The sequence below is a fragment of the Amblyomma americanum genome, chromosome 7, assembly GCF_052857255.1.
Source record: "Amblyomma americanum isolate KBUSLIRL-KWMA chromosome 7, ASM5285725v1, whole genome shotgun sequence".
Taxonomy (NCBI): Eukaryota; Metazoa; Arthropoda; class Arachnida; order Ixodida; family Ixodidae; genus Amblyomma; species Amblyomma americanum.
The window spans coordinates 29,760,026-30,336,741 of NC_135503.1; the positions used below are offsets into that span (position 1 = coordinate 29,760,026).

A 576,716-nucleotide genomic window follows, 5' to 3' on the forward strand; every position below is an offset into this window, starting at 1 on the left:
CTGCCGAGTATGCCGTGCTCACGTATCCAGCCGTTGTGTGCTGCGTTTCTAAAGAACGCGTGGAATGTGGCGCGAGAAATCCCCTTTTGAATGTCGTGCGCGTGCAAGCACCTTGTTTCCCTTACCTGCCCTCCTTTTTTTTTTTGTAGCGATAGCTACATTACGGTAGCATTTCGAGCCTTCAGTGTGGCGGTGCCGCTGTGCGCATGCGCTGTGTCAAGTGGGACGAAGATGAAGAAGAAACGCCCAGAGAAACGGAGCGGCGAAAGACTGACATTGAAAGAAATTCAACTGAGCAAGTTCCACTCGGCCAGCTGTAGCTATCGCGTCACCCCAGGTTTAACCAGAGCTAAACCAGCGCCAATTTTTTTTATTTCTTTCTATCGTGCTTACTGAGAAAGCTGGGGAGTGCGTTATTAACAATATGGCATACAAACGCAGCTCTAACGCATGGGGGTTAAACGGGCCGCAAAAGTCATGACCTCATGAAGAGATAAGTTTCGGTAAAATATGAGCACCGCGCTGCAACTCACGTGCACCGCAACACGCATAGCGCCGTCACTTACGGTAGGGGTCACTTGTACTATTCTGACGAAGTTCCTTTCCCTCGAAGTCTTGGTAGTGGTGACGCTCGCCTTTCATTTTGTACTGTTTTCATTAAGTACAGCTTCGAAACCTGCGGGGAAAAAAAAGAGCATGAATGTCCGATATTTTAAACATTTGAGCTTCTGTGTCCTAATGCAGGCACATCCAAGAGAGGGGGGGGGGGGGGGGGGGGGGGGTCCATTTTTTCGGCAGTGCTCTTGTTGGGCATGCGCATGGCCCAAGATCCTGGGCCTGTTCAGAAAATAAGTCCTGGTGGCTGCATGCCTCTCTTAATGGCGTATTTATGATGTTTCATGAGCTGAACTACTGCCATCCGTTTAAACGAAACCACCACTGCGGGGCCCGTGATGGTTAGACTTGCTGCAGTTCGTAGTATGCGATCGCATAAAAAGGAGCGCTGGAAAATTATGTTGCAGCTGTGTCTCGCGGTCGATGGTGCGGCGAGCAGATGCTGTCGATATGCCCGCCGCAAAGTACAAATCGAACAAATAATTTTGTGTCCATCAGCGGCCACCAAGTTTCCTTGGAAAATAGACTCGGAACGCTCAGCTCTTCCCAAGGCCGCTACCCGCTAAAGACACGTAAACACAAGAAAACACCAACATAACTCTGCATACGAAAAAGCAGCGAGGTAACTTGAACTCAAGGACAAAAGAACGGGACAGACAAACGCGAAAACAGTACTTTTAAGCAACGCGGCTCTGGGAAAAAACGTCGACAGCAGTGTTGGCGAACACGGCGTGTACGCGGAGCAGGACGGAGAAGGTCGCGAGAACACAACTGTTCTGAAAAACGTATCAGCAACTTTCTACACCCTGAACCCGAATGGAGAAAGGCGAGCCAGCAGACACTCATCCCCCGCAGGCTCCAAATCGTTGATAGCGCATCACAAGTGCACCCACTACTCCAGCTTCCGGTGTGTAACCCCCGCTTCCTTCCTGCGCACGAACTACGAACGTTCCGGCGCCTCGGGGCGGATAAACCGCTCCAGCGCCAGCGTATATATCTCGGCAATGGTTCGGAGTAAACGTCGTTACGCGCATCAACCTCGACTCCGCGGTCTGGGATGTGTTTCTTTGCATCCAAACTTTTTTTTGTTCGAGTTTAGGCTTGTGGTTCTGTTGGTTCGCCCGGTGCACCCCACCCCTTCCTTGCTCCTTCTTTCCCCTTCCCTTTTCCTCTCCCACTCGCACTACGTGGCGACAGTAGAACCCCGGGAGTGTTATTCAATCTCGCTGCTCGGAGTGGCCGCAAATAAGCTGGCACAGCCGCGGTGAGGGCTGTGGTTTACGCACTGGGTCGCCTGACGGGAGATGCACATTGGGGCAGCAGGGAGGACGCAGCTTGCACCTAGTGCTGTTCCCGCTGGGGAAATTCAGTTACGACGTAAGTTGCGTCAAGTGCGATGGACTCTGTGACACGTTGCGTGCTCGACGTGATGGCATATCGGCGTTGCGGTAACTAAGACAACAGCATGTTAGCTCTATTATAATCCATAAAGGGACACTCCCCTTTTATGGTGGCTCAGTGGTTGTGACGTTCGACTCCCAAGCCCGAGTTGGGTGGTTCGATTCTGTGGCCGCGACGACCACATTGAGAGATTTGCAGGCCGCACACTTAGTTTCGCATTCTCGAGGAGAGGTACGCAGGAAGGCATTAAACCGTTACTCTAGAAAGAAAAGTTCGTTTAATGAGTGTTTGGCAAACAAAAGCCATGAAAGTAAGACGACCACGTCGACCCCTTCAGCAATAGAGAAGAATGAGTCCGCTTCGAAGGCAGGAAAGATTGGAGGGCAAAAGAGACAGAAAGGGGAAGAGCAAGGGGAAAGAGAGTCAAGGAGGGAGCCGGAGGGTGGTAGAGCGGGAGGGCTCAGCGTTGGCGGCAGCCGTGGCCGGTTTTCGATGCATAGCTAATGCGGCGGGACCCAAAGAGCCGAGCGTGAAACGACGCTGCGGGCGGCGGCCGTGCCGGGATCCCGAATTGGTGGCGGAAAGTTCGCGCGCCGGCGATCCCGCTGCCGACAAGCGCGGCGTGGCTTCAAATGAGATGCTAATGGCTTGGCAGCGCCGCCGGGGAAGAAAACGCGCGACAATGTGTCTCGAGCCAGCCGCGACGACCGCTAGAGTGCGCCGATGTGTCTGTTTCTGCCCCCTTTTCTACTTACTGTGTGCATTGCGGAATGAAGATGGGGAGGCGAAAATTGGGAAAAAAAAAGGAAAAGAAATGCGAGGCTTGGGAAAGGAACGCCTTCTGCTCAGACAGCGTTTCGTGGGTTCCAAGCTGGCCAGATCGCTTTAACAGCACGCTTAGCATGCAGGCGGGGATGGTGGTGGCGGTGGTACGTTGACGGGAAACAGTTTATTCGAGGCCGTAGCCTCCGGGGCATAGAGTTGAGCGCGAAGGAAATAGGGTGACTTGGGAGGAAAAAAGAAAAGGGCACCGCGTGTTCGGGAGCCTGTGTGAACGATGAGTGAACGATGACGGAATTTTTATTTTATTTTTTAACTTTTCCGTTTTTTCCCTGTTTGATGGCTTTGCCTTTGAACATTTATGGACGCAGTGAAGAAAACTTCGTGTTTGGTGGTTTATTTGCATAATTCTTTTTTTGGGGGGTGGGGGGCAGCGCTTGTTACACGATGATAATAATAATAATAATAATTGGTTTTGGGGAAAGGAAATGGCGCAGTATCTGTCTCATATATCGGCGGACACCTGAACCGCGCCGTAAGGGAAGGGACAAGGGAGGGAGTGAAAGAAGAAAGGAAGAAAGAGGTGCCGTAGTGGAGGGCTCCGGAATAATTTCGACTACATGGGGATATTTAACGTGCACTGACATCGCACAGCACACGGGCGCCTTAGCGTTTTGCCTCCATAAAAACACAGCCGCCGCGGTTGGTTTCGAACCCGGGAGCTCCGGATCAGTAGCCGAGCACCCTAACCGCTGATCCGCCGCGACGGGTTTGTTATACGATGCTGCTTTGTGGAAATGGAGTAGTTTATATGCTATCTCCACTTTGGAGACAGTGATTCTTTCTGTTTTTTTTAAGGCGCTAGTTTCATCTGTTCTTAGTGCTCTGCTGTACAAGCCTTGCTGCTTCACAAGCCATGCGGCCACACAAGCCAAAAGCTATAGTTGCAGACAAGACGAAACAATTTACACGAAATAATATCTGTCCCCTATAAAGGTCGCTCTGTCTTACCCTAAGATATTCTTCACTTTAATGTAACCACAAAATAAATACGATGGGCATCTGGTACGGTATGACACGATAAGGTAACACACTGCATGCCATAGACCCAAGGTATTGTATGGTATGGTTGGTTTATGGGGGTTTAACGTCCCAAAGTAACTCAGGTGTGGTATGGCATGGCATGGTATGGTATGGTATGGTATGGTATGGTATGGTATATTGTAGATTTATAGTGTGGCACTGCTGCCAAGCGTAACCTCCAAGAACAGAAGAAATGTATAGAGAAAGGCACTCCTGTTCCACAAAACACCATAGGCCACAAGGGAACACTCCTCGCAGCGGCATAATTTATTACTCATCACTACTGCATACGAGCAGAACTATTTAGGAACATGAGACCACCAATCGGGCTATGCGATTGGAAAATAAAACCAACAGTATTTTGTTTACCATCATTAAAAACCAGAAAGCGAAACAACCCCAAACAGAAAAAAACAGGGGAAAGGGTTTAAAGTAAAAAGTTTAAAAAATCTAAAGTAAGCGATGAGATCATGATCCCTGGAAACCAAGAAATAGAAAACAAGCATCACAAAGCCGAGGGAAATGGCACTATCCACGCCAGACAAATGAGCTCGCATAGATAGGTCTCGGAGGTGTATCTTCTTCGCGATTCCAGCACTCGCTGTTGCTTCAGCCCTACAGTGCCGCTTTTCCTTTCTTATCTATCTTTTACTTTATTTTTGTTCTAGCCCAGGGCAAATCTAGCGCACGGGATCCTTTGTCAAACTGGGGGAACTCATTTTCCTTTTCTTCGCGCAGTAGCGGATGATTAAAAGAAGGACTGCAGGGACGACGTCGCTCTATTCCGGCGCGCACAAAAGGCGCGCAATTATCTCTTCTGTGATGAGGAGGCCCTCGCCGGGAGCGGAGCGCAGATATCAAAGCATGATAAGAAGAGCAAGAAGCGAGTGGTGGGGGCTCAGTCGAACAGAGCGCGAGCCTTCAATGAAAACAGCACCCGCCTGCCGAAACGCCCTGCACGCACACAAAGGATAGAAAAAGTGCGTATTTGTATACATTGCGGGCGACGTAGGTGCAAGTGAGGAAGGAGATGTCCAGATGCTTGATTTCCTTTTTTTTAATCTCTGTATATTTGGCACTCTTTCGCCAGCACTGCTCTCGTTTTCATGGTCGTATAGGATAGCGCTGCAATCGGAGAAATTAGACGACGAGTGCTTTCCTTTCACATTCTTTTTCTTCTTTGAAGCCAATCTCGTTCGCGATTAGACCGCGGACAGTTTTCCGTCTATACTTCCCACTTCCGTAGTAGTTTTTTTTTTTTAGCCCTTTTCATCCTAATCATCTGGCTTGACCACAGGATATAAGAAAGTGGGGGAATGAAAACCGAAGACAGAACCTGACGCAGTGCAGCTATTTGTTGGCTAATATGAAAGGAGATATCGATAGTCATTGGCTAATTTCAAATAAACTTTGTTTCCTGTTGTCGTCGTCGTTGCTGTTGTTGTTGCTTTGTTATTTTTTCATACGTATCAAAGTTGGCTCCGCTGCTTAGCGTAATCCGACATCCCCTGTAAACATCACTTGGCGTGATGCGTATCATTTTTTTAATTGGGTTTTGGGGAAAGGAATGGCGCAGTGTCTCATATATCGTTGGACACCTGAACCGCGCCGCAAGGGAAGGGATAAATGAGGGAGTGAAAGAATAAAGGAAGAAAGAGGTGCCGTAGTGGAGGGCTCCGGAATAATTTGGACCACCTGGGGATCTTTAACGTGCACTGACATCGCACAGCACACGGGCGCCATAGCGTTTCGCCTCCATCGAAACGCAGCCGCCGCGGTCGGGTTCGAACCCGGGAACTCCGGATCAGTAGTCGAGCGTATCATATACAAGGAGAGTTCTCGAGGGATTCTTTAGTCAATTGTTTCCGCCAATAATTATTTTCTTTCTCTTTTTCCCTTTCTTTTCGTGCATGCATGAAAGCCAACCGGGTCCTTCTTCTGGTTAACCTTCACGACGTTTTTTTTTCGTTTCTATTACTCTCTCTCTGTCTCGCTATTTCTCTGCAAGAGGAGTCGCCGGCGCCACAGTCAGGCACTGATCCCTCCTTATATGTTCACGTTGCACGCGCCCAGCTTCATCGACCTTTTTAATATATAATTTAAAGGGACGTTGGCATTTATTGTCGCGGCATTCCTTCTCTCGCAGTGCGATGAATGCGCAATAAAAAAATTTTAAATAAAAGGAAACATCAACGCAACATCGAAATAATAAAGTCCAGCTACATTGAGTCTTGTCCCACAAACTAAGTCTCCGCACCAAATATGCATATACCAATGCATAGTAAACTAGTTCAATGTTCAGGAAAACCCCCCAAGGTAGAGTAGATTTGTAATTAGGGAGTAATTACTCATTTGCGTCCACCCGAGCGCAGCCATACGGCTACAAAGAAAAGCTACAAAACTTGCACAAAAACTTCGTAGTTCAAGAAAAATTCGTCCCAGTCCGGGGTTCGAACCCGGGACCACTGCCTGTCTGGGGCAGTCGCTGTACCAACTCAGCTAGCCTGGACCGCTAGCAGTTGGTAGGGCGAGTGCGAATTGATCAACAACACGAAGTATAAACGGTGTTGGTTCAAGGTTTGTGGGAATCCCCCTAAAGGTCGACGCCCAGTCTTTGTCTAAGAAGGGTACAACAAACAGCGGATCTATTCGGCTAGATCCCGCCACCTAAGGTAAAGTTTCGCTTGGTTTTTCGCCGTTGAGAGCATGTGTGGTGCACATGTGCGAAGGAAGGCATGCAGGCAAAGCCGTGAGACGAGCATTCAGTAGTGAAAACCAGTATGCTAAAAACCCTCTCATAAGGAAAAACCACAGATATCAATGTACAGTAAAACAAAAAAAATAGCGCTGGTTGAGCTCTCGTTGAACATAGAGTGACACGATAGCTACAGCTGGCCGAGTGGAACTTGTTCAGTTGAATTGCAAAATCAGTATTTTGCCGCTACGTTTCGCTGGGCGTTGCTACTTCATCTTCGTCCCACTTGACACGGCTCATGCGCACAGCTGTGGCAGCTCGGTTTCGCTGGCGCGCCGCGCTGCCGGCAGCAGCAGCTGCTCCGCACCACGTGACCGACCACGTGACAACGTGGCGGCGCAGCCACGCTGAAGGCTCGAAATGCTACCCTAATGTAGCTATCGCTACAAAACAATAATAATAATTGGTTTTTTTGGGGGAAAGGAAATGGCGCAGTATCTGTCTCATATATCGTTGGACACCTGAACCGCGCCGTAAGAAAAGGGGATAAAGGAGGGAGTGAAAGAAGATAGGAACGAATAGGTCCGTAGTGGAGGGCTCCGGAATAATTTCGACCACCTGGGGATCTTTAACGTGCACTGACATCGCACAGCACACGGGCGCCTTAGCGTTTTTCCTCCATAAAAACGCAGCCGCCGCGGTCGGGTTCGAACCCGGGAACTCCGGATCAGTAGTCGAGTGCCCTAACCACTGAGCCACCGCGGACAAAACAATGGATGAAAGAAAAGTGGAACGTGTGATCAGATAGTGTGGCAAGTAATGAATTATAGAACTGCAACAGCATGAAGGTGGGATCGTGAAAGGATGGTTTCCGATGCTTAAGGTCACAAGAAACCGCGAACGCTACAAATCGGCCAGTTCGAAGTGAACTTCGCCATTCTTTTCCTTTCCTGCCGCAGGGTTGCTCATTGCGACAGAAAAGAATCAAGAAAAGAAAGTTGAGGGATTAATCTGTCGCTAAATTAAACGGTACAGAGCGTTTCAATGGCTCATATACGAAGAGAGAGCGGTGCTTTGCGTGGAAGATTAAAGGATCGCGGCAATCTGCAGCAGTATAAGAAAAAGAATACAGCGACGAAGGTATCCTACAGGTATACGTAAAGCGAGCGAAAACAAAAAGAAGAGAATACAGGAAGGTGATAATCAAAGAGGAAGAAGCCGCGGGGCGGATCAGTTCCGTACATGCGTTCGACTGTTGCGCTTACTTCGCTTTTCACGAACCTCAATCACAGAGGAGCTGTCCATGTTGGAGTGATGAAGAGGGCCTTGTTCTTTATGCTTTTTTCTTACACATAATGGATTTGCAAACGAAGCCAGAGATGCCTAATTGCAGCTCAAATTTTTGCCACAAATTCTATAGTACAGGGTGTGCTTTGCTGAGGAGATTGAGATTGTGGAAGCAGTTAGTCGGAAGCCTCTTTAGGATAGTTTCCTCTTCCCTAGTTAGGAAGTTATTCGGTTTTGGGTATCTTAGTCTAATGTTTCTATAATAGACGACAATTTCAGTGAATTTGTGAGGGGAGTGACTGCACTGTACCTGATTAGCTTCCTGTTCTTGGTTGACTAAGCCTCGAGAAAATCCACGTGCAAAGCTGTTCCATGTGTAGATGAATGGCCGAGTGCCCGAAATATTTTTGTAGCGACAGCTACATTACGGTAGCATTTCCAGCCTTCAGCGTGGCGGCGCCTCCACGCTGTCACGTGGTGTGTCACGTGGTGCGGAGCAGCTGCCGGCAGCGCAGCGCGGCGCGGCAGCGAAACCGAGCAGCCACAGCTGTGCGCATGCGCCGTGTCAAGTGGGACGAAGATGAAGGAGGAACGCCCAGCGAAACGGAGCGGCGGAAGACTGACATTGCAATTCAACTGAACAAGTTCCACTCGGCCATCTGTAGCTATCGAGCCACTCCAGGTTTAACCAGAGGTAAACCACCACTAATTTTTTTGTTCTTTTTAGTGCTAAATCGCTACTCCAGACGTACCAACCCCGAGCAAGAATCTTGTAATCTTGTCTTGTGCTCAGTACTAACCTGGTAAGCTCGGGTCAGTTCGGAGGAGCCTCGCGCTAGCTGCAGCCAATGGGGGGCAGGTGGCAGTTAAATTAATGATAGGTCGCGAGATGCAGCTCGGTACGAGCAACATCGGTCGCCCAATCCCTACGGGTGGCTGTAATAGGGGGAGCCACCTGCCAGTGCTGTGCCGCATGCGCTTAACCGCTGCGCCACTATGCTGGTAGTGGTACGAGGACTCGTCGCGATCTATTAATGTTGAGTACAGAATGATCAATTCTGCATATATGGACATTAGCCCACTAAAGAATTAACCTTATAGAAGAATGAACACATACCTTCCCACGTCGACTCGGTTTAATTACATTAAACCCCTACCACTTTTATCCGATCTTTTGCCGCGAGTAGGATATTGAGTGTTATATCCGAGATTCTTCCCCTTGAGTGCAGTGAAGTCGTGCGGGGACCCATCAATTCCTCTCCACCAATAAAGTTTCTCTCTCTCTCTCCTAGTGAAGCTTCTGTCTGCAGTGATCGAAATCGATCCAGATCAATCCAGAGCGCTTCATTACACAGCGAATTTGTCTCTCCTCCTCCTTTCAATCCCTCCTTCTTACCTTCCCTCACGGTGCGGCTCAGGTGTCCACAGTGAGTTAACCCTACGCCTTTCCTTTCTCGCGGTTCAGTTTTCTGAAGCCCTTCCTTTTGCTCACTGCCTCTGAGAATGCGAACGTAACAAGTGACATTAGACTTCAAACTCTTCCGCAAAGTATTAAATGTTAAAGTCGCTCGCGATGTAGCGCATACAACAGAGAAAACTAGTCACGAAACAAAGTCGAAAAAGCCTCGTGAGAAGACAAAGAAAAAAAAATGGAAGGTAAATACAGATGCTAGGAGACTCCGGATGTCGACCTGCTCAGGTCTTCCTCACTTCCCGCCATCCTCGTGTCGTGCGTCCAAATTTGTCCTCCCGCTGCATGGGGGCACGGTGCGGGTGACAAGCGATTAGCACGACTCCTGCCGCGATGTCCGTACCGGGCAGACAGAGCCCACCGCCGTCAGCTGCTCGTGTCAGCGTCAAAGGCCGCGATGCTTCCGCGGCCCCTGGCGGCGGAAGCAAGCAAACCCCGCGGCGCACTCAGTCACGCACGCACTCCGGAACTGGCGCTTCCCAAAGCCCTTGCGGGAGCAATCTTGTTAGCACCGCGCCCGGTCACACGCTGTGTCAGCCGCCCTTCCCCTCGTCGTACCCACTGCCTTCCACATGCAAGGCCCGCTGTGCGTGAGGGAGGTGAGGAAATAGGGGTGTGCCACGTATACTCGACACGCTTGTCTCGGCTAAACGCCTTAGCTGATTCGTTCCACCCTCGGCTTTGGGATAGCTGCTCGTCTACGCGAAGCATTTAATTGTTTCTCGCTGTCTCGCTCTCACCTTTACTCTGACCCTGTAGACAAGGAGCGTTTCCCTCTTTCCTTACCCCTGAAGCGGCGTAGGAACAGAGGGAAATTGCAGTCATGTCCTTGCTAACGCCGGACTAGCTCACCGACGGGTAGACATTCAATGCACTCTTGAGGCAGGCACGCAGCCAGGTGTTTTTTAATGTTCTAGTGCTTACAGTGGGGCCGCCGCGTTGGCTCAGTGGTTATAGTGCTCGGCTGTTGGCCTGAAAGACGCGGGTTCGATCCCGGCCGCGGTAGTCGCATTTCGATGGAGGCGAAATGCTAGAAGCCCGTGTACTGTGCGATGTGAGTGCACGTTAAAGAACCCTATGTGGTCGGAATTTCCGAAACCCTTCACTACGGCGCCCCTCATAGCCTGAATCCAACTTATAGTGACCATTCCCCGCGTTTAGCTGGTGTGTGTTTCCTTGTCCGATGCCTGAGAGAGAGAGAGATAATAAACTTTATTTTGCTCTAGTTTTGTTCGTCTGCGGTGTCAGATGACTTGGGTCATCTTCTCTTGCACAGGGTCGTCTGCCCCTATTCCAGGGCTCCGCTGGATGCCGCCGCCAGCTTTGCCCGCCGGATTAGACCGATTTGGTCGCACCGGCGGTCGCTGGCCAGCAATCCCTCCCACTGCTCAGCACTCGGGTTTGGTATGGCTGGGACCACGGGTATTCTCGGGCATTCCCACGAAATGTGATATAGCGTTGGCGTTTCGTTACACCATGGACATGTATCTTTATATTGCATGAGGTGAATTTTGCTTAGTATATGCAGGTTACGGTAGGTACCCGTTTGCAGCTGTCTCCAAGCTACAGCCTCTTCCCTGCTAAGTGATTTGTGTGGTGGGGGGTAGCGTCTTCTGACCCCCTTAAAATAGTCTAAAATCGCCGTATATCCCTGAGGGATAGGTACGACAACCTCGGGGCCGCCTACGCGGGAAGCTCGGCTTTTCGTATGCTCTCGAGCTACCCCGTCGGCCTCTTGGTTGCCTACCACTCCTTCGTGACCTGGCGTCCATACTATCGTATGCAAAAGTGGTCTTCCTTGATTATCCTTTTGGGGTGCGCCGCATGAGCGGAGTATGCGGAGCGCGCTGCGGCTGATTCTGCCGTTCATATAGTTTCGGCAGGCTGCTTGCGAGTCTGATATGATCGTTAAAGACTGCTTGGACCGGTAGCCCTCCGCTGCCGCTAGAGCTACGGATGCCTCTTCGGCCTCGACTTCCGTGCAGTCGTTTAGAGATGCGCTAGTGATCTCGCGTAGGTCCGAGCCTATCACCGTCGCCACCATGTTGTAATTGCCTTGTCCTGGAATTTTGGCGTATCTGCCTGCGTCCACATACACCGTTGTGTCCCTCAGGGCTAGTGTTCTTTGTATATAAGTGGCTCTGGCCGCTATGCGTGCATTGTGCAGATTTATGTCCATATTTTTGGGCAGTGGAGCCGCCTTTAATGTTTGTGTTCGTCGGGTATTGTGTCTGTCCTTTGAATTTCTACTAGCGCTCCTTCGCTACCCAGTTTTCTTAATACTTCCGTGCCCGTTGGTGTAAGCATTAAACGTTGTAACTGGGTTACAAGCTGAGCTCTTTTGAGCTCGTCTAGCGTGTTTAGGAGTCCTAGGGCCATCAGCTTTTCGGACGGTGTGCTGTTTGGTAATTGTAGGGCAGCTTTGTAGGCGCGGCGTAGGATTGCTTCTGCTTGTTGTGTTTCTCCTTGGGTAAGGTTAAAGTAGGGGAGACTATAGGTCATCCTGCTCACCACGAGGCTCCTTACGAGTTTAGCATCCGAAGCCTGTCAGCCAAGTCACGTGACCTTGTGACGTCGTCACAACCTGCGCACTGTATTGTGAGCAAAGTGCCAACCGTGGCGGGTGGCAGGGCAATTAGTGGTTGCTCGCGATTAATGATCAGTCGTCCAAAATTCTAAGGTATTCTTCCGGCGAAGGTAGGGCCCTATGTCCAGGGCCCCAGTAGCCTTTGCCGTCTCTGCGGATCATCGTGATCCACAGTCTGTGGATCATCTTGAGCTGTTCTTTAGGCCTCGAGCAGAACAGCGCAGCCTCCCACTACTCTGGTGTTGGTGTGTTGTTTATTGGCGCTGCCTGATTTTTTTTAACAGGCCCATATAACGAGGTAAAGCACTGGGTGCTCCCCGCATAGCGGTCATTTCTGTCTGATAGACTTTGCTGGGTAGACTCATATTGGGGTATGTATTAGTATGCAGTTGTCAAATAGGCAACCGACTTCCCTATACTAAGGTATTTGTGGGAGGGGGCAGGTCCTCCTGAGGGCTCTTTGGTGTTCTGCGGTGGCTCCATAACGTCTAGTGACTGTGTCCAGTTCCCCGTCGCTGTGCTGCCCCCGGTTGCCGTATGCTGGGGCGTTGGCGGCGGCACGTTGGTTCCCTTTGATAGCCTCACGGCCTGGCGTCCACTTGAAGCATCTCGTAAAGGTGATTTTTCTCTGTCTCATATCGTTGGACACCTGAACCGCGCCGTAAGGGAAGGGATAAAGGAGGGAGTGAAAGAAGAAAGGATGAAGGAGGTGCCGTAGTGGAGGGCTCCGGAATAATTTCGACCACCTGGGGATCTTTAACGTGCACTGACATCACACAGCACACGGGCGCCTTGGCGTTTTGCCTCCATAAAAACGCAGCCGCCGCGATCGGTTTCGAAAGTACAGAGAGCATTTTCCCTCTTTTCTAGGCGTAACCAAAAACTCATTGATGTCACACCTGAGCAATGAGCGCAAATCACATCAGCTGTTTGTTCAACGTGAATGAGTCACCCGTAGAAACGCGACCAACGTGGGCCCTGTCCACGTGTGAGCTTCGCGGTCCGTCTCAGAAGTGGGGGGGGGGGGGGGGGGGGGGGCAGCGATTTCTGTGCGTAATCGCCGTCGCCGTGACTTTTTCACCGCTCAGGGTAGAAAAGAAGACTAAAACGCTAGCTATGTGGAAGCAGCTGTCTGTGATGATATTAAGGCGAAAGCCTCATCCTCGCGGCGTCCGACCGTCCGTCCGTCCGTGCCCTGGAACGGTGCCAGCTGTGGCCTCTCCCCCTCACATTCTCTCAGCAATCACGTGATCGCACAGCGGCGCACGCGGCAACGCTCCTCCGTCAGAAGTCTCGTTCCAGCAGTCGAGTTATGCCTGTTTCACACGGTGCGACGGGAACGAAAAATTAAGGCCCGGTCGTACTGTCGTTGCGACGGTAATCGCAGCCGCCGTTTCACATGCCAACAATTTCAGTCGGTGCCGTCGGCACCCTAGCGTCGGTGCGGCCTTTCAGTGGCCGAAAATTCTTCGGCTGCAATAAATGTCAAACATCGTGGCAGGCGTTGATTTCGTAATCGTGAGTAATAGTATTGAGCTGTGATGTATTATTAAGTTCAATAAGACGTTTTCGAGATTTTCCTGTCATGTCGCTGAACTCAATAGGCCGGCTGCTGTGGCCATCGCTGCGACCGCACCGACTCTGCGACAGTGCGACCAACTTGTTGAAAGTCTGTCGCAGTGGTCCTGCGACGGGAACGACGCGCATTTCTGTCGCACACCGGCAGAAATCGCACTACGCTGCGGCAACAATCGCATCATGTGAAACGGCCATTAGTCGGATGGCTCCCAAGAGGCCCGGTGATGATTCCACGGCAAGCGGTTCGGAGAAGCGCCCCAAGAATGTGGATTCCGAACGCCAGAAGAGGAATGAGCGAATGCCCATGCGGCGGGCTAGCGTGTCGCCGGGCACCAAGGCCAGGGAAGCGGAAAAGGTCATGGCATAGTCGGTCGAATGGGCACAGGCTTTCGCCGAACACACTTAGGAATTTACAAAGTGTCCTTCAATTTTTTTAATGGCTTCACGTGCTTCCAGACCGAACATGCTCTCTCAGGTCTTCTGAGTCGTCCCTGCTGCCGTCCGCTGCTGCCAGACCTTTTTCCAAACAGTACTTTCTTCTTTCTTCACCAAAGAAAGCCCCTAAAATCCGGAGCCATTTGCACTTTGATGCACCGTATTATCTACCCTCTCAGCTTTGTGCCTACCAACCCTTTATCGGACACTTTATTTTTTTTTATTAAACTCATATACACGACGCAGCACACAAAAGGGAAAGAGAGAAGATGATTCACACGTTTGCCGGGTGTCTAAGCAACTTTCTTCTATACGTGAATCTCTGCCGAGTCCTCAGCTGAGGTACCAGATAACCAAGTTAACGCGCTTTCTGCGCACATCCACTGTATAAAATAAGAATAAAAAAGGAATAGCAAGGGAAAGAAAGAGATAAAATAGAAATAAACTACATTAGCAAGTACATACGCAGAACAAGACGCGGAAGTGGAATCGTCTTTCGTCCGTTCGTGCTTGCAGCGAGGTACAAAATACAACAGACGGAAGAAGACAGCCGGGCCGCCCGTCTCCGCAGTCGAAGCAGCAGAAGAAGCGCGTAGCGGCGTCCGTCCCACGCTGCGCGGGCCCCAGGAATCCCCACCTGCGATGCGCACGTGGGCACACGCTCAATAGGGACGCCGGCTCGGGGACTCGTGCACCGTTTACAATGGAGCCGGCGCTGACATCCGACGCCTGAAGCGGAGGGCCAACGCGTGGTGGCCCTATCCGCCGAAACGGGTGCCCGAGGTCTCACCCGCGGTCCGGGGGTGCCTCCATGCAAGCGCATCCGTTTAGTGTGCTGGCAGTCAGTGTTCGGTCGGGAGACTCCATTTTGTGTTGCAATGACAGCGTTGCTCTCTTATGTTGTAGCGGTGCTTCTTAATTTTTGCCTTAAATAAAACTTCTGTCTGGACAGAAAGGGATAAACTGCGCGAACAAGACGGGACGAGAGGCACACAAATCGACAGACAAAGCGCAGACAACACAGACAACTGTGTGTCGGATGATCCCACGGACCAGACAGCCGAAAATGCGCCCTTTCGGCATATCTGGACTGAAGAGCAGGCTTGTTGGTTGCACATATTTACAGAACAGCGCGGCATAAACACGAACAAGGAAGGAGTACGAGGACACGAGCGGCATAACATAGCGGCGCCGTTAAATTGGGTTTTTGACTCAGAATGGCGTAGTTGTCAAAGCTGAACACCGAAGTCTCGCACCATGGTCGCTATGAAGACTCCTCCAACTGCCGGATCCGCCGTGCTTTGGAGTCGCATGCAGGTGCGAAAAGACTAGATAGATCGACGAGGGTGTAACTGCTGAAGAAATGCATTCCCACCAATTTCCTATACATGTCCATGTATATATTGTTTCCAGGCTAAATTCCTCCTCTGCTTCCTCCTGTCTTCCCCTTCATCGAAGCTCAATTGGATAATATGAATAACATATCCTGCTACCTGTGAGTTCATGTATAGCCTACAGACTCGGCGAGTGAAGTAGTCCTCGTCGACATTATTGATATCACATTTTTTTTAGTACTCTTCGCGCACGATTCTGTACATATGTGCCACAAGCTGGAAGCGACTTCAATTCGCTGTCCAGGACGTGTTGTCTCCTTGTGTCTTCCCTTCTTCGGTCTTTGTCTAGAACATGGACCTTTACAATCCGACGCGAGAGAATGGCGGCGTATTTGCGTCGCCATTCTCTTGCGTCATGCACCAACTCGCCCAGCAGTCTGTTATTCTTATTGGACGTCAACCGAAAAACCGTACCGAAGCAACCCTGAAATTTCTTCCTAGTTCTTTTGACCGTGATTGTCTCTTCGTTTACTCGACAGAGGCACTCTGAGGTATATACTTAGCGCCGTAAAGCCTGCGTGTTTTTTGAGCATCCACTGAAAATGTTTAAGTTTTCTGTATTCTCTGACTCAACGGAGGCACTTCAGACAAATTGAAGTCCGCATGTTTTGCGTGTTGGGAGTAAATCACTTGGCCCTTCACACTACATCGTGGGCAGTAAGCTTGCTGAAAGGCAAGCCTTTTCATTCATTATTTCTGTTTCTCAGTTTGTCTGTCTATCAGAAAACGCACACGGGTGACGGTTGCCACCGTCATATATGTCCACTTTTTGTCTCCATTATGAAGGGTTTGGCGATCGTCCCATTTCTCTGGTCGAGACCTCCGGCGCGTCTCAGCTCCGCGACTCGAAACTGAGCAATTAAATAAAGCGCTGTTTTTATCTCCTCAAAACAGGACTACGCGCCTTTAGTGATATTGAAAGCAACGAGAAAAGCGTGGAGCAAAGGTCCGCTGTTAAAGGGAACATGCGATCGTGTGGCCTCCGCGCTTCGCGAACCGCTGTCAGTGAGAATGGGCGGCACCAAGCGCGTGCAAGGAAAGAGCAGCTGACAGTGCTTACAGCCCATGCGCCTTGTGCCGCCGATTCTTGCTGGCTCTCGGCAGCAGCGCTTCGCGAAGCGCGGAGGCCACGCGATCGCATGTTCCCTTTAACAGTGGACCTTACTGTAACACTTGACGCCGTATGTGCTACAAAGCAAACGGCTATGCATAACCACGCGTCTCGTATAATCTCGAAAACGCCATCAAAGTGTTACTAGCCAGAAACAATTAGTCGGAAAAAAAAAAACACCACCTAAAATTCTCTTCGCATGTCTCCAATTTAAGGAGGGGGAGAGAGGGGGGGGGGGCGAAATGTGACGGCGGCTGCACACCCCAGCACCCCTCTCCCGCCTAAGAAAATGCCCCCTCACATGCACAGCTGTGACAGTACAATGAGACTGATTATAACACATCCGGTAAGGGAGATTTGTGATTGTATCGCGTTAAGGGTTTCGTGGCCTCAATTCTGCTCAGTCATTCGACTTTTCGTGGCAACGAAAACTGAGAAACCGCGAACTCGTGTGTGCCCTATATATACACTTGACCAAGGGCGAAATTTTTTTCCCGCGATTTTGGCAAGGTGCGACCCCAACACGAAAGCGGCACTTTTCAGTCCACTTTTTCAACTATACTCAGGGAAAGCTACTGCCTTGTAGCATACAGTCCCGTGCTATATCTCGCGCATACTTGAAGATACCATTAAGGTTCTTCATCGCTATCGCTGTGGCTGTCTCCGTTGCTAGGGCCCGTCTCCCAACCACTCTGGAAAATGAAGCCATCTTCGGTTTCATCCGTTGCATGCAAAATTCTTGTATTTAATACTGTCGACAACAATTTCCAGGGTACCACATGTTGCGAATTCAAAATTCATGCGCGGAGGATTTGAAGTGATGCCGTTCTTAGCCACCCTGTATGTTTCACTTCGTCGTCACTCGTCTCCTCACTACGAGTACAGGCGTCTGAATTCTGCTTTAAATGTATTACAGCTTTATAGCGCTGTATGCTAAAAGACGGTCATAATGAGATCAGCAGGTAGTTTTCGTCATTTGGAAGCTCCCTGCGAGGCGTGCCGTGCAAGAACATTTATACTTTCATACACTCGTGAAACGCAGTTGCTACTGGCAATTTTTTGTCTTGTTTTTAAGGTTTGGTTTGGTTTATGAGGGTTTAACTTCCCAAAGCGACTCGGGATATGAGGGACGCCATAGTGAAGGGCTCCGAAGATTTCTACCACCTGGGGTTCTTTGACGTGCACTAACATCGCACAGTACACGGGCCTCTAGAATTTCGCCTCCATCGAAATTCGACCGCCGCGGCCGGGATCGAACCCGCGTCTTTCGGACCAGCAGCCGAGCGCCGTAACCACTCAACCACCGCGGCGGCCACCTTGTTTTTATGCTCTCGGCTCCTAAGTTGGGCGCAGAAGCCCACAAACCAGCGCCGCTCTTAGTCGAGTGCATACGGTATTTCAATTGCTGCTCGTTCGGTTCAGGTAATCGCCATTCACAACAGCTGACGCGGCGACTACAGACAGCCTCCGGAAAGTTGACTGTGGTCCGGGCTTTCCGCGTTTAGAAACGACCGGCGCCAGAAACCGCACTGGAGAACGCGGCAAAAAAAAAAAAGGACCCCCGCAGCCTCTCCGCATGAGGCGGAGCCTAGGAGATGGACTCGATGCATGCTGCGTAATTTAATAAACCTCCGGAATGGGGCCAGCATATACGCAGTCCCCTTCTCCGCAGAGAGATCGAATGTCACGCCTTGAGAACGAGAAAGGATGCGTGCGCTCTGTCAAGAGCAGGCGCCGGCTCACCGCGGGCGGACCTTCTGCAGAGTAGGAGGTGAGAGTGAAGGGAGATGACTGGAGCGGACTCCCACCAATTCGGCACTTTTCACAGGCCGAGGAAAAGTCCTGCGGTTAGGAAGTTCTGACCCCTCCCCTACTTTTTAGCCAGAAATTTAACAAGGAAAGACCCATCCTGACCACCGACTCACCCGTTGCCTAAAAACCCGCCCCCGGACCACGCCCACGGACACTGCTTCAGACCGCGGTGATCAGTGCTCATGATGACTTTCTTGGACAATTTGTATTTGGCAGGAACGGTGGCCGAACTTGAAGAGAGGCGTCTGTCGCGCGCTTCTGGAGCTCTGGTCTCTTTAGACAGCCATGACAGTTATGCCCAGTGTCTCAAGCGTGAAGCGAACCGGAGAAAATGAGGAACTTTACCAAAGCCACGACTTAACCGTTGTTACATTGGCCGACAAGTAAAGCGCTCTGAAAACTTTCCAAAGACGTGTACTGGGATTTTTTTTTTTCGATGGAGGTGAAATATAAGACGCCCGTGTGCTGTGCGATGTGAGTGCACGTTAAAGAACCCCAGGTGGTCGAAGTTATTCCGAGCCCTCCACTACGGCATCTCTTTCTCTTTTCCTTCTTTCCCTCCTTCATTCATCCTTTCCGTCGGCTGAGGTGTCAACCCAGAAGTGAAAGAGTTAATGTGCCTTTCACTTCCTAAAAAAAGAAAATCAAAACTATACTTATCTGCACTGAGCGAACATTGGGGACAAATGGGGCTTGGCCTACATCAATTGCTTGCCGCATTCTAAAGAGAAATAGGGAACCGCTGATGAAATTGGAGCCTTCATAAGCTAGAACAGACCAAATAATGGAAGACGCGTATCTCTGTCATAGGCCGGCTTCACAAGCAAGCTGCGGTGCCATCAAGTGCAGTGTTATGCGGATCTCTGAGGCCAATCCTCACCGCTCGCTCACCTCTTCTAGGAAGCAATCTCGGAGTCCCCTATGCGTTCGACGTCACTACCAACGTCACGAGTTTGAATTAGGGCAGCGAGAAAAAAATATCTCAATTTCACTCCGAATTTCTCAGCAGTAAATGCGTCTCTTGTTGCCTCACAAGTGGTAGCAGTACAGTAAGAGACTTTTTTAAAGTAAAAATACAAAAAGGAAGGAGAAATGATTTCGGCCGACGAAACTGCTGCACCGGAGCTGCGACCGGCGGAAATGAAAGGGACAGGGATAGGATAGCGAGGTCAAGTACAGCGGGCAGCGATAGTGAGAAAGGATAGAGAAGAGCTATGTACACTATTTACGAAATACAAGAGCTAAACAAATTTGCGCCGCTCGGATGCGAGAATACAGGCACTGTCCGAAGTATAACCGCGAGCAAGCCACCACTGCCCATATTTAAACAATATGAAAATAATTCTACACAAAGCCGCGCGCACGTGCATAGCGTCTTGTAATTAATTATTCGAGCACAGCACACTGCACAAGCGGCCGGGGTGGGGCGTCCGGACGAACACACAAAGCCCAGATATTGAATTTTGCTAAAACAACGTTCGATGGAGTAGGAACCACCGCGGCTGTTGTATATAATTATTTGGGGAAAGGAAATGGCGGAGTATCTGTCCCGTATATCTTTGGACACCTGAACCGCGCCGTAAGGGAAGGGACAAGGGAGGGAGTGAAAGAAGAAATGAAGAAAGAGGTGCCGTAGTGGATGGCTCCGGAATAATTTCGACCACCTGGGGATCTTTAACGTGCACTGACATCGCACAGCACACGGGCGCCTTAGCGTTTTTCCTCCATAAAAAACGCAGCCGCCGCGGTCGGGTTCGAACCCGAGGAACTCCGGATCAGTAGTCGAGCGTCCTAACCACTGAGCCACCGCGGCGGGGCAATGTTGGGCCCAAATCGCGGTACTGAATGCCGGTCGCGGCAGTCGCATTTTTTTCGAGGTGAAATGCAAAGACGCCCGTGTGCTGCGCGATGTCAACACAAGTATCCCTCCACTACGGCATTCCTCATAGTCCATGTGCAGCTTATGGGCGTACGTAACCCCAGATGCACACCGATGCTCAGCCATCCACTCCAGTCTCGCCGCCGCGCTGATACAACCGGAGTGTCGTCCACCGCGCGGCAAACCACCTCTCCAGCGCTTCTCGGCGGATGCCTCCCGCGGCGTGCTCCCAGAAGGGCCGTCTGCGGCACAATGGGCCGCGCATGGAGCACTCACGATCGACGCCGGGCTCCACCTCGCTGAAGAGTGCCTTGTACCGCGTTCTCTCGCTCCTAAGCCTCGTTCGTTCCTCTCGTTCTTACGTGTTCCTTAGAAAAAAATATTTGCTTATCGGACAGTGTTCACGCCGTAGCATGTCTTAGCTGAGAACGTCGGCGTTCATTTCCAGCAGCAGCATAGGACTAATAAATTCATAAGGGACGCGTAAACATAATATACACCTTATTCGCTTCCTTTCATAGACATTATAGGTATTAATTCGACTCGGGCGTTTGATTGCACGGCCATTCGCAGTCTGGCTTTTGCAGCCCGGAGCTTTCCAATATCGCATGCCTGATACCGGCAGCGTTGCTATCTAGCACTAAAAAACACAGCCAGTGCATGAATATGAATGAATGAATGAAGACAAACTCTCAATAAATCAATCAATCAATCAACCTGATAAGTTGTGCCTCACAAAGGTTGAGGTTTGACAGATATGATCGACACGCGAGTTGAATGTTAGAAGCTATAAATAATCCGTATATCTACATTAATTTTTCTTCGCCATATTAAATTTTTTTCTGGCGCGTGTAGCAATTCTGCTGATGCGACATGCGTTACTGTATGGTAATTTTTTTACTGCTATGTATGTGTTTTTTTTTTTGCTATTCGTAACTAATGCAGCCGCTCTCAAAATAGGGTGCTGCAGTCCCGTCAAGTTGTCTACAAGCTGCTTTTTCTTGCATACTCCTCAATATGAGATGTTCCATGTGGCAAGAATAATCCTTGATTTGATGAAACTACCTGCATTTAAACTTTGATTTGATTTGATGAGACTACCTGCACCTCCCTGTCCATTTGTCCGTCCGTCTCTATCTCTCAATTGTTTCATGTACCGGACAGGCACCCTTGAATAAAAATTGGAGACACTAAAGCTACGCCTTCAGGGCGTGACGCGATAGCGTAGTGGGTTAATTCCCATATATGCAGAAGGGCATTCTCTACTTTACATTAATAGATCCCTGAGAGTCCTCATACCCCTCCTGGCGCAGTGGTGCAGCGGTTAAGCGATGCGCCACTACCCTGCTTTCGCAGGTGCTCCCAGCGGTGGGCCTTGTGCGACCTAGGTTGCTATTCCCGAGCGATCAATCATGTGCTCACTAACCGGTGGGCAGGTTTTGATGACGCTGCAAGGTCACGTGACCTAGGTGGCCCACCTGCCTACTACGTTGCTCTCCGGGCACCACCTACCTGAGTCATGCTCGTAATTCTTCGCTCAAAAAGCCGACAACGTCGACGCCGGATTTTCTGGGTAACGGGTCTTTTAATGCTATTAAAAATTCGGAGCGGCGTTCGCTATTGCCCTACCCTGTACGCGGCCTTGTGAGGTCTATGCCGGTGGTTTAGCTCTGAATTCCGAGTCCGAACAATATTCTCGAATTCGTCACACGGCATGGCCGCCGCGGCGGCTCAATTGTTATGGCGCTCGGCTGCTGACCCGAAAGACGCGGGTTCGATCCCGGCCGCGACAGTCAAATTTCGATGGAGGCGATATTCTAGAGGCCCGTGTGCTGTGCGATGTCAGTGCAGGTTGAAGAACCCCAGGTGGTCGAAATTTCCGCAGCCCTTCACTACGGCGTCCCCGCATAGCCTGAGTCACTTTGGGACGTTAAACTCCCCTAACCCATAAACCAAACCTAATGGCACACACTCTGTTCGCGGCCGAGGCAAGCGCTGGTTATATGCGGGATAAAGCGGTACAAATGCCACCTCCACCATGCGGCACGTGCTCGGAGCACGTGCAGAAGGCAGCGGAGCGCTCGCTCGGCCGACAAGCAGCGGCGGCCGCATGCAGCGCGGCGAGAAACCGCGGAATTATGACGCGTGCCGCTTACGGGCCCAGATTTTCCAATTATGTACGCGGCGCGGGCGGTCATGCGCTGCGAGGCTCGAGCTGAATGGAAAGCGGACTTCGTTAATTACGCTTTATCCCACTTTTAAGTGCGCACTTCCCCACTGCCCACCATTCATCCCTTCCGCCTTTCCCTTTCATTCTTCTGTTTCCCTAGCCTCTCATTTTGCTGCCCTCGCCGGTGTGTATAGACAGTATAGGACATCGCGCAGGCGACAACGCAACATCTTCTCTGCCGATCATTTCGTTCGCAACTCAGAGGCATCGTGACATGTATAGGAATGTGTAGAAATTACAGTCCGGAATCATATTCGTTGTTTACTTTCACAACATCGTATCAACATCGCATGTTGCTGCAGCACTTGTTTCTCTCCCCAATGCATACTTTGGTGAGGTATGGTATGGTGTGGTATGGTATGGTATGGTATGGTATGGTATGGTATGGTATGGTATGGTATGGTATGGTATGGTATGGTATGGTATGGTATAATGTTCCGAAGCGGCAAGTTGGAACGAGAGGCGTCGTGGCAGAGGGCTGCGGATTAATATCGAGTAGTTGGAATTCTACATGCCCTAACGTCACACAGCACACGAGCGTTTTCGTATAATGCGGACGCCCCGGCCGGGATTAGATCCCGCGACCTTGGGCGCACCCAGGTTCGAACCTGACCGCGGCGGCTGCGTTTTTATGGAGGAAAAACGTTAAGGCGCCCGTGTGCTGTGCGATGTCAGTGCACGTTAGAGATTCCCAGGTGGTCCAAATTATTCCGGAGCCCTCCACTACGGTACCCCTTTCTTCCTTTCGTCTTTCACTCCCTCCCTTCTCCCTTCCCTTACGGCGCGGTTCAGGTGTCCAACGATATATGAGACAGATACTGCGCCATTTCCTTTCCCTCAATACCAATTATTATTATTATTACCTTGGGTGCAGCAGAGCACCTTAGTCACTGATCCACAGCTGCGGGTTACACTGTAAATATTAGCGCTTCGAAAACATTTCTTCTTAGCACTTCTTTTCTTTATATTACCGAATTGCTGCTATTACACTTTATAGATGCAATAAATCAGGGTACACCTGTACAAATACTGTTCCCATGTGCGTTTCTGTCTCAAATACAGCTCAGAGAGAGAGCAGTCAGTGGCAACACTTCCTCAATGGAAGCGATGGTCAGATAGAGGATACCCTGCAACAAGCTGTAGACATAATACAAGACCTGGCGGGTAAAGCAGGGCTAACCTGCTCGCCCTCCAAGTCCGAATTATTTCTAATCAGATACAAACCAAGGGGCCCTCGAGCAAAAAATTACAAACCTCCGCCTCCACTGAAAATCTGGGTGGAAGGGCTCCCTGTAAAGGAAGTTCAAACTATAAGAATCCTAGGACTCTCCCTTCAGTCGAACCGGAAGAACAAGGAAACACTAGAAAAACTCCAGACAACCGTCAATATGACGGTAAGACTAATTAGACGAATTGCAAGCAAAAGGAAGGGAGTGAAGGAGACAGAACTTTGCAAAATAGTACAAGCATTTGTAATAAGCAGGCTTGTCTACGCACTCCCATACTTAAAATTAGACAGTAGTGAAAAAGCCAAAGTAGAGTCTATGATTAGAACAGCATACAAGGTAGCATTAGGGCTACCGAACTGTACCTCCACCGAAACGTTTCTGGGCTTGGGAGTACACACACCTTAGACGAGCTTACAGAGGCACACTTAACAATGCAGAGAGGCCGGCTTTCCCGCACCAAAGCAGGAAGAACCATACTTGATCGTTTAGGACTAGGCATACAGTTGCCACCCCAAGATACCAAAACACAGATACCTAAACGCATCGCTAAGGTAATAAGAGTTAAGCCACTAGCTAAGAATATGCATCCTGCTCACCACGAGGGGAGAAGAAGGGCTACGGCAAAAGCTCTACACACCATATACAACCAAGATGAACATGCAGTATATGTAGATGCCGCAGAATATCCCCAGAAACAAGCGTTCGCACTAACGGCGGTGGATACGCAAGGTAGACTGATAGTCTCCGGCACTACCATAACGAAATCCTCGGAAACGGCAGAAGAGGCGACAATCGCCCTTGCTATCATTAACACAGAAGCTACTACCATACTCAGCGACTCTAAATTTGCCATAGGCAATTATGCGAGGGGCAGAATTTCTCAGGCAGCAATGAGCATATTGGGTCAAACCAAAGACTTAGACAGAATTATTGAATTGATATGGGTCCCGGCTCACTCGGGGAACCCTGGTAACGAAGCGGCACACATAACAGCTCGAGGATTCGTCAGCCGAGCAGGAGACGCTGTCGTTGCTGAGAGTTTTTCGAAGGACGGTCTATCATCTTTTCACGATATTACTAATCATTTTAAACTTGAAAGGAGGATATTCCCTCCTCCAGACAAAGCCTTTAATAAGGAGCAGGAGACCACTTGGAGGCGACTCCAGACGCGATCCTTCATGACGCCTTACCTGTTGTCAAAATTCTACCCCGGTGAATACGACCCTGCATGTACATTATGTGGTGATTTAGCCACTTATGATCACCTATTGTGGAATTGTAAAGAGGAGCCACCCCCGAAATCTCTAATACAGGTTCCTACTCTCGAGCAGTGGGAGGCCGTGTTGGTCAGCTCAGACTTGGGAGTTCAAACCCGGGTCATTGAATGGGCTACCCAGGTCGCTGTCAGCCGTGGACTGATAGCCACCTAGCACGGATCGTCTGCATTCTGCCTTTTCTGACGAATTAAATGTTTTCCAATCCAATCCTACAATGAAAACACTAAATGTATTCAGAATCAAGACGCTGCCCATATGAACTGCGCAGCTGCTTGCGTCACATGCGCGTTTAAAACAGTGAGGGAAAGCCGGCACGTAGGCATGACGAAAGGATCGTGCAGTGTATGGCAGAGAGGAAATTAAGCTCATTGGATACATCGCTCATACTGAACGCGTCAACTATATAAGTAACATTGCGCTGGGAACTCGAATGCGCTGTCCCTCATCAGCCCCCCCCCCCCCCCCCCCCTTGCCAAACTCTTTTTCTTTTTTTGTTGACAAGCGTGATTGACAAGCGTTTAGCAACAGAACGAAGACAGAGGGAAAACGGCGTATCCTAATGCGACATGATTTGGCGATAAAGTACCGTGTCCAGGAGGGTTCGAGGACGCGCTTGAGGTAATTATATTGGACGACGTCACTGTCGTCCCGTCGCCGGCGTCTCATCGTTCCTATTTGCCACACCATGAAAGTTCGTTCTGCTTATACTAAGGAACATCGTATAAACCTTTTCATTTGTTCCAGACAGGCTGAGCAAATTAGATTAGAAGAACAGACTTTTTCTGAACAAATGACGATTAAGGTGAAACGTAAAAATTTGCAGGCAATCAACATTCATACACCATATATAAATCCAGACAAATTTTCTAACAACAGTACAAAACAACGAATAAAAGCGACTCCGTACTCGTGCGAAAAAAGATTTAAAAAAAAACTGGTGGTTACATCAGGTGCAGCGCCTTAAGGTAACTTCACTGCGTTGCTATGCAGTGAAGACAGAGGCAGACCGCCAACGCTGTGCCCATATTGTTTTTTGCTCTCAGAGAAGGTATATGCTCTTGCAAGAAATATTGTATTTATTTATCCCAATTCGCGGTAGCGGCAGTGTTCATTCTGACAACCAGCGCGAAGTTCGACAAGAGACAGAAAGAAAAGACAACACGTGAAATGTGATTGCAAAAAAATTCAGAGATGATGCGCAACTATTACACACGTGGAGACTTTATTGGCGCAGGAGTGTGCGTGGCTGACTAATATTTCTGTCAGAGTCATTGTCACACCGCATTTCTTTTGTGCTGCGTCCTGATTACATAACGAGAGAAGGAGTACCAGGTTCAGGACAGGAATGATAACATCGCCTCAGGAAACATTTAAAGAAAAAAACATTAAACCGTTCTTGTGATGCTGTAAGGATGTCATCGAAGGATCTGACTCCGTTTTTGATGTCTAAGCCTTTGCGGGAGTCGTACGGCGTGCCCAAGAGGAATTCAGAGCGTCGATATCACTTTTCAGACGCGTCCTAGAGACACAAGAACTGCCAGCACCGACGTCATCCAACGGGCGTCGGCAAACAGACCTTCGAATCGGGACGCAATGTTAGTGCTCAGCCTTTGTCACGTCGCATCAACGAGGACTACAAACAAGCGACAAGCATGAGCATGGGGGTGAAGATGGGGAAGGGAACAGACGACCATTCTCTCCGTTGTCTGTTGTTCCTGTCCCACTGCCTTCATTTCTCTATTCCTTCCCACTGCCTTCATTTCTCCATTTCTGTTAGCCCGTCCATGATGTTACTGAACACGTAAGAGGCCGAGATTAGGGGGAGGGGGGGGGGGGGGCAACCAGCGCCAGATGGAAAGCGATACCTTCTTTATTCGCTTAGCGATGCTCGAAGCCCGTTCGTCAAGCCCTCGACGGCGAAGCGAAAAGTACACAACGCGTTTCTTTTTTTTTTTTCTCTCTATCCATTCTCTCCCCACAAAGCAAGCGCGACGACTGAGGGGCGTATTGAAGCACGGAGCTAGTTGGGTGGGATGAGAGGCGGAGGGGGAAGAGAGGTATCCACTCAAAGAAGACAACTTTCCCCCCGTGTCCTTTTCCCCGGCTCTGTCCCGCTGGCTTGGCCTGGTACGCACCGCGTATGCGTCTGGTCCGCCGCCGCCGTTCGTCCCTGAGGCGATTCCATCCGCTTGTGTCAACCCGGCGCACGCACTCGCGATCTGTTTGCAGAAGAGTTCCCGGGGAGGAAAATATTCGGTGGCGGCGTTCTTCTGCCGCTCGACTCCCAAGTCCTTTCGCGTTTTTTTCTCTAATTTTATTTTTTGTTTTGTTCGCTCTCTTCGAGCGAACAGCGAGCGAGTGCCGGTGAAACGACTGGCGCGGGAATGCGAGCGCTGAAGCTCGCTTTCCATGGCCTGCTGAAAGCGCGCGCTTTTTCAGCCTGGAATGGTGTTGTCGCCAAATGCACGTGAGCGCTGCGGCGAAGCGCACAACACCACTGAAGAAGCGGACGAGCGCTATTAGAGAGCAAGGAAACGCGTTGGTCTTCTTAATTAAGGCGACTCGGGTATTTTTGAGAACTCTTGAGAAGCACTGAGAGGAAGTGAAAAAATATTAAGAACTTGAGGAACAGACTTAAGAATTTAAGAGGACGTGAAATGAAAATTCTAATGAGTAAATTGGGACGTAAGTGAAACAGAACGGAGTCGCTAGACTGTATAAAGTAATATTGCATTGCTAACCGGCTGTGGTTGTTGACCCATTGCAGTTTGACCGCTCGAAGCCCTCTGCATTTTTTTTTATTTCTGAAAGTGGAAATGACACCTGTTTCGGTCTGGACGTTTTCGCGACGGAAAACTGAGGCATACGAAAAGACTTTTTTTTTTTTCGCGGATCTAGCTTATTATTATACTGTTCGTAGTTTAATTTTTTAACGTGGCACAGCCAATCTCTACAAATTCATTACCAAGGAAGGATATCGTATTGATCACTCCTGGCTGTTGATAACAACGGCAGACGAGTGCAATCTGGCTCATATATATTGCTCGAGAATCGAAATGGCATGTTCAAACCGCTGAAATGTACGAATATCAGCGAATTTTTCTATAGTACTATTACTTAGCAGCAATCTGGTTGTACCACATAGGAGCCAGTTAGTCCTTATGCCGTGCATTCTAAGCAGACTACATGCTCAAGCGTGTGCATGCTGGCGAATTTTTCCATCCCACTGTTACTCAGAAGTGGCTAAATACGCAAGTGACGGAGATATGAAATGTGTGGCTTGTTGGTAGACTGCTGGGACTCCTAGAGTTGTGAAATAATTAACGTGACGGAAAATTCAGACAAAGAAAAACAGTAGTTTCAAGCGACTAGTACTTACTTTATGCGCTCTCGCGCTCAATGCGGCTTTCAGCAAACAAGATGTGGCCAGAGCTTCCTTCACAAAGCAACGGGTGCCTGATGGCCCCGGCCCTTGCCTCCACGTCCCTCGCTTGCTCGGAGCCTAGGAAGGTCCACGCCACAGTGCATGCATTTTAACCAGATTACGAACCTCCTGGCCGTAGTTCCTGCAGTATGCAAAACGCCATCTCCAAGAATCCCCGCGATTACACACGTGTGTACGCAAGTGCGCGATGGAGTGCGCATCACTTGCTATCATTCCAAGGGGCAAAGTGAAGGCCAATATGCGCACATAACCATATCAGCCAAAGTCTGAGCGAAAGGACTCGAAATTTGGACATCTCTGGTCAGCGATATGAGAGTGAGCAAGATAAAATTATAGCCGACACCATCGCGAATGAATTCGACTCATACATTTCGATGGAGACACTATAGTGCGGGCTACATGGCAGGCGTGGAAATGCGTTGCGTCAGAATAATCCGAATGGAGTCGAAGATACCCTCGTAAAGCTGACCACAAAACTAAGCGCCGCAGTGTCCAATGCATGCAACGTCTGAAAGTGGGCGACAGATAAGCATAAACATCAAATTTAGTTTGCATGCTTCATAGTCCACTAAGAAGACTGCGTAATAAGGTTACTCTTTGCTCAATATTGCTTTCTGCTTATTTACTTTTTTTTGCAATGTTCCTCAACGATCCCAAATACTATCACAGCAACCATTCTTTAGCATCGACCAAAACGCCGACGTACTTTGGCTGGCCCGGTGACTTGTCTCAATAACGGCCGTATTGGGCTCATTTAATTTTTCAGCGATGTTCCTGCACTACACTCAGATCGAGTCCTTCGAAATGTTCTCGCACTGCCAAGAGAACAAGTACCAACCAACCATAACGACTATCGAACGGTGCAAAGTGACTTTACAGGATGCTCTTTCGCTACGCATTCTAAGTAATTCAGCAGCAGACCGTAAATTAAACATAGCTGAAGCATTAATTCTCCCGCAGTTCGTGTACTGCAATCTCGACCATGCGCCACCCCGGTCATGACGCCTCTCTCGGACAGGGAAGAAAGATTGCAACTACACAAGCAATGCGCCGTAGGCACAAAACTAATTCTAACCGACTGCTCATACAGGCCCCTCTCTCCTATGGAGGTTATTTTCTTCGTCCATTACTACCTCCTCTTCACCTTGCTCTTGCTTTAAGTTCATCTAGATAACAGGGATGAACTGGCCTCCTGCCTATGGGGCCATGCACATAGACACATAGGTGGTCTTTATTGTTGGCCCAGTCAAGTTCTGCAGTGCGAACATCAAAGTGAAAGAAAATGTGGTGTACAAGCTGTAGGATGCTTTAGCGATTTAAAAAAAAAAAACACTACTAACGAACGCGATAATGCGCAAGAAAGAAGATGCTGGGAAGGAGGGAGGGAAACGGCTCAGCCACTACGCGAGCGTGGCTGCTGAAGAACGCAGTCCCATTGGAGAGAGAGAAAAGGAACGGGGGAGGAGATGGGGTGGCATCGCTCGCCCGAGGCGAGTCGGAGCTAGCTAGCGCGTGCGCGCGCCCGTGCGGCGAAAGTGTTTGCACGCGCTCTCGGCGCAAGCAGAGCGCACGGAGGATAAATACATAATGGGGCCCAGAAGGAGTCTCGATTATGTGCCTCCCAGGCGCATCCCTCTCCCTTCTTTCCTTCTCCTCTGGCTGCATCGTCCGCACTAGGGTGGGGAACAGCGCTCGCTCTGCAGCGCGGTGCGGACGTCTGTCTTCCATACGCCAAGAGGGTGGGAGGATGGCGCCGACGGTCGGCAATGTTTGCGCTCCTGTCTCCATCTGCGCAAGACGATGTGATCGCTGCTTTAAAGGTGGAGTGGGGATAAGATGGCGGCTGAGTATGGAAAACGCCTGAGGCACTTAGGCTGCGGTTGGCGCTCCTCAAAGGCCGCGGCGGAGGCTGCGGCGGAAAGGTCAACCCGAGGATGAGTACTGAAATATTTACGAAGAATCATTCGGCGACTATCACGTTTATAACTGTTATCATTGTTATTATCACTGCACGTAAACGCACACACACTCTACGAAGATGAAGACGACAGCTTAGGTATTGTTTTGTAAAAGGCGACACGAAGTGAATCCGAGCGTTTTTATTTTTGCTCATTCTTGTTAATTTCACAACTACTTATTCTAAATTTAGAATTATCTGCCCTATTCACGGCCGCACAGTGTTGTGCGTGCGTGTTATGCTGATCAGGGTGCCGGAGTGGACTTCCAAGAGAAGGCAAGCGTAGCAGGGGGCGGCAGAAAGTTAGGTGGGCAGATGAGATTAATAAGTTTGCGGAAATACCGTGGCCGCAGCTGGCAAAGGACAGGAGTAATTGGAGAGACATGGGAGATGCCTTTACCCTGCAGTGAGCGTAGTCATGCTGATTATGATGATGATGACGTGGAAGCATCGAATGCCGCCTGCGCTTTAACCCTGCGCACAGCCCCAATACCCTCGCTATTACATTTCTACTGGTTACAGCTTAGGTGTCCAAGAAACAAGCGCAACTTTCCGCACCCAGCATACATCTTACCTACATTCCTCTAGGTTATTTTTTAAAAATTGCTACGACCATCACCGACGCAAGCTTTTCGGTAACATTGTAACCCGTCTTCTCCTTTGAAGCGTGCTTTGCCACTACGTCGTCGACACTGCGGCTAAGCACACCAACATCGTCGCTCGGTCTGTAGTAGCTGGATCTGTTTCCGATAGCCTTTTAACCTCGCAGGTAACTTCCGCCGAATTTTCATACAGGCACACAAGCAGCCACCACGAGAATTTCCAGCTTGAGTTGAGAGCAACTGCAGTCAGTAAAAAACAAGGGACAGCAAGCCTCCAGTCCTGCCGACTGGCATGCCCTGTGCCAGTAATTAATAAAACCCCAACATCTAAAGGCCTCAATCGAAAAATCTGGATTCAAACTAGGTCCAAGAGTCATGATTAAAAAGAAAACGATCAATAGAACAAGGGACTTTCCTCCTCCTCTGCACCGTACTCTTCCCCTTTTGGCTGCGTTCAAGCGACTGAGGCGCAGATCCCCCTGGGTCCCTGGTTTCTGTATATTCCCCTTTCTATTAGACCCGATGTCCTTGGCGCTCCTTCTGAACACAGCCTATTGTGAAAATCTGGTACCCCTTGCGTAGATGCGTCAATGACGGCTTAGTGTGATGTCCAGCGCAAAATTCAACTTTTCGGCACTCTGCAAGCATCCGCTGCACAGAGGTAGCTGGATACGGTATCAAGTACCCCCAAAGCAGCTTGGGCAAAGAGTGATTGTCGTCAATCGCACATTATGCGCGCTGAAAACTTGAGCATTACGAAAAATTGACTGGGGACATACGTCTTGCATTATGTTATGAGGTAGAAGAGCATTACAGTGGGGGCCTGCAATGTAGAAGTACTGCACAGTGGAATGCTCAAGACAAATGTTATAGATGGTTTAGGTTTATGAGGGTTTAACGTGCCAAATCGACTCAGGCAATGAGGGACGCCGTAGTGGAGGGCTCCAGATAATTTCGACCGCTTGGGATTCTTTAACGTGTCCTGACATCGCACAGTACACGGGCCTCTAGCATTTTGCCTTCATCGAAATGCAACCGCAAATGGTATAGATGAGATGCTAGTTGCGTTATGCCCGTGCCACACGGTCAATAACGCCATTAGGTGCTCAGTGACTTCGGTTTTAAAGACATTCGCGTGATGACACATGCACGAATTGAATGTCATTCACCTTACTACTATTCGCAACATAGAGAGTTCGCCAAAACACATTCGCCCGAGAAATGCGTATTGTCGTCCCTTTTTTTCAAGCAGAACAGCACGCACCTTCGTTAGAAACAAGCTCCTTTCAAGTAGAAGATGGTTCATACGCAACTGCAGCTCAGACGAGGCATTTCCACTACATTTTCATTGCGGCCGCCGCGGTGGCTCAGTGGTTAGAGCGTTCGGCTATTGATCCGGAGTTCCCGGGTTCGATCCCGACCGCGGCGGCCGCGTTTCGATGAAGGCGAAACGCTAAGGCGCCCGTGTGCTGTGCGATGTCAGTGCACGCTAGAGATCCCCAGGTGGTCGAAATTAACCGGAGATCTGACGTCAACCGGCGTATTCAGCATCCTGTCTTTCTATCCCATCTTTCAACTCTCCTACTATCTGCACGTGATAGCGATTGTGGCTCGGCTTGAGCCAGTGGGCAGGCCTGTGCATTTTCCTTTTCTTTCTTCCTGGCAACAACAAACAACAAACAACCGGAGATCTGCACTACGGCACCCCTTTCTTCCTTCACTCCCTCCTTTAACCCTTCCCTTACGGAGCGGTTCGGGTGTCCAGAGAGATGAGAGACATTTATTGCGTCATTTCCTTTCCTAAAAAAATCAGTTTTGTTTCATCGCCCGCCGCGGTGGCTCAGTGGTTAGGGCGCTTGGCCACAGATCCGGAGTTCCCGGGCTCGAACCCGACCGCGGCGGCTGCGTTTTTATGGAAGCAAAACGCTAAGGCGCCCGTGTGCTGTGCGATGTCAGTGCCCGTTAAAGATCCCGAGGTGGTCGAAATTATTCCGGAGCCCTCCACTACGGAACTTCTCTCCCTTTCTTCTTTCACTCCCTCCTTTATCCCTTCCCTTACGGCGCGGTTCAGGTGTCCGCCGATATGTGAGACAGATACTGCGCCATCTCCTTTCCCCAAAAACCAATTATTATTTCATCAGAAAGATGCGGCATTTTTGCAAGGTGAATTTTGTGCTCACGAGCACACACTATTATCAGGCAAAAACTTTGGACCGGTTTCCAGGCTTTGTCATCGTGGCGCATAATGGCATTAAATATGGACTAAGAAGCACAAGCTCCGAAAATAATCGCAGTAAGAAATAAATCACTAAAGACCGAAGGGCATTTCTTCTGCGCGTATGGCAAAGCAAGAACAGCTTTGGGGGAGAGTGGACGCGGAGATGCTGGCGTGCGCGCACTACTAAAATACACGGAATAAAGCAAAAATAAGTTACACGCTGTTTTACAGCATTCATTCTAAATTCGACCAGTTGGGCGTTCTTTTTTTTTTTTTCGTCCCACTAAAGCTTCGAGATTACGTTTTTCAAAGCGATCAATACATTCAGTACCACTACTTAGCCCAACTGAAAAATTAAAGGTTCGTTCAACTATGAACGAAATTTTGTTTATCTTTGTCCGAAAGTCGTTTTATTTCGCGCTCCTGTTCCCGCACGATTCGTCAGCCGTTTGCTGCAGACTTCTGCAGCGATAAAACTAAGCACAAAGCAAGAAAACAAATAAAAATTACGGTAAAAGTCCGATGCTACGACATTGTACAAATATACGAAGAAACGACAGACAACAAAGATGAACACGCAAGAAAAGCAGTGTCGATAACCGAGGCCAACCAGACAGCCAAAAAAGATGCGGAGGCGCCATCTATCCGATGTTCGCAGTACCAATAAATGGCGCCGGCGCGCTGCGGCTGCGCCAAATATAAACGACGGGGCGATTCCACATGCCATATTTATGCATTCTAGATGGAATTGTTAACTTTTCAGGTTGCAATGAAGGCAACTTCTTGAGCTTGGCACCTGTCCCATAATTTTTTGTGCAGCCACAGCCCACATTATCACAGAAATAAAAACAGCATTGATAAAAGCGGCAATTTTTTATTCCCTCAAGTTATGCCATGGCTTTGTCAGCTTGTATCCTGGTTGCAGTCTTCTTCGTCAGTGGAGTCTTCTCCTCGTTTCTGCAACAGTAACGGTGTTTAATTTAGCAAATAATATGTATACCACAACTAACAGCGCCACAGTGAAAGCAATCCTGCAACCAAGCACAAAAGCCTGTGCCACTGTTCCCGGCTGCAGTAACCATGTTTTGACAGTTGGTAGTTCGTAATATCCAAAATGCCATGAATAAGGTGATTCGAATGCCTTTTGTCAAATGCCAACATGCCTTCATTTTTCATCACTTTTTTCATGACATACTGTGAATGATCTCATCCTTGAGGGGCCACAATTTTCTACATTTTCACTGATCACATGAAATCTATACAACATTCAGTACTTTTGTTTCTTACAGCTCAACGAAGTTAGTACCAAAAAATACTCAAAAATACCATTCAGCTTCGACAGCCAAACAGTGGCTATGACTTGCAAAAGGTCACGGTCCCGAGGTCACGTGAGACATGCAAAAAATTAAAATAGTCGTGTTGACTACTATTAGTCTGACTCCCGAGGCCAACCGGCAGCAGCGATTATACCCCAGTCCTTGTTTGCCTCACCAAACCTCAACCCTACGTGTGATGATGTAACCACCATCTGGCCACTGAGACCACATGGGAGAATAAATTCAATGAGAAATCATTTACTGGGTGTGGGCAAATCCCATACGGTGAACCATGTTTTCTAACATCTTGCACAACATTCCACAGAAACATACAAAAATAACATGCAGACAACATAGAAAAAGAACATACAGCACAAAACACCCTCCCTACTCCTTTAAAACAATGGCTGCACCTTTCGCCTTTCTCTTAAAAACACACATGCACATTTATACTTCAGTACTTCATTTATACACTGATATTCAAGTATCATTGTGACTAATACGCGCAGTAGGGCTACACTGGCAGTTCTTACCAAGCTCATAAGATCCAGAAGTTTCTGTGCATCTTCACCGGCACACAAGTCTACCACATCTCGAGGCAGGGCATAGTGGCGGTAAGCGCTCGGTTGCACACCGCGGTTTTCTTTCATGTACCGGAATATTGGGAACTGAAACCAAATTCCAAAGTAACAATTTTCAATTAAATATTACCTCTGATCGGTAAAGACTGCTACACTCTCCTGACTGGCCCCTCTTAAATGATAGCTGTAGCAGTTCAGCTGAGATATTGTCGTTGTTTTGCCGCCACACATAAAAGGGAAAGATGTAAATGCTTCGAGAACCCCTAGTTAAGAGTAGAGAGCCATTATATGGTAAAGAAAAGCTCGATTTACGGGGTTTATGACATCCCAAAGCAACTCAGGCTACTAGGGACGCCGTTGTGGAGGGCTCTGAATTTGATACTTCCACCTGAAGACCGTCATCACAGTAAAAACCTGCATCTAGAAAGACCAGCAAGAAATGTTACACACTCATTACAGATGCAGAGCATCTACCTAAAGTGAGATCTGCACACTTACAAGCATCATTCAAGTAATACTGGGACATTCACATTGAAAAAGCACATTAAGATGAAAGATTGCTCTCCACTTGCTCTCCCCCCCTTATACTGATGCAGCTACACACGGTGACAACTGATGAAGCTACACAAGGTGGCAACCGTTTGTAGCACTGCATTAAAAGCTATGAGAGCAATCCATCAGCATCCAGATTTGTGTGATGGCTCATCAGCACGTGAGAACAACACATTTGTGAAAACTTGCCTCACAACTTGTGGTTTCTGCTGTGCCATACAGAACATCATCCTCAAGGATAGCCAAAAACCTCACTGGCACCTGAATGCCAACAGTATGAGAGAAGCAAAATAATTAAACACGCTGCAATTACAACAAGACTACCTTGCTTCACTTTGTCACTGTAGCAACAATAACCTCCTCCTTACACTACAGGCGAAGACTGCCCAGCATGTCGTCAGGACATTGCAAATGAGATGCCATAAAAAATTGCAGTTCAGCGCTTCTCATGCATAAATTGTTCTGCGAGCAGTATATAAGCTTGCATTACATAGCCAGAGCACAGCACATTCAGTATTGAAATTGCGTTTCCTATGTTTCTGGAGTGTTACATGCATCTTTCAAGCCCTTACAGTTGTGAACATTGTTGATGGCAAGACTTCCACAGGATGTGCACACAAGTGAATACACTTCAGTGCCCAAAATAATGCCCTTGACCTTACCTGCCGAGGTGCTCAGAAGAATAAGAAACTGCAAGTCCACAAGTTTTCCATCGTCAAACAGCGCACAAAAAATACGAGGACACTTGGAAGGAATGACATAGACAAGAGCACTCCGTATTGTTCCTTCCAAATGTCCTGGTGTTTTTGTGCACCGTTTGACGATGGAAAAAATGAAGTGCCAGCTGGCCCAACTTTCTGCCTTGCTGAAGTCCACATGCCTACACTGGTTTGATAAGGAAACCATTACTAAACAGGGAGAACTACATTTAATCACTAGTTTAGTTTATGGAGTTTAACGTCCCAAAGCAACTGAGGCTATGAGGGACGCCGTAGTGAAGGTCTCCGGAAATTTCGACCACCTGGGGTTCTTTAATGTGCTTTGACATCGCACAGTACACGGACCTCTAGAATTTCGCCTCCATCGAAATTCGACTGCCGTGGCCGGGATCGAACCCACGACTTAATTAGTGACTAGTGATGATGAAGGTGATGTTACAAAGTGAAAACAACTCGCTTCCCTGGAAAACATTTCCTGAAGTCGTGGCAGGCTCAGGACCAATTTGTCAGACAAAGGTCTAAATCTATCCAGTTATTAAATATGTGTAAAGTTTCAACAACTGTAATTGATTATAGAGAATGCCCAAACTACCAACTGCAAAGTGTGTATCATCTGGAAATTTATGAAACTTTGGCCACCATTTCAGATGTGCCTCATCTGCACGTTTACAAAATGCTGTCACCATTTAAGGTGTGTCTCATCTCCAAGTTTACAAACCATTTGCCACCAATTTTTTAAAATATCAGGACTTCAACACCATTAGTATTCAGAAAACGGTATCACTGGTCTCCGAGACATCTAGGTTCATACCTTCATTTGATAGAAATTTTATAACACTGTTCTGGAATGACACATTCATCCTTGTTTACCAGGTGACTCACATTGTTCTGGGATACTGCTGTAACATGCAATAAGATAAACAGCAGTGTGTAGCGCAGTCTTTACACATTCTCATCAAAAAGGAAAAATAAGGCAGAGTGCCTAAACAGCCTTGTAGAACATAAAATCACCGCTGGCAATGTGAGCAGTAATTGGGAGCCGCAAGAACAGCTAACATGCACAGGTTAAACTTACCTCAGAAGTATCATCAACATTCAGATTTTCAAGCTCTTCCCAATCAAACAGCAGAGAGTCAGTGTGTGCCCCAAATGGATTGAAGTCAAGCAGCTTTACAACATCCTAGAGCAAAACAGTAAAACAAACATGCGAAAATATACTAATTGACAGTTCTATGGCAAAAGGTCTCCTTGAAAGCAATCTTAAGAAAATAAGCAGACCTAATTTGTGCTCAAGAGAGCAATATGCTACAAACTAGAATCAAGTGTGTATATAATAATAAACGACTCTTACCTTTCTCTTCCTATAGACATCAAACACATCTGCAAAGGACAAGGAAATAAATAATTCACTTATGCATGCATGGCAAAAAATAACCATCACGGGCACCTTGAAGGTTTCCATTTTACTCTGATCAACAAAAACATGAATCGATACAAAATTCTTGTTTTTGACAAGTGTTGCAATCAAGGACACAGAATCACTCTATGCTAAGAGCTTAAATTCACATTACTCCGTAAAACGAGATACCTTCAAGGCTACAAAAACTTTTGAGAACACAGCATGGTAATGCCTGCAGTACAAGGAGAAACAACCTACAAAGTAGCTGCATGAATAACTTATACTGTGTATATAGATATAACCACTGACTACAAAAATTAATATTGCAATTAAAATTTTTTCTTGAAATTCTCTTGAAGTGAAAGATACTCACATGAGGAAGAGGCAAATCTGGACTTTATTCTTTCATGAAAAAATGAGAGTATGTCTTGTACAATGCTGGCTTCCTGTTCTTGAATGTGACCATAGTAGTGTGTGTAGTCTCTCTGTGAAATGCCTGATAAAAAAGATAACATTTGAATGCTTAGCATGCCCTCTTTCAACAAATCTGATAAGCTGAATTCTCTGATAAGATGAATAATTTGAGGGCTGTTATGTCAAATGTACAGTGTTGGGCAAAAGTCTCCAGGCCATTTGGGTTCTTTTTTTCCAGTCCTGTAAAGGGACACCTATGGCCACTTTCAAGCTCTATACCTCTGTCAGGTGAGGTGAACCCTCGGTCCACACCATTGAAGACCTTGTGGCCTTCAAGGGTGGCGAACATAGTCCATTATATTCTCCTGAGACAAAGAATAAAATGTGTCAGGAGTTTTTTTTAGCACACTTAGCAGGCGATAATTTTGGTCCCAGAACATGACAAATATCTTTTTCTGCAGTTCAAACTTTGGCTATGTGCTGGGAAATGTACAGTGCGGACAAAAACAGGTAAACTAAGCCTCCTCTTCACTGACATGAGTGCTTATGTGTGTTTGTTACACTGAAGCAAGTCTAATATATACCTAAAAGTGCTTTACCTCCTCTAAAATTGCAGGCAAATTTGCTTGCATTCCTTGGCTGCCGCCATACAACGTACAATGCACACTATCTTCCACCTTTTTAAAAGCTCCTGACGAGTAGCGAAATGACACAGCTTTGACCATACTCGCTGCACAACAGCAAACGTTCTAAAAGTAGCTGAAAAAAAGCGTTCTACAGCATTAATTCTCATTCAACAACTCCCACACCCGCGATTCCAATGTCCAGTATATTGGATTAATCTTCCATTGCCGGGTCTCAGGAGGATATGGCCTGAAGATTTCTTACCAAGGCTGTACTACTGAAAGGAGACTAAAAGTAGTACTGTGCATGGTCAGATGAAAAGTGATAAGCATAAAGTTATGAAACATGAAGAGAGCAAGCATGTTTTAGACAATATAAACAAAAGCCAGCAATATTTAGATGAAATTAAGAGAAATAAGTGAGCTTCAAAGGGACAGACATTTTGCAGAACATATAATAATTGGTTTTTATATGTTCTGCACAATGCCTGTCCCTTTGAAGCCCGCTTATTTCTCCTAATTTCAGCTAAATATTGCTGGCTTTTGTTTATATTGTCTAAAACATTATGCAGAACAGATAACTGGTGATCTTTTGAAGTGAGAGGATACATTGATAAGTGAAGAAAGTTGGGTGGGTTGATCATCCACTGATCTCGCCCTGCAATGTCATTTGTGTGGTTGCACTGCAGTTTTTTCTGGTAGAGCCATTCTATTTAGGCAGAAGGACCAACTGGCTTGAGAAATAATGGAAGCGTATTACATGCATAATTCTGGAGACACTTGGGTCAGTCGGCCATCAGTTATGGCTTCACAAAATGAATTAGATTGCCTAAAGTGTGCCTATCTCATATAATAGCATGAATAAGGAGGAGTCTAGGGTTATCTTCCTCTGGCCAGAGTGTTTTTTGATGTTCAACATACGCTCAGATAGCTTGCACCTTGTATGCTGGTTTCGTTTTTTTTTTTTTTTTGCAAGGTTCGCAATGTATATATTCTTCCCTTGCCGTAATAAACTTCAGTTAAAGTTGGCGCTTATTTTGTCTAGTCTCCCTTTTGTCCGTGTTTGCTGTGCTGTTGTGCATCATGAGAGGATGCACACCAAGGAAAGGAAAATGTAGTACGTACAGCAAGAGACAAAGCAAAACGATGAAGTAAGAAATTTCACAGCAACAGAGCAACCACAGCTGGCGCAGCGCCAGGGGAACTAGAGATGATCAGCAAAGGTTTTTGTCATGCACTGAAATTTAACGCAGCTGCTGATGAGACGATGACGAAATGCTTCAGAGGTCTAGTGTGCACAACAGGTACCATGATAAAAAAATCCCTACAAGACAAACAAGATGTATTCAATAGAACTTGCCTACTAAAACACAGTCTTTCACAAAGCACCGAAACTCGGTGCTTGGGTCGATCTCCACCCATTTTCTGAGAATGAGCTCATACTGAAACAAGTTGTTTGTGTCCGTTTCCTTGTTCCAGTCGACACAGGCTTTGAATCTGCACAAGCAACATGATTTCAGATACTGTCCACACAAAGAACCTCAGCAACTAACTATTACAAATTTTTTAGTCTATTTTAGGTGTTCTTGCTTTTCTGAAACACTGTGTCGACAAGAAGTAGAAAGAAAAAAAACAGTCATGGCACCATGTAAAATTCATGTCACCACTTGGCCAAGACACCCTGGTGATAAGGGGTGAAAAATCAAATGAAAATTTAATCAAATGGCAGCCAAATGCAAATCACCATGCTGTTAGTAAACAAAGCAGAAAGGAGCAAAAATATGAATAGAATTGGTGCTATTATGATACAAATCCAAGCCTTTAGTCAGAAGCAACAACTGAGTTTGTCCCTCAGATGCATGGCATGATCAATAGGTTTTATCACGGAGGGTGGTCCCAGGAAACAGAGGGTCTCACAAAGTCGTGGTCAGCATTTTCACTTTCCTACGGGGGGTTGGCAATGGGGAGGCAGGCAAAGGTTTTAGGGGTGGCTGGACCCCTTCCCACTTGCCGTGCAAGCAGCTTGTCAAATTGGCCTTCAAGCAATCAAACAACATTGATGTCTAAAGCAGCCCGTTCTCTAGCTATGTTAAAAGGACACTGAAGACAAATAGAAGTTAAGACTGCACTGATAGGGTGCTGCATTCTAATTATAAAGCTATATCACTCACACCAAAAACAGAGATTTTATAAGATAGAAAAGACCAAGAAACGAAATACAGGTGGCACCATCACTGGTTGATTTTGCAAGTAAAATGCGTGCGTTGACACCGATTTCAGGGCGTGGACCCCAGAGGTTACCCTAAACTTCCATTCCCTTCAAAATGGTGGCAACCCATTCTTTTTGCTAAGGACATCACGAGCTTGAATCAACTGGCAGGAAGATTTTTAGATTGATTTTCTTGGCCAAATGCCTCTTTTGCTGCTGAAAAAATGCTAAGAAATCCAGAAAATCAATCTCTATTGAGAACAAGCATCGAATGGAGTTGCCCTCAGTGTTCCTTTAATGAAAACTATAGATGTGCATCAAGGAAGTGACACCACACTGTCTGACCACGAGAGAGAGAGATATTAAGTGGACCAGTTTAAGCCTAAAAATAAGAGGCTCCCAAATATGATTTGTACAGAATCATGAAAATACTCAACAGTCATCAATAACTTTCCATAAATTTTTAGTCTTAGAATTACAAAAAATCCGAGCTACACATCTGCTTTTACAGCCAGAAATTCCACTGTCAAGTTTACAAACCATGGTCCAATTCATATCTGCAGGCATGCATAACTGAGATGTCATGCAACAAGCAGCACTGACCTATAGAAATCTTCTTGGATTCTTAAAGAGACAAAGCCTGATGCATGTAAGCACCATGATAGATATTCGTTACCCACTTGGGAATTCAGGCAGTATCCACAGTGACAAGTGACGTTAAGTTTCTTACGGTTGTGTTAGATCGTGCGTGACGAAGTCTGAGCTCTTGAGGAGGAGGCAGATGTCTGCAAAGCATGTGCAGCAAGGGCTGTTGTTGGTTGCTATCCATGCGGCATCCTTAGGACTGCTCCAGTTCAGCTTGGGGAACACTCGCCCACCAAGACGTTTGATGGCGCTGGAAACTGCTTGCTCCAGCTCTGGGAAGGACGGAATCTGAAAAGAAGCTTGACACTGAGGTTCAGAAGTATGAGTCGGAAGTCATGCACCATACATGTCATCTGTGTTCTTCAAAGTCCTTGCCCCTTTGGCACAAATGCATACCTTCAGGTTGCATGGCCACCGAACACTTTGGGCCAACACTTTTTGGTATTTCTTTTCTTCTCCATTTCCCACAAAGTTTCGAGACTCTGAATAACTTTTTGTTCAGCACCTTACCTTTGACGATCACCTATACCATGTTATGTGCCAACTCTTCACTGCCTCAGGGTGATGCAAGCCTGTTGTTGGATACCTACACCATAGCAGTGAGCCTTTATTTCTCCTCAGTTTCTCATGAGCCACAAAACTCAACACCACACAGCGCAACCATTTCTTTTTAACTTTTATGTGACGAAACAGTTTACACTAAACTATTTCTACTTTACTGAACATTTTTTGGTCGAATGACATGATCAATGCTAGAGAAGGTGGTTACATCACTGTCTATGGATGTGGTGACAGATGCATCAAAGAATGGCACATTTATTTATCACATGAATGTTTGCATACCTTGCAACATGCAGACCAGTCATTTTTAGACTAAGATGACAACCACAGGCTTATCACAGTGTTCATGCTCACACATTGCACCCACGCTTGCCCAGAAGCATGTAAACTGTGCAAAGAATTTGCAAACCACATTCCTTTTTTTACAAATTTTCTTATTTTTATTTTCTTCTCTTTTCAGAAAATACTGAATAGTTTAATTCTGGTTATTACTGTAAGTCACCTGATTCCATAGATGACAGTCTGATACAATAAAGTTTCAATAAATATGAAACCCGCAGCAAAACCAAGTTTTTTACTTAGTGCCATACAGGCACATAACGGAAGTATTATGGTACTGCGCAACAACTGTGGTAAAACAAGACAATTTTAAGTGCTCATTAGTAGATCTCAAGGTTGCAAACTGCTAAGTATTCTTCTATGAATAATGAGCATCGAGCTATATTTGAAGAGAAAGTAAAAAAAATTGCCTCAAAAACTTGGTGCCAATTTTGAATACTGTACTTGCATATCTCCTACAAATTTTCTCCGGACTGTCATTGAATCTGCTTGCTAATACACACAGAAAGAAAAAGCACTGACCGCCACTTAGAAAAGCCCCCAAACGCATTTATGTCAACCATGCCAATGTCAAAGTGCCTTGGAATACATTTTAGCATCTTACAAGTGATGTAGTCCCCAAGAAGTTCTCCTATATACCAAAAAAAAGTAGCAGAGATATTAAAAGCACAAGATTTAGCTTTTGCAGTTTTCTTCGACTCAAATCATTTCCTGTTGTGGTTTCAGAAGCAATGGCCTATATTTGAAGACCATGTCCAATCTTTGTTGCCCATGGCAGCGCCGCTCTTGCCCACTACCTTGGCAGGTGGTGCCTAAGGCTGTGCAAACAGATGCAGGCGCTTACTTGTGTAGATAGCTGCTCTATGACGGCGAAATAATCAAAAAAGTTTCCGTGAAAAGAGTATGGAGAGATCACTCTGGTCATAATCCCGGGCGATTTGTTCCGCACAGGACCATCTAACTTGGCTGAGGCGTTCACAGCGGTGCACTCTATCAAAAGGGTGTGTTAACACTCCCTACCTGAAGGGTGTTTCAAGGACATTTAAAAGCAAACATGAATGAGCCAGTACAGCATACAAGAAGGCAGTTTACCTCAGTGGAATCTGTGTCAGCCTCAGACCAATCTACCTGAAAATTAGGAAAATTGGACAATTGCAATAAATTCGCAGAAGCACAACTCTGGAATGCAAGTACAATAAGCAAAAATTAACATCACATGGCAACATTTAAGCTTCACAGGATTATATAGTAAGTGGCTCCACAATTTTTACAACTCAGTGTTCTTTTTGCGTGTGCCAATACCCCAGTTAATGGGTACCTGCACATTTCAGCCTACAAAATGAAGCACATAGCAGAGACCAAATTTGTGGTTCTTGCTCAATGGCAGAATGCCAAGATTAACCTGCTAGTGCTGTGCAAAGCTTCATTGTTTGCCCAATATTTTCTCATAAGACAATGAAAACTGTTTTTGCTGCTCCATAGAGAACAGGAAGCTGTAATGACAAAGCGAGGATCCTAAAGTGAAGTTCCCATATTGCAAGTTTTTTTCATATGCACACCATGCCAACCTTCAGGAAAAATTGTAAAGTAGATCACAAGTGCCAGCAAGTCTTCAATATCTTACTTTGCACAAACTCACAGACTCTGCACAAACAGAATATTTGTTTGTCTGTCTCGTGAAAAAAAAAGAAAAGAAAACCCTCATTGGGATTTCACAATTTGCTCACTTCCACTAAGATAGACAAATATCTAAGTTACTACACATAATTGACATACGCCTCACCTCATCTTCTGTATCGGTGTCATACTTTTGAGATGAAGGAGCCCTGAAAAAGGTATTTGATCAAAATTTAAAAACACGGTTGTCACAGGGCCAAAACGGAGTAGTCCAAAACAAATGCACTCTCTTTGAACAGTTTCTAAAGAAGAGTAAAAAAAACAAGCAATAAGTAAGAAAGCATCTTTCAATTGTAAAGTCTGGTCACCATAGCACAAAGCCCGATGAGAAGTCAAGCTACAGGTTAATGGGTTATCAATTCATAAATGCATTCTAGGGCTCATGCCCCATACTTTCACAGGTTATCTAAGTTATCCAGGTGCGCGTGAAAGAACAGGAAGTAGCAGACAGAGAAAAAGAAGGTACCCTGAACAGAATACACAGGCTTCCATGGGGGCTCCCATAACAAGAAGTGCAGAGGAAAGGCATGGCAATCAATCACCAATAGACCCCTCCCTGATGTGATCAATGTGAACCAGCTTCTGAACCAGTTTTTCTTGGGGCGAGTGCTTCCCCACCACCTTTCTTCTCCCAATTAGAGATGCCTCGCTATCCGTTACAGCCATTCTTCTCCAGATTATAGCCCCCTGGGTATGAGGCATGCTTGGCCCATCAGACCAGAAGCCCGTGCTCTAGTAACGTAGGCTGGGAGAGGTCTATTGCAAGCGCAATCAGAGGGGACGCATTTATGCAACAGTTGCATATTATGTTTCAATGGCGTATTTCACAAGTATTTTCAGACCTGCCACACATGACAAACCAATGTGCTGTTACTGTATGCTGTACTCAAGTGTGTACTTCAGCTCAAAGTGCTGTTGTTAAGCCAGTTTACTAGAGGTGTGCAAATATTCGGAAATTTTGAATACTGAATTGAACATCGTCGTATTCGAAACGAACCGAATATGCCTTCAAGTTTTTGTATACTTTTCGAATAATTGGCATGAAGTTCGAATAAGGCCTGCCATATTTTTCTTCCATGGCTATTCCAAAAACAGGGACCATACAAGCCGCGTTACCATGTTACTGCAATCGGTATGGGCGGAATGGAGGGTTCAGCGCCATGGTGTGGTCCATTCACATGGCGGCGTTCGTAATCCTCATAAATGGTCTCAGACTGGATGACACGGCAGGGCCCAGACTGGTTCAGCAAACCCGGCCTTTATGCCTGGCCTCTGACGCCATGGCTCATACGTAAGCTCTCGCCTGTCTCATGTACTGAGATATGGCGCTAGTTTATATCTCCCATTATCAACAGCAAAGGGTACTGTTCCTATGAGCATAACATGACAATGATAAAGTTAATATATTGACCTCGTGTTCTTCATATGTCATCAGCCTGACTACGTCCACTGCAGGACAAAGGCCTCTCCCATACCTCTCTAATTAATCCTGTCCTCTGCCAGCTACGGCCACCTTATCCCCGCAAACTTCTTTATCTCATCCGCCTACCTGACTTTCGGCCGCCCCCCACTACGCTTGCCTTGTCTTGGCATCCAGCCCGTTACGGTAATCGATGATTGGTCATTTTGACTGTGTTGCGACCTCCCAAAATGAGATCAGTGTTGCATCTGTTAACGGATACAGCTTTAACAGCAAAAGCAGGATGCACTTTGCTGCTCCTCATGAATGCTCATCGAATATCCACAAATATTCGCGAAAATATTCTATTCGTGTTTGATTCGGTTCTCTCAATATCGAATTCGTATTCGATTCGGTTTGGAAAAAGTACCATTTGGGCGCCCCTATGGTTTACAACTCTTTTGTAATGAATTGTAAGTAATAAACTGTGCTGCTATCAGTAAAAGGTGAGGCTTAAATCAGCAGATGCCTGTGCTGATCCCTGCGACTGCTGTACATATACAACGCAGTGGACACTCCCCCTTGGATGATATAAGCACCTGCTCTCCAAAGAGAAAACAAAATTCCGCATACACCGGCAGCATAATATTAAATGCCCAACAATAACGAATTCAATGTGCACACGCACAGGTGCTGACAGTTACCTACCAAATGTTGACGCTCAGTAAACATCCAGAACAAAAGCAAAATATTTGTAACACCCTATCGAAAATCTTGGACTGCAGTTGTACACCACTACTGGCTACTTAAAAGCAACTGCTGCAGTCACAGATACAAAAGCACAAAGCGTTCAAACATTACTGCATTATCAGAAATTCATACTCACTCTCCAGGTAGCACCACGCCGTCAGAGAGGAGGTATTTTATGAACTCACTCGTCAGAGGAATGCAAATACTGCAATGCAAAACACGAACGCTCGTCACAACTTTCGACCTTTCTATAGGACTCGCCAAGCGAGTCGAAGGTCGCACGGTCTCCCCTAAAGTATGCCGTACATTAATCCAGCAGGGGACCAAGCATGCGATACACACTGAACGCACATTGAACGTATCCTCGAACGTTTATTTCCTGGAACATGAAACACAATGGCCAGGAAAACAATAAAAAACTCTGTGATGCGTAACTCACCTCGTAACAGTTGCGCTTTTGAAGGCACCATACCAAGATGAAAAGCTGCAGCTCAGTACGTCTTGCACCTTCATCTTTGCTGTCTGCAGGCGGGCTGCAAGAATTTCGTACAACGTTAACCCGACTCGCAAAGGGATGCATAAATGAATAACATTTAGTTTCAGCCAGGGATGGTGCGACCTCCTGATACAGCACTTGGAACGGCGGCCAGAAAGCCGATGAAATCACCTCGCGTAGAATGAAGAAATTCCGTTTGATAAAAAAAAATTATGAACAGTAAGCAAGGGCGCTGCGATACCGCAACCACATGCTCAGCGTAGACGATGTAGCTGACCAGCGGTGACGATGGTGACGACAGCACAACAGACCGAAAGCAGGCCGAAAGTGCCGAAAGCAGGCACCGACCAAAACAAAAACACGCCAACGCGATTGATGTTCCTCCTACTCGCGATTTCCGGATGTTGTGAGCTCGCCGAGCCAGCCGAGCGTTAGCTTTCTCGATCAGCTGATATGTGCGCGTAGTAAATACACCGACAATACAAAAGAAACGATTTTAGATTTTCAAAATAACCTGAAATTTGATCACAGACTGCTTACGTTGCTGCCGATAGGCAGGCTTTTCGAGGTGACAGGGATGTCGCGAAGATCGATGGGCACGAGCGGCATGGATGGCATGGGCATCACCAGCCGAGTGGCGTACTTCGCATTCGAAGTCTCGATTTCACAATCGTTTCCAAATTTAGAGAATAAGGTACACGAAATTTGACGCCAGTGAACAATGAACGAGATGGATTCCGATGACGACGGCGTCATTCTGCCGGTAAGAACATATTTTCGTTTCCGAACAAGCTACAAGCTGTATGTTCAAAAACCTCGATTGCAGTTGTCAAAGCTGCACGGTTTTCGAACCTTGGATTTTTGTGTTTCTTTGAACACTCATAATTTCAGCCACGTTTCTACCAGTGGAAGCAGCATTCTAGTGTCACTCGACCGATGAAAAAACGCTCGCTTTATTCCAGAATTCGCCGTTGTATGCCCACCTCACCGAAGCCGGGTTTGAGCTTCCGGACATGGATCTTGGTTCTGTGAAACCCGCTGATGAGCGGCCTACCTCGCTGAACAAAACGTGTCATCTGCGTCGCTCCAACATCGTCACCTTTCTGGTACTCTGAGCTTAATTTACTTCATCATTGTTATTGCTGCCGGTCTATGGCGTACCCGATATCTTTGTACGCGTATCGATCGAAGCCGTCGTCTGACGGCGCCTTTTGAAAAACGGTACATTCTTTTAAGAAAACCTATTTCGTTAAAACTTTCTGTTGGCGTTGTTAATGTGTGCTGCTATGTTGCTTGTGAGACACGAACGCAACGCGACTAACGCGAAAGATAACTCCGCAGCTAAGTGCAGGTAAAATCATGACTTGCTTTGAACTGCCACGCGTGATCGCCACTTCAATAGAACGTGTTGTCGGGCTAGTTGGTGCAATACTTCAGACATGGTAGTTGCGCGAAATACACCCACACAAGACAGGGTACGGGACGAGCGCAAACTGACAACTGTCCCGTACCCTGTCTTGTGTGTGTGTGTTTAGCGTAACTACCATGTCTGACATGATCTCCACTCCTTATTGTTAAACTTGAGCCGGCGCACCATTAAGCCTCATATGACATGTTTGCTGTAGTTTGTTCACTACAACACATCTCGGAAGGCATCATCTGCATCAGCTATATGTATCTTACGCCAACTGCATCCTAACATGTGCTGTCTTATTTTCAGCCAAATGTACTCACGCTCTTTATGGGTGGCCTTTCCAAAGCCAAGTCTGCAGCACTGCACTTATTTCATCACTTTGTAAGTAATGTCATGTTCTTAAGCTTATAGCACTACAAATGTGCAGTATAAATCATGCCGCATTTGGCAGCATGTTTACCATTTGCAGTACACTGTCTTCCATCAGACACATAGATCCCAGGCCTGTGTTTGGTTTGGTTTGGCTTATGGGGGTTTAACGTCCCAAAGCGACTCAGGCTATGAGAGACGCCGTAGTGAACGTCTGCGGAAATTTCGGCCACCTGGGGTTCTTTAACGTGCACTGACATTGCACAGTACACAGGCCTCTAGAATTTCGCCTCCATCAAAATTCGACCGCCGCGGCCGGGATCGAACCAGGCTTGTGTGTAGTGATTGTTTTTGTGACAGGGTCAGTGCTTCAGGGCAAAATTCTCCTCAGATTAATGTATTGGTGTGGAAGCCAGTGGTGACTGCCATTTCGTTGTGCACTTTGTGTTGAATAGATTACTAATTAGGCTGTTTTCACACAGCTTTGAATCTTCCAGGTGCCTTTTTGTTAATTTGGGCCAAAATTAGCTTCTACATAGCTGTCAGGGAGCTGTGCTCTCACTCTCTCACATAAGAGAACATTCACATAAGAGTACACATCTTCCTTAGACACCATGCAGGGGTTTTTGCGTGTTATTAAGTACTAAGTACCTTACGGTACAATCCACATGTTTATCTTTTTATTGCTGGCTGGCGTTATTGTTGTAACAATAAACGCCTGTTTGTGTCAGCCAGAGTGTCGTTCCTTTGTTTCCCTCAGAGCAAGGCCCACCGTGGTCGGCGTGCACTCGGTAACGTACGCGATCACGGGGTAGGGTCCGGGCGGTTTTGAACTGTGTCAGCTGCGATTAAGTGGGGAGAATGTATTTCCCCCGAATAACACCCCACAACCTGTGCCACAAATTTTGTCATAAATTCATAAAATGTGCATCTGTCATCTCTGAATGTGAATGTTCTCTTATGTGAATGTTCTTTTTGTGCAAAGTATGCTAAAAGAAACAAAATGTAAGCAAGGTGGATTAACACTTCTAAAAGAAGCCTTTGCACCTTTGAAATGAAATTACCTTGCACTAGTATTGAGTATCCCCTAGCTCACATCTTCTCATTTTGCTGTTTACTTGATCATCTTGTTGGCACTTCATTTGTTGAGGATAGTACATGCATCGGTCATAGTGTTTGCTGTTTGCACCTGCCTCAAAACTTTGTGGATTTAGGCATGTGTTGTAGATTAGCCAAACCATAAACAATTTATTTGGCTGCGTTTCAGGATGGAGTGCCTTTCCTGGAAAGGATTCTGGAAAGTCCTTGCCTTGATGAAGAAGACCAGCGATTCTTACGGAACCTGCTGGAAGCCCAAGACTTAACTATCAAAAAAGAAACGCAGAGAAACAGCTTCTTGTGAGCACATCTGTATATTCAGTGTCGTAACAAAAGTTGTCAAGAATCGCTCCGATTTTAGTGGAGACTTTTCACTTCAGAGAGGGTGTTCTTTGATTGCTGATGTGCATTGTATGCAGCACTGATGAACTGTTTGCAGCTTCATGCCTGTGCAAAAGCTCTTGTGGTAGTTTGCTGTACCTCCTCACTATTTATTATAATGTTCAATGTTCTTGGAGGCAACGCTTTTTTGCTGTTGAACGAATTTAATGTAACCAAACTGAACATTTGCCGCCGTGGTGGCTAATTGGTTATGGTGCTCGGCTGCTGACCCAAAAAACACAGGTTTGATACCGGCCACAGCGGTCTGATTTCGATGGAGACAAAATAGTAGCACCCCATGTTCTGTGTTATATCAGTGCACGTTAAAGACCCCCGATGGTTGAAATTTTCCGGAACCTTTCACTACGGTGTTCCTCATAGCCTGAGTCGCATTGGGACGTTAAACCCATAAAACCAAACCAAACTGAACTTTGCTGTTAAGCCACAGGGCAACTGTTACAGCAGCCCTCACAGTTGTGGCAGCATCAGCATCAGATGTGGTTAAGTGACCAGTACCACTGTACCAATTAGCATTGTACTACCTGAAGCACACATTTTATGCTTCCTTGTACAGCCCTCCAATTTTTTCTCATAATATTCGGGGAGCGTTGACTGCCCAGCACAGAAGCAGTGCCAGTGCGAATGATACCAGAAAAAGTGCAAGGATTGGAGCATGTGCCAGCACACTGCTGCAGGAGCAAGCATCATCTGCTAGGCTGTTATGCTCAGTGCGAACAATCCCTGCCACTCATCGCTATCACGCAGCCAAATGCCAAGCTGTTACGCCCGCTTGATTTCACCCGGCCACTCCATACGGTGCAGAGTCTTACCTTAAAACTAGTGTGCAACTGCGATAAATAGCAAGCAAAATCTGAAGAAAGAGTTGCAGTTATCATGAATAAAAAATAATCATTACACTCGGGCCCATGTTCTGTGTGATATCACTGTACATAAAGGCCCTTGGTTTGTCCAAATTAATCTGTAATCCTCCACTATGGCATGGCTCACAGCCTATTGTTGCTTTGGGAGGTTAACTCTCACAAATCTTACAATTTTGTAATTTACTACACTTGTGCTATCCTGCATAACTCTCAAAACTGAGTGAGTGCACTCGTACATGTTTTCTTTCTAAAACTTCCCTTTCACCCATTGCTTGATCTTTTCATTTATGGTATACGATCCAGGTGGTCACCCACGCTGAGACTGCTTCCGCGCCTTTTGTGTTAACTACCTGTAATCCCTATAAAGAAGCGCACAGAGCATCCAAGTGGCATTTCGAAGCATTTGGCAGTGTCCTACGACCGCGTGTCCCACTGATGGCAGGAGCGAGGCACGAGTTGTACGCATGGGGTGGTCACCCTGTCCTGTCATAGAGCTGCCTGTTGTTGTGGGGAGCTGTGCATGATTGGTGGCTGAATGTGTCTCATAAGCAGCTTATGCTTTATAATGAACTCTGGAGAACTTTTGGTGTTGGCACTTTAACAGCATAAAGACAAATGCTCTCGGGACAATTCCCGCAAACGCAGCTGAGGTGGAGCTCCGTACTCTGAACGCGGCACTTATATAGGTAGCTAGAGCCAGAAACGTGTGGTGGAAACAGAGCAAGAACGTTTAAACACTCTCCTCATAAATGTGCTGCAGGGGGGTTGGTGCGTCAAGGCGAACAGCCTACCAGGCGCCGCTTCCTCCTCCAGCAGGATTTGTGTGCATGCTCTAGCCCTCACTCTCTTTTTCTCGCCTTCGCCATCTGGTGCTGCAGTACCAGGCGGTTGGCACTCCCTAGATACTATTAAAAATTTGGAAGGCTGTACACTCACTCAAGGCACATACCAACTTCCTCTGCTGAAGCTGTCACTGAGTTCAACAATACAGTTGTCCGACAGATAATGAATAACTACCCTTTTGGCATTTCCTACCTAAGTTAAAGAGGTTGGTTTGATTTAGAGCATATTTAGCCAGATATTAACAAGGAGGGCATGTAGATTATTTTATTGGTTTAAGATAAATTTACTGGAGCCCAGCATTGAAGTCATCTCTAATTGTGCCTATCGTAATACACTTTGAGGAACCTTATGTGATTAAGAATAACCAGGCACCTTTCAGTAGTGCACATGTGTTCCTCCTGGAAATAAATCTCCCTTGAATTTTTTTATTGTTACACCTATTTTGTGTTCATCTTGAGAAGGGCACTGCATTTTGTGCATATTGGCAGTAAACAGTGCTTTTGTGATGCGATTCTAGAATACTGCTTTTACTTTTTTGTGTGTTTTTCACTATGTATGCACTGTGCCCTCGGTTATTATTAGTTGTTGTTCTTGGAAGTTGATTCTGTTGATGAGAGTGGCAAGACAGTCGCTGAGAATATTTTAGCATTCATTTATCTCTCTTCGTTTTCTTGTGATCGTTGGCAGTCTAGTGTCTGCTAGCTGAAGTGCCTCTTTCTTTCTTTGTGAGGTGAAAACAGTGGTGATGTACTTTAAGATACTCTCGGTTGTCCTTTAGTCTTGTCGTTTATTTGACATAGGAGAATTATACGTGGTGAACCATGTTTAGTAATGTCATAAAACATCATTCCAACTAAAGAAAAACAACATTTTGTTTGTCTTCCTCGTCTACACTGGCAGCGCAACATCTGTGGCTCATAATGCATGCGGTTGTCTTTTTTTTTTTTTGTCTCTGCAGCGCTTGCAGTGTTGTTGCTGCTGTTGGTGTGTGCCTTGTTGCAAGGTGCCTGTCCACAGAACAAGAAACAAGTGCTGAAAGTGTGGTCTTGGGGTTCCTTGCCTGTGCGTTGCTACTTGTTGCCGGAACAGCCATTGTGAAGTATTGCCTGCTGCGCCAATATCGAGCAAGCATCGATCGCCTCTTGGCTACCATGAAAGATGTGCAAGCTATGATCAGAAAGTGCCTGCAGATAATCCAAGAGGCTGAAGTGGTTGCACGTGGGTTTACACTGTAAGTGCCTTGAAATAAGATGTTTTTATTCTCTTTTGCACAGTTCCCAGTACAGGTCAAAGGATATGTTAACAAAAACTTCACCAGTCTTAATAATCTTTAAAGGGACACTGAGGACTCCATTCAGTTTTTCTTTCTTTGCAAAATTGTACTGTTGGCTTTTCGTGGTTATGGTGATGTATCATCAGCAGTGAATAACTGAATATGTATTTATTCACTGCTAATGAAGAAATTTGGGGTTGAAAATGGAAGTTTCCCCACAGTTTAATTCAAGATTTTGAAGGAGGTGATGATGAATGATGCAAAAAGACTTTGGAATCTATGCTTGCTGATTAGAAGTAGTAGATGGAAGTGGCGTCTAGCCTCAAAGATCTGCAAATGAAAAAGTACCTAATGTCATCTCAGTTTGCTTGTGAGAATGACCTGTGCTGGTGATATCTGCATTTCATTTGTTTTAGCCACTACTAACATAAAAATCTTTTTTCGTGAACATTTTTTTTTTGTCATCAGAATGTGGTAATCTGTTGCTATAAGCCAACTTCAATTTGTCCCGAGTGTCCCTTTACTGGACGCATGCATTCTGCGAGCATCTGCGAGCATTATTTCAACGTTGCTTAAAAACTCTAGCTAGTACTGGGTAGCTGCAGTTTCTTAAACATTTGTTGTGGTTCACAGATCGGTTTAAATATTTTGCTCCTTCACTTTTTCTGGTAATAACAACTTTTGCCACACCTCACTTGCTTGTGGCTACTTTGTGCTTATGGGTACAGAAAATGTCTCTTGCATTTTAAAAGCCACAGGCAGACTTCACAGTCTCAGTACATCCAGGTTGTGTAGCGGTTCCTTGAAAAATAACAGTATCCTTGTAGCCAGCAGATTGTGTGCAGTAGTGCCTGATTCTATTTCAGGGCGTCTCACAATGTCCCACTACACCGAATCGAGATGAACATGCTCATGCCAAACTTGGATCCTCAAAGGCAGTGCCCCGAGCTGCGGCGGTCAGTGTTTCTGTGGACCCGAGAGCTGTTCCTCACTGTGAAAACCGCCACCATGGAGGCTATTCAGTCATATCCTTTGGCGAAGCTCTTTACAAGCCGTTCTTTAAAGGAGTATAGAAACCTAACTTTGGGGGCACTTTTTCTTCTCTATAATGATGCGGAAGACACCACTATGCATGAATCACCACGTGGTATTCGCCTACGGCCGCTAAATAATTTATAATCGTATTTTTCTGCCATGCTGTTTCGGTTTCAACAGCTGGATGATGGCCGTGAGGCATGAAAAAACTGCAATACAATTGTTGCTTCTACATTTGTTGTCTTTCCAGCTCTTGAGATAGGCTGGCTTTAGCATTGTATTGAATTAGAACGATGAAGTAGCAATCATAGCGCAGGTTTTTCATGCCTCACATGACTTATAAGCACACATTAACATCACAGTCACCATTCAGCTGTTGAAACTGAAACCGAAACAGCGCGAGAAAGAAATTTGATTATGAATTATTTAGTGGTCGTGGGAGAATAATGTATAGTAATCCATGTATGAAAAGGCCTTATGCATCATTACAAAGAAGTAAACATGCACGCAAAAGTTAGATGTCTATACTCTTTTAAGTGGCTTGCATGGAAGGAACTCTGGTGTGAACTTTTTCTTCATGTTCCCTGGCAAGGGGGAAGAGCAGCTCAGTGATTTCTACGCAGTCGCATTAAGAGATTTTACTTCAGACTTTTTTTTACAGAAGTCTATTAATGTTGGCAAGCATAGAATGTGGAAGCACAAGAGCCATATGAGCACACTTAATTAAAAGGACACACTGCGTGATTCTTTGTGAATTTGCTGCCCTGTTAAAAAGCGGAATAGGTTTCAGAATGTCAAAGCAGTCTTGTCCATTGTTAAATCAACTGCGGTGTTTGCGCATTCTTTTCTTAGAATTCAAGTGGCATTCAAAATTGCCGACAGCTGCTTGTAAAAGTCCCAGAAACCTTAACCGTGATGTCAGTACACTGTTCCACTTGAAGGTGAGCTTGATGTGAGCACTATCTACCTGGCTTGCACAGCTCCTGAAGACATCAATGCAGAGCTTTTTACACCGCTCGGCAGATCTCTTGAAGAAGGAACGGACAATTTCTCTCTTTCAGCACTAAAGGTAATGCATTGGCAACAGAATGAAAATGAAATCTAATGGAGTGATAAGCACAAGAAATTTTCTGTATTAACGTGAAACAGGACTAAATAAAAATCACAGAGAGGCCTGCAGTGATCTCAGTTTCAATGATGGTGATATCAGTATGGAATTTATCTTGCATTTTCAGCAAAACAGTTGTCTTGGTGCACTGATGTTAGAGCATTTTATTTGATCGCTAAAGTGTACTGTCAGGAGTGAACATTGTGCATGCCATATGTGATGGAGTCTCACTGCTTTTGCAGCGCCCTTTGGCATTTTTGCGGAGCAGGAGGGCCATAGGTCGCAAAGCACATATGAAATGTATACTAGTAAGATAAAGATGTGGCATTTAGACTAAATGTATATTTAAAAGGGAATTTCATTATACTCTGCGACAAGTTTTCTTGGAAATGTATTCAAGGCTACAAAGCCGTAACATGCCTTTTCTTCCTACACAGCAAATATAGTCCCTTGTTGTAATTATATTTGTTTCATCCTACAACATAACACTCATTACTTAGGGCATATTTCTAACACAAATGGGTATTTTCAACATTAGAGAGCGGCTGTAATTTCTTTGATTACAACGAGTTCTTTAAGAGCACCTGGTTCCAACAAGCGTCCATAGATGGTGCTGCCAGCAGCTCTAGGGAAGGAGCAGAAAACCGCATAGCGTGGTGCGAGGCAGCTGTCTTTTGGCCGAACTACTGGTGGAATGACACAGTCACAGTCCGCTCCTGTACCTTTCCTTTCATTGCCAAGAAAAGTTATGGAGTATAATGGCTGGCATGGGTAAGGCCATGGGTAAGGCGCCCAGTATCCCGCTGTTCCTGAATATACTGCGAAATTAAAATGGGTTTTTGGGGAAAGAAAATGGCGCAGTATCTGTCTCACAGTATCCGAGGGCACCTGAACAGTGGAGCCATAAGGGAAGGGATAAAGGAGGGAGTGAGAGATGAAAGGAAGAAAGAGGTGCTGTAGTGGAGGGCTCCAGAATAATTTCAACCACCTGGGGTTAAAGGACCACCTGGGGATCTTTAATGTGTACTGACATGGCACAGGGCACAGCACACCACACGGGCAAAAAATCGCAACTTGAAGCATTTTTCACAGCTTTGTATGCTAGCAGCCACATTCTCTTTTTTTAATGTTATTGTTGTTGTTGACATAGAGGAAATAACAAAGATGGAAATGTGATTAATTAAAGCTAGATTTTGGTAGCAAAGTTCTGCTGATGCCTGGACATGCTTACTCCTTAATTCGCTCAGGCGAGCTAATGCGTCAAGTGTGGCTGCTCTGGAGATAGCGCATTCACACTATTCAATAGGAGCATTCACGATACCGGTTCCTTTCAGAAGGAGTATGAGTTGTTGTGGAAAAAAAAAAAAGTCTCTAGTTTCGAATAACACTCAGCTTCCATTCTTAGTGCTCTCTCTTGTCGCATTACCAAGCCACCCAGGAATGAAAATGAGTGGCAGGTGGGGGCCCAACTTTTATGAGGCTGCATTCCGTTTGCACGAAGTCATTATGTCAAGCAAGTACTAACACTGGTCTGCAACAGCCACATTCGATTTTAATGAAGGTGCCTCTGAAGTATTTTACGGAATTTTTGCAGATTTTTCGTAATGGTTTCGTGGAACTCTAAATTTGCCACTGCAGAAAATTAGGGGCATTAGACCATTTGGGTGCATGTGTCGTGTGAGTGTTGATCTAGGCACGTTGCATGGCAGGGGCATTTCAGTGAACTTCCTTTATCATTTGTTTTTATTGTCACCCGTAGGCTTTTTACAGCAGGCAAAAGAAACAAAATGCAGCATCTTTGTTACTCTCCCTATCCTTTCTCTCCCAATATTGATTTCATTTTGGAACAAGTTATTTTATTTTTGTATTTTAACAACTCTTGCATGTTAAGCGCCTTTCAGTGCGGCCAGTTACACCAGCAGCATCTTTGTGTGGGATAGTGAGCCATTCTTGCATGAATTCATGTTAGCAGTACACAGACAACGAAGACATCTTGCGGCCGAACTAAAGGTCAGCTTAGCTGCTTACTCGAGTGGTGGCTACTGCTTTATAGTGTTTTTAACATGAATGCATGGCTGTCAGTTGCTTTGATGTTCATATAGGTTGTTACTGCTGGACCAGATTTCAATTCTGGGTGCTAAAGTTGTGGGGAAAAACATGACAAGTCTTGTTTACATTGCAGGCAATGCTGTACCTTATGTACATCCAGCAGTCAGAATTTCTACGAAGGCTGTCACTCTGCTTGATGCCAGGAATAAAGAAAAGCTGTGAGTAACATGAGAGTGGCAAGTCACATCTCGGGCTTTCCACTTACTATTGCTTGCGTGGATGGAAACTGCGGGAAAAGGAAGCAGCGCATTAAAGGTTCCCAACGAGCAGGAGCTATTTGTGTCAAAGTAATATTTTTCTATTGGAGCTGTGGAAACATTATGAACAACTCATTAGTGTAACGGTTACCTGAAATATCTGCCTTTCACATTCAATAGTACATGTGTTTCTCAATCTGTGCGGAAGTCATAATAGGCACATATCTACTTAGCTCGCTTACTGTTCTCACTTTTAGTTGGATGACTTCAGTTCTACCATGGCTCATTTGTCGGATCACAGGGCAGGCTAAAGGTGTGCTTTCGCACAGTCGCTCTTTACTGTGCCAAGAAATATAGGGGGTCCAAAATGAGTTTCCTCAGTGCCGATTAATCTGGTTAAATGGATCTCTTATGCATTCTAGAGACCAATGCAAAAATAATTATTGAAATTGGAACATGCAGGCAAAAGTTATTCCACTTAGAAAATTCTAAATAAGATCAGATGAAAACATGTTTTCCTCGCCTATTTCACTTGCCCAGTGGTAAATTGGGTGCTACCAATCAGAACCACGCCTTGCGCACACACAGCGGAAGCATGTATGCAATAGTTGCCTTGCCGGGCCAGCCCACAGCGGCACATTTTGAAGGCAGCATCTTTTCGCATACGTGCTGTAGACAGGGAAAGGGTGACTGTCTCAACAAAAGGAATTTTCCTAATGTTTTTTTGTTCATAAGATTCTAAGGCTAGCACCAATCCCTCCCCAACCTTGCCTCCTGTCTGGCTTTTCTCCTCAAGTTTTTGGAAAAGGTGTGTCGACGTGTTTCCTTCTTTTATTTTGTGGTTTGAACATCACTCGCCTCCTTGAAAGTATGAAGCCAAATGGAAGATGTCGAAACCAGCATTATTGTTATTTGCTTTTATTCATTTTCACTGCTTATTTTCAGTTTTTGTGGCATGTGAAAAGCTTACTGCACTCACAGACATCTTACTTTGGCTCCATTTCCTGAGTATAAAAGAACTAGGTTCGAACTAGACGCCCACCAATCAGAAAAGCACTGCCCAATCTGGCTGCCACCTTTGTTCCGCTGCTGAAAATTGCCGCTGCATTTTGACACCATCGACTCGGAAACGAGCACTTTGGGAGACGATAAAATATTGGATATTGCAATTTCGGCGATCTCTTTGGGCGTTCAGGCATCACAAGGTCCCATACCTTGCATACAAAGAATAAAGACCTCATGCTTAATTAGCATCGCAAGGCCCCTTTAAAACTCCCAGCATCTTTGCTGATCATCTGGTTGTCCACCTTTTCTGTCTTCACAGGTCTGTTTGATGTATTCTCAATGAAAACGATTGTCAACGACCTCGGAGAAAGCATCCAAGCTCAGTTGCGGAACTTCAGCAATGCCTATCAATTCTACAAGAGCAGCCAGGTTATGGAAGAGCTTGAGCGGAGGCCATCCAGGGCACTACACAAAGCCCCCCATGAACTGCACACGGCAGCTCACAGCCTGGGTTTACATCTGCTGGCGGCACTGAAACGGTTTAGTGTTTATGCCATACTATACATAACAATCGGCAAATATGCACAGGTATCAGAGGAAGCTTTCATGTGAACATGTAAGCAGAGGTGTGGCCCTACCCCTCAACCATGGCCTCACAATGAAGTTGTGCACATTCATCAACTTTGGTATGAGCTAAAATGAATTTGTGCATAATACAGGATATCGTTTGTGCCCAGAACCGCATTTGCATGTAATTTTGATTAAAGATTTGGGTGAGAAAAAAGTAAGATGAAAGTGCATTCTAATGAAAAATTTGATATTTGAAATCTCTCTCATTTCTCAAATATTCCAGCATAGTTTGTCATTTTGTTATAAGCTTTGTAGAGCTCAACAAGCTTGCATTGCTGAAAGAATGCATGCTGTTGTGGAATTTTATCTTGCTGTTTTCTCGAAGTCCATCAGGTGCCATATTTACAGCTCCATTAGCACATAATCAGTTGAAAATTCAGCTTGCATCATATTGTTTAGTTTCTTTGCTGTATCCTTATCATTCTAGTGGCAAAATTTGACATTTTGGTAAATGCTATACTGCTTGAGTGTGCTCTTTAATCTCTTATTGGCATTACATTTGAAAAATTTGTTGATGTATTTACCTGCTAGACTTCCCTTTCTGTAATTTTTATAAATAGCAAATTTTCAGTTTTCAGTGCAATAAATTGAAATAATTTCCTTTCAATGTTTGTGTAAAGTTTCTTCAAAATATGAAGTGTAAAGCATAAATTTTTCTTGTGTAATTAATGCTGTGTGTGAGAGGCAGCTAAGGCATGAGTGTACTGCAAACTTGTGATATTGATACAATGAGCATTCGTTTTTAAATTTCAGATTTCCTGCATCAAATGCTCCTCAGTGGTTTCCTCATTACTAATTGACACGCCCCAGGTGCTCAGTGGCTTTGACATTTAGCTGCTGAGCTCTAGGTCGTAGGATCAAATCCTGGCAATGGTGGCCACAATTAGATGGAGGCGGAATGCAAAAATCCCTGTGTGCTGTGCAGTGTCAGTGCACATATCTAGAGCTCTCCAGCACAGCTCCTTTCATAGGCCCACTTGCAACTTCAATACGACAAACCCTACATGTTAAACCGCCAATACTGAATGGCACTTGACTTACAGGAATGCCAGCCATTCTCTGTGACATTTCTCTCTTTTATACCTTCTCCTTAGTCAGTAACCTAGTATCTAAAGTCTGGGCGTTGGGTGTGGAATTTCATGCATCATTGATTAATTTCAGGGCTCAAGCAGTTGAGAGCATGACTGAGTCCATTGGAGAAGACACTGACATCGAACCGCTGGAGGCAAACCTCAGTTGCCTGCTGGCTGAAGTGAAGGCCGAGCTTGCATCTAGCTCCTGCTGTCTGGAAGAGGCCTCTGTGCTGCTGGACAAGAAATTAGGTGTGTGTAGCACCACTTGTACGTGCTATCACTTGGTGCTATTGGTGTATTTACGGGGAATGAACGCATACAGTAGGACGTTGTGTGACTTTTTTTTTTCATAGGCTTTACTTTCTCACTTTTACTTCTTGTTTCTCTTTCTCTTCCCTACCACTCTTGGGGCTTGTAGTGTGCCTCATGAAGTCTCTTTCGAATTTGCTAAAAACCAAACGTTGGTCATCCCCAGTTTACTTATCGAGTTGCTATAGAGCTCAGGTATTGAGCATGAAATTTTGGATTCGATTCCAGCTTTGGTGGTTGCATTTTAGGGGAGGGAAAGTGCAAGTGGATCTGTGTACTACTGAGATTTCAGTGCCCGTTGAAGGTGCTCATCAGGTTGGAATTAATATACAACCGTCCATCATGAGAGGCCTCATACCTGACAGCATTGCATTGGCTCGTAATTATCTGCCAAGCAACCTTTGTTTAGTTCTTTGTGGGAGAGGAGCAGTTTTTACAAGCACATTCTCAGAAAGAGAGGTGGTAAAAATTAAATTTGGCAATGTATGATTTGCTGAATGTCGAGGTGGGGGGGGGATGTTACTGTACTTGCTGCATTAAGCCTCCATCTTTACTTTCAGTGCTGAGAGGAGAGATGAGCTCACAGCCCATAAAGCACAACTTTGATAAAGGTGGTGTTTGAGGATCCCTTCAAAATAAACTAATTGTACCATACATCTCAAATGCTTGATTTTGAACTCTGAGTAATGTTTTATTTTTGCATAATTTGCTCTTTTTGGGGGAGATAAAGACTGGGGAAGAGACGGTCAGTTAGATAGCTGATGTAATCACTGCCATTAACGGTCTGCTTTACTAGCCCTGCTGGTGCAAAGTTTTCGAAACTTTAGGGCATATGGCTCCCAGCCGTCGTATAGTTGAAAGTGCTTACCAGACCCCCCTTAAGGAGAGATGGAGATATTGAAACGATAAAAAAGAATGTGATAATTTCAATTTTTCAAACATGCCTTATTCAGGTTCAGTATACTCTGAAGTGCCTACCTACAGAGGTTCAATTCAGCCTCCAGCTACTAAAAATTCTATATATAATTTATAAATGGCGATTTTAGAGCAAATTATGGCAGAACTTCACGCCCATCGATTCCCGCAAACGTGACCCTGATGGCCACCATCTTGGTCTTGTTCGAAAGCTGCCGCTTTTTCCTGCATTCTGGTATTGCTCACTATTGTAAAATTCTCTCGGAACATATCCATTCTGCCCTTTTCTGAGGCCTCTACAACGACCTCCGAATGGCTGGTGCGTACACTTCAAATGCTCTTTTCTCAACTTTGTGTTTTTGCCATCATGGCTAGCCTTACGGAAGTTTTCATTATGTTTTTATGGTGCAATTTCAATTAATCTTATACCATTTAATTCAAAAAGAAATGAACTGTGCAGCTATGCTATTAACGGGAGCATGTTGAGGCTCCTGTTCTGCAGAAAATCTGGCGTCGGCGTTGTGAGCGAAAAACCCCTGGACACGCAGCCTAGGTGAGCCACCTAGGTCACATAACCTTGTGGCGTCATCACAACCTGCCCAACAGATTGTGAGCAAACTGACCACCATGGGAGGTGGTAGTTAAATTAATGATTGGTTGCGTGAGGTTGCTTGGCAAGAGCAACATGGGTTGCGCAAGTCCCACTGGTTGCAGCACCTGCCATCGCAGGCCTGTGGCACATCACTTGACTCACCATTGCACTAGGAATGGTATGAGGACTCCCAGGGATCTGTGAACGTTAAGTGGGGAATGTCTAATACCATATATATATGGGCATTAGCACATTAAAGCTGTCACATCATGCCCTTCAGGCGGAGCTTAAGTGTTCCCTCCAATTTTATTTTTTTTATGGCTGTGTCGAACATATCAGATTTTGTGAAAAATAATATCGCCTAGTTATATTTCATAATAATGGAGTTTTGACATTATTGAATATTTTAATATGATGATATATCTCAATAACAATATATAAAGCATAGCATCGCATGGCAGACCATTAGTTAAAGCTCCATTTCAATCAGAACCAAGAAATATTGAGAGAATATGTCTTAACAAACCGTAAGAAATTACATAATTTGGCTTCATATATTTTCCCAGAATATGGAATCTAATTTAGGTAGGTATACTGAAACTAATTATATTTTTGAGAAGAGGAGGAAGAAATACATACACCTAGTTTCGTTACAATATATCAAAAAATAATTTTAATTTTCACGCTCTCATCTTTCCTTAATGAACTTTTATCTTTGGTCTGCCCATAACTGTAGCCAGCATCATTGAAAAGAAGACAGTAGATTCCAATCTAGTTATATAGAAGTTTTGTGCCTGACAAAAAGTGATGCACTGTCTAGAATTTCACTGCAGCATATGCTGCACTGGCTGTGATGCACAGTAGCTGTCCACTGCTGTAAAATCTTGCATTGTCAGTTGCTAGCATTTCTATTCGGAAGGCTATACGTCATCCTTAAATTCCTCATCAGCGCCCAAACTGCCTGTGGAAAGCACACCCCTGGAGCTCCCTTCGCCTATCACCAACAGTGGGCCAGTTGTCGTCATAAAGGAAGATGACGTTCCTGTTGTTGAGGATGAGGTGAGACCCCTGCATGTCTTTTGCTTAGTCTTTCATATTTTTGTGATTCCATTTCACTCAGTTGTGTTGTGAAACTTTCTACTTCAGCAAAGTGAAGAAAAACCCACCGCAGTAAGTAGCGCTGAAATCTGAGTGCTTGCGAAAAGGTTCATCACTGACAAATGTGTGTTCACTGTGTTTGGGTTGCAATGCAGACTCACGAGGGACCCTCAACCGTATCCTTGCCAAACACGAGAACCGTCTTGGAGACTGTAGGCTCCTTAATGGGACACGTCGTCCCTGAAGGAAGCAGTAATCGAGAAATTAAAAGTGTTGTATTTAGTTTTTCCCTCTTCCCTGAGCCTGAATTCTACCCTTAATTTTTCTTCAACTTAGTACTCTGTGGGAGTGTTGCTCTGCTTACCAAGCCCATGGCTGGCACCATTGCCCATGGCAACCCAGCTTCGAAAGTGGCGCTTATAGTGGCACTTGCAGTGGCACTTGTTGTGGCCCCAGTTAGTGAGTCCACTGGTTCTTATGGAAACATTTATGTCAAAGTGACGCATTAGAGGAGCTGTAAGAAAGAAAGGACACCTTACATTTCTCTCTCCATTTGTTATGCTATATACTATGTGGGACCATATAACTTGGCATGCATTGACTAGAGTGACTCACAACGCTCAGGGATTGGTTCAGGGTCCGTTCAAGTAGATGCTGTTCAGAGCCTTGCCGTGAAACTGACCTCACTTAAATGGACACTGATGATACACCGGGGTTAGCTTCTATCGGTAGATCATTCCATTCTTATGACATAAAGGCTACTGTCTCTGAAAATGGAGCTTATAGAAGGAATTAAAGGGCAGAAAATAAAGATGTCACCGATACTGACCATTTAACTATGGTGTCATTAAGACAGTTTTTTTTTTTTGTGTGTGTGTGATATTAAGTTTTCCATGGGAGGATTCCAGACTCTAATGTACACTACCATTCACTTCCACACAGCAGTCACAGGCCCTTTTTTGCCTTGACATCATGAGTTTGAATCCAGGTTTGGGAAACAAAATGTTCCATCTTTAAATCCATTTTCTCGGCAATAAATACATCGCTTGCTGCTGCACAAATATCAGCATAACCAGAAAGAGGCATAGGATTGATTTTTACCAAGGATGAAAGTTAGATAAAGTTGTCCTCAGTGTCGTGAAGTTTTACCAGCACGATGGTCGTATACATGAACTATTTTGCATTCCTAGCATTGTGGAGAAACCCATTGCCCTGTGCAAATGCTTAGTGAAGCATTCATTTGTGCAGCATCTCTGCATTTATTGGTTCTCCTTCAATAATTGGACTGTGTGTAAGTTCCCAAAACATTCTCATATGAGGAAACCAGAGTGATTTCTCCCACAACTTTTTTTTTGCTTTTGAATGCTTCTTTTTTTGATGTGAAAGTTGCTATAGTAACCACATCACTATTTTTTTTTCTTTAAGTAATGCGTTCATGCTTCAGACAGGTTACATATTCAGGTTCTGTCTTCAGGTCATATATGGTCGGAGCTTTTATTGTTCCATTGATTTTTTGCGACTATGCTATTATCTTTTTCCGGTCCAGGTTTTTGAAGCTATGCTGCCAGACAGGGCTGAACCTGATGATGTCAAGAGCACAGATGACTATGATGTAAGAAACTTCATCTTAATGCCCTTAATTCAACATTGGAGGTTGGAGGTTTTGTGTAGCTAAGAGAGAGTTCTGCTTGCATGTTTGATAATCCTGTAATGAACAGCTAACAGGTGTGACAGTACGACTGCTGCATTGCTTTTCTTGACAGATTTGTTTTCAGCATTGAAGTTATGCTGTTTTTTCCTCAAGTCTTGATTGCACTAAGAAGGAAAAGTAAATTAGCACAAAGTGAACAGCTGTGAGCATAGCTACACATCCTGTTTCACAGTTTCAGCTATTTTAACAGAGGAGGAATGTGTTGCTGTGCAATAAGTACTGCAGGCAACAGTCTGACTGCAACATAGTCTAGCTTCAGGGTTTTTTGTGGTGGTGTTGCTCATTTTCAGTAGACGTCATATTTCTTCAATGCTCTCCTTTATGAATTGTTGAATAGCTGTTGAAAATATACAGTGTTTGAGCACTTTAGGGCACTGCTGGAGCAGTTTCTTTGCTATATGTTAAATATATTTGTGGTTTTTGCTATAGAAGGGAGAGGGCTGAAGTATATGGACAGGTCGACTGAATGGCATCAGTGTTGAGCCACTCATTGCTGTAAAACTAAGCAGAGTTTAAGGCGCTGATCAGTGACGCGACTAGTGGTTTGCATTTGAATTCTTTTAGTGGGGGTTCTCGGCTCTTTAAAAGTGTTCAAATCGAAATTAAGGGCAGCACAGCGGCCTACAGAAAGGATAATGACAGAGGTAACATTAAGGGATGGGAAAGGGTGAGCATGGGTTAGCGAACAAACACAACTTAATGATATCTTAGCTGATAACTGATGGTCTTTTTGAGCTAGTGGGGTGGATTCGGAGCGAAAAAAAAAACATAGCAGGGGACTTCTGGAAGAGAGTGAAGCAGACAGATGAGATGAGAAAATTTGGGGTGACTGTGTGGCCGGAGCTGACACTGGACAGGACTAATTGGAGATGAATGGGAGAGGCCTTCGTCCTTAGAGAACGCAACTGGACTACGATGACAATGAATTTTGGTGGGTTATACTGCCTATGTTCAAAGGTGTTAGGGGCCTTGATGTTGATACTATGAATGAGCCATGTACCATCCAGAATTAGGCTATGAAGCAGTGCAAGTTTTAGAGTGCATTTTTTCAGCCTTCACTTGGTTGCTAATTTTACTCCCCTCTTTTGGTAGGCACAGTTCGGCGTGGAGTTCTTTTTTGTTTTAAATACTGTACAATGTCATTAATACATAGTTAGCAGTAATGACAAAGATTCAGGCAGCAAACTGTTGTTTAGGTCTACTGACAGCAGTGGATTTTTTTCGTGCTTTTATGCCAGAAGAAAATACTGGACAATGTTTATTACTCAGAAAATGCTGCCAATCCAGTACAGAGAGAAAAAAACCGTAGCAGGGGATGGCAGAGAATGAAGTGAACAGATGAGAAAATTTGTGGTGACTGGGTGGCTGGAGCTGGCACTGCACAGGACTAATTGGAGATGAGGCCTTGAGCACTCGTGAACGTCTTATGCATCCTCTCTTCTGTCCCTCGTCCGTTTTTTGCGCTTACTTCTTCACAACAATACCCGGTTTTATCTTGTGCAAAGAACTAAGTGAAAGCGGTATGCATGAACAATAATATCATTAGCGGAAATTTGTTGTGGCAGTTTTTAAACTGTGTTTTCAGTGAGTACATATTAACAAGCTCCCACGGCATGGGCCTTATTACACTTTTAAATCACTGTCGTCTTTCAGCTTTCTTCTGAGAAGATGCACAGAGAAGCCTCGGCAGTTGTTTTCAAGGAATTGAAAAGCGTGCTTGTCATCAAGGCTAAGGAGCATCGTGAGCGAGAAAAGAATGCACTGGCACGTACTGGGATAGAAGGAGGCCACTTCGACAAGCTGGGCTTTGTCATGCCTGAAGCCGAGGGCCCTCCCGAAAGCAGCGCTTACGTCGGTGACTGCCCGCCCACATACGATGACGGGGCTGCAGCCAGAAGCACAACACCCTTGCACAAAACAGCTATGGGTGATGAACGATCTGAAGGTCTGGAGTTTCAACTTGGCAGTGGCGGAGAAGCCGCGAAGCAGGAAATGTCTGGAGTTCCTGCAGACACCGTTTCAGAGTATGCACCACTGCCAGCTGTAAGGATGTGTCTTCCCAACCCCCGAAACTTAGCCTTGATGGCTGCAATAAGGTCGAGGCAGCTTGCGCCGATGGAAGTTAGAACTTTCGAAAATGACGTGAGCAGTTGCTCTTCAGAAGAAGACGAACTGGAGTGAGACGCATCTGTGTGAACAAAAACGGACTTGCTTTTGTTATGAACAAGGGCACCCAATTTTTTTCAAATTTGTACCTGTGGGGCATTTCTAAACCCACTGGTGGTACGTGCCATGCCTTTCTGGAGTGTGAAAATGTGCCTAAGTTATTTATGAATAAATTATCTGAAATGTTCAGAAATATTTTGCATATACAGTCATGCGCAGATGGCATATGTTAAAAGAATCAGAGTGTGACATATTCTTTGCAGGTTCCATGCCACGATTGCATTGATATAGAGCATGATCATATTTAACCTGCTTTTTGTATGGGTCTCGTTACGTCACTGCAGATAGTGTTCCTTGTGGCAAACCTGTTTGTTTTTCTCTGATACATCTCCTTTATGACTTGCATAACTCTGGAAAGGTTTTTTTCGCTAATCAATGAAAGTCTGTTGGGAAGTTTAATGGCAACCAGTTTTATTGCTATGAAAGTCTCATTGTTGCTAAGTTAAAGAAATGAGTGAGGTCGCATATTAAGCACGTGTGCCCCAGAGCTAGATTTCAGCTCTTTGAAAAATGCCCTTAAAGTAACTTGATTTGAAGCCAAGGGATCTTGTTGCAGAGTTATTTACCTCATTAATTCATAGTGAAATGTGTTTTTGTTGCAAATACGTTGCTTCTAGTGTATTAAGCAGGCCCTGTAGATGTTTCATTTGGTGAAATTTTGAAAAAAAAAAAAACAGCACATCTTATCTGGATACATTAGGTAGAACTACTATATGTCATATATTTTTGGTATGGAGAAAATATACATTACCTTCGTGTCAGTTTTCTAGCTGAGAATTGCATCTACAAAGAGTACATGTGTTCTACAGAGCTCACTAAATCATGGCTTACAGACTTTTATGCCCAAACTAGCGAACCCCACATTAATTAGTGATTCAACCATCCCGGGGTCTCAGTGGTTATGGTGCTCGACTGCTGACCCCAAAGACGAGGGTTCGATGCCGGCCGTGATGGTAGCATTTGGATGTAGGCGAAATGTAGAGGCCTGTGTACCAGTGCACATTGAAGAACCTTGGGTAGTCGAAGTTACCCGGAGCTATCCACTACGTCGTCCCTCTTAGAGTGAGTCAGTTTGGAACATTAAACCTCATAGACCAAACTAAATATATAGTGATAACAGGCTTGTTCATAATTTGAAAAAGGTAGTTTGGAATGCCAATCCTTAACGCTTCTGGAGGCTACCTCCTTAATCATGACAGTGAGGCACATCTGGTTTGCTAAATTATTTCTCAAACGAACAGCACAACCTTATCATTGCCTCTTTTTGGAAAAAATAGATTCAATCTGTCTGCTGCTATGAACTTCCAATGGTACTGAGTGCTTTGGTGAAGACCGACCAGTGCTGCCTTTATGTACTATCCAGTGAAGCAGCAATGCGGAGAGGAAAAAAGCTTGTAGGATACCTAATTACCATTAGCTGCAACAATTCGATAGCATAAGAACATCGTCAGGTCGCAGCTAGCTCTTCCATGGGCCAGCCCGAAGAAGTGACAGGGTTCTTCTCATGGCAGCCACTGTCCTGTCTCTCCCTCCTCTCCCATGTAAGAGAAGAGAGGGATTTCCCTCTCCATTTTGCACCAACCAAATGTGGCAGGTGGCAAGTCTCGGCTGGCTCTTTCGTGTTCTTGGCAGGTGGCAAAGTGTGACACCGCTGGTGGATGCGGGGACTAATTATGATGCATAAAAACCTGATGGCCTTCTTTTCCCTCCGCAGAACGGCGGGCGCGCGTCCTTATGGGGGTAAAAACGAAATTTGCCCGTGTGCGGTGCAATGTCCGCGCACGCTGAAGATCCGCAGGTAGTTCAGAATTTACCCGGAGCCTCGTGGTGGCTCAGTGGTTATGGTGCTCAGCTGCTGACCCAAAATACTCGGGTTCGATCCCGGCCACGGCGGTCGAATTTCAATGGAGGCAAAATTCTAGAAGCCCGTGTACTCTGCGATGTCAGTGCACGTTAAAGAACCCCAGGTGGTCGAAATTTCAGGAGCCCTCCACTGCGGTGTTCCTCATAGCCTGAGTCGCTTTGGGAAGTTAAACCCGCATAAACTAACCATCCTTTCACTCTCACCTTTCGTCACAGCGCGGTTGAGGTATAGTGGTTAAGGTGTCAAACGAGAAGAGACATTTAATGCACCCTTCCCTACGTCAAAACCAATTTTAATTTTTCCATGCGTTCCACTGGTGTGTGCCAGATAGTTATCTCTCTAAAGAAAGATATGTTCCTAAGCTTACCGGCTAAGTGTATTCAGGGAAAGCTGATTGGCCTTTGCGGATACCTAGAGGGCCTAGGTACCTGCTGTGCCTGGATTCTCTTGCAAAATAATGTTTTAAAGTTACAGGATTGCACTTCAGTCTGCTTAAGTGAGCAATGCGAAAGTCTTTCCCTTTCCTCTCTCTCTCTCCATTTATTTTTTATTAATTTATTACCTTTTTCATTTTTATTTTATTTTGTTAAATTCTTAATAATAATGATTGTTTTTTGGGGGAAAGGAAATTGCGCAGTATCTGTCTCAAATATCGTTGGACACCTGAACCGCGCCGTAAGGAAGGGAAGGGTGATACAGGAGGGAGTGAAAGCAGAAAGAGGTGCCGTAGTGGAAGGCTGAAATAATTTCGACCACCTGGGGATTTTTAACGTGCACTGACATCGCACAGCACACGGGCGCCTGAGCGTTTTTCCTCCATAAAAACGCAGCCGCCGCGGTTGGGTTCGAACCTGGGAACTCCGGATCAGTAGCCGGAGTTTTTAAAAAGTTGGTTTTTGGGGAAAGGGAATGGCGCAGTATCTGTCTCACATATCGGCCGACACTGAACCGCGCCGTAAGTTAAGGGATAAAGAGGGAGTGAAAGAAGAAGAGCCATACTAAAGGGCTCCGGAATAATTTCGACCACCTGGGGATCTTTCACGTGCACCGACATCGGACAGCATAGGGGCGCCTTTGCGTTAATTAAATTTGGTTGATGGGGAAAGGAAATGGCGCAGTATCTGTCACATCTCGGCGGACACCTGAACCTCGCCGTAAGGGAACGAATAAAGGAGGTACTGAGAGAAGAAAGAGGTGCCGTAGTGGAGGGCTCCTTCGGAATAATTTGGACCACCTGGGGATCGTGAACGTGTACTGACATCGCACAGCACCCGGGCGCCTTAGCGTTTCGCCTCCATCGAAACGCGGCCGCCGCGGTCGGGTTCGAACCCGGGTACACCGGCTCAGTAGGCGAGTGCCCTGGCCACTGAGCCACCGCGGCGTGTATTTGCGTTTCACCGCCATAGGAACGCCGCCGGGGCGGCCGGGTTTCGAATCATATACAGATATAATACTAGTGCAAGGGCTAAAAATAAAATATAAGCAGAAGGCGGGGGAACGCCGTTGCATATTACTAGCAGCCACCTTGCGCCGCATCTCAGGCAATTAACTTGGTTTGAAACTAATTAACAAGTTATTTAAGATTGCTAACCAAAATTAATATATTGCGATTTGTGAAGTTGGAGAGCACCTTCAGAAACCCCTGTTCCTTTATTGGTTATAAGGAAAATCTCACGTGGCGCTCTTTCTCCAGCTCCAAGGAAAGCCCGGGAAATAAATACAAAAAAAAATTAGCTGCGGTTCAACTACTGCTAAACTTGGGTAGAGAGCGAAATCTGTGGTGTATCGGGCAACTAGACGCGGCTTGGCATCTGTAACGTTGAGTGCATTCCGCACACTCGATAGGAAGTGCGCCCACCCTGCCAGATGGCAGCTAATGGTTGATCGCGAGAGGTTGGTCACCCAATGAACACAACATTGTCAGCGCTAATGCATGCAGCCCACATCTCTCTCTCTCGCCACCTCCACGTACTTTAAAGCGCGACTGAGGCGCCCACTTATCCAGGGAGCCAGCTATGCTCCCTTCCTTTCCTCAATATCATCGGAGTCTATAGAACGTTGTCAACGCCATTAACCATTAACTGCCACCTGCCAGGGTGGTGAATGCCAACGCATGCAGTGCACATCTGTCACTACCGCCACGCAGATTAAAGCGCCCCGCCGCGGTGGCTCAGTGGTTAGAGCGCTCGGCTACTGATCCGGAGTTCCCGGATTCGAAACCGACCGCGGCGGCTACGTTTTTATGGAGGCGACACGCAAAGGCGCCCGTGTGCTGTGCGATGCCAGTGCACGTTAAAGAACCCCAGGGGCCGAATCCACGAAAGAGTTCGCTTTGCTGTGACGTTAGTTTGACGTAGGCATCGGGGGGAGAAGTATGGGACGGCCCCATCTGGGTAGCTTGTATATTTAAGGGGCCATATGCTAACTTCGGCGCGTTTTAAACCTCTCGTGCCGACACGCACGATTGAATGAGCGACGGCCAAAATCGTCCGGCTCACAGACGACTGCGGGAGCCGTATAGTTGCCTCGCTGCCGTCTGTCGCCTGGAAACCCCCGGTAGCGAAGAACCGCAGCGCGCAGAGTATTTTGCGCTCTTTTGCGAGCGCACTTTTCCACGTTGGTCCAAGGTGGGGCCTTTAGCTCTTCGCATAGCCGGCGTACAAGTAAGTCCCTTCGACAGCCTGAAATGCCTTCTGAAGGCATCGTCACGCATGTCGAAATGATTGTCATGCACGCGCGACCGCCGATAACATTCGCTGAACACCGCTAACAGCGGGGCGACGGTAGGCACCGGCATGTTTCTTCTCGAGCCGAAGCGAACGCCACTCTCAGAGCTCCACACACATCGACCGAACGCGTTCGCTTTCGCTTGATTGACATGTCTCGTGACGGAAACAAAATCCGTGGTCCCGCCTCCGTGAAGTGATATCACCGCCAGCTGTGACGGCACACGGCCAGTGGAGCGAGGTGGCGAGAGATAAAGCGAACTGTTTCGTGGATTCGGCCCCAGGTGGTCGAAATTATTCCGTAGCCCACCACTACGGGTCCTCTTTCTTCTTTCACTCCCTCCTTTATCCCTTCCCTTACGGCGCGGTTCAGGTGTCCAACGATATATGAGACAGATACTGCGCCATTTCCTTTCCCCCAAAACCAATTACTATTTTCCTACCCTTTCCTACGGCACGGTTCGGGTGTCCACTGATATGTGAGACTGTTACTGCGCCATTTCCTTTCCTCAAAAACCAATTTTTTCCAACCGTCCATAAGAAGCGGACCGAAGCCCCCACGTGACCCCATGACGTCATCGGCAGTGTTTACATCATCAGGAAGGAAATAAAAATAATAATTGGTTTTTAGGGAAAGGAAATGGCGCAGTATCTGTCTCATATCGTTGGACACCCGAACCGCGCCGTAAGGGAAGGGATAGAGGGAGTGAAAGAAGGAAGAGGAGGTGCCGTAGTGGAGGGCTCCGGAATAATTTCGACCATCTGGGGATCTTTAACGTGCACTGACATCGCACAGCACACGGGCGTCTTAGCTTTTTCCTCCATAAAAACGCAGCCGCCGCGGTCGGGTTCGAACCCGGGAGCTCCGGATCAGTAGTCGAGCGCCCTAACCGCTGAGTCACCGCGGCGGGTAATAAAAAAAAATCAAGTTTCCTCCTAAGTGGGTTTCGGATACAGGCCGCAACAATTCAGTGTGATGGCACAATGGTTCCCGGAACCGTGACGTCATCAGACTGGAAAGTGACGTTAGCTAAACCGGAAGTGACGTGGTGGCTCAGCTAAAGCAATGATTTATTGTGTGCAGCTGGCACAGTACAGAATTATTGGATAGATATAGGAGAGGCCTTTGTCCTGCAGTGGGCATAGTAGGCTATGGTGATGATGTCGTGTAGTGTTTCCTAAAGGCCTTCACCCGAAGGCCATTGACCTAAAGGCCTTTGCCGGAAAGGCCTCTCAGACAAACTACTAACTAGTACTAGCTAGTAAATAAACAGTTAACTATTAGTCCACGATGCCACACAAAAATGCTTTCGCATTCACAGCACGTAATTTTAAGTAATTTTTTGCCAAGTCGAATAGTCCAAACCTGTCAAGACAAGAGGCGAGGCTGCTTCGAATTCGTCATTGCGAAGCGAAAGAAAAGTGGAATGGATGCTTTTTTTTTTGGCGGTGGGTGTTGGCGATTTGAACGCTGGAGGCAGTGGTCAGGCAAAGCTTGTCATATGCTCTTGTGATGCAAATTGCGAGATGGAAGCTTTGGTGGAGTAGTTTCTAGCATAGCAGATATGCCGTTTACGAATCAAGAGAAAGCACACATGGCTCTGGCGCTCGGAGCATCTCATGGGAAAAGAATGCGTGCTGCATGCCTTGTGCAGCAATGCCACCCATGCAGGCGGCTAAATCCCATGACAACCCTCCGGAGGACTGGCAGTTCTAACGCGGGCACGACACAGGGCTGCTGCCCCTCCCTCCCCTTCCTCTTAATTTTTTCCTCGCAAAGGCAATGGTGCGATAGTGCCCCGGCCCTACAGGGTGCACCGCAACGCCGAACTTCGGGCTCCAAGTGTCACCATAAGTTGCTGCCATGTCTGGCCACTAGACTGCTTTCTGTGGGTTACATGAAGGGCTAGGTACAGAGCACACCAACAAGTAGTGAAAGATAAGGGAAGTTGCGTAACCGTACCTGAGGCGGCCATAGAGATGCAACGGCGCATGTGCAGACGAGATGCCAGAGCTGTAACGCTGCGGAAGGCGTCCTATTCGAGCACGAGTTGTAAACGGTAGCCACACGAAAAGCAGGGTTCAGGACGACTACGGCTTCTATAGCTGCGCAGCTAAGCCACGAAAGGCGGCTTTATTTTCCTAGTTTGTTTCCATCCTTCCAGTTCAGTAGTCTCTATCGGCACTGCAAAGCGCGGCGCGCTCGCTGCATCTGGCACCGTCATGCGCATATACTGGCTCTCGCAGGCGCAGAAACATCGCCAACATACCGGCCTACCGCTGCAGCTAATTTCGTTCGCCGAAACCATGGGCTGTTGAGAGTAGCACGATCATGGCACCGTTGCCGTCGTTGGCGCAACCGGCTGAGCGAACGATGACAGGGCAAACGCGGAGGATGAGAGCGCGGCGATAGCGGAGAGCGCGAGGAAAAATGGCTGTGGTTCGCGATAGCTACAGCTGGCCAAGTGGAACTCGCTCAGTCAAATTGCAAAGTCAGTCTTTCGCCGCTCCGTTACGCGTTCCTTCTTCACCTTCGTCCCTGGACGTGGATTCACTCTCTCCCCCTCTCCACTCCCCCCTACTCGGTTTCGCCGGCGCATTGCTGCCCCGATGAGCGCACCCCCCTCTGCGGCGGGGGGCATCGAGACACCCTACCGGCAGCTGCTCCGCACCACGTGACCAGCCACGGCACCGCTACGGAGCTCAAGGGCGGCCACGCTGCTCAAGGGGTGCCACGCTGAAGGCTCGAAGTGCTAGAGTAATGTAGCTATCGCTACAAAAGCTGAGGAGGATGCGGCGAGAGTAGGCGCAGCAGAGGAGGAGGTTACTGCAAGAGCGGTGCTCCGTTGGCGCCGGTGGCTGCCGCCAAGGGCACCGCCCGAGGAGGCGCTCAGCGGCGGCGGATCGCTCAGTAAGGTGCCGAAGCCGAGACCGAGAACCGCCTCCGCGGTCGCCTAAGGACCAGATATTGCAGCAGCTGCGCTGGTCACGTGGGGGGTCACGTGGTGCGGAGCAGGTGCCGGTAGGGTGCCTCGATGCGCGCGCCCCCCTCCGCTGCCGAGAGTGGTGCGCTCAAACTTTTCAAATCACATTTACTGCCTAAAGTCCATATTTAATAATTTATGTAAATAGTCTTATCTAAATAAACAAGCAAAAAAAACCTGAGGCATGCAAAGTGTCTGCCAACAATCATATCTTTGATGTCATATTAGGCGTAAATGTCACAAGAATTGTCCATAAACACACCCACAGAAATACAGCGTGACAACTGCTCATATCAGTCCCTTGCATACTTACCTTCCTGCTTCTATAGCCCCACAATGACTTGCACACGGGCTCGAACCACCAAGCCGACGAGTCACAAGCAAGAATCCACAGAAAGGTGTGATTTGATTTATTACTTTGTATAAAACCATATATCTACAGTTCAACGATGACAGACACACCTACTTTCTTTGTCCGGCTTATTCGCTGTTCTTGCAGAGACGCACAAAGTGCGGGCACAACATGCCGGACAGTTCGCGAGCCCGCATATGGAATTCTTCACTTTACACTATACAGAATAAACACATGCTTTGGCAATGGAGTGGTGCTCTCACACATAGGACCGTAACATAGTCACCCTCTCGCTTGCAGCGCAATGATTCTCCGTCATACAAGCCATGAACACTTGTTGGAATATTTCACTTCACTCCTCGGAACACGACTATCTTTGCATGAACTTGCTTTTGTATCAGGGAGGCAGGAAGATGGCTATTTGTTCGGCTACAAGCGTCGCCGAAGGAGCTCAGGTGCTTTCTGAAAAATACCACTGCAGCCGTGTTTGCGATGACAGGGGGTGTTGTCAACATGCTTATGTGTACTTAGGGCAATCACCTCTGGTTCAAGGCAAACAATATAAGAAACAAAAAAAGCACGAAATCGAATCACCAACATTGCAGGTATCGCTTTCTTGCTGTGTGAATGGCCTCTCGAAAAGCTGCTTTATCAGCATTTTAAAGGTCTCCTTTCCTGACTACCATTACACACTTCTTATGGGACCATTATAGACGTACCCACACCTTGAGTCAGGGGCAGATAAGTTTCATGAGCTTTTCAGACTTAGGGTTACCCTTTTTTGCTATCCCTCTACCTCTTCATCAAAAACCTCCATAAAAAGCAAAATCTGTAACGCATCAAGCATAAGAATTCTAAAGGGAGCTGCCTGTTGGGCTCATCGCAGAATTTCTTTCGGCCGCGCAAGCCAATCCCTTGAACCAGGCTTAAGTCTGCTTGCTGAGTCATCCAAATTTTTAAGAGTCAAGATACTCTGTGGCTCGACCAGTTACTAAACACAGTGCAGCGGCGTACTCGGCGTAGAGGAGGCTGGGATCGCACTCCGCAGATTGCTAAGAATGTGCAAATTAAGGCTCTTTTGTTCCTCATTACCTAACGGAGATGATCTTCGTGGTATGCATGGTCTAGTGTGCCTGCAGAAAAACAACCCTGACGCATCACCTTCTTTGCTGAAGGTGAGCCAAGGCTTATTTCACCAAATAATCGGCGCAATAACCAAGAAATGTCGACGCTTTGCTTACGGTGACATCAGAACCCATCCCACCAAGATCTTGGGAGCAGTTCAGTTGAGCCACCCATATCGAAAAAGGAGTAGCGCTGCTAAATTATTCAAAGGCAGTACAGTAAAAATGCCAACCGTTAAAAGGTTGTGCTGAAGTCACTGCAAGGTGTAGAGTGGGCAGAAAAACATTTACGTGAAAAAAAAAACAAGCTTGAAAAGCCTGCTTGTAGTATGAGAGAACGTACACGCTCCATTTGCTGGTACCAGATGATTGGGCCTTGAGGGGCGCTACAATAAATTTGCTACCGAGAACACACATCCCATAAATGTTTCCTGCCTATTGTACCACATCTCTGAGCTTCATTCGCGATCATTCATCTGACATTTCCGCAGAGCATCTGCCACACACCTTGCCCTCGCGTTCAAACTTTGTGGAACTATGTTTTACTTAAAAAGCTTGCAGGAAGTGATCTTGAAATATGTTGAGTGTTTTCGTTTGTTTGTTGCTAATTGTAAACAAGCAAGATTTGTTGTTCGTTCCAAAGAGTTGCGACTGTGCACTGCGGTAAATGAGAAGCGTAAATCCCGTAAGTAAAAGCTGCCGAGTTTGCAAAAGCGTGGAGAGAACGAAGTTTGCCCGGTAATGATGAGAAGCGACATTCTAAGGCAGTGCTGATGGTTTCATATACTGCACATAGCGATATTTAAATCGAACCTTCTTCAAGACTAAACTTCCCGAGTGCGGTCAAAACAGTCACACGAGCATGACTTCGAAGTAGCGCGAAAAGGGCGCTCCCTGAAGCAAACTGCACACTTGGGATCCTGCGGCAGTTTTCAGCATTTAAGTATCGCGCTGTTGGAACGTTTCCGGAAAGACTTGCTAAGGAAGCTCTAACTGGTTGCATGCGTAGCATTCGTTCGACTCCAGATGAAAGCCCACTGCATATGTCTGCGACCTCAGCTTAATCGATGCGGACTACCGGCCTATATACATTTTATGCCTAGTCCGATGGTGTTCCAGCATTTCACCATTACGGCTGCAGCTTGTTGTGAATGGTTTCTGTGCTGCGACTTCATCATTTGTGTTACAAATGCATAAAACCCTGGTGTCGACTGATGCTGCTCGGTGAAATGTAGCGCTGCGCCTTAGAAGTGAAAGCCAAGGCAGGTTAGAACCACGTCTACAAATGCTCCAACTGTTCTGTACAAGATCTGCATAATTCCATATTTGGTGCATTGTTTTGTTCGAAGGTGCCATAGTGTACAATGAACTAAACACAAACTTACGTACAACAGCCCAGTGCAAATCAATAAAGTGAGCATTACAAACCATTTAGATAATCTCGTCGTTGACCTGCAGAACACAGGGGACAATAACGATGACGAAACTTACATGTGACGTAGGCTGAATACCCGCACTTTGTTCTTGAATATAGTGGATTGTTCATGCCTGTAATACTGCGATGAAATGGGTAATGAAAAAAATGCTGGTGCAGGGCTGCCTCAAGGCCATCAAGGAGCCAGTGCCACTGAGGATAATATAACTTTGATGAACACACTGAAGGACTAGTCTTAATTTATGCCTCAACGAAATAAATTTGTGAAATCAGCTCTCTGAGAGACTAAAATCGTACCCATCCTTGCCTCCAGAGCACTTCAAGCTTTTCACAGAACGAATGAATAAGTGGAAGTTCGAACCTTTCATCGAACCACTAAAGTGGAAAAGACTGCATGCAACTCTTAGCTGTTACAGAAAACTCAACTTTCTCCATGAGTGTTTCTGTTTGCTGAGGAACGCTTAAATGCATCGATAAGAGGAATGCAACTACTCTCCTTGTAAATGCTCCAGAGAAAACACCGACAGAGCGTCCCTACAAGGGCACTAATGTCCTGGCTCTGGCTACGTGATGACCATGACATAGTCTTGCGCCGTCGAATGAACAAAAAAAAGAAAGATAAAAACACTCCCGCACCAACGAATCAGCACTCACTCGCACTCCCGGAGACACGACACGCGCCTCAGGAAATGATGCAGTTTTTGTCAGGGGTGTTCTTTTTGTCCGCAGAGCGAGTCCTGGTGCGCTGTTTGGCCACAGCGAGCGCGTCACTGCTGACGTACGATATTCGCACGCCGCCGTAGGCGCGCCGCTGGGGCAGTTCGTAGGGGAAGTCGTCCGAACTGGAACTGGAGCACGTGGAACACGCGTCGTCGTACTCGAGCGGCGGCTCGGCGGGCACTCTTCGACTGCACTCGGGTCGCACCCTCCGGGACGACGACACCGCTCCTTCAGACGCGCTGCGAGCCCTGGCCGCGCCGTCCTTGCCGCGCTTTGTTCGATGAGACTTGGGCTGCGAGTGGACGGCGATGCGAGACGACGTGGATGGCGCGTCCTGCTCGTCCTCGTAGCCCTCGCTGGAACTCGAGTCGTCCCGCCGGTGTCGCCGGGACCGTCGCGACGAGCGCGACCCTCCTCGACGACTGCATGCGGCGTCGTCGCTTTCCGCCTGTCCCAGGCTGGGGTCAAAGTGCACCGAGAGCATCTTCGGGGTCGTCGGGTGCGACGACGGCGCGCTGCCCGCCATGGCTCCCGGCGATTCCGGACTGCAGCACGCACCGTCCTCGTTGTCTTGTGCGCCGAAGGAGGAAGACTGCTGCTGTTCGCGGTGATGCTGGCTGCCGCCGTACGGCGAGTGGCCTACGGAGAGGTCAGGCATGGAGAAGTGCGATCCCGACAGACGGTGGTGGTGGCTGCTGGTTTTGCTGAAAGGTCCGTTTTGGATCTCCTCGACCACTTCCACAAAGACCTCGGAACTGGCCAGAAGAGCCCCAAGCCGAAGGTCTGACACGTTGAGCGGCTCGCGACGCCGACCGCAGGTAGGAGTGAGCATAGCGTCTCCTGGCGAGGACGACGTTGCGGCAGTGCCCTGTGGACGGCACGCCACTTGCCTCTCCGGTGTAGCCTGCTGCGGCAGGCAGCGCTGGTTGTCGCCCTGGCCTAGGATGCCTCGGACCATCTGCGTTGGCGAAGGCATCGGCGACATGGGCGTGATGCCGGGAGGGAACCGCCCCATCTGGTTCGGTGAGAGGCCTACATGGGGGCTGGAGATAGCCGAAGACGTGCCTTGGAATCTCTGACGCAACCTCGGACTGTCGGGAGAATGCATCATCGACTGGGTCAGCACGGTCTTCTGCCGAGCGCCGTAGATGGACGACGACGCCGAGACTGCCCCGTGCGGAGACGACGCCGAGAAGCTCCGGCCAACGTTGGGCGAAAGTAGCGGTTTGGGAGGAGTGGTCGGCACACCGAGACAGTACGGGGAACCCGGAGGGTGGCCACTTCCTTGAAGAGCGGTAGACGTCGCAGGAGATATCAACCTTCGCGGATTTGCGGGTGAGTTGGGCGAGAACCCAGACTGTCTCATCGTTGTCGGCGTCAGAGACGGCGACGCCGGGAAGTGCTTCATTCGTCCGAGTGGCGACTCGGACGCCAAGCTCGCGGATTTCTTCAAGATACCCGCAGACGGAGGAATGGTAGGTAGGCCACTCCCCCCTTTCAGGCTCCCCGCGGGGGAAGATGGTCGAAGCTTGGGAGGCGTGTAATGCTGCTGCTGCTGCTGCTGCTGCTGCTGCTGAGAACTGTGCCGAGATCCGTGGGATTCCGGGGTGTCGGAACGCGTGGCGGAATTGGGCGAGTCGGAGCGCACCGTGGCCGTAGTGTCCGAGTTCCCCTGTGACGAGGCCGAGTCGGAGTACCTTTGGAAGCGCGGATCGGCTGCATAGGAGACGTCCTCCTCGTCTTCACGAGGCGGGCCCGTGATCGGAAGGGGAGGCGGCGGTGGGCATTCCTCCACCGGATCGTCGAGCGGCGGCAGCTTGCGCGCCAGGAGCGGGCTTTGCCGGATCGTGCTGTGTCGGCTCGGAGAGTTCGAGGCGGTCGTCGTAGGCGCCGTGGTTTGTACAAGGCCTTTACTCGAAGACGGTGAGCCATTGTTCTTCTGAGAAGAGGACTTTGAGTCGCCTAAAAAGGAAAAAAAAAAGCCACCGTGCTTTAAGTTTCCATAGTTGTTTAAAACCGCTGTGCATCGCATCAGTCCCCTACTTCAGCCGTCAGCCCGTTAGGTCAACATTGCTGAAAAAGTAGCGCGAAACTAAGCCGGCTGCATTATGCCGCCCAGGAGCGTTTTAATTCTACCCATGGCACAAGTGGGGCAAACTTAGATAAAGCTCACTGAGTAACTACGGTTATGTCCAGAACCCCGAAAGTGTGTTAAGGTTGCGGGCTATGCTGCTCCTTGCTCGTAAACTGTTAATGTGCCTTCTGCGATTTTCCAACGACAGGAGCGTCCCAGTGGAGACCTAAATTCGCCACCTGCTACAAGAATGCCTAATGATGACACGCACCCTTGCTGCACTGGAGGGAGCAGTAGATGAGTCCCTTGCGGGGCAGGAACGGCCTTCCGAGCAGCGACTGGCGGCAGGTGGCGCAGCGGAAGCAGGCCTCGGTGGCGTGCCAGTGCTGGCCCTCGTGCGACATCTGGCCCTGGTCGACGCCCACGGGCTCGCCGCACGTGTCGCAGTACTCGGCGAACATGGCGTCGAAGCAGCGCAGGCAGTAGGGCCGCCCGTCGCGCATGATGTACCGCTGGCCGCCCAGCTGACGGTCGCACTCGAAGCAGCAGAAGTGGCGCATGTGCCACGCCTGGCCCTCCGCCTCCGTGCACTCGTCGGCGAAGATTATCTGCGAGCGAGGAAGCACAAGTAGTGGAACGTGTATGGTGCTGTGCCCTACAACCTGTGCGGCGATTTTAAGCACGTTTCCATACGCCACAACTGATTCGCGCTTCAATTTCTGTGCAGAAACCAGCATGTGGAAGTATGCTTTTTTTCTCTGATGAGGAAGCGTTAAACAGTGCGAGTGAGCAACAAACCTAAACTAAAGAATGAAAGGAAAACGCGCGGATCTTAACTGCAATGCACACGTGCAAAGAATGCGTTTCATACGTTGCACAGAGAAAGCTGCAACCATGGCGATGAACCATAAATATCCGAGCGTGAGCAAAATCCCCAGCATTTAATACGCTGCGCCTTCGCCTACCATCTATTGCTAGCGCCCATCGGCTTTTCCATGCATATTTTGAGCCACCGCGAACAGTATAGAAATCCATGCCGCAGGGTGGCGGGAGTATCGGGCAACCCCGAGTTTGAATCGACCAAGTGCCGGATATTTGGAAACGTCGGCCCCCTGAAGGGGGTCGGTAACGACGTTACTCCTTACAGGTTGCCTACGTTTCGAAATATCCGTCACTCTAATTGATCCAAAACTCTGGGTTTCCCGATTGTCACCGCCTCCCGGACCGCCCGCTGGGCGTATGCATCCGGACTGCTCCCTCCTCATGCGCAACGCATACTGAGGAATCTCTCCGATCCTAACACACTATACCCATGGTACACAACGTCTGGGCTTCAGGCCACGTGTTCCTAGCTACCAGGCAACGAGCGCGCGTGCGCTCTCGCCAGAGAACTTAAAGGCCGGGCACCAGGCGACGGACGGTGACACCTCAAGGACGCACTACCGGCAGAGCCATTCACATACTCGCAAATCCTCGAATGCTACGGACTTCATCCAACGAAGAACACTTCCACCGCCACAACGCTACGGCGTGGCGCTGGCTCCAGACGAACTCCATCCCGAACCTCCATCACACGCACATGTACCTTCTTTACTTCAATATATACCTCGCACTGCCCGTCATGCAATAGCGCCCAACCCACTCTGTACCACTATAGAGTTGGTTCTAGATGACAGGTTTCTAGTTCTGATCAAAATAATGTTGTCCTCCTCCCTCTCCACTGGTCTGTGCAATCGAAGACGGCAGATGCACAGTGGAAAGGTTAGTGTGACAGTCTGGCCGCGGCGTAGCGGGCTTAACCTGATTTAACACGACGACAATGATCAAAAGAGCTCCGTAGCTGTGGGCGCCGTGCCACCAGGGTTGGTCCCCGCAAGAAGGTTGCGAGCAATGAGCCAATATACCTCATCGCAGGCTGAGCACCGGGGCTTGAGGCTCTCGGCGTGGTGGCGGCCGCAGTAGAGCTTCCCCTCCCGGTGGAAGTAGATGAGGTCGACCAGCAGCTCGTTGCAGGTGCAGCACGTGAAGCAGCCCGGGTGCCAGCCGCAGTCGGGACCGGCACGCGAGGCCAGCACGCACATGTCACCCGCGGACAAGGGCTCCTCGCACTGCGACATTGGACGGGATATTAGGCGGGCTTATGATGTGTGGAGAGAGCTCCTCTACACTGTCACAACTTGTTGGAACTAAAAAAGAAAACTTGGATTGTTTTGTTTTGTTTGCATGGTATACTACGATTTTAGGCGCCGTTACATTGTATATCTGCTATAGGTCCCGGTGAAGATGCAGTGCGCACAATTAAATAATTAAACACTTTGCTCCAGCAAACTAAGGGCGCACGCACGGGCAGTTGCGCACCGTTATAACGCGGGAACTGCTCTGAAATTTGAATGTTCCACTGTGGTTATCAGCTGTAGTTTCAGTTTAGACAAATTGTGAAGCACATCATCAGTGAGCTTGTGTGCCTGTGGTTGAAGTGAGAAACGCTTAAATCCAGCGGTAAGCCTGTTTAGAGCAACGAATTTCACAGGTCCCTCACGAACTTCCCGATGAAACTCAGAAAACAGGTCGAGCTCAAAACCTGTTCGTCGGCTGCAGAGCCGACAAGGTAACGTTAACCCGTTCGCAAGTGGCGTATATATATATACTTTAAAACACCAACCCGGTGGATTACAAACACCCCCGAAGCGTTAGAACTATAGGTTCGCGACACGGTAGTAAGCGCTTTAGCTTTTGTAATGTGTGACGTCACCATGTCAGTCGGCCAATGGAGACACGTGAATCGGTGTGCGTTACATTTCAACGCTTACGTTTCGTCGGTAGTTCCGCACGTAGATTTAGACGGGCTGAGCCACAGAGGGCGCCAAATGCGACAGCTCTAACAGAAGCATAGCAATGCAGTCAGGTAAAACGCCGGCAAATTTCCTTGAACAGCGTTACATCTCGCTAGGCAAGGCGCTTTAAACAGACAGGCAACGCAAAAAAAGAAAAGAAGAAACGGGACAGAAGCGAGACGACACACGCTTTTCTTTTCTTGCTGCATGTCTGAACTTCAACAACCAACGAGTGTTGCAATCTACAGCAGTTAATTGCATGCCTACGTCTAATCTCTGCTACCAACCTTAACCTACCGAGATAGACGGGCAATTTTAATAAGTTTCTTTCAGAGCAAGTAGCACAGGCACGATCAGCCGAGATGAGGACGATGCGCCCACGTGGGATGGCTTCGGAGAAGACGATCGACACGACAGCTCATTAAAGACACTTCCTTACGCCCGCAACAGACCAGCTGCGCGGCGCGCCGACGTTTGCACGTCACTTATTAGGACGCGCACCTGACGGCCGGTGACGCCGCCGAGCAGACCCACGCGTGTGTGTCACGCAGCTCCCTCTACACTAGCAACTGACGTCCACCGTAACCTGCTGTTAAGCAGTCTAGACTGCAAACATACACTTAACAAGAGCAAAGGGACAGTGCTCCCACGCCTGCCGGAATCGAAGGCAGCCCTGAACGTCGAAGGTCGGAGAAAAGCGTCCACTTACAGACACGTATACTTGCTTTAAAAAATAATAACAATTAAACAAAAAAGAACAAGGACGTAAGAGACTGCAGAGAGGTGTTTGGACAGGCAACAGTCCAGATCTCGAGAGCGTAGACCACACCGCGCTAAGGAGGAGAGCGGAGCGAAAGCGAAGAGAGGCAGGCCCGAGACGAGAGGGAGAGGGTGGGAGAGTAAACTCGACTTCCTACCCGTGTTTGCAAAGCGCTTCATGCGTCCGCACCACAGGTGCCCACGCACTGCTGAACTGGGCGCCCACGTTGAAGGGCCGGCCACCGGCGCCAGCGAAGTCACGCACCGCACAGGACACACCCCGGCCAAAGAAGCTCGCACAACACACACACGGCTCGCTAAAGAGTCACCCCCCTTCCTCGTCGAAACGCGCTTCAAAAGGTGTCGGCAGCGGCCACACTCTTCCGGTCCGCGTACGCGCGTCACGTCAGGAGAGCGCGCACCGGCACGATGAAAGGAACTCGGAGGCGCGGCGTGGATATCGAGGTGCGTTGGGGGAAGAGGAGTCGCTCACAAAGAACCGCTCCTCGAGCGTCCGTCCGTGGCACCGAGCGACACGTCACGACGCCACGCTGCCCGCGTTGCTGTTGCTGCTGCCGGGCTAGGCCGTGTATGATGTGTTGTGGAGGGGTATCGACCGCCGCTCACGCTGGCCCGCTTGGGCTGTCCCCCCCACGCTGCCTGCAGCCCGCGTTGTAGCGGGATATCGCGCGGTTTGCATGACTCACGGCTCGAGCGCGGAGCGGCGTACGACGCCGCTGGTGAGAGCGCGGTTCGAACCCGCCGCGTGTGGTACGCGGTGGCTTTGCGCTACGCGACTCCTGGAACGGAAGTGTGCGTGAGGCCGCTCTTGTCACACCACTCGCCTTGCTGTTAACCCTAAGGTGACAGGCACGGAGAAGGATGAGAAGGGCGCCACTGACAGAGCCACGTTTTGTGAAGAACAGCTGCTGCTTGGGCACTTTTCTAATTCGAGGTATACACGACGGTTGATTCTGGAATGCGATATGTCCGTATAGGACCGCGTATTTCTTCCCGCATAATAATAATTGGTTTTTGGGGGAAAGGAAAATGGCGCAGTATGTCTCGTATATCGTTGGACACCTGAACCGCGCCGTAAGGGAAGGGATAAAGGAGGGAGTGAAAGAAGAAAGGAAGAAGAGGTGCCGTAGTGGAGGGCTCCGGAATAATTTCGACCACCTGGGGATCTTTAACGTGCACTGACATCGCACAGCACACGGGCGCCTTAGCGTTCTTCCTCCATAAAAACGCAGCCGCCGCGGTCGGGTTCGAACCCGGGAACTCCGGATCAGTAGTCGAGCGCCCTAACTACTGAGCCACCGCGGCAGGGTCGTTAATAACGAATTGCACAGAATGCGGAGCTTGTCATACGAATTGCAAGTTTCTCAGACGTAGCCAGGTCATGGTGTTCATGGTCAACATCGCTCTTCCAGGAGTCCCTAACTCTGGACATAGATATTAGTCCGAAGGTCAGGTAGGTACAAATGATTCTGCCCACGCAAGAGGGCAGAGTCAGAGGCTCGGCGCTCAGAGCAACCAGCTGGTGCTACACATTCGTTAAAGGGATAAAGGCACCAAAATTTCCGCACTGTATTTGTGCTTCTTCATATGACGCGTAAGATGTTAGTAAACATTAATCACTACGTGCAATTCACCTGCGCTACATACCTTACTCACAGTTGAGTGCAGTTTCGGTTGAGTTTTCAGCAGTCGAAAGACGGTTGCGTAGTCACAACTGAGCAAGATCGCGTGAGGCAAACAAAAACTGCAATATATTAGCTCTTCGTTCACTTGTTGCCATTTCGGCTCCTGGAGCAGTTAAGCGTAAGAGTTTGAATAAATTAAAACGGCAAGGCAGCTGTTATATTGCAATTTTAGTACGCCTCAACCTCATAATCTCTTCCAACCTCGCAGACTGGTCTCGAAAATGAAACTACAGAGGGAAAAAAATTCAATTAAAAATTATTTATTGATCGCTAACGAATTCCAGGTGGTGATCAATGTTTACTAACGTCGTGCCCGTACGCATGAATCCAGTGGGAAAACATGCTCTGAAAATTTTGCTGTCTCCACTCTTTTAACATTTTAGCGGATTCGCAGTTTATCAACAACCCAGATCGCTATCAACTACTGCAAGTGCTTCTCAATCTGCAAACTCACGCAGAACAGCAGGGCGTCAGCTACAGGGGGTGCGTCGATCGGCGCAGTATTATGGCTCGAACCCCGGGTTCGGGTTCTTTGTGCGTCGACAGCGCTCTCTCTCTCTCTCTCCTTTGGCACACTCCCCTAGCGTCATTCCTCCTCGCTTCCCCCTTTTACGCCGCCAGATGCCCCTCTCCTTCACCACAACCCCTCGCCCCGCTGCTCACGCAACGTGGGACGCCCTAATGCAATAAGGAATAGACAGATGAATTCGGGGTTTCCGTAATGTATTAACGGCAGGCAGGGGCCGTCAGCGTCGAGGGGTGGGAGCGCGATAACACGGGGTGGGGGGAACGACGTCGGGGTCGCTGCGGCGGCCAGGCATCGTGCGATACCCCGCAGTGCGATCGTAAAACGAGGGGAGGCCCGGCCCTCCTCCTCCTCCCCTTACCTCACTAGAAACACAGCCGTGCTTGCCCCCGGCACAGCTCGGCCGACCTGCCGCCCCGCCGATGGGCATCGAGATTACCTGCGTCTTTACCGGACGCACGCGGAATCTGCACCGGGCTGTGTGTTTGTATACGCGCACATTCTTGCCTCACCCTGCGACCGTTTGCTTTTGGCTGCGACCTCGCAAATAAACGAGTACGGAGGGCTGCGCTCAGGCGACCGGGAAACGGCGGAACCGATCAGATCGCGCGTACTGGGAAAAAGAGAGGGGTCGAGTGAAGCGCACAAAACAGAACAAAAATGTGGAGGAAAACAAAAGGGAGAAGGAGGAGTAATATATATATATATATGGTTGCCCAGCGGTTCGTGCGCAGACAGGACGGGAGGCGGCTTCCTGGCCTTACGGGGCTGGGATCTCGAGGCTTTCGCACATGTGGCGAGGGCTCCTTGTCACCGGGGGTATCTGTTGCTAAACCGTCGTCGTCGCTTCAGATGTCGCGGTTGTTAAACGCGCGGTTTTTCTTTCAATCTTTCCTGTTTCCTCCCTTTTAACACTCCTACTATCTGCATGTGGCAACGATTGTGGCTCAGCTTGAGCCAGTGGGTAGGCCCGTGCACTTTTCATTCTTCCTTCAGTCGCAACAACAACAACGCAGAAACGCGAGGCACACAATTTCTAATGCGGGGCTTCATTGCCAGACGACTGTTCTATATAAAATCGACCGGGCCTCGAAGAATATGGGGTCGAGTGAGTGACCGGACAGACTGTGTGTTCAACCCAGCAATTCCGGACAAAAAGCATTTTTGAACAGGAAACCATTTATGAACGCATTTTTTTTTTCATACAATGCAAGATTTCACTATAACAATCAATGTGTCTACAAATCACCCTGCGGCAGTCTTGAATTTTTATTTCTATTCACGTTTTTGCTATCGTCAAAAGCGTTCCCCATTGGTATTCTATGGTAGTCTTAACTGTTGTTCGATGCGACCGATGGAAACACTTAAAAAGAAAGATTTTGCTACATATCAGGGGAATGGACCATCATCTTCGATATTACCTGTGGGGACTCGCCCCGCGGTTCCCTTTTCCTTGGCTTTCCCGCGATGCACCCTGCAGCAACGGCTTCGCCTCGATGCGGGGCGCGCCACGTCACTCTCCCTGGTTAACGTAACTAACAAGACAGGGTGACACGAGCGCGACAGAGGGCGTTGTTGCTGGGCGCGCGGGAGAGCGCACTCTCTTCGGCTGGGATCGCCGGCGCGAGCGGACGTTTCGCACGCAGCTCCGCTCTTCGCCAGCGGGGCGAGGAAGTGGCGGGGAGAACGTACTCCCGCATCTCGTCCCGTCCGGCTTCGGAGTATCGCTTGCCCTAGCGCGGGCGAACATTCGCTCGTAAACTTGCTGCTGAGTCGGACGACCTCGATTCATTAGCGTATTTTGTTGCTAGCGGGCGTTACTGCTGTTGTAGCAGCAAATGCCTGTTTGTGTCAGCCAGTGTGTCGTTCCTTTGTTCCCTCAGAGCAAGGCCGATCACAGGGTGGGGTCTGGCGGTTTTGAACTGTGTCAGCAGCGATTAAGCGGGGAGAGTGTATTTATCTCGCCTATTAAAACCCCACATACCATAAAAGTATCTTGCAATTTTGCAATTTTCGAAATTTTTGTCCGAAATTGTTGGACTGGTTGTTTGTGAAGCAACTTGGCGGCATATCCCCTACGGGTGAGAGACTGTGCGTGGCGGCATATCCCCTACGGGTGAGAGACTGTGCGAGTGAGCAAGTGGAAGGAGAGAGGCACTCACGTTCTGGCACACCATGGGCTGCTGCGGTAGGGCGGCCGCGTCGACGGGTAGCTGCCGGACGGTTCCCCTGCCGAGGGCCTCGCGCTTGCGCTGTCCCGAGAAGAGGCGCAGTTCGCGGCGTTCCTCCTCGCAGAGGCCGTTGCAGTAGCGCACCTCGGAGTCGTGCGGCGGAAGCTGGTGCAGCAGCTGCCGGATGCGGTACTTCTCGCCCACGCTGTTCACGTACGGCACCTTGTCCTCCGGCAGCGAGGAGAAGTACAGGTGCACCTGCATGCACGGACCGCCACGAGGCGCAGTGTGAGACCTTCAAACGTCCTTCGACCGTTATTCGACGGCCGAAAGTTTGCATTCATTTCGCCCCCGTTTTTGGTTGCCATCCCAGACCTGCAGGAAGCATCACCGAGCTCGGCACTTATTCCTAACCCAATTAAGGAACTTTTAAACAAAGCATATCGGCCACATGTGTTATGAGCTGTACTTCACACCGCTGACCTTGAAAATACAAGAGAGCGGGGGGGGGGGGGGGGGGGGGGGGGTAAAGAGGAATAAGGAAGGAAGGGATGTCAACCAGAAGGGTGCTCCGGTTGGATACACTGCACTGGGGAAGAGGAATGATGGGATTGAAAAGAGAAAGGGAGAAGAGGCGAGCAGCATAATCAAAATTGGTCATTCAAGCCAGACTGAAAATACTAGAATCGGAACAATGGAAGGCACATGTTTTTATCGCTGTCTAAAATAGATGCATCGAAGTGAGCGAGAAAGCAGTGCGTGCGTTTAATTTAATCCTGGCTGCCGGTTCAGAAGACAGCGTACACCATCAACGCGAAAGCTGCTACAGAAGGGCACAATGCAACAGTCAAATGTTTTACTAGTAAAAGTGCGATTTGGTACCTACGGTGCTGTATCCCGCTGTATTCATCGCGTGCTGCACATCCAGATGCCTACAGCACGGTACTAAGGTGAGAAATGTGCGTGCCTACATTCACCTTAAGTTCGAAACGCCTACACCTGTATCGACGCTTTAACTCGTTTGTTCTGATTATGCCAGACATCTCGCAGTGCTGCCATCTTAGACTTGCAAGATCCAATTAGGCGTTCTTCAACGGATATGATACACGGTCTAAAATCGTATTTAGTTTATCTGGCTGTACTGATCGTTCGAGCGAGGTCGCGACTGCTTAACGCGTTCGTAATTCGCAGTACTTCCGAAGTTCGTGATGTAGTCTTTAAAGGTACTGACAAACGCGCAGAACCCCTGAAGCCTGAAAACAAGCAAAATATGGCACATACGTTGCACACCGAACGATCTAAAGAGGTTAATCGCTCCACAGGCGCAAAGCATTAAAAATAGATTTAAACGCTAGGAAAAAAGAGCCTTGGACTCGGAGCGCACAGCCGTTCTCAGAATGCTCGTAAAAAATCGCCGCTGTCGGGACACACCCAGCATGCCAAGTAGCCATTTCATGACACACCGACTCGGCAAACCAGCGCTTGACAACGGCCATTGTAAAAGCAGCTATTTGGCTCGTACACCGCTCGAAGGTGATCGTTAAAAATGCGATATAGAGTTCGAGCCAAACACGTTTCCGACGTGAACGGTCGCGGCTTAAAGGCATATGTAATAACGTCGCGATCAGAGAAGCATTTAAACGTGTTGAGGTCTCTCTTGTTTTCGACCATACAGATATAATCGCGTCAATTTTGTGCGATTTGTGCTGTTTCATATGTTTTGATCCGTGATAGCAGCATTCTCAGCTTAAAAAAACAAACAAAAAAGAGATGTGTCCGCCAGATTACCTGCTCTTATTGATATTCTTATTTGTTTTAACAAACAAACAAAGAGATGTGTCCGCCAGATTACCTGCTCTTATTGATATTCTTATTTGTTTTAACAAACAAACAAACAAAAAAGAGATGTGTCCGCCAGATTACCTGCTCTTATTGATATTCTTATTTGTTTTAACAAACAAACAAAAAAGAGATGTGTCCGCCAGATTACCTGCTCTTATTGATATTCTTATTTGTTTTAACAAACAAACAAACAAACAAAGAGATGTGTCCGACAGATTACCTGCTCTTATTGATATTCTTATTTGTTTTAACAAACAAACAAACAAAAACAGAGATGTGTCCGCCAGATTACCTGCTCTTATTGATATTCTTATTTGTTTTAACAAACAAACAAAGAGATGTGTCCGCCAGATTACCTGCTCTTATTGATATTCTTATTTGTTTTAACAAACAAACAAACAAAAAAGAGATGTGTCCGCCAGATTACCTGCCCTTATTGATATTATTATTTGTTTTAACAAACAAACAAACAAAAAAGAGATGTGTCCGCCAGATTACCTGCTCTTATTGATATTCTTATTTGTTTTAACAAACAAACAAACAAACAAAAAAGATGTGTCCGCCAGATTACCTGCTCTTATTGATATTCTTATTTGTTTTAACAAACAAACAAAAACAGAGATGTGTCCGCCAGATTACCTGCTCTTATTGATATTCTTATTTGTTTTAACAAACAAACAAACAAACAAAGAGATGTGTCCGCCAGATTACCTGCTCTTATTGATATTCTTATTTGTTTTAACAAACAAACAAACAAAAAAGATGTGTCCGCCAGATTACCTGCTCTTATTGATATTCTTATTTGTTTTAACAAACAAACAAACAAAAAAAGAGATGTGTCCGCCAGATTACCTGCTCTTATTGATATTCTTATTTGTTTTAACAAACAAAAAAGATGTGTCCGCCAGATTACCTGCTCTTATTGATATTATTTGTTTTAACAAACAAACAAAAAAGAGATGTGTCCGCCAGATTACCTGCTCTTATTGATATTCTTATTTGTTTTAACAAACAAACAAACAAAAAAGAGATGTGTCCGCCAGATTACCTGCTCTTATTGATATTCTTATTTGTTTTAACAAACAAACAAACAAAGAGATGTGTCCGCCAGATTACCTGCTCTTATTGATATTCTTATTTGTTTTAACAAACAAACAAACAAACAAAGAGATGTGTCCGACAGATTACCTGCTCTTATTGATATTCTTATTTGTTTTAACAAACAAACAAACAAAAAAGAGATGTGTCCGCCAGATTACCTGCTCTTATTGATATTCTTATTTGTTTTAACAAACAAACAAACAAAAAAGAGATGTGTCCGCCAGATTACCTGCTCTTATTACTATTCTTATTTGTTTTCACTGCCATCGCTGTATACGTTTCGTCTGCACAAATCTTCGCTTGGCAGGGCAAGAGCAACCGCCTCACACTCCGGTGAAGCAGAAATGGAAGCAAGACACAATTTCTACACTGTCTTGCCTATCGTGCCGCATTTCATATTTCGTAAGTTCTTGCGGAAATTTAAATTCAGCCGATAGTATACGTGCGTCCGGCTCCGATGAAGTCTCCGCGGAAGGACAGAATGTTGTGAGAAAAAAAAAGTTATTTTAAAGCTTTTTTTTCTTTCGGTAAGCGGGGCCTTGCAACGCGACCAAATAACAGCGATGAGCCAGGATAGAACATCACGAATAGTAAAAAAAAAGAGCACCTCTACTGTACCACACAAACGTTTGCAAGAAAGCGGCTCATTAATTACTCCTGAAGGATGATATGAGAAAGAACGCTAGATCTTAAATGAAGGGTTGATTTCACGACAGTGAAGACAGTTCTCACGAACTGCTTTCCATCACATAGATTTCTGCCTGCGCTACCAGACTTGATTTTTTTTTATTACGAGTCGAAGCTGACCAGCTTTCGGATGCGAAGAATAAACTTAGCAACACTGAGGTTGCACCCTTTGATAATGCCGATCATTCGACCGGATTGCTGACGATTGCGATCGCATATATCTTCCGCTCGATTACGCACGGGGCACGATGCAGCAGCAATATGTGGGCCTCATTAACGATACGCTCGACGACAAACTGCCCTGAACAAATGTCAAAAGGGACACATGGGACTGGTTTCTCATGAGACCATCCGGAGCCCACGAAGGGGTCTCCAATGCGAGAATTGAGCGAGGCCCGCACGCTGAGAAATATATCGGCCCGCATGCATCAAGGCACGGCACAGAGTGCACTGAACCGCAGCATAGGCGACAGGGCAGTGACAACTGCCTCTCTCGAACGAACGTGGGCGCGCGAAGCGTAGGAAGCGATTGCCGGCAAAATATCGCGCTCGGCAAGCACGAAAAACCGGCAACGGTGGTAGAGTGCGCCTAATTCAGGACGCGTCCAGCGTTATAGGCTGTGCTCAGAACCGCCATAAAAACGGTCTCGCTTCGACGACTCTGTGCCGATTAAGAGATAGGGGATAGCGATGTATAAGCGGGGTAAATATATCGGCTGCGGTCACCTAAATAACGCGCCAGTGCTTGGAGGCCAGACCGTATGGCCCGCATTTGCACCGCACGGAGGAGACTGTACAGCGCGCATATATACAGGGTGTTTCACCTAAGGCTGCCAGCAATCTTATAAATTGGTTTTCTGAATTAGAAGAGGGCTTTTTTCGCCATAGCATTGGTGGTGCACTGCACCAGAATACAGCTCTGACGTGCTATAACTAGCTGGCTGGTTGACTGGTACTGAACATTTAATTTCCTAACTATGTCTGTTAAGCTCCTTATTTATTGAAAGCTTGTAGCCCACCGTAATGAAGATCTATATTCGTTTTTAGATTGTAGAGCGAGAGCTCTACTCCTCGGCGTAAAACTTCCGATTTCGATATGGATGAGACAATGACCTTCAGTGCCTCACAAGGTCAAATCGAACTTAACTGCGTGGTGGCATGGCCCAAGCTATGGAAGTACGACCACGTGATCATATGACTATGACCACTGGGTACCTGACCTTGACTTCTGATTCAAGATAGTGACACATCTACAATGACCTTCAATGCATCACAAGGTCAAACTGAACTTAACTGAGTGGTGGCATGGCCCAAGCTATGGTAGTACGACCACGTGATCATATGACCATGACCACTGGGTACCTGACCTTGACTTCTGATTCAAGATAGTGACACATCTACAATGACCTTCAATGCATCACAAGGTCAAACTGAACTTAACTGAGTGGTGGCATGGCCCAAGCTATGGTAGTACGACCACGTGATGATATGACTGTGACCACTGGATACCTGACCTTGACCCTTGACATTTGATTTGAGACAGCGGACGCCATGCTTAACGGAACTTTCGCTCGTATAACTATAGTTCAAGCCACGTTGAACCCCAGCCATATTTTTTAAATGCCATTCTCGTCGCCACTGTAGCGCAAGGAATTCTGGGGCCGCACACGGCCGAAAACGAAACTGCGCGGACAGAAAGCGTGCTAGCCACGCCTACGAGCGCGCATCACACAGCGGTACGGATGCCGCGTGCGCTTCTTTCGCATTGGCCGACTGGGGGCGACAAAGAGAGGGCACGTGCCAGGCGCACCGATGCTTCAATCTTCACTCGCCCCATCATCTCTCTTGTCGAAAAGATAACAGCTTTAAAGTTCGACCTGGCACCTCCAGGACTAATCTTTTCAAAAATTATGTTTTGTTCGGGCCCTCGACGACTGGAATCGTTTGCCTGCGGATAGGGTGCGCCGCAACTCTGTGAAAAGATTTTACAAACCTCTTAGCCGCCCCCCCCCCCCTCTCAATAGTGCCTCCGGCGCCACGGGATCCTTTTAAATAAAGAATAACCAGCCTGCTGTAGTCATCCCGTCTTTTACTGTATTCTGATGCACTACACCACTGAAAGTACTATATCGAAAAAAAAAGCGCTCTTCTAATTCAAAAAGCCAATTTTGAAAACTGCTGACAGTATTAGGTGAAACACATTGTGTATTCCTTTGGAAAACGAGTGACAAATAGTATAAACTCTATGCACGAATGCGCCTATATGGGAGTAAAGAGCAAAGAGAGAGTAAGCTGTACTCTAGCGCACTCCATTTTATGTAAAAGGGTGCGCAACAGAGGACAACTTACTCCCTCTTTACTCCTTACTGCTTAGAGTGTAGCACCCGCGTATGCACTCTTACTGGGTGTGTAGGCTAAGCCCTTACACTAACTCAGGACAAAAGTTGGCAGCTAGAACTCACTGAAAGTGAAGTGGCCTCCCCCAGGAGGCTGTAACTGGCACTTCCTGCTTTAAGCTTAACGAACTAAAAGACACTGACATGACACACGCGTGCCTGGTCGCTGCACTTAGGCGTTGAAAAATGCGCCATACGTCTCTGTTGTTTTTTTCTTGAAAGTTTTATCCGTTTTATAACTTCCGCTTCTCTACATATCAGCATGCAGAAACGACTCGACAAGGACAGAGCGCTCTTGATCGCAATGATTCGTATAAAAGCTGAGATGCGATTAGGAATTACAACAACTTTCGACTGCACTGGGTTATACAGCGACCTGCACGAAATTTTTTTAGTGACGCAAACTATCTATAACAAGAATTTCAATATACATTGTCTAATAAAATTTTTGTAAGGGCTTTGTCCTTGTAGATTTTGTAAACGTGGACGGAATCGATTCCAATCGGACTCTCTATCCTGGTAGCAGTGAACATAAGTAACATAAGTTTTGCTGTTCCAGTTCAAAGCACGTCAGCTAAAGCACAGTTGGCTCCATTGACAAAAGCACTAAGAGAGAATAACGCCCATAAAATTCAGAAAATGCTTATATAAGTCTGGGCCGAAACTTTGCAAATGGTTAGTGAAGGTTTCCTCCGTTGCTTCCCAAAGGGTGCACTGAATTTAACGGCGGGTTATATTCTCGTAGTGCAGCTCAAATTCCTTTTTTACGCTATTTTTTGAAGCTAGGATTGTATATTTAAGCTAAACGAATCAGGAAAGACGGGCGATGCAACATGATGTTAATACAAAAAAAAAAGCTCCAAATAGGAATAGAAGACGTGGCACAAAACGCGGAAATGGCGATCTAGCAAGCGCATGTCTCAGTTATAAATCATTCGATACTTAAATGATCGTCAAGGTGTGCTACAATCGATAACTCTTAATTCAACGTAAGCAGCCAGCCGACAGAAGAAAACGATAACAAGAAGGACTCGAAAAACGTATACTGCCCTGAAGGATCGGTCGTCAGACCTAACAGAATGAATCGTTCTGTGCCCAAGTCTCGACCTCTGCATTATTGATCGAGAGTATTTTACCCATGCACAGTTCTTTCCACAGACCGCAATAGATGGATGTGCAAAATAAGAAGGGGGGCGCGGGCGTTCTCGCGCAATACGAGTAAGCTTCAGTGTCGTTACTATTATTTTTCAAACGTCTGACTAACCGGGGAAACGGTCCGAAGATTAATTGTAAGCGCTGGTGTACGAGCTTTGCTGCTGATAGAGACGCGCAGCAGTGGTCGCGTGTGTTCTTTTTCTATCCTTAACCAATTCTGACTATAAACGCGCATAATATTTCATCCCTCGCCATGGCGTTCTGCCACGACCGAGGTGCCCCGCACGAATATACAATTCGACATTCACTGAAAGACGTTCACAGCGTTCAACCGTGCGCCCAACAGAAAGACGTCTTCATCTCAAGAAAGCCTCGCTTACATGCCCAGTGTAGGCGCAACACTGACTCATTTCTACTTCCGGGAATGCGCATCACACTGTACGCAGAGCGCGTCTTAATCAAATCCTCGGGCAGCACAGAAACTGTGCGCTAACGTACAGAGCACAGAGCGTCGCATATATGCCTGTAGCCCGTTTAAAGTGTTCTTGCATAGGGGACGCGCGTCCTGTAACAATGTTACCGACACCTACAGAGGCCCGAGGCGCCCCGTCTAAACGAAGAAGTCGTACAGCGGTACTAAACTTGAGTGCCCCCAAGAAAGCAAATACATAGACCCTTTAACCCTTTCCCAGAGGCTTACGGTGTTAGTAAACTTAGGGCACCAAGACCACGATAAACAATGGAGGTCGCTATGAGGTAGGCGGTTCCCCGCAACTGTAGCGATACAAACGGGTTCTGCTGTGTGGGCAGTCTGAGTGCTTTCTAACTGCCAGACGCGACAGGAGCGTGCTGCTGGCGCAGTTACAAGGCGCATTATCGTGAGCAACATAGACCCCCGTCGCCGGGCACCCGCCTCCCGGAAAGAAAAAGACGCGTAAGGATCCGGGCGGGACCCAGTCTCTTGGGCGCTCTCGCCATTTCTCACGCACTTTGTGCTCGGACTTCCGCCAGATTTTTTTTCTTTCTTCTTTCTATAGCGCGGTCTTTTTTCCTTCCGTTTCTTCGTTGTACGACGATAAACCTCGGTGCACGTAACACGCAGCCCACGCAAGAGTGCGCGAGATAGAGACCGATGTAGTGCAGCAAAAGACTGAGTGCTTCAAGCTCCGCACAACTGCGTCTCCTTCGGCGGCGTATTCCACGGTGTCGGCTTTGGCTAAACTTCTGCGGCTAGAGAGATGTGTGGCTGAGAGATGGCTCTTCGCGAGGTAAGACAGCGGGGTGAATCCAGCGGAGAGTGAGTGAGTGAGTGAGTGAGTGAGTGAGTGAGTGAGTGAGTGAGTGAGTGAGTGAGTGAGTGAGTGAGTGAGTGAGTGAGTGAGTGAGTGAGTGAGTGAATGAATGAGCGAGCGAGTGAGTGAGTGTGTGAGTGAGTGAGTGAGAGTGAGTGTGAATGAGTGAGTGAGTGAGTGAGTGAGTAGGTGAGTGAGTGAGTGAGTGAATGAATGAATGAGTGAGCGAGTAAGTGAGTGAGTGAGAGTGAGTGAGTGAATGAGTGAGTGAGTGTGTGAGTGAGTGAATGAGTGAGTGTGAGTGAGTAGGGGAGTGAGTGAGTGAGTGTGAGTGAATGAGTGAGTAGGGGAGTGAGTGAGTGAGTGTGAGTGAATGAGTGTGAGTGAGTGAGTGTGAGTGAGTGAGTGAGTGAGTGAATGAGTGAGTGAGTGTGTGTGTGTGTGTGCAGGAGAGAGAGAGAGAGAAAAGAGAACGAATGCTCAGTGAACGATGCACAACACATGCACAGCGACACGCCACGCGTGACGTCTGACTGGCGCACTGCAGGTGTACACATGCGTCACGCGGGTATCGCCGTATCGCCGCTTCACTGCAGTGCCGCTTGACACCCCCCCCCCCCCCCTCCCCCTTCCCCTGGGGTCTCCTGCCCATACATTCCTCCTGTCTGTCCTCGTGCCACGATGCCCACCGCGGCGAGGTTGCGCTCGCCCACATGACGTCTTTACGACTGCGTTGCCCTCCCGATAAATCTCTCGCGGGGGGAGACCTGCGCGAGAAAAGCGGCGCGAACAGGGAAGAGAAGACGCCGGCGAAGCCAAATAAATATAAGTCGAGCTCGCGGATATGCGTACACGTGTGCGAGGCGCGTTGTATGGACGCTGCTGTTTTTGTTAATATCGCCCTGACTAGGAACGAGCGTTGCGACCGCCCCCTACTCCTCTCCCTTCCCCGAAGGGAGGTCTTCCTGTTCTGCCAGTTTTTTGGAGAGAGGAAAAAAAAGAAAGCTCTGCCTAAACTTCCTACCTCCTCAAACTTTCAAGTTTTAGGTCGTATATAAACACCGCCGGGCGACAGGTGGAATTCCTGGCGCTCACTTTTAACGTCAGATAGATAGGTCGATCGTGTGTCTTGTTTGCACGGGCGACTCAGGTTGTCTGTTGGTTGCCTGATAAGAACGTTCGCGGTGATTGTGCAGGGTTACGTTGGGCTGTCAAGCGAGCTCTCTCTGTCGCGCAAAACGTCACTTCCGGTGCAAAGATCGAAACAGCACGCACCTGCGGAACGGAAGACCTGTATAGTAAACTGATCAGCGCACTGAAGAAAGCTTTCAACTGGTACTCGGGCTGGACTGACGCGGCAGTATTTGTGATTCCTGTTTGGAAGATTGTATTTGTGGCCGAAGAAACTTGGTTACAGATCAAGTCTGTGTTGTTGAAGCTTAAACAGACAAACGCGAGCACTTAGCAAGCCCGCTGGTAGCAGAAGCACAGCTCAAGGATGGCCGAAAAACAAACAAATATCAAGAAAACATGGTGGTGAGAATGAGTTGCGCAAGGCACAGCCGAACGGGCGATCTTACGGTGTAGAAAAATTGCCCTTTATGGCGTTTTAACTTAACGCTGTAAGATAGTACCTGTGAATAGTCCGCACAGAGTAAAGTTCTACCACAGTCCGCGGGCTGTAGGCCGGTAAACACGGCATTCCTTTTTTTTTTTTTCCCTCAGTGCCATCTCCAGCGCCAGTGTGCCCGAAGTGTATATCCCATGACGACTCACACACATGAAGCTTTTTGACTTTTCAGTTTTTTCCTGCAGAAATGTAAATGATTCCGAAGTTTTGGATGAATATATACTGCTATCACAGGTAATGCGCCTCTTGGCAATGTTGCGGCGCATGGGTAAAGAGGCGTATTTAACAAAAGCACTTCAATTCAGTTTACCGCCAAGCCACTTTCTAATGTCATTTTTACTTTCACGACCACTTTCATAGGCTTAGTCGCATTCGACGTATATTGACCATTGACCGCGTTAGGCTGCACCTGGTATGACGCGGTGGATAGGCAAGTGCAAAGCAGGCAAAACACTACACAGGGAACATGCTATACTCTCATAAGGAAGATTGATCAAGCAAGAACCGGCACAAACACACAGATAGAACGACTTCCGCTTCCCCTATAGATCAGAAAGACAAAACCGCGGAAGCGTCCGCAAATGACAGTTATGGGTACCACACTCGGTACATGCGCCCCCCCCCCCAAAAAAAAAAAAAAAGACATGCGGGATAAATGTCGAACGGCAGCCAAACAATGCTCATCGCTACGGGAAAACACATAGACGACAGACACGAGGAATCCTTCCCCACGTTTGTTTTTGTTTTTCGAATGCGAAGGCGAGTTATACGAACGCCAGTGCAGCACAAAACGAACACAACACGGAGACACATATGCAGATGAAGGAAACAGCCGTACACCGGCTGCAACCCTGTCGCATTTCCCGCTCGGAAAAGACTGAAAAACGAACGCGGGTTGTTCGGTACAAGCGTTCGCTGTTGCAAAGCTCCTTCCTAAGCGGCGAAAGAGACAGTGTGTGAGAGGGGAGTGGGGAAGCGGACGGTTGGAAGAAGACACTCAAGCATCGCCCCTGCGACGTTGGTGAGTGGCCCCGCGTATAATACGCCTGCCTTTGTTCTCCTCGGCAGCACTTTAGAACCGCTGTCGGACTGGATTACGGCTCCGCCGTCGGCGTGATTGCCGACATTCGCGTCAAACAATCCCCCCCCCCCCCCCCCCCGAAAGGCGGTGCACGCGACGCTCATCCGCGCTGCACGCAAAACAGCACGGAGTAATGTAGCGTGCGAACACCGGCGTTGTTTTTTGCCTCTATGCCTCTATTCCTTTACTAGAAGGTCAGCGCTGACTACTGCCGAATAGGGCCGTGCAGTGTATCCTGGATAAAAACTAAGGGCTGACTCTCGGTGAACGGATGGAGAGCTCAAGACCCGGCGCGTTTATGACGATTAATCAGGATGCAGGTTAACACAACGGCACGGGCGCACGTTCACCCAAGCCTCATTTAAACATCCAATGCATAGGCGCTGTGTCAACGCCTATTCAACTGTTTCTCGCCTTGTTGGCCTAAATGGTGGCCGTATAGACATAAGGCTGCTCACACGAAAGAAAGGTCTGCAATTGGCTGCCGCTTTGGACGTGTTCCATTCCTTGTCTATCGCGATTCGTGATCGCCAAGGCTCCCGGCCAATCAAGAGCTGCTTCTTGACTCCGCGCCCCTGATTGGCCGACGCCAGTACTAGAGCTAAGGGCCTCCTACATTGAGCACGCAACACCATTCTTTCATCTTGCCGCCATCCTCCTCACCTCTACACTTAACCTCTATTTTCTCTCTGCTTCGTGTCTGTGATTGGCCCAGTGTGGTCACGTGATGCACTTCACGGCTAGCGGTAGTTTTATTTTCTTCGGAAAACGGTCGCGCGCGCAAGACCCGAACGCATCCGTAGCCAACTAACTGCACGAGCAACGACATGACTAACCAATGAGTGGATTTGGCTTGGCATCAAAAACTGATCATACATGATTAGTGGTCTCTTGGTTTGGCTGAAGGTCGTTCAAGGTCGTTGTGCTGCCTACCCGAAGACTGCTTTACTTAGCGTGGTGAAGCTTTTCGCTTCAAATAGGGGTGCACCGCTACTTTCCGGCGCCACAGCGCTTCCCCGTTCTATATACCCGACGCAGCGGTGCGTGTATCTCCGCAGCCTGTGTTTTTGTCTCGTGCGCGCGAGAGTTAGGGCGCTCATTTGGCAACGCGACGATGGCGCTCGACGACACGCCATGACACTTGCGCTGTCTCGGGGCGTGCTCCACCTAGGGGGCGGCCGTTGACTCCGGCAGCCACTGAAGCCTCGGGCAGCTCAGATTACGCGTCTCGCGAAGGCCGTGTCTCGACTTCTCGACGACCTTGCAACGAAGGCGCGCCTGACACGGTTGCGGTTAGTGGTGCTCTGGGACCGCAACTTGCAACGTCGAGGGCGGAAGTGGATGAACAGCCACTGTTTAAACGGACACTGAAAGCAACTCTATAGAACTTTCCTCCTTTGTGAAATTCTATGGCGTGGCTTTTTATGGCTCTGCTGACATTCGGTGCGTAGCAAAAGCAAAACAAAAACATATATTACAGAGAAATATGGAATTAAAGTTGAAATATTTTTTCTCGGCACCCGGTTCAAGCTCCCGACCTTGATGACGACGTTCTGTGCATCGGGAACTCCAGGATGCGCCGGTGGAAGCGGATGGCGGTGTGGCCTGGCCTCAGAGATTCGCAACACAAAACGTATTCGACGTTATCCCAGTTCGTTTGCGATAACGACGTTTCACAACAATACGTGCGCCTCTCATTTCTGTGCAGTTTTAGACTTGCATTAAGCTCCGTTTTCAGTTAAATTATCCTGTAAATCACTAAAAGCTGTGATCGATCGATATAGACCAACTTCATTAGCCCTCGGTGTCCATTAAAGAGATACCTGTTGTTGGGCTGGGTATTTCCTACACAACAGCGCAATCTTTTTAGACGCACTCGAAGAGAGAGCCTAAGAACCGTCCTTTCAACTTCTTGCCTGTTCATGTTCGCCTACAAAAGCTGCGCCACTATGCTTTTGCTGGGCCGGGCGAAGCCTGTACAGCTGTCGTGGGCCTTGCATCTAACTTCCTCAATCCAGAAGTACGTTTCAGGAACAGCATCCAGACAGCACAGAAGGCACGTTACTGCAACCTCTTCGGGCAAGATTATACTTCGACGCTACAGCCGAGCCTCGTTAATGCAGTTCGAGACCATTTTACTATAAATATATTTAAGCAACGCTTGCTCTAGGGCTAGTTGCTTATTTTCCATGTAGGCATGGAAAATAACCAACTAGCCCAACAGCAAGTGTTGTTCGTTAATACGACTCCCGTTAATATGGACGACTCGAATTATGTGCAGTTTTTCTGGGGACCAAACTTTTCAACGTATTTACGCCTCGCTAATATAGAAACTCTTTGTCCGGACAATAGACAAGGGAAAATACAACGAGCCCTTTGGGATCCAAGTATTTTTGCCACATTAGTACGCGGACCAGGACGGGAGCAAAGCCTCTACTGCACCAGCCAGATGTTTCCCCTTCTGCATTCTGAGTGCAGGACACCACAGGAATGCAGTAAAAAAGACGGAATGACTGAGTGACGGCCGGTTTCTTTTGTGGGCTCATGCTTTCCAGTGCAAGGTCTCCCAATCGAAGCGCCTTACCATCTTCCATATTGCACGAATGGTTGGAAAGAAAACTCTCTGCAGCCTGTGTCGCGTAGAAAGCCGCATTGAGCACCTGTCAGCACACTGAGTGCTTAAGTATACCGGTTCGTGGGATGAGAGCAATCGTAGTAGAGGCTACGTCATGTCATGGCGCCATGAGGAGCCACGAAGGCCGGTCCCCGGCCGAAACGTCAAGACAAAAAATACCTGTTTCTTCACCACGTCTGTTTTCAAGCGTATTGCCACATAGCCCTAGAAACCTTTCCTGCCCAAGAAACCTAGCCATATATATATATATATATATATATATATATATATATATATATATATATATATATATATATATATATATATATATATATATATATATATATATCAGGATTGCGGGCTTGCAGGTGGTTTCTAAATTATTTCTGATTTCAGCTTCACGATCACCACCATGCACACAAGCAGACCTTAATCCGTGTTTTATATATATATATATATATATATATATATATATATATATATATATATATATATATATATATATATATATATATATATATATATATATATATATATATATATATATATATATATATATATATATATATTCAGCAGAGTGCATTGACTGCATTCACACGTGCTGTCGTACGAGTAAACGTAGTAAAGCACTTTTAATGTGAAAAAAAAAAACAAGAAAACGGTCCCAAGGAATCAACAAGGGTAGAGGAGGGAATATCCTTCTGACACGTTTCTGTTCACGGCAATTATTCCTACTCTCCGCCTTTCTCTTCGTATTATGGTAACTGCGTTTTTTCGCGCATAATGCTGACAAAGTTATAAGCACAAGCACTGCACTCGTTTCGAAGTAACAGTTAGCCGAATTTCCTCAAGCTTCCGCTTTGGAAACTGTACCAAGTCATAACTGTACTCAGTCATTAAAAGAAAGCCACCGCGCGAAAAAAAAATTATGTAACGAAGACATTGACTATGTTCTGTACCGTCGTCGAAACGCCCTCCAGTGCAACGCAGGGGGCCTCAAAAGCAGCCGTCAGGTGGCAGTGACGGTGCGTTTACAAATAACTCTCTCGGGAGTGGCTGCGCTTGTAGCACGGCCTCATTGGTTGCTCAACTTCGCCATTTCAGTTAGGGCTCTATAAGTGGCCGTGCAAAGCGTATGCAGGGTGCATCGCAGCGTGCATTAGCTGTGTGCCACTGCCGAAGCAAGTTACTTCAGCGGTGTGCTCCAGAGACATTCCAACCGCAGTCGCTGTATAAGCCTGAACGAGCCACTCAGGACCGGAAAATGAGCTTCGCCACGTTCACACGCGCTCCGATAAAGGGGCGCGGGAAAGTCCAGCCCGAAGAAAGATAAACTTTAGGAGCCGCCGAAGTGGACTGCCACTTTCGCTTAGCACAGCGGGCGAAAGACGCGTCAGGTGTTGACACACACAGCCAAGCCAAGTCTCTCTCTCTCTTGAGATAAAGGCTCGGGGAGAAGCGAAAAGTATTCGATGCGGTCGATAGCCACGGAGAGCTGCCTCAGTCCCCGCGTTCTAGCAGCCCGTGGGCAAGCGTCTTGCTAGAAAATGAAAAAGAATACAAAAATACGTCATGAGACACTCTGCAAATAGTAAAAAAAAAGCAGAAGCTCATCGATGTTTTGCGCGCGCGCTATCACATTGGTCTTCCAATCCCCCACCGTGGGTACGTGCCATTCAGCCAGAGGCCATCATCATCATGGGTCTTTTTTAGAACCCGCCTTTCGCAACAAGCAGGTTTGAACACACAAAAAGAAAAAAAAGCTAAAAAGATGAAGGCCCGAAGTGCATGCGTCAAGCCAGCAAAGTAGGAAGTGGAAAAGAAGAGAAAAGGAAATAAAAAAAACTAACAGAATAATGCTAACAAGCTTACATGTGGCGCTCCTTTCATCTGATTCGCACCCTAGAACAAACATCAGAGTAAAAGCCACAAGAAAAGTACACGCAACCCAGAGGAATCAGAAAATGTGACGCAGAAAATGAACAAACCAGAAAGCGCGCGCGATCTGGCCTTTCAGCAATTTGCATGCCACGCCCCTTGCTCCTATCTGTGCACGGCTGCTGGGAACGGAACGGAGAAATACCCGTCTATTTCCAAGGCCGGAGGCAGGGTGCCACTCGAACCCCACCGCGGACTCGAGAGTGGGAAATACGAGACGAAAAGGACTTCGGATGCAAATTGCCCGGGTTACAGAAGGCGCAGAAGTTGCCGCCATCCAAAAAGCGTGACCTTGAACGCAACAAACGGAAGCAAGTAAAAAAAAAACTAAAGCACAGAACTCGTCGAACTCGATCGTCGGCAGTCTGAAGCAGGCTTCACGGACCAAGTATAGAACATGCAAAAGCAGAAATAATCGAGAGTTCTTCGAGCAGCGCTAGCTGAAGCCCATGCACAGTGACAGGCTACGTCTGTGTGGCGTGACTACTCCCCGCTTATTTGCGACACCCTCTCCACCTCCTCGCAGGCTTACCCACAGTTCATTTCAGTTTATTTCTTTCTTGCATTGTGAGCCAGGGTATTATTATTTCCCCTGACAGTTGGCGGCGGCATTTAGAGACCGGTTTGACGAATACGTCAGTGCTGCGCTGATCGCCCCGAGAGCTGCACGCCTTGCACAAAACATGCAGGCCATTCCGAGAAAAAAAAAAAAAAACATTCCCGGGCTCGGCTCAGTGTACTGTCGCTTGCCGCAGGCGAGCTGGTGCGATTAGCGACAATTAGGCGCCTTGCGCGCGGCGGGTCTCTGTACGCCCAAGCACTCCGTGCAATCGTTACCTCGGGGACGAGAGAGAACCAATAGATGCAACTTCGCCGCAAACGGTACGCCAGACGGTGCGAGCTGATCTGCATCAGGACAAGTCGAAGAACAAGAAGAGGATATGCGTATACACGTCTTGTAACTGCTGCGTACAAGCAGGAAATGAGTTACAGTTGGTTACAAGAATCAAGTAATGTTTTTGTTTTTTCTCTGTAGCACTGGTTGCGCAACCCGTTCTCGCGCTTAAGGTCCCCTGTGATAGTTAACTTAGACCATTAGATAGCGTTCTTGATTTGCAGATTACAAGTTCTGATGCTTGTTTAGATCGCTTCCCTTGCTCTGTTTTGGAGCCCAGCTATATAGGTGCCTTATAATAAGGGCTCCTCAGAGATGCTTACATCAGGAGGCTCCGTTACTTCGATAAGGTCAACCCCGACCATTATCGCCGCCGTGTAAACGCACCGCCGGCGCTATTCAGAATCGTGCACTCGCGAGCGGGATCTCTTAGCGGGCGTCAGAGAAATCCGACTACGCTCGCCGACAGCCCGAACTTTTCTGCTGAAGCTTTGTGTAAACACCATTAACGCGCGATAACATCTTTTCAATGTTTTCATACCAAACTGCTTTTGTTCACGGTTCTTTTTACGTTTTGGCCTTTGAAGCCCACGGGCAAGCCGTGCACTAAGCTTGCCGATATTTCTTCGTCTCTCTGACGACACTCTGAAGCAGTACAAAAGCAACAGAGCAGCAAAGGCGAAGGCGTTACACATGAGCACAAATGACATGCAAGCCAACAGAAAGCTACTGTATCACTTTCTCACGATGCCTTATCGCTGGGTCGCATTGAGGATTGATTCGTGTTAAATTTCTTAAGGAGTGTCGTCAATAGCAAATCAAAGTTCACTGGCTTCAGGAAAAGGTACTCCTGAAGATAGCCGTTACTCCTAAAAGTAACTGCAGTGAACCGTTTTAGTCGGTCAGTTGCTGTGAAATTATTATTAAGTTGTATTTTTTTTTTTTTAGTGCTGAAGTTGCAGTAGTCCGAGCCTCGTTAGACCGCTTCAAAATGGTGACCGTATCAAACCAAAATCGTTGCACCCTGATCCTCGTTCGCACCTCCTTTTCAGCAAAAAGTTCCTGCGACCGCCCTTCCTGCCACGGACACGTTGGCCTGGGAACCTATCGCAACAGGGGGCACATCCCGTCTGCTTTTTGACAGAACTTTAAAGCGAAGTTTGATCTGATGATCGCTAACGACCTTCTTCTCTCCACCAGCCCGCGGTAACAACACTAACACAACGAAATGGAAAGAGAAGAAGGGCACGGTAAAAGTCAAAACGCCGTAAAACCGCCGTAAAACAAGTCCGGATGTGATCCCCGTCGGCGGCTCCTGCAGACAGGCTCAGGGCCCAAGGTGGAAAGTGCAAATCGAGCGGCCTGCGCCAAGACGCTCTCGAGGCGCAGCCTCAAACAAGGCGAAAAACGGTGGCGACTTTCATTTTACCGGCCATTTGGCTTCAGCCGGCGCTCATGAGGGTCAAGAAACGCATATTATACATATATCAGCCGGCCGGCATCTACTACGGGGGCACAGGACGGCGGGGGCCAAGTTCCGGCTTGGAGGTGGTGGAGGCTTCAGACCAGCCCATCGGAAAAGCAAAATACGTAGACGAAAAAAAACAACATAAAAACAATGCAAGAGCAAGAAGGGTGGGTGTGCGTCAGTGTAGGCATGTTTATGCCCGGTATAAACGGTCTGCAGAGCAGATGCCTTCTCGCCTGGCCGAGACGAGAGGAGCACTTCCTTTTTTGTTTTTATTATTGTTGAGAACGAGGTGTAGGCAGGGAGGTTAACGGCGAAACCAGATGAAGGGGTTGAAGCAAAGCGCTTCCGGTTATATACTTCCCTGCGCTAATGTGCTATACATAAAAGGAATGCAGATAAACACGCACGTGACCCACACAAAGCGAGCAAAGGTGACGTAATAAACGGCGTACGCTGCTGCTAAGTGCACGAAAGTTCTTCCCCTTCAGGCTTCGAGCTAGCTGCATGCTATTGTTAAATGCGCCACTTATGAGAGAGCAAGGGGCTTCTCCGTGTACTTGGGCATTAAGCTTTTGAAGCTAAATTGCAAGCAGAGAGAAAGGGAGAGACGTGTGAAAGCCACATTGGCCTAGCGGGCTTCATTACTTCAAGGATGGTGGCTATAGCGACTATACTTCTAGTAACCCTGCAGTTCTTCAAGAAACAGGAATTAAAGCACGTGAAACTGTTAGTTACCAATCAAATTGTCTCCGCATCGTATGACAGCAAGTATGCCTCAAATAGCAATCTCGATGAAATCGGTGGAAAAGCGTTTCTTCCGCAGTTGCAGCTAGCACCTCGTGTGTGGATCTTTCTTTATTGTTCTTTATTTCTAGCAAATAACAAGAACGCCCCGACGCCAGAACAGCATGCAGGCTGGAACTTACGCTGCCCACGCAGAGAGGGGCTGCGCAAAAGTGGCCTTTCTTTTTCGGTGGCAGCATTCGCAGCTTCATCTGCCTCGACATGCAATCAGCTGAAGAATACGGCGTCGGGATCCGCGCGAGAGCCACCGCGAGGACCGGACTTCCAACTCGCGGACAAAGCGGTCGGCCACGCCACTGTAGACGTCGGGGGCGGTGTCGCGATCACCGAACGGTCGTTTAAGTCGGCCGCGCCCACTTTCGCAGAAGGCACCGAGCGAGCCAACCATTGTTTTCCGCAGGGGCACAACACCACCAGGTGAAAGCGTCTTCCGAGCCCCGTGTGACGGATGCCCGGTGGAACGCACATCGCTCTTAACAACAGGCCCCGCGGCGAGACACTCCAGACCAACACTCGGCTCTTTCTCTGAATCGAAAAACGAAAGGTACATCGTCTTGCTTTCTCCTTCCCACATGCGGAAAAAAGCGCAGAGAAAAAGCAGCAAAATGAGAGAACGAGCAAAGAAAAAAGAAAGAAAGAAACGTGTACGCAGCGAAGACTGAAAAAAAAAAAAAAGACAAGAGCCTGGGATGTCTGGCAGTGGGGCGAGGGACACCTGCTGTCACGCTAGAGTGAGCCCTGCGGGCCTGCGGAAAAAAAAAAAAAAAACACGCCTCCTCTTTAGCGTGGGATGTTTTCGCTCTGTTTTTTCTCGTTTTTGTTCTTATTCTGCAGCGACGAGTCGTCGCACTCGAAAATGCAACCGCTGCTGCGTGACGAAAAACAAGAGAAAAGACAGCTACGTTTGACCCCACACACACACCAGAAGGAAGATTTGTGGCCCTCAGGCGCACTCCACTGAGCGACGCCGGTGCCTCTTACATCACGGACGCTCACTTTTGTCCGGGTCAGAACAGCAGCAAATAGTCTTCACCATTATCATCATTATCGTCATAAGTAAGCTTCAGTCCTCTGCGGAACAAATGGTTTCCAATTACACACGCCTCTCGCGGAGCCTCGGTCAGAGAACTCCCCAACCACATCAATTCACCTGTGCCTCTGCAGCCTTCCATTTCTCCTCCATTCCATCGGCACAAATTAGAACTTCCTCTGCTACTTTAACAGGCTAGTGCTTACCTACCCTACGCTTCAGATGACCTGTCAAATTCCTTTTCTCCTTGTTAGTTTTTTCGAGCCGCTTTAACGTAGAAAAAGATGTTATCATGTACTTTTATATCATGTCTAAAATATTCTGTATCTATATACTGTATGTGCGTAAAAAGCATTGTGTGAACTATTAGCCGATCGTTTGATATTTGCAATGTGCTGTGCCTCATTTTCCTGCTGTATGCCACGCAAAGGGAGACCTACCCACATCGATGATGTAAATAAACTTCAAACCTGAAACTTATTTAGGCTTGCGCCAATGCGCGTTTGCTGTCTATTCAAGGCCGTTTGTTCTCTTTCGCCTTCTTTAAGACACAAAATCAACCAAAGAAGGAACGAGCATATATTCTTCTCTTTTACAAGGACGTTAGAAAGGAGAGGCCTGAGCTAAAACAGCGGGCTACGACAGGTTAGTTTATGCAGCAAGACTAATGTCACAGTCGCTTCTCTGGGACGAAAAGCTTTGGGCAAATCATCAACACAAAAGCTTCCGCTTTCCAGGTAGACTTGAGCCGTCAAGGACATGTGCGCTGGTGTATAGGGAGGTGGGGGGGTGAAGAAAATGTCTTCAGTGTTCATGTGACCCACGACGGCCACCAGGACGATTGCCAAAAGTGCCACGCACAAACGCGCACATTGAGTACCGACAGACGAAAGCAGCCTAGCAGAAGTTCAGGCTTCGTGTAAGTGTACTGGCAAAATGCCACCCAGATGCAAAGCAACCGAGAACTTCGGAGGGGCCCAATAAGAGGGCGCACGCCGAAGATTACAGTGACTCGGAAACCGAGTGTGTACCCACCATGTGCACGCATTAGAAACGGGTGCGATTGCTTCAACGCAAACACAGCGCTGCACGCTGTTAGTATATTGGGTACAGGGCGGCGCCGGGCAGGGGGACCTGCGCTGGACAGTGATCCCAATAATCGGCGATCCCCGAAGTAATCAGGCGAGAGAAAGGAGGGGTCAAGGTAAGACTGCGGAGCATTAAAAGGGACGAACAATTTTCCGAACGCGCAGAGCCCCTGTTAGGAAGCGCAGCGCCAAGAGCTCGACCGTCGCAGATGGCGAGGTCGAGGCGCTCTGTTTTTACGACCACCCCGTGATTATCCCCAGCGTGCCTGATATCCGTGGATGCCGCCACCCCCCCCCCCTCCTTTTTTTATGCCTAAAGAACAGCCGACGACCTCACAGAACGTCCGCCCAACATAAAAGGGCAGACAAAAAAGGCAGTCCTCTACTTAAGTGGACGCTGCTTTTATCAAGGCCGTGTATAGGACAGGACGACGAGAGAAGTCTGATGTATAAAAAGGAAGCCAAACGAGAAAAGACTGAGAGGCAGTTGAGCACGAATACTCTGGACACATACACACACATGCAAAAGCTGCGGAGTGTAGAAGAAGTCCACGCCGTGCGCTGGCCAACAAATTGTATGCATCACTGCCGAGGCTCTCGAACTTTCTCAGTAAGTAAAAATGAGGCTTCGTCTGCATGCGAAACAGGTTATATCGTTTACCTGCATGCAAGCACGTTGTCTGGGGCATATTCCGCGCGCATACAGGGTTTATATCTCAGTAAAACGGAAATTTGGGCGAAATGGTACTGGCCGTACATGTTCTGAGCACAAAAGGACAAGGGCCCCGGGATGATATACGCCTGTGTTGTCTTTGTTCGCGCGGTCCTTATCCTTTCGCGCTCAGAACATGTGCAGAGTAAAGCGGCTGTTTGCGTTTGGCTTATCACAGCCTAAATGGCCTACTGTACCAAGGAACCTGAACTTACAGCTATTACTACAACCGGCATGATCGGAAGCCCTGTTTGCTGCAACTGTTCAGTAGCGGTGAGAAACCGTGCGGTGAATGGTATGTATACTTCGAACACCTGACGCACATCGGATATTGATGTCTGCTTTTGCGGTAAGCAAGACGTGACTACACTCGGATACAACACAAGAACGAAGCGGCTTTTCCCCTTCAGAGGACCCAATTCCAGCCAATGGCGTCGGCAGATTCTCATGGCCCTGCTAGCGTGAAAATGCAGGGAGTGGCAAATGAAAAGGAATTGTCCTCTCCCTGCATTGTCGCGCCCCTCTTCGACGGGGAAAAGTCGCTTCGTTCTTGAGTTGTATCCGAAAAAGCCAGGAGCATATGCAAAGGCTACATCAGAACGGTGGAGCGTTAGGACCAGCACATACTCGTACGTGGGGCTTGTCGTGATTTACACGCTCGCGTGGCGCCGGGATGCAACGCTGCGCTGGAGGTCTACATATTACAAATTATGTTCGATGTTGCGTTATGTGTGCAATCTTGAGAATATCGTCGTTTCTGGGAACAGCGCAGACAAAGCACACACAAGAAACACACATACACACACCAGAAGCGCCGACTCACTGCATCAGATTCCAACTCGCTCAACTTGTAATCCTCAGTTACGGGTGACTTCCACTGTCCACCCATCGAATCACATAGAGAACTATAAAAGAGGAGAATCTCATTACTGGAAATTCCGCACGTCGATGCGACGGTAGACTGCGGACACCACGTCTTCATCGATAACGTTTCTCGACACGTCGGCTGACGGCCCTCCGCACCACCAGTACGGGCAAATCAGGGATTTGTAATAGACCGTTATACCACATTAAGCGCAATTTAAAGCCACGATAGCTCTATATCGACGTCGCCGAGTAGGCACATTTGATAGCCTGCCGTGATTCAATATGTCAACGCCATCCGCATGTGTAGCATATAGTGCTTCAACTACGTCAATGCTCTCGTCAGACTCCGCGCACATTTTAATGCACAGCATTTCTGTGGGTCGTGTTGAACAAGAAACGCCACTTGAGCAGCGTAGCAACCATTGTGTTGACGGGCCAGTGATTTGCTCCCGCCGTCAACCAACCCTAAATCCGCCTCGTGCGGTAAAAGCCCACTTATGGCCGTTCTTTTTTTTTTTTTACCGAAGCCGTGGCCTGGTGGTAGAGCACTCACCTCGCATTCGGGAGGTGCTGGGTTCGATTCCCAGTGCCGCTGGGGACCCACCGGTTTTTATAATGGGTACTAGATTTCCCTCGGCCTGGTGCTCGGCTTTTCTGGGGTGAAATGTTTGGGAAAGGGTCTTCGACCAAACCGCTGTGTTGACGGGCCAGTGATTTGTTCCGCCGCCAACCAACCCGAAGCGTTAAGCCCATTAGAAAACACCAGCGTATATAGACGATGGAAATGAAGAACTGTGCATCCATAGACGCTCTTTGACCAGTCCTCGAATGATGTTTGCTTAGCCTAGCTTTGTACACACGGCGTCCAGGCAAGTGCCAAGTTTATCATGATTTATTCTGAGCCCGAAATATTTACTTAGGCGCGCATGAACACGGGTCTAAATGCATACGCAGGAGAAGTTGTTGCTGCTTCCTGAACGCATAAAGAACCGATAGCAAACAGCACCGAGAACTGTAATAATAATAATAATTGGTTTTTCGGGGTTCCCGGGTTCGAACCCGACCGCGGCGGCTGCGTTTTTATGGAGGAAAAACGCTAAGGCGCCCGTGTGCTGTGCGATGTCAGTGCACGTTAAAGATCCCCAGGTGGTCGAAATTATTCCGGAGCCCTTCACTACGGAACCACTCTCCCTTTCTTCTTTCACTCCCTCCTTTATCCCTTCCCTTACGGCGCGGTTCAGGTGTCCAACGATATATGAGACAGATACTGCGCCATTTCATTTCCCCAAAAACCAATTATTATTATTATTTCGGGGAAAGGAAATGGCGCAGTATCTTTCTCATATATCGTTGGACACCTTAACCGCGCCGCAAGGGCAGGGATAAAGGAGGGAGTGAAAGAAGAAAGGAAGAGGTAGGTGCCGTAGTGGAGGGCTCCGGAATAATTTCGACCACCTGGGGATCTTTAACGTGCACTGACATCGCACAGCACACGAGCGCCTTAGCGTTTTGCCTCCATAAAAACGCAGCCGCCGCGGTCGAGAACTGTAATGCAGTAACTGTTTTAGACGTGCACGCTAAGGATCCCCAGGTGGTCGAAATTATTCCTGAGCCCTCCACTGCGGCGCCTCTTTCTTCCTTCACTCCCTCCTTTATCCCTTCCCTCACGGCGCATTTCACGTGTCCGCCGAGATAAGTAAGACAGTCACTGCATCATTTCCTTTCCTCAAAAACAAATTTTCCAATTTGCAATTTCATCTTGCCCACTCCCCGCGAGGGGCGCTCTGATACACATATACTCGCTTTGCTGTGTGAATATTCAGCATCTCTCAGACCAGCGACAAAAGCCGCTGCCGCCGGAGGAGCCTCACTCCATGTTGTGTGTATACACTCCAGAGGCCACCATAATAAAACGAAACGCGCGGCAGCTCGACACGTGGTCGCCATCCTCCGTGCATCATTATCGGCCATTCGAATCGCCAAGGAGGAAGCGGAGACGAATAGCGGGGCAGCAGAAAGATGGGGAGCGAAGGGAAAGGGCGGCAATAATCCGTCCGTGCTTGAGGCCTCTGCGTATCGGGCCAGGAGAGCGAGGGGTCGTTTCGAATAGCAGTAATTGGCGGCACCGACGCCATCACCGCCCGCAGGGGTTATTCGTGTTCGCTTTCTTGGGGCCCACTCGTCACTCTCTCCCCTGTTTTTACTGCGCCCACTCCATGGCTCCATCCTATAATCCGGCGCCTTTGACAGAGCACCACCGCTGCGCACTTGCCACCGTCCTGTCCCCCCACAGAGTGCAGCCCTGCCCCGGCTTCCCCCGCCCTCTCTCGAAGCACATTCCGTAGTCAATGGCCCCGAAAACCGGTCGAATTAACTTTCACCTTCCGTGACTGGCTTGCGCAACCTGACTCCGGGCGAACGAGTGCCTATTTTGAAATGTAAGCCCACGGAATATGCGGCGGGCACACCCGACGCACGAGCCGGCCTGATAGGTCCCGTTGTGACAGCTTTTTCTTTCTAACGGGAGAGAGTGAGAGAAAGCCGGAGGAAGCCACTTTCCAGTGCAGTGAAGCTGCGGTACAGATCTACAATTAGGGCGCTCGACTACTGATCCGGAGTTCCCGGGTTCGAACCCGACCGCGGCGGCTGCGTTTTTATGGAGGAAAAACGCTAAGGCGCCCGTGTGCTGTGCGATGTCAGTGCACGTTAAAGATCCCCAGGTGGTCGAAATCATACCGGAGCCCTCCACTACGGCACCTCTTCTTCCTTTCTTCTTTCACTGCATCCTTTATCCCTTCCCTTACTGCGCGGTTCAGGTGTCCAACGATATATGAGACAGATATTGCGCCATTTCCTTTCCCCCAAAAAACAATTATTATTATTATTATTATTATTATTATTATTATTATTATTATTATTATTATTATTATTATTATTATTATTATTAATGAAAGGCGAACGAAAGGACGTGGGCAGGCACACGCATCCCTCTTCTCACCTCTCTTGTCTGGCTTCTTTCTTTTCTCAGAAACCTTCGTCAAATAACTATATCATAATAATCCAAGTCAGGTCCAGTAAGCTCAGAAGCCTCTACCTACGATATCCAGTGATGTATTCCTCGTGATTCCAGGTGGGTTACCACGAAGCTGCATTTGCTCATAGAGTTACACCGGCTGCAACTCAACAGCCAAGCGGCGAATGCCCCTCAAAGGTGGCCCTCCAGCCAATGGAGTCGACCGGTCTTCATGACGTTGCGGTTAATCCGGTTAAGCCGTGGTTAATCCCCTTTCAATCTGCATGTCACGCCAGCGGATCTAAGCGGATTAATCAAGACGTCATGAGAGCCGGTCGATGCCATTGGCAAGAAGACCTTTGAGTGGCATATGCGAATTCGTTCTTGAGTTGTATCCGACTATATCACTGTGCACAGTGCTGCCCTCCGCCTTAGATCAAGCTTTTTCGTAGGCAGCTATAGGTTTCGACGTAACGGATGACTGGCAAGGTGAATTGCAAGAAGTATAACCGTAGGTGCGCTTACTACAAAAGTGTATACAGACAGAGTTCCTTTTGCTATAGCTTTTCATGCCGAATGTTCTAGCCACCACGGTTGAAAATAGTTTTAATGCGTTATAGAGGCCTGACCGAAAGAAAAAGAAGAAAGGTGTCGTCGGTCATAATATTCGTCCATTGACTGGAAGTATAAGTGATGCCACCAAACCGGAAATGGCGTCACTTTAACTGAAGGCATTAAACGTATCTTCCTATTGCTATTGCATTGCCAACTCATAATGTAATTAGGCATCCCTGTGAATTTTTGTTACAGTGCAAGTGCAGTCCTAGTGCAGTTCTGTGTCAACGCGACGCAAGCCTCCGTGCCCACATAGCATACCTGTTCGGGCTTGAGCCCGGGGGGCACCCAGGTGTACTCCTCCAGCGCGCAGCCGCTGTCGTCGTCGGAGTGCGACTGGCGCTGGACGGCCTCGGTGGTGCCGGAGCCCGGGTTGGGCCCCGTGGCCGCCGAGTGCACGGGAGGGTGCTGCGGGTGGTGCGGCTGCGGAGTCGGCGAAGTGGCGAATGCCGGCGACGAGGCCTTCTGCAGCAGCCGGTCCACCTCGGCTTGGTTGGCCGCCATGGGACCGTCCTGGTGCTCCTCCCGCGGACACTTGCAGTTGCGGCATACTTTCCTGCAAAGCACGTAGGATTGACGTGAGTGGTGGAAGACCCAATTCAAGACACCATCATCAACGTACTCGGCATCACCAGCCACGTTGCAGGTACCGAAGGACAAACACCTCCCGCAGAGATCAGAGTGACATCGGAAACTTGGAGGGAGGGGGCATTGGGGGGGGGGGGGGGGGGGGAGCTCACAGGACGGTTACCACTGTGCAACGCGAAATTCAGCGACAGCTGCTGACATGCTGTTATTTCGCGACATACAGAGGAAATGAATTTAAGAGCGACAAGCATAATGCACAGTTAGAGACCACTTTTATTATTTTTCAGACATATTCGCTCTTCAAGTAGCACTTTTCTGCCAGTCCTCGATAAGTCATGAACGAATTCCCTGCATTCAGGACTTAAAACGGCGCGAAAAACGGGGCAAGATGGAGAGAAGCAACACACACAGCACCGGTGCTGTGCGGTGCTGTGTGTGTTGCTTCTCTCCATCTTGTCCCGTTTTTCGCGCCGCTTTCAGTCTGGAATCATGAACCAACTGGACCAACAATCCTCCCTTTTGCAGTGAATTCCCTGCGTTCGAGTTGTGGATAAATGCCTGATTCTGAAAGATGAGCTAGGTGTATGCATGCGTTTCAAGAGGTCGTCACAACAGTAGGAGGAATTACGAGGCAGAGGAAGTACGTTGTCAAACATGACATCACCGGTTTTGGACCACTCAGCGTGGTGCGTTACCATGGCCGTTCCACAGACGTTGTGAGTGACGTCATTGCAATCTATCTCTTCCTCCTTCCACAAAGGTGGTTACCGTGGCTAGCACCTTTCCGTTACGCCGGCTGCTATACCACAACGCCAACGCTCATGTATAGGGAACGGCCCTTTAATAGCTATCGTTGTAAAAGAACTACCAGAACTTTCATCCACTTTTGGTGCCAACGAGTGAAAACGATAGTTTTATGTCAGGTTCTAAAGCAACGCAGTGTGCTGGAGGATCCAAGATCAACTTAGACCACAATGCCCCGGAAAAGGTGAGGTACGCCTCCAAGACCTTTACACCTGGAAAGTATGCACGGGTAACCTCAAGCGTAAAGACGGTCACCATGCGCAAGCGAGGGCTGCTTGAAAACAGTGCACGTCGGAAAGCACTAGATCTTTGACATTCGCTGGAACCAGCCCTATGAGTGTCATCACGGAAGCTAGGCATCAAGAAATCGAACTCGTTCCGGCAATTCTTGCGCGAAAGTTTTCTGAGAAATGGAAGGCAACTGGTGCTTGAAAGACGAAGTTTCTGCAAGTAGCACGATTACACGGGTCCCCTTGCACCAGAGTAAGCAGCAGTAGTTCGGAGTTATATAGTCAACGGCTGGATTACGGTTCTGAATTGCAGCGCTGGATTACAGAGACAGAATGGGTCAAACCACCGAAGGAGAGACCCCTTTCAAATGAATGCATACAAATTAAAAGCGCCACTAATCCAATTGGCAGGCGGCACGTCTCGAGTAATTTACATTTCAGTGGGCAGATCTGCGCTTCCAGTTGCAGTTCCAGTTGCATGGCACTGCCTTCTTCTCCTCCCCAAAGAAATCCCAGTTCTTAGGAAGCTCTTGGGGTGCAAGTGGCGACGTCACCCAATTACAATGTGAATTCTATGTTAGAGAAAGGATGCCGAGTTTGAAATATATAACTTCTCATCCATACTTTATTTGTTTGTTTTCTGAGTACGGCAACTAATTATCCATGCGTAGGAAGTCGCAGACGCAAGCACGAGGACACTCGGCTGAGTCAAACTTTCGAAGGGACGGGCCTACAACAGCATAGACACGCCGGTTGCCCAGAAGCAGACAAGCTGCCAATTCCCGTTCGCAAATCGAGAACCGACAGTTTAATGCTGTGAAAACTAAGCGCCATCCTACATCACCGCCCGCTAACCAACCAGACAAGTGCCAATAAAGTCGTCTGCAGAGCTTCAGAAATTTTACCTTATCTCTTTCCCTCTCTTCTCCAGCGCAGACAAGACATTGACACAAGGAAGAAGAAACAAATATAGCGCTGAACTAGTGAAGGAGTTTTATCCCGAGCAATGCTCGGGAACAAATATGATTGACAGGAAGTAATAATAATAATAATAATAATAATAATAATAATAATAATAATAATAAAAATAATAATAATAATAATAATAATAATAATAATAATTGGTTTGGGGGAAAAGGAAATGGCGCAGTATCTGTCTCATATATCGATGGACACCTGAACCGCGCCTTAAGGGAAGGGATAAAGGAGGGAGTGAAAGAAGAAAGAGGTGCCGTAATGGAGGGCTCCGGAATAATTTCGACCACCTGGGGATATTTATAACGTGCACTGACATCGCACAGCGCACGGGCGCCTTAGCGTTTTGCCTCCATAAAAACGCAGCCGCCGCGGTCGGGTTCGAACCCGGGAACTGCGCATCAGTAGCCGAGTGCCCTAACCACTGAGCCACCGCGGCAACAACAGGAAATCCCGAAGATCAAGACTTAGCCTCCCAAATCTGCACCACGCGGGCTATGAGAAAGGCCGTAGTGGAGGGCTCCGGATTAATATCGACCGCCACTGACACTGCAAGACACACGAGCTCATTTGCATTTCGCCCCCGCCGAGATTCGATCGCGCAGCCTTGAGCACAAATCTTATTGCCAGCGCAGTGGGTGGCAAATATCAAAACCAAAGCCCAACGTCCTGGAGGCGCACTAAAAGGAGGCAGGTCAGCTTTCATTCAGCCACCCCAAACCCTCCCAGAACCAGCGAAGAGCATTCTGAAACCATCGCCACGATCGCGGCAGTGAAGGTGCACCGGCGGACTTCGCACGGTCGCACGAGATCAGATCGCGACGCGACCATACGTGGCGGCGGTCATTTTGCAGAACCGAGCTGCCGGCTTCATTCGCTCCCGCGTCGTCGCACGTCTTCTCCCGGCCAACAAGAGCTCGCAGGTCGCGAAAATTGCCGGGCCCGGTCATACGAAGCACAGCGTCACGGCTGCGTGGCGCTCTTGTTGCCACCCGGGTATGAATAATTCATGGCGACGCGCGCTTGCTTGCCCAATGCATGCGCGAGAGACGCGGCTGCAGGGCACGCTTCTTCGTCCCGCACCATTCCCGAGATCGGCCCGTCGATGAGAAAGGCGGCGGCGCGGTGCACACCCGCCAATTCCTGCGCGGCGCGCATCCGACGCGCTTCCACGCGGCGTCTGCCGCCCGTTACCGAAGCCGTGTATTAGATTGGGCGAAGCCTTATTGGATGACTCGGGCTTGCTCTACGCAGAGGACGAGACTATATGGCTGCCGCGTGTAGAAGGAAGAAAGGAGTTTCATGAAATAAGGCCACCGCCTACGAGGCGTGGTGCTTAGTCGCCTAAGTACACGGGCGAACGGCAGATTTATGAGCTGCGAGATTGCGGGCCTGAGAAGCTCCGGCTCGCATACGTGGAGCATAATGAACGCCTGTGGCGAGGCTCGCGGCGTGCACGCATTGTCGAGGGAGCTTAGCACAATGCGTCCGACCGACATAACGCACGCTGCCGGCGGCGCCTGCGGTGGTGGCACGGCAGGTTGCAGCAACGCTTGACCAAGGAGCGCCTAGAGCTGCATAACCGCAAAGTCTGTCCCCGGGGAAACGCTCACTCGACGTGATGTGCAACATTCGCTGCTTGTTCCGTCCAAAGGAAGCTCAGACCTCTGAGCGTGGTTCCGTTTAAAATGCTTCGTTAATTTTTTTCTGCGTATTTGGCCCAACAAAGAGGCCACGGATTTGGGGCTTTTGCTCGATTGAATAAATGTACGTGGCAGAAAGTACCGACAAAGAGCCACGGTTTCAACTCTCGGAGCAAGGCGGGCAACTCCGAAATGCGAGCAACTCTCGGGACGCGGCTGTTGGCTCAGTACAATCCGACAAGTAGTGTAGAAAGTAGTGAAAGTAGTGTTGTCGCATTCACGGATTTCGGAACCGAATTTCGTATCGAAATCGGTTCGATGGATTTCGAACCAACCGGCCCAGCAATACGACCGTAAAGCTCTAAACATCTAAAGAAGAATGCATAAACTAGATTGATTAGTTTAGAGTGCCAAAAGTAGACTGCCAGCACCTCCGTTTAAGGTGGTGAGTCTAGTGACGACCGGTGTTCGGTCCGGAGACGCCATTTTGTTACGCGCGGGATGGGCATACCCCCAGTATCGACACAACCTTTCGAATTTCTACCCGTTATCAGCCTCCTATGGCTGGCCGGTATTGGACGAACTAACATCACACAGAGACACTAAATACGTCATTTTGTATTAAACCGCGGCGCGACCAAACCAGAGTCCGTGATCCAAAATGCATCAGCTTTCATGCACCCAAGACGGAGAATCCGGACATTGCGGCAACTAAATCTAAACAGTGGCCATCCAATGAGCGAATTAAGCGAAAATCGCAACTCGACCTCATTTCCATTGCCCCACTCCACTGGGCTCGTCCAGCCGAGTCCGCCTTCTTTCTTCGCGCACCCTCTCCCTTTCCGTTTTCTCACATTGGGACGTTATTAAGCTCTCAGCGGAGAGCTCCCAGGAACGAACAGAAGCGGAGGCGACGACGGTAAATCTCCGCCGGGACTCCGCATCTGTTGCTCCGCGGTAGCGCATACGCGTAGGAAGCACCCAAGTCACAGGTGGTGAGGGGACGGCCAGAGGTGAACAGCTTCTGCGGCCCGTGGCGGCGGACGAACCCACGCCGAGCGCCCCTGGCGAGCTCGTTTGCGGCGCGCCGCCTCAGCTCCATAACAAGCACTGCCCACGCGATCACACCTTGCGCGCGGGATTGGAATCGTACACGGGCGTAATGGCGTATACAGCCGAGGCCGGCGCAGGCCAGCTGCCAGGGCGCGTCCGTCAGCTGCTGCCTGCAAGGTGTACGGCGCGCGCTGCGGTGGAGAATCACGCACGCTGGTCGTTGCGCGATTTATCCGTTGGTGGACAGTGCGGAGGCAGCGCGTCAGGTGTTCCTATACAGTGCTTCCTGTGCTCGCTTGGGCGAGCTCTTTAATGGCAAGACGGGTGGCGCTCGCGCGCGCTATACTCTTACGCTGAATATGGAACCAACGGATTTTTGCGCTCCTGCGTCTGTTGTGTATAGAGTAGCGAGCAATATGAGAGGGAACAAACTTTTTGCACAAAACTGAGAACTGTATTAAAAGAATGTCTTCTAGGGCGAGTTGGTCACAATTCATCTTTGGTACTAGGCGCGAACACACACAGAACACGAGGAAGGGAACGGTACAAAGCGCTTTGTCCCGTTCCCTTCCTTGTGTTCTGTGTGTGTTCGCGTCTAGTACCAAAGATGAGAACTGTATGGTTATTTCTTCACTAAATTTGAGAATCAATTTTGGATATTATACCCCAAGAGAAAAACTATAGCTAGAAGCACTGGCGGGGACACTTAAGCTCTTCCTTAAAGGTATGACGCGATAGCGTTGACGGGTTAGTGCCCATAATGCGGAATTGGTCAATCTCTACTTTGAATTTATAGATCACTGGGAGCCCTAAAACCACTGCTGGCGCAATGGTGTAGCGCGGTTAAGCAATGCGCCACAGCCCAGCGATGGCAGGTGCTGCCACCGGTGAGGATTGTGAGACCCAGGCTGCTCATCCCGAGCAACCTATCGCGACCAGTCATTAACTTAACAGAAAAACTGTGCATGCCACGTAATTATGGAGTAGTCAAAAAATGAATGCTCAAACTTCGTTATCTTTCATATTGCGCACGACTGTTGCCTTTATAAGAACTGTTGCTTATTTTTTGTCCCCTGACGTCGCGCCCTAGGTTATCGATCCTACGTTGGCGTCTGACACACCCAACAATTTTGGACAAAAGCATTTTTGAGCAGGAAACAGTTTATGAACACAATTTTTTCATATAATGTATGGTTTCACTATAACAATCAATATACCAGCAGATCACCTGACGGCAGTCTTGCACTTTTTTCCAGTCTTGCACTTTTTTCCTATTTACGTTATAGATATCAGGCGTTTTTAGCATACCGGAGGCGTACTAGCAGAGACGTATATCGGTTTACCGGACCCCTCCCACGCATGCGCGGTGGCATTGTTGGGGTCAGGGGGGTGGGGGGGTGGGGGGAGTCACTGCGCGTGCGTAGGAGGGGTCCGGTAAACCGGTATACGTCTCCGGTATGCTAAAAACGTCTGTCGTCGAAAGCGTTCCCCAATGGTTTTCTATGACAGTCTTAACTGTCGATGCGATTGATGGAAACATGTTAAAAGAAAAAATTGTTTACACATCAGAAGAATCAATATTTCCTTAAGAGTATCTTAAAATTTTTCGATATTCAAAATTTCTGTCCGAGAATGTTGGACACGGGAATACACCAGAGTACGAAGATGTTTTCGAGGAAATGATCATCCCTTAAATGTGACTTCAGATCAATAAGGCAACACAAGTGGTGCTAAAAACGATGAAAGCAAAACACAGCATTAAAACATAACTCCAGAAATGTAAGTAGACGAAAAGCGAAACAAAGATACCAGGCGGCTGGCTATTTTAGTGGAACTCGGTGTAGCGAGATGGAGTTAAAGTTAGGCTCGAATGAATACCTCGACAGCTGACCCAAATAAACTCGAGCTGATGGCTAACAAATGCACTGTGCTTGTCAAAAGCAAAGGAAGGGATCCTGGAAGCAGCGATCATGAACCCCCATTTACAATTACACTGTCCTAAAGTGATGCGTAAACGCTTATACCACCACGCCTTATACCGTCCTTGCAGGATTCGTACAACTAGCATTGCGCGGAACTTAGTCTGGGGCAACCGACTAACAAACCGCGACAGTTGCGACAGTCGATTCGCGAAAACAGATTTAAGCAGCTATTATCCCAAACGAACAAATATATCGAGGTTTCGCGCACCTGAGATGTGGTATAAAACAAGCATCGAAAATGCGTTCAAACATCCAGGGGCGGATCTACGGGCCCCTCTTGGAGAAGGTGGCAGGTGGGAGGGACCCGTAAATCCGCCCCTGGATCCACCTCGACAGATTCACCCCTGTAAGCATCTGGCGCTCATTTCAGTACAAATTTTAGGCGACACACGAAACTGGAAGCCGGCTACTGGAGGCTATAATGAAGTAGTCGTTAATAACGCCCTCGTTAGACAAGGGTCCGAGAAAAACTGCCGAAACAGAAGGAAAACGCGCGCACGGAGGCACATCCTCGACGGTTTCAACGCGCCAAAGTTCTGGATTAATAGCCTTGGAGGCGCCTGGGAACACCCCGTCCATCAGCACGGGGATGTATGCAGTCACGCTTATTCGCACAGGTTCCACAATGCAGGCTCGTTGGCAGCGACCCGAGGCCGATCTGTGATTGAATGCGGCGCAGCTCCGCCGAAACGCAAACTCCCCGGCCATGACACACAAATGTGGAGCACGCGTGTGCGTGGTCCATCTGCACGATTGCCCCGAGGCAAACCATTGTTCGCGGGCCCACCGCGGCACGCGAAATGCGCGGGAGCTGAGAAAATTATGCGCGGCCGGGCCTAACGCGTAGCCCCATTTCAATCCCGTCCCTGTGCATGTGCAACTCCCCACATTTTTAGTGATATTACGGCAGCGTCGACCAGCCGATGGTTCGGCGTCTCATGCAGGGCGGCAGTGGAAAAACAGACGAGAGCACACCGGACCATGATGCTTAGAGCGCCCATGGTGGCTGAAGTGGTCTTGAGGAAGCTCCATGAAAAAGAAACTCTATGTTCGCGACGGTCCAGAGGCGAAAATTTAAGAGTATATCTGAGGCATACAGTTTGACTCAAAAGTTTCCAGGCCATATAATGTTGCTCTTGAGCCTTATGGTCAACTCTTACGGCACCCTCGAACCTCGAATAGTTTAAAGGAGTGAGAACGAATGTTACTTGCTCTCGAGAGATGTGTACCGTAACTTCGGGTGCGCCGTAACTGCTCAGCTACGCGGCTAAAATGCAAATCCTGTGGACTAGAGACTTCTGAGCAAGGCTGTACCTCGTTATACAAGGTGTGCTACAAGCTGAATAGAAGTTGCGAAGGATAGGGTCAAATAACAAGCAGTACTGTCGGTGCACACTTAAAGCAGATCTTTTTTTTTACAATCTAAGCTATAGGCAGTTAATACTAATTCATATATCTTGAAGCCTGTGCAGTACTACGTGAAATTTTCAGTCATAAAGAAGCGCAATCACACACAAACACACATGCGCGCATGAAGATGACGGTGTCCTTTTTGCAATGACAACCTCATTCTGAACTTGGGCGGTTTGAAGAAATCGCACAAATATGGGCGGCCTGAACCGCTGCTTTCAGAAAGCCTTGCGGATGGATTTGAAAATCCACGTTTGACATTCTTCGTCGAACACACGGTGTGGTAAGTGGAATAGCATTTTTAAACAGCTTATATACGGCTTACCGCACGCAGGCATGCGCAGCCAATCTATATTCTGCTCGTTCCATCCGCAATATTTCGTTCTTCTGCTAAAAACTTCGCCCCAAGAGGTCCGCAAAGAAGATTCGCTTACGTTCTCTAGCGCGGGGTCAACCCCCCTTGTGCCGCTAACGACCAACCAACCAAGCGTCGGGTTACGCGCGCAGCGCGCCGCTACCCGAGACGTCGCAGCCACAATTACGTCGGAGCAGGGACCCCGAGACGCCCTACACAAGCACCGGAGAAGATGGCACCCATTAGCCCGATGCCGCGCGGCGAAACTTGTCTTCGGCACGGCAGCCCCACCAGACGTCCTTAACGTCATTTATCATTCCCCTCTAATATCGGTCGTGCTCTCACTTTCTCTGCGTCTATCTCCTTCCCTTGCGCCGTTTAGGAACGAGTTTCGCTCCAGTGAAGTCGCCTTCTTTCTTAATTTCTTCCGACCCACTGCGCTCTCTCATTTCAGGCAAGGTGCAAGGCGCCGACAGCACACGGGAGGGATCGATAGCACTCGCTTTCTCTTCCTCTCAATACTAATAACAATAATAAAAGATCAGGAGAGTGTTTTCCTTGTATCTGCATCCTCACGGGACGTATACGATGGAAGTGGCACTGACAGCAAGCAGCATTGGCCTCTCGCCGTCTTACGTCACAGCTGGCAAGGAATGCGGTACTAGCTAGGCGGAACGCCCGCACACTGTATACAGGCGCCAAGCACGAAACAAGAGACCGTCGTGCACAACACCGTCACATTGTCCTCATCCAGCAGCCATGTTCGGGCTACCATGATGCGCAGCTGTCGGAAAACACCGATCACGTCAACAAGAGCGCGCAGACCGTGTTTTCTTCCTCGGCGTCAAACATGCTTATCAGGTGGGGCTGCCCGCGCACGCGCGTTCTCGCATAACAGTTGCGTACAGTGCGAGCTTCAAGCTTGCAGCCGCTCTCAGTCTGATGTGGAGGGAGAACAAGTTCGATATTTGGCTGCCATATATACGAACGCAAGATTGCACTTTTTATGGAGTGATATATATTAGGTATCATTCATGTATCGCCGAAAAAAAAACAAAAAAAAAGCTGCGGCGAGGACTATTCTGCCACCATGACTTGAGGTATATAGCCGGATACCGCTCAAAAGCGAAGCGGCGAATGCCTCTAGAGGAGCCCGCGCGCTCTAATCAATGGCGTCGACCCATAGTCATGACGTCATGGCCAATCGCCTAGCACCTGCTAGCCACCCTCGATGCAAATTACCCACCGGCAAACAACAGCATCGTCACTGCTTGAGAACGAAGGCCTCTCAACTCCATTCTTGCCATGTTCCTTGTTCTCTCCCTCTTATAGCGAACTCTCCGATTTAGCGAAACGACACGCGCACCTCCACGCCGACTTCGCAAGAAAACCGGGATTCGATTTGGTGTACGGAACTGCGGCCATGCAGTTTTCAATCGCTGTAAACGACGCGGCTAAGTGGGCGTAGCGCACCGAGCGCCGTCATCCTCGCGGCGATCGTGCGTTCACCCCGGACAAACAACGAGGGACGCTTTCGCCCGGCGCGGGAAGAAATGTCGAAAGAAAGAAGAAGAAGACGAAGAAGAAGAAGAAGAAGAAGAAGAAGAAGAAGAAGAAGAAGAAGAAGAAGAAGAAGAAGAAGAAGAGATTAAAGACACACGCACAACAAGGCTCCGCGAGGTGGTGTGGATAGGTATGCACGAGGCCAGCAACCAACACCGCCTCGGCTCAGCGCCGGCGAGATCGGCATGCGGCGGCGGCGGCGTCACGCTCGAACGGAGACGCCGAAGCGAGAAAGAGACGCGCCGTGGAAGACGAAATCGCCGGCAGCCGCTCGCTCTCTTGCTGGCTTTGCTTTGCTTCGGCAACGGGCGTATGCGATACGCGTGCCCCCGGGCTGTGGAGAACGAGCTGCACGCTTCGCCGCCCCGGCGTGGTTATATGAATCGGGCAGATCTTCGCGCCTGCATACTTTGCACAAGTCGGCGTCGAGGAATCGATGCGGCTGGACCGAAACGTGGCGAAGATGACGGTGTCGATATCGATTGTACGCCGAACTAGACGCGCCGCTGAAAGCTGAGGTTGGAGATGGGCAATCCGGGGTGAATGAGCTCGTTTTGGGAGTGCAGTTTATAGTGATCTTGTTCTCGCACCCTAGAATCCAGCTCAAAGGGTTCGCACCCTGAGCTTCCTTTCGCCGCATACCATAGAAGACCGTCAGTTGAGCTGATGTCAGATGACACAGGTTTGTCGCAAGCGATTCGAAAATACAGCTATCTTCAATTAGGAGATATTTGTTACGGAAGTCAGGTGACAAAAGACCACAACGATTTGAGATGCGGTAAAGAAGAAAATGGGTGTTTTGACGGTCGATTTTGTTGAGCATGGACTCAATAACGCTAGGGGTTATAGCACTGAGCTGTGTGCTCCCCCTCGGCTCGCGGTATATGAGGAAGATGTCACATTAATGACCTTACTACTCCTTGAGAGTGACGATGCTGCAATTTTGTAAATTTGACTAGCTTGCAGACACTATACTGGTACGCTTAAACACTTATCTGTACGTAGTAATAGTGTGGACCGTTACTCTTGAGGACTTCAAGAGCAGGAGAAAAAGACAAACTAAAAACACTTATAAACATATTTGTTTTCTTTTCATAATTAGCAGACTGTAACAACCCCACCGATGCACTGCCACCCACCCACTAACCCCCCTCCCTCGACCCCACACTCACAAGCCTAAACCCGCCAAAACACTACTACCCGCCAAAACGCCGTGAGCTAGTTAAACGCCTCGCCCTGCACTTCCGTGCCTGAGGCGACGCCGGCACACCTCTAAACAAGGAGGCCAGTGTACTAAACGCCAGTTAGCGGGCCACCCGCCGCGGCGAAACAAGAGGTTAACAAACTCCGCACTCTCTCAGCACCGCACAAGCTGAAGGGGGGCAACGCGCCCACGCGAACAGGAAGAGAAGTGTGCGAACTCCGGGGACAACCAACCAACCAGACGGATTCATACACTCTTCTCCCCTGCAGCACGAAGAGCGGTGGTGCACGCCTCACGGGCGCGTGCCCAAGCCCAGCCGCTGAATGTGCTAAGCAGGTCACGGTCCCCGCATAAGACGAGAGCGGCCCGCCGGCATCGCACGCTGCCAAGGCGTCCGGCACCATCACACGCACAGACACGTCGAGGAGGTGAGTTAGGGCGAGGGTGGCGGGCCGTGCGACCCCGTTCACGGCCCAAACCGAATCGAAGCAGCAGCAGCCAAGGCAAGCCAAACTGTGGCGTCGTGACCGGCGAATTTCGGGCGTGTTTCGTTGTGCGTGCAACATGGCTGTTTATTCCGCGCTGTTTCCTTGCTTTGTACACATATAGTATATACACGCGCGGGCGCCGCATTCACTCACGCGCTACGGAATTTATGCGGGCCGGAATGAAAGCGAAAGCACGAACCCCGTCGACCTGGAAGTTTTGGCAGTATATATACGTTCGGTGGGGGTCGGCCTGTCGCTTCCTGAAAGCTATTCCTCGCGTGCTGCTCGAGCCGTTTGCGGCGTTCTCGAAACGTCGACGTGCTGATGCGTGCGGAACATGCTGGATGCATTTTTGTACTCCAGGTTCCGTATCTAAGACGACGCTAAACATAACCCCAAGTGCACTGCAGTAACGACCAGCCCTTTTTTAGACCAGTGAAACAAAAGGGCAAACAGAAAAGACTGAACTAAACAAGAACAAAATTGTGGCATCCCTGCGTGTGGTCTCACTGTAAAATTTGCGGTCTCCCCATGAGCAGGACAGGCGCATTACCATGCATGCGTTAATATGCCTCTCATATGAATCCATGCATTCACTCACAGCGCGCCTAATCTCTCGACGAAACTTTAGTCACACAACGGAACATGCAGCAACATTTCTCATGTTAGTTCAGTGATGGCCCCGTCTAGCAGCTTTTCAATTCACGAGGATAATTTTCTGCTGAAAACGGAGATAGCCTTATTCGTACGAAGTCGTTAAAACGACTGTACAAGCATATTGTAGGGAATTTGCTACCTCCCTCCTTCATTATTCCCTTTCTTCAAGAGGTTCCATGTAAGTATCGGCGAAGACACAAATATAGTGTTAGGAAAGGCAGCCCGCTTTCAGCAGGGACATACAAAACCGGACAAGGGAAATGTCCTTCTTCGAAAGGGCGCAAGTACCGATCACCGCAGCCTCACGAGCATCTTCTTCCAACCCAGCAGGCGATGCCGCCCAATCTCATTATAGTCGGATACAACTCAAGAATGAAGCAGTAAATGCTCCTCAAAGGATGCCCTCCAGCCTATGGCGTCGACCAATTCTCATGACGTAGTGCTTAATCCCCTTGCACCTGCTAGCGTGACATTGAAGGCGGTGGCAGATGAAAGGAAATCAACAAGGGTTTAATATCGGATTAACCGTGGGTCCGCGGCGTCGTGAAAATCAGTCGACGCCATTGGCTGGAGGACCTCTTTTGAGTGGTGTCCCCCACTTCGTTGTTGAGTTGTATCCGACTCGTTCGAATATAGTAGCGCCGAGCTCCAAAGAACACGAGAAACGAATATAGCGCTCCTCCGGCACACTTGAATCTTGATAAAGAAAACGGCGTGCTTCCCGCTGTCACCGAAGCGCGGCAGTAGAAACTAGAAACACTAGTTCGGTGGGTTTAGAAGGAATCCCACGATGAAAAGTATAGTTCCAATCAAGGGAGCATTTATAATCATTATCCTCCAAATTAGTGCAGCAGTGTGGCTCATGTGGAGTATAATCAGTATTGACTCTGTATATCGATATTTCTCAGAAATACCGCTGTTAATAGAAGTGGTCCAGGCACGGGGATCGAACCCAGGACCACCACCTTCCTTTTGCATTCATTCTCCCAGCTAAGCTAACAAGGGCGGCCGTCAGATGGCAGGACGAGGCCGAATTTAAATAAAAATATTTCAAAAAGTAGAGAGCATTTCTAGGACTGCCTGCGCCCGCTTACACCGCCGCATTTCAAATAGGGGCGCTCCTGCCATTAGTCCATCCGAACAGCTCGAAGCAGGAGCGATGCGAGTCCAGTGTTCTGGGGAATCCCCAAGGTTCATTAAAATCAATGAGTTAATTACTCATTATCATCCACCTGACCTTAATCATACAGGTATAGGCACACTAAACGCATGCCACCGCAACATATTCGCTCCGTCTCTTCCCTCACGGCGCACTTAGATGTCCACGCAGACTAAAGCAGTTACCGCACCTTTCTTTCCTCATAGCCTCCTCCCCATCCTCCTCCATTGCGACACACAGTGGAAGTGGTGGCGGCATAGAATTCACAAGGCGCTGTAGTTTGCGTATGTGTGTACACAATGTAGCGCGTGTTTGTGAACAAGCGTACGCCCATGCGTACACACGCACGCAAATCACAAGACACATCGTCGTGCGCCCGTGGCTAGCTGTCGCGAGCGCTGCAAGGCTAGCCTACATTCGTTAAAGCCGGCAGACACATGTAGTACACATGCCTACACGACGGTCGATAAATTGCCTTCGCACGACGATACGCTTAGCCACGAATTGGGCCAGCCATTAAACAACGACGCAGGGAGGAAAGAGGGAGAAAATCGCGGGCAGTGCGCGCGCCACCCAGCGTTCGGGACGGCGGCAGTGCATGCAAGCCGGGCCCAGCACCCGTGTCGGTCGGTCGGCGGAAGCGGCGGCTCGAGCAGCCTGGAAATCGGGTTAGAGCCATTAGCCGAGCGCAACTCGACGGCCCGCGCTTCTTGCAAGCGCGTTGGAGAAGCAAGACTGCGGCTTAGATTTGCGCACATCAAGGCGGGAGCAGGGGCGCTAGAGATGCCGGCGGGCCGGCCGGCCCTGTTGTTGCATTTTGACAACTAACGGTGCGCTTCGCTCCGACAGGTGGCTCTGGCTGCCTGACCCGCGGCGCGTCACTCCCACACGCATGGGCCACGCAGGGCGCGGAAGTCGTGCATACACAACGCTGGCGCGCGAAGTGACAAGCGTGACAAACGTCGTTCTGTGACGGAACAGCCGAGGCGCAGCGCCACTGCGACACAAATATGTCGCGCGGCCACACTTTACAAACTATAGACTGGCGAGAGTTTGTTGGACAGGTGATTTGCTGCTTCGCTTTGAGGACGCTGCTCGGGCCACGTGTGCAAAGAGCCGTCAGCTTCGACGGCAAAGAAGTGAGGGAAAATATATAAACTTTTCTCAGGTCAGACGTAATTCACTGTGGTCGTAATGAGTGCGCACACACGCATACCTTGCGCTGGCCTTTTCTTAACCTTCGCTTTCTACCTTTCTGAAGTGCGCGTACTGCTTGTTACAGCGGCCAGTAAGATGAAATACGTTTTTTTTTAGTATTTATCGTAAGCTTTTTCGTGTTGTAGGCATCACAAAGAGAAATGAATATGCCGTACGAAAGGCTAATTTGTCGCAAACGCCCAGGACACATCTGATCGGTACCGGCCCTGTGCTTCCGGCCCGAATTAACGCATGCGAAGACTTAGAAAACAAGTACAGTTGAACCTCATTATAACGAAACGGTTTCTAAAGAAATAATGGATATAACGAAAGAAGTGACGATTCTGCTTGGGAGCTCGGTCAACACGGGCTATAACGAAGCTACGGCTATAACGAAGAAATCGTCCGGGCCCCTTCAACTTAGGTGTAACGAGGTTCAACTGTACATCCATGCACACGTGCAAAAACACACTCACGCAGCCAGCATTATTAACGCGGTTGTACCACCAACACTACCAACAATGCCGCAGTCACGGGTGTAGTCACACTAGTCATGATGGTCTAGAACCAGAGAAAGACTTTCACTGGACCCTCAGAGCATCAAAACGAGGTAAACAATAGCTGTACAACGACCTAAGGCAGTAGCGAATAACGTCCAGGCTCCTCCAAGTCGAACAAGCCAAACCAAGTGGAAGCTTGCCTCGCAATGGATGTGTTGCGCATCTTTCCTTCTATACCCTATAAACAACAAGATATATATGTCGACGACCCGTAATTTCCCGCCTCCCTTTTAGTGCACGCATTCGTTTGTTAGGAAGTTCACATGTGTCATCTTTTGATAGGCTAACAACAACAACAAAAACAACAACAACAACAACGACGACGAAACGCGTTACAAACCAGGTTTCTCGACTGCCAGAGTGAACTTCAACAAGGCAGATAAGCCCCCCGGTAACAGCCGCGCACGACGAAAAGCAAGTAGTGCGGAACGCAAGTGCCCCGAAGGTGTACAGCGACCGAGCCACCGCGGCCTCGTATACGTACTGCATGTTCCGCGCAAACTATTCGGGTTCAATAGAAATAGCGCCTCTTATCCACGCCTTCCTCAACACGAGAGAAAGACTTCACACGCGGCCCGCCGCAGTAAACAAACTTTTTTTTTATTCTTATTATTTTCCTGTTTCCTCACTGGGCTATCGACTTTATTCGTCGACGCTACCCCGCTGCTATGTAGAAAATCATTGCACTTCAGACGAGGCGGTTTCTATACGGCTACAAATTATAGCGTGCGCGAGAAATTAAGCAAAAAAAAAGGCGAATAGCAAGCTGAGTAAAAAAATAAATGAGTAAATAAACACGTTTTCACACAAGCACACACACAGAGACATACTGAAAAAGAGCGCATAAAGAAACCACCTCTGCGGTCGCAGGCCTCCATTTCTGCCCGCCACTGAAAGGTCGGATGAGCGCCGGCTTTAATTAAAGTTGATTAGCGTGCCCGAAGACGAAGTTTCCTTCCCCGCAGATGCTCCCTTATATATTACGCGTGAGCTCGTTTTAAAGCTGAGCGCAGACGTATGCAGCCGTTTCAAAAGTGTACCGGACCATGTTGTTTCTTCTTCCTTTTCTCGAGTAGTTCAGTTTTGTTGATTGCCTCGTACTTTTCTTTTTTATTGCTTCGGTATATATGCTTGCTCGGAGGCGAACGCGACCGGTCGCTCCATACACGCCCGAAGTGCAGCGCGCGGTTGAACGTATACGTATACAGGGCGAGAAGGGTCGGCGTCGCCTCGTCGAGAGCGCAGTGCGCGTCGCTTATCGCTGGAAATAAAAAATCAATAAACTAAAATCCTATCGAGGAGCGGGAGCCGATGTGCGTCACCGTTTACGCGTCGGGAAGCAATTTTCAGCCAGCGACCACCCGGCCTGCGAGAAAGACTCGACCCAGATTTTTCTTTTTCTGTCCAATTCGTTCGCTGACCTAAAGAGGACCTAAAGCGGCGGCGTCTTCCCACAATCGATCCACCCATCCATCAATCGCTCATCACTATAGGTCGCGTGAGTCAGCTCGATTATCGGCCGCACATCCAATCGCGAAACCGTCTATTTATTTTGTTTCTTCTTGAGTGTCCGGCTTCACCGTCGCGCTCCTTCCCACTCGGCTAATCAGGCTTAGTTCCGTTTTCGGGCGCAGGCAGAGATGGTGGGGAGTCGTTGAGATAGCGTCGATAAAAAAAAAATCTATTGGCCGGCTGTCTCTCACGCTCTCGTGTAAGACACCCAAATATTTGGGTGCCTCGTTATAACGAAGTTGAAGGTGCCCGGCGGTTTCTTCGTTATAGTCGCAACTTCGTTACAGCCCTTGTTGATCACGCTTTCAAGCGGAATCGTCACTCCTTCGTTATATCCATAGTTTCGTTATAAACCGTTTGGTTATAACGAGGTTCCATACTACACAGTATGCTCAAAAATAAGAAGCGCGGTTTGGACGGGGTCTCGGGGCTTGTTTCGGCAGTTGCATGCGACTAAAGCAATCACGAGCATTTCCAGAGGTTGCCCGTTCATTCGAGTGTATCAGCGCCTAAGTGCACTGACCAAATGTAGCTGCTGTAAAAGCCACCCGCGCCTGACCTTTGAGCGCGGCTTTGTTTGAATGAGAATTCCATTTTATCTCTTAGCTCACTGTGATGGATGCGGTCTTTACAAGCGTGTGACCTCAAATCCTTTGCGTGTCACAAACGTCGATTCCTTAGTGCTGCTGCCTGTAGCCCCATAGACGAAACGAGGAAATGAGTAGCCAGCGCCGCCTCAGGATGACAGCATTCCCATTTATATGTATTTGCCTCGTTCGCGACGACCCTAATGATGGCACATGTAGAGCATCCGAGCGTGCCGTACCTGTAACAGACTTCATCTGGACACGCCCCTCGTCTTTTACAAGTACAAGCATTGCGATCAACCGCTCAAGAACACGTCCTACTGCAGTCAGCTTGCACGTGGAGAAAAGAAAAAAAAGGTGTCATAAAGCAGCATGGGCCCTTTGGCTTCGCTTACGTGCTACCACAGTACACACCGTTCGCCCTACAGCTTTTTCGGCAGTTGGGGTCTTCTGAGCTTGTATACGGAGCATATCTTGCCAGAGTTCGTCCCTTTTTCACGGAGTGACGGCTGGATATTGGGACTTCGGTTGGCTGTGCTCCCACAACCCTGCTATTCCCGCCGTTTTCTTGCAGTGTATATCAGCTGACTATTTCAGCCACCACTGTCCAGCACCTAGTCTTGCCAGCTTGAGCAAAGCTCAAGCTCTTCTACCCTCAGTGGGGAGCCACATGGATCTAGAAACGCCGTACATGGAATACCGTCTGGCCAACACTGATTCAGGCATTAAGGGTGTAGAACCCGACCGCGGCGGCTGCGCTTTTATGGAGGCAATACGCTAAGGCGCCCGTGTGTTGTGCGATGTCAGTGCACGTTAAAGATCCCCAGGTGGTCGAAATTATTCCGGAGACCTCCACTAAGGCACCTCTTTCTTCTTTCACTCCCTCCTTTATCCCTTCCCTTACGGTGCGATTCAGGTGTCCAACGATATATAAGACAGATACTGCGCTAATTCCTTTCCCCCAAAAGAAATTAAAAATAAAGGGTGTACGTGATTTGTTATAAAAACATTTCGGGGCAACTAAGCTATACAAATGACTCTATTTGTACAAAATAAATACAGCAATTGCGTTAGCCTTAAGACGACGAAAAGGGCATTTAGTGCTGTGGGCTGGCTACATACATACCTTTCGGGGAATCGTAATTGTTACTTTTTAAAACTAACAGTTTAGCAGAACACCTGCTTTCATTAAAAAAAAAAGGTCCGTTTGTATCACAGTACGTTCAAATACGATGTACGCTTGAGAAAAAACAAGGAAAAGGAACAGACATGCTGTCTGACGTATTCCATACACGCGCGCGCGCGCTCAAACACATTTTTATTCGCCTGTCCATGTCCACGTTTCCCTCGCCGCTTCAGAGAACGCTTTAATTATGGGACGAGCACAATAAAAACGTGTATGCAAAGACGTCTCAGCTACAAGACGTTTAACACGAAAACACGGAAAAGGTAACGCAAGCCGAACCAGCCCTCAGGTAAATTATTAACTCGCTTGTTAGACAAGCCAGGACAGACTACTTTCACGCCATATTTTCGTGGATCATCTTTCACTTATTAACGACACAGAAAAGATTAAGGTACAACAACAACGCAGAAAAAAAAAGGGGGGGGGGTACGAGTTAATGTTTTCTCCTTGCCTTGTTCATGAAACCCCCCTGCGTTTTGCGCCTGTCGGTGAGAAGGGGGCGGGAATTCGAGCCACTCGATCAAACGGGAGCCCGTTTCATTGCCAGAGCTAATTTTTGCTCCCACGAATAACGTGCACGCGTCATAAGCAAAAATGTCGATCTATCGAAGTTTGATACGCCTCTCCGCGGATGCAGCGTATTCGAAGGCGTGCGCGTGCCGAGATCTCCGTGGGGGGTCCGGTTATATCGTGATAAAGACTCCGCGCCAGCGCGAGGCGCGTATGCTAGCTGAGGATGCTGGCCTCACTCGCAAGCCTCTGAACGTTCACAAAATAACCACAGATTGAGGGCTATACGAAAGCCGCATGTTCATCGATGGATCACTGAATGATGGCATCGCCAATCCATCAGCAGATGAGTGGGGGAAAAAAACTACCAGAACAAGCTTGAAAACAAAACAGGCAGCACTATTATGTCGGAAAAGTGTCAGTGTCAGGAATCATAGTCGTTCCACCCCGCTGGTGGTGGGTGATCTGAAGGTCATCGTCGTCATCATCATCGTAATCATAGCCGTCATTATTACGTTACGACCACCGTCGTTGTAATTACTGTCCCCGTCATAATGCCGATAGCAACCGTATCGTGTCCCCTGCGCGAGAAAGGCCTACTCTGCCAACTTCTCCCCTCTCCCCCACGTCATCCTATATCTTCCAGCCGCCGCGGTGGCTCAGTCAGTGGCTATGGCACTCGGCTGCTGACCCGAAAGACGCGGGTTCGATTCCGGTCGCCGCGGTCGCATTTCGATGGAGGCGAAATTCTAGAGGCCCGTGTCACTGTGCGATGTCAGTGCACGGTAAAGAACCCTGCAGGTGGCTGAAATTATCCGGAGTCCTCTACTGCGGCGTCCCTCATAGCCTGAGTCGCTTTGGGACGTTAATGCCCCATACACCATATACCTTCTTTGTCCTTATCACTTCTCATTAGATGTAATGTAAGACAAGAGTGGAGAATTTAGACGCCCAATAAAGTAATTTTGTCTCTCGCCCTCTCAAAACCGTCGCTATAAGCAAGCGCCTATTGCGCGTTTGTGTTAAATGTGCCGACGACTGCACGAAGCCCCTATGCCGTTAATCTCAATGGGAGCTCCCGTTTTTCCTTAAGGTTTACTGCCTCGAAAACGCTCAAACGTGACAGAGAAAACGTTCACTATACCTCTCGGGAGCTATAGTTGGTTAAAGGCCAACGCAACGCGAAGGGCGACGGCAGGAGAGTAAAAATAAAAACCAGATTCTCTTTACCGTTTGACCTTTAATTTGCTACGCCCTTCCAGCCTCGTTTTTATCCCCCCCCCCCCTCCCCCTCCCATCCCTCTCCTTTCAAAGGCCCATCGCAGGCGCCTCAGAAGAGCTTTTAAAGACAGTTCTCCAACAGGAACAACTACGCCCAAATCCGTCTAACGCGCCATCCGGACAGCACTGATGACGCTTGCATCTTCATTAGTGAGGCGCCTTGAATACCACTTCCGTCTCAACAGCGCTCTCATTCTTTCGCTAGCTCAATGCGTCGCGCAATTACGGCAAACGCACTTACACTCACCGAGGACACCGAACGGCACGAGTTCTTTGCGTGCGGAGCGCGCACAAAGGACTCCAGTGTCATCAAGAACCACCCGCGAAAGCCCGCACAAAGACCGGCAGGACGAGACCATAAAGACGGCCATCTTTCGGCCGTTCGCGCGGGGGGTATTTAGAACCCGCCAACCCGTCGAGATGCGTTCGCGCGACAGGAGTGCTCGGGGGCGATATAAGCTGACTACGCAAAGACAAACCCCATGTGAAGGCGCGTTCTTCCGGCAGTGCGACTTATATTCCCACATATCAGTGGGGCTGGCTGCGTACAACGATCACAGCGAAGATCGCTATGAAAATAGAGCATCGTCAAGTCCCTCGTCCTAAATGGAAGGGCGATCCCAGCTCGCGATGCAATTCGAGTCATTGGCCACGCTTATTCGGCACCGCGCCCAGATTCTGCCCGAACCCGGGAGGCCGTGCCGTCTGGGATGATCTAGAAAACTATTAGCCAGTGCGGCATGCAAGCAGCACGAGGAAGGCATTATGAGCACCAGACAGAAGGACACCATCGCCCCAACCACCCGCACCACACCCCGGGCAGAATGCCGTCCATCTGGTCCCCCGCCCAGATTCTTCTTTGCCCGCTTGCGTGGATCTCATCCCAAACACCAGCCGTCGTGCCATCCACGAGGAATCGCCCGGCACACGCCTCCCAGACACCCCATCAAGACGGGGCGACTCGGCTTCATCACTCGCTTGTCGCTTCAGTCCACATAAGACTGTCTAGACGGGCGAAAAGAAAGCCGAATCGTCAGCGGGCCGCATGCGGGAAGACGCGAAGCCGCTGTTAAATGCCCTAGACGTCTTCGGCGTCTCCTTTGACGGGTCCGCACTCTTCGGGGATAAAGAAGGAGCGGCGGCGGCTCGGCAGTCTGCCGATAGTCACGCTTGGCTTAGCGACGCTATAGAAGGCCCCGCGATGTGCATGCATGCATACCACGGGCCGCCGCTGAGACTGCGAGCGGCCGTGGGGTCGAGAAGGCGGCAGGCAGCGCGCGGGCACGCGGCATCGCTGCGCCGACCTCGTGGCGTGTTGCTAACAGCCGCCGACGATTAGTCCCGGCCGCCCACAACACTGGGATGCTAATGAATTCTCGCGGCGTCCCAGCTGCGAGCGGGAGAGATGCTCCCGTGGCGTGTGCTGGTGTGCCCGCGTAGTGTGCGTATATATGCACGCGGCGTTGTTGTCTTCGGCAGCGCTTTTGTGAGCGGCCGGTTCGGGAGTCTGACAACGCTGGCGGTCTTTGGCACGGCGGCCATTCCCGGTGGGGCTTCATTAGCGAGCGCGCGGACGCTTTTTGGCTGGAGGAGCTGCCAACGTAATGGCCCTTCACCGTGGCCTCGAGATGACGACTCAGACGGCGATGTGTGTGGTATGAGACAGGAGAGCCGTATGTTTCTTCCGAAAGAAAGCAAAAAAAAAAAAGTGATAAATGTCAGTCTTGACCCGGTACATCGCATGGTCTGGCAAGTGATTTACGAAACCGCAGCTAATCCAAGCATTACACTGGACAAATTGTTGAATCAGATCTGGAAAAGCGTTAAACAACCACCTCAAACAAAGTAAAAAGCTGACTCTTCCCTCCCCCCCCCACCCCCCCCCCCCCCCCCCCCCCCCATTTAACGGCAACGCTTTGCACTTGGTTTAGTACAACCACTTTAGATATCTGTGGCACACGACAACACGCAGTTACACACAGACACCGCAGCACATACACGCATTTGAATGAATGCGACAGTAATTTTATCAACTAAACTTGTTTCTTCCTACTCGTTGTGCTGCGAATGCGGGCGAACTTGCAGTGATTTTCACAAAGGCTGATACAGAACCACGAAACACAAATGTGGTATAAACGCGCTACACAAGTCCACAAAATTCACCCTGTTATATGTGCATCATGCTACGTCGTTCAACAGTCATTAAGCTCATTGCCGCGACGTAGTCGGGACAGTGATGAAAGTTAGAGTTATGTAAAAAGAAGAATAGCTAGTGAATGAATTGGTGAACCAACTAATAAAGTTGAAGGCCACACAGAGTTCGAGAGTACCGCAAACCACCTGCCCCTCACCCACATCGAAGTGAGCACTCCCTCTGCGCAACTGACAGCTGCACATTATAGGAGCTCACGAAAACATCTGCCCCGGCGAAACATGAAAACCAGGTCAAACAATTCTCAGATAGAGCTTCTGAGAAGTGCTTCATCGTCGTAAAAAACAATAACTAATAATGATATGCGCGAGTGTGTGGTCACTGACAGCGACAAATTAAAAATACGCACTTGAGCGCGTAAGAATCATCATGGCTGCAAATTGAAAATAAAAAAGTAAATTTGCGAAACTCTCAGCGTTCTCTCCTGGGGATGCGATGGGGATTAATTTTCTTTCCGTTCCACCGACGACCCATCGTCGCCATTCACGCGAACCGCCACAGATATCGCTGCTACGTCAAAACAGATCAAAGAAAATTTGCACGAACCTACGCTCCCAAATGAAAACCAAATGGTCGTAAACACATATCCGAAACCTGTAACTGGCGGCGGTTCCATTAAAATGCCAAGGGAGCAAAAGATTTCTATGAAACAAACCAACACCAACTAGCTTTCCTGGTTTGTATGTTCCCGAGACTCTAATGCATCGATAGCCGCAACACCGCGCTAGAATTCAAGAAAAAAAAAAAAAACGTCGGTCTCGTCAACACGTATACAAATTCCTGGGCCTCACTCCAACCGCCTCCCTGATTTCACAGCGGACAATGATGCAGTGCTGTAAGTCGCATCTTCGCGCGGAATGCGTTGCTAGTCCAGAAGAAATGCGTTCAGCTCTCATATTACTCACAGCGCTTGCTGTACGCGCACGGTGGTGGTCCTCTTCTTGCCGTACAACTGCCGGTACTGTTTGTACTGGTCCCCGTAAACCCAGCACACCTTCCACCACTGGCGACAGACGAGCACCTTGCTCGCCGGACCCGCCGCCGTCTGACGGCCCAGTGCCGTGGTCGACATGGCTGCGCAGGTGCGATGTCGGCAACACAAACACCCCGGATATGAGCACTTAGCTCCGGTAAAAAACAGGCGCACACACAGAAGGACCCGGTGTGCAAAGTGACGAAGGTACAACGCCCGGGTACACTTTCACTTGACGTATCCTCCTCGATGAGTCGACGGGGCACAAGAACGACGTCTTCTACACATCAGATGGACGACACGCAGAGTGGCACACAAACCAGGTTGCGCCTCGACATGCGGGGCACACGTGAAAATAAATGGCCGGCGGTCTTCACCGAGCTGAGAAGGCACGAAACACGACACTTGTTTACAGCCACCGCATCAGCAGTTGTCCCACCACGCTCCTCTCGAAAGGAGCCGTAACACGAGGAGCAGACGCGCTGACAGCGACGACGCGCGGAAACATCTTCGGGGATCGAAGCGCGGTAATCCCGAGCGCCAAATAAGAACCACTGAACACGGCACGAACACACCGGTAGCTGGGGGACGGCGCTTCCTCTGGTCTCTTCTTGGGCTCTTTCTCCCTCTCCCCTAATTCAAGGAAAGTGGAAGGCGCGTCGTTGCCGTCCGGAGCCCAGCGCTCTCTTCTTCCAAACAACCTGAGTCGTTGACAAACCGACCAGGAGAAGACACCAGCGGCGTCGCGATGACGATGAAGACGCCGGCCACATCTCGCTGCAGGCTTCTGTGGACGTCGTTGTCTCCGCCGTACCCCGGAGACGGCAGCACGCGAGCCACTTCACAGCAGAGGTGCGCTCCGTTTCCAGTGGCGCTCACGCACGCGCGAGCACACAATGCTCCCCCTCTGGAGCCTCCGTAGCCGAAACGCCGCCGCCGCCGAAGGAAGCACAAGAGGTGGGGGAACCGGGGGGAGATTGCCTCCGAAAGCCGGCGGCACCGCCGCAGCGGGCAGCCAAGGCGGGCAGGGCGAGGCGGGGTGGGAGAGGAAAAGGGAGGGCAGCCTTCTAATTACAGGGGCCACTTGTTCGGCCCAGCCGCCGTAGGAAACCTGCTCGCACCAGCAGCAGAGGCAGGAGCGCGGCGGCGGCACACCTGTCAAACGCGAGCGCCGGCTGCTGCCGCCGCAGCGAAGGCGAGGGAATGTCCAGGAGAAGAGAGAGAGAATGAAAGGGAGAGGAGAACGGAGGTGGGGGGGGTACACTTCTCCGCCCCTCCCTCCCTCCCTCCGCGGCCGCCGACACGGCGTCGTCGTCCTTCGGGCCGGCCGGCCGGATGATGGACTTCCATTATTACACGACGCGGCTACTTGCAAAAGCGCGCGCATCCCGCATCGCGCATGCCTTGTTCCGAAGAGGAGGGACGCTGCTGCAGCCGCGAGAAGAAAACATCGCGGTGGAGAAGGCGCGCCGTGGCGCTGACAGTAGACTGACTGGCAGCGCGGATCGAAGTATGCGGCTTCGACTCCGCTTCTTGTTTTTTTTTTTCTTCTACTCATTCTACCTCTCGTTCTATGGCTTATTCTACTTCTTAGTTTTGCCAGAACATCGCGCCCCGATCTGAAGATGAGAGGGAGAGCCCCGAGGGGTCGAGCAGTTGTCTATGTCTCTTGGCCCGTATCCGGACGAAGAAGACACGCTCGTGATGGGATAAGCGATAAATCAACCTCCTCTTCCTCCACGTGCACAGCCGGCCGCTTCCTGGAAGTACCGTTCGTCCCTGTCAGGATCCCCGTTTTGTTTTCCTCTTGTTCTCCTCCTTGGCAGCGGTGGACGCCCGTAACGAAACGTCCGCGTACGGGCCGCGTCTCCCGGGCTCACGAGCAGGTTGCGCCACAGACGATGGGAAATTGGCAATAAGCCAGTCGGTGCACCTAGCCCTCCCTCTCCGTTACCAGATGACTCGCCTAATTTCATTGAGGGCCACTCATCATTCCCATCAGCTATTGTTTTTGAGGCCCCCATACGACATCGTACGAAGAGTGCAGATATTTTATTCCTGCTGTTGACAAGGAACAGCCTGTCGTTGACGAAATGGCCACATAACGAGCGATAAAACGTCCCCAATAAAGGAGAAAAGACAGGGAGAGGGGGGGGGGGGGGGGGTAATCATGTGCTTCTTCAGGTTAAGATTCTGCAAGGAAGGTGTCCAGTTCTTTGGCACGCGTTTCTCCCAGAAGGTGGGTCCGCGGCTAATGCGACCAGGAACGCGTCCCGCACCAAGCGTATACATGCACGTATGCGAGCACGACCAACAACACACGCTGCTTTGCCAAGTATCGCGGAAGAACGGCGGCCGTCGTCTATAGACAAATAGCGCGGGAGGCGAAGAAGGCGCGTACGCCACCACCACCGCGGGCCAAACGCGGATGTTGGGACCAGTGCCGCGGGACGATCATTTTTCTCGGGCGCGGAGTTGCCGGGCTGGATATATACTGTACACGCGGCGGGGCACCCGCTCGCACCGTCTTGCCAGCGGCAAGGGTAGTGTGCAGTTCTCTCGCTTCATTCGGGCTATCTGGGTTACATCCTCTGGCTACTATCGGTACGCTTTGGTCCTTGCACAGATGTATTTCGCTGCATTTCTTTTGTTTGCATTATTAAGTATATGATTCGATACTTTGGTGCTAAAAGGAGAATGGGATATATTGAGTGCAAGCAATATTCATCATTCCTTTACTCGCAAGGAAACTTTAACAAAATGCTTCCTAAGAGTTAAATAACAGGTAGAAAAAGCACATTCCGGGCTTAGGTAAGCGCTCTGCACCAAGTTCAATGCTGAAACGTATTGCAAAGGTTAATGATTGTTTAAACAAAGTGATTAGAAATACCACACACACACACACACACACGCACACGCGCACACACACACACACACACACACACACACACACACACACACACACACACACACACACACACACACACGCACACGCACGCACGCACGCGCGCGCGCGCAAGAAGCTCCAGACAATCGAACTGTAAAGCACTTCACAAGAGTTGCAATTCTCTCATTCCTATCAGTATAGTTAGGCTGATGCCATATCGGATCCTTCCGCGAATGAATTACTATCGCCGCGAATGCGAACTGTGTCCCGTAGGATGCATCCAGCTATTGTTTCGCAAGGCTGGACCACTGCTAGCGCCTTCATTCCGTGCACGATGATCTATACGCGCTCCGGCAGGCGGTACGACCCGTCCGGTCGATTTCGAAACTGAGAAGACAGCAAGCGAGGAAAACCGTCCGGGCCATACGTCAAAGACCTCGAGTAACGGAGCCAGCAAGACCCCCGTCCGGCCCTTACGGCCAACCCAGTCTCGCAACGGAAAACTCCGCGAGCGTACACGGAGTTGTGAGAAACGATGCGGCAGGCTCCAGAGCACAGTCGACCGCCTTTGCATACCAAAGGCTGCGTTCCGAGTGGGCCATTTGAAACGCCGCCGATAACGAACAGCAGACGAACCAACTCTTGGACGTCTTCAATGCATTCTCCCATTGTTCTTTTTTTTTTCTTTCTCCCAGTTTCACCCCCGCTTCCTTCATCTTTTCCACTTCCACGCCTCAGCTAACTGCATGCGCGCTGAAAGCGCCCCCCCCCCCCCCCCCCCCCAGTAATAAATAAAATAAACAAGGGCCTCCGTAAAAAAAGTCAAAAAGCTAGGCAGTAATCGATTTGCGTCCTAACGGCGAGGATATGAGGAAACAAGAGGACGGGCTATTTCAGCCCCTATTTCTACTTGTCCTTGCCTGTACACACCCGCGTTCCTACACCCCCCCCCCCCCCCTTTCTTCCAGGAAGAAACTGGGGCGTACCCTACACACGCAGCCTCCAACCTACACAGGCGATACGCGTACACAGGAGGGAAGCAGGGAGAGAAGGTGTGTTCGCGAGCACAGACGCTTCGTGCATGCCCCGAAGGGAGGGGTCCGAAACTAACGGGATAACCTGTTTTCACTGCCAGGCCTGCAAAACGTAAATCACGCCATTCGTTTACAAGCGCACAGCACGGCAAGAAAAAACAACAACAAAAGAGTGAAGACAGCGCGCGCTCAGCAGGTAGCCGTCGAGCTAGACACACGAGAGCCAAGGTATTAAGAAAGAGGTTTAAACGAAAAGAAAACAACCAATACAAGCATTGCACACGCGAACGTGTGGGTCACTGGAAAGAACGCGCGTACACAAAGAGACTAAACACGTATACGCAACTCCCGTTAAACCTCGCCGCCAGCGGGACTCGAGAGTGGGCATACACCATAAAGAAAAGCAAGCGAATAAATAAAAGAAAAGCTAAGGCAAGCTGCACCAAAACGCACGCCTCGTGGAATGAGCAGCGACTGGGAGGGGTATAGGAAGTTAAGCTCATTGCCGAAGTGCGCGAGCGCGCTTTATTTATGTCGGGGCACACGCAAAGCAAAAAGGCGCGGAACCAGACATGGGGGTCCAGTTGTGTTCGCTTGTTGGAAGCCCGACCATGTACAGACAGCTGAAGGAGCGCAGGCGAGCAGCTGCTGCCGTGGACCATTAGCAGGGCATACACGCAAGTGCGCGCGAAAGATGTGCGTGGTGATGGTGAGGCCTCCACTCGGAGACGTATACACTACTTGCTGACAAATACGGCGAGTGGTCCCCGAACGGGATTGCGACAGTGTGCAACCCAGAGGGCTGTAGGAACTGTTGGAGGAAAAAGGGCAGCGTTACGAAATGAGGTGCGCATGAAGGGTGATCAATAAGTTTAGTGGATGTGGTCCCTGATGTGTCGTCAAGGGACCACCCTCAATCTTATTTCCCGACGTGCACAGACTACGGTGCCTAAAAAAGTGGGGCGTGGGGCCACTTGGGACAGCAGTTCAGAAATTCAAAGCAAAGGAGACCTCTCGTCGTCCCTTGTTTTCTCCTGAGCATTGAGAGAGACACGCAAAACCTTCTTTAGACAGTCTATAGACTGTCCATAGACTTCTGTCTATAAAGTCTATAGGCTGTCTATAGACGAGTCCTACAGAACAGTCTATAGGCAATACAAATCCTACATAAAGTTTATAGACAATCTATAAACTTATGGCCATACACTTTTAGTAGACTTTTGTCAATAGACAGTCTATAGACAATGAATAGACAAAAAGATCTATAGGAATGCAACAGAGTCTATAAGGAGTCTACAGACTGTCTATAGACCATTTTATAAGAAGAACGGAAAGACAGGGAGGTTAACCAGGCGATGCCGAGTAGGCTACCCTACACGTGGGGAGGGGAACATACGCAAAAAAAGAGAAAAAAGAGCGGCAACGGATTGAGCATTGAATTTGCGTAAGACTACAGTGCGCCGGTGACAGAAGTTCGATGCCACCAGTGGAAACCATGTAAAACAGGTATGTGCTGCCGGTAGTGGTGTGGCGAATATTCGAAAGTTTCGAATAGCGGATCGAATACCCCGCTATTCGATGCTCTGAACGAATCAAATAATTCACGTACAAAATTTTTCGAAATGAATGGAATACAATCTCAGGTCGAGTAGTTTTCGAATATTAGGCACGAAGCTCGAATCAGGCAAGCCGTTGGTTTTTTGACCGCAGTTTCAAAAACAGGGCCCACTCCGACGGCGCACAGCATATGATGAAGCGATTGGGCAGCGCCGCGACGCGGTCCAATCTTGTGGCGGCATTCATAAGGACCATACATATGACCTCTGAGACAGGGCGACGCGGGAGGATTCAGCCAGGTTGAACAAAATCTGCTTTCATGCTCAATATCGGAGGTCATGGCTCGTAATTCTCGTCGTTCTCACCAACGGATATGGTCGCTGCCGTCGACAGTAGCAAACTGTAATTTCCAGCTGCGAATGACGCAAAGTTAATTTATATTGACTTCGTGTTTCGTGCGCTATGAATCGTGGAGATCAGTGTTGCGTGTTTCGACAGCTACAGTTTTAATCCCATGAGTTGCAGAGCCGCAGCTAAAGCTTCGCTGTTTGGATACTCGTTTGGTACGAATATTCGGTTCACCTAGCGAATACTCATACGAATATTCGATAGTAATCGATTCGGTTTAAAACTGCACTATTCGATCGTTATTAGATTCCGTTTAAAAAAAATACGCTTCGCACACTCCTAGCTCACGGAAATAAGGATATTGCAAACTCTCAGCCCGCCGCGGTGGCTCAGTGGTTAGGGCGCTCGACTACTGATCCGGAGTTCCCGGGTTCGAACCCGACCGCGGCGGCTGCGTTTTTATGGAGGAAAAACGCTAAGGCGCCCGTGTGCTGTGCGATGTCAGTGCACGTTAAAGATCCCCAGGTGGTCGAAATTATTCCGGAGCCCTCCACTACGGCACCTCTTCTTCCTTTCTTCTTTCACTCCCTCCTTTATCCCTTCCCTTACGGCGCGGTTCAGGTGTTCAACGATGTATGAGACAGATACTGCGCCATTTCCTTTCCCCCAAAACCAATTATTATTATTATTAAACTCTCACATAACATATTGCAATTCCACCAATTAGCGGAAAGGTCAACATCCAGCAGGTAATTGAGAGTTATATTTATGCCTCTCCCGCCCCCCTCGTAAACTGCTTCTTTTCCGTAAACTTGACTTTTTTGCAGTTAAGTCTCACAGTCGGCTACAAAAATTGCGAAGAGCGTATTGACGACTGATTGATGTCGATCAGGTATAAGAAAGCTAGGTCACCAAAATGCGTATTCCGCTCGTAACGGTTTGTAACGATTCAGATTGAACGCGGTGAAGAACAGGGTTATGCCTCATACTTTTCCAACACCCATATTCGGGTCCTCCGGAGGCAATTTCTCGAGACAAAGGTAAAGCGTTGGTTACATATTTTGCCCAAGAAAACAAAACACCCTGTATATAAGACGCCTGTGCGCTCGATCAGGCACCACGCACTGCAAGCATAACGTGAAATTGGAAGGAATCATCAACATTCCGTAGTTTTTTTCTTCTTTGTGACATTATAAACATCTTGGTTCTAGAAGCAAAGAGTGGGAAAGTCAAACTGAAAACTTCATACGCTTAAATTCGCTGCCATTTGATGGGCATAAAAGATGAAAAGAGAAAACAAACATGCTATAGAAGATAGCCTCTGACGAATGAAACACTCTCCTAACAACACGTGTTCTGTGGTAGTGTGCTATAGTGTTTAGTATAACTTCTGACGTGCACTCAGTTTACAGCTATTAGAAAGAGCTGCATCATTATACGCACGTGTATCTATGGTAACTTGGCGTGCACGCGTGTAACTATAGCAACGATTGTTTGTAAATGAATGTTTGGTCCCTGTATACGCAGATAAGTACCGAGATATTTGCGCCGTCGTCAAGTTTCCGCTACCGCGCGCCTCTCTCCCAGACTCTGACGTACGCTAGTACAGCAGACGGACTAAAGACTTATCCGAACCCAGAGACGGCAAATTCCCACCGTCAAAGGACCAGGCGGTGAAACGAGCCACGACGTCCGCAGGCGGAGTGAGGAAATAAAAAAAGAAAAGGCAGTCGCCGCTGCGACTCGCGCGCGGTCAACCGTGAAGCGCGGCGTGAAGATATGCGTCGCCTTCTTCGGCGACGACAGGCCGCGACTTTCTCTCCGAACCGCCGCTGGACACGCGTCGTTACGCACTCGGCTAGTGCGAACTTCGACACCCCGCGGAGGCCGACGACAAGTCGCCCTGGCCAGAGACGACTCTTCCGCGTTGGTGTCTCGTAGACTACACGCACCGCCTCCGCACTTCTCGAAAGCGACGCCGCGGACACGTTACTCTTTGGCTGTGCGTTCCTCGAAGCACGTGCGAAGAAGTGCGCGTGCGACTCTTTCATACGGGTATACGTCTCCCTCAGCCGGTATCATTCGAAGATTTTTCATTTTACAGCGAGAGCTATATAATACGGAGCCCTACCCGTTGGATTCAGGATTCATAGCGTAGGCCGTCAACATCCGGTCAAGTGCCATCAGGTCACCAACCAGGCATGAATCCAAGGGGAGGGGGGGGGGGGGGGGGGACACCTTTCAAAATCAAGTTCAACTCCCTGCAACCCCCCCCCCCCCCCCCCGCCACCCGCCAAGCTCGTAAATTACCGTGGGATCCTCCCGAAAAATATTCCTGGCTACGTGCGTGACACCAACGCCACCCGCGCGTCAGTTGCGGTTACCAGGTTGGCACAAACTGTGGGACTTAGGCATCAGCAAAAGACAGACATCAGCACGGCAACAACTTTCGCTGAGCTTGGTGTGTTACGCAGCAATGCGTAAACATTTGGTAATTTCCTTCCCTGCCTACTCAGTCTTTACCATCGGCTAAGCAGACAGATCCCTATAATAATGGAGCGTACGGTGCCGCTTAAACCATTCACGAACGGCGAAAAGATGGTTTACGTGGGTTTAACGTGCCAAAGCGGCTCAGGCTATGAGGGGCGCCGTAGTGAAGGGCTCCGGAAATTTCGACCACCTGGGGCTCTTTAACGTGCACTGATATCGCACAGTACACGGGCCTCTAGCATTTCGCATCCATCGAAATTCGACCGCCACGGCCTGGATCGAACCCGCGTCTTTCGGGTCAGCAGCCGATCACCATAACCTCTGAGCCATCGCGGCGGTCCGAACTGTAAAAAGAATCAGGAAAGTAACAGAATTCTAAAGGAATCGCAACATAACATATCGACCGTCCTGTTTATAACCAAACATGGCGATATCCCTAGTCTGCTAAAAAATGTTCAGAAAGTGTGTTAAGAAACTGCTGGAGTGTGCTCTAGTAACGTGTGGTGAGATTTTGAGCATCCTGTCAGTTTCGATTAGTATAGAGAGAGGGTGGAGAATGGCGTCGAATGTACTCCTATATACGATATATAGCGAACGGCAAGACACCAAGGTATCGGCCAACATACGTTTCCGCGCCTCGATGAGTCAAATCGGGCATGTTTATTACAACAAACTTCACCCGTGCAGTGCATATAGGTGTGAACATCATAAAGGGTGTTTAATTCCATTTAATACAATAAATTGAATAAATTTCAGTTAATAGCTGATTAGATTCTACATAACTGCAGCGCGAAAAGAGACGAACACGATGGAAGGAACACTCACGACACGGACAATCGCTGCTCGTGAGTGTTCCTTCCATGTGTTCGTCTTTTGTTCACGCTGCAGTTATGTCGAAGATATAAGCAACAAACTTGCCCAAAAGCTCCTCTTACTAAAGCCAATTAGAACATGTCAGGTAATTAATATATTATTGATTTACAAATAAGTCTGAACAAGGCATCCGCCTGATCTGGTAACACAACGTCAAAAATGCTGCTCTGTAATTATTATCGCATGTTTAAAAACATATTCAATTAGATAGTGTGATACAGCCGGTATAACCACGCGCACACTTGCGGAAGTTGTCCGTCTTAGGTCGCAATGCGCTCGCGGCGAAGCCGTGACATTGTCCTCGTCATTGCGTTTGTATGCTTACGTCACCAGGAGTCTGTGTAATTTCCCGCATTCAATATCGCAGCAGACTGCGTTGGAACCTAAACGTCTTTCTTAGCCATGCCCAACACGTTTCCACACATAGGCCGCATTTAGTTCCGCATGGAAGAAAAATCCGCCATGAAGGAACGCGTTTCGGTAAGTTCGCGCCTCAACGGTCCGAAACGTCAACATTAGCCGAACTCAGTCTGTGTGCGTGTGTGCTTAACGATACCCTTGCACGTGGTGTTTTGGCGAGAAAGGATCGGAGCCCGAGTACAGCCGGACAAAGAAAGAATGGCGACTCGGAAACGAAAACAGCGTGGGCGTTGGTTCGCAAAGCGGCTAACGACAGACCCCTGCAGCTGCCCGGAGAGAAATCACACGGTTCCGCTGAAGGGGGGGGGGGGGGGGGGGGGGGGGGGCGTTCGCCATGTGTCGACGTGCTTTCAGAGTGCGTACAAGCATTGCTTCCTGGTTCCGGACTCTCCCACGCCGCTCACCACTGGAATGAACAGCCCCGAAAAGTGCAGCCGACGCTCGAAAGAAAAATCGACGCAAAAAAAAGTACAAACTCTGTCGTCAACGGCCAGTTCACCAGCAGAAAACGAACAAATTCTGCAAAACAAAGCCGTAGAAGTCTAAAAAAAATTACGAGGCTGAAACCTGACGTTCCCTTTCGCCACAAGCTCGCAGTTGCTTTCTTGCCTTTCGTTCGCTCCAACGACAGCAGCAACATTCACCGGGCGCCTGTCGTCTGCTGCGCAGCTTCGCAGGCAGACGAAACAACCACCCTGTCGGGAGCCGTAGCCAGAAGCGAAGCCGCAGCGCGCGGGGCAGGCAAGCCAAGCATGTGTGTGTGGGTGTGTGTCCACAATGCGTACATAAACCTGCCGCCGCCACGACCATTGTAATATTGAGACCTCGCTTTGGCTAAGTATTGCCCACGGCTGGATGTCTCTCGTATGCCTATTATGGTGGAGTCGGTAATACCTCACCTGCCACTCCCCCTCCCGGCTCACATCGTGACCTCAGAACCGAGAGGTCGTGCGTGTGTGTGCCTGTGTCCGTATCATATATGCTCCGGGAAACGATACGCCTCCCAACAATAGGCCCTTTTCAAAACCGGCAAGCGAGAGTGGGGTCACGACCGTCGCTTGTGAGAGTTTTGTGTGCATGCATGACCACCGATCGAAGAAGAGCCGTACCTTCAGATTGCAAGGACCTTGCCTTCTTCCTGCTGCAGCTGATTTCGCTTTCCCACAGCCGAAGTACGCAGCTGCTTCAGATTCTAGTTGTTCTGTGATGCAGGAATAGCTACAGATAACAGTGCTGCCTATTGTAAACCCTGATGCCTGTAAACACGTATATCGATGTTACTGTTGGAGCATGCTTTTATACGCAGTTTTTATGAACCCGCCGCGGTGGCTCAGTGGCATTGGCGTCCTGATGTTGATCTTTAGGTCGCGGAGGAGCTATGCGATGTCGCGCGCACCAGGCGGTCTTTAACTTAATCCGAAGACCTGAGGCCCTTCACTACGGCGTCCTTCACAGTCATAGCCAATGTGTCGCTTCGCGGCATTAAAGCTCACAATTTGCAATTTACAATTTCTATGCACTGCGTTGTCATGCAGCAAAGCATTTTGTAAGCTTTCTGAGCGTTTTATCATGTTTACCAAACGCATATAATAGCTCTACGCAGCCAACAAATGATTTTCGTCCAGCTGCTTGCCTAGCAGTCAATTGTTCTTGTCAAAAAAAAAAAAATTTGAATCCAAAAATGCGGAATAAGGTAAAAGCAGAATGAAAGTGAAGAATTACTCATGAGTGTTCTCCGTATGACGGACGAGAGCTCGATCTGATTCTATTTAGGACTCACCTCTTCGATTCTTCTCGAAAATGTGGCAGCACAAAATGCGACGATACTAGACACAAAAACCTCAGAATACAAGACGCTGACTCTAAACCTAGAATCGTGCAATCTTAGAATCTTATTCCCCCACATAAGGTTTTCCCGCATGACAGACCGAGTCGCTCTTTTAATGCAATAGCTCAAAAGTACACATCCCCCAAAAGTCGCGGCGTGTGCCTCGCAATTAGCTGATTGGTCGAGAGAGGTCACGTGACCTCGTGATGTCAAAACAACCTGTACACTGTGGCAAATGGCAACCAGCCCATCGGATCGAGAGGTCCTATGATCTTGCGACGTCATCACAACCTGCACACCGTGGCATGTGGGAATGAAATTAATGATTGGTAGAGAGAGGTCGCGTGACCCGGTGACGTCAGCACAACCTGCCCATGGAAGAAAGAAGACAAGCAAGTAGGAAAAGGACGAAAGGGAAGCAAAAAAAAATGCGGGAAAATCCGGTTTTTGCGACTAATAGATAAAACACCATACCTTAGCCACACTGCCCCATTGTTTAGAAAACACCAATAGCTTACACTATGGAATGTTATGAAAAAATAGCGTTCGCTACTTACCTACAAATGCATTGCGATCCTACCGCCTTTCGTCATAAGTATCTTACGAAAACACGCACCTACAACACACGGCACATATGTAATAATAAGGAAAAAATTCGTACGAACTACGGCACCCAGAAACTTAGCTACAGAATTTCCAGTTTTTTAAACGGTAATCATCCTGCTGTAAGCATTATTCAAGAAAGCAAGTCATTGAAAACTTTCAAAAATAGCATCACTATGTACCTGTTGTCACTCCAGGCATAACCAATCTTTTTGTTTATTCTCAGAGTACTTGTCCAACTGTACATAAATGTTCAATATGAAATACCGCAGTTTCAATGTTCACCAACCACTCTGTATTTCCATCTCGTTTTGCGTTTATTTTATGCGCTTAATGCCTTGTGCTCTCGAGTGGGAGCAGGAAGGGCGCAGAGACCCGCCGCGGTGGCTCAGTGGTTAGAGCGCTCGGCTACTGATTCGAAGTTCCCGGGTTCGAACCCGACCGCGGCGGCTGCGTTTCGATGGAGGCGAAACGCTAAGGCGCCCGTGTGCTGTGCGATGTCAGTGCACGTTAAAGATCCCCAGGTGGTCGAAATTATTCCGGAGCCCTCCACTACGGCACCTCTTTCTTCCTTTCTTCTTTCACTCCCTCCTTTATCCCTTCCCTTACGGCGCGGTTTAGGTGTCCAACGATATATGATACGACAGGTACTGCGCCATTTCCTTTCCCCCAAAAACCAATTATTATAATTATAAGGGCGCAGACACTTTGTCAGACATCCATTTGCATTTTGGCCTACGCCCTAGGCAGCTGTACCATGCGTTGTCTGAATAAATACTTTGGCTTTAGAACCAGTTCTTGGCCTGAAGAAGAACGGCAGATCGGGCAAGTTGATGGTTATTGACACGTGTACTTATCTTTATCGGGCGATCACGTTTCGCAGCCTAACAAGTGTTATCGCAAAGCGCGGGACGCGCCTGCATCTGATTTCATTGCCTGACGCGAATGGTGTAGAACTTTGTGGAAGGCACGCGGGTCCCAACGATTAGTCTGGTACATTCGACGACTGCTATATAACAGCCGACGCGCTTGACCCCCGGATCAGATTTTCGACGATCGCCGACCGTGTTCGCCGCTACCGTTGTGCTGTAAGTGTAGCCTTTTTTTGTGGGCACAGGTTCACCCAATAAAAGTTAGTTTTGTCTTTCACAGTATTGCTACTGTGTCCTTCAACGTCACCACCACGTGAAATTATTATTCTTAGTCCAGTTCCAGCAGCTTTGACTAGCGAGAAATTCCCATCTTCTTTCCCAGACTGTATATGTTGTGCATCGCCACTTAACCAACCCAATCTCATCTAGTGATTCAGCATGTGTGGTCGACGTGGACCGGTTGAGCACTGACGAATGTCTCAGCAGGAACCCTAAAACGCTTAAGAAATTACGCAGAGAGACCAAATTTAAAGCAGTACGCAATAGAGATCCTCACTATGATGCACCGAATCGGTCCGTGCACAGACGAGCTAGTTTAAATGCGATTCTGTGCAGCTACGTTCCATTACAGTTAGACCAAGAATGAAAACAGGGGTTCGGTGTTTCACGTCGGTCCGCCATAGATGCTGGACATGAAACAGCGCAACGGCACACGCGTCCTAAGAAAAGAAGAAACAGACTCAAAAAGTTCTTCTCTTCCCTCTGCTCTGTTCTTAGGCCGCGTGCCGTTGTGCCGTTTCACGTCTATGATGCAAAAACAACTAGAACAATACTTGGTGCTTTCAAGCCATAAGTAGGGAATATGTTTAAACAACCCTGCCCTGGTGCTACTCAAGTCGAGTTCCTACACCCTACTGAGAGTCGGCAGAACATTTGTTTCTGCGCATCCAGCGACAAAAAAAAAAGGAAAGGAAAAAAAAGCAACGCCTGATTGAAGACGTCTTCCCCCGACGTTCGCAAAATAGCCCGATGTCGAAAGTGCATTAGCCTTTTTAGACTGAAGTGCCAGCGGTGGCAGGTGGCGTGTGAAGAGCTGCGCTCACATTTCGCATTACCGACTATCGTAATCGTCTATTTTTTTTTTTCGCTACCGCAGCAATAAAGCCCACAGGTTCCGGGGAATAAGCTGCATACAGTTGACGTAAAAGATGTAGCCTAACGCGAAGACCACTATAGAACTCCTCCAATCGGCAGTCCTTGCCCTGAACACTAAAGCACGCACATTTCCGGACTTCAAGCATTGTTTACACAAATGATACGCTCTGCCTGTGTATGGGTAAACCAGCAATGTGTACAGTCTTTGTCAAAAGTATACAGCCCAAGGGTTCTGCTTCTGCGCCCTGGCTCCTCCCGCATACTCGGGGACCCTAATCCCACGAATGCGGGATGAACTTAAGGCCTCAACCCTCCCACGCTTAGGACTGTGAAACGTGCTTAAGAGCCCCGCTACACGCTCGGAAGCAAACCCCTCGGTCTGCATATTTTTGACAAAGACTGTACACGCAAAGATCCACCGCGCACGTATGGTCTCTTCAGCGAGATCGAAACCAGGGTTGCTTTGCGCAAAAGAATGAGAAATAAGCGATAACTGCGATCGCAGTCCCCGCCGCTCCTCCTCACTTATCGGCGAGCAATTATTTCCGAGGTCCAAGCGAGGTGGCGCTGCAGGCGCAGTCGCAGCGAGAAGAGCGCGACGCCGGTTCGCATATGCCAGCCTCGACGCTCGCTCCTTCTGCATATATGCATCCCGCCGCGGGCATGGGCGGCCGACACACACGCCGTAATGGGCACGTGCGGGGGAAAAGAAAACAATCAAAAGGCGCGAACGAACAAAGCAATGGAAAAAACAACAACAAAGCAATGGGGAAAAAAAAGCACAAGCCGCGAGCGAACGCGCGCACACGCCATCCGCAGCGAGCGTCGGCCCCCGAAGCCCAAGGCACTGATCGCAAAGAAGCTGCCGCCTCTGTACTCTCTGCGACGGGACTCGGGAAGAAACGCGAGCGACGTCTATAAGAACACTTGTTATTCAGCAGGGATTACCCGCTACTACACGCGCTTCGTCCTGAGGGAGCTGGGGAGGGCTGGACAGCGCGGCAGCAGAGTGAGAGGAGGCTGGGGAGAGCGGAGGAGAGAGTCTCTGTCCGGCCAGCAGAAAGAATTCCGGAGGGCGTGGCAAGGGATGTAAAGAAACGCGCAGGAAAACAGGGCAACAAAAAGAAACGCGTGTACTGCACACACGAACTGCATTGGGCTTGTTCGCGTGTAGCTCGCGGGCACGGCTTTGGCGGGTGAACGATCCTATCGGAGAAACACGACAGATGAGCAGAAAGGTAACATACGCGTGTGTGTGTTTTGGATAGATTTAAGCGGGAGGTTTCTCCGGTTGTATTTACAAAGTATTCCTCGGGTCCGGCGGAGGTGGAAACACTCAGTGCCCATTACTCAGAGTAGTCTGCAGATTGTAGAGGTTGCTTCTTGCATCGGTAAGTGCCTCGATCAGGTATTTTGTGTTCAGACGCGGCGGAGACCGCTTGGAGAGAGCCAAGTATATCTGACTGAGTGCTACGCACAGATCTCTCGCTCTGTATATTCAGCCACGCTGATTCCGACTGATGCTTAAATTAGTATAACAGCCAATAGCATTTCTCAAGCATCCGAAAAGACCAGTTAGAAAATAAGCCTGGAAGACAGGACCATACGACAAATCAGCACTGTATAGCAGGTCGCTTAAGTATGTTTTTGACAATGCGTAGTATTGTCGAAAAAAAAAAGTATGGTTTCAACGCAATCATAGGGGCCAGAAAGATGTTCCTTGTAGAGGACAAAATTGTACACAGTGAATTTAAAAAAAAAAAAACGAGCGCATAAGTGGAAAAGGTCACAAAATGTTCTTCGCCAATGGATGTCTCAAAAGCAATAGAACTCGAATGGAATTCCAAAGGAAACATAACTAGGCTCTTATACATGCGTACACAACTAGGTTCTTATACAATAATAATAGTAATTGGTTTTGGGGGAAAGGAAATTGCGCAGTATCGGTCACATATGTCGTTGTACACCTGAACAGCGCCGTAAGGGGAGGGATAAAGGAGAGAGTGAAAGAAGAAAGGAAAAAAAGAGGTGCCGTAGTGGAGGGCTCCGGAATAATTTCTACCACCTGGGGATCTTTAACGCGCACAGACATCGCACAGCACACGGGCGCCTTAGCGTTTCGCCTCCATAAAAACGCAGCCGCCACGGTCGCGTTGGAACCCGGGAACTCCGGATCAATAGCCGAGTTCCCTAACCACTGAGCCACCGCAGCGGGTCTCTTATACAAGCGCCGCTCCGAAGCTGCTACGCGCATGCGCAGTTGCGTCGAAGTCCCATCTCGGACGTTTCGGCTGCTTGCTTTCCAACCTCCACTTACTCCCGCACGGCTCGTGAAAGGAGAGTGTGTGTGGCGCCTCCAGCCGCAGGACAAGACAAGGCGAGACGAGCCAATCCAAGCAAGACGATGACCGCCGCTTCGGTTTCCGGCCTCTCAAAAAGGAGCAAACTGCCGCACGCGAGCCCAATTAGAAGGAAAGCCTCCAGTGGACACCGACCGCAGTTGGCTTTAGACTCCTCTTTTCCAGTTTTTTCTTTTACTTTAAAGCGGTAAAAGTGGAAAGGGAGAAGAAGGGGCCATTGTGGAGGGGACGCTTCGCAGTGGTCACGCCACGGCCTACGTCCACCGCTCTCTATATAAGCGCGGAAGGGTCGGTTCTGCCCGCGATCTCGATTCGAAGGTGACTTCCACAGCGCACGAAAACGAGCGAGAGCTGGAAGGAACCTCGCGTGTGCGTTGTGCCCTGCGACCGCGTATAATGGCCTTGGGCAGCTGCACGCTAGGCAAAGCGTCATTATGTACGACTTCGCTGAATAGGACAAAGCGCAACGCAGTTTTGATTCCCCCTCGCCCATCGTGGCACTCGCCAAACAACAGAGATGTACGCATGTCTAGCGATGCGTCAAAGAACGCACCGAAGGTGCATGGATGACAGAGCGTGTTCCATAGAAGCAAGGAACCGGTCGTTAAAGGGCGTTTTAATGCGTCATGTGGGGTGATACCACTATGCATTACGAAACTATAGCTCGTCGTGACGAGATGTAATTCAACCCCCTCTCACTTCCCTGCTTATAAAACAACGGTTGACTAGTAATTGAGAAAGTAGATAGGTAGCTCAGTATACGCGTTTCTATGAGTTCTGTACGAGTTGGTACGCAGTAAAATTATTAGTCGCTGCAGAGGCTGCCCGCTACAGTTCGACCTCTAACACGGTCAACGTTCTTGCATTAATTTTACTGCATTGCAGAGAATATGTCGTAAATTTCGGTACACAGCCCGCAGGCTACAATTTTCCAAAGATACAATTTTGGGCTTTGGTTACTATCTATAGGTGCGGACTGTACAGCATTCTCTTTTTTTTAAATATCGCTCAATTTAGCATGAAATGCCTGAAATGCCAGAAAGCATGCGTTATATGTACCGGATGCGGGCTATGTAAAGATTTTTTTTTCCGGCCAAAATAGAGTCCCGCGGATCATATATACACTGGGCGAGGGCTGTATACCGGAAATTACGGTATTTTTTTTTCTGTTCAATTTCAGGCGAAGAGGGAACTCCGAACAGCGCCCCGCCTGCAGATAGTGTGCGAACCACATGAACACTTACATGTTTGTGGCAGCGTTAAATTAAACAGCGAAATTTGAAAGTCTAATCATGCCCGTTTTAGGCGTGGTACCTTGAGGGATAATAAGTACCGCGCTCCTCGACTTCAACTCTCTCTTTTTCTTTTCTTGCCGTTATCTCTCTATCTCTCTCTCGGCGTTTAATTTTCCCTCTTTCTGGGAGCACAGGAAGTGCTTAGCGTGCCCTTCGCGAGGCCCTTGGCCGGACGACAGGGCCCGCACCATTGTTCGCCTATCTCAAATTGATCTTTCGCTGTGCTTGCCTAACGGTGCGCTCAAATTAAGACAATAGCCGAGTGAGTGAGCATTGCGCGATTACTAATCTCAGCGAAGAAAATCGCGCTGGTGTTACATACAGCCGCGATCACCGCCTACTGTATATAAATGAGTTGAGCGACCGAGGCCCGTATACCTCCTGCCACATGTCCCAGGCAAAACAAACAAACGGATGCTGAAACAACCCCAGATAACTATAACAGCAACTTAATTAAGCAAGCAACCAGCGCCGCAGATACTGTGCATGATATGTCACAGAGTATTGACGAGGTGAGCGGGATCCGCAAACCATTTCTTTAGGACCGCTGGTATATTGAATGATTGATTGATTGATTTCATTTGTTTCCACAAACAAGGACGAACAAGGTTGTAGTGGAACACAAGGGGGAAAAGCAGCGAAGTACGCAGTTCGACTGGCACCGAGTTCCGTTTACAATGGCAGCAGCGGGGCAGGCGGGAATATCGGGAGAGGTTACAGCGAACGGCTTACTGCATGGAGAACTTCGAGAATTTTTTTTTCTTTGGCGTTAAATCTACAGATATGAGCGGCCGCGGGGGCTCAGTGGTTATGGCGCTCGGCTGCTGACCCGAAAGACGCGGGTTCGATCCTGGCCGCAGCGGTCGAATTTCGATGGCGGCGAAATTCTACAGGCCCGTGTACCGTGCGATGTCAGTGCACGTTAAAGAACCCCCACCCAGGCGGTAGAAATTTCCGGAGCCCTTCTCTACGGCGTCCCTCATAGCCCGAGTCGCTTTGGGACGTTAAACCCCCATGAACAAAACCAAATCTACAGATATGTAAATACCACAGTAGTGGTTGTTGCACATTGACTGAGAAAAAGACAAGATGATGAGGAGGCGCGGATCACCACAAAGCTTTACTGAACGATGAAAACAACTTTTTTTTTAAAGCCGAATCACATAGGTTGCCTTAACACCTTGAAGCTACGCACGGCGGGACCAACTGCGCCGACTGCGAGCGGGAAGAAGATTGTAGGTGAAGCCAGTAGACCAGTGGCGATGCAGTACGAGCTTCAAAGGCTGTCCTACAGCAAAGCCACTCGCAGCCCAGAGCCACTCGGAGCTCGTTGCTCCGCGTCTAAATTACAACCCAGGAAAAAGAAACGAGTCACCGAGATTTTCATCAAATTGGAGAACAGGCGCGAAAGCTGTGGCGAAGGAAGTACCCGCCGTCTGAACGAATCCGCCCTTTATCGCAGCTCTCATCAACACGTACGCAGACTCTGAGCACGGCGCCTTTTCTGCAAGCGCGAAAAGTCAGCCTTGTCGGGCTTTCAGAGGCAACGTGGGTTGATTGTCTTCCTCGTATAGCTACTTCTCAACCGCAAACGGGTGAACCCGAAACCGCCCTGTGCGCACAGATACACTTGGAATGCCGCACGCATAGCAAAAGCCCCCCCCCCCCCCCCCCTTTTCTTTCTACATACACAAAACAAGAATACAAACTTCAGACCACCACACGAGCGAGTGTCTTTCACTGATTACCTGTGCAGATTAAGTTTATTTACCAGGAAGGCGCCAAAAAGAAAGCTCGCGCATAGAGCTTAGCCTCACTCCGGGATTCTCTTCATCGTTTCTCAAGCGCTCTCTCTCTATCAATTAGGCCGGCGCGCAGCGCAGGACTCCTGGGGAAAAAAAAAAGGCGAGTCGGCACTCGATCTACCTCGTGAAAGCCGCGGAAGACAGATGGCAGTGCGCCGAAAGCAGGGATATATAAGCTATTCGCCCCAGCGCGCACTCTTTCTCGCCAGCCGGTGAGATAAGAATCGATATGGGCCCGGCACAGCTGTCCTTAATAAGAGATGACGGGATGGGAGGCTCGCGAGTCAAGCGGATATCGCGAGGTCCCAGAGAACGCCCTCTGATGCCTTGCACCGGCCGAATCAACAAAACCAATGGGCCAAATTGTTTCTTAAAAAGAAAAATCAGAAGGGAGGGGGGTAGCCCGCACCAGTGGGAATTAAAAAAAAATAAAGAGAGTTCGCTTAGGAGTTGCCACTATAGCCAAAAATGTTCCCAAGACCAATGACGCGCTTTGGGGCCGAGTTTAATCATCATTACCAGGAATTTGGGACAGGCGCTTCCAGTTCTCTTGGCTGCCACGAAGTGGCGCACGGCTTTCAGCATTTAAAAATAGCACGCTGACGTCATCCATGACGTAGCAAAGAACTAAAATGACCAAATTACTACCACTAAAAGCGCTATTGGACGCTAAGCTTAGCGGCACTGGCTGGGCGCTGTTCCGAATGCCTAGTAAGGAAGCCGGCGACCAAGTTTGCGATCAGCGTTTGTATTACCTGCCGTAGTCAGATATATGTATATGGTCGTGTTCTGCATAAAATGATAAGGAACCCGGAGATAAAGGAAAAAACATTTCATAACAAACTTTTATCGTAACAGGCAGCAGCACTTTGTGCACGTCTACTTTCGCAGTGTCTGCAGCAATGTAAGAATTATTTTTGCTGTGATTGACATTAACAAGCGAAACTTAACCAGATTATGAGACTGTGCGCGTAACTGGTATTCATGCAGTGCATCTGTGGACAGTTGCTTGGTTCGTTTCTTCTAATTTCACGGGCATGGTTCCAAAGGTGTCGAAGTCCAAGAGGACTTACAGTCTGTAGAAAAGTTTTGGCGTTCTTAACTTCTTATATCGAAAGATAATTACCCCACTGTGCAGCGCTTAAGAAGCGGAACCGGACATAACGTAGCACACTGAAAGAAAACAGTGTGCAGAATTGTTATGACACAAAATACATTTACAACACACAAAAGCAGAAGCAAGAGTGTGACAACCCCCCACACATCAGCTACAAATTGAGCAAAATAGAAAAGAAAACAGACAAACTGTCAGCTCTCTTTTCGATAGCACTCGATCTGAAGATGCGACAGCGACAGCTATACCCCCCTCTTTCTATTCTCGAGCCCTCGGACCACACACAGATCACATGATCCACAGGTGGCTCGTTCTCGTTGGCCAGAAAGCAGGACAACATGGAAGTGCTCCATTGTCACTGGTTGAAAGGCGATCACGTGATACGGGAAGCGGTGACGCCACTAAGTTTTCTACTGAAACAAGCACTCTAACGTTACAGGGAATACCAGCCAGTGCTACTACTACAACGATGGCTTGACTAAAAAGGGGCCTTCCCTGATACAACTATCCATTTAAATAAAATATCGAAAACACGCGTACAAAAAGGCGCGACACTGCCGCACCAAGAGGCGAGCGTGCACATTGAGACCGCCACCGTACAAGTAGTCATCGCGGAGTAGACGCAGCAGTAGCTGAGTTGTCGCCGCCGAGCGGGGAAGCTCGGCCAGTAGCCTCGGGAGTGAAAAAGAGGAAGGGCTACGTGGAAAGGCAGCGGTCGCGTCCTTCCTCCTCTGCGCACTCTTCTCGTGAGAAAATTGGCTAGCCCTCGCTTGCCCAGTCCGCGAACGTGGTGGACACACACGAACCGGAGTTGCGCGGTTCTGCTGCCGAAGATGCGGGGCGAAGGCGGGAAGGAACGCGTCCCGTGCCTTCGCGGCGCGAAGAGCAAGGGACAGAGACCGTAAAAGAAGGGACTGGAAAAAAAGAGCAGGAAAGCAGGAATGAAAGGAAAAGGAAAAACAAAGGCGCCAGTGGCCGTAAAAACTGCGGCGTGTCCGCGTTGCCCGGACGGAGGGACTCGGCAAAGAAATGCTCCCCCCCCCCCCCCCCCTCCTCCTCCCCCTCCTCCTCCTCCCCCCAAACCCTACTCGTTTTCAGCTGGATGGGCTACCTATAAAATCTGGAATGAAGGCCCCTCCCGCTCTTTGTGGCACATGTTATTTTCCGCTTACTTTAACGTCTTTCCTTTTCCTTGTTTTTTTCTACCTCATCAGTACGCATCGCTTTACCCAAGCGCTGCCTGGAAAGACAGGAGAGCCGACTGCGAGAAAATTTTCGTGAGCAGTGGCGGTTTAACGGGTTATACTATAATGGCTGCTGGAGAAGATCCGTGTTAAGAGAAGATAACGTGCGCAGTTCCGACGTTAATCCGTGCAACCAGTGTGAATCGAGCAAACCTGCAGCAGGCCGAAACGCGAGCGGCGAAACGAGGTTTTAATGAGAAAACGTCCGACAGTTCGCGATTAGAATTATGATCGATAAAATATCGAACTCAGTCGATGTGAACGCTCTGTTTTGTTTTGTTTTTGTTCGCTTGGCAATAAAGATTCGGTCAGATAAAACACTTCCGCCCTCCAGGCCGCACGCGACTGCAAGCCACTTTCTTGATATTTTCGCTACTTGCCTTCTATAGCTTGCAGGATGTGTTCAGGGCGCTTAGAATTCCCACTTCAGTGATACGAGCTAGCTTGTCTACTTGGGCCAAAAAAAAATGATAATGATGAGCACTGCAATCGCAGTCTGAACCTGCATCATCGATACAACTAACTGTAGGACTACATGTGAAATAATATATACATATCGTGTCAAAAAGTTTAAATACGCGTTCATCGCATGCTTGTTAGTTGGATTACAAATGAATGATACAAAGTTCTCGGGTCTTTTGTTCGTTCTACTAAAGGAGACTGTGCGAGGAATGGTAGTCAGGCTTGTCTGGATTCGATGACTTCCTCCAGAGCGCAGGCATTGAGTTTGGCAGATCACGCGCTACGCCACAGTCGCCGATGGAAGACCGTGTTTTTCCACTTCGTTCTCTGCTTGCATCGTATTTGCTTTTATCCGGAGCCCCCCACTATGGTACCTCTTTCTTCTTTCACTCCCGCCATCCAGCCTTCCCTCACGGCGCGGTTGAGGTGTCCACCAAGAAGAGAGACAGTTACTACACCTAATTAATTTCCTGATAACCAATCTTTTGAAAGCCCCTGTCTGCGGTCTCAGCAGGAGGGGTGGGGGGGGGGGGCAGGAGGGGTGGGGGGGGGGGGGGGGCTTCCTGGCCTTACGTGGCTGGGATCAGGGGGCTCTCGCACATGTGGCGAGGGCTCCTTGTCACCGGGGGTGTCTGTTGCTAAACCGTCGTCGTCACTTCAGATGACGCGGTTGTTGCGACGCGCGTCCTTTCTTTCAATCTTTCCTCTCACATGCCTTTGAACTCTCCTACTGTCTGCACGTGGCAGCGACTGTGGCTCATGAAGCTTGAGCCAATGGGCAGGCCCGTGCACTTTCTTTTTTATTCTTCCTTCAGTCGCAACAACAACACAAAAGCAGCGCAGTCTTTCCATCTTACCAACTGAAAAACTGCCAGATGACCATAGAATAGCCTGCAAGTTCCGAATCTATCGCAAGTCACAAACGCAGCATCACTCAATGAGTGCGAAGACAAAGCCCGACGGAAATCCTGATTAGCAAACCTGGTGAGAGTAGACGCGGGCGCTCTGCAAGCCTCCACAAGTTATGTACCGAATTATGCTGGTCGCGAAGTGAGACCAGCACGCCCACATTTCAAAGTGCAACGGCCATTGTCGCGATGGTCGCCACTTGTCGCTATACTGAGGCATGGCCAGGATAGTCCAGCGGACGAGAGGGCTAAATGTATACCGTTGATCGGCTACACAGACAAACCGCAGGCGCGACGTGCCTGCGTGAAATCTCCGCGCGCTGAGCATAGGCAAAATCCAGTTTTTCACTCGTAAACGCCAGTGTAAGGGGCCCGTACACGTCGCTACAGACTTGTTCTGAAGAGAGCACTCTCAAAATGCGGCATTGCGCTCTCTTTTCAGAGGCCAAACGTTAATCTCGCCGGTGCAGCGGGGAACTTCCGCAAACGAACCACGGTGCTCGGGGGTGAGCAACCCGAGACAGAGCGGCATGCCTTCAGATGGCGCTGCAATAACGCCCAGCGCCGCCAGCCAACCCCGCGTCGTTTATCATCGAAGAGGCCCACCGCGTGGGCAGCTCCGCAGGTAAAGAACAAGAAGGAGAAGATGGAAAGAAAGTGGATGAAAAGCCTTGCACACAGAGGCGCGCGCTTTCGCGCATACCGTGCGTTGAACTGGCGTTGCCGACATCGTCTCCCCAAGATTGAGGACTTGCTCCGCGCGACGTGTCTATTGGAAGAGGCTGCTGCTCGTTGCTTGTTTACTTGACGCACTGTGTATACGCGCCTGCTTTGAAACGGTCCCGCGGTCCGTACGGAACGCATATCCGGGCTCTGTACGCAGGGTTCCGTCGAGCCCTTTGCCTCCATTAGGCGTGCGCGCCAGTCAATTAGAAAGACAGCCGGTGAACGCGTGGTGGAGTATGCGCGTACCCGTGATCCATTGCTGTTCCGGGTGCCGGTGGCCTGATGGGAATTTCTCGATGCGATACCAGGAAGGAAGTGCGCGTGGGTCTCCACAGCGGTCCCTTCAAATAGCGGCCACTGAGAGAGAATGATATAGGGCTCGCTTGTGATACTTGATGAAGGAAAGAGGAACGTGTTGCTTCACTTGTTCATCGCATCCTCCTCTCTATACGCACTTTCTCGCTCCGCCAACCCCCAGGACGCCTTGAATGGCAAAGCAGCGCTGTCAAAAAGTTGAGCTTAGATGTAGAGATGTGCGGTTTCTCAAGGACGAGAGATCTCATCAGCTCAACCGTGGCAGATGCAGTTCAGGGTTGAAGTAGCTGTAACAACGAGACTGGCGTGAGTGTGTTAGATTCTTGCGTTGTATCACAAAGGCGTGCGAATAATACAGTAAATTTTCGAATACCGTATCAAATACCTTGCAAATTATTTGTCGAATGAATAAAATTGTGTAAATTATTCTAAACGAATCGAATATGTTCGCAAGTTTTCGAATACATTTACAGTAATTGGCACGGAGTTCGAATAAGGCACACCGCAGTTTGTTCGAACACTGCTTCAAAAACATAGCCCATTGCAATACCGCACAGCATGCAACCGCAATCAATCTGCTACATTCGGGCCGCGCCATTCGGACGCGGCAAGGCAGGCTCAGCAAACCTTGCTTTGATGCCCTACCTCGGAGGGGAGATGCGTCGCAGTTCACCCTAAGTTATCAAACCAAACCAGATAGGCAATTCTGTCGAAATGTTTAGTTCTCACGCCATGGCTCATACGTACCTCTCTCCTCCCTCATCGATTAATATGTGGCGGTACATAGTTCGCTGCCGTCACCAGTAGCAAAAAGAAAACTTTCAATTTGTGTATCTTTTGCCAAAAGATGCCGAAACTGAAGGGCGGGCCGAGACGAATACACGAGACACACAAATAGGCGCTACGTGCGTGTCTCGAGTGCTTTTCTCTGTGCGCCCTTTACTTTTGCCACCTTTTCATAAATAGTATCGAACCAACTCGCCCAGCAGTACAGGCTAAGCCATTTTTATATCATGGCGGTCATAGAGTTAATATACATGACTTCGTGCTGCGTAAATCAGTGTTTCATCTTTTGACAGTTATAGCTATAACTACATAAGTGATAGCGAGGTACCGTAGCGCCGTCGCTAGCTTTGGACGAATATTCGTTTTGTACAAATATTTGCAGAAGTAACGAATATTCGCATAAACAGTCAATTTGTATTCGATTCGGTGGAAAAGCTACGCTATCCGTATTCGATTTGGGTTTGAAGAAAGCAGTACTAGGCACGCCATTACTGCATCATGACGCTTCTTCAAATGATCATGTTACCTTCCCCCTCTTTCCAGTACTGCCCGAATAAAGGCCACTGAACGTATAATAAATAAACAAATGATAAAGTTGACGATGACGAGAAAGCTACGTCGGCCACTAGTGTGAAGCTGGGAAGAACGCAGGTTTGCTTTTTGCACGCATGTTTGCGCTTGAGGAGCCGAAGTCTCGAAGGGGTGGAGAGGGAGGCAGTCCGCTCTCGCTCTCTCCGGAGCTTAGCTGCAGAGTTGTGACACGTTCGCCCGCGTTCATTACTCTCGGAACGCCACCGCGTTGGTTTCGACAGAGCTTCGCTTCCAGGACGGTCCGATGAGGAGGAGCAGCTGCATTGCATCATCATCATCGCCCCAAGGAGGCAGCAACAGCCGGAGGGTGGGGCGGAGGCAGTCGAGCCGACCAGGCCATTTACGCAGAGAGTGAGAGGGAGGCTCCCGGGGAGGGATGGAAAGGAGGGGGAGGGGGAAGCGAAGATTCAGTCGACACAAAATCGCCTACGCACACACAAAGAAAATAAGAGGAAAAATGAAAAAGGAATGCGTACGGCATGTGCACATACAACGCCTTTCTAGTTTCGTGCAGCATAACGCAAGCCGCAGTTATGCTTTGTCCGACGAAAAAGAGCGAAGACAATGTGCATTTCCCACCCCGACCGAAACCGCATTTTCTAGTCATTCGCGACTACATCGTCACAACGTGGTTCAACCAGGTAATCCATAAAAGAACAAAGTGACCCCGTGTGAGAAGTACTGCCATGTCTGAAAACGCTGTCGTCGCTTATCAGATCGCCTTCACTCAGAACTAAGCATTTGTGTCATGCATCTTCGAGCCGAACTTCGTTGCCGAAGCTTGCTGCGTGGAACTCCGAAGAGCCAGCAGTCGGGACGACCGGTTTTCTGGCATGTGGACGGCGACGAAGACGCGCCCATAAACCGCGCCAAATTACAACCGCGTCAGACAGCTTCTGGACGCGCGCGCGATCCGAGACGCGCACGCCACGACGTGAGCGGCGACACCGGGGGCTAATCGCGAGAAAGTCAGTCTGCCCTGCCCGCCGGCGGTGCTGGCTAAGCACTAACTGCCGTTTCGTGTTTATCCCAACTGGAATTTATGGTCTTGTTTCGATTCGATTCGATAATTTCGCTGTGGGTTTCTCCTAGCCATGCTTCTTACACGCCACATGTCCGCTGGAAATCTGACGAAGCACATTACACCTGCAACAGGCGCTGTCAATATGGTAAAGATGCCATGAGCTCCACTCCTACGGGCCAGAGGTGTAGGAGCTACGCTTCGAATTTGCTTTAGTAGGAACTGGAATTTTAGTAAAGTTCACAGACGTTTGAAAAACTCGCTGGTCGCGCAAAAAGTTCGCAACAGTCGCTGACATACAGCAAACAGGATGGAGTAGTGGCCTTGTTACGCACGGCTAATAGCATCGACTTTATCGACAATCTCACTCCAAATATTTATTTCATCGTTGCGAGGTTGTGAATAAATGATCGGTCAGGCACCACGCTCGTTTTGTTTAGGCGACTTGCAGCGCTGCCCCGCGTTACACCCACGGCATCCTTGGCGCCATCTGTCGTGAGTTCCAGGCAACCGGCCGTGTTACATGGGAACCAACAAACCGGAACCCCCCACCCCACCCCATCGTGTCTTGCGTCCCTTTAGCACTGTTTTTATTCCTAAAGAGGGATTCTATCAACCAGCCCTCCTTTCCATTCTGTTGTGACAAACAGCTGGCGGCAAACAAATGTCGCACTAAAGGCGCATTCATACATGCGAGTAGCAGACATCGGGCGACTGGTCTTGGCTGATTCGTTACGGTTGCTCTCCGCTTTCCTAGCGCTCAGGGACCGTAACTAATCGACCAAAATTGGTCACGCGATGTCTGCGACTTGTAGTTATAAATAAGTCTTTATCGCGACCTCGTGCCGACCGAATTTCGTGGGAGAGGCCCAAGCTCTGTAAGCTCCCACTCAGTCCAACCCTTTACAGGCTCGACCCCCGCTACAAGAACGGGACAGAGCCGTTCGTTAGCAGACACTCGAACAGAAATTAGAGATTCCGTGGCACTAAGAAAGGTCGACAAATTATGCTGTTTCCGGGATGTCTGTAGCTGTACCTGGGCGCTGTGCAATTAACCATGTTCTTATCAATTACTTTTGCCACTTTTTCAAGGTGAGCTCTTCCCCCGATGTCACTTCGTCATGCAGGAAAGTTCACAATGTATAAATAAGAAATTATCGTTTCAACGGGGTATTTCGCAAATTACTGTACCGAGAATGGTTTGTTCAACATAGCTTCTTTCAACTTTTAAACCAAGACTTGGTGTTCCTTTTGTTTAGAGACTATGATCCGCGACCTTACCAACACTAATGAACGAACGTACGACTAAACCGGCGGTTTTACATGTTCTAAACTCATGACACCGAGTTTACCATCAATATTCGCTTTTCTTTTGTGTGCGCATACGACTTAACCACAGACTTATTGGACCTAATCACATGACACTAAATGCAAACAACTTCATAGTTCATTTATTACACACACACACACACACACACACACACACACACACACACACACACACACACACACACACACACACACACACACACACACACACACACACACACACACACACACACACACACACACACACACACACACACACACTTGCGCCCTCTGGAGAAGCAACCATAAACGCAGCGTTCCTGAAGAGAGCAGGAAAGGGCAACGCTGAATGATGACTGCCAAGGTAGCGCCATTCGCGATCTCTGAGGCGTATTCGCAATCTCCGTTCACGGAGGCCGCTGGTCAAGCAAGTGAGCGCTCTTTCTCTCTTGCTCAAAACTTTCGCTCTCACCCCTTACCCTTTACGGGCAGGTTGCGCCATCTAGCGACGCGTTCTAAAAGCAAGCGCTCAAACCAGTTTCCTTTTGTTTCCTTGTACTTTCTATTTCTGCGAGCCTCACCGGTCGCGGGCGAGATGGCGCTGGGTCTCCTTTCAGAATGTCTAGACTCCGCTCGTTTGCGTCAGATGGCGCCATGCGCTAGCCGGCAGCCGCCATTCAGGTCCCTAGCGCAACTATCAAATGATCAAAGGCAATCTGCAATTTGTGGGAAGTTCAAATTGGTGCCTGCTGTATTAACAAGGTTGCGCGGTGTGATGTGACGAGTAAAAATTGGGCGACGCTTAAGCTTCGCCTTCTAAAAGAGTGGAACAGGACATGTTGCGCCGCTGCCAGGGAGTTTACGGAACGCTATCGCCCGTTTGGCGCGACGCCTTGCCCGATGGAGACACATTTTAACGCAATTTTCTTTTAAATTGCCTCAACTAATTAACTGACAAATTACACTCTAAATTTTCTTAATTACCATCATCAAGCACTGCCTTTTTCATTCTGAGCATTTTGACACCTTTGAACCCCCCTTTCAGCAGCAATATTTGCTCAGCGTCTTTCTAAGCACTTGCCCAGACAGTACTGACCACGGTACTTCTAGCCCTCCATGCTTCTAGCACCGTGGCACTGACATTGGTCAAGGTCGGCAGCTTACTGCGCTCACACCGATTTAATCTTCATCGGTCGCAAGACAGTTGAATGACAGTCTGGATGAGACTATTATCGCGAAAATAAAAAAAAATCAGACAAATATAGAGTTGCGCAATTTCTTACTTCTTACAAAGCTACGCGTACACTACGATTTCAAACATCCTGAACATCTCCCAAATGCACAAATCGGCCACCAGCTGCACGCGTAAGCGAAAGCTAAAGCGAGCTAGTATACTCTCAGGCGCAGATTTTTCAAGCCTTTCGATTTTCAAATACCCTTGAAAGCGATATTAGCGTATGTAGTTACACAAACCTATGTCCGCTATAAATATACCGTCTTAGTATTTTTTTTTTGTCTCTTTACATCGAGTCTTGATAAAACAAAAATATCTCATACGAACCTTCTGCGACTCCGGTGACAAAACCATTGTTGTCACGAAATCCACTGTCCGCTTCATGCCCAAACAGCCAGCCTGAGGTTCACTTTCCGCAACGAGTGAGAAAACAAAACAAAAAACATTTGTGTCTTCCAAAGATACCCTGTGTTTTAAAGCAAGCAAGAATTGTCTCTGTGCCCGTTTACACAAACGTATACAAAAAAAAAGTAAAATTTAGGAAACCTCATGAAAAAATAGCCACAGTATTTCGAGCGGCATTAAAGCCTCGACTTGAAGGTGATTTATTAATTTGCTCGCAAACTGGGACGGCGAAAAGTGAGCTCCGCAGTCCTTCTTTCAGAACTCGACCGAAATACACGGGATCGCTTTTAGCCGCTCAGCGAGTCATTTATTACCGCCTCTGCCTCGTACGGCTGGCTGCCAGACAGTTAATTAAAACGGCTCGAAGACGCATATTTCATTACTGTAGCGCTTTGCTTTGCCATTAATTCAAACCGGTGCGCAGCTCTAAATTCTGACTGGGTGCACAGGCGGGACAGGACCACAGACAGACGTATGTATTTCTCTCCTTTCCTCTTGTGCTTCGCCAGGATTTTTTTTTCTTCTCTATTCTTTTCACATTCTATGCATGGTATACTGAACAGCAAAATGCAGTGCGAACTGCGCTCTTTCAGATGTCAAGGTAGCGCAACAACGTAGGACAAAAAGAAACACGAAACACTAGAACCCAAAAGCATAGAAAGGCGATCAAGTACACGAAAATATTCGCCGAAGGAATAACTTTTGAAAGTAGTTGCAATTTATGCGAAGGAAGCTCATTAGCTTCAGCTTAATTGGAACGACACTCCGGGGGACAAGAAGAAGAAGCGACGCACGTTTCGGTACTCCCGCTTTGAGGACTTGGGGAATTTTAAAGACTACCAACTTCCGAGACCTTTAAAATCTTCTTTCTTGAAGCTGGAGCCTACGTATGAAAAGGCCCCCTCCTTTTTTCAAACTCGCAGGTACTACTTTGTAGGGCGTACTCGCCACCTTTAGTAATCCAGTCTCACCTGGAGACAATGGCGTCGTTAGGTGGGCGCGAGGAGCAGTTTGAGTAGGACATTCAGCTTAGGGAGTACAGAAGCGGCCGGCCAGGAGGTAAAGCGCGCATAGAAGGTCGCACCAGCCTTACGCGACATTGCCGTGGTTAATACCACGGATCCTTGCACAAAAAGGGACCCAAAATTAGCGACTCGTTGTTTTAAAAAAAACGCAGGAATTTGTTTGAGGTAAATAATTCTGTGCTTCTCAGCAAGCTGAACATCAAAACTTTGCAAGGAATAATGTCTGTCAGTTTGGGTTTTATGGGGACAACGGCCATCATGGTAGCGGCTAATATAATGTGATTGAAAAGATTCTTAATGACATAATAGAATTAAGAAGCGTGGTTTGCTGAGCTTGTTCGTACATGGTTGACGAAAGAACTGCGTCGCAGCAGAAGAAATGCAAAGCAACAGATACGAGCAGTACGAGTGCAAATTTCGAATAGATTTTGTTTTTCCGAAGGTATGTTCAGTTCCATAACTCGGCCGATGTAACGCCCTTACAAAATATTCTTTAGACAGTCTATAGACTGACCATAGACTTCCGTCTATAATGTCTATAGACCCTCTATAGACAAACCCTAGAGAACAGTCCATAGGCAATACAGATCATATAGACAGTCAATAGACAATCTGTAGACTTATGGCCATACACCTTTAGTAGACGTTTGTCTATAGACTATGAATAGACAAAAAGAAATATCTATACGAAGGCGATGGAGTCTATAGGAAGTCTATAGAATGTCTACAGACCATTTTCATAAGAGCGGTGAGCAGCTTTTTAGAGATTTTATCCTTTTATTAGCAGTCAACTTCCATCAAGTGGAATGAGAAGCCCTACATTCAGAAAGAAGGGGTATGCATCGGTTCGTGCAGAGCCCAGAATCTATAAGAAATTTGTTCTTGCTTAAACTTGACAAGGCTGTTGTCAGTTGCTTAGAGGGCACGGGCGTAATCAAAATCGTTGTATTTATTGATGATTTCTTACTCTTTGACAACGGCGACTCCTGCTCACCAGAGTCAAAGGCGGTAAGCATCTTAACCAACATGAAATATTGTTTTAATCCTCTTGCTCGTACAAGTGAACTGTCCATGCATAAGTGACTCCTTCACATTTTTAGACCCTAAAGGGGCTTTGAAAGGGGCTCTAATAATTAAAGTTGCCGTATGCCTGGTATGTTAAGCACGCCGCTTCACGAATATTTTCCAGCAAGAATTCTTTTAGTGCGCTTTGTAGAAGCTGAGTTAACACTAGTCAAAATTTGAATTCCAGCGTCTTCTTGCCTTTCCCTCTGCTCCAGTCACTTTCCTGCACTCTGGAAGGTCAGCGCTCCTCTGCCGGCTCCACCTCCGGGAGCACGCGCTTATTGCTGACGTCTGAAGGAATCTAACCAATAGTCATCTCTCAACTTGTAGGTGCGAGCGACGGAGGAGGGTGCGAGCGTGAAAAGTCGCCCGGAAGGGCACACCAACTTTCGAACGTGATTGTGGGACCTCAGCTGCATGTAGAAGTGCATTATTTGCCTCAGGTTCTCACGACAACACAATGCAGTGATTGAGCGAGTTGATGTGCTCTCCTCAGAAGGTGTTTCAGAGCCCCATTAACCTCACCTTTCACGCTAATCGTGTCTGCTGGGCTTGCCAGCTGCGGAGTAACCGACCTGTGCTGCTATATCACTCCGCACAGTCGCAATTAGTGCAAAGCGCTATTGTTAACATGTGCTTTAACAATTCTCTCCGGAAATCCTGTATCTGCATATGCTGAGCGGAAGTTTCGAACAACAGCCGAACAGACTGGCTAATGCTGCTACCACGCTTATATATTCAGGTCTCTGTAGCCCAAAAGATCCTCACGATGAAATAAAAAAATATATATAAATGTATCCCGCATGCATTGCTTCGTGAGCGAAATGACAACGCAGTGCAGCCATACATCCACAATATTTTCCACATTCTGGAAAGAACTGGCCAACGGGCGATTCCAACCGTCGTGTTCTCGGTCCTAGAGAAACCTGCCGCGTTGCGCAAGGTAGGAGAAAAAAAAAAAACTAACAGCAAAGTGAGTGGATGCACGATAAAAACCATGCACGACTTGTGAAGAACGTGCCGTTTATCAAATTTCCTCGTTATGCGGAAACCAGCGTATCTGAGAGCAGTTTAAATGAGCCACTAATGAAGCGTGCGCGCAGCGTTAAGAAAACGGGCGAGGAGGGTCGCTTGTTAATCAATACATATGTGAGTTGCGGAATTGTAAGCCTCTCCTTGAGAAATGCGCTGTAATAGGCAAGAACAAAAATAGGAAAAGGAGAGAAATAATTGAAATTGGAAAGATAGATTAAAGACGCACATGTTTTAGCACTCCATCCACGTTTTTATGTGATAAAGATCTCGCGTTTCTAAGATACTGATCATGTTCGCGCATGTGATAACATGAAGTCGTGATCTTGTGTTGAGCTGCTTCGGAAGAATAAAATCCGTTGGAAGTTAGCACTCGTGCTGTTAGTTCCTGCTAGTTTGTCTTTCGTCTTCTGCTCCACTACAGTTTCTTCACCTGCCACATTAATACACCCTGCATTTAGTGTCGGCTCATACCTGATACCTGATACTTTAATATCTGCAGCGGGTCCTTGGACCGAAGATATTAAACTTATTTTTGGAATATGGCGGAGTGCTTGGCTTGAAGCACTCTGGCACGGGTCGGCCCGGTATTGCACTGCCTCCGGGATCGGTCCGGGGCATTTTAGCGCGGCGCGTCTTTTCTTTCTCTCTTTGCTCTCCTAACGGTATTGCACTGCCTCCGGGATCGGTCCGGGGCATTTTAGCGCGGCGCGTCTTTTCTTTCCCTCTTTGCTCTCCTATCCTTTACCCCTCCTACTTTCAGCACGTGGCAGCGAGCGTGGCTCGGCTTGAGCCAGTAGGCAGGCCCGTGCTCTTTCCTTTTCCTTCTTCCTCTCAAAAACATCAGTCAGTCAGTCAGTCGGTGCACGAAGAAACGGTTGTGTTTCAAGAGGCGTTACCATAACGGCTGACATCACGGTTTGCGACAACTTGGAAAGCATGCGCGGTCGTAGCTTAGCTGTAGAGTCAATAGACGTTTTCAGCATACCGTAAACGTTCTAGATGAGACGTACCGGCTTACCGGTACGCCGACATGCGCAGGCGAAGTGGCCCCGGCTGGCCGCATCCATGTCACTGCGACAGTCGCAATTTTTTTGTGACGCTACTCCTGAACCACTGCAGAAGGAAAGCTTACCAGAAGTTAAACTACGGGCGTTGCAAATGCTGCCCAGGTGCTCATGTCAGTACAAAAAGGAAGACGAGACCACCACGCGGCTATCTTGTAATCGCATGTCGTACAGCATAGTGAACCCGCCGCGGTGGCTCAGTGGTTAGGGAGCTCGGCTACTGATCCGGAGTTCCCGGGTTCGAACCCGACCGCGGCGGCTGCCGTTTTTATGGAGGAAAAACGCAAAGGCGCCCGTGTGCTGTGCGATGTTAGTGCACGTTAAAGATCCCCAGGTGGTCGAAACTATTCCGGAGCCCTCAACTACGGCACCTCTTTCTTCCTTTCTTCTTTCACTCCCTCCTTTATCCCTTCCTTTACGGCGCGGTTCAGGTGTCCAACAATATATGAGACAGATACTGCGCCATTTCCTTTCCCCAAAAACCAATTATTATTATTACAGCATAGTGACCCGTTTAAATGTGCGCGATAAGGCACTTGACAGATGGCCAAAAAACGACGTCCACTTCTCGAAAAAAAAAAAGCGACGCTGCTTTCCTACTGCCAAACCTGGCACGAGGCAAAGCACGTCTTTCGTTAGGGTACTGGATCAGTGGGCGCATCTTCATATTCAGTGCGACACACCCGACGAGGAGGACGGCAGTCGAGCGGCCATCGTCCCCTCCTGGTTTGCTGCGGTGAATTTCAAGACGCCGTACTCCCACGTCCAGCCATGACAGGGTGTGCTGCCTAGACGCCCAAGAAGGGGCAGTGCGGCGGGCCTTCAGAGTTTTTTTTTATTCAGTAAGCTCACGTCAAAAATCCCCACTACTAGCGAATGAAATGGTCGACGCAAGTACGCCTGTCGAATGTTATTTCGTACGAAACTACTCGGAAAGCAAGTCTGGCTTTCGACTCGAGCCGCAAAGCAAATAGCGCGAAGTACAAGGAGATGGGACTTTCATACCGACTCGTAAATTATTAAGTATGACCCCGCACTCGCTTTCACTGCCACAGTGTGGCCAGGAGACGTGCCGATACAGGACGACGCAGTCGGCACACGAAACCAGCCCTTCTCGTAAAAGCCGTTCGTTCATCGACCGCGCGTTACGCAGAAACGTGCAACCGGCGCCCAGGAACAAGCTAGACAAAAAGAAAAGAAAAAAGGAACACGCAAAACCAGACGCAGGCGCGTCTTCCTCGACGATTTCCCATTCCTCCGTTCAGTCAGCGCATAAGGAGCCATTCACGTATTCCGGCAGTAGAAGCGGTTTTCGTTGGTATATTTACTTCTTTGCTCAATAACGCAAGGCACCTCAACGCCACGGCATCTTCACGCGGGCAGTCGGAGGCAACCAACAGCAGCATATAAACAAACAGGCAAATAAGCGGCGCGGTTGATCGCGCACTCTGTGTGCTTGCCGAGTCAACCGCGAGAGGAGATAGCAAAACGCTGGGGAAAATATGTAAATACGCGCTCGCCCGTGCGTGCGCGCTCGCTGGCTTGCATACATGCATTCGCGAGAACGCCGGGCCGCCACCGAAAGCAGCGTCTCCGAAGAAAGCGCGGCAGTCCGCACGCACACGCGTGACTGGAAGGTGAAAGCGCGAATGGCGAAAGCCGGGCGGATGCCGTACAACGGTGAAACCGCGAAGGCGGAACAAACAAACAAACAGCGACCAACAAAGCGCACATACAGACAAGCAAGACAAAAAGGAAGCAAGCATGCGAGTAGTGAAGACAATCAGTTACCACTAGCAGAGTGAACAGTTTAACTCAAGGACTCCCAGCAGCGGCGGATCTGATTACACAGTTTGTTGGTTTGTTGACAAGGTGGTTATGAACTTGTGCCAGGCCGGCGTTGGACTCTCGCCACTGGCTGTCCTTCTTGCGTCCTTGTTTTATGCATATGTCCACATAGCCGGTCAAATATATTACTGCTACTGCTACTGCTAAGACAGCTACTATGCTGATGACGCCACTGGTGCTATTATGTACTGCTGCTGCTGCTACTGCTGCTACTGCGCCTTGTCGTTTGAGCATCCGCCTCCTATGCGGGATGTGCGGGGCTCGATCCCCAGTGCCCCCGGGTACCCACCGGTGATAAAATGGGTACAAGTTTTCCCCTGCCTGGTGCCCGGATTCTTTAGAGTGAAATGCTTGGGAAATGTCGACCCCACCTTAAGTAGAAAAAAAAAAAACCTTGTGCCATGGCACTCTTTGGCCACAGATGCCCATATGCCTAAAAAATGCATCATCATCATGCTACTGCTGCCACTACTGCCACTACAACTACTACTGCCACTATAACTACTACCGCCACTATAACTACTACTACTACTACTACTACTACTACTACTACTACTACTACTGCTAATACTCCTATCGCCACCACCACACCACTATCACACCAGCGCTACCGCCCACGAACGACAATAATTGTAATAAAGGAAATGCACTGACAGTCGAAGACTGTGGCTGTCTGATCTCACTGTCCAAGGAAGCTCGAGTGTACTTTCTTGCAGGCTAGATTGATGAACGTCTGGAAGCATGCAGCCTTTGTGTGTGTCTGCGTGCATACGTGTGATTTTTGTAGCGATAGCTGCATTACGCTAGCACTTCTAGACTTCAGCGTTACACTCCTTGAGCTGTGTGGCGGCGCAGTGGCTGGTCACGTGGTTGGTCACCGAGTGGAAGGGGGGGGGGGGGGGGGGGGAGTGAATTCACGCCCAGGGACGAAGATTACGAAGAAACGCCCAGCGAAACGGAGCTGCGAAAAACTGACTTTGCAATTTGACTGAGTAAGAACCCGACCGCGGCGGCTGCGTTTTTATGGAAGAAAAACGCTAAGGCGCCCGTGTGCTGTGCGATGTCAGTGCACGTTAAAGATCCCCAGGTGGTCGAAACTATTCCGGAGCCCTCAACTACGGTACCTAATTCTTCCTTTCTTCTTTCACTCCCTCTCTTATCCCTTCCCTTACGGCGCGGTTCAGGTGTCCAACGATATATGAGACAGATACTGCGCCATTTCCTTTCCCCAAAAAACCAATTATTATAATTTGACTGAGCCCCGCCGCGGTGGCTCAGTGGTTAGGGCGCTCGACTACTGATCCGGAGTTCCCGGGTTCGAACCCGACCGCGGCGGCTGCGTTTTTATGGAGGAAAAACGCTAAGGCGCCCGTGTGCTGTGCGATGTCAGTGCACGTTAAAGATCCCCAGGTGGTCGAAACTATTCCGGAGCCCTCAACTACGGTACCTAATTCTTCCTTTCTTCTTTCACTCCCTCTCTTATCCCTTCCCTTACGGCGCGGTTCAGGTGTCCAACGATATATGAGACAGATACTGCGCCATTTCCTTTCCCCAAAAAACCAATTATTATAATTTGACTGAGCCCCGCCGCGGTGGCTCAGTGGTTAGGGCGCTCGACTACTGATCCGGAGTTCCCGGGTTCGAACCCGACCGCGGCGGCTGCGTTTTTATGGAGGAAAAACGCTAAGGCGCCCGTGTGCTGTGCGATGTCAGTGCACGTTAAAGATCCCCAGGTGGTCGAAATTATTCCGGAGCCCTCCACTACGGCACCTATTCTTCCTTTCTTCTTTCACTTCCTCATTTATCCCTTCCCTTACGGCGCGGTTCAGGTGTCCAACGATATATGAGACAGATACTGCGCCATTTCCTTTCCCCCCAAAACCAATTATTATTATTATTTGACTGAGCGAGTTCCACTCGGCCAGATGTATGCTATCGCGTCACTTTAGGTTTAACCAGAGCTAAACCACAGCCATTTTTCATTAGAGACCCCGACGAGCTGAAAGGTCGTAACTGTAGCTCATCGAACTGAGAAGTATCTCGTTTTCAGCACACAAGTTGCTCGTTTTTAGGGCTACAACTTGTAGCGCATCAGCGTCCACGGCAGCCGCTCTTTTTCCGGTGACATACATACCCGTACGCTGCACTGCTTTTGCTTCTGTGCCGTCTTCCTCTGAGCCCTGAGCAAGCACACGAGAGAGCGCCATATTGGGCGTCGTTATGTGCAGTCGCATACATGAATTCATAAGTGCTGACCAAGAAAGAAATTCGACCCACGACGAGGAAGTGCGCCTACGTTGGCAATAAAGCGACGGGACCGTCTCGATCTGACTCGGCGAAATTTCCCCTCCAGTTTTTTTTTCTCCTTTCATCTTTAACTATCCTATACTTTTTTTTTATTTCCCGTCCGTCCACGCCTCCGGTTCGCTAACTTCAAAAAGAGTGCTCGCTTCTGAAATTTACATTTCGCCGAGCCAGCGTAATTCCGGAGTCAACACTGCAGGGCGAAGGGTCGGCGGCGGATTCTAAAAGCGCAGACTCAGCTCCAGCGTACGTACTTTTATCTTTTTTTTTATTTTTTTCATATCCATTTTCCAATGCTGCGGTGTGTGAGTGGCGTATGCCCACTGAAACGGACGTAAGCGAACCGCGAACCATCTGCTAGCTGACGGCCTCCTCCTCCTCCTCCTCCCTTCCTTATTTCTTTCTTTCTTTTGATCTCTCCCTTCTTCCTCATCCCATTAATTTCCTTCCTTTCTGTCCGAGGACTTCCTATGAGGAACAAGAATAATGCACGAAGAGATAGACAAAAAAATAGGCAATAGCCGCGTTGCGTTGAAAACATTGAAAGGAACACTATGTAGCTAAAGGAAACCACAGAACTGTCCTGTCTACACAATACCTAAGATAGCGGCAAGGCATACAAAAGTCATTCTGCAATAATTTGAATGTGATAGAACGAATACGGAGCTCGTTGAAAGGAAGTCCCACCTTTCTTTTCTTTGTTTTTTCTTCGCAAGGTAGCCGTGATTCCTCGTTCTCCCCGACTACGGACGACGAAATGAGTTCGTTATGGTAAGCGTCCTCAAAAATCCCCGAGTTTCCACCGTGGAAGATCGAGCAACACTGCAAGTATACGGTCACGTTGCGAAACGAGTGCTTCGGCAAACTCAGTGTGCTGAATCGTTCCTCAAAAAAAAAAAAAACAGCAAGGGCGGGGAATGGAAAACACAAAACTCGACGAGTGCCTCTCCATGCTTGCATGCTGTGTCGTCCGGCCAGCGCTGAGAGCGCGAGCTAGCACCGCAGCCGGAGCCTCGTTTAGAGCCTCGCCCGCCGAAGCGGCGCGTAGCGGCGATGAGAGGAATTAGCCGGGTAAGGTAAACCTCACGCCGAGGATCCCCGGGGAGTCGGCAGAGAAAGACTCTGGAAGCGATGAGGGGGGGGGGGGGGGGGGGGGGGGGGGGGACGTCGGCCGCGGCTAATTCGCGGGCTCTAAAGAGGCTCATTAAGGAAGAGCCGCGATATTGACGCCGCGGGGCAGTGCGGTCGGTCTCCGCGGGCGCGCAACTCTGAGGAGCGGTCGAGCGCGCGCGGCCGAGGCGCGATTATACGCGAGCCAGATTAATGAGACTTGTCCGTCTCGTCCGGTAATGAGATTCGCTTTATGGCCAAAGCGCGACGACGACGAGAACGCGGCTCTTCTCGCGAACTCGCTGTTGACGTATATGAGCCTCGTCGACTCGCCATAGTGGGCGGGAGCGTCGTGTGTAAACACGGAACATTGCGTCGGGGCATATACAATTTCAGGGTGCCAAGTTGAAAGATTGAACGGCCAGCAGTGTGTGCAAGATGATCACAGTGCGGTTAAAATGAGAAGAAAGCCGTAGCTCGACAGAAGCGAGATGTATGTTGAATATGTCATCATCATCGTCAACATACACGCCTCCAGCTACGTTGCTATGATTTCGTTGCCTTAGCATCCTCTCTGTCACTTTAAGGTACTATTAGTTACGTGTTTGCTGGTTACATTTAACATGCAAAATACAGAAAACCAGCAATTTGGTTATTTGATGCAGAGATAACTGATCGCCTAATATATGGCAAACGAGTAGATACCAAGAGAAATGGCAAACGATACAGTGCCACAGGGTCAGGTACAATGGGCGACGTCAGCGCATGCGCAGGAACGTGGTATAGACAGGACGCGGCTGACTAAGGAGCACCAAGAAATCTGCACTTTTCTCCTGCGGTACAAGTCGTTTTTGTTATTGGTGTTGTTAGTCGTTCAAAGTATGGCACATACCCACACTGGGGGATCTGCCAAGAATCGGGAGGCAGAGGTTGCTATTAACCTGTACTCAATAAAGAAAAGCATGCGGGAAAGCAGTTCGAACTACGACGACGATGATGATGATTACTGACAGTTATGGCAATCACTGCGGTCGTGTAGCTGCACCTGCAGCTTCAAGGCGAACTATACGTAGATTACCGAAACTCCCGAAATTTGACGCTCGGTGTGCGACGTAAGGATATCAACCGTTAGCCGTGGCAGATTCAGTCAGCGCGCCCGCCTGTACACGTTTCAAAAAGCGCTCCCTGGGAGTCACCGTATTGCTTGCTGGAGTGTTGTGTACTCCTGGTGCAAACACGGTGGAAGTCGTATCGTGAGTTCCGTGCATCTATTCGCAACAGTCCAAACGGGAACATGTTTTGACACATTCGCGTTCCAGATTACTAGTTCCGTAACGTGGATGCCTCAAGAAGCTTCTAGCGTTGAACAGTATGTACGACGTTGTACAGGTTCTTCGCATGTCCTTCATCAGGCTATCCAGATGTGCTGAGTCAGGAACCAGTGCAGACCAGTACAGAACCGTGTAATGCTACACTATCATTACCTTTTCAAACTCTTTCCAGATATGGTTTTCCTTCTGCGCCTGCTGGCAAAAGTAAACAGAACAATAGTTCCCTCTGAAACCTGGACGACTGTACTAGGCCTTCAATATCCACGAAAGCACAGCTTGCGGTCAAAGAAATAGTGCGCCGGCATGCCCCCTTGGCTCTTTAGGATCGAAAGTACGGCGGCTCGGGGGGTACAGGGCAGTGTTTATTGCCCCATTGGCCAGTTAGTTTTTCCCAGTTGTCGGCTAAAACTTTCCCATTTTGTCCCACAAATATGTATTTTTTTTTAATATAGTAATTTTAGAGTGAATACAGCCAATGTAATAAATATAAGAATGAGTGAAATAAAATAAATGAAAAGACCATTAATAATGAACATCAGGACTGGACTGTTGTTGATCACATCATCGTCAATCACCACTTCGATTTATTAGTTTTTGCGTTTGGACGGGGACCAGCTCGGCTACTTCCATTTCCTTTCTAGCCTCTCCTGTATAGACCGTAGAAATTTTCGGGAATTCGTTTACAACAACATGGGTACATAGAGGATTGTGTGAATAAAGAGCTGAGAGTGGTTGGAAGCAATTAATGGAACGGTCGCTGCCACTATAGCTGGAAGAAATCCAAGGACGCTGCACTCGAAGCCTGAATGAATCTGAATGGTCCAGGGCTCTGTATCCGAGGCTAGGCAGCAAATTAAAGGGAAACAACAAGCCAAATTTCTTCTCGCGACACTAGTCCGGCCGCCATGATAACTGCATTTTCCCTTCATCTCTGCACATTTCCCGGAGAAAGCACATTTAGAACACCAGTCTTCAGTGAAACCAAAATTTCCCACGTTTTCAATGGGGTATTAAACAAAATTCCCTTTTCCCCTCAGTGGCTTGATTTTCCCACGATATGGAAATATGCCCACGATTCGGCAACACTGGTGCTGGGTTTCCACGGAGGAGCCTGCTGCCGCCCGCCAACTCTGAGAGTAAATAGGGTCTATATCAACAGCCCCTTGTCTTCTGCAGGATAGACGGAGCGGAATACAAGAATGACATAACCAAACAACACGCTTCGCGCACTTATTTTGGGGATGCATTTTGAGAACCTATGCGTATATAAAAGGAAACAAATACAGCATATCACACCAGAAAGTCCAAAAATTCAATTCTAAACTCACGCGAAATGAAAGCTGGCTCGAGCACAGACCTCTGAAACTACAAGAAAGTGCATGGAGATTTAAAAAAAAAAAAACACGTGAAGACAGAAAATGTCGTCCAGCTTGCTTTGTTTAGCGCTGTTTTCTCAGTAATCCCAGAAAAATCCTTTCCCAATACCTCAAAGTCCTTGCCCAGCCCAGAAAGAGCAGGAAAGCCCGAGGTGACGCACCGCCCGAATGGGACCAAGTTAAATCTCAGGTGAAGAAAAAAAATGATAACAACGAAGAGAGAAGACGAGGATAGTACAGGAAAACAAACAGTCCTGTTTCAAACCTGGCAGGTCAGATAGCTGCGCGCAACGTCAAGCCCCCCCCCACACACACACACACACAAATCGAGCCGCGTAAGCCTGTACAAAAAAACTAAACGAAGAACAGAAAGCAAGCGCATAAGGTCATAGGGAAACAAATACAGAAATAATACCGGGACATAGGCGTAATAGAAGATCCCGTAGCCCAAAGTAAGTAAGACAAAGGAGGGCCAGGTTTAGCCGGCTCGGCTTGGTGCCAACACAAAGGAGCGCGCGCGGTCAGTGAACAACGCAGCGCCTTCTTTCGGGATAGGGAAGAAGGGACGCTTAGGGAAAGGCGGCAGGGGAAAGGTCCCGTAAGCCCGTCACCGCGAGTAATCGAATCACGGCGCGAGAGAGCGCGCAGAGAACTTCGGGGATTCCAGAGTTGGCCGCCGACGCCTCGATCGGGTGCTATAAGGAAGTTTTTTTTTGTTGGGGCTGACGGGCAGAGAAACGGAGAGGGGAATAAAATAAAAGCAGGTCTGGAGGAAGCAGAGAGAAGTTAAGCATAAGCAACGCTGTACTGACGCAACTTCATACGTTATAGTCGCGTTCTCGTCGGTGGTAGAATTCGATGACGGCATTTTTGATGCTTCAGCCGTTGCACAAGAGGACGCGGTTATTCAGCACAACCACGCAGTTCGCTGTCGAATTTAGAGAAAGAATTCAACATTCATGAAATCTGCCCTTTGGTGATTTTTTTTTTAAAATATCTACTATCTGTACACACCCTTTCGAGCTATCTACAACGAAAAAGAAACTCTACGAAAAGATTGCAGGATTAACTTAGACCGCCTCTCGATGACTTTAATGAGTTTCCGACAGTTAAAACCCCCTCTGAGGCCGCCGCGGTGGCAGAGTGGTTACGGCGCTCGGCTGCTGGACCAAAAGACGCGGATTCGATCCCGGCCGCGGCGGTCGAATTTCGATGGAGGCAAAATTCTAGAGGCCCGTGTACTGTGCGATGTCAGTGCACGTTAAAGAGCCCCGGGTGGTCGAAATTTCCGGAGCCCTTCACTACGGCGTCTCTCATAGCCTGAGTCGCTTTGGGACGTTAAACCACTATAAACCAAACCAAAACCCCCTCTGAGAGTACTCACGGCTTCTCGCCAAACTTACACTTTCTATCACCTCCAGTGGAATGCCGAACACTCGGCTATCTATTCTTTGCCAAAACCAGTCGACACAATGCTTCTAGTTCAGTATTATAGTTATGCCTGTTTGAACCCACAAAAAAAGAATCAACCCTATATGGGGGTAAGCGGTCCTCTAGCGCACCCCTTATTATAAAATTATAAAGGCAGGATATACTAGACTCCCGTCTGTGGCGCTTGCGTGTGCTGTGCAGTGCATGCTTACTGGTGTACAGTGCAGACCACACATGTGCATACGCGTTTGAGGTGGCGTGAGTGCATACGCGTTTCTGTCGGGATATGAGATTGTGCAAAGCTCTGAACTGCAACTGAGCGCGGAGTGCGTGCAATGTGAACTGGAGTGTGCGCAAGACATGTGCTACATGCGGAAGACATGTGCTGCATGTGTTTACAAGTCGTCTACGGTGTCACCCAGTGTGTGCAATGGTCTCCTCTAAAACCCAGACCACCCAAAGCAATCCATTTTATTATGACGTCATCACTTTCCATTCGCTCCGTAACTAATTTTACAGTCACTTTCTTCATTCCTCAGTGTGGAGTAGCAGGCTAGGGTAACCTTACCGTCGGCTGACCTCTCCACCTTTTTTTTTTTTTTCATTAAATTGCTTTCTCTCTGCATACTTAGGGCCCTTGGTTTTCATCTTTCATTTGTTCCTGAATTCGGGGAGCAAATATCGGGTGGTACTTTATTAACTTAAATTCGGGTACAAAACGAGTTATTCATCAAAAATATTTGTAATTGGGTTTTTCGGATCATTTTTTGCAGCAAAAAAATTACCTACTGTTAGCACTGTTTTTTTTTTTTGAGTGCATAAAGCATGCATTCATTGCTTACCATTTTCATAAACGAGCCGCCATGTTGGCTCAGTGATTATGACGGTCAGCTGGTCACCCGAAAGACTCGGATTCGATCCCGGCCGCGGCGGCCAAATTTCGATGGAGGTGAAATTCTAGAGGTCCGTGTACTGTGCGATGTCAGTGCGAGTTAAAGAACCACTGGTGGCCGAAATTCCCGGAATCCTCCACTACGGCGACCCTCATCGCCTGAGTCGATTTAGGATATTAAACCCCCATAAACCGTAAACCATTTTCATAAACCATCAGAAAGCGTCAGGTTGCACTAAAAGCTTTACCTCATCATATTTCGTTCTGATTTATTACAATTATTTCGTCTCGTGCATTACCATCTCGTGCGCAGCACTGTCGCGTCCCTGCAAGACCCGCATAAAACGTCCATACAGCGACTATTTTAAAGACAAATCAACATTGAGGGAGGACTTTGTAGGCGATGTGGCGCTTGATATAAATATGCCGATAAGATGTCTGGCTCCCTGGTTTTGACCTCTCGCTTATGAAACGTACTTCCTGAACTGATCCTCAAATTATGCGGCGTTATGAATAAAAAGCGTTACAAGGTTTATAATCGCCTGTTCCGAGAAGACACCCGTATGGAATAAACGCGAGACATCCGCTAATTTTCGTGCAACGTCTACAGATTAGTTTGGTAAAGAGGAAAATTGCGTCCTCTGTATACAAGGCGCGCTTTCGTGTAGTAGTCGTGTTTTCCGATTTTGCAAAAATCTTTGGGCACCCGGAGACGGCAAGAATCGGCAAGCTCCGGGGTAGATTTTGGCCACTAAAATGAAGAAATTCGGAAAGTTAACCTTTTTAGCAATTCTCACCTTGAAACTTACGGAGTTATTACGGTTTTTTAGGGATGAAAGTATACCCCGGCCAGGCCTTGCGGAGCTTATCGCGCCTCCATTAGGAATTGCGCTTGATCATTCGCATCGATACAATGTGATTTGCTTTTAGTGTCAAAAGAAAAAAAAATCATTCTTCATGTAGGTACTCTTGCCCGCGGAGTATTACGTGTTTGACTTTTATGGCCACACACAGATGGACTGCTGTGTCGAAAACTGCATTCATGTAACGCACTACGGGGCGAGAGGGAGAAGGGGGGGGGGGGTGTTAATTCTGGTCTCATTCCAAAGGGTTCGCACAATTACGTGCCGAAGCTCGCTGACAGGGCAAATGTATGCATGTTACAGCTGCAGAAAGTCGAAATGAAGCATTCGAATGAACTGCCCCATGAAGCTGATGACTGCTGTTGATTTTTTGCATCTTATTTTCGCTTTCCTATATGCTATGTGTATGGCTATATGTTATATGTCTTCACACTGTCTTTTTGCCTGTAACCATTTTGCCTGTTCAAATCAGCATACGTCCCGCTACCGATAGCACATATGTACAGTGTTTCGCGGCGCGAATTGCTGCCAGTCAGTTGCCGCGGTGAATTCTCGCCAAAGAAGGGCAGGCTTTACGCATTCGACCTAACGCGTGTGACAGGCTACATACTACACTTATGACATCTTCGTACAATATCTCTTCCCGACATCATCGAGTGCTACGACGACAGAAAGAAAGAAGAACAAAAAAGAACAGCACAAGAAAAGGAAACATGAGAAAGGCCGTGAAAGAATATAGAAAATCGAAGGAAACAATACTCACGACGACAACTATAATAATCGGCATAAGTCTCGGTGTGTAGTAGTTTACCCAGTTCCTTGCCAGTAGACGGCGAACAGCGCGAAATGCTCGCATAGTCACTGGTGACTCTAGCTATAACCACCGCTCAGAGTCACTATAACTGTGTTCCTTCTCTACACACAGCCACATTTGGAAGGAACACGCTGGGGCCAGCGCAGTGCTCTGAGCCCCACAGGCGCACTTTCAGTATATTCTACTTCTGCACCGTCGCGGCGTCATTGTTAACGTAATAGAATAAACGCCTTTTCTATTTGCCAAACTAGACTTTGGTATTATCTCGAAGTCAGCGTACAAGATAAAACGAAAAAATTCTTTCTACCCTTTTGTTGTAGCGGCATGTGCCGCAGGTGAAGACTGACTGACAAGCAGCCAACAAACTCTCTTTATTTCAACACACAGTTACTTATATACACAGAGCGACTCTGGTGCCTCTGGCGGCGGGTAATCAAAGACTAGAACCAAAACCAAATATACAGCAGTTTTTAAGCAACAGCTTCTTCATATACGTGCGCTCTAGTCGGAAGTGAAGAGCAAGTGTAATTAAGGGCGCTGTTACTGGAAAATATACTACAAAAAAAAGAAAACACAACTCTCGTTATGCTGTCAACATTAGGCAGCTACAGCCGCATTCCTTCCGATGCAGCCGCCGGCGCTTTGAAAACACAGACTAGTGACTCTAACCACGTTATATAAACTATTCGGGAACGGCCAAGGCTGCGAGCTATTTCTGAGGGCTATAAATGAGCTCAATTAGTTAGGGATGACCAAAGAAGGCGCCAAATGAGTGGGCAAGATATGCCCTTGCACGATTCCGCATTCCTCGTTCGCACCATCGCTGTAGCGCCAGAGCCAACGGGAAAGCGAAGAGAAGGAGACGACAACCCTCTCCTCTCTCTATCTCAAACCCTATCTCAAACCCAGCGCGTGACGAAACGATTTCCCCTCCCGTTGGCGTATGCGCGCATCTATCGAGACTCGAGGCACAATCGAGTTAGTGGCTCTAATTAATGGCCCTGCAAATTAATGCCTGCAGCGAGGCCGCCGCCATTCGGCTCGTCGAACTGGAAGATAGGGGGGGAAAAATGGGGCGAACCCGAGGAGACGAAGGACAGTCATTCGAAGAGCAGTCACGTCACAAACCGATTACGGCTCCGCCGCAGAGCAGGGGACCGGCGCCGACGGGTCGGATCGAATTAAAGCGACCTCCTCCTCCTCCTCCTCCTCCTCCTCTCCCTTTCGTCTTCCGACGAAACTGATGCAATTACGGAAACGGGATCCCCGTGCCCCCCCTCCTCCGGTCGTTCTCGGTTGACGTCGCCATAGCCTCCGCCTGGTAACTCGGTTATCGAGTTCCCAATCAGGCGGCGTGTCATCATCATCGCGAATGTAGGGCGGCGAAACATGAACCCGCAGTGCAGGACACCGAATCGGAGCCATGCATCGGCGTTCTTGCGGAGCCCGGCTCCGAGCGTTCCGAGTTGGCGCGTGTAACGGCCCGCAACGTGGCTGTATGTTCTGCGTTTCGTTTTCAAGAGTGAAGCCGCAGAAGCCAAAGTGCTGATAGAGAGAGTTAGCATAGCGAAGACGTATTAGCATAGGCGTACGCTGGACTCCCCCTGCGCGTGCGCAGGGGGAGTCCAGCTAGGTGGTTCGCTACGCATGCGCAGCGCTAGCGCAAGGTTACCCGGTATACGTCAAGGCTGGTACGTCTCCGCTATGTTAAATCCCTAATAGAGTTTCAGCACAGCGCGATCCGCGGCCTCTTCCGCGATAACCGCGACCGTTTGCGCGTGAAGCCAGGGCGCATGCGCAAATCGCTCTCGGGCGCCAGACGGTGACAGGTGCCTGTCAGCTGCACTTCCGCGCGGTGGCGGCGCACGGAAGCGCAACGCACAAACGTTGTTAGCTTCCTGCACAGCATTTCCATCATCGTCTACTCTTTGCCTACCCCGTCTCTTTCGCCTTGCATGTTCGCAACGCACGTATCGCGCGATCGTGGGAGAAATAGAAAGAAGTCAAATGGCAGAGAAATAAAGTAAATCGCTTCAATGTTGCGACGGCTTATCGCTATATCGTGCACCGCTACCGGTAGCGATAGACGTTAACGCTATGCTAAAAGGCACTGCTAAAGACAGCGAAGAGAGAATCGAGCACAGCACAGTATAGGAGAGAACATGACGCCGAGCAAACGACGAAGAAATTCGCTGCCTCCGGAGTGAAAACAGTCGTGACAAATGACCTGGTACCCGCCGCGGTGGCTCAGTGGTCAGGGCGCTCGACTACTGATCAGGAGTTCCCGGGCTCGAACCCGACCACGGCGGCTGCGTTTTTATGGAGGAAAAACGCTAAGGCGCCCGTGTGCTGTGCGATGTCAGTGCACATTAAAGATCCCCAGGTGGTTGAAATTATTCCGGAGCCCTCCACTACGGGCACCTCTTTCTTCCTTTCTTCTTTCACTCCCTCCTTTATCCCTTCCCCTAAGGCGCGGTTCAGGTGTCCAACGATATATGAGACAGATACTGCGCCATTTCCTTTCCCCCAAAAAACCAATTATTATTACAAATGACCTGACAACAGTCGGCACACCCATATGCGCGGTTATGGCGGCTACATACTATCAAGGTTGCAAGCGACGCGTATGATCACGCACGTACGTGACGGTTACAGTTGCAGTGCAGGGAGCATTGTATATACGCCCCCCATCGCACACACACCCGTTCGGTTTCATGTGACTTTAAAGGGTACAAAATGAGCCAGGAGTCCTTAAGCCAATTTCATCTTTAGACCAGAGTGTTGAGAGTAATCGCAACAGACAAGAGGGTCGACCGCTTCGGATACAGAAATCTTCGCAGTACCGCATGTCTCGCGCAGTTAGTAGACCTGGGAACGCCGCGAGCGTCTTAAACTGAAGGTCACGATATCTGGATGCGCGCTCAATATCCTCCAATTTGTTCGATATTACCGAAGCGTGTCCGATGATATGAGCAGCCATAACTCTTTCGTGCGCCGATGTGCGACGGGCCGTTATTTTCTAATCTTCTATAAACGCTACGAGCCTTTCCCTGTTGCTCTCGCCCGCTGATTTGCTCTATTTATGTCCAACATCGCCTGAGCACGTAATGTCTTACTTCTCACCAATGCCCCCACTTTCCACCGTAACGCTCCAGTCACGATGAGTTTCTTGTTTTGCTGTTTTATTTTCCTTGCAAGGTAAGGAGCGCTCGTTGGTACCGCGTTCGCTTTCGATCGCATCACTTAAATAGCCGCAACAGTGGGATGTAGTTCCCCACAGATGTCTTCAGTATAGACGCGACCTCTTCGCCTAGCGGGCTTTGTGGCGAAGCAGAGGTTAGCGCGAGGCGATGTCCTGGTCTGCGCACTGCGCGGCCAAAGAAACATGAGAAGCAACAACGAGCGGAGAACGCGATCAGCGTTCCAGTGTTCTGTACTCTTCATACGTCCCCACAGGTAACGGTCCAGGAAAATGCCGGAGATCGCGGCCACAGCTTTTGCGGCGGACACATCATGGCACAATACCGGTGAGCTTTAACGGGGCAATGTCTTTCTTTCTTTCTTTCTTTCTTTCTTTCTTTCTTTCTTTCTTTCTTTCTTTCTTTCTTTCTTTCTTTCTTTCTTTCTTTCCAGCGCCATTTCTCATTTCGATTTAAATAAATAATTTTTCACCAAAATAGCGTATCCAGGCAACGTTACTACAGTCGGAAGCAACTCAAGAACGAAACAAAGAAAATCGGCTGGAAGGGGGGTTCTTTGACGGGGAAGGGTCGCTTCGTTCTTGAGTTGTATCCGACTATAGTAACCTTCGAGGCCTCAAGAAAGCCACTTCGTTAGCTTTAAAACAGGGAACACCAACAGTGATTTTTTAACACGCATACACAAAATTTCTTACAAACTGTCAAAATTGTTGACAGTATTATTAAAACGTTTACGAAATAAATACTTTACGGATCGTGGAATAATCCTGTGTCTCGAAGATGCACATGGCGCAAGAAATTCGGTGGAAAATTTGTAGTACTAGTGGCAAAATCTGTCAGCAAGGAATTGGCGGGCCAACTGTTACCAAGCTCACTGTTTCGCGAAATATTATTTGCTGCGTTAGCAAGCTGACATAACAAAACGCCCAAGTTTAATCATGATAGATAATGCACCAACAGCCTCGATTCCCCCCTCCCCCCCTCCCCCCCCCCCCCCCCCCACTCCCTTTCAGCTTCTGAAGCGCCATCTGCCACCAACCCACCTATACCTATCTCCCTCCTCCACAAGGCATCCACCCACTATAGATGCCAGCTGCGGAACGAAAAAGCGAAGGTGAAATCGAATTCAAAAACGCTGTGAGAAAGCCATCTCCCTGTAGAAGCATCACCCAACAGTTACCTCCCCACCCCACCTTCGAAGCACCCCCAGTCACCCAGTAAAAGCATTCATTAGAGTAAAATCATCAATGTAAAAATAATCATCGAAAGTAAATCCAATTGCCATCGCAGCCTTCTCGCATCAGGTTTCATGATGGTCCTGTCATTTTTTTTTCTTTCCTCTTTCACTGCATTTTCTTTCAGTCTTCCTTTATTTCTCTGCTTCTTTTATTATCTCTTCCTGCCTTTGTCTTTACTTTTTGTCCACACCCTGGAGAATCCGGGCTTCTTCCAACGCGATTTCTCAGTTGCCCTCTGGTCTCTGCGAAAGTTCGCCCAAACGGATTATATAGCAACGTGAACGCTGAATCCGATTTCGCTGAGAGCGAACGAATTACAGTTGCCGCGCGCGCCCTCTGCTGATGCTTCGGCGTGCCTCTCTGTTTTCCTTGACTTCGTTCTTGCGTTTTACTTTGTTTCCCATGAGGCGAATATATAATGCATCTCCAACAGCCGAACGCCGATCAGACGAATGGAACTTTGAACGCAAGCAGTAAGAAGTGTAACGTCGATGAGTGGATGCGCAAAAGTAACGAAGTTCTCGCGAGAGTTCTACATCAATTTTTTTCCCCTGGCGGACGACGCGAAGTCGCCATTGCCCGCTGATGTAGAGGACATCAAAGGAAATGCAGCTCCTCTGTGTCCCCGTCAAACTGGAAACAAATGAAATATTAACTAACACTGCTCATAACGAGATTATAATAAAGACTTAAAAACTAAAAGAAAAGAAAACTTCACTCGTTCAGACACGTTCCCGGGATTATAGAGTCAGCATTTACTTATTAAACATTTGACGTCACAGACCAGGGCAGATGTACAATATGCCTAACGGCAAACATCCATTGAAACGTGAACATGCAAACCTTCCTCAATATTTGCAGATCAAAACAACACCGAACTACATCTTCATCCGGCTCAGAAAACAGTTGGCTTAGCAAATTTTGGCCGCATTAGCGCCGTATGCAACGCAGCTACACACGATGTGCATAGATAGAAAGCTGTTCGGTACGTGTCGTTTCTTATTGCGCTAAAATAATTATACCGCTCTTAACAGCATTTCAAAACTTACGTTTCATATTCAGCAATATACTGGACTCGAAATGGCGATGGTAAGACTGCTGGAACCTCCTGCTGCACTCCACCTTGTTAAGCAAAGCAGACGAAAAGAATAGAGGGAGCATAAAGTTGCTATGTGGCTGCTTATTCATGATATAATCGCAACTGTGGCGCTGCTTTATACCGGAGTTCTGGGGTTCGATACGCGATCGCGCCTACTGCGTTTTAATGCATGAGAAATTTAAGAAGTGAAGGAAGAAAACGCCCGTGTCTTGCGATTCCAGTGCGCGGTAAAGAACCCTTCACTTTATCTCACAAGTCGTTTGCTGGAGCAGTGTGAAATGCAGAGCTCTCTCGTCAAATCAGGGCCTAGGAAGACTACAAATAGTCCCTCAAATATTTGAGCAGTACTGCGACCACTTACTCAAGCAATTATTGCAGTAATTGAAAAGGTAGTTCGCGATTGTGTCTTGAAAGTACAACACTGCGGAGGTCAGCTGCGAAGTGGTGCGCCATCATTCGTAATCATGGCGTCCGCCAAGTCAGAGAACTCGTGAAAGTCTCCTGCGCGCAGCACCTGGACACTGCTGCCCTTTCCTTCCCAGTGATGGAGCCACCAGTCGCGGGGTGAGGAAAGCGGAGGAACACGTTTCGCAGCGTACGCCGTTCTGATTGGCTGAGATCGGCGCAGCCGTCACAGCGCTGCAAACCGCCCTTTAGATGGAGTATATGTACTCGAAATCAATATGCAGCCCTCCGCTATACGTTGTGCTTTGTATTTTCATCGTTGGCTCAGCTCGTAAAGATTAATTAATTAATTCAAGCGTGTACTAGCGCATGCAAGGAAACTCGAAGACGGTTACTGACAACGAGTTACAGGCGGGAATAGCGGCATTGACGAAGACAGATTCAGTTCGCGGTAAGCTTTTACACGAGTCTTGAGATATCCGTGGCCCGTTTCGTTCCTTGTTTAAAGTAGTGACGCGCTAAACGGGCTGTCTTGACAAAGTAGCGAGTTCGAGCTGCATACCCCGAGGTCTTTCCCAGGGCAGCTGTTAAGCGGATTGCTTTAGAAGGGGAAGCTATCACAAGCATAAAAATAATGCACGCGCTGCATTAGCTACACATGCGTTACTTGTCTTCTAAGAACGTGCAAAAGAAATAGCACCCGTCTGGGCGTTTATGCAAGGTCACGCACGTCCGCTGTTCCAAGCACATTTTGAGGCGCCGTCGCTCGCACTTGCAGCTGTTCATGCATGCCTAAAGCCCTCAAACGGCCTCGCAGCGAGACAAAACAAAGAGAGAAGCTGATCAGAAGCATGCAGTGCGTGTGGCATCCGCCTGACCTCGGACCGTGGGGAAGTTGAGGCGTAAAATTGCGCAAACGGCAGAGGGAAAGCCACCGCCACTACCGTTTACAACAAACAACGCGCACAAAAAGTCATCCTCCTTCTAGCTCGCGCCCCCCTAATTTCTTTCACCGTTCTGACTTTGCTCACAGCACACAGCGGCGCAAGGAAAATAAGAAAGAAAATAACGTAACCTTAACTCGTAATTCTGCAGTTAGCGGTGCGCCAGGCTCCGAAGTAAAACCCGCAAGGTGGTGTGCACGCTACTATTTTTCTCTTACTCTCTCGCTGACTCACTCACACACATACACACGCGCGCACAATGTAGGAACTGAGAATACGACACGAAGGTTGAAGCAAATTCAGCTCTTGTTCCTTTTTTTTTTCTTATTTTCCTTACTAACTTTGCTAAAAAAGGAAAATATGGAGGCGACAGGAAGCAAAAGCAAAAAACAAGGCAACAGACGGCGCTGCCAGAAAAGCGAAAGAGAGGTGTGGGGAGACCAGAGCTAGGACAGAGAAAGCGAAAAAAAAGGAGGGGGGGGGGGGGGGGGGGAACCGCGAGTGCGTGATGTGAGGGGCCCCCAGAGCGCGGCTCGCGGATCCCGCATGATGCTTAATTGGGGATTCCGAGCAGGTCCCGCCGCGAGAGAGGGCGCGACGCGGCACGCGATCCACTGCGGCGGCGCTGGCGCCGCGCACCTGCCATCGCCTGTCTGGTCCTGGACCGCCGTCTGTCGACGGGCCACATCAGCTCTTCTGGCGGGTCACACGCCACCGGTGCTGCTCCTCGGCTAGGGTTACGTGATCATCAGCGATCGATTAATTTGTTTTATTCCGAGCTAGGAACTTGGAGACACCATAGAACAGAGATTCGAGGTGCCTGGTTCTCGCATGCGCATGTCTTACCTTCGTGACTCTCATCCTCATCAGCCTGACTACGCCCACTGCAGGACAAAGGCCTCAACCATATCTCTTCAATTAACCATGTGTTGTGCCAGCTGCGGTCACTCTATCCCTGCAAACTTATTAATCTCATCTGCCTACCTAACTTTCTGCCGCCTCCTGCTACGCTTGTCTTCCCTTGGAATCCAGTCTGTTACCAGTGGTTACCTAGACCTTCGCATTACGTGCCTTACCCAAGCCCATTTCTTCCTCTTGATTTTGGCTAGGATGTCATTAACCCGTGTTTGATCCCTGACCCACTCTGCCCTCTTCCTCTCTCTTAAACTTACGCCCATCATTGTTCTTTCCATAGCTCGCTGTGCTCTGCTTAACTTACTGGATAAAGTTGTAGCGTTGCCAGGTTCAGTTTCCACTGGCGGCCGGCGAAAAAACAATAACAAAACTTTAAGACTTTTCCTGGCTGAAAAAACGCCGTGGAGACTTCACGAACGGGTCTCCAGTTGAAAAAGTACCTGTTGTACCGACTCACATAAGAATACCCGGAAGGCGATTCCAGGAAATATGTGTAGCATCGTTACAACTAATATTTAAAAAATATAATGAAAAAAAATGTTCCACATAATTTTAGGTGTCTAATGAACAGCTCCACTAAAATAGGCGGAATTTTTTTTGCAAAAAAATTACTGCACATAAGACTATTCGCTGATGGAGTGAAAGCGATAAGGTATTAGGCAGTGTGATAGAAACAAAAAGACGAAAGGGAGACGCCACAGCGCGCTTAGTCGGACGCGGCCATAGAGAGTCATTGTTTACCGCCATCCCTATAGATAAAGCTATTTGATTTTATTTGATCCATTGGTTGAGACCCCATAATAGTTTTTTTCAAACCTGTATTGAAGTAAAAGCAAGACCATTTCTCTTTGTTTCAGTCTCACTTCATTTACTATTCACATAGTTTAAAGAAAAAGACCTCCCTTCATTGCCCAGCTTTTATGATCAGAAAGAGAGCCCTCGAAGTTATTCGCTGCAGCAGGTGAAAGCCATGAGGTATGGGCTCGTCCAAAATTGCCGCGCGTGCGCTATTTTTCAGCGACTCTCAACTTTCTCCCCATCCTGCCGTACACTGGATCACAACTGAAGCATGGTTTCCCGTAGCGCTTCCAGGAAGGGTCACTTTATCATCGCGCTCGAACGCGTGAGGGTCGAAGCGAATGGCATTTTCCCAATCCTTTTTGCAGTACGCGCGTCGAAATACTTCACAGGCATCGCCAGCACCAACGGCAGTAGCCGCTTCGAGGAAAAAGAGAACTGAAAACAGTTAAGCCTGACCCCGCGCATAGACGGGAGGACAAACGGGCTCTGTCGAGCGCGACGGATGCCTTCCGCGGTGCGGGCCAGCGATCTGCACAGGCGGTGTAGAAGGCCAGCCTTGCGGAACCGATTGATCGCTGCCTGTCACTCGGGTCCAGGAAGGCAGGTCCAGGAGTTCGCGAGGCGCACCGACCATATCAGAGCTCCCCGCGGGCAGGCATACACGCGCGGCAGCCGAAGGTGTATACGATGGGCGAAAAGAGTGCGATCTCCTCTGCGCTTGACCAGATGCTCTGCTCTGATGCTCGCGAGCGCCGCGCGTTTCAGGCAGGGGAAAAAAAGACGAGGTCGAGACGCTGCGGCCCGCTCGCTTCCAACAGTTCGTGACGAACCGAAACTGCGCAACGGTTCAAGCGGAGGAGCTCTTCGCGCTGCGGTTTTCCAACAGTTCTCACGACAAGTTAAGAGCATTCGCCGAACAGTGAGATCCACGGCTCCCCTTGCGAAGGTCGAAGGTCGCCGCCATGCTCGACACTGGACTGAGGGAGGAAATGGCTCGCGTAAACTGGAGAGTGTTGAGATACGCGTATCTCCGACACGCTGTCCCCACGTTCCATTAGCTACCTGGCTCGGGGTTCCTAAAGACATTGACGGGCTACCCGTAGTCTGCCCACATTACAGCAACTCCGTAGGAAATGTGGACATGAACTAGGGCCGCTATGTGGTGCCTCAATCCGGGGACGACGCTTCGAAGAGCGTCTTTATAGGTGTCAGACAAGTCGAAATCGCTGCAACAGCAATGGGACAGTTTTTACTCTATTATTTAAGATATAGAGGCAGTTCGTCTGTGTTGCCCAAGGTTCGACTGCAAAAAAATGGCGTCAGTATGTGAATTAAAACGACTGAACAGCGCTAACAGACAGGACGGAAGAGAACACAGATACATGCGCTGTGTATTCTTCTCTTCCGCCCTGTCTGTTAGCGCTGTTCAGTGGTTTCCATCAACAAGCGCCAACCGTCCCGACTAAGCCCTCTTCTTGAATGTGAGCTAAGTGCAGGTGTAATATGAGCTGATATGTATAACCTCTGTTATACATTACAACGAATGTTGTTCGGGACCCCACACGCCAGACGGAGTGACTTCTTTTCGTCCTGACGCGTCTCAGACGGGAAAGATTCATGTGTGTGGCAGCAGGGAGGTAAGTGGAAATGGGGGAAAGGCTTCGTATATTCCTCTCACCCTGGTGGAGTGCGTGACCTCAACCGAAAAAAAAAATGACGGGCTAAATTAAGATCCCCCCAATATTCTGCCGGGAACGTTTTAGTTAGACGTAACACGACCCTCACCCTCCGCTCTATCGCAGACTTCCGACTTAGTCCAAAACTCCGCTGTTCTGCGATTTTCGTGAGTCCAGGCAGGAAAAACGTGGAAGACAAAACGCGCGCTAAGCACACTTATTCGGGCGAGAGTTAGCCGCCATTATACTAGGAAAGCGCTTCTCGCGAAAAGACGGCTCTCGTCAATAGAAATCTGGCCACCCGGCCGCCCCCAACTTCCCCAACTCCATTATGCCCAAGGCTTCCTCCCTCGTAATCGAATAACAGGGGGCGCCCTTGGCGCCAAACTTGCAAACTAGGCCGGCGCGAAGACTGAAACACACGCGCACAACAAAGAAGGGACCTGACGTATAAAGGAATAGGAGGAGGGGCACTGCGCCTCACCCTTCGCACCTGCAGAACAGCGCCGGTAAAAAGCAGCCCGCCTCATAGATGTAACAAAACGTAAAAGTTCGCTCACTCACCGAGCCTGGCTAGACAAAAGAGCCAAAGCTTTCGCGAAAGCAGAACAAAAATAAAAAAAGATAGGAGAGCACGAGCTGTTGCGATAAACAACAAAAGGAAGGGAAAACAGAGACGCTAACTGGATTCCTGGGGGCGTGTGAGCTGCCTGAAGGATTGTGGGAGACTGGGGGGAGGCGGGAAGAGGGGGAAGAGTAGGAGGCGCGACGGTTCCTGCGGGAGCAGCGCATGTGGCTTTACCCTTCCCCGTCCTTTCCGCTTTGAAACTTTCAACAAGTCCCGCGCTGATAAGAAGACAGCGTCCCGAAAAGAGAGATCCGCCAGCGAAAAGACGCCCCGCGTTAATTAGAGCCGGCTGCTATGCCCGCCTGCCTGCCTTCCCCGTTGGCTGCCAGAGGTCTCTTCCTTTCGCGATCACCGCCTCCCTCCGTGTGTTCCTGTGTGTGTTCCGGCGAGGAAATTAAGGTAAGCCCGTTAAGGCGACGCGGCCTCCAGAGCTGCGAGCGAGAGCGTACTACGCTCCGGGCTCCTATAAAGAGGGCGTTGCGAAGGTTCGCCTAAACTAAAAGCCTCGGCTGCTCTCCAGGCACGGGCCCCATCTCCTCGGAAGAACTAAGGGGGGGGGGGGGGGGGGGGGGCCCATTCTAACGCCTCTTTCAATGGCCGTCTCCAAATCGAAGCCGTAAAGCTTGCTGCCCCAGAGCAAACTGCCCTTTCCTCTTAACGCTTGGCCCTAGGTTGTATATACAACTCTCTCGGCTCGACTGTCCTGCCACCGCCGCCACACTTCCGGGCGACAGTAAAAGAACGGAGGAATGGCGAAGCGAGCACCTTAATTTGGTTTTAGCGTCCTTTTCTTCCGCCGACTCTTTTTACTGCAACGAGTGATGCGACGGCTTTGGAGGTGAAGTAGAGAGCGAGGGTATCGTCTGCGAAGTGCGCGCTTCTAGGTAAAAGTGCTTTCGGCGCGCGAAACAGGCCCAGTTGGAGTGAAAAGAAGAAGGCCGGGTGAGGGGAGAGGATTCTTGCAGGCGTCGGCTTTCACAACTCTGGGTATCCGTCTTATAAAGACGTCCGAACAAGATTATCGAGGGCAGCTCGGTCTGACAGCTGTCGGGGACGGACTGACTCGAATCATATAGAGGTGGCTGTAGTTGTCTGTGCTCCCGGTCATTATAGTCAGGCGAATAACAAGATACTGCAGGACGCTGCCTTAGCTGATTAAATCTGGTGTATAATACTGAACCGTTGCTTTATGGCTGATTACAATTTGCAGACAATTTTATTACAAGTGGCGCATGCAATGCATCATTGCATTATGATGGATATCAACTTGCATAGAATGATCTAAGTCCGAGGGCTTATAAAAAGGCGCCTGAACAATTGTGATTACTGGGGGCAGCTTCATCTGAGAGCTGTCAGGTACGGACTGACTGGAATCACACAAAGGCAGCTATAGTAATACGCCTGCGCTTGCAGCCACTCCAATAACGAGTCAGAACGTTCCCTTAACCTATTAAATCTCGCGTATATAGTGAACCAATGCTTTATGGTACACCAATTTGCACAGAATATTCCGGGGCCCGAAGTACACATTACCGCACAAATTAGCGCACAGCGCAGTCGCAGAGATTACAGGCACGTACCTCAGACAGTTTGTATACGAAGGTCATGGTGCTTCATTCCCATGTTTAACCTCTTGCATGCTCATGTAAAAAAAATAGAAAGATATTGACTTGCGCGCGAAGATAAAAACGTTGGTAACCACTAACAGAGAATGACTCCTGCTAACAGACGGGATTGAACCTCAACCTCAATGACCGTATTTCGAAAGATATAGCAAGTGGTATGTACTACATGGTATATGAACTCCTACGTCCCAACGCGACACATAGGCTACGAAGGACGACTACGTGGAGAGATCCGGATTTATTTCTACCACACGGCGATCATAAAACCGACATCGCGATGTCAGTGTATGTTAAAGATCCCCGGTGGTCGAAATTAATCTGGAGCTGTCCATCACAAATTAATTCACCCCTTCATTGCCCTCGTGTAGCTTCAGAACTTGAATCCCCACTTACCATACCATACCATACTATATCATACCATACCATACCATACCATGCCATACACATACCATATTATACACATACCATGTCATGTCATACCATATCATACACATACCATACCATACCATATCATACCATACCATACCATACCATACACATACCATACCATACACATACCATGCCATGCCATACCATACCATACCATGCCATACCATACCAGCCGCCGCGGTGGCTGAGTGGTTATGGCGCTCGGCTGCCGGCCCGAAAGACGCGAGTTCGTTCCCGGCCGCGGCGGTCGAATTTCGATGGAGGCGAAATTCTAGAGGCCCGTGTGCTGCGCGATGTCAGTGCACGTAAAAGAACCCCAGGTGGTCGAAATTTCCGGAGCCCTTCACTACGGCGTCCCTCATAGCCTGAGTCGCTTTGGGACGTTAAATCCCCCATAAAACCATACCATACCATACACATACCATACAATATCATACCATGCCATACACATACCATACCATACCATACACATACCATACCATACCATACACATACCATGCCATGCCATACTATACACATACCATACCATGCCATACCGTACCCAACCGCACCCTACCATACCCTACCGTACCGTACCGTACCGAACCATACCATACCATACCATACCATACCATATAATTCGAGGCGTACATAGATGCGGATGATGAAATTAAAAAAAAAAAGAGAGATACAAGGCAAGCCCCAAGACACCGTGCTCAGCGTACTTTTGAACAGCGACCAACCGCTACGTTGATGAAAGAAACGCAGTGCCACTCCATTCAGACCTGTGTCCCTAGCTCTTTGCTCGCATACACCAGCTCGTAGCGGTGATAAAAAGGAGAGGATTTTTATGGAGGTTACCAGACCCTATCTCAGCTTCCAGCGTCTCTCCTCGCCTCTTTTATTTTATTTTTTTAGTGTTTCCCCCGCAACCATGAACGAGAAAGCGGGAAAGCCGAAAGCGCGGCTTCCTGGCCTCCTAAGCGACTTGAGAACACAGTTCGCGCCTGGCCACTTAGATAAAGGCACCGAAGTCGGTCCACGGCTATAGCCTGTCTCGAAAACAGTTCCGTACAGTGAAGTGACAGCTACGATCGACCACAAACCGTTTTGGACAGAGAGGGAACGCGAATTAGAAGTGTCACTGGTCCGTGCCGAAAGCCCGTCCCAGCTCCCCCCAGTAGGTAACTTTGGATCTTTTGAAACTTGCGAAATTGTCGTTCACAGCGAGCGTGAAGCTAACATTCATTGGCTCTCCCCTGCACTAATTGATTTTGATCACGAATAGCGAGTCTAGATGTACGTAAATCATGTTACTGGGTATTAAGCACTGTCCAGATGCATTAAGGCTATGGCCATGGCCCATCGACAATAATCAACAAACACCCATCCAGCCCCCAAAACCGCCTATACGTTACAAAACAATCTACCTGCCTCGTCTATGCTTGCTTCCGGTACTTTCCTCACTTAAGGAACGTTGGCAGAATATCACACAGCTGTCATTTTTGTTGAAAAACAGGACGCGCAGTACTCTCCACGTGCAAGCGTCCTGCGTTAATCACAAACAGCGCTTAACACTCTTTCAGGCGCCGCGTTCCTTGGCTCTGCTGCACGAAACTATTTAAGCAAAGCCCATGGCTACAGCTGGCCGGATTTCGCGGAGGCGAAGCAGCGGATGACGAATGGTGGAGATTTTCTCCGTGCCTAAAAAAAATAAAAAAGTAAAGTAACGTGAGAATACTCGGTCCCCGACGCTCCGTGGGTATATAAGCTGCAGGGGCACTCTATAAAGCTTCGTGCCGGCGTAGCACGTGTTGCTCCCTTATTTATGAGTGCGGCGTCCTGGGTTTACGTGGCTAGCGGAGAGGCCTGGCTGCTTCGAGGACCAGTACCCATAAACGTGCCGATTCCGAGCGGGCAGCTCCCGAAGGGAGCGTCGCGTAGCAGTTAACAGCGCCGGCCGACCCGTTTAACGCGTAAGAAGGCCGCCAAGCAAGCACCGAACGGTGGCACTAGTCACTGCTCTTCCTGGGTAGTATATTGCGGGTGCTACGTTGCGGCATTACGGGCAATGAACGCTACTTGATTTTGTATTCTGGCCCCACAGAATATTCTCATTCGAACACAACGCTATGGGCGCCGTGATGGTGCATGCAGAATTTCCGCCAAGCTTCGACAGTGCAGGCGGAGACAGGTAAAGTTAGACAAACGCGTAGAATTCGGCCGTGCTCTTGGGTCAAGAAAATGGCGGCCACTGTGACGTTGGTGCAATCCATCTATTGCACGGTAGAAGACAAGAATGATGATCCTTGCATCACGAACGATGACGAGAAGAGAGGGTCGATTGATCCAATGACTAATTGCTGTCTTTGCAGTACGATTTATTGATTCATTTTCATTCACAGAGTCCAGTTCCCGAAAAAAAAAAAAAACTCAACACTGCGCGCCGCTTATTTGTAAAAAAAACAAAACTTACTCCGTTCTACGCTTAACCTGGCTTAACTTTGTTAAACTAGCACTTCCTTTCATGCCCCTCCTAATTCAGCAATCCCACTCCAAGCGCAAGACCAGCACCTTTCTGCCATCCATACAGTCTGTGTTGGCGCCTCTCGCAGCAGCTGTCTCTGTCCCAGCACCAAGCTTTGTGGAAAGTTTCGTGACAGATAAAGGAGAAAAGAAGAGAGAGAGAGAGAGAGAGAGAAGGGGGGGGGGGGGGGGCTTTTCAAAGGACTTGGGCAACAGCATACACCCTGAAAGCTCAGCCAATGCGGCGGGTATAGAAAAAGCGACACCAACACGAAAGCTGTTTTTTTCCATGCTGGTCCCGAATACACGAAAGCTTCCAATGCGCACGAACTTCACAGCTTGATCCCTGTAGAGAAGCGCAGTGGATACGCATGCGCAGATGACAGTGAAAGCAGCAAACGTCAGTCAGCGTCGAAGCTGTCGACGACGCCGTTCGGCAGGGTAATTAGAGGGTCTTAAAATTGACTTCCGGCGCAGAGAGCTATCGGAGTCACTTGTGTCTGAACATTCCCGGGGCACCGCGGCACTGCAGCACCGCCTACACACAAGCTAGCTAATGTCCGAGTACATTTGCATTAATCCATTTGCCGCGCACGCGAGCGCGCTCTTCCAACTTAATGTTACGCCGAATAGCCGCCTTTTTTTTTTTCGCCACTCTTTTCTCTAAGTGCATGCGCGTGTGTCGTAATCTGGTTCTCTTTCAACTTCAGTGAAAACGAAATGAGCGCGCTTCCCTCCGCCTCCGCACCCTAGCGAAGTCGTTCTCGGGGCTGTAATTAGCTTTTCAAACTTCATTAGCAGACTTTCGCGAATTCGGGCGCCGAGGCAGAAGAGAACAGCCTAATTAAGCCCCACTCCGGGCCACGCAACCACCGCAGCCATGGCCCCTACCGCCCTCTGCCGTCGTTAAGAGAGAAGTACGTGTCAAACTCTGTAACAAGTTTGACAGCGTGATATTTGTACGTCGGCGGAAAGCAAGCATAAATGACAGTAAGGACCAAGTAGAAAAAGAAGGGCGTTTAATTCATACGGAACTGAGTGACTCCAAGAACGTTCGAAGAGAGAGAGAGAGAAAAAAATAGACACGCTCGCGTACACGAAGCGTTTATACGAGGATGCATGGAGGTACGGTTGAATACCGACAGATGTCCCCAGAGAACTGGGGACAAGAGAGAGTGCGCCGACACAATTCGTTTTCAATGAAGGAGAAAGGGGGAGCAAAGAACGACCGCCGATTCACTTTTTCACCTGCTTTTCTGGGCTTCATTTTTTCTTCTTTTTTTTTTACTTTTTACTCTCGACCCAGAGCGCTCAGAGGGACACAGAGTGAGAAAAAGCCAGACAGGCTTGTTGTGTTTAATATTTTGCGAGTGTTTAGACTCTGGAGTGCCTTGCCCCTGTCCGGCATAAAACAAAAACGAGTCAATTTGAATTATTCTTTTTTACTTCCTCTAGTGTTAAATGTAAACGAGATGGTGAGAATGTTTGCGGACAGAAAAAATGTAAAGGAAAGAAAGGTGTGTGCTGCGTAAACGCGAATTTCATGACCGAAGTTCGGCGTTAAAAAAAAAAAGAACAAAGGCACGAAATTTGGCGCGCCAGCGACGTATGAACAATAAGCTAAGCACATAAATGTTTGGAAAACATGTTAACGTGTACTTGCGCACTTATTACCAGGACCATGTTGATTGTGCCTGGATTGAAGCAGAGATAAAACCAACGCACTCCTAGCAATCAAAACCAGTTCGCTTTATCAACATATGAGTGACAGTAATGAGTGTACGAACAACAACAAGAACAGCAACAACAAAACTTCCTCACTCGATAAACCAAGTTTGACTACGGGAAACTCACCGACTATATATAGTTTGTTGTACTCGAAGCGATCTCCCTTGTATACCGAGCTGATTTGCCCCTATAGTTGTTTAGCTCGATGTACCGGGACACAACATAAAACAACTAGCTCGAATGCACACACAAGCGTTAGGTGTGCGCTGAATGGACGGTTGCTTAGCACACAAACGGGAAATAAAAACAGAACACAAAGTCAGGATGGCAAACAACAAAGCAGCAGCAACATCGACAGCGCCGCGTTCGGGTGGCGCTCATTACAATGGACAGACAGCAAACACTGCGCGCAAGAGTACGACCAAGGCGGTGGACGCAATCGCGAACTGCCGGCGCTAACGTAGTTGTCTCATGAATACCAGCGCTGGTTCAATTATCGCAGCGCTTGCAGCATGTACTGCAAACAGTTTTTTTTTTCTGCTTGTGCGCTCAAATGTTTGTTCAGTCACGCCTCTATATACCTTTCGTGAAGGAGAGGGACAGAGAAAAGGGTTATGAACGTAATTAGTAATTGGCTTCCACCAAAGACAACGTATACACATCGTACTGGCCACTGGCAGGCGTAAAAAAGCATGAAGTAAGCGTAGAGCACAACTAAGTTTGTCGGCCCCACCGACACGTGTGATTAAATCAATACGTATTAACATTCAACCACTGCACGCGGACAGTGAAGGGCACCGTGTGGTAAGGGGATTCTTGGAGTCCTCCTCGACTCCTCCTAATTCACTTTCATCTTACTATACGCTCCTGTTCCGGTTCAGAGCTCCTCAGATTCACATGCGGCATATGTACCTCCTTTGCCAAAACCAATCAGGGGCATTGTTCGATCCTTCCTTTACAAAAATGGTCTATGACAGTCTATAGACTTCGTATATACCCTATTGCCTTCCTATGAATATTTCTTTTCTCTATTCATAGTCTATAGACTGTCTATAGAAAACGTCTACTAAAAGTGTATGGCCATAAATCTATAAATTGTCGACAGGATTTGTATTGCCTATAGGCTGTTCTCAAGGGTTTGTCTATGGACAGTCTACAGACTGTCTAAATGAATTTTTGCAATGGCTATAGGGAAGCCGTCAGGGCTGTACAATACGAGTAAGAACCAAACCATGCAGCCTGGTTACGTTAGGGTAAAAACGGGAAGGCATCTGCATACAGCAGCGAGCGCACATTACGCGAAGGAAATATCACGCCTCGAGAGGCCATATCACAATGGCCTTCTTATTAAATTTGTATGATGTTTCGGAGAAAATGCTAAGGGTCCGACAGGAGAGGCTGTAAACGAAGAAGGCGCTAACTCAAGAATACTAGTACCAACACTTAATACTTGCGCAACCCTGTCATTTTCGGAAATCCAGAAGATTCCGCGTAGAAGGCCAGCGCACGTCCCCGCCCAATGCGCATGCGCAGATTTGCCGACTCTCCTGTATTTTTCGCGCATACAGTCCACATCCTTAATTCCACCTCAGAAAAAAAAAAAACAGATACGACCTGCAGGCGAAGGCTGTCCTTATTTCGTTCTGTTCCTCCTCGCCTTTTTTCGGTCACCTCCGCCGCATACCTTTCTCCCTACGACGTCTCTATCTTGTTTTTTTTTTTCCGAATTTAGATGTCGACGACGACGAGCTATAGCGGCCATACATACTTCCTCAAAATAACGGCACCATGCCGCGTTTGCCAGCGGCGCTCACACCGCAATCTCCCCAGGCGTCGCGCGCGCTGGCGTGGTTCCCACGGGTCCAGGATCGAACTCAGAACAAAAAACATATATACACAATGAAGAGTCACGTGACACAGCTGCTTTCGAAAACGAGGCTACACGCAGAGGGGCACCCTTGTGGGGCTCTTACACCCTGCAACCTTGCCGGCAAAGCCGACTGCGAGCTTGCACACGGTGTTCGACGTCCCACTAGAATTTCAGTTCGGATTTCAAGTTTACACACGTACACAATATCGCAATCGACAACTGTTTAGAGCACAGCTCTTAGGCGCCCGTTCACCCTCACAAAAAATAGCTATAGGCAGTCTATAGGCTTCTTATCGACTCTATTGCCTTCTTTTGGATATCTTTTTCTATTCATAGTCTATAGACTGTCTATAGAAAAAAAGTCTACTAAAAGTGTATCGTCATAAATGTATAGATTGTCTCTAGACTGTATATAGGATTTCCATTGCCTATACTGTTCTCTAGGGTTTGTCTGTATAGAGAGTGTTTAGACTTTATAGACAGAAGTCTACGGACAGTCTATAGACTTTCTAAAAAATTTTGTAAGGGCGTGGACTCCGCGTCGCAGTAGTCGTAGTCGTAGTCGTCGTAGTATAGTCGCCGTAGTAGTCGTCGTAGATGTCGCAGTCGTAGTCGTCCGAGCATTTCCGAGCATTTCACCCCAGATAAGCCGAGCACCAGACCAGCGGAAAGCTTGTACCCATTGTATCACCGGTGGGTACCTGGCGGCGCTGGGGATCGAGCCCCGCACCTCCCGCATGCGAGGCGGATGCCCTGACCACTAGGCCACCGCTGCGGGTAAAAGGAGAGAAAGAGGTGCCGTATGCGGACCGCGTCGTGTAGGTGTGGAAAGTGAAATTTTGTCTCGTGCTCTGAGTAGCGCGGTACTCCGAGATTACATAGGGGCGACCGAAGAGGACACGCTTCGCCAGGCACCCTCCATGGTCCAATAGCACCGAAGGAGAAACTCGCGAGGCTCGCCAGGGGACAAGAAAAAAAAAATTCCGGGCAGAACTGTGAACCAGGCAGGGTTTTCGAGCGGGAGACAAAACCACGAAGTCAAGACGCGTGCATGGAACACCGCGTGTATTTTTGATTAGAAACAAAACAAACCACGGTGAGAGTAGAAGGGAAGCACGTACATCTCATCTCAGTCACTAACCTGAAGCCAGCTTGACTAGATGTGTAGACAATACAGTGTTGAACTAGTTCGCCAGTATTAGTAATACGTATGAATGACTACCAGCCCAAGGTGTGTGTTTCTCACTAAGAGCACCTAGTTTCTGATTTTATTGGCTCAATTTGTTGTCGGGTGATGTGAACGTACAGTCTAGCGCGATTTCTAGGTTATCACGTTGGTTCCGGCTGATAAAGACCAATAATTTTTTATCCTGGCATGGCGGTCATTTCGTCTGCAACGAACGCGACGGTGCAGGATAGTGGAATCCTTCTGCTGGCTAAGCTAGCAACCTTGTGAAAATAAACCGCGTCAGAGCAGTTTAAAGGAATAAGGTTAACTCTGAAGTGATCACCTTCAAATCACGTTATACTGTACGGCGAAGCCTCCTACCGGTTATGTAACCTGCAGATGCTGGAACTTTTTCAAAACCCTAGGAGTCTGGACGTATACTGAGATGAAGTGGAGGTTGAGATGCTGAGAGGGACGGTGAGAAAGGGAAGATCCGAAAACTAAGAATTAAGAAGCAGAAGCACGTGACAAAACACTGGTGCCTGACAAAAACTGCAGTCTTAATTTCGTCCGAAGCCACTGTTCATCGACAACGATACGTACCTAAGACGCGGCATCGCCAGCTTTACAATCGATTGTGGACAGCGGTCCCGCAGAAACGCCACGCATTCTCTCTCGGATGGCAACTCAGGCCTTGGTGCTTTGCAACATCTAGCGCAAGAAAGTGACGAAAATGCCTGCAATAGCGCCTGTGTGCAACACACACACACACACACACACACACACACACACACACACACACACACACACACACACACACACACACACACACACACACACACACACACACACACACACACACACACACACACACACACACACACACACACACACACAATGTGTTCAATAAACTAGCGGTACGTCTGCAGTAGGCATGAATAGTACAGGGGGTCATCTGCAGGATCCGTCTTTCAAGGATGATACAGTCATACATAAACGAAGAAGGCGAAGCTAGAGGGTTCATCCAGGCGCTCAAGTAAACACGCCGTTTTATCTTTAATCTTTAGCTACGAAAATCACATTTTCTCTTCCATGTACTTGGGGGAAGGGGATAGCACGCTGTCGGTAGCAGAGATGACCGCCGAAGCGTGCATAATTGCGCGCCTTAAAAGCGTAATGAGGCAAGGAGGGGGGGGGGGGGGGGCGTTGTCTGCGGATGACCGCGACGTGCGCAGCTTGTCTTTCACCCAGGTAGGACAGCGAATCGATCGGCGCGGGACTACGCTCGCCAAACCCACGTAAAATAAAACAAAATAAATATCGGACGTGAGAACAAGAAGATACGTGGTCGTTGGGACGATGGAAACAGCTGCTCGACACCGCGCATCGTGTTTCGAGGCCTAATTGAAAATGCCGAGTTAATGAAGTTTTATATTTGGCGAAATTATCGGTGCCGACATAGACTCTAAAATATATATGCTTTTTTTTTCCTTTCCAGAGACGCTCGAAACCTGCGCAGGATATCGTTTTCTACATAGCAACAGAGCGTTGGCAGCACCTGCGCTATTACACCAATTCCGTCTGGTGCTTTAACATTCCGCCAGCATTTTTCCGAAATTCCCGAATTTTACAACTTCTTTCAATTTTTTCTCGACGTTCATGGACTTCGAGTCTAAGGTGTATCTGCTTATGCAGGCGTTTCACCTCTTCTATACCTGACAGCTTCGGTGTGGGCGTCCACTCATCAAGCAGCGGTGAAAAGAAGTATAACGTCAGAATCATACTGTTCATTCGATTGAGTGTTGACTTTCTATCGGCTTCTTATAGACTCTATTGCCTTCCTATAGATATTAATTTTCTCTAGTCACAGTCTATGGACTATCTACAGACAGAAGTCTACTAAAAGTCTATAGTTTATAGCGCGTCTATAGGGTGTTGTCTATAGACCGGTCCATGGGATTTGTTCATAGACTGCCTAAAGAAATTTTCTAAGGAAGGCAACCTCGACGATAACAATTGAGTGCTTGCAAGAAAAAGCGACGGTCGCCATATGCTCCAAGCAACGGAGTAGGACACAAAGAAAACATAACCGCCGCGGTGGTTCAGTTCATATACAGCGCTCGGTTGCTGTCCGAAAGACACGGGTTCGATCCCGGCCGCCGGCGGTTGCATCTCGATGGAGACGAAATGTTAGAGGCCCGTGTACTGTGCGATGTCAGTGCGCGTTAAAGAACCCCAGGTGGTCGAAATTATCCGGAGCCCTCCACTACGGCGTTCCTCATCATCATCATGCAGCGATGGCGTAGAGGTAGAACATCCGCCTCGCAATGCAAGAGGACCGGAGCTCAAATCCTGGTGCCGCGCAATTCTTCACCGGGTTTAAAAAAAAAAATCCGCGTGTCGATGGAATTGCATAACCAGGCCTGGAGTGCGGCCTTATCTCGGTGACCAGAACCGACAACGCACTCTCTCACCAGAGCAGGATTTGGCCACCCTGGTGTAGTACTTGGCCACAACCTTCTATGATCAAACCATCATAGACACGTTGGGACGTAAAACCGATACACCCTAAACTACGAAAAAAAAAAACAGACGGAGATAGAATTTCAGCCCCGCCACCAGCACAAAAATTTAACTACAGATGTCCAGATCGTAGCGCCGTCCGCAGCACGTTCAATAAAATCGATAAAGTAGATGAGGGTGAAGAAAAAAAAAACATAAAAGAAGAAAGTTGGTGAAAGCCTCTACAAAGGAACGTAGTTACACCCAAGCAAACGCACGTCTGCGCACACATGCCGGCGACACCCGCCGAAAGTGCCACGCCTGCTGACACGGCGTCATTACGGAGACGGCTTCCACGCATCCCTCCCCGCGATTCTCACCGCGACGCCAACGAGCGGGCGACAGAAGTTGGTGACATCCCGCGGGCTCCTCGTCATCGTCGCAGTCGCTGTGAGCGCCCGCAATGCAGCCCAGACCTTCTTCATCCTGCTCCTCCGTCGCCCACACACCCGCCGCTTGTGCGCGAGAAAGGAAAAAGAAACAAGAAAAAAAACGCATAACGGTGGAGCCAACCCGGGGCTCTTTCGCACAGGGCGGAGCATTATTCCGCGACGTCAGCGCCTTCTGGAGGCGAAGAATGCCGCGGGGAAGTGCGCACCAGAAGCAGCAGCAGCAGAAGGCGTGTACATAGCCTATGCGGCGTACTGCTGTTCCATTAACTGCAGCTGCGCCGATTACTGTCACCCCGATCGCGGGACTATATGCAATACGCAATAGGACTTGACTTGTCTCTAGACTGTGGTATGCAGAAAAATTAGAAGGGCAAGGGCCGTGGTACTTATTTTTACTGAGCCCAGATAAGATGTACGCGTTCCCGCTGATGACGAAACAAAAACGTAAATAAGTGCCTTCTGGAGAAAACTTCGATGCCTAGCGAAGGACGAACAACCGCACCATTCCGTTCTGAGTAGCATTTCTCCCCACTTGGCAATGCTGTTAAGGCCCTGTTTAGCTCTTGAGATCAACTTTCCAAGCAACATCCTGAACAGACTCCGCTGCAGGCTCTACTAGCTTGTGTTAAAATGCAGCAATACGAAATTATGGATGCACACTTACGTGCACCCCAAAAAGGAACTTGACAGCTGCGAACCTCCTTTTTGCGAGCCATTCGCATTAGCCTGGAGCTCTACTGGTAGACACCTGAAGACTACTCAAACCTGAAAAGAATAAAATGGAACTGACAGCGCCGCTTAGTCTTTCCGACGAGAAGCTATTCCACGGAGAGAGAAGGCTAATTGTGCCTGATGACCCACAGTTTCTTCTAGAGTAGCAGCTAGTCTTTGAGAGACTAAAGTGGCTATGGCAACGCATTCAGTCCCCAAAAGGACTCGCCTCTACACCCCTTTTAGTCCCTTCGTGGTAAGAGCGTAACACTTCTCCACTGCTCAGATAGACGAAATCCCACTGGCCATGTCTGGAAGCCGCGTTCTTCGATCATCTCAGGGTAAGCAGGCATCCATTACGGGCGCCGGACAGCCGCTTCCGACTCTTCTTTTCGCCTCCCGCTACAATCGCGTTTCCGGCGGTGTACACAAGCGCGGGGAAATTGGGAGAACGTGTCCTCCCGGACGCCCTCTCTTCCCCGTCAACTCCTTTCGCACTGTTCCTTCCACCAGCGCCGGGCGCGCCAAAGGCCGCCATTGCGAAGCTTGGGAAGAAACGCCCGCCAAAGCAGCAAAGACAACAGCACCACAGCGAAGCGTCGCCGCCGCCTTTTTTTTTTTTTCCCTCGCTCTCCTCCCCACACATCAGCCATGTTCGACAGGCGGGTTTCTGCTGGCTCAGCCACTGGCACTGTTTGGGCGCCCGCGTGTATAAACAAAGGGCCGCCCTCCTCGCACCCTGGCCATCGAGGCGATCGCTCGGAGCTAACGCTGCAGCTTCGAGGCACTGCCTTGAAGAAACAAGCCACGCACAAGGACGCAGTACCGTTAGAAGAACAAAAAAACAACACAAATATAGCGAAGAACACTGCGAAAGAAAACCGCCAAGGCAAGGCCCGAACTGGGGTTATTATCGAGGGATGTACCCACTTCGCCCCCCACGGGAAACAGAAGAAAACAAAAGCATAGAGAAAGAGAAACATCCCCAAAAGTGAAGGCGCGGGACCACGTGTGGCTGCGCGCAGGCTGGCGCGCCCTGTAAATCAAGCGGGGTCTAAGCAGCCAGGGAGAGTTCATAAGCCTTTCTCGACTATATATAGATTCCGCTTAACGCTCCGGGGATGCATGGAGCCATGGCGCGTACAGCTGGGAAGGCCTGGTGTATCTGTTCCCGTGTGCTCCTCCATCTTGCATGCGCGCTCGAAGAAGGTTGTTTTATCCTTCTGACTTTTTTGCGCGGTAACTTTCTATATAAATCAGAAAAGAGGCTGAGAAACGCACTCATCTTTTTATTTATTCAAAAAATTTGCAGTGCGTTCTGCATACAGCGCTACTCATTGCTCAGCGAGGTTGCCCATAAATCTGGCCCTTCCATAAATCCATCCTATATATTCAGTTAACCTGCACATGGTCCTGCCCGTTCATAAATTTTCCAACACTTCCTCAATTTTCTATAATTTTCAACTGCTGGAATGATTACCTTCAAAAGCTACTTGTGTCCGCCACAACTTTTCACTTCTTTCTGCAGCAGCGAGTTTAGTAAACTTCGGTAAAGTTTCTTGCAAGGCGAATTTGTGCTGCGTGGTCAAAACGTTCTGACCGCAATAAGGACAGACGCAAGGACAACATACGACAGTGGCAAACGCCGCTTCCAACTGTTCCATATAACCCCTTCAGTCACGGCGTACACACATGTGTCCGCGACTTGTCTTGTCTCGTCTCGTCTTCTGTCACTATAGAACCATTTTAAAAAGGACATGTGAAATGACCGGAAAAAGAAAGAAAGGTTTTTAAAACGTACTCCTCCGCGTATACGCAAGCGCGGATGCGGCTCCGGAGCCTGTGTATCTGTTCACGTGATTTGCACGCATCAGTATTTTCACGACTCCTAAAATAAGCTGAATTATTTACGTAACGACTCATTTTTAAAGAAATGAGTCAAAATAAATACAAGTGACATCATGGAAACGCAGTCACGATGTGGAGATATAAGGACCCGATAAAAATTATTAGCAATTGATCATCAGGGAGGCTGGTTTTTATTTTTTTTTTGGGGGGGGGGGGGGGAGAGAGGGTATATAGACATGGTTCCTTACAAAACCTGAAATTTTGAAACCTCTCCTCCGATTGGATTGGATTACAATTCGAGTCTGAATGGGATATGGGGCAAATGAGCACACGCATACCCGAAATTCTACGAATATGAACCACTATACACGAACTTCTGACTGAACCTCTACGAACGAATTTATATTTCCGAACGTCTGTCTAAAGTACCGCGGCCAGCACTGAAACGAGTTCTTTCTGTTCAGCTGCGTCAGCTAATCACGCGCAGGGTAACCCAACCAGACGCCAGATGATGCAACAACATGCTCACTACATAAACGCACGCGACACTAGGGACAAATGAAAAGTGCAACTCTTCGCCATGAATGGCTTACTTGATCAACGCAGACTCAGAGATCAGCGTCAGCCGCGCATCTACGCAGTATGTCACGGGTCAGGCCGGAAAGCTGCGCAGGGCAAGAATGCGCGTCTACCAGCGGAGCCCAAGGGACATCCAGGGCGAGCCCAAGCGCGTCTCGCTCTTTTTGCTTGCTCCGGTAAACAAGAGGAGACGACGGTCCACAGCGCTGTTTCGTCGAACGAGGTCGCCCCGCGCGCTATAGGCTACAGCACGGACAAAGAAAGAAAAGACAAAGACCCCCCCCCTTCCCCAAACATCGCGGCAGCTGGAGACAAAATGACCCTTGCACCGCAGTACAAAACAGAGAGGTCTTGTTCTGGGCCGTTCGTACCACTCCCGTTAACAGCAACGCTGGAGCAGGAGGGGGCAGCAGGAACGGAAGGGGCGGAAGGCGATGGGGGGAGGGGGGGGGGGGGGTGCTTGGGGTTGGTATGGTGGCTGCGTCGAACGCGGTATCCGCGGGCCATTCTGTGCGCGCCGATGCTTCCAGACAGCGATGTACTATGGCCGCTGCCTCGTCCATCCGAATCCTTCTTCCCCTGTGCTTCGAGCGCTGTGCCTAATGTTGCGAGTCGCCTCTTCGCTCAGCCACATTGTTCTCGAGGAAGAAGAAAGAGAGAGAGAGGGTAGGAAAAGGGAAGGGGAGGCGTGCGCGTAACGACTGCTGCCGCGCAGCCTCGCCACAGCCGCCATATCCGCTCGACGAGCGTCTAGCATGTGCGTACACGTTGGTACGTTAGGGCTAGGAGAAGACCGCGACTGTAAGTGCACACTGTGCGCTAGCGGACAAAAGAGAACGAAGAAGAAGAAAGAGCACATAAAAGGGGAGAGGGTGCAATGGGATGCTCTAACAGAAAAGAAACAATCCCGAATGAAAGAAACAAGACAACAAGTAAAGGAACCATCAAAGGCAGCCTAGAAGTAAGCACGAACAGGGAAGAAAATCAGACCACAACGTACGTAGAGAATTAGATTTGTTCGCCGTCTGCATGAACAAATAATAAATTACTAAGAAAGAATAAAACTCTGGGGGAAAATCAGTATAGGATATCGTAAACAACAGCAATCCCACACGGAAAAGCACGAAAAGGAAATACATACGTTTTTATAAGCCTCAGGTTTGTTTATTCGTTGGAATCGTGCCGTAACCCGACTGGACCCATATGCCATCACCGTTTTCATTTTTGTTTGTTTACTGCACAGTGCCAAAAACGTAAAAAGAGAATGTAGAAAAGTTAAGGTTCAAAATAAACTTCCTATACTAATATGACACAGGCGTTGCGGCAAGCAGCCGCGCGGTACGTTGTATTCCAGGCGCGCCTCGCGAACAACCACGCCATCCCCTCGTCGGAAAAAAAGATCGCAAAGAACGGCAACCGAAAGAAATTCAGCAAAGCAGGATGTAAACAACAAAAGCTATTTAAAAAGAACAGACAAACAACCTTTTCAGGTTTTGTTTAAGGCCATATAGGAGGCCGCCCGCTCTGCTGCATGGCTCTGCCCTGGTTTCATTGTACGGAAACGACAGGGTGTTCAAAAGATGCCGAGATAACGCGCACAAAAAAAAAAGCGACAACGGCTGTGTAGTACAACAAGAGGAACGTACAACAAACGGAGGACCGCTCATGACATCCCGACGCGACGCTTGCGGTACAATTTCGGTGCTGATCTCGGACAGCTGCGCTCCCGCTGCCGCGTCGTTTAAATTTATTTATTGTTTGGCTGAAGAAGACGCGTCTCGCGCAGAACGGGAGCAGAGAGCGCGACCGAGTGCACGGCAGTGTTTATACAAACGGCCCCGACAACACTTTTCGCGCTCATTAAGTCTACAACGACGAGTCGTTAGTTCCGTGCAGTTGGCCGAGCTGAGGACAGTCGTTCCGTGAAATTGACACCGCTTTTGACCTGCCCTTCTTACGGTCGCGAGTCAAACGGTGCACGCAGTTATTGTGATAGGCCTTCCGCTCTTAAAGCGGCCAGAGAGCGCCGCCTCTTGTTCGCAGGATCAGCGGAACGTGAAATTGAGAGCAACTGCTCGCCCTCGACCTCCCATTTCCAGTTCAAGTCTTTGTCGAAATGAGATTATGCGCCTACGGCTCTCGGACAGAAATGGGAGGAAGGAATGGGATGGGATGTTGTTATGAGGTCAGGGCTGCGGTTGCCTAATGCACGAGACAGCTCTATTAATTACCGCGGGAACGGTGCCACTTGGTTGGCACTCTCCCGCGTTTACACAGGGCTCTACAAATGTATGCGAGCAAGTCATGACTATGAAGAACACTTGCTACGTCACCGTAGCGGCATATATTGTTGTATAGAATTACGTAAAAAATACGAAGGGCGCGACAAATTATGTATTTGGACGGCACCACGGTGCTTTTTTCAAGTAAGCTGTACGTTTTCTTTTTTTAAGAAGGGAAGGTAACGGGCGTAAATGTTTTGAACTATAATTTTTATACGCCAGATATTTTCGAGCCCCAGCAGAAAAGGGTGTCGCTCTCTCCTTCCTTCCTCATGAATACGACTGATGTGAAAAGTAGGTGTAGGATATATGTCGGTCGGATGACTTCAGCCAAACTTTCCACATATTTCAATTTAAGCTCATTTCTCGTTAGTTTACTCAGTAAAGCTTATCTCATGTTTTGCAACCAGAACATAAGGCTGAAATCATGTCTACGCAACTAAAAAGAAAAATACGTGGACGCAATATATTCAAGCAAGCTGCAAGCAAACAATTTAACATACTATATCTACGAAAGGAAGGCACTGTTTATTGAACAGACTGGAAAGGCATATCTTCATATCCCTGTGAGTCGACAGTCAAAGGCGTTAATTTATACAGGGCAACAAAGACATTGTGCACTTAAGCGCGGCAGCTTGGCAGCTTATTTGGGATGGATTCCACGAGGTTTTGGGAGCAAAACAAACCACGCGTTTCTTTAGCACCGAACTTCGCTCGATGTCCTTAAGCTCTCAGCGCGAAACTAGCGGTATACCGAGTCCATAAGCCCTTCCTTTATGTAGAAAGGGCTCCAAGACGGATAACTTTTGCCAGTGGGCGGACGCAACAACTGTTGAAACGTCCCGCCACCCGATATGTCATTCCGCCTTCCTGTCTCCACCAAGGATGTCTATCATGTGGCTAGCACAATACAAGTGAGACAGCAATGAACCTATACGATTACAGCTCCAGTGCACAATAGAAATCAATACGAAAGTTGATCGCCTTCAAGTTGCCCGAGCATGGTAAAAACTTGTCTAGGTCTGGCCGTCACTTGCTTTTTATTGAAAGCAGATGATGGTAACATCCCCATCAGGCACGTAGCCAGAAATTTATTTCGGGAGGGGCCCCTGGCAGTTGTACAGAGCGAAGCCCGGGAGGCGGGGGGGGGGGGGGTGATCGCGATTTCTGGGGAAGGGGGCGGACCCCCTCGCCCTCCCCCCCCCCCCCCCCCCCCCCCCCCTGGATACGTGCCTGAATTCCCCATCATAAGATCAACATCATCATGATATTCTTTATAGTTATCATCAGCGCGGTTACGCGCACCGCAGGGCAGAAGCCTCTCTCACTGGCCTCTAATCAAACCTGTCCTGCGCCAGCTGAGACCAACTTATATGCATGCAAATTTTTTAATCTCACCTGCCCGCCTGACTCCGTCATCCGACTCCACTCGGTCGCCCTAAGGGGCCACTAGTCATCTTCCCTTCACACTACCTCCTTGTCTTAATTTCAGCTTTAGGATTTCATCAACTCGTCCTTTTTTTTTTTTTCCTAACGCATGCTGTTCTCTCCCTATCTCTTGAGCGTCACCCCAAACATTTTCCACTTCATGGCTCGCAGCGTCATCCTCGATTTCATTGAATTTCGGCTACCGCATCACGCGACAGCTTAAACGGAATCACCAGACATTTCATTATTCGACCAGCATCGCGCAACATCTTATTGTTCCCGCGCGTTCTCGCAATATCGTCACGTTCACGCTGCATTGGTCTTGGGCAGCACGGTATAGCGCGCCCTATAGCCTCTATACAGCGAACGCCGCTCACTGCACGGAATTCGAGGGATCAGCGTATATATACTAGATAGAGGCGACACCGGAGCGGAAAGATTGTCTTTTTCGCTTCTCGGGCGGTCGCGCAAGACCGCTACGCCCCCTCGTCTCCGCTATGACGAATGGGCCGGGATCGACTCGGCGGCTCAGCGGGGCTCGGAACGGCGGCGGCGAGCTTCTCGCGTAACACCGCAAAGCCACGCGCGGATGGGGACGTGACCGGAGGATCGGGACGGCCGCCCTTAGAGTAACATTGTGCGGGCACGTATTTTTTTATTATTTGTATATGTATACGTCGACTGCGTGATTCATTTATTCAGCGCAGATATCGCCCGAAACTAGCGATACAAAGGGTTAGGTAGTTATTCATTACATGGCTAAAATTATACTAGACCAAGATGGGGCCAATCTCAAGAGCGATGCACCGCTATACAGCAGAATTTTTATTTAAAGTCTGCATTGAATAGATTGAAACACCCCGTATAAGCGGCAGAAACCAACCCTCATTGAAACCAAGGAGACGATTTGGGGTGGAGGAGGAGGAGGAGGAGAACTTTATTAAATACAGGAGAGGTCTTCTTGGTATAGGATACGGGGAATACTGTCACATGTTCCGACTAAGCACATTACCGCGATCGCGTTATCATTCGCTGTCTCACATGGGGATTGTGATGTTGAATGGAAACGAAAATTCACTGCATTCCTGATATACGTAACACCTGCCCAGACCCGACTTGGAAATACTGTGTTAACGCGAAGTTATGGACATGCTACAAGTGTCATCGCGTAGATCGAAGGTTCCTCGCTTAGAAAAATAGCGGTGCTTAAACTTGCGCAGGCAAATTTTAGGTGAGACACTCTTCTCTTTAGTATAATAATAATTATAATAACATTAGCAGGCACCATCATCAACTTCTTACAAACAACTATAACTGAATTTAGAGCGGTGTGTCCGCGAAGCCTTAGCCCTAATTTCGAAGCGCGTCTGAGGCTCTTTTAAGCAGCACTTAATACGCTCAGTCGGTGTAATAAGTGGCACCGGTACAAACGACCCCATTTGGACGCAGTTCAGACTCAGAGAGAGAGAGAGAGAGGAGGAGGAGGAGTGGAAGAGGACAACATGTCCACACTCCGTGCAACAGAGGCCATTTTTCCTAGCGCGTTTGCCGGAAGGCAGCACATGTATGCGATTTTTTTTCTTCATCTCTCTCTCTCTCTCCAATGGCCTGCAGCCATCCGTACTCGACGCACGCTATAATGGCTGCCACACTCTGCGCGAAAAGAATACAAAAAATAAAAATGAAAAGAACACTCGGTTTCGAGTTCTTTCTGTGCATGCCAGAAAACGCCGGAAGAAGAGGGAAAGGGAGGGGGAGGGCTAGCACCTACCGCTAGGCGGCGCCAGCCTCCACTCGGCTTCCAGTTCGGGCGCCAAAGCTGCTGCGCTCGCCCGTCCAGTGAAACATTACCCCCTTCGGACAAAACGAGTCTATGAGGCACTTTTGGGAGCCGGAAAAAGAGGAAGAAAAGAAAGACCGGCCCGGACTCGACGGCGCAACGACAACAATGAAGGAAACCAAACAAAACGCCCACTTATACGCTCACAGGGGTCGCCTTTCTTGAGCGCTGCTTCTATTACAAACTACATCGTTTATAGATTTTTTCTTTTTTTATTACTTCTTGCCTCCCACCCTTGTCTTCGATACAGATTCATCGCGAACGCGATCTGCGTTCATACGCCCCCTCTCTTTCAGGCAGCAATGAATGCTCTTTTGTTTGTTGTCTCTGTGTTTATAGCTGTCGGAGGCCGCGGTGTTGGTGCCGCTGGCCCCCGCGGCCGTAATTTATCTTTTATTTCGCCCCGAACCATATCCCGATCACGGTGAACTGCCACCGGCACCCCGTAAATTGCCGGCCACGACAGGCCTGTCCAGTCCCGCTGCCGTGTGGAACGGAGCCAAGAGAGCATTCGGGAAGAGGCTGAAAGAAAACAGACAAATCGGTCATGAGGAACGGTTACGCTGGAGACATAAATAATGGAAGGAGGCAAGGCGTGCAACTCGATGAGCGATGAAAAAATGAAGCGGCGGGCTGCCCCAGCATGGAAAGCATAGGCAGAGTGACTACAAACGAACTTGAACAAAAAGTGTCCCACTTTCTTTTTACGCTTGACGACGGCAAAACAACTCGCAGAGAGACAGAGAGAAGCAGAAGAGAATAAACGACACACATGAAAGAGGGAAACGAAGCACGCAGAAGACGAGAAAGTAGACAACGGGGAGAAGAAATGCCGACGTAGGAGAATGATGGATCACGCATGGAAGGGCAAGCTATATAGAAGAGCGTACAAAGGGGGCATGCGGCGTGGACCCCCGCCGTCGGTCATCGGCGCAGCCACCCGGAAGCCATCCATAGCCGAGGTCGAAGCCAAGGACGGTGAGCTCAGCGAGCACGGAGCGGAAGGCCGGCCTATGCACCGATCTAATCTCATATAGTGCTGACGCATGCAGTCACTCAAAATGAGTAGCAAACTGCCTTACGAAAACCCTATAGGGGAATCGACTGATTCCCTAAACCTCAAGCGACGAGCCCAAGTCTGCCGGCTGACATGCTGTGTGGTTATGGCACGTAAGTCTTGCAACACACACACAATATATATATATATATATATATATATATATATATATATATATATATATATATATATATATATATATATATATATATATATATATTGAAGAAAACTAAAAAAAAGTAGCAGTCCCGACAAATTCTGCGAGTTAAAAGAGGCAAACAAACAAATTAGTGAGGGATAATATTGCAAGAAAGACAGCACTGTCTTCAATAGGGCGTTCATTATGGACTCGACATGAGTGAGGATCAGAAAAGGCTTGCAATTAATGCTTGGTCAGAATGGCTGCGCCATTAAAGCTGGGTATTCCCCGCTACGGTGGCTCAAAGGCGCTGACGTTCGGCTGCTGATCACAAGGTCGCGGGTTCGATCCCGGCCTCGGCAGCCGTATGGAGGCGAAATACAAAACTGCACGTTAAAGACACCATGTAGTCTAAATTAAACAGGAGCCCTCCACTACGGCGTCCTTCGTAGCCCATCTGTCACTCGGGGACATTAAACCCCGCAATTTACAATTTCGCAAAGCTGTGTATTAAACCGTGAATCAGTCTGCGCGCTGCGCGGCGGTGTGCTGTAGAGGTAAGCGAAAGAGCTGCAACGTAATTGCAACATCACTGGTCCAGATTACTGGACTCCAATCAAAGCGGTCTCTGAAATATTTTAAGCGGTAGCGCAGTTTTTCTCTTCCTTACTTCACTGTCGACGCTCTGTGCGTCACTCCTGTCAATCTACTAGGCTCAAAAACGAAACGTTAGCAAAGATCTCCAGTGACTTCTTTGGCTGTGTCTCAGCGATCCTGAAAGGCATTTCTTTAAAGGACACAAAATAAATATAGCCACAAAGCTGGTCACGATATCGATCTCATTTCGCGATCTCCCTTTTATAAGTCGTTGGGCCTGTCGCCTCCTTTGCCTTTCGTTTGTTAGTGAATGCTCTTTCTCGAATCCCCCAAAAGCGAATTCCAGAGCCGCAGTTTCAAGCCGACGCGTTCAAATCCGAAGTGCTCAAGATTATTCCAGAAATACGATCTGACAGACGATGACCGCAACAACAGTCGAGAGAGAGAGTAAAGGAGCAGCGCCAGTGTGAGCAGTTTGACAGTGAAGATAAAACGTTCAGCGTGGGGCCCATAGCGGCTATGGGCACAACAGATTTTTATGTGCTGTTTACATACACTGTGAATAAAAGTTGTGAAGTTGAAGTCGTGAAAATGAAAATATGACAAATAAACAAGGCACAGACGTTATGTTGCCTTGCCTGTATTGTAGTACACTGTAGAGGCTTCACCATGCAGGCAATCGAACAGCAATCGGTTAAGCAGACGCACACACTTTTCTCGGCAGCAGAGTCATTAAATGGCTTCTTGAGCCCACGCAGATAATTGCACAATATGCAAGTGTCATTGATTCCGCCGTAGTGCTCCATCTCCAGAAGCCACTAGCATCGTGTTCGGCTACAGCTAAATGCCTAACCCTAAACAGTGTTGAAACAGGGCACAGATGAAAAAATAAAACGCAAGCACACATCATTCTTTTCAATGTTTCCTGTCGCATCGCTATTTCTTGTCACGTATTGCAACCGAGCGGTCTTTACTTACTCAGCTTAAAAGAAGGAAACCGAGAATTTCTTCTAAAGCCATGCATTCAGTACTATGTCCGGTCGACTACACTTAACAAAGAAATATATATCTTTTTCTTCCAATGGCACGCCTCCAGACCAACGTGCGACTGTTTGCCATTAACGAGCTGTACAACCAATAAAACAGCAAAAATGGCGAACGAAGTGTGCCCCTGCAGTTCCGTATTCTTGAATACTTTATACCGCCGTGTCGCCCGAGAGACACAGCTCAGCAAAATCTGTGCTGTCCTGAAAGCCAGACTAACATCAGTTCCAGGCACCACCCGCCAGATATCAACCACCAAAGCTACAGAATCGCCGCGCTGCATCGCCAAAGACAACTAAGCCACAACACGGTCATGTGGACGGAAGGTAATAAATTAAAACTGGAATAATTAACGAAAGCGGCAGTAAGGAAGCGCCGGGCGTTCGTCGTCTTCGCCAGCGCACGAAGCGACCCGGCCGGATCCCAGATGCGGGACGAGGTCGCGCGGCGCCGATTCCTCACTCCAGTGAAAGGAAGAGGCATGGGAGCAGAGGGAGCAATGGCAAGGCCGGACGCGACTGGTGCTGGAGAGCAATCGATGCCCGGGCCATTTGTAGACGAGGCGCCCCTCGGGGAGGGGGTGGTGCGCGCTGACAGCCGCAAAAACAGACGCGCCACCGCTGCGCCAGGCAGCCCAGACGGCGACTGTGCCACGACGAGGAGGAATCCTTTTAACGCATTAGGAGGACCCCGCCGGGGCGCGGAGGGCACGAGCGCTCCTTCTACCAGCCACGCGTCGAAGCCCAGGCAAGAGAAAGAAGGAATGAACGAATCAAGGAAGGAAGGAAGGAAGGCCTGGCGCGCTCCGCTTCCGCGACGGCGATTCCTTTTCCGCCGGAGACTTCCGCTATCACGCCGGGACGGCCGGAACCATGGGAAGAGGGGGTGGATGTTCAGGCCACGCGGCGACAAGGTTGACCGCGCGTGGGCGCCAGGGATTTTGGCGAGGCAGTGGCTGGCCTTCCCCCTTCTTTTCTCCTCCCCCCCCCCCCCCTCCCTCAAGGCTTCCCTTTCTACCATTGCTTTCTTCCCTTCGTCCTTCCGTGTCTCGTTCTGTTCTCATCGAATAGAGAGGATAACGGAAGCGGACAGCAGGGCTCCCCGCCCCAAGAAGACGAGATAGCGCTTGCGACCCGTGGCTCGAACACGACTCGCATCGAGCCGGGGAGGATCTCTAGGAAGACAGTCCCTTCCCAAAGAGATGGAGATAAGCGCACCGGAAAGGCGCAGCTATACGGCCCGCAACAAGAGCAAGAAGCGGCTGGCTGGAGCGTTGAACACAAATAACGGTATAGGAGGGGGTCGGCCGCGAATTGTAACACATTAGGCAAGCAAGTTTTCGACATTAGTCATCGTCGCGGCAATAAGCCCGCATTAGAATTGCCACGCGCGGGGTCCTGATGTTTTCCGCAGCAGCTCTGCGCTGTGCAGATACGGCGCGTATAGAATACTGCTTCGCTTTCCGGTAACAAACAAGCGGGAGAAACTGCCCGGCGTGTTTAGAAAAAAAAAAATTACCGGAAAGAAATGCAGCTAAACTCTGCTAACTTCTCTCAAGCAGGTCCAACAAGCCCGGCGAGCAGGCATAAACTGTAGCAGCGTGTAATTCATCAGAAATGCCTTTTTTATGTATTCATTCCCGTCCGCTGTGAAACCGAGGGGACATTGGCGTGACTTTCGACGAGCACAAAGAGAGGGTACAGATCACACTTTGTAATGCGTGAACTTCCTGTGCTTCCGGTTCCTTCCGTCCTGCTCACGCGTGTCGTTTCCGCGGTGGAAGCATAACCGTCCTCGCAATCGTGTCGCGTACACAGTCTCTTTATTATTCCGAAAGAGAAGCTGTGGCAAATACAATAACAGTTACAACTCATCCTACACGTTACGCGACAAACAAACGCTCCCCAGAGGCGCGTTCAACAGAAGCAAGTATACAAGGAAGCTCATTACGTCGCATGCCTCAAACTTCCTCGCTACAGCAACAAGACAAGCGCCCGCACATAAAACACCATTCGGCGCTGCGATCTACACGCACTTGTTGCTTTTTTATATGTTTATTTCGAAGACCAAACACGAATGAAGAAACGATACAAACACCCGTATCAGCACAATACTTCCGATGCGCTGCACCGATGCATGGCGCCGGGCGCAGCGCATCATGCCGGCAGCCTGAAAGAGAAAACGTGTCTCCAACCTTTCTACAGAAATTTTTCTTCCCGTGTCGATATGAAAAGGGACGCCCTAATGCGTGCCGTATTATACCGTTCCAACTCCGATTCCCCTGCCGTGTGCCGCGTTCTCTCGTCTCCAATGTGCATATTCAGACGAAGGTCGCCGTCACTGGGCGGGAATAACGCTCAGAAGACTTGAATGGGAGTAAAAGAAAGATGTAAGAAGCTCCAGAAATATTCAGCACACATAACGCTTTTGCGCGCCAGCGTCGAGAGGGAAAGCATCGCGACTTCGCCGAAAGAGTCAGTCGCGAACGGTATAAACGTCAAAAAGCCATACATATAGAGGAAGCAAGGTCTGCGCTTGCTTGGCCCGCCATTGCGAGCGCAATGGGTCGCCGCGAGCGTCATTCCTCATCCGTGAATTCTCCGGCTTCGCCGCCTCGTCGCAGTAGCGGAGGAGGAGGATGACGGCGCCGAAGCCGTGCTGCGCGCCTCGTTAAAAAAACGTGCAGCGTGGTGGACGCTATGAAGAGCGGCCGCCAGCTAATCGGGAGCCCCCGACTAAAGAAGAACGGCTCGTGATTGGTGCGCGGCAAGGCGCACTGACCAATCGCGAAAACCAGAGTCAGCGGCGGCCGGGCGACGTCGACCAACCAACAAATCGCTCTTCGCGCGCGAGAAACTTTAGTGAACCTGACGCTTGATTAGTTAACGATCCTCGTAGCTTCCGTGGCACTGCACAGGATAGAGGACGCAACAGCCAGAAAGAAAGAGAAGAGAGAGAGAGCGAAAGAGACAGTGAGAGAGAAGGTTTTGCCGAGTGCATTTCTGCTCAGTAAAAAAGAAGTTTAAAGAAAGACACACAGCGAAGAAGCAGTTTCAGCAATCTGTATACGAACTAAAAGGAAGACACGAATGAGATACCGCTTTGTAGGAGAACAGACAAGGAAAAAATAAAACAAGCGAGGCTTTACTCGCTATACGCGGGTCCGCATTCAAGCGAAAGCTCGCCGGCTCCGGCGCGGCTGCGCGCCCGGCCGAGCTCGGAAGAGACGGGGCCGATTTCGGCCAGCGATACAGGCCGTACACATACGCACAGCCTGAGAGAAGGCGGGAAGGCGCGGCAAAGCGTCGAAGACGCTCGAAGTCTCGGCGTGGCCGTATCAGCGCCGCCCCGACGGCCGTTTTTGTCACTCCCTGTGCTTTGCCGAGAAGACACTCGGGAACCAGCCTCTGCGTTCTATGCCTCGCTAGGCCGAGCGCGCGTGAACGGTGCAAAAGCGCGTGAAATGCACCCCCCCCCCCCCCGCCTCCCTCTTCTGCCGTTTCTGCCTCGCTCCCATCCTCAGCACTTTCTCCAAGAAGTAGCGCGCGTTGTCTTCGCGCAAGAGGGAGTCAAACGAGCGCTGAATTGGAACTGCTGGGTCGCTTGCTTGCGCGTTGAATTCGGAGAAGCAGTCGCTTTCCATTGCGGCGACGATCTGCCTGTTGTATGTCGAAGCTGAGCGCAGCGGAGGAGCAAATGCAGCGCCCCCATCTGGGGCTTCCAGTCAGCATTGATGGCGATATGAGTTGGCTCGTTCGCCGAAGCCGTAAAACGTCGTTTGGAGATGCGACGTGAAAAGGAATCTGGACGCTACCTATCAAGATCAATTTTCCGCGCGAAGACGATGAAAAAAAGCGGCAGGGTTTTAACCTAGTTAAACCGAGCAGACGTGCGAAATCATGTGTTCATTCTTCGCCTCTTCTTTCCGCCATCTATCTGCATGTGGACGCAACCGCGTTTCTCGCTCTTCATCTTCACACCCTCTCTCCACTCGGCGGAAGCTGGCGCGATGCCCTCCTCCCATTGGCTACAAGCTGGCGTGACGCTCCTCCGAACTGACCCTAGCTTCCTCCCATTGGCTGCTCCTTGCCTGGCGCTCCTCCGAACTTACCCGAGTTACTCCGAGCTTCGCACAAAATTATTGGTTGGGACCGTGTTAAGCAGTGCTTTCGTATCAGAAACCGAATTTTCCCGACTAAAATGTTCAAGAAGTGCGTTGCTCAACTATCCATTTCACGATGGTCGTGCGTTAACTGGAGACGCGGATATGCGGTCGTGTCCTTGTGCTGGCTCGTATCGGTTTTCACTAAATGCAGGTATTGAAACAAACGCAGCCGCAGCTTCTTCTTCCACGCCTACTGTATCTTTGTAGGCTCGTGAAAACCTGTACGAATTCTCGTCGCGCACGGGCTTCTGCGAGTGCGAGGAGGCAGGTAGCGAGCGCACCGACGGAGAGCTCACGCGCTTTCTGGGAGGGCGTAGCTAATTGCGTCTGCCACGAGGCATCACACATTTGCTCTACACACACGCACCTACAGCTTTCCTGCTACCGTGTGGTACCTCCGCACACTCCCTTCCCCACCGCCAGACCACTCACGCCCAAGCTCTGTCAACAATCCTACACAACGCACGATTCTCCGTGCACGCCTCTCCCGGTGTGAGGAGGAAACAAGGGAGAAAAGAGAGGAAAGCGTTAGGCCTCGAAACGAGCCGACACGTCACCACTCTCACTCTCTCCATGCCTTTCCATCTGCCCGCAAAAGATGAAACAAAGGCTGCGCGGAAAAGAAGGACCCCAAGATGACGAAGCGGCTGCGCAGGCCCGCTTCTCGACGTCATCGTCCCGCGCGTGGACACGAAAGGGGTACCTTGACCCGCACCGCGCGAAACGCCGCCGGCTTCCTGGAGCGGCCGCGACGGCAGGAGCATTAACAAAATCACAAGAGCAGGAGTCATGGAGAGATAAAAACAAAGAGTCTGCAGGCCGGCCTGCAACGCCGGGGAGGGTTCCCACTTCTCCTCTTGGGCAACCCCAGCGGCACGCGCGCACGCTGTGCTGTGTCCACGGGGGATGCCGGGGCACCGGTCATGTGCGGCCCGCGCGTACAGGACTGACCAGTTTGGTCCGTTGTTCGCTGTACAGGGAAGGACCGGAGCTATAACTAGACACGCGAGATGACGGCGGCGACGGTGACTGCACTGAGCTGGCGTCTAGACGGACGGACTCCCCGTGCGACGGTGTAAGCGATGCACCCTTCTTTCCCTTCCCTTGCCCTTCCTTCGTCTACGAGGCGAAGTACTGCCTCGCTCACACATAACGGGAACAGTGACCCCGGCGCACTCCGAAACAAACTCGCAAGTAACCAGTAATTTACAATAGGTTTGGTTTGATTTGTGGGGTTTAACGTCACAAAGCGACTCGGGCAATGAGGGACGCCGCAGTGGAGGGTTCCGGATAATTTCGAACGCCTGAGATTTCTTAACGTGCACTGACATCGCACAGTACATGTGCATCTAGCATTTCGTCTCCATCGAAATGCGACCGCCGCGGCCGGGATCGAACCCTCGTCCTTCGGGTCATAAACCGAGCACCACAACTGCTGAGCCACTGCGGCGGCTACTTTACATTTGGAGCATTCGTTGTAACGGTAGTTAGCGTACCATCACAGCGTACGTAATTGACACATTAAACTACCCTATACAATTTCTTAATCATTCCTAATCCCTGCTCGGACATACAGTATGTCCGAGGTATTCCATAAATACGTGCTAAATAAGTTCACACCCAGTGAGCGGTACTGCCAAGCTCTCCTGAGCATTACTATACGTGCTGCACGAGCTGCTGCTATGACGCAGAAAAAGAAACTGTATTCTTTCCCATTAAAGAGTTTGGCCAGCGAAGCTGCTTGCGCTTTGGTACTTTCGATTCGATGAAGAAACTCCACCAACACCTGTGATGGAGCGCGCTAGGACGGCACTCCGCAGTCAGTGACGTCACAGGTCATGTGATGTGTTACGCCAACGACGGCTACGCTACTCACTAAACATGTGAGCCACTAACCGTTTTGCTGTTAAAGGGACCGATTCAACAAAGGCCACCACAACAACGGCTCCCGCGTGGCACCAAACTATTACAAATGCCTGAAATCCGAGTCCGAAACTATAAACGAGTACGCATGGAGAAAGTGTTTCAGCTTCTACAAAACAGCAAAGGGAGTTGGAGCGATCGTGACACTGCTATTTGCTTACCACGGAAATTGTACAGCTCTAGATGGGTCGGGAACCTCTTTAATGCTCCGGATTACGTTTGCCCTTGCCGAAACGCTCGAGATCAAGCCTTACGGAAACCTAAAACAGCAGGCAAACGACGAGCGCCCCAGCAGACACGCTTCTTATCATTCTATGAAAGCCGATAGCCGGTTCTTTCGAGACATGTCAGGTTCTTTCTACCTTGAGACGTCAAAACTAAAAAAAAAAAACAAAAAACAAGAAACTGAGAAAGCTTCCACTGCGCTCGCCTCGCTGGCAAGACATGCAACATAGCACCAGGCAACAGCAAGCTCGCAGCGAAGGAAGGGAGCTTTTGAAGGCTATTCCGACGCAGTACAGCACGAAACGCGATACGCTATCTCCATCATGGCGCGCGTGCACAGCCTCGGCTGTATACGGTCTTATAAATGAGAAACCGTCGAGTGTACATATGTATATATTTATATACTTGTGGCTTATTCGCTGCTCGTTCTCAGCGGTATAAGAGGCAGTTAGGTAACCCATTCTCAGGATTGAAAAAGCGCGCGTGCACGCAATGGCGATGGGAGCAGAGAGGCATTTCCCCCCTAATGACGATAAATAATAGCTCTGCGCAGCACCAGCAAAAGCGGCAGCAGCCGCAGCAGTAGCCCTAAGATGTATGTACTTGTCCCCCCCCCCAAAAAAAACGGTGCAGCACTTTAGAAGCTAAAACCGTAAACCCCGTTGTGAATTCAGCCATAAGTATAAGTCGATGCCTGGCTACGCAGCTTTCCCAAAAATTGCACGCTTTTAGAGTGAACGAATCGCAAATCTCATCGGAAGCAGCATTCATGCAGCCAGGCCAGTGCGTACCTGTACATGTACCGCACGTCGGGACGTTGTGTGCACGCTTTGTTTTCCTTTAAAGCACCGCCGCCTGAGCGCTTTCCCCCACGCGCGCAATAAAGCACAAAGGATAAAGGTAACAATTACCGAATCCGAACGAAAAGCAGCGCGCCGTTTATAAACGGTGAAAGAGCGTGCCCGCACGCGCTTAAGGCTATAGGCTATTATGCAAATGGAACATCTCGGGCTGTCACTGTTTTTTTTTTTGTCCTTGTTCCGGCCGCTAGGGCATTCTTCTCAGCCGCTCTCGTTTTCTTTGCGCCCTCAGTGAAAGTCTTTACCGAGCCGTATTAAAGAGATGACTCCCAATTTACTTTTCCCTCGAAACGGAACGAAATCCACTTATGCGATTGCTTTTCGCGGGGAGAGAAAATGCAGCGAAAGGACGGACGGGGAAGAAGAGCCACGCTCGCGAGTGCTTCTCCCATTAAATCAATGATCGCGAGCGCAAGGCCCGCAGTAAGGAGCTGCCTCTTGAATCCCTTGCGTATACAGGGTTCTTGCGAATGATAAGGCGTGCATTCTACAAAACGGTCGCCGTTACGCGGAAAGGTTATTTATTCGTAAAGTTGGGCGCGTGCGCAGGGTGAAAATAAAGTTAAGATGTCAATTAGTGCTGCTCTGATTTCTACGCGTCTAGTAGACAGTCATTTAGCGAAAGGCTAAGAATGGAAGCCATCAAACGTTGTCATTATACCGTGCCTTTATTGTCGTACGTATGCAGGTCGTTTGATTTTATTAGACGCAGATGTGGGCTCGCTGAAGGGAATGTGCTAGTTAATTAGGCAGTTGATGCTTCCTGGTACGCTCCAATAACACAGATGACAGATTCAAAAACGGTTCTCTCTCTAGATGCAGTAGCATTTTTATAACAAAAAGTTCGTATTGTATAAAATGAAACGCCCTGTATATGTCTCTGCGCTTTGGGACGATGCTATAGTGTATACGTTCCGCTCATGCTTTGCACTCTAATGCCCCGCCGCGGTGGCTCAGTGGTTAGGGCGCTCGGCTACTGATCCGGAGTTCCCGGGTTCGAACCCGACCGCGGCGGCTGCGTTTTTATGGAGGAAAAACGCTAAGGCGCCCGTGTGCTGTGCGATGTCAGTGCACGTTAAAGATCCCCAGGTGGTCGAAATTATTCCGGAGCCCTCCACTACGGCACCTATTCTTCCTTTCTTCTTTCACTCCCTCCTTTATCCCTTCCCTTACGGCGCGGTTCAGGTGACCAACGATATATGAGACAGATACTGCGCCATTTTCTTTCCCCCAAAAACCAATTATTATTATTATTATTATTATTATTAAGCAGAAATGAGTAAAAAGAAAATACGCTGTCCTCTAGAGCACTCCCTTTTATAAAAAGAATGTCCGCTAGAGGGCAGCTTACTCCCTTTTTACTCCCATATAGGCGTATCCGTGTTTAGAGTGTACAGACTCGAGCCCATCTTCCCTGTCTCCTCTTCTCCTCCTACCGCGACCGCCAGCGAAGAGTAGCGGACCAGGAAGGCACACTTTAGGAGAGACTCTTTGTCTACTCTTACACAGGTCATTCTTCCACGCCTTCTTGTCTTGCTTGATGCAATGCGGAAACCTAGAAAATGAAAAGACTGCTCGCTTTAAATACGAGAAGAAAATAACTGATCGACATAAGCGACACCTCTGCAAAGAAAACACAAAAGAAAATATCACCTAAGCTCAGAGTATTGCACGAGTAGAGGTTCGCTAGTACACAACTCTTCGTTTCAACAAACCTAACAAATAACATCAATAGAAGCCTATACAACGACAGTACAAACAAGGGTAGGGCAGTCCAAAGTTTTGCTGCCTAGGCGTCGGTGCTGGAGCAATCTTTGTTCGTTGTGAAAGTAGCTACATTATATTATGTTCACCCTAGCTTATAGGTGAGTTATGTAATGCCGTGCTGAGCAAGGCTGCGTTAGATCCAAACTACAGCCCAAAGTTTATAATCTGCGGGCAATAACTTCCATTAGGAGCAACGCTGCTCACAGGAACAATAGAAAAGATAGCCAGAAAACACCGGCAAGTTTTAGCGGTAAAGCATTCTAGAGCATAAGCACCAGACACTCTGGACGTCACTGCATCCTTCGGCGAAAGACATGTGCGCCAGACAGGACCCGTCCGCAAATGCATACGCTCAGAAGGGCACCGGGAGCCGACAGCACGCGAGAGAGAAAGGTATTAAAGCATTAAAGGATCGGAGCATCAGCGAACGGTGTTTGCGCAACGCGGCGGAGCTCGGACGTTTACATAATCACGTGGCAACCCAAACCTGCCATTCCACTCCCTGTGGGGACCGCTCGCGAATTACCAAACCAGCCCGAAAACGGACCGTACACGGCGAGTTGGATAAACACATCACGAGGAGGTCCGTCTCGAAGCGAATATCGAACGCCCTGACAGGAGGAATCCCTAAGCACATTTGAGCAGCGCGAAGAAAAAACAAATTAGAAAACAATGAAAAATAGCGAAACGTTGAGACGAATAAAATACGCTAACAACCAGATTCCAACGGCGAATAGGACGAGCACGAAGAAACACGTGGTGTTGGTGGTGGTAGTGAGGGGGAAAGGGGGGGGGGGGGGGTGGAGGCGAGACAGCAGCGCTAAGCACATTTGCGGAGCGGCGGCTATAAATAACGCTGATGAGGCACATTTCGCCGATTTATTCCGTCTCTCGGCTGGCAGAAATGGGGCGGCCAGCGCAGAAAAGCTGAAAGTGAGGAGGGAAGGGGGGGGGTCTCTTCACGGCGCTGCGAGAAAGCACGCCCCAATTCACAAACGACGACGTCCCTCAGGGACGCGCACAAAGAATAAAGGGGGAAAAAAGCAAAGTATAGAGACAGAGAGAGAGAGAGAAAAGGGATTCGACCCAAGATATAACGGTAATTGGCTAGACGACGCAGTTTTCCCGAAGTCAAGACGGCGCAATACCGGTGGGAGAAGCGGTTTTGCTTCGTTCTTGTTGTCGTTGTATAGCGAGTCAGCTTCAGAGAGGATTTCTTTCGTCTCGTATATTTCTTTAGCTGAATCCGTAGTCTTCTGAAACTCGCATAAATGCGTATAAAGTGCACCTAAGAGAGGTGTAATTTGAAAAGCAATTTTATTAATGCGCTTCTACGGCCCAAGGTTACACCTGGGCACGCTTGTAGAGTGGAGAGCGGCGGATTGATTTCGATCTCGTGAATTTTTTTATTCTTTACGTCAGCCAATAGCTTTTGAACACAAGCGTTTTGGCGTGTCGCCACAATGGAAATGCTGTCGTTGCTGCCGGAACTCAAACTCGCGACCTTGTGCCATCGCGGTGGGTATGAATCCGTATTTGAGGCGCTCTCCAGGAATAATTATTTATGAGACACCGTTCCAGCGCACAAAAAACACACAGACGAAGAGAGTAGACACCACGGATGCCGCAGATTTATTCTACAAAACAGGCTTTATATGCGCAAAGGGGGGCACTATAGTGACCTATAAGGCTGAAAAGTGTTTCCGCGACCATAACAACTAACCCATCTCTCTATACGCTTAGCTCTCCAGGTACCGGAGCGCCATCCACAAAACAAACTAAATATTTCAAAGTCTGTCGAACTGAGGCGAGAGGACCTTATCGCTTTCAAGATTGAGGTGCAAACTGAAGATTAGATGCAGCATAGACTTCGCTCGCTCACTTCATTCACTTACTCACCCAACCATCCATCAGTCACTCGCGAATGTTAAGTTTCGAACCAAAGCGCAGCGCAATTTTCGGGCGAGGAGTGGCAGTAGTAAACGAGCACACACACGCAACTCTCGTTCTCGGACTGTTGAATATTCTGCGAATGCCGGGCCGCGCCGCGTCCGTCAAACGTGCAGACTTCACAGAGAGAGAGAGAGAGAGAGAGGAGAGAGAGAGAGAGAGAGGAGAGAGAGAGAGAGAGAGAGAGAGAGAGAGAGAGAGAGAGAGAGAGAGAGAGAAATGCAGGGAGGTTAACTAGGCAGCGCCCGGTATGCTACCAAACACGTGGGAAGGGGAACGGAGGGAGAGATAGAAAAGGGAGAGAACAAAGGGATATGATCACTTTTCCACGTGTCCGTTGGCCGTTACTGCAGGGTACACAGGGCACACACTGATTGTTCACTATCACCGAAGGACAACCGGAGCCAGCGGGGTGAGTAACGTGACAACTGCGGGTGCCTTAATTAGCCGACTGAAAGATGATCGCAAACACCGAGGCCGACAGCGCTTTAGAAGCGCGGGGCAAAATCAAAACAGCCTCCTCGCAGTTGTATTCTATCCGACAAGCGCCGCTTTCAACTTGGTTTATCGATGAATTAATTGATACTACAATCCCGAGAAAGTACTTTCGCGGGGTGGGAATGCAGAAAGGTCGAACAAAAATTGAGATGGGCACTTCAGCGACAACAAAGATGTAATCAGCATGTCAGCACCGCGCACAAGTCGAAACGAAAAAAGAAAAGTAAAAAAAAACGCGATACAGTGAAAGCAGTCACTAATGAACGGCGTGGTTAGTGGCAAATATTGCCAAAGATTCCTGTAAAACTCTATCGTGAGTACGCCGATTCTACTTTGTGGTCGTCCCTGGAAAAAGAAATAAATACTCAAAGGAGTTATTGCACCAGTGAAAAGGGCATTAACAAACTTCGAGGTAGTCCGTCAAGTTTGCTACATGTTATTGGATCGTGGAGTAAGGAAGCCATTACAGAGATTAGCGCTTAAACAGGACGGTAAGGGGTAAAACGAGATTGCGTGACAGCTTCGTTTACAACTGCCGCACACGAAAGAACAACCAGATAGTTTTGGGTGCTTGCTTTTAATTCCGACAGCATTCGTCTTCATCATCATCATTCTGAGTTAGCCCACTGCAGGACAAAAGGCCTCTCCCAATTATCTCCACAATTAACCCTGTCGTGTGCCAGCTGAGGCCACCCTATCCCCGCTAACTTCTTAATCTCATCCGCCCACCTAACCTTCTGCCGCCCCCTGTTACGCTTGCGGTTCTCTTGGAATCCACTCCGTTACCCTTAAGGACCACCTGTTATCTTGCCTTCGCATCACATGCCCTGCCCAATCCCACTTCTTCCTCTCGATTTCGACCAGGATGTCATTGAACTTCGTTTGTTTCCTGACCCAATCTACCCTCTTCATGTGCCTTAACGCTAAGCCTATTAATAATTGTTTCTTCTTTTTTTTTTGGGGGGGGGGGGGGGAGGAAATGGCACAGTATCTGTCTCATATATCGTTGGACACCTGAACCGCGCCGTAAGGGAAGGGATAGAGGAGGGAGTGAAAGAAGAAAAGAGGTGCCGTAGTGGAGGGCTCCGGAATAATTTCGACCACCTGGGGATCTTTAACGTGCACTGACATCGCACAGCACACGGGCGCCTTAGCGTTTTTCCTCCATAAAACGCTAAGCCTATCATTTTCCTTTCCAAAGCTCGCTGCGTTGTCCTTAACTTGAGCTGAACCCTTTCGTTACCCTCCCCGTATCTGCCCCATAGGCGATTACCGGTACGATACAGCTCCTGTATGCCATACTTTCCTCGCCAGCGTTACAGGATCTCAAAACAGCCCTCGAGAAACCGAAATCGCAACTGTGCTACGAGATTAGAGCACGGCCTCGCGTGCGGAGCTAATCAACCGTCCTTGTAATACACAGGTATACCGCGCCGAAGCGCGTCTTTTCATTCAAAGCACCGCGGCAGAAAAGCGGGCGGCCGCAAATTGCCGCGTGTCAGCTCCGCGCTGCGTCGAACGCGAGCTCGTGTTCACTCGGCAACAATGGCCAGCGCCGTTGGGAAACGAGCAGGCCCCCCCGCCGTGGCGTTGGCGGGTATTGTTTCCCGCTCAATCATACACAGTGTGGTGTGTGCCCCGGGACCATGTATCGAGCCGAAGGCGCGCTCCAGCCAGGAGGCTCTTCAGACTCCGCGTCGGAAACAATATACTCCGCCGCTGCGGCCCGTGCGTGATTTTATACCTGCCCTTTTCTCGGCCGCTACACACTCCCCATTCATGGGGCCAATTATCTCCGCGTCACGAACAAACCGCCTTGGAGCTAAATAGAAAATAAAAAGATAGAAAGCCAGATTCATAACAGAGAAGGGGGATAGACAAAGGGTGGTGGGGAGAAAGCTCTGTGAAGAGCAGCGCATGCCGGGATGCTCGAAGGCACGTGCATAAAGTGCCGTACGCCCGAGCGACCCATTTCGCAATTACAACGTCGCCCCGAAAGCCGGTGATTTGGAAAGACAAATCGCGCAAGCTTCGCATGCGCATCGCCCAAAGAATGAACCGCGCGCGGAAGACCCCTGCCGACTTTTTATTCATTCATTCATTCATTCATTCATTCATTCATTCATTCATTCATTCATTCATTCATTCATTCATTCATTCATTTTTATTTGTTCTTCACAACATGACGTACACATTGTGAAAGGGGCCAAGAAGAAAAGCCGTTCCTTTACGGCTTGAAAAAAAAAATCTTAAGTCCTCCCTGGCATTTGACGGCAACGAAGCAATACAATCCAGAAACAAATGTACAGAAAAAAAATATACAGAAATATACAGAGTCAAACAAAATTATAACTTGGCATTTTTATGAAAGGTATGGCGACAAGCTCATGGAACGGTCGGGAAATAAAGACATGCAGTCATAATGAAACAGTGGCTAAATATCTGTACAAAGTGTTTTGTTTATGAAATGTGTGGTGTGTATTAGGGACATGCAAATTAATAAAACAAAACGCCTTCAGGACTCATACGCGTACAATATGCGGAGTACATACGTGCAGAAAGCAACGCCCGTGCTCTGCTATGTAACTGCTTAGTGTATGGACGACGTGAGGTTTTTTTATTATTTTTTTCTCTGAACGGCGGGCGTAATAAAGCTACTGACCGCTCGACGAAGCCGCCCCCGACTCCTTCGTTGCGAAAAGCGGGAGTTTCTTTTGTGCATGCGCGTGCGTTGCGTGCGCGTGCAAGCCTGTGAAGATATGCGCATTCGTGTTTACGCGGCATAAAGGCGAAAACGCGGGACCGCGCAGGGTCGCGAAGTGTGACGCTGCTCACGTGAGTACCGAGTCTCCGCACTTCGGTTTTTGTAACTTCGGTTAAACTGGACATCTACCTCAGGTATTGTGAAAGAGAAAACTGCGCATTTTTCTCCCTACTGTAGCAGTCATTCGATCGCTTGAGATTTCGCTTCGAATGGGCAAACATACGAAGACCGTACGAGTATAGCGTAGCGAAGTTGACTGAGGATGCGAGCAACGTCGTGGATATTCTTTTTTTATTTTTTATTATATTATTTTCGGACTATATAAGCAAACGCTCGAATCGGACTAGTTGCGCGGGTAACCGCTTCGTTTTATCCTGTGCGCAACGCGGAATAAGGCTTTCCTGACGGGTTCGATTCAAGTTTAGCAATAGCGTGCATGCAGTCTCAATGACACTGGCAGAGCTGACACCCGTCGTCAGGCCGCGAGAAACGAATTCTCGTGGTTTAAAATCACACGAGTATACCGAAAGCATGGCTATAGCCTCAAACGGTTGTCAAGCCGTGTGACATTTTATCGACACCAACTTTTCCCTTATCCGCAAGCACAGGCGTGGCAACACCGCGTTCTGTAACAGCTAGCGCGTTTGCATGCTTAGTACAGGCTGCACAGTTTTTCGGGGGACTGTAATGAAAGGCGCAGAGCGGACAACTATGTGTTTAGTGGTGAGGGGGTCAGCCCGATTACTCTAAACATAAAGGAGCAAAAAGGGAGTAAGCTGTCGTCTAGCGACTCTCTTATATAAAAGGGAGTGAGGTAGACGAGCTCACTGCCCTTTCACACCCATGGAGGCGTATTCGTGTTCAGAGTGTACATATATTTGGGATGAAAGCATAGTGTACCTAAGCTTCACTCCTCTTTACACCGCAGCACAAAATTTCTAACGAGGTCGTCTGGGCAGAAACCCCGTGGATTCCCTATGCAGAACAGCAGCGAATGCCCGGTTTACTTTCCGACCGGGTGTACAGTGGACGCGTTTCGCGCACTAACGGGCTCGCGACAGCTACACCGGCCTTCGCAGAACCGCGCACAACGCGGACGCACCTGCGCGGGCAGACAACGGTCTGAATAAGCTGCCCCGTATTGAATATGTATGTCCTTACTACACTAACGCGCACTCATAGGCTGCGTAGCCTCGCGCGCCGCTTGGCGACGCGGGAAACAATAAGCGCGCCGCCCGCGGCCGCCGTAATTGAGTTCAAACGGGCCTGCACACACACGCTCACAAACACGTACACACACGAACACACGCGCGCGCTCTTGGACGCACTCACGCATACACTCACACACACCGCGGAACGAGCTCGCATATGCACTGGACAGACCGAGACAGCGTGGCCTGCAGAACGCAGCAGACGCCTTGCAAAGCCCCGTCATGTCGCGCCCCTCTCGGGGCTTTACGAACAGGAACACGGCTAGGCGCGCGCGACGGATGAACAGTCTCGCGTTGTCTCGCGAGAAACGGGGAGAGGCTTGGGCTCGCCGCTGCCCCACATCTACAGGAGCAGCAGCGGCGGCGCAAGAAGGAATATACGAGACACGCGTTGTCGTCTTCGGCGGCGCAGCAGCAGGCACGCGCTGGACGCTGCCCAGTCGCACTCTCCCCGCTCTTTTATGCTAGCCCCGTCTTCTGTGCAGTCTACGCACACAGAGGAACCTGCTGGCGAGGCCGTGTACAGGCCACGCCTAGCACAGTCGCGATCTTTGTGGACCGGCCGCCGAGACGTCGTTCTTCTTCTTCCGGTCTGCCGCGCAGGCTCGTTTAAAACGCCGGGGAAACGCCTGATGGCGAGCGACGGGCAAAAGGGACGCCCTTGTTGCGTCGCCGAGGAATGGCCGAGGCGAAGTTGAAAGTGGCTCTTCATTGTGGAGGAGGCGATCAAGGCGCCGAGATTGGCATGGGAGAAAAGGATCGTTGGTGACTCGGTGCCAAGCTCGTATGCCTGAGGTTCACGCTCCATCCCTGCGCAATGTGTTTTTAGTGCGAGGAATATTCAAGAAGCTGGCTGAATTAAAATGTGACGCCACCGTAAAACTGCTCCGTAACTAAACTTTGTACTCCTCAAATTTGTATTCGTCAATCGCATGAATGCACACTATTTTCTCGTAGTTTTTTTTTCTCACTTAACTTTTATGGTATGTGCAGCCAGATCACTCTGACCGCTTCGCCTTTCTATGCTATAGTAATAAGCCTTATAAGGTGTTGCTGTTCAACGTCCTCGCCACAGAGAACTTACTCGCTATACATAGTTGCTGATATCTACCAGACAACGAGTCAGTCTTTCAAAACCAAATTTTCTAATCCAGTGAACTCAACTAAAATACTGAGCTCTCACTTACATGAGCAAGCCTCTAACAGCGAATACCATCAAGGAACATGATGGCTACCTATAAATTGGAGATTAAAGGTGCAGAATGCACGCGAACGCAGTTACCAAAAATAAAGTGACGTATGCGCGCACGACGTGCAACCTTACAGGCGAAAAAAAATCTTTTTCCTACTTAAGTCAGTGGTTTAAGACTACACGGCGACCTATATAGCTATACAGTGTATAGCACACCGCCCGTTGGATAATTTAAGGCGCGGCCTGTGTCCAGTCACGCGGCAAAGCTCGCAGTCGCCTCAGCTCTGTCTGGGGAGGACAGCCACAGCCTGCATTCGTGGGGCCCGGGGACCGGTTTCTGTCAGGGACACCGTTCATCCAATCCGGCCAGATAAACCTTTTGCAGCGATGCGTTCAGGTATATATACCCCCGGCAAAAGCGATACACACGCCGTTGAGAGAGCTCCACACGAAGCGGCCGCTATACAAACAAGCGCGCGCAAGGTCTCCTCACGCTGACGTATATGTACGCACACAGGCAGGACACACGGACGGGGGAGCGTATAATACGCCAGAAGCGGCTGCTATACAACGAACGCACGCGAGCGACACAGTGGTGTGCGTGACAGACCGTGACAGCGCCTTGACAAGGAAGATCGCGTGCGGCATCACGCCAGTGAGAGCGTATTTATGCATATGCAGGGGGGCTCTGGGAGGATGATCAGCGGTGCCGCCCGTTTTGTTCCGAGCGCCTACTACCCGCCCGGTTGACCGTTAGGTCCGTCGTGAGCTTCGAACGGTGACCCGCTTGTCAGATTGCAAGGGCGGCCACGGGTGTTGCCGTCACCGCTAAAAGTGGGACTCGGTCGGTCGGTCTTTGTCATCTATTGCGAGGTGCACTGAGGATAGCTTTGACTACACGAGGGCACGCCGTGGCTCATGCAATTAGCCAACGTTTTTTTTTTTTATTGCGAGATAAACGTTACGATATTAAAAGCAGTGGAGAAGACCTCCAGGCATGTGTGTGTGTGAAACAGAGAGAGTATAGGGAGAGTTCGATGCAAATTATTATGTCTGCATAAAGGGAAAGACTTTTGTTTTTTATTACGCCAGCACGACTGTGTCCTAAAGAAATGGGTCGACAATTTTGAGCATTTTTAGCTGCTTTGCAACTGAACAAAGTGAAAATCACAAGTATAAGGTTCCCCACTGCACTTTAACATCACATATCAATTATGTCATCATCCCGCGCAGCATAAGTCCCGCTGATCTTGGTCGATATATCAGAAATGTTTTAAAATTGTTCCGTCACAGCTCAAGCTCTAAACAAAACGATGCCCCTGACGGGCAGCATCTAAACAGCACCAATACAATTGAGACTCCACGGAGTTCTGAAATGAAACGAAAACCTGCGCAAGCTAAGTTGAGCTCTAGTGCGTTACAGCCACGGAAGCTACACTGTTTCTGCCTTCTTTCTTTTCGTCTATCTGGCAGCGCATCAGGCAATATATCTCGCGGGGCCGATCCCATACATCTCAATTTTTCCGTCATCCCACGCCGCATCACTGGCGCAATAAGTTTTCCCCCGCCAGCTGCGCCGCAAAGGGGGGGGGGGGGGGGGGGGGGGGGGGGGGTTCTTCGCCTCTTTTTGTCCTTTTTTTTTCATTTTCGGCGCAGCCTCAGATCCCATAGGAGCACGGCCGGGCCTCTAATGAAGCTCCGAACACACTACGCGCTGATGACCACACGTTCAGCCGGAGGGTTGCCACGCCTTCGAGGCCGTGAAACCGGAGACCCTCATCCGTCGTATAATATTCCGCAGCACAACGAAGAACGAGCGAAAGACGTGCGGGCTCCGGGCATCCTCATCGGTGTCCCTAGACTCCCGAGGCGACGCGTGGGAGGTCTACCGTGCAACGTTCCTCGCGGCACAACCCCCGCACGACTTCAAGCAGCTCGCCGCCGCGCGCAAAGCAGAGCCGCAAATAAGTGTGATGAAACGCGCGCGGGGCCTAACGAGCATGCGCTGCTCACGGTCATTCACGCCGCTCCGTGAGCAACGCCGGACGCCTTCGGCGTCGATGCGTGCGTGTAGTATACACTCCACGAGCGGCTGCGCCATCACGCATCGAGCCCTTCTTCTCCCCTCCCAGCGCCTCCTCCTCGCAGACGACGACGTTGATGGAAGGTGCCTTCCCCGCTCGGTCGTTAGTCCAAGCAGCCATATAGGCGCGGCGAAACAATCGTTCCAGCCGCTGCGTGTGCCGTGCCATGGCTACACCAGCGCCGGCACGACGAAAGGCGGCGACCCGGTCCAGTTGAGGCCGCGAGGGCACTACGCGTGAGCGATATTCGGCCGCCCCGTCAAGCCTTATAGATCTCTCTCACGGGAACAGGGCACCCGCTGGAACCTCCCCCATATACTCGACCGGGGAACAACGGCAGCGGTGACAGCAGCAGTAACTAAGCACCGACCGAGAAGCCAGTCGTCGACGTCGCCATTGCAGAGCCGTCATCGTTGGGAGACCGGACCCGTGAGACGTGCTAATGGCCTCGGCGCGCGACCGCCGGCGCTCTCGTTTCGCTGACCGCGCGCTAGGCTATAGCTGGCCGGAGGAAGGAATCGAAGGCTCCAGTTCTCTCGAGACGATGTACATATACCCCCCCCCCCCCCCCCCCCTTCCACTGACAACGTGCGTTTTCTTCAACACTTCTCTCTCTCTCTCTCTTTCTCGGTCGTTTGCTTTGTCTCTCTCGAGGGAACACTCCCACGTTCTCTTCGCACGATAGAAGGCGCGACAACGCGCCGACGTGACAGGACTTGGCGCGAAACAGACACTCGAACGAAGGCTGTTCAAGAAGTTAACAAGCAAAAGCTAACAAAAGCACACACACTGCTGTGTCCCGCTGCGCCAAGGATGTAAAAGAAATAACGAAGCCTTAGCTTCCGGAAAGACGCCGGAGTAACTCCCTCTGCCCGCTGAATTAATGACTTGGGCTTAAGGAGGGTACTTTGGGGTAGGTAAATAAATAGAGAGAGAGAACACTACAGTGTGCACTTCTGAAATACCAAATTATTGTTTTCTGGCTTTCCCCCTCAAACAGTTTTCGTTTGGCTTCCACCGAGTCTGAGCGACACGCGAAGCCGAAATCTGAGCTTTCATCAGCTGTGAAAAGAAGTTGCGCGAAGCTGGATGCTTTAATGCCCACACTCTCGAAACTACCATTAACGGTGCTTTAGCCTACCAATAAATGATCGCCGACGTGGCGGCGAAGACAACGGAATGGACAACACCAAAGCCAAAGGCGTGGGCGTCGGGAGCCCTTACTCTGAGCCAGAAATGGGCAGGATGGAACTGCCTACGTCACTTCGCCCACGTCAGGAACGGTGAGTTAGTGAAGAGACGGGCTGTGGCTAATGTCCATTTGAGTTAGGTTCTGTGGGACTAGCGGGTGTTCAATCGAAGATAACGATTACGGCAACGCAGGTGGTCCTCAAAGAGACCTTGCCTTTATAGCGCTTTTAATCATTTTTAGATGGAGTGATCCCGCCTCAGTTTCAGGTCAGCATTGGCAAGCTATTCTCGGCGATGACAGGGAATGACTCTTTTTTTTTTCAGTCAGAGTGGGTCTTTGTCTCGGAGAACGTTACCATGTTTTTTTAATGGTCACCTCCTAAGCGCCTCGTCACTGGGGCTATATTTTTATCTGTCCAGGATTCGTCCCCGTTTATAAATGGAGCTTGCATATACCCCACATGGGCATCGGAGTCGCGAACTCTGCACTGATGACCCCAACGCGTCCATTGTTGAGTAGCACCCGGGGACATAGTTCAGGCGGGAACACAATCTGCCACTGCTACCAGCGGGCAAAGTGGCGCGCGATGAGAATAATGGAGTATTGGAAGCAGGGCAGAGTGAACGGGTCGAACAGCGGCGAGTCGACGCCTCGGTACGCGTTGAGTTGCGTCCCCGTAGTCGTGTTCCAACGGCTCTGCGTGCTAGCTGCCAGCGACCATTCCGTCGCCAGGGACAATGGGGCATCCATTACCACGACGCGCACGCCTCAGCGCGGTGTCTCTGACGAGGAAGGTGTGAGCGGGCCGATGAGGTTTGCGAATTGGCAGTACGTCATTGTCTTCCTCACAAAGACACTGATGGATACGGGGCAGGGGTTGAAGGGGAGTACGGCTGTACCTGTTGACGCGTAGGGGTCAGAATGCGAAACTATACCTATACGGGCAGCGGATGTATTCTGAAGTACGGCGGCTGTATCACGGGGATGTACACGCACAATGCAGCCGCAACAGCAGCTTGAGGTGGATGGTTTCAAGCATGGATCGGTTGCAGTAAGAGTTCGTGTTTTATAAGAGGATTCGTTAAGAAGTATCTCTGCCTCTGAAAAAAAAAAAGTGCAACCATTTATTTCTCTTGCGACACAAGTCTCACAACATGGCCTCGTACTTGTGCAACTTAAAGACTGAAATATACACAATGTGCTGTTTATGTCGAAGATTTTACGGCCCAGGTAAAGAGGCGTTCCGGCTTCCAGGCCCATACAGTGGCCAAAAATCTGCACTCTTTTTATATGCTACTGATGGTTCTCTAACAAACACCCAGAAATCAACAGATGCGAGGGGCCTTTCAGCAAGTCAATTTTTCCCCGTGCTTCGGAACGCTACCTACGTAGCAGAGGGGCGTCAAAAGCCGCAGGAATAAAACGCCAGTATATATTTATACATGCACGACGACCGCCGAGGTCTGAGCGGAATAAATAGTCTCGTGCGTAGGATAGTGTGACAGCCGTTCAAAGCCGTTTCCGCGGTGACTGCTGCACCTCCCTCGCAACGTGACTGTGCCAGATGGAAAGGGGCGAGCTGCCGCTTACGCGTGAAATGGACAAAAGTACGGAAAGAATAACGGGCCCTCCAACTTGCATTTCACGACAGTTCGCAAGGTCAGAGAGAGCTTGTCTCTGCTGTCCACGAAAAAAGAAAAAAGAGGATGAAGTAGAAGACAGAGGAAGAAGAGAGACAACATAAAAGACAGAAGCTGAACTGCAACTTTTAACCGTAGCAGAACTCCCACAAAAAATAAAGGCAAGCCTCGTCGGTGGCCAGGTTGAAACCAATCTGTATTCGAGTACGCAGACATGGTCGAGGACAACGGGAGACGGGAAAGTTCATGCACCTGAGGCGGTTCTCAGCGCAGTCGCCCACGCTTCAAGCGAAGCGTCCTTTCTTTTTCGGGCAGCCTTCCCGTATACGAATAACGTAACCAGAACTCTGCGCTCAAAAAATATATATAATAAAGTGTACGGTGCCAAGTTCAGGGCTGTCAGCGCGACACCTATGCTTAATAGAAGAAAAAAAAATGCTTGAAAGACAGTGAGAAGAAAAAATAAAGAATAAAAGGCTCGGCGACAACACCTGACACTCCACCCGACGCAAAACGTGCCTGAACGGAACTCTCGGCACGTAGACACAACTGCCGGGAAAAAGAACCAGCGCTCGTTACTCCTGTCCCAAGCGCGCGCAATTTTTTCTTCAAAGCGGTCGCGGCGGCGACAGTATTCCGGTCACGTGTGCGCCGCCGAGGCTTTGCTGTCTCGAGCCGTAAACACTGCGTAGACTACGCAGCACAGCTTTTGGTCGGCGCGTTGCGAACCAACACGCCGTGAATGGGGTAAACCCTCCGCTTGCTCGCCCTCTACAGCCCCCCTCACTCCCTTTCCCATTTGCAGCTGCTTAAAGTGTTTGCCTGGAGACATCATTCTCTCGTTGACGAGTCCGTGAGCTGGAAGCCGAGTAAGTTTGCCTATTTTCTTGGAAGAAACGTTACGGGGACAAGATCCGAGAAAACCCATGCCTAGCGCACGTGTGCTATGTGCGTGCTAGTCATGCACGGCCGCAGCCGTTCGTAACCCGAGGTGCAGAGAGAGAGAGAGAGAGAAAGACGGAAAGGCAGGGAGGTTAACCAGGCAGCGCACGGTATGCTACCCTACACGTGGGAAGGGGAACGGAGGAAGAGATAGAAAAGGCAGAGAACAAAGGGATATATGATCCGAGGTGCAAATGCGAATTCTCCAAAGGAACCGCTCAGTTCAAAAGCTAAACCTAAGAGGCTTGCTGAGTGTTTAATAGTGCGCTAACAATAGACCGGTTTTCTATCTTCTCTCTTTTTTTTTGCCGAAAAAAGAGAAAAAGAGCTAATAAAAAGAAAAGAACGCACTGGTGAACACAAGAGATATACGTTCGGGAGGAATTCGTGATTGCGGGGTAGCTAATAGATCTTTATGCATAGATCTTTATGAAACGCTCTGAGCAAGCCATCCTACAATATGCACGGGACTTTATTCGTCATTACTACTGCATACCGCAGCGGTGGCCTAGTGGTCTGAGCATCCGCCTCGCATGCGGGAGGTGCGGGGTTCGATCCCCAGTGCCGCTGGGTACCCACCGGTGATACAATGGGTACAAGCTTTCTCCTGCCCTGGTGCTCGGCTTATAATGGGCCAAATACTTCGAAAATGGGTCTTTGACCCCACCTTGAGTAATCGAAAAATGCCTTGTGCCATGTCGCTCTATGGCCATAGATGCCCTTGCGCCATAAAAATCCATCATCATCACCCCCACCCCCCCTCGTGAGACGACTGGCAATATGACTGAGCCGATAACGAGAGGAAAAGAAATTACGGTAAAAATATCCTGTCTGGAGCCAAGAAACACTGGAATTATGACGGTTCGCATTGCGCAACCTTCCATTGCTGCTTCAGAGTTTTCTAGTTTTAGCACCTAGATGTTAGGGTGAACGCCACGTAGTATTTCTCTGGTACAGTGTCTTTCATGCGTTCCCCTGCGTAATACCATCTTGTAGAGGGCGATAAGCAGCATTTACTTGTACTAATTAATTAATTGCTTAACTATATGATTAATGTCGCGGCAGGTTTATATGACTTTTCCTCTAAACAAACCAGACTAACTGCGTCAGTTGCAGTGTGTAAAAGCGCAAAAGCTTCCTGCTTCTCATTATGACTAATTCACCAACGTCGTCGCCGTCATCATATCACTATAATCGTCATCACCATCATAAATCGAATTGGATTCACTGCAGCGGAAGGTATACAGGCCTCTCCTAATGGCCTCCAATCAGTTAATAAGATCGTCACTCCATCTGATTCTCAGCTGCCTTCAATTAGTCATTTCTTTGCCTTGCTGTTCATTTTCTCTAATGGAATACCAGTCGTCAGTTCTGCGCAGTGCTGCTTTCATTCGCAATGGCACAGGAACAGGAAATTTCAGCCGTGTGCACAAACGGACTGACGTAAACGAAAAATAGTCGTGGCCCGAACGACGGGGGTGGACGAATCGAAACTATGCTTCAAGATGACCTGGCACGAACCGGGAAAGAAAAATTTGGGGCCCCCTCAGGAAACAGTGAAGGTCACCAACCGCGATACCGCAAGGGGGTATTCTTAATTTTTGCTGCCAGTAAACAAGCCGCAATCTTCCGGAGCCTTTTCTATTCTCTTCCTTAAGGTTAGTCCGCGAACAGTGGCGGTGTCGCTGAATTAACCGTCACGCATGGAACAGTGCGGGGCGCAAAGGATTGAATGGGTCAGCGAACAGACCGTTCACTCCGTTCCGAGGGTACGAGCAAAAGGGGGGGGGGCGGTATAGGCGGGCGTGATGTGGATAGGACTGCGTAATGAGGGCCTTCACCGGTGTGCAGCCCAACGCGATGATGAAGGTCCCCAGCGAGCGGGCGACAGATCCGACATTTCGAGGTTGCGCGTGGGCGTCTCCTTCTCCTGGGGTCGGCATCACCCAACTGTCCAACGCAGCTGCCATCCGTGCATCACGAGCAACGCGGTGTGCGGCGGTCCTTTAGGCAGCGGTAATAATCAAGACCCGAGAAGCAGTCCAGCTGCCGCAGATTTATGCTCGCAGCGTGCTCCCGGAGCGGCTGTTTGTCGCTAAAATGTGCGTCGGATCCGCAGGACGCTATGCGTTCCATTGGGCGCTAGTTTCAAACGCCGATTTCTGAAAATATTACGACCTACTCTTGAACTGGCTGGTTGGACTATGTGAAAGAATTGTGGCGCCCTGCGTTCCTCTGCTGGCACTATGCGCCCATTTCACGGAGAAAATATTACACTGCATTTGAGCAGTTACAAAAATGTGACTATTTTGTGTTCCGTCAAAGCGGTCACGAAGTGAAAGTTACTGACAGGATACACAACGCCTCAGAAAGCTACATTCACTGGCTGCTCTTGTCTCAGGCTCATAGGGTGGGGAGACACTGCGAACTGTAAGGTGCTCCTTTGAATCTCAACTGCGCCAAGCGTCAATGGCGCCAAGTCAACACAAGAAGAACTATAGGATCGTCGGATGTAGAGAGATTTTTTGTTTGTTTTCTGTTTTCTTGGATGATCTTGGTTGTTGTTTTTTCCCGTCTGAACGTTAAAGGCATTGTAGGCAGCTTCTTTTCCAAGTCATCGAAGTAAATTCCCACTGTACCGGTTCCTATGTAGCCTACAATCAATCTCCGATATCGCGTAACTTGCATACATACTGTTTCAAAAACTAATGTCCAGCTAACAAATGACCTAAGGATACCATTCTGGGATTAAAACAAGCTAGGCGACCGCTGTGGTTAGAGCGACCGTAGTGCGCCTTCTATGTAGCCTACAATCAATCTCCGAGATTGCGTGACTTGCATGCATACTGTTTAAAAAACAAATGTCCCGCTAACCAATGACCAAAGATCCTATCCTGGGAATAAAGCAAGCTTGGTGACTGCAGTGGTGAGAGCGACCGCAGTGAGTCTTCTACATACCCAGTCTGGCAATTAATATTCCACACCACTACGCTTTACAAATAGCAAGGGAATTGAGACGCGCGGTTTCTAAGACCGCATCGTTCGCCATCACTCTTCGGCGGTAACAGGGCACAGCACAGTCGCAGCGGCGAACTCTCAAGGGAGTGGGCAGAGCACTCGATATGCCTGCACGAACCCTGCAGCATGCAGCCCGTCGAGCAAACGGGCGAACGATCCCGCGACGCGCGTGGGAATCAAAGAGCCGCTTTCACGCCGCCAAGAAGAGCCGGAGCAGCGGCGCCCCCTCCTCCTCTTTTGATTCAAGCCTCCTCTCTCCTCCCTATCGGACAGCCGAGGGAAACGCCTTCATCTCGCGCCGTCGTGCGAGACAATGGCTTCTCCCGTCGGCTCGCCGCAACAAGTCACTCGGACTCGAAATCGCTTTCGTATTGCCCTCGGGACGGAGGAAGAGCTGAAAACAAAGCGAGGAGGGAGAGGGGGAAGGGGGGGGGGAGAAGAAAGCCGCAGAGGCCGTTTAACTGGCGCCTTGCGAGGTTGGCCCGAAGCGAGGGACAGTAGCCGCGCGCACAGCAGGGTGGGCGGGGTGGGCGTGATGAGGGTTTCATTGTCTTCAGCCTCGGTCACAGATATATAGCTGGCTGCCTCCGAGCTGGCCACTTGGGGATGTGTCATTCAAAGTCCGCGCGCCGCAGGCGCGTGTAGTGGGAAAGGTATACTGCGGCCCCTCCTTTCTCCAAGAGGGTGTACAGCCCATCGTGAAGATATGCGCTCATGAATGGAATGGGCGCCAGTTTGGAAGGCCTCTGCACAGCGCTGGCTGGGAATGGGGTTGCACCAAGGCGACGGGTGATACAAACGGCCCTGGTATAGTATATGTCCACACATTCGCCGTGACGTGTGTTAAAGGGCGATAACGGACCCAGGTCAGGTGTCAACTCTCTCTCTCTCTCTCGCAGTTTGTTTATGGCCAACAAAGGCGCCATTTTATTCGGATCACATCCACGTCTCGCCCAGCAAGGAAGAAAATGAAGGGAAGACACCCAGTTATTGCGTCTGACCGTTAGCATAACTGTATAATAATATCGACTAGGAGGGTTTATATGACGATAGAACTATAGCAGGGCACACGAGCGACAAATGGAGTACGGCTCGGAGACTGTCACGCAGTGCGTAGCGCTCGTATGAAGTGTAGCGCGAGCAATGAAGTGAACCTCACTCAGGATGACAACGGTCCACTATACGCATTCTCTCAGTCAGCGCTGATGGTCCTTTCTGTTCAGGGTGAAGCAACGCCGCCTCGTGAGCGTTTTATTTGGTTTTCTTATACGGTAACTGTTGAAATAAACTTTTCGGTGACATAGCGTTCTCTGTAGAAATATTTTTTTTTTAGAACAGACATCGTTCTCAAGCATAGCGTCAGTCGAAGCAAGATTCGTTCTTTCTCAGAATCTCAATTCTCATTGAAGGAAATTGACTGCGGGACCAGAATCCATATTTCTTCTCCTTTGGATGCTCTGGGAAGCTGTGTAGGTTTCTTTCCCTTATAGCTAGACGGCCGAAAAAATATTATATAACACGCGTGATTAATGAGTTAATGAGTAATAACCCCGCTGGACTACTAACAAAGTAATGCTATAACGCAACTTTTATTTGAAGGAACGTAAGCCAACATTGAAGAGAAATACTGGTAGCGGTTTGATAAACATTTACTGAAAGTTGACGAGCGAATAGGACCCCTCCGGAAGATTCACAACGCTGTCAAGGGAACACACGCGTACCGCCAAATTCAACTGCTTCATGAGGGAAGGAAAGGCTCAGTAGTTGCACACACTGTAGCCACCTGTACCACGCCGTAAGAGAAGACGGGATGAAGCAGAAATTTAAAGGTGACAGAGGGAAAGGGGGCACCGCGTAGTGGACGGTACTGGCCTGCATGGAAACGTTTTGCCGGGGCTGCAACGGCGAATATTAATACAACACGATCCACACCGGCGTGCGGTCCGCTTAGTCCCGCCTTAAAACCGTATAGTGGCTATAAGCCTCGATGAAGCGTGGAGCAGACCACCTGAGCGCCAACAGGTGTGCCTAGCACCTACGTGATTGACAAGCGCATCGAAGCAGGCCATATCCCCCGTTTCACGGCTCTGCACGCAAGCGACCGCTCGCTATAAGAACGCGTAAGATGCGTGAAGCCCCGTTCTCTGGCCGACCAACACCTGCCAGTTTCCATGGCGGTGTATTCCGGCTTTGCATATTACACGCTGGTTACAAAGTAGGTCGAAGGGAAGACAAAAAAAAAGATTACTGCGGCCAATAATTCTCGAAGCATGTTTATCAATGGACAGTTTTCAGTTATTATTTTACAACTATAATTCATATTAAGTTCCTTCAAAAATGCAGAAGTTTCCTATCTATCCCCCCACCTCTTTCATTTCATTTCTCCACTCTGACTGCTATCCTTTATTTCCGCTGCTCCAACTCAGGCGCTTCAGTATCGATGGCAGATGCCGGGGCTAGCAAAAATCTTTTCCTTCCTTTATTGTTATTATTCTTAATAAACCACTTACTATTACTATTACTATCATCTCTCAAAATTCTCTTGTACCATTTTTTCGTGTGAATACTAAACATATTTTTTTTTAAAGTATTTCAGCAGAAGCCAACAACACTCCATCTCTAGCTGGCCATACTTCGGGGTATTGCGCGCGTATATTTATAAATACTACAACAGCCGCTGTCAACCAGGAGGCAGAGCAAGCCGAAGGCTGTTAGTCACCTTGAAGACGCGAGGGCACTGATTAAAAAAGGAAAGTGTACATTCAATTTCCGCACTCCGCTGCGCCGCTGACAAAGAAGACTTTATACTCTTTCCGTTCACTCCCACCATAGTCTCATAGTCGGATGCAACTTCAATCTGCAGTGAAGCTCCGCTCACATGCGGGGCCAGCGCACAGAATTCCTCCGCGACAAAAAAGTTGTCCGCTGATAAAACGTTTCTTGTTACCTCAACACAGAAGCTAATCACAAGACAAAAAATTATAAACACTAGAATTTTGATACCTGGCTTGTTTGATATACAGTCAAACGTTAAAGAGGTGACTTCCTTTACTGTTGTGATTGGCCAGTGGAGCAATACAGGACGCCGCGGACCGTGGTCCAGTGTTACCAGTAGCTTTTTTTTTTATCCTACTACAGAGCCTGTTATCAGCGTTATATGCATCCCTTTTCAACGCATGTTTTACGCAAGAAGAGCGCCTTCATTTAGGACGTTTGTATTTTCCGAATCTTTAACCGAACTGGCTAGGTCACCCACGACGTCACCGCAAGTACAGCCGTAATAAGCGAATTTCGGGCACTTAACAAAAATACCTCTTTGCTCGGCTCTGCAATACTCACTAGAGGGCTCAATTTTTTTCACGCCGACCAAGACTCATCGCGAGCAGTCGGCCATGAGCCGGAAGCACTAGGATTTCGAAGCACTAAATTAATCTTGATGGAATTGGAAAAATGAGAGAACTCAGAAGTCTCTTTAGTTTACGCTGAAGTTGCTCGTAGCGTCTAAGTTTCTACGGAACATACTTGTCACACCCCTTTCGTAGAAGCAAACCAAACAGTAACGGTAAATTAATAAAGGAAGTCAAGCCGTAATGAAACGCGAACAGCGCCTGCGAACAAAAAAAAATATTTCACCTGTGTACTTTCAACTGCAGTGCATAGCTACCTCGATTTATGTTTCTCGATAAACTGTCTACCGGAGTATATATTTGCAAACTGGTTGTGAAGAAATATCTCGCTACAAAGTAGAAAAATACGGCGTACGCGTGTTCGCGTTTCATTCCGACCTGACTGTATACGCAACACATACGCGTACGCTAGGTATACGTATCCACCTGCTTTCCACGACACGTGAAGAAAAAGGTAGGTCCACCTACTTGCGATGAAATAAATTTCACGCCAGCCGGAAAGCCGTTGCATATTTATCAATCTATCGCCTCGGCGTCCTTGTCGGCTCGGCAAAGACAGCGCACAGTGGTGACAGGCGGTTTTAAACCGAAAGACGCCGACCCTGCCCACGGACAAAAATCTCCGCGCTCTAAATTTGCATATAGAGTAGTGCAGGCAGTGGGGCCGCAGCGGCTTCTGTCACACCTGTCACCACGCGCAAAATGAACGCGTACACACGCAGGGCCGAAATCTGGGCCCACCGCTCACGTCTTCACACGCTCGCATGCTCCGTAGAAACGAAGGTAGACAGCGCCACTTGGCGAGCTACGACGTCACGACGTTATTACGAGCTTCACGGACTTAGTTCTTTCAGATAAGTTTTTATGACGAAGTGTTTTCCAGGGCAGAATTAGGATAACGGAGTATATTCCGAGAGAAGGCAAACGCAGCTATGAGATTACGAAGTTTGCGGAGATCGCTAGGATGGGGTGCACCTGGCGCAGGCAGGACAGGGATAAATGGAGATTGAGTGGGAGAGGCCTTTGTTCTGGAATGAAGGTAAAGTGAGCTCATGATGATGATGACGATGATGATGAAGATGACGTTAACTTATAATGACGCAGTTCGTCAAGTAGCACAGGCTCGAAATTACCGACAGCAGTACACGGCAGGAACCTGAAGCGCAAGCTTCTCTTATGCAGGAGCACTTAACGTGATTGGCTCGTTCCAGCAGTGGTGATTAACAATTCCCCCCCCCCCCCCACACACACACAAAATAAATAAATGAAAAGTTTATAAATATCTATGGCCGATCATACGACGGGATGCGACAAATGTTCGGAGAAATTCAGGAGCATCAACAGTGGCTCTACCGTTAAGTAATCTGCGCATGCAACGGAGATACCATATTGATTGCAAGGTATAGTTAAACGTACGTTTCGTCAGCTGACACGTTCCTGCCGCCCCCCGAGATTTCCTATAGACACTTAACGAGAAGGGGTACGACGGACTGGGACGATCACCTCTTGGAGCACTGACGACGCAAAGCCTTTATACTTGACAGCGCTCGTATCGTCATCGCTACCTGAAAAAATTAATCCGAGTTGTGAAGTCACCATCCTAGCGGTGTTTCTTCATGTCCCCGTCTTTCACTGCTACTTTACGCAGTGCTCACGTCAGTACCACAAATACCACCAAGCTCAACCGTATACACACACCGCGATGCCGTGAGAAGCACCGCTTGAACGAAAGATCGGCACAGCCTATATAACATAGAACAAATGACGACCGTCGGCTGATATGACTGCGATCGTTTAGCACAGCGCCGACACTATGAGGCGGCAGAGGTCAGCACCGACGGCATCCTTCAACGGGACCACCAGCGAGCTTTTCCCAGGCCGAAAGCGGCGAACAGTGCAGAAAGAAAAAAAAGCTCAAAACAGCAGAAAAAATTAAAAATCAACAACGAGACTGCGTGTACAGGCTCGTGGTAGAAATGAGTAATGGAGCGCGGAGAACCGCGAACAAAAGAAGAACCATAGGGGAAGCAGGGGAACGAAGTTTGCCGAGGCGAACGCCGCAGCCTATTGGAGGCATGCCGCGATGGCACGGCATTAATCAGGCCCGTGACAGCAATAAGGAGATTCGGGGGTGCGGGGCCACCAGTTCCTCCGCCGCTCCTTTACCCAACGCGCTTAGAGCGTTCAAAGTTCCGCTCCTGCTTCAGTGGTGGCAGGTTTTCAGCAGGCCTTGTATAATGAGAGTTTCCGAAGCTGCGCCGAATCGATGGCAATTAACACGTGGTCGCGCCTTTAATGATTAACGGCGGTGCCCGCATGTCGAGTGAGTGATCAGGGGCGGGACAAATGACCCTGTCGTTATCTTCAGCTGACGCCGTGCAATGTCAGTGCTGTCTCTAAGACGCCTCTTGAGTGCGAGTCCAAGATGAACCACGGTCTCTGTTTTTGATTCCGTTTGCGATGACTGCACAAGTGGTGGTCAGAGTTCCCTCATCAATTACTTTTAGTGCGAAAGTAACACTTAACGAGGTCTCAACGCCGTGGTTGCGAAAATTGCAGCAGAGGAAAGAAAACCCTATAAAGCCAACATTGCTTGCTGCTGTCATCTCCTCTCGTCAAATAGAGAATAGCCGGAGCAGTTTCAAATGGACAAATCTAACGAAAACGGTCACATGAAGGCAGCGACTAATGGGATGAAATTAAACCCTAACACTACATGATACGGGGAAAAGAAAGCTTAAAGGCCTTTCGTGGGAGGAGGTCCACGTTTATTGGAGTCCCGGTAGCCGCTGCTGGTGAGCCGGCGGAGCGGGCTGTTGACGTAGCTGGCCAGATGATGATGATGATGATGATGATGATGATGATGATGATGATGATGGGCCTCTGGTTGAATGGCACGTACCCACGGTGGGGGATTGGCCAGGGTACATTGTTGATACAAATACACACATGGGTAAGGAGTGGAATAATTGGATAATTTTGTGAAGAAGACGCAAATTTGGAGAAAAAAGGTGAAAGAGAAAGGAAATGTAAAAGCCGTGAATTCACATTTTAGCATAAGAATCGACCTGATGCAATTATATACCCGTGAATTAAATCTGGCCGGTGCCGCTCGACTACTGACCCGGAGTTCCCGGGTTCGAACCCGACCGCGGCGGCTGCGTTTTTATGGAGGAAAAACGCTAAGGCGCCCGTGTGCTGTGCGATGTCAATGCACGTTAAAGATCCCCAGGTGGTCGAAATTATTCCGGAGCCCTCCACTACGGCACCTCTCTCTTCCTTTCTTCTTTCACTCCCTCCCTTATCCCTTCCCTTACGGCGCGGTTCAGGTGTCCAACGATATATGAGACAGATACTGCGCCATTTCCTTTCCCCCCAAAACCAATTATTATTATTATTAAATCGTTCTGGACTGCGCGAGCCAGGTCGCGCTCCGAGCTTCGTCTTCATCAGCGCCGCTGCAGGGTTACGTTCCGGTCCTTATAATGACGCCACATACGATCCCGACAGCGGTCCCGTTTCCGTCAAGCTCAAGATTTCCTTTCCATACGAGCTGCGGTCGAATCGATGCTCTTGGTCGCACCGCATACGCGCGAAACTCCGTTTCGGTGTTCAGCCCGATGCCGGGGACATACCTTTCTCAAGTTCGCTTAGACCCACAACGCAGGAACACATCTTTTATACCCGCCGCGGTGGCTCAGTGGTTAGGCCGCTCGACTACTGATCCGAAGTTCCCGGGTTGGAACCCAACCGCGGCGGCTGCGTTTTTATGGAGGAAAAACGCTAAGGCGCCCGTGTGCTGTGCGATGTCAGTGCACGTTAAAGATCCCCAGGTGGTCGAAATTATTCCGGAGCCCTCCACTACGGCACCTCATTCTTACTTTCTTCTTTCACTCCCTCCTTTATCCCTTCCCTTACGGCGCGGTTCAGGTGTCCAACGATATATGAGACAGATACTGCGCCATTTCCTTTCCCCCAAAACCAATTATTATTATTATTATTATTATTATTATTATTATTATTATTATTATTATTATTATTATTATTATTATTATTATTATTATATTCGTCTCAGCACCGGCACACAACTCCGTGTTCCAAAAAGATAGCGAGAAGAAAGGAAGGGAATATGAAGGAAGATTAATTTGGGGGCAGCGCTCAGCCGTCCACGCGGTATCACGAGCATCGTAAGCAAATCACGTCTGTCATTAGGGAACGCGATGCGGCCGCAGTCGTTCCCCGCAACCGACCGCGGCTGCTCGCTATCGCTGCACCTTTACTGCACATAAAACGCGCGCCGGTAACGACTTTCGGCGCGACAGGCGAAACACGATTAGTGGTCGCGACGTCCGCTACTCCTTCCCCTCTTCCCCATAAGTCCTCCTTTCCATTTTATGACGTAAGCCCAGTTGAAAATAACGCGCTCTCATTCTCGAGAAGACTGCCCCGTAAGCTCGCTCGCCGATATCGTAATCGAATCGGACGAAGTCGTCATGCGTGTTCGAAGCTGAGCACATTTCACCGGCAGTCGCTTAATTTTACTGCTCCGGTCTTGGTGCTCAACTCTAAACGCGCGCAGTCAAAAGCAAAAACAGTAAAAAAAAGCACAAAAGTAAACCAGGAAAAGAAAAAAAACACACAGCACTTCGCAGAAAATGAGAAGAGGTGCATTCGAAATTCCTTCGAGTATTTTGCAAGCGCGCTGGGAAGTTAAAGATAAAACAGTTTCAATATGTTTCTGGAGCGGAGGAGAAATCGATAAGAAAAAGAAAGGGAGAAGGCCTTGGGAGTCATTAGGGTAATGCGCGTAATGGCTCGCTTCCATATCGCCCTTTTTCTGCCCCTCGCTTCTCTCCTACTCATCCCCCTTCCCTCTCTCTCTCCCTCTCACACAGCCCGAAGGCAGCTCTGGCAGCTCTTCGCAAGAAGCCAGTAGCGCTTCACTTGGCCGTTTCTGGTTTTTCTCTGCCGTGAAACTGCGGTGTGCGGCAGCTACACTTCGAACTCGGCACTTGGGTGCAGCGTTGGGAACGCCTGAAGCGCGCGTGAAAGGCATGGACGACCCGAGACTTTTCTCGAAACGTAGCCGGGACCCGTTCGCCGAGAAAGACCTTGCCGCCGCTACTTTCCCACTACACGGGAGAATGAATGCAAATGAACAAACGAATTCAAATGCGCATATAACCTTCGCCTGCTCGAAGATGGCTGAGCAGCAAAGTGGACTCATTTGCATTGTAAAGATGCTGCGATTGAGGTCTCAGTGTATGCCAGAGCAGTGTATGCCAGAGCTAGCAGCTTTAAACGTGACTGACGGCCACCCTGTACAAAGCGAGCCTCATTTTAGAGGCGACATAGTCATCTGCCTCTATTATTCTCGCAAGTTATCTCCTCTCTACAAAGAGCGGCCCCCATTGGAAAGTGCACGTCGATTAACTTCCTCACCAAAGCTGTATTAAACCTTACACACTACAGCTTCAAGAATCCTTGTCGGTTGAAATTGACCTCATTCGCACACGCTTATGCTGTAAAAGAGCCTATACGGTGTTTCGAAACGATCAGCCCGGCATCGTTCACTACAGAACAAAGGCCTTTCCCATCTCCTTCCAATTAACCTTGTCCTGTGCCACCTGTGAGATTAGGCAGTTTGGAGGATAATCCTCCAAGCCTCTTAATCTCCTCTGCCCTCCTGATACTTTGCCGCCCTCTGCTACATTTCCATACACTTGCAAATTCACACCGTTAGCATAAGGAACCATCGGTTAACTTGCCTTCATTTCCCGCCCATGCCCATCTCTATCAATACTATACTATCCAAACTAGCAATATATAAGCCCTGGTATGCGAATTTACGACATGTCTGGGCACATACTATTTGAAGTTATTAATTCTTGAATGAATGAACAGGCTCGAAGAGTGAACTGCCGTTATCCAATCGTTCCAACTTCTTTTTCATATTTTCTCAAAGTAAGTTGAAGACCCCATAAGCCCACAACAACTGATTCTAGATGGATAAATTACCTTTGCAGGTTAATGAATAAGCAGATTCACGCGTTCCACTGTGATTGCAACACCGATATGCGGCCAATACTCTCTGGAGAGGCAAGCACAGTATGGACAAGACAGGCCCGAAAAAAAAAAAACAGAAACGGGACAGAACGATATGTTATGGCAAAGCGTAGTTGAGTTGAGAGCCGCATGGTGAAAGGTGACATCTACAGGAATAATTCGGCCCTTCAGACGTTATTGCTTACGGCTCGAGACAGTGACTCGGCATGCTTGGTGCCAAGATTTCAAGCTAAACGGCGCGAAGAACAAACTGGTCCTTAGAAAACTGAGGAGGAGGAGGAGGAGGAGGAGGAGGAGGAGGAGGAGGAGGAGGAGGAGGAGGAGGAGGAAAAAGGCGTTGACTAAGCTGGTGGTTGGTGTAATCAGGCCAGGACCCCAGTGTCCTTGGCCGACGAGCGCAATATTTGGATGAGCGCTCGTTGGCCGTATACACACAAAACTACCTAAATATTCTCGAGATGAGCTAGTCGCTGCAGCCAAAAACCTTAACTTGTACTCCTGAAATTAAACATAGTCGCCGCTCGGAGAAGATCCAATTGTTTCAGCGATGCGATGCGCGGTAGTTGCGTAAAACGCGTCCTCCCTCCTGATTGGACGGAACACACGGCCACAGAGTTCCAAGTTTTGCGGCACTGCACCCAACTAGCGAGGCGGGGTTATAGCGAGGTGCGTGCGCGCTGGGCGCTTCGAGAGTTCACGGCCCGCCGCACGGCTGGAGGCGGCGGCGCTGGCGAGTATATTAGCTAAATTACGAGACGACCTCGAAACAGCGCAGGAACACGGGACGTCATTTCTTCTTCGCAGCTCCGCCACATCCCCTTTTCCCTTTTTTTTCTTTTCTCCCTCTCCCCCACACAGGTTGTTAGAAAGCATTTTACTTAGATGAGAAAGCGCTCCTTAATTCTGCACCCAGACGCCTGGCGAAAATCATTTTAAAACATTCGAAGCGCGCTGTCCAAGCAAGCACGCTTTCGTAATAGTTTTGGCCTGTTCGGTTTTATAACTTTAGGTGGACTGCCCGACGAGTGGGGTAATTGCGTTGGAGTTGCAAGACAAATAATATGTGAAGCGACCATGCTCGAAAGTAAACAGAAAGCTAAAGTTAGGCAGAAGAAACTGCCACGTTGAAATCATCGCGTTGCCTCGGATTTGTGCGCATGAGAAATAGAAAAAAGGAGTTAAGATACGTAACCCTCGGTTTTCTAATAATGCATCCACACAGTGTGAATGTCGACCCCGAGGGTGAAACATTGAAGCAAAACAAGCGTTTGCTTCTTTGCTACATAGCCTGCAGCTTGTCGACACGTACATGAGCCAAGCAAATCCTGTTAATGCCAACCTATGTTCTCTGCAAGCATGGACGACCATGTGGAAACGAAACATTTTGTCGTGCGCCGAGAGCCTCTACCTTACGAGTACTCGAGGCTTCGACAACCGAGGTGACGATATTAAAGCCACAGGTAGAAGAGTATCGACAGGCCACCTGCGCATCAAAAGGCTACACCATGCATCGTTCGAGGTTGTGGCCAAACTGAGACAGCTGCCGAGGTCGCCAAGCCAGGTATACAGCGCATCCCACGCCTCTTTGCCGTCAAAGACTTCGCCGTTCCAAGTCGTAATGAACCTTAAGTGAACTCGTTATCACTTAGTAACTAACTTCAAGATAATCCAGAGAGAGCAACAAGTTCACAGATCGCGAAATGGCCCTTCGTCGCCTCAAAACGCTCAGGTCTCGCATGCTCATAGCGATTCTGGACGTTGAAAGGCGTTCGCGCGGTTTTCGCGGTCGTTCGTATACGCAAGCCGCGGCGATAACAGCCTGAAATATTTTATGCCATCGCGTCGAAAAGCCGATGCCCTCGTCTTCGTCTGCGGCGAGATCCCGCGCACAGAAAAAAGAAAAAAAAAAGGCGTCGTATACTCACCTCCAGAAATGCGGTGCATATCCGTTACACTGGCCCACACACTTCTGGCAAGGTCCGTCCATGGTACTCCGGCGGTCAGCCTGCACAGAAACGGGATCGTGAGGACGCTGTAATTCGCCAACGCACACTGCTACGCTACCACGAGTGATCATCTCGCAAAGCGTAGACACCAGCAGTGCCAAACTTACGGAGGTTTATACGTAAACAGTCGACGCGGATATTATCATCATCCTCATCATCAGCCTGACTACGCCCACTGCAGGGCAAAGGCCTCTCCCATGTCTCTCCAACTGACCCTGTCCTCTGCCAGCTGCGGCCATCGTATCCGTGCAACGTTTACGCGTATCATACCGCCTCACAGACGCGAAAGTTCGGTGTGAACATCGTTAAGGCACAAAAAGTGCCAGCTCGCTAAAAAGCGACAACTAGTATTCAGTGACAAGCATTGCACAACGATTCACAGAGCACAAATAAACAAAGCAAATTGCTGGTACGTGGCACAAATGGCGCGGACCTGTAAGATGTGCACAGTGACTCAAGGGGGTGTACCCGACAAGGCGTGTGAGTGCATCGTGACTGTCATTCAGACGAATTTATCCCCAGTCGACTCAGCGGATATGTAGCAACGTGCTCGCCTGAGAATTAAACTGAGCGTCCGATATATCTTTTTTTTTTCAAGACAAAAATGTATTTCTTTTCTGTTAAAGCTCCAACTGCGAGTACTGAAGCAAGAATGTAGCCAATAAAATTGAGTTACAGCCGTACAGCAGAGGGATTCCACATCGCCGACTTCACGTCTGCACTTTCAATCAGAAACGGATAAAACGCCAGAAACGTTTTCGCTGAAACGGCCTCCGCAGTATTAGGTATTGCTCAACAGAGGCGGAGACGTGTCAGCGCCGCTTTTCATTAGATCGTCTTCACCCTCCCCTCGGGATTCGAGCAACGACCAAGCCGCACACACTCATTGCGTTCCACTTCAGACGCAACGAGGCTATTGGGCCGTACGCCCGAAAACGGCCCATAAATCGGGGCCCAGACGATGAGGACGGAAGATCAATTTTCTCATCTTTTCACTTGCCTCGCAGAAAGGCCGCAATCGCCTTTTTTCAGGCCATCCAATGAAGGCCGCAAAAAGCTACAAAAGAAGAAAAACGCGGGTGACCAGAATAAAAAAGAATAAAAGAGGCGTACCTCCTTTAAAGACGACCAGTAAACAACAAAGCAGAATCAACGTAATTTAGCCCGTCTTCGAAGCGTCAGCGTGGACAACGACATCTCCGACGAAGCGAATCGTTCTCATCCAGAACAGGCGAACAGAAGAAGAGGACGTCAAACGAAATAAAGAAGAGAAAAAGGTAAAGTGAGCGCTGAACACGTAATCTCGTCCGGCCGAAGGGCGGCCGTTTGTTCAGTCTGAGAGAAAGCAGAGGAGGAGGAGGAGGAACCGGGACGCGTGGACAATAATCGCGCCGTGATTGCAATTCGTGTAGCAGGCCCGTTCCTTTTACCCTCGCCCGAAACCTCCGCGTAACCTTTCCCCTCCTTCTCTCCCTCTTACATCCGACGTTCGGCTTCGGCTCTCGTCCTTTAATTTCGCCATACGTCTTTGCTCCCCTTTTGGCAGTCCCGCCGATTCTGGCTAACCTCTTCCCTATAGAGAGCCCCGCAGGGGAGAAGGACGTCCGAAACCGTCCGTTCATTCGCCGCTGCAAGAAGTAATGCGGCAGAAATATAGCACCAATAGGAAAGAAGACGATGTGTGCAGCCTGTACGTACGTGTGTCGGCCTCTGATTCTATAACCTCCCCGAGGCCTAACGCAGGGACCGAGGGCGGGAGAGATTGCAAGACGTGATGGCGCTCCTGCCCGCGCTCACAACGCGGAGCAAACACTGATCGGAAACTTCCAGTCTTGCGTGCGTGCGTGTGCGTGCGTGCGTGTGTGTCTGTGTGTCTGTGTGTGCGTGCGTGGTGCAGGCAGGAGCTTATTGGTTTACATTCTTTTTATGGCAGCTCCACCATACTATATGTGTGTACGTGCGTGCGCGTGTGTGTGCGTGTGCGTGTGTGCGTGCGTGCCTTCCCGGCTCCTTCCAGTCACGTCTCATGTTCGTACAGCTCACCTCCTGCGGCCAGCCTTATTCCCGCTGCTGCACACGCACACACAGACAGGATGATAAGAAAAAAAGAAGAGGATAGAAGGAAGAAAAGGAAAAGAAGAGGATAGAAAGAAAGAAGGAAAGGTAAATGGCGTCGCAGAGATAGACATACACGGAGCAAGCGCGAAGGCAGAAAAACCAAAGATGCAAACGGAAGTAGAAGTCGCTTCGGGGAGTAGGATGGCAGCAAAGAATGTGAGCCCCATGCAGCCAGAAGGAGTCCGGCGAGCGAAAGTGCCGACAGAAATCGTGTTTACACGGCAAACATTCGGCCGGCGTAAGCGGTCCGCTTCCCCGCACGGCACCCGGCCGTATAGTGCGGGGAAAAGCCTCCGGCCAGACTACGGGGCCGAGAGCCGGCTATACGCAGCTCCTGTTTCTTCTCGTGCGAACGCGAGAGAGCTCTGCGGCAACATCGGCAACATTCCGACACAGCCCCAAGTCTACTATGGCTGTCTGCAGCGGTATCCTGGAGCCATGTGCGAAGGGACTTAGCGAAGCTCTCCGCTTTTTAGCCTCTTCGCGGTGGGTATGAACGCGGCACATCGCCGGCAGCTATACAGCCTCGGAGTCAGACAGGCGGCAGAGAGCGAGCTCTGTTTGCGTTGCCCGACAATAGACACGCCGAATCAGACTGGAGAAGGGGTGAGAAAGAAGTTTATTGGTCTCATAATATATACATGAGATCATAAGTGTACATCTATGAGAATGCGTCTTCTTGTTTCTGTCATTTCCTTCTATTTACTTTTCTTAACGCGACAGCGTTAAAGGCCCCGTTACCCAGAAAATACGGCAGGCACGTAGGCAAAAATTTTTTTTTTCGGGAGGGGCCCGAGGCAGTTGTATCGGGCGAAGCCCGAGTGAGGGGGGGGGGGGGGGGGGGGGATGCCTGCTCTGGCAGGTGGGCGACCTAGATCACGTGACCTTGTGACGTCATCACAACTTGCCCATCGGATTGTCGGCAAACTGCCCATCGTGGCGAGTGGCAATTAAATTAATGACTGGTCGCTCGGGAAGAGCGACATGGGCCACACAAGGTCCCCAGATGGCAGCACCTGCCATCGCAAGGCAGTGGCGCATCGCTTAACCGCCGCACCACTGCGCCACGAAGGGTATGAAGACTTCTAGGGATCTATGGATGTAAAGTAGAGAATGACCTTCTGCATATATGGGAATTGACCCGTTACGCTACCGCTTCATAGCCTTAAGACGGAGCTTAAGTGTTTCCTTCAATTTTAAACACGCCGTACAAGTTGAGTAGCAGTGCCTACGACGTGTAGCGTGCGTAACACGCATGGATTAAGGCATGCTATCTTCGAAGGCTAGCCTGTTCCCTCTAAACGCCTTGTGGAGGGATCCAGCAACGAAACTGAATATCATTGTTGTTTTGCTAAGTAGAGACAGCCCCTTATTTGTCTTTCTTTCTTCTTGCGTTATTTTATTTTTCTCCATCATATTTGAATGAATCACTATTTGCGAAATGAATCACTATTTGCGAGTTAAGCTAGAAAGCGATTCTGCTGCTTGCTTACAAGCGACGCCTGGCTTAAACTTGAGAAGCAGCAATAGCGCAGGGTACAGCGGATCGGCTCCGTCACGTACACGTGTTGTGGTGGCGCAAAAACACTGAAAGCGTCTGCTATTCAGGTCAGAGGTCAGGCACTGGAACCTTATGCGGTGCGTTCTTGACTCCTGCTCATATTACCCTTTTGCGCTGGTGGTTCATCCAACGGCAAGAGGACGGTTCGAGACAAAAATATCTTAGAAGTGGAAGCTGTGGTACATTACCTGCGCATGCTGCAGTTAATGACTGCGACGTCGTGCAATCAAGAAAAAAGAAGGAAAAGAACAAATACTTGGGTGACATTTAACGCACCTTAAGAGTGGAATGCAATAGCATTAGAGATTCCCACTGTTGCTATTTTGGTGCCGCTGTGTTTAGTTTAGTTAAGTGTTTAGTTTCGGGTGCTAACCGGATTTTCCTGTCAATTTTTCCTGCTTCTTTCATCCAGGGAATGAAATGGCTCATGAAAAAGCTCGACGTCTCATTAACCGGGCCATGAGCTCTCATCCCAGGGAGATAGCTGAGGAGCGCATGACTACATACCAGGAGATTACAAACTGTTACCAAGAACAGAGATTAATATACCTGGCCCCGCATAAATCACTAAATAACCAGAAACAGGTTGTTTGGAGGCAAACAGGCACATTCCCTAGTCCACACAAAGAGCCCTAATGCACCCCGGTAACTTTAAACCACAGTGCCCCATGTGTAAGGATCCAAAAGGGAACCTTGCACATATGATCTACGGATGCCCCAGGCTTAAGAAGCCTAGGCCAGAATGGCATATTAGCAACAAAGAACAGTGGGAGACTGCGGTAACCAGCTCGGAAACTGAAGTTCAGAGGTTGGTGGTGGATTGGACACTGGAGGTGGCCTGCAGGCACGAAGCCGCGGCCATCACCTGAAGCCTGGACCCAACACCGCATCCACGGCGGTGACAACGCAACCTTTCTGGTTCAATAAAGTTTTCAATGAAAAAAAAAAATCCTGCTTCTCTATTTCTTCCTGGGCATGTTGTGATGACGTCACCACGTGACGCGCCCTCTCTCAACCAATCACTAATTCGATTCCTACCCGTCACGGTGGGCAGGTTACTCACAATCCGTTGGGACGGCTGCTACCAGCCCCGATGGGGCGGTTGTGATGACGTCACTAGGTCACACGACTTCTCTCGACCAATCGGCGAATTTCGTGACACACGCCACCATTTTTGCGGAATGTGGAGTCTAATGCTGCCTTATGGAAAGGGAGGAGAGAAGAGACGCCCGATTACAGTATAAGTATAAGAAGCGGAGACGTGCAACCGACAAAGCTCAAAGACAGGAAGCTCGTAACGAGTGAGCACGCGGAGCATCCTCCTCCCACAGCACGAACGCTGTCGTCGGCACGCAGCGACGGGCGCCAGCGACCTCGCGCTGTTCCCGGACGGCCTAGGCAATTTAGGATGGCGCGAGAGCGTCGTACTGGGAACGTCGGAGCCGTTGACGAGCGCACCGTCCCCACGGCCACGTGACTTCCCTCGGCGTGACTTCCAGAGCGCCCGACGCTTCACAGGAGCGACGTGCAATGGGCGTGCGGCAACGTGGAGGCTGTAGACGGCTTCGTGCTTTGCTCTGGACCCATTACTTGCTCTTAGCGCAGCTTTACTACTACGGATGTAGTTAGCACTGACTTTTTACCTCACCGGAATACCACAGTAATAATCATCAAATAAAAGCAGTAAATCGCGAGTAGAAATTAATATTCTCCAGTAAAAAAAAAGAACTCCTTCGAAAACTGCGCGCTGGAATAAACAACGAAAAGGCCGGACTAATTTTTCAGCAATACCGACCGGGAACTCCGACCCTTTACATATGTGCCAGGAAAGCGCTCTGGTACATATCTCACGTTCGGAGTTCAAATCAATTCGTTTACTTTAAGAGCAGTTACAAACTCGAATTCAGGGTCCCCTGGGTTAAATGTCGCACTCAGCAACTTGACGAGGCCCAGGGGCCGTAGTAGGATCCTAGCTGCATAGTACGATCATAGTAGGAGCTAGGAATAGGATCCTAGCGCAGCTTTTCCACTCACCACGCGAGCAACTGCATGCTGGATAGGATAATATCGCGGTCAAAATCAGAAATTCGACCGCGAAGTAGAGGTTAAACAAGAAGAAAAAGAAATGCATGCAGAAGAAAAAGTAAATAACCGGCGTCTTACTTCTCTCCTTTGTTCCTCGCGACGCGTGCGACGACGTCGAGCAGGACGCAGCAAGCAAGGCCTATTACTGCGCGTGCGCAGATCGCTTCACACGAAAACACGCCCGACAGAGCACATCACGCGCCTCGACGGCTCACAGTTCGCGCTCTTTGTTTTCGAGCTGCTCGTCTCGCAAATTCTCACCGCGTTCTCGCGAAGAAAAGTCGTGAAGACGAAGCCGAAGGGGGAGAAGAAACATAAAGAAAAAGAAAAGAAAAGCGCATAAATGAGCAGAGACAAAGGAGAGCGCTGGCTGTAGAGTAGTTTCGACCCCTCGCGAACGGAGAAGCGCGCGCAATTGAGCGCGCGGCTTTTCAGCCTCGCGCGGGGCCACGGCGGAGGCCGCGGGAAAGTTCTCACCCGAACCACGACGGCGTGTCGAAGTGGGCAAAGATTCCAACCGCCCCCCCCCCCCCCCCCCCCCCCCCTCCCACCTCCCGCAGACGATAGACGACGAAGACGCGACTTGGTAGACGGCGAGACGCGCTTTGGACACCCGTTCTATTCGGGTTATTCCGTGCAGCACGGTGGGGACTGCAGCCGTGACGGCCGATAGTACGCAAGCGAGAAGACTGAACACATTTTTTCGAACAACGCTTCGCAGCGCCTCCGACGCCGCACCTGGCTTTTCTTAGAAACCACGTCACTCCTCCGAGGAGGCTTTTGGTTGGACCGCGCTAGGATTTCCCACGTCTCGACGACAACGCGCGCGCATAATAGGGCGGTTCACTTAACCGGCCGTGTGTATGCACGTGGGACTACATCCTGTCGCGGACGGAACTGGCGAAAACTCCGCCTCCCAGCTTCAACAGTGCTGCATGGAACTAGCGAGTCGTAGCTGTGGCTCACGGCGTCTCGTGATACAGACACGGAGCCTGGCTAAACCTGGCCGCCATGCAGTGAAGTGATGGCGGGCAGGAACGGCTACAGACGCTTTTGCGGACAGCGACCGCAGACGCGACATGGTGCGTCAAAGGACGGTTTAGCAATATGTTCTAGTTTTCGTTTATATCTCGATGCAAGAAAAAGAAGCTTCTCACAAAGGCCTGCAGAGATAATCCTTTTCATTTCTTCCCGCCGCGAGCTCAAAGCCGCAACAATGCTCTTGGGCGCACGTTCTTGTTTGCACATCATACTCGTTTTTCCTAGTAGCGCACTCGTCCATCGCAGAGCGCATGGATAACAGAAGTCATAGAGGTTTAATTCAGGGAGAGCATCTCTGAACAACAAAGGAATCTGTTGTTGTGAAAGACAGGCTTCATTGCCTCCCCATCCTTTGTGACAAGGTAACGGCAATGTTCATGGTTGAGAAACTATTAAGCCCCACATACCGGATGTGGAGTCACGGAGTTTCTCAAAATTACCCCCCTTTCCCCGACCGCAACACATACGCATGCAAAGAAAAAAAGAAATACCGCACTACTACAGCGAGCTTCTTGAAAAACGCTCTATCCACGTCGATAATACCTGCCGCGATGGTGCAGTAGCCAGGGCCTTCTGTTAGTGCTGACCGTGAGGTCGCGGGCTCGAATCTCTGCCGTTATAGACAAATTTCTATGGAGACGAAAGGCAAAAGGCCCATTTGCAGTGCAATGTCAAAACGCGTTAAAGAACCCCTAGTGTCGAAATCTCAGCTACGCCGTCCAGCAAAGAACACGTGCCGGTTGCGAGAATGTACTTGGACAGTTTGAGTTTGGCATGGCTTCGCCTCTAAAAATGTGGCTGCGCCACAACTTGGGACGTTACATACTTTAAAAATAAAGATGTAAATGAAGAAACAGACACAGCAGTACAAACACAAAGCATATAATCTGTTCGTGTGGGTTCCTGAATTCGACGGAAAGACGATCGCCACCGGCTCGAGCTGTGTGCGAAATAAATTCTTTGAAACAGCACATTTTTCACTTCTTATGTGCTCTTTCAAGTGCATAAACGCCCGCTATGTGGTATGTTCTGACATTAAGAAAGCACGTTCTGGGGAATTGGCTTCAATAAATTTTAAAAAAATGCAGGGGACACTCAAGCACCCCCTTAAGGGTGTGACGCGAGCGTATTGGGTTAGTTCCCACATATGCAGGAGGTCATTTTCTACTTAACATTCACAGAACCCTGGAAGTCATCATAACCCTCCTGGCGCAGTGGTGCAGCGGTTAAGCGATGCGAAAATGCCCTGCGATGCCAGGTGCTGCCACCGGTTTGAATTATGCGACCCATTGCTCTTACCGAGCAACCTCCCGCGACCAGTCATTAATGTAACTGCCACCTGACACGTTGGACGGTTTGCTCACAATCCGGTGGGCAGGTTGTGCTGACGTCACAAGGTTACGCGGCCTAGGTGGCCCACTTGGCTCCTAGGTTGCTTCACTGGGGATTTTTCGCTCAGTGTCAACGACACCGACGGCGGCGCTGCATTTTCTGCGAAGCGCCATCGCGTTAATATACGTGAGATCACTAGTTATATACCTGAAAAGATGCCAATTGCAAACCCTTTAACTTCCGAACGCTTGATCGCTAGCTATTCCATCGCCTTTAAGGGCCAAGGAAGAACTCGAGATACAAACCTGAGAAGTACCTTTCGCGCAGGCGAAGAACAAAAAGCAGTCTATATGCGCAAAAAATCGCGTGGATCAAAGAACGTTGAAAAGCGCTTTGGTCGCTTCACAAATCTGCATTGAAAGCGACAAAGTAACTAGCAAGAAAAAAGAAAGGAATACGACCCTCCTCCCATCCCACCGTTCAGCCTCCAACACAACATTCAGTTCGTAAAAGCCTAAATGTTCCCCAAGATAAGCAAGGCGCATCTAGAGGACAAAAGTCGCCCTGTATGCGAGTAAATCAAAGCTTTCCGCCCTTACAAATTTTTTTAGTCTATAGACTGCTCATAGACCTTTGTCTACAAAGTCTACATGACTTTCTACAGACAAATCCTATAGACTAGTCCATTACCAGTACAAGTCCTATAGACAGTATATATATACTGCCCACAGACTGTCTATAATGTCTATAGACTTTCTATAGACAAACCCCATAGACTAGTCTATAGGCGGTACAAATCCTATGGACAATACGTAGATTTATGGCCACACACTTTTCGTAAACTTCTTCTATAGACAGTCTATAGATGAAAGGAAATATCTATAAGAAGGCAATATAGTCTATCAGAAGTCTATAGACAGTCTAAAGAACATTTTTATAATGGGGTCCAGCCAACATGCCTACACCACACGCCTCTCTCAAGTAACAACCCAAAATATATCACTGGCATAGGAGCGACGGGGAAGCGTCGCACCCCACACATAACACACAAGAGCACGCGTTGTCGCTCTTGCGGGAACCACAAGCGCGCCAAAGCGTCCCCCGAGAAAAAAAGAGAGCACTTGGCCCCATTTTTCCCGATTTCGTGACAGTCTCCCAAAGAGCGTCGGGCTATATAAAAAAAAAAAAGAATTCCGCGCAGTTCCAAGAAGCGCAGCCTCCTCTCCTTCGTGTATTTCTGGCCTCTTCATCTATTTGGTCGCTTTTTTCTGTCGTTCCCGCCCCCAGAGCAACAACACGCAGCGAGCCATTTCTCGCAGCTTTGTGCACGGCCGCCGCTTATCGGCGCCACGCCGCGAAAAGCCATTGCTCGGCCGAAAGCAGGCGGTGATAGAGGCTGCTCCGAGGGTGCGATCACTTCAGGCGCTCCTAATAGAGCCGCGGAGACATAAACGAGTCCTCTTTATATATACCACGCTTGACTTTCTCTCCTGAATCCTTTTTCCCATCTCCGTACATTTCTTATCATCTCGCTTTTCAGCTTTATTTGTGTTTTTTTGTTTTTTTTTCTGCTCCCTCTACGGCCCGACGCCTTGCGATCGAGTGAGCTCTATACGTGTGGTTGTAGATTCCAAGGCGTCGCGAGGCAGCCGCGACGCCCGTGTTGCGTTATACTCTCCTCTCTCGGCCAACTCATCCCTTTCAAACCACTGCTTCGGTTTTCTTTGGCTCTTGCAGCGAGACCCCCGAATACTGCTTCTTTGCTCCATATTTTTGCGTTTCCGATAGTGGTGAGAAGCGCGAAAAAGGCAGACGCGAGACTCGGTCGGTGCAAAGATTTACCGACTCCCGTACTTTTCGCTTAATCCACTGGGAACACCGACCGCGGCCTGTCTATAGCGACCTCACGGGAATTTTCAGTGTTTTTTTTTTTTAATTTGATAAGTGGAGATTCGTGTCCTTCAGGCGAGGGAATATAAGCATTGATCTCTAAAATAATAAAGATTATGCCGCGCAAAAGTGAACCCTGTGAATATGTAGTGATCGTCTAGTATAAAAATAAAATGAAAAAAAAGCAGCTGCTTGAGGCTATATGCAATGCAAGTTGAACACTACATTTCGGAATAGCGCGAAAGATTGTCTTAGAGGCGCTGATGAATTAAGTGGCTTATAAGAGCGGATTTAACGGTGTCTATTTGAGGGGGCGGTTGAGGAGGGGGGCCCTATTTGTGTAATGCATATCTGGGACTTTCTGTATAAAAAAAGGGGGGGGGGGGTCGCATGGTATTCCCGTCGAAAACTTGACGGCCATCCTCCTTTCGTTTTCAAAACGTCACTGGTGGCTTGGCGCGCTGCCCCAAAAATTCCTTTGCGAATCCGCGTTCACTGGTCCCTCGCAACGGTACCGTACGCTACTCATGCAAATAAAAAGCATTCACATGGCGCTAGTTTCTTTAAACGCACAGTCACAATGCCGAGATCCGCAAACGTGATTTATGACACGGGGTCCAGCGATGATGATATGTCCTATAGCAAGCACAGAGGCGAGAACGCGTAGCGGATGCCTTAGTTATAAGACATGTGCTCCGCATCCTGTTAGAGACTTCTTTCAGGCTACAGCCTACAGATACTGTGGCCTTTATTCAATGACTCTTTCTGTTAATAAGCAGGCACACTATCAGCAGTATTCGGAGTTTTATTGACATGTGTAGTATAGATAATGTCCATTTGTGGATATAGAGTAAATAATGCCGATGATGGAGAATAGTCACCATTTCATGCAATGCACATGCTTTTTTCTTTTGTGCGCGCCCAATTCTAAGTTTGCACCATTGATTAAAAAAAATGATTTTCTATGAAAGTTAGCCCGCATGTGGAGCTCTTTGACGGACTCAACCTTTCGGTTTCTTTTTCTCTCCTCCGCATTCATCCAAGCCAAGGTTCCGTATAGACGCAGTCATTCCCGGAACACCCTTATGTTAAATTCTTATGCGCGACGAAATCAAACAAAACACAAGCTTACGTTACGGCTCTATATATGTTAGAGCTGCATGCAAAGGTGCTTACGTGACGAGGTGCTTACTGTAGGCGAGAGTGAGAGACAAAAGGATTCTTCAAGATATATATGCGGAGCGGACACAACGACAAACGCAATAAAAAGAACACGCCGTGCTTTTGAAGACGTACTGTAACGCCGGGTAAAGCGAACAGCCCGCTTTATGTCCGCATACCAGCAAATAACCTTCGCGGCGATCGAAATCCAGGGGACGCAATCTCATGAATTCGGAAAGATGGGAACAGGAGGATCACCAGAAAGAAAAAAAAAGACGAGAGAACGAACGAAGAATGAAGAGCAGATATTCGAAAAGCGGAGAAAAAGAAAACGAAACTATACAAGACAGAAGCGCGCCGAAGATGCCGGATAAGGAGGGCGCTATTCGCGGATAGTCGGGTGTGCGCGCGCGAAGGCGGGAAAGGCGCATATAAATATATCGTTCCCGCCGAGGTCTTGATCGCGTTAGGAAGACCGCGCGCCGATAAGGCGAGCGCACTTCATGAAGAGACTCCGCCTCCCTCCGTCTCCACCCGCAGCCCGTACATACACCGCTGACCGCTGCATAATTCATGGATCCCAAACTGCGCCGCGGCTTCGGGATGCTTGCGGCGGCGGGAAAATGCGCCCCCATCTTTGAACACCCGTCGCGCATCGCCGCCGAGACAATGCATCACATCGCCCCCGCGAGCTCCGCTAGCTCGGCGCATTCTCCAATCTGCGACAGGGACGCTCGGACGGGCAAAGCACGAAGGAGCTGCGGGATCGAAAGAAGAAAAAAAAAAGAAATAAATTAGAGCAGTTCTGCGGTGTAAATAGAGGCACAGTCATTTTATGCGGAAAGCGCGGTCCCCGCAAAGGCCTCACGAGGGATCGCGCGGCAGAGGAGAAGGAATGCGAATAGCACTAATCGAGTCAGTGTTGACCGACCTCGCTTTGGTATGCGGGGTATACAACGCTTGCATGTAGACGGTACGCCGCTAATGACTTTTCTTCGGGTTGATACGGCTGGAGAGGCTCTGGCCAGACACGATCGTCTTTGGTGATACATCGTGATTTATAAGTCGAATGATTTGTGCAGGGTAGACAGAGTATACGGGTCTACTTTCCTCGATGGTCCTCCTCACGGTGCGTCGGAGACTCCGGGGCCGATTGAGAGTTACGGGCTGCGTGTGCGTGATCAAGTTGGCTTATCGCGCTGCTGTGGACCGAGCCGAAGAGGTCATTACGCAGCCTTAATGTAACCGCTTCCCTTTCTTGTCGAAGGCGCATACCCAGATGACTATGGCCGGTGCCGTACCGAGTCAGTGTACTCAATTGTGGCGGAAAGGAGGGCAGTAAAGGTTACAGAAAGAAGAAAGAATAAAACAGACATGCATGCTGCTACAGGGGAGCATTTATGCCCAATTCTCGGTGAGGAGGGAAGAGAAGAAGTGGGAGGGCAGAGAAATCATCGCAGCTTTTCACGTGTTTCACGAAGTCCATTAGGAGCGAACACCAGGCAACTGCCACGAAGTTGGGGAGATATAAATGTGTAGCTGTCGGTGAAACACTGCGCAAGCACGCCAAGGTAACATTATTATGACCCTCTCCCAGCAAGTGAAACATTTCACACACCGTTTTCTTTTCCAAAATGATAAGGCGATAACGTCAGAACGTAATAAAGCCCCAAAGCTTCTCCGACTGAATATCTGCCCTATATACACTCTAAACACAGTAACGATCTATAAGACGATCAAGCAACGTAATGACTCAAGGGGCCCCTTTAGTGTCCACTATCCCTTTTAATTCAGTCAAATATGACGAGGACCATGAGGGACGTCCACAAGGAGAGTACAGTGTCCTGTCCTCAGCTCCGGACCGCTTGCACAGCTACGACACGTAAGATAACACCAAGTTTATGAAGCCGCACAGACACGCTATATAAGGGTTGAAATGCGGGCCAGTTGGTTCATAGTAACTTGAAAAAAACCAGTCACAAAAGACAAGGGACAAGAGAAGGAGTGTACACGCCACATCGCAAGAGCGAGAAATCTTGGAGACTTACCATATCAGTTTGTCAGGCCAAGATTGCATTAGCACAACTTCGGTGCGCTTACTCGAAAAGGAATTTGCTTTTTTAGGCCGGTCACGGTAGAGGTGTATCTTGCGTGCCCTATGCGCTGTGAGTTGTGATACGGCTGTTGCGCATGCTCTGCTGGCCTTGCTGGGACTATGTTTTTGTCTAATAAATCTCAGTTGACAGTCCAGTCGTTGTGGTGTGTACACTCCTTCTCTTGTCCCTTGTCTTTTGTGACTGGTTTTTTTTTTTTCAAGTTACACGCTATAAGTTACGCAGCGGATGCAGACTTGACTACTGAAAACGTCTACATCAGGGCCCCAGCATCTGATCCCATTTCGACCCAAATTACGGCCACTGTAAACTCACCGCTATAAAGGAACAAGAACAAAAAAAAAAAACGCCTTTCATGCGCACGCACGGTAGAACCATGGTTAACGGATGGTTAGCCAGCGGGGTCGCCGCACTGCTCCGCGTCCGGCACCTAGGGTGCGCGTCCCGTCGAGCGTAAAGACCAGCGGAGGCCCAACGACGCGTGATGCGCGGCGCGCGCTCGGCGGGAAAGGGGCGCCCAGCGCGAAAGATGAATCGGCCGCGAAGGGGCGCCGACGAACGGTGGCAACGCTGGCCCGGTTGGCAGCAGCCGGCCAGCTAACCGACTTCCGATGCGGAATTGAATCGATGATCCAGTTATGTAAAACAGCCCAGCGCGCTCCATCGCTGCCTTGACGCGGCGGCGAGGTGTGTGCCGTTCGCACGGTGGACTGATTTTCTTCGCATCGCTGGACAGTTAGTTGGGACCCGCCGGCGCAACGCAAGCGAGACGTGCGAGCAGCGTCGGTGAGGCCAACCCTTCACCTCTTTCGTGAGCCGTGGTTTCGGCGGTGCACTCTAATCAGAAAGGAGTAAAAAGGAGTGAAAAGGGAGTAAGCAGTCCTCTATTACAGGAAGGATTACTCTCTTCTTCTTCCCATATTGGTGTATTTCCACTCCCTTTAATAAAAGAGGGTGTGCTAAAGGACGGATTAGTGCCTTTTTACTCCCATATAGGTGTATTCGTGTTTAGAGTGTAGACTCCCTAAGCGGACCTTTGGGGGGAGCGGCGAAATTTGGGGACGGCAGAGATGCATCGCACTAAACTTTGTAAGTAAAAGTAGTGCAGCGCAAAAAACAGGGACGGAAGAGGAAGACACGCCAGTCCCATTGCTTGCGTCTTCCTCTTCTGTCCCTGTTTTTTGGTGTGGTTTTATGGGGGTTTAACGTCCCAAAGCGACTCAGGCTATGAGGGACGCCGTAGTGAAGGGCTCCGGGAATTTCTACCACCTGGGGTTATTTAACGTGCACTGACATCGCACAGCACACGGGCCTCTAGAATTTCGCCTCCAACGAAATTCGACCTGCAAGGGTGGTCGAACGGTCTAGTTGGTAGCTCATATTTCGAAAAAACAGCGCACCTTTAGACACGGACAGAGGCAGATATAAGACAGCGCTGTGTCGTTATATCTGCCTCTGTCCGTGTCTAAAGGTGCGCTGTTTTTTCCAGAATTTCGGCCGCCGCGGCCGGGATCGAACCCGCGTCTTTCGGGCCGGCAGCCGAGCGCCATAACCGCTCAGCCACCGCGGCGGCACCTGTTTTTTGCGCTGCACTACTTTTACTTCAGATGAACCACCGACTAGCTCACACCAAGATTTTGATAAACTTTCTAAGTTCGACAGGCTCGTAGCGCGGTGGGACAGGATTTATATAGCTGTGCACAGAAGACTTTCCCTGGGGTAGAAATCATCGTTGCTCTCAAAAACTTTCCCCCTTTTTGAGCACTGAGCACTGAGCAATGTCACAGGACGCTCGAAGCATGCGCCCTGTGTGGTACCACGAGATTATATGGGTCCGGCCCGTGTGAACTTTGTAATGGACGCTGTCACAGGTTAGGCGAGGATGGAGAGAGAGGGGGAAAGCGAAATAATAATAATAATAATAATAATAATATTAATAATAATAATAATAATAATAATAATAATAATAATTGGCTTTTGGGGGAAAGGAAATGGCGCAGTATCTGTCTCATATATCGTTGGACACCTGAACCGCGCCCTAAGGGAAGGGATAAAGGAGGGAGTGAAAGAAGAAAGGAAGAGAGAGGTGCCGTAGTGGAGGGCTCCGGAATAATTTCGACCACCTGGGGATCTTTAGCGTGCACTGGCATCGCACAGCACACGGGCGCCTTAGCGTTTTTCCTCCATAAAAACGCAGCCGCCGCCACCATTTCTTTCTCCCGGATTACGGGGTGAAATTATTCCTCTCCTTTATTCTTTTCAACACAAGAGTAGCTATTAGCTATGGTGGCGAGTATGTATGTGGAAAGTTTTTTGGTGAACGGTGCTCTCCATAGTTTTCAGATTTGTTTGCGTCTGATCCGGAGTTCCTGGGTTCGAACCGGACCGCGGCGGCTGCGTTTTTATGGAGGAAAAACGTTAAGGCGCCCGTGTGCTGTGCGATGCCAGTGCACGTTAAAGATCCCCAGTTGGTCGAAATTATTCCGGAGCCCTCCACTACGGGCACCTCTTCTTCCTTTCTTCTTTCACTCCCTCCTTTATCCCTTCCCTTACGGCGCGGTTCAGGTGTCCAACGATATATGAGACAGATACTGCGCCATTTCCTTTCCCCCAAAAAACCAATTATTAATATTATTGCGGCTCGGGCTTCGTAGATCGGTCATGCTGTGCGCAGTTAGCACAGCAAGAAAAGCAAAAGAGGACGGCTTGCTGTTTTCATTACCCAGCCTTATTGTACCATAAGTTGGAATAATCACTGTTCATCACAACTTAGGTCGACGCGGTCCAGACATTGGATGTTCGGCACTAACCTCAACGCATCATACACTCCTATCAGAAAACTTTAACTTCTGGACTTCGCTCAAGGAGCACTCCAAGACGGAACTATAATCCGCGGGACAATAGGAAAATGAGATGACTTGTAAACTGATTTCTTTTACACCTGATCACACGAACGAGTCAGCTGTTGGTCCCTCAATACTGAAACGTTTCTTTAAGAGTTAGAATGATAAAGCTTCGTGCATTCAGCATTGGCACTCGTCCCAACTGCGCAATGATTTTTGCGCAATCAAGGTCGCTTTGTACGACTCACATTTTATTTAGTGAGCGTGCAAACCACGCCACTAGTACAAGACACGAAGGCGGCCCCTGCTGGCTCGGTACAGGGATAGTACAGCAGCCATAGTTGGAGAGTTAATGGCATGGCCATAATGCGCCAAAGCGTCATAATGGCTGTAATGAGTCAAACACACGGTGATTATACTTACTGCGATTCGCTTTTTTTTTTCAAGGGTAGAAGCCCAAACTTCGCAAATTAGATGTCACTCCTATATGGCGCGATAGGCTAAAAGGGCTGTAGCCTAAAAGTGGTTTGGCTTATGGGGGTTTAACGTCCCAAAGCGACTATGGCTATGAGGAACGTCGTAGTGAAGGGCTCCGGAAATTGCGACCACCTTGAGTTCTTTAACGTGCAACTGACATCGCACAGTACACGGGCCTCTAGAATTTCGCCTGCATCGAACTTCGACCGCCGCGGCCGGGATCGAACCCGCGTATTTCGGGCCAGCAGCCGAGCGCCATAACCACCGAGCTACCACGGCGGCTGTAGCCTAAAATTATTTAATTAAAATGCAGTAACAGTGTCTTCAGAAACGCATACGACTGGTGAGCATGAGGAGAGGAGCCTTTACTTTGTAGCGGACGTGATCTGGCTGATGATGATAGTGGTTATTATAATGAAATCACGACATGCGAACATTCTGGCCATCCGACAGGCTTTAGCAACAGCAGTTATCGCCCCGCGCCGCAGAAAGTGCGAATCCACCATTTCTCACCCGCACTATACATCTCCGGAATTCTACGAAGCCCCATTAAAGCCCCGCATTGCCCCCATCAAGCAGGGGTTCAGCGGCCGCGCTAAGACAGCAGCGGCGTCACGCGGGAGGCCAACGCGCGCGCACCTCCGGCGTGAAGAGCTTCCGCGCGGAACTCGCAACGCTGGCCAACCGTGGACGCGACGGCCGCCCTCGAGTCGAGCTTGGATGCGCTCGGCTGGGCGCCTGCTCGCGCATGCGCCGACGTTAAACGCAGCGCGGACAGCTGCACGCTTTTGAGCTCTGCAGCGCACGAAGGCCGCGTGTGCGTGCACCTGACGTCGTAACCGTCGAAAAAGCAGAAACCGTGGCGACGTACGAAATATTCCGGGTACCGAGTCTCGAATTAATCGCGAGGAAACCAAAAGGCCCCGACGTATAGAGCGTTAGCCGCAACGAAATTTAATAAGTGCCGCACCTCATAGAGCGCAAACACAAAGTCCAGTGCATGTACACAGCGTACGAATAACTTGGAGCGTCCGTGTATTTGTGCATTTTTGCGAGTCTAATTGTGCGAGCTACGGCGCTTCACTTCATAGCTCACACCTGTCATAAGAAGCAGCCTGCCATGCATTTAACGCCAAGTGTTTCCAATCGACAATGAAGGGTCCTTACTTCTTTCAGACAGTACGGCTACAAAGTGGCAGGTCTTCCTAACGCCACAGAATATCTGCAAGACTACACAGTCCCTTAGGTAGGTAGCTGTTCGATGTACTGAGATGTACTACTGTGGACAAACGTTTCCGGGACACGAGTTCTACGAAAAACGTTTATAGTAGCTCCACAGCGCTGCCCAGTCGCCTGATATTGTACGAAGGTATCAAAGGCCTAAATGCTCCTTCCTCTCTTCACAATATCAGGCGACTGGGCAGCGCTGTGGAGCTACAATAAACGTTTTTCTTAGACATCGTGTCCCGGAAACGTTTGTCCCCAGCAGTAGGAGGCATAAACAAGCGGAGGATCACGCGTAAGGGGGCACATATTGAAGACATCCTGCTGTGCGGTTAAAGTACGGAACGTAAAGGGTGAGCCAGTGTACACATATGTGCGAGCCAAAAGCAGCGCAGACCAGTATAGATTAGCAGAAGCGTCATACACGCGATCTACACTAAACGGAGTGCTGGAGTCCGTCGGCACGGCGTTGCGGAAATAAATCAAGTATATCCAACACCAGGCGCAATGAATGATGTCAGCAGCGCGTCGGGAGATTAAGCCGAAGTCGAGGCAATGTCAGTGCACCACGCAAGAACGAGAGAGCGCAAAAAAAAAAAAAAAATCTCGTGCGGCACCGAAACCAAGGAGCAATCCCGCTGAATTCCGGCCGGGACGAGCCAACTCGAGGCTCAGCCGCTTACCGCAGCGTCGAGGTGCTTTTGAGACGCAACAGATGGGCTCGTAAACACAGCTCACGGGGGATGGCGGCTCCTAAAAAGAACACAAACGGGATTTGCAACTCTCCCGAGACTATATACCCTCCATTTACAACAGACTGCAAACGCGACGCCGCCGCTGCGGCGGGTGCTGCTGGGCGAGTCGCAATTCTTCGTAGTCTCGTGCAGGTCGCCGTGAGAAAGTTACGGCGGCGCCATATCTTAACGAGATCGCTCAGGCAATTAAGGGGAGGCCGCGCTTCCCCCTGTGCAGGACAAACCCTCGCCCGCACCGTAACCAAGACTGGCGCGCCGGCGAAACTTTCGCGAAGGAGGAAAGGGGGGAGGGGGGGTCCTCTGCCACCACCAGCAGCGCCAAGTTATGAACGGCACCGCTCGCTGCGGGCACAGTAACCGGCGCAGGAGGAGGCGACCGCCTGTGCTGCCACGTCGCCGTGGTTTCGCGTCGCCGTCCACAAAGCCGTCTCGGCACGGTGGCGTGGCTCTAATACCTGCCGGCTCGGCAGTTCAGTTGCCTGCAGTGGGTCGGAGACACGCTGACGCCGCCGACGTGGCCGCCGGAGTAGCGTGGGCTCGCGAACGCTGCTATCACAACGCCGCAGCGTCAGCCCTTCCTTTTGTAGCCGGGCGTACTTCTCAGCGTCCACTAGAGGTCATCGGACTAGGTGGCATTACAGTTAAACAGTGTTAAGCGTGCTTGGTATAAAACATTTTAACCGACGTTTATTCGAAGTGAAGCAGGAGAGAGTGAATTGGAGATCAAAAGGAGTAGTTGTCCTCCTGTACACGTAGTTGGGATGATGCTGTTGTTGTTCTTGATGATGCTGATAATGATGATGATGATGTGTAAACGAACTGCACCTGAACTGCGCGCAAGACAGAGCGCGAACTCAATAGGAAATGCGCCCAACGGTATACCACGTCGAGTGCGTCTTTGCGTGCAGCCTTGCTGCTGTTGGAGTGCGGCGGCGCGCCGGACTCTTCGAGGGTTTACTGCACTGAATGCAGCCATCCTCGTACGCTCGTTACAGGTGCAGCGGAACTTTCTAAGAGCCCTGTGCCAACGAAAAACTTCGAAGTCATTCGTGTATTCGCGTTCTCTCAGTGGCCAAACGTCGCTCGCGAGCGCACGTGCGGCCAAGATTCATTGTTACGACTCAATGGAACTCGGACTCGCACGGAAGCTTGCGTCAGAAAGGGCCGGAATGGGCAGACCTTTAGCTTGTCTGCATTAGCCTGAATCGAAGGTGACAACTCGAAGCAACTGTCGCAATGGCCAGTTTTCTCGCCACATAAGATGCCCACTGAAACTTTAACAGCGACATGGTCTTACAGCGCCGCACAGCCGGAGCCATCGCCACATCATTTCTTTCCTTCCACCAAGCTGAGGCAAATTACTTCACTTTCAATACCTGCGTGGTGCTGTAACACAGGTGGCGCAGATGTCTGAGCCGCATATGTGCGGTTGAGGCTCACGGGAAGCCGTGCTGCGGAACCGGACTTGTTTCCTAGGCGACAGCTGTACAGCCCGTAACTCTAGCTCCGCGCGACTATACTCAATCCAACAACCCTGACTTGGGAAGTTTTTCCCCCTTTCTTTTGATGTCTCTCTCCAAACCGCGAGTAAAACGCCATTCGGGCGACACAGCCTCGCGCGACAGTAAATACGGCTTCGTGAGCAGTTCTTTAATGTCAGCTGCACATTTTTAAGACACGGGTTCTAGAAAACTCGCTTGGTCAGGAAATGCGGGAGTAAACAAATGGAAGTAACTGACGTGCGACATAGCTCTGTAAATCTGCCAGTGATCAGTCCCTAACTAGATCAGCGAAGTTTAATTCTGCGCTCGTCACACACTTTACCGTTACTTACACGCACACGTGAGTGATATTGCACGAATCTGACGCAGGCTACCATTTCGCAAGTGAGGCAGCAGCAAAAACAAAAAGACAGCGAATAAAGCGACTGCATTACCGGCGCACTACAAACACATCGCGCATCTCACAAGCTGGCAATATCAAAGGAGTAATTGCAGGCTGCAAACGGTTAAGTATTGGTTGGACATCAGCGTCTCTACTATCAACACTGCACTAGCAGAGACCGGGCACGCCGCCACTGCATACAGAGCTGGCAGTGTCTCAGCAACGGGCCCGGCACCGACCGCGCTGCACACAACTAACGAAGCGGCGGTGCCGGATTAATTAATGCCGCCCAAGACGGTCCCAGCAGGCGGAAGAGCAGGGTCCCCGGGCGACAGTGGCCCCGGCAATGGGCACTCCGCTACCTCGCTTCAAGAACGCCGCCTCGCCTCTCTCTCTCTCTCCCTACGGGTCCATTCTCTTGTGCTGCACAAACGTAAGCAGCCCCTTCTATCCCCCCCCCCCCCCCCCTCCTCCTCCTCTTCACTCCGGCGAGTGTCCAGCGCCTCCTGTGTGTGAAGTCCTCGGCCTGTCCGAATAAGGAAATTGACTCTCGGGCTTGTACGTAGGGCTGCGTCCCATCACGGCGGAGAGGTCTGCCTTTCACCAAGGCGGGTCGCGCAATCGTGCACTGTCCTATCAAAGGGAGAAGAGGCACTGAAGTGACGGCGCCTCTATTCGTGTGCGTAAAGGTGCAGATCGAGTGACCGCCACGCGTACGGTTTGTATATAGACGAAGAGACCGATAACCACGCCTCGGTCTCCTCCTTTTCTGCAATGTACGGCCCACCTAAGGTGGTGCACCTCCTTTGGCACGTCAGGGCGAGGAACACTTTAATCTGTCGCTAGCGGTTACCAGGTCTGCGACTCACATGTCCGGTTTCCACGCTGACGCGAATACCGTTCACGCGGTGAAGCCAGGGCCCCCTTATTCCAAGAAAACAAAAACAACACGAGAATAACAAATCTCTGTGCCTGCCAGCGCCGGCGACCATTGGCTACTAACGCGATTTCGCAAAGATTCGGAGCCGCATTTTTTTACGTCTGCCTCTTGCCAGTCAAGACGCCCATCCTCCTGCAACCCGCTCCCTTTTAAACGTAACGGTTAGAAACTCGCGGCGCTTCCGGGCTGAGGTCCGTTTTTGCGCGAGCCAAGGCAGCAGCTACAGAATTAATTCCCGCTTTCCAGGAAACGAACACGCGTTGCGGTGAAAGGCGACAACTTGAACGAACACTGAGGGCCCCTCAACACACCGCAGACTTTCAAGGGAGGATTCGGATGCAGTGAAAGAGCCAAAAGGGAAGAGAGAACTGTGGAAAGACAAAGAAAGTGTTCGCTCTGAACGAACGCTTCGGCGCTGCCTTCCTTTAAAACGCGCACGACAAACAGCGCCGGTGAGAAACAATGCCTGTCGTATAGAGATGCACGCGATGCGTACGCGGTTCCGAAAAGCGTTAGCACTGAACGCGAAAGGCAAGCAAAGTTATTCGTCGGAGATTAAACGAAACCGAGTGTTCCTCCGAGAATTACCTGCCTTTCTTTGTTCTTCCTTCTGTCGTTTCCTTTTCTTTCCAGAGATCTTTAGTGCGCCTATGCATGTGCGCGTGTCTCTCATCTTTCAGGTTCGTTTCCTCTATTTGTTAACGACTATTTATTTAAAGCACAAGCGTCCTGATAATGCACGCAAACTACGCAGAGCGGAAATGATGGCAGAAGGCAACGGCGCCATCCCCATTTCGTATTTGCTCCGCATATTTGCTGACGTCCAGCGACTGTTGTTTGACGAGCGCGATTGTTTCTTTCGCGCGAGTTCGCGGTTAGCGCACGCGTGAATCAATTATGTCGCACACAGTCGAAACCCGACTCTGCGAAGCCAGAGAGGAACAACAAAGCCAGAGAAGAAGGGAGCATGAGGCTCGCGACCGCTCATACACGGGGCTGCGCTCAACACACCCATCGAAGAAAAAGGACGGTTTTTCACGGGAACTTTATTCGGGAAGCTAACCGGCTTCCATTTGTGATGGACTTTATGCACGTACGGCAGGCACGCGGTTAGAGCACCGCGAGCAGTTTCACGCCATTAATGCAGCGACGAGCGCTGCGGAGGATAGAGAATATGTTTTACAATTTCAGGCTTACAACGAATAAACTGCGCAAAAAAAAAAACAAAAAACAGACGCACGGGGAGAAAAGCGGATACAAGACGGGCGTTGACTGGTAACTAAGGCTTTATACGTAAAAAAAAAAAAAACCTTTCTTTTAAAAAAGGAACACTGAAATGTCTGCACGTGATAACAGAGGGTGAAGAAACATAAAAATCACACAGATATGCACGCAACGCTTAAAAGTTATCAATAAACGCGGTCTGTTTATCAGACAGACCGATTGACGATTTGCGGACGCAGCACCTTCGCGACGTGACAAGCTTTAAAGGGGCTGGACCCTGAACTGCGCCTTCGTCTTCCACGTAACTTAGAACGTCGCGACGCAACACTGTTATGCCGTCTATGGATCGGTGTTGCATTTACCAATTACTATGCCTTCCGGACGGGGATGGCCGACAGCCCTGCCTGTGAGAGCTGTGGTTGTGAGGAGACCATCGCTCTTCTTCTCTGTGAGTGCCCTGCATTTGCGAGTGCAAGACATACACTGTGTTGTGCCCTGGACCGCCTCGATCCTCGCCCATTAACAGAGCAAAAGATCCTGGGTCCGTGGCCACAGCAGTCGACTGCCCTCAAGGCATACAAGGCACTCTTTGCCTACTTGAGAGCGACTGGATTGAGTGACAGATTGTGACAACGTTGTGCGTGCGTGTGTGTTATGCCTTTTTCCCCTTCTCTCTTCTTCCTTTTAGTCCCCTAATCCCTCTTTCCCAGTGCAGGGTAGCCAACCGGAGCCCCTTTCTGGTTAACATCCCCCCTGCATTTCCCTCCTCCTCTTTATCTATCTTAAAGGGGCTCTGAAACGCCTTCCGAGGAGAGCACATTAACTCACTTAATCACTGCACTGTGTTGCCATGAAAGCCAGAGCCAAATAATACTCTTCTACACGCAGCAGACGACCCACAATCACGCGTCAAACTTGGCGAGCCCTTCCCGGAGACTTTTTCATGCTCCCACCCTCCTCCATCCCCTGCATCTGCGTAGACATGGTGAGAGGTGGCCATTGGTTAGATTCTTGCAGACGTCAGGCAGCTACCGTGGCCGCGGCCAATATGCCGCTTATCTCCGGCGGGTCGGGAATCTCCGCTCCCAGAGGGGGGGTCGGCGAGGGAGCGCCTACCTTCCAGCGTGCAAAAAGTGACGAGAGGAGAGGGAAAGGCGCGAAGACGATGAAATTCAAATTTTAACTACAGATACCTCAGCTTCTACAAAGCGCATTAAAAAAATTCTTGCTGGACACTATTCGTGAATCGGCGTGCTTCAATATCCCAGGCATACCGCAACTTTATTAGCGCCCCTTTCACAGCCCCTTTAATCACTTCCCGTGAGGTCTGGTTCTTGTCCGATAGAGATCGCGTTTATTGATAACCTTTGAGAATGGGGTGTATGCGTGGTGTGTAGTTTGTTTTTTCCCCCTGTATGATCAGGTGCATTCCTTTTACAAACGACAAGTTTTGCGAATAAAGCCTCATTTGAGAGTCAGCACTCGTCCTGTGTGCGCGTTTCTTCTTGTCTGCTTGTTTTTTCCGCTGTTTATTGAGTACCGCCTTTATAGCGACTCATCCAGCGCAACATTTTGCTAGGCAGATTTATAAATTCCCAGGGACGCCTTATGTGTTGGCAATGCGGCAGCATTATAAGCTGTTCATTCCTTTACCGGAAGTGACGTCACGTCCGGTCCGGAGACGTCACTTCCCTCCAGCCAATTGGAATTATCCGGTCTTGTGGCATCACTTCACTCCAGTCAATGGGTGAATTTTATGACCGATGACGCTTTTTTTTTAACGAGGCTTTGAAAGCTATCGCATATTAAAGAAAAAGTGCGGATATAAACTTTACAAGCAAAGGCAGCAAAGGGGACTAGTTGGTTGTACATTTTTGATGTACAATGTAAAAAAAAAAATGGAGGGGACACTTAAGCTTCGCCTTTATGGGTATGACGCGATAGCGTATTGGGTTAATACCCAAATATGCAGAAGGTGATTCTCTACATTCGTCCCTGGGAGTCGTCATATCCCCCCCCCCTCCCCCCCCCCCCCCCCCCCCCCCCCACCACAGTGATGCAGCGGTTAAGCGATGCGCCAGTATACCCTGCGATGGCAGGGTATACTGGCGGTGGGCCTCATGGGGGCCAGGTTGCTCTCCCCGAGCGAGCAATCATTAATTTAACCGCCACCTGCCACGCTAAGCAGTTTGCTCACTATCCGGTGGGCAGAGTTGTGAGTACGCTGCAAGGTCACGTGACATGGGTTGCCTGCCTGCCTCCTAGGCTGCTCTCTGGGCTCCACCTGCCTGAGCCAAGCTCGTGATTTTTCTCTCACAATGCCGACGACGACAACCCCGACAGCGGCTTTTCTCGACAACGGGGCCTTCAAGGCTATCGCGTTAAAAAAAAAAAAAACCTAAACTTTGGCTATTCCCTCTCCGTCACCCCGAAATCTAGCGAAAAAAATAAACAGAAAGAAAGCAGGCGGGGGAGTGAGTGAGAGCACTCCTCTCCACCCCTGAAGCCGGTGCGCATGAAGGAGTGCGCATCGAGGACGTAGATCGGGATGCAGATCACACCGGCGGCGGCGGCCACGGGGCGTGAAAGGGCCGTCCGCGTGCGCAGTGTATATGCTCGGTTCGCGTGACACAAGAGCGCGCGCGTGAAACTGCCGCGGGCGAGAGCGTGCGCGCCAACGCCTCCGTGGCCGGCGTTTCGTGCGCGGGAGATGTGGATGCGTATGCCTCATCACGGTGTCGGATCGGTTTGTGCGGACACCGCCGCGGGGTGTATACCGAAGCATGCATGCCTCCAAGAGCGCCATTGGCATAGAGCAGGAGCTGTGGGGCTCGTGTGGACTATATACACATGCATTAAGAGATATGAAGTGCAGAGCGCGGGAAAAAAGTTTGGGGCCAAGGCTCCGAGTCGAAATTACTTGTGCCGACGGTTCGAGGGAATCTACAGCTATGTGCGCGGAAAAACTGCCAAATAGATCGCACCACAACTCTGAATAGTCTCCGCTTCAGCAGGGAATCCATGAAATCAGTGACGCCGATAATTAATGCACACAAAGTAAGACGTCAAGAAAATCCCCAGCCAGCCGCCATAGACCTTGCGCAGTACAGCACGCATGCGAGGCTGTTGATTCAAGGTCTTGTCCGCATCTCCTTCAGGTCGCTCTGCTCCATTCTCTTATAAGCGTATATGTCTACTCATGTGTGCTTCCAGTTAGCTCGCTCGCTCACTCGCTCACTCACTCACTCACTCACTCACTCACTCACTCACTCACTCACTCACTCACTCACTCACTCACTCACTCACTCACTCACTCACTCACTCACTCACTCACTCACTCACTCACTCACTCACAATCCCTCCTACAGCAGGCACATGTTGGAGAAAGCAGGCTCGTATGCGACCAATTGAGCACATCTTCCTGCGGTCTCATTTCTAACGTGTGTGTCCGCACAGAAACCTGCTCACTGATGGTACAGACAGTGTAAGTAAGCGCCCCCACGTTACACTCCACGGCCCATCCATAAAGACAACGCTCACAACCCATCCGCGAGGCGAAGCAATCTCACAGCGCAGCTCACGCCTTCGACGGTGTACCCACACTACTACATCCAGGGAACCCATTCAGCTCCGGTGGTCCGACCGCCGTGCATCAGCAGCACAGAGCCACGGATCCTCTTCTGCACGCGAGCTATAGCTCCGAGACTGCGGCGTCGTCACACGGGGGGCGCCTATTAATTACGCAATTAGGCGCGGAATGCCGAGTCGCGCACGCATACATAGCGGCATGCAGGGCCCAGCAGAAAGCACGCAGCGCCTCCTGTACGAGCACGCCATGCGCGCATAGGCGAGCAAGCGCACACGAGAGGCAGCAGCGAGCCTGTTCGCCGGAACAATGCGTCAGGCAGCGCCGTATAATACCGAGCATTCCGAGCGAGGGGGGCTCAGCTGGGCTTGCAGGTTTATTGCTTCCGCAAGCAGGACTTTCTTTCGCGCGGGTGGGCCGAACGCGACTCGGGGCCCGCTGCAGGGTGGGGATGATAGATGGCGTGCTAGCACCGGGACGGAGGCTGGGCAACAGAGAAGCGAAACGGCAGCTAATGACAGCGGGGAAGGAATACGAAACTCTGCGCCGGTGGGAGCGCGCATGGTGCTGTTGCTGCCACGGGCCTGCGCACAAAACGCGTGGGAGCGCAGGACTGCGGGAGCCAATACTAGAGAGTTTTGGCGAGACACTTCCATCTCCCTAATATGCGAGTAATAGCTGGAGCGGAACATGCGGACGAAAATACGGATGCCAGCGCAGACTGTACCGTTTATACGAACCTCCATATACCAAGGACTTGAGAAGTGGCACGTGTATCCTTTTATTAACTGCCAATCAAAAGGAGGCAAACGGCTTCCAGGCGCTGCCAGTCAAGCCATTTGAGACTTTTGTATGCCTGCCATCTGTATCTGTTACCCTTATGCACAACAAATATTATATTGCATTGCATTGTATTGTATTGCGTTGTATTGTGTTGCATTGTATTGTATACCGCTGCAGACAGTGCCTGTCGCAGGCCAGTAGGAGGCCGAAATGTCCAGCCTGCCTCGGTCACCTTAGTGGCTGGTACTTCGTTATGCCTATATACTTTCGTTTTTCGTTCCAACTTTAAACGCAGTGGGGGGCCTGTCACGACACCATGCATCATACATATATTTTCGCGTCACTTCCGCTAACGCCGTATCAAATTGTTCGCTCGTGGTTCTCGTTTTATTTGTTGTTCTCGCCTGCTGACGAGCGGTACTAGTATTACGAATCCTTCCTTCCCTAGTAGCCCTAACGATTCTTTTCATAGCGGAGTCTACTACGATAGAAATATAGGAACATCGCTGCATGAAAGAAACAGAATATTTAACCACAAGAAACAAGCCCCAGCAAGCAGAAAGCTACAAAACTTGGTTTTAAGCACAAGATGCTTTTAGGCAGAATCAAAAAGGTTTCAAGTCACGCTTTACGAAGTTGTAAACTCAGTGTGAAAACAGGCAAATACAGGTAAGCGACGATGCCATAGGAGCCGTTCGCAATACAGTTGAACCTCGTTACAACGAAGTTGAAAGGGCCAGGCGATCACTTCGTTATAGCCGTAGCTTCGTTATAGGCCGTGCTGACCCAGCTTCCAAGGGGAATCGTCATTTCTTCTTTATATCCATTATTTCGTTATAAACCGCTTCGTTATAGCGAGGTTCGACTGAATTATAGCACTAAAATGAGGCAGCTCCCATCTTTGCGAGTATATAGACTAAGAAGTGGTAAGATCCGTCAACGCTCGGGTATAAAAGACCGTTGCCGCGTTCTTAACGGCTCGTTGCCACGTATCGTCAGCACAACGGGTACACAAATGAATAATCTGAAAATAAATAAAGCCCTCTTGCGTTTTCTAACATGAACGTGCCACCCTACCTTTCTCCATCGGGCCGGAAGACTCCGCCACTGAAATCCATTCTTGAAGAACATATCCAGAGCTTCGCGAGATCACGTAACGGCCGCGCACGGCGGTGGTGCCTCGAGGACGTCGGGGGCAACTGCGCGTGTGCGACCCGAACGGCTGCGCGAGCGCAGGCAGGTGACGACGGAGCCGTTCGTCGGGCTCTCTCTGGCCGACCGCGGCAATTCGCGCTACCGCGGCAGCGGTCCGAGGCAGGTGATTCGGTCGAACTCGTTGTCCCGCTTTTTTTTCTCTCCTTTTTATCTTTTCTTTCATACCTCTGTCGGTGACGTAAGCATTCGACACCACCTGCTTTCGCCCTAGTATGAGACTGAAGGGACAAACCTAAGACCGAAGGCGGAACAGTAAATGGCTAATGAGCCTTTATATACATCCCAAGGAAACACTTTGATAGCTCTATGAATGTTCGGATGCGTGGAGGGCTCGAATTTATACCACCTGGGCCTCTCTGATATGGACAGAAATCTCAAAATACTGCCCTTTTCTTCAATTTGCCACCATTCTAAATCCCCGCCGCGGTGGCTCAGTGGTTAGGGCGCTCGATTACTGACCCGGAGTTCCCGGCTTCGAACCCGACCGCGGCGCTGCGTCTTGATGGAGGAAAAACGCTAAGGCGCCCGTGTGCTGTGCGATGTCAGTGCACGTTAAAGATCCCCAGGTGGTCGAAATTATTCCGGAGCCCTCCACTACGGCACCTCTCTATTCCTTTCTTTTTTCACTCCCTCCTTTATCCCTTCCCTTACGGCGCGGTTCAGGTGTCCAACGATATATGAGACAGATACTGCGCCATTTCCTTTCCCCCAAAACCAATTATTATTATTAGTATTATTATTATTATTATTATTATTATTATTATTATTATTATTATTATTATTATTATTATTATTATTCTAAATGCGGACTCGAAGGAAGGGATCTGGCCCGTGAATGCGCATGCCCAGCAGCCGAACGCTGCAGCTATTAAGCAGCAGTTGTGCGCGCACGACTGTCATTAGACATGAGAAGAGGCTGCCATTGAGCTAGTTTCTCAATGGTGCGAGCAGCAGCGGCAATCACGACAGGACCTTCGCGTCGGCGAGTGTTCGAAACCAGAGCAAAATTTTCGCGATAACATCTCTGCGCTCTTCATTCAGTCTTCTGAATGGTTTCTGCGGCTTCGCACTTCCTATAGTCTGTGACGATCATGACACGTGTTTTTAATACACGTGCGCGATATATCCTTGCAATCAGCTTATGCGGCATTTCATTATTATTACTTTATGCACATATATTATTACTTAATGCGGATTTTCGCTTCCATCAGTAGCGCTCCGACGCTCGTTCTCGAAAACGAAGAAAAAAACGAAAGATCAAGCCCAAGCACGCGGAGGTTAACCATTTCGTTAGGCTACGCGTCGCGCGGTGCGAATTACAGCGCACGAAAGCGCCTTCCCGCATAATATCGGCACCCGCGGACGAGGCCCAACCGTTGCTAACCCGAAAACGGAAACCGCAACGTCCACGGCAGCGCGCGCACACCGAAACGCCCGACGCACCATCCGCCAGCCAAGCCGCGCACACATTAACCGCCGAGGGTGGCTGTGTTGGCGCGAGCAGCCTAGACCAATACACGCATCGCGGGAAAGTTGCTGTACACGATACACGCACGCACACACCTCGCCGCTGTCCGCCCACTGCCGCTGTGCGTTTGTTGATCCTCGGTCCTCATTAGCAGCAAGTGGCAGTGATGCAGCGGCACATCCGAGAAGCTCATTATCTGCTCTCGCGTCGGCGGCGACGCTAATGGCCCGAGCGCGCGCGCTCAGAGCAGCCAGCCACGCAGCCGGGACCGCGGCGCGAGCACATGCCGCCGGCAGTGAATAATTGATGTCAGCTGCGAGGGTGTGAGCGTGTACTGTACACGGGATCTGCACGGGGGGAGACCAGCGTCACAACACTGCTCCCTTCATTCCTCCTCCTCGTCCTCTTTCTGCAGCACCGAGCCCGCAACGGCGCTGCGTCTGCACATCCTCTGATCCAGACACGGATGCGTTTGCAGTCCCGCTGACATCAATCTCCATCTCGTTACTTCCAGAACGGAAATAGATACCGCCCTTTCATATACGAGTCACAGTGTGTCAGCACAGAATGCAAGTTGCGTGGTTACGGTAAACACGAGCAGTTCTGAAATTGGATATATGCCTGTGGCGTGAACTGAAATAACTTCTTTTTTTTATCGAGGAAGGACCACACCATCGCCTTATGCCCTCATCGATGCACATCCCGACATGTCCCTCACACATGGCAAAGCTGAACCGCTCCGACTCCAGAATGCTTCTATAACAACGCGTGTACAGAACTGGTACAAGCCGTGCTGTGAGCCCATCTGGCTGCGCATATCAAAAGCACTCTACATGATCCGTAACTTGGACTACCATCAAGGGTACCAAATTACACCCAACAAGCTGCAGACTCCGATGTGACTCCAACCTGCGCTGCATTAATAAAGTGGTTCACTCTCTCATAATTAAGGAGGTCGGGTCAGGTAAAGGCAACAGTGTGCGTGTTACGAAGCGATGGCAACATTTAGGGTGGAAGGGCGGCTAGCAGCGCTATTAGCCTCTCCCCTGGTTATGACCGTAGTTTGAACAATAATAATTGTTTTTTTGGGGAAAGGAAATGGCGCAGTATCTGTCTCATATGTCGGCGGACACCTGAACCGCGCCGTAAGGGAAGGGATAAAGGAGGGAGTGAAAAAAGAAAGGAAGAAGGAGGGGCGTAGTGGAAGGCTCCGGAATAATTTTGACCACCTGGGGATCTTTAACGTGCACTGACATCGCACAGCACACGGGCGCCTTAGCGTTTTGCCTCCATAAAAACGCAGCCGCCGCGGCCGGGTTCGAACCTGGGAACTCCGGATCAGTAGCCGAGCGCCCTAACCACTGAGCCACCGCGGGGGGTCCGTAGTTTGAACTTAGTTTAAAGCTTCGCGACACAGGTGAACACTTTGTTATAACCTATCTGATACATCCGGCATAAAAAAAAAATAGAATACAGTGCAACGTCGACATATATGACTTCAAAAGAGTTTCCGATGTAGTTGATAATATGCACACAAGTCGGGGGTGAAATAAAAGTGCACCAGACACTTTAGCGCCTGCACAGTGTTCACCGCTGAGGACCTCATTTAAGGGGGGACACTAGTCTTAGACCCATTCTCCTTATTTTTAGTCAAATCCTAATGAAACTGTATCATGTTGCTCAGTTTTTTAGACTGATTTCAAATATAAAATTGATTTTTAATTAATTGATTAGTTCCTAAGATAATTAATTTTAATTGGTCGTTTATTAGTCTCCCGATACAAAAAAAATGGCTCAATAAAAATAATTTTTAGCCCATGGCTACATAGTATGGTGAGTAAAGAGTGCAATAATCAAAGCAGTTTTTCCATTTCATCATCATTAGTAATTTTACAGCACTTAGAATAGTAGCATTCAAAGTGTGAATATCGTGCATCGATAAACTTTGGAAAATTACAAATTCTTGAAGCATGATTGAACAATTATGCTTCGATTATTGCATACATTGTGCCTTCGGCTTCCCTTGGCTAACAATATGACATGTGTATCTGCCCGAGACGTTGAGATATTGACGTACGTACTAAGACAGCCAGGTTTCCAAAATTTTCACGGTGTTAAATCGCCTGCTCCTGAACAAATTGAGCCCACACAGTGATCTCAATTTAATATTATGGTCAAAATACCGATTTCCTGGAGGATAAAACTGGTAGAGTTGAAGAATAATAGCTATAGGCTCCAAAAATATCAATTTTAAAAAATTGATATTTGGGTCGTGTTTTGGTCCCAAAGACCAGTGTCAGCCCTTAATTGCTTTCCGTACCATCGCGGAAGCAAATGCTTTGTAGAGAAGGAATGTGACAAACAACAGCAGGGTTACTCACGAAGTGTACCCAACTGTCTGAACAGTAACGGTTGAGGTCCTACAGTACCTTCACACCTGCATACCGCCACAGACGGCTCTGCGGGGAACGGCTCCCCCAGCTAAACCTCAAGCTGAAAGCTAAACGACAACAAACATCGGCACTAGCCCAGACAATGTTGCCTTTCTGTCGTCACCCCGCGAGGCGCTAGTATATGGCACCATAAGTATTCCTTCCATTTCTATGGTTACGAAACTTCGCCTTATCGCCTCATCGAGCGCTCGCATCTGCGCCTTGCCATAAACCGGACCATATGGCGCCCATTTTTTCGAGCAGAGAGCCTAAACATGCAGGAGAGCCTCGAAAAAGGCCGTCACTAAAGCGGCGACGCCACGCGAAGTCCGCTGGAGCTCGCCGAACTCATTTCGCAAACTTCCTCTCGCCTTCCACAACGCCCTTCCCGTTCCACCCTTCAGTCCCAACTCCCGATCTGAATTCCATTCCGTTCCACCCGCCTTTCCCATCATTCCCCGTCTCACATCCTTCTTTGCCATAGTATATGTGTTTTCATTTTTATTTTCCAAGAGCTTTCCTGCAGACGCTATTCGATAAGGCGGCCAGCTGTTCAGTCACGGCGCCAGCAGGTCTCGCCATCTCAAAATCTTTCGGCCTCACGAGCGAGCACTTTGTCCGCTGCTTACAAATTACCTGTAAGCACGTCAAGGCTGTATGTCACATTCCGCTGGCAGCGCTTGAGTCAGCTGGACGCGAAGATTCGTAAAGAAAGCAGGAATTAATGAAAGTCGAGGATATTAACTCTGAATTGAAGGCTGCAAAGAAAAGCCACAGGGTGACGTCCTTAAACAGTGAGCGTGTCGCGTAAGGACAAAAAAAAAAGGCATTGCGTCGAAAATAGTATATACCAGTTTAGGTCAGTCGGAATGTGCGGAGGTAGTACTTTGTTTGCTACGAGTGTTTTATGTATACGTCCTCCGGACATCCATCGCTTTCCAGTAAACCTGCAAAAGTGCTACCTGACAGCCTCCAGTCCCTGGTTTTGCTTTGCCCACTTTTTCTCCTGTCGCTCGAAGCTCTCATATTGAAGTTTACCTACTGCGGCTACATGTTAGATTTTTGTAGCGCATCCCCGCCTTCCTTGGTTGTTAGGTCAGCATCCTAGCTGTCACGACAGTGACCTTCCTTTCTACTGTAGACACCGCAGCTCCATAGCGAGAGTAACTATGTCACCGTCGAGTCGCGACTTGGTTTCGACCGCCTAAGTGGAAAAGGACAGCAACAGAGTGTTCTCCCCCCCCCCCCTCTCTCTCTCTCTCTCGCTAAGCGTAGCAGCGACGGCGGCAGGCGGCAGCCGACTGCGAAATGGCGCGCTGCAAAATTGGATTGGTCGCACGACGGGCGGAGCCAAGCAGAAGCGGCAGCGAGCAAGGACAAGTCAGCGAGTCGCCGCTGTGTGCTCGACGTCCATCCTCCGCCTCTTCCCCCCCCCCCCCCCCCCCCCTCCCACCCCTCTCTCTCTTTCTTTATTTTCTTCGCCTACCCCCGCCCTTGTTTTCTTTGTCATTCTCATCATCTTTCTTATCTCCCATCACCGCGTTCGTCTTGTCCTTGGCCACACGCTCCCCCACCACGGTAGATTCCTTCTCCGCTTTGAATCTCGTTTCGTCTCCGTAGTGCCCACCGTCCTTCACCGCCCTCTCCACTCCTCCTCATCTCTCTTCCTTCTTCGCTTCTTTTGTTCTTGAATTACGGCCGCCGGAGGCGGAGATTCCGGGCGCATCGCAGCAGAGCCTCTTCTTTCGGGCAGAAGATCAAAGCAGCGCGCTCTTCTGTAACAAAAGGCCGTAAGCTGCCGCGTTCCTCGCACCACGCCGTCCTCCTCTCCATCTTTCCTTAGCTTTACTATCTTCTCTCTCTCTCTCTCCAACACGTCTCCAGTCGTAACAAAGAGGCGAACGGCGAAAGAGACAGAAACAAATAAATTCCTCCTCCTCCTCGCTACCCCGCTTCGTTTAGAGCACCTCGCCGGAAAATTGAAGAGCGGAAGGAACGTCGAGGAGGGCGCGAAATAAAAACAAAATAAAGGAGAAGAAAAGGAAGAGTGTCGTATATGATTCCCCGGATTACGCCGCGTCGAGAGCGGTTCGGCGTTGGCGCGTTCCGGTGCTTTGTCGTGAGAGCAGCTGCTTCGTGCACTGCTCGCTTTATTTCTTGCTTTCCTTCTGGTCGTGCCCGCCTGCAGCATGCTTTCTTCGGTCAAGGCTTCCTTCCTCTTCCCGCTCCCCTGTGTCTTTGCTGCTGCTGCCGGGGTTTCCGGCCGGAGACACTTCTTTCCAGCAGGCTTGACCTGCCGTTGGCTCCTGTGCTTGGGGCGCGCATCCTTCCGGCCAACCACCCGGCAGCGTTGCCTGGGGTTCCAAGGGTTGCTGGCGAAGAATTTGCAGAACGACCACGGTTCTAACTCGCGACCACTTTCGCGCGAAACTCGTTTAGAAATGGCGGAATGCGCTTCCGGCGGAAACTATAGTCGGATACAACTCAAGAACGAAGTGGCTTTTCCCCGTCAAAGGACCCCCATTCTAGCCAATGGCGTCGGCCGATTCCCACGACCCTGCTAGCGTGAAAATGCAGGAAGATGCGTGACAATGATCCACGGCCATGGACGGAGGAGACTCAGGTGAACAGGTGATCAGGTGAGCACGGCATAGGAACCGCGAGTACTCGAAAGACATCCAGAAAGTGACGTTGAAAGTGATCACAATTTTTCTCCTCTTTGATTAGCACAAGTGTTGCCGGCAAGCCTTCGTTTACGCGGCAGACCCCATGCACAACAAGCATGACCTCATGTGCGTAAGTTGTCGCCAGGCGGATTATTGAGGCACTTAGTTGTCCTGGCGTCTCGGAGATCGACATAACGATGACTGCCGCTCTATTCTAACAAATGTATCCGCAGTCCGGAACACCTTAGAGCCACCTGACGACGCTATAGCGTTGCAACATAGCGGCCAGGTTGACGGTCATACCCGAAGTGGCCGTAAAATTCTAAAGAGGCTGTTTTTAACAAAGCTGCCCGCTTTAGTTTATTCAGGGCCGTCTCCAGTGCTTCTAAATTACCATTATTAACAGATCAGACTGCCAATTAAACCTTTTTATTGCGCCTTGGGTAATTTGCACGAATGCATTGGACTAGCATCTTTCCCGCTTTCCCTTGTTGATAATTTCGACCTCGTCTTGCCAACTGCTAACTATTCAAGTTCATTATAATTACTACAGCGACCAGCCCGCAGAGAGGCTCCTCGGCTCAAGCCACCGGACCCGAACGATTATTTCTTCAAATGCGAGGTTCTTTAGAAAGCTCTGTAGCCATCCTTTGTAGTATTCGGCCTGATCTCAAGTGGATATTTTAAGCCGCATTTACTTTCTTAATCGAAGTCTACTTATATTATGGAATCCTCCTAAACAAGTTGCGCTAAATGTTTAGAAGTACATTTACGATCAGCACCAGCGACGTCAACGGAGGCACGGACAGCTTTAGTACAAATAGGTGTAATCAAAATGATTCGGCACAGCCGCTCGCTGAACAAATGCCTACAAAGGCCATGCTACAGAAATGCAGTCCAATGATTTCGCACACTAACTGAAAGCACTTCGTAAATTCGCGCATTTCATCAACAGACACACAGAACACGAATATATCTATAGATGAGCGGCCTTCTAACACTACTCCTATATTGCAAGTTTAGAAATACCGAGTTATACTATAAAAAAAAAGGGGGGGGGGGGGGGGGGGGGACACCTCACGAAACATGGAAAAGGGGTTTAAAGGAACTCACGCATGATGCCTACATGGAACTCGATCGGTTTTGTTGGCGGTCGTGTGAAGTAAGCAAAGGTTATTTATGTCGCACCGAATTATTTCCCTAAGATTAACAAAGTGAATTTCTAATTGCGTGTCACTGTATCTTCATGAGGGCCGTTGCCGGGAATGTTTTTCTCTAGGGGCGCTAGGCGATTTCTTGCAGTGTAGGGAAAAAAAAAAAGGGGGGGGGGGTACGTACGCCGCAAGAGCACTGTCAAGAGAACAGAAGGGGGGATTCCCCCCTCCCTTGGATGCGTGCTTGATCGTAATGGAAACCTTTCGCTGTCTCGAACGGTTGAAGAGCTGTCTGATTTTAAGTAATAATTAAATATGTCACCATGACCAGCGAGGTTACATTTCCTGAAGCCCCAATGCACAAATGCCTCTCCCACTGATCTCCAGTTAGACCTGTTCTGCGCCAAATGCTACCACTGTTTCTTTCTCTCCCTCACACATAATAACCAACTGAATCTCTCTATCAATGATTACATTACCACGAATTAAAATACATTCGTGGTAAAAGTTGTTTGTCTTCTGCCTTCAAGGAATAAGTTGCAGTTTAAATGAAGCAACGTGTAACCTATTCCTGTAACACCACTGCAGGCTCTGCTCAAGCATCATGCATGTATAATCAACTCGTATCTGTCTGTATTTTGCTTATCGAAAACGAAAAAAGAAGGGCATTGCAAATCGAATAAAAGGAAGTCAGCACGCAATTCCAAACTCGACAGAAGATTGCTTCGGGAAGTGAACAGCACATAAACCGACGCAAGGCTTGGGTCACCTTCCAGGCGTAATCCACTTCCCAGACTGAACCCCAGACGCAGCCAAAGCAACGGCCGACAAGAGCCGGTTCTTCCTTGTAGTTATTTCTTCTTGCATTAAGCAACGCATGCTGGCACGTAACCTCTAACACGCCCCGAAAACAGAAACATATAGCACCCAAGACGTGGAAACGAAGAAATGAAAATCGCGAAGACTGTCGGCGCGGCACCGAAAATGACCAAACAAAAAGGCAGCACGAGAATCTGTCCCCCCCCCCCCCCCCCCCCCCGGTTTCTCCTGTTCCTAAAGCCGCTACAGAGAGTAGTGCGCTGGCGTACACGACGTTACCCTGGCAGCGACGAAACGAATCCCGAGGTCTGTCCCCCTCTCCAACGCTCCTCGCAAGAGAGGAGCTGTCACACTGAATCGTCGCGAGATTCTTACGCGCTCCACGGCATTCCCCAAATTCCGGAGAACCTCCCCGTTCGCCCTCTATCCCTTTCCTCCTCCCCACCAGACGTGCTCTTCCATTTTCTTGCACACCCCCTGGCTATATACCGGGTGTCGCTTCGCCGCTGAATCCGCTACAGCGCAGCCCAAACATACACAAAAAGAAATGAAAAGCAGGCAGTAAAACAAAGAAGGAAAGCTGCGCGCCCAGAACCCTGCTGCCCGTCTGCTCTGCTACTTCGGTCTTCGAGGAAGGAAAGAAGACAAGAGCGGCGGCAGAAAAAGTCGCGGCAAATCAAAAGCGAAACTTTATACTCTCCCGCCTCGACGCCGCGCGATCCCAAGAACAAGACGCGCCGAGTGTATTACGACGAGAAACAGGAGCAACGACGCCGACTATGACGGGAGATTGAGAAAGGGGGGGGGGGTCCGTGCGCGATGCCCGAAGAAAGCAAGGCTGGCCGTCGCTCCCCGCTCGTGAAAACGAGGTTAGGCTCCTCTCGGCTGGCCGTAGCCGAGACATCTTCTTTGGCCGCTATATAAGGTAGTACGTACGAAGGAGATCCTTTCGGCCTCGCTTCTCCTCGTTGCTGTCTGGCGTCGTAGCAAGTTGCGTCGTCCCGAAAGAAAATGTCCCCCGGGGTTTCGGAGGACGAGTACCGCTGCTTCTCGTGCCTGACTCGTCGTCGTGACAAGACTGGGGCGGCGATCGAGAGCAACACGTGCGGTTCGGACGCACCCGCTACTACATGCGCCGTTTGGCGTGGCTGCGTCGCTCTGACATGAGCGACACGAGGGGCGTGCCACGATGTCCCATAGAAGTCATGTCCTGGACGTTCTGTTCCAGACACGTCTGTACGTGCTCTTTTGGTCACTGTGTCACTTGAAGTTTGTTATCTTTATTCTTCCCAGCAATAACTGTAGTTGGTACGCTCGGCGAACTCACGGCACCGTCGTCGACGTCCGCGCTATACGTTAAACCTAGGACGCTGGACGTCAGATATATACGACTATACAACCGCAGAACAAAACCAAACCTCGAAGCTGTAAGCACATCTCACAGTTTTTTACTCAAGAAACCTGTAGCTCAAATCCCAAACAACTCAACACGGCGGAGGACAACCGCGCCGCGTCAGGACAAAAGAAGAGCGGAAAGAAATTTCTCGAATTCGAGAGAGCATTTCTCAAACTGCCGACACCCGGATCTCGGAGTCATGACAGCCCTCGCCCGCGCGCGCAAATCCCGTCTCGTTCGCCGAGGCTTTGCCCCGAAAATCAACCCCGACAAGGCGTCGCAGACTAGACTCGCAGGAACCCGAAGAAAATGCGAAATCCCCGCAGGGTACTGGTTCCTTGACAGCACCCGAACGGGATGAAAGAAAGAGGGAATAAATGGAAAGCAAAATAACGTGGAAAAAAAAAAAGGCAAGCGAAAGAAAATACGAGCGTTGTTATTGACGCGTAGATGACGCTGTCTCGCTGTAGTTCTTTCAGGTGGGTTATAGAAGAACACCGCTTTTCACTTTCGGCGGGTTCTTGCGGTTGTACCACGACACGCGACGCACCCAGCGACGCCGAAATGGAACAAGTCTGTCTTCGTTGAGGCATGGCCCTCTTAGAGACTGGAGACGACACGTCAGAAAGCTGCGCCGTAAGTAAAACGAGTTTTTTTTTTTTTTTTCTCACCGACGAAGGACCGAAATAGAAAATGTGGTCGTGTTCAACGTGCCGAAGCGACACATGGGTTGTGAGGGACGCCGTAGTAGAGGGTTCCGGATTAGTTCAGGCCCATGGGTTGTGAGGGACACGGTAGTAGAGGGTTCCGGATTAATTTAGACCCATGGACTGTGATGGACGCCGTAGTAGAGGGTTTCGGATTAGTTCAGAGCACCAGGGGTTGTGAGGGACGCCGTAGTAGAGGGCTCCGGATTAATTCAGACCCATGGGTTGTGAGGGGCACCGTAGTAGAGGGTTCCGGATTAATTTAGACCCATGGGTTGTGAGGAACGCTGTAGTAGAGGGCTCCGGATTCATTTAGACCACCAGGGGTTCGTTAACGTGCACTGGCATTGCAAAATGGTATAGACACATGAGCAGAGAAGATCACGTACTAACATTACAAATTTGAAACAGACACTACAAACACGGCCTTTTGGTATTTCATGCTGCGACGCCTGAAACGACGAGCACGTTGAAATATTAGAAGAAACAAAACAAAAGAGCTTAAAGACAAAAATGAAAAGAGACACAAGGACGCTTCAACCCTATTTTTATTATCGGCAAAATTCGATTGTTTAGCTCTTTGTAGTTCCACTGACTTCTGTTTAGCGAAAGACGTATTTAAGGCGACTGAAAATTATGACGTCGAAACTAAAATATTGCTGCTCAACACTCGATTCAAACCCGTGACAGAGGTGATAACTTGGAGAAATACAGGACTCATCGATAACTGCGGCCACCTTATACCAATAAATTTCCTGATTTCATACTACGTGGTGTGTCCTACTGCCTGTGTTTTCACGTGTTTATGCGTGTAAGTAAGCGCGGTTCTCTCCGTATAAACTCCGTTTATTTCGCCACTCCGAATACCTGCCTTGTATTAACGAGCCCACGTCTCCACGTTACTACAGTTCTTTACCTCATCAATTTCGGCCACTACTTCCGATACGCGCCCCACACAGAACAACCCCAATCCGCACGCGACCTCGACTTCGCTCTCTCAGAAACCCGAAGAGACCCGTCCGCCTTCGCGGCTACACATCCAGGCCTCGGCTGGTCTCGGGCGATGAGCAGAGGCCATTTTGCGGCTCCACGAATGACCCTCGACTCGCACGCACGCAGAGCAGCGTATACAGAGCGCGCAGATGCGCCTGCCGCCTGCGAGCTGACGATGAACACATCACACCTTGAGAAAACGCCGGGCCTCGTAAGTGCGGCACGCCGTTGAAAGGAAAGGCCGCGCATTTCCCCATAATGATAGCGACCAAGCTTGATGAAGGAGCCCTCGCGCAAGCGCTATAGGGGGGGGGATTGCGGTGTCCATTCCACCACTTCGCTGTGCATCACGCGTCGCACGTGAGGAAATAAACGAGATAGAGAGAGAGAGGGGGGGGTAGTAATGAGGAAAGCAGTTAGCCATAGGAGTGAAGACAGACGCTGGCTTCGCAAGTCGCTGTAGGCGGAGGAGGAGGTGCGGGATTGAGTTTACAAAACGTGACGTCGCGTGACAAAGCCGAGGTCAGCGCATCAGAGATGGACAGCATCAGTTCGCACTTTTAAACTAAGCAAGGCAGAGCAGAGACTACTGCGCTACAATACAGCTTCAGGGAGGATGCGTGAATATAAAGCTGACACTCGGATCATTATAATTGGAAAAATTACTTTAAACATGCGGAGTTTCAAATAATGGGAGAAATTTTTAACGCACCAGCACTTGACGGGAGCAAAGGGTCAGTTCGAATTAAGAGAGTTTTGGTTTAATGGCCGAGACGCCACTGTATTACTTGATCTTCTTTCTCTCCATGTGCGGAAACTGCAAAGCGCCGCACACTGAGATCATGAATGTGATGAAAAAAAAAAAAACTCCACTATCCCAAATTAGGCGGACTCAAGCGAAAAAAACAAAAAAAAAGTGGTGGGGTTTCTAACGTAGTTAAACCGAGAAAACGCGCGAAAGCATGCGTTTTTAGCATGGCTCATTGCTGGGTCGTAGGCACGTCTGGCGACGCTATTATACACAGGTTAAGCTCTGATCGAGGTTAAGCTCATCTAATCTGTTCGCGCCGCAGATGGAGGTTGATGAAGACGGCGATGAGCAATGCACAGCGCGAGAGCGTGTTGCAGTTTAACGCGGGGCGTGATCGGCTGCGGCGATTGCATAGTGATCTCGTGCAGTGGACAGAGAAGCTGATCTCTGTTCGCGCTCCTGCGGGTTGGAAACGCAGTTGCAAATGTTTATTTGATTTCTGCATGGGCTGTTGCTATGCTAGGTTTGGCCAAGGTCACCTTCAAGGTCGCCCTCCCATTGGCTACAGCTGGCGCGACGCTCTTCCGAACTTACCCGATCTTACTCCCATTAGCTACAGCTGGCGCGACGCTATTCCGAACTTACCCGATCTTACTCCCATTGGCTACAGCTGGCGCGACGCTCTTCCGAACTTACCCGATCTTACTGCCATTGGCTACAGCTGGCGCGACGCTCTTGCGAACTTACCCGATCTTACTCCCATTAGCTACAGCTGGCCGACGCTCTTCCGAACTTACCCGAATTTACCACAGTTACTCCGAGGCTTCACACAAGATTATTGGTTCTGACCGTGTTAAAAAGCGCTGTCGTACACAAACGGAAAAGAAAAGTAGTATCGGGGTGCAAGAATGTGCGAGCGTACCATTGTTTACCGCTGTTTTGTAAAGTGTTTTTCGTACTATCGTCTGCTCTTGGTATGCGTCCTAATTGTTTCAAGTACGCACACAAATACCTCATTAACAACCAAGTTAATGCCGTAAACACACAGTTCAGGAAAGTTAAGATGATGCCGGACGGTAAGCACGCATACTGCCAGCAAGATAACAACAAATACATAGCAGTGCGCGCCCTGTTATAAGTTGTCCAGCCGCGCGCAAACAAAAACCTAACAAACACAAACAAGGCAAGCGCTTTCCATCATTCATTTGCTTATTTCCTTTTTTTGCGGGACCCTGTTAGCGAACAGCACGGTGCAAAAGGCCACCGCTCGGTGGACGGACTAATTGCATTCGCATATTCAAACTCGCTAGAAACGTTTCCCGACCCAGTAGCGAGCGGGCTAGAACCTGATCGATAGGGCCTAGTGCCCCACAGTTAAACGCTCAGAAACACGCACGCAAACACACAAACAACTCCACCGCCGACCTCGACGGCTGTCGGCCACAACTCGCCGCTGTCGGGACTTTCTCCGCGCACTGGTGGCGGGGAGGGGCTTCATTTGAATAACAAGCGTCATTAGCATTATACGGGGGAGTTCTTCGAAACGAGAGCAGCCCTCGCCGCTAACTAACTGCGCCCGACAGGTCGCAAGCGAACGCCGCCACGTACAAACAGTGCGGCTGTCAGGGGACCGTCGCCCCGCAACGAGGAGTTGGTTCGGGCACACGACCCACGCTGTCGATCGACAGTGAGTTCGGAATCGGCGGATGCGGACCTGCCGGCAGGCAGGGGGAGGGGGGTGGGGGGGAGCTCGCGCGCGCATTTGTGTGCGTGCGCGCGCGCGCGCGCGCGCGCGTGTGTGTGTGTGTGTGTGTGTGTGTGTGTGTGTGTGTGTGTGTGTGTGTGTGTGTGTGTGTGTGTGTGTGTGTGTGTGTGTGTGTGTGTGTGTGTGTGTGTGTGTGTGTGTGTGTGTGTGTGTGTGTGTGTGTGTGTGTGTGTGTGTGTGTGTGTGTGTGTGTGTGTGTGTGTGTGTGTGTGTGTGTGTGTGTGTGTGTGTGTGTGTGTGTGTGTGTGTGTGTGTGTGTGTGTGTGTGTGTGTGTGTGTGTGTGTGTGTGTGTGTGTGTGTGTGTGTGTGTGTGTGTGTGTGTGTGTGTGTGTGTGTGTGTGTGTGTGTGTGTGTGTGTGTGTGTGTGTGTGTGTGTGTGTGTGTGTGTGTGTGTGTGTGTGTGTGTGTGTGTGTGTGTGTGTGTGTGTGTGTGTGTGTGTGTGTGTGTGTGTGTGTGTGTGTGTGTGTGTGTGTGTGTGTGTGTGTGTGTGTGTGTGTGTGTGTGTGTGTGTGTGTGTGTGTGTGTGTGTGTGTGTGTGTGTGTGTGTGTGTGTGTGTGTGTGTGTGTGTGTGTGTGTGTGTGTGTGTGTGTGTGTGTGTGTGTGTGTGTGTGTGTGTGTGTGTGTGTGTGTGTGTGTGTGTGTGTGTGTGTGTGTGTGTGTGTGTGTGTGTGTGTGTGTGTGTGTGTGTGTGTGTGTGTGTGTGTGTGTGTGTGTGTGTGTGTGTGTGTGTGTGTGTGTGTGTGTGTGTGTGTGTGTGTGTGTGTGTGTGTGTGTGTGTGTGTGTGTGTGTGTGTGTGTGTGTGTGTGTGTGTGTGTGTGTGTGTGCGCGCGCGCGCGCGCGCGCGCTCTGCGTTAGAGCGCTTTCGCCGATATACGCGGTATTTGCAGCGCGAACTTGTGGAAACGATACGACGGTGTCAATATGAAGATTTTTTGGGCAGAAATATGAGGGTGGCTTTATGCTCTCCTCTCCGCCAGTGTGTTGTGTCTAATGCGCGGAATTAATCTCAGAGCATATATATTCGCCACCTCACGACTCGCGCCCGTTATGCTCAGCGATTCCAGTAGAGCTGCATCGCAAAGCGGTATAATTTGCTGCCGAACGCTCGGTACGCAGAGCCGGTGCCGTGCGCCTCATGCTGCCTTCGTCGTTTCACGTACAGCGTGCAAGCGAGAGAGCTAGTGTATAGCAGGATAGCCAAGAGCTTAAATGATATACGCATCGCACCGCGTGAGAAAATCTAATTTGTTAAAATAGGCGCCTCTGTGTTGTCGGTGCGAAGCACGACCTGTTTTATACACCCCGTGACAAACGGTGTGATTGAAGCCAACTGAAGTATAAACGTATACAGGCCTAGTTTTGAACATTTGCTTTCCTGCCAAGCGTCAGTAAGATAAACACCTCGCGTTCATGAACCGGTAATAAGTTGTTCCTGTTGTGGATAGTTATGGGTAAAAAGAAATACCTTATTTGCTCGATAACCGATATGTAGTGGCGTAACTATACTTTACCAGTTTCCATTATCGTTAATGAAGTGATAAGACCTGATTCGCACGCTGTTTAGTTCTTATATACGCACCTTAACTTGGGCAGCGCTTTAAAAGCAATACTCAACAGAGCAATATAGAAGGTATATCAACTTGAAGTTGAGCGCAGTAGTACAGCCGTCCACGTCCCTCCCCCTTTTTGAATTTCTTGACACGTTTGATCTAGCTCTTCGAGTACTAATAGAAAAAAAAATCAAACGAAATTTCTCTGCAAAAAAAAACAAACACTGATGCCGTACGAAAAAAGCTGACAGAAAGAGGGCATCTCGATCATTGCTGCTGTTTCTCGCAGACAAGCGAGCAAGTCGCGTGCCACGTGGCAAGCAATAAAATCCCAGTCCCGAGTATTCGGCCGAATCTCAAACTGCGCGGCGTCCAATTCGTCTTCTTTAAAAACTGGTCTTCCACGGCTAATACCGGTTGCGATGCGACTGCAAAGTACGCGCCTCATTGCGCTGGATGTGTCTGTCTTCTTTTTTTCGCTCCTTTTTCACCTCGCGAAAATCACCCGTAACGAGGCTGTCTGGGCGCCTTTGATTCCAAATGGCGACGGTTGGAGAGATAAGATGGTGGGGAGGCGATAATTTAGTGCCTCTTTAGGGCGACGTGCGTGCGCTATCTGGGATTGAGCACACGGCATAGTCTGGAATGCGTGACGGCGTCTGTGCACCCTATTACCGAATCCGTTCAAAATAAGGAATGGGGCAGGCTAAGAAGAAACCCATTGCAATTTGCTGCTTTATCTGTGATGCCTCGAGACACGCACAGGATAAAATCAAATACACATCTAATAACAAAAAAAAAACGCTCGCCGCAGGCCTAAGCGAACGGAGGTTGGCTTCACATCAGCACTAATGTGCTAGCCGTGGGTTTCGGTTAGAATCCGTCGCTGGAAAAGCAGGAAATAAATACAAGACACTGAGAATTCCTCAGCGGCTCAGATGCTGACGTGCACTCATTCGTTTTTTTTATATATATTTAACACGATGTGTCATCTCTGAGAGCAAGAGTCGTTAGCGGAGGTCAGTCACTGAAGACGCCTTACCAGCAAATGCTATCTAACGTAGAACCTAGCAGCTTTTAGTCTCGCTTGAGAGGGACCAACTAAGGTTAGAAAATGTGCCCTTCTAGCACAGTACGGCTTAGTGATATAAGATAAACGCACGGTATACGACAAGTAATAAAACAGGTGCATTACTTAACGTCGTTTATACCTAAACAACATTTGACACTATGCTGGGGCTATAGAGTTATCATGCGCTATCCATCTTGCAGGTAAGCAGAACGCTCCCACAGCGCAAAATAACCAATTCAAGAAGTCGGCGCATTTGAAAGAAATCTAGGCCCTTTATTGCGCACTGAGGACGCACTTTATTTATTCCCAGCGACGAGGTATTACAGACAGGAAGGGCCCTAATTGTTGGAAGATAAAGCGAGCACTGCAGCAGTGTTTAAAGCATGTTCGATCATTAAGGTATTGAATATGTGGGGCACCTGAGATTGAAGCGACGGAGGCAGGAAGCCGGTTCCTGTCAGATATGATTTCGGGGACTAGCTAACTTAGCACTATAGTTTACTGTAACTATAGCAACGTTCAAGAGAAAACAACAGACCTGTGCTAAGCATAACAATTCTTCCAATTGGAAAAGCGTGCTTGTTCTTTTTTTTTTCCCCCGATGCTGTACACAAAACGGTTTTGAGTTTTTCTAGATGTTTAAACGAGAAGTTACGGCAACGCCATCACACGTTAACTTCAGCCACTTCTGTTCGTACCGACAGCTATAGCTTTTCGGTTCCTTTTCCAGAGAGATTAACGAGTAGAATTCCTGGTCTAACGCGGCTGTAGAAACTACGTCTGGTGAAGCCTTTTTAAAAAAGTATTCATGATATTCTTGTTTTCCAGAACTAATGAGCTCGTTTTGTTTCCAGTCTATTCACTGCAATGCTTCTGTTGCATACTTGTGTTATGATTTGGAGTGTACTGACTACAGGAGTTATTGTTTCATTTTTTTTTTTTGAACAGCGCTGCATAGCAGCAAGTATACTTTCATTTCGAGTATGATTTCGATATGTCCATCCATCGTCCAGTTCTGCAAAATCCCGGTACAGGGCTGACAGCATCAGTCAATCAATCAATAAAAACATGCAGCGGCCAAACTTGATGCCATCCAGCATTAGATCGATACAGGCTGCGCCGGGCTTTAAAGAGATTTAAAAATATCTTCTATGGTGCGCCGTGAGCCTACAAAACTCATACAGCTCTGACATGCATCTTATGCCATATTTATGTCACACGTATGCCATATAACGTTTATAATATGTATGTGTCATACACATATTCAGCTCATACAAGCTCCATAAGCATTCCCGCTATGTGCAGCGCTTTATCAACGGATGGAACGGGCACGACAGGCGATTCAAATTAGCCCTATTGTTCTGAACAGCTCTCGCACACACAGCTCGGTATATTACACGACGAAAAGAAAACAGCGCAGACGGGACAACAATGTCCACACAGCACTGCGTCTGCGCCCTTCTTGCCCCATCTTCAAAAGTCCCTGAAGAGCGCTGTTCAATCTTCGTTGAATAATCTACCATATAGCCCAACAGCCTCTCTGCGCTTTAGTGGCCAATGCAACCACTACCACTGAGAAACCCGCAGTCACGCACAATATTCAGCCAACCAAAGCTACTGAGGCGCTTACGGACGAAAGATACATGAAAAAAAAAATAGAAAGAAAACTAAACGAAGACAACTACGTTTCGCTCCTACACAAAGCCGTAAACAGGGGAGCCGTGGCTTCGCTGGGGTATATTCACTGGGAGAGAAGGCTGCTGAAAGGGGAAGGGAAGGCATATATGACCCCAGCATTACCCGCCGCCCGAAACAGTTTTCTTCGAGGGGTTGTAAAGGGCTTCCGACCGAAAATCACGACATCGGGGTTTAGACCGACGCGCGCCGGAAAGCGCACAGGCGCGCCGGAGGTGAGCGGGGTTTTAAGGGGAGGGGGAGATTAGGGGGCGAGACAGCACGCAGACCGTGCAGAGAAGAACCGAAAGTGTAACGCACGATGGAGGTGGGGTGTACCTCTTTTTCGGTTGAGTGGCCTGTTCGACGCTTGCTGTTGGGGAACTGCGTCCTCAAATGTCGCGCGAGTTAGGCGTCATCGTGCAGTGCGTCTCGAGCTAAGTTCCGCCTACTAATGGTGCCAGGTAGCTGAAGTGCGTGCGAAAAAATGCTGACTGAAAGTAAACAGCAACAAAAAAGAAGCTCCTCTACAGAGGCGATGTCAGTGCACGTTAAAGATCCCCAGGTGGTCGAAATTATTCCGGAGCCCTCCACTACGGCACCTAATTCTTCCTTTCTTCTTTCACTCCCTCCTTTATCCCTTCCCTTACGGCACGGTTCAGGTGTCCAACGATATATGAGACAGATACTGCGCCATTTCCTTTCCCCAAAAACCAATTATTAATTAATTACAGAGGCGCACGCTATCTGCGTAGCGTGGGGTAAACCTGGTCATCACTTCGCACAAGGACGAAAGTGCGATCAGCTCGTTTCAGACTAATGTTGAGCGCGTCTCCCTGCTAGCCTGAGACTTATGAGAGAGGCCTTTGTCTTGCAGTGGAAGTGACTAGCCTGATGATGATGTCTACCTGTAGCTCTGGTACGGATGTCGCAAACAGACAGACAGGATGTGGTTGACGAGAGGGAAGACGCATTCTTTATGCACTACTAATGCGTCAAAGGCACAGAAAAACATTTAAGATGCTCTTAAGTCTCCTTGCGTGCGGAAATGAGAAAGCATCTCGAGTTGCTCTGCCTCCTCTAATTATTATACCTTCAAAGTCTTTGCCTGGTTACCGTTTCTGGACACCATTAAGCTCTAACTTTTCCGCTCTAACTTATTACTTAACTAATTGCATTACTATTGTTATTATTCATTCAATTCCGGAGGAATAGCTAGTAATCCACCGATTACATCAATTACTCGGAGTAACTAGCGAAATTACTTGCCATGTTGTTCAATTTTTCATTTATTTAGTAATTCGGTCATTTAAACTTTCCATTCAAACATTACTAATCATTACAAATCATAATCTTTACAGGGTGATCGACAGTTCATGAGGACACACTCTGTCCACACTCCCTGTCCACAGGCCGTGGCGACACACCTGTCCACGCCACTCATGAGGCAAGAAAATGCTTCCGCATTAAAACGGTACAAACAACATAAACAACTTTCACCCCTGCGCGACAATAAAAGTGAACAGAGGATCACCATCACGCATGTACCAGAGGTACCACCGCGGTACACGGTACCAGAAAAGGGTACAGTCGAGAGTGCTTATCGCTGCAGTCAAATGCGCACGGCCTCGGCACAAAGCACGCTGAAAGATGAGCAGCAGGGCCTGGCAGCGCTACGGAAAAAGAGTCCTTAAGCAGACGCATGCAGAACGTTAATACAGCGCTTCCTTTGGCCAAGTACACGCGCGCTCTTTAGCTCTGCGAGAGCTCGGGTTAACAAGTCTGCCTCAACGCAACAGGGGAGGTGGGCACGGTTAGCTGAAGCTTAACCGCGTACAAACTGCGCTCAAATCCTTCGTGGCATTTTTAACACCGAGTGCACAGCGAGATGGGACGAGGGTTTCAGAATAGCTGACGATGCTGTACGCCAGAATGAGCTTCCAGCTCGGGCTTGTTCTGCGAGAAAGTTTTCCGCCCAAAGTTGCAGATAAGCTTCTTGCCAACTCATTTACGCTGGGAACAACAGGAACCACCGCTAACGATCTCCGCTCCGAAACAACGCACTGTCGGGGTACGAAAGAGAGCTTAAAAAGCGGGAAGTGTTTGGATAATGCGCGGCAAGTGCGCGCTGTTTTGTGCGACAGAGGAAAGCGAAAATCGCAACCGGAGACTTTTGCAGTTGTACTCTTGGCTACCGCCGCTGTAACTGGAGCAATGCAGTAGCGAAGCGCTTAAGTGCAGTGGGAGTTTTGTGTGTGTGTGTGTGTGTGTGTGTGTGTGTGTGTGTGTGTGTGTGTGTGTGTGTGTGTGTGTGTGTGTGTGTGTGTGTGTGTGTGTGTGTGTGTGTGTGTGTGTGTGTGTGTGTGTGTGTGTGTATGTGTGTGTGTGCGTTTGTGTGTGTGTGTGTGTGTGTGTGTGTGTGTGTGTGTGTGTGTGTGTGTGTGTGTGTGTGTGTGTGTGTGTGTGTGTGTGTGTGTGTGAGAGAGAGAGAGAGAGAGAGAGAGAAAGAGAGAGTGAGAGAACATCAGACACATGAAAGCATGGGACGTTTTCAGAAGAAAAACTCACAAAGCCGAATTATTTAGGAAAGGGTAATCATAATTTCAAATGATAAAATGTCTCAGATCGTTGCAAGAAGGAAGGTACTAATACTTCCGGTATATAAGTTCATTTTGACGGCACCAAACTACTATAGTGTACATCTGCCGACATTTGCCGAACTTTAAAAAATCTTTATAATGGTTTTTCGGTGGTTAGCGAGTTTCCCTGAGAGTGTACGTTGTTATGCCCGGGCAACACGCCCGGAATCCAATTTAGTCACGAAACCGGTGGCCGGCGCTACGGGACCACCTCAATGACACAACATTGGTGGCACCGGTTGGGTCTCACAACAATGTTGTGTTAAGCGAAGAAGCATCGTTGGCATCTCAGGCCTAGTTCATGTTTTCTTTTCTTTTTTTTCAGCAAGCACTTGTCGATGCCCGGTCAGACCATGCCTAAACGATAGACGCAAACAACTTGTAATCGCTTACACTTGAATGACTTTGACGAGATAATGACGGTGAGGGGGTAATACAAAAAAAAAAAGAGAAACATCCGGCGGCTACCACTTTGTACAACAATACTCAAGGACAGCTGTTTGCGGTGGTCAATACCGTATCGTTCATTCATTGTTACTTGTCAGAGTGCACGCGTGATGTCACTGTGTTCGGACACTAAGCATGGCACGCTGCCGTGGCGCATGACGTCACTGCATGCGGCCCATTCAGCGCGGCACGTTGCGGGACGTCATGTGTGACGCGTTTGGATGCTGATCAATTAAATTGCATGGAGCAGTGATAGACCATCGTCTACGCCGCAGGACAGGGAAACGCGACCTTAACAGTACCCGCAGTAAAATACGTGTTTTAAGTCTCTTTTATTACGACTAATCCATCATTGTGCTGGATGATCGTCGGCATCTCTGTCGACTTGCCAAGAGCTCTTCGCTCCCGGCAGCGCCTATAGACCGTTTACAGCGCGCAGTTCTTCCGTTTGAGACCAGATGGCGCCACAGACGCGCTCGGAACACGGCGCCATTACGGACCTCGTAAGTCGCCGGAGTGTACGCCTCGATGCAGTAATGGAAATATCGCGGGTGGCTGCCGAAGTGTTCTTTCTGCGAAGATGGGGAAAGGCAGAGGAAATACGTGCTTTATTGTGTATTGCAAGAATTGCGACAGAGAGTTAAAGGTGCAGGATGCGATCGTTTGCGAGCCTCACGGAACCGAACTGCACAAGGAAGTACTGCCCCTGTTCGCGCCCGTTTGCCATGCATCATTTCCGAACGGGCGAACGCGACAAACACGTCCGCCAGTGCTAGATGGCCAATATAGAAAGAAAGGTTACGATCTTGGAAAATCTGCGAGGGTAAGTGCGCAACATTGCATCATGATCAAAGTGTTCCGCCACCGAAACCGTCACTTCGTGCTTTCAGTTGCTGTGCAGTTGCGCCTACGTGTGTAGTGAGGCCCCATTGCTCGTAAGTTAAGGTGTTCGGCAATTGTAGTAACAGCAGCGCCGGAGGCCAGATCAGGTACGGAAAAGAAGGACGACTTATGCTCCTACATGCCGCTACTGTAGATCGTGCGCTGCACAGCCGTACGAACGGACAACGCTTACCGTCCGTGTATTGTATGCCGTCTTGGTGCTACTCTTGAATTTCGCTCCAAGTAGAGCGCTTTTCGTGGACCAGATTCGGAATACAGCATTTGCGTTACGGCTGCTGGGCTGGATGATTGCCACTTCCTCGCGGTCCATGCGAGACAGCCACTAAAAGTTACCGCCAGGCCAGCGCTCAGAGAGAAGCTGATTACTTACCACCAACGAGACCTCGAGCATTTTCATGTCCGCATATCGAGAGTGGAGCGTACCGCAATTTCATATGTGAGACACATAATTATGAACTTCGTGTAGTGTGAATGCGTTGCTGTGCGCGTTATAACAATTATATCGCGGAATCCTTCGAAACGATTGCGCGCCAGATTGTGAAGGCTGCTTGATGAATGGTACTGCTATACACGGTAGTTAACATTTGTGTGTCTATTTATTTTTGTCACCTTTGTGTGCTTAACAAACCAATAGAAAATATTTTCGGTTTCCTAAGCACCGTTAACAGGCTGCAAACAAATGCGTACGATGTGCATGCGAGCGTTTTAGAGCGGTGTCTGCGTGCATGTACAGAATACTACAACGACCTGCGCTGCCGCAGAAGCATTAAACCTTGCCGTTTACGATAATAACAATAAAAAAACATTCAGCAAAGCCTTCTGCGGACGCAAAGACAAGTATCAGGAAATCCATCAATCGGCTGGCTATGAAACCGGACACCGTTTTCAAGGCCACAAGAGATCAAATTAGAGTTCTCACGTGTCCTTCGAATCTTTGGACAAACCATACTGTCTCCTTCCCACTATTTTACAACTGTATCAGCCGAAACACAGCCTGTTGGAACCGAACCATCAGACGCGGCAGCCGTCGCGACGAGGCGCGCTCGGAGCAGTCAGGAGGCGTGCAATGGCGTCGTGCTCACGTGACCAAAGATGGCAGCCCCCATGATACGGCGCTGTAAAGCGTCTATAAAACGAGCTCCAGTAGCGCGGTCAGACCTTTTCACGACCTTCGGGAAAACCGGTTTTCTGGGCTGTGGGGAGAACGTGGGGAGTAAATCATCAACTCTCTCTGTACAACGAGCACACTCCGGTGCCCACTACGGTGGACCTGTTTGTGAAAAGGTCCTGGTTGGTTGGATTGAGCAGCGAGTGCTTAACGGGCGCTGTAGGTATGCATGCACCATGTCATTAGGGTGCATTACCTCAAAACTTGTTCACGATATCGCCTGAACGAAATGCATTGCTCAGCAGGCTTGTTCAGCGGAAGCGAGTCGAGCCGCAGCATTTCTTTCTTTTTTTTTACATAACCTAAGTACAGAAAACGATAACGCCGCATGTAAACAAACACCACTCACTCACAGGAAGAAGTGACAAAAGAAAGGGGGGGGGGGGGGTGCCAATACGGCAAGGGTAAGTGTGGTTAAGGCGAGACCCCTTGGGGACACAGCCGCGTACGACACTGCTGTCCTCCCCTCCACACTCGCACACGCGCCAGCCGGTCGCCCGGCTCCGAACCTCGCTTGAAACAAGCGCGGCCTTGGAACCATGCGCTTGTATATGTACGGTGTGCAAGCTGTCGCGCAGCGCAGTAAAGCACGGGAGGCTTATTACCGCGGGATTGTCTCTCCGGCTAGCCGATCCCCCCCCCCTCCGTCCGCGAGCTTGATCGATAACGGCTGGTTGCTTGCAGCCTTCGGTGCGCTCATGAATACGAGGTGCATGACGAAGCCTGTCCCTCACCCATGCGTGCGTGCGTGCGTGTTGTGTGTGTGTGTGGGGGGGGGGGGGGGCTACGATGTTATTTGGTGAAAAAGACTACGGTGTTATTTGGTGAAAGAATTGGTGAAAAAGACAAAATACGTTAATACAGGGTAAAAAAAAAAAGTGCCGCCTTGGACAGAATAAAAAAAAATGGGCGGTGGTTTAGCTCTGGTTAAACCTGGAGTGACGCGTAGCTACAGCTGGCCGAGTGGAACTTTGTCATGTGACCAACCACGTGACGAACAGTGCATGTGATCAGGCACGGCGCCGCGCCGCCGGCAGCTGCTCCACACCACGTGACCAACCACGTGACAGCGTGACCGGTGGCGCAGCCACAGGATTGCAGCGCAGCCTTCGCCACGGCGCCGCCACGCTGAAGGCCCGAAATGCTACCGTAATGCAGCTATCGCTACAATAAATGTGCATCATTGCGTACTCGCGACACAATGAAGTATAAAAGGCCGGTTGACTGTGGGAGGCTGCGGTTGCAGGCGCAAAAGGACAAAAACTTTATGGTTTACGGGAGTTTAACGTCCCAAAGCGACTCAGGCTATGAGCGACGCCGTAGTGAAGGTCTCCGGAAATTTCGACCACATGGGGTTCTTTAGCGTGCACGGGGCTCCAGAATTTCGCCTCCATCGAAATTCGACCGCCGCGGCCGGGATCAAATCCGCGTCTTTCGGGTCAGCAGCCGAGCGCCATAATCACTGAGCCACCGCAGTGGCGGTTAAAAGGACAAAAACTGTTCCCATGGCGCCGAGTTGTGCACAGTGTGGTCGCCATAGACGGTCCGTGCATAGTACAGACCGAAGCCACGCTGTTTCTTACCGCCACCTAAACCAAGAACCAAATAGCCATGATTGGCCCCCAGTTCTTAGAATTGCTTCTGTTCTTTGTTCACCGTTCTCGTGACAACGCTCAGAAATGCAAGCGCTATATTTGATGGGAATGTACAGCGCAAATAAAGACGAGGACACAAGGCAGACACATTGAACACACGAGCGCTATTGGTGTTTGAACGACCGCCTCCGAGAACATTGCAATACTGTATCTAAACAGCGAGGAGGGTTTCTGGACGCACACTGCAGGAAATGCAGGAAAGACGGTGAAGGTGAAAATGATAGCGATTCAGATGGAGTGTTCGTCTGCCAGCCCGCTTACCAGGATTGCTCTGTTATCGCCAAAAACCTTTGCAAACTAACTCGAGAAATCGTAGGGGCTGAAATGATAGACCGGTTGGGTGGGTCCTGCATGACCAAGCCATCTGTCACTCTTACTGGTAAGGAGCTCTCATACTTGCGTCAACATATGAATGTGTCACCTACTGCGCATGCGTGATGTTTGCCGTTTTTTTTTTCAGCTATATATACTGGTCCGAGGTTCAATTAAATAAACTGTTGCACAGCGCTCGTGTGTTCCGTGTGTCTTCCTTGTGTCCTCGTCTTTATCTGAGCTGTACATTTCCATCATGAATCACCAACATGCCCATACTGCCACCTTAGTGAGCTATATCTGAGCTCTCTACATGGCCAGTTCTGGCACTCTTCGTATACCCTCGTGCTCATTAACTGGGAGATTTTACTGAGATGCAAAAAAAGCTACATAAAGTTACGAGAGAACGGAGTTCGTACTGGCATTGTCGCATTTTATATCAATAAAGCGAGCGGCGCTTCCCTCAAAACAGAGCGCGTCCACAGTGATATGGACAACAGCGAGGAAACAAAGGGACCTCCCGGAAAGTGCATGCACATCTGGACCGATCGAATCATGGTGAGTCAGCCAACGTTCAGACCGTAGTCCACTCCCATCCAACCCATGGTAACGGCTGAATCACGTTAAAGATTCATGGCTCGCGTCACCCTCCCCCTTGCTGCTCGTTTCCAAAATTCCAAATGCTAGCTCCCCCCCATCTTCTCACATTTCTCTAGTGTCAATGTTTGTTTCCACGTCGCGAATGAAAGCAGACAGCGCGGATTTCGGAAGCGGCAGCTTATTAGAGAAGAGAGCACGCCACTCACGAAGCAGGTGCGGGAAGAGGAGGTTGAAAGACTGAGGCAGCCGGAATTTCCGCGCTTTCCTCTGAATCATCACCGCCGCTTCCTCTCGACGCTATGAATAAAGGACTAGCTAATTCGGCACACCCCGGCCTCCCAAGCTGTTCCCTCAAAGATTGTGCGACGTAAACTTGAACAAAGGGTGTCGCAACTCGCGACAGCAGCCTCGCATTTGGTGCCTCATATCTCCACACACCTCCTTCATCTCCCCTCGTCCCCAATCCTTTTGGTCCCTCGACTTACCGCGTTATAATTAGCGTCCAAACCGTTTCCCTCCGCACGCGCTGAATGTTTGGAGAGCGGGGATTATGAGGATGGAAAGATACTTAGGGACGCCGCTCTAATTTAGTGCCGTACCCTGGCACAGGAGAGAAATGGGAGCTGACGCACACGTGACGTCACCCACGAGGCGCTAAACGTAAGCCTAACGTGGTGCGTAAGGATAAGTCGTTCCCAGAGCTTCAGTTTAAAGCTCCCGACAAACGAAGCGTTAGATTCTTTGTAAAGAAGCATGACGCGAAAAAAATTCACACGCACATACGCACTCAAGCCTTCGGTGGCTTCGGCAGGCGCGCATTTGTATAAACTATTTCAAATCATCATCACCATCATCATCATCACCACCACCATTATTATTATTATTATTATTTTCAATGTGTGTTGCCAATACGGCAATATTAGCAGCTGATGACTTTACCGGAAGCGACGTCATTTCCTGTATGATGACGTCACTAACCTCCAGCTAACGATAATGAAGAGGAAGAAGAACTTTATTTTCCCCCGATGTCTACTCCCCGCCCCCGGTGCGCGAGCTGAAGGGGCGGGGGCCGGGGCCTCTGCGACAGGCGAAGTTACACTTCGCGGCTCCCGTCGCCAGGCGGATGATTTGCTGCTGTTCGGCGGGGAACTCACTTCGCAGCAAGGCCTCCCAGGCATCTCTACTTTTAATGTTCTTCTCGACACCTGGGGAGTCAGGACATTGCCGGATTATATATGATCAAGAGTGCCCCTTTATCCGCAGATTTTACATTTATCGTCTATTCGCGTGAGGAACAGCCAGACTGGATTTGGTAAATTGTAGGGAAAGTGCAGGTTTGCGCGAGCTCACCCAGTCTCCGACAGTTGGTTGGTTCTACGGTTACCCGGAAGTATAGAGAGCTCGGGCTAACTCGTGTGCCGCCTCGTTGCCTGGGACTGATTCGTGTGTCCGGGAGTCCAGATTATCGTAATTTTACGGCTCAGTTTGCTAGATACAGCTGAGGAAGTCGCAATAGCGCTAGCTTGCGTTGCAACGAAAGTCAACATCATAATTAGCGATAGCAAAACGGCTGTATGGAATCTTGGCAAAGGAAGGGTCTCGAAAGAGTCAAACAAAATTTCAGCCAATGATAATGCTCCCTTCTGGTGACGTAGCTTCCCCCCCCCCCCCCCCCCCCCCCCCGGCCAATGGGATTGTTCCGGTCTTGTGAGATCACTTCCCTCAAGCCAATCGGACTGCTACGGACTGATGACGTCTTTTCCTTCAATCCAATGGGCGAATTTTACGACCGACGACGCATTTTGGCCTCGCGGGGCTTCTAACACTATTGCATTAAATCTTTTAGGCGGAGTTAAGCGCTACAGTTGCATGGATTGCTGGTCTTCTTGCTCAAGATAGATAGGCCAACTACGTTGAGAGGACATCGAGCCAAGCAACTAATGTACCCGAAAGTCATTGATTTTCGTGTAACAGTTGCGGGTGCTGCAAAACCTTAAATGCTGCGTGACGATGTAAAAAGAAATGAAAGAATAAACGCCACGATCTTCGACGAGCATGCAGTTTGCTATTCTCAGCACGAGAGCGGCATGAAAACGCCCACGTAGTGGTCGTAGACGCGCTTAAAGAATGAAAACATTTCACAGACTCCAGCTTAAAAGATGCGCCTCCCAAGCGCACTAGCTCAACTCCTTTCCGCCTCAGAGAAAAAAAAAGAAAGGTCAATAAATAAAGCCACGTGACAGACGCGCACTCGAAGCCAGAGCAGCAGTCAATCAGGGCGGGCAGATGAACGAGGCCGTAAAGAAAGCGAGCGCGAAAAGAAAAAAAAAAATAACTGACGCCCTGCACATTCATCCACGCATTCTCGGCTTCAGCCACGTTGCGCCTGCCCCCATCGGTGTTTCACAAGAGCCGGCGCGAAAGTGCAAGTGGAGTAGGAGTCGAGATCCCCCGCAACTATAAAGAAAACACAGTCACGGGCGCATCATCAAGAGGCGCAATATCCGGCATCGCACGCCCCAGCGCCCGCCCCAAGCGCACGCTAGAATGTCCGTCAGTGCGACGAAAAGGCTACGACGCCCCTGCCTAGCGAAAGCAGCAGATTCCCTCTCTTCCATGACAGAGAGAGAGAGATCATGGGATATCAGCTGGGCAAATCCTCCCACATGCAAGAAACGCGGGGGAGACGCGTCGACGCGAAAAGATGCGCCCGATGCCTACGAAGAGAAGCCGCTCTTCATGGACCCGCTCGCCCACATCGGCGTTCGTTTCTAGCTGCCGAGTGGGAGAGGGCGAGGGAGCGCGGCTGACAAGCTCATCGGGGAATCCCGTCCCATCGATCAAAGGGGGAGCGGAGGGAGGAGGGACGAGCGAAGCAGGCAGCGAAAGGCAACAAGCAAACGCTGCTATTAACCCTGATCTCCCCCCTGCCTCCTCCCGGCGGCGGCTGCGCGAGCTCTCCGCCGGCCGGCTTTAATCACTGCACGCAGTCTCCCTCGCCGCGTGCGTGGCAGTAGATCGTTCTTTCTCGGCGATGCAGCTTGCTTGCTGCTCGAGGATTGTGCTCCGTATACGCGTCTATTTGCCCTGGACACAGAGACGGGCGATGCCGACCGGATAGACGGGGGGAGGGGGAGGGGGGGGGGGGGGATAGCGCGCCGCCGATCAGCGCTCGTCGTTTAGTGCGCGTGTGCGGCACCGGCTGATGATGGTCGAAGGGCGAAAGGGGGGTTGCTTGCGTATACACACTGGTTATTTAGTGAGCCGGCGTTCGCTGTATACCCGGCGGATCGGCATTCAGGCCACCGCGTGCGGAGGAGAAAGCGGAGAAGAGACGCGTGCCCTGTATACTCGGTCGGCTGTCATCATCGGATATGCAGAGCCGCTCGTTGGAGGAAACGAGATGAAGTAAAGGGGGGGGGGGGGGGGGGGGGCTGCGGGGGGATACTGGCATTGCCTAGGCGATCAGTTGATATTGTTCAAGAAGCATCAATACGCGTGCAGGTCATCAATTTTGCACCTGTCTTCGGAACAACTTATTTTATTTTTATTTGGAAACGCCTGTACCTTCGCATTTGCGGTCTTCCAAGAGGCTGTTGGCCGAATTTCGTTAAATGTCATTTGAAAGCTGGCTTATTTCCTTTTTTCTTGTCCTGCGCATTTCGTCAATGCGACAGTCATAAGCGACTACTGAAATCGGGATGAAAATTTATTTTTCCAGATAACAGACTTTATAATGAACCCCGTTCTGACTGTGCAGATCAAAGCACTGTGTGCGAAGCTGCTTAAGTGCACTACACTGCGTATGTCTTGGTTCATACATCCGGCACTTAAATTTAGATCTTTGTACAGCACTGTGACCTTTCTCCGAAAGATTCTCAAACCTATATATTCCCGGACTGGATTCCCTACAGCGGTTTCGTGATGGCCAAGAGTTCGTACCAGCGGGAAGTTTCTCCCTCCTTTCGTCCCTCTTTCCCCATCCTTTACTTTTTTACGCGAAGCTCTGCAATGCGACATCGTCGCCAGATCTTCATGTTCAACCTTTGACGTAGCGGCCTGCACAGACCGCGCAGTGAATAATCTTTGCGCAGCCCTGAACTGTACCCAGCCCACATATTGTGCGGCGCAGTACTAAACTGCACATTGCCGTCCTAGTGGCGCACTCAGGTCCGGTTCCGGCAACGTCCAATCCGATAACCCGCCCTTTAGATGTTCTGCTCTTTCAACTCCGCAACGCCTACGAGCAACTTACTGAAAAAAACAAAACAGAAACCGCGCCAGCCAAAGAGCAGGAGCACACCGAGGCCAAAAGTCTTGGTCGGTGGGAGGAACCTCGCAAAAACAACAAACAAGAACAGAGGGACACAAATGTTCTGCGCAGGGCAGATAAGCGGAGATAAGCGCAGTCTTGGGTCGAGGCCGCGTAATACAGGTTCGCGAGGAGCCCTTTAGCTTCGCCACGAATCGGTTCCCGCGATGAGAGGCTCCACTGCCTTCCAGAATCGAGACCCGCGGAGAGGAAGACCGTCAAGAGGGCCAACGGGGCGGGGGTTAAGCGGACACGTGGCTGGAATACGTTACCGCGCGGCGATTCTGCGCTGCCACCGACCATGCAGGCCAGCGCACGCCGAAGCAGGGACGGCTCTCTGCAGGTCTCTGTCGGGGAACCTTCGAGAGCCGTTGGAATGAAGAGTGCAGGGGGCCGTCAGCTAATTTGGCGAGCGAAAATGCTCCGCTTCCCAGTCCCCTGTAGCGGCGCGCGCTGTGTGAAGATCGTCGTCTTGAATTACACATCCAAGCACCCTTACCCTTTTATTCGATTGGGGCCGCAGCCTTCAGGTATGCGCTTCCCTCTTCCGTGAGGCAGGCAGTATGAGCGTACGAAGTGAAAGAAAAGTATTGGATAGAAGTATCGTTAGGCACAATGGCAGGTATAAATAGCACCGCGCAACAAATGAACAAGGAAAAATAGCCATGTATGAATGGTCCCCCGCATAAGAGCTACCAGCCGGAGATGCAGGACTGCAAAGAGGAAGAAGAGCACAGGAACAGAAAGAAAGAAAGAAAGAAAGAAAGAAAGAAAGAAAGAAAGAAAGACAGAAAGAAAGAAAGAAAGAAAGAAAGAAAGAAAGAAAGAAAGAAAGAAAGAAAAGAAACGTCAGGACGTGCACCAGAAGTACTAGTAAGAAGGAATAAACGCGCAGATGGCAGAAGCAGAGACACGTCTGAGTTTGCGCTGCGATCTTGGCATGCGCGGGAACCGTGTCGTTTTCGTCGTCAAGTTGCGCCGACCGCAAGGCAACCGTTTCTCCCACCCTGCATTATACGTTAAAGAAAAATTAAACGAACTCACGGCGAACTTCTAAGCGCTCGTAATGGTAATAACTCTGCGAACTCGCCCTTAGCTTGCGCAGTGGTCCATCACTTTTCCCCCGAATCAAACGCATTGCAAAATTCATACAAGTACGTACTTATTGCAAACGTCGCATCAATCACGCATATGCGTCGGTTCGGAATCTACAACAGCTGAGCTTCACGGCATTAAGGAAGCTGTTCCTTACATCCTGCGCCGAGCCGCCGGCCGTTGGGTTATCTTCACCGATTCAAAAGCATCTCTGCAGATCCTGGCCAACCTGCTGAAGAAAACGAATCACCAGCCAGTTTCCCTGGACATTGGTTATATCCATCATTTAGCTATTGCCGCAGGCCACTGCATAACATTTCAGTGGGTACCTGCTCACTGTGGCATTATGGCTAATGAAAAAGCAGATGAAGCGGCCCGTAAGGGCCATCAACACCAGAGATACATTCGAAGTTTTCTCACGAAATCTGATGCGTCCCAAATGGCTAAAAGTTTTGCGTACGAAGAAACGTATCGGCTTTGGAGTTTGCCGACACATCAGTACCAATTTCTTCACTCAATCGACCCACATCTTAGATCAAGACTCTCACCCAGAATTCCTCGACAACTCGAAACACTTTATCACCGACTTCGTCTGAATGCTGCATATACAAATGGCCTGCGATATCGTTTTGGACAAATGAACAGTCCGCATTGTGACAACTGTGCTTCGATGGAAACTGTGGAACATATCCTGCTTGAGTGCCCTGCGTATGCTAACGAGCGTGCGTAGTATGAACATTGCATGCAGAAGCTCTGCCCAGTGCCCCTAACAATGGACAAAGCTTTAGGCCCCTTAGCCTGCTTCAGGCAACAGAGACTTGCAATGAACTTTCTTTTTACATATTTAAAAGACATTGGACATCTCGATAAGCTCTAAATTCACTTGCAGGTTACCTTCATGCATTCTTCTTGCAGTGAACTTCGTCAGCCCATTCGTCGGACTATGCACTCCATCATTCCATAGGTTACATCAATACTCGCCACTGCATCCTTAGTACCCATTTCATGGCTGCATTTTATCTTCGTTTTTTTTCCACCTCTTCCACGCTGCTCTCCTTCAGTCTTTATCTCCCAAATTCCCCTCCCTACGCAGAGTAGCATGCCAGCGATATTGAAACGCCGGCTAAATTCTCTGTTTCTTCATTAAAGAGTCTCTCTCGCTCTCTCTCTCTCTCTCTCTCTCTCTCTCTCTCTCTCTCTCTCTCTCTCTCTCTCTCTCTCTCTCTCTCGCTCTCTCTCGGAATCTAAGCTTGCTTTTACCCAAACGGGCATAACCGCACGACTGGCTCAAGGCTCAAGGTACTACACAGGGACAGGCATACGCCCCCTATACTGTCCTACCTCCGCTCCTTCTTTACCTGACCGTATGCAGCAACGTGAAGAACAGTCGCCGTCAACATGAATGTGGTCATTTTCATGTCTGCCGCCCAAGAGCAATAAACCTTCCCGTGCGCGACAACCTTTTATTTTTCGAAAAAAAAAATGGCCGTGAATGATACAGAAGCCAAGTGAATACGCTTCTATACAGATGCAATTTATTCGGCAGTTTTGCAAATATGCGTGAAAGAGGACTTTACCCGTGAATGTTAAGCCTTCACATTGTTTCTGACTGCACACGCGATAACTATACCCAAACCACGCGCACTCCGAAAAACGAGACCCAATAGTTGGTAAACTGCAGAGACCACAAGGGCTGAGCAGCGTGTTTCTGCACAGGCTGTGTGTCGTGTGTGAGACGTTCTCGAGAAAAGTGCAGTTTTGTCCGCATGCGGATCCGAACCCAGAACCATGCACAAGCGAATCGATCGAAGAAAAGGATAAAAGGTGCAGCGACATCCGGGTAACCGCCAAACACAGTTCCTGGGGGGTCCGCTTCTCACTGCGCCGCACCGCCTCGAAAGCAGCTCTTTCTCCGCAAATAACACGGGACGGACAGCAAGCACTCTCGTTGAACGCTGAAAGGAAGAACTGAAATGGCGGAGCTGAAAGTTAGCGAAGCATAAACACGGGAGAAAACGACAGCCTTGGTGCAGGTTCAAGTGAAACTTCAAATACGAACCCTCCCACAGAATGGAAGAGCAGGAGGGGACGGGCACCTGTATCATATTGATTACGGCATGATTTCCAGCTGCGCTGCTCCAGCGCAGCTCCTCCGGGCTTTCTGGTCTACATTCTAGACAAGAGTTTTTGTTTTTTCTAAGGCTGTACCTCAATCTTCCCGACTCCTGACGATTCTTCATGGAATTGGCATTGTTGAACGCGCGCACACAACCCCACAGGCCTGGCGGTCGTCTGTGTACGTGGGCATCGTGAAAAGAAGTTCCGCAAAAAAAAAAAAAAGGAGGCGCTCGTATGCGCCGCGGCATTGTGGACAAATTTCCAGTTTTAGTTTTACCACAATTTCGTTACTTTATCTGCAGCCGCACAGGAAAATTCTCAACAAATACGTTGAATGTGTATTCGACGTATCATTACTGTTACTGTCTGGGTTCTGTTGCTCGTTTTCCCAGGCTGCCTTCGCTTTCTCCCCTCACGTATTATCTTCGTCATATAAACATCTCCTCTTAGTTTCGTTATTCTGGATCAGTATATACACATCCTTTCATCCACATGAACTCGCTTTATTCAAAACTGCTTTTCCTTTTGCCGTCGTTCCCTCGGTCGTCATTCCTTCGCGTTCCCTCCTAGTTTCAGGTGCCGCTCCAGGTTTGTTGTCAGCCATGTCAAAACTTCAAGCGCTTGAGTGTTCCGACCAAAGAGTTCTTTGTAATGTGTTCGCTCTTAGCGGTTGCCAAAAATGCGCGCGCACGCACGCACGCACGCACGCACGCACGCACGCACGCACGCACGCACACACACACACACACACACACACACACACACACACACACACACACACACACACACACACACACACACACACACACACACACACACACACACACAGCGGCAACTCTTCGCTGCCGTCTGCTTTCTTTTCCCTAAACTTTCCCTCTCATTTTCGCCCAAACTTACTTTTCCTTCTCTTCCATATCTTGGCGCAGTCATGCATCCTCACTTTTCCCTGAACTTTCTTTACTTATTTTCTCTGCCTTCCGGCAGGCTTGTACGTCTGACGACTGTACTGCCGTACAAGTGTTGAGTCCAGAGAACGCGCAGCCCTCATTAGTTCGTTCGTCCCTGCTACTGTCGTACACACAGCAAGTGCACAGAAAGTAAAGTTCCCCGCAAGCGTTTACTCTCAGCCTTTCTCACCGCTTTCTTCTTTTTATTTTTCCCCGCCACTTCTTTTCTTCACGCCCACTCTTTTATTGCTTCCTTTTTGGTCTACATATCGGCGCAGCGGGCCACACGGCCGACGCCCGAGGCGAGAACCAATCGAAAGCGGCGATCGACGCGTCTGCGACTCGTTACACGGGCCGCCTTCCGGTAACGAGTTTTCATTTGTCACGGCTGGACGAAGGCGAAGCGTTGCACCCAGAAAAGCTGCCCCGCGGTTTGCTTCTCGCTTCGTCCCTCGTCCGCCCCCTCCCTTCCTCCCTCCCTCCCTCTTCCCGGGTGGAGACCTGCAGAAAGTTTCTCGAGCGAGCCCGCCCTCTGGTGAACAGAAAACAAAACAAAAACACACGCAGCGAAGAGATGGCAGATCGACGGCCGCGAAGAGACGCAATCGGAGGCGAGGGTGCGCGAAACGGTAGAAAAGTAGCAATGGAAACGAAAAAACGGCAGAACTTGGAGCAAGGGTTGCGAACGAGAGGCGCTGTCGTAATTACAGTGACTGGCGTAATCTCGCCTTCGGTTGCTGTTGCTGCTTCTGGCAGCGAACATGGAGGATGCTTTTTGGGTGCTTCGTTTGCAGTTCCAACTATGAGAGAAGGGGGGACGCCGTGCTTCGTTCATTAATTTGGGTCTTGGTATTTTTGCCGCCGCATAAAGGAACACCCAGCGAGTACAGGAAGCGAATTTTGAGGTCAGCTGTTACATTATGCCGGTGAGTGGGAACACTTGAAACGTTGTGTGGTGGGTAGGCGCAGCAGGCGCATTTATTTATTGATTTATTGATGTTTATGCACTACAACGGGATTGATCAGCAGCAAACAAAAAAATATTTCCGGCACTATATTATTATTAGTGGCTTATTGAAAATAAAATAAGATAAAAAGAAGGAACAGATTTTTGCTGGCCGCGGCATCTGCCAGCGTATCCAGAAGCACCTGAGCTGCACCTAGCGAAAAAGACAGGGGGGGGGGGGGGGGGGGTAGGAAGAGGACAGTGAGGGGGAAAGAGAGAAGGAAGCGACAGTAAGAAAGATGGCACTATACGGCCGTTCTTGAAATTGGAGGACTTCAACAAAGTTAGTTGCTTTGAGTAGCCAGCTGAAGCGAGCTTGTCGCTTCGAAAAGTCGGCTTCTCAGTACGAATCCGCGTATCAGGGCAACTAAGAGAGCGCTGATTAAACGGCTACTAGAGCCGATAAAAAGTTTTGTAAGAAAGGTCACACACCGGTAACAGGGGAAAAGCAAAGCTGGCAAATAAACCAGTACATGACGTATTTACGTTATTCAATTCAGGAGTATCCGAGGGCATAAATACAGCCTACTATTGTAGTGTTGTCCCGGACTTGTTTTCCAGTGCGTAAAAAAAAAAAAGCAGGAGAAAGAAGGAAAGAAGGAAATACCAATATAAAGCAGGAAGAATAAAAGAAACCTTCACGGAACGAGCGCAATGCAGCGTGCTATATATAAAAAAAAGAGTTCGCTGCAGTTTCCAATACGCGGCAAGTTTCGCATGGTTTCCCCCAGTGGGCACGAAAAGTTTTCGCTAATTAGCGCTCGTTAGGTCCCCTGCCGCGCTCGTACACAAAAGCATCCTCGCTCACTCTTGAACCTTTTTTTTTTTGTTTTTCCTATGCCGCTCGGTATCCACCTTGCTTCGACCAACACAGGAAAACAGTTTACCCTCCGAAGCTTAATTCAAACCCAAGGGCAACATTCGTGCCTCGGTGGACAAAGCAGTTGCTCGTCCCGATTACAGGCGCCGAGATAAGAGAGCGAATGGAAAAGAAACCACCCGCTTGAATCACCTGCACGAGCTGCACTTGAACGGCCTCCGTGGAAAAGTGCGACTAGCAGGGTTCTGTGAGAAGAAAATTGATCCCAGCTGACAGCAGCTAAATCTAAGAGTGAAACTGGGGATTAATCGGGATTCACATCTACGGGAAGTGTGCTGCGTAGGTTCAAGGGGTCAGGGATACGAAGGACAACCGCACAGTTACAACGGCGAGGGGTGACGTACCGCAATTGTCACTATATAGGCGGATGCAACTCAAGAACAAAGCGGCAGATGCGCCTCAGAGGAAGCCCTCCAGCGAATGGCGTCGATATATTTACTGTCGCGGTTCTTTATACCCTTAAACATGTAGGATATAAAGGGAAAGAAAAGAGGGACTAGCTAAATATGAAGGATGTGCAGTACAAGAACGCGGCACTGTCCTTAGATTAGTGACTGCACGCTGCACTGCAGCAGCTGGTGTATGAAAGAGCACCAAACATTGAGATGTTTAGTCGTAACCTTCAAACAAACAACAAAAAAAACGACGGTCGGTTTGCGCCGTTATGCCAAATGCGAATTATGTGCGCCAGCAGTTCGGTTTTACCTTCGGTTCTGTTGTTCGGATCCAATGTTCACGGATGGCAGTTCTGATAGCGATAATGGGTGAATGTCCATATACGCGAAATTGGTCATATTCTCTACATTCATACATTCCTGGAAGTCTTCCTACCCCTCCTGGCGCAGCGGTGCAGCGGTCTAGCGATATGTGCCACTACGCTTCTATGGCAGGTGCTGCCATCGGTGGGACTTGCGTTGCTTGGGTTGGGTTGCGGGAAGAGCCTCTCACGATTAATTGAACTGCCGCCTGACATGGTGGGCAGCCTGCCACAAAACCGGCTTCAGACAAACAAACACAATGCGGCTAATGCGGAGAATGGCCACATAAGTGCTAGCGCGCTAAAAGATTGTCCACGCCGGTGGTTATTGTTTCCATTTTTTAGACAAACAGTCAGCCAAACAAACAAACAAGGGCTAAATGCGCACAATGGCCACCATAAGTGCCAGCGCACTAAAAGATTGTCCACGCAGGTGGTTACTGTTTCTTTTCTTTTTTTTTTCGTTCCGCCGTCTCCAAGTTCCGCAGCATCCGCTCCCACATGCTTAGATGCCTCTTTCCCGTCCCAACACAATTGTCCGCACATGCGATGAAGACGACACACTGCAGCGAGATGAACACTTCCTCCCCTCCTTGACGTCTCACGCACTTAAGACATTATTACGTCAACGAGCAACGACGACAGCGAATACATTTGCGCGCACGCAACATGAAAAATGCGCGATGCTCCAATTCTGCGCTCTTCTTTGCGCGGCAGCAGACAAACAACGCCGTCAGCAGTCCATCGGCAGGGAGCCGGCGGCGTGCAGACGCGGCGACGGAAGCCGAAAGTCGTCGGCGGCGTCGTCGCGGGCGCCGCTCACGGGTGGGCCACCGGGCCATCGGCACGACGCCGAGATGCACGCACTGAACCGTGGCGAACAAGCGCCGACCGGCCTCTCTGTGCGTACGCGTAGTGTACGCACGCGATACAGCAGCGGCCGCCGGCTCAGCCTCGCTTCGCTGAAGCCACGCCGCGATTGCCGTCGCCGTATCCACTGGCGGTGTGGCGAGCACGCACCTGGAACAGAGCTGCTTCACTTTCGCCGCCGAAAACGCGGGTTGTCGGGTCGCCGAAAGCGCGGCGTAGCATATGGCGTACACGCTGACTCGCATTTGGAAAGCGTAATGGCGCATTCCAATCGGTGATCCGGGGAAGAAAGCTGAATCCGCGAAGGAGCATGAAATCTCCCTTGGCCAATAAGAAATCAGGATTTGAAACTATATATCGCGCACTGAAGCACGCTTTTCGGTTCGCGGGAACAAGAGAACGTGCTGCGAATCACCGATTGGAACACGACATAGATAGATAGATAAAGAGGAGGAGGGAAAGGCAGGAATGTTAACCAGAAAGGGGTTCCGGTTGGCTACCCTGCACTGGGGAAGAGGGATTAGGGGACTAAAAGGAGGAAGAGAGAAGGGAAAAAGGCATAACACACACACGCACAACGCTGTCACAATTTGTCACTCAATCCAGTCGCTCTCAAGTAGGCAAAGAGTGCCTGTATGCCTTCAGGGCAGTCGACTGCTGTGGCCACGGACCGAGGATCTTTTGCTCTGTTAATGGGCGAGGATCGAGGCGGTCCAGGGCACAACACAGTGTATGTCTTGCACTCGCAAATGCAGGGCACTCATAGAGAAGATGAGCGATGGTCTCCTCACAACCACAGCTCTCACAGGCAGGGCTGTCGGCCATCCCCATCCGGAAAGCATAGTAATTGGTAAATGCAACACCGAACCATAAACGGCATAACAGTGTTGCGTCGCGACGTTCTAAGTTACGTGGAATACGACATAACATATATTACCCGCATCAGCACTTGCCCACCACTTGGAATCGTATTTTGCGGCGGCTCAACTTCAGTGTAATATGATGCCCGATGAAGTACCTAGGCAGCAGCTTCTTGCTGATGATCAACAGTGCCGTACCAATGCTGCGCGATTGTGCAGATTTGCGGTGCAAAAATATCCTATCATTACTTTTATTGAGCCACTCATCGATTCATGGACATACAGCTGAATAAAGGGACAAACCTACCGCGGTGGTGGCTATGAAACTCTGCTAGCCATCACGAGCTCGAAGGCATTTCACAGTGAGTTCGCCGTTTACCATAGCGCATATCCTGCAACATAAAATTCAATAAATAAATGCAGGGAGCTACAGAAAGGAAAACGATATGAGTTACAACAAGAGACAAGGAGAGAGGAGAGGTCGATATGGAATGGACGCGAATTAATGATATCCTAGCTGAAACCAGGAGGAACAAATGAGCATGGTCAGGGCATATGTAATGCGAAGGGAAGGTGCACCTTGTAAAAATAAACGCACATGCACACCTTATTCCATTATGGGTTGACAATGCTATCACATTGTTGTTGTTAGTGTCTGTGCCCAAAATGAATGGTGGGGCTTGTGAGAGCAAGGTTGTTCTTCCTGAACCCTTGCCGTACGCCACCTACCACCTGCAAAGGATGGCAGGTGAAGGCTTCACACAGACGGACATGATCTGGTGACGTCACAGCCGGGCTGGGGACACCACTTCCCTCCAACCCGATTGGCATTCTCCGGTCCAGTGACGTCACGTTCCTCCGGCCAATGGGATTTCTCCGCTCCAGTGACATTTCTGGTGACGTCACTGCCCGCTAGCCAATAAGAATCGTTCTGGACGACGCCGGACGGTCGCCGTGACTTTTCGCGGGGGTTCAGTGTATACTATTTCATTTTATGCTATCGAAAAATGCTTATCTCGTCGACAGAATATTAGGAGTAAGCGTGCAATGCATTGCAGGAAAACCGTAGCGCATTCTAGGCAGTCACATTTGGGTACTGGCCGGGCTTTGGCCGCTGAACGAGCTGCCTCCTTCGCCCTCTTCCACTCATCGGACCGGGCAACACACGTGGCCCCGCAAGTTGCTTTCCGGCCTTGAAGAGCCTACAATGTCAGTCACCATCTCTACCGGCTGAATAGCGAACTTTTCTTTTTGTAGAGACATTTAGAAGCGGCGCAAAACTAACAGAGGAAAAATGAAGATGACGATGAATTAAAGCAGTAGCACGAGATAAGACCAGTAAGAACATACAGCGCTCGAGGCTGAGGCGATGGCCGATTAGTCATCCCGAAACGAAACTTCACTACTTGCACGGAAGTCCTAAACGCGACAGCGTTAAGGATCAAGTTCTGCAAAAAATCTGGCGTCGTCGTCGTTGTGAGCGAAAAATCCCAGGAGAAGCAGCCTAGGGGGACCACCTACGTCACGTGACCTTGTGACGTCATCACAACCTGTCCACCGGATTGTGAGCAAGCTGACCACCGTGGCAGGTGCAAGTTAAATTAATGATTGGTCTCGAGAGGTTGTTCGGGAAAAGCAACCGGGGCCGCACAAGCCCCACCGGTGGCAGCACCTGCCATCGCAGAGCCATCGCTTAACCGATGCACCAGTGCGCCATGAATGTTATGCCGACTACCTGGGATCTATGATTGTAAAGTCTAGGGTGAACAGTTCCCCATATATAGACAGGCGTTAGTCCATTAACGCTGTCGCTTCATACCCTTAGGGCGAAGCTTAAGTGACTCTCCTCCAGTTTTCTTCTGCTGTTAACCAGACGGACGGAAAGCTTCGGAAGGTTTCGGATAAGTTAACCTTCATGTTCGGTAAGGTTCGCCGCAGTTTCCTGACGATGTTTGTCGAAAATGAGAGCCAAAAGCACTTCATACCTGAAAAAAAAAAAAAGCGGGAAAGACGAGATACCTACTCGACCAGCTATTGATTTTGTTAACACTGACGGTCCCTTAAGGTAACCGAGCGATTCCCGTGGATGGAAAACGTAGCAGAGGGCAGCTTATGAATCGTGGGCAGATTTGATTGGGAAGCTTGCGGGTATATATGGCGGCCGCAGCTGGCACAGGACGGGGTGAAGGCCCAGGCGCCTTTTTGTCCAGGTGGACTTAACAGGGCTGATAAGGACAATTATGATTGCAAACCGGCATCGGGTTAGGCGACATGACGCTGCGACTGGCACGCGCTGCGAGTGGCATAACGCTCGCGAGCCTACGTCGGCACATTCACAGCGCGACTTCCACTCCAGTATGCGCACATCGCGCAGGCCCACCAAAGCTCGCCCACCGACGCGCACGCAGCCAAGATAGCCACAGAGGGAATCATCGGGCGGCTAACCCATGACTGCGGCACGGTTCGGGTCCAGCCTCTTCCCCTCTCTACCTCGGGGGATCGCGGCGTGCCTTTACTGGTCACGCGGTCGCGATCCGGGCGTGACAAACGCGAGCGCGCGCTTCTGTGCCGGTGGTCCTCGCAGTGTTTGCTCGTCCCCCTCCTTCTACGGCTCCCCGTCGATTGCATCCTCCGTCGTGAAGGATGGAAAGAAGAGGAAGCGCGCATCACGACAAGAAAAGACCACCGCGGTCCCCCAGCCGCAGAAAGAAGAAGAAGAAGCGCCGAGGGCGGCCACAGCCACGAAATGATACGTGTGGGGTCGGCCTAATGGCCATCGCCGCTCAGCGGCCAAAGAAACAGGCAGAGCGGAGGGAAAAAGCGCGCTTTGAAGACTCAATTTCGGTCATCCGAAGAAGACGATGAAACGCGGGAGAAAGGAGAGGGTAGGAAGAGAGGAGGAGATGAACCAAGATCTTGCGCCGCCCGCCCCCTTACCTTTGCCGACACCATCGCATAACCGTTTTGATGTCAACTCCCTACGACCTCTCAAGTTTCTTTTACTATACGATTGTCCGATTGCAACCTTCACTTGCGCCACACAGTTTCGAAGCGCGAGTCTTTCACGCGTTTCGGACATTCCCCGCCGGTCGCGACCCCTGTAATCCGCTCTTCTTGAACTTCGTGTCCTCCACCTTTTGTCCACAGCTGACCTCATTTCCGGTTCCCGCGGCGCAACGATTCCGCTGCGGCGCAGAAACTAAATGTGCCAAGAACCTTTGAGTTCGCAGGCGACGCGGCTTTGTTTGCATCGGCCAAGTAGCAGCAAGAATCGTCCGATTTCCGACGGCGACGCCTCGAAGCTGGCTCTGCTGTTTTCTCGTATTACCTCGCCGCTTCCTCGGCGGCGCGGTCTCGGGTTTCTGTCAACACCGTTGACGCGCGCAATCGCAGCTTTTGTTCCCTGCGTCATGCTTTTCTTTTCTTTTTTGTTACTTCTCGCAATTCCCTCCACTCTGTAACGTTCTTCGGGCCGTCCTTTTACGTTGTCGTGGAGAAATCCGAACTCTTCTTTTATTCGCGAGTATAGAAAAAGGGTTAATGGCGATCACGGCAGCGGGAATCGCGCGGGTTGATGGGTCGTCGCTTTTGAAAAGTGCCGAGGCGTGAAACACTATCCGTCAAAAAAACACAAAGCAAAGAAAGTATCACTAAAAAGTAATAAACAAAGTAAATGAGATGAAAGCCGTAAAACTCGCTCGCTCCATTCAGCACACGTTTTATTGCCTCTGTCCTCGTCGCGCTTCTGTTACGACTATTAGATCCGCTGACAATGTGCCCAAAGAAGGTAAAAAATTTCTTTGCTTGTCTATTTTTCTCGCCATCCGATCTAGGAGTGCAGTGCCAGAATGGTGCCAATAATCTCATTCCGATTGTCAACTGAGCCGGAAAATAGCCTGCGGAATGTGCTGGGCTCGCATTCGTACCGACGCGGCTTTTCTCTCCGTTCTGCGCAGGAATGCGCTGCTGTAATGAAACAACGGGAGGTTAAGAAAAAATAAAGAAGGCGGTATACAAGGAACTGGTCTCGAACTTGTCAGGCTCTTAGGTTAAAAAAAATAAAGAAGGCGGTATACAAGAAACTGGTCTCGAACTTGTCAGGCTCTTAGGAACTGCTCTGGTTTTTTTTTTTTTTTCATTACCGCGGTGACTAGAGTGCGAGTAAGCAAAGACCTTGAGCGGAACAGTTTCAGAGACTTTTGGTTGCCTATGAAAGCTGTGTAGTCGGAAGTCTGTGAGGCCACGCAGAAATATTCGATATAACGAAACAGCTGCCACCCTCTTTCCCTCCAGTTACGACAAGACTTGTCAGCACACGAAAGAAACTCCGCCCTCTCGTAGTACTGTTCGTAAAAGCCTTAACGATAAGCCTATTCGACCAGAAAGACAGCGCATAGCCATTGTGAAAGGATAATGGATCCCCTATTCGGTAATCTTTACTAATGGCTGCAGTACTCGCTCTCTTTATCTGTACATTTCCTCAAGCTGCTTTCCTCTCGATACACGTAAGAGTCATAATCGTAAGGAAAAAAAAATACACTGTCCGAAGCAGGTTAGCTGTTTCTAAATCAGATACAGTTGGGCCTGTCTATAACGAAGTTGAAGGGACCTGGCGATAACTTCGTTATAGGCGTAGTTTCGTTATAGCCAGTATTGAGCGATCTTCCAACGAGAATCGTCATTCCTTCGTTATATTCATCACTTCGTTATAACGATGTCCCGACTGTATACGTATCGCTACGTGCAGTTATGTATCACCACGTGCTCAAATACGATTCCGTGGCGTGCCTGCCAGAACATCCCTCGAGATTCTCCGCCCCCGTGATGCGCCTGACGCAATTCGCTGTGCCACTTTCTCTGCTTGTAGAGAGAGAGAGGCGTCTTTGTCGACGAGGCGCTCGGCTTTTGTAACTCGCTGCGAGCAGTCCGAGCTGTGAGCAGCAAAGGTGCGAGCAACAAGAGTTGCGAAACGGAGCTCCTCGCAACGTGGCCCCCAGTGGCTTCTCCTAACGTACGAGTGAGCACTAACACGACACTCGAAGACTGCGCTGCATTCCTTTGGGCTTGTATTCTCTGTGGGTGTGTTTCGTGACACTATAGACATCTCATTTGTGGGCGTTAAGTTTCGAAAAGCTATACGCGACGCCGCCTCTTGTTCGCCCACGATTGCTTTTTAGTGTCAGCAGAGCGTGCCAACATGCATCGCGACACTGTCGCTAGGAAAGTTGAGTACTTCAACGCGTTTCACGGCGGGGAGCCCTTTCCAGTCTTCTCTCATTAGACACTCGGCAAATACTTTTGGCGAATATTTTGGTTCTGTGGAAGCATTTTATCGATGAAGTATAATAGTCTGACCACTCTGAAAGAAAAAGGAAGAAAACATTGTTCTTTATGCCCCTTTCCTTTCTTCTTTCACTCCCTCCTTTATCCCTTCCCTTACGACCCTTCCCCGCGGTGGTTCAGTGGTTAGGGCGCTCGACTACTGATCCGGAGTTACCGGGTTCGAATCCGACCGCGGCGGCTGCGTTTTTATGGAGGAAGAACGCTAAGGCGCCCGTGTGCTGTGCGATGTCAGTGCACGTTAAAGATCCCCAGGCGGTCGAAATTATTCCGGAGCCCTCCACTACGGCACCTCTTTCTTCTTTCACTTCCTCCTTTATCCCTTCCCTTACGGCGCGGTTCAGGTGTCCGCCGATATATGAGACAGATACTGCGCCATTTCCTTTCCCCCAAAACCAATTATTGTTATTACGACGCGGTTCAGGTGTCCGCCGATATGTGAGACAGATACTTCACCATTTCCTTTGCCCAACTATCAATTTTCAATTTTCATTTTTTTTTTCAAGAACTTCTGCACAATGTTTTTTGATGATGAAATGCTGAACACGAGGCGTGATCGGCTGCGGCGATTGCATACTGCTCTCGTGCAGTGGCCAGCGAAGCTGATCTGTTTGAGCCGCCGCGGGTTCGAAACCCAGTCTCGGCAATATTTACTTTATTCCTGCACCCTCAACCTCATGCAAGCCGCAAGATTCTTGGCTGGGCTTGACCCATGAAGTCGTGCTTTCACACAAAAAATTAAGCCTCACACTTTTTTACCGCAAAATGGAAAACAACGATTTTTACCGCAAAATGGAAAACAACGAGGCGAAGCTGAGTTGGGAAGTGTTCTGCGCATGCGCACCAAGCCCTCCGAAGAAGTGGTTTGGAGGACGAAACTCGGGCCGTTCGCTCGGCGCGGCCGCGGCGTTCAGTCACGCACGGCGCTGTATCGCAATATTTCTGTCGTTTCCTCCGCTGTCGTTACGGCGTACAACTCGCGAGCTCGTCGCGTGCGGAGAAGAATGTGGGCCAACCGAATTTTCCGCTCTGCAGCGCGGTCAGTGCGCGCACCACGCAATTGCCCAACAACGCGCGTGTTTCCAAATCATCTTGCGAACTTCGAGAAACACAACAAACACAAAGAAAAGGCCTGCCTCGACGTAACAATTTCGTTCATGACTTTACTGCCACCGTCAAAACAAGGTCGGACGGCACAAACTAACGGCGGCTGCATGTGCTCAATACTCAAGACAGCCAGAGAGAAATATTAAGGCGAAAGCCTTTGATGGCTCATACACGCGACGTCCGTCCGTCCGTGACACCCTTCAACTCGATAAGAAAAAAAATCTTGGTGAACGATGGGATTCGAAACACAATCCTTCTGCCCTGAAGCTGAGTGTGCTAACGACTACGCTACTTCCTGCCAACGTGCATGTAGTTCTCCTTGTCTAGAGCGCTGGAGAGTGTTTGCAGAAAGGCGTCGAATCAGCTGAATGCCTCCCAAATTCCCTCCGGTGTCTTCAGCTTTAAGATTCACAAACTGTTGCGTGCTTAATCAGCATCTTAACCACACATCAGCGACACAAGCAGCAACACCGCGCTAAAGGCTTTCGCCTCACCGCACTTTAGATCAACAAAGAGCCCCCGGAATTTTTTTTTCATTAGTATTCATTCAGATGTAGTATAAGAAACGTACAGTCGGGAGCAGAAGTAGCGTATACCAGACGTTGATGCGTCGCTTGATGGTCTTGCGACGCCATTCGGCGTTTTACACAATCAGGGACGTCACGAATCGAAACGAACACACTAACATGCCTCTGGATTCAAACAGTGCCGTCGCCTGTCTCGACAGCAGGCGCTACTGGAAATCAAGTCTAACTGCAGATAGAGAGGTGTACTACTTCTATTTTGCTCCCGACAGTATTTCATGGCGAAGTTCAAGCGTGCGCACACAGATGACAGCACCATGTACAGACGTGTGACGAGAAATACAAAGCGCTGTCGGCCAACGTTTTCTGATCAGCTTCAAAGGCATCCTCTGTTACGCGTTGCTGCTCCGGCGTCTTCAGGCTGGGATTACACCCGCAAACCACATAGCCCCACTTCACAAAATGGAGCGAATAAGATCAACCCATCCGAATCTGCGCCCGCCAATGCACAAAGAACCCCGATGGCGCGTCGTCGTAATATATGCTAACGCCACGTCAAGCAGATCCCCGCCTTCCTTACATCTTCTTTCTTTGTTTAATCGCAGACCTTGGATTCGGTGCGCCTGGTTCCGCATGTAAGGTACTGCTTTCTCGCCCTTAGAAACTTCATCGCTATAATACACACTTCCGCGTCAACAGGTCCGTTAGTTTTCAGCTATCTCTTTCAGTATGTCCTCTAATATGTAGAGTATATATATAAACCTCCTGACTGTTTCTCGGAGCCCCTTTCCTTATCACGCGGAGAGCAAGGGTAAACAGTTCACTTACACACCAGGTCCGTCACTTAGGGTCTCTTTGAAGATGTTATTACGTGTCCAACTGTATATGTGAGCGCTCGTCAACGTCGATACGCCAAAGAAGGCGTTTTTACAAATTTAAACTAACCTCATAAAAAGAGTGAGAATTTGTTTCCTAACAAAGCCGACACATTGCGATGCAATGTTTGATCAGTCGACGAAGACCGACGAAGAAAACTGTTGAACGAGCACTGACGAGACGAGGAACCCGCTACAGCTGCCAGCGTCATGAACCTGTCGTCCAACATCGGAACACAAAATCCGAGAAGCGTCTGAAGATCAACGTCACGACTTGCTGATGCAGAGAAGCAACAGCACCACACACGTCGATTGCCTGTGCACACAGTGACGGCGCCCATACCGGGCGGCTGTGGGAGCCAGCCACCTGCCCTCGCCGTCTTCCGCACCTGATCCTTTTCATTTTTACTTTTCCCGTTCATTATTTTTTTTTCCCTTTTTCATTGGTCTTCTTCTCGTTCTTCACGCGCAGCACTCGCAAAGTGAGCCGCTGCGCCCCGCGCTGTGGAGTAGCGTGCGGAAAACCGTGGTAGTCAAAGTTTCGGCGGCAAAAAACGTGATCGATCAATTGACGGTTTGCCCCCAATGACACCCGCACGGAATAGCGTTCGCGGCCGAAGCCTCAGCCATCGCCGCCTCTGCTGCCCTTCGCCAAAGCCGAACGCAGCTTGATGTTTTCTCGCTCAATTTCACCTTACCCCGCAGGGTGAGCTGCCTGCACGTTGGCTGTACGGTATATTGAAGGGCCGCCCAGCGGCGGAGTGAGACGCGACGGGCGACGTAGGAATGCACGATTCCGGCAATGACGCGAGCACGCCGGCTCTCGTAATCGGGCCACGGGGTCGCATTGAAATCGAGCACTTTCAGAAGTTGTTTAACAGTAACGGAGTTCGTGGGCCGTGACCGGAGAATGAAAAGTGAGCTAAGGAAAGAGAGAAAAAAAAAGAGATAATGGTCTTTCCCCCCATAATCTGAATGAACACCACGTGGAAATTCACTCGTACGAGGTGGGCCACGCCCACACGAAATGTTGCGCTTGTAATGCCTCTGCAGTATGGAACACGTTTATCGAATCAAATATCAATGTCTAAGGGAACAGGAAGGCCCGTTGCTACTGCTTCAGCTCACACTGGGTTAACGGCTGGAGTTGGCCAACCACGCGGAACAATAAGGTAGGGTGGCGGCGGAGGGGGAAGGAGTAGAATGATCGGTAAGGAAGTGTCTCAAGCTGATGATGCAGATAGTAGGTGTCGGCGCGAAGAAAGCAGTATATCATTAAACTACTGATGCTCTAAGTTACCTTTTTTTTTTTTAGGCGGGAGAGTAAAGATCAGAAGCCATATTCGATTTTGTTCTTAGCTTGGTTTCGATTCCTTTACTGCGGCTGCAGTAGCAGAGCCATTCCGCTAAATCACGGCGTCGGCGTACGAGACCAAAGGCTGCACGATCATGTATGCATCCAAGAGGGGGCCCCTGTCTCCCCTCGCCACAATCGAGTTCACCCCTCCCTTCCTAAATTCTTAGCAGTGATCTTGTTCAGCCCCCCCCCCCCCCCCTCAAGAATTGACTGCGGGCCCATTCCGGAAAAAAAAGAAAAAAAAAACTGGCTACGTGCTTGATAACCGCTGTATTAGTCTGGGCTCCACCGTCGAACAATACCCCTGCGGGAGATCTGCTGTCCTCCTACGAAAATCGGCGCCTAACACTCCGGCTCTCAGAATGTACGACGGCCAATAACCCGATACACGATCGATCGAACTGCTCTTTAGAAGTGTCCCTCATCACGCTCGTGTCCCTTGTTCCTCTCCTGTCTGGCTCCTGATGCAGAATCGAGGCGCGTGGCGTCCGGGCAGCGTCAATGCTCCACACACGGACTGGCGTCGGCCCCTCATGGTACATACACTCGGACGCTCTTGTCCGGCGGCCTACTAACCTCGGCCGGTACATCACTGCTCGCACGCACGCGCGCGCGCTCTGCCACTCCGCCAGCGCTGATGACCGCAGCAGCAGCGATGAGAAAGAACACGCCGCGCTCGAAGCGGGCAGGCTGAATGAAGAGGAGGAGGTAGAGAGAGGGCGACGCTGCATTCTGCTTCTCCCACACACACACACGCCCCGAGAGAGCGCTATATATACGACGACCTCTCGCTTTGGTCGGCCGGCGGCCCGACGCTCGCCTCTGCAACGCACGGACAGCTCCGGAGAATCGCCGTCGGCGCGCGAGCGAGATGCTTGCCGTATGGACGAAGGCGCCGGCGTCTTGCTAAAAGGGGCACCCGTATGCATCCTGTAACGAACTTGGCGGCCCGCCTTTGCCGTACGTGGCTATGCAGGGGCCGCCGACCTCGCCTTCAGGGAACGTTTCGGCGGGCACTGAGAGAGCGCACGTGCATCCTAACTCCACCCGATGGGTTTGGCAATAATAATAATAATAATAATAATAATAATAATAATAATAATAATAATAATAATAATAATAATAATAATAATAGGTTTTGGGGGAAAGGAAATGGCGCAGTATCTGTCTCATATATCGTTGGACACCTGAACCGCGCCGTAAGGGAAGGGACAAGGCAGGGAGTGAAAGAAGAAGGGAAGAAGGAGGTGCCGTAGTGGAGGGCTCCGGAATAATTTCGACCACCTGGGGATCTTTAACATGCACTGACATCGCACAGCACACGGGCGCCTTAGTGTTTTTCCTCCATAAAAACGCAGCCGCCACGGTCGGGTTCGAACCCGGGAACTCCGGATCAGTAGTCGAGCGCCCTAACCACTGAGCCACCGCGGCGGGTCAAAGGGTTTGGCACTGCTCCCAACTGTTTTGGAACTACTCCCGATTGGTTTGGCAACACTCCCGACGGTTTTTGAACTGCTCCTGATGGGTTTGACACAGTTCCCGACGGTTTTAGCACTGCTCTCAATGGTTTTGAAACTACTCCTGATGTGTTTGGCGCTGCTCGAGATAGGTTTCGGAACTACTCCCGATTGGCTTGGCAACACTCCCGACAGTTTTGGAACTGCTCCTGATGGGTTTGACACTGTTCCCGACGGTTTTAGTACTGCTCCCAATGGTTTTGAAACTACTCCTGATGTGTTTGGCACTGCTCCAGATGGGTTTTGGAACTACTCCCGATTTGTTTGGCACCACTCCCGACGGTTTTGGAACTGCTCCTGATGGGTTTGACACATTTCCCGACGGTTTTAGCACTGCTCCCAATGGTTTTGACACTACTCCAGATGTGTTTGGCACTGCTCCAGATGAGTTTTGGAACTACTCCCGGCAGTTTTGGCACTGTTCCCGACGGTTTTGGAACTGCTCCCGATGGGGTTTGAGCACAGTTCCTGGTGGGTTTTGGAACTACTCCAGATTGGCTTGGCACCACTCCCGACAGTTTTGAAACTGCTCCTGATGGGTTTGACGCAGTTCCCGACGGTTTTAGCACTGCTCTCAATGGTTTTGACACTACTCCTGATGTGTTTGGCGCTGCTCCAGTTGAGTTTTGGAACTGCTCCCGATGGGTTTGGCACAACTCCAGACGACATTTCTGCCTGTTTTGGCTAAACCCCTATAGTCAGGACAAGCCGACCATCTTTAGTTAACTGTTGACAGCTAGCGGAAGATCGCTTGACCAGTAAAAATGCATGGTATTGTAACGAAGCGTACGTCGGGACGGAACGGTCGCTCCGCCACCTCGAAGAAGTTGACCAGCAGGTGCCGATGGGTAGCATGAATTAACTTGGTTTATTTAAAACGGGTGCAAAACATCATTTAAACTAAAAAAACTGATGCAAAGCTCTAAGAGTAAATAATAACGCCGTCAGTCATACCAAGGGGCGCGCAACGTCTTCCGAGCAGAGGTCCCGAGCAGCAGGACCGCAGCCGTTCCTCTCCTCCGTTCCTCGCGCCAAAACCCCCTCTTAAATACGTTTGCCCAGGATCCTGGGGACACTTTTAGTAACCAATCGGAAATGCTGTTCTCGAGGCCAATGAGAACGATTTCTTTAAAACGAAAGCAGCCAATAAGCACGCCGGTGCCCACGAGGTTGTTTACTCGAGAGCACCGCGTAAATTCCACGAAGACGCGCGCATTTCCGCTTGGCACACAGATACAAACACACAAAACGACATCCGAAACACAGGGAACGCAAACCTCCCAGTCGGTGCACCACGCGACCCGCCGTTCGCGCTCTCAGCCCTCGCGGCTCGTCTCCGACGCATCTGGTCCGCCGGGCAGTCTGCTGCCCGAAGCAATCACCTCGCGCGACTCTCCTGGAAACCACGGGGGGTCCGCGCGCCCGCTCTGGTGTCTCGGACACGGCCTTGGGAGACATTGTTCCCCTGCAGACAGCTAACCGTGAGTCTCAGTGCGTTTTACTCTAACTAAGCACTCGAACAAAGCCGGGGAGGGGGCCGCACAACGCCTGCCTACAAAGAGCCAGAGAGAAAACGGCTCTGGCACATGTCGGGGTGTGAGCCCCTCTAATGGCTCCCCGCACAGCAGCGAGCACAAAGACAGCAACAGTCGCACCGAGGGGAGAAGAACACATTCAGCTTGTTGGAAAAACTGGCGCACGAAACCTGCGGAGCTCGCTACGCGACACCTCCCTCCTACGAAAAAAGAGTGTCCCACTCGATTACAGTTCCGTCTGTAGAAATTAAACAACGAAATGAGGCCAATAACTCAGTACAGAGATCGAAAATGGAATTGGGTCAGCTTGACATGAAGGTACAACAATACTAAACCCAATAAAATACGAGCGGAATACTAAAGCAAGGCACGGAGATGGGAGTAACTTAATATCAGGTCAAACAAATTACAGGCAGGTCAAACAAATTACAAGATAGAGAAAATACGTACAAACATGAAAATATTGGCAACGCAGTCAAATATTACATAGCACACTCAAAACGTTCACATGTACATGTTCACACAAAGCACTCAAAAAAATGGGTTCTGGAGAACAGTCATAGGTGATTAATCCACACTTTCGTCCGCACTGTAGTATATCTCAGTCTCACTATCGTAATCGGTCCTCAGTGCTTTGGTCTCGGTTTGAGGTCCCGCATGGCTACTCCGATGTGCCGACTCGGAGTAGGAGTATGCCTCAGTCGCACTTTCACCGGACGTTTCGTGATCGTTGTTCGTCACTGTCGACGCCACTGCCCGTTTCGGCTTCGCGGAGACACGAATACTGCCTCCTAACTCATGCACACCATCCACACCACAATCACTGTTTGCTGACTCGTCGTCGGCGTCCTCATCGGAACCAACACGAGTGTGGCAGAGCTTCAGACGTTCAACGTTAACGACGTCTCGCTTGCGGCCGGTGCGATCGACGACCTCCCAGCTGTTCTCGGATACTTTCCGAAGCAGACGGAACGGCCCGTGGTACCGGTGGAGCAGTTTGGTGGTCTTTCCTTTCGCTCGAGAAGGCGTCCATAGGTACACGAGGTCTCCAGGGTAGAATACAGCTTTGCGTCGCCTGGAATCGTATGCTTTTTTGTTTTTTTTTTTGCTGTTGCTCCTTCTCGCGCTGAGCTACCACCTCGCGCGCCCGGCGAAGCCGGCGTAAAACTTTGTGAGCATCCATTCCGCCCCCGTCAGTCTGTGTGGAGCCCAGGGCCACCTCAACAGGAAGTGTTGGCTCTTGTCCGTGAAGAAGGTAAAATGGAGAAAATCCTGTCGTTTCGTGCTGCGATGAATTATAGGCGAAAAGGACATAGGGCAGGAATTCGTCCCAGTCCCGGTGGTGAGAGGAGACATACATGCTGAGCATGTCGGCGAGCGTGCGGTTGAAACGTTCGCACAAGCCGTTGGTTTGTGGGTGGTACGCTGTTGTTTTGGCGTGGTCCGTACCCATGGCTTTAAATATCTCCTCAATTACGGAAGCGACAAAGTGCTGTCCGCGGTCCGTAATGATGCGGTCTGGAGCTCCGTGGCGTAGGACGATCTCTCGCACAAAGCCCTGCGCGGCTTCAGCCGCTGTGGCTGCTGGGCAAGCTACTGCTTCAACCCACTTCGTGTGGTAATCGGTCATCACGAGGATGTAGCGGTTCCCGGAGTGACTCTTTGTAAACGGCCCCAAGAAATCCATTCCCACTTGCTGAAATGGCCTTCCCACCGGCGGAATAGGCTGGAGAAATCCGACTGGTCTGCCAGGTAGGGCTTTCCGCGTCTGGCAGTCGGGGCAAGAGAGCACATAGTTTGTCACCTGTGCGAACATCTTAGGCCAGAAGTAGCGCCTCCGTACCTTCTCCCATGTGCGCTTGACTCCGAGGTGTCCTGCCGTGAAATCGTCGTGGCAGCTCCTTAATACCTCAGTCCGCAAGCCTTTTGGTACGACCAGAGCGTCGTAGTCTTCCTGGTATCCCTTTGCCCGCCTGTGCAATACACCATCGATTATCCGAAAGCACCGTGCCGTTCTTCTGTGTTCTGGCAACGGGTGAATTCGGGTTCTCGAGATGTTGTATCATCTCTTTCATCCAAGGGTCTTCCCTCTGCTTCCCACCTATATCCACGCGACCCAGCACAAGCAGCGGTGTAAAGTTGACTTCACTAACCGGTGCCGGCTCGTGTGGCAGGCGAGAAAGGGTGTCGGCATTTGCGTTCTTCAAACCGGGGCGGTGTTTTAGGGTCATGTCGAACTCCTGTAATAGCAGGGACCATCGCACGAGGCGTCCGTTCGGATTTTTGACGTGCATCAGCCATGCGAGGCTGGCCTGGTCGGTGACCACGGTGAAGTTGCTTCCAAAGATGTACGGCCGGAACTGCTTACAGGCGTACACAACAGCCAGACATTCCTTTTCTGTTGTGCTGTAATTAGCCTCGGCGTTGTTGAGATGACGACTGGCGTATGCGATGACATGTTCCATACCGTCATCTTTCTGCACCAGCACGGCACCAATACCGTAGTCGGAGGCATCCGTATGGATTTCGATGGTGTTGCCTGGCTGGAAATGACGCAGAACAGGCGCTGTAGTAAGTTTTTCTTTGAGCGTCTGCATTGCCGCCTCGCATGCCGTGTCCCACTCAAAAGAAACATTTTTTCTTGTCAGATTAGTCAAAGGTCGGGAGATTAGGGAGGAGTCCTTGATGAAACGCCTATAATAATTGCAGATTCCCAGGAAACTCTGTACACCTTTCTTGTTTTTCGGAGCTTGGAGCTTTTCAATCGCGGCTATTTTCTCTGGATCTGGCCTGATGTTGTCGCCAGTCAGCACGTGCCCGAGATATCTAATTTCTTCGTGAGCAAAGCTACATTTTCCAGGTTTCAGACGCAGGTTGGCTTCATCTAGAGCGCTTAGCACCTTCTTCAAGTCCTCTAGGTGCTTTTCCATGGTCTTTGAAAAAATGACAATGTCATCCAAGTAAGCCAGACACACCCTCCAGAGAAGGCCGCTCAAAACATTGTTTATCATCCTCTGGAAGGTCGCGGGGGCGTTGCAGAGGCCGAAAGGAACGACATTAAACTCGTATAGACCAGAGCCGCATGCAAATGCTGTCTTCGGCTTGTCCTCTTCGCGGATTCCTACCTGCCAATAGCCTGAGGTGAGGTCGAGTGTTGTGAAATATCGAGACCCTTGCAGCAGATCCAGGATGTCATCGATCCGCGGCAGTGGATGCACATCTTTCTTGGTCACCGCGTTAACTCTTCGGAAATCGACGCAGAAACGCCAACCTCCCTGCGGCTTCTTTACAAGAACGACAGGCGACGACCAGGGGCTGTGTGACTCTCTGATCACTCCACCCTGAAGCATTTCCTCTGCTTGCGTTTGAATTACTTTTCTCTCGAACGGTGAGTGGCGGTACGGGTGCTGACGAATGGGTGTCGAATTTCCCGTGTCGATAGTATGCTCCGCTACGTGAGTGCGTTGAATAGGGTTGTGCTCGCCGGTAAACAGATGACTGAATTTACGAATAAGGGACAAGAGCTCACCCCTCTCAGATGGCGTCAGGTGTGGCCCAGTCTCGACGTCGAAGTGCCCCGTCGTGGAGGGGTCGTGCGGCACGGCGAGTCCGAGTTGCGCCTCATGTAGGGATGTGGCCCAGCCAATTTTCGTCTCGCGATGCACCACTATCGGCGACAAGGTAGGATTAGCAACACGGACAATTCCAATCCCGCCGACCACGTTCATTACGGTCCGCGCCACCTGCAGTCCACTCCTAAGGGTTGAGTTCGGCTCGACGAGTTGAATTCCATCTCTCGGCACGCGTACCCTCAGAATGGCTTCCGTACGAGGCTCGATGCGAACTTGGTCCTCACTTCGTGCCGTGACGATGTTTGTCTGCGATTGCACGCCAGTGTCGAGTTGCAGCCGGTATACGTCGCTCCCGATCTTGAGTTCTTTTTGGCGAAAGTCAATGAGCAAGTTCGCCTGCCGGCAAAATGGGAGGCCACCCAACAATTCGTACGGGCAGTCCTTGAGAACGATGAATTTTACGCCGAATTTGGCTGATCCGAATTGGAGTAGTACTTCTGTTTCTCCCGCCGGTGACAACAAGTCTCCGCCGATTCCTTTGACGAAGGCGGTGCTCTCAGTTGGTTTGACTTCTGAACAAATTTTAGCAGCGAATTTAGAAGACATTATGTTTACGGAGGCGCCTGTGTCAATGATAAGGGTGGCCTTCGAGTTATTTGCCTCGACTTGCACTGTGAGGAGCTGGTTCTCGCTCATCACGCACACAGGTCGGCAGGGCTGACCACCTAGGCCCCGCCGTTCCCGTTTCCCAAGTTGGGAGCTTGCTCGTCGCGTACATTTCTTTGCTCGCGGTCCTCATCTCTCCATCGCTGGCGACACTGTCGAGAAATGTGGCCGTTTCGGCTACAGTAGTGGCATCGCGGTCGTCCGTCGTCGGCACGCGTCGTTCTCGGTGGCCATGGCACACGGTTTCGAAATATTTCTTCTTCAATTGCCTTTAGGCGCCCGGATAATGACTCAAGGGATGCGGCGATCGCCTTGAAATCTTGCTCACCTTCGAGTCTTTGTTGCTGACGGTAGGATGCAGCAGTGCAGGCGGGAAGTAGGTGGGGCTGCCCAGGCGCAGGAACAGGCTCGGTGGTAGCGCTGTTGGGTGTTGCATGGATGTTCGAATTCCAGGCACCTGTTGGCAGGTAGGTGTTGCTCACTGGGGTCGGCAGCAGCCAAGAAGCAAGACCCATCAGCGTGGCCTGACTGAGACGCTGCAGTATTTGTAAGAAGTCTGCGCAGGTGGTCGGGTTGGAAATTATCATTTTCTCCATAGTCGCTGGTTGGAGGCCCCGCAGTAAATGACGCAATCGGTCTTCTTCCGGCATCTTTGGGTCGACCCTAGCGCACAGCTGCATCACATCGTAGAAGTACTGCTCTGGGGATTCTGTAGGAAGCTGCACCCGATTCTGTAGCCGGAGATAGGCGATCTCCGCAGCGTGGCGGCTGCTGAAGCAGGCCTTGAGCTTCGCCGCCCAATCACTCCACGAACTTGGCGCACCGGTAAGTAGTTGCGTTGTGTACCACTTCTTCGCGTCCCCGTCAAGAGCAAGGTAAAGGAACTTTACCTTAGAGTCGCTGTCCCAGCAGTTCAAAGATGCGACGTGTTCGTAGCAGGTCAGCCATTCCGCAGCGGACTCCTCCGGGGTTCCCTTGAATACCGGCGGGGCGATGGACGGTCTCGATTGAGGGCTCGTCATTGTAGCGAAGTCTGCTAACGTCTGGCTTGGCTCACTTCTAAGGTTGGGGCGCATTTCCAGTAGAGCGGGGTCGTCGCTACCCCGCAACCTCCACCACTTGTAACGAAGCGTACGTCGGGACGGAACGGTCGCTCCGCCACCTCGAAGAAGTTGACCAGCAGGTGCCGATGGGTAGCATGAATTAACTTGGTTTATTTAAAACGGGTGCAAAACATCATTTAAACTAAAAAAACTGATGCAAAGCTCTAAGAGTAAATAATAACGCCGTCAGTCATACCAAGGGGCGCGCAACGTCTTCCGAGCAGAGGTCCCGAGCAGCAGGACCGCAGCCGTTCCTCTCCTCCGTTCCTCGCGCCAAAACCCCCTCTTAAATACGTTTGCCCAGGATCCTGGGGACACTTTTAGTAACCAATCGGAAATGCTGTTCTCGAGGCCAATGAGAACGATTTCTTTAAAACGAAAGCAGCCAATAGCACGCCGGTGCCCACGAGGTTGTTTACTCGAGAGCACCGCGTAAATTCCACGAAGACGCGCGCATTTCCGCTTGGCACACAGATACAAACACACAAAACGACATCCGAAACACAGGGAACGCAAACCTCCCAGTCGGTGCACCACGCGACCCGCCGTCCGCGCTCTCAGCCCTCGCGGCTCGTCTCCGACGCATCTGGTCCGCCGGGCAGTGTGCTGCCCGAAGCAATCACTTCGCGCGACTCTCCTGGAAACCACGGGGGGTCCGCGCGCCCGCTCTGGTGTCTCGGACACGGCCTTGGAAGACATTGTCCGCCTGCAGGCAGCTAACCGTTCGTCCCAGTGCGTTTTACTCTAACTAAGCATTCGAACAAAGCCGGGGAGGGGGCCGCACAACGCCTGCCTACAAAGAGCCAGAGAGAAAACGGCTCTGCCAAATGTCGGGGTGTGAGGCCCTCTAATGGCTCCCCGCACAGCAGCGAGCACAAAGACAGCAACAGTCGCACCGCGGGGAGAAGAACACATTCAGCTTGTTGGAAAAACTGGCGCACGAAACCTGCGGAGCTCGCTACGCGACAGTATAGTCGACTCCGAGTTGCCTCGGAGCATGAGAGTGCGTGCCACTTGAGCCCTGTGATGACTGCAGCACTTCTGCACGGTCACCGATTCCTTTAGGGTACTAAAAGCAAAGCAACGCGCGGAGGACGGTTTGGTTTGGTTTATGGGGGTTTACCGTCCAAAAGCAACTCAGGCTATGAGGGACGCCGTAGTGGTGGGCTCCGGAAATTTCGACCACCTGGGTCGGTTCTTTAACGGGGTTCTTCTGGCCTGGGGTTCTTTAACGTGCACTGACATCGCACAGTACACGGGCCTCTAGAATTTCACCTCCATCGAAATTCAACCGCCGCGGCCGGGATGGAACCCGCGTCCTTCGGGCCAGCAGCCGAGCGCCATACATAACCACTCAGCCACCGCGGCGGCTTGCGCGGAGGACGATATCGTGCACGCTTAACCAGTTTCTATCACCACACGTGGCTATAGAACCTCACACATTTATGAAGCATTCCACAGAATTGCGTCAGTCATACATGAAGCACAAGATCCCCGCTGATGCTTCCCGGCAAGAGCTGCGCGGTCTGCACTTGCGACGTCAGTAAGTCATTTGGTCGTCGTAATTTATGCAGCCGATGTTTTGTGCCAGCCATGCCGCGCTTCATAATTCAGTTGGGAACCGGCGAGAAAACGAAAGAAAGCCGGAACGACACTGCCAAACAGGATCAAAATACTTTCTGCCCAAGAAAGAAAAAACGAAAAAAGCGAACAGAAAATGAGCACGTGGACAATTTCGATACTCCGATGACGCAGAACCGCCACCCTCGAACGCACGAGCCGCAAACGGGCAAAAAAAGCGAAGAAAACTCGTCACGGGGTAAAACTATGCCGGCAGCCAAGAGAGGCTCCAGCCACGTGGACGAAATAACTGGAATATATGCGACTCTGGCGTCGCTCTTCGCAAAGGCAATTCTTCTTCGTTTGCGGTGCGAGCACGTGCGGCAGGACTCTCCGTCTTCGTTTCGCCGCCGCGCCAGACGCTACCGAAAGAAAGAAAAAATAGGAAGAATGAACGAAAAAGAGATCTACCACCTTTGTCTAACGTGTCCACTAGCGCGCGCTTACATAGTCCGGATGAAAGAAACATCGTGAAACGCGATGCGCTCTGGGTGTCATGTTCACCGAAACGTCATTATTCGGAGGCACACAGGATCCTGCCTCCGTATCATAGCATCCAAGGCTTCCTCGGAGAACGGAGACAGCACAGTCCGGAACGAAGCCCGGTACAGTAGCCGTACGCCGCTGATACACGGCGATGAGATTACGCACACACGCACGCATACATACGTCTCGGAAGTCCCAGCTGCAGCCGTGGTTGAAGCCCTCTCGGAGCGACGCAGATATGTGCTCCTCGGTCGGCTTTCCCATTAGGGCCGCCCCCCCCCCCCCCCCCCCCTTCCCTTCTTGGTGCAGTCGGGAAAGGTGATCCAGATGCTTTTACGACCGGAACACCGACTAGACCACCGGGATCGCCGGCCCCGATCCCATCCCTCTTTCGCAACACTCGGCCCGCAGCACAGTTGCGTGCACTACGCGTAGACGAATGGGTGCGGCTTCTCGCCCTGTCTACGTTGCAACAGAGTTTCGCCGCAGCTGGCTGTTAGTCAAAGGAACCAGGGGCCGTATGTAGTAACGATTATTTTTCCAGATGAATTGTTTTACCTTTCTGCCACTGGCAGCTGTGGCTCTTGATGTCGTGACTGACAAATAAACAAGCGATGTGATTCGCTGGCTCCAGTATCGAAGGCGGGACAGTCCAATCGCAGCTAACGAATCGCAAAAGAAAGCCTTATAAAGTACGGCTCCAACGCTCGTTTTTTTTCCACGCGTAAGTATATAGAAGACTTCTGAATACTGAAGTAGCCATGGGTGCAGCTTTGCGCACTTTGAAATTTATCGGCAAGCAAAGGAAAAAAATAAACGGAAAAGATCAGAATGCGAATACCTTAGGAATCACGTTAGCTTCCACCTGGGGAGCGGGAGATTGGGGGGGGGGGGGGGGGGTGTGCATGACCGCACGCACATATCTAGGCCGCCGGGTAGCGCTGCAGCCAATTGGAGATGCGGACTGCCTGCTTTCGTCATCTCTTCCTGTCACCTGTAGAAATTTTTCCGAAGGCATTCGGGGATCTTGCTAAAACCTTCACGTGATGCAGCACTGCTTGCAACATGCCCAGAGGTTCCCCCGGAAGGACTCGCGGCTTAGACGAGACTAGCGCACAAGAGCCCGATCGTTGAGAGCACCTGCATCGACAGAGTTGCAACACACTCGAGAGGACGATTCGTTTTCGCAGCGAACGACTCGACTCGCCTGGGCCGTGACGTATATACTTGTATTTTAGCACGCACATCCTTCCGTTCCTACAACATGGCTGCTGGGGGAAAACGTTTAGGAAAGGGCGCCGGGAAATATCGTTCGCAGATCTCGCGATTGGAAGAGGTCTGTATTTTAGGACAGCTATAGCTGAATGGGTTGCTCAACAAGCCACTGGGTGTGTAGTATTAAGAACCAAGTTGTCCCTTCCTGCTTTCCGCTTCAGCGTGAGGTATGTCGTTAATTTTCCGCCTACATGGACGAAACCAGCGCGCTTGACGTATATATGAGTTATGGCCGCCTGTAAAAGCGAGCTCGAAGGTTCTGGGGGTCTGCACTTCTTGGAACTTTTTTTTATAATCTTTTCCCTCAGCACTTACGAATTGACTTCTGGAGGATAGAGCCGCCGAGGAGATCGAGTTTCGAAACACAAAACTGCTGAATGGTGTTTCTTTTTTTAACAGAAAAAAAGAGCATTTTTCTTCTTAAAGGCACTGAAGTCAGCTGCAGCTCGGGAAAGTTCCACTCGGAACCTTTTCTACACCATCGAACTTCGCCACTAGGTGTATGAATGCCGTAGTGCTTGAGCCACACGCTGAATTAAGAGCGATGCGCTCGCGAAGCTTGAAGCGAATGCAGTTATTATTATTATTATTATTATTATTATTATTATTATTATTATTATTATTATTATTATTATTATTATTATTATTATTTTCAGCGAGCAACAGCAAGAAAGGCAGTAAGTCTTCGAATAGGGCAAGTTCTGTGGTACATTTTCCTTTGATTATGGACCCGTACTAAAACAATTTCATTCGAAAGGAAGCAAAAAATAAAATGGCGAGCAATTTTCGCGACAGCACCGAAGAGCTGCCGCTAAAAGCAAGCGCGCAAAGAGTACTAGCCGCAGTTTTCATGCCCACGTACGAATTTTGAACTCTTTATTATAATTAATTCATTTATTTCAGGTTTCATCAATGGACCAAGGGACTTTAGAGAGAACAGTTACACGGGAACAGAGCTCAGCAAGGTATTTACAGTAATGATGAACGCACGTGCCATCTAGACGGAAATTCTGCTGCGTCATTATACTGGATTACGAGGTAAAGGAGATACATACCATATAAAATATTGGGCTTTTTCTTGAGTAAGTCGTGTCGGCGTCGCGGTATCATGATCATCAACGTCATCATCATCCGAGCTGGGTACGCAGCCGGAAAAATACGGTCCAAGATTGCATACAGGATCGCAAGGTGGCTGCCAAGTTCGCATATACACGGCATACAGGCTTGCTCCTTTGAAGTCCGCCCCGCACGTGCAACCAAAGGACCTCCGCGACAGGTTGACGTCAGCGGCTCCTTCCAAAGAGCCGCGCCACACGGACCCGGGCGGACAACGCCGAGCGCTGGCTGAGAGCCTCGCACAATACAGGTCGAGCCAAAGGGAGAGCGGTGCCAGCGAAGGTTGCGTCTGTCGCCAAAGGAACAGAGGTCGCGATGGAAGCCTTTTAATTAAGACTCGCCTAATGAAGCCCACGACACCAGCTGTGGCGCGGGGAAGAGCGTCTGCTGCAGAGCGGAGGAGGGAAGGAAGGAAGGATGCGGAAGAAGTGCGCGGCGCTGTCTCCGCCTCTCGTCGCCTGTCGTCAGTGTCAGGGTTAGCCGAGCACGAAGAAAAGAGGGAGAGAAAGCCCCTCTCACCCTCACTCTGCAGTATCTTATTTCTTCGCCATCCCACAAGCAGCTGGCGTCGTCTCAGAGACGGTCACCGGATCGTGCGTGCGTGCGAGGATATATATATATATATATATATATATATATATATATATATATATATATATATATATATATATATATATATATATATATATATATATATGCATTGGGAGTCGAGTTTAAGTCTCTCTCTTTTTACAAAAAAGATGAGAAAGCGAGACAACTAAAAACGCGAGGCACGAGTAGCGGTAATGAGTCCCCGGGAGTGTGCACACGTCGCTCGAAAGACGTCTTTAGGGGCCGAGAAGAATACGGGGCTTCAACTTTCCTCGAATCTACGCTGCGAAAGCAGCTGGACGGGGCGTCGGATGAAACGCGGCCGAGGTTTCTGTGACTGTCGTGTGTCGGCCCCGTAAACGCCCTGCTTGAAGCGTAGTATGTCGTGCCTCATAGCGACGACTTCAGCTGTTAAAAGGAATAGGAGATGGTGGTCGGTTTACTCGAGCACAGAAAACTGGAGCGCAATAATAATAATAATAATAATAATAATAATAATAATAATAATAATAATAATAATAATAATAATAATAATAATAATAATAATAATAATAATTGGTGTTTTGGGGAAGGAAATGGCGCAGTATCTGTCTCATATATCGTTGGACACCTGAACCGCGCCGTAAGGAAAGGGGTAAAGTAGGGAGTGAAAGAAGAAAGGAAGAGAGAGGTGCTGTAGTGGAGGGCTCCGGAATAATTTCGACCACCTGGGGATCTATAACGTGCGCTGACATCATCGCACAGCACAGGGGCACCTTACCGTTTTTCCTCCATAAAAACGCAGCCGCCGCGGTCGCGTTCGAACCCGGGAACTCCGGATCAGTAGTCGAGCGCCCTAACCACTGAGCCACCGCGGCGGGTAGAGCGCAAAATGTCTGATCAGCCAATTTGGATGCCCCCCCCCCCCCTTTTTTTTTGTCTACCTGCTTTCCACACAGAAAACTATTGTACGCAGCGTCAATACCCTTACGGCGTGCAAGACATGTAAAGGTGGATTCGCACAACGGATCACTGGCCCGCAGAGTGCAGGCGTCACGTGACGACCCACTTCGTGAAGTCCGGTCCGCCATATTTGTGAACGTAGCACGGCAGTAGACCGCCCCATGCCCAATCCACTTATCTCAACCTGCAAATGTGAAAGTTGGAGGCGGAGGTAAGCGCTTTATAGGCAGGGCCACGGCCTTTCTTCATGCCCAGGCCAGCCGATGTCCTCACGGAGCAGAACCGGGACCCCTGGCCCACAGGCCAATGATTCGTAGCGTGAATCTACGTTCAAAATGAAACCGCACCATATAGGGCCAGCCCCGTAATACGCGATGCCGTAATGCTGGGAGTGCTCAACATTAACTAGCTTACATTAATGACTAACTCCACACTTTTACTCTATTAGCGCTTCATAAATGAAGCGATAAATGTACAGCTGCATGCGTGTTGAACTGCGTCACAAAAACTCGCGAAATATAATTGCTACCAATGTCATTTAGGACCAGCCTCAACCGGCAAACAATGCAGCACTGATAAGAGTGCATTTGCGGGATCACAGAGCTCCGGTACTCTATGCGATAGCTCAAAGATCAGCAACCTGATTATGGGAACTACAAGCGCGAACAACGGCGGAGTAGCAAGATAATCCCGTGTGCAAACAAGTCTGACGCCAAGGGCACTCGCGAAAGTTAAATCTGCGTAAGAGCGATTAGCCATAGCGATTATAGGCACGCTGGCTACACAAGCTCCGCAGCACTAAAGAAAAAACGCATTCGTAAAGGCAGGAGGAAATGGGAATAAGACCTTGGAGGCAGAGTTAGCGACATGGATAATTACCAGGTACACGGCACGCGGTCATTACGCCAGTGCGAACGAACCAATCGCCCAAGGCTGCTCGATCAAACGCATGCTGTCAGTGTACATATGTCATATGGCAAGCGGCTCGCGTGGCGTGGCCTATCGGAATGCACGAAGCAATGCCAGGCGTACATTCCTGGCGCGCCCTGGTGAAAGAATATAGTATCTCGTGATTGCACGGTCCAAAAGCGAATAAGCTATTAATGTACAGTCTGATCACATCCACTGTCGTTTCGTCGTAAATGTCTGGGCTGCAGTCCTTGAAGGCCGGCTGAAGTAATGAAGAACGGCAAAGGAACACTCTAAATTACTCCTCGTAGGATAATGTGCCCAAATATAGCCCGAGAAAGACCACTTCATGCAGAGATGTTGGTCACGGTTCGGTCGGTACTTTGCTGACTGGCGTCTCGTACGTCTCCTCGCATAGGACAAAGCATAAGGCTGCAGTCCTCACTTTCATCAGCAGAGAAGGCCATCAGTGCGCTACTGCAGTTTTCAAACACTATACACAGACCTGAGCGGCCGCCTGTGAGCGCAACATGTGCGTTTTTTGTTTTAATTAGCCACGACGGGCCCATGATCATGGCGCCACGATCCATGATCGCTAGATCGGAGAGTTTAATGATCACGGTGGGATAAGCGTTTGACCTCTATTTTTTTTTCGCTCCCTTAATCCCTATGTGTAGGGTAACCAAGCGGGCATTATATGCATGGTTCACTTCCTTGCTCCTCCTTTCTCCTGTCTCTCTCCCACTTGTCACGCACGAACTATTCAAGATGACTGCATTTAATGAAAAAAAAAAAGGGCATTGGGGTATAAACAAATTAGGCCCCAGGGACTCGACCGCGCGGTAGCGCAAACAGATAGATATAGAAAAATTGCATAAAATAAAGAAACGCCGCCGACCGAGTCTTGCACTGCCTTTCAAAGAGAATTTCCGAGACAGCCGAGGCAAAGGCCGGAGCATAGATAATCGCGGAGCATGAACTTTTTTCCAATCTGCTAATGGAAGAGGGCGGTGAATGAGGGTGTTCCTTTGAAGTCCGGCTCCTTAGTCAGAGCATTCACTCAGACGCGAGGTTCTTCCTTCGACACGGCCTACTGCGCATCGCCGTTAGAATTTGCGACAAGTCAATGTGCTTGCGATGTACACTATTCGGCACGCTCGAAGCAGTGGAATAATAGAAGGTTCTACTTCGAAACAGGCGGTCTAAGTCACTGCCAATGCAAGGGCGTTGATCATGTAGCCAAAAGTCCGTTGAAGGAGCGCTATGATGGAATGGCAGAGGAAGCTATCAAGCAAGGAATCCACAACTGCCTTGCTTGTAACGATATGTGCTCGAGGAACAGCAGGTTGAAAGTGAAATCGTGTAGTACTTCCTCAGACTACTAATGCGTCTCAAAATCTTTCACTTTGTTGCATAAACGCCTTTCCGGTGGGCAGAGATGAATTCAAACGCGTCGCACTATTGTTGCAGTTCAACTTTTAAAAAAGTGCGATAACGACGCGTCATTAAACAGCGTAGAAGCCAAAGGATGAATCATCTCCCAAGAATCAGAGCAGTGCCAATAATTTTCGTAACTGCCTTTTGGCAAGGAAACGTGAGACGGTCAGTATGAACGAATTCTGGAAAAGACTGCAAAAGTACTTGTAGTGGTGTCCGGTTCTCGGTCAAATCACACCGCAAAACATGATAAATTTGCCTTTTAAACGGATACAGAAAAGGAAAAAATCGTGTTCGCTGTATCTCACGCACGGACGAAAAGGAAATGACAAATAAGTAGATGGCAATGTCATGTGGAGTTCAAATGTGCCAAACATGAAATTTCCGGATGCATTGAAAAAAAAAAAAAACGCACGTGCCCCGTGCACACAGTACTGAATAAGTCGCCAGGCGAAACGACGGTCAGGCTCAAAAGGGAGCATGTTTACACCCCCCCCCCCCCTTGTTCTCTGCCTATAAATGAACTCCGCTCGTTAGAAGAACTGCAGCTGTAACCGCACGATTCACCTAAACTAACGTAGCGATTGCATTAAGTATCTGAATCAACTGAGGCTCCTCTTGAAGTGGTGCAATTTATCAACCAGTGTGAATGACATCACTGCTCCAATGACAGGTGACCGCACGCTCTCACTCCCCCTCCTACGCCGTTCTCCTCCTCACTTACGATGACGGCCTGCCCCCTCGATATCTTTACTAGCCCACAATTCCTCGCCAGAAACCATTCCTCCAAACCTATTTCAGCACCACAGCCTTCGCATGTGGGCTTCTCGCATTAGGGAGCCAGTTATTGAACTTATTGTCAATGAAGACGAAAGCGAAACGAACGTAAAAATAGAAAGACATAGCACTGCACTAGACTGTTAACTGATGCTGTTCGCAGCTTGCGGTGCATATAACACTGGCCTGTGTATCTGCAGAATGCAAAAACAATAATGACGGTAACTGCGAAATAGGCGTAATCAATCACCTCCCACCGCTTGCCCAGACCAATCAAGTAGCCCAGTCTTCTTCGTACACTCACGTTCTGTGTTCCCACAATCAATTTTATACAGAAATGACAGTACTGCAGCAAAAGCCTCTCAAGCACGCAGTCAGCAGGGAGAGAGGCACGTCTCGTGCCGGCGCTTCCTTATCCGCTTCAGTTCCGTCTCTACCGATCCCCTTCCATACCCGGAGCTTCCCCTGCCTCGTTGCTGCCGCGTCACAGGACGAGGACGACCGCCCGGTCGCGCACGACAATAGAGCGTCCCAACAAGGCGGGAGACGCGCGCTACACGATCGCCAGAGGAACACAATCGGCCGCAGCCCAGGCACGGATGCCGTCGGCAGCGCGCGGGAGAGGCGCCCAAAAGCGGAAGGAAGGAAGTCGCCGCCGCGGCCACCGTGGCTTCATCCAGGAGGAGTCGCGCTGCCGGAGGGATTGACTGCCGAGACACAGCGCCGCGCAGCACAAGAGGACACGATGCGCCGTGCAGCCCCAAAGAAGACGCGGGGAAAGAAGGCCCGCGTGCGCGAAACTCCCGCTCGGAAACCATTTGCTACCCAGCGCCGGTCGCCGGAGGAACAATGGAAGGACGAACCTCGGGGCTTCTTCCAAAGACGGTAATGGCGCCCAGCGGCAGTCCGGGGAGGAGACGTGAGTGGGGGGAGGCTGCCTTCCGCGTTTAAAAGCGGGCCGGACTCCTGGGAGGGAAGGAGACAGGTGCCTGCATGCGGGACGCGTACCATACCCCGTTGAGAGCAGATGCGACGCACTCGGGCCTCGTCTCTATATACATATCCACGTACTACATGCAGGCTTGAGAGAATGGCGAAGCAGCCCCGCAGTGACTCTCGCAGTAGCGCTGCTTGGCTCCGAGAGGGCTCTGTATGGGACGCCGTTATATTGTGTTGAAGGCAGGCAGAGACTGCGACGACGTATAGACGGCGATGAAACGTGCGCTATAAATGGGTTCGTGATGTCGGCTCTGTTTACATCGTGTTCCCCTGCGAGCCAGACTGCTGTGTAGATACGAAAGGGGGGGAGCAGATCCGGATCCTCCCAGCCTGAGCGGATGACACGGCGCCGTGCAGGTACTTCGGACGGCAACAATCGGACATGCGAGGCGATAGCCGAGTCTGAACCACCGTCGGCGGGTAGAGGAAGAAGCCCTGCAACGACGTTCCTCAAGCTATGCTGCAAGCAGCGCGAAGGAATCAGCAAGAGAGAGAGGAGGGGGAGGGGGTAAGAGAAAGGCGTGCTTCCTGATCATGAACCAGCATTGGCCCACCGGCGGAGATAACGATCGCCGAGGCACTGGACGTCAGCGGGAATGCGCGAACTAGGGGGAAGTTTCCGCTGCAGTGACCGTTGCGGAAGTGAACTTGTTAGCATAGGAGATATGCTTATTTGTAGACTACGACGGAAACGTGAAGCGAAGTATTCACACTGAAAGAAAGCGGCGGGTGCACACGTGACACAAGTAGCGGACTCGCTGGGCTTCCCGATGAGAACTGTGCTTTTCCTGGTGCGAACGACAGGTGCTCACAAAACGACGAAAGGGCCGCGTCTCTCCTTCAGGTTCCCGAGAAGTCGCTTCAATCACTTCGTGAAAACTCATCCAGAGCGCACTGTAAAATGTCGGCTGACAGCGGCGAAACAGGTAGAGCTGGAACCGCTCTGCTGGCTGTATATGTACCCGCTTCAGGGACATGTACAGTCGCGCTCAATATAATTTGCAACACACACGACATGGAGTTTCCCTCACACAATGCCAAAGAGGTCCTGGTAATAGCTGCCAATCGAAAGGGCACCACTTTCTACAGCGTGTACCACGCAACATTCAAATGTTATAAAGCGCGAACCTCACTAATGCCGCCACCGGTGAGCCGCTGGCCGCAGTGAGACTGTACTCATGTCCCGATATTTTCACAAAAGGTGACACCACGACCGTGCGCAAGAAATACTACCACAGGTTTCGCACCGTGGTTCGCGGTGCAGTGAACGGGTCGCTCCACTTGGTTGCTTCTTTTGCGATTGCGAAAGAAAGAAGATTGCGATTGCGAAAGAAACGCGAAATCACCACCCGCACTTATAACGGCATGCCGACGCCTCAGCGTCTCCTCACCAGACCTAGCCGTCCAGACCTGCTCGGGCCCACTTAACGGCCGAGATGACCCCCGCCGTAATCGAAGCAAATTACGCCTCCGCAGGCGGCCTCGCCCCGTCCTCCGCTTTCCCTCTCCCCTGCATGCGGAGAAAGCCCACTGGGACACACCCCCTACAGTGCCCCGATGAGAAGGGCACCAGCCAGGTCCAGGTCACTTCGCTCTTATTCTGACCACTTTTTATATTTCCACAAGTCACCGCAGTTCTTCTGGACGGCGCCCGCAGAAGTACCAAACCCAAGCAATGCAAACTAAGGCGAAATAAAGACACCGCGAGCTAAGGTTCCTTCTTCATGTTGTACAGGTGCGGAGCAAGAACGCACCCAAGAGCGCGCGTATCCACCTGCCCTCCCACAACACGGACCGTGCCCACCAAAGGTACCTCAGCCTTGTGTGCTGCTTATCAACCGGCCGCGGGTATGTGCTCTTACCCACCCGCATTTCCTTTGGCTCTCTCCCTCGAAAACGCAACCAAGCAGAGTCCCCCCCCCCCCCCCCCCCCCCCCCCCCCAAACTGCTCTACTGTGCTCTTCAATGAGCGGTGGCAAGCAAAGCGCAAAAAATGACTCCGTCGCCACGCGTGCTCCGCAGCCCACCGCCCCCACGCGGGAAGACGCGGCGCACCCCAACGCACCTGCCGCACGAGAAAGGAAGACCACGAGCGGCGCAACACGCCGAAAGAGAAGGCGGCGACCCCCGGCGGTCGTGGAGGCGAAACTTTCGCTCGCATTCCGAGAACAGCCGCACGCCTGCCTGCCTTCGTGGCCAGATCCGGAATCCCGATTATGCGAGGCGGGCAAGAGCACCGCCGCCTGCTTGCCCGTTGAAGTCACGCCTCTTGAAGACTGGTACGCGGCGTAGCCGTTCAGCCAGAGTCCAGGTTGTACTATATAGTAGGATACAACTCAAGAACGAAGCGGCTTTTCTACGTCAAAGGACCGCCTTCAAGCCAACGGCATTGGCCGATTCTCATGACGCTGCTAGCGTGGCAATGCAGAGAGGTGGCTATCCCCCAGAACGTGGAGGGAGGGGACTATTCCCTTTCATCTGCCACTCCTTACATGGGCTAGCAGGGTCATGAGAACCGACCGACGCCATTGTCTGGAAGGGGGTCCTTTGACGGGGAAAAGCCGCTTCGTTCTTGAGTTGTATCCGACTATAGCGGTGATAAAGACCCCAAAAGCAGCAGAGTATACGAAACACTAATATGGATGGGAAACGTAGACCTACTATAGTCGGATACAACTCAAAAACGTAGCGGTCGACGTCTCTGAAAGGAGCCCCTAAAGTCAATGGCGTCAACCGACTTTCATGATGCCATGGTTAATCCTATTCAGCCTTGCTTATTCACCATTCATCTGCCACCCCCTGCGGTTTCACGCTGGCAGGTCCAAGAGGGTCGGTCAAAGGGAAGTTTCGGTCGACGCCATTGGCTGGAGGGACTCCTTTGAGGGTCATTGGCCGCTTCTTTCTTGAGTTGTATCCGACTTATAACAACGGCAGTCTAGCCGTTCACCTCAGTTGCGAGGTAAGGGACTCAGCGCTCAGATAAGGAGCTATTATCGAGCATTTAATGCAGTCGCCAAGGCTATTCTTTCTGTAACTGCAAACACAGCCGAAAGTCATTCGGCGAAGTTCACGCCCAACATCCGCCTCGGCGAATGTCAGTCTATCGGTTCGGGAGAATCAAGATTATTCTCGTCGGGCCACAGCAGACAACAAACTATAGTTGACGTTTCTTGTACGGGAGTACAACCATCTCTAAATCGCATCATCAGCGACGTAAACATATAAGAAAATTAATTCGTGTCAAAACTACGGCTGACATTTGTCATCGAAACGAGAAACAGAGCTGAGAAAGTTGTGCTTTATTTTATAACCTCCAGCTGTTTTCATGGCAAGGAAGACAAGACCAGAGTCCATCGCCCGAGCTTCGACAATGCTTCTTACGGCGTTATCCGCCATTTCACCGACTTTACGAAGCACCCCTGCCTCACAACATCACGCATAGATATAGACGCCTGTGCAACGTCGCATCGGTTCTATATTAAGCCAGCAAAAGACGAGGCAGGCGAGCGGGGCGTCCACACAGCGATGAACACAGGGTGCCCTGATTGGCTGGCGCAGGCGGCATCGTTCGCGATGCTGGGCAGAACACACTCAACCTCGCATGTCCTTGGAAATAAAGGCGCTTGCAGCCACGGTGCTTGCAGCTCTGTCTCCCGCGTGCTTTCCCTTCAGTCGGACCTCATCTACCCGTACCACATTCTCACTTCCTTTTTTGCAGACATCGACTAGATGTGCGAGGCAAGCAAAAAAAAAAGTAGATAGATACCGAGGGAGTCGTACAGCACAGAACCCGTTGCGAATGGCTGTTCGCGCACCAAGTCGATCGCTCGCACAATGATACTTGGAAAGCAATGCACTTCAGAAAGAAACGTCCAGGAAACGTCCAGGATACGTCCAGAAAACGTCCTTCGGGAAAGCACGAGATCACCCTACGTATCGCGCGCTGCAGCAACGAAGATGAGGGCATCGCATACACGTCGTCTCTCGGCTTTCATCGAGGAAGTTCTTCCTGCTTTTTCTTTTGCAAACTACTGTTATGACCTTGCGTATGTCTTTCATCTCCAGTTCTCTGACGACGCCGTCGCTCGCCGTCTTCCCCTTGCGAATTTCTGCCGCTATAACGACGATCCGCAAGCCCCATCCAGACAAAGATCAAGAGTATAGGAAAGCGGGAAAAAAAAGAGAAAGAAAGCAGGGAATGGAAGACGAGAGGAAGCGGTAAAAAAGTAACAACGAGGAGTGGGACAAAAGGGGAAGGACACGGGGAGCTTCCGGCTCCAAAACGGAAGTGGGCCCCGGGTTCGGTGCGCACTTCCGCTCGGAAGAGCATCCGCGTTCCGACGCGCCAAGAACTCTGGTTGGGGCGGAGAACAGCGTGGGAGTGCTGTTCTTCTTATCAGACGGCTTCTCGGAACGTGATTAGAGAAAAGCGACGGGATTCTCAAGCCCATCAGACGAGCAGACGACGGTTCGCTTTTTTGTCTTTTTATCTAGCTCGTTACTCTCGTTATACGAGGCCTGGAGAACGAAATGAAAAATTATCAGCAGTACAACTTCTTTCACACGGAAGAAGACAGCGTCAGAGAGCACTCTTTTGCGCTATACCAGGCTCTTTTTTTTTTCCCTTTTAACGCTTCGTAACTGCGGATGCACTAAATGTGTTCTCATTTATTCTGTTTTGCACTGTACACGCGCACCCTGTTTCCTGCCAGTACGTGCTTGCTTATTTATTACTTTTTCATTTCCCGGGCAGCGTGAAAGAACAAGCTTAATGCGGGAGTGCAGGCGACATTTTCCACGGCGATAAACCGTGTCTTGCGGCTCTCCGGGGCACGACGAAGACGGAGCTGCCGTTAGAGAAAAACAAAGATAACTACAACGAAACAGAACGGCCGGTTATTTCTAGTTGACAAAACATCCGTACACAGCAGGCTAGTGAACCTCTTTTGCTTTTCTTCCAAACTGCTTGAGCGTCGATCTAGATTTAAGTTGTAGAACCCGTCCACGTTATCTGACTGCCCACTGCGCCCGCGTCACTAGAGAGATCCAGAGACCTTGAAAAAAAAAAGGGGCAAAGCAGGGGTGAGAGCGAGGGGGGGGGGGGGGAAGGGGGGCTCGCGCAGAAATAAGTGAAATATATGCAGTCCTGCGCGCATTCGATATCAAGGACGAAATTCCTGGCTCCGGTGGATTATACAGGAAAGCATCGTGCTGCATTCGAGGCGCACTTCGTAATCTGCTTCTGCAACCCTTTCCACGCCCCTCTCCCCAAAAACTCCCCTCTCCCACAGACGCCGCGTGCATGGCCAGTGTTAGAAGGCCAGGAGAGAGAAACTCCGCGCGTTCCAGATGCTGGCAACTCGTCGCTGGGAGTATATATATACGCCTAGGGGAAGACTGCGACGGTTATGCACGCAGTGATACGAGAAGAGGCGATAAGCGACCCTGCTCGCTCAGTCCCTGGCCTGAGCGAAGACGTGACCGGAGTGTGAATGCGAGCCAGGGGCTCCGCCGATTCGGGCAAAAATAAAAACGGTATGCCAGCACGAATTAGGGCTGGCAAACCCCGTCCCGTGCATCTCGTATTTTTAAAATCGAAATACGTGCACTGTATACTGTGATTATACAATCGTGATGATATAAACTGGCTTTGAGTCCTCCTGCCATCCCAGGAAACTTTTTAGCGTTACCGAGAAGAGAGTATGTAGGCCGTTTTATACCGTCGGTCAAGAGGTCCAAGCTGAGCCAGTCAATCGCCTTGTGCACATTGTCGATGTGGATCACTCCGAAAATTAAAGCGTGTCTTACGGACCCATAAGGTCCTCCTGACGAATGCACAATATCCAGCGCTGCAAAGAAAAATAACTAGCTTTATATGCGCAATAAAGACGGTACTATACACCTTCACTTCACTTCCAAAAACGGAAATTTGGGAAAAAATTTCAATTTTTTTTCTTTAGACCACGTTCAATACGCTTCATGAGCGTATCGACGCATTTATTTATTTTTATTCTCTAGCGCCTTTTTTTTCGTGTTATCATACGAGGAAAGCGCCTCCGGTGAGCTGGTTTGAATATTCCGCCGCCTAGCCATCAATATGAAATGCACAAGTAGAGAGATGTAGCATAGCGGAGATATATACCGGATTACTGGACGCCTCTTGCACACGCGCAGCTGCAAGGGCGGGGCTAGAGTCACTAAATAAAAATTTATTTATTGACAATTTATTTAGTGACTCTAGGTCTGCGCGTGCGCAGCCCGCGTCCAGTAGTAATCCGGTATAAGTCTCCGGTATGCCAAATCCCTCTGTAGTCGAATACAATTCAAGAACGCAGCTGCTTTTCCCCGTCAAAGGACCCCATTCCAGCCAATGGCGTCGGCCGATTCTCATTACCCTGCTGGCGCGACAATGAAGGGAGGGGCGCCACAATGGAGAGAGGGGTCTATCCACGACCATGGAGGGAAGGGGTTATCTCCTTTCGTCTACCACTCCCTGCTTTGTCACACTAGCAGGGTCATAAGAATCGGCCCACGCCATAGGCTGGAAGGTGGTCCTTCGACGGGGAAAAGCAGCTGCGTTCTTGAGTTGTATCCGACTATAGTACGTGTCGATTTCTATCACTGTTTTAAAAGCCGTATGCTCGCATTCGCCTGCAATTTGTAATTGTCAAGCTGGCTTGTTATCGACAGGAGCCGCTTCTAAGCGAAACATATAAACGCTCTAGGCAACATGACCGAAGTGGAGTTCACTTCTGGCAGGGGATTACCTGGGATGTAAAACGCCCAGCAGATAGACAGGTGGGGAGATGAGATAGGGGCAAGATATGCTGGGTTGGGTTGGCCGCAGTTCGTGCAGTGCTAATGGGAATCAATGGGAGAGGAATCTGTTCCACAATGGCCTCAACCCAGATGACGACGATGACGATTATATTTCTAGTAGTGGTGTTGGTGATGGTCCTAGCTCTAATGCGAGCCTAATAATTTCTCGCGGGTTCCACACGGACGATCACGAAAGGCCACATAGTGCAAGTATGTCTGTTTCGTTGTACGATTCTGGCAAACATCAAACGCTTCCCACCGTGTCGTAATACGTCGGTACACTGCCTTGCCGCGTTACGCAGTACAAAATAACGACGCTGCTATTAGGAGAAAAAAAAGTTTTGAGAAATCACCATTACGCTAAGCTCGAGCAAGACGCGGCAGCGCACTGCCATGTCACCCCCTCTAATCTATGTCATACTTTGGGCTGCTGCTGCTACTGCGCTCGCTGACCAGAATTTAGATAGTGCGCCTCAATTAAGTGGAGTGACGTCCGAAAGAAAAGCTGAAGCTCTTTTCGAAGAAAATAGAAAAAAAAATTGAACCACGCGCAAGTGACCTGCGCCGAAGTGTGGTCGATCAATTAAAAACCACTCTGCTGCGCCGAAGGATCGATGCTGTAATCTCGGCCAGCGGGTACCGTGTTTCTAGGCGAACCTCTGAGATAAAAAGTTGCCCTTAATTGCACCCGGTGTTCGGAGTGCACTTCTTTGTGTTTGTTTAACTCTGTATAGTGTTCAGCGATAAAAGAAAAAGGCAGAAAAATGCAGCACCTTTAAATTCTCACGCTTGGTCTGCTCTCTGTCAGTTTTTCTTCTCGTCCAGGGCTCGCCGTGGATAACGTGTGCCTTTTTTTCTCTCTCTACCTCTCTTAACTGAGCCCTTCAAGCAGCGACACGTTCTAATACCATGTTTTGGAGCATGGTCTATGCTCTGCGGAGCATGGTCTATACAGCGCCTTCGATGCGGCATTGCGGGTACAAAGATAATGGCATCTGAGACAGTGACAATCATGTAGCGAAGAACGTGGCCTTTCAAATGCATACGACTACACGGCACAGGAGTCTGTCCATGCGCATTCACAAATAATTTTGGTGTACAGCGCGTTGGAACAGTTACAAGGACGGGTTTAAACGAACAACAGCGACACATGTTTCTTTCCAGAACAAAGTCTAGGACCTACTCGAGTCTACATATCGAGTTTTGCCATATTAGGCTGTGACCTCTCATTGCAGATATGCGCGTACCGAGTTTTCCTCGTTTTATATACAGAGCACTTCGCACTTGGATGATACGTAATACAATGAGGGTGTGCGACATTCAGTGCACTCGGCGCTGTGTGATTTGCTTCTTGGAAGGTCACAGAGAGCTGTGAGAGTTCTCCTGATGATCCCATGTTCTTGAGCGTCATTCACCCCGCAACAAGGCGTAACGCGCCCGCATTACCTCGTTTCTTTCGTTGACAACTCTAAACGCTGCAGAAAACTCAGCCGCAAAAATAGCCTGCCAGGGCGGGCGTTTGGCAATGCGCGTACTGCATGCGACGCCTACTCCGCCATCGACTTCTGCTCATCGAGCAACCGGCCCGTTCGCCTCCCCACGGACGATGGGCAGCCAAGCGCGACGCGAGCTTTCGCCACGGCGATTTGCGACGTCGCCGCAGCCGCAGCGCAAAAGCAAACTCCTCCATCGGCGGCGCCAACGACTCAGACCGGGAACGAACACCTCAGGACAAGGCACGGAAGGTTCAAAAAGGAACGAAGGCTCGAAGAAAGGCGGTGCAGAGCAAGGCGCGCAGCGGCGGACGCTACCACGCCAGACAGAAGGACGCTTCGGCACCCTCCTCCCCACGCCCCTGCCTTCTTTCCCCTTGAGACGTACTTGGGCAAACACGCCGGCGCCCCGTGGCGGGCAGACCTTCTCTTCCCCTCTCTCTCTTTTCTCAAGAGTTCTTCCTCCCACGGGCCAAGAAGGGGCGAGGGTCTTCCCAGCCGCCGGCCAGATGACGGAAGTTCGGAGGCGAGCCGCCTGACCGGACTGCTGCCGCCGCTGCCGCCGCCACTGCTGCTGCTCTTGCCCCGCTCGTGCTGCTGGCAGGCGCAGCACGTGCGCGGCGAGTTCTGCGGAGACCGCGCCGACGACGCCGGTCAACGGAAGCGGCGGCGAGCGTTCAAGCTGCGAAAGCAATGCGCCGAGAAGAGAGGCACCAAGCGGAAAGGAGGAAAAGACCGTCTCGTTCCTGTGGCTGAAGATGTGTCGGTCAAGGCACGCCCGGTCTTCCACTCCGAGGAGGAGGCGTCTCCGGTTGCTCGGAATGGCCTTCGTTTTTACCTGGTCTTAAGGGAGAGACGGAGCCTGGGCAAAGGAGATGACAGCTGGAGATCGAGCCGGGAACAGAGGACGAAGGCGGCGAACTGACAAATTTGCTCGAAGCGGGCCGACCGGGATGCGTCCGCAATCTCTTTAGGAAGCGGACCCACCGGACTCCGGAGCACGAAAGACGGCGCCGGAGGAGGAAGGAGACAGACTCGCGGTGCACTTGTCATCCTGTTATCAGTTGCGCTGTATCACAAGGCGAACGAAGATAGCGGATCGCACGGAGAACCATACATTCTGTTCCAGGGGTACTAAGGGTGCTAAGAAAAAAAAAAAAGGCAACTTAGAAAGAGCAAATGAACAGAGCGGTTAAACACTCCCGCAGAACAGAAAGGTGCGCAGGGCTCTTAATTGGCATGGAGGCGCGAATTCCAAAGGACATCCGGGTCCTTTCATCGTTTGCGGTGACAGCCGTTACTGAGACCTCACACCGAGTGGTCTATAACAGATGCCCGTAGTAGCTGTCAAGGCTGTCCAAAAGCCAATCCAAGCCAAGAGAGAGAGAGAAGAAGAGGTGAAAGAATAGACAAAGAACAAGAATAAGAAGAACGGGAAGGCGAAGAAAGGAAGAAGTCGGAAGCCAATCGAACACAGAAACGAAGAAGATATGAAACAATGAGGAGAAAATCGAGGGGCGTCACGGCTCTGGCTGAATGCTGTAACTAAGCGGTAGCTTAGCTTAGCCAGGCTATTTTAAAGTATGACCAGCGGATTCGCGCTTCGCTTTTATTTAACTTTTTTTTTGGGGGGGGGGGGGGGGGGGGGCTATGGAGCTAACTAAGCTTTAAGCTAAACTAAATTTCGTGTGAGTATCCCTACAAGACAGAGGCAATGTTTACCTCGAGGATGTAATGAAAACGGCGCGACGAACATCTTTAAGCATGAGCAAACTAGCCCAAGCAAGAGCTTTACTTAATGCTTACCTCAATAAAGTTAAGTTGTTTTCCACGCACTCTGTCAAGGACAAATATCTCTTCGCACCTCACTGACTGAAGTTTGTTTATCTTGGCCTTCCATCGTGAGCTTCAAGCACACGCCAACCAAAGTTCAAGCACTAAGTTCCATGCACTGTTTCAATCTCTAAACCAGCCGATCGTCCACGTCGCGGCTTGAACACAGAACGCGCGACATTTCCGCTCTGCCATAAAACGCCGGACTTAATCAAAAGACACGTCCCTACATCGGCGACATTCCTACGCCCTGCTGCAGGACGTCCGCCTTCAGCATCTTTGAGTCGCGCACACTGGCCAATCACGCCACTCACTCGCGTAAAATCCACCTCTTGATGATGTTAATGATGACATCAGGCTTAATGGCACATACCCACGGCGGGGGATTGGCCTGGGTGCACTGCGGATACAAACGCACTCAAGGGCAAGGAGTGGAGTACTTGGATAATTTTCTAACCTAGACTGAATTGTGTATACAAAATGGAAAAGAAAAAAGAAAATGTAAAAGCAGCGAATTCTCAATCTAACAGAGGAATCTACCTGATGCAATTATATAGTCGTGAATATGATCGCACACTGGTTTCAGGGCACATCCCTTGGCGCTTGCCCCGAAGGAGAGTAGAGGAGAATAGGAATAGAGGAAGCCCTATAGACGAGCGAGCGGTTCTTATGCCCTTCCTTCCCCCCCCCCCCCCCCCCCCCCCCCCCCTCTTGCCCTGCTTCTTCCATTTCCTCTTCTCGTAATGCTTAATAGCTGCGCAGATCTTTGCCACCTAATCAAGCCGACATATGAGCTTTCTTTAAACAAATCATCTCCATCTCTCTCCATACAAGGCCACGAAAGACAAAGGATGTCGCGTTGTGTGAGGTGACGATGATGATGACGATGACGACATCGAAACAGTCGCCAACACAGCCTCTATTCATCACGGACCACGGAGCAGACGAAAGCAAGCTGTCAGTGTCTTCCCTCTTTCGGAGACGCGATGCCTCGGGCGCGCCTGAAGAAGAAGACGCCAAGACATCCGTCTCTCTCACTTCGTGCTCTCTTGGCGTACCCCGCCCACTGCCACCGCTTACACCACCGCATCACGCAGCAGTGTCGGCTGGGGCCCCGGTGTAACCGGTCGATTTCCACTTTCGGCACCGGAAATTGAATCCTCTTCCTCCTCATCCTTCCCGTCGCCGCCACTGGCTCCTCCGGCACCAGGCAGCACGCAAAGCGAACAAACACACTGCAAAAGCGATGCCGCGCGCCTAAAACAAGGGGCAGCCGGCAGGCAGTGAGAAGGGACCTGTTTGGGTATTTATAGACTCCATATAGAGAGCTCACAAGCGGGTGGCTTGGAGGAGGAGGCCAAACAATAGTGGAGAACTCGGAGCACAGGATGAAGCGAAGCCGCTGCCGCAGAGCTATACGGCAGCCGAATCCCGCTTTTCAGAGAGAAAGTAAGTCGCCTGCCTTTTTTTTTTCTTTTCGTTTTCCTACCCAGAAAACTCAAGAGGACAGAGCTGCCAAAGTTTGAAGGGTGGAAAAAAACGCAGAAAATGAAAACGTAGCCGCATTCACGAACAGCTTTAGCGAGGAGATAAGAGAAATAGGACAAACGAGAGATGCGTAGGCTAACCAACCAGTACTACGCAAACGACACTATTTGTTGCGCGTACTCTCCGGTGGAAAAGGGCCACTTAAGACCGAGAACGCAACAATACATGTGAGTGGTACATACGGCCGTCGTTCGGCGCTATAATCCTGCATTGCATTGCAAGATGAAAAAGCGCTCAATTTGAGTCTTCTTTGTTTTTTTTTCCTAAAGGTAGTACAGCTCGGAGAAGGATTGCGTGGCTATAGCCGGATACAACTCAACAACGAAGCGGCTTCTCCCCGTCAAAGGACCCCAATTCCAGTCAATGACATCGGCCGATTCTCATGACGCTGCCAGCGTGACAATTCAGGGAGTGGCAGATGAAAGGGGATACTCCCCTCCTACCACAGTCGGTGAAAGTTCCCTCCCTGCATTGTCACGCTAGCAGCGTCATTAGAATCGGCCGACGCCATTGGCTGGAATTGGGGTCTTTTGACGGGGAAAAGTCTCTTCGTTTTCGAGTTGTATCCGACTAACTATAGGTATGTATGTATATGCGTTGCAAGCAGAGTTATTTGCTGTTTAAAGCCACACCTGCTCTTCTGCCGCTCGCTCAGCAGCGATTAGCGCTAAGGGCGCCGAGAAATCACCTGTATATGCCGAGAGACGTATTTGCAGCAGCTTCGAGAAGGCGAGAGCACTTCTGATGGCGAAGGAAAATTGACATAGTCCTGAGTCTTCCTCGAGCCACCTCCGTTACTGAAGCGAGAAACCACTTGGAGGAGGGTCTCCGAATATGCATCATTTGCCCCCGGTCGCAGACAGAATAAAGCTAGACAAGTAAACAGAAGCGTTGCGCGCAGCGCCTAAGTTCATCTTCACAAAAGTAACAATGACCTCCTGAAAAGAACCGGCAGGGATGGCGTAAGAAATTTTCTGTTTACGACAGTTTGCAGCGACTTTCGCTAAAAACGCCGTTTCAAAAGAACAATAAATTTGTGACGCAAGCACCGTTATACAGGCCCATGCGAGCGTAATAATGAGACAACAACGCGGCACAGTAGAACTAAAAGCAACGGAGCAGGAAAAAAACAACTAAAATTGAGCTAAACCTAAAATTCAGGCAAGGTGCGAACACCTGTCAAACATTTCATTCTCGCCGCTGATGTCGCAACCAACAGACGCAGACCAACAGAGTTGTCACGAATACTGGGCTCTCTCTCCTCGAGGAATGCGGCTGATCTTTAAACGAAAACAGCGTCCTCCGTTCGAAAGCAGCCAAAATTCAACTGCTGCGCTCCATTTAAGAACCAACGCGACCTCATTCATGTAAACGACCTCCCATAAAGAAAGCCCCCCCTTCCTTGCCTCCCATCGCGGAGCGCTCGCCACGCTGTTTGAACAAGTTTTCCCAGCACCAAAATCAAACCACTCAGCCCTTTATATGCAAAACTCCACCCAAAAAACGGTAGGCCCTACGCGGCCAAGAGCCGGCGCGTAAGGGCCCCTCCCTCTTCTAGGACACAATACGTCACGATGTTTCCTCCTCTGCGTTGGCATCTCTCCAAAACGCCTTCGCGATTCGCATTGCCTCGCGCGATTTCCCCGACCACGATCACCCTTCTTCTGACCCTCAGGAGAATGGGTCAAACGCTTAGAGCCAAGCCAATCCAAGCCTTAGAAGAGCCAGACAGTTTCCTTTGAAAGCGGCGAGTGGTGATAGTAAAAGAGAGAACGAAAAAAAAAAGGAGAGAGGATGTTAAATGGAAAAAAGGGAGAACGTATCCCCATTTGTCACCGCAACACATTCAGCATTCGCTGACCGCGCGAGCGTCAGGCGCCCAACGCTTCTACGACGTCGAAAAGTTTTCTTTACGTGAGAAGAAGGAAAAAAAAAGTTGAAAGCTAAGAGGCTGGGGAGGAAATGGAAGAGGCGTCGAGAAAGAAAATAAAGGGAGGAAAAGAGGGGGAAAAAGGAACCAAACGGAGGCAAAATTGAGGCAGAATCAGGCGGAGCGGGCATTGAAAAACAATCGCGGCTCAAACGAAGACAAATACACTTCGCACGCGAGCGCCCCGAGAGAGTAGCGCGCTGCATTCCGGTGGAGTGCAAAAGCTTGTTTCCAGGCTAAAACCTCTCACGCATTTTCTTTTCTTTCGTTCGTTTTCTCGACTAAAGAAAGAAAAGAGTGATGATGGAAGGCCAAATAGGCTGAATGAAAGAGAGCTGGCGAAACATTTCCTTTCCACTGACCTTTTTTTTCGGTTTTACTTTCTTTTCTAATTTGCTTTTCCACGCTTACGAATGACTCAACCCCTCACTTGGCGACCTTTCCATTCTGGAGGTCTCATTCCGTGCAAATGCATGCAGCGAGGCTCCTACTTGGATCCGAGAAACGAGGCAAACCATACAGACGTCCGATCGGCTAACAGCGGCTAAGAATAAAAAAAAAAAAACCGATGCGATCAGCGCTGTAGTGTTAATCAAAGAGGCCCTATATAGGAACACAAACACGACCGAAAAGTCAAACTCGAAAAGAAACTCTCCATTAAAGGGACCCGCATTAACCGAGCCTTCATTAACCTAGCCTTTTAGCGCAGGTAGAGGTCGTCGCGTCCCTCTAAATACACCGGAACACAGCAAGGCTGGCTGAAGGCAGACAGGACAAAACAGAGCCAAGCACTGCTAAATATAGAGGCAGCCGCTTCACGTGGTAACGCTTCACCGAATGGGTAAGTAAAAAAAAAAAAAGCTTTTGACTAATGCACGTCTGCGAAAAACCGATATAGATCACACGCCACGACACGATGGTATCGCAAACAACACGATTATTAGTAGAATACAAGCAGCGGTCGCATCTTGCAGTCTCAGGACTCGGGCATGCTGTGGCGAACGTGTTGCATAGACGACGACGCATACCTTCACCGATCCTGACTGATGTCCCTCCATATATCAGCTATCCTCTTCCTAGCCGCTACAGTTAACTGGCAGCTTTGTTTTCGTCGCAAGCGTGTGTATACACCATATTCACACCATATTCGCACCATATTCACAGCGGTCACAACGCTGGAAAACCGAGAGCACGGTCAAAATCTGCGCGTTTGTCTAATCGCCTTACAGCCGCCATCAGCACTGCGGAAGCGTGGTGGAAGCTACGCGCGGTGCACCACCATGGTATGCCCGTGACGTCACGGGCAAGTCGCCTCTGCACTTAACGAAATGAAACCCCGTTCGTACCCCCCCTAAGCTGTGGGAACAAAGCTATAAGCCTAGCCTGCACCACTGACGAAAGGCGTGAAACAAGCTTACAGCTATGACACAAACCAGAGGCGGGAAAGCGTCATCGGTCGATCACGGCCCCGGGCGCCCGCGATGCTCCGTGGCGAAGGCACCGGTCCCAATCCACCAACGTCGGCGGACGCTGATCCATGCCGAGCACGTGTAACGTCGATTTGGATCGCCACCAGGTAACAAGCTGTACAGAACATGACGTCGGAAGAAGGGCCCCAAGCTGGAAGAACATTCGGCGCACGTGTGTGGCCTAGCCCATAGCTATCTGTGGTGGCGCGGGAGAACGCGTGTACAAAGTTGGCGGATCATTAGGCGGCGGCCCCGGCCAATCCCTCCATTAGCCGATGCAGCGAGGGCGGAGGGTGGGGTGGATGAGGCGTGCGGCCATTCTCTGCCTGACCCGACCTTGTCTCCGGGTCCGACCACCACGGGGCACGGCTAACTACGCGCGGCCAGGAATCGCGCGCTCCGCACATGTAAGAGCGGCCGTATTTGCGGGTGGCCCACCCGCGGACAGAGCTTTGGCCGCAACATGAGGCGGACGACATGAAGAAACGGAGAAATAAACGCGGTAGATCGAGCTACACATAGATATACAGAGAGAGGGGGCGTGTATGCCGGGCGAATAGGCTGGGCGACTGGCATCGCCCTACGTTGTGGCCACGAAGCAATCTCCCCTCATCACTGCCGTTGGATGGCCCGCAGAGCAGCTCGCTGTCCGCCGCGAAAGCGTAGAATGCGAAGCGCGGAATTCGAGCTACGAGAGAAGCACCAAAGACTTCGAGCACGCGAGGAAATGCCTCTGACTAAGACATTAGTTCTCCCGGTTCTCCACTGTGCCGATGTTTGCCGTCGTGCTCTAAATCGACACACGACGCTCTAAATCGACGCACGACTTTATAAGGTAAACAGTCCAAAATATAATAACCTGATTGACATGGGCGAGACAAGCCTGGAAGTGCACGCTTCACTTGAGGTGTGCGGGGCGAAGATTTTTTTTTTTTACGATTGCTTTCACGGCGGCGTCGTATGTCATGACCGATAATATCCACGTTTACCTGCTGCATCGCTATCACTTGTTTCGGCCAGGTAAAAATCGAAAAATCAGGTAGATTTTTTTAGCGCCTGTAGTTAAGTTCGCCTTTAGTTAGCTTCAAGTTCACCAAACAACAAAATAAGCTTTCACGCTCGTCATTGAGTGTTAAAGCGCAGTGACTTTTCAGTTCCGCGCTTGCCTGCAAGGTTCCCAGTCCTCTCTAGCGCGTGCAGCCAATCCAGAGACCGGTATTTGGACACCATAGTGTAATCACCCCCGCGATTCCCGTAACGAGCCGACCGGTGAGCAAGCAATACACAGGCACACAGAGAAGTACGTAGGTTGCACAAAGAAGCACGTAGATTAGTGTTCACAAAGTTGTACACAACAGACTAGCACGCTAAACCCTATGGCCTGCACCACCACACGGCTGGGAAGAGATACCTTGGTCCGTCGAAAGCGATCAACACAACAATCAATGAACGAGGCGCCGCTTCCCCAGTCCCCTCACCCACTCCGTTAGCTCTGAGGCGACACGAACCATGAGCGGGCAATCCGTAATGAGTCCAATTAGCAAGAGGACGTGGTCGACCAGCCGGCCCAGCGTCCGTTGTAGCGTTGGAACCCGGGACGGTGGGTGCGCGCGCCGCCAACGTGGAGGCTGGTAATGAAGACGCACATCCGCTTCTCGCCCGCCACGACAGCTGCGATCAATTCGCGGGGGGCGTCGATACGCTCCCTCCAGCAGGTCTAGGTGAAGGGGGCATTATAATGCTCAAGCCCGGGGCTTATAAATCTCCAAGTCGGTGGCGCGGAGACCGCGGCGCGGCAGCAAACCCGAGGAGGTATGCTTTCGACCGGCGCACGGAGCGGAGTCACCACGGTAACACCCACGCTTCACAACTGCGTTTGATGAATAAATAATCCACTACACGACTAGGCAGACACGCTACTACATCAGAGCCACTACGCATGCGCGGAAGCGCCTTACTTCAGGCCAAAAGGCAGGCAAAAAAAGAGAGATGAGCGAACGAAATGCGATACATTGAGAGCGGCTTGGCGACAGGCAACGTAATGTCTCGGACTACTAATTCCCTTTTCATGAGTGTTCGCCATTGCGTACGTTTAATTAAGTTATTCCCGAATTATAATTTTGTTAGAACGAGATAGTAACGGTCAAAGGCCTCAAACACGCAGACCATAGGCTTTTCTCTGCGGCTCGCTGGTTCCAAACATTTAAGCTCTTGTTTCGAACGAACCTCAATTGTTCCCCATTTTTGCGCTGTGATTATGTATAGCCGTGGGTAATCCTTCGACTTCCCGCGGCCCATACTTGCCCCAATAGTTTGCTTTTTTTAAGATGGTGGCCAAGAAACTTTGAATACGACGGGGTGGCTTTGGTTTTTGTGCTTGAATTTACGTCTATAGTCGGATACAACTTAAGAACGAAGCGACCTTCCCCTGTCAAAGGGCCCGCTTCCAGCCAATGGCGTCGGACGATTCCCATGAGCCTGCTAGCGTGAATATGCAGGGAGAGGTCTAACCCCGACCATAGAGGGAATTAAGTGTCCGCTTTCATCTGCCACTCCCTGCATTGTCACGCTAATAGGCTCATGAGAATCGGCCGACGCCATTGACTGGAAGTGGGTCCTTTGACGAGGGAAAAGCCACTTCGTTCTTGAGTTGTATCCGACTACAGTAACTTTGCTTCCTACCTTCTTCATCATCCCCATTTTCCGCTACTGGTCCACGTGGCGAGATGACTTTGACAGCCCTGGCCTTGACCAAAAAAGGGTATCTGCTACTCCGCTGCGGCAGCCGAATATATCCCATCCCAGCGACTCGAAGCCCCGTGTAATCCGACCAGGCGGCGGCGAGAGGCGCCACTCGCCTAATCCCGAGTCAGCCGCAATGCGTAAATCTATATTCGGAAGTGGTGGGGGGTGCGGAGAGGACATAATGGGAAAATACGAACGCCCTAATCTCAGCCCAAGAAGCCGTCGGAGGTCGTCAGCGCCCCGAGAGATCGAAATATACCACGTCCCCCTCTAGCGAGACTATCTCTGACGCAACGAGAGAAAAAAAAATATCCAATGCTGGAAAACTCTGAAACTTAATTGAATTTACATCGGCTATGTTCGGAGCTGGCACAGTGGTGGCTGTCAGCGGCGTTTACTCGGTCAACAGTTTATTGTATACGCATGGCTCATTTGCAACGTCAAAGCAAACGCGTCTTCGCGGGGAGAACTTGGAACGGGCTCTGTTCTCTGGAGATTAGCGCCATTAAGTCCTGTGCAGTCGCCGCAGTCGCGGGGTATAGAGTGCATACTGTTGAACGCAGGTGCTGAACCGATCAATGGTCACAAGGGGGTTTCGGGGGTAAGGAAAAACAAATTGCTCTTAATAGGCAAACGTGGAAAATTATTGCTTTCTCTTTAAAGGAGCGAAAATAACATCGCTACACTTGTACGCAAAAAAGACAACAAAAAAACAGAGAAGCCTCATAACGACGTAACAATTCTCCCTTCCGAATAATTTTATATTGCGTTGCCTGAGCTACACAACTTATTGCGCTCTGTTTTTTTTTTTTTTCTAGCACAGTGGGGAAACAGGGAAGGGATATTAGGACGCAAGGCAATGCCTTGGCTAGGAAGCTTATCTCCACTTTTTGTTCTCTTCTTCCTTGACCATAACCGTAAGTTCACCGAGGTTTGCCAAGCGCTCAAGGTTTCAGCAAATCCACGAAAAAAAAAAAAACTTTTACCTCGTTGTTTCTACACTGTGGGTGCAATATTTAGAGCTCCCCATATAGGTTTACGAGCGAAGAACAGGCCATTCACATGCAAATTATACGTGTCGCCGACTTTCCGGAGCTGCGGAAATATATATGGCAGAAAAAAAAAAAGGTTAGTTTGGACGCCGAGATAGCGCAGCAGCATCGCGAATTGTCTCTTGGGAACAGCGCAACGACACGAGGTTGTCGCAAGCAACGACATTTCCGAAGCGCACAAGGAAAGCGAGAGCGGTGGACTGGCGACACATTCCACCACCCCCTCTTCTTCCCCCGTAGTGCAATGTTCATTAACCCGCGTACGACAAACAAACCGTCCCAAGGTGAAGACGGCTTTATTGGGAACGCCGACGCTCCTTTACGACCGTGCCGTGCTTCTCGCAAACTTATATATACAGGGTCGCCCGTCCCGGGACGCGGAATGCCACTGCAATGTTATCACTTTCACTAGAAAGAAGGAAGATGAAAGAAACGACGTTATATAGGAACGAAAGAAAGCGAATGAATGAATGAATGAGGGAGCAAGAAAAGAGGGAAAAGAAGACAGAAAGAATGAAAGGAACACAGAAGCAAAGAAAGAAAGCCAGACGAGCAACAGAGCGAGAAACCGAGATAACAAACACATCGAGACAAAGCATTGCTCATAAAGTGCCAGAACGCGCATGTCCAAAGCCGTGCTAGTCCCGTTCCTTCTCTGGGGGGCTTTTCACAAGCTGGCGCACTCTTGTTTCACAGGATAAGAAGCCAGATACGGAGAGAAAGGAGAGAGAGAAGTGTGAGCAAGAAAGAAAGCAGAGAGCGAACGAAGGCGCTTCTTTTTTCCCCCGCCGTGTGTTTCTCGAGGACAGAAAGAGGCAGGGAAGCGACAAAGGAACAGCGCGAACCGAGTTAAAACAAAGTCGCCCGTATTTGCGCGCAGCAAGAAGACAACGCAGAGGAAAGCATACACACGTGAATTCGCGCGCGCCGGCCTTATAATGTCGTACATACGCGTGCGTAGGGGGAAGAGAGGGGGGGGGGAAGAAAAAGAGGGAAAGGAGACGAGGTTCATGACGCCGAGGTTCACGGGTGCGCGAAGAGTGCGAGCGCTTATACGGCGGAAGCAATTCGCCGGCGCCGCTGCTCCAAGAAAGCTTTTCCGAAAGCGATCTCCCGGCCTGCGCCACCGTGAAATAAGCTCCATCCCCGCCGGCGCTGCTACAGCAACAGCGCATCCTTGGTGCAAGTCGCGTTTGCCGTGAAACAAAAGCAGAATTTTTTTCCTGCCTTCCCTCCTGTCTCTCTTTGCATCTCGCGTCTAGATTACAGCAGGAACATGCCGCCGCCAGAGGTATATTGCGAGCTGGCGAAGAAAAAACGAGAAAACGAATAGCAAATGAAGGCATGAGAAAAGAAAGAAAGAAAGAAAGAAAGAAAGAAAGAAAGAAAGAAAGAAAGAAAGAAAGAATGCCGGCAGCAGAAGCACGAACACGGCCGCCTGTGTTCTCTCACATGCTCGTGCACATGCTAGAGGGAGGATGGCAGTTTTTTTTATGCAGGCTCGGGCGCTGCCGCGTAGAATCCGTCGACACGAATAAGAAGCCTTCTTGCTACATTATTTTCCTCACTTTCTTTCCTCTCGTTCATTTTCTACACTGCGGCAGCTCGCTGCCCTGCGCCGCATTCAATTCTTTATTTTTTTTTTGTATGCATCCAAGCTATTCAAGTCTCGCTTCTCTCTTCTTGTCGCCGTTTGCCTTCTTTCTCAATTTTCTCTCTCTCTTCGGAAAGCGCGCTGCCGTCTCCAGACGGCGCACGATACATTATTAAGGCTTAATTCGTCGCTGCACAGCGATGAAAAATCGTGCCCGATGCGCTCGAAGCTGTACGTATATACGCCGATAGCTTTAATAAACGCGTCACGAAGCGGGCTTCAGTATGCACGCCGGGACATAATATGGACCGCGGTACATTTTTCAAACGTGTTACAGAGGGTTCTTTCAAGAGCGCTGACGGGAAAGAAGAGATCACTTATTGATACGGCAAGACACGGGTTTCGACGCCTCGCATTGCGAAAGCTGCGTGTAGGCGTTAATCTCCGGTTCGAATCTCTACAGAGCAGCTATATGCATATAGCCGTGACATGCGCGCGTGAACCAACTTATGACGCCGGTTAGCTCCCAGATCGCCTGTAAAGCGAAAAAAGGACAGGGCTATATACCGCTTTCGTTCCTAGAAGCGAGACATTTGTTTTTTCGTGCCTGCAGCGAAGCGGCGTTTAACCGCGTCGATTTTCTTATCTCTCTTTAGAACTATGGAAGCCTTAAGATCACGCGAATCACAGCTTTTGTTGTTGTTGTTGTTGTTGTTGTTACACCACTCCCCTACAATTAAGCATTCTTTTCACTCCGCCATCTGTCTTTGATTTCTGTTCTTTTGCACGCACAGTCTCTCTACAACTTTAGAGATATATTTCCCAACATCGAGGTGCTGACGATCACAAAAATGTAGGCCTGATTGTTTTTGTTTATTTTCGTTCACCTAGCTGCATTCACACATCTAGGCTTCCCTGAGATCGCTTTCAGACTCGGGACGTTACTTTCTTTGCAGCATGCCACAGACTTTCAAAAGACAGTGGCTCTTTATCCCTCTGACACGCTATGTACATAACTGGCTACACTCTAAACAGAAAGGAGTAAAAAGGGGGCAGGCTGTTCTCTAGCGTATTTCCTTTTATAAAATGGAGTGCGCCAAAGGACAGCTCACTCTCTTTTTTACTCCCATATATCCGTATCCCTGTTTAGAGTGTATACGAAGTAAACTCGCAGGTTTTTCTTACACTGTGCTGCACCTGGCAGCGGCTTCTTTCTTTAAGGTGAATTTCGCATCCTTCATCTCGCATATAAGCGGGTTTTTATGCCATATGAAGAACGCATTAAATACATTTTCGCGAAACAGTGAACGCGGTAGGTCGTCGTCGGCCATTTTTGTGCAGACGTATTTTTCCACCAATAGTAGCATCACTGTTTTTTTGTTTTTTGTTTTTCAATTTCAAGCGTAATGTGCGCCTTCGAAATTATTTACACGATCCTCCGGGCATTGACATGATAAGTCACCACATTTCGATGTTGCTATTTTCATCAATTATGACGCTCTGCACGAAATTTTGCACATCCGTGCAAAAATCAACCGCTAGTATTTCCCTCAACTTTCCGACAGTCTAGAGCAAAATTATAAACCTAGAATTTATTAAGCACCTCTTCGCTGCAATACAGCAAAACGTGACATGCAGCGACACAATCTTGATCAATTGTTTCTCTCTATAGTATTTAAAGCCCGTTGATATGCAGTCGAACATAAATATAAATTCCTCCCTCTTGGGAGATCGATTCACATATCACGGCCTATAGCTCACTGTACGAGAAAATGCGTCTCTCTCTCTCTCTCTCTCACACACACACACACACACGCACACAATGGAACGAAACCGTAGGTCACTTGTTGGCAGTGGTCTGAGCCACGAATATAACTCCAACCTACAAAAACCGACAAGACGACCCAGAAGTGCCCTGCTTTTTATGGAAGGTACGTACGTACAATTCCAGTCCAGGAAGGAGCGGGGGTCTTGTACATTTAATCCCATCACGAATCGGTAGAGGCTAATCCTTTCTTGATCTCGAGCAGGGGCTTATTCCCCCCTTCCGCCCTGAATCTCCTTGATTTTCGAAGATTAAGGTCTGCAAAAGAATCCCTGATGGATGATGCCTCTGACTGCAATGACAGTTTACGCCGCTAAGGCCCTAAGCGGGCGTTGTGGTGCTGATCGATCTGCGATTATTTAGACCACTAAAAATATTTAGGGGCGATCAATTGGACCGGTGCTGAGGAAATGCAATATAATTTTTTTTTCACGCGCCAATCTATTCGAATTCTGTTTGTATTGTCTTTCACCCACCAATATGTTACAATTCTGATTCTGTTCTCACTCCATTTCTATTCGTAACTGCTTCTTTGATTCATTTTTGCAAGTTATCCAGCCCCTCTCTCCTTCCCCCTATAGATGGAGGGGGGATTTCTCTCTCCATCTGCCATGGTTGGCGGATGGAAGCTTCATAAAACAGGTGCCGGCGCCGGAAACTTTTCGCCTTCATGGCCCTCCAAATGCGAACGCATTAAAACAATTTATACCAACCACTGACACAAAAGTTTTAAAGATGCGCGCTTGTACAGTCGTCCGCAGACCTGTTTAGAGTGCTCGAACTCCGTGCCGTCTGCACTCTGCAGCGCGAAGAGCGACGTCTAGCAGCAGCGCCTGGTTCGCGATTGTGCATCTTTGAGTGTCGTCTGAGCATCAGACATGCGCGATCTCGAACCAGGCGCCGCCGCTAGACGTCGCTCGTCGCTCTGCGGAGCGCAGACGGCACGGAATTGGAGCACTCTAGACAGGTCTGCGGACTACTGCACTAGAAGTCCGTGTGTCGTGAGAAGGTCCTGTTTCTCCGCTCACAGTAAAAACCCCGCACTGGCACCCACAGTTCTCCAGAAAAGAGGCGACAAAAAAACACCATAGACTACATACAGAAGCTACCCTCCCAGGATGCGTGAAAGCATGGCATAACTCCAAGTATCGACCTTAATGATGAGACGAATGGACATGATAGGACAGACAGCATGGCACGGAGCTAGACCAGTTCGTAAACACATAAGAAACGACGTTTTTTTATCTTCCACTGTTATTTAAAGTGCAGAAATGTATTTTACACCTCCTCCTTGACAAGTACTGAACGCCTAGTCAGGACGGAGCGTTGATTCTATGCACAGACAAAAGAGAAAGCAGAGAACAAATGTTCCGAAAGATGCGCCCGTTCAAAGTACAAAGTGTCTTGCCATTGTGCCGGAGCGGTGCCTGCCAACGGCAGAGATCTGCTTCAAGAAGCCTCCGCTGCAGCCATCGAGCCAACCGAAGACTAAGCGCATTTTTGAGGGGAGAGGGGGTCGTAGGTGTTGTAGGAAGTAAACAAGGCCATAGCCATCACCGGACTTCCTGCCGCGGGCACACGCACGCAGCTCGCCAGGATCGAGAGGAGGCAGAAAAGACGCGGCAAAGAGGAGGTAAGACTGCCGGCCCCAGTCAGGGTACACAACGGCGGCACAGGAGGAGGACTTCAGAAGGCGACTGCGCGAGCACACGCTTCCTTTTCTTTTCGAGTTCCTTCAACCTGCCGTCCCACCTTCCTCGCCCGTACGGGTCGGCCTTGAAAAGAGCACACAGGTCTTCTTCGTCTTCTCCGTATCGGCTTTGGGAGTCGGTCTCAACGATGCCAACAACAAACAGAGAACCGTCCTTCCCGCACCCTGCGAGAACCTGACGAGGATGCTTAATTGCTCCGGGAGAGGAGGACGCTGGAACGGGCACGCGTTTAAAAATCGCCCCCCAGCGTTTCATTTCCTCTCTTGGTCTGATCGTTTTTGCTTTGCTACCTGAAGCCCCTCCCCTCCACTATATCTCCTCGACAAAAAAAAAAAAGAGCGGGAAGGAGACGGCGCCGCGAAGATAGAGGAGCTGCACGGTGTGGTGCCGCCAATCGCCGTGGGCCCGAGTAACAAAGATATGCCTTGAAGGAAAAGACGAGAAAGAAGAGAGCGTTCTTTTTTCTTTCCTTTTCATCTCGCCCTGCTCATGACTGTTCGCTGTAGGCAACTTGGAGGTCGAGGGAAGGAGGGGACACGAAATGGTCGTTGCCTCTTCTGCCGGACTCCGCCAACGCACCACACGAAACCATAATCGCGCCGGCCGAGCCTCCCGCCACCATCGCACGTCCGGTGCGCGGCAATGGATGCCGGCTTCTCTGCCGCCGCTTTCTTTATGCTGGCATATTTTGCCGCGCCTAAAAAATTCAAACGCATAGGAGAATGAGATAGCCTGCGATCGCAGGGAAATTTCACGACTTTTCCGAGTTTATTTCGCGATAGGGAAGTCGTGAGTCTTACATAGTTGCTCATTGTTCAACATACTGTATACGTTTACAAGGGGATGATGATAAGTCTTCAACTTTATTGAGGAAAATTAACGGTACAGGAATTAAACTTTCTAGTTATTCAACATATTCTACTGCAAGGACTCCTGCATGCACTTTTGACATCTGCCCTGCAACTGCTACACATCCTTCAGGAAAATGGAGTGCGGTTGTGCATCCTAAGAGACCAGTGGACGCGACCTCTTGGGAAAATATGAACGCAGTTCGCGAAATCGTTTTTGAAGGCGGAGGGTTATCAACTACTGCATAGCAGAGACCCTGCACATTTCACAAGTGAGTGTAGGTTACGTACAAAATAATATCCTGCAGAGTACGAAGGCTTCAGCAAAGCGGGTCCCCATTTACCTCAAGGCTGACCGGAAGCATGAATTTGTGGCGACTTCTCCGGTTCTTCGGAACTTTTAGGCAGATTAAGCAAAATTTCTTGGGCGAGGGTTCTTACAAAGGGTCAAACACGGTTCTATTTGTTTGATCACGAGACCAAAAAACAGTCGAAAGAGTGCAGAGACTCAAGTCTACCCCGACCAAAAAATTTCAAACACAAAGCTCGCCCGCAAGGCGGCGGAATCCGTGTTTCGGAACAGAAGTGGAGTTTTTTGGTGGATTTTCCAGAAGTGAGTGCCATGGTCACAGGAGACTATTATATGCTTTCCTCTTGCACATAGTCTGTTTTTCTGTGACATGCGGGAGATCAAACATTTTTAAAACAGCTAACGAGGATTTATTTACAGCTGTACCAATGAAAAGAAACACTAGCCGGATAGCGTAGAAAACGAGAGGATCATTTCTCCGGGATCGATAAGTGTCTGTTTTGCCGACCTTCACAAAGCAATCGGTCCCTCCGCGCATCTGCACTCGCACACAAATCACTGTCACACTCGGACAACGCTTTCCCTCAGAGGATGTAATGGGTGCTTCCCAAGTGTTCTTGGGATGGGCCCAGGCGTCCTTCCCTCGGACACAGTGGACAGTTCCTAGGGTTGTGCCGTGAAGACATCTTGGGGGGCGCCACTCTCGAGGGAGGGGAAAGCCTCCGTAACCGTTCAGAAAATAGTGCAACATCCGCTTTACTTCCCCGATATAGCTCCCAGGGACAATGAACTGCTTTAGGAAGTCAAGAAAAAGTTGGAAGAGCACACATTTGTGTGCTCGTGAAAGTGTTATAGCTGCTGCAAAGGATCTGGCTACCCGGTGTTTCACTGAGGCATATGAAGCGACACTGTCCGATACAGCTGCTGACAGTATCGAAAATATACTCTGCAGACTTTTATTTGGACACAGCGGAAATTCATAACAGCACGGGATTTCTTCGGTTTAAGCATTTTCAACAACATGAAGCCCATAGCAGTCGTCGACTACTACGGTTCACGAAAAAAAAAAAAAACAGATTAACGGGATGAAATTTGGCCCAGAATGTTTGAAATTATATATATTTTTTAGTGAAGTACCTAATGTTGTTATTACACACTTGGATCAGGGTGAAACTCAAGACTTATCAACACCCCCTCGTGTGATTACAAGTGCAGTGAATGGCGATAAAGGCGCGCGAGTCATAAGTTCATGTGTGTCCTTATGGGAAGGCCAACGTTTGATGTATATTGGAGTGGTTAGCCTGGCAGATTACTCCAGATTACGGCGATGCAGTAGGATGTGATGCGCCCGCAAGTCGCTCACAAACCTGGACAAACTTAACGGAACTCACGGGACATCGATGATGCTTGTCTCTCGGAGAAACAGCGGAACTGTCTTCGTAGCATTCGTTCACATGCGACGTTGAGAGACAGGAAGCACGCTGTGTGACAGTACGGTGAGTTCAATGTGGCCAAATGCAGCTTGTAACGGCATCAGTGTATCGGTGCACTAAGGACGCTACAAGGACACCTCACGTATGTGTCGCGAATAGAAGACACCTCGCGGGAACATACTGTGCAATGAGGCATTTCAAGTCCTGGCCTTGGCCAAGTTTGCGAAGGAAACATTTGCCAGCGTTATACACGTTCCCAGGTAGCACCAAGCCAGGGACGTATCCAAGAGCCCCCCCCCCCCCCCCCCCCCCCTCCCTCCCAGCGGAGTTCTTGCTAGGCATGACCTCCCCCCCCCCCCCCCCCCTCCCCCTGGGATTCGCCCAATACAACTGTATTGGGCTTCTCCCTAAAAAAAATTCTGGCGACGTGTCTGCACCGAGCATTAGAATATTGCGTAAGTTGCAGTAACATTACATGCTACCATTGCAACGTTACGCTAATGTTAAACATTAACCAATAACGTTATATCATGTTGCGTGCTAAACATTAGCTTAATGCTCAATATGAACGTATTATGTTAATGCTGTGTTCGAGATGTTATTCTAATGTGCATATCAAAACCATCAAGAACTGTAAATATTTTCAAGCGTTGTCTCAGATCTTCTCCCATTGTTTGTGCATAAGGTTTTTTTTTTTTTTAACTAAAAGGACTGTGCAGTTAAATATTTGAGATTATTCCTTATGCAGATTGCATGCACATCCCTCCTTTGTCCCTTCCCTTACGGCGCGGTTCAGGTGTCCGCCGAGATGTGAGACAGATCTGGCAATTTCTTTTCTCTAACAACCAATTTCAATTCAATTTTTCTTTCAATACTTTGCATGTTACCCATCCATCACTTCACTATCCCCTATGCACCCTTCATGGCTGGCTATGTATAAGCTTGAAGCCGTTCTACTCGCTAGAAGGTGAGTGAGTAGGTTTCATGGGTTAGTTGTGTTGTATTGTGTGTCGCCCTCGTTGCCCCATGCCCCTTTGACTGGAGCTGTGGCGGATCACAGGTGGCAAGCGTGGTGTTGCAATGTTACTTTACTACTTCAGCGAATGTTGCCTCTATGTTGTTTAGACGCTCAACTGAGGCTAGGAAAATGTCAGTCCAAAGTTGATTTGTATTTTTTCACAAACGCTAAAAGGGCGTTAAGAACAGTAAACTAATATTTTACACCAATGCAAAGAAAGTAACACTGCTGCAACGTTTGGGCGCTGCCTAGCTTGGCATGTTGAGTTGGTAGACAGCGCTAGTCCTTGTTTTGCGTTCCTCTCATTGTCCTTTTACTTGCTCGCGATGAACCATCTTTCCCCATATATTCTTCTTTTAACATGCGTCTTTCACGTTACGTCTTTATGAAACTGTAAATCAGCGGTATAACAATAAGGTGTGCACAGCTTACTGCAAGTGAGGCTTATTTGTGGAAAGATCTAAATGCATTTGTGCCCGCCAATTCTATCATATGCAAGAGTTAAGCGATAAATCGCAATAAGTAGATACCTTTACAATAATAAGCACAGCATTATTACTGAGCGAAAGGCTCTGTCGGCTTCGGCAGACCTGAGAATGCACACTGCACTCGAGTTAACAAACGTTAAGATGATGATAGTGTACAGCAAAACAGACCACGCCTCGGCCAAGTCGGCGTCTTCACTTGCGATTGCCTGTGCAGACGGGCTCGCCTCTTCAACTGAACCAGTTTGTGTAACCGAACTCGTTCCTGCAAACTGCACTCCTCTGCTTCAACTCGCTCCTGCACCTGTGCTCGTCGCAACAAGAGGTCCTCCCGGAGGTTAGAGAACGTGTTTCCATCCGTGAACAATCTGTGCGCGTTACTGAGGTCCTGCCGAACTGAGACATCGAGTAGTATTGTAGTATGCCCTCACCATACAGGACAGCGCATTTGGAGTCTTAGGTGCACAGCTCGCTACGGTAGCTTGAAGCAGTGTACGCGGGCCGTAGAACGGAGACCTGTTTGTCCCTTCCCCAAGAAAACCGTCCTCAGAGGAAAATTTGAAACTGAAGAAGGGGAGACGCACTCACCGCATATCTTGGTCATGTCAGAGAAGACGAGGTGCTCGGGTGCTGCGCACGAAGCAAGCCAACCTTGGCCCGCAGGCAAGGAAGTCGTGTGCGCACACCTCCCCCCCTCCGCGGCGGGCCACACACAACACACGAGCACGCCGCCGTAGCTCACAGCGAATTCGGCCGAAGCACAACACAAGCAAGAGTAAGCAGCGGGAGGATGAAGCAGAACGGCAGCGCCGGGCGCCGAAGCAGCGACGATGGAAGTGCGCACGACGCGGTAATCCAGTGGCACAGCGCTGCGATGGTCACTCGGAGCACCGGTTCAAAATCACCACGCCGAGCACCGACGCTCGACACGGGCCGTATCCATTGGGGACCACAGCTGAGTCAGAACTTTGTGCGGCCCGCTTCCCTCTCGCCACCACGACCTGAGAGAGGAGGCCTCGTGTGTCACGTGAACAAGTTTCAAACCTGTCGGTGGCGAAGGCTGTGCCATCTATGAACGGCAAGAAAAACTTCGTGCGGTTTTGGTTTCGTTACTGATCTTTATAACGTCAGCATTGCTCAAAATGATGTAATAAAAAATTAACTTGAACGCAAACACTTTTTATGAGTTGCTTTGGGTTAAAAAAGACAGTTTTTTAATTAAGCTGCGTTTTGATGGTTTAATAACATTTACAGTGATCCAAGCCAAGCTCGCATTCAATCCAACAAAGTCGTGAGGCGATTTTTTGCCGGTTTGCCTGTGGCGTTGAAACCGCCTTAATTCAACGCAATTCCTGGTATTCTTCCTAAAGTCATGCTGAAGCAAGTATTAAGTGCTTCTGTACAGAAGCGTTGCGTGTTTTTGATTCGCAATAGGTGCGTTCCACGCTACGGTTTTTGCACTTACGGCCCCGACGACTCCCGACCTCTGGACGCCATGCACGATGTCGCCGTCGGTTTCGACGAGGAAAATCTGAAGTTCATCGTGTGTCCAGTCACCAAAAAGCCTCTTCGGTACGACAGTGCGAAGAACGTGCTGATATCAGACGAGCTTGCGAAGGCCTACCCCATACAGAACGGTATTCCTAACTTGCTTCCCAACAGTGCGGTGTCGCTGGACGAGCTGTGAGTGGGGAGAGCAAGCTGCGAACTGGAATGCATATAATCTGTGAGCGAAATTTTAGAGTAAACAAATTGTTTTGGATTACTCGTTTGTTGATTCTTTACTTTTTCTTCAGCTTGACTTTGTTATAATGGGTTACTTATGCTGGCGCGCACCATAGAATCGCATAAAAGCGGTGATTAAATGCAGAGACCCGTAGCACCCCTGTGGAGTTCCAAACTGATTCGAAACGTAATGCGCATTTACGATGCATTCGTGAAGGCGTTAATATAGCGCACTTTTGATTATTTCTCTGGCCGTGCTCTTACCTGTGGTTTACCGGTGCCCGACCAAAACACGTCGAAACTACCCCTTTAAGAAATTAGAAATGTAATGTCTTTTTTTTTTTAAACCGCAGCTCATTTGAGCGTTGTAACGCTCTGTGTGCCTTTATAGTCAGGTCAGGAATGACCACTAGCCACAATAGGAGCCTATACAATCCCGCCTTTGATGTGAAAGGTAGCAGTGTCTAATTTATTTGAAACTTGCAGTAGCCTGCCATTTTTTCGTGCGTTTCTTTAGTTCATGTAATGTCTATACTTGGGATTATAGAACAGGGTATGCTACACGCAATTCCAAGATTACTTTATTTTTCGTATGTGGTAACTGTACAGGAAACATTCTCTGCATTTCTATAGCCACTTGTAGCCGAAAACTCCAACCTTGACCTGCTGACAAAATAGAATGCTATCCAAGTCGAAGATGACATGCTGCGGAGATATACCACAAATGTCAAGAAGGAGGGAGCAAACAACCATCTACTCACTGGGACAAAGGCTTAGCTGCAGAAATGGACTTAAAAACCACTGCTTTCTTGGGCTTGATGTCGCTTTCTTGTGTGTTGCACCACTGCAGTTGTGCAAGGGGACAGATACAAATCAGAGCTCCAGAAAAATATTCTGTCAGCAGCTCCAAGTAAAACACTGCCAATATGTTGTTTTTTGCTGACGTGTGCAAACAGATATATCCACTGAATAATGCAGTATTACAAAGTATAAATCATGTTCCTGATGGCTGGAAAGTTTGAAAATGAAGCTAATTTTTCTTACTGCAAATAGCTCACTGGTTACGATGACTGCTACTATTAAACAAATCAGACCAGATGACGAGATGTCTAGTGGAAGCCTGTTTGAATATTGAAGGCCGGTTCTGCTTAGATTCAGTCCAGGGCACCAGCAAACGTGGGTCCAAGCATCAGGCTGTGCAACTAATTAGTCATAGCTAGGTATAGTTTTTACTGCTTGCTATTTGGAAGAGAGGATTAAAAGGCAATCATAGAGATGCGAAGTCAATTGCTCTTCACGCGTTTTATTTCTTTCAATGTACTTAGAGCATAGTATTAGTAATGGCCAGTGTGGTGCCAGAATGACAAATCAATGTAATATTGAAACAGTGCACTGTCTTTGTGCGTAACAATTGTATAAAGCTTCTGAAAATGGTTTCACGTGAGAAAGGCGCATTAGTGGTTCAGCATTGTGAGCGCTGCTCGACATGAGATAGCAAACAGATTCAGTCATTCGAACACAGAAAACATTGTGTTAAAGTTTTATAATCCAGCACTCTTTCGTATCCATGGGGTAAACTTGTGGACCTTGGTGTAGAATCCATATTTGCCTTTTGACAAACAGCTCTGCTCTCCAAAGCTGACAATGCCGACGACATAGAATTTGCCATTGCTTTCCACGACAAAGGGGCTCCCACTGTCTCCTTCGCAGGTATCTCTGTGCGTCTGGCCTTTGGAGTAGCCAGCACAGAACATGTTGTCTGTTATCTGAAATATTGTAGAAAGGGGGTGTTAGCTCATTTTAGATATTTAATATTTGTACACGTGGGAAAAAGAGCTTTAACTTTTGTGTTGTATGTAAGTTTAGGCCATACACAGTGTCATGTTTGTTGTCAACATCAAGAAGAGCCACAACTGACGAAAACATAATCCTTCTTGAGAGTTAATGGTTCCGCTGTTTTTTCTGCTATGTGCAATGCATCTTGAAGGGGTTCTTGTTTAGATTGAGGTGTGACGAGTGATGGTTATGTCATGAAATACAGCACAGGGGCTTAGAAGCGTTGCTTGCTATACATGTCAATTGTGGCTTCCTCCGTCCCTGACTCATTTTACACTCAGCTTTAAACATTTAAGACACTTATATCGGTCTCATTTCTGAGAGGCTCAGATCACCTCTAACAGGCGTGCGTCTGAATGAGCGTGATCCATCGTACGAACCCCAACTATGTTCTTATTGGTAGATCCACGCTGCGCCGCAGTCAGACCGTGTGTCACGTGACTGGGCAGTACGGAATCACTAGGCCACCTACGAATCACCGTGTGAGGCTCATCCGCTGCGACTCTGGAACCATCTTGTCATGGACCTTTCAGCGTTACTCAAAAAAAAAAAGTGCGCTTTCTGGCATGCTTTTATATGTAAGTCTGTGCATCAGCATACTCGAGTCAAGCTGCAGCGAGACAGGACGGTCAGGATCGGGGCAGCCCACCTCCAGTTCGGTGGACGCCTTGCAGATGACGGGTGACTTGATGGGGACACGTATCTCCTGGAGGACCTTGGAGTGGTCAGTATTTTCGGTCTTTCCCCAACCAGACACGACTCCGTGCACGTCTGGCTTGGAGAAGAACTCCTTCTTCACGAAGTCCGGGTCACCGAGCGCCGCCGGCCGCACGTAATCGCTGAACTCTACGTCAGAGTCCATCTTGACCAGGGCGATGTCCGCGTCCTGATTGGTTAGGAAGGTATGAAAGAGGCTGTTGAGGAGCATCCCCTGTGGCCGGCTTTAAAAACAGTGCTGGCTGAGAGAACGTTTCGAGCTAGAACTTTGTCTTCCGAACTGAGCATATGTCTCCACCTCGACAAGCTCGCATCGAGTTGGTAGGCGTCCATAATTTCAACCATCGCACAAGAGATGATCCCGTCAACATATTTTGCTAATGCGGGTGTTTAAGCGGCGAAAGGCCAATACAAACGACGTCAGACAAAGGGAATTAGAGCGCTTAGAGCATCGCGCAGTTATCAGATTTTTCACTTTCCACAGAGTGATAACACCATTTTGAGCCTTCGTTGTAGTTTGAGAAGCAACTAAGTCATCCTGCGAAAAAACAAACAAACATTAAAATATGTTTATGAAGGTCAGAAAATGGCCTTAGTGTTTGAAATACAAACTTAAATGATATTGGGCACCTCGACCCTTCTAATAATTTATTCTCTATTTTAATCCAGTTCTTATGATTCCATGGTTAATTTTACCTCTCTGTGCCCTTTACTTTTGTTTGCTTGCTTCCTTTTATTCCGTTCCATTGCTTTTACCTCCATTCTTGAAGGGCAACTAAATAGGTGTTAGAATTCGATGAGTACAAAGAAGCTGAATGTCGAAAACTCGCAGGTAAGGCATACGAAATCTTTTTGCGCTAGCATTTGAAATGGTGACGTAATCGCCGACTAAAGCGGCGTCGGCGTTCAGGCTTCTCTGCAATGCACAGCGACGGGCAGAGGCCGCAGTGATGACGTCACGTACGGCGGCGTTAAGTTTCCAGCGAAAAACGGTTGTTTCAAGGAAGGAAACGAATGCCGTCGACGGTGAAGCTCACGAAGCATTGATTCGGCATCGGATGTTGCACAGCGACATCTAGGCGAAGGCAGTGCACATCTGAAATTTCGGCAACAATGACACCACCACGAGTTTCTCCGCACTCCTCCAACGCAGTGAGGAAAAGCCTGAACATTCACGGTTTTAAACGGTGATTACGTCACCATTAAAATGGTGCAAAACTACTTTGCATGGTTTACCTAGAAGCGTCGTAGATTCAAATTCTTGAATAATCTCGACTTGTCACAACACCTTTTCACCTTCCCTTTAAAATTTTCTGCACTCTCCTGTGCCTATGTTTAGACTACTCCCTCAGCGCCTAAGGGGCTGAAGGTGCGCTAATAAATAAATAAAAGCTTGCAAGGTCGTCTGGCACGTACCTGAGAAACTCGGTCATAGTCGGGATGGCTGAAGACGCTCTCGATACGGGCGGCCAGTTGGTAAGGCTCGGAGACGAACTGGTTGTGCTTTCCCAGCAACACCTGCAATTGCGACGGCTGGGCGCCCTTCCCCAGCAGCTCAAAGCAGTGGGCGGCTGTCAGCACCCAGCGCTCGTTGAGGAGCGCGCCGCCGCAGTGGGCAGGAGAGTCCGGAAGCCTGAACAACACCTTGCCAACCCGAGGTCGATCCCAGCATCAGAAGCAGACACTCCAAGTCACTGGACTGTGAAACAAAATGGCGTCTCCCGGCCGAGCAACAGTTGACCCCGCCATTATAGCCGCTCTGGCAACCTAAATGACCACCTTGGTCAAGTTACCTTGTGGCGTAATCTCAACCTGCCCACCGGATTGTGAGCAAACTGACACTGTGGCAAAGGACAGTTAAAGTGATGACTGACAGCTAGAAGTTGCTCGGAAAGAGCAACTTGGGTCGCACAAGACCCACCGGTGGCAGCTCCTGTCATCGCAGGGCAGTGGCGCATCACTTAACCACTGCACCGCTGCGACCAGGAATGGTTTGAGGACTCCCAGAAACCGTGTAAAGTCAAGAATTACAAATTCCGCATAAAACATTAACCCGTTAACGCTATCGCGTCATACTCTTAAGGCGGAGCTTAACTGTCCCCTCCTATTTTTTTTTCCAATACCTTGAGCGAAGGCATGGTTTATACATGTGGCACACGAGGCTGTGTAAATCTTCCATCAACTTCCGTATGCTGCTAGGGATAACGGAACTAGACATGTGCTCCATCAAAAATATACCAGTAGCCAATTTTACCATATAGTTGCGCAAGATGAAAGACACTTTCACTGCTGCCATAGTCTGTATTATTTCATTGTACTGTGTCATAAGCTAACGAAGCATTCCTAGTGAACAGTACGAAAGATGGCACTCTGGGGGCCACGTAGGGTATTTCAGACTTCAGGCTTCTTCCTGTACACGACCACTTAGCATTTCAGGGCCTCGTACTAGTGATACCCTTTGGTGTCTCGGTCTGTGAAGACTTTGGCATCAGATTGTACACGTTACGGAAAAGAAGTAACCGATTACAACTGCAGGTACTTGATCTGAAATGTACAGATTTCAGTGGTCAGTGGCCACCCGCCTGCCGAGGCTTCAGACGGACGGCCGGCGAGATTTTTCCAACATGTAGGTTCTAATGCTACCGCATTAAAAAAATAGAACAAAAGTGCACTACCTGCCAAGGGTGAGAACCCTTCTTGGCTTCTTTCCCTCCGACTACTTTTCCGCCTTCAGTGTCGTCGTCGTCGTCGCTGTCCAGCGGCCTGCTCAGCACCGGACGGCCGTACACTGGAACGATGGCAGTGCGTATGTTTTCATTCTTATTACAGCGAGAGCTGTTTATGGGGTGCCTTCGGTCACTTGCGACGCGTAACCCCGGTTCGCGCTGGTGAGTAATGCGGGCGAGGGTGGAAGCTGAGAGCGGAGCTCGCAGCGCGGACGAGCTCTGCTCTGCTCTCCTTGCAGTCGGTGGTGAACAAAAGCGCTGTGGAAGCTGAAAGGGGAGGGAAACTTCCAGCGCCAGCCACGCCAGCGTGTTCGGCTCTCCTGCCGGGGAGCGGTCAGGGAAAGCGCGATGGAAGCTGAGAGGGGAAGGCAAGGTTGCGTAACCTTGATTCTATAGCTAACGTGGCGTTCGCAAATGCCGCGCGAGGCCACAAAAGTTGTAGAGCGCGCACACGCAGCATACCCGCCTCGGTGGCTCAGTGGTTACGGCGGTCGGCTGCTGATCCGGAGTTCCCGGGTTCGAACCCGACCGCGGCGGCAGCGTTTCGATGGAGGCGAAACGCAAAAAGGCGCCCGTGTGCTGTGCGATGTCAGTGCACGTTAAAGGTCCCCAGGTGGTCCAAATTATTCCGGAGTCCTCCACTACGACACCTCTTTCTTGCTTTCTTCTTTCACTCCCTGTTTTAGCCCGTCCCTTACGGCGCGGTTCCAGTGTCCACCGAGACAGTTACCGTCTGTGAGTTATGTGAGACAGTTACCGCGTCATTTCCTTTCCTCAAAAACTAATTTTCATTTTTACACGCAGCACAGCTCTGAATTTAGCGCATTATGCGACATAGTGTAATCTTTGTCAATTCCTCCATTTTTTTTCTGTGCGAAGGCAAGCTTTGTCACCTGACAATATTAAAGTTTGTTCATGTTCAGGAGGGTAAACTCTAAACCAAATTAAATAGTTTCAAGGAACACAACTGCGGTCTAATAGCAGATCCATTACAGTGGTCAAGTGCCCCACACCCATTTTGGACATAGTGCAACTCCATGATCTGGGAAGCAGGTACTTACGTACAAGAAAAATAGCCGTTAGATGTTTGGCTGAGCTTGTATAATCACAAGAGTGATTAGTCTCGAGTTTCTTTTTGCCAAAGTTCATCGCGGACTATATATATATTTTTGGCCGCTACTCCTAAAGTCTCCGACAAAAAGGGTCTAAAGCTATCGGGCATTCTCTCCTCCTCAAATGCGCAAGCAAGCTTACATGATAAACACAACCATACGTAAAGAACATCGTTCGTTACATATGCAAAATAACGTTGAAGACTGCAGTCTTTGCGGCTATCGTTTGTTCATTTCACTGCCTGGTTAGTTCCACTAAACTCTTCTGCCAGGGCTTGGTATGACTGTGGTTGCGAAGGGCAATAACTGCCTGTAAAAATGTTTAGGAAACCATTGATTACATCCGGAAAATGAGCATTGAACGTTAATTACCATCTTCTGTGGGGTTGACCCTGACGAAAAAGTGGCCTTCTTCGACGTCGTTGTCCAAGGCGACCTTGAGAGTCAGGCGATGGCTTTTGGACGTCACGTACTGGTTCTCCGATTCAGCTCCGCAGAACGAACCCAGGTTCGAAAAACCTGTCGAGACAGTAGAATATAATGTCTTTTACGTGCTGTGAAATTTGAACTTTCTTGAAGACCAAACAACGAAAAACAACCATGATAACCAATAAGAGAAGCACATGTAGTGACTGACTTTTCGGCTATAATTTGACTGGTGTGTATCACTTCTCGTTTTATCACCCATGCCTGGATTAGCTTGCCACGTACATTACGGGGTAAACGTATCAAGACACGATTAAAGTTCTACCTTACCTGGTTGAACTTGCAGAATGCCTCTGTAATTCATCTTTTGATTGGTAGGTACTGCGATTTGCTGCTATGAACCACCACAGACAACGCTTTGTATAGTTGCATCATTTAACTTACAGAAAAATGGCAGTGTACATGGAATAGTGAAGAAAATAACAAACTACATTTAGTAAAACCTATTCTGGGAGAATGGAGATCATGCAGGCATCAGGAACGTTTTATAGAAATAATTTTATGCCGCCTGCGCATCAGACACACACACTTAACACACAACTTTCCACTGACAAAACAAGACAAACCCTTATGTGAGAAATGTGGAGATGAGCTGACAGTTAATCACATTTTATTCTCGTGCTCACAACTTGAACGGCTAGGAAAAAAATATTTTACTGTTTTTTTACGATGAACGCATTCCCTTCCACCCCAATTTACTTTTAGGAGATAATCCACTTGTAAAAACTTCATCTTTTTTTAGTTTTCTGAAAGACGCGGCCATCTTAAAATATGATATCAAATATCGTAGAACTATTAATTCTAAAAATTTTTCACCCCGTGCTTTCGCGCATTTTATGACGCACCTCATCCATTTTCTCAGTCCTGAGAAGAAGGCTGAGGTCTGCATTCGATTTGATGGGCTCCTCGGAGTCCTTGTCCGGACAAGGACTTTCGCTGAGGACACCCAATTTTTGAAATAAATTATACCATGTGTTTGGCGCATGATAGCCTAAGTTGCTTATGCGCCATAAAATCCAATACTATACTATAGCTGCATCATTCGAAAAGACGCTACAGAAAAGCCTTCACTCAGCATTATTAGCAATACTTGCGCATACGTTCTTCAATGGGCCGACAACCGGATAACACTCTTGTAACCAGATTCTCAGCGAATTCACAAAATGCTGCAAAGAGAGACAGTATCGCGCTTGTACCCGTTATGTTGGAGGTTTCGGCAGCCTCCAGTTTGGACTTGCCGCAGGCATCGCCGCCTTCGTTGAGGTACACGTCAGCCAAGTCGAGCCTGAGCACGTAGTTCCTGTCGGCCGCCTCCAGAACTGCCTCGCATCTCATGGGTGGCTGGGAACCTTTTGGGTAGTGCGGGCTTTTGAACGTTGCAGTGGCGCCGAAGAACTCCAGCTTGCATGGTCCTGAAAGGGACTTTTCTGGTGATCCGCTCTAAGTGTGGCACTGCTGTAGTCAGCAACTTCTCTCTATGAAATAATGCTCTAAGGGCAGGTGGCCGTCGTATACGTACCCGATTTTCTTACTTGTGTAACGTGTGCAGAGGAGGACAGGTGGCAACACCTGCGGGTTGTATTGACAGGAAAAACCAGAGATCGTAAGGGTTCGCAGATGGGGCTATGACGGAAGCTTGAACTAAGGATTCCGCTACAATGGGCGCTATAATGACGGTATAAAGCTATGCAGATTTCTCAGCATGCGGATCCCGGCCAACAACCAAGCCGACCGCGCGATTCAGAAATTGGCTAAGACAATCGCTCAAATTGCAGGTTGATGACAAGCGTGTCGAACAAAAGAAAAGGAATGCATGAAGAGGAGAGCATTGGTAGTTAGTAGGGTAACCTACAGCCTCCCATATCATTGCCTATCCAGTTCCGAGAAAGACCAGATAGAGGCGCGATACTAAGGAAAACTTACAAGACAGCACTGGGTTGCCACAGAGGACTGCAGTCGAGAAGTTGCCGCAACTTGGGATCAGCTGCCGGGCAGGGAAGAATTTGAGGCGGCCCAGAAGCTCACGCAATTCAGAAGGCTACAAAATATGTGCGCAGGATGGTGGGTCCTGAACAGCTTGGGCGTCGCGAACATGGCAGCGGAAGCCGCCAGAAAACAAGACATACCCACGAACATAAGAAGTTCTGGCTTTTCTCTCGTGCTAAGAAACACACACCCGGACAGAGACAAGGAGAGGAGAGAGGCGAGGTCTGCTTCTCTCGATAAGCAACTCAGAGCCACGAAAGACGCCCTATACGTAGACGCTGCACAATACGAAGAAACAGGCCGCTATGCAGCCACGGTGTTGGACCCCTGAAGGGAACCCATGAAAATAACAAACATTTCTGTCAGAGTTGAGAGAAGCTGCTGAAGCCGGTGAGGCTGCGGTTGTTCTAGTAATTTGTGAAGGCAACAGGAGACAGAAACCCCATATAGTAGTAATTCATTCGCAGCAAGCAGGCAGAAACTATGAGCAAGGAAGAATAGGGAGAACAGCTCTGACACAATTAAGGCACCCCCCCCCCCCCACACACACACAAACAGAAAGGGAAAGAGAAACACCGTGTAGTTTGGACACCGGGACACGTTCGGCTTCCAGGCAACCAGCTATAGCCGACTCCATCGGGCGAGGATGCACAACCGCGCAGCAGAATCGGAGGAAGCCATTGCCCCCGTTGACTGATCATATGCTCGAGCATGCTAAGCCACTGCAGAGACGGGAGAAAGAAGCCCCCCTGTCACATTTAAAACTAAACAAGCTAGAGGGTACTAGATGAAGACGAACACCTTTCCATGCCTGCACTTAGTGAACAAGGCGTACGGATAGCTGCACTGTGCATCGCCCGCTCCCATGAGTACATCCAATGCCTGGACGACATGTACAAATGCCCATATATCCCTTAGTGCTTAGGCCTATATATGCAACATTAACGTTTAGCAACGGGGAAAGGGGGCATATCCGGTTAGGACATACTGCGACGCAGACGCCGTTTACTCCAAATAACAGCCTACCGAATTGTAAACATCTGAGCTGCAAATAATGTAATGCGGGAAGGGTGCGCGTCTACGAGGTATACCTGCAGGATCTGCGCATGCCGCTTCGTTTGCCATTTGCATAACGAGTTTTTAGTCAATTTACAGCGGGAGCTGTTTCAGGCGCGAAGCTTGTAACACAGTCGCGGCGCCCCTGGTAGGCGTGCTGCGCGCAATACGGGTTCGCGACGCGCTCGAGGGAAGGCGCCAGTGGCGATCGTGGCGGGGTCGGCGGCGGAGTCGGCGTAAGGAAGTTCATCCGCACACATCCTCAGGCCGGTGTGGAGGTGCCGGTGGAGGCTCTACTTGAGAGAATGTATGGCGCTGTGCAAGTTATTTACGGGAGGAGGGACGTAGCTCGCAGCGTCAGTTCGCGCTCCCGGCATGACCGAATGTGGGTCTCACAACACGGTGGCCCAGCGCGCTCGGAACTATCGAGGCAATGCGAACGTCTCGCACTATTCCACTGCAGCGCTGTGATTTGCGCAGCGAGAGTATTCTAAACTCTAAGAGACGTTGCTGTACGGCAGGAGGCGCAGCAACAAGAACGTCGCAAACGAAAATGCGAGGAACAGGCTGCTGCTGCACAGCTGCCGCTGAGTTTCGCGACTTGTGCAGCACAGCGTAAACATTGTTTAATCTCTAAGGTTACTTCGCGCATGCTTCTATAGTTTTTCGCATAGATGACACAACCAAGTTTCGTAGAGCCACATCAGTGATGTTCGTTAGGGTTAGCCCTCAGAAACCATACACTAAAGGCCAACGCTAGAAATGCGTTTTTTTTATATACGAACGAGTTTTTGTATATAGCATACGGGCTCTCGTAGGAAATATCCATAAGAATTAAGTGCACTCATGGCAGGCAGCTCCATGCGTATTATGAGATTACTGTAAAAGCCAATGGTGCCATGCCATTCCTAGGAGACCGTATACAACTTCCAGATAACCCTGCGTCATTAGTCACTTCAGCTGTCATGCCTTCCTGGTTGATTTTAATCAAGCTGGAGTAATGCAGCGCTGAAGGTGTTATCTTATCGTTATGCGCATAACGATGTTATAACACTTTCATATGTCGCCGCCGCGATGTCTCAGTGGTTATGACACTCGGCTGCTGACCCGAAAGACGCGGGCTCGATCCCGTCCGCGGCGTTCTTATTTCGATGGAGGCGAAATTCTAGAGGCTCGTGTACTGTGCAATGCCAGTGCACGTTAAAGAACCCCAGGTGGTGGAAATTTTCGGACCCCTTCACTACGGCGCCCCCATAGCCTGATTCGCCTTGTGACGTTAAACCCCCACAAACAAAAACTTTCATTTGTCGTGCCTCTTGCGACGTGATATAAGCGTGAGACCTGAAATGGCTGCGAGCGAAGTTGCCAACGGAGGTGGTCATTTGGCGCTGTACCATGCAACCGATACGTTTTAATTAGGAGTCAAACAGTTTAGCGCGTTCGTTCGTCGAACAGAGGTTGTTTTTCGCACGACTAGCTCAACTACAAGGCTGTGGATTTCAAAGTCTGACGGATCTATGATTGATGAAACACAGGATACATCGCAGCCCTAAGATTATGATTCTGGGTTTCTATATATCAGGCTGCCAGTGGTTACGTGAAAGCTGATCAGTAAACAAGACAAACAGAGCACGCAGCCGAATCACACGACAAGCTCACAGTGTTCCGCTATCTCGCAGGTCGCGACACAAAGCCAACACACTACACGTCTCAGCATTAGTTCCTTTTTCTGCATGATACTTGATCAAAGTGTTCTGACCTGATGACGCACAAAAAAAGGCAGCACAACTCGCGAAGACTCTTCATTCCCGACGGCTGCTGGCTGCTGGCGCGTCGTACGCGGCAAAACATAGTGGGCAACTGAGCGAGCATCTCCTTCGCACAGACGCGTCTGCCCGCTGGCACGTGCATGCGTTTCGCCCTTTGAGACGGGTGAGAGTGCGTAACTGGTTTCTCCAGCCTCGAAGAACTCTGCACACATCAACCCTCTAAGAAGCAATCGCGGCCTGTGTCGTTTATAAGAGGGAAGGAGTGAGCGTTACGAGCCTGTACACTCTCGCTCCTCTCCATCCGTGTGTGTACGCGGCAGACAGAAAACGGTAGGCCGTCGTATATGGCTTGGCCTTCGAGCTTTACGCGGATGTTTTAGTGTATATGCGAACGACACGACGAAGAAGAGGAGATTAATAACTTCGTGTCCTCAGACCGGACACGATGGGGGAAAAGAAAAGCTGTACGTGTGTCTAGTGGTTTTGTCAGAGGGGGAGCAATGATGCATAGACGGCGGGTGTCGACACACGCCTTTTACGGATCGGTTGTTTTCACTGATTAAAGAGGCAGGTAAATTGTTTTTTTTTTTTACGGGAAAGGAAATGGCGCAGTATCTGTCTCGCATATCGGCGGACACCTGAACCGTGCCGTAAGGGTAGGGATAAAGGAGGGAGTGAAAGAAGAAGGGAAGAATTAGAGGTGCCGTAGTGGTGGGTTCCGGAATAATTTCGACCACCTGGGGATCTTTAACGTGCACTGACATCGCACAGCACACGGGCACCTCAGCGTTTTGCCTCCATAAAAACGCAGCCGCCGGGGTCGGATTCGAGCCCGGGAGCTCCGGATCAGTAGCCGAACGATCTAACCACTGAGCCACCGCGGCGGGCTATAGGCAGGAAATGAGACAGATACTGCACCATTTCCGTTCCCCAAAAAACCAATTTTCATTGGCAGAAAATGAAAATTGGTTTTTAAGGAACGGAAATAGTGCAGTATCTGTCTCTGTGCATTCCTCGAACAGACGGGCTTGACGTCCCGTCTGTTCTTCGCCAGGTTGTCACACGCAGTGACCGAACGCTCCGCGAGTGCTACCTTGGACGGTTAACAACTGGACGCTCCATTCCATTTGTAGTCAACATAGTGCTGTGCGCGTGTGTTTTTATTGCTCCATCATGAACTAATCACGCGCACAACCTGGACACATTTTTATTGTGCATATTACCTCTCCCCTTATCCTCTCGTCCTGTCTCCTCACCTCTTTCATTTCATTTCTCCATTCTGCTCCACGTGCACTGACATCGCAAAGCACACGGGCGCCTTAGCGTTTCGCCTCCATCGAAACGAAGCCGCCGCGGTCGGGTTCGAACCTGGGAACTCCTGTTGCTAATGTTTAGCTTAATTTTTTGCGGTGTCACATGCTGCTTCGCAGCGAACAGGTTGACCGGCAGGACGGTCAGCTGTTTATGCAAGCACATTTTGTTGTCCATGCCAAGTGTCTTCAGTGTGACAGCATCCAGGTACAGAGACAGCAATGCGATGGTGGGGGAAACGTGTTTGCCACTTGCCCAAACCAAATGCACACACAGTCAATAATGCATTTGAAGAACTAAGACCGATTGAAGTATGTACTCTGCTCGCTTTCGCGGTGGAATGTCCGAGGTCACGGACATCCATCTACGGATGTTGTCACGGTAAAGGCGTAAAAGTTCTTCACGCATGTGGTAGCAAGTGGTTTTATTGAAATAGTAATAAAAAGGAAGGGAAAGATTTTTGCTAGTCCCGGCATCTGCCATCGATACTGAAGCACCTGGAATGGGGCAGCGGAAATAAAGGGAAGCAGGCAGAATGGAGAAATTAAATGAAAGAGGTGAGGGGACAGGAGGAGGGAATGGGGGGAGAGGTAATATGCACCAACTATTTACACAATAAGTAATGTGTCCAGGTTCTGCGCGATGGAGCAATAAAAACACACGCGCACAGCACTGTGTTGACTACAAATGGAATGGGGCGTCCAGTTGTTAATCGTCCAAGGTAGCACTCGCGGAGCGTTCGGTCACTGCGTGTAACAACCTGGCGGAGAACAGACGGGACGTCAAGCCCGTCTGTTCGAGGAATGCACAGAGGCTCACCAAGGTTCGCTCACGGGTGCGCGCACTGCCCTGCGGCCACAATAGCTTCTTGGGGGAGTGTGGTAGTATGCCCAGCGCCCTATAGGCCGCAAGCATATCGCGACGAGCATCGGCGAACTCGGAACAGAGAAGGAGAAGGTGTTCTAGTGTTTCCACTGCACCGCATCCGTCACACACATTACTCGTCGCGATTCCGTGACGCTCCCGTCGTTCCCCGGGCCACACGCAGCCAATGCGCGCGCGGAGGATCATTGCACGTTGCGACCGCGTAAGTGCGCGACAGCCGGTGATGTTGTCTATGCGCTCACCTCCTGCGATGCGTGGGTCGGGGTGCTGCTTTCGGAGATATTCCTGGATGACCGCACGCACGTCCTCCAGCGCAAGGGGCAGATCACTGGGAGATAGTTGATGTGCGGTGGTCACGAGGTCGTCAGCTTCTTCGTTGGCGGCGATGCCGCAGTGACCGGGCACCCACTGTGCACGCACGGCACAACCTCTCTGCGCGAGGCGCTCGATGCGCTAGCGAATGTCCCGCACTAGTAGGGTACCGCGGCCGTTGGATTGCAGGCGGCTGAGGGCGGCGCGGGAGTCGCACAGCAGAGCACTCCTGGGCGGCGGAGGGCCGAAGGTGAGCATTCACGCATGCGCTGGCCCGAGAATTCACACACTGGTTCTGTGAGCAAAGAGTGTACGATATATATATATATATATATATATATATATATATATATATATATATATATATATATATATATATATATATATATATATATATATATATATATATATATATATATATATATATATATATATATATATATATATATATATATATATATATATATATGCGCTTCGCCTCAGTGGATTAAATCAGGTATCAGATATCATATCTGATACCTGATTTAATATCTGCTGCGGGTCCTTGGACCCAATATATTAAACTTATTTTTGGAATATGGCGGTGTGCTTGGCTTGAAGCACTCTGGCACGGGTCGGCCTAGTATTGCACTGCCTCCCTGATCGGCCCGAGGCATGTAAGCGCACGCCTTTTCTTTCTATCTTTGCTCTCCTATCCTTTAACTCTCCTACTTTCAGCACGCGGCAGCGAGCGTGGCTCGGCTTGAGCCAGTAGGCAGGCCCGTGCACTTTCCTTTTCTTTCTTCCTATCAGCAGTAGTAGTAGTAGTAGTAGTAGTAGTAGTAGTAGTAGTAGTAGTAGTAGTAGTAGTAGTAGTAGTAGTAGATTCTAGTCGTTATGGAGAGCGCGAAAGAGACGCAACAACGAAAGAACGAAGCGAGGAAGAGACAACGCGCTCAAGACACGGCAGATGAACGCGCCGCACGACTCGAGAAGCGTCGTAACGAAGATGCGGCTTGAAGTCGTGCCACGTCCCGGAGTGACTCTTCAATTGCGGAAGAGACCGGTTTGAGTTCTCGAGAGCATCGAAATGAGACGCTGCGTAGACGACGTGCCGAGGAAACGAAGCTTTCGCAGTTCAACTAGGGTTAACCAGAGCTAAACCACAGCCAATTTTTTTCCATCCTTCTTATACACCACACAACGAGAGGCACTTCGCGAGAATAGATGTATAGTCCCACCCCCATACAAGCCGCTGGACTGAGAACAAGCTGTAATACAACGACGACTGAAGCAAACTCCTTCCAAACGCTATTATACTACTCTTCCACCACACCGATCAGATACCAGAAATGTTTTATTGTCTTTCATGCCCCCGCCGCGGTGGCTCAGTGGTTAGGGCGCTCGGCTACTGATCCGGAGTTCCCGGGATCGAACCCGACCGCGGCGGCTGCGTTTCGATGGGGGCGAAACGCATAGGCGCCCGTGTGCTGTGCAATGTCAGTGCACGTTAAAGATCCCCAGGTGGTCGAAATTATTCCGGAGCCCTCCACTACGGACCTATTCGTTCCTATCTTCTTTCACTCCCCCCTTTATCCCTTCCCTTATGGCGCGGTTCAAGTGCCCGCCGATATGCGAGACAGATACTATGCCATTTCCTTTCCCCAAAAACCAATTATCAATTTCACTCCCTCCTTTATCCCTTCCCTTACGGCGTGGTTCAGGTGTCCAAAGATATATGAGACAGATACTGCGCCATTTCCTTTCCCCAAAAACCAATTATTATTATTATATTATTATTAATTTTTCCATGGTTTACATTGCATTTTTTATAAAGGAGGAACCCAGAAAACAGCTCAGGGGAGTTGAGTGGGGGGTCCTTAAATTAAACAAAGTTAGTACATCAGAGATGATCCCTAGATATACTAAATGAGTACGAAAAAGAGTAAACAAGAAATAAGAATGAAAAGAGGAAAAGTATTAATACAGTTATGTATAGTTCTGTTTTCTACATCGGGTTCAAATATTCTGATTGCTTGCTTGTAAGAACGAAACGACATATCTGACGTAACCGTTCGTGGTAACTTATTCGACAGCTTTGTCGCAAAAAAAAGGAGGATTATTCGTAATTTGTTAAAATGGGTGGTGAGGCTAGCGTGTTGGATGAAATTGATAGGCGAGCATGCTACTGTGGGTGATTTGTGAGAGCTATATCCTTACAGCTACAATGCTACGAATCAGTTTGTATACTCCATCTCACAAGTCGGTGCAGCACTATGAAGGGTGCGGAAATCTGAGCCGAACAGAACCGCATGCTCTGCAAAACGTGTTCCTCCGCACCCTTCACCCTGCGACATGATGGTGATGGATCCCGATCCCGACAGCGAAGTTCTCGCAAAGAACTGCATGTGGCCTGAAGTCCAGTGAACTCAACCCCACACAGCGTTATATGCTTTTGACGGTTGAGGCGGAGGGTCTGGCAGTAGAGCCCGAGCGCCCGGGAGTCGTCAGCAAGTCAAGCTACTGGTACGGGAGCTGTCACTGCCGAGGCATCGTCACGAATGATGAGTAGAGACTGGTACGTATAATAATAATAATAATAATAATAATAATAATAATAATAATAATAATAATAATAATAATAATAATAATAATAATAATTGGTTTTGGGGGAAAGGAAATGGCGCAGTATCTGTCTCGTATATCGTTGGACACCTGAACCGCGCCGTAAGGGAAGGGATAAAGGAGGGAGTTAAAGAAGAAAGAGGTGCCGTAGTGGAGGGCTCCGGAATAATTTCGACCACCTGGGGATCTTTAACGTGCACTGACATATTTAGATTCTGCAATAATAGCGCTGGTTATGCAGCCCAGCGTAAATTGGTACGTTGACGGAGAAAATACGCCGAGCGTGCGTTTGCTAACGTGGAGGCTCGTGCAACATTAGCTATAGCCACAGGTGCTTTCCTCGTCGCAGGTGCGTGCCGCGACATTAACATCGCCCGAGGAGCACTTGGAGGGGCACTCGGAGTTCCCCTGCTGCTTCGCACTTGTAAATCGAGGCGCGTCAAAAACGAAACAACGTGGGCACGCAGAGTACATAGCCGCGAAGCACCAATACAAACCGAAACTTTAGCTTCCATCATTCTGTTTGCCTTTTTTCCGTCTTCCTCGTGTGGTAAAAGTGCACTAGCGGTTTCAAAACAAAAATACTTTAGTATCCAAACCCGTAACCGTCGTGCTGTGAGGTGTGTACACCTCCCAAGCACACTGTTCTACTTTGCCAGCCGCCGGACAGATGGCGGCACCTGTCCCGCGTCATATACCTCATTTTTTCCGCTGTGAGGTGTGAACACCTCCCAAGCACCCTGTTCTACTTCGGCATCCGCCGGACAGATGGCGGCACCTGTCCCGCGTCATCTACCTAATTTTTTCCGCGTTGAGCTGGTGGGTAGCCGGAATGATGGCGGAACGCTTTCATGCGGAACGCACTGTGAGCCCATCCGCCATGTAGTGAACTGGACAGATCCCTTGTGATACAAAACGGTGTTCTAGAGGGCTCTCGTGAGCCGCGCTAGCCCAGTGATTCTTTTGTAACATGTGTCGACAGCAATAAAGGCTGTCATCATATTTCTCAATGCCTCTACTTCAGCCATCTCCCCGCAACAACGCCCTCAAATGCACATTTCTCAGCCTCAGAGATTCGTGCAGTTTTTCAACTATTTAGTCATCGCGTTTGTACTTACGAAATTGGCCTGAGGCGGCAATATCCGTATTTTAGTTCTTGCTTTTTTTTACCTTACAAGAGCATTGTGTTCAGTAATAGCGGCTATTTTGTGGTTAGGAGCTCGTATTCTATCAATACAAGCCAAGTTCAATTTCTCACCAGTACTCAATCCGTCATCCAAGGATACCCCTCCGCTGCGCCACAGTCTCTGGGATACTTCAGCAGCGTTTTGCTATGGAGGCTAGAAGATTTGACAAACCTTCTAGCCACTATAGTATTGCCCAGCAGACTCCACCTTCGCAACGATTACCTTGTGCAGTGTCAGCGCGCGTCGTGCCCGCTCTTTGTGTGCTTCACTGTGGACCTCCGACGCGCTGTGACTTTTGCACTCACCAAGTGTGTCTGCCCCTTCTTCGCGCGTTATATCGGCTCGCTTTTAACGCGATAGCGTTAAGGCGCTCGTGTCGCAGAAAAGCCGGTGTCGTCGGCGTCGGCGGCGTTGGCCGTGAGCGAAAAATACTCCCCTCGCAATGTACGCCACTGCCCCAACAGACAGCGCGCGAAGGCAGCGCCTCCCGCTCGTTTCGTTCGGGCGCAGTGGGGCCGTGCGGGCATGCAGGAATCACGCGGTGAGTGGCGAACAACGCAGCGCACATCCAAAGCGCGTTCACCACGAAGTTTGCGGCTTTGTCAGGTTTGTTGAGAACGATGTGCCGACGAACTACGACAGCAACTTGAGTGCCACGCGTTTCGGCAAGGCGCCTGGCAGCGCTTCTACGTGGTTAGCCGCTCCGCGCGTCCGTTTCACCGTACGTAGCAGAGCGATTTGTCTAACGGACAAGGCGTCGCGCCGAAGGCGTTCCGTGGACTCCCTGACAGTGCTGCAACACGCTGTCGCGTTCCACTCCTAAAGGCGAAGCTTAAGCGTCTTTCAATTTTTTATCTCTCGCCTTCGTGGCACTTATTCGAACGTCAAAGTCATATTCCGCGCACGATGGACTGTGAATATCTCCTTCGTGCGTGAGCGCTGCGTATGCTGCGGTGCTGCCTGCGGGCGGTTAACTACATGTCGCGGTGGAGGCGGGTTGGACATACGCTGCGCTAACAAGGACGGTAGTGTGCGTTCACGGGTGGGCCGCCTTGGACTTGACCGCTTCTGCCGCCACCGCTCAGTCCTGCAGGTGCAACCGCTTCTGAGCTTGCCCTCCCGCCTCTATCGCCGCGCCGGCGTGCTCTTTCCGTCCAGGGCTTAATGCTCCTGCGAGCGCTTATGCCCGCAGCCGCTTCGTGGCATCTTCCTTTGGCTCATATCTCTGGCGGCTTATCTCCACTGCGCGCAATTTCTTTGAGCGTTTTCCGCTTCTGAGGAAATCTTCACGCGAAATAGGGGTCTTTGCACGTACGCTTGCCTCCGCCCATTTTCATCTCGGCGCGCACTTACCCAGGTAGCATCGAACTTTAGAATAATGCTATAAAAATGTTATTGAAGTTGCAGTAACGCTTTATGTTATATTGTAACGTTACTTGACGTTAAAAATTAAAATGCGTTACATCCCACGAAACACAAGGAGGGCTACACAACGTGTAATAACAAACGTCTACAAAAGTATACGGTGATGCAATGAGGCAAAAAGGTGTTATATGCTTGCTAATGCTCCGCCAAAAAAGATCTAGGAAACTTCTTCGCCAGAACTGGTTAAGAACATATTTAGACATTTTTATTTTGTGGAAATGCCTGCTTATATGAAGCCTATAGGCATAAGATCAGTATGCTAAATATTTAGAACCCGCTAGAAACAACCAGTGGGATTTCATCAGGTTTAGTGCTCATGCTTTTAAGAGCGTTAGCTCTTACTCATCACGTTTCGAGATTTCGTGGGATCTGCTACCACCCCGAGATCACACCGCCATCTGTGGCAGCAACTACTCATCACGCTACTAGATTTCGTGGGGTCCGCTATGACCCTGAGATCAGAGCGCCACCTGTGGCAGCAACTAGAAAACAGCACATCTTGCATTGAAACTTGTAGTGCCAACTATAATCTATATATTCGTTCTGCTATATATACTACTAAAAGGGGCACCCATCCTGGGACAGTTGCATACCTAATTTGGTAGGCAAAAAGACCCCATGGGTGTTGGTATAGAAATAAAACCACAATTAAATAATAGGTAGACATTGTATACATGCAATTACTAATTGAAGTGTTACCATATCGCACCACAAGCCGAATTCTAGGCGCACCTTGGCCCCCCAAACAAAGCAAATTCTATTTGAGATGTTTCCTGAGTGAGTGTAGCTCGACAATGGGTAGACGTGCATCATAATTTCTCAGATAGATGGCACTAGGCGTCAATCGTTCCCGTTTTGAGCAAATTGCTGTTAAAAAACCTCGCTAAAACGAGTAAACTTCTCGTAAGAGAAATTTTTAAAACATTGCATGGAAAATATATATTTAGAGAAGTCTTTAAAACGTTTTCGAATAAACCTCTTTTCTCAGTATGTTTTTAAAATGTTTGTGAATAAACCTCTTTTGTCAGTAGGTTTTTAAAATGTTAATGGATAAACCTCCATTGCTGAGATGTTTTTTAAACATTTCAATTTAGAGTTTAGACGTTGCTAGATGTTTGGAGTTGTTTGAAGACGTTTTATAGAAGTACGTGTTTCGTGGGATGTTGTATCTAAAACATTTGTCCAATGTTCCAAGTAAACATTGCTTTAATATAGTCTTCTAAACATTAATATAATGTTCAAATCATAACTATAAGACAACACTGCACATATATTTCAAGCCCTGGGCCCCATACCTTTTCCCAGTGTTCCTACAATGAACATGTTTTTCAACTAGCAGTACTTTGCAACTAAATCTCAAAGATTGTGCCTATACCATAGGATGCATGCACAGCCCCATTATTTTGTTAGAAAACTCTGTTTATTACCCATTCACCAGTACCACTTGTGGGGTACCCCTCAGTAATGAGTATAAAAGCTTTACTCCATGACACAGAAAAGGTGCACTTTGGAAGAGCAAAGCAAGCGCACAAGTATGAAAATTTCTTCCCATGCTGAATAGCAGAGGCCAAAAACTGTTGTCATGGAAACAGATTTCTTGACCTCTGGACAAAAATCAATCACCAAGTCAACGTGCAGGTAAGGTTCAACATGTAATCTCACTGTATGCTAGTATCACTGTCATTTTCGGACTTGAAATCATAATCAAAATTAGCACTTAGGCCATGCTTTTCTGGTCATCAATCAGAGAAAATCCCAGACCAAAATTTTCGTATAGTAATTTTTATTAAAATAAGGTCATCTCAAAAAGAGAGAGAAAGAAAAAAACAGCAGGCAGAGTGTAGGTGACACACTTTGGGTGTTTTCAAAAATGACACAAGAGAAGCTCGAGTCAAACACACACATGCTGTTACCTGTTTTCATGCTGTGCATCAACAGAAACACGTGAGCAACATGTCGCTTACTCTGACATACCCAAAAAAACCTCCTGTATAGATCTGTATCATATTTACAAATGGATGCGCAAGCAACAACCTTGGGTTCACATAGACCAAACTCAAATTCACCATCTCACTTCTGACACCTGTTTGCGAATTACATCTGTAAACATGACATAGTCTATTAATCATGTGCTGCTATGTACATGTTTGAAGAAATAAAATTACAAGCAGAGAACAAAATCGCTCGTTATCGCAAGATACAAGGTCGTTGAAGAAATGGCCTTGCAGGGGGTGAAGCAACGATCAAGTGACTCCATCAGTCCTGGAGGAGGAATGCAACAGTAAGTCGTTTTGAAGGCATACGTGAAGAAACAAGTTTTCACTGTCTTTAATCTTTCTGACCATAGTATATATATACTATATATATATATGACGTTTATAAAAATAAATATTGAAACAACACACATTTACACCAGTCTTCATGACTCGGCATCAATTGGACCAGTGGGTGCAAGTGCGATGCAGCTTATTTCTGAACAGAGATTCACTAAACAGGCAAGCAGTACAGAAATGTGAGGACAGGAAGAAAATTGGAAAGCAGGCTACAACAACATGATGGCATTTAGCAGCAAGTCACAACATGAAACATGACTCGGTCAAAGTGGTATGAAACGGCAAACAACTATAGAGCAAGTGTTAAACCAACAAGTTTCACAATGGCTATTTACAGTTTCTTCAACACTGCGTAAATGAAGCCTTTCCAAACATTTTTATATATATTTATATATATAAAATGTATCTGTTAACGGCAACTTAAATGCAGTCGCATCTGATATGTTGTTTCAGAGAGACAACTTGCGTGCATGTGTGTATGCATGTTATGGAGCACTTGCTTAGATGTACAGTTGCATTTTGAGCAGAGAGTCTTGCCTATATGTACACTGGCGGCAGCTTTGGCTTCTCCAGGTAGCCGGGCCCTTGTTTGAAAAACTGCCCACCACACAAATGTCTGGCAGCGGCTTCTTGACAGAGAGAACACTGCATCGCCAAGCACTCTTGCTGGAAAACGCAATGTCTGTTTTGTTTCACGCACAGTTCTGGCAGTAGGTGGTATGAGGCTGGCATGTGAATGATGAGGCAGGATGAAGTGAAGCCTCTGCCTTCAGTCTAGTTGGCTCCTATGCTTTCAGCGTTTGGACTGCATTGTGGGTCTTAGGAGCAGTGATCCATCAATCCAGAGGTTCGGCCTCTCCAGCATCGAACGCCACAGGGTCACTTCTTCACCGTGAGAATCCATCCAGTCCACATCACGTCCGTACAGCTTTCCTGTCAGAGGCAGAAAATGAAAGGTGCATATAGCACATGGCAGATACTCAAAGTTATAGCACAACTATAAAAACTTAGAAAGACGAGAGCAGGCAACACTCTTATTTTCCAGTAGCCGTGCTGCTGACGGCAGCATCACTGTCAGAATAGTGGCAGTCTGCCTTTTCAAAATGCTTTCAGATGATGAAAAAGCAGGGTTAAATTGTGCAAGACACCGTGGCTGGTAGCGGGGAAGAAAAAAATTAAGGTGCTTGAACTTTCTTGCAACAAAAGTAACCCTCTGTTTTGCACACAGTCCTATTCATAAAATATAGTGTGTCCACTTTGGGCGACGTAGCCTGACTGCCACCGTTGGTTCTGGCCCGACTTCCTTTGCCAATTTCAAATATAAATTCCTGTCAAAGCCACATGTTCTGCCCTTGATATTGTCCTCCTAGGAAATGATCTGCCAGAATATGCCAGCATTTTTGTACTCATCGCCAATAGTACCCGGTCCCTTGAAGAACGCTATGTATATCCTAGAAATCAGATTGGCCAAAGCCGTGAAAAGCCTAATTTCGTGCTGTGGGCACAGAGAGGCCCTCAAGCAGCAATACTGACAACAGTTATTACTATCAAATGAAGAGCAAACTTTCAACCAGATTAGCAGCTCACTGCAGTCTCAATTATGCAAAAGCAGAGCCAACAAGGGCAAGCATGACAACAAGACATACAGAAGGCATCAATGACGCCAAATGTCAACTGGTTTTAATCAAAATTTACAAAGCACTCATGCATATGAAGCAATAATCAAGAAAAAAAATTGGAACCTTGTTCTATCCAGGAATTCCTGTACATAGTCATGCACTGTTACTGTCCACACACCAACATAGTTCTGGGGTCAAATTACGGAACGATCACACTCTCAAAACAGTCATAAAACGGTCACAAAGCTCCAATACTATTGGTCGGCATGGATTGGCAAATACTTCTATGAATAGGAGTAACACGGACAGTTGAGCGAGTTGGTACATCATTTTAAAAATTTCGAAAGCGCTGCTACGGGGGACACCAAGAGAAAGAAAACGAAGGACAAGCGCAACTATCAACTGAAGCTTATTGGAAAAAACACATAAGGTTAAATAGCTCACACAAGGCAGCCAGCAGCGCATGCGCCTACCCTCAGAATGACAAAACGAATCACTGTGTTGCATTAAGATACTGAATTTCACAATCGTGGATGACAACAGATGGTGTGCTGACGCACATGTCGGAGTTTTGTGAATATGAAATGCCTGCTGTCATCCACGATTGTGAAATTCAGTATCTTAATTCGACACAGTGATTCGTTTTGTCATTCTGAGCGGAGGTGCATGCGCTGCTGGCTGCCTTGTGTGAGCTATTTAACCTTATGTGTTTTTTCCAATAAACTTCAGTTGATAGTAGCGCTTGTCCTTCGTTTTCTTTCTCTCGGTGTCCCCCGTAGCAGCGCTTTTGAAAGTGGTAAAATCTATGAATAGGAGCAGGCTAATGGATCTGTTTGTGACAGGTTTGGGACTTGATCTGTCCATAATTCCGCCCCCGGTCTTGCCGATGTCGGTTTGGTTACTTGTCCTTTCATTTTGTCCCTGAAGATTTTCCTTTGCAAGAATTGCCTTGGTGCTATTTTGAACACACCAGAGGAAAAGCAAGGCATTTAGGTCAGCAGAAAAACGTAATTTCAAGTTGCTGCGTCATGCAAGCATGTCGTCAACCGCCAGCAGGCAGCAATTCCCGTGACGCGAACGCAAGCGATAGCATGCTACCTATTACCTGTGGCGTCACTACGATTGCATATAAAAACGGCACACAAGAAGTAAAACCTGCTTTTTCACTTGTTTTACAGAGATGTTCACTCAAAACACAACAGTGGCAACAAGGATGAGATATGACTGCCCTTGAAAGGGATGCCCTTAAGAGCGGCTACTGAGGCACAACAGCAGAGGCAGTTCGATGGCGCCAGGGTAAGTGCCCGCATTCACCGAGGAGGAAGGAGGCTGGTCTGCCAACAAAGTATGTTTAGAAGCGTATTTTGAGGCATAAGAAATCACAGGTACGATGAAACAACGAGCCCTTCTGGTGGCTGTCTGTCCAAAAGCGCTATCAAGGTACTCCAGGATGGTGCCACCTCATGAGTGTCAATGACCTCAAATACAGTGATGTCATCCAGCATCTACAGAGCTATTATGAGCCGCAAGTCAACAAAACAGCAGCCAGTTACCGGCTTTTCATGCGCACACAGGCAAAAGGTGACAGAGAGTGGGATTTCACAGCTGCACTTCGTTGAGTGGCTGAAGACAGCAATTTTAACGACATGCTGGACCGTATGCTGCAGGACTGCATGTACATGGTGCTCGGGATGAAGACATCAGACATCACTTGTTGACCCACAGCTCGCTGCCGTTGAAGGAAGCAGAAGACTTCGCAAATTCTGCTGAGGCTGCCGCGGAAAATGCGCAGCACATGCAGAGACTACCCTCCCAGGCGGCAGGCACAACCAATGTCATCTGATTGGCTCGCTCACGTCCAAAGTCTAGCAACCCAAGCGGGCTGCCTCACGATCAGCACCGGCCGTGCACCTGATGTGGTGCTTCCTCACACCAAGCAGATGATTGCTGTCAGCTCAGAACATCATGCCATCAGTGCTGGAAGCGCAGCCACTAAGCCCGAATGTGTAGAGCGTTGGACGAAGGCACTGAGGGTAGGCGAGAAACATACCCACTTCCTCAAAGCCCACAAGATAGTTCTGAAGACTGCGAAGCTTTGCACACATTAATTGCACATCAAGTGGCAAACAGCGCTCACGTTAAGAATATTCAGCGCCAAATATGTTGGAACAGAGTGCTGCTCACAAAGTTAGAAGACACGGGGTTGCCTGTGGGTGTGATTCCGCGGGCAGTGTTCAGAGAACACCGAGGTGAGTGGCCATGACTGCAGGCAACAACAATGAAGCTATCATGTTTCAAGGGTGCACGTCCAATCGCTGGAAAGTTGAAAGTCACTGTGACCCTGGGTTGGGCGACACTACAGGTTGAACTGGTCATCACTGATTGCCTGGGGCTGACGTTTTGCTGCCATGACACTATCCGACGCTTCAATACGGGAGCGTGCCAGCACTCACTGCCAATGGTGTGGCATGCGTACAGGCTGACACCATAGATAGAAGGTTGGAAACCCTGTTATTAAGATACAACAATGTCTTCGCTCCGAGGACCTCCGGTCCACCTCACAGTGAGAGCAGATGCCAGGCCCCGGTTTTGTAAAGCTCAGACGGTGCTGTATGCGCTCAAGCAAATGGTGTCAGAATAACTAGATAGGCTAGTCAATGAACGAGTGCTATCACTGGTGATACCATTAGAATGGGCCACACCCGTCATGCCTGTAGTAAAGAAGGATGGGCGGCTGTAGTTGTGCAGTGACTTCCGTTTCACAATAAATGCTGCGATCATTATGGAGCAATATCCGCTGCTACGGGTTGACAATATATTTGCGAATTTTGGATTGTGAAACACCTATAATAGCTGGCCCTGGACGACGACTCGAAGGAGATAGCTGTTTTGAACATGCACAAGGGCCTATACTGTTTCAACAGACCAGTCTTCCGGGTGTCTTCAGTGCTGGAAAACTTCCAGCAATGCATGGAAGCCGTGCTCAGCGGGATTCCCAAGGTACAGGTCTATCTGGCCAACATTATTGTGGCTGAAAAGGTAAATGACTACAAGATCCTGAAGCAAGTCCTACAATGTCTGAGGGAACACGGCGTGCTTCATAAGCATGAGAAATGCAAGTTCCGGCAAGAGCAAGTTATGTTTCTCGGGTACTGCATTGATAGCAACTGCCTACCCTATGGCCTAAAACCGATAACATCACAGCGCTGCTCGACGCCCCAGAACCCACGTTGGTGAGTGAGCTAAAAGCTTTCTTGGGCCTTTTAATCTACTATGGCAAGTTCTTGCCACACGTGTCAACCTTAGTGGCGCTATTATATGTGTTGTTGGCGAACTGCGTGAAGCGGTTCTGGGGCAAACAGCAGCACATGGCTTCTGACACAGGCAAGAAGGCAGTAAAGAATGCAAAACTTTGGTGCATTTTGACCCGAACAAGCCCCTTTGTTTAGAGTGTGATGCATTAGCAGCAGGTATGAGAGCCATGCTATCGCGTATAGTGGGTGGCATTGATTACCCCATAGGATTCGATTCAGATCACGAAAGCCGAGAAGAACTATTCCAAGCTAGAGAAGGAGGGGCTGGCTATCGTGTTCGGTGTAACGTGGTTTAGAGACTACCTGTATGGAAACCACATCGAGCTGGTAACGGACAACTAGATGAGGGCATTGACATTACTTAGGAGAGGCAGTCAAATTACACCGGCCAATAAGGTTACCTGAACATTGCTAGAAGAACAATAAAGTAGGAGTGTGAATACTGAACAGTAACTATGAAATAAAATACTGAATCCAATCAAGCAAAAAAAAAAAACCTGAATATCGAATACTTACAAATTTATTCAAAGATGTGCAGAAGTGCACATTCTGATGCAATAAAAGCAGCTGCTGCACATGATCCGGGGAAAGCTTTTCTCATCGGGCCATGACAATGTTTCCAGCCATGGAGGAATTTTTTCACTTTGCACTTGTGTTGTCGGTATAGCCAAGTATTTTACAGCCATGCTGCACAGGCCAGCAATATTCGTTCCTAGTACGCAAAAGAGTCTTCATCCCTCCTGCAAACTGCCTCTCGAAGATACCCCTGAAATTCATCAATGTTGCCTGGTTCGCGGTTATGTCTTCCAGGTGACATTGCAAGTTTGTCAGCGTTGTCCCATTTACTAGCAGTCTGCTGCTTGTCTGCTCGCTGTTGATGTTGAGGGCTCAGCAAAGTCACTTGGTGGTGGTGTTGATGAGTTCTGCAGCTCAGTCTGTGCAAGCTTCAGAAGCCTAGTTTCTTTGAAAGCTTCAAGGCTTCAATCGGCGCCGAGCCCGTCGCAAAATACAGCCACCAACCGAAAACTCGGACCGCTGATTTTTCGGACATGCTTGATTATTCAGACTTTTTTGAGGCACCGCGACATGGCCCATAGAGCCAATGTATAAGAGTACCCAAAATTTCAGACGCATCTCAATTCACTGCTCAATTAAAAGCCTCTTAAATGGCAGAGCTGAAGTGCCACTCCTGCATGTGGCACTTCTCCTAAAAATGCTCTTCCATCTCTTTTTGCGCGGAGACGGATCAAGTGCACAGCCTTGGGTATCTGCTGGCAGCGCTAGTGCTGTAAAATGGCGTAGTGAGGTGAATGTGGGGTGTGAATTAGGGTGGCTTTCAGTCTCTGACTCATTTTCTACACCACATCACTGTCATGTGGTGAAGCCAACTTAACTAACTAAATGAAGCGGCAGCTATCGCGTGGCAAGCTTCACTATAAAGGTGTTGCGGAATCCAGCTGTACATTAAATTTAATCAGTGATTAATAATTTATAGCGTACTGGTAAAAGGATTAGACACCTTATGATAGGCAGTGAATAGTTCCAAGGCACCGTCCGCAGTGGCTTCGATGCGAAGTAGGTTAGACCAGCAATGCCTAACAAGCGATGCGCTGCCAGCACACCAGCGGGAGCCATGCTGTCGCAAGAAGCGTGTCACTAGCATGGGTGCAATCTATCCTCACTTCAAGGTCATAAACTCATCAAATATTTAATTATCTTGATGTATCTTTTCTTGTTTATTTTTCCGTCACAACCCAATGTATACCACGTGCGTGCCTGTTTGCTAATACACTGTACTCTACCGATTCCTGCTTTGGCCGCTAAAAGGCGGCTGGCAGTATTGTAAAATAAATAAATATATCTCATTATTTCACGATTCCCTTCGTGTCTGATATATTTGTGTTCGACTGTGCTGTATGTGTATATATTGTGTATTGTACTTTTTTATGCACCCCTCAACCCCGCATCAAGTAATGAGTTCTCGGGCCTTTAGTGCATATAAATAAATAAATAAATAAATAAATAAATAAATAAATAAATAAATAAATAAATAAATAAATAAATAAATAAATAAATAAATATCAAACCCTAGAATCAAATAAGAATTGTCATATGTGTATTCACTGATCCAGATATGGGCTTCTCAAACTGTGTTTCTTGACGCGCTTTTTTGGTTCCCCGAGCACCTGAATCCGCACAGCCCCCTCCCCCACAATAACCGTTATATCCACTTTATTTTGGGGCTGACCACACTGTAATTACTGCAGTTACTTTCACAATACAGCCAATCCTTGTTATTGAAATTCTACATTTTTTTTTTTAGTGGCCGTGCATTTGCGCGCTCCTTTTTGCATGCAGGTTAGCCAGGGCGAGATAGAAGCCAAGACACATGAGACTCCTCAGCACCTTCTGAAAGCTAGTGCAGTTCCCCGAGGTCAAAGAGGCTGAGAGACCTAGATTGAGACATCCTCAACTATGAGGCATTGAGTAACATACCTGTCCCAAGGCCAAGCCGTACACCACCCAGGAAGTCATTGCTGGTGATCTTGTCGTAGTCCCAGATGGTCAATTCAAGGCAGCGGTCTTTCAGCTCGTCCAGGGACACGTCGGGATAGACAAAGGTGTGGTTCCACTTGGGGTTGCAGCACTTCTTCACCACGGGCGTCTTCTGCTTGCTCCCTTTGGTCCGGTCTGGAAGCAGGTAGCTGTGTGCAGAAAAATTATAGGAGAAGGAAAATGAAGAAAATTTATCGCCTCATTGACGAGCACAATTAAGGGAACTGTCAGGACATACCGAAACTGGTCTGTATTGAAAGATTACTGCATTCTAATGATAAAGGTGCTACTTTAACTGAAAACAGAGCTTTTATTATCTGCAAAATACCAAAAATGAAATGTAGGTACAGCCATCACTGGTCATTTTCACATGCAAACTGCAATGGCATCAAGGTTGCTTTCTTTTATGCGGATTTCCGAGGCTAGGTGTGTCTTTTAGCCACATAGACACAAAAAGCCAGAAAACTGATAAAAACCAAAAACAAAAATTGGATCAACTTATCCTAGTGTTGCTGGAACTTTTTTCGTACCAAGACTATTGAGTAAAGTGTCAACATTGTGAAACCACAAGAACATTGTCACTACTGAACAGGGTCAATGCAAAAAGAGGGTGCTATCCTGAGCACGAAGCTTGCGCGATGGCTCCATGTTGACAGGTTTCATGTTGACAGGTTTCGTGATACTCCCTCATGCAGCTGACAAACGGAAACGGTTCCGAAAGTGAAGTACAGGCCTTTTGCAACATAATGAATGGCATTACATGTCCAGAAGCAGCCTGGATTGCTCAGGATGGGGCACTTTGCACCAACATTTAAATTGAATGAACTGAATAAGTTTAGTTTATGGGGGTTTAATGTCCCAAAGTGACTCAGGCTATGAGGGAGAGAGTTGACTGCTCCTCTCAGCATGAACTATCGACAGGCGCCAGTTTAAATTTCGTTTCCGCTGTTTCCGAGGATATTCACTGTTTTCAGAGCATCTCTGAATGATTCCGTACTACCAGCAGTGCAGGACACAGTAATCAGCAGGACGGCCCACGGTCCCACCCTTGGCGCTGCACTGCGCAGTAGCCTAAAGAGCTGTGTGCGAAAAACCATGAAGCATACTGCAACTCTGAATAGTAATTTTTGTCATAGTAACAGATAAAACATATATTATGGGCCATAGTAACAGATAAAACAAGATTACTCTGGGTTTGTTTTGGTTTTTGTAGTATATATATAGAAGCCTCTGAATAAAAATTCTTGTAGTTGCGAGTAAGCACTGTGTCCCCTCTGTGTCCTTGTTTGTGAGCGCCTGGATTTATCATCAAAAACATATATTCTAGATTTTCTATTCTCCTATTTTCCAACTGGATTTGTTTTAATATTTTTGTCACTTTTAGTGAGAGTCTCTCAAATTTTGCCAATAAAAGATTTTTTTCCTTTCCTAAGCAACAGGTATTCTGTTTTCTTCTTTGTGTACCTGGAAAGGGATTCTGCTAGCTACACTATGATATGCTGCAATAAAGGAAAGCTTCTAAGTTAATGGGTGAAATATTTTATGTACACCACCATTTTCTCTGTCACTACTATATACAGCTTACTTGAGTTTGCTTCATTTTATTCCCCATTTTGCTTTCCTTTATGGAACCAGAACTTTGTAGCAAATATTCACAACTTATTTAAAATTCCCTTGCAAAACCTTAATCTTTTGCTGTTTCGAGAATTAACTTTTGTAGGAAAAATAAAATACTGTGCAAATATGTACCATTCTAGTTTGGTAGATTTGCATTTCTTGGTGGATAATGATAGAAAAAAAAAATCAGCCTTCTGTTTTCTTTTTTCCCTAATAATAAATCAAATGCAAAAAAAATGACATATTTTAGGTAAAAGACAAGCAATGTGCTTAGCTTCTACTTTTTGCCAAAAACAACATGCACTCAGACATCTGTTTAGTAGCCACCAGCCATACCAGAACCAATTTTACCCTGCTTTGCTTGTCACTTTGTTTCTCTGGCCTCCTCTGTGATTTGTTCTGCATCAGTACTTTTGCCAGCAGTTCACCCAGCTATATCACAATGTAGCAACCCAGTTATATCCTAAATGAATTCAGGAAGCAAGCTCAGGCCATCATTCAACGTGAGAGCTCTACCTAAGCTCGTCATTTGGGGATGTGCATTTTGAGGAAGACATTCTTTGGTGCTTGCTCCAATGCGACGTGGTTAAAGGACTTGTTGGCATTTTGGGTTTGCCTATGGAGACATCTCTTGAGAAGCTAGGCTATGCTGGTTGCTAAAGAACAAACTTTATGGCACGCAGAAATGATTAGGGGGAGTTTTTTGTCGCAAAAAGCTGGTTAGTCATCTAGTTCTTGTACACATGCCAAAAGTCAGGTTCTTCAAAACACAGCCCGTGACAGAGGGTCGCTGTTGGAAGCCAAGAGCCTTATTAATACATGCAAGTGGGCTAGCTGGTGACTGGTCTTGAAATGCTGTTTCTCTAGCACTCGTAAGTACAACAAGCAAATGATGGGTATAAGTACCTGCCTTTCCAAAGTAAAATTACAGTTGATATCTAGCATATGTTGTATTTTACTGTCTCTTGTTCATTGTTCTTCACCACTCGAGAGAATACATTTCCAGAGCCTTACGCATGCTTTTGAAGTCTCCAGCCAAAAGCAGAAAAAAAAAAATTCAGAACAATGAAAAAGGAGTGAAGAAATAGCATGCCTCAAACGAGGTCAGAAGAGCACTGAGTAAAGATATGCCAGTGTTTCATAAATTATATCATGAGTCTCCTTTTCTTTGCCTCTCCGCTGTTCAAGGATCACCTCAGCTTAGGAAACTGGCCATTCTGCTTTCAGCAGAATTATTTTTTGTTGAAGAAATGCAAGAAAGCACAGCCACTAAAGAAGACAGATGTGCCTGCTTGCCACATGGGTATACGAAAGCCAGACTCTTTGGGTTCTAGTAAAGGGTGGAAAAACATGTGAATCACAATGCTCTAAAAACTTTTGGCCTTTGAGATTGACAGAAACCAAAAACCTGTTCTTTCTTTTCCCCAGTTAAGCCTACCTTGTGTCCTTAAGGTGCACTTGGCTACAAATCATGACAGACAGTTTTCTCTGCCCACTTGCACTGAAGCCCCGGGTCAACTAGAAATTGCTGTAACAGTAGTTCCCTGCCAAAGCCCTGCAGGATGCCCCAGTCAGCAAGGAATAAAAATGCGCACCTCTTGCAGAAGGGGTCCGAGGTTCCGTTTGAGCGCGTGGCCGTGAGGTTGCGTGCCTCCTTGACCAGCACGTGCAGGGAGCCACGCACGGGACCCTGCTTGATGCTGCGACTGGTCACATCCGGCGGCATGTACTTCAGCGCCAGCAGCAGGTCTCCCTTGTAGCTCAATGGAACCTCGGGGCACTCAAACTGCATTCAAAGCCACAGGAGAGACCTTCAATGATACAAGCCTGATCTTTAAAAATCTACAACAATGCCTCAATGTGGGAGCTGTAGGTATGTATAAATATATAAACACCTACAGCTAAGCTCGCCTGCAGCTCACCAAGTGACATAGTATGTAAAATTGGCATGAGTCACAAAACCATAATTTGATTTCTTACCGTGAATGAAAGCTGAGCAGAAATCTTGTGATGGCAATCATAAGCAAGACTAACTCGTAACCGGTTTTGCTTCAGTACTATAGGTTGTAGCGCAAAAGGCACAATGGACAAACAAAGACTGTGCACACAAAATAGGTGCTAACTTTCAACAGATTTACTTCCGAAAAAACCCAATGACGAAATTGAAGCATGCACTGCAAGGAACATTCACCAAGAAAAAATATAATGAAAAAGCAATATAGAATACCAACATGCCCAAACATCAACCCTCGTCAACAGTGTTCACCATTGGTCAGCATGAAACCAAGAGCTGAACTTCTCTTAAAACAAAGCTTTCAGAAAATATTTTCGCAGAAGAGCACTGATGTGGCAACTGGTCTTACCGGCCTTTGTCTTTCTCAGCTTGCTATCTCCAAGTCGCTAAATAGACAATGGAAACACCAAACACTGGCAGGTGTACCTCTTCTGTACTTCACAGTCAAGCACAGTCTTTGTTCTCCGCTGCCTGATAAAGACAACCACCTCAAAAGGTGAATGCATTTTGCTGGAACAATGGGTCTCGCAAAACTTTCCTGGACTGTGGAACAAAAGAGTGCCCTAAAACACTGTTTATTAGAAATTCTTGTGGTGGCTGCGGCAAGCACTGGTATAAAAACTTGCAGTGGTTGAAAGTATCCAATATCTATACATGTACCTATGTCCAATAAAATGACATGCGCTGTTTAAATGAGTTAGTTGCAATTTTCTTATTGCATAAATTTTTCATGCTGGCTGCTCTCACGATTCTTTCAACTATGCTGTAGTCTGTATATGCCAGCATGGAAATGCCAGTCACTAACATTCCTCATGCCGTTGCTAGGTTCACAGCAAAACAGACTGAGAAATATACCTGTGCAAGCTTTGAACTGAGCGAAAAATGACAACTCTCAAACTGTCTTAAGTGCAGTGCAAACCAAGGGTTCGCAGTGCGCAAAAACCCAAATGAGAAAAACCTTCAAAGCTATGATGTCATGACAGAATTATACACTTTAAAAGAGCCATCGATGTTGTAATAGAGGCATCATGAATGTCTTTAAGCTCACACATAAAGATTAATCACTTACAATAAATGGTACACTGTTACCAAAGACGGATAAAAATAAGGTCTCTAATTTTCTGTGCAAGAAAATTTTAAATTCCACGAATTCAAAACAAGCAATCCTGGAGCTATTCTGGAGGAAACGTTACAGAAAAAATGTAAGTTTATTTTTGCAACATACCTTGCATACCCCAAATTGTACGTTCGTTACAACTGAATGTGGCTACTGCAATTCAGCACCTGGTAGTGCTTGATATTCTCTTCATTTGAAGGATGACACGCTTGATGCAATGCCCTCAAAAAAGCTAAATAATCTTTCTGATGTTGCCCCGCACACAGTCCAGCACCTGCTGTGGTGAACATGCCTACAAGCGGGACGCAGCCCTACTAAAGTTTGGCACCTGCCTGCCATTCACTTCCCTTCCTGGATAGCCTGATATCACAACAAGAGGAACGTCTTAGATATCATAACAAGAGGAAGGTCCCAGAATGGATGCTGTGCATCACTCAAAACTAAAAATGTTTCTTGCCACTATTCTTAATATTGCTTTCCAAAGTCACCAGTATTGTGACTCTTCCCACCAAAGGGTGCGAATGCACTGTCGCCAGGGCCCCACTGGACTATAGTTGGATACAGCTCAAGAACAAAGGGCAAACACCCTCCCAAAGGAAGCCCTTCAGCCACTGACGTTGACCATTTGACATGATGTTGCGGTTAATACTATTTCACGGAGGCACCTGCCAGTCACCTGTGATGTCACGCTAGTGGATTAACCGCGACGTCATGACAAATGGTCAACGCCATTGGCTGGTGGGCCTTCTTGTGAGGGTTTTCCCGCTTCTTTGAGTTGTATCTGACTATAGTTTGCTGAAGTGGATAGAGGAGTGAGCATGTCAAGGTAACAGCATTACTTTGTTTAGCATCAAATTCTAGCTTTCAAGAGAGTTGACATGAATAAATTAATCACATTCCCATCGTTCTGTCATTCTTACTAATGTCTGCAACAATAACATAAAAAATAATGTGGCTGCTAATACACAATTACGCAAAAAATGCTCAAATCTGCTATATTTCGTGGAATCGCAAAAAACTAGAGATTCTAGGTATAACTATCTCCTCACATTTAAATACCAAATCTCTTACGTAGTCAGCATGAGGCAGTTTCAATCCACCACCTGATTTACAGTAAAGTTAATGCCATCACAGCTGCCACCCATGCTAGGATTTTTTTGCATAGCTAACTATCTCTATCGTGCACTGTGTTCATTGCCCAGCTACAAGAAGATTACCCATAAAGTCCTCACAACACAAAACTAGGAGGGCAAGCTGGCTTATCTAAAATGAAATTTACAACCCCTATAACCTAACTTCATGTTTTCCTTTTATCTTTTCTGCTTATTGTCCTCAGACAAGAGTGGCAGTCGTAACCTTTCACAATAAACCATCACAATTTCATAAGGTTTGCAGAAAAACAAACAAAAATACTCTATCATGTGTAAATGTTTAGTAAGTGCTGTGGAGCGCTGGTATGTGGACCATTACAGGGCCATCTGCAAGAAGAATGAAGCCCACACCATCAGAACGGCACTCAGGAAAGATGGCAGAAAGGCCTGTGTCATATCAGACGCTACTGCTAAAATTTCTGCAGCAAGAATCCTGCAGTTCATTCAAGCCATCACCCTACAAAGCATAGGATAAATAGCAGACAATGTTACGAGGACAACTGTATGACTGAGCTGTTTGTACACCATTCATGACAAACCTGTCTCTCTGAAGCAAACAAATGCATTGTTCAATAGGAGCTCACTTTACAATAAGTGGGCATTCCCATCACTCAATATGTTATGAAAATTTTTGCATAAGTGCCATGAACCATATGCTCAGGCATGCACAGTAGGGGAGCAAGGGGGGCAGAGGTCCCCTTAATAGACACGGGGAAAGGGGGTGCAAATTTTGTACAATATTGTTCCCTGAGATCCAGAAGACATCAAAGGGCACAACCATGAACTTTTCCCTCTTCTTAGAAGGGGGGAAAAGTTGCACACCCTGTGTGCACAATCTTCTTCTACTGTCCTTGCAAGTCCTTTGGCACTTTGTAGAAGTGCAACCAAAGTTTTGAAGAACTGTATGGAACAGTTCTTTTGCATATCTCAAGAAAACTGGCTTGCGAAACTGATTTCCCCGTAAAGCAGCCAAAAAAGATTTGCTACTCCGCCACTAAACACGTACTGGTGGGCGAGTTGGTTCGACATTCTTGCAAAAAGGTGCCAAAAATACACGGCACACAGAGAAGAGCACACGGGACCTTTTGGTCTTACTTCCAACTACTTTGCCAGGCAGGACAAACTGAAGAATTGTGCCGGTGCTAAATTCAAGCCATCATAGTGCAGCAGATAGGTTCAGAAGGTAATTTCGAGCTTTTAAGTTCCCTCAAGAGTGCCTGAAAAGAAAGCTAACAGCACTCAACATTTAAAAATCTTCAACATCCGTGCAGGAAAGGATCTGTATTTCCTGCACTGAATATTATGTAACGTGGCCAAACAATGGAAGCATGACAGCCCAAAAATGGTGCTCACTTCTTCCTAGAGAGCAAAGACGAGAAAGGAGACATTCTAATTCCATTTCTAAACATGACAGCTCGTGACTAGTGCTGCTCACCCTTTCCTGGAGAGCGAAGCAGCGGACTTCCGTCTTCTCGAGAGTCTCGTAGGTGAGAGGCAGCATCACCTCCCCGAGGAAGTCGTTGCGGCCGAACATGTCACTGTGCCACACTGACAGCCAGAGGGTCCGTGCCTGCAGCTCACTCATCGTCACCCGGAACTACCCACATGCATGAAAAAAAGCGAGAGTTAGGGCATTTCACAAACACTGTTTTAGGATGACTGTGAGCGACACTGCTACTTTGTCTTATTTCCAACAAACTGTGAATTCCACCAGGAGTGTAATTTTGAAAAAAGGTACAGCTTCCCTAGCTTAGAGCCCAGAAACATAACTCGTTTTCCTTGGCTCATCTGGAATACATCATGATGTTTGGCACTCAAAGAACAAAACAAGTGTGGTACCTACGTCAAGATCTGCACAATGGAAGGTCATTACTAGACATAAATGCAAGCCGCTGCCGTGGCTCAGTGGTTATGGTGCGCAACTGCTAACGTGAAAGGCATAGGTTCGATCCCAGCCATGGCGGTCACATTTCAATGGAGGAGAAATGCTTGAGGCTCGTGTACCGTGCGATGTCAGTGCAAGTTAAAGAACGCCAGGCAGTTGAAATTCCCGGAGCCCTTTACTACAGCGTCCCTCAATAACCTGAGTCGCTTTGGGACGTTAAACCCCCATAAACCAAACCAAACCTTCTTTAACTGACCACATTGAGCAATATGAAGTACAGTTGCCGTCAATATGCAGGTGGTCGCTTCTGTGTCTGCTGCCCAAGACCAATAAATCAAAACAGTGCTGCGCTGTGGTAGAAATTTTTAGAGGACACTTGTCATGAACTCTTGGGACTGTCAAGTTCCATGATCAGCACTGTATGCACAGGTGAAATGAAACTCAGCTGGCCGATTTATTATGGCTGTACTTCATTCCTTTCTTCCTTTTTATAGCTCCATAAAAGCTAGCACACTTCAGTTTCAGACATTATTTCATCTGCTTTCTGTTCATATTTCAAAGCAAAAACTTGCTCCAGCTCTCACAAAACCTCAATAACTGCTAGGAAAGCTGCTTTGCCCCTATCAGGGCAGCTTGCAGGAGTGGCATTTTTTTCAGCTTACTGCATCATTGCCAAAAAAAAAAAAAAGCCCTTGCAAACCTTTGGTACTGTCCAGGAAAGCTACATGCCGCTTTCTAATGTGGCTTGCAACATTGTTCGGTCTGCTTCGTAGTTATTAATTGGCAGAAAAGTGTGTTTTTTTTTTCATCCCATGCAATGGCTCAGCATTTGCTAGAGAAGCTGCTTTTCTCGCTCGCATGGCTTGCAGGATTAATTCTCAATACCCTGATTTTTGTTTTGGACATAATATTGTTTATTGATTCACTGTTTTCCAGCCAGTGCTCTTGAAATGTTTCTTGGTAGACTTATAGAATATTGCTGTCACACAATGGAGGCAAAGCTACATAATATGCACTTCGTTGCTGTTGCATTGGGCTTTATGGTGCATATATGACCAAGGCTATCATGTGCCAAATACAGGGTTAGGAATGTTGTCTGTTTTGCTAAAGGGCAAGTCTTCAAAGACCTACAGTTTGTTTAAAACGTTTCATTCTTCTACAAACCTAACTCGTGAAAAATCACACTTTAATTTTGATTGCTAGTGTTATCTGCAACATTGTGAACCTCATGGCTAAAAGAAATCCTAACCGAAGCCCAGGTAAATGTTCAAAACTCATTTTATGCTTGGTATATGTTATCATTAAGCTGTGAACATGTGACATATTTGGGAGAAATATAGACAAACATCAACACCTTCCGTGAACAGTTTAGAATGCTTTGAGTTATTTCAGAAGCAAGTTGTTTTTATTCTGTTACTTGCTTTCACATTTACAGTGTTTGTATCAAACAACTGTTTCATGTGTGTCTGCCTGTACCTGACATACTTGCTCAACAGGTTATTGAAAACATGGCAGTGATTCTTTTGCCAGATTTGGTGAGCAGTTTTTCCATTTAGTTTTTTCCATTTCAATGAAGGCAAAACGCAAAAGACGTTCATGTGCTGTGAGATATCAGTACCGGTCAAAGCTTACCAGGCGGTCCAAGTTATTCCAGAGCACTCCACTATAGCAAAGGTTTACCAATGGCAACTCTAATTTTAATGTACATGTAATAGGGCTGCTCAGAATACTTAATTTTGTGCCTGAATGGCAGCGGTTCTGAAATTTTATTTAAGAGAAGAGTATGGCTAATGGGAAGTCCGCTGCTCATGTAGCATGAAGCCCTCCCTATGAGTGCTTCCTTTGTTGTTCTCTCGAAGGTACCAAAACCCTGCCATACAGCACACCTTTCCGCTCAGAAAAATTCTTCTTCAGGGCCAGTAATCGACTGTTAGGATGCTCAGTGTGAACAAGTACTACTTACCTTGAGGACTTCCTCAAAAACAGGGTTCAGAGTGTGCTTCTTGACTTTGGTCTTCCGTTTGCCACTTTTGGTCTTGTCTGGCAGCAGGTAGACTTTCACGTACCTGGATGTGAATTGGGAGAAAAATGCCCACTGCATTGAATGCATCTGAGAAGCTGCCAATTGTTGCCAGAAGCTACAGTGCAGAAATATTTTTTTTCATTTTCCTGAGCTACTCATATGCTTCTAATCATTTGTGACATGTTAAGGTAAGGCTTTTCATAGCATGACATCTCTTAATGTGGAGCATGCACACAACTACCTAACATTGCAATAATAATCATTACACCAAGGAAGTAATTAAAAAAAGAAAGAAGGAATTCCAGTATTTAAGTGTCCTGGAACCCATCTAGGTATCATAGCTTTGGTGTCCTTTAGCAGCTCCAATTTATTCAGCTACAAACAGCAACAGTAACATTATTTATGTCCAATTTATAGCAACATATCACTGTATGTAAATGACTGTACTGCTGTCACTGTTGCCTGCCACTGGCTCCCTGATCTTGTCACAGATCAAATTTATGGGCCTCTCTCAAGTGAGAAATTTACACAGGAAAACCATGCTCAGATCCATTTTCTCCAAGTCCAAGAAGTACACAGCTCAAATAGGACCACCACCCATATCACTCTCTCCAAGAGCGACCCATATATCTGTCCATGCCTTGTCAAGCTGCCTTTATAGCTTTTTATTGTGGATGTTCATTATAAAGATGAACTGAATGATGCATACAATTGGGCATATGCATCCTGCACATGCAATTTCCATATTCCTTAAGTACATGCCGCGTTTTTCATCCCTACTTTAAGCAAGTTTGTCTATGAGATGAAGTGCATGTTCATAAGAACAGGCAGCGAGTAAAACCTAAGCCAGCAGTTTGGAAGGCAAAAAAAAAAAAAAAGGGCTGCTTACGGGTCAGAGCGGTTACGCTTTGTGTCCACAGGCGCCAAGTTCCGGCACTCCCGTACGTGCACCTCAAGGAGCCCCGACTTGTAGTTGTAGAGGATGGAGAATAGGACCTCCCCAGTGACGGCCACCGTACCATAGCGACCGCCGCCAGCAGCACTGTACACACTTGTCATGCTCTCGCTACGCATCTGCTGTGTGCAGAAAAACAAAAACCAGCGAAACAAGGTGGAATTAATAAAATTCACGGAAAAAAACCTTTAAGAGAAACTGTACAGAAGATCATTAAAAAATTAAAGATGAAGTCAGTCTATGTGCTCAACCCTGCAACAACATACTCAAGCTGATGCACAGTATGAAAATAATGAAGTGAGATATTAATGTTGGAACTAAAGCTTGAAAAGAATATGCAAATCTATATCATTGTCAAAAGTAACTATATAATAACATAATTGCTGTGAGCAGCTTAGTGCCAGCCCATACTGTGGCAAAAAATTGGCTGTGGTTTAGCTCTGGTTAACCCTAGTTGAATTGCGAAAGCTTCGTTTACTCGGCACGTCGTCTACGCAGCGTCTCATTTCTACGCTCACGAGAACTCAAACCGGCCTCTTCCGCAGTTGAAGAGTCACTCCGGGACGTGGCACGACTTCTTCTAGCCGCATCTTCGTTACGACGCTTCTCGAGTCGTGCGGCGCGTTCTTCTGGAGTCTCTTGAGCGCGTTGTCTCTTCCTCGCTTCGTTCTGTCGTTGTTGCGCCACTTTCGCACTCTCCATAACGACTACAATACACTGAGGCGAAGCGTGTGTGTGTATATACATATATACCCCCCGCGAGGCGACATCTCGTCTCCCTCTACCCCAGCAGAGCACATCTGGTGGAGCGAGCGGCGACGGCAGTGGCGTCGACAGCGGCGCCATCTGTTGGAGCGCGGCTGCGGCATTGCTAGACAACAGCGGCTCAAGGTCGTTCGTCGGCATACGGCTGAAGTGCGCGACGAGCCGAAATGGCTTGCTGGCTGGTGTATTAAAGCTTTTGCTTTAAAACCTTGGCACTCTTATGTATGATGCTGTCATGCTTCTGTCACAGCTGCTGCAACTATATTGCTCTGTGGCCCAATTGGAAAACACTATGTGCTTCTACTGTGCATGCTGCTGGTTCAATGCTAGTGTCCAGAAACCTTTCAAGAGAAGTTCTGGCAGCTCTATAAATGTACTGATTCACAGCTTTACTAAGGAGCTCATATCGCTTCTGAAAAATTCAGTTGCCAGAACTTTGGCACCGACTGCAAGCATTTAAATGAGGCCAATGGAAACAAGTGGTCTCATGTCTGCTGTAACAGCATCTAAGTCCCAAGTCCTGTGCTAGAAAGGGGCACCATCAACACCGCATAAAACAAGTCTGCTATTCTATGACCCTCTTTTGTGCACCATGTCCTTTGGCAGAGGCCACTTTTACATTACTGTTCTTGTATTGTGTAGTGGTTACTGCTACCATCTCTGCAAAATACCACTCTAAATTGGCTTATTCCTGTGCTAAACAAGTGCAACCTGGACACAACAGTACTAGAAGATGCTTCTTGTTTAAGCAAATAAGCACATGTTTTTGCAAATAGCCTACATAAGTGAATGCCCACTCCATGACCTGTTAAAAGCTATGAACTAATGAGAGGTTATGAAGAAAGCTACAGCCATAATATGCTATGCTTTGTAGGTGCATGCTGTGTGCAAGACATTTACAAGCGCATGCTTAGTACTATCACTGTATTCCTTCCATGTTCCTTGCCAGTCAACATTCATAAATGCATCAACTGCCTGCTTCGTCTGCTGTTAAGGCTTTGCTATGTATGCAGGTGTTCACATCGGAAAGATGCGGTCTGCTATCCTAGATTTATATCCATGACCTTTTTCCTTTTTTTTTCTTTCCCTATCTTTAATACACTTATTGTTTTGGTTTATGATGCAAACTGATAACAGTGGTGTATAATCTTATGTGTCCCATGCTGCAGGCCACTGCCCTGCCAGCCCTCTTTTGGCTTAGGCAGGCCCATATATGTAATCTGCAATCCTACCAATAAAGAACATATCATTATTTCAAATGGGGAAATGCAGGTACACGGTCGCTATGGATGAGGAAGAAAGCTGACACAACCATGCATTATCTGGCACTACTTCAGAGCTGCCCTCTGACTATGACAAAGGTAACTGAAGAAACCGGTGCAAGATCTGATTATTCTGTATAAAGCGTTTAATTTATATGAACGGTCACTTATGCGTTCCACTGCTCACTGTTGGCTAAGGAAATGTCATCAGCAGCTGTACATGAGTTTGGCTCCCCTCCTCTCTTGCACTCTCTATGTGCACATGCTAAGGTGTCCTAAATGTTGGCATCTGATGTCAGCACTGCAAAGATGTAAACAGCAACATGTGCAGTTGATGCCTCTCTGCATTGATCAGAGCAGTTTCAGTTTTTAGAGCTGATAGATTGAAGGCCAACTCAAGGCAGAAGCTACCTTTCAAAGACAAGGCACTAGGAAACCAGACACTATTCAATCACCACAGGGCGTAATGTCAAATCAAAGTGTGTTGAAGCATGTTCTTTCTGCCACCAAGAGTTTAAACAAATATTATCTTTCAAGCCATATTTTACTGTAAAACAATTCTGTTGGGTGTTTTAAAGTAACAACTATTTCAGTACACCTCATACACAGCGGAGCCATACTAATGGTAACTTTTCACAGCCTCTTTGTGTTCATCTTAATGAGGGACCAGTGCATTTGTACAAAGGCAGGAGGGTGGCATGTGGTCATTGCTCAGCAAAATTTAATAAGCTGACTGAGAGCCCGAGTCTGCCTACAAACAGCAGATTGCACAATAAAGTCAGAAAAATTTGAGACGCAGGAAAAGCTACTCACGCTGACGCCAATGGAAGACAAGCTGGTCTGGCTACGACTGTAGATTCGCTCCAGTTCATCATCCCGATGGCTGCTGTCCCGATCCATGCTGTCTGCACTACTCTTGACTGATGAGCTCTGCCAGGGATGGGTTGCAGTGATAGTGTGATGAAGTGGCAGGCCACTGATAAACACTTGCACATGCTCACATAAAAAATAAGAAGAAGAATCACGTGCTCAAAGATAAGGTTTTCATGTGCTGAAAGGAGAGCAGACTGTGCCTTGAATGCTGCAATAAAATGTTGAGCGGAAACCGAAAATGCACAAGCCCACTCTTGTCTGAATCAATGTGTGCACATATTTCCACCTGCAACAAATTTATCACCATGACCAATGATAGCTGCTACTGAGCAAAGACACGTGCATGACCTTGAAACTTTGAATACAGATGTGTGTACAACAGGTCTTGTAGGCCCCTTTAATGCCACTTCCCGATCTGCTATATGACCTTCTTTCTGGGTGTCATAACCAAATTACCGCACCTGCACAGACGAAAGTTTTTTAAACTAAACTGCAGAACTGAGGAGTCGGCCTGATATAGAGAAAAGGTGGCAGAATGCCCTTACTGCTTGTAACTATGTTTGGTTAATTGCAAGCTAAAAGAAGCCCCCCATGAGAATATTAATACGTTACAGACCTCACTAAACATTTTCTAATGTGAAGGGGAGATCAAACTATAAGACTCAAGTCTAATCAAAATGCACAGTTTGATATGGAGCTGGAGCAAGGTTAAGAAAGGTAACATTATGTTACAAACATAAGTGTAGTAGTTCAGTCATGGTTCGTTTTGACCTTGCTCACCAGTAGAAAAGTTGCTATTAGCTAAACATAACTGATAAAACATACAACAGGAAACATTAGCAAAGTGTGAGCATTTGTGCTTTTGGTTCACTTTTGTCATCATGCTAACTATAAACATCTGCTTGTGACTGGTCCCTAAAGTTCTAAGAACATCTTTTCTGTCAGAGGAAACACGGCCAAGTTTGTTTGCATAACACCACATTTGAGCACAGACACATTATCATGTAATGTTCATTAACCCATTGCCTGCCAAATCAATTCCCGAAAAATGTACCAAAATTGCAAAATTTTTCGGAAATGTTTAGCAAAAATTACTATTGCACTATTGCCAAGCTTAAAACATGCGCTAAAGGCACAAAACGCTTTTCATTGATACCTACCGCCCTCCTAGTGTTGAAAATTGAATCAGCAGAATTTTCGACCGTAATTCGTCTTTGGTGGTGGGAGCAGCGCAGCATCGGGCTGGACGAGCATCACTTGTCACTAGCTATTCTGGTACAATCCCCCATGACGAGTACAGCTCAAGGTTGGTGGTTAAATGGTTAAAGCTCCTATAGCTACACTCCCAAAGACAGATGCAGATATGATTAGGAAGTCTCCAGGGATAGGATGGCCATAGTTGAAGTGGAACAAGGATAATTGGAGAGCATCATGAGAGGCACCTATCCTGCAGTTGATGTAACGCGCCCTATAGTGACGACGATGATGGCTGTTCTACTCTTTGGCCCAGCCACCTAATGCATGAGTTTTGACATACTGGCTTAGGCAACCAGCTTAAAACCCCTCCTTTGATGGGCCTTTGAAGGGTCCTGCAAAAAAACAGATCTCTGCCACAAAGTTCCCTTCAGTTTGATAAGTTTGCCCTCTGAAACCTGCACAGCGCTACCTGTGGGCACTCCAAAAATGTAGCATAGCGCACAGCTAGGACATTTACCTCCTCTGCTCCAACAATGGCAATGGTAGGCAGCAGCCGGTTCGAGTCATCACTGCCACCGGAAGAGTGTCGCGAGCGGCCTCTCAAGCGACCCCGTGGGGAAGATCGATGCGATCCACTGCTGTCGTCAGCTGCACTCGCACAATAAATGGCACAGTCACTCATGCGTGCAGCAAAGACACTACAAGCGGGTTATCACTGCATGCCATACTGCACCCCACTGTCTACTCCCGCTGGTGTGCCCATATCATAATTACAAGCAGCCGACAAGCAGTATGGGTGCCATTGACATGCACGCCCAGAAATACTCGAAGCAAAAACTGCTCAGTGGTATGTCTAAATGGAGCCATATTGCAGCATCAACACTTTCTTTGAAATCCCATATATATCCTTTCAATTTATCACAAGAAAGACAATCTTTACAGGTTCTCACAGCAAGGTGCAGGTGACCACAAATGATTTTGGAGCACAGAAGCTCTGACAAAATGTTGATTGTAAAGTATGCATTTTTGTGAGCACCCAGTTCGGTGCACCTCTTAATTTCAAACTGCATGTACAGCTTTGGAGAAAAATAGTTTTTTTTTTTTTTCAGGGACCCTGTGTTACAAAAGCTTGAGCAATCAAATGTACACAGAATACAGGTCTTCTGTAGCAGATGCTATAGGCATTATGAACTTTAAAAAAGAAATGAGGTTGTATTAAACCTGGTATAGTGACAACACAGAACCATACTCATTCAAACTAAGAAACAGAAGATGAAACGTTGCATTTTAAGTGCATATGTCCTTCATTTTACCGGCATTCTATAGCTGCTGCGCTGCTGTGCCTGCTTCTAGAAATAAAGCCAGAAAACCAATGATATGCGATTAGTAGCTCTTTGCCATGCAAATTATTAAACACCACCTGCACACAGATCTTGGAGAGGAAAGAGACACTAAGAGACCACCAAGAGACAAGTTGGTCAGCCTGTTGCAATAGCAATCACACCACCAAAGCAATCAGATAACAAAGCAATTAAGATTTATTTTGGTGTGACAGTGAAGAAAGATAAGGTATGGTTCAACTAGCAAGCTTTATGTAATTGTTACTACCAACAAGCAAATATGGCCCCTATCCAAGTCCAGCTACAGCTTCTGCTAAAGAATTAACGGAGGATTCATGCATGAAGCTGAAGTTGAGAATGATTTTTATTTGAAGCACAAAGTATGTAGCCGTGAAACTTGTACAAACCAAGCAGTGCTATTGAACTGGCTTGCAAGTCTCGAGAGAGATAAAAGGAAGAAAATGCGGTCTTATACCTTGCTAAGCTCATAGACAAGGCAACAAGAAATCATCAAGCATAAAAAAAAAATGTTTTGTCACACAATGACAAGCAGAGTGCACAGGCATGCTAGGTGAGGCTATAAAATGGTGCAAATGGGCATGCAAACAACAGGCACGGGAAACAGCACACGAGACAGCAGGACAACAGGCCGTCGGCTTACAGTGATGGAGTTAGTATGCTTGTTGCCGCAACATTCAAGCTTCGCACTGCACTGAAGAGAGTACCAAGTTTTGCTATCAGTCTCAGCACTCGCTATAAACTGAATGCTTTCACTTGTGCAATAAGACAGATAATAACATCAGCATTGAAATGTATACAAAAGGTTCCATGTAACCATGCTATTATCGACAATACAAGGCACAAAGCTGAATGGCCAGGAAATTAAATTAAGGCAATTTCAAGAGCATGAATAAAAAGATAACTAGTAACAACAATTACTGTCCCACCCATAACTTAAGTCCGAGTTTGCGATGACACAATGCCAGTTTTTACCTTTCAAGGCCGTCAGCTTGCGCAGGACACCCGAGGTAGAGAAAAATGTGGACGAAAAATGGCGCTGGCGCAGAACCATGGATGAAGAGTGTGGACTGGGCCGGTTCACCTTGGTGCGAAGACTAGACGGAAGCGTGCTGGACTTGCAGTCACTGCTGCTGTTTGCGACAAACACAGAGTCAGGAATGCTGCCAGAACTGAGTGAGTTTGAATTCCCTTTGGTCGGAGACCCAGGTGACGATCGCACAGGGCGCACAGGCTCTTCCTCCACTTCCGGAATCGTCTCGGACGACTGCACTGATTTCTGCTTCGTCAAACATCCTGACGGTGGCCTACTTCCCTGCTCATCTAGGCTTAGGACACTTTCTTCGGACGATTTGAAGGAGTAGTAACCAGTGTCACGAAATGTCTTGCCTGGGTTGCCCTCGAGATCTGCAATGTTCCCCACGGATTTAGTGCCCAGAAACTTAGAGGTGCTCCGCTCACTGTCGCTGAAGGTAGCGAGTGAAAGGTTGTTTTCGCTGCAAGACTTCTCCTTGCCACCGATCCTCTTGCTAAGACCGTCTGTGCCTTGGTTTGCCTCTGAGGGTTCGTCTTTGTCCTCAATGGCAGCCGTGTCTAAAATTGAGTGTTCAGACTTTGAAGCCCCCTTGGAATGGAAAAGCTGGAGGGATACACTTCCTGCCTTCTTGTAAGGTGCTAGACTGTCACTGCTTCTCGTAACAACCAATTTTCGCGTACCCAGGCCTCTTCGTGCCTTGATGTACAGAGATGATTCAGAGCGAGATTTGTCAGCAGATGTCTCGGTAGGAGAAACACTAGGTTCTGGCGACATACTGGCCGTTTTGGGACACACCTCAAGTACTGTCTCAACACTGCCACAGAAGTCGATGTCGGAGCCAGTGGTGAGCGTTGACGAGCTATCACACTTGGCAGCAGTACCACTAGCTATGCTATACATTCCGGGCAGTTCCAGTTTCTCCTCTACAGTGACAGCACTCAGTTTTGGGAGAACACAACTAGGTTCTAAGAATTCTAACTTTGACTGTGCTTCCTTTGTAGAAATAAGGGGAACCTCCTGGCCGGACTGTAGCCGAAGAACAGGCACCTTGAAAGGAGGCAGAATGAAGTGGTCAGATGGTTCTTCACCATCACAACATGACAGTTTCGAGAGAGAAATGTTGTCTGCCAGTGTTGCCCCAGATGACTCCAGCAGGTTGTAAAGCTCATCCATCTCATTAGACATCTCAGATTCCGTGGCAGTGTGATCTGAGTCATAGCTTGGAATGCTGATGCTTGTTGAAATGGTTTCTGATCCAGACTCTGAAGGTGTTTTGTTTTTTCCCATCTTCTTTTTTTCAGAGAGGTTTGGAGAGTCCACATCAGAGCACTCACTCGAGCCCCCGGTCAAGCCCAAGGGCTTACACCTCCTCTCACGCAGTGGAGAAGCATTGCGACTGGCGCTGACCGTATGCATCAGGGCAACAATTTGGTCCTGAATATACTCCTGAGCCTTCATATAATCATTATGGTTGTGATCTGAAATTATGGGATAAGCATTCTTCTCATCCTTGTTGGACTGCTCATCTGATAGCATTTTGAGAGACTGCATGAGCTGCCTACATATGAACATGGTCTCTTCAGAGATGGTTGAGTCATTGCTGTGACCGCTCAGGTTATCAGGTGCAAGTTTGTCATTCTCAATTGCAGTGGAAAGCTGTTTACTAGGTGAACGCCGCCCAGGCTTCTTGTGGTGACGAGGCTTGGGGGACCCTTCTTCGTCGGTGGAAGAATATGACCCAGACTCCAAGGTGTCACTACCATAGTCACTGTTGTTGCTACCAATGGTGCTGCTGCAACTGCTCTCCCCAGAGAGAGCGGCAGGAGAAACCGTCTGCATCAAACGTGTGATTTGCGACTCCAAGAGAGCCTTCCAAGGTGTGATGTTCTCATCGACCTTCTCAGTCTCGTCACTTGTGCCAGATATGTGGGCAATTACTCTGTTGACAATGTAAGCAGCTTCTTCATCTGAGTAGCAATCAGCCGATGAAGCCCGACTATGGATGCTTGCAGTGTCTTCTTCTATAGCAGGTTTCTTTGAATCCTTCATGTCATCAGTTTGTATTGCTTCACTGCTAGAGCTGGTACACATGCTTTCAATGCCTGATGTTAGCTCGTTCATAGAGTCTGACAGTGACTGGTGCATGTCACTGTTAGGTTCCAAAACAGGGGTGACAGCCATCTCATTGTCCTCACTCTCTAGGTGAGCTACATCTTTGGTAGTCGAGTCATGCAAATCCTCTGCTTTAACAGGGTCTATAATAATAACAGTACTGTCATCGGCAGTTAGTGTGGCATCAAGCTGCTCAAATGAAGCGTCTTCAGAACATTTCTCTTCCTGAATAACTGCAGGACGTTCTGCAATGTCCCCTGTTGTCTGACCTGAATGTGACTCTAGTGTCAGGTCATCCCTCTTTCTTTTAATTGTGGTGAAACCTTCATCTTCGAGAACAACTTTGACATCTGCTACTTCTTCACCATCCTCTTTCTTTTTCCTTTTAATCGTGTCGCAAGCATCCTCAACCTCAAAAACTGTGCTGTTGAGCGTAGTGTCAGCACTGCTCGGCTCAGAACCTGCCTTTTTGCCCTCATCATCACTGCTAATACCTCCGCTTTCGTCAGTAAACTCTGCATCATCAGGATAATGGAAGGTGCCTGTGCCCAACAATCCCGAGGTAAAGTACTTCTCTAACCTTGAAGATGCCAACACTTCGGGGTCTTCCTCGAGCACTTCAACATCATCAACACCCGATGTTTCAGACACTGAATCACTGAAGTCTTCGCTTGTGGCAATGGACCACCTCTTGTGTATTTCTTCAAGAGATGCATTTCCAATGGCGAAGCTGAAGTATTTTTCCAGTTCAGATGATGGATTCTTCGTGACAGGTGTCGTTGCTCTCGAGCTCTTTTCGCTTTCTTCGCAGCTCTCCTCCAGAATGGTGTGCAGAGAGTATGACAGGGGATTGCCGTATTGCATGGCGTTGAAACGCGGCATGGGTGCAATATACATAGCGTCGTCCGACGACGTCGACGCGTCGCTGAACATGTTTTCGTCCTCTTCCTCGTCACACGACGCATCGCTCGTGTCGCATGACCTGGACCCCGTACCTGCCACCGTTGGCGACTGGCCGCTCCGCGATGACTCTCCGACTTCGCGCTGTTGCTTCGGAGACCCAGCCGTAATTTCTCCGGCCGCGGCAGGGTACGCTTCGTGACATTCAAACGATTCAGTGAAGTATTTTTCCAGTGTGGACACCACCAAACCTTCGAGATCAATATCCTTTTGACGTTGCTCGAGCGCGGGAGCCGCCGTAGGCTCCACTTTCGCGTTGTCGTTGGCTAGAACAGCACTGTCGATTGTATCGCGGTCGCTCGATTTCTGTTCCGCTTCGTCGATTGCAGCAGCAGCAACACACACACTGGCCGCCGCCGCGGCGGTATCCTTCTCAGAGCAATCCGTGCCGGGTAGTTCGCAAACCGAAACACACGCGGGCACCACCTGTTGCTGCACAACACACACGGAGTCGGCGCTGCTTGCCGCGGCCTCGGCGTCGCACGGAGGCGGGCCGCAGGCGTCAGCGACCGCGCTCATCGGGGGAGTCCTGGCGGGGGCGCCGTTCTCCTCGGGCTGTCCCACTTCCCCGAGCACACCTTGGCCGCCGCCGCCGCCGGTGTTCTCCGAGTCGGCCATGTTGGCATGGGCCGCCGACACTGGTGCATTGTCCGCGGCGCTGTCCGCGCGCTCGGTTCGCGAGCCGCCATCCCCAGCTGGGACGTCCCGTTCGGGCCCGAGCGCCTCCGGGGCGCTCAAATCGACGCGGCCCTCCATGATCGCATCGTCCCGTGCGAGCGAGTCTCTCCGCAGCCACCGCCGCGGTCCCGCGATGGCGCCGTCGTCAGAGCTGCTGCTGCCCTCTCCCACTTCCGGCGCTGAGTCAACGACAGGTGGAGCAGCGGCCGGCAGGACTTCTTGGCCCGGTTCTCCTACGCTGGCCGCATCGCGCACCGCAGCGGCGGCGAGCAGATTAGCGTCGTCCTCGTCATTACGATTGTCCGGCCCGGCGAGAATAGCAACGGCGGCTGCCGCTTCTCCCTGCGCCGCCAAACTGGTTCCTTCGCGGCCGTCGTCGTCGCTGCTGCTGCTGCTGCCGGCGGCAGCCGACCGTTTGCCGCGTCGTCGTCCCATCGGGCCGGCGGCGCTGCTTTCGCCTTCCTCGCTTCTCGCCTCCTCGGGCGACCTTTGGCCGGGGTCGACCACCTGCGGCCCCGCGACGCCCAGCTCCTCTTCGGGCGCCTCCGGGCTGCCGTCCGCCTCTTCGCCGTCGGAGCAGGCGAACTCCCAGTCGGAACAGTCCTCCACGTACACGGCCCCCTCGGGCCCCACGGCCAGCCGCGAGCGCAGCAGCAGCCAGAGGCGCGACGCCACCTCCACCTCGGAGTCGTCCTCGGACTCGGACGAACTGATGAACACCAGCTTGTAGTCGTCGGGGGAGCGCTCGCGCAGCTTCACCTCGCAGTCGGACGGGTAGTCGTCGAGCGGCCACAGTCGGCTGTCGTAGCTATTCTGGCTGGCGGGACGCGAGGGCCACTGGTCCGACGCCGCCGACGAAGGCGCCGACTCGCAGCCCTTGAGCAGGTCGCGGATCCGCAGCGATCGCCTCCGCAGCTGGTCCAGGCGCCGGGAGAGCGGGGAGCAGGGCGGGCTCGGCGGCGCGTTAGTGGAAAAGGAAAGGGCATCGCCGCCTAGCGTGGGATTAGTGGTTGCGTGGCTAGCCGCGGTGGTCGCCAAATTGGCTCCGCAGCTCGGTTCGCACAGCAGATAGTCGTCAAAGGAAAGCGGGGGTGGGAGGATTGGGAACTGGGGGCTTTCGTTAGCGGGCAGGGCGTTATTAGCACAAGAGTGGTCGCCGCCGACGCCGCCTCCACAGCCGCTGCAGTCGGCGGTGTCGTCATCTGCCGGAGGAGACAGTCGTGACAGGGGCACAGATCAGCGATTCAGAGCCGCCTTTTCTAATGAGCGCAGTCTCGATAGGCACAAGTTATCACGCTTTCGAAAATAAAGCACAGAGACAGACGACACCAGGTTGGAGATCAAAACATGAAAAACCTCCGAATAATTGCTCGGCGCCCATGCCACAATATATAAAGTTAATACCTGTCGCCCCGAAGTAACAGCGGATCAGAGCAGCATTTTTTTTTCACGATAAAGAAGCAACATAAGTACATACAAATGTCAAGTCAACGTTCATGCCCATGGTTCTGCTGAAGGGTGCAAAACGCTGCTTTTCTCCGAGGCATGAACTGAATGTATAACACCCGGCAGAGAGAGTCAAAAGTACTCCCCTTCGCACGGACGTGGTGTCGAACCGTACTGTTGTTTCGACTATACATCGTAAAGCACTCATTAAAGAAGCAAGACAAGCAATCCCACTCATCTGCTGCACTCCACTTACGAGAGAAGCAGGAACCCAGTTTTAAGCCGCGAGCCGCTATTCATATCCGGCCCTGAGCGCACCGGGCCGCTTGCGACAGCGTCGGTCGAAGCACTTGACCTCCACACTGGAGGCGCGGAAGGACCTAATATAGCGCCACACAACTGCCCGTCGTAAAAGTTTTATCGGCAGCGCGCACTCGTCGTCCGTCACAAAGATCAAACACGCGACGCCGCCGACTGTAATGACACGCGGCTTAGCAAACAAGGCGACGTAAAAACGCAGACAGCTCGGCGGCCCTAACACGCGCTGCGTGAGATCCGTCGGCGGTCGGTGCCTCAGGCTGCGCAACATATTGTTATATACCGTGCTCCATGGCTCAGTTGCGCGGCCCCTATTATACACTACCCGCACAAGAACTATAATGCGCTTAACCGAAAAGTGTTGACCTCGCCGAATCGACCGACGCATATCGGCGGACACCTGAACCGCGCCGTAAGGGAAGGGATAAAGGAGGGAGTGAAAGAAGGAAGGAAGAAAGAGGTGACGCAGTGGGAGGGCTCCGCAATGATTTCGACCACCTGGGGATCTTTAACGAGCACTGACATCGCACAGCACACGGGCGCCTTTGAGTTTCAACTCCGTCGAGACGCAGCCGCCGCGGTCGGGTTCGAACCCGGGCTCAGGAATGTCCAAACACTGCATCGGCGCAGTCAGCGAAAAACAACTCTACCGGCGTCGCTGTACAGAGCAGCCGAAGGGCCGGTGAACTGCGCGAGGTTCATCGGCCTCCTGTGCTTCGCTGAGCAGTACTAACAGTACCATTGTATAGTTGATCTGTTGCTTGCTGCTTCACTCGTTCGATCTTCAAAACAAAGATGCCGCGACGGTCTATAACACCTGGCGTTGGACTCCCCAGCGTGAAAAAAACAAAAAAACAACAGGGACGCAATCCAAAAGAGAGAAAAAAAGAATGAGCTCATCCGAAGAGGAAGAACCACTCTCCAATCCGGATCGAACAAGACGTTGTTCCAGTTTCTCTCTCGTATTTTTACTTTTCTTCCCGCGCGGACAAAAGAAGGCTGTCGATACGTTCCGATTTCCAAAAACAGACGTCATTAGGCGGGATTTAAAAACAAAAGCGGCGTCCAGAAAAATAAAAAATAAAAGCACGATGGCCAAAAGAAAGAGCTACGGCCCCTCTATATATACAGGTGGCCCATTTTAGCCGCCGCTCCGCGCCTTGCGCAACGACTTGCCAGCAGGGGGGTTGCCGCGACGGGCTCCCACGGGGGCTCGGCGGTGCATGATGGCGCGCGTATAGTATATCTATGTAAACGACGCACCCCCCACTACGACGAAAGGATGGAAATGACCGCGTAACACACATTGCACACGTCAGCCGAAGGTAGTATAGCTGCATGCCCCACGCGTCCTCAATCTGCGGTGAACGGGAGCTTGCGCGGAATCCGCACAACAAACACGAGCACAAGTCTGACACGACGTCAGAACTGGGCGGGGCCTCACGCACGTTTGACCGTTCTCACGTGCTGATTAAAGAAGCGCCGATCCATCCAGCGGGATCCTGTTCCCTTTTGTTTGCCGTAACAGACCATCCATCCGATATCTATAGTTGTAGATGTAGTGGGTGCCAGACATTGAGCAACGCTTGCGCACCCGAATGTTGGTCGGGTGCCTTCACGCTTGCGTGCGCACGGCTTCCGAGCACGTTTTCCGCGCACGCTTTCCACGTTCTAAGATCCGAAGAGTTTTTATAAATCCCCCATCACTTTCACGACGCTGTTGCAAGGCAATGCATTCGGCATCACACGCTTCCGAGCGATTGCAAGCTGGACTCCGAGATGGGTTCGAAGCAAAAGGAAAACGCCGGTGGCGGCGGAGGGTGATGACGCAACCTTTTCTGGCCTGTTTTAGTCTTCGTTCCAAAGCATGCAGGAAAGGTTGCGATTGAACATAGTGTTATGAAGACGACGAAGTTGGCAGTGGCGCGGTACTGAGCGCTCTCGCGCTAGGCCAGCGACCATTAAATCTTATCTCTACCATCGTTCATCGCGACTCATTCTTCGGCTGGCCGCTGCGTAACAATATATCTGCGACCAAAAGCGCACAGTACAGTCAAACCTCGTAATAACGAACTAATGGATATAACGAAGGAACGGCGATTCCCCTTGGAAGCTCGGTACACACGGGCTATTACGAAGTTACGGCTATAACGAAGTAATCGCCGGGCCCCTTCAGCTTCGTTATAACGACGTTCAACCGTGTACAGGCGGAGGCACTTCTAAGCGCTACTCACACAGCAAAACTCGCAGCTATTTTACAGCGAAAAGCTATTTCAGGGCGCTCACTCATGCCTGCATACAGTTGTTTGCACTCCAAAATTACCCAATACAAGATGCCGCATACGTTACGAAAATCTTCAGATAGAACGCTGAGGAAGAGCGTCACTTTTTCAAATAAATCTCAGTCATTACGTGATGACCCAATAGGCACAAACTGTTGAGCGCGTGCCACGTTACGTAGCTAGTTTAAAACACAGCCGATTATCAGAAATAGAAGCTCGGAAAATAAACAAAAAAATCTGTAAATGTAAAGGCGAATTTCAACAAGCGGTCGTCGGTTCCTATCCCTCTACTAAACCCTTGGACCGAGATATATGCTGATTTCAACTCTTTTTTTTTTTTTTCAGCCAAAATGCATGCCGCGCCTGAATACACTTCCGTTCACGCGAGGAACGATTATGACACTTTTACTGAACAATATAAAAGCATAAGGAGGAAAACTGATGAAACTAACTGCTATATTGACTATTAAAAGCGCTCAGTTCAACATTCGCTCAATTTTACCGAAAGCTATATCCCGCTGCAAAATAGAGGATGCGTCGACCTGTGCAACGTCTTAGTGTTTCATTCCACTTTTCCGGACACCTTGGTGGTATCACAGAGCACGGATGAAGAGACTTGGTTTTCTTAATGCACCGAGTACGTGCTTCTCCGCGTACTCAAGCGTCCGCGAAAAAAAAGAAACACACACAACGAAGCGTCGCCGCCACAATTTTGTCTTTAATTTCCAAGGCGAAAAAAAAAAGATTTAAATGACGTGCAATTACAACCAGTCATTACCGATTTATTATGTCTCTGAAGCTCACACGCGGCCGGCGCGGTTTCCCTCGTGACAAGCAAGGGCAGAGGGTGGGTGGCCGGGTGTCAGCCGCCGGCTAAGAAAGCAGACGGAAGTCGCCTTGTTTCGGCCGTCTGCCTTGACAGGAGCGGGAAGCTGGCCTAGCTCTCGGCGTTATAACACGCATTCTTTTCACTCTGCACACGTTGCGCGTTGTCGGGCGGCTTTAATTATCCGGCTTCCCCGTCGCAATCATCACGCGACAGCCACTGAAAGTCGAGGTGTGTGTAGTCGTACACGACAAAGCGGCAGTGATCACGGGCGGCTACCCTACTTTCTAAGGCTCCTAATCACCTCGAAGAAGCATCGCATGCAAGATAGAGTTCGCGACCAGATTTAGCACAGAGAAGGAGTTTTCTGATTCTGTTTTCTGCCGATGACGACGGTGTACATTTCTTATTGTGTAAATAGTTTTTGTGTATATTACCTCTCCCCCCCCCCCCCCCCTATCCTCTCTTCCTGTCCCCTCACCTCTTTCATTTCATATCTCCACTCTGCCTGCTATCCTTTATTTCCGCTGTCCCAGCTCAGGTGCTGCAGTGTCGATGGCAGATGCCGGGGCTAGCAAAAATCTTATCCTTCCTTGTTTATTATTGTTTTAATAAACCACTACTACTACGAATCTCGGTACCGAGCAGGAAAGAGTGGTAGGCACGCATAGGGGACGAGGCAGCAACGACTACAGAGGAGACGGCGCGATCGTCGGCTCGCTTCGACACGTGCTTCTCGCTTTTCTAAAGCACGAACTCCGATTCTTACCGTGGAACAGAAGCGACAGAGAGAGAGAGAGCCGATAGGGAGCCGGGCGTCGCCATCGGAAACGCAATGAACCAGCCCGGCGGGAATAGCGCGGATCACGAGACGCGACGTGGGAGCGGGCCTCCGACCCTCCTCCACGCACGCTCCCGGCGGGCACGTTCTCAGGGCTGAGGCAACCGCCGTTGGAGCGGCGCGAAGAAAAGGCGCGGCGGTCGCCCAAGCCGCGGCCGTTCGAACGAAGAGCGGTTTTGTTTTCGTGTGGACATTTCGGCACGAACTATATACGCAGCCGCGTGCCCTCTCCCCCTGAGTGAAGGCAGCGACAACGATGGCTTGGCGAGCGCAGCCTATAGGAAGCAGAGAGAGGAAATCGAAGAACGAAGACACAGAGGGACGGAAGTACAGAGCGGCGGGAAGGAGGCAATTCACGCAACGAGATCAAAAGAACGGGAGAGAGAAAGAGCACGAAGAGACTCTCTCTCTCTCTCTCGCGACGGTGTTTGCTTGAGGAGCGAGCAATGGGCTTGCGTGGGAACGAAGCGGCGACACGGAAAAAAGCACCTAAGCGGGCCGCGGAAGGAAATAATTCACGCGGGTTAGGTTGCGCGCGTTACCTGTGCCCTGCGTTACGTCATACACTATACTATATATACGATATTACACAAAGATCCAGCGCAGCGATGGCGTAGAGGTAGAACATCCGCCTCGCGTGCAAGAGGACCGGGGCTCAAATCCTGGTGCCGCGCAATTCTCCACCGGGTTAAAAAAAAAAAAAAAATCCGCGTGTCGATGGAATTGCATAACCAGGCCTGGAGTGCGGCCTGATCTCGGTGACCAGAACCGACAACGCACTCTCTCACCAGAGCAGGATTTGGCCACCCTGTTGTAGTACTTGGCCACAACCTTCTATGATCAAACCAATTAACACAAAGAACGGTCGTACTGCGCGTGTCTCACTCGCGAGCCCCTCTCGGACGCGGCGGTGGGGTAAGGAGGTCTCTCGCATATCCAGTGCACTTTTCCCTTGAAAGAAAAAAAAATGACTGCGAAAACAGAGAAGCAGATGACAGTGTCGAACTAAGGAACAGTTGACATCAGCATCCACCTAAGCGCTGTCATGAAGTATCCAGTTCCGGTCCCGGTTAGCCTCTTTTCGACCGAGGCGAACTGCAAGACAGACGACCGTGCGTTGCGGGATGTCACTGCAAGTTCAGAGGACTCCAGATGGCCGAGATACAGTACAGTGTCCAGGCACTGCGGCCGAAATTCGTCCGGAACCCTCCAGTACGGCGGCTTTTTCTCTGAGCCTCCTTCATTCCCTCCTCCTTATCAAACGCGGCTCAGCTATGAAACACCTTTTTTTTTATGCGGCTACGGGACAGCTGTAGCCTTCACAAATTGTCGTATAGTTGAAAGAAATGATTAGTCAAGGACCAGGGCTCGAACGCCGAACCCCTCCCCCCCCCCTAACCGAGACAGGCACGATAAAGGGTGCACAGCGCGGAGGAAAAACTAGTTCAAGCCGCTATCGCAACGAGGCCCGTGTCTACTGCGCTGACCAGAACGGCGAGCATATTGCATGACAAACTTGCGTCCTCAGAAGAAATCCCACGATGTACTGAAACCGTTGCTGTTTTAGAGCGCTTTGTCAACTGTTTTCCGTTTATGTGTCATTTCCTTCCGTTTGGCAACTTCCTTGTGTATGGCGACCTTCACGAGGCCTCCATAGCTAACGAAGTGGAATTAAACAAGCACGCGTCGCAGAACTTTGCCAACAAAAGCAGCGATTAGTCCAAGCCGGAAGGCGTAAAAAACGCCACAGAATGAGTTCGTCTGCGACGCGAAGGAAACACAGCGTTTAGAGCTGAGTCGGACGTAAACCAACACGGAAAGCGGTGCGGATTTAGGGGGAGGGGGGGGGGGGGGGACCTCTGGAGAAGAGGCTTCAAGCCTCTCGTCACGTCACGTCACGTGACAGCCGCGGTTTGCGGCCCTAGCGGCAGGTTTAGTAAACTTCCCCGTCCACTTTGGTACAAACCGCGCATTTTTGGGGGGACGGAAAGAAATAAGGAGAAAACAAGCACCATGTGAAGGAGGAAGGTTGTAACTATCACGCAGAAAGGGTTGATATGTGGGCCAAGACCGAGAAAAAAATAGGACAAACAAACACCAACGTCAGTATGCTGCCTGCTACCGAACCTCGCACACTTTTGACACGGTTTGGTGACGCCCATAACATAGCTGCAGGGACACTTAGGTAAGCACATAGCAACAAGAAAACACGCCTTCCAGAAATGCAGAACTGTGGACCTGCTGCGCTGCACTCAAGAAGTACTCGAAGCTCTTCGCTGCACCTGACTCTACCGAAGCTGTACTCAACTGATAAAAATGTCTGCCTGAAGGAGTTGATACCGGTACAGTATGGATAGTGACCTTCGTAATATTTATCTTGAGTGTTCCGCGCTGCATGTTGAGAGCCTTAGGCGAATTAGGAACACTTCTCTGCTGAGCCGTAAACCTTGTATCGAGTGAAGCAACCGGCTAATTTATATCACGGCCTTTACAGCTATAACTTGGAGTACAGTTAGAAAAAAAAAAAAACTTTGACACATGCACCCTACACTGATGTTGTTAAATAAGGTCGAATAAACAATTCTGTTAAAAAGCTATCGTACTGAACATCTTCGTCAAAGCGATGACTTTTCTATAGCGCGGGATATAGAACCAACTAGTTCTGTATGATGTTTGTTCATGTTCGTTTATTAAATAAACTCCTGACATCAGCAGTTGGTGTAGATGTTAAGTGGAGCTTTACGTGAACATACAGGGAAAAGAAACGCAAAGAAAAGAGTGCCTGTTGAAAGAACGTAGGACAAAAAAAAACTCAAGCAGTGAGCGCACGCGCGCAAAAATGGCAAATATCGCTCGACAAACGCAGACAGCAGTGCAATCGCGGGCGCCATGGAAACGTCAGCCGTCAAGAGCTTCGACCACTTCACTGATATTCACCAGTCGGCGCAATACAAGTAAGGAAGGAAAGAAATAAATAAAAAGAAAGCAAGATAGAGAAGGGTGAAGAAGAAGCGAGTCTCCGGGCGGCTCGCGAAGCACACGTCGCGGCCGCAGAGTTCGCAAGAACGCCTCGTCGTCCTGGGCAAACAATGCGAGCGAATCAAAGCCTGGGGCAGTAACGAAGAGCAAGCGAGCAGGTCCACTGAAATGATCGCCACCTGCCAGCGAGAGAAAAAGATCGATTGAGCTTTGTTCTCGAGCGAGCACATAACACCGTCGTCAGGACACTGAGAGAGAAAGAAAGATGGAAACAGAGAAGGGCAAAGAAGGAACGCAAAACAGAAAATAAATAAAGGCAAGAAAACGAAAGACGAGCAGCACAACCGAAAGAGGTGGGAAGGAAGAAGCCCTCTCCCACTTTCTCTCGCGCACCATGAGACCCCCCCTTCCAATGGCGAAACGTGACCCCACATTTCCAGCGGGGGGCGCGTTCCGAATGCGCGCGCGCCATACACGCCGGAGGATGCTCTGCGCGCATTTCGAGAAAGAGCGATAGAAGGCAGCAGAGGAGCAGTAGAAATCACGAACGAAAGAAAATGAAATAAAAAAGAGCACAAAACACAGAGACACACACAGAAAAGCAAAAAAAAAGACAAACAATAAAAGAAACACGCGCCTGAAGCAATCGGAAGCAAGGAGGGAAATAATTATGGGCAAGAGTGCACGAAAGTGCATAGAGAGATCAGAGAGATCAGAGAAGGGAACTGAAAAAGCTCAAAAGTAAGTGACCTCGCACCAAGCCAAGTAGCTAGCAGCTTAGCCTAAGGAGCATCTAGCTGGTATAGACAAGCACGCGTGCCATAATGGGCGCTGTGCCGGCTTCGGTCCTTTGCGAACGAGAACCGCACACCTTCCTAGCACTCGGAAATCGCGAGCTCTCCGCAGCTACCGAGCGGCAGCGTGAGAGCCGACCGAAAAGACGGCGCAACAGAGAGGTGTTGATGAGAGGCTGCTATCTTATCTACATTAACAAAAACCAGAAAGAACGAAAGAGGCCGACAGTTCCAGTGGTATCTCTTCCGAGGATCCCTGCCCGAGCCCAACAGCGGCGCCTCGCAGCGGGAGCGGTGTTCCATCCGTTATCAGCGAGCGGGGTGCCAGGCGCCGAGTGAAGATTGGGTCATCACACGGGGCAGTTTGTTTCGCGGCGGGAGGCCCATTGTTTGGCGGCAGATAAGGCAAGCGGGCAGCGCGGTACACAACGGGCGCGCGCGCATACAGGAGTGCGGAGGAAAAGATAGCGGGGAGATAAGAGGGGGACCCACATTCGGCGCGTGCGTTTGTGTGTTGAGCCTGGCTGCGAGCACGGGTAGTCTATGGGTGCAGCGGTGTGGACAGATGGAGTGTGTTGCCGGGCGTTCTCAGGCACGAAAGCGAGCGAGCGGTATACAGTTCGAACAGTGTTTTCAGTGCTTCGCTAACCGGCGGTGCAACACAACCTCGTGATTGCCTCTGTCGTACGGATTCACACGTAGTGAGAACAAGTCATTAGTATTCCAGCAACGATTACAGCTCAGGTTTCTCTTGAAGTCCTGCCGCTAACCTTGATTTTCGTCTGCTGCGTTTCATCGGCCACTCGTATTACAACAAAATAAAATAACTCTCAGTGATCTTGGTTCGAGTACCAACTGCGTCTGTTCCCTGTAAATGTGGGTCATACTGTAAACATGGCCGCTGAGCCTATACACCATCGGTCGATCGTGCAGGGGGATACGATATAAAATAAAATCAAGCTTTCATTCTGTCTCTGATGCGAGTCTCGCAGTCATCAGAACGCGGTATCCTACCTATACAGGGCAACTTCGTTCTGTCTGCAGCGTCCCCCTAAGTACTGTCGCAATATTCCAGCCTTAGATATGACTGCGCATTTAGCAGACTGAAATATGCCCGCAAGGTGCAGTGACTGAACCGTGTCTCTGTTAGCTTGTGCATACGCTTATTCAGGCTGCTCGTGAGCAGGAAGCCGACTGCCTTTTGCACTATGGACCTTTGCGCAAAGCCAGTCCCTCCAATTGTTGTTCTGAGTAAAAATTAATTATCTGGCTCTCTCCGGTGCTGAAGTTTGTTCGGCGGCAAAAAAAAAAAAACGCATTTATCGGCGTGAAAACTGGATTTAATACTCTTCCCGCCAGTCGATTCAAACTCATGGTGCTCTTACGGAAAGGACCGCTTGCCACTGTTTTGAAGTGAACGGCGGTGAAGCGTACTTGAAACGGCGAGACTTTCAGCAAAGGCGAACGCCTATACAGCTAATCTATCGTTATAGCCGATTATGTTTGATGATGAGTGCTGTAAAAAAAAGTGGTACAGTTTTAACGTAGTGAAACCGAGCAGACGTGAGGAAGTATGTGTTCATTATTCGCCTCCTCTTTCTGTCATCTGCATGTGCACGCAACCGCGTTTCTCGCTCTTCATCCTCACACCCTCTCTGCACTCGGCGGCAGCTGGCGCGACGCTCCTCCGAACTAACCCGAGCTTAGCCGAGTTACTCCGAGGCTTCTCCCAAGATTCTTTCGCACTAAAATAAAAGGAAGAACAACGCCATGCGCGCCTCAAATAAAGACACGAGTATGTAAACGGAGCCCGAACAATAGACGTTTTAAGCATACCGGAGACCTACTAGCGTAGACGTATACCGGTTTACCGGACCCCACTTGCGCATGCGCAGTGGCATTGTTGGGGTGAGGGGAAGCCACTGCACGTGCGCAGGAGGGGTCCGGTAAACCGGTATACGTCTACGCTAGTAGGTCTCCGGTATGCTGAAAACGTCTAATAAGGCTCGGAGACCGCCTTGCGGTTGATGTGCTTCCCGTTTGAGCGAACTGGACACCGAAGTCACCCAGCCTGCATCACGAAAAAACAAATACCGCAAAGACTAACAAAAAAAAAAGACGACAGAACAGGGCGCTGAGTTTGTCCTTAGCGCCCTGTTTACGACAGCTCCACTCTGCACCGTCCTTGTGCTGCTTTTTGCCGTGATCTAGGCTATACGAACAAAGCAGCTCACATTTACCTCTCCGAAGTCATCTGGTCTGACTGCGGCGCTGCAAAAACCTTCACTGTTTCCATCATACATTGAAGACATGAGAGGCAATAAATACCGCCCCTGTTTCGCGCACTTAATATGAATAATCGCTGCAATTTTTGTAAGGGAAAGATAAAGCGAGAGAGATTCCGTCTGTCCGTCCACATTCATCCACATCTATCATCCTCATTCATCATCATCCATTCGTCCATAATCCTATTCCACATTCATCATCATACAGTAATCCTCATCCACTCATCCTCGTTGACAAGCATTCAACCCTCATATACACGTTAAACCCCCATAAGCCAAACCAATCATCCACATCCCCCCATGGCTTAGGATAACCCGAATAACGAATATTTTAAACAAAAATAACATAACATAATTTTTGCCTACGACATACGACAGCAGCATTGACACTGTTTACCGCGGAGAGTCATGTACAGCTGTCGCCGCACTAAAGAAAAAGAGGCTCACAAATATGTGAAGCATGAAAAGCTGCACATTTTCTTTCGGAAAACGCACCTGGCGCTCTCCGTTACGTACGGGTCAGTCAATCCCGCTAGAACCTCTTCTCGCGACCAGGCATTACACACAGGTCGCTCTGCGACACTAAATGATATAGCCTTTCATTTTTTGTTTCTGGTTGCAGCTACCTTCGAAAGTCCTCGAATCGGCCTTGCTGCAATAGCAGGAACAGCAGTGCATCACGTTCCCCATACATCGGCTGTGCAGGGAGAATTTTAAATCTCTCTCACGTACAGTCGCCAAAGGCGCGGGTTACAGAGCGGCATAAACGCAAGTAAAAAAAAAAAACGATGACGCACCGAGTGAACGCATCGCGGCTGCCAGCGCCCGGCCTGTGAGCAAAACCCGTTTTTCATCTTCTAGAAGCAGAGCCGCCCCTTGTGGGCACACGCAGCTTTCCGCCTTGCGCCCTCTTCGTTGGTCGCAGGCAAATCCCGGCTCGTCTTCGCCGCAGCCTAGAGCGCTTACCTGTCGTTCAAACGACAGCGAAGATCGAGGCAGGTTTGCGCACACGCTCCACATGACACGATCCTAAAGGCGCGAAACGCAGCATGCAAATACCGCCAGGAGTCGCGCCCACACGCGGCGCTCGCATCGAGGCACCCTACCTCCCAAAGCGCGCACGCGTACACGCGCACATGCACGCATTTAAGCCCTGACGTCACTGTCAAAACCCGCCGCAGTGGCTCAGTGGTTAGGGCGCTCGATTACTGACCCGGAGTACCCGGGTTCGAACCCGACCACGGCGTCCGCGTTTCGATGGAGGCGAAACGCATAGGTGCCCGTGTGCTGTGCGACAGACAGACAGACAGAAAAACTTTATTGAGCAAGTGAGTTTTAGACCCAGCTGGGTCCCTGGGCCACTGCGCGGTCCCGCACTGCATCAAGTAGGTCATGCCGGGACATGACGTCGGCAGCCCGAGTCACCGCAGCAAGCTGCGATGTCGGGTCTGCAGACATAAGCAGGACCTCCCAGTCCTCCCAGCTCGAGATGGCGAGCTGTCCCCGCGGGGGAGGGTCAGCAGGGCAGCCGAAAAGGATATGGGAGAGTGTGGCGTGGGGGTCACCGCATGGGAGCATGCAGGGGATGTGCCGCAATAGTGGGATAAAAGCTGAGGGGATGACAGAGAGCGGGTCTGGAGGCGTCTGAAGAGGATCTGTTGGGAGTGCGCAAGAGAGGGGTGGGGAGGAGGGTAAGTCCGACGGTCCAAACGGGGTATTTGCGTGAGCTCCGCAAAGGTGTGCGCCCGCTCCCTCGAGAATCCTGGATCGAGACTGTCCTGAGCCCGGCAAATCAGACCTCGGGCCAATTTAATAATAATAATTGGTTTTTTTTTTTTTGGGGGGGGGGAAGGAAATGGCGCAGTATCTGTCTCATATATCGTTGGACACCTGAACCGCGCCGTAAGGGAAGGGTGAAGGAGGGAGTGAAAGAAGAAAGGAAGAGAGAGGTGCCGTAGTGGAGGGCCCCGGAATAATTTCGACCACCTGGGGATCTTTAACGTGCACTGACATCGCACAGCACACGGGCGCCTTAGCGTTTTTCCTCCATAAAAACGCAGCCGCCGCGGTCGGGTTCGAACCCGGGAACTCCGGATCAGTAGTCGAGCGCCCTAACCACTGAGCCACCGCGGCGGGGCAGGGCCAATTTATCGGCAGCCTCGTTTCCAGGGTTCCCAGAGTGAGCCGGCACCCACTGAAGCTCTACCCTGCGCGGTAAATTTTGGGTAGGGGTGTTCAACAATTGCCAGGCAGGGGCGTGAATCCTGCCCCTGGCAAAGTTGGACAGAGCCGTTTTGGTGTCGCTGAAGATGTACTGGGCGTCCGAATGTGCAAGGGGTGCTGTGCGATGTGTCAGTTAAAGATCCCCAGGGGGTCGAAATTACACCGGAGCCCTCCACTACGGCACCTCTTTCTTCCTTTATTATTTCACTCCCTCCTTTCTTCGTTCCCTTACGGCGCGGTTCAGGTGTCCGGCGATATGTGAGAGAGATACTGGGCCATTTCCTTTCCCCCAAAACCAATTTTATATATAACTATGATTGGTTTCTGGGGAAAGGAAAATGGCGTAGTATCTGTCTCGTATATCGTTAGACACCTGAACCGCGCCGTAAGGGAAGAGATAAATGAGGGTGTGAAGGAAAAAGGAGGGAGTGAAAGAAGAAAGGAAGAAAGAGGTGCCGTGGCGGTAGGATCCGGAATAATTTCGACCACCTGGCCATCTTTAACGTGCACTGACATCGCACAGCACACGGGCGCCTTAGCGTTTCTCCTCTATAAAAACGCAGCCGCCGCGGTCGCGTTCGAACCCGGGAACTCCGGATCAGTAGTCGAGCGCCCTAACCACTGAGCCACCACGGCGGGTCAAAAACCAATTTTCGTTTTCATTTTTTCACTGCCAAACGACCCAGTGTGAAGTCTTGAGACCTTCGCGCAGAGTTCATACCCGCCCGAACATTCGAAATAGTTCCGTCTCATATCAAAGCCCACAGGAAAAGGAGGCATAAGAAATACGGGCACCGTGAAAGGCTGCGAAGGAATGGCAAGCACATCAAGAGGCTGCGCTAAGGAACGGGTCGAGAAAGCTTTAGCACTCACACGGGCAGCTCGACCACTGAGCCCATAAATAACGCCCCCATGCGCAATTGCCCCGAGTGGAAGCCAGACCCACCATGCGACAGCATGACGCCGTCATATTTTTCCGACGCTGTCGACGACACTCGCAGCTCACAACCCCCGCCCCAAGTGTCAACAAGCACTTCTAATCTTGCTTGTTGGAATTATTTACTCTCCTTTTCTTCTCTTTTGCTTTTTGCTACCTTGAAGGCTGGCACAATGCGGCCAAATGCCGCCACTGCACGATTACTAAGCTCACTGTTTGGATGTTGTCTCGTGCGTAGTATATCTTCTCCAGGCAACTTCCAAGGGCGGAGAAACTTAAAAGGAACGGGGCATAATGTACGCCATAATACGGCGTTATATACTGTAAAGGCGGGGGAGCTGTTGAATACGTATACCGTTTCCTACTCGATATTTTTTTATGGGCAACTTGCGAGCTACGATTTAAATATAAGAATGTCCAGGACAATATCCAGCTCTTGGCCTTTCGTGTCCTAGTGTTCGTGAGCTACGGATGCGGAGCTCCAAACTTTTATTTCCAATCGAAGGGTTGCCTCTTCGTATACACGCAAAGTCACATAAGGACGCTATGGAGTAATATTTTGCCCGCGTTTTATTGCACGCATAATAATTGGAGAATACGCTAAAAGCGGCAAGTTGGATATCATCTATAGGGATCAGTTAACCCGGAAACAGTGATTCTTATTTAGGTTCTACAGAAAAAAAATATAACATGAAAAATATTAAAATCCGGCATGCGCAGCTATCGGTGAAATGCACAGTTAAGTTCGCAGTCGTCCAAGGGATAGGTTCTTTAGTGTTTGCCGAAAACACAACAGTTACTCGCTTTATTTAAGAGGTAACTAACAAACGGCTAATTCGTACAAGCTACAGTATCGAGTTCCCAGTGCCTGGAGACAGCTATTAAAGGACTCTGCCGCTACAGCTCATCCTTTCTCGCTGAGCCGACACTCCTAGTGGGAATCCATTAACAAGTCAATCCGTCCATTTCTCTACGTAGGACGCGGGCAGCGCGCGCTATCGCGCGATGTTTCGCGCGGGGCACCAAGCGAAGAATGCAGTCGACACGACGCCACCACTACGCGAAAAGGCAGAGGGGCGTCGCTGCCACTTTTTCCTACTCTCTCTGCCCTCCCCCTTCTCCCTCTCTCTGTAGCATTCTTGGCACGATACCTCCTGATACGTCATCGTGACGCAACGCCGCGTCCACGCCACCACGCCGCGAGTGTGATCGGGCACCTCCCCTCCGTTACGTCGCGTACAAAACATCGCGCACTTGCCGGACACACGCGTCTTGCACAGTCACCGCCGCGTAGTACGTACCTGCTACTCGGAAGTGAGTCGCATGATTCACGCGTCAGTGCGCGCGCGCACCATGAGGATACGACACCCCACGCGCAATCTTTCAAAATACGCTTCTGGGAAAAACTGTTTGCCGGCCGTCTTGGCTTCGTCGATTTTAGTTTGCGGCACTTTCAGCTGGCGGTTTATCTCGCTCCCGTATCATCTGAGTTTCGCAACCATATATATTTCGGAACAATTACTGAGGAGTAGGAACACCTGCCTTCTAACCGGATCCAAGCTAACCATTTTTTTTCGTCTTCGTTCAAAGGACACAACAAACACGTAATGCGCAGAGGAAACACAATAAAGAAGCAAAGCTAATCAATTCGAAGGACAATCCGATCGCCAAGTTTCCATTCGCTATACCGTTTCGAGAAAATCGATTTTCAGTACAAGCGAATGTGTAGGCCGCATTTCGTGCCAGCATAGTTAAAAACTTGCAGCCCTCTCACCATCCGTGAGGACAGAACTATTGTTACAATCTTCTAAACATCCATCTTACTCATCAATTGTTACCATCTTCCATCTTCGGCGACAAGATCGACTTGCCCATGAGATGAAATCACACACGACTCACCCCGTGCCAAAGCGCACGGATGAGGAACACAACAGAGGACGCAGAGTAGCCAGAGCTAGACACCGTTGGGATAGGGGCAAGGACACGATCTACGTCGATGCGGCTGGACCCGTTAACGGGGTCGCGGCAATTGCAGCAGTTTCACCCCTTCCCCCCCCCCCCCCGGGCCGGGGGGGGGGGGGGGGGGAGGATATATACTTGCAAGCAGCCTTATTCAAGCGGTGGAGAGCACATCGGCTGAAGAAGCAGCTATCGCACTAGCGATATCCAAGAATAGCGAGGCAACGGTTATGTCTGACTCACAAGCAGTGGTACCCAATTACCTCAGGGGTCCATTGGGCGCTCCGTGCTGGAAAATTCTGGAAACGTCTAATACCCCGAACGTCCAGATCTTCTGGACGCCAGGGCACCTCTCAACGACGGGCAATGAGGCGGCCAACACAGCTGCTCGAGCTCTCCTCCTCCGAGCATCTGGCACGCAGCCTCTCTCTGACACAGTCAACAACCCCTGTAGGCTACGCAGAAATTACGGAGTACTGTAAGATCATAAGAAAGAAATATCCTCTTCCTCACAAAACCGTCAGCAAATTTGAAGAGCACATAATCAGGAGAGTACAAACTAATACTCTTCCCAACCCGTACTCGATGAGTAAACGGTATACAGAAACACGCAATTCGTCCTGCCCCTTCTGTGGAGCAGTTGGCGCACACTCTTTCACGCATTTTGGGAATGTCAAGAAAACCAATACTTGGACAGCAATCCCGACCCGCCGCGGTGGCTCAGTGGTTAGGGCGCTCGACTACTGATCCGGAGTTCCCGGGTTCGAACCCGACCGCGGCGGCTGCGTTTTTATGGAGGAAAAACGCTAAGGCGCCCGTGTGCTGTGCGATGTCAGTGCACATTAAAGATCCCCAGGTGGTCGAAATTATTCCGGAGCCCTCCACTACGGGACCTCTCTTTTCCTTTCTTATTTCACTCCCTCCTTTATCCCTTCCCTTACGGCGCGGTTCGGGTGTCCAATGATATATGAGACAGATACTGCGCCATTTCCTTTCCCCAAAAAACCAATTATTATTATTATTATTAATCCCGATCAAACATACGAGAGCTGGAACGCAAAACCTTCATAGCCGCAGTCGTCTCGACCAGAAATCGTTGGTTGATTGCCTGTAGTATTTGTTTTGTTTGTTTTGTTGTCCTCATACTATGGCACATGCCCACATAGGGGATTGGCCAAGAATTGGGGGGGGGGGGCGGGGTCACAGAGAGTTATACCCGGTATTTATGCTCTTAAATGATTTTCCTCCTCCTCCAAACAGTGTGTTCGTAGCGCTCGTCAGGGAAGACGGAAAACACGCGGCTGCGCCGGTGACCTCATCAAATGGTCGTTCGGGTGGAACGAAAACCAGAAAAGGAATTAAAATACAGGAACTAGAATCACTGTAATTACAGCACGATGGAACACTGATCGCTGGCTTTCAGCATTGCGCTCTTCATAACGATGAAGCCTGCAACGAGCCCATTTCGCAGTTATTTTAAAGAAGAAGTGGTGCATGATGACTTAATGTTTGCTTATGTGTCATTTTGTGAGGCAAACAACAACAACAACAACATATCGTTTGTTGTGACCGAACACCGAAGAGTTTTCACACATACACGCACAGACTTTTTTGCTCTCTCTCTGACTACTGCACAACCACGCTGGCAGCTTTCAAAGATGATGTCGCACACATCACTCCCTATCTCCTAAATTCAATGAAACAAAGGAAGTGGTCCTATAAGCGTAGACTAATACACATCTGGATTGAGTAAATCTCTAGCGTGCCCTTTCACTTCATATGTTGCTGTCACCGGGCAGGGGATCATCGTCAGGCACTGTTTCTTAGGAATTCTCTCTCAGCCAATCCCTCAAATGACTGCATTCAGACGGCATAAAATAAACTCGGAGGTCTTGTCGACCACTCTGATCACGCCAAATTAAATGAATACTACTTGTACGGGCCTTATTGCGCAAGTGCCTCACGGTTCACACTATAGGAGGGAACGCCAAATTTGTGTTCGAGGCTTCGAGCCAATATGAGTCCACCATTTACTCCAGTCAGGTGGAATAAAGACGTCGTTCATAGGAGAAGCTACGGGGTCATCTATAATGACGAAAGATTGCTGCGCAGGGCACCACCTGGGTTCTGGCCATCGCAGTGACACTAACACGCGGATTCCAGCTAAATGCAGACCACATTGTCCAACATGTCTGGCGTCAACACCGCCGCGAAACCAAGCTTGAATGCAGCCGCGCCTGCCTCCGCCAGCGAGGCCACCTGGCTTCGCATCGCTCGTTCCTCAACGCTCGGCTGAGAGCGCCCCGCACGTGCTCCGCAACGAAGGCGCGCTCGAGTAGAACTGAAAGCGCCGCGCTGCACAGCCTCCGGCAGCAACAGAGCGATAATGAGCACAGTCCATTTGCAGTTACCTGTCGCTAGAACCGCGCATGCAATGCGGGGAAGCGGGGATAAGCGGGGATAAGCGACGGGAGCAGCGGACTGGATTCCGAGAGAAGAAAAGCACGCGACTGTCTAGAGCGCTCGAACGATGCACCGGGGAGTAGTACACTGACGTCAATTACGAGTGGTACAGGGCTCGAAACATGACTGCATCGCGCATGCACATTGCCATGGATCGTGTGTAACTCCTCATGTCTGTACAATCTGTGTCGGAGCGGCGACTGTCAAAAATAAACAACAGAGCGCGCCGCTTGAGCGCTCTCTATAGGCAGGTCTCCGGACGATTGTACAATGTGTCCAGGCGTGCGCGCGCTTTCGCCGCAGCACTCGATCCATCCTCCTCCACGGACCATTTCTGACTCTCAGCGGCGACGGAAGTGGGAGGAAAGGGGGCGGGCTCAACGGAGAAAGTGAAAGGGGCCAAGCTCGCACGAAGAGCAGAGAGTTCGTGAAGCCCGCCTGCAAGGCAAAACAGTGAATGGAGCACGACGCTCAGGCCCCTGCGCACGGACAGGCGGCAAAGGAGAGACGAAACGCAGCCGCCGCGGTCGGGTTCGACCGCGGCGGCTGCGTTTTTATGGAGGAAAAACGCTAAGGCGCCCGTGTGCTGTGCGATGTCAGTGCACGTTAAAGATCCCCAGGTGGTCGAAATTATTCCGGAGCCCCCCACTACGGCACCTCTTTCTTCTTTCACTCCCTCCTCTATCCCTTCCCTTACGGCACGGTTCGGGTGTCCAACGATATATGAGACAGATACTGCGCCATTTTTTCCCCCAAAAACCAATTATTATTATTATTATTATCAAAGGAAAATAGAGAACGCACTCGCCTTTCCTTCTTCTCTATGGGATGCTCTCTCTCTCTCTCTCTCTCACACACACACACACACACACACACACACACACACACACACACACACACACACACACACACACACACACACACACACACACACACACACACACACACACACACACACACGCACGCACGCACGCACGCACGCACGCACGCACGCACGAACAACCTAATGCCCATCTCCCTCCTCTCTCACTCTCGGCGAATTCTATGCGCACCGTAGCACGAAAGCAGTTCGCGGTGGTCCAGCTGCAGCCTCCCCCTCTCTCTTCTGTGCATGCGTGCGTGTTTCCCCCCTATTCCGTTTTCAAAACAAACTCTCCAAGGCCTCTCGGCTACCGCCGCCGATGATCGGGACACCCGCCCGCGGCACGGACACGAGAAGGGACCGGGACGAACCGGAAACACGGTGTCCGCGCATGCGTGCAGCCGCACGTGACTCGCCGCCATACGCCGAGGTCTCGAGTCGGGAGGTGGCAGAGATGCTAATGAGAAACGCAGCCGTGGCTCCGATATACAGGCCGTATTTCAACGGCCGATATACAGGCCGTTTTCTGCCTCTCCTCTCCTGTACCCACACTACGCGATGTCCGGCGCACACGCCTCGGGTAGGGCACTGAGCAGCATGCGTGATACACATCAGCAGGAGTCGGACCTCGTTATAACGAAACGGTTTACAACGAAATAATGGATATAACGAAAGGAATGACGATTTTCCTTGGGAGCTCGGTCAACACGGTCTGTAACGAAGCTACGGCTAGAACGAAGTAATCGCTGGGCCCTTTCAACTTCGTTATAACGAGGTTTCAACTATACTTCAATTGTTATTTCGCAGGACAAGAAACTGGACGTGGCCTCTAAGACAGTCACCTGGCAGTGCAAAAATGGCACAGCGATTTGAAAGACAAGAAAGACAAGTAAGGGGAGATGACGGTGACAGAAAAAGTCAGACGCCGGCAAAGCTTGAAGAGAATCTCAGCCCAACTCCCGAGTCATAAATTAGTTCATTCAGTGCGGTGAGATAGTTAGATCGCTGGCAGTTTTTTTTTTCGCTTCTACAGAGCGGAAACGGACAGCGCCTCCCCTCCCTCCCCTCCTCCCCTATGGTTGCTTAGTGCGAGTGTGAAAAGTTAGCGCCGCTATGTTCCCATTTAATTCCTCCAGGTGTTGTTTTGCTCGCGAAGAAAGAAAGCAACACAATTAACGGAAACAGTGGCGTGAATTAAAATAATAATATTAATAATAATTGGTTTTTGGTGGAATGGAAATGGCGCAGTATCTGTCTCATATATCGTTGGACACCTGAACCGCGCCGTAAGGGAAGGGATAAAAGGAGGGAGTGAAAGAAGATAGGAACGAATAGGTCCGTAGTGGAGGGCTCCGGAATAATTTCGACCACCTGGGGATCTTTAACGTGCACTGACATCGCACAGCACACGGGCGCCTTAGCGTTTTTCCTCCATAAAAACGCAGCCGCCGCGGTCGGGTTCGAACCCGGGAACTCCGGATCAGTAGTCGAGCGCCCTAACCACTGAGCCACCGCGGCGGGGCTGAATTAAAAAGAAAAGACTACAAATAACAGCAGAGGCGTCTTTCCACACTTGTCTTTCAAACCCTTTGGGATACGAGCGCTAGTCGATGTACTGTGAAAGAAATAAAAACGCAAACAAAGCAGCAGCAACAATAATAATAACTACAACAACAACGAATAAACCGCTCAATAGATAGCTTAGGAAACTGAAGTAAAACGATGGGGGGGGGGGGGGGGGGGGGGGCTCGTGGTGGTGATCAAAATTTCCCAACCCTGACCGCCCTAACAGAGACGTGCAAGCATCGGTTGGGAAGCTTCTCTGACACGCATACGACCAGGGTGTCTATGCCACCTACGCCTGGTTAGAACCAGTGGAAGAAGTTTTTTTCAAGTGAAGCTACACCTGACAGTGTCAGTGTGCCAGTGCCAGCATGCTTGGGGGGTCCGAATGACGTCACTAAAATGACTCCTAGACTGCAAGACCTCCCCTGTGGTGAAGCGGCAGCGCAGCACTGTCATTTATCCCCTTTCCCTACTAGAGGGACCAACTACCCGGCCCACCGTGGTAAAAAAAAAAAAGGGAATCAGCATGTCTTCGCTCCCCAAGTGCAGGGTGGGTAATCGGAATACCCGCCTGGTTTCTCTTCCAGCCTTCCTTCTCTGACTATCGCGCATTCTCTGGTGAGTGTGGACAATCCGCTGGAGTTCTGCTCGGTCCACACGTCAGGGCAGTGAGATCACGTGACCAGAGTGGGCGCACTTACTCGAGCTGCTGCTTCCAAGGCCCACGGATGCCATGGTCACGTACTTTGAATTTTAAAAACGGATGAGCTTTCCTCTGCACGCGCCGATTTCTATCACTCTCGCAGCATTTATTTCGCAACGCACGAGGAACTCTTTCAAGCGAGGAAACCGGCTACGAAAAAAAAGAAAGGTGTCAGCAGTGTTTCCTAAAAGGTGCGCGCGTTCGCTACCGGCACTGCACGTACCGTCCCTGCCCCAGATGATTCGAACTCGGGAGATTTCCGCCGGTTTCGCCGCCGAACCTACCTCAGTTTTACCGGAAACTTCTACGTCCAGTGGAGTGTAAATGGCACAAGTCCGATGGGCGCTCGCTTCGTGCGCACTTTAGTTCCACTTAGGGCTAAGTGGAACTCAACAGATAAGCATGATGTACGCTTCACATCCCTTGTTCAGATAGGCTCACAGAGGGTGATCGCAGAACGAAAGAAAGAAAAGGAAAGCGTGGAGGGGAGGGGTTTTTCTAAGTCCGCACCCCTAACACACACGCGCGTAAGGAAAGCGTGATGAACAGAGCGAAATCAAGTAAAACGACTAATTTGTGCGCCACATTCCTCTTACTCAGCTTCTCTAATAGAAAAGCAAAAGAAAAAAGGAAAGAAGAACAGCAGAAAGAAAGACGGAAGGAAGGAAAGAAGAAAGAGATAAAGAAATAAAGGATGAAAAAAAAGCAAAGGAAGAGAAACACAGAAAAAAGTAGGTAGAGGGAGAGAAAGAGAAACGGAGGCCAGGGAAGAGACGCACAAGCGAGCAATTCGTCTCGATTAAACGCACACAGGGTGCGCTTGACCCCGATCCAACCTGTTCCGTGCTGAGGGGCGCGGCAGCCAGGCGTGCAAGGGAAGGCAGTGTGCGTGCGTGCGTGTATGTGTGTGCGTGTGTGTGCGTGTGAACAGAGCAGACGGTGGCGAGGCCTTCCTGGAAACCCCCCTTGCGAAGAGGGGCAAAAAAAAATAAATAAAAGAACTCGTGGCCTATGGGGCGCAGTGAAGCACGCGAATCGCGCGGACGGCGCGCATCGTCGACAGTGAGGCCGGATGTGGAAACACGTCACAGTCTCTCTCCCAGCTGAGTTTCTCAAAATTCTCTCTCTGCGTCTGCGTCTCCAGCTTCGCAGGACCACAGTAGCGGTGTTAGTAGCGCACGTTAAAGATCCCCAGATGGTCGAGATTATTGCGCAGCCCCCAAATACGACACCGCTTTCTCTCTCCCTTCTTTCACTCCCTTCTTTTGAGGCGTCCACCGAAAAGTGAGACAGTCTCGTCTTCCCATTCCTCAAAACATCCGAGGACGGCAGGTGCTGCCCAGGGGCTGGATGACATCATCCCGCAGCATTTCCTCGGGATTTCTGTTTTGTTTTGTTTTACATTAACGGGACACTGAATTCAGAACACAAGAAACTCGGTGTGCGGATATTGGAAACGTGCACAACTTCCTTTATGGGTGCGCCGATTCGTGAATCCACGATCAAATGTTGACAACGCGAGTACTCTGAACAAAGCTATTCCCTCGGGGTGCGCGTTCCTTGACACAAGGCGCGGTGGGACGGAGCGAAATGAGCTTGCGAGCGCATTTATCTCGATTCGCAAAATCTCGGAACACGACCACGACAAGGATGAAAGCCCCCTATTATACCATGCATGCACCAGGAAGCGCAAGGTCCCTCAGCGACAGCTAGCGGGCCGCTTTGGCAAGGGATCCCGGTTTGCGAAACGAACGACCCGTCGTTTATCGTCGAGGGCAGCCCTTGATCGAGTGCGGCAGAGACGACGGTCGTTGTCATCCGTCACTGCATAGGCAGCCTCGGTCACGGTTACTAGGCCTTCCGGGACGCTCGTACGGTGTCGCGATCAAGGGAACGCGCAGGACAGAAGGCGCGGTACGCTACCGTCGTCTCGTAACGCGATTACGCAATTACACGCCAAGTTTACCGCGGCCATTCGCCTGGACGCATTCCGTCTACCTTCCGTAACGCTCGCGGATGCAGAGCGCCGCAGTTGATTTTCGAAGCTTGAGACATTGTTCAGGCGAGTGTTACGGCTAAGCTCGCAGTTGCGACTGCAACACGTAAAAGTCGCAACAATGCGAAAGAAAGCACCTTGTTAGCACCGCTCTTTAAGCACGATAGAAAAGCTCTAATGCTATCTTACGCTGGGCACTGGAGAGGTAAAAATCAAGCTTGTTCTAGAGTGCCGAACTTAGAGCTTATTGTCGCATTCCTCCCTTACGTATGTGTTACAAGGAACTTCCCTCGCGGGCGGTAAAAAGACAATACATGGAGACTGGACTGAGTTCCAGCGAAAATTATAACAGTATAGGTCTGTCCTTATAGGTCTGTCCTTATGGCGAAGGCAAATTAAGAGAGAAATCAACGAAACTTCGCCACTTTATAATCCTCCTCAAAACTCCAAGCATGCTGACGATGGCGTATCCACAGGCAACCTTCCTTTCTGCTTCCCGCACACACGCACGCAATGAGGCGGATGTGACGTCACAGCAGGGGTGGCCGGTAGCGGGGCACAAGATGAGAGGGCCGGGCTGCTCGGCGATGCAGAGCTGGGCGACTCCGCAGTAGCGCGCGCATGGCCTACATCCGGTCTTTATATTACGGGGCCACCGCCTCGGGAGAGGGCTTCCGTGCGTCCAGAAATGACTCTGCAGTTACCGACGAAGAAGAGGATAGCAACAACAAAAGGAGAGAGAGCTATTGCACGCACAGACGCACGAGGCAACAGCCGTGGCTCGCTCATTCTTCTATTCGCCCGGCTTCCTACGGCCTCGGAAGGTATATGCCAGGGCAATTACGCCGCTCCCGAGCGTCTACGCACACCCCTGGCACACTGTGTCTTGTGTATACATATATATGCACGCACACAGTGCTCTTGCGAATGCCCGCGTGCATGCATATATATGAGTTTATATACGAGTCGTGGGTTTCGCGGAGGGGCACACCGCACTGGTGATGGCGACGCGGCCCTTCGAACTTTCTCCCCGGTTCTTTTCTTTTGCGCCGAGAGAGGTCGCCTCATTCTCTTTTAGCCCCCGTCTGTGGGAGGCGAGGTCGACGCGAAAGTGAAGAGGCCGCGGTCGTATAAGCTGCTACGCGGCAAGGGCTTCTGGGCGTGTGCGTTGCGCAGCCTAAATGATGTGCCCGGCAGCGACAAACGACGGGAAAAACAAAACAAGACGATGACGAAAAAAAAAAAACAACAACGTTGACTTGTGCGCAGCACGCCGGACATTTCTTTCCTTGTGAAACTGAGCTCGGTTCATTCCACTTTCTCTCCGTCTGTATAGCTTGCACGTACAACGCGTGGAGGTTGCGGTGTCAAATGCCTCGGCGTATTCGTTAATCGGTAGCTGCGTAAGCACTGCGTCAACATCTCGCAAACCACGCGCACTCGAACGAACGATGCTTGACGGGCACAAACGCCCGCATAAAATTTGCTTAATTCGCTGAACGTTAATGCTCGTAAACAACTCGGTAAGCGGCCCACACTGTGCACATAATTCCGTGCAGAACGTTTTACAAAGACGCGAGGCCTGGTGCTGAAGAAATACTGAAGGAGCACTAAGCAATACGAAAATAAAAAAAAAACGCATGCTGACGGCTAAAGAATCTATTGTGACGTACCCCGCAGCAGCGCGAAGCGAAAGATGAGGCGAGACGGTGTGAGGCAACCTAATGTGACTTAACGAACCGCGACGAACCACATTTTTTCAGTCTATTATACGAGCGTTAATGCATTCTGCGTTTCCTCGCCAGTTGAAAAGCGGCGTAGCGGACGCGGCCGCGAAGGCTGGTAAGCAAGCCCGCCAGCTCAAAATCGGTGGTGGCGCAACTCCCAACGGCGATTGCTTAACCTGGATTATACCAGTGGTTGGCGACGCGTTCCGAGCAGGATGTTGTTGCCGCTAGCTCACGGCATCTCTGATGAAATCCGCGACAGGCATGACGCATAGCAAGACACCTAGGCAAGATGCGTGATGCGCGTCGAGGCAGGGTTCTCAGCTGCGCTGAGCAGCTTTGAAGCGTGCGCTGAGCTGCATTTGCATAATCAGATATTTAATTATGTGGGGGAAAACTTTCATCTAAGGGAAATGTGCTGCGAATTTCACAAGGATAGGAAAATTTGCTGACATGATCTATGGAAGTAGCACAACGTCGGCTATGCGATGAGGACTGCCGTGGGCCCTATAGTTTGGCAGCCCATTCCAGGCCGATGTGCATTCTCCAACTCAGGCCAGCATCGGCCAATGTGGGCGACACACACACACATCTGGTCAGCGATGGTTTTGCAAGTCGGTTAGCTCTTGCAATACCGAAATGGCCCCGATGCGGGTTCGACAAGGGCAAGCCAAATTCGAGCTTGTCCACAGGCTCCCCACAGAGCACAGTCGTATTAGATGGGCTGCCGTAGCCACAAACTGCCTGCGAGGCACCCATAAGGGTGCAGCATCGTGTGCTAGTTGGGTAGGACTGCGTGAAATAATACAACACACGAGGGTCGAATTTCTCGAACAACCTGGACAGTACCACCTACGCGGTCCATCGGTCCTTGCCAAACCTTGGGCCCACGATACGACCTCTCGAGTTTTCAGAATGCGGTGAGGCAAACACGAACTTCACGCACTCCACTCTCGGCGTTTAGAAACAGGACAAAACCACCAGCAGCATTGTGAGAGTTTCAGGACACACGGAATCTGGTCGCGGCGCGACACTCAGTTCGGGCTGAGAGCCGCATGAGAATGCGCAGAAGCAGAGAGCCACATGAGGGCACTGCACACCGGCCCCGGGGGACTTTAGCTCCGAGGCTCTCCGAACACACACTTGCCGCAAGAGTGCCTTCCGTTCACCCTGACAATTCCCACTGTTTCTTCCAAGTCCTGCGAAGCCATCACGTAAGCAGCGGTGACGGCGCGTCCGTCAGATGATTTAGAACCAACACGACGCAAAGGTAATCGTGCGTACGCAGCTGCAGCGCCGACCGGTGGCGAGTTCCGAAACGAACTCAGTGAAAGGCACGAAACGAGTGCAGACTCGGGCAGCTATAGCTCCGTCTGTATGCACACACAAGTGTGCGTGCGTGAGCGAGCTAGCGTGTATGTGTGTCCGTGTATTGGACGCATACGCAGGCCCATTCCTCTCGCTTTTTATCTTGGCCGCGTCGTTTCGGCAGCCCGCCTTCCTCCTCCAGGCGCTCCGTCGTCAGGCTTCAGCGGTGCGGAACTGCTGCACGCATCGCGGACTCCCGGACGATTTTATTTTGCCAAATTGCCGTTCGCGGTTTTATGAGCAGTGGCAGCAGAGGGGGACACTGTGTGCACCAAGACGCCTCGCCACTGTCTCCAGAGCGCGGGGAAAGGAGGCAGCCAGCGAAATGACCGGGGCGTGGCGAAAAGAATGCGAAGGAGAGAAAGCCGACGTTGATGCGGTAGGCCGGCCGCGAATGGAGGCGTGCAAACTTGCGACTGCGGTCCCAATGCCCTTCCACGAGAAAAAGCGGCATCGCCGGGAAGGGCGCACGCTGGCTCTGAACGCTTCGAGTGACGCTCGATACGGTCGGATCACTAACTCCGTCTGATCCGGCAAATAAGCGGAGACGTCAAGAGAACATAGAAACAAATAGATGAACACAATAGCCTGAAAAGGATTTGCAGGAAAAGGCGTAGGTATGATGCGGGAAATCCGCAAATACAAAATGAAAAACGCGCACGCATAAAAACAAAGGTTAAGGCATGTTCCGAAGTTCCAGCCCATGCTTGGAGTGGGAACTGCACACGGATGAAGCAGACTGTTTTGAGGACCTCGCCAAATGACTTTTATCAATTTTATGCTTAAGCTATACGGAATAGAGATATTCTCCAAACTATGCAACTGTCCTTTCCACGTGCACATTTAGTCTCCCGTTCCTCGGCTCTCATCACCCATGACTCATAAGTAGCGCTATATATCTACATACAGACAGGCTAGCCTGGAGACAAGCCGAGCGTTGTAGCCCACGCAAGTGAAAGAAATATGGCACAAAAGGGCCACACGCACATTCCACCCAGAAGCACCAATCAGAATTAGTTTGGTTTCTTTACCCAAGGATCAGAATTATAAGCTGCCTGCGTTACGCGACGAAAAACACATTTTACATTATAACGCTTTGAACTGTGCTTACTCTCATCGTCAATGACTGTCGGCGCAGCACGACAGAGACCCAGTATAAGCCACTCGCGTCGTTATGCCATTTAGCTGTGAGGTCACATGCATGGAAAGGTACTGTTCCGTCTTGCCACTGATCGAGAGAGACAGGGGAAGGTAAGGTGAGCTTCATTATTACACAGGGGCTCAGGCTGATTGTCATCTGTTCACGATGAAAATTCACAGCACGCAACAAGGAATACGACAGAGAGCACTTCACAACTATGGCATGTTGGTATTTTTACAGTCTTTCTCAAAAGTATGCAGCCCAAGGGGTCTGCTTCTGAGCCCTGCAAGGGCGGCTCCTCTTACATACTCTGATGGGACCCTAATTTCACGAAAACTGGAGGAGCTTAAGTCCTAACCCCCCCTTTCCAAGCTAAGGACTGTGAAGTGTGCTTAAGACTTAGCCCCGTTACACGGCCTGGAAGCAAATAGCTTGGGCTGAATATTTTTTACAAAGACTGTACATGCTGTGCGAGCTATGAGATTCTATCGACACCACGTTGCCAATCTTGCGCTATCTTGCCGCTGAAGTATCTCTATCTCGCTACTTGCAAGCGAAGCAAGAAATTTTTCCCCGAAGGGAAACCACATATCCGAGGCAAAAAAAAAAAAAAAATCAACGCGCGCGAAACTGCGGGACGTGCCGCGCGCATTCGAGCGTGACACAAGGGTGGAAACGCGGTCCGCGCTGCGGAGGAGAGACTGCACGGCGCTCGCCGCCACCATGACGGTCTCGCTCTTCGCGGGCTTCGCCGGGTCCTGGCAGGCGGACGCCGCTCCACAAACCCAGAACCTGCGTCGGGAAAGCCGCGAAAAAGCGCCCCGCTCTGGACGCGATGCTGGCGACGCGCGTCGGAACGAGCGCGGCGGTGGAGAGGAGCTGTTTCGCCGTGTAATCACGCGTATACCTCGTTGCGTGTGCAAGCGCCCGCTTATAGCAGCCACGCGTACGCTCTGACGCAACGGGCTCTTTATCCTCCCTCCTCTCCCGACAAAAAAAAAAGCCATAGAGAGAACAATGCGACCAAGAGCACGACAAACGCGGAAGCAGAAAGAGCGCCACCCGTGGAGAGAGAAGGCCATAGACAGCGGCAGTCTTATGAAGTAACCTTTCAGTAAACTGGGAAGTAGCAATGAGAACGTATACAGCTCTCAAATTTTTCAGTAAAAATAAGAGGGGACGCCTAAGCTCCGCCTTCAGGGCGTGACGCGATCGTAATGGGTTAATTCTCATATGTGCAGAATGTAACTCTCTACTTTGCATTCATGGACCCCTGGGAGTCCTCATACCCCTCGTGGCGCAGTGGAGCAGCGGTTAAGTGATGCGCCACTGCCCTGCGATGGCAGGTGCTGCCGCCGGTGGGGCATGTGTGACCCAAGTTGTTCTTCTCGAGCGACCAATAATTGGCTGCCACCCGCAACGCTGTGCAGATTGTGATGACGCCGCAAGGTCACGTAACCTAGGTGGCCCACCTACCTCCTAAGTTGCTCTCTGGGGAGTACCTGCCAGAGCCATGCTCGTGATTTTTCGCTCACAGCGCCGACGCTGACGCCGACAACGCCGGATTTTCTGGTGAACGGGGCCTTAACGCTATCACGTGGATATCAAGAGCGTCGACCACTGGGTGGTTCAGCGTCCCATGCAAAATCGCGGTGGCGAAACAGACGACAGTATGCGCGTGCACACAGACCCCTTGGCTCGGCTGTTCTGCAGACGGTACAACTCCCGCTGCTCGTCTGCACGCGGCGATCCTGCATGAGACATTGAACAACTGTCTGGAAGACGCTCCCATGATTTTGCTAACGAAACTGCCGAGTGTATACATCATCATCATCATCAGCCTGACTACACCCACTGCAGGGCAAATTCCCCTCCCATGTCTCTCCAATTAACCCTGTCATTTGCCAGCTGCACCCATCCTATGCCTTCGAACTTCCTAATCTCATCCGCCCACCTAACCTTCTACCGCCCCCTGCTACGCTTGTCTGCTCTTGGAATCCACTCCGTTACCCTTAAGGACCAGCGGTTATCTTGCCTTTGCATTACATGCCCTGCCCAAGCCCATTACTTCCTCTTGATTTCGACTAGAATGTCATTAACCCGCGTTTGTTCCCTCATCTACTCTGGCCACTTACGGTCTCTCTTAATGTTTGCTTTCCATGACTCGCTGCGTTTTCATTAGCCTCCACGTTTCTGCCCCGTAGGTGAGTACCGGTAAGATACAGCTGTTGCATACTTTTGTTTTGAGGAATATTGGTAAACTGCTATTCATGATCTGAGAGAACTTGCCATATGCGCTCTGCCCCAATTCTTATCCTTCCGCTTATTTCCCTCTCATGATCCGGATCAGCTGTCACTACCTGCCCCAAGTATTCTTTTACCACTTCCAGCACCTCGCTGCCAGTTGTGAACTGCTGTTCCCTTGCTAGACCGTTGAAAATGACTTTGGCTTTCTGCATGCTAATTTTAGAACTCTGTCTGTCCAACTAAGCCTTTCTCAAATATGCGCAGCCCAAATGAGTTCCCACCCGAGCCGTGTAGCGGGGCCCTTGTAACATCCGTGGAAGTACCTATGAACTCTCGCGATGGAAACTGCGAGCCGTAGGCGGCATCCGACGTCGTCGTGTCTCAACGACAAAGCTCAAATTCTGCACGACAAAAGACCCCTTTCTGAATCTACTTCATGTTCATTTTTTTTTCTCGCTCCTTGCGAATGGCGCCAGCGACGCCACGACCTCTGGTTCAAGACTTGCGACGGCGTGGGGCGTGATGACAATCCCTCGACCCAGTCATAAACAGTGCAAGCAAGATACCGGGAAAAGAGTCGGAAATTATTAGTCGTTGTACAGTCACCGACAAAACAGTAGACTTGATAGCGTTTACTCTGATGTGCTCACAGACTGCCCTTTGAACTCCATGAGTCAAAACATTCACTCCATCGATATGGAGTAAAAATACGGTTGCATCCTTCATGGATTAATGAAACAAAGGAGGATTATCCTCTTGTTAACTCCCATTTTGAAATGAAGTTTCTTGCTCTCAACGCTCCCCAAGTCCCCAATGGAGTAAAAAAAAAACTTTGCGCCGTCAGCTCTGCCGCCTAGCGTCTAGTCTGCATCTGGTCAGTCGTATGATAATGGCGATGAGTGTCGTCTCCTTGGATATCGTCGGCGGACATCTGCTCGCTTCTGTGCTTCGCCTGCCGAGGCACAGATGTCTAAATGTCGCCCTTTTACGTTAAGCTACACTGAACTGCTCCTCTGAAGCCCCACCGCGCTCCCACCATGCCCAATCTTCCTTAGTTCGTGCCGCCACCCGGTTAGGGCTACCGCTTAGTCCTAATTTTCACATCTTTTATCAGCGCGGTTCGCGCAACACGGAACTGCAATGGAGCGGAGTTTCGACGCGGAGCGCTTGGAAGCGCTTATGAGGCTGCGTTGTTCCTCAATCACATTACGAAAGCCAGTTTTAAAGAGAAGAAGATGAAAGCAAACCGTCATTCCAGATTACCTCCGGTGATGTTGTCGTCTTCAACTCATTCTGCTCTGGTTTTTAGTCGACTGTAACGTGGTGCATGACCATGAAAATTTATCTGAAACCCCTTTTCAGCTTTGGAGCATTGTTTACAAGGTTACATCGCTTCGTCTACGATAACAGGCTGCCAAACGAGCTAGCAAAGCGCAAGCAGACGACTCTTGCCGCCTCCGCCAACGCCGCCGCTAGGCTTGCTGACGGAGAAAAGAAAGCGTGACGCGGGGTCACAAGAGAGCAGCGCGGTTGTCCAAGCTGGGCTGCCGCCTGCCCCCGCAGCTCCCTGCTCGTTTCCGTGATTGGCACTGCTGTAAGGATGAGCTTGGAAGAGCTAGGACCCATAAACATGGCGCTGAGATAGGGTTCCATTTCAGGGGGCTGTAAAACATTTTACTCCCTTCTAAGCATAAATATCTCCCTTGTATAAGGGAGTAAACAAATTCTCCATATACATGATGTAAACGAAACCTCCTTATGGTTGTGCGGTAGAGAACAAGCAAGCCATTTACTCCCACTAGGGCGTTTTTTGTTTTTGTTTTGCAACCGGGAGCTCAAGGAAAGAAGCCACCAGGACCCGGCGTGAACAAGGCTTTAGCCAGGTGCCAACTAAAGCGGTTGGACCGCTAGGCGGCGCCACCAGAGGGGTCGGCAGCACGGCAACGTTACTCAGGCGCAATCCGCTCCCACTGAGGCATAAAACGCAAACTGCCCTCCCGGAAACGCTAGTGCTCACTCCGCAGTGGCTTCGTCCATGGACCGTGCACAGAGCTGCGGCAGCAACGCGAATAAGTCCTCAACGAGCTCCGAGGCGTGAACATTCCCGCAGCCATCGAGCGTGCCCCGACGCGCGAGGGAACTTGCGACACAAACACGTCGCCGGGCACATCGCACACGACGAGCTCGCCGCTGCTGCTGCTGCGGTCGCCGCGCCAGTCGCGCGCACGCGACCGCGAACGGCCAGCGGCGGCGGCGGCGTCTCGGTTTGCGTAACCTTGCCCCGCGCGCTAGCGCCAAGGCATTGTGTCGTGTCGTACAGGCGCCTGGCGCGCGTGCCACCCCCACGCAGGCTATACGACGCGCCTTCCCGCCCTCGTCGCCGTATCCTTTTTCCGGCGCGCGCGCTCTCCTCTTGCGAGTCCTTCTTTGTGCGGCGCCATGTACACGGAACATTGCGGCCTTTGTGGGGGCCACGACAACAAATGTTTGCCCGCAGCCTGCGGCAACGGCGGTTCCGCCCAATTTGAGCCGAAGCCAGCGTCACGTGAAAAGAACAGCCGCGCGCGTGTGTATACACGGTGGACGCTGCGTCGCGTTCGTCGACGTGTCTCCACGAAGAAGGCGATTGTTCTCCGCATCCCCGCGCATCATTACTCTTTTTCCCTTATGATCGAAACCCGGCCGCGGCGACCGCGTTTCGACGGGGACGGAATAACGACAGGTGACCGTGCGCTAAGCGATGTAACCTGGCCCACCACTACGCAGCTAATTCTCCCTTCCTTCAACCTTTTCCTTCACAGCGCGGTTCGGATGTCCGCATAGTCTTGAGACGGTTCCTGCGCCCTTCATTTTGTCCCACCAATTATAGTCCTGCATTCCTGTTGCTGGTCTTGCTGCATTTAACCTATATTCTTGCCCACAAATGTGGCTACCTGTTTTTCCTTCCTTACGACAAAAATAATGTGTAACACTTTTTTTTCGTAACACTTTTGTTCTCCATTTGCGATTTCTTAAAGGCCAATCGTTGAATGATGATCGTCACTCCTGGCGTTCTCGATGTCGTTTCGCCGAGTTTGCTATTTTTGGCTTTGACAGGCCTGCAACTGAAAATGCAATAAGGAAACTGCAGTTAGGATTATTATTAGTAGTTAGTACTGTTTTTTATTATTATTAATAATAATCCTTTGTCACTCTTGAGAACACGCCGCCGCGGTCGAGACCATCTTCCCATCTATATCCATCGCCACATTTTTGTATGTTACGGCTACCCGACCCGAAAAAAAATGGCTCGTGAAAAGCCGTACATATGTAGTTTTCATTATTCTATGCCGACAGCTTCCCGGACACCCCCAGGTTTCAAAGGTCGGCTTCGTACCAGACAGTTAGCTTAAGCTAACGTCTATAACTATAGTGCCGATATTGATTTCCACCATCTCGTAATACCGGTTTGAAGCAGAGTCCCTGAAACAGACAACATGCCGCCAGCGCGTTTCAAATGCCGCTCGTCGACGGGAACCATCTATGCGCCCAAACAGCGCAGAAAACGCAAGAAACACGATCCACTCCATGCGCTAATTTACTGTTTTCGATAAGCAGCGCCGGTATACGAGACGGCCTCGGTAAAATACGGCAGCCTTTCCGCGGCAATTCTGAACATCCCAACCGGCCTGTTATTCCTCAGATATACGGAGTATTCCGCGAAAAAAAACCTTCCCTTCCTCAATCACTGGCAGACTGAAAATTCAGAATAAGAAAATACAAAAACGTTACTCCTTTCGCGAGCACAGTATATACGCTGTCCCAAGCGAAAGCTCCGCGGCAAATCTGAACATCCCAACCGGCCTGTTATTCCTCAGATATACGGAGTATTCCGCGAAAAAAAAACCTTCCCTTCCTCAATCACTGGCAGCCTGAAAATTCAGAATAAGAAAATACAAAAACGTTACTCCTTTCGCGAGCACAGTATATACGCTGTCCCAAGCGAAAGCTCCGCGGCAAATCTGAACATCCCAACCGGCCTGTTATTCCTCGGATATACGGAGTATTTTGCGAAAAAAAAACCTTCCCTTCCTCAATCACTGGCAGCCTGAAAATTCAGAATAAGAAAATACAAAAACGTTACTCCTTTCGCGAGCACAGTATATACGCTGTCCCAAGCGAAAGCTCCGCGGCAAATCTGAACATCCCAACCGGCCTGTTATTCCTCGGATATATGGAGTATTTTGCGAAAAAAAACCTTCCCTTCCTCAATCACTGGCAGCCTGAAAATTCAGAATAAGAAAATACAAAAACGTTACTCCTTTCGCGAGCACAGTATATACGCTGTCCCAAGCGAAAGCTCCGCGGCAAATCTGAACATCCCAACCGGCCTGTTATTCCTCAGATATACGGAGTATTCCGCGAAAAAAACCTTCCCTTCCTCAATCACTGGCAGCCTGAAAATTCAGAATAAGAAAATACAAAAACGTTACTCCTTTCGCGAGCACAGTATATACGCTGTCCCAAGCGAAAGCTCCGCGGCAAATCTGAACATCCCAACCGGCCTGTTATTCCTCAGATATACGGAGTATTCTGCGAAAAAAAACCTTCCCTTCCTCAATCACTGGCAGGCTGAAAATTCAGAATAAGAAAATACAAAAAACTCCGACGTTACTCCTTTCGCAAGCACAGTATATACGCTGTCCCACGCGAAAGCTCCGCGGCAAATCTGAACATCCCAACCGGCCTGTTATTCCTCAGATATACGGAGTATTCTGCGAAAAAAAACCTTCCCTTCCTTAATCACTGGCAGCCTGAAAATTCAGAATAAGAAAATACAAAAAACTCCGACGTTCCTCTTTTCGCAAGCACAGTCCCAAGCGAAAGCGGCCCTTTAGCGCTGCATCGTACGGCTGCTGCTGCTGCTGCGACGAGTCGGTCGTCTGCAAATTATTCAATGCCACGCATTGCGATGCAGTGCGCGGCCGCACTGGGCACCACGCGCGCTCCGGCGAACTCAACACGGATGCAGTAGCCGCATTTTATCGCCCCGTTACGCCCTTATCGCGCACTGCAGAGGCTAAAAATGGCACACACTCTTTCTTTCCCTCTCTACGGCGCGCGCAGCAACGAGGAAGCAGTGCGCGAAAGGCTGACGCGGTCACAAATGAGGAATGAGCTTTCCCCGCCGAAGACGGGCCGAGAGGTGGAGAAGCTGCGCGGCGGGTGATAAGTTTTACGGCAGCGGCGCCGGGGTGTGTCCGGAATATACACACCGCGAATTCTATATGCAGTGCAGGGACAGGGAATTTCGCACGCACCGGACCATTTCGCTGAGCGGCGGTACAGGGAACAACACGGGTGGAATTTCACATCGGTCGAACTTTCTCGAGCCTCAGAGAACGAGCGAGACAGAGAGAGGGACGGATTGAGCCAGTTGCGTACGCATCTATCTCTTGAGCCTGCCGCAGATCTCGCGCCATCTCGGTATCGATGTAGAGGTAACAGAAAGAAAACACTCTCGGAGTAGGTGTACACGTAAGCGTCGCACGGAAAAGCCAAACGCGAGATAATTGAATCGAGCAGGTATACCGATATTCGGCGCTATTATTTTTTTTCTTTTTACGCCCCTCAGGCCTGCGTATATATACTTCGAGCAGGAACTGCGCGTATTGGACGACAGATGATCCGATACTCGCGAAAGCATCACGTGTGCACTTTCCTTTTAAAACTTTTTTTTTTAAAAGCCCCGTGGGTTTCCCGTTTCACGCAGGCACGAGAGAGACAGAGTGTGAGATGGGTGAGAGAGAAACGCACTCTGCTCGCAAAATTCCAGAGCAGCGCCAGCAGAGGCACGTTAATTAAACACAGCTGCCCATTTTTTACCGCCGTTGCAATGCGCTGAACGTTCACCGTAGAGTGCAGCATATTTGCGTCGCAAAAAGCAGACGCGCACTTGTAACGACCGCGCTTCGCCACGTGCCGACGCACGCGCTTTTGCTGTTTTCCGAAGGGCCGCTCAGTCGATAACAATGTTTGCTTCACCCCGTCATTGCCACTGCAAATGGACTTGCAGGCTCGCTCAACACTGCCAAGGGCACTGAGGATAACGGACAGGTAAATCGGGGGACCATGCGCACTTTTACGAAGAGGAGGCGGCCGGAGGTGTTTATGCTAATCAGTCAGGCCACCTCTGTAAACGTGTAAGGCGGATTTACATTCCTGAACGCAGGGCTTCGAGAAGCTGTAAAGCGATTAGCCCAGGTAGAGGGCTATAGGTTGAGTTTAAATGCCTTACAGATGGTATTCCGGCGCGAAGATAGTGTATCTGCGAACGACATCAGCAAATCACAAGGACGTTTTCTCCCCCCAGATTGAAGTATCGGCGCGGTTGATCTTGTTCCATCGATTAAAGATTGCTTAAAAGGCGCCTAAAATGGCGTACGGAGAGCAGCCCCCAGGAAAGCATTGAGCAAGCAATGCGTATGCTTATAAAGGTGTATAAATTGAAGAAGCAAAATCCATAAAAAATACAAAACTTTTTTTAGAAACAGGCCGATGCGGCGCCACAGCGAAATCGACAAAAACAGCGGAACCGCAAGCAAGGTAACATGGCAAAACACTGAAATTGATGGAAGCATCAAGCCCCACGTAACTGTTCGCCAAAATGACCTATTAAGCAGTGGAGTCGGTTATTACACAAAATCGAAGCAAATACATGGAGCTCGGTGACAGCTTCTCGATTAATATCAAGTCTGACGATGCCAGTCGTCCAGGCTGTTAATAATAAACGGAGATGTACGTAAGTCGTCATGAATGAGTGAAACCTTATATCACGGGTTGGTTCTTTTCGATCCCGGTTGGTAGCGCCATTTACGAGGAAGGATGCAACAGTTGAGAAAGCACGATAAAGTCGGAAAATAAGCAATTTACAGTCTTCAATCTTGCGTCCTTGATTCTCCCGGTCCTGTCTATAATGATGTATACGATCCATCGTTTCTCCAAAGCTGAAGATTCGGCCCGCACAGGACGACGTTTCTCGTTTTCACATAGGGGTATGCACGTGGCGCTTTAGCATTCGCTGCACGCTTAAATCAGCCGCGTCGCCTAACGCGGTGATCGAAATAAACTACCAAATAGAGTGCTTGTCCGCTAGAACGCTGAGCAAGCGGAGCAATGCTTTACTAAATTTTTTTTTTCCTTGGTTGTGCACTAGATACTCGGTGCGTTAAGCGCGCGTGGGCCAAAAGACTTTAAGATAGTATAGAATGCGCACATTGGTTTACCAAAGTTAACAGCCACGGATGCGGAGATCCTTGCGCAGCGGGCGCCAAAACAGAAAGTAGCGCTCAATCGTCATAAAAAAATAAGCCGACGTTAACATAGGTCGCCGGTTCGAATCCCGGCCGCGAGCTAAACTCTTAATTTACGCTGCACGAAACGCTGAATCGTATGACACCATCCGGAACATTTTGCGGAAAACGGTCGGCCCACAAATTTTACACGAATATCCGGACTAAGTGGCCCGACTTTGACGGCTGCCAGACAGGATATGCAGAGTGTCCCAGCTAACTTTAGCCACGGTTTTAAATTACGCCGAGGCACTCTAGCACGACGCGACCAAATGCATGCTGCTGGCTGTTGTATGTAGCAAGTCGCACTATTTTTTGTATTGTGCTTAATTGCATAATTAGTCGAGGTTAATTAACCAACTTCGCAAGCAACGAAGGTGAAAAAGTCCAGTGAGAAAGTTGTAGAGTGGTCCGCGAAACGGCCAACTGAACAGTTTCGTACCCGCCGCAGTGGCTCAGTGGTTAGGGCGCTCGACTACTGATCCGGAGTTCCCGGGTTCGAACCCGACCGCGGCGGCTGCGTTTTTATGGAGGAAAAACGCTAAGGCGCCCGTGTGCTGTGCGATGTCGGTGCACGTTAAAGATCCCCAGGTGGTCGAAATTATTCCGGAGCCCTCCACTGCGGCACTTCCTTCTTCCTTTCTTCTTTCACTCCCTCCCTTGTCCCTTCCCTAACGGCGCGGTTCAGGTGTCCAACGATATATGAGACAGATACTGCGCCATTTCCTTTCCCCCAAAACCAATTATTAATTATTATTAACAGTTTCGAACTTTCCATCTATTACGTATCGGCATTTTTTCGCTCACTGCAGATGCCCGCGAAATACAAAAAAATTCCACGTGACATGCCTGCTCGCGCCGCGATTGCAGTGACCTCAAACGTTCCGCGCAGGAACGAACAAATCGTTTAGCCCGGTGTGCTGCTGCTTAAAAAGGTGACAGGGCCATAACCACTGAGCCACCGCGGCGGCTATCTCTGGTTTACGTTAAGTGACAAATATTTTGAATGCATCTGAACCCATGAGCCCCTGACTGGATAGGTTACTGTTACTCGTTATTTGAAAAGGTGAGAGGCTGCCATTGTGATATACAGAAATGCTCAGTAACACTCCAGTTCCTGTGAAGTCACAAATCGACAAAAACGCCTTCGAGTTGAGCTGATACCGGCAAGAAAACACAGGCACCAATCGTGTCAGCAAACGGAACTGATCTTGGAAGGGGCAGGAACGGTTTAATATGTTTATCGGGTTCAACGCTCGTGCCGAGCTAACTTTCCTACCTCCAAACTACGGAACCGAAACGGGGAATGTGCGCAGCACTTCTTACGCTACGACGCGGAAACTGCAATTTCCTGCAGGACACACGAGGGAGGCGATCTGTAGGCTCTTGGACAGCTGGAGGCAAGGAGGAAACGCTTCGCATTCGTTCTTTTCGTCGCAGCGTTGACAACCATGGAGTGGAAACAACCAAGAAGTGGAGAGGCAGCCGAGAAGTGAAAACTAAGGAGTGCATGGAAGAACTAAAACAGTGGAAGCAACTAAGCAGCGGAAAGAGACGAGAAGTGGAACCAACAAACGAATAAAGAAAGAGCGAAGCAAAGCAGGATTGCCTCACACCGCACAGTCGTGCCTGCTCCGGCCTCCCCACCGTTATGAGCTTTTTGCCCAGCGCGTCTTCAACAACCTCTTCTCGTCGACATCAATAATTTAAACGGTGGTTTCTTCCGCCACAAGATTCGTTCGCCACTTTCACATCATTTCAGCCAAAAATACAAATTTCAGGCAATAATAATAATAATAATTGGTTTTTGGGGAAAAGAAATGGCGCAATATCTGTCTCATATATCGTTGTACACCTGAACCGCGCCCTAAGGGAAGGGATAAAGGAGGGAGTGAAAGAAGAGAGAGGTGCCGTAGTGGAGGGCTCCGGAATAATTTCGACCACCTGGGGATCTTTAACGTGCACTGACATCGCACAGCACACGGGCGCCTTAGCGTTTTGCCTCCACAAAAACGCAGCCGCCGCGGTCGGGTTCGAACCCTGGAGCTCCGGACCAGTAGTCGAGCAACCCAACCACTGAGCCACCGCGGCGGGTACAAATTTCAGGTTTTAAAGCGAAACCGTGATATCTCCTCCGCAGCCATCTAACCCCCCCCTTTCAAATCCGGTCTTTATTTCTTCCGACAGAAGTCGCCAATTCCGATCGCCTACTTTGATTTCAAGAAAAAAAGATAGTCCCTCGCGATCGACATCCTTCCTTCCCGGTTATTCAACAGCACGCAATAAAAATCCGGTCGTTTCAATCATTCCGGCACGCTACGCACGTCAGTCGCGCTTTCCCCGGCCCTCTTTCGTCCGCCTTCTCTTTGCCTTCTACAGTGCGGAAAAAAAAAAGAACGATTGCGTTCGTTAGACGACAAAAAAGAAAAAGAGACGAGAACGGAAGTGAGGCCCGGTGTATGTATACCAAGCGTCGAGGACACGGGTCGTATAGTTCCTGCAGACATCGACGACGCGCACTACATGACTCTCGGCGCGCGGCGTGCCGCAAAAGACGCGTCCCGTTTCACACGGCGTGTGAACGGGGTGACCGGCTGGAATACGGCGCGACGCCGGAGAGGAGGAGAAAGGAAGGCAGCGGCGCACGCACAGCACGCAGTTCGGTAGATATGCGCTACGCGCTCGAACCAACCGCCGCCCTCTCGCGATAGGTGCTCGCGAAAGATCACGAACTTCCATCGCCGCCGCCGCCGCGCGGTGCGGTTCGTTACGCGGCCCGAGCGATCCTCCGGCCGATTCGGCTTGATTCGGGCCGAGAGTGCCCGCGGACGCGCCTCGATCGTGCGATCTCGACCGATGCGCGACCAGTGGCGGTCGGAAGAGACACGGGTCGATGCAGCCGGCGCGTGTGCCCTCAATGGACGACTGTCTGCATACGCTCAGTGTAAGCGCAGAAACGGAGCAGGGAGAAAGTGTACGAGTGCGAACACGCGTGGCAGCAGTCCCCGTAAGTGCGAACGCACGGGTCTTGCTTCAACCCCAGCGCATAAAAACTCATGGCGAGGAAATAAAGGACCGGAGGAAGTCCGAGATATCGACAATCGGAGCGAAATCACGGCCAGTCTGAGAGATCTGTTGAAGAAAAGAAATAAGAAACAGAAGCAAGGAGGAAAGAGAGGGCAGAAAAGGAGGGCATCGCACTCGTCGCCAGCTTCCCGGCCACGGGGATGGAACTGGCAGAGCTCCACTTGCCGACGCAAGACAAAGGATTGCGCAAGCTGACAAGTAACGGTAATTCAGGTAACGGCGGGCTCCGAAACACAGCTGAACAGAGAAGACGCCGCAAGCGAGCCCGAGAACGCATTCGAGGTGTGTGCCGCGACCTCCTTTTTCGTGAACGCGCAGGAACGGTGATCACGAAGAGACCACTGCTAAAACAATGGTCGCCGAGTCCAGCTAAACGGCGGGACGCTAAGTGTGCAGGTGCTCATATCTATACACAAGAGGAGGAAAGAACAAAAGGTGAACAAAAGGGACACCTATTACGTTGTTTTGGCACTGCGAGAGCATTACAAGCTGTTAATGCCTTTGCCCAAGCAACGTCACTTCCGGCCTGGTGAGGTCAATTCTCTCCAGCCAATGGGAATTATCCGCTCTGATTGCGTCACTTCCCTCCAACCAGTGGGCGAATATTATGACCGGCGGCACATTCTTCCCCCGATGAGGCCTAAAAAGAATCCTGCGCCTTTCACTCACACCTACATGCAGCATGCATTCAAGCAACGGTGACCGCAAATTTGCCGTACAAAGGAGCTCGACCAAAGGCCACGTCAAGTCGCTTTATGGGGACCTGCTCCAGACTGCACCGCCGAAGATGCGCGCTGTGAAACAAAATGGCGCCCGTGACGCCGCGTGAATACTTCTCGTAGTAATTTCTGGTGCGCAACGAACCGCTAGCGCACTGCAAAAGCTTGCGGGCAGCAGCACTGAAACGTATGCAGGCACTGCGCCGTTCTACCTTACGAAGAATGCCTCACCTTACTCAAGAGTCATATACTCACTTACCCCCCTCCTCTCAGGTTTGCGAGTAAACATGCCCTTGACCAAAGAAACAACAACGAAACGGCTCAGTTCAAGTTGATTCAGGCAAGTCGTTACCCGTTACGCTCCCAAACAGCTCCCGCCGTTCAGAGCGTCATTGTTCAGTGCCCAGCAGTGCGTGCGAAACTAAGCCAGAGGTAGGAAAGACGAGCAAACAACAACAATGAAATACACGGTACCCCCTCTGCGCTACATTGTGCTCATTCTTTGATTTCAGTATTCTGAGCGCACAAACCAGTTTTGCGCGCATGAAAGGTTTCAAATGGGATGAAACGACAACTGCAATCGAACCATTTCAAGCCTGACCAACGCCACCTAGCCCGCAGCTTTAATGCAGAAAACAGCTTATCACCGGCCCGCACGGTGATAAGCCCCGCTACGGTGGCAAGCGAAATGCCGTACGGCTCGGGTAAAATTGTTCGTCTCGAATTCGAAAACCCACGCCGCTACGACCCACGCCTTCTTTTAATTCGCTCTGCCGGTGCCTCGTTGTTTCGGGGGTAATGAATGATCTGCGATCGCTGCTTTCCACGCTGCAGCCTCGGGACGTGACAGAGAGCACGCAAAGGACAACGACTTCGTGCATCGAGAAACGAAAAGAAAGCGTAGCGCAACACTTCGCCTCAGCTCACGGAAGGGACGATGGTGCGATGTAGAGAGACGGCACACAGAAGAAAAAAAAAGGAAAAGAAATGAGGCGCACGCAACGCCCCGGATCGAAAATGAACCAGCGACAGCAGCAAAAACACGAAGGCACACGCGCGGGCGAAGAACAGTGCGAAGCCAAAGGAAAAGGAACGTGGGCGCACGACGTGCACGACGAGGGGCGGAAAAGTGCGGGGGAGCGAGGCACAGGGACGCCAAGTGTGCACGGGCCGCGCACGACGACGACACCGCGCTGGCACCACGAAGAAAGAGGAGGGAGCGGCCGCAACACGTGATGCGCCCACCGCCGTGCATCACGTACAAGAAGAGCCAACGTGGGTACAAGGGAGAAAACGAACGGGGGAGGGAGACCTTGAAAGAGCGGAGGGAGGTCAGACTCACCCGTAGTGCTGCTCTCCATTCTGACGCTGCCCAGGGTCACCCTGCGGAAGGCGACCTCCTTGGCGCGCTCCAGACCGGTCAGCTCGGGCGCCGTCGCCTTGCGCGCGGGCAGGGTCTGTCCTCGGTCGCAGTCCTGGACGCTGGGCGGACTGCTGTAGGTGACCGTGAGCGCGCTGCGGGCCCGGTCGCGAAACGCGGGCGACGCGGGCGCCGACAGCGACGGCGTCAGCGGCAGCTTGGAGTCCGGCAGCAGCAGCTGCTTGTGGGTCGAAGGCGGGGGGCTCTCCTGCGGCTGGTGCTTGGGCGAAGTGGACAGCTGGCGCTGCGGGCTCTGGCGCTTGGTGCGAGGGAACGGCACGGGCGGCGGGGAGTCGTCGGCCGTCGTCGAAGAAGGCGACGGCTGGAGTGGCGGTCTCCCGGCGGCTTCGGCGGAAGCGCTGTCGCTCGAAGAGGACAGGGAAGACCCCTGGCGCGGGAGCTTTCGGCCCGGCGCCCTCAGGGGGCCTCGGAGCGGGGCCCAGCGGACGCCGGTGGGAGGCGACGGGCAGGCGGCCGAGGACAGGGGCGGAGTGCCTTCGGACGTGGGCTTGCTGGTCGCGGATGACGCCGGCAAGGGCGTGGCCGAGGAGTCGGCGGCGCTGGACACATCCGAGGACAGGCTGTCCTGGCCGGTCACTGACTGCGGGGAGTCCGGGCGCGGAGCGGAGAAGCCGGAGAGTCGCGCTGGGGGCCGCAGCGCGTCAGGGGACGCCGTCGTCCTGGTCATAGGCGGCGTCTTGGGGGCGCTGCTGTTTCCAGTGGCTCCTCGGGCACCCTGCGGCGGGGCCGCGGCTGCTGAAGTGGTCGCTTGCGCGTGTCGGCCGGCATTCTCGGTTCGCACTATCGGGGCGCATTGGAGGGCGCGGCCCAGCAGGTCCGCGACGGGCGGTCCGTTCAACTTGCGGCGTCGGCTAGACCGCCGGCACAGGTCCTGCATCCATTGGCCGGACGTGGCTTTGAGCTCCCTGCGCAAACGAGAGGGGCGCGATGACACAAAGTTGAGAAAGGTTATACACTATATATGTGTAAAATTTGACAAGCAACAAACGCAGTTGACCGTCACTCGGGAGCATGAAACGCATCCACGATGAGTCACGGTATACGCGGCCCCATATGAAAAGAACAGAATACTTTTTCCTGAGAGTTGAAACGCATAAACAAAAGAAGAAACAAAATTGGAGGGTACACTCAAGCTCCACCTTAAGAAGTTTAACGTACGCGATAGCGTAATGGGTTATTTAATACCCACATATGTGGAATTGGCCATTCTCGACTTCACACTAATAGAATGATAGGTCCCTGGGAATCATCATACCAATCCGACGCGCCACTGCCCTGCGATGGCAGGTGCTGCCACCGGTGGCGCTTGTGCGACCGAGATTGCTCTTCCCGAGCGACCAGTCATTTGTTTAACTGCCACTGTGGCCAGTTTACTCAAAATCCGGTGGGCAGGTTGTGATGACACCACAAGGTCACGTGACCTAGGCTGCAGACCTTGTTGTTTCTCTGCGGATTTTAAAGCGGGAGATTCACTGGCCTAGCAGGAGCGAGAAAACTCTGCTCGGAGAAACGTGACGTCACAACCACGTGACATGCAACAGCTACGCCGGGAGTCGGAGCGGCCGCCCTCCACTACGGCACCTCTTTCTTCCTTTCTTCTCTCAGCTAGACCCTCCTTTATCCTTTCCCTTACGGCGTGGTTCAAGTGTCGGCCGAGATATGCGACAGATACTGTGCCACTTCCCCAAAAACCAATTTTCAACTTCTTCACCAACCTGCCGCGGTGGCTCAGTGGTTAGGGTGCTCGACTACTGATCCGGAGTTCCCGGGTTCGAACCCGACCGCGGCGGCTGCGTTTTTATGGAGGCAAAACGCTAAGGCGCCCGTGTGCTGTGGGATGTCAGTGCACGTTAAAGATTCCCAGGTGGTCCAAATTATTCCGGATCCCTCCACTACGGCACCTCTTTCTTCTTTCACTCCCTCCTTTATCCCTTCTCTTACGGCGCGGTTCAGGTGTCCGCCGATATATGAGACAAATACTGAGCCATTTCCTTTCCCCCAAAACAAATTATTATTATTAACTTCATCACCTCCTTACCGGCGCTGTTCGGGTGTCCACCGAGATATGCGAGACAGTTACTGCGCCATTCACTTTAATAATAATAATTGGTTTTTTGGGGAAAAAATGGCGCAGTATGTCTCATATATCTTTGGACACCTGAACCGCGCCGTAAGGGAAGGGATATAGGAGGGAGTGAAAGAAGAAAGGAAGAAAGAGGTGCCGTAGTGGAGGGTTCCGGAATAATTTCGACCACCTGGGGATCTTTAACGTGCGCTGACATCGCACAGCACACGGGCGCCTTAGCGTTTTGCCTCGATAAAAACGCAGGCGCCGAAGAATGATGGCAGGGGATAGCCACACGCAGCAATATGTTAGACACGCGCTGGCCACAATTCACGAAAGCGAAAGACGGACCCATCAACGTCATAATCCGTCGAAAGAGGCCGCTGTCCTCCGCGGCGCCCATGTATGGAGCAGACGACGATGATTCATTCTCAGTTGACCTTTAACATTCGCGAAGGGCGCAAGACCGATTGCGTTAAGCCTCAGGGATAAATGTTTTTTTTTTTCTACAGGAGGGCCGCTGCACAGCGTAGCGGGTTCGGTCGATATGTTCAAGGCAAAAAAGCCCTGCGCACATCAGCTCCACTGCTTGGCCGCTCTGCTCGCGATATCTCTCGTCTCGCAGTGCGCAAGCCAATTTCCAACTCGTATTAATGAACTCTGCTGACAGCCGACCTCCAGACCTCCGCCCGCAGCGGATGCTAGACGGCTCTGCTCGGGTTCTGCGAGCAAGGCGTTCCGCTGGACAAACTGGGGCAGCGTTCCTGGTGCGCGATAGCGTCAAATAAAGAAAAAAACGCAGCGGGAAATACTGCTCCGATAAACAACGTTTCAACTCTTGCCTGCTGCCACCGTGTGGGCATTTCGGGTGCAAATAGCAAGCAAAAGCGCAGCACTTAAGTGCGCTTACATGGCTGACATTGCCCGGCGTTCTTAGTCTAGACGTTCCCGATAGCTCTTTGTCTCACAGACACCCATACCCAGTCCACCCATACTATTTTTCAGCCTTCAGTCGCTTAGATCATTGTCTGCGACGTCTTGTCACTTTTAATTAAAGGAACATTATTCAGTGATCCCCCAGCTTCGAACTTCATACGTTCCTTGCAGGTGCAGCAGGCCTATACTGAGGCGTTACACGCAGCGAAACCAGTCCAGTGTTCTCTCTTTATAAACCTCTGCGACCTTGACCGCACCTATCATGTGGTTGTAAAGGTAGGATAACATTCTGTACGATAGCAAGGCGCAACGTTTTACAAGGTGAGAGTTTATGCATGACGTAAACACCGCGCCCGCAATTACAGCGGATATCTTAACCAATTATATATACACACTGTACACTTGACGCAGATGCACGTGTGTTCGTTTAATTACCGCTGACACGAAGGTTTCCGCTCGTTGTGTCAGTGGTGCATATCGTGGGCGTCAGGTGCTAGTGAGACAACAATAAACCAAATCTACAAAAATTACACATCCGGATCATTAAGGTGTCGCTTGCCTAATTATACGCGTTCCATCGAATACACAGGGCACAATGATAAACGGACAGAAGCCGTTTCAAACAATCGACGCCGTTACCTTTCGGAGCTATCACAGCAAAACCAAGTCAGACGCCAGCCTCAACATTTATACCACACCTCGTACAAAGCACATCCTCCGCACTCAATATGCAGAGCGGGACATCGCGGCAGGCACGGCTCGACACGAGCGGATACTCGACCACTACAGCAAGCGGGTTCTTCCACTACCCGCTCATTGATACCACGCGGCTTGGCACAACACCCAGCTGGTTCAAGTTCGACGGCACTATATCTCGCAAGCGAGATGAGGCGCCTTCTTTCCTTGTGGTCGTTTAATGCCACTTCTCGCCCTTTCCCGCTCTAAGACGGGACGGCATAGCTTTCGCACACGATTCAAAAGGCGCTCGCAGATTCGCGCGCCTCTCCGCCAAAAGCGCAAGCCGAATGTAGCTCGCGCTAAGCCAACCTTTCGTCACCCTTTTCGCCAGCGGTGCCAGCGAAATGGTCGACCCTCCGACGCACGACTATAGCGCCACTCGCGGGCGTCGCCGCGGTCCGGGACCAGCCAATGCAATGTATGCGCATGAACTTCTCGCGCGACCCACCGACACTTCTTTCGTGTGGGTCTCTGCACCGGGGACAAGATAAAAAAAAAAAGAGAGACGCCAGGCCCACACAGAAAGCGAGAAGCTGGCTGACATCACACGGGAGTCACAGGGACCGCATCCTCTTGAGTATTCATGGCACACCGACAAAAGGCATCGGGCGCTGCCTGCATCGCGACGCCAGCCCCGACTGACCAGGATGTTGCCTTGGAAGGCGGCCAGCCAATTGACGACGAACTGGCAGCAGCGCTGGATGGATCAGGCCTCTCGAGGAAAGCGTAGCGTAGGTCGGGCCGCCGATGCAGCGCGCACTGGCGCTGCTGCAGTGGAAGCGATGACTCACGCGTGCGCCGATCGGGCCTCGTCCCAGACGCCGCCTTGACCGGAGTAATAGGCGCGAGACCGCGCTGCTGTCGCCGCGGCGAAGAGATGACAAGAGGCGATAAACCGGTGTCAGGAAATGTGCGCCCCCAGTATATACGTCCAGGAGCTGCCGAGAGTGCTCGACGCTGTCGCAGTGGCTTAATAGCCTCGCGGCAAATTTTGCCCGCGTTGGTAAAGCGTGTCACGTAAGATTCCAGCGGGGAGACACGGGGTCGCAAGGACTCGCGGACAAGACCAAACGTTATGTAGGAACGGCCGTTTAATGAGAGGAGGAGCGCAGAAAAGGTGGTCACACGCGTTCGCGGTGGCAGGGAAACGATAAGTGCTGCGACAGCGAGGAGGTTTTCCACGGCTGGCGCAGACTAGTTAATCCTACGTCCGATCAAGTTATTCAAACTATCCGAATGCCACGCGAACACGCGCGCATTTAACAGCAAAAAAAAAAAAAGCTACGGGCTAGAAAAAAAAAAACGCAACGATCTGTGCAGTTTTACATCGTTCACGGCATGAAAAGAACTCGAGGATAAATACGGTGTAATCTTAATTGGGCTCGCTATCTCGACATCGTGTTGCGGCACGGAGGAATGCGACGAGGACATTCTATTCCGAGTACCTTATCCTAAAAAAAAAAAAAAATTTAACCTAGACGTTTGCGTAGCTGAACATTACTGGGCGCGCACGGGAGCAACAGGACGCTTTTGTTCCGGGACACGTTCGCTTTAAACCCCGGAACAAAACGAATGACACAGTGTAGCGAGCGACACATGTCACGAGTTCCGGCGTATGAACTTAAACTGACAACGGGGAGGCAAAGATACCGCCTGCTCTAACAGAAAAGTGAAAAAAAGGGGGATCCCTCACGGATTAGGCATGGGTACCAAAACAAAAGAAGTTCACTGCGCAGATATCACAGCTGCGGTTAGACACTCCACATGCTCACTAAAACAACCTGCGACGAAATCAGAATTTTTTTTTTCCAGCGACGCAGCCAGCACAGCAAGCTTTTCCTCCAGCCAGAGACAATTGTCGCTGACGCTTTCGCAGACCGCGCAGCCGCGTGAGAGGTTCCACAGCTGTTATCGGCAACCGAAAAACACAAGCAACCAACACAGTATGCGAAGATGTTAGAAGCCAAATAATCAGCCTGAGATATTACCAAGCATCTTTTCCATGGCCGAGCATGATTACGAGGCTATAGCAAAAGCAACGAATTCCCAAAACTCACACCTCACTGGTGCGAGGTTATCAAAACATGCACCGAAATCTCAGTATCCATGGGTGCGTTTGCACTTCGCCTCCTTCTGACGACCCCCCCTCTGTACGCAAGCGGGTAGCGTTCCTGCAGTCCCGAGATCAGATGTTCTAGTTCAGCGTGGACAAGCGATCCTATAGCGCGGGCACTGACCTGGCTATGCATGATCTACATACAGTTGAACCTCGTTAACACGAAGTTGAAGAGGCCCGGCGATCACTTCGTTATAGCCGTAGCCTCGTTATAGCCCGTGTTGACCGAGCTTCCAAGGGGAATCGCCGTTCCTTCGTTATATCCATTATTTCGTTACAACGAGGCTCGACTTATGCCCAAACGCAAGCACTTCCCTAAAGCCTAATTAGGGTGCACTTAAAGGGACACTGAGGACAACTGTACGAAGTTATCGTACTCAGCGAAAAATTATCTGGCGCTTTCTGGATGTACTGACGTTTGTCCGGTAGCACTGAAGGATTTATCACCGAGAAAATCGGACTTAATAATCTTGCCGCCAGTCGATTCACCAAACTTGTCACGTTCTCAACGGAAAGGGCGCGTGGCCATTGTTTTGAAGTGAATGGCCCTCTTGCGTAGCCTCTGAGATTCGCGTACCCAAAATCGGTATCGACACACCCACCTTACTTGGAAAATCGCCGGTGATGTCAACACCTGCATTTCTTTTTTTCTTCTTTTGTTAGACAATAAAGGTTTCGTTTTCAGCGAGACAGCTGCAGATGGTGATTTTTTATGGCGGAATTGCATCTGTGGCCAAAGAGCGCCATGGCACAAGGCTGTTTCTTCTACTCAAGGTAAGGTCCAAGACCCATTTCCCAAGCATTTCGCCCTAAAGAAGCCGAGCACCAGACCAGGGGAAAGCTTGTACCCGTCGTATCACCAGTGGGTAGCCGGCGGCACTGGGGATCGAACCCCGCACCTCCCGCATGCGAGGTGGATTCAGTGAGACTGCTTGCTGTCTTTGTGTCTAGGGCGGGGTATCCTATTGATACGGGCAAACCTCAGCTTGTTCTCGGCGCCCTTTTAAAAAGACGGCCACAATCCGCCGCATTTCACTCTCTCCAAGCAGGAATGGGAGACAGCGCGGCGCACAGCCGTCCGGAACGGCGCCAGCGACTCGAAAGCGCGCCGGCGCACGACGGCCGCAGCCGCATGCGTGTGGCTGCTGCGCCCCAACAATGCCGAGACGAAGGCGGCAAAAAGCGAGAGCGGCTCGTCGCGGGCCGCGTAACTTGATTATGGATGCCCCTTTCTCTGCCACCGGACGACCCGTCGCGCTGCCTGCGAGAGAACAACAACAGGCGGCGCTATATATCTCTCCGGTGACAAATCGCATTATCTTCGCAGCGAAAGCACGCCGCGCATACGAGGCCCGCACTACTTTCGCACGAAAAGAGACACCGCCTAAGCCTACACGAGCTCCTTCTAAGCGTTAGAAAGTCTCCCGGACTGAGTTCTCCCTGCTCGGTTTCTCCTGACTGGCGCGCTGGATCCAGCGAGGGGCCAGACTGCAGGACGAGGCGGCTAGTGTGCGGGCGATGCTCTGGGGTAATCGAGAACAGAACGCACGGGTTCCGCATGCGTGAATGAATAAAGAGGTGTCGACACAGCTCTGAGGCAGCATTTCTTTCCGTCAAAGGATCAACATCCAGTTCGTTACGGGCACTTGGTCAGATGGCCTTGCTCGCTGCAGTGTGGTTCATTGCGCACTGTGCGAGTGATCGCGTCAGGTCATCGGTCAAGTTACACGCCAAATTTCCCAACACAAGTAAGCATGCGCCGTTTGAGAAGCCGTTAAACAACACAGAAATTACTTAGCTAAGCATAGTTGAGTTCCTGCGCAGGATGTTGTTCAGTTTTTGTTACGATGTTTATTGAAGCTGCGTTGAGTCTGAACTGAGTTAAGAGACGAGCATTTATACTGAGCTCAAAGAACACATCACGCCCATTTCCGACAGTGAATACGAAAAAAAACACGCCTATTTTCAACCAATATTTTTGTAAAGCATGCCTCGTTTGCCTTACGGCGGTGGCAACGGCCGAAAGCAAACATACGCTTTGCGCGACCATTCGGAGCATTCGCTGACAGCAAGCACGCACGAATTGCTGAAAACCTCGGAGACGTCTAAATACGGCGACGGGTCCAGAAGAGGAGGCGCATCTTCCAGGAAACACGTGTAAGGCCGCACGGCTTGCAACGGCCTGTCCGGATGACGAAGCCTTTTGTGTCGACGCGCCCCAGCCGATGGTTCACTGCGCGACGCGCGTGCGGCCGCGCCGGCTCAAAGGTTGTCTCTCCACGCGGCCGCCGACGAAACAAAAGGGAGACCGCTCGCGAGCGCGCTCTCGAACAAAGCAGGAAGCCCGCTGCGGCGACGGAGCCGTGCGCACCCAGGCGACGCTGCGCGCTGGCAATGGCCTCATCGCGAGCATACGCGCTTCGAGACAGAGCCACGGACGAGCGAAGAAGAGTGCTGAAGGAGACGAGCGGCTCGGTGGTGCGGATAGGTGGCTGCAAGCCGTGTGCGCCTCGCGACAATGCGCCGCACCACTGCTGCGACCGCGCAGCAGCTGCCGACGCACGTGGGCGTCACCCAATTACGGAAGCGCTTTGCTGCCCGGAAGTTGCATAACACGAGTCCCTCGCTCGTCTCCGCACCGCCGAAGCCCCTGCTGGCGGCCAAAGCTCTTTAAGGACAGAAACGCATTCTAAGACGCGGAGGCCAGATTACCCAGGCACCACTTCTGCAGCCGCACTGCGGAGCTCGCTAACAACGCTCACCTGTACAACGATCAAATTCACCCGGATAGCAACGCAAAATTCGCAGGGCTGTTATCGCTGTGTAACACTACAATCAGCTACAGCTATTTGCGGGGGTGAATGTAATAGTGTTCATGAGTTAATGTTTCTTACAGCGAAAGCTGTTTCAGCCATGTTTCCCGGTTCAGCGGCCTCGTCGGCGTAACACGTCAGCTGCAACGCGTCACGCTGATGGTCAGGCTGGACTCTAGAGAGATTGGTCACGCTGGAATGACCAATCAGCGTAGCGCAGTGTTACGCGGAAAACTCCTACGACGCCGCAAAAGCGCGAAACCTGCCCTTAACAGCTACAGCTGTCAGAGTCCCCGTATAGATAACAACGTATGGCGTATTGCGCATACAAGGCCTCGCCACTAGGACAGATTATATATGCAATCCAGGTGAGCTTGATAGAAAAGGGGGAAGCAGCAGAAATAATATGTGATAACCTTGAGCTCCCGCAAAAATAACAGCGCAGAAAGGTGCGGTAATCAGTTATGCATTTTAAGAGCAATCGGTGGCAATGCGCCTGCTGGAATTCCTCCCAGCGTTTTGCAGATGTATCTGTAATTGTTTTAAACGACATTTTGAGCCGACTGTAGCGATCGCTCGCACCTCGTTTTCAGCACGTGTCTACTTAGCATGCAGCGTTGCACTCGTTTCCAAATAAACAGCACTGATTCGAACCCTAATGACGTTGCGAGTATAGTGAGGCTCGCCTGTCTTCAGTATGGTCAAACACAACCTTCCGCCCCAAAACAACATAACGGAGTAATAAGGGCCATCAGAACACAAACTAAATACAATCAATCAATCAATCAATCAATCTTTAATGAACCGGTCACGGGAGGAAATGACCGAATGGATACTCATCTATACTGTCATCGCGGTTCTAATACGAGCGTAAACAAGCACATCACGCGCAGTGTGTGTCTGCACACACTTGCGCGCCCATCTCAACGAAGTTAAGAGTTTGTCCAGCGATTCCATCAGGTCCGGTTGCAACGATATCCCGCGGTGCGAGGCTTCCGTTTCCAGCGGTCACGAAACGTGTTTTTTGCGCGTCGTCCGGATTGCCTCCCGCTGGGGCAAGCCAATATATCACGGCAGGTCTGGACAAAGGCACACACGTGCATTCTCGCTTCGCTATCGGGCTCTCTTCAGCCCCCCGCCCGAACGAGTGCGCTGCTGTCTCCCACGACCGATCAAGTACTCGACCGACAGCGGTCACGAGGGAAAAATACTGACGCTGCCCGCAGCATGCCTCAGATCACGCGGGGTTTGTTTGCCGCGCGAACACGCGATGGCTGACGCCTACCGCGCAGGTAGCAATGCTGCCAGAGCGTAAAAAAATAACGCTGCCATTTTCTGCGCATTAATTGGTGGGTGGAAAATAAGTTCTGTTACACGGAACGAGACGTTCGTTGCAGAAAATAAAAGAAAAGAATGAATCTCCATCGATACTTTTGCGTCTGGAAACCTTTTTTGCCTCCTTTCATTTGTCTGTTACTTTCCTTTTATCCGGCATACAAAGGGTCTTAGATTGCGAGGTGGCATTGCCAGTTAATTCGGTTTTTAAAGACGATTTTTACACAACGGATCGCTTGAAGCCACACGGGAGCTATACACCATTAACACCGTGGTAAAGCGCCTCAGGAGTCAATGTGCGAAGCTGTTCGGACTAAAAACAATCTCCAAGACGACTCAGTTGCGACAAAGGGCGAATATTTCTGATGTGCGAAGGTTTCCTGCTAGACATAGCATGACATAGCATTAGACGTTTTCATCATCATCATCATCGCGATGAAGCGTCACTCAGGACGAGGCAAACAAAATGGGCGAAGACGAAGCGGATGGAGTCCTGAACCATGGACTGAACAATCGAGGCAACTAGACCAGCTGTCTGCGCTACGTGAACGATCGAGCCTCGCCCTCCAAGAACAACAACGAAACTAACAGAAAAAAAACCCAACAAAACAGCAAAACCGGGGCGCTGAAATCAAAGCGCGGGCCGCACTTCGAAACCCGGAAACTGTCACAGGTTAGTTCTCCAGGGAGGTACGCACGTACACACAGTCCTCATTCGCGAAGCAAACAGGTGCGCAAATCTGTAACAACGAGCAAGACGAGCAAAAGCGTACGCCAATAAATAAAACGGGCCGAGCCCACGAGAATTGCTGAAAGTGGGAGTAAAACGCGCGGGGCCGGAGGAGTTTTAATGCGCTCTGGAGACCGAAACAAAGAGACCTGCCCACTCGCTCTCTCGTTAAACGATGCGCGCCCGTGCGCTCAACAAGCAAGCTTGCTGCGCTGCTGTAGTTGCCTGCGCGGGCCGGGTGGAGTGCGTGTGTGGTGTGTGTACGCCTACCAGACGACCGTTATCGCTCACGGCGAGACGTAAGCAGCGCTCGCGCCGAACAATGGCCCGGCTACGCAGATGGAAGAACCGATAAGGGGAGAGAACCGCCCGACTTTGCAGCTCCGTTATCGGCGTCTCGCGCACGCACGCAGCTGGCGTCATTATTACGCGGGAGATGGTTACGCCGTGCCTATTTTTTTTTTCCTTCGGTATATGCACACAGTTCTGGCTGGAGTGGAGCCAGCATCGGGCAGAGGCAGAACGATCACCGCGAAATGAGAAACCTGCGGCACATGCTCGCCGCTGCGGGGAACTTGCGCTGAAGTTTGCGATGCCGATTGCAGCGCCATAACACACTGCCTGGCGAGGAGAGCAAGCAGTTTTGGGTAGTACTCTTAGTACTTTTCCGCGCCACCTTCAGGTGCTTATTGGCGTGAGCCTCCGCGTTCTGTCGAAGGCTCACGTGCCGTGCGTCAGCTATCTGGGCTACGCCGAGAGAAGCTAGGCAATGAATGCTGTCAGCCAAATGCGGGTATCTAATCGCGCAGAATGTGTTCTCGCGTTTGCAGCGGCCCAAGCGGCGACTAAAGCAGTTTTGAGTCACCGAATGGAACAATTGCAGTGCCGCCTTGGCAGAGCAGGTTCCCCATACTGTGTACTACGTTAGGGACACTCCAAATCCCGAGTTTCAATGCGCCCCTATGCAGAGGCGCGTTTCAGTGCGGAGTGGTGCGTGAAGGTAGAAGCAACACGAAAACAGAACACCCGGTTAGCGCAGAAGGGAGAATTCTGTCGTTGTTCCTGCACTGAACTCGAAAATTTCCCGCAGGTGTTGTTAAAAAGTACAGAGAAAAATATTTAGAAAACTGAAAAAAAAGTGTGCTTTTCATTCACAATTGCAGGGTCCGTGGCTCTAACCCGGGACCACTGCCTAGCCGGAGAACAACTCGAAGTGGGCACATGGTTAGTTCAATCCTCAGGGGATTCCCGCAAGGTGGCGTAGGTCTGTACTAAAGCAGGAATTACTCATTAGCATCCACCCATGCGCCTCTGATCAGGACGAGTTATTCGCCTAAGAAGAGACCGTGGAAGCGCTATGGTTCTTTTGTAGCCGTATGGTAGCGCTTGGGTAGATGCTAATTAGTAACTACTCGCTTATTACAAATCTATTCCACCTAGTGTGATTCCCCTAAACGCTAGACCATACTTGTTGAGTATCGATTGGTTGAATCGTCATAACGCGTTCCCTGGCCTAATGGCGCCAGCTGTACAGAGCAACAAAACAAAGCTGGGCGCCTATGAAACCCAGGCTCTGTAACAATGCTAAAAGATCGTCAGTATTATGACCAGGTCACCTATTGTGTGCTCCAAGTTAGCGGAGTTTAGAGTCGTCTGAATGAACGAGATGACTTTTTTTGTCACGGTTGACGTTCCGAGTATGAGGGCATTGGTTTGGCACTCTTGCTTGTTACGTAAGGTACGTACAGGAGAAGAATTTAAACAAAAGCGAATGTGAACCTCCTACAGCGGGTTAAATCGAACCAGACGGAACACGGAACTATCTGCGAAGCGATTTTAAAAGTTTATATATATATATATATATATATATATATATATATATATATATATATATATATATATATATATATATATATATATATATATATATATATATAGGCATTCACAGCCTGTTCCTCGCCATGCGATTATCAGCGTTAGCTCATGCACCTGCAATGTGCATGTATCGTGACAATACCACCGCGAGGCGATAACGACAACATACACAGCAGCGAATTACAGTATTAAACACGTCAGTCAGACGCGCGCGCACTGCGCTGACTCATCTCAAATGTAGCTCCACTTGATCAAAGGTAGAGTGGCTTCGGCTCAAGAGCTGCTCCGGGGTATTTCCTGAGAGAGAGAGAGAGCCACTGTTCCCTTTCTTCATCGGCCGCCCTACTTTCCCGCGCCAGTAAGAAAGTGTGGCGCCCTCTGGACGGCACCATTGGAAGCACTGCGGGTTTCCTCGGACGCGCGTAACTTGGAGCAGCGGAAAAACCGCATCACACGGAAGCCGCTAAAAGACGCTGAAGGCTGCGTGCGGGTAGAGTCACTGGAGTCACTAGACTCGCGGTCAGGAACTTTAAACTAGTGCTGCAATGTTGCGCGACAACTGAAGGGGAGCCAGTGGTCTTAAAGCAAAAGCTGCGCTGTCTTCATAGCACTTGCTTGATATCCCCAGGTAGCACCGAACATTAGAATAACTTTATAAATTTGTTTATTAAGTTGCAGCAACGTTAAGTGTTGCATTGGGATTGGAATGCCAGAAATGAACAGTTAACGTTACATTATATTTTAACATGGAAAGTAGAAGTTATTCAAGGATGAGTTCTAAGTGTAATTATAAAGTTAAAAATTAACAAATAATATATGTTTTATCAAACAGCAGCTTAACGCTCCAAACAAACATTGTTTTGATATAGCCCTCTGAACGTTATTATAATGCTTGAGTCATAACCATGAAATAATATTGAAAATATATTTCAGGAACTGAGTCGCACAAGCTTTCCCACAGCTCTCAGAGTAAATATGTTTTTCTACTAACTGCAACCAAATCTCTAAGATTGCGCCTGTGAGAGAATGCAGCCCCAATATATCGTTAGGAAGCTTTACTTATTACCCATTCGTCATTATCACTCATGGGACGTCCCTCAGTAAGATAAGTTCCTCGCCCAATAGTACCAATAGCTACAGATGCAGTCAGAAGCGAGACATTGCGCGATTCAGAATGTTTTAACTCTTCGCACAAAGAAGGACTTTTCCTTTCTTCCTTTCTGCATCTTTTCAAAATTTCACAACGTTCCAGGCACCCACAAGCCGCGGTGGGCAACGATGGTGAAATGTACGCGAAAAACGGAGAAATATGACAAACGAGAACCCCATACTCAGGTTTAGCAAGGTCGTTCAAAGCGCGTCGTCTCGATTTCCCCGCGCCTCTCCAGATGGCGCCACCAATGCACTTCCTGGCCTGGGCAGGCAAAAGGCCGCGCGCACTCTCCGTTTGTCTGCCTCTCAGTCGCGCACTACAGTAGGGACACGGAGCCCACCCGATGGAGGCGGAAGCTGTTATTGAGTTTCTTACGCTGCCTTGTCGTGGGTCATCAAAACACCACCAGTGCTCCACGCTTCGTCCAGCACGTATTCGCGCAAACAGCACAGTGGGTCAGGAGCGCTAACGGGCGGTACGTGTAGACTGCTCCACTCCAGGAAGTCTCGGGTAATGTCCTCAGTATGCTGCGTAGCTTTTATATACGAAGAAAGGTATCTTGCCCGTTAATTAGCAACAAACGTTGCTAGAAAAATAAAATCCCAGACTTCCTGCACTCCTATATGGATCGAGAGAGAAACAAAACAAAAACAGTTTTCTTCAGCCACTTTTCTACGACCACGGCACGCAGAAAAAAGTGAAAACAAATATTCAAAGAACATGGCAGTCGACGTTTAATAACGGAGCGCGCTGAGAGAAAGTTATCAGCGATATAAGTAATAAGCAATGCAAAAAGATAGAGGACTAGCATCGCTTGCTGTGCTAACGATGAGAGAACCAACAGTGAATAGAATAGAAAAAGAAGTAGGTGAGACGCAGCTTAGTGCGTGATAATGTGGCGCTGGAAACCCCCGTCCGAATCGAGCTCCCTTGGGAGCTCATTTAGTGAGCTCCACAAGCTGACCAGCGAGCTCAAGAGTAACGTTGAAGCCGACCACTCGGAAACGGCTATAAAATGCGGTATAATAACCATTACAAAACTTGGAACAGAGTGAGCGTTGCCTTGTGGACAGCAGTACCAGGACGCCAAACACGCCGCAGTAAAGTGCGTTCCGCTCCAGCGAGCATGTGAAATCCCCTCCTACACACCCTCCAACTTAACGACCACGTATATGGACCACGCATCACGACGGACGGACGCGAAAATGGAGCCCCGCGGGCAGGGAGTCCCCCAACCGTGACCGAAATTCTTCAACGGCGCCGGGCCGTAAACCTTCAACCAAACGTGCCCAGTTTGCAGGGCAGTTCGGGGCTAGGTGCTCGCAAGTTCAGGGACTCAGCGGACCATTTGGACGCCCGACGCCGGGTTTTCATTTATTTACACGCGTGAAAGTAGCTCTGCAACTCACTTGGCGCGGGGGTTTGAACAACAACAACAAAAGCGGGCCAAAGGAAAGCACGAAAGAGTGGGCATAAAACGAGAAGAAACAGAAAAGACCCAAATGGGGCGCCCCCGAGCGGTAGGATGGAAGCGAAATACGGGCCTTAATGTCGCCGGTAGATGGACGTCAATAATGCAGCTGGCAAGGCGCAGGGATGAAAGGGACGCACTCTGCGCGTCCATCCGGTCTGCGGTGCTGCGTTCCGAGAAAGCGAAAGAATGCGGCGGCGAGTTTCGCTTCGGTTGCGGACGCTGGACCGCGTGTTCGATACAAAAAGCGACGAATGCACGTAAATATTTGAGACACTGAGAAAAAGAAGCCAGCGAATTGAAATTCGTGGACGTTACACGCCCATGAATACAAGCAAAAGGAATGGACGAATAATAGATTGCAGGCCAAGACCGGAATCAATCAATCAATCAATTAATCCATCAATCGTCTCTATATACCAATCCATGCGGCCAAAAAAACAGTCATCCACCCGCATCTGCTTCTCCGCAGTACTTACGCGTAATGCAAGGAAGCACTACACGTCAAAGCCGTCGGCAGCTGCGTTATGCTTGTGTGCTCTGCAGGAAAACCAGCCTACGTTACTGCGGATTTAGGTCCCTTGGGCGTCACGCAGCGAAGAAACCTTAGCGTTACCGTGTTCAATACTGACCCAGACTTCCCGGATTCGAACCCGACCGCGGCGGCTGCGTTTTTATGGAGGCGGAACACTAAGGCGCCCGTGTGCTGTGCAATGTCAGTGCACGTTAAAGATCCCCAGGTGGTCGAAATTATTCCGGAGCGCTCCACTACGGGCACCTCTTTCTTCCTTTCTTCTTTCGCTCCCTCCGTCATACCTTCCCTTACGGCGCTGTTCAGGTGTCCAACGATATATGAGACAGATGCTGCGCCATTTCCTTTCCCCAAAACCAATTATTATTATTACCGTGTTCAACTAGAACCGATATCTAATATCAAGCCCTCTCCCATCTCCCTACCATTTCTCACGCATACGCGCGCTCGTCATTCATCAAGGGCATTTTCAAAAACAGTTGAGCCTGCGAGACAAATAGTGCGCAACCTGCATAATCTTTTGTCAAGGGTCTCGAAAGAAGGCGGTGGGGATCTGTTATGCTTGGCTCAAAATTGGTGAGCTTTTGTCCGGAGCACAGGGATAACCTAAAGCTTCCCCGCACAGCGAAGTTGCCGTGCAGAGAAAGCAGATTTGCCGTCATAATCACAGTGTGGTTTGTGAACCGCAAGATGAACGTTACTAGGAAACTGAGAATAATGTTTGCATGGAAGTATATAAAGAAGTACAACGTGCCACGCATTCTCTTTAATACGAACTGTGAAATCTAGACACTCTTAATTATACGATGCGAGTACATAACACGCTTTTGAATGCCGATTCCTCGACGTTTCCGGACGCAAAAAATGCGCGACAACGCATCTTGCGAGTCCTAAGTGCGAAAGAAGGAATGAAAAGGTATAGAAGTTATCAGAGAATTGGATAAGCGCGAGTACCGACGTTCTTCGCAAGCGTCACCCTTCAATCTGAGGCTTAGAGGCCACCGCAATACGATGACTCCATGGCCGCTAATAATAATAATAATAATAATAATAATAATAATAATAATAATAATAATAATAATAATAATAATAATAATAATAATAATAATAATAATAATAATAATAATAATAATAATAATAATAATAATAATAATAAAAACTATTAGGCGATCCTCGGTGCATCGTTCGAATGCGTTAGCATTCTCTGTCGTTGCCGATTCTGTTGTAGCTCCGCCTTGAGAGTGACGCGATAGCGTTATTGCCCATATATGCCTAAAATTGGTCACTTTCTGCTTAACATTCCTAGATCCCTGGAAGTCTTCATACCCATTCTGGCGCAGAGGTGCAGACTGGCCTGCGATGGCAGGTGCTACCACCGGTGGGGCTTGTGAGGCCCAGGCCGCACCCCCCGAGGAACCTCTCGCGACCAAACGTTTAACTGAACTGCCACCTGCCACAGTGGGCAATTTGCTCACAATCCGGTGGGCAAGTTGATGACGTCACAATGTTCGCACCGCGTCACTCGGGAAAACCATTGCCTCATGCCCCGCGAAAGAGGGGCGCGGCGACACTTGCGCCGCTGGCAATGGACTGGGAAAACAACAAAACTTGAACAAAATCGAATAGAATCATATCATGCCAGCCCATCAGTTTTCCAGGAAAAACAGTTTCGGAGAAGTACAGTCAGTGTATTTGTATATGGGCTTAAACCACATGAAAAATTTTATGCGCACTGATATAACAGATAAATAACAGGTGAAGCGAATAAATTTCTTGCCGCATGCAGCCGCTTTTCACGCTGATTATCACAGTGTTTCTGCGCGAAAATTTGGGGTCACGGATCGATTTTGGAAGTACTGACCTGTGTTCTCGCTAAATTAACCTCTTGAGGCTTTTCTATAGACACAAGTATCCGAACATATTCGCCTCGTAGGACTATATGCGGCGGAAAATTATTTGGCTCGAATTCACCTGAAAAAAAAAAAAACTGCCTCAACTACTACTAGTCTTGAAACAACCGAGAAGGCTAAGCGAACGGACATGCCACAAGAACCAAACGAAAGCCAAAACCAATTCTGTGAACGGTTGCGGGAATACCCACGGCAGTAACAAACCAGACCACGTTCGCGTCCTAGCCTCTAATGTGGGGCTGGAAACGCACAGTAGACGCGTTTGGAAAACCCAATGGTTGGACTACACACGCACAAAAAAAGAACAGCGCCACACCATCAAGACGTTGTTCTCGACAGCACAAAAAAAAAAACACATGGTAGGGTTTTAACGTAGTTCAACCGAGTATACGCGCGGAAGCATGTGTTTAGCCTGGCTGGGTCGTTGGCACGTCTGGCGACGATAATAGACTCAGGTTAAGCTCTGGTCGAGGTTAAGCTGATCTGATCTGTCCGCACCGCAATTGGAAGTTGACGAAGACGACGATGTGCAGTGTACAGCGCTAGAGTGTGTTGCATGGGTATGTGCCATCGTATTTCAGACGACGACGACGACGACAACAACAACAACAACAACAACAACAACAACAACAACAACAACAACAACAACAACAACAACAACAACAACAGTGTGTTGCAGTTCAACACGATGATTGTGTTCGGCTGCGGTGATAGCTTTGTGCTTTCGTGCAGTGGCCAACGAAACTGATCTGTTCGCGCCGCCGCGGGTTCGAAGCCCGGTCGCGGAAATATTTATTTCTGCATGGGCTATTGCTATGCTAGGTTTGGTCAAGGTCACCTTCAAGGTCGCCCTCCAATTAATACAGCTGGCGCGACGCTCGTCCGAACTTACCCGAGTTACTCCGAGTCTTCACACAAGATTCTTGGTTGGGACCGCGTTATCTAGTGCTTTCGCATAAAAAAAAAAATGTTCGACAGAAATATTTTTAGAGCTCCAGAGATGTCAAGAAAGGTAACTATGCTTGTTATTAAGGACGAAATTAACGGTTGTAGTTAAGCCTCTCAAACAAGCTATCACGTCACGAAGTAAACGCATCCCACGGAGCACTGGACAGTCATTTAGAGCAAGAATAAACGCTTGCAAGACAGATGAAAAAAAAAAAAGATGCCGCCACCGTCTGGAAGACGTTGAAGAAAAGAGCGTTAGCTGTTTGGTTTACTAGAATTGATATGAATGAGATTAAAGTGACGTACACCAATGGAAATACGATTTTGTACATCTTGGATTTATAAGCGACGTCATCAATCAATCACGAATTGGATATATCAGTGACCTCACCAATCAATCACTATTTCAATATACTGATAACGTCACCAATCAATCCCAAATTGGGTTGCTCTATTGATTTGCTATGGGGGCCGCCATCTTGAGTTCCTCGGACTCGGAAAATTTCACGCCGAAGGGAGGTGGCAGCAGACCCCGAGAAATCGAGAAACGCGATGAATAAGAGCGAACGCTCTTAAAAAAAGGACAACTCACGTGATGCCAAACCCGACAGGTCCAGGCATTTTGCGGAACGCCGATCGCCTTATTAACACTGTTTTCCGAACAATTGTGCTCCAAAGCTAGTGACACCACACGGGTAAAGCAAAGCGCTGTCGAGCGCGAAACACAACTCTGGCCGCGAACGGCGACCAAGGCAGACGCATCTTTTCACACAGGGCGCGTCAGGCAAACGCTGCCGTGCTCCGCAGTCATTGGGGTGGCGCCGTCGGGAGACCTCGTGGTTGGTCGATCCGAAAATAAAGCCCCGTCGGCAGAACCGTTTTCTTCTCGCGAGGAACAAGGAGAGAAAGGCGAAAGGAGGGGAGGGGGTGTTGGCGTGCCGCGATGTCGGCACAGGCCACGGGGCTTCGGCCACGAGGTTCTGGCACGCAAAGGTGCTACCGCTGGCCGCCCCAGTGGCCGATTTCCCGCCGGCGCTGCTCCCGAGAGGGAAGGAGAGGGGAAATTGGGGCAAAGAGAGGCTCCCGATTGGAGGACGGGGCGGTGCAGAGTGGGAGCCCCGTTGCCTACAGCGGGAACGATATTAGGAGGCTCCATCGACCCGCGGCAACCACGTCGCGTTGTTTACGGAATAGACGCGCAGCATGCGGGGAATGGACGCACACGTATATATGAACGCGGTACGGAATGGAGTGGAATCGGGCTGTAATGTCGAGACTAAAGCTGCAACGGATGTATTGCAAACTCCAGATTAGCAGCGAGCGCATATTCACGAGGTTCTGTACAGTGGACAGCACACTTAGAGGTACTAACGAAAGTTTCGATCATGATGAAAGAGCCCGCCCTTGGACCGACCGTGCATTGCGCACGTGACATTGTTCGTTCTCTAATACGCACACTTGCTACGCTATGAGGGGAAGGAAGAGTAGCAGAAGACGACATGCGCACATTCCTCAGACTGAGCTGTACGCCTGGATCCGAGATTCCCCGCTGAGAAAAAAGAGAGAGATTGATGCTGGAGTCATACTGCATGCAACAGGTAGCGTCGAATTAGTGCTACGCCTGTCATCTGGAATGTTTTCTTTTTCACTGAGTTTAATTAACACCCTAAATTAATATTAAGAGAAAAACAATAATAAATAAAAACTAAGCAGTGACTCAGGTCACAGGGCGAAAAGCTAAAGAGAAAAAATTGCATTCCACCTGAAGTGCGAAAGCGCTACTTAACACAGTCCCAACCATGAATCTTGTGTGAAGCCTCGGAGTAACTCGGGTAAGATCGGCTAAGTTCGGAGGAGCGTCGCGCCAGCTGTAGCCGATGGGAGCGTGACCTTGAGGGTGACCTTCGCCGAAACTATTATAGCAACAGCTCATGCAGAAATGAAGTAAATATTGCCGCGACTGAGCTTGGAACCCACAGCGGCACAAACAGACCAGCTTCGTCGGCCACTGCACGAGAGCCAATCACGTGCAGCCGATCCCGCCTCGGGTTGATGATGATGATAATGATGATGGCCTCGTGTTAAATTGCAACGCACTCTCGCGCTGTGCATTGCACATCGCCGTCTTCATCAACGTCCATCTGCGGCGCGAACAGATCGGATCAGTTAAACCTCGATCAGAGCGTAACCTGAGTCTCTAATATAAACACATGCTTTCGCGCGTTTACTAGGTTCAGCAACGTTAAAACCCTACCAATTTTTTTTCTCCCCCCCCCTTTTTTTTTTTCGTGTTCCTGCTCGGTTGCATACTGGCCCAGAATGATAGTTTCGTCTTGAGGGACAAGCTCGCAAATGGATACCGAACGTGAATGAGAGGCGTGGCCGGACGCGGCATAATGGATCCCCGAACCTTGAAGTAGGCATTCAGCCGTGACTTCTTCGATCCAGTGCCACTTATGTGAGATTATGCATACTCTCCCGAAGTCCGCAAGGCTTCACGCATCTCGAAGATTACCGAGGCTGCACAGGACGAATACGAAAGCGAAAGAGCAGCGGCCGCAACGAGCGCCTTGCGGGAAGATGGCCGCTTTCTCCGCGAGGCACTCGCTGCCTCAGCTTCTCGCTTCGCCACACATCATCATTAACCGAAATGGAAAACGCGCCGTAATCTGCATTCGGGGCCCGCGCAAATCAAGTTACGTGCATGGGTAGCAGTATACATTGACCAGTAAGGCAAGGTGGTTGCATAACAACGGTAGCCGCCATCCCCTTCCACCAGGCACTGTGCACCCCCCCCCCCTTTCAGCATGAACACAAACTGGGACGACAGTCTCGGAGGCCATGGCTGAGTGCAGCACCGTGTAATTTACAAAATGGCAGCATGGCGCCGCATCCTCCTGACGAAAGCATCACCTTGTGGCAGGCGTTACGGATCCGAGACCTCACCGCATAACGTTTCCGCAATTCCATTTGCCTGGCAGAAATGACTATCGGGACGGCGTGCCGGCCGTTCTTTTCTCATGAATCGTCGATGAACCGAGTAAGGTGAAGCCGCGAGGTCGTGATGAGGACTCGCGCCACTTGCACTGACACTCTCGCTCGCTTCGTCGAGTTCTCGGCGCACGGTCAGCTAACACTCCTCCCACCAGAACAAAAGTGAGCTTTAGGAGTTACTGCTTTTGCATATTGGAACAAGCAGCGAAAGAGTACAAAACTGCAGAGAAAACACGACGCCTCCCCCCCCCCCCTCTCTCCCACCGCCCCACATCCCAAAATAAAAGAAAGGGTCCTTTCGTGTTTCGTTATTTGTTCTGCTTGTTTTCTATTGAAAGAGTACAAAACTGCAGAGAAACCCCCCCCCCCCCCCCCCCACCCTCCCTGCCACCGCCCCACATCCCAAAGTAAAAGAAAGGGTCCTTTCGTGTTTCGTTATTTGCTCTGCTTGTTTTATATTGTTCTGTTATCTGTGTTGCTTTTTTTTTTTGGCCGGGGAGGAGGGAGTGCTTTCTTGAGGATTCAAAACCAACAATCCCAAATGTTTACACTCCATTTCTTGCACTGCGGTCGACAGCGCAGCGCCAGGTATGTGCTTTCCGCTGCTGTGCTGCGTTTTGTCACTGTTTGCTTCAATACACACAATCTGTGAGGACGCCCAGATCGGTTACGCGAAAGAAAGAAAAATACCGATAATCCTCGCTGCCACTTGGAGAACGGATAAAGTTCTTCGAGCTGCGGCGAAGGTGAAAATCGTACGTCGCAGCAGCGCACACAAACGTATGTTATAGGGAAGTACTCATGTCACCGTCCGGAGAGCCCAATCGTACAAGGGATTCATATCGGCCAGAAGCACCGTGCACAGTAGTACCTCCGGCTTCCGAATGTGCGCCGACTGCGGCCTGCATTCCTGGCACCAGTATACATGGTTCTTAATAGCCAGGCGCCAGCATTATAGCCTCCGTGTGGCTGACCTTTTCAGCCGAGCCTCACTATTTCCATAGGTACTCGATCAGGGCCTGTCGTGATGAGAGGGTATCTGGCTGGACTCTGTGCTGTTTTTTTTTGCTCGCACCGCTGTTCTGTGAGTGTGATATTTAGCCGCGATAGCATCGTCCTGCAATAGTGTGGCAGCGAGAAAGAAAGAAAGAACAGAACAAAAACTATGCGGACGCTTAAGTCACCGTAAGTGTGGAATGCGACAGCGTTAGATTTCATTTGTCCAGGGAGCTTCTGTTGCAACTTATCACTGTTTTTCCAGGTACCTTTAAGAGCCCTTGCGAGCATTACGTAGACATTACATTACAGCATACACGGAAAGCACACCCAATTTGCCATACAAAATACAAAAGACTAAAAACAAAAATAAGCAGGCTGGGAAACCAGGCAAAAATGTGTGTGTTTGCGTTCTCTGCAATTCTCGGTCTATCAACCGCCATATTCGGACTGCTAGTTGCAGTAGCAGGTATCCACTATGCTGCGCCGGTGCAACATTTGCATATATAACATTTTTTTTAATTTTTATATTTAGATTTTATATCTAGGTGCTGTCTAGAAACTAGGTTGCTCATAACAAAGTGGGCAGTTTGTGATAAAAACACAAGGTCACGTGAATTAGCAGGATGAATCACTAGCTGCCAGAGCACAATCCGATGGACAGGTTGCCATATCTGCCACGGTCAGGTTGCGATGTCACAAGGTCACGTGACATTTTTCGACCAATAAGGGTGGCCTATCAGGATGTGAAGTCACAATATCAGACGAACTCTCTCCACCAATCAGCGTGTCACCAAGCACATTGTGCCACCAATCACTGGCGGGGTTTTGATGCGACTACAACGCAGGCGCTCTACCTCCTCACTTTAAGCAATCTCTTAGAAGCACATTCCCAATGCTGGTTCCGATGCCACCAACTTATCTTACAGCACCTGCATTTCACCAGCGCTATTTCTTGCAAGAACGCCAAAGCTGTGCTGCTGTGGATTAGAAAAGAAAAGCAGGGTATTCATTTATATAGAGCCTGTCAGACTCTCGCACATCTGGACAATTCGCTGCCGATATTTGCCCAACAGGCGGCGAAATTTCCGCCAGGACTGTTCAACACGGTGCCCGACAGAAAGAGAGTTCGCAGAGACGAAGAATTCATCTCCAGCCGAAAAGTGCCAAAATATGGCGCATTACACAGAAGCACTAGTTGGTAACGGCTGGAAACTTTACTACAGCCGGACTCAACTCAAGAACGATGCGGCACATGCCTCTCAAAAAAGACCCTCCAGCCAATGGCGTTGCGCGATTTTCATGACAGCGCAGTTAATCAGCAGTTAATCATGTCACGCTAGACTGATGCGTGGTTAATCACCTACAGCACAGCGTGACAGGACATCATCATCATGCCGCTGATGATGATCTTTTACTTTAACAGGTTAGCCAATTTCGCATATTTTCAAAATGTCTCTACTTTTTGCTTTGCACTGTGCAATATCACCTCAACTTATTTTTCTGCTGCTATACCTAGTACCATGGGTCCATCAAACTATTGTTTTACAGAATTGCACATTGCAGACAACTTATCAGAAGCCGGAAATAAAATAAAAACTGAAGAACTCAAAGGCGCTATCTACAGCCCGGTCTTGAATCTGCGCTTTTCAAGGAAACTTCGGCGCAGTAACGGCAAAACGGCACAAAACAGTTTCCTGAGCCGTTTTACCGTTGTCGTGCCAAAGTTTCAATCCAAAGCGAAAAGGTTCAAGGCCGCGCTAAAAGGGAACTATAGTCAAGTTTAAAACGCTGTTAACTGCAACCCGACTTCCCACCGGCGCTGGCTCACCAACAAGAGGAAATAACAATAAAAAAAGAACTGAATGTGTCCAAGACTCCACTTGGCTGCCGGTGATAATCTGTGCACATCTAGAAAGCCCGTGCGAATCAATCGCATGCAATCATCTTTAGTCATCCTGCTGTCAATGCGCAAGCGCGTTTGAGACAGTTAACACCGGCGTTATGGAAAGCATTTCTTTTGAACAAATCAGCGCTGAAAAAGACGAACACAAGGCGAGAGAACGACGAAACGACACAGATTAGCGCTACAACAGCTAAAAGTTCGGCTTGAGGGACATAATAAAACAAATTTTCAACATCAACAGAAAATGCGTAACCGACCTGGCGATTGTCCTCAAGGTAATCTGATACATTTTGGGACTTCCCTGGCTCATGGCAGCAATGTCTTAGCCAGTTCCTATTAAATAAGCTCGCGTTGATCAATGTAGATGATCCCTTCGAGACAAGTAAGTCCCAATATGTGTCAGATTACCTTGAGGACAATCGCCAAGTCGGTTACGCATTTTCTGTTCATGTTGAATATTTGATTTATTCTGTCCCTCATGCATAACTTTTGGTTGCTGTAGAGCTCATCTGTGTCGTGTCGTCGTTCTCTCGCCTTGTGTTCGTCTTTTTTTAGCGCTGACCTGTTTCAAAGAAATGTTTAACCAACTAGCCCAGCACCAAGTTTTACAAAAGTATCGAAAGCAAAAGAGTGAACGACAGCCCAATTTTCGCGTTTCCTTTTCTAAGGTGTCACCGACTGCTTAGTACGGCAATCATGATCCCAGTATCAATTTCAGTAGCCGACCACCCTTGATGATTTTTAGGCAGCGACATAATAAAAAAAAAAGGCACCATTCCCTCTTCTTTGCATGACACTAAAGCAATGTGAGAAAGCACCCTTGCGGGTTCCAAAGAAATAAGCGTTAATGAACGAGCGCTGCAAGAAATAGTCCTGGCACTTAATTCCGCCAAAATAAGACATTGCGAAAGTAATGTGAACGTCGAAGCAATCCGCGTTATTGCATTCAGAATGAATAATACAAAGAGGCCAGAGCGGAACCGATGAAGAAAAAAATGTGTATAGAGAAAGTATAAAGGCAGCAAGTAAGGATCAAAGCTCACTCACAATCGCAAGCTGCAGGCAAAGCGCTGGGCATAATTCGGGAACTAATGAGCGCCCACTGAAAGCTAGCGGGCCCCCCATTTGCGATCGCGGAGAAATCCGCGCTCTAATAATGAACGAGCCCGCGCGAATATTAATCGTGCTCCGGGGCGCAGCGAACTTCACACGCTCCCCGCGCAGTGAATCTTAATCGCGCTACTCTTAGTGCGTGCTCGCACGGCTGGGACGACCGGCATTGAAGGCGAGAACCGAGGAAGATACGAAAACAATCCAGGATTACTGCGCCGTTTGCGGACAGCAAGAGCAATGCTTTTGTTTCGGTGCACAAGGTTTAACTGCAACAAATGCTTTCGCCTGGGGCCCTCAACTAATTGAGCCTTAACAAGCATTTGCTCTCGAAACTGAAGCTGCTGTAAGCCTTATTTTTTGTCTTCCAGGCAGCTTTTCTAAGTCGACATCCTCTCTCACGCTCATCATTCCACCACAAGGAGGGCTGTTTGCTTTTGACCGTAGATTGCACCGTGAACGCGGAACGCTCAGAGGCACCTAACACATAACAGAGAGAGAGGGAAGGAAGGGATGTTAACCAGAAGAGTGCTCTGGTTGGCTACCCTGCACTGGGGAAGAGGAATTATGGGATGGAGAAGGGAAAGAAAAAAGGGGCGAGGGGCACAGTCACAATTGGTCCCTGAAGGCAGTCGCTCTCAGCAAGCAAAACAGTTTCTTGTAGGCCTTGAAGGCAGTCGATTGCTGTGGCCACGGTTCCAGGATCTGTTAAGGGCGTCCCTCATAGCCTGAGTCGCTTGGGACGTTAAACCCCATAAATCAAATCAAATAAAATCAAATCAAAGGGCGAGGTGCAGTGGGCTATACGAGATTTAAAAATTTGATGGGGTGTACCCGTAATCTGACACAGTCTCAATGTCAGCAGTTAATGGGTCACGTGGTGCTGTTTGCTCGTTGTAAGCGCTGCATGTCGCGGAGGAAAGCCTAACTCGTATTACATGCTAGCGGTGGCAAATTAATTTACCCGCTGAATGTGGCAACTCGCCGTGCTCAAGGAGGGAAGAAAGGGAGGAGGGGGTGCATGCAATGGTATGTTGTGTGGTGGAACGTGTCCAGAAGAGACACAAGAACTGTGAGAGATGCCATAGTGTACAGCTCTGGATTAATTTAGACCACCTGCGCTGACATCGCGTGGCACATGCTGGGCATTTTGCTTTTCGCCTCCATAGAAAAGTGGCCTCTGTGGGACGGATTCGATTCTGCACCCTGAGTTCGACAGCCGAACGTTATAGTCACTGAGCCGATCAAAAGGGCGGGAGGGTACTCACGAATTTATCTGTGAGAAATCTCGCGCAAATTTAGTTTATTTTTTTCATCGAAAAAGTGAACGGCGTAAAAGAAAGCGCCCACTTCCACTTCTTTGTTGCTCCCTCCTCTCCTCTGGAGTTTACTATACACCTTCCTCACTCTCTCCCCTCAATCCTTTGCTCATCCACCCACCCACCCACGCTTTCACTCAAATGCTCACCCATGCCCACTTCAACCAACTTAGGCCAACTTCTCTACGTTTGTGATCATCAAAGGTTTCTTTCTCTCTATCGTCATGCACTTACCAACAATACCACACGCTCGCAAACTCATCCACTCCCACGCACATGCTCACAGTGCACACGCATCGATCCAGCACTGTCTTGTCCCAAAATTCATGGGCGTCCAAAGTGGCGCAGAAAGCAAAAAAAAAAATGACCCACCCCATCCCAAAACCTTGCCCCGACGCCCGCCGGTGGCAGGACCATAAAGCAGCCCATAGAGCGCAGCAGCCTTCAGCCGATGCATATAGTGCACTATGCACCCACTTGGAGCTCGCCATAAATGGCGGCCATAAACGGCGCGAGCGAGGCGCCAGTTCCGCCCGCAGCGAGCTGTCAATGCGCTCGTTTCCTCATCGTCGACAGCAGCCACGGCGGCACCCGCGCCTCGACTGGCGCCGCGCGTTTGACGCTCGGTGAGTCGCCCGGGGGCGATGGGAAGTTCGAGGCAGTCCCGGCCGCGTATGCTCTCCAAAGCTGTGGCGCTTTGTTTTTTGTCTCCTCTCTACATTTCTTTCCTTTTTCCCATGGTCCATTAAGCTAGACGCTGCGCTGAAGCAATCAAGAAACGGCACGAGTGCCCAGGAAATGGCTGTTCGAAGTGGCTGAGCGGTAGAGGGCACGCGAATTAAGGACGCCGTGGTTATAAATGTTAAGTCGGGAGAGTTAGGTTTCATTTTTTTGTTCTTTACCGCGAAACTCCATAAATCGGTTCATCCGGTTCATGCGCGTGCCGCACGCCGGCATTATAATACCAGCGAATCATGTTTAGTGCGAATGCATTTAGAACATGAATAGTCGCGTTCGTCACGACAAATCGTCAGGGACAAGCCTCGGCCTTGTGGCTTTGAGCAGTGTTATCTTGCCTTTGAGCAGTGTTATCTTTTCAGTATGCCCCAAACTGCTATATCGAAGTTCCATGGAATATGGCAAGTAGAATCCCAGAATTCATGAGGTTCAGCTCAAACGCTCAATACACGTGTTCTGAAGGAGCTTTTAGGCTGAAACCACGACAAGTCCTCGAAGGTCTTGTCGACTTCACATGCAAGAGAAATGTGGGGTTTGATATGTACTGCACGCAAGACTGCACCGCATGCCTACTTGTGCAAACTCTCTTCTCACTTTCGATTTCACGCCCGGATTAAATCGCAGTCGTAATACCTATACTGACGGAAACAAGCTAAGTGATCTGTCGCTCGTATTTAGACTCCCCGCATGACACCACGCTATCGAGCGTTTCCATTTACCATTAGGTGGCAGCAGAACTATGAAAAAACCACAGTTCAGGTTAAACACTAAAAAGAAACAAAGCCAAAGAAGGTGGGCGGGGAGGAGGACTCTCACACACTACGACGAAATGGAACCAATTAGCCGGTGTCTGCTTTTTTCCGGCCAGAGAGCTATAACCAGTTTTCGCTCGTCAAAAGACACCCTAGTCCCAGCTTCCAAAATTCGTTAAGCCTTGTAACTGGTCCAGCCACGCGCTCTGGGTGTAACCTATCAAAGTGCGAATGCTTTTGACAAACTATAGGCTGCCGCTAACGTGAAAGGCGGCCGGTACGCATGGTTCGGAAGAGCTACTCTTTGTGGGACACCACCGGCAATCGAGACCACGGGCGAACTGGAGATGACGTCATCGCATTAACCACTTTCGCAGTTTTTCACAACACTAAGCGGTGAAAGTATCCCGCAAAATGCACAGCCGTGCGCGGCTCTTTAGTTAGGCGAAGGAGGGGGCGTCTGTCAGACAGACCTTGCAACTCCGTTGTCTCTCCGTCGCCCGCGACGCGACGTCAGGCGCAACGAGTACGTCCGAGTCGGAAACAACTTGGCCATATCTGGAAGGGACATTGGCTACCCTGTTGGAAGCCTTCAGTAAACTATTTTACGTGAGTGCCGCAACCGCTAATGTGCCCGTGCCCAAATTGTACGTGGCCAAAGAGCGCTAAAGGCGGCGCGCTTTGAATATCGAGTTAAGTGTACGCGCGGACTCGGACGGAGCGGCCTTCCCGAACATACAGTGTTCGAGAGGAGACTTTTGTCCTCCATGGAAAACCCTCTTGTGACGTCCTTGTTCCCGCGCTCGAAGGAGGCGACGAGGGGAGGGAAGAAAACGGGGAAGTAAAGGAAGGGGGGTGAGCGAGAAGCTAATTTATGCCGCCGGCCATAAAGCGATGGCAGACTCCCATATACGACCCAAGTCCAGAGCGCCATAAAGTGGTAAAGGAAAAGCGTAGGCGCGCTCCCATTCTAAACCATTACTCGTGGTCGTCCGCGAAGCGAAGTGTCCCGGCCAATTAAATACCAATTTTCTATGCACCAAACTCGAAGTAACGAAAAAAGAAAATAAGAGAGCTGGAACTCTGCGAACACTGCGTTCTTCCCTCTCCTGGGTTTGACAGCCGCGGGACAGCTACCGTATACACGAAAGGAAGGAGGGGTCCCGAGATAAATGCGCGCTGCTGGACGTAGCCCCGTCGTTTTATATGTCCCGCACGCGGTTTACAGCGATCATAGCGCAGCTGGTCATTAAGCGGACTGGAGACCAGGCGGCGGTGGACACGGTCCGCATTTTTCACACGGCCGCTCTGCGCATGCGCGCCTCTTCTCCTCCAGCTCCACTGGTTGAAAATAAATCCGACAGCTCCTACTGCGCACGCGCAGTTCATGTTAGTGACAAGTGCGTGCGACAGATGGCGGCAGCTGTCAAGCCCAAATTTGCCATTTCGCAGGCAAAGTTGACTCCTCGTGCTACCAGATCGCGCCTGCGTCTCCCACAGGCGTTTGTTTTCAACCAGTAGCACAATAATTTTCGCCACTCCTCAAAGAGAGACGCCGTTAGGAATCTTCTCAATCACTGCTGCATGCAACAATTGCATGCATGCATGCATGTATAGAATTGGATTTCGCAGACCAATATCGCCTTATTAACACGGGCACAAATTTCCCCAGCGTTGTCATTTGTTTGCTTTACTTAACCTCTATCGATTACTTGTCTTCGGCACAGGATTGTATGGAATCAATATGAAGGTGATAGCGAATTCGTTTCGGCCGAATAAGGGATATAAACTCTTCTTGCTGCAAAGACCATCTGCCCTAAAATAACACTGACAGCACAGCAAGCGGAACCAGACAAGCTCACGCGTTTCTTTCAAAGGCTTCTCGCCAGATTAGATCACACCACCACACCACTTTAAGCGATCAGCTTAAAACCACGTCAGACTGTATACCCTGTCTGGGTGTATAGGGCGAGCTACAGGACATACGTCGCCCGGAGACGCCAGTTGGTCGGCGGTCGCGACAATCCGCGCGACTCACCCGGGTCGCTCTGTACCGTGCACGCCTAGAGTGTGGGCGGACGAGAGCCGTGCATGGAAGTAGTCGACCTATACGACGACGAATCGATCGTTGGTTAGCGCTACCCTTGCCGCCGAGTAGATTTCATTCTTTCGAAAGCAAGAGTTAGGCCGCCAAACACTTAGGTTCTTCTCTCTGCCTCCTTAAGTGTTTCCACGTTCGCAGTGTTCAGAAGACAGCCGGCCTCAGTTTTACTCTAAGTGGACTTAGGTCAAACTGCCGTTACGAGTATCCGAGTTGCGACACAGCTAATAGGCACTCACAAAGCAGACAGCGGTGGAGGGCGGCAGCATCTGGAGAGGTTGTCTTAGGAAGAAGCCTAAAACGAAGGCGCCGCTCTGTCAGCGACTCAGCGGTACAAAGGACGCGAAGTCTTTTGTACCGCCAACTTGTGCCGCCGCGGTCAGCTTGACGCGAACGCCCGAGGGCCCGAAACGCACAACAGCGTCGAGAAAGTTAACAAGCAGGCGACTTAAAACGTCAGTCCAGACGTCTGAAACAGGGCCGCGAACTATATATAACGCGCCGCCCAGCAATCAAGTTTCCCGCGCCGCACCTCCTTAACGAGCCTCGGATGGCCAAAGTGGCAGGGGCCAGGTGTACGCGGGACACAGCGTCTACGTCCACCGGGTCAGCAGATTGACTCGGTCGGCCCGGCCATAGGCAGCGCAATCAGTGCCAGCGAAGAGGGAAGTGGAGAGGAGGAAGGCGGACTCCGCGAACGAACGAGGCAGCGTCGACAGCGCCGCGCTAACGTCTGTCCTCCACTCTTCACAGCGCCGGCGCGCGCTGTCAACGCTGTCCGGCTTCCGCAAAGTGAGCACCGCGCTATGCGTCCTATAGCGCGCCAACAAGTTGGGTCACCGCCACTGCCCGCGGACAAGCGCTTCCGGGTCGACGCAGCTCTGACGACGAAGGGAGCCGGTAATGCCAACAACAACAACGCTGACGTTCACTTTCCGCTCACCGTGTTTTGAAAGAGCAAAATATGAAAGGGGAGTTCCTCGTTACTATTATTATTAGCGGTTTTGTTAATAAAATAAAAACGGAAGGAAAATATGTTGCTGGCCGCGGCGTCTGCCATCGAAACCTGAAGCACGCGAGCTGCGGCTAGCGGCGGGAATGAAAGGGGCGAAAGGAGGACAGAAAGAGCGGAGCGATAGAAAGAAGGGATAGGAGCAAGATGGCAATAACGTGGAAAATACAAACATTCACGTAGCTTCACTGCGGAGAGTGGAGCGCCTCATAAATTTCAGCTTTTAGGGCGCCTTCAAAGTCGCGTATTATTATCCGCTGTCCAGTTCGCTGATTCCGTAGTGATAACCGGTGGCTTCTTCAGAGCTACGAAATCGTATTTTTCAGATTTTACTAATTCACGAAGCAAAAAAAAAAAAATTCAGGGGCCACTTTGTTGACCTAAGTGCGGTGAGGCGAAAGCCTTTAGCGCTGTGTTGCTGCTTGCGTCGCTGATGTGTGGTTAAGATGTTAATTAAGTACACAAATGTTTGTGAATCTTAAATGCTGGAGACACTGGAGGGCGATTGGGAGGCATCCATCTGATTCGACGCCTTTCTGCAAACACTCCCCAGCGTCCTAGACAAGGAGAGCTACATATGCGTTGGCAGGAAGTAGCGTAGTGATCCGGTTTTTGCCTGTAGGTGACGAGGGAGGTTTTCCTTATGACCTCATCACGCTACTCGGCCTGCATAGTATAATTTATAGACAACAAGGATGGCATTTAGAAATGCTGATGTAAACGTTCGGTCAGTGAGAGAGAATTTTATAGAAAGTGTTACGTACGTGCGGGAAGCTTACCGCGCCCAACTAGAGCCACCTGAGTGGCTACCCGTGTTGGATGAACTTGCAGCTCTCAAGAAGTTTTTAAATTGCTGCGTTGACCCGAGCGCGGTCAGCGTGTTTTATTGGAGTGATTTGACTGTTGTCAAAACTGGCAATAAAGAAAAAAAAGCAGGAAGTAGCGTAGTCGTTAGCACGCTCAGCTGCGGAATGGAAGGATGGTGGTTCGAAACCCATCGTGCAAAAAGATTTTTTTTTCTTATCGAGTTGAAGAGTGTCACGGACGGACGGACGGACGGACGTCGCGAGTATGAGCCATTAAAGGCTTTCGCCTTAATATGCACTCTGCCGTATAATTTACTGTTTAATTTGGTGGATGTAGCCGTCGCCGTAGTCCATCACCACGTTTTTTGTTTTTTTTCTCTCGTTGAAGCATGCTCTTCCTAAGCAGTTAGCTCTACGATGCTAGATTTATGCGCACGGGATTCTAATTTGACAATTTAGCTCTTCTCTTCATCTCGACTTGTCTTGTACGCAATGCGACGTGTTAATGCGTTAAATGCTGTTGCGGTGTTGTTTTAATGCCGAACATTGCTAGCGACCCCAAACAGGTGGCGTCTGAATTAATGCACCTTTTATCTCTACACCATAACTACGTATAGTCGGATACAACTCAAGCACACAGCGGCGAATGCCCCTTATAGGAGACTCTCCAGCTAACGGCGGCGGCCGTTTGCCCTGACGCCACTGTGAATCCTCTAGAGAGACATCGGAGATGGCTGGCAGGTGCCTCAGTGAAAAGGGATTAACCGCGACGTCATGAGAAACGCCGGCACCATTGGCTCGAGGATCTCCATTGAGGAGACCCAAGGGTCTCAAAGGAGGGTCTCCTTTGGCGCTGCGTTCTTGAGTTGTATCCGACTAAAGTAATATCAACCAAATAAACGAAAACACCCGTAACGTCACAAGGTGGCGTGGAAAAACCAAATATCCTCACTCAAGGCGCTTTTCCCGAGAAAACAGAACTGCGTTAAATGCGCATAAATCTATAGACCGAATACGGCCTCGAGGTGCGAGCCTCGGTTGCTACAAGCAAACATAGGATGCATGTCAAAATACTTTCCAGCGCCCTTTAAAAGCCGTCAGCGCAAGGGTTGCGAAGAAGCCCGTTTCCCGCAAGAAACCCGCATAGCCGGACGAGGTTTGCCAAGCGCGCATGTGTGTATAGATGCAGTCGCACACCGGCGGCCTCTCGGCAAACACGCGATTCGAGGACGAAGCAATTCCAGACTCCCACCGACGACCAGCCGACGAGGCTCCGCGGATGATGATGGAAGCGCTGACTATTAAAAGTGCGCGGCAAAGACGGAGAGAGAGAGAAAGCTAGAGACAGAACCGCCCCTAATGCCCATCGCCTTACCAGCGCAGACGGGGGCCTTAATGACATGTCTAAACAATCGCCCCGGGACGCGGAAAAGAAGACTTTCACTGCTTCCTCTGTGCATTGCCGTTTTTGCTCGTCTGCTCAGACGAATGTGCGGGTCAGAGATCAGCGGCTGTCATAAACGCCAGGTGTAATCAAGCGGTTGAAAAGGCGGCAGGCAAAGGAAAAGAGAAACTAATCGGCTTCCTCTGGGGCGTTGAGGCCGGCGGCCCTGTGAACACCGTTGCCTCTGCACGATAGGAATGGGGCAGCTATACGGACACACGCATTCGGAGTGCCTGTACACTAGTGTGCAGCGGAGGAAAAAAAAAGACGGAGGCGCAATAAAGACACACTCGCAGGTACACCCTAGTCGCAGGTGCCAGAAAACCAGATAGAGCAAGGAGGTTAGGAAACTTACAGGTGAAGGGCAAATGCTCCACACTGTTGGAATAGGACGCGGCTTATTTGAGAGCGTTGTTAGAGGCCTTTTGTGCTGCATTAGACGTAACTGAATTTCTGCAGACGACGACACTTGAAAGAACGCCACATAAGCTCTTCTAGAGTGGAGGAAGAAAGGTCCATGATCGTGTCCGTGAAATGACATCAGATTTTTCACATACGGATTAAGCCCTACGAGCAAATGTAGATACCCCAAGGCGAGTCTGAGTTGGGTGTCCTGCACGGATTTCTCCAACCGAGAACGTTTCAGCGTTCAGAAATTGCGCGCATCTTCCCTCCTTGACTAGCGGCACCGTGAAGGTGGGTTTGTTCCTGAGAAGAAAACACTGCACTATACTACGAAAGCGCGGTCTGCGACTTTCGTTCGCGGTATTCTGGCGTCATTGCACTGCATGCATTAAGTTCGCTGCGTATGCGTGCGTGCGTGACTTGCGCACAATACGATTGAGTGCAGTCGGTGTGTTTTCTTCCCAGCCACACGGCAGTAAACGTTCTCGATTCGTAACAAATGACGGGGTGTTGGTGCTCCTAGAGGGCTGCCAATATTTCCTACGGCATTCAATTAAAAATAAATACAGAATGCCTACAGCCCAAGGAAAGGTCTTACTGAATCGTGCGTACACTCACCCAACCTCCCAGCACTGTCCTGAACAAGTGAATACAGATATGAGGTTAACATCGCGGATATGCGGTTCACTTAATTAATAATAATAATTAATAATTGGTTTTTGGGGAAAGGAAATGGTCCAGTATCTGTCTCATATATCGTTGGACACCTGAACCGCGCCGTAAGGGCAGGGATAAAGGAGGGAGTGAAACAAGAAAGGAAGAAGAGGTGCCGTAGTGGAGGGCTCCGGAATAATTTCGACCACCTGGGGATCTTTAACGTGAACTGATATCGCACAGCACACGGGCGCCTTAGCGTTTTTCCTCCATAAAAACGCAGCCGCCGCTGTCGGGTACAAACCCGGGAACTCCGGATCAGTAGTCGAGCGCCCTAACCACTGAGCCACCGCGGCGGGGGTTCACTTAATTGCCGAGCCAGCATCGAGCACGAACTTGGAACGCGCCTACTGATGAGTCCACTGCGCCCCAACAGTTCCTTGCGCACGAGGAGGATTTTCCCACGGTTGAAGAAAGTAGAGAGTTTTAGCGTAGCCGGTTTAGCCGTACGGCAAGTACTCGTTAACGCTTTGCCGTTGCTACCGTTGCCAGGCCCCATTTGCCGTACGGTAGCGATTGCCGTAGTTGCCGTGTTTACCGGACGGTGGGGCTAAAACTCTCGAATGCCTCAATGACGGCAGAGAATGCCGCCGTCCGCACGCGTTCCCTCAGTTCGCGCAAAATGTAATGACGCGCTCTCTGGCCTGGTCTGCCTCCGTGTACACCTCTTCGTTGCATAGGGCAAAGTAACAGGAATGTGCACTGCAAGAGTTGCCGCAACCGCATTAAGTCGGCGATGATCTGTTCGCGCGCGAATCTCATCGCAATCACTCATCCGGTTGGCATATATTCGCGGGCAAGGTTCAAATACAACAGGAAAAGAATAGGCTTTTCTCTCAACACTACGTCCCTGCGCCAGCTCAAATTGAACAAGAGCGCGTGCCAAGCGCGAGAACAGAGTACCCAGGGTATCGGGGACACCACGGCCGCTAACCACGACGTAGCAGAGCGGCTAACAGATGAGGAACACTGACACTACGCGGCCTTCAAGCTGCATTCGTCGCACTCTACATGCTCACACGAAAGGCTCCACTCTGTACGGGCGGGTGGCGGTGCTGACCGCCGCTATCTCGCCCGGGGGACATATCCGTCTTCCCGCCCGCGGAGAACAGCAACCACTCCGAAACGGAAAGCTGTTCTCTCCCCGGAAACAGACGCGTTCTCGTGGCCCGAGATCCCCGGTCTAAACCCCGAGTACCGGACTAAGTAGACTTTCAGCGCTGATGGTGCTAAGAGCGTGCGGAGGCAGACGAACTACTTTCCACGCAGTGATCCCGTCTTAAGACAGCGTCACGGCAGCGGTGTTTTCGGGCCAGCGCCAAGCTTGAAGAATAACTATTGCGAACATTCCTATAAGGGGAACGAACGCTCGGATAACAGGACATGTGCGGCGGCGAGCACCGATGCGGTGTTCTGACGGGCTGTCTCTCTCTCTCTCTCTTTCTATTCACGTCCCTCGTGACTGGAGCATTCGCAGCTGCGGCCTTCTTAGCGCTGCACGGAACTGGTGAGACGGATCACCGCCCCGGGCCATCGTGGATGCCGCGGTCTCCGAAAGTGGCGGCGTGCGCGCGTGGCCCGTTCCCCGAGGGCCCCTTTGCTGCGCCCCGTATCGGTGCGCAGTGGACAGTCACTACCACCCGGCGATATATATATATATATATATATATATATATATATATATATATATATATATATATATATATATATATATATATATATATATATATATATATATATATATATATATATATATATATATATATATAATGCACCACGTGCGGAATGGCTAGCCGGCTAGCCTGCTCCTCATTTCTTCTCCAGTGCTGCAGTCAATAGATGGATGGATGAATGGACTGGACTCATTGCGTGTGTGTATATAGCGCAGCTCACGCGCGTTGAACGCTAAACGAGATGGGTCAATGTTTCACTTAGCGTTGGACTCCGCAGCAGTACTGTTTGTTGCGTACAGTCGTCCACACACCCGTAAGGAGCGCTCGAACGGAGCGCCAGGGTTTTAAAACCATGTCCAACATTCTTGGACAAAGATTTCGAAAATTGAAAAAACTGTAAGAAACTGGTATGGAAATATTGACGGTAATGGTCCATTATTCTGATCTGTAGCAAAATCTTTCTTTTAAAGTTTCCATCGATCGCATCGAACAGTTAAGCCTGCCATAGAAAACCGATGGGAAACGCTTTTGACGATGGCAAAAACGTGAATAGGAAAAAAAAATTCAAGACTGCCGTCGGGTGATTTGCGGATGTATTGATTGCTATAGTGAAATCTTGAATTTTTTTTTTTTGTAATGGCGGTAGCGTAACCGCTTACTTGTAGGCACTCACTATGAAGATCTGCGCCACTTCGGACAATATCAGCCCATAAGGTAGCTTCAGAACGCAAGTTAACATCATCATCAGTCATCATCAGATTCCACAAAGCGTCCGAAAAAGACTACTCTGGCGCGTTCCTGCTCCAGCGGTAAGAATTTGTCGGACCTTGAGGAGTGCAAGGATAACGCGAAACTCTTGACAAATCGGCAGTGCTCGCGAAACTTCCACTCTTAGAACCAGGTTGCCCTCGACAACGTGGCCCAACAAATTTTGGCTACATCGCGCCAAAATACATGCGCTTTCGAGAAGCTTGCAGGCAAAGCAACCTCTCCAGTGCACGTAACTCGTAGAAATAGCCAAAATTTGTTGGGCCACAGCGCCTAGGGTAACCACATTTTCGAAATTCTGAAAACTGATATGGATTTTACTTACGGTGGGCTACACGCTTGTCTAATTAAGGAGGCTAACAGTAATAGTTATAAAAGTTAACTATTCAATATTAGTTAAACAGCCTGCTAGTTAGCACGTCTTAGCCGAACTCCGATCTACTACGTCGCTGACAATGCTATGCCAAAAAGAAAAAAGCGTTCTCCTAACTCAAAAAGCCTAGTTTTTTTAAAAAATTGTGCAAAGTCTTGGCTGAAACATCCTTTACACCTGTGCGCAGGACAAGTCAAGCGAGGCGCCGGCGAAAAAGCCGAGCGGCACTCATATATACCGGCACCCCGAGGTAATCCGGCGCCGCACTAACGCGGACATGTAAACAGAAGATTAGTAGGGGCCGTCGCACCGCGTTTGCCGAAATGGCGCGAAATGTCTCCAACGAAGCAAACGCGCGGCAGTTAGCGCGCGCGCGCCAAGTAATCCCATGTTGCTGCGCAATTGTGTCGCGCAGTCGTAGAAAAGCGGCCGGCCGTATACACAAGACAGGAGACAAGGCGGCGACGAAGCGCTTAGGCCCGCGTTAAGTGCTCCCTTAAGAGGCCCCGCGCAACTTAGCTGGAAAGAACGCGGAGAAAGGAAGCATGCGCAGGCAAGAGAAAGGAAGCCTTTTGTGTCTTGCGTTGCGATTCCCGGGGCGGGGGTCTCGGTAGGCGAATACGAGCACAAGCGGGCGAGAAAAGAACGGCTTGGAAAATGTTTACCTCGTCTCGAAAAAAAGCACGCGAGCGTCAGCAACGATATTTGCTGGAGAAAAAGGTGGCGCCAGGGATACGTCGACGGATATGTAGAAAGTGCTTCGAGGAGAAAAGTTTGGAGCCATCTTTGTCTGCAGTTCATGCGATCGATCACCGATGGAATGCAGCGGGGCGCGATGGCAAGTGTTGAACTTCATGCGAGCCAGGCATTGAGATCAAACACTCGCCCCGTTGTCCCACTGTTTAAAGGTGGGCGTTGAGATCAAACAATCGCTCCGTCGTCCCACTGTTTCGACACAAATTTCATATTACGGTATAAACTGAAAACTGAAATTGAAAATTGCTTTTTGGGGGAAAGGATGTGGCGCGGTATCTGTCTCACATCTCGGCGGACACCTCGACTGCGCCGTAAGGGAAGGAATAAAGGAGGGACTGAGAGAAGAAAGGAAGAAAGAGGTGCCGTAGAGGAGGGCTCTGGAATAATTTCGACCACCTGGACATCGCACAGCACACGGGCGCTTTTGCGTTTCACCTCCATCGAAACGCAGCCCAGGCGTCGTTTCTGTCTTCAGTGACACACTATCACAGGTAGGAGGGTAGGGAGATAATTTCCTGAGGAGCTATTCGAAATAACAGAAGGTCGTTGTTACATGTTGTCACCCCTATGAACTTAACAAAGAAGACGAGGTGTTTAATTTGAAGACGCTCTGCGTAGACAAGGTCACGTTTTTCAAGCCGCAGTTAAAAGAGGCGTAATGCGCCTCTTCTAGCTATGCAGAAAGCTAACCCTTTTTCTCCTGTGTGTCCCTGGCGCAGAGAAGCACCTGGGTGTCGCGTGCATAGCAGTAGCACAATGTACAAACTCAGCAGCCCATGGTGGTGTGAAAACTGACTTGTCTCATTCAAAGCAGGTGACGTAGATCTTCCCAGCCTACCTCCAGAACGCTCTCGAACAGCTGCTGTACCGTTCAGTTCGTTTGTGTGTGCTCGTGATTGGTCGTTGTCAGAAGCGTCTGACATAAGCCTCTCTCTGGAGAAGTAATTTTAAGACTCTGAAATAAGCCTATCTCGTGTGGAGTCATTTCATGACTCTGAAAAGATCGAGCCTCTCTACGAAGCAGTTGTTTTAGGCCTCTGACATGATCCCGGAAATAGCCAATAGAAAATAAGTGAATGTTGCTTCCCCCCTCTTTTGTTTTCACGAAAAGGCAGCGCAGAGCAACAGCTTAGAAAAATAGCCGAACGTAAAGCGTGCTTACTGAAGCACGCATCAGTTTTAAGCACTCATTGCCGATCTTTTTTTCGAATCATCTACTTTTACCAAATTAATTTTTTCAACGATCGCCGCTCGACACGGTATTATAGGCCGTCGCCAGCATGTTAGCTCAGCCCTGTTTGGTGCTAGCAAGCTCAATTTCTCCGCAAGAGATATCATATCGCTATCAGCGCCGTGAAGACGAAGCTGTCCATAACATCAGGGCACAAAAATTTCCAGCGCAAGGCGAAATCAATTCCAGTCGATAAAAAAATGTGGGCCTCAAATTAGAAAAAAGAATCGGCTTTTTGGGTGAAGCCCCGCCGCGGTGGCTCAGTGGTTAGGGCGCTCGACTACTGATCCGGAGTTCCCGGGTTCGAACCCGACCGCGGCGGCTGCGTTTTTATGGAGGAAAAACGCTAAGGCGCCCGTGTGCTGTGCGATGTCAGTGCACGTTAAAGATCCCCAGGTGGTCGAAATTATTCCGGAGCCCTCCACTACGGCCCCTCTCTCTTCCTTTCTTCTTTCACTCCCTCCTTTACTCTTTCCTTACGGCGCGGTTCAGGTGTCCAACGATATATGAGACAGATACTGCGCCATTTCCTTTCCACCAAAAACCAATTATTATTATTATTATTTTTGGGTGAAAGGAAATAGCGCAGTTTCTGTCTCACATATCTCGGTGGACACCTGAACCGCGCCGTAAGGAAAGGGATAAAGGAGGGGGTGAAAGGAAGAAAAAGGTGCCGTAGTGGAGGGCTCCGGAATACTTTCGACCACCTGGGGATCTTTAACGTCCACTGACATATCGCAAAGCACATGGGCGCCTTAGCGTTTCGCCTCCATCGAAACGCGGCCGCCGCGGTCGGGTTCGAACCCGGGTATTCCGGATCAGTAGCCGAGCGCCCTACCCACTGAGACACCGCGGCGGGTTAATGTTTCACGTCCCAGATTTCAGCTCGTATATGTACAGCGAGGGGGGATCCTAAACGTGGTAAGGAGCCAAAGTGAAAAATGAATAACACCAGTCTGTATTCTGGCAACCGCGCATTTCCTGCGCGTTTTCATAAAACGCCAGCGAAGATAGCTGCGAGGTACGAAAGTCCCAAACGGACTGCACGCGAGCTCTCGCTAAAGACAACCGTTAGCACACTCCAATTTCCAGCCCGCCGCGATGCGTTTCTGGCGTGCCGCTCAGAGCAACTGCAAGCGAGAAGATCACTCCGCAAATAGGAAAGAGTGTCAGCCGACACGCCATGGGCCGCTCGGCTGGCACGGACACATGCGACGACCATATTTTTTCTTTATTTATCAAAAAGAGTGTAAACCCAGAAAGGAAGCACGCCACATGAGTCGCTTGGTAATCACAGAAAGGCAGCGAGGGCGGGGCGTTGACCAAGCTCATTCAATAATGTAATAGTACTGCGCTTTGTACTGACAGTCGTCTCGTTACGCGATCAGTCATATCACTCTCTGACCTGGTTGTTTGGTATACGCGCGGCTCAACAAATCGACCGAATACTGCGGTAAACGCTATACAGAAGCTTGCGAAACAGATGTGACCACCACCGGTTTCGCTCTGCCCCGAAAAACTAATTTGCACGCAGGATTGATGACAGTATGTTTAGAAATTGTCAAACAATAAAAATTATAGTAGTTAAATGGAAGCTAAAATGGTTTTTTGAGGATTCCAGGCGATTCAAGAATACGAACGTATGAAGCTCCTAGGTGAAGCACGCCAAGCAGTTTTGCGCCATCACTTATAATTGTGACGTAATCGCCGATTAAAATTGAGAGGACGTTAAGGCTTCTCCTCATTGCGTTGGAAAAGTGCGGAGAAACTCGTGATGACGCCACTGCTGCCGAAACTTCAAATTTCCGCCGCCTTCGACTACAGGTTGCCGGGCGTCGTCCGACGCTGCCAAACAAAGCTTTGAGTTCACTGCCTTCGGTGGAGTTTGTTTGCTTCCTTCTAGCAACCGTTACTTCCTTGTAAACGTAGTGCAGCCGTACATGACGTCACCACTGCGGCCCCTGCCCGGAACTGTGTACTGCAGAGAAGCCTGAACATCTACGCAGTTTCATTTGGTGGTTACGTCGACATCTCAAACGCTAGCATACAAAGACTTCGAGTTCTTTACTTGAAAGTTTCACGCATTCGACCCCTTTAAAGTCGCCGAATTCTGAACTCTTCAGTTCCTTTTTAAGATGACAACTATTCACCACTCCCATTTAAGAACGATGCGCCTGGTTACGTTACGCGCAGATGTTTGGCTGAAGTGAGTTCATTACCGCCACCACCATCAATCTCCAGATTACATTATGCGCAACAGTTTTGACTAAAGCGAGTTTTTTTTTATTGCCTGGCTTTGGTCCATAACATTTAACCAAAAAACACTCAACAAAAAACCCAAAAAACGCTGTGTACATACGACACTGTCGTGGTTGACTAAAGCGAGTTCATCATCGTCATCTCGCCAGAAGCTGCATTTCTTTTCCACAAATCCAGTGGGTCATGAGACGGCAAAATAAGAAACATCAAACAGCGCGGTAAGACTGCATTCTTACCGAATCCGAATGAAATGAAATGAATGAATGAATGAATGAATGAATGAATGAATGAATGAAGGGCAATACAAGAAATTTATAACAAAACGGCGTCCATCATTAGTGCACGAGCAGTAAAAACCACATCTCAGGCAGAGCATTACAAATGGCTTGTAAACAGCGAAGACGCTGGAAACCAGGTGTCGGCGTCGCGACAGCACAAAAATTGGAGACGAGGTAGCTGTTGCCAAGACCACAGAGAGGCATCGTTAAATAATAAAAATGGGCTGTCACAGGGTCTTGCTCTGGGGCCTTAAACGAACGACAACAAGCGAAGACAAGATGGCCCCAGATAGAAAAAGAGAGAGAGAGAGAGAAAACAAAAGGCCACTAGGATCGAAGCATGCAATGAATGCGCGTTATACACAGGCGCTGTACCTCCACGTGAATAATTCCCGCTGCTTGGCTGGAGGGAAGACGGGAAACCAGCAGGGGCGAGTAAACGAAGGCCAGACGAGCGAGGACGACAAATAATGGCTTGTCGGGACAAGGCCAGGATGTCGGGCATGCTGAGACCCCGATGTTCGCACCAGCGAACTTGCATCTTGTGTGCTTTACCGACTCGTTTCGCCGCTCCCAAATTAGACGGCGGACGCGCTGTGCTATTGTTTTCCCTCGCTATCGCAACCACGCCAGGTAAACAGACATAAGAAGCGGGGGGGGAGGAGGCAGCGACGACAGACCCGCAGAATTATTGCGCATTCCCGACAAAAGCAGCAGCGGAAACAGGCTGAGGCGGAGAACAAAAGAACGGAGCAAGGACAAAGGCGAAGACGAACACGACGACAAGCAGTGTGCGGTTGTCGTTGTTGAGGGCCGACAGAGCAAGCCCGTAGCGCCGTCAGTGTGGCGCGCGGGCGCACCCATTAATCTGACGCCCAGATCGATCTGGCCGAGAAATCGCTCGCGATGCGCATCTGTTCCCGCCCCTCTCCTCCTCTCACGCAATCTATTCATACCGGCGGCGACGACCTCCCCCGTGTTCTTCTTCCCTTCCTACCCGTCTATAGGCTACTTCCTCGCGTTTCTCCACAAGGCAACCGAGTGGAGTGCAGTGGAGCAGCGCCCCCTCCCCCCCACACACACACACACTTTTCTTGCTCTCTCGGTTATTTCTTCTCGGCGAAGCGGCGACAGATTGGCGCGCCTCTTTTTTTTCCCCCCATTTATTTACTCGAGCATACAAAGGACAGGCTGGTGTGTACAAAAAGCGGCGCCGGTAACTCTTTTCGCAGACTGGAGAATATCCGGCAAGAAACGAATATACAAATATACACAAAACGAAGCACAGGTGCGGCACGTCACAAGCGATACAAATCACAACAAAACGTGTTGCCAATGCTGATACTGAATTGTAGATAAAAAAAGAAAGAGACAGAAGAAAATGTCACTCAGTTCGATGAAGGAACAAACATATAAGCATATTCATATAAACGGGATGTATGCAAATAAAAACAAAATGGCTTTCGCGCAGTACCGCTTTTCGGCGCTAGAACCTTTGAGCGAGGAATTGCGTGATGCCTAAAAAAAAAAAAACTGTTGGCACAACAGGGGCTATATGCGAGGCCTGACAACCACAAGTGACTGTATACTGGCAAAAAAAAACAAAAAAAAACAGACGGTTCAAGTACAAAAAAAAAGGATCGTGTCGGCAAGGCCTTAAAAAGAGCCCCGCAAGGAAAGGGGATTTGCAGCGCACTTCGGGACCGGGCCTTTAACCCCATGCAGACTCTTTATCCATGAGATCCAAGCTTAGCACATGTGCTTCGGGATGTTAGGTCGAAATGGACGGATCTGACAATGGGCGTAGATCTGCTGAACTGTACAAAGCGCGAGAATACGCAGGCACACACGCACGCATGCGCACAAAATAATACGAAAACATTTATATGCATCGAGCATACGTTTTTGAGGAACGCCCGAGGATTCTATCGCATTGGAGCGGTTATGCAAGCCCCTGCGTAAGAAGCAAAGAAGCATATTTCGGCATCTACACTCCTCTCTTACTCCGCTCCATCCCGAGACGTCGTCGTAGTACGTAGTTGAAATTTTCATTATTACTATTATTATTACTATATGCGCTACGGTGCGTGTTATTAATACGCAGATCGTTGTTATGCGCGTTTCGAAACCGGACTCGGCAGACAGAGCAACGATGGCGGCTCACGGCGACGTTTTCTATAGACGTCGCTCTTACGCAACGTTTGATTCGAGAGAACGCGGGCACCGAAGTGCATGAAAAACCTCAGCTGCGGCGCAGGACGCGCCGGACGGCAGTCAATAAGAAACACCGCACAGGGCCTAGCCAAGAGCAATCAAGCAGACCTAGCTGCAGGCGGCGAGGAAAGCGCCTCGCCTCTCGAGGATGCCAAATATGAAGCGCCATACGTCTTGTTGCGAAGCGACTGCCTCTCAAGCAATCCGCCAACAGCCAGCACCGCGTGCAAATAGCCATAGGAGGAGAGCAAAAAAAAAACGAAAGAAAAAAAAACGCCAAGCCGCCGCTGCCGGTGGTGTGTATTTATAATCAAGACGAGAGCGCACGCGCTTCGATGACACGGTTTCCCACGAGGCACTGATCTGCTCTCCATCGCTGGGCGCTGTGCCATCGCGCAATCGCGAAGCAGTTCGAGCATCATCTGCCCCGTCCTCCACCTCCGTTATACCGCTCCATCATCAGCGCGCATCTCCACTTCTTTCTCGTGCCGGCTGACTGGCTATAGCTACACGTTTCTGCAGCGCACACTTGAGAGAAGAAGAAGGCGTGCGCGCAATGTGTGCATGGAGATGAAACCGGAGCGCAGCCGCGCGCGCCAACGGTCGCGCGTTTCGAAACGCGCGCTCCGCCTTTCGACGGGGCCACACGACGCGCCATCGTCAAGCGGCGCAGCGAGTGCACGTGCTTGCCAACCTGTACACAACCGGTTGAAATGGGGATACCGCACTTTTATTTTCGTTCGCTTTTACCGAGTGCGTCGGGCAGAGATGCGACACCACGTCGAATCACCTGACGTTATATACCGAGTCCCGAGGGATCGTGCGTTCGAGCCAAAATGCGAGGGCGCCTGCACAGCCGTCCAGGTGTGTTATTTAGTTGCGCGGCGGTGTCGAAAGGGGCGTGTTGTATACAGGCTGTCGCTGAAAGGCGGCCGACTGCTTTGTTCCAAAACCGAGTCAGGGTCGTGCAGGGAGTGCGTAAGCACCATTCGGCGCCGATGCTCTGCGTCGCTTTTGCGCGGAGACCGTGTAAAAGAACGGCGCGGTGCGCCGCGGCATTTAACCTGGGGAAGGGCCGCATGTTCCGTCTTCCTTTCGGTTGCGCGATCTGGCACGCTTTTCCTTTACGGGCGCACATCGCTGAATATCGCGTTACGCAGTGGTAAACGTCCTGGCAGTTTTTTCACTGCCACTACGTGATCTATGAACTTTGCAGCCACCCCAGTTTACATCAAACGAAGCGAAGTTCCACTCTTCAATGTACACATTGAGTCGAAACCGGTGACAGAGAACACGAGACAGAGAAAACGAGTCAGTGGTGCCACGCACAAAATGCCTGCAAAGGAATAGAAGTTTGTGCGCTGACCTGTAGACTAAAAAGTCGAAATAAGGATGCGCGCGTATGCACGAGAAGGAGGAGGAGTGACGGGCATGTAGCTACAATAATGACGTCACAAACTGGAAAGCGAACGATGACACACACCTCCCTGTTTCTAAGTCCCTGAATACGCTGGCATGGACGCAATTCAAGTCTTGACGCAAAGCTATTGCTCACATTTTCTAGCGCTTAGTGAACACAAGGGACAAGCAAGAACACAAATACACAGGACGTACGCTACACAGGACTAGCGTACGTCCTGTGTATTTGTGTTCTTGTTTGTTCATTTTGCTCACTAAGCGCTAGAAAATATGAGTTCAAACAATATCCAACTAGCCCAAGTTTCTGCCTTACTATTGCTCACGACTGTCAAACGGTCCCACTCGAAAACAATTCGTGCTTCAGCTTGTGCCGATATCTTTTCACCCTCCAGCCTGAACTTTCTACCTCTGGTAGGTAACAGGCAGCAGAGGGCGCGTGGGACCCTCGACGGGTGACCGTCCTGCAGAATAATCGGCGAAGTGGCTCCGATTTGCCAAACGAACAGAAGCCAGAACAAGCACTCTAAGGCCATGAACAACGTACATCTATGGGCGCGCATACAACGTGGCGCTTTGCCGCGCTACGACACATTAGCGACGTAAAGTAGCAGGCAGCACGCGGGCGCACTCGCATCCCAAAGTCCGATTGATCCTTTAACAGTCCCCCCCCCCCCCTCCCCCCACCTTCACAGCCTCCCGCCTGGCTCTATAATCCTCTTTCTTCTTCTTACGGGGCGAAAAGCCACCGAATCCCATTACTAGGCTTAGCGAGAAACGGGGGTCTTCACTTTGTGTAGGGAGGATTAACCCACGACAGTCCTCGGTCCTAATGTGCGGGTCTCGCTCTTCGAACACAGAGCACAATGCGCGCGGCTCGTCTCGCTGTGTACCGCATATTCCGTCCTTTCCTCTGTGTCTGCCTCGAAACCCACTCGGAATTTCCGAGCATTATAGTAAGCTTCTTAGTTAAAACAGAAGGCAACCGTGCACGCGTGGTTTCTGCCGAATACGCCTTCCCGTTTCCATCTCGACCGGGCTCAAGGCGTGCATCGGCAAAAAGCTCTGAATGCGACCGCTTGCTGCATTGCGTAATTCGTTGTTCTCCGACGTCACATGCTACAGAGTGTAGGATGCTTAGGCAGTTAAGAACTGCTCTTCACGTGCTGGTCTACACGAAGCACCAGATCCAAACGCATAACTAGAGGAGCTGTCAAATCTTATTTCGTGTTAAAGTCACTGCTAAATTTCTACAGTATTAATGCTACAGTGGCAGCAGAGACCGAGTCTTTAAGCTTAAGAGAAGTCAGGTTACTATGAGGTAACGGTAAGCCAAACGTATTAAGAGTTCCTGAGCGTACTAAACTACGAAAAACGTGAACCGCTGTTACTGGATATATATAATACGCTATGTTTTAGGTTATGATTCCGAGGAAAGTTGAATTGAAGTGCCCACTAGACACGGTGATTGTATTTTTAATCACTCAGTTCATCCGCATCAGAAGTTTCAACTACTCACTACATGCAGCGCGAAACAACTAAATAATGGCATTATCATTCACTAGCTCAGCGAGCCCCGCAGTTCCAATATTACAGAAAACGCAGTCAAGTTAGTTTATTCACTGTCGCCCATTATGCAAGCCAGTTTATATCCACATCGAAAAGAAAAATAAATAAAGGTGCATAACATATATCAAAGCGCTCGTTAAAACGGCGGGACAATCTCCTTCAACGCTGTGATGCGTGCGTGCTGCCAGCGCAACGAGTGCCTAAGCCGTTTTTATCGGATATGCACAGAGTTTCGCAGTAGCTCTATGTTGCGGTGTCAGGCAGAAAGAAAAATAAACTGCGCTCAAACTGCGTCTCCGTATAGAACTATGCTGCGCTGAGAAGCCAGAACCGCCGTAAGGTTGCCAACAGTTGAGCATGTAGTGCCGTTAATGAGTAAATGCCACTGCGTCTTCAAGTAATTTAGTTCGCCAACAATGCACAGCCGAGCCACCGGCAAACCACAGCCAGTTCATGCAAGCAGCCATGGGAGCCCGGACCTCATCTGAATGACTGTAGACAGACAGCTCTGGCGGCTAGCTTCTAACAAGGCTGCACGGTTTACGCTAACGAGGAAAGAAAGACGAAATTTTTAAGCGCTCATTCGAAGGTCACAGCTAACTGAAGCGTTAAACAGGCATGCTCGCAGATGTGGACCTTTGGGGCGTGCGTGCTTTTTTTTTAAACCAGCGGAGAAGCGGTGGCGTACATTATGCGAAGGGTTTACAATCAGGGTATCATGCAGCGGCGCCGGCGGCGCGAATACTGATAATAATGATCAACGAGCGGAGACTTTGTCGACAGGCGGGCGGCGACTAAACGAACGCCCCCCTGAACCCCCTCACTAATACAGTGTTTAATGATTACGCATGGTTGTATTAAACTAGCGTTGTTAACCCTGTTTCCGGCTCGTTGCGGGCTTTACGAGAGCTTTCACCGAGCGTGACGCCGTAAGTCACCGGGTCGAGAGAAATCTGACAAGAACAGCGCCACGTGCAGAATCCATGTTGTAGTTATAGTTACTTCGCTTGGAAGGAAACAAACACGGGCGCACGGCTGCTGTAAAAAAACCGCTTAGGAATTATCTTCTTTTCCCGTTCCCGTGAGTTGCGGCCGGAAGCACTCTCTCCGTGGGGCACGCAAAACAACAGAAGCACCAAGCACAACATAAAAGAACATCAGCTGTGCGGCCACCTCCTGATCACATATACATTACAGCTGTTCCCGCACTCACTGCGTTCGTTATATATATAAAAAAGCACAAAAAAGCAAACAGACCATGAATAAGGTCATCCGAAAGACTCAAGCTGATTGGAGAACCCGGATGAAACATACAGAAAAAAAATCCTGCGAAACATTCTTCTGGGCTACAAGCGTCAGTTCATGTTCAATGCTGCTGCCATACGTAACTGGTGGGCACGTCGTCGGGGTCATTAGTCACTTAAATGTTATTGCGGGTAAGCACACCCCCCAAGCAAAAAGCACAGAGCCCAAGAGGTTAGCTTGTGAGTCATGCTGTGTGAATCGTCAGCGATCGCCAGCGTTCGAAATATCTTGATGGTGAGATCGTCCTAACCCCTTCGAAAATTACGACTGCCACGGACACTGCACGAAAACCACTACACAGCCGACAACAAACCCTCTGGACTCTTTACTTTTGGCAAAGGCCGTACAACGATTGCAATTCCATTCGGTTCTTTCCCAGGCGGATTTGTACATCTTGGTCTGGAAGTTTTAAATTTCACCAGGCTAGACGCAGAGAGGGCCTTGTCACATTGTGCGCGCTTGTGGCGACGCCCTGAAACGACAGCAGCGCAGCAGTCCACTCTAAATACAAAAAAAATCGTTAGAGGCACTTAAATATCTCTTAAATGCGGGAAGGCGATAGCCATTTGCGACTCATGGCACTGATTTGAATTTGAGCTGTGACGTCACGCTGCGCATGCGCAGTTGTTGCTTGGCGGCGGATCACACCACCCGTTACAGTGGGCAGTTTGCTCCCAGTCCATTTTGTAGGTTGTGATCACGTTACAAGGTCACGTGACCTGGGATGTAACGGACGGACAAGGTGACGTGACCTAGGATGTAACGAACGGAAAGGTCACGTGACCTAAAATGTAACGGACGGACGCGAGCATGAGCCGTTAAAGGCTATCGCCTTAATACACCTGTATGGGAATAAAAACGGGAGTAAGTTATCTAGTGCACTCCCTTTTGATAAAAGAGAGTCTGCCAGAGGGCAGCTTGCTTTCTTTTATGCGTTGCATATTGCAACGCATTCTTGGCTTAACCAAGCTAAGCCTGGCCATTTTTTATTCCTTACTGCTTAGAGTGTATACGGTGGCGGTTGCCACTGCGTCACGAAGTGGCTCGCAGCGTCTGCGGAAGAAAGCGCAGGAGCCGGAAAAATCACAACAGAGGCCAGAAAATAGAGCAGCACGTGACGGAAACCAAAAACAAAAAAGAATAAAAGAAAAACGCACGCACTATACAGTTGCTCCGAGCTTCCCTTTCGTCGCGTAATCTGGCGTTAGGCTAGAACGCAACCCCACGAAAGACATGACAAAAAAAAAAAACAGAGAAGTGCAAGACAGAACGCCACGGCTTCCGTCCAAAACTGGCCTCCATTCTAAACGTGGTAAAATGACTTTTACATGCACGGTGGTGCCTTCCATACGGTTGCGAGAGTAGATGTTACAGTTTACAAAAAACAATGAAATGAAAACAGAACAATCCTTGTCATTTCACGTAGATCCCGCTAGGAGTGCTGTGAACTCGGCAGGGATTTCCTTCAAATACGACGATCTGAAAAAGAGATGAGAATGCTTTGCGAAATTTCCACGCACAAATTGAATTAATTCAATGCGTAGCTGCAGGCACGAAGCCGGAGATGGGGGGGGGGGGGGGTGCTTGGTTGAGAAAGGCAAGATAAAGCACACCTTCGATGACAAGCGAGATGAACCGACTGCATTTCTTTTCCTGAAGCCAACAGCTCGTCGCGGCGCAGCGTTGAATAAATAAAAAAAGACCACAGGGGATCCGATGAAAGATAACTCAAAGGCAGCTTCCTGCGAGCACCGAAAGATCTGGAACAAGCTACACCAGCTACCGCCGCACCTCGCTGTCAAGGAGATAATATACGTACAGAGTTTCGCGCGCTAAGCTCGTAAGAAATTTATCGCACAGCGACGCGGGGTCTCTTCGGGTATGCAAATCCTCCTTACCGAAGCGACAGAAATTCAGAGAATTTTCGACGCGCCAGGAGAATGTAAAGCGCTTTCCAGCAAGACAGGCTGTGCGGTGGGTAAAATATATTTCGGGGTGGGACGGTTCGAACGCCCGGGATGGGATGATGTGGAGAATGCATTACGCTTTGCCTGCGAAGCCAAAGAGAAGCCAAGTCCCGAAGCGCATAAAACGGCGCTCCGGTTCGCGCGTTACCATTGGAAAGAAAAATGACACGCAGGTTAACAAGCTGGGACGGATAAATCTAGTTAGGAACATGTCGTGCACACCGATACGGGCTACTCACTAACTAATAAAAATGTGGCGAAGTGAGATAACAGCACAAGAGCGATGGTGTGACAAGAGTGCGACGAAACGCAAACTATCAAAGTATACGCTTCAGCATGCAGATGCAGCCGCAGTGGAAAGAAGCAGTGAGTAATGGAGACATGTTAAGGAAGAAAACTCACAGGACGGCTGCGAATATGTAACGCGAGATTCAGCGATAGCTCTTTATAGGCGTTTAGTTTAGGCGTTTATACACCCCAGCAATGGCAAATTGATCGATTACGCCAACGGCGACGAGAACGCCAGGGACGGACGCCTAACAGCTATCGCTGTAAAATGGCAGTGGTATCGTGAAACAAACAAACAAACAAACAAACAAACAAACAAACAAACAAACAAACAAACGTCCACGTGATAAACTGCACAACGCACACTACAAGATCATATTAAAAACCGCGCTACAAGTCTCATACCAATCTAGCCGTTTGTAAGCTGTGTCGATTATTGTATACTCTTTTTACTCCATCCAGAAAAGCAGAAAAGAAAAGCTGAGTGCAAAACGCGCGGATTTCATCATGCGCGATTATTTGCTAATTTCCGTTCACGAGTTTCGCGAAACGCGTGATCGCACGGTTTACACATAATGATACTAATAATAATTGGTTTTTGGGGAAATGAAATGGCGCAGTATCTGTCTCATATATCGTTGGACACCTGAACCGCGCCGTGAGGGAAGGGACAAAGGAGGGAGTGAAAGAAGAAAGGAAGAGAGAGGTGCCGTAGTGGAGGGCTCCGGAATAATTTCAACCACCTGGGGATCTTTAACGTGCACTGACATCGCACAGCACACGGGCGCCTTAGCGTTTTTCCTCCATAAAAACGCAGCCGCCGCGGTCGGGTTCGAACCCGGGAACTCCGGATCAGTAGCCGAGCGCCCTAACCACTGAGCCACTGCGGCGGGTACGGTTTACACATGGATGGATGGATGGATGGAAAACTTTATTAAGCAAGCGAGTTTGGACCGTGCAAGGTCTCAGGGCCACCGCACAGCCCTCGGTTTACACAAAGTAGCTGTTCTTCGCGCGATCAACCGCGAACGCGTATGTGTTCTTTCGGGACGCGCTTTGCAGCCACATCAATAATTTCACGGTCGCACAAGGAACGGGAGATGTCATTTTACAAGAAAGAGCAATTTGTCATAGTTGTACGCTCGTAGAGAACAAAACTAGGTGAAAAATACAAAACAGAGAGAGTGAGGGAGAGAGGGAAAGAACATTAGAAAATCGCACTACTTTCGCGAAAGTCCTTCTCATCGCTCCGCCAAAACCCATCCGGCTCTTCAGAAAAGAGAGAGAGTGGTCGAGCGCTGAAACAGTGCAACGCACCGATCAATGCATAGAAACCCCCGGCGGCTGAGCGCATTGAATGACAAAGTAAACTGCGGAGGCAGTCAGTTCACATGTTTCTCGCGAACGCATACGAGTTGGTATACGATGTGGCAACCCGTCTGCGCGTCAAATCCACGCGCTCAAATCGATGGCACGACACTGCACTGCGGTAGCTCGCGGTTACGCGCCACAGAGCTAGGGAAATGAAAAAAAAAAGTGCATAGAAAAAGGGAACGTACAAGCGAGCAGGCCGCGCGGAGAGTTTGCAGCATTCCGTTCGAGGCGGGTCAGGGAGTTTCAATTTCGCAGAAGAGCCACCACACGCTGGAAGCGAAACGCCGGAAAGATGGAAACACACACACACGCAAAAAGAGGCCGCAAAAAAAAAAAAAAAGCAGCGAGGAGACGGGATGCGGCCAAGCGCGACGAAAAGCAATAAAAAAAGAAAAAAAAGAAGCTCTTCATCTTGTTCACGGAAGTAGTGCAAGATAAATAAAAAAATTTAAAAAAGCAGACAAGAAAACAAAAACAAAAAAGCAAGGCGACTTTCGCGAAGGTGGGTCTTCACGTGTGGACGATTTCGGAGGAAGGTGCAATTCAAGGACACACCCACTGAGAAGAAGCCTTCGTTGGGCCAGGAGAGCCGTGAGCAAGACGCAAAGCATATAGGCAGTGGCTATAAGGGGTTTGGGAAGCAAGACAGCAAGAGATCAGATTGGTTCCCCAGCGTTATTTGTAATGGCTCAATCTCACTTCAGCTTGAGCCGTAGGTCAATCGAACAATGCATGGGAGAAATAGAGAGAGAAAGGTGACAATAGTTGCACGGGCGTCGTTTCGATCAGTGGTTTTACTATTAAGTTGAAGAGGCGACAAGGCAACATGATGGCGCCTATATGGCGCATATGCTGTGAAATCTCGCTAAATTTGGGACTCGCTTGGTTCGAGCTTATGGTTTTTTCGAATCCATGCTTTGAGGCTATCAACATAAAACGCATTAAATAGACAGGCGCCCCTTATCTTGAGTTCTGCATTTGCATAACTCGAACCAATCAATATTCAGTCTCTTTCGAGTTCAGTCTGTCAACAGTCGACTGTACTTGCTTGAAGACACACACAGGGGTGTAGTTTACTGCGGTCCTTCAGGCTAAAAGTGTCCATTTTTGAGAGTGGTGCGACCGGTACCAGCTAATAGTAAGTAACCCAGCTGGCAAAATTGGTGGTGTCGCACCAATCATAAACAGTGTTGGTAGTGCAACTATACCAACGTCTACGGGCATCGAACGTTGGAAAACCCTTCTGAGAATCGAATATCCTCCCACGGCCTCCTTCTAAAGTTATCGACACCCGCCATAAGCTTACACAGCGCCGCGCGCCTATGCAGCGGTGCAGTACACAGACACCGTTGTTTACGTTTGGTATCAAGGGAAAAACAATCCGTCTTTATTTGTGCTCGAAGAGGGTCCAAGCGGAGGAGACCGACGAGAAAACATGTCGGGCTGGCGCCGCCATGGTGGAGAGCGCCACGAACAATGAATGCCCCTGAGCAAAGTGTGTGTATAATGGCGCCATGGAATGAAAAACATTGCCGAATATCACTAGCGCCAGCATTCGGTGAAGGATAAAAGAGCTCTCAGTTCGGTATTAACATGGTGCGCGATCCAGCGGGGTGCTTACATTTCCGACTTCGGTAACGCTAGCTAGGCGGCCACGGGTACACCATTGCTCTTCGTAACACCACGAAAACCTGCAGACCGAAGCGCACACTATAAAAAAAAAAAGGACGGCCTCTTTGGTTTACATTCTTACACCCTTGCAAACATTTCCTATCGGGTGTAAAAATCGAATAAACAGGTGAACACATGGCTTCGCACAGAGTCTTGTGTCACTTGTTCTCTTGTCGCTGCATACGATCTGCACACGCGGTAACTAACCACGACTCCGTTGGACGTTTGCTTATAGATTAAATATCTGGACACCGTTTATTACGAAAAAAATTATGCAGGAAGTTTTCGATTGATATACAGTTTGAAGAACGACAACTCAACGATGGAATCCCTTCATCTACACAAGCGAATCGACTTTTCAGGCGAGGCATTTTTTTTTCAATATATACGATACAAAGCGTAACCGTTGCCAATAGATAAGAACTAAGAAGTGCTGAGGATATATCGGAAACGAAAAATAAATCCAAGAACAAAGCAGCGTTCCATGCGTGGGAACACTCGTGCTGGTTTTGGCTCTCCATCTCGAGGCAAGGAGGCCAAACACACCGGTCAACAGTGAGAAGACAAAGTCGTCTACAGGCAACCCACTGAGCGCGGTCTCCAGGCTGTGAAGTGCGTTTGCCGTTGCATGCATCGCAATGGGTATAGCGCAGCGAAACAAGCGACAGAGGCGAACTACGCGTTGCGGGAATTCAGCACGCATTACCCCTCACTACGCAACAGGACTACACGTTTCTCCTGTTGCAGCGTGTACCATATATCTTTCAAGAGCAAAGCGGAAACCCATATTGCCCCTTCGTTAACTCTACCAGCAAACAGTCATGTCACGCAGTGGGAAACGACCATTCACAAAACTTTATTGCAAACGTCCAAGGCCCTTTCAACGTTCCCTCGATTCGCAAGAACTTGGCTATATCTCTACAGACGGCAACAAATATCCTTAGGCCTACGTACAGTAGACGCTAGGGTCCGCAACACACTGACCGTATGGAGTAGAGCATATACAGAAGGCTGCACAGCAGTAGGCGACGAAGGAACTCTTAGAGCGGGAGCCCGTGATTACGTGTATCTGCGTCGCGCTGTATGTAGGCCAGGGAGAACCGCACAGGAGAGGCCCACCCCAAAAAGTGAGGCGTGCGCCGTCCCGTCTCAGGTCGCAATTTGAGGCGACGGCTGTGACGTGGCTACCGACAGGTTGACGTTGACGCCGCTGGGGTGGTCTAAGCAAGCGATGGAAGATGGCGCAGTTGGGAGCAAAGAAAATGAAATTAAAAAAAAAAGAATCCGTTCGTCTCAACTCCGAAGTGAAAATTGTGGGTTTGACGCCCTGAAGAGCCGCCAGAGTGGGGAGTTTGAAGGCCCACAAGCAACCTTCGCGCTGGGTGGTCCCTGACAGGGGGGCAGGGACAATGAACAGGCACTGTGTCCTCGGGCGTACACAGAAACGCAGCCAGGTACCTACTGCATTGCGTATATAGGATGCCTGGCCTATACGGTGAGTATATACACGCAAGCACGGTGCGATCTCGCTAATGCATATATACTTGTCCCCGCGAAGGATTTACGAACCTTTCTTCAGCAAAGGTGGATTCGTGCAGTCGATGTGCACGCTGGAACACCGCCCTTCACAACCTTTCCAGCGGCAGTTCCATCATAAGGTTTCTTTTTTAAATTTCCATGGTGTCGCGATAGCTGTGCCTCTGGTTTGGTTTGGTTTATGAGGTTTTAACGCCCCAAACGTTTGACTCAGGCTATGAGGGACGCCGTAGTGAAGGGCTCCGAAAATTTCGACCACATGGGGTTCTTTAACGTGCACTGACATCGCACAGTACACGGGTCTCTGGAATTTCGCCTCCCTCGAAATTCGACCGCGGCGGCCGGGATCGAACCCGCGTCTTTCGGGCCAGCAGCCGAGCGCCATAACCACTGAGCCACCGCTGCGGCTAGCTGTGCCTCTGCCGTGACAAAAGCGCTCTACGTCGTCCCAATTCCGTGATCACGTGGTACCGCTCTGACCAATGGCAACGGAGCACGCGCTGCGTTTCCCTAATATTCCTGACCAATGAGGATGCGCAGTGGTCATGCCATGCAGCAGGTGGGTGTTTTGCGGAACTGACAGCGGGCCATGTCGATGTCGGGAGTGCTCTGTAACTATCACTGTTAACCCCGGGATTATACGTACTTTCTCGTTTAAAGGAGAAATGCACTGAATGACTATTACGCGAGATTCTCCTCGCAACACTCTTGAGTCAGCGCCACACAGCTGTCCTGGACGGCGATAGAGACCACCCAAGTCTTCTCAAGAGCATATAGCGTGCACGACCGCGCACAGCGCATACAGTGCACACACGGACGCGCAAGTTAAGAGGAGGATAGGCCGCCCATGTCATCAGGATAGCTTGGAAGATGCAATCTAAACACAAAGGAGTAAAAAGGGAGTGTGCTAGAGAACAGCTTGCTTCCTTTTTTGCCCCCATACAGGCATGTTATTGTTTTAGAGTCTACGAAGACGCAGGACAGCAAAAGTTGTAGATGAAGAAGTAAAGGAAGCCTAGATATAATCGGGGGTCCTCTATGGGCAATCAGTTGAAATGCGTTTCCGCAACAGTAGCAGGCAGTGCTTCGTGGGTATATCACCATTTTTTGTGCTCGTACGCATCAATTCCGCGTAGCTCTTCTCGCTCCACGTGATCTGCAGCACAGCGCGCTGTCTACTTTGTTCGACTTCTTTTCCGGATTAAACTTTGGCGACGAAATCGGGAACCACAAGGTCAACAAGACTCTTCCACCTCTTCTCCTTAGCCCAGTTACGTCACCTTCGCCTGGGTTTTTCTTGATCCTTCGGCGGGTGGGGGCGGCCGGCGCACGCCTAAATGCAAAGGAAGTCCTTCTCGGCCTGGGAGGTTCGTTCGGATGACCCGCCGCCCTTGGCCGTCACGGTCGGGCGAGTGCACCGACGACCCCGCGACCGATCCCCGCTGAGCTTCGCCCGCCGCCGCCTAGTCGGCATGCGGCGCGCCATATCACGAGACGGGCCACAGCTGGTAGCCTGTTCAACTTGACTATATATACATGTCACGATACCCACGGGTACGAAATAGGCCAAGACTCGTTGAAACCAAGGACAGAATAGAGAATTTTACTTTTTTAGGAAAAAATAAAATTAAAATTGTCTATTCTTTCCTTGGTTTCATCGACTATTGGGCTATTTCGTACCCGTGGGTATCGTTTACTTTTTTACTTTTTTAGGAGCCCCGCCGCGGTGGCTCAGTGGTTAGGGCGCTCGACTACTGATCCGGAGTTCCCGGGCTCGAACCCGACCGCGGCGGCTGCGTTTTTATGGAGGAAAAACGCTAAGGCGCCCGTGTGCTGTGCGATGTCAGTGCACGTTAAAGATCCCCAGGTGGTCGAAATTATTCCGGAGCCCTCCACTACGGCACCTCTCTCTTCCTTTCTTCTTTCACTCCCTCCTTTATCCCTTCCCATACGGCGCGGTTCAGGTGTCCAACGATATATGAGACAGATATTGCGCCATTTCCTTTCCCCCAAAAAACCAATTATTATTATTATTATTATTACCTTTTTAGGATAGTGTTCACTGGCCGAAAATTGATATCGTAATCATTAAACAGGAGATAATTTTACCTGTTGCCAAAATCATTGCCGTTTCAAAAATGATACCTGATCAGACCAAATTTCTTCACAGACTCGAAACTACCTGATGCGCGTACACACAACTGTATGCCCATTCAAAGCGCGCCACAGCGCCGCCGATGCCCGGGATCGCACGCACGTCACTGCTCCAGTGCCCCCTCCTTATTTTCCGACGGCAAAAAACCACAAGAGGCCGGGCAGCAGCCAGAACCAGTTTCAGGAGACGGCGACAATGTTCGCCTGTTGCCCGAGACCGAGACGCCACGACGAAAAGACTACAGCCGCTGTCGGGGCGAGGACTGCCGCGCTGTAGCCGCAGCCGCCGGCGGTTCACCGGCGTGCTTTGGGCACAGCGGGAGCGCCGACGTCACACGCAGCAAGGGACCCTGCAGCCCCGGACTTGGGGGCCTCTGAATAAATGTTTTACTCTCTCTCTCCCTCTCTCCCTCTAAGAAACCTCGCACCGACGTTCAGCGCAGTTTTCTTTCACGCAGCGATGATGACGCGGAGGGCGGGGGTGAAGGTGCAATGCGCAGTGCGAATGCGACGCGAGCGCCGCTAATGGAAAAGTCACGGACCGTCACGTTTTGCCAGGCGGCGGCTACCCGCGTCTTTTGTTGTCAACTGCTTTTTTTTTTTTCTGAGACAACGCCCGGTCCCTCCAGGCACTTCTCACGGCGTGACACGGGGCGGCCGAGACCGAGAGTGCCACGGTGTTGGTCAGAAAACAAAACGCGCAGAGGCCATAAAACGCACGAAAACTCGGACGCGAGACGGTGTGTGTGTGTGTATACGCGTGAAATGCGTGCAGAGAGGGACGACGGTTGGGGAACGCGCGTTTAAAAGCCAAGGTCGTACGAGGAGCTTTCTCCGGAGTTTGCGCAGTTCGTTGTCGGCGTAGCATGCCGTAACAGAAAAAAAAAAAGCCGACCCGCTCCCCTGACGCCTAAAAGGCAATGCTAAACAGGTTGGTCCGAGGAGTGAGATAGTATGAAGCGACCTGAAGGTGATCACTTGAGGCTTAACCTACTGGGATTAAACTGCTCTATCGCAGATTATTTTCGCAAGAAGGCTAAGCCCTAACTAGCCGACTGGATCCTGTAGCGTACTCTTTTTTTTTACTGAAAAGTGAGTTAAAATCAACACCAAGACAATAAACTTCATGCGTCTCGCTCCGGTTCCTAATATATTAGTTCATTTATTCCCGACGGGGCATACTGACACCGACACGCCTACGAGTCAAGAGAACCGGATATAACACGGGCCTGCAAAGTGCTTACTCGTCTGCATAGCGGCTAACCGCCTGTAACAGCCTGCAACGGCTGCTCGCAGCAATGACGACCCCTGACAGCGTTAAAAAGATCGCCAGTGGCGTCTGTACGGACATCAGTCACAAGCACGCCGGTATGTACGACGGTTTCGGAATACGGCTACAAAGAAGGCGTCGCTCACCTGACGTCACGTGGTCCAGCGCGCTCCACAGAAACCCGGTTCTGTACAACGACGCCCTAGAGATGCAGCGGCGACGGGCCCAGAGACAGGCCACGGGACCAACCAAAGCGCGCCCTTCTCCCAAACGTGCGTCATATGCGCTCGCGATCACCTGATCTACGGCCCCGAACGAGAGAAGTATATGCGCAGACAATGGATTGGGGGGGGGACACCCGATCCGATCGGGGCGTCGCGTCGCGGCCAGTCTCGTCGGGCGGTCGCCACGTAGCGCAGCTTGTTTGTCCGTTTCAACACCGAGCTCCGCTTTAGAAGAGCGCGGAGAAAGAACAAAGGAGCGCCAACCACCCCGAGTTTCCCCGTGGCCCTCGTTAGGCGGAAAAGTGAACACAAAGAGCGCAGAGAGAGCGAGCAAACGAAGCCAACCAGCCAGGGGCAGGCGCCGTTATTTAGTTATGCATTTATGTATTTTTTTGGCTCCCGTAGAGCGGCGCCTCGTTTGCATACAAGCAGACGCGTTGAACAAGGGAAGCGAAAGCGGCACGCATCAACAAGGGACTACACGGGGACTGGGATTTTTCGCTTCGCGGCAGAAGGTAAGTATAAGCACGTGTCCAAAAAAACAAAACAAAAAAAACCTAGCCGCGCTGCGTTAGCGTAGCAAAGAACGGGGAAAAAAAAAGGGGGGGGGGGAACACGTTTTAGCGATATAAAACGGACAGAGAATAGCTCAGACGGAAAGAACGCATAAAACGGACAGAGAATAGCTCAGACGGAAGGAACGCGCGAAAGGCAGAAACAGGCGAAGATCAGAGCAACGCCGGCCGGTTTCTGGCGAGAGCGGAGGCCAATTAAGTGCGCTCGCAGGCGCTGCTTCTGGGTGCCGGCCAGCTGGCGTTACAAACGAGCTAAAAGTTGTGAACAAGTGCACGTAGAGAGATAGAAAAAATGACTAAGAGTCGACGTAACGCGACGTATATACTCAAGTGCGGAAAGCTGTAAAGTTCAAGTCGCAAATAATTAGCGGTGCAGTCAGTCGTAGCAGAATGGAGAGGGGCTCGTACACTCTTAAACACGAAAGGATTAAAATGGAGCAAACTGTTCTCTAGGGCGCCCCCTCTATGGGACAGGGTTTGCTGCCCAAGCCAGGGGGATCGATATACGTCACTAGAGATAAGGAATTCTTACAGATGGAAACGGGAACAAATTCCCTCTTAAAACATGCAAAGTTCTACGAGCAGTTACGACGACTTTAACCGAGGTTTTAACCTCCCGTATTTGCTAACCTCAAGGTCTTAGGTGCCGCGTTTAAAAGCCTCTGCGGAGAAGAACCGACACACGTCGATGCCGGTTCTCCACTAAAATATTTGTCAGGACCCGCTAAGCCAGACTGGAGGAGGACAACACGCCGCCGCCATTCCGTTGTGCAGCCACGAAATTCAAATCTTCTCGCGCTTGGAAGGCATGTTTGGGCGTGTCATCGTCTTCTGTTGTTGCCAGGAAAAAATGAAAAGGAAATTGCACAGGCCTGCCCACTGGCTCAAGCTGAGCCACAATCGCTACCACGTGCAGATGGTAGGAGAGTTGAAAGATGGGATAGAAAGAAAGATAGGATAGAAAAGACGCGCGCTATAATGTCCCAGGCCGATCCCGGAGGTAGTGCAATACCGGGACAACCGGTTGCGGAAGTGAAGCAACCTTCAAGCACTCCGCCACATTTCCAAAAATATGTTGGGTTCAAATGGGACCCGTATCAGATATTCTATAACCGAAAACGGCCCACGGGGCTTCGAACCCACCATGGGGCGTGTCATAGTCTTCTGCGGCCGCATCACTATGGCACGCTACATCTCCTCCCATTGCTAACTGCACCAAGTTACTACGCTATGCGGTGGGAATATGCCTCCCTTGCCAAGAGTAAGCATTCGGAATACTTAAGGACTGCTTACTCCTTTTATTTATTTATTTATCTATTATAGATACCTCAAGGGCCCTTGGGTGAGGGCTTTACATGAGGGGTTTTACTCCCATATAGGCGTACTCGCGCCTAGAGTGTACTAGTATGCAAGAGAGGGAGGAAATTTTGACCCATGTTACAAAACCAACGCAGCCGGGGGAAGATAAAAATATTGTTCCAGCAAACTGCCAATGCAACGTTTCCCCGCCACGACGGTCACACCGGTGTAGCAAGATGACAGAAGGAGGAGCAATAAACCAGGGGACGTTCAAAACGCTGTCTTGAAAAAAAAATCGATGTCACAAGATTTCACGGTCCCGCCCACTGCCCCTGTGCAGTTAAACTGACAGTTCAGACACAGTAGGTAGGGTTCGCAGGAATAGTCCCAAACACTCTATTCCGAGCAATGCCATTCACTGTAACCGGCCATGGTTACGCACAAGGGAATTAAATTAGTATATAGCCTCAACCTAATACGGGACCACCAAAATATGATTATGTGCTTTGAGTAACCTGTGAGTAAAGACGTTCTTCCTGTAATTTTAGCGAGAATATTAGTGGCCTACACTCATAAGGGCGCTTATATGAAGCGCAGCGCTTATACACACGTATACGCAGAATAGTGCTGCCTATAGTATTGCAGAACCGACATTTTTGGATACAATAACGGCACTAATTCGACACCGCTAACTGGACCACACACAAACGACGCTCAGCGCGTAGATGGGTCCCGTAGATTTAACCTGTAACGCAGAGGCCGCCAAAGCAAACACGCCACCACACAACAGTGAATAATGTCACGTGCAGATACATTGTGCAGCGTTTTAATCTTCCTGCATGGGTTCCTCTTAATTTATTTATTATTTCGCAGCGGACAACCGTCAAACACGTCGATGGATAATTAGCAATATAGTTTCTGCTAAGCCTGCACATTCCACTACAGGGCTTGCAAAGTGAGCCTATATATGTTAAAAAAAAGAAAGAAAAAGACGGGGTGCAGCACCGGACGCAGTTTGGTTGGGCGCAGTACATAGTTAACGAATCCTGCCAGCTTTCCGCAAGGCTATACCTATAGCGCGGCGCTGTCAGTTGTCTCATACAAGGTTACCGTCTCAATTAAGGCCCTCCGATTCACCCGCCTACTTTAATGACACTAACTAACCTTCACTTAATAACCCATTAAAACTGTTTATTACTGGTCAGTAGAGGCGAACGAGGGTCAGTGAGCTGGGCCCCACAAATCTACTTCGCCCTTCTCCTTCGCAAAACGTATACTTGGTATATACCAGACGCCGTTTACTAACTGCACCCGCGGGTCAACGCTATAGCTTCGCGCGTGTGTGCCCCATAATTATTCCGGGTCTCACCTCCACAATCTGCTCTGAGCAAGCTAAGCTCGCAGCTGGGCGGACGTATCCTGTCACCGTTAGGAACATTCTTTCGGAGGCAGCTCTTAACTAGATGGGAGGTGACCACGTGAAGGGCGAATGCACTTGATAAAGCCCCGCCCACTTTCTGAAGCGCGCGCACCGGCGGGCGTTTACGGGAGCTAAATTAGTACGGTAACCTTCGCGTTAATCGCCGAACGCTCGGGAGGTTGCGCCGTCATGAGTCGCAACGAGTGCTAAATTAAAGCTAGCGAGCTCACACGAAATTAGAAGGCTACAAAGGGAACCGACGCGTGCCGTACGGTTAGCGACGACGAGGACACTTCCAGGCAGGGTTACTATGCTCATATAGTGACTATTAAAACACTGATAAGAGATCAGAGGTTGAGAATATTAATAACTGTTTTATCCTACCGGACGTCTGACTACGATAACACAAGCTGGCCTTATGGGCTGGTTATATTAGAAAACATTTGCCCATGCACTTAAAGCGGATGGGAATGCACCGATAAGTAGTGATCGAGTGAGTGCATAAATAAGTGACTAAGTGAATTAGTGGGCGAAAGAATCCGAAGTATGGAGGCATGCTTTATGAGTTCAGAATCACCTTACAACCGCATTCGTCATCAAGTCGTTAAAGAGCGTAACGACACTGGTGCTACGCCGCAGTAAACAGATATTGTGTCTTTACTCTTTAGACAACTGAAAGGTGCCCTCGTGCGTATTTTTAGGAGCTCAGTGGTTCTCATAAAACTGCTCAGTAGAGAGAAAGAGAGAGAGACAGAAGGACGGGAAGGCAGGGAGGTTAACCAGGCGATGCCCCAGTAAGCTATATATCCTACACGTGGGGAGGGGAACACAGGGAAAAAAAAGGAAGAAAGAGTGGCAAATAAATGAGTTTTTCGTGTGCCAATCGACCACTATGACAAGGGGACAGAGGGCGCACACTTAAAGCTTAAAGTTTATAGTCGGGAGCTCAACCACACCACCTGCATTTGCCGCCGAAGTACAGCCGCGAGTAAAAAAAAAATAGCACCATAGTGACGTGCCACAGGAGCGGCAGACAGCAGCACTCCGCGCTGCGGTTACGAACACGCCAATAACAAAAGTTCCGGGCGTGTTCGCAAAGCACGGCGCCGTGCCAGGCGCGCGGTGCGATTCTCGCTGCTCCGGTGACGTCACTGTGCTAATCTTTTCCACTCGCGACTGTACGGTTAGCAATAAAATTAGTCAGGCTAGTTCGTTCACACTGAATGATTAAAGGTATACACGTTAGTAAGTGTCGTGTGCGTTCCCTTCTCTTGTCTTAACCCTTACGCGCAGTTTACCTTTAATCATTCAGTACTGTTAGGCCTTCTTATGGCGTACACAATCAACCCTTACAAAAATTGCCTATAGGCAGTCTATGGACTTCGTATAAAATTTATTGCCTTCCTAAATTTATTGCCTTTCTATAGATATTTCTTTTGTCTATTCATAGTCTATAGACTGTCTAAAGGCAAAAGTCTACTAAACGTGTATGGCCATAAACATGTAGATTGTCTATAGACTGTCTCTTTGATTTGTATTACCTATAGACTGTTCTCTAGGGTTTGTCTATAGAAAGTCTACAGACTTTATAGACAGAAGTCTATGGACAGCCTATAGACTGCCTAAAGAAATTTTTGTAAGGGAATTGCAGAACTAGACAGCGCATACACAACGTTCCTTGCGTATGCAACCCAGGGCACACTTCGAAAATAAGAGGTCATTACCAGCTGTATTGACTCAGGCTTTCCACGCACAACTCCGTGCACAGTGAATGGATTAAGGACGCACACACAGTCAAGAACTGAGCGCGTCGGTAAACACGCCTCTCGTCGTCGACCAAGCTGGTTCGAAGAACGAGCCACTGTGTACACAGGCCCAGACAGCGTCGTGATTTCGACGCGCTCCGCCCTCCGGCTAACGCAACTTCGTTAAACCGCCATTAATGAGAGAGGCAACGAATACCGGTATAAAGAAGCAATCATACATCAGCTCCATCGAGCTTTTACCAGGTGTACAGTGCTGTTGCGCTCAACAGAATCGTGTATAGTGAACGTCACGAGAGCCCAAGCCTTTTGTCGTGGAGTAGAAAGCACACGCCAAGCTGTTACATAGATCACGAGAGCCGAGCTCTTCAATCGCACCTGCACGCCGTGAATACAGAACACGCCGCGTCAAACCTTAATTAAGCGCTCAGAGAGAAGGGAGCAGACCCGACCTCAGCTCCCCACTCAGCAAAAGAAGAAAAAAAATACATATACAAAAAGGTCAGTCAATGCCACGGGCGAGCGCGAGCGCTCCGTAATTCGAGGCGCATACATTAAATGCATACAGCGCCAGTGACGCATCCGGCCTGCCTCGCCAGTGCTTATATATCACTCTAAGTACGAATACGCCTGTATGGGAGTAAAATGAGAGTAAGCCGTTCATTCGAGGGCGCTAGAGGACGACTTACTCCCTTTTGACTCCTGTTTAGAGTGTACATGTCAGTCACACGCGCGACAAACACAAACTCGCGGGGAAAACAAAACACGACGGGAAGCAAGAAAAACGAAACAAAACGGGGTTCAAAGATCACGCGCTCGCGAGTAGCGCGCGAAAGTTAATAAAGAACCTTTTGTTCCGACCTATCTGCCTCTCTCTCTTTCTTTTTTTTTCTTCCTGTCCTTAATTGATGATTTATGCCTCGGTTCGAGGAGGGGGGGGGGGGGGGGGGGAGTCGCCGTATTAGAAGGCCGTGCGCATAATTTTCCTTTGTGCCGGCTTCTGAATTCGAGAACAAACGCGGCCGCTGGGGGGTCAGGAGATAATCGCAATCGCTTGCAGACTTAATTATGAGTGATAGATGCTTGCCGCCGTCAGTCAAGCCCGAAGAAGAAAGAGGGTTTCGTGTAGCGACAGCATTCAGAGCACGAAGGAGCCGGAATACGTGTACCTGCCAGGTTCAGGGAGTAAAAAAAAAATGTCAGTTTTACCTCCTAATTAACCAACTGCGTTGCGACATGTTCTGTTCTCAGCAACCTGTCAAGGGTTCCACGACTAAGCCCAAAACGCGGACGTGAATGCCCCTCGGCGGACTTTTCTAGACCAGGTTAAGGTGGGGTGAAATTATAATTTGTTAAAGAAATGAATTTTAAGATTGCGCAACCTTCTGACAGAGCATTTCTGCAGCTTTCATTAATACATATTAAACCCGTTTACGCGCGACTTCGAAAGTGCTTTTTCCATCCTTCTTTGTCGGCGCGTCGAGCGGAAAAGTGCATGAAGTTTATGAAGGCTTCATTTGCACTTTTCTCAAACCACTTTACTTTATCCAAAAATCGATTCCTAGATTTTGCGACCTTCTGACAGAGCATTTTTCTAGCCTTCATCCAGATACATTAAACTTCGTAATTCCCTGCTTCAATAAAGGTTTGTTGACTCTTTGTTGTCGTGGCAGTAGATAATAATAATTGGGTTTTTTTTGGGGGGGGGGGGGGGGGGGGAAGGAAATGGCGCAGTATCTGTCTCATATATCGTTGGACACCTGAACCGCGCCGTAAGGGAAGGGTAAAGGAGGGAGTGAAAGAAGAAAGGAAGAGAGAGGTGCCTTAGTGGAGGGCTCCGGAATAATTTTGAGTTTTGGAAAGTGGGAGTTTTTCAAAGGGTTTATTCGTGTTTTTCTCAAAACAGCATTTTTGGACGTTTACGTACCTTTTTATCCGGAACTATAAGGCGCAAACAAGTTAAATTTTCCATAGAATTCAATCAATGCCTTTTACATGACTGAAATCAATAGCCTAAGTCAATTTCCATTTTCAGAAGTACTTGTATTTGGGCGTGTTGGTTCATATCTTTTCAGGAGGACACAGGGGCGCAACAAAAACACACGGACATAGAAGTAGACAGGGACGAGCGCTTTTTGTGACTAAAAAATTCATGGATAGCAGTTTTTAGCACCGAGAAAGAAAAACATAATAACAAGATTTTATCCAAAAAATAGGAAAAAAAAGTGAGACAATTTCGGTTCTTAGAATTCTTTGAAACTTTATAAAAGTTATTTTGCTGCCGAATTTCGCCCCTCGAATTCCCGGAATGGAACATCAGAGGCAATATTAACGTAGCGGACTTACACGCAAGTCACCCATTTGAACACTCACTCGAGTCATTCTTTCGCCAACGCGAAAAAACGAACGCTACGACAAGAAACATTGTGCAGCAAAGCGCCCTCAACCCGCAATGCATAATGAACTGGTCGCACAGGCCATTCGGCGCTGTCACTATCGCCTCGAAACATTCGCGCAGCGGGCTGGAAAAAACAAGGAACGGAGACCCTGAAGTAATGCAGTTTCTTCCACTAAGGGCGAATTCAGGGTATTTCCCAACCACGGGCCATAAACTTCACCGCTCGGCTTCACCGCTCAACAGGATGGCTCGTGTGGGCAGCCGAAGGGCGGGTCGGCTGTTTTTAACAACACAACTCGTGGTACTTACACACGCGGAATGCCTTCTGTTTAAGGCAGCCTTGCGCAAGACAGCGCCAAGATGCCCTCTTGGCGTTAGCGCAAGAGAGTCGCCGCCGAGCGTCGGCAACTCGCGACGCTGCAGCGCAAGCGTTACACGGTCGAGTTCCCCTCTTAGGGGCGCTGAAGCAAACGATGGCGATGAATTACTAAAGACGAGAAGCGGGTAGTGACACGAAATGTTTCAGCTAGCGTTTCGTGGCAGATGAAGAGTCGGTACTGCTCGGGGAGGTTCAGAATACATGGGCGTATCGAGCAAATTACATTATAGGTGGCGCGTTTCCTAGCATTAACCAAAAACGGTACGCACTGCAGATAAGCTTTTTACACCGTGTAATGATCTGCACACCAAGGGGGATACTGAACTCTGACGTTTATTCCTTTAAATAAACACGCAAATGTACACAAAAGTTGACAATCTTATACTATTCTGCTGGAAAAAAAGAAAACACCTCAAAAACCCTCACCGATAGGCTGCACAAACCGTATTCCTCAGCATGAAAAATTAAAAAGAAATTCAAAAGCCGTCGGAGATGGAGAAGGCCCGTTGAAAGGTTACTTGGTGCAAAAGCTAACCAAGACATATTAAAATTTCAACTGAAGTCATGACACTGTGTTTGAACCAACTGTGCCTGCGACTTTATCTCTGCTGACATTTTCTGTGACTTAATCTATGCTTCTGTCTGTTCTGTGCCTTTGGGGATTTATGTGTTTTTTTTGTTTATTTGTTGTTTCTATTTTCCTGCTTTTCTCTTTAAATTAAGTTTTTTTAGCGTTTAGCTCCTTTTCTTTTTTTTATTGGCTTTAAGCCCGGTAAAGCGTTGCTGGTCAGGGCTTTGTTTTTTTGTTTCCTTTTTCTGAGAGGACCAATAAAAGGATATGCAGGTGATGAAATGATTATAACCGGCAGCCCGATTTTCGCTAATAAAAATACCAGTTGAAGATCGTTCCGTAACGTATGAATCATTACCAAGGAAATGTTGGAAGCCCACACCATTCACCAGGGTTGTTCGCTGTCCGGGCACTGCGATGTTAAACAACGGACAGGAGACGACACAACTAAGATCATAATGGCTGGCTTCATAATACGCTTCACACACAGAGTGTTTGAAATACGTGCCTGTAGATATATTTCACGCGAACGCGGAAACCCAGACCACTGTCTCCACTCGAACGCACTTCTGGACTGTAAACAGCGTCTGGCACCGACAACACTGGGTCAGACAGATGCCCCGATTTCTCGGTAAAGCCGTGGAGGGAAAAAAGCCAAGTAAAGAAACAAGCCTTCCCACACAGCACGCTCTTCCCCGCTGTCACCGCAAGGCCGGATGGCGCTGCGTGCGCAAGTGCGGAAAGCAGGTCAAAGACAGAACCGATGGAAGATAGAGCGACTGTCTGAAACAGGTGTGCACAGCGAAACCAGAACTTTCCGCAACTATCTGAAAGCTATATGTCGCTGACGTCGAAACCGGACGCAATAGGCAATACCTGGTAGACCATTTTCGCCTTTATTAATTGTTTCTTCTGCGTGCTCGGGTATCTCAAAAGCGACTTTGCAATGCACGAGACGCAACCCAGAGGCTGCCGCGCTCAAAGCCAGTACGCGAACGGGAACCCGCGCGGATCGACGAAGAAATGGAGCGCCTAACCAAACCGAACGTATCGGAAGCGGTTCTCGCCGAAAACCGAAGCTCGTAACACTCGATAACGAACCATAAGCAACCGCGGGGATAAGCCAGCCCGCGCGTCTATGTGCCTGGCGACAAAAAAAAAAAAAACGAGGCCACAGTGAGAGGAAAAGCGTTTGCGATGGTGGTGTGCGCGCGTATAGTCGAAGCGGGTTAATGCTAATCTTCCAGAGCGCGCACGAGCAGCGCATTCGGCGGCGACATTGGCGCGGGCGGCGCCGCGACCCGGCCGACGCGCGCGGGACGTGAAGCCGTTAACCTGCGCGGGCGCAGAACGGTGTCAAGACCGACTGCAGTGACGCCGCCGCTATGACGCGAAGCGGGCAGGATGGGGACCGCGTGGGTAGCAGCGTACACGCCGTTCACACACTCCCCTGAGACGAGAGAGACTACACCTGTGGTGCGTGGGAAGTCTGGGGACCAGCTGCGGTGGGGCTCTGCGGTTATGGCGTTCGCCGACTACTCAGCACGAGGCCGAGAAGAAATTTTTCCCCACAAGACCAACCAGGAAAACAAGAAATCCGACTCACCGTGTTTGCAGACGAAAAAAAAAATAGAATGGGAATGCGAGACTGAACTGCACGAGATCGTTCAAGCGTGAAGCAGGACGCTGCATGCCACACTTTGGTAAGGTGTCTGTCTTGGAAGGGAGTTCCGTGTTTGTTATCGACTACGGTCATGAGTATGAGATGATGGCACGGGAATATGAAATTAAGTAGTTCGCAGGCATAGGGTGGGCGCAGGTGGCAAATGACAGGGTTAATTGCAGATAAACGGGAGATGCCTCTGTCCTGCAGTGGGTGTAGTCAGGCTGCTGCTGATAATCATCATCATCCTTACCACCTCTGCAGATGCGCATGATATCATTGTCTCGCGGCATTGCAGTCGCCGACCTTCTGTATTACGGTTAATCGTAAAACACGCCTCAGGGCATCGGTTTCTTCAGCTACCCCCCCCCCCCCCCCAAATCAGAACATTACAAAAAAAAAGGGGGGGGGGGGGATCATTTGTGAAGTTCATGCACGGACGAGGAACTTTACTTACTTTTCTAATTCCACCACAGTACAGCTCATGGTGACAATGTGCACGGTATACATAAATAAAAGTGGTACAAGAAATAGGATGCTCTGGTGTAAAAATTTCGAAACGGAAGGAACAACTCCAATAGGTCCATACTCTAGCGTGCCTACGCCCCTTCTAAGGCACCGTAAACTCCAGCACGTGTCCGAAGGCTCCCGCGTGCCAGCGAATGGTTAACGGCGGGTGCTCGCCAGCGGTCGTCTTTTGTTGTTGACCCAGTATAATACGCGCGCAGCCCAAGCAAGATCATTTAGGCTAACCGCGTTTCCTTACCACGCGAAGGATACACGCTCTGACTGCGAGGCGGTGGTTACCTGCACAACAGCGGACTCTTCACGCCCGACAACCATTAGTGCACGACTAGCGTGCTCGACAGGAAAAGCGAGAAGCGAAACCGCTGTCCCTAAGTGCGAACTAAGAGAGCATTTATTGCAAAAACAGGCCACGGGGAGCAATTAGAGAATGGGGAGCGATTTGAAGCAAACGGTTTGGCTTCTTGAGCGTGAATAATGATTTGTTCGGGCTCGAAGAGTCCAACGCGATAATTTTTTTCTTCTTACAAACGAGCGCACGTCAGAAGATCGACGCTATCGTAAAAAAAGTTGCTTGCTCTTGCAGACAGCAACTGCACTGGAGCGTGTTTCAAATCAAATCCTACTTTATTTGTTACAAAAGGTTAATACAGGCGTCACTGTTTACAGACCAGGGAACCATAGTCAGATTGCACGGGGAGACCCGGTTATATATTATATGCAAGGAATATAAACTAACACCAGGCAGAATACAGCGAGTAATTACAGAGAAAAGCAACGCAATTATGAGGTAACAGAATAACACAAACTGCAGAGGGAGAAAACACATGCAGAAACAAATAAAAAATATTAATCTGCATAAAATCTCGATCAAGCAACAAATATTTTAGTGCTTTTTTATAACGATGCAGGGGTGTCGAATACGGCTCTGATTTTAAAGAGGATGGCAAGGAATTCAAAAATAAAATTCCTGCAAATGATGACGTCATTTTACCGTAATTAGAGTGAACTTTCGGGAGTAGAAAATTGTTCTGGTTAGCAATTAAATCGAGTGAAGTTATTGTTCATTAAATTGCTGGAGTCAATGAATTGATAATAAATGTCCTTATTAAGTAAACCAATGAAGCCTGAATCGTGCAGATAGTTTAGAGACTAGATCATCGTGACAAGCACGAGCGAACATTGCTTGCTCACTGATACTGACACAAAGGGCCGCGAGTGCATAACTTGATTGAGGCAGAGAAGTCCAATAACTGCCGCATGATCAGATTCGAAATCTCCCGTGGGACTCAGTTGAAAAATGTCATGGTCTCTTAACAAATACGTTGGCCACGGCCGCGCAGCATACAAACACGTAAAACTTCAAAAGTGTGTCAAATTGATGTTAAGTGCTGGAAAATTGCGATTTAAACACATTTCCCTCACTATCCCCTTTCATCTGCCACTCCCTGCATTGTCACGCTAGCAGGGTCATGAGAACTCGCCTACGCCATTGGCTGGAATGGGTACGTTTGATAGGGAAAGCCGCTTCGTTCTTGATTTGTATCCATCGATCCTGACACAAAATTTCCCCACCAAACACAACCACTTCTAACTGAAAAGCAAGGTGGACTAGAGCAGCGCAGATCCTTTCTTGGAATAAGTCTCCTACCGACCCCGCAGTGACTCATGGGAGGAGGAGGAGGAGGAGGAGGAGGAGGAGGAGGAGGAGGAGGAGGAGGAGGAGGAGGATTAAAGGCAACGAGGTGCAAAGTTAACTCGGGCGTTACTTGAAATGAGTCGCCAGTCCTTACTGTGTTGACATCAGCAATGAAAAGACGGCCGAGGTTATGGAAACCACCTAGCAATCGTCATGGTGGATTATAGGATGCAAGGCGAACACTCCCGGAGGTACTACACTGCAGGCGACCTTTATTAAGCCGCAGGTTGATGCAAAGCCAAGATGCACGTGGAATAGAGTGACATGCGTAAAATGGGCAACTAAAGTGTTACAGCTTGTAATAACAGCAATTTAATACAACAACGATTTTCGCGGCCCCAGCGGCTCCTGGACGGTCAAAGGATTGTTACGGCCGGACCGTTTTGCATTTTCCTCTGGCAACATGAGGATGCAGTAACGCAGCTTTGCACGGAGGATCACTCAGCTGCATGCATTCCAACCTTCAAGACGAAAGTACGGCGCCAAAAAAGATATTTTAACTGATGCACGAGAAAATTTTTTTTAAGCGTCGTGCAGAATGCGATCACCGATGTAGTAGCTCACGCTCTGTCGAGCTTTTAGAAAAAGCCTGTAACAAAGCCTGTAACAAAACGTATCGTGACCTCACCATCGATAGATCTAACATGTTCTGTGCATTAAGCTATTTTTTTTTAAGGTTTCACTTGACCTATTAATACTTCAAATTTCGTTGAAACTTCAGCGAAAATTTTCCTAATACTTATCACAGTTAAGTCCGTACATCGCTTATCACGACCGCTACTGACATGTTCCAGACTGCCTATATGATCGCATGCATTGTGAAAAAAAAAAAAAAAACACCTGTTCGTCAGCCCTCGTGGGGTGTGGTCACCGTCTCTGTCTCCTACATTGCTTTTCAGTCTAATCCAATACATGCTGGATGCCACTACATTTAACAAGGTAAAGAAAATTCGGCAGGCACTTAAGACTGTTTACGTGTGGGAATGAGAAATCATGTCCTGGACGCAAGACGCAGACGTTTGGCTGCGGGTTGCGAATTGAGTTTAATTCAGGCGATGAGTCTATTTTTTTTCTCGATGTATGACACTACCCACACACACACGCGTATGACACCAGCCGCAATGCTGTACGAACGGTTGCATCACAATTTTGACATGAAAGTTCGGGAAGGCATACAACTGAAGGTGTATTTGTCGTCAGTTCGAGTCCCTGTTGCCAGCTATCCTCCAACTTGACCAGCGCATGTAAGCTATTTGCAACGGGAAATGTTATGACACCACTCGGAACGCTGTACGACCAATGGTATAGCGTGATAATTTTTGGCAAGAATGTTGCGAAAACTGGCGCCACACGGAGCTCGCCCAGTGGACAGCATATACTACAGATGAAAGACGTGTATAGGACTGCCTGAAGTAGCGGTGATCGGATTGCTGTGTGCGTCGAACGGCCGCTTGACGACGTCACGCTATTTTTCTTGCCATCACTGGAATTTTCGTACCATCTCCAAGTACACACACACACGCACACGTCGACAGCTTTTCGCGTGGAACTAGTAATGCTTTCCTATTAAAACGGCAATCTCGCTGCGCTAGTCGCAGGACATCCCACGAGTGATGCTTCTATCCCAGCCAAGATAGCCGAGGCTATTCATTATAGGAACAAAGCGAGGTGCCGTAAGTGCGAAATCCGAAATGGCGTATGGGGGTCCGCTGGAGTATTTTGTGTGTGTGTGTGCGCGCGCGTGTGTGTTTGAGTGGTGAGAACAGCGCCAACATGAGAAGAGAAAAAGGTCACGCGTATATCCTCGGGCTTTTAGGGCAAGGGCAAGATGCTGCGACGAATGTCGCTTCTTCGGATGTGTTCCGCTGATTTGGAACGTCGGCAGCACCGATCGAGGCCGTCTCTCCTGACATTACCTCTTTCGAGCGCGTTGGGTGCTCAGTCAAGTGTCTTCGCATTCCTCCTCCTCCTCCTCTTCCTGCTCCGCCAAATGAAAATGGGAGCGGCGAGAAAACGCCCGCGACCTATACGTACTATGTGCGCGCACTGCAGCGCCGCACAGCAGATAGGAGGCGAAGCTGACGAAGAAATACAGAAAAGAAAGTTTTCAGATTGGATGGATGGACGGCTGGATGCGTGGCGCCGGTCATCCATCAAGAACAGAAATGGAAATCGGAACAATGGTCGCAGGGTGAAAACACGGCCCCAAGAGCTCTCTACCAAAAGACAGAAAAACAGAGAGAGAGAGAGAGAAAGAGAGAGAGAGGGCGCCAAACGAACGAAAGAATGTTCCTTGGAAGGACGGAAGCGAGGGAGGAGCGGCGGACACGTCGAACACACGAAGGACATGCTCTTCGCAACAATGCGAGGAAGAGGGGTCGGGAGGGGGAGAGCCTAGGAGGCGGTTTCGCGAGACTGGGCCCATTTTCACGGCTTGTTTCGGCGTTGCCCTTCGCGTCGTCGTCGTCAAGTCGTCCGCAGCCCAAGCGCAGTGCTTCGATTTCGAACGGCGTAGCCGCCGAATAGACGCGAACCAGAACGAAATTCGAGGGTCTTGCACACATACACAGCGCCAGAGGAGATCGGTCCTTAACAGCCAGCTACGTGCAAAGCAGTAGAAAAAAAAAAAGCGGGAACGAACGCGCGCGCGCACTCGTGGCCTTTGTGCGGCCGGCCCCGTTCACACCTGCGTCTCCGTGTTCGCGCAGCGACAAACTATATACAGAAAAAGAGAAAGGTGCTGCAAGGGAGTAAAGCCTCTCGCGAAGCATCGAAGAGGAGGAGCCAGTCCCAAGGCTTCCGTTTTCTTTCGTATAACGGGCTTCGCGGCCTCTGAGAGGAAAGAGCGGGCAAGCTGGGCTGCAGCATGCACAAAGGAAGAGTGCGCGCTGCGGCTTCTGTCGATTCTTCCGAGCTGTACGATACGAGGAGAGAGAAAGTTTTGCCACCGCGAGCGGATGTTCCGGCCTTGTTCTGGAGGAGAAAAGAGCGCGCCAGCGCTCCTAGCAGTTTATTCATTAATTAAGATCTGCGACCGTTTCCACACGAATCGATTAGCGAGAAAGAATCTTGTCCGGCGACCGCGAGCACTCGTCGGAAAACGATCACCACGGATTTATGCAAACGTACAGCCAGAGACAGCTGCGATACGTTACGGCAATCACTGCTGCCACGTTTTATTTCTGCGATGATAGCATGCTCCCAAATACACTGTTTCCCGCAAATTCCGAGCCGAAAAGAACGACACAATCGTGTCAAAAATACCCCAAAATGTTTTGTCGTTTTCTCGCAACGATATATTTTTCTGTTGTTTTGTAGCCTGTAGTACTGCAGCTTTTTTCTACAAGTTCATGAACAAGAACATTACAGAAAATATGTTATAACTGCAGAAAACTTTCTTTTGCGTTTTCCGAACGGGTCCCAAATTATTTCCTTTAACCCGAGAAAAGGAGAGGTAATAATAATAATAATAATAATAATAATAATAATAATAATAATAATAATAATAATAATTGGTTTTGGAGGGAAAGGAAATAGTGCAGTACCTATCTGTCTCATATATCGTTGGACACCTGAACCGCGCCGTAAGGGAAGGGATAAAGGAGGGAGTGAAAGAAGAAAGGAAGAATTAGGTGCCGTAGTGGAGGGCTCCGGAATAATTTCGACCACCTGGGGATCTTTAACGTGCACTGACATCGCACAGCACACGGCCGCCTTAGCGTTTTTCCTCCATAAAAATGCAGAAAATAATTATCGTTAAACATTAGGAGGAGGAGGATAAACTTTATTTTCATCGACCAAGGTAGCACTTGGTGTGGGGTTATAGCCCCATCAAGTGGCCATGAGCCCGTGGCGTCCGGAGACTTCTATGGCCCTTGTCACAACCCGGATCTGTGTGTCCGAGTCAGAACTGAGCAATGCGGCCTCCCACTGGTCTACATTAAACACTGAGTGTTTACCGTTGCTTTTCACCGCAAGACGCGAGCGGAGAAAACGGCGCGAAAACCGACACCAAAGAAAATACGAGGGCTCACGTTGGTACGTCTTTTGCACTGTTTTCGGCGTTCAAGCACGTCTTTTGAACCAACCTCGTTAACGCAACATGGAGCGGCTTTGAGTGATATCACCCCGGATCCGGCTAGAGATACCACTGAGTGTTGTTGGTGTAAACAGCCCCTAGATTACTGCACTTTTTTTCGCCTTCAGCTCAGGCGAAGAGGCGACAGCGGTCTACAACGCCCCGGTAAAATGACACCAGAGTGCAGCCGGAGAGCTCCTGGTGATTATTTTTCTCAACGTCGCTATTTCGCTACACACTAGATGGCTCACAAGCGAGCAGATACTAGCGACAATAGCGGTACCCAAGCAAATAAAGGAAGGGGAAAAGAACTGCGCTCAAACAGAACAGCAACAGCATCCCAACACTGTCTCCCGTCAATTGATGTCATGGAGAGATAACTTTAAAGATAAAATACCTTTACTCAAGCGTGATGTGAAAGGTGCACTCGAAAAGCGATTGTAGCGACCAATGAGTGCATGCCATACGTACTGGTTTACGGGGGTTTAACGTCCCAATGCGGCTCAGGCCATGAGTGACGCCGTAGTGGAGGGCTCCGGAAATTTCGACCACCTGGGGTTGTTTAACGTGCACTGACATCGCACAGCACACGGGCCTTTAGAATTTCGCCTCCACCATACGTACTAAAAAAGCTGTAGCGAAAAAGTACAGGCAGAAAAAACAAAACAAGAACAAGTACATGTAGCAATGGTTGGATAGAACTCAAGAACAAAGCGGCGAATGCTCCTCAGAGGAGGTCGTCTAGCTAATGGCGTCGACCGAGTGTCATGACGCCATGCTTAATCACCCTGCACCCGCCAGTGTGACGCCGCCGGGGTTTTGCAGGTGCGAGGGGATAATCACGAGTGAAGTGGATTAACAGCGACGTAACGACGACCGGTAGACGCCATTGGCTGGAGGGCCTCCCTATAGCAGCATTCGCCGCTTCGTTCTTGAGTTGTATTCCACAATAGCAATGCGTGAATAATTTATTCAAGGAATTCTTCTTTGCGCACACAAAGACGACACGATACAGACAAGGAAGACAGGACGGAGCGCAACTTCCAACTGTTTTATTCAGAAAAGGAACATGACATTTATACCCCCCCCCCCCCCCAAAAAAAAAAAAAAAAGAAGGGGTAATCATAGATGCCACGTGCAGGCCAAATACCTTTATTCAAGGCAATACCTTTATTCAAGGACAAATCAGGAATTAGCAAAATCCTAATATGTTAAAAACAGTCTTTGCTGTGCACGCACGCATCAAGAGGGCAACGCTACGCGCTCTAGAGGCGCTCCACAGGTCAGACAGAAAGACAAAAGAAGAGACAATGACAGGAAATCTCCAACGGTGGCGCCCCTGCGCCACTACTCCGTCCCGGCAAGGGGGAAAGTTTCGGAAACCTGTTCGGGCGCGGCCCTCGGCAGAGTCTGACGCGGCGGAGGAAAAGAAACGCTGCGCACCGGGCTGCCATTGCTTCTGCGGGCACCTCGGTTCGTCGGAGTAATTGTACCACAACGGAAACGCGCCGCTGTGACTCACGCAGCTCGGAACATGCAGCGACGCAGGGCGCACCACTGCTTTTCTCCCCGCTGCAAGCACCGCATTCAAGACCTGTACTACAATCCTGAGTTCACTCTGGTTACTCCTCTATTGCGAAAACCTAACGTTCGTTCGATGGAAAAAAAAAGAAAGTTTGCTACGTTTAACGTGCATACACTTGGGTGCGCCACATCACGAACTCATTACACAAGCCTCGTATTTATCCTTTCAACAGACGATAAAAAGGGGCTCGGAAAAGCAGCGCTCAGTGTTGCATAAGATTCTCGGTTGCCGTTCCTTGCCACAAGATTCCCACGTTTTTCAGCGGGTCGAACGGACGAAACTAGAAACGTTTAGCATAGCGTTGCCGAACCCGCCGCAGTGGCTCAGTGGTTAGGGCGCTCGGCTACTGATCCGGAGTTCCCGGGTTCGAACCCGACCGCAGCGGCTGCGTTTCGATGGAGGCGAAACGCTAAGGCGCCCGTGTGTTGTGCGATATGTCAGTGCACGTTAAAGATACCCAGGTGGTCGAAGGTATTCCGGAGCCCTCCACTACGGCACCTCTTCCTTTCTTTCACTCCCTCCTTTATCCCTTCCTTCTTACGGCGTGGTTCAGGTGTCCAACGATATATGAGACAGATACTGCGCCATTTCTTTTCCCCCCAAACCAATTATTATTATTATCATTATTATTATTATTATTATTATTATTATTATTATTATTATTATTATTATTATTATAGCGTTGCAGAGAATGGCCCGCCAGCCCTATCTCCGCATGCGCCGTCAGCGACTGGCGCTACTGTTGGGAACGGTATCGATATATCAATACCCCCCCCCCCCCCCCCCCCCCCCCCGGCAAAGGGGGCCTTTAAGGTAATAAAAGTGAACTGAGCGTTGGATGAACAAAGCAGCAGGTTTCTCAGCATAATCGGCTCCTGAACGAATCCGTTACAACCACTTTCATAAGACGCCATAGCACCTGCTGCTGATGACTTAAGTAAGTTTAAGAAATTCAGGAATAGGTTAACAAAAAAGCCACGTCTGGCACGCACAGATTACTACGCGAAATTTCTCGAAGTTTAAAATGGCCGCCACGATTTGCTGTGGTCAAGATTAAATTGCTTGCTAAGGCGTGAGCAACCGCACCCTGCCCCCCACGGACATTAAGGCTTGATGATAAAGATATATCTGGGATAGAGCTAGCAGATGCCTTTAACAACTTTTTCAAAACCCTCTCTCATACCGAACCATAATAAATAAAAAATAAATTTGATTTTATTTGATTTGAAAGAAGCGTATAGTTGCTGGAGCCGCCACCAAAGCCGCTCAGCCGAAGACATGTCCCCCCCCCCCCCCCCCCCCCCCCCCCCCCGAACGGCTGCGCGCGTCCACGCACTCCACTCCCGGATTGTTTCCCGCAATATTCTCCCCGCCTACGTCCTTCGACGTGGCTGCATTTAAACGACGCGTTGTGAGGCGCGGGAACTGCCAACGCCACGCCCCGGGGAAACTCTTCGACAAAGCAGCGCCACTGCCGATAATGAAAGAAAAAGAGAAATAAAGAAGGAGAAATAAAGGGAAAACGGTATTATCGTAAATAATGAAAAATGAAGAAAGTGAGCAAAGCTACGTCCCTCGCCGCGACCGAACGAACGAAGAGGAGGAGGACAACAACAAAAAGAAATCTGGCGCAGCGAGCATGCGCGCGTCACGCAGAAAGCGTCATGGGCGCACCTCGCGCACTCGACGCCGTCACGCCCCGACCGGCACGACTGAGTGCGCGCACGATCAACGCCAGCGAAAGAGGGGGGAAAGCGCGCTCGCGAGTGCGGCTGCGCTCTTCGCGACGTCCAAGTCGCTGCGGCGCGCCATCGTGCACGCGGCGTGGGCAGAGGCGCGCATGCATACTCGAGCGTGAGGCTAAAGCCAAGCCCAGCTGTCAGTCGCGTTCTGCAAGACGCGGGGGCACGGTCACTGCGGCCTCTAACTAGGTCGACGTAAAAGTGAGACGTCTTCGCAACATTCGCGCAGAAACACGTGGAAAACGGAAAAGGTCGCCAGGAGTTTGAAAGAGTAAGAAGTAGAAGAAAGGTAGCTGGTACCGGCGCCGCCTCACCAAATGTGTGCCCTCGCCGGTCACGTGACCCCACACGGCATATGAACGCTGGACTTTTTATTTGCGACATTATACGCCGTCGCCAGACTATGACGAACAGCAGCTGCAACCGGAAGCCATAAACACAGCATAAAAGTGCCCAAGCAGCTCTTACTGTCAAAAAAAAAAAAAACAGTTAACTGATGCGACTGACGCCGCAGAGTATGCGTTAACATCAGTGTTCCCACGGACGGCCCAGCCGTTGCCGCAGTCGCGTTCAGACCGTGACAGCGGGTAGCGTGATCCACGGAGTCATTCAATCACCGTGTGACACTATGCACCCTCTTCCACCCTCCCGATGCAGTCCAGCAATCGTAGTGGGACATGCTGTATCCACTCTCCCCCACCCTCTTTTCGTCTTCCCTCTTTCGCATTGCCTCACCCTCCCCCGAAAGAGACATTGCCCTCTCTCCCCTTTCACACGTACCAACCAAGGCTTCATACCGACGGAGGGATTTGTCTAACAAGGGGGTTCTAATGCTGACGGATTAAAAAAAAGGGAGGAAAAGAAATGAAAACTGCACACTGCTATCTATGTCTATTCCGTTTCTTCACACTTTCGCAGGTGCGCCCGATGAAGGGTTACACAAAGTTATAAGGCTTAGAATGGAGAGAGAGAGAAAGACGAACGCAGAAAGGCAGGGAGGTTAACTATAGGCGACGCCCAGTATGCTACCCGACACCAAATCACTAGATTCTTAGAGCTGTTCCGAAAGAACGTCTGTCCGTCCGTCCGTCCGTCCGTCCGTCCGTCCGTCCGTCCGTCCGTATGTCTGTCTGTCTGTCTGTCTGTCTGTCTGTCTGTCTGTCTGTCTGTCTGTCTGTCTGTCTGTCTGTCTGTCTGTCGGTCGGTCGGTCGGTCGGTCGGTCGGTCGGTCGGTCGGTCGGTCGGTCGGTCGGTCCGTCTGTCCGTCCGTCTGTTGTTGCCAGGAAGAAAGAAAAGGAAAGTGCACAGGCCTGTCCACTGGCTCAAGCCGAGACACAATCGATACCACGTGCAGATAGTAGGAGAGTTGAAAGATGGGATAGAAAGACAGGATAGTAAAGACGCGCTGAAGACAAGGCCGATCCCGGAGGCACTGCAATACCGGGCCAACCGGTGGCGGGAGTGAAGCATCCTTCAAACTCTCCGCCACATTTCCAAAAATAAGTCCAACTTGGACCCGTAACAAATACTCTACGGGGCACGGACATTCCCTGCGCGAAAGAACCTCAGCCCACGCAGCGACAGTAGGCGAGGAGTTCAAGACCAGACTGCACGTAGCCGCGGGACGCCTTAAATAAGAGCAACGGAGCGAAGGAAGCTCGCGCACGCTTTGTTACGCACAGCGACGCGCTTGGTATGAGCGCTTCTCTTTTTATCAGATGCGCGCTCACCCGTGTCCGCGAGCCACACGCCACTGGGTTCCGATCTGTGATCGGCGTAGCGTGGCTTGAGACAGTTAAAACGTATTACGCGGCGGCGAACAAGGCGGCCCGTGTTTTCACAACACCCGGTCCAATGCGCTTCTCGTTTCATCGCGTGATATCTCGGAGTGCGTGACTGCAATGCTTACAGGAGCCGCCTTGTTTGTACTACCCCTCTCCTCTCCACACTCCTTCCCTCCCCCTCCTCTCTTGATAATGCGTACGAGCTGTTTCCTGCTCGCTTTTCGAAGCACCTCCTGCAGGAGAACAGCTCAAATCTAGTGGACCGTGCCATCTTTGTTTTGGATTTCCATTTCTTTTACTTCAACCTGACGCTAGGATTCTTCGGCGAGTGGGACCTTTTATCCAACCAAGAAAGCGCAGCCAGCTCTCGGTGACACAGCTCTGCCGCTACGGATTAGTTGCAGACGGTGGGTCGTCGGAAAGGCGCGCAGTTGCGACGTTTGCTTCCCAGCGGCTGATTTACGAAAATTCGAAACATCCGGTTTTGCTTCGAGTCGGGCAGGCAACGACACCGCAAAAATTGAGTTGGGTTCGCCCGAACGCGCCTTAGACAGTGCGTGGCATGCTCTTGCACTTTCTCCATCCTTCCCTTTTGGGTTCATTTTACTCCTTCCCTTCCGGCGCGGCCCTGGTGGAAACTGAATGTGAGGTGTAGTCGGATACAACTCAAGAACGAAGCGACTCTTCCCCGTCAAAAGACCCCATTCCAGCCAATGGCGTAGGCCGTTTCTCATGACGCTGCTGGCGTGACAATGCAGGGAGGGGCCTAACCCCAACCATGGTGGGAGGGGGGACAGTCCTCTTTCATCTGCCACTCCCTGCATTGTCACGCTAACAGGGTCATGAGAATCGGCCGACGCCATTGGCTGGAAGAGGGTCCTATGACGGGGAAGAGTCGCTTCGTTTTTGAGTTGCATCCGACTATAGTAACTGTGCCTTTCCTTTCTTCACACACACACACACACACACACACACACGCACACGCACACGCACACACACGCACGCACGCACGCACGCACACGCACACACACGCACGCACACACACACACACACACACACACACACACACACACACACACACACACACACACACACACACACACACACACACACACACACACACACACACACACACATATATATATATATATATATATATATATATATATATATATATATATATATATATATATATATATATATATATATATATATAAAGCCTCTTCCTCGTACTCATCACGTGGTTATTACGTTCCTTTCAAACACTAAACATTATCAGAGGAGGAGGAGCAGCAGGAAAAACATTTATTGAGAGCCTAAAAGTTGGTTGGTTGGTTGGTCTCAGTCCGTGAGCCCAGTGGCCTGAAGCGCTGCTCGACCCCTTTCCGACAGGCTCTTCTGGACAGCGGGGTATACTCGCTGCGCAGGGTGGCCTCCCAACGCTCATAGGTTGTGTCAAATGTCTCTTCCGAGTTAGAGTTTCGTTGGCAAAGCCGTGTCATGCGAAACATTGTGCTCGGTTCCACGTGTAAAGGGAAGCCGGATCATGTATGTCGGAGACCATTTGTTCAAAGTAACTGAACTGGGCAGAGTGTTAATTTTTGTTATCCTAATCATGTGTTCTTATATAAGCCTTATTGAGACTCTTGCTAGGTACGAGAAAAACTTATTTGTGTTCATCCAATAACATTCTGTGATGTCCGCGTATATCTTAATAGCGGGTTTGACGGGTTGTCAAGAGAGTATCACGGCTTCGTAGTCGGGGCTTGTAGAAGTGTGGCTCGAGCCCCAGAGTCAGCTGCCTCATATCCGGGCGTGTTCGTGAGCCCAGGGGTCCGGAGGCCCAATGCATTGTTCGGTTCTGCTTCTTTTAGTATGCTCTAGCAGATTTCGCGTAATCGCCCTCCGATGAAATTCCGCACTGCTGTTTGAGAGTCGGACATCACTGCTGCATTGCAGTTGCAACAGATGGCAAGGGCTATTATGGCTGCCTCTTCCGCCTCCGTTGCATTCTGAGCTTTGATTATTTCTCTCGTAATGGGAAAGCCTTCGGGCGTTGTGATCGATATTCCGCCTATTTCGTTCGCGGTGCCTGCTGCATACGTATATTACATCCCGCTCATTATCCCAGCGCTTGGATATATGCATTTAGCTCTTGATTCTTTCCTGTCTGTTCAAATCTTTGTGTATGCGTCGCGGGAAGAATACGCTTTCTAACCGCGCCTGAAATAGAAAGTTCGCCACTGCAACAAGTGTAAGCTGCTTCAGAAGTGAAAAAATAAAAAGATGCACGAAAGCGCGCTGTTGCCGTAACTACAAGCCGTGCGGTGGAGGATCTGCCATTAATGGGCATCGGGCATTATTGTAGAACTCTAAAGAAGTACAAAAACAAATGTGAGAGGAAGCCCGCACCAAACAATAGGTTATCGCCGGCAAAACAAATTGAAAATTAAATAAAAGGGGCCAACGGTGATGGCGTGGCTCCATTCTGACAGAATAATTCACCGAGGCAGTGAATGGCCCGCGAACTGGACTCCGCAAGAAATTAATTCCAACATCCCACAGAATTTACGAACAAATACATAGCCGTGCTCGCATTTCCAAGGCACGAGTGCTAACGCGTGCTGGATATAGACAAACTGCAAACCGCGGTGCTCACCGTTCCGAAGCGACACATGAGAGACGCCGCAGTGTAAGACTCTGAACTAATTTAGACCACCCGTGGTCACTTCACTTCCGTTGATATATCGCACAGCACACCGGCGTTTTTGCATTTCGCCTGCATCTAAATGCGGCCGCCGTTGCTAGGATTCGATTCCGCGACCTTGGCATCCGCAGCCGATAGTCAAAGCAATAAGCCATCGCGGCGGGTTCGCAAGATGAGCACAGGCGTCACCTGAACATATAGACGTCACAAACTCTTTCTTGTGAAACATTGCCTGGTAAACCCGCCTTTGCTTTACAACGCCCTGCACTATCCGTAGAAGGAAAAAAAACAAGTCAGTGCAGCAACAAGAAGAAAATCCGACGGACAATACAGCAGCCTGTGAGGTTTTCTCATCGAGTGGCTGTCGGCCTAGTGATTACCCGCTGTGTTTGCCACATCGTTATCCCTGTCAGCATCAGCATTATCAACATCATCACCCGAGGATGATGCTAAAGTGGCGTGCGTGACGTCACGGTACCAGGGTTGATGCATGAAGTCCTGAACTGCCCGCCAAGAAAGACAAGCATACATCTGTCACTTACCACCCTAGCAACGAAAGGAAAGTATCTGCGCACGCAGTTTTTTTTTTTTTTGAGAAGTGTGCCATTAGGCATAAGTTGAAAAAGGAAGGGGGGGGGCGGGAAGAATGCACGGGATTGAAAGTTAAAAGAAGGCGTGAAGAACCGTTGCGCTGAGGTAGTCGCAGAGGTTGCTAATGAAACGGTTGTCCATTGTCCACTTCACGAAGTCACTTTCGCGGTTCCACCGCAGGCCCACCTCCCTGAGGAGCCGTTTTCTGATAGCAGCCGTCGCTGGGCACGTCCATAACAAGTGCCGCACATCATACAGTGCGCACGCAGTTCGCGTGTTCGGAGGCTGAGGATGACTCCGGCTCACGGCGACATCCTTGAAACGGCGGCGCTATATTCACAGCCATGATGCTGCCCGATAAAGAACAATGCGAGCAAAGAGCGTGAAAAAAAGAGATAAAACAAGCAATCCAAAGCACAGCCCGAGCAGGGACCTTCAGCGTTATGAATATATATACTCCCGCGTCTCTTAGCCGTTTCTCCTCATGTATATCGACGCGGCCGCTGGAGAGACACGCAGACTCGGGTCCGCCGCGCGAAACGCGCGTCGAAGACGGCGCCGAGACCCCCCGGGGAGTTTGTCGGCGCACGCTGTTTGGAGCGCATCGTTCGTAATTCTACGTTCGGGAAAGAACTTTCGGAAAGAGAAAGTGCAAAGAAGGCGAACGATAAAAACGGGACCCATCAAAAGTGCAAGCGGCCGCGACGGTTTCATCATTTCTCTCTCTCTCTCTCTCTCTAAAACAGAACGGTCCGTCGACGGCGCAGAGAAATTTATGGCAGGCCGACATTCGTTTCTTGCCGCTCCTGTCATTCCTGCGCATTGCCCGTTTTTATTCCGCGGGTCTATAACTGCAAAACAACAGAGAGAAAAGAAAGAAAAAAAAAACACGCCACACAATGACAGTTGGGAGAACCGCTTCTTCCTACGACAGCGAAACCAATTTTCGCTGTTAGTGGGAAAATCTGCAGGCAGACCATCATTTCGCGCCAAAAGAAAAAAAACCACGAAGAAGAAAAACGCGAATAAATATTACGCGAAGTAACGGCGGTGACTGTGTCCGGGGAGCTTAATGCGCAACGTTCTTTTTCTCCTTTAAATTGAAGTAAGCTTGTTCGAGATCGTCTTGATTAAACACGCGGCTCGCTGGGCTCGGGTTGCCACGAAGTGGTTCAGGCTCCGAGTTCCGCTGCCTGCGGGAACAATTCGTTTTTATTTTCCAGCAAAAAAAAAAAAAAGGAAGAGAGGGGGGGGGGGTGCAAGAAACTGGAGATAGCTCCTCCGCGAGCGCGCGTCTCCCGCTGTTCTCGAAGCTAATGAATGTCCCGCGGAGGCAGAAAGGTTGCCCGGTGGGGTACGCCGCGAAACTGCGGCCCATCGCCGTCGTTTCCTAGCCCTCGCATATTCTATTCTTCTCCCGCCGGCGCCGCCGGCAATAACCGCACAACTTGAGCGGTCCGCGGTTCAAGATGGGGGCGAATAACTTGGACGGGATTACGGAAACGAGAGCACCGTGCCGACCGACTGTTGGCGACGAGGCACAACGCCGATGGTAACGGCGTTTTCAAAAGTCTAAAAACTGATTTGGATATTACTTACGGCGGGCTACACGGCTCTCAGCCACTAAAGAGCCTAACTGGAATAGTTAAAAGTTAACTATTAGTTAAACAGCCTGCTAGTTAGCACGTCTTAGCTGTAGTCTGTTGTACTACACAGCTGAGAATACTATGGCAAAAAAAGAAAGCGCTCTTCTAACTCAAAAAGCCTACTTTTAAAAATTGTGTAGTCAGGTGAGACTACACACTTTCCTTCTTTCGAAATACCCCATAATTCGAACAAACTTACGGTTCCGTCGAGCTCGCAGAATTCGACTCATTTTCTTTTCTCACAGCGTTTCGGAAGTGCTCTGAATCCAAGTAACGATAATCCGAAAGCAGCCCACCAAGGATCCACACGCTACAAAATAATTCCATTCAGCGGTGGATATGGCGCGTACGAGACTGTAAACGTATACGTAAACCCAAAAATACATTTGCTCCACAGGTTGGAACACCTGCAAACGGTCGACGCGTTATAATCAACCGCTCTGTGCTCACACGCTCAGACAACTTGTTCGAGGCGAGGACATATTTCTGCGTTTGTCAAGGCAAACACCCATAACGAAGTAAAATCACCAGCCGCAGCGTTCGCAGAACCGATCAGAGCAACCGATACGGCACTGCCGTTTCCTTTGTCGCTGCCGGCGCGCATTGCGACCAAGGGCGGAAGGGCTGATCCGACAGCGCAAACTATTAATTTGGTCCGTACACAGCATATGCTGCTATTTTGTTAAGACGGCCTCTCCGCGTGTTACAACCTTCACGAAACCCGCCAACTATGCGTCTTGGAAACGCAGTCCTCCGAACGTGCATTGACGAGTCACAAGCCCCCCTCCCCTCCTCCCTTCCATACCTCATTCGCAATCCAACTCTTTCAGTACAGCTCCACGCGGATATGGAACGCGCGAGGGGTAGAGAGAATATAAACAACAAGAAAACTGAGCAGAAACTAGGCAATTTCTCTCGGCCGGTTCCGCCGGACTTGTCACACTTCGGTTAACACAGGCAAACACAGTGCTAGTAGTCACAGTAATCATGCTGGTTATTGCACGCAGTCCAAGCAGCGCCACCAGCGGCAATCTTGACCGTTGTGCGTGGTTTGGAATGAGGCGACAATCTCTCGCGGGAGATGAGCCTCCATCCGGAACGAAGTCAGCAGCACGCCAGTGCGGAACTCAGAAGGTCATGAATTGGCACGCGCGCATGCACATAAAACAGTATCTGAAATCAAGGTCTCGAAATACTGCTTCCAACTCTGATTTTTGAAAGCAATTACTCATTAGTGTCCACAAAGGCCCAGTCGTGCGGCTACAAATGAAGGTATACATACGGCTTTATCACAATCTTTCCAGCAGAAGAAAACTTCGTCTTGGTCTGGGGCTTGAACCCGCAACCACCGCCTATCTACAACACAAATATCAACTAAGCTAGCCAGGACGGTTAGCAGGCAGAAGGACGAGGCCAAATCAATCAACAACACGAAGCGGTAACTCCAGAGGGGGAGTGGATTCTATTTAAGGGAGTAATTACTCGCTCATATTTATTTATTCAATGCCATTATTTATTCAATACCATATATACCATGAGGGATAGCAACATAAAAGGTAACGAAAAGTTTCAAGGACATACAAATACAGACATACAAAGAAGTTATATATGAATAAAATAAACGTTAGAGACAGACTGAAAACAAATCAACGCATCCAATCCAATAAGCAAAATACGCCTATTTCGCCATGAAAACTGAGAAAGAATCTTCCTGCCAGTCTATTCAAACTCATAACGTCCATCCCAGAAATGGCGGGCTACCACCGTTTTGAAGTGAACGATGGTGCAACGTGGCCTCCGGGATCAGAGCAGAATCGGCGTCGACACAAGCATTTTTTTCTCGTGAAATCAGCCGATGATGCCGACGCCTTTAGTCCGTTTTAATTTTTGGTCTTTTCAAGCATATAAAAGCTCCGCTTTCAGTTCATGCCGCCTTTTTGTGATTACAATGCGGCACCCTATCGATGCAGGCCAACTTCTATATGTCCTCAGTGACCCTAAGTTAAGAACTATACAAGGAACATGTCACAAAAAAAAACTATCCAAATCAGCATCTACCTGTGCGCTCCCAAGTATCACTGTAGCCAATAATCGCTGCCTAAAATGAAATCCACTACGCCGAGGGAGGATTCCCCCAAATACTGACGCTGCAAGTGTGTTCCCTTTATACCGAGAAATCCAGCTATATCCATCGGTTCCAGTTATACACCGACGGCTGCGAACACCTGGGTGGCGTCCGCAGCGTTTTCTATCGTGCATTTCATCCATTTTTTTTTTCGCCCCTTAAAAAGCAACCCGCTAAATGGAACTCGGCACATCAGATCCGGAGCTCTGCGGCGCAACACTATCTCCACCGAGCGGCACGGCGGAGCGACGTCGCCGCGAGCAGGCAGCCATCCATGTTCGGTTAAGGAAATAGTTAAGAGTAGGCTTCGTGGGAAACCGAACAGGATTCCGCTACACGTTGAGGATAACGAAGCCGCCGAGCTCGCCTCAGCGGCGGCGCATTGTTTCGACCGCGCCGCCCTCCCGTCAAGACTTCGGTCGACGAAAAGCGAGAAGCGGACAGGCCCGCCGAGGACCTGCCCCGACTGGCAGCAGCCGCGAAGCGGAGAAACCTGTTTCCGACCGGCGCGAGAGACGACGCCTTCGCTTTTGCATTCGCGCTACAACTCCGCCCGGTTACAACCACGCAGCCTCGCTTGATGCTTCGGCTGCAGCGTCAGACACTCGGGGGCCGTGTAATCCCGAGGCTCTTCGTACGCGCAGCAGTGGTTCATGAGTGAGTGACTGGGTGAGCGAAAGTGAGGGAATCGACTTGATTCTGATGTGACTGGAAATGATGGATGTAGTTGAGTACTGTTGTAACACTTGCTACAAGTCAAGCAGACAGGAAAAATAATCTGCCGCGAGAAATCTGCGGGCGCGCGAAAGTCTGTACGCGGACGAGGAAGTGAGAACAGCAGACTGGAAGGGCAACCAAGCGTGCTCACCATACCAGGATACGAGTGAACGATGAAAAAAAAATACACGAAAACACAATACAATACAATGCAAATACCGCACAATGCAATACAATACAATACAATACGAAAATACAGTAGGCACGTATATTCAGAAATTCTGGACAAGCTCATTTTTGCAACGGGAAGTTGTTTACGAACGCATTTTTTTTTCGCGTATCGTAAGATTGCGCCATAAGAATCAATATATCAGCAGATCCCACCTCTGGCTCTTGTGGTTTTGTGATATTTATTACAAAAAATGCACCCTATTGTTTTTCTAGTCAAGTTTCAACTATTCGACGCGCGCGCAGGACAAACTTTGAAATAAAGATTTTCCTACGCATCGGAAGACTACACCATTGATATCAATACGCTCACACGTGTACAGTACCTTACAATACTCCACAGGTGCCTGCTCACAATTAAATTAGATGTCCATGAGAGCTGGACTCGTCGGATCTTGGCGCCGGCCAGTCATGACAGATGCGAAAGCGAAAACCTCGGGCAAGCCTCCCGATACTATATACTGCGAGCGGATGTCTTCGCGAATTCGCTTCCCGACTAATGACAGCTGAACAGCCTCCGCAGCACTGCACAATAATAGTTAGATACTGCACATGTGGGGTCAGAAGGCACACCATGAACAGCTGCGCTGAACGCTCAAGGTAAGGCTCACATTTCTTGATCAGCGCGAAAAAGAAGCAGCTAATTTCGCGCCTTGCAAAAACAGCCAATTGCGCATACCTATCGCCGGATGAGAAAGCTACAGGTGAGTGCACATTCCTTCCCATTTTCTTCATTTACTGTATACTCACGTAAAACCCAGAGCAGTGTCAACAGTCTCCCAAAGGCTGCGATCTTCCATCGGCCCCGCTACGGTCCATCGCTGACTTGTATTTGACTATAGGCGGACCATTCATTCTGGCATTACGTAGTCGCGTCAGAGCCTGTTCGCCAACTCGCACGGCATTCGTTAAAGCCAAGTTTGAAATCCCCTTTGCCCCAGCAATCAAGCGTTTCAGCACACACCCCGCTCGATCCTCTTCAAGACGGAAACGGAGCGAAGAGAACTAGAGTTTTGGTTTGGGCTTGTTGGCCTGTTTGCACAGCGAGACAGGGCAGCTCGAAATGACGAGGACGCTCACGAAAGCCAAAGAGGACTGGCGCTGAAACTGTTTCCAGCGCCAGTCCTGTTTGCCTTCCGCACGCTTCCTCGCCTTATCACCTTGCTATCCAGCGAAGAGAGGCGGCCAAAAAAAAAGCGCGGACCGAGTGGCTGAAGCGCTGCGCGAAGGTACGGATGGTACAAACTGCGATTTTTCGGCGGACACTGCATTAATGGGCATACCCGCACGGTGAACTCCTTATAGCAGTTCTTAACGTGGCGCGCTCGTCTTGTTCCTTTCACTTCTCGTCCAGCGCCTCTGAAATACATTCCTGCCTTAATGTACCGTCGACCAGCTTGAAATTCCACTTTGCTCAGCCATGCGCAATCGAGCGGGCGGGCACCAGCGAGGTGAGTACGCAGAAAGAAACAAAATAAAATAATAGCATGACCTTAACAACAACAACAACAACAACAACAACAACAACAACAACAACAACAACAACAACAACAACAACAATAATAATAAAACGCGAAGCAACGAAACGACGACCAAACTGAGACTGCTTTCAAAGGCGGGATACAAGTACAGGAATGTGCATCAGAAAAAACTCGAGGAACTTTTGAAGACCACAAGAAGCGGCTAAAGAGAAACCAAGCACTGCCGGATTATTTTCGCCTCACAGGGCGTAGCAATATTCGAGTGAAAACGGCTAGTTTCGCATAGATCGGAAGAGCGAGAATGTCTACCGGAGGGGAAAAAAAAAAAAACGTTAAAACATGCGCGGCGTTTGGAAGTGATTGCGGCGAGGACCGAGTTATATGAATTTATGTCAGAGCGCCCATCTACAGATCGCGCTTCATTAAACCTAAAATATTATTGCTGTGAGGGAACGGTGAAAGCGAAATGAAAAAAAAAACACAGAGACATTAGGCATTGAAAAAAAAGCTCAACTAAATTGATTCGCTACAGGACGACATCCTAAAAAAAAAAAAATCCAGCGTAACAGCGCTTTTAGAGAAACGAATAAGCGTTCGAAGAAACATACAGCAAAACGCTTCGGCATGTCATTCATTGCATTCCGTCGGACGTTTTAGACGCTATAAATGCATAGCCCTCTCAGCATCGCCGAGGCCGGAATAGAGCGAACACAATCGATTTCCCCCAATGAGGCAGACTGATAAGCGTACCGCCTTTCGACAGCGCTACTTTGGCGTCCCAATAGCGATGAAAAGGGAAACAGATGAAGCGGCGGCGGAAATTGTCCTCAGCACAAAGGGACTGCAGAAAACCGAGCCGAGCAGCCGCATGGTAGCAACGAGGATGGCTAAAGCAGCGCCTAACTCATTCGCCACATTTCTAGAAATATCAAGAGCGGAGTGTAGATATATACATACACATACATAAAGTTGGCCCGATCCCTAAGGTACCAGGAGCGAGCGGATCGAAATCAGCTCCGAAGGAGGCCGGCGCCAACCTACCCTCCCTTGGTCCCTCCCTTACCAGCGATCTTTGTTCCTCGCTCCCACAGGCGAGTTCTTCTTCGATTGCACACGGCGCGCAATGCTTGCCGCGTGCGCGCCAGAAAACGGCGCATGCGCGAACGCGCGTTTCCCGACCACGTATACGTGCGGCACTGGCGGAGACAAAAGGCGATGGCGCTGTGGCGACGCGCCACGCCAAGACGCTCCCGCTAATCGGCCAAATTAAGCTCCCCCCCCCCCCCCCCCCCCCTCACCTCCGCTAAATGCGGTCGCTTATTAAACTCGCGCCGAGCGTAGCCGCTCGCCGCCGACGGCGCGCGGCGGGGACTCTATGACACATCGTCGCGCACTGATCCCCGACTTTAAAAGAAGAAGAAAAAAAAAGAAATAAATTATCGTCGTCTAGAAAACGCGGCACGCAAGGTTTTTCAGACTAGCGCAGAGAGGGAAGGGGAACAATCCTTGAGGAAGGCTGAGCTCGACTTAGCATGCATGGAGTAAATTATCTCAAAGCAGATAATTAGCGTGGCGAAAAGTCATAAAAAATAAAACGACAACGTGCGAGGGAGAGTGCGATGCGTGTGGTTTCGCACATATACGCGAGTAGCTGCACAGACGTGCACACAGTATTCCCTGAATGCCGACACGCTCACGAGACATTACAGCGCCACAATTCTACTTGCGCAGAGAGAAGCCATGATTGTCTTTGTAACTGCTCAGGTGAAGTTGAAGTGGCGTCAAAGGTGACGTCGGTGTAGCGCGGCATAGGCCCAACGCAACCAATGCCGTGTAACGTGACCAGGGGAGTCGACTAACTTTGTGTAGTCTTTCAGCATGCACATGCCTCGTAGTACAGAACGTCAGGCGTCACCTCTGTAGAGATGGAGCCATCACCGAGTCGAAAACAGCGAAGTCTACAAGTTAGGCACGAGAGTTCGACCAATGTGATACATAAATAGGATGACGATAGCGCGAGACCGACCTACCGCATTCATAATGTGACTTCTGACACAGATGGCCACAGGGAAGCCATGCTTATTTGCGAAGCCCACTTCCACGTATTCCCACCCACTGTAGCAATTGTAGGCATAAGAGGTGGTATTTTCATGTACATTACGAGAATACTTTTGAGTATTTGGTGCGTCAGAATGCGGCAGTGACACGTATATAGCGCCAATGAAAAGCGTTTATGCATAAGTTCATGACGATGCCTCCAACAATATTGATGAAGAGGACGCCTAATCTAACCACCCACTGAATGCGCAAGAAGACCTTAACAGTGGGGCGAGGGGGCGGGGGGCTTATGCGCCGATTGAAAATACTTTTGAAACGAACAACTGCAACTTCGGCCGTTGCGCCAAGCGACCATCGCTTTGTTTATATTACCACTAGACCTACAGCGTCTGCATAACAGCGATTGAGTTAGTGTCGCAAGCGTAAAAAGCAATTGCGCTTACTTTGCTGACTACGTGACCTAACACTCCCTCTTCTTGCGAAGAAACTGACTTTCAGACACTTCAATGAGAAAATGACCTTCAAAGAGACGGAGCTCAGCGAACGCCACTGCGCATTGTTGAGCCCCTAACTGCGAATTAAACTATGAGACCGAGACTTCTGCTTTTTTTTTTTCGTACATCAGCCAACGGTCTAAAAACAACGGTCGTCTAGCTGTGCAGGTACTTTTGCGTGCTCTAGCTCTCTTCTTTGCAATTTTTTGTAACAGTCAAAAAGCAAATAAAGATAACAATAGAAAGAACAAAAGAATGCTCGGCAGTAGGCAGGGTCGCAAGGACGCGGGACTAAATTGCGCCACCGACGATGACCCCGTCTCAAGAGCGCCGCGTGCGACAAAACCCACAAGGGAGCGCTCACGTAAGATGCCACCTCTAATGCACAGCGTCGCGCATGCGCAATAGAACCAAACAAAAAGGAAATAAACAGAAGGAGGAAAGAAAGCACGCACACAGCTAACAGGTTTTTCACGCAATGCCTTACGCACGAAAGTCACGCTCCCCCTTCCGTCCGCTCATTACCCTCCGTTGTCCGCAAAACGTACGCGTACCCGTCATTATAGTGGCGGTGTAATTTGGCCGGGGCTTTCCTTTTTTTCTTCCTTTTTTTTCCCGCCAGAAAGAATAAGACCCCGAAGTGTTCGTCGTGCGCCTTCTTTATCGCTGTCGAGACTGGAGAGGGATCCAGGAGGTGAATGAGAGGAAATAGGGGGAGGAGGGGGCGGCGCAGGAGGAACGCTCTAGAAGAGCGCGGAGACGCAAGATCAGGTCTAACTGTGGCCCACATTGCGCGAACGGCCGACCTGCTCCTCTGTGGTGGATACTAGACTCGTCGCGGGGCACTCTGCACAGCGCAGTCGCTGATACGGAGCCCACATAAGAAAGAATTGAAACAAACGAAAAACAGAGCGCATCTCTCTCTCTCTCTCTCACACACACACACACACACACACACACACACACACACGCACACGCACACACACACACACACACACACACACACACACACACACACACACACACACACACACACAGAGAGAGAGAGAGAGAGAGAGAGAGAGACCGTTAGTCTATACGCATCTGCTATACGACCGCAAAAAAATGCCATGCGCACAGGCATGGCGATCATGTATACAAACCTCTTATATGCTGCTTGTATGCAGTACCTGTACCTGTATATCATTACACATACACTTCCGTGCTTGTACATCACGTATACTCTCTCCCGCATGCGAAGTAGCGACATCGTAAGGCGGATATCGGCTCGATCGAAAAGAGTATGAAGAAGCGGCCACCAATAACGGGCTCCGAACGATGCGATCGAGCTATCGATGAGTATACGAGATGCGCGCTGTATTATAAGCGACGCGCCGGAAATTCCGAAGCGTTGACCGCTTCTTCATCCGCCCGTCAGGCCAACTGTGCGGCTCGCTTGCTCCGACCTGCGCGCAGCGAAGCGAACTGCGATGACAGGGATAACGGTCTCAGGTCTCGCGACGTCGAACCATACGAAGCCGAAGGACCGAAGAGCGCACAATGAAATGGCGGAGAGCTAAACGCTCGGCCGATACTGTAGCGCGGAGAAGCGGTTGTCCAATGCGCTCCGCGAAAGGCCGAGCTTCCAAGGGGAGTCGTCATTCCTTCGTTATATCCACTACTTCGTTATAAACAATTTCATTATAACGAGGTTTAACTGTACGCTGAATTCCGCGAACAGCCTGTCAGGGGATGATAAACAATATGCTGTCTGATGAAAGTGAGAATGGTCTTAACTAGTGCCATTAACGCGATACGTTTCAGACATTTACGATCGGTCGCTAGGAAAAAAAGGGGGGGGGGGGGGGTCGTTCGGCTCGGGATCCACGGAGATTAATGTAATCGTTGCCTGCAATGAACTGCCACAATGGATTATGAAACGTGCAAAGTTAGGAATATAGTATTAAATAATAAAGGAAACGCGAGTGCAGCACGACGGTGCGCGCCTAGGAAAGGATAGCATAGACAAAGTAGTAAAACACGCGATAAAACCTGGAGGCGACAATTGAGTTCAGCCTTTAGGGTATGCACGCGATAGCGGTAATGGGTTAATATCCGTAGGAGGGGCCCGGAGATTACTTCGTTATAGCCCATGTTGGCCGTGCTTCCAAGGGGAATCATGATTCATTCGTTATATACATTATTTCGTTATGAACCGTTTCGTGATAACGAGGTTCGACTGTATGCGGTATTGGTTATTCTATACTTTACATTCATGGATCCCTGGCAGTCCTCAAATCAATCTCTGCGCAATGGTGCAGCGGTTAATAGATGTGAAGTGCCCTGCGATGGCAGGTGCTGCCACCGATGGAATTATGAGACCCGGGTTGGTTTTTCCGAGCAACCTCTCGCGACCAATCATTAATCTGACTGCCACCTGCCACGGTGGGCCGTTTGCTTACACTCCAATGGGCAGGTTGAGTGACGTCACAAGGTCACGTGACCTAGGTGGTCCATCTGCCACCTAGGTTGTTTCTGGGTATATTTTAACGCGGCAGCGTTAAGGAGCCCGTGTCGCAGAAAAGCCGCCGAAAAATCCCCTGAGAAGTAAACAAGGTGACAGGTGGGCTACCCAGGTCACGTGATCTTGTGACGTCATCTCAACCTGCCCATCGGAGTGTAAGCAAACGGCCAACCGTGGCAGCTGGCAGTTAACTTAATGACTGGTCGCGAGGGGATGGTCGGGAGGAGCAACCTGGGCCGCAAAGACCCACCGCTGGCAGCACCTGCCATCGCAGGGCAGTGGCGCATCGCTTAACCGCTGCACCACTGCGCCAGGAGGGGTATGTGGACTCCCAGGGATCTATGGATGCAAAGTTAAGAATTAGCAATTCCACATATATGGGCCTTTACCCATTAACGTTATCGCCCTGACGTTAACATGTCCGGTTAACGTTATTATGTCCTGAACGTTATCATTAACGTTAACGTTATCATGTCCTGAAGGCGGAACCAAAGTGATCCCTCCAACTTTTTCGTGGATGTTCATTCCGCTCACGGCCAACGACGCCGGCTTTTCTGCGACAGAGGACCCTTAATGCTCTCGCGTTAGAAAAAAAAGAATAAAAAAGAAACGCGGAAGAAGAAAGCCGGTTAAGAGGACCTGAGGGGGAGAACTTTTCAGAGTAATTAGCGCCGAGAATAGAGGAAATTAAGGAATCGTGTGCGGTAAAGCAGTCTCGTGCAACACCGTATACGGTGCGACAACAAGCGCGACGATTAGAGGAAAGCCCACCAACCGCACAGACATCTAAAGTAAAAGAAATCCTTGGAGCGAGTAAGCGCACAGAACGCGACATTCCCTCTGTGACGTTACAGCCATGGACTGAAGGGCGGGACCCCACTGACTGTGGTGAGAGTGAAAACACAGGCAATAATATACGGGTAGGACTATTCATGCGGAGAAACAGGGCGCGATAGAAAACATTTAAAATTAACACTACAGTATTGGACCAGACGTTATACACTTGTCCAATGTCGCATGGCGAAGTTCTCCCACGACCCGCTTAACCTTCACTCGCGAAATGCAGCCAAGACCCTAGGACACGTTTCCTCGTGATCACCCGCGCTAGTCAAGTCCGAAGCGCGAGGTACTAAACGCGAACAACGCGGCGCCTACACGCTCCGCTCTTTCAATTTCTTTTCATCGCGATTTTACTTCGGTGATAGCAAGAAGAGCCTAGAATCGTTCATGATACATTCTAGGACGACTCTAACGTCTCTTTCGTACCACCCAGGTAAAAGCGCGATGAAAATAAATTCCAACAGCGGGGCGTGTTGGCGCCGGGTTGTTCGCGTTTCTTTCTGCAATCGAGGTAGCACGCCTGTCGCGTAGTCCGTCCAGCGTGCCCGTGACATCGCGTCGAACACCGGGCTGCCCTTAGTGGTCCGTCGCACCAACAACGCAGTTCCGTCCCCAGGTGTGACCGGCCGTCGCGGGTTAGTACTACATCAGCGCATCGGGTCTCGGCCTCCGCGGTTGCATATGCTGCACGTCTTCTCAGCACGACTGCGCACTTCTTCTTCTTCTTCTTCTTCTTCTTCTTCTTCTTCTTCTTCTTCTTCTTCTTCTTCTTCTTCTCCTTCTTCTTCTTCTTCTTCTTCTTCTTCACCCCAGGTATACGGCACATACCCACGCGGGGGGATTGGCCAAGGTGTAGTTGAATAAACAAAGAAGTTTCCATGGAAGATGACGACAAAATTGTAGCACCAATCGTGAATTTTGAAAAATCAATGAATAAAAAAAAACTGCACACCGCCCTAGAACTTCTTCTCCTTAGTCAGCATGGCACATACCCACGCAGGGGGATTGGCCAAGGTTCAGTACTCCCGTTTCAACCTCTCTCTTTTTTCTGTCTCCACCTTCACGGGCACTGTTTTCTTCAGTGATGATGATGATGATGATGACTATGATGATATCCTCATACAATAGCACATGCCCACACAGGGGGATCGGCCAAGAATTGGAGTGCGCAGAGTTTTTTTCAGATGAATTTTTTTCATGGACGAAAACAAAATGAATGCTGCGGAAGAGAGAAGTAAACAAAAAGAGGGAACACAGAAATAAAACGGGAAATGCATAACGCACGCAGGAGCTGGACACTGTGGGATAAGTAGCCGAGATTATTAAAAAGAAATGTTAGCAAGGCAGCCGATTAGATTGCAGCAAGAAATTTTGAATGGCGGTAAAAACAGACCTGTGCCAAACGATAACCTGATCGGGCTGCTCACACTAAGGCCAAGGTGTTACAATGGCTCCTCTAAAAACCGTCTTCCCATCACGGTGAAGTCACGCCGTAATAAGGAACCACTTTCTTGTCGTTTCCAGGTGCACCGCAGCAATAATAAAAAAAAAGTCTAACTCGCGGATCTTTTGTTCGGAGAGAGCCTGCGACCAGCAGAAAAGATGGCATCAAAATAAAACAGATCTACCGGCCCGTAAAAACGGCCACGAGCCGAGAACAGTACCGCCGAGAAAAGTACCACTCCGCTCATTTCCCGCGCCGCTCAACGACGTCCTTCCGCGTACTATCAGATTTGCCCAAGGGCGGCCGCGGCGAGGCGCGCGCAGCCAATCAAGGCGCGAAGCCGCCGTCTTGAGGAGAGCGGAACACGGACAGAAAGAGAGAAACGGCAGTGGCGCCGCGTTGTGTCTCTCACTCGTGGCGGGTGGTGGCGTCGGTACATGCACGCACGCTCTCACCACACTCGCGAGCTGGAATTTAAATCCGAAACTCTCCAAAAAAGCCGCCCAGACGCGGAGTCAGTCACGCAACGCTGCGTTGGAATTCGCCTTTCATTCCACGCGGATTACACCTCGCACAAAGTGGAGGCCGCCAGAGGAGGTGCTGCGGAGACAGCGGAATGGCTTCCTCTATGAGGTGCGCTTCGAGACATGGTTCTCGCTCAAGTTATGTGAAGTAGAGCCACGCGCGCGTTATCGCAACTACACTACACGGATATTAGCGCTGCGTAGCGCCACAGAGGAGGCCACAGGCTTGAATGGAACGAAGGCTACCCCGGCAAGCAATCAGCACTCGCGGAAACGTGGGCGGTGGTATACTGCGCGCGCTAATTACGTAACGTTCGCGCGTACTCGGCGGCTGGTGCGGGGGACGAGATTAATAACACAAGGCGGGCAGAGAGAACCCAGCTTCCGCGCTTTGGAGACGCAAAAACAAAGCGCGCATTTGGCGGACGCTAAGCCGTCCGGAATTTTAGCCTTCATATGCACGGGCGGCCTCGAAACATTCACGAGAAGCAAGAATGGCCTATTGTGCTTACCTGGATTTCTGACGGAAGCGAAACATGGCAAGGTACTATATTTCCGGTAGGTTTTTCGCTTCCTGTAAATTAACTTTTCTTTTATTACGAAAAAAATACGCACATTAAATGTCTCCTTCATGCGCTGCATGGACACTAGAACCCAAGAACACACGGCTCGACGGCGAACCATGGTCGCAGGAGAGAAGCGAACCAGCGGTAGGTTGCTGGTCGGTAACGAAAGTTGAATGCTGTCGAGCCGACAGGGGATGGAAGTGACAGTACCACGGAAGCGGGAGGCTGGCAACACAGCACGATGCGGACAGACTCGGATGACGAATGCATGCTCGGAGAGCAGGATATGAACCGTTAAGGAGTACCTTAGTCGCTATGAATTGTTCCCATCAATCCCCAACCCCCTCCTCCCTGTAGGAAGTGTGCCAGGTAGTCATCATCGGTAGAAGCTATACAACGGCCGTCACAGCACCGTTCGCTGGTGCGCACAGCCAGTCGCGTCAAAGTTCTGCGCGTTTCCGCAGCTGCCGAAGAGAGCATGATCAACGCGCACAGCGTGTCGCCAGAAGAGGACCAGAGTTCACCAGACCTTACACAGGCGTGTGAAAGAAACACGTTTCCGCAGTGGGAAACGGGGGCATTCATGTGGAAAGAAAGCCACTTACACACTCCGAGATGTTTTCTCGACGGTCACTGTGCTCTTACACTCGCGCTCGCCCGAATAAAGGCACCGATCGTTGCTGCAAGAAGCGCAAAGTCACCACCCTTCACCGAAGTCTCAGTTGCGCAAACCATGTTTTCCACTGTCCCCCTTTTCTTATTTCTTCTGTCATGGCACTCGCCTCGTGCTGGATGTGCCTGGTGCAGCAGCACTCGCTATGTGAACAAGCGCAACAGGGAGTCTATTGACTGACAGAGAGATTTACTGCCAAATGCATATATACTGGGGAGAACTACGTAAGCTCTAGCGGAGGGCCCAGGATCGATTTCGACGACCTGGGTATATACAGCGGACGCCACAGAATATCACTAAACGGGGACTCTTTTTTTTTTCGCTTCAATCGATATTCGGCCGCCGCTACCGGAATCGAACCAGCGACCTTTTGGCTCGCTAGCCGAGTTCCACAGGCGTAGCGGGGGCACAGCTCGCCCGGCTGAAGCCACCGCAGAAATTTCGTCAGCGCTGTACACAAGAGGCGCACAGTTCCGTTCTCATCCCACCACCCTCGGCGAAAGCCAGACACTAATGTCAGGCCTTAATTGCACCCCCTCCCCCTTTCAATGTAAGAGCGTACGCTCTGACGTAAACGCAGAAAGATTTGCGTGCGCGTTGTATCAGTCTCTCTTTTTTTCTTTTTTGCATGTCAACATGCGGTAACAGAAAGTCGAGGCATAAATCTATCTCCTGCCCTGAAACCCAATGCTTAACCTCGTAACTGAATTTAGAAAAGCGCGATCAAATGAGAGCGTCACTTTCTCGCTAATTTTGCTGCACACCCAGAATACTTCCTGAAGCGCTTTTCCTGCGATCGCACGGAGCTAGCAAGCACCGGAAAATCGAAGAAAGCGAAAATAGCGGGCAGGGTTCATTAACCCGCGAGCTGTGCTATCGAAAGCTTATTTGTCACGCTTTTTCAGTTTTTTTCTCAACGCACACGCGCAGAGCAATTAAGTTCAGCCCGTTCTCCCAACTCCCGCTCGAGTGCCGGCTTAGCGTACACACAAACGCTTACAGCTTATGCGTACTATACACTCCAAGGAATATTCATACGCAACCGTCGCTGTCGCCGATCATTTCTTTCCTCTCAGGAAACAAATTACCTGGCTTACGCACGCCGAAGGCGTTTCGAGCTCATTACTGAATGGGAACGCCTCGGCAGCCGATGCCGCGCCCGAAATGGAGAGAGATGAAAAAAAGAGTACGAAATGAGGCGGTGCACCCTTTCGGTTAAGAAAATAATACGTTCGCGGGACGCCGGTACACCGCAGTCTCCCCGGTACGACACCCGTTTGCCAAAGCATATGGCGGCACGCTCTCGTACGCGGACTATTCTATAGCCGACGCTGCGAAATGCGAAGAAAAAGCTACAGTAAAGCAATCGGCGTTGGTGATGCTCACGAAACTGTCTCGGAGTGCAGACAGAGGCGATTTTGAGCGAAGGCAGCGAAGAGGGTAACGGTAATGAAAGCGAAACATAACACGCAGGGATGTGGGGAGAAGGAGGGGATGGACATTTATAGCGAATAGCACAATTCCGCGCAGACCGAAAAAAAAACTACAAACCGTTAGAGCTTACACGGGGGTAGGCACCATGGAATGGGCTCGTCGCGACAACCGTCCAGCACTTTCCAAGGTTCACGGCTTTGGGGGAAAAAAAAAATAACCTGCGGTTCAACTACTGCTGAACCTGGTTAGAGAGCGAAAGCTGTGGTGTATCGGGCAAGTAGACGCGGCTTGGCATCTGTAACGTTGAGTGCGTTCCGCACACTGGATAGGCAGCGCGCCCACCCTGCCACCCTGGCAGGTGGCAGTTTAATTAATGGTTGATAGCGAGAGGCTCGTCACCCAATGAACGCATGGATGGATGTATGAATGGATGGATACGGCTGAACCCTTTAAATCGGGCGGTGGTTCAAACCACTTAGCCATGACTTGTGAAATTTTACTCTTGTCGTGATTTTAGCCACCAATCAGATAACCTTCGCTTGGTTATTACTTCTACCCGCTTAAAATCTACTTTTCCTTCACTGCCCTTAAACTCCAATGCTTTGAATAAATCAGCCCCGCTGCTTTCCACTGTAGGGTGAAGCCCTTTACAGAAAAGTATCAAGTGTTCAGCCGTTTCCTCCTCCTCTCCGCACGCAACGCACAACGTGTCTATCTCCTGGTACCTGACTCTATACGTCTTAGTCCGCAAAACTCCAGTCCTGGCCTCAAACAACAAAGAACTTCCCCTACAATTATCATAGATATTCTACCGCCCTCTGCCGGAGAATCGAAAGGTCAAAGGTCAAGTGGTGCGACACCATGGTGGACCACATATGGTAAGGCCTATAGCCACACTTTACCTCTGGCTCACTTGAAGGTCACCCGGCAAAATCGGCTTTACCTAGCGTAGCGAAAGCTTCAAAAAACATCAGCCGAAGCGGTGTGCTTAAAACGATGAAGCACTCTGGTCACGACGATATCTTTGTGTACTAAAAAAACAACACTATAATTAATGCACGGTGCAAGGCGAAACCAGCCTACTGCATGCGGGCTAACGTATGTGTGCACGCACACTGCAGATGGGTCGCTTTGCAAACCGAGCGAACACACAGGCGCAGTGCTTCCCCCAGCACTCGTTACAGCTGAGTCGAACTCATGAGCGACGCGAGAACATCTCTCAAAAGCTGTATCGCGACCACATCGTTAACGCTG

At 49.5% G+C, this 576,716-nt stretch overlaps 5 protein-coding genes across 16 annotated transcripts in view; 1 reads left to right on the top strand and 4 right to left on the bottom strand.

Annotated features, from left to right (window-relative positions):
• Positions 1-33,940: 33,940 nt before the first annotated feature.
• Positions 33,941-73,673, bottom strand: LOC144098764 (translation initiation factor eIF2 assembly protein-like). 6 transcript variants are annotated; one of them, XM_077631622.1, is made up of 12 exons: positions 73,587-73,673; positions 46,710-46,803; positions 46,407-46,475; positions 44,228-44,270; positions 43,537-43,572; positions 41,630-41,832; positions 40,051-40,187; positions 38,027-38,149; positions 37,606-37,634; positions 37,330-37,434; positions 34,936-35,070; positions 33,941-34,043 (listed from the first exon to the last, which is right to left on the bottom strand). In XM_077631622.1, the coding sequence occupies exons 1-12, from the start codon at positions 73,615-73,617 to the stop codon at positions 33,990-33,992; spliced, it is 1,059 nt and encodes a 352-aa protein (XP_077487748.1). In that variant the 5' UTR covers positions 73,618-73,673; the 3' UTR covers positions 33,941-33,989. The 6 variants fall into 6 exon arrangements, with proteins under 6 accessions (XP_077487748.1, XP_077487753.1, XP_077487752.1 ...); XM_077631627.1 differs by lacking the exon at positions 73,587-73,673 and adding an exon at positions 47,307-47,369; XM_077631626.1 differs by lacking the exon at positions 73,587-73,673 and adding an exon at positions 47,044-47,142.
• Positions 47,338-67,163, top strand: LOC144098766 (vezatin-like). Its single transcript, XM_077631628.1, has 13 exons — positions 47,338-47,529; positions 47,729-47,872; positions 48,487-48,561; positions 49,817-49,947; positions 52,711-52,983; positions 53,892-54,050; positions 54,988-55,129; positions 57,351-57,435; positions 58,799-59,018; positions 60,271-60,431; positions 62,948-63,057; positions 64,643-64,708; positions 66,461-67,163. Exons 1-13 carry the CDS (start codon positions 47,488-47,490, stop codon positions 66,986-66,988), a joined length of 2,136 nt encoding a protein of 711 aa, XP_077487754.1. The 5' UTR covers positions 47,338-47,487; the 3' UTR covers positions 66,989-67,163.
• Positions 73,674-75,002: 1,329 nt separating the features above from the next.
• LOC144098767 (uncharacterized) lies at positions 75,003-380,164 on the bottom strand. 3 transcript variants are annotated; one of them, XM_077631630.1, is made up of 7 exons: positions 379,791-380,164; positions 256,007-256,086; positions 114,801-115,095; positions 88,300-88,566; positions 82,217-82,420; positions 80,584-80,920; positions 75,003-80,200 (listed from the first exon to the last, which is right to left on the bottom strand). In XM_077631630.1, exons 2-7 carry the CDS (start codon positions 256,066-256,068, stop codon positions 78,201-78,203), a joined length of 3,165 nt encoding a protein of 1,054 aa, XP_077487756.1. In that variant the 5' UTR covers positions 256,069-256,086; positions 379,791-380,164; the 3' UTR covers positions 75,003-78,200. The 3 variants fall into 3 exon arrangements, with proteins under 3 accessions (XP_077487756.1, XP_077487757.1, XP_077487755.1); XM_077631631.1 differs by lacking the exon at positions 256,007-256,086 and having other exon boundaries at positions 379,791-379,918; XM_077631629.1 differs by lacking the exons at positions 256,007-256,086; positions 379,791-380,164 and adding an exon at positions 138,601-139,825.
• A 2,287-nt stretch (positions 380,165-382,451) lies between these two features.
• On the bottom strand, positions 382,452-389,819 carry LOC144098768 (coagulation factor IX-like). The gene is made up of 8 exons (XM_077631632.1): positions 389,728-389,819; positions 389,324-389,373; positions 389,001-389,216; positions 387,691-387,837; positions 386,156-386,268; positions 384,897-385,124; positions 383,413-383,649; positions 382,452-382,693 (listed from the first exon to the last, which is right to left on the bottom strand). Exons 3-8 carry the CDS (start codon positions 389,137-389,139, stop codon positions 382,469-382,471), a joined length of 1,089 nt encoding a protein of 362 aa, XP_077487758.1. The 5' UTR covers positions 389,140-389,216; positions 389,324-389,373; positions 389,728-389,819; the 3' UTR covers positions 382,452-382,468.
• A 12,286-nt stretch (positions 389,820-402,105) lies between these two features.
• LOC144098769 (uncharacterized) overlaps positions 402,106-576,716 on the bottom strand; it is a 413,922-nt gene continuing 239,311 nt past the window's right edge. For 4 of the 5 annotated variants that reach the window (XM_077631633.1, XM_077631634.1, XM_077631636.1 and 1 more), the window contains 10 exons: positions 474,607-475,610; positions 427,354-432,366; positions 425,538-425,668; positions 423,764-423,880; positions 420,858-421,045; positions 419,909-420,011; positions 417,496-417,657; positions 413,374-413,564; positions 410,102-410,310; positions 402,106-403,605 (listed from right to left, as the gene is read on the bottom strand). In XM_077631633.1, the coding sequence (XP_077487759.1) occupies positions 403,466-403,605; positions 410,102-410,310; positions 413,374-413,564; positions 417,496-417,657; positions 419,909-420,011; positions 420,858-421,045; positions 423,764-423,880; positions 425,538-425,668; positions 427,354-432,366; positions 474,607-475,610 (7,258 nt within the window). In that variant the 3' untranslated portion in view covers positions 402,106-403,465. The remainder of the gene's footprint in view (positions 403,606-410,101; positions 410,311-413,373; positions 413,565-417,495; positions 417,658-419,908; positions 420,012-420,857; positions 421,046-423,763; positions 423,881-425,537; positions 425,669-427,353; positions 432,367-474,606; positions 475,611-576,716) is intronic. The other variant, XM_077631635.1, reaches the window with a different exon arrangement.

Coding starts and splice junctions, on each gene's coding strand:
- LOC144098766 (XM_077631628.1), top strand. CDS start 47,488: ATGAACGAGATGGATTCCGATGACGACGGCGTCATTCTGCCG. Junction 55,130..57,350: donor TCTCTCTTTCAGCACTAAAG/GTAATGCATTGG, acceptor TTTACATTGCAG/GCAATGCTGTACCTTATGTA. Junction 57,436..58,798: donor GCCAGGAATAAAGAAAAGCT/GTGAGTAACATG, acceptor CTGTCTTCACAG/GTCTGTTTGATGTATTCTCA.
- LOC144098764 (XM_077631622.1), bottom strand. CDS start 73,617: ATGCGCCGTTGCATCTCTATGGCCGCCTCAG. Junction 44,271..46,406: donor GGCGTGGTGCTACCTGGAGA/GTGAGTATGAAT, acceptor TACCTTTTTCAG/GGCTCCTTCATCTCAAAAGT. Junction 35,071..37,329: donor ATGTTGATGATACTTCTGAG/GTAAGTTTAACC, acceptor ATTTGGTTTCAG/TTCCCAATATTCCGGTACAT.
- LOC144098767 (XM_077631629.1), bottom strand. CDS start 138,767: ATGTCGACCACGGCACTGGGCCGTCAGACGGCGGCGGGTCCGGCGAGC. Junction 115,096..138,600: donor GTGCGCGTACAGCAAGCGCT/GTGAGTAATATG, acceptor CGTGCTTTGCAG/GAAAGTATGCCGCAACTGCA. Junction 80,201..80,583: donor CTCCCTCCAGTGCAGCAAGG/GTGCGTGTCATC, acceptor TTTCCTTTTTAG/GCGACTCAAAGTCCTCTTCT.
- LOC144098768 (XM_077631632.1), bottom strand. CDS start 389,139: ATGAGATGCGAGGCAGTTCTGGAGGCGGCCGACAGGAACTACGTGCTC. Junction 386,269..387,690: donor GGTCAACCCCACAGAAGATG/GTAATTAACGTT, acceptor CCATCGTTCCAG/TGTACGGCCGTCCGGTGCTG. Junction 385,125..386,155: donor AGGGTTCTCACCCTTGGCAG/GTAGTGCACTTT, acceptor CGGGTTGGCAAG/GTGTTGTTCAGGCTTCCGGA.